Genomic DNA, 573,058 nt, shown 5'->3' with positions numbered 1-573,058 from the left:
TGTGGACCAGGACAAGGCTTTCTGCCTGCTGTGCTAAGTTTGGATTTTAGCGGTTAGAGAGGTCACTCTAGAGGCCAGTGTGGAGCAGGGACCGGAAGGGAAGGGCGAGGTGGGGACTAAGAAGGACTCTGTGTGTGTGACCCTCCCATACCTACCCCATTTGGCCTCTCTGGACAACACCTTTAGCCATGAATTGAACTCACCCAGCAAAAGGATGGTTCTGGATTGCAACAGGGAAACAAAATCTGAATGTAACTAACAGAGCTTTACCTTATCCACTTGCCTGGGATGGTATTTATGCTAATCCTATTCCAAGCAAAAACAACTCAGACCTCAGCTCTGGGTTCTACACCATCTGTCGGACCACACGCTCTGTAGCACAGACGGGGCTGCTTGGCTGTGTGGGGACTCATGGGCCAGCCCAAAGGTGTGGAGGGGAGCCACTCATTCAGGACCCATGTACGGAACCCTGCTAGTGGCCCAGCCCTGTGCCAGGCACTGGAGACCCAGGGGAGGGACAGACAAGTTCCCCTATCCCAAGAAGTGTGTGCTGTGGTGGGAGTACGCCAGAAAAAGAAATAATAACTGAGTATAGTAAGCAAATAAGTTGAGATGGGGTTCAATGCTGTGAAGATGTGTCAGAGAATGGCTTGGGCGTGAGGGCCTAATTAGAGAAGTTGGTGAGGGAAGAGCTCTCTGAGGAGGTAAGACCTGCACGACAAGGAGTCACCCCAGGGCAGTCCGAGTGTGCCAGGGAACAGTGAACGCCAACAGCAGAGGGCCAGAGTTGATGAGTTTGAGGGACAGAAAGCCAGAGCAGCTGGAGCCAGGGGTAGGAGACAAGATGGCGACGGGGCCAGAGAGGTCAGGACCTTGGGGACCTTGTAGGCCTCCTGTGTGATGGGAGCCACTGAAGGCTTTACACAGAGGAGTGACATGACCTACAAGTCTGTTCTAGATGCTTGCTCTGGCTACTGGGCGGAGAACTGATTACAGGAGGGACAAGAGCACATCCGAGGAGACAAGACAGAGGCTCTGGCACTGGGGTGTGGAGAAGAATAAGGGTGGAGGTTCCATTTGGAGGCAACAATGAGAGAAAGAGAGGGAATGTTGAGTGCCCAGCACAGTCTCTGGTGGGTAACAGGAGTGTGCTCTGTGGTAGCTGGGATTGTGATGATTTGCTTCTCTACCACGAGGCCTCTCCAGAATAGTATCTGATCAGCTCGAGGACTGGCCCGGGGGCCCCCATGATAATGCTCAATGCATTTCCCCTCGTGGGCTGTCCTCAAATCACATCCCCCATGGCCACAGGGACTGTTTGCCTCTGAAAGGAACCTCCTTCCAACGGCCATGCGTTTTCTGGCTCTGAGGGAATCCAATCCCGAGTGCTTCCTCAGGGAGCTCTGCTGTCGGCATCAGGCAGGAGAGGATGGGCCTCGGGCACGTACGGAGACGCACTGACACAGCAGAACCACAGGAAACTCAGGGCCGATGGCAGTCTCGGTCCTTGTCTAGCATGGTGAGATCCTGGGCGGGACCTCGCCTGGTCTTCCAACGCCCTCACTCAGTGGGTGCGCACTGAGCTCCTGCTCTGTACTAGACTCTGTGCCGGGGACACGGGACTGAATCAGATACATCCCTGCCCTGAAACTCAGGAAGGTGGAGGAGGAAACAAACAGTGCCCGAAGTGTCACAAGTGCTCAGGATTTGCTGAGTAACCGTGACCTGAGTAGTCAGCCCCTGAGAATGTTCCTCTGCTTTTCCTTATGTCTTTTCCTCATCTCAAAAATCGCAAAAAACTTCCCAAGTAGAAATTTCCAGCCCACACTTCGGGCCCTCACAGACGGTCCCACACCTCGTTCTCCCACTCTCCCTTCGGGCCGTTCCTCCTCTGCCTGCACGTGGGCTCCAGCCATGTGACACATGTGATTGTTCCCTGGTCTCTGGCATTCCTCTGGCATGCATATACCTTCCTTGTACCTGGAGCACCACTTGTCCCACTTACTTCCTGGTAAGCTCCGAGATACCCGGCAAAGCCCAGTTCCAGAGCTGGCGTTTTTGCAAAGCCTGATTCTCTCCAGACCACAGACATGGTCAGGCCGTCCCTCCATGAGGCTCCCATAGCCCTCCACCCACTCCTCTCGAGGGTAGATTGCTATGGACTGATGCCTCAGTGTCCCCCCACTGGAAGATGAGCGAGAATATAGAGCCCCCGTCAGCTCCTCTCTCTCATCTCAGGGCCTGGCATAGAGGAGTGAGATATGCGGTAAGCTTCGTTCATGGGGGTGAAAACGGCAGGAGCGTGGCTGTAGGAGAGATAGACGAGAGGCCTAAGTATGAGTGCAGAGAGCTCAGCAGGTCTCCAGACAGATTTCAGCCACTGGAGAAAAAGCTGGTGGAGAAGACGAAAACCAGATCCCACTCAGAGAGGTGAAAAAGTAGGACAGGAGAACTATTTGGGGTTGTGATAGGGGATATAAATATTGATTATGTTTATGTGATGCCCTCAAGGGCTATTAGCTCTGAGCTCATTTTCCAACATAAATAAGAGAAGATAACCCTTGCCATTAAGGACTTAAGGTCTATTAATAGGGAACAAAATACCTGTACATACAAACATCCTCCCCTTCTTTACCTCGAGACCATTATATGATACTCTCTTATTCAGATGTGGGGATTGAGGCCTGGAGGGTTGAAATAGCTTGTCTAAGGTTGCCAGCTGAATAGCAATGAGCCAATGATGATCCTACTCGAAGGCAGTCGTGAAGAGCTGTGGAGGAAAAAGTCTTGCCAATCACAGAATGTGTGTCTCACACAGCATGTCTGTATATTTTCTGCATCAAAAACATTACAATACGTGAATTTATATTCACTGCGAAACAATAATCTGATTGGATTATAACCCAAAGTATAAAATAGATACACGTGAGACCATACTGAAAGGATAGGTAGAGAGACAGACAGACAGACAGATAGATGGATGGATGGGAGAGAATGGACAAATATTCCTTAAGGAAGAATTCCAAATAATATAAGTAGATACTCCACCCAGGAAGGGGAGTTTAACCATGACCACCTTTGAGTAGGGCCTGGTGACTTCCCCCAAGGAACAGAGTATGGAAAGGGAAAGAGAGTAACATTACAGTGGAGAAACTGGGCAGACAGTTCCTTTTTTTTTTTTTTTTTTTTTAAAGATTTTTATTTATTTATTTGACAGACGGAGATCATAAGTAGGCAGAGAGGCAGGCAGAGAGAGGAGGAAGCAGGCTCCCCACTGAACAGAGAGCCCGATGCGGGCCTCGATCCCAGGACCCTGAGATCATGACTTGAGCTGAAGGCAGAGGCTTTAACCCACTGAGCCACCCAGGCGCCCTGGGAAGACAGTTCCTTAACTCAGCCACGGCGGGTAACATCCCCAGCAATAACGTCAGTGGATACCATGTGCTCCTGTCGTGCTGTGATGGGAAGGGCAGCTCACTCCTGGGGTATTCCTCCCCCATGAGCCATAACCCCAGTTCAGTCAGCAGGACTTCTTCAGACAAACCCAGATTTAGGTACCTTCTACAAAATACCTGGTCAGCACCGCTCAAGACTGTCAAGGTCAGAGGAAAAAAGGAAGTCAGGGAAACTGGTCACAGAGCAAAGAAGACTGGAGAAACAAAACGAGTAAAGGCAGTTCAATCCCAGATTGAATCCTGGAACAGAAAAGGAACGTTAAGTGAATTTTCTGGTGAAGCTGGTGAAGGCTGAACGAGCTCCGGAGTGTAGTTCATAGCAACATAGCAATAGCGGAGTTCTCGTTTTGACAAACGTACCCCACTACTGCACCATGTAACAACAGGGGAAATCGGGTGAGGGCCATACAGGAGCTCCCTGTGTGATCTCTGTCAATCTTCTGTTAAGTCTAAAATTATCTCCAAATAACTCTATTTTAAAAAAAATCAGGTAAGGAGAGGGAGAGTCCCCCCTCCACTACTTTACCCAAGCCTCCTTCTGAACTGGGTACACACACATACACATCTTCTTCTTCAATATGTTCCTGCAGGTTTCTCCCCTTTATATAAGTGGTTCAACCAGTCCCTATTGTTCAGTAACTTCCCTTTCTCCGTGGACAATACGTATCAGTGGTGTGTCTGTGTCAGTAGATTTTCAGTACAGATCTATGCTGTCCAATATAGTAGCCACTGGCCGCAAGCGACTATTGAACGTTCAGAAATGCAGTTAGTCCAAACTGAGATGTGCTGTGCAGTGTGAAATACACATCAGACTGTGAAAACTTAGTACAAAAAAAGTGAGTAAAATATCTCAATTGTTATGCTGATTACATGTTAAAGTGATCCTATCTTCAGTGTATGAAGCTCAAATACGTCACTAATTTCATCTGTTTCCCTTGACAGTTTTTTCACGTGGCTCCTGGGAAATTTAAAACCACGTATGTGGCTGGCTCGTGTTATATTTCTCTTGGACAGTCCTGCTATATAGATAAACTCATTCTTTTTCTCAGCTGCATAGGGTCCCCCAATCTGTAAGTACCACACTTGATTCAACCATTCCTCTTCGAATGGAAATTGAGGTAACTCCTAAAATTTTATTACTGACCACGCTGCAATTAAATCTTTGCAATGCCTACTTTGTGTGCTCGTAAGAGTCTTCCTCTAGAGCAGGAGCTGGCCAAGCAAAGCCATGGACCGAATGCCACCTGCCACCTGCTTCCATCAAGCTTCACTGGAACACAGCCCCACTCGTTCATTCCCATATTGTCTATGGCTGCTTGTGCACTCCAGCACAGGAGCTGAGTAGTTGTGAGAGGCCATATGGCCTGCCAAGCCTAAAATATTTACCAACTCTCCCTTTATAGAAAAGTTTGCTCACACTTGATCTAAGAGTTGTTAACCAACAATTTGGAGGCTATGCTGCAGGTCCGATTCCCCGGAGAGGAGACCATGAGATGGAGATTAGCAGACAGCAAGTTTGTTAGGTATTGTACGGCCTTATGATGTCGTGGATTTGATGGGCTCCAGCTTATGGTAAGCAGCTGTGGCTGCACAGTCCAAAGCCATGGGTTCTGCCGGATCATATGGTTCACGCAGCATGGCCACTTGTATTTGTTTAGTGCTTCTTCCCTGGTGGATGTGAACATGGACTACAGTGAACTTCACATTTGGTGTCCGCTCTTATAGTCCATCTGCATGCCCGTACCCCAGATCTCTTTGTCCCTGTTTTTCCGATCTTATCCTTCCAGACCCCTAACCAACCTGCCAAGCCATTCTTCACTGCCCATCAGATCCATGTCTATTCTAACCGTGGGCCCCCTTTCCTTCACAAAAGGTGGATGACTGAGTGTGCTACTCAGAGCTTGTTCACTGGAAGGATTTCCTCCTCCACCGTCTTTCAAGGACACTGCAGCGGGCCCTGCAGTATAATAACAGTCTATTTTTGGCTTGTTCACATGTACTGAGCTGACCCACCCATCAACAAAGCTTGGCTTTTTTTTTTTTTTTTTTTCTCCTCTTCCTCCAGACGGAGGGAAGGAGCTCCTCAGGCAGCCGTAGGGGACCTCAGGGAGAGGCCCTAGTGCAAAGATGGAGGCTGACCTAAATGGCTGGGCCACCTGCTCATGCAGCTGTCTTTTGCCCTTTGGCCCTGCTGTGCCCCATCCCGATTGTACCATGTCTCTCATGATGAATTGCTGTTGGCCTTGTGTGACCTTCGGATATGGTGGATCTGATCGAATCCAGCTTATGATGAACACCTTTCGCTGTATGGTCGACGTGATGAGCTGCGGTCAGATGACCTGTCTCTACCAGAATCCTTAGCCGTGAGGCTTCTGACTCTTCGTAGTGTCTTCTTCTGATCTCTGCAATGGCTGTGTCTCATGAAGGCTTCCAGTATACGTGTCATTCATTGCCCATCTGGCCCAGTTTGATGTTCTGCAGGGTGTCTAAGCAGGATAGGTCTTCTCAGACTGGGTTGAGAGAGGACAGGGAGGTTAACAGCCCTGGGGAAGGTTGTTGCAAGCGAATATGAACTCTTTCTGTTAGGGAGGGACATGAAAAATGCTCCCCAGGCTGATAGCCACACAGCCTGTACCTGAGGATGGGTTAACATGCTCTAGGAAAGATGCCACGTGCAGCACAGAGGCTGCAAACAGAACTACCGATGATTGATTTCACTGTAGTTCATGGTTATCTTCCAGGATCCCCCTCATTTGTGCAGGGACCAGAAGGGTGAGTGGAACAGAGATAATGAGATCACCTTCCCCGCATCCTTTAGGTTTTCAAGGATGGCATTAATCCTTGCCCTTCCCCGCTTATTAGTAAGGTTGAGCATCTTCTAATATGTTTATCGGCTTATTTCCTTTTCTTTGCATTCCCATAATTCATAATCATTTGTCTGTTTCTCTCATTAGACTGTGAGCTTCTTGGGGCCAGAGACAATGTCTTATTTATCCCCATGACCCTTGGACCTGGCTGGTAAGAGCTCAACAAATATGCACTGAATGAACAATTTGAACAGGATGAACAAGCAGCATTCGATTGGACATCCTGGGTTTCTTGATCTTGAAACTAAGCTCCTTAGCTTATGGGTAAGGCTGTCCCTGACAGCAATTTTATCATTTTGGTTGATTTAAAAGAAAACACAATGTCATCCAATCAAACCATCTCTCTTTTGAAACCAAGGCAGTGTCACCGACCTAATCAGAGCTCCCAAAGCCTTGTTTTCTGGATGGACTCCCTTTGATAGCAATAATGGGCAGTAACAAGCTGAGCCCCCTCCCCATCTGGCTGTGATAAACGCACCCAAAACACATTACAAATCTCAAAATGAGGCTCTGGGGCCTGAGGCTGCAGCAAAAGAAAACCAAGGTTGACAAGCACAAGTTTAAGAACCTGATATTCTATAAATGAAAAAAGGCCAGCTGCCTGTTCCTTCACTACTGAACAAAGTAAATGCATTATCTGAGCTTCCTGCCATTTTTCAAACCTGGGACTCTCTAATGATATCTGTTTGGTCAACTCTAAACTTCATTTGTTTAAAAAAAAAAGATCTTTCATCGACTGAATCTCAAGTGTGTCTTTCCTTTGCCTTTAAGTTTTTGGCCTTAAATTTTTAAAAATTTTTCTTAAATAGGCTTACATAGGAACATTTTTATCTTTGTAAAACACACACCTTATTAGGTTCCTCACCTCCTCAAAAACTTCTCATGCCTCCTGTTAACTGAAGGCCAACATCCAACTCCTGCACAAGACCTCTGAGGCCCTGGCTACATTTTTTTTTCCCCATTTCTCTCCACCATTCCTAAGAACTTTACGCTCCCACCACACATTACTTGCCTCTACTGAAACAAGCCATGCCCTTTCTACCTGTGCTTTTGCACACACACTGCTCCCCCTGCGAAGAACCCCTGCCTTTTGAGGGTTAGTTCAAACATTAACTCTCTGTGTAGACTTTCCTTCCCTTAGAGCGGTGTTAATTGTTCCTTTTCCCACTCCCTCAACATTTTAAATAAAAATCTACAGTAAATATCTTCTATCTTATAATTATTTAACTATGTGTCTGTCTCCCCACCAGACTAAGAGCTCCCCAAAGGTAGAAATTATATACCATACATTAGTTTCCCCAGTCCAGTCCCAGAAACGCAGCTGACAGGCGACACGTTTGCTGATTGAATGAATGAAAAGACCCAGTCCCTACCCAGGGGCCCAGAACCTCCAATTTAACCACAAGGAAAGGACCAAAAAGCTACTGGAGTGGACTTTAATGGCACTTATTTTCCCAATTTCCTCTAGCAACTGAACACACCAGGAAGACATATTGATGCCTAGACTTACAGGTAACTCAGAGGTCTCAGGAACCTCTCTGATCCCAGTTCAGGATCAGGATCTGACCCTTTCACTGTGGACAGGGTGGAGCTAAGAGGCGCTTCTTAGTGGCCGGGCAAGCTTACGTGAGTGTCTGCGAGCCTCCTTCCCTTTGCCAAGCACTCAGAATAGCTCCATTAACGTTCATGGAAATTCTGCACATGCATCAAGGAGAAAACAGCCACAAATAACACAGCCTGCCTTTCCAAATCTCCAAAGCACATCTCTGCAATCATTCCACTTTCTAACTATCACCACTGAAGCCTTTCAGCCAGACAGCAATTTGTTTTCAACTTACTCTGGGTTCCTAAGTTAGCAGAACTCTTTGGATGTTTATAAATGAAGCTTCTCCTTCCTGTCCCTCTCCCTGCTCCAGCTTCTCTTCCACACAGCCCAATAAGAAACTAAACAATTTCTGCTTGCAATCAGTCCAGACTCCTTCACTTTGTGCTCAAGACCCTTCAAATTTGTCCTGGTCCTTGCCTTTCTCTCCAGCCTCATCTCCAGGTACTTTCCTGCAGGTGTCTTCCACTCTAGCCATCCCAATCACTCCCAGGTACCACAGTTCTGAGGTTTTCCATACACCTCTACCACCTAATTACCTATTTCTGTCCTTTCAGACCTCACACAGGTAACACCTCCTCCAGGAAGCATTCCCTGACTGGATCAAATGCCTTCTTTGTATGCCTACAACTACTCATTCAGCTATTCAGTAAATGGTTATGAAGACCTAGTTTATGCCAGGGCTCTGTTCTAGGTGTTGGACGTACAGCAGGAACAAAACAAAGGTGATGGGTAATGAAGAAATAACTGTTTCAAATAGGGGATAAATAGTCTGAAGAAAATAAAACAGGTTAGGGTATTAAACAATGATTGGGAGAGAGGGATGTTTTATGTAGGGCAGTCAGTGAAGGCCTCTCTGATAAGGCAAACAGAGACCTGAATTGAGCGAAGATAGGAACATGCAGATATCCACGGAAAGAGCACTGTGATCAGGGGAAGAGGTAAGTGCAAAGTCCACAAAGCAGGAATGTGTCTGGTGTGTGTATCTGGAACAGTAAGGGAGCCAGTGGGACCACACAGGGGTGAGAAAGGGAGAGAATTTTAGGAAATGAGGTCAAAGAGGCAGCCAGGAGCCAGATCAAGTTGAGCCTTGCAGGACATGGTAAGGGCTAGGGATTTTGCTCTGAGAGAAGGCACTAGAAGGTTTTGAAAAGCTAGAATCTGTTTTACATGTTTGAAGGTTCATTTCAGCTCATGTGTGGATTCTAGACAATAAAGGGAACGAGGGTGGAGGCAGAAAGGGCACAGACACCTGCACATCCATTAATTCCACAGTTAAGTACTGGGTACTACTATGGGACAAGCACTCATCTAAGGACTGAAGATACCCAGACTAGAAATAGGAATTCGGAATTCTGGCAGGATTTCTGAAGGAAGTTACAATCGAGTGCAGACAGGATCAAGAGCATAACCATAGAATATGTGGGTATGTACAGAACAGCATACAGGGTATTACAGTAGGGACAGGGGAGAGGATTAGGTAGACAGTAGCATTCCAGAGAAAGAGAACAACATGAGAAAATGCTCAGGGTGGGGGGTGACACGATGGGCTTTCCCGTTTCGATAAGTCACTTTATCTCTAGCACAGAGAAGTCAGTTGGAAGACATTAAGACTGGAGGCAGAAGGACCAGTTAGGAGGCCATGTGGTCATCTGGACAAGAGAGGATAAAGCCCTGAAGTCGTACTAGAGATGGAGAAGAGACAAGAGAGTCTAGATCTAGGTGAGAAGTGAAACCATAAAGACCTGACTGGGTTGAGGGCAGCAATGAGGAGCCTAGGCTGACCCCCAGGTGTCTACCTGAAGTGCCAGTATTGCCAAGTGAAAGAAGACAGGTCACATTTGAGATGCCCACGAGACATCTGGGAGATAGTGTCTGAAGCTGAGGAGACAGGTATGGGCTGAAGATACAACCTGGAGTGTCCCGGGCGTGCACACAGTGCCTAAGAACATGAATGGGGGAAATCGACCAGGAGGACCGTACATGTCAAATAGACTTGAGTTTTGAGTTGTAAATCTGCCACTCACCATCTGTGTGACCCTGAGTAGGTTACTAAACCTTCTGAGCCTCACTTTCCTCATCTTTAATTAGGTACTAGTATTATTAATTTTCTAAATGTCTCCCACAGTGCTGAGCACATGGTTAAGTGCTCAGTTATTATTCCAGCTCTAAGAGTTATGAGCAGTGGGGAACCGAACAAGATACTCTGCTTGGTGAGCCTCGAGCTACTGCTAGGGATCCCCAGTGCCCTGAGGAATGGGTGGTCAGTGAGCAGGTGCTAAACAAATGAAGAAGTCTAAAAAACGGAAATACAACAGATGAGAGGGTTAAACAGGATTATTAAACCACGACGTAAAGATCAACGTCAATGCTAATAAATTATCTTAGGAAAGGTATCTAGCACTTAGAAGGCAGATGACATTAGGCCCCTTCCTTTTGTCCTTGCTTTTTAACTTAGCTCCTCTATTTTTTTTTTTTTTAATTTTAATCTCCCCCATTCCACTGGCCCCTTCTTTTCAGATTATAAACATACACCAGTCTCCCCTAACCTAAAAAGCCTTCCTTGGGTCTTATTATCACCCTCAAACTCTTATCCCATCATTCTTTATTTTCACCAGCTGTCCCCTTTCTCATCCCCCCAAACACTTTACAATGAACAGGACACACCTTTTGTTTTAGGGAAAAAAAAAAAAAGGCCCAGTTTATTATTACTTTAAAAGAGCAAATGCCATTTACGTAACTGTTCAAGCAGCCCTATACAGCGGCATTTCATTTTAGGATATAGATGTATTTTTTTTTTCTACTATGATATTCGTTTCAAGAGAAATTTCATTATGTATCTTCTGCGGAGCCCTAAACCAAGAGGCAGTGTATTCAAATAAACCCCAAGGTGTGGGGAGGCTTCAGGCCAGCTCCTCATTAGAAGCCTCAGCATGGGGGCTCCGGAGACCAATGCAGAAGGTCTTCCAGGGAGAGCTGCAATGTTCAGATAAGTGAGTTCTGGAGAGAAGGGGTAGTTGGCTGGCTCCAGCAGGCTCACCCCTGGGGTAGAGCAAAGAGAACAGACAGGGGAGTTCTGAGAGGCACGGGAGCTGTCTAAACTCAGGGGGACGGGACTGAGCGAGCCGCCGTGGTAATTGAGTTTCAGTTACCCGCAGGGTGGCGAAATCAAGTAGTCACTTCGTTTGCCTGACATGGGGGAGTTTAGAGGTGTCCTTGGCACACTCGCAGTGAAATCCATCTCCCTCTCATGGGGCTGGGTGACGGCGACCCTACTGAGCTCCCCAGTGACAGCCGGCTACGTCCCGCGAGGCGGCACAAGCGCACTAGAGCTAATGAAACCTCTCCTGCTGCCTGGCCCGTGGGGCTCTCGGCAGCCCGGCTGGAGGAATGGCACCAGGGGAAAATTCAGCGCCACCGGCAGCAGCCGCCACCCAAACTGCAAAATGTCTTTGAATGGCAGCGAGAGGGGCCCATTTTGCTTTCTGCCCAGCCCAGCGCTGGAACCATCCTCGGGTCATTTTTTGTGGTTCTGTACAAACGTGCCGACTGGCAGCGAGCCGTTCTTCACCTGAGCCCGGATTTCAGCTCGGTGCTTTAATGTGAAGACCAGGGCTCTCACGGTCCGCCGGTATGGCCCGTTAATGAGGCGGGAGCAGAGATGAAACGCTTCCTGCTCGATATTTTCAACCAGTAGGTGATCCATCTAAAAAACAGCAAAATTATCAAATTAGGGCCTTGCGTTGCATATGGATTAAAAGCGAGAGAGGCTGGAGCACTCTGCTCAGAGGCCTCCATTAATCAACTGAGATTCAAGGACATCTACTTCCTGTCACAAGAGAAACAGGAAGAGCAAATTAATTCCACCCTAGCAATTAAGGAACAAGGCCATGTGCTTAGTGACAGGGACCTCAGTCACAACCCCTGCCGGGTGGTAATATTTGCCATTATAACAGGAAACTGGCCGGCACTAAGCAACGGGTACTGGGCCCTGTACTTTACCAACCAGGAAACCAAGACCAAGGATAATAAATCAGTCTAACAGTTTATACTTTTTTTGTTTTTTTTTTTAAAGTGCCTTTTAACCCCTTACAGCATTTCAGAAACACAGGGTCTGGGTCTTGATATGTGTGTAGAGCAGCTTATAAATCACTTTTCACATTTAATGCTCACAGCTCCTGTTACCTCATTTTCTCGATGAGGAAATAGGTTCAAGGGTGAAGAAAGGTTCAAGGTCTTACAACTAAGAGGCAGAGCCAGGACTCTGACCTGGTGCCCTGACCCCAAAGTTCGCGTTCCTCTTCTTTCACCGTACTAACTGGCCCCTTAACATTCGGAGGGACCAGCTGAGTCTGAAGAGAGCTCTGCGGGGCCAGCTGAGCAGAACAGGCCTGGGGGATGGGACCCGCAGCAGTTCTGGGTGGTCCAGCTCCGGCCCAAGCCCTCCTCAAGTCACAGACCTCATTGGAGCAGCACAGGTCTGGGTCTCTGTCCACCGTCAGGATCCAGGCCAGACTGAGGTGCTGGTTAGGCGTTCCCCTCACTACCCTCCTTTCCAGGCCCATCTCTCCCACTACTCGTCTTGCCAGTCCTGACCACAGCCCAGCCTGAGCAAGCAAAGTGTTCTGACATACTGCTGGGCCTCTGCCCACATATAGGCTCCCTAAGCAAGTTCCACTTTTCCCAGGAAACATGCCTATTTGCATGTCAAAGCTGAGCTAAAAACCAAAAAGCTAGAAAAGTAAATCCGAGCCTAAAGGACTGGAAAGTCTTCCTTGGGTGGCCACAATGTCCTAAGCTTCCCTTAGACATTTTCATAATATAATGATCTATTTTTTTGGTTCCTTGAAAAGAGGAAACAAATTTCTCTTTCTTGCTTTTTTTCCTTCCCTCCTTACCACACCACTCATTCAAATACTTAGTCAGCACTTACTATGTGCCAGGCACTGTGCATGGGCTGAGGAAAAAGCAGTGAACAAGGACGACAGTCCTTGACTCCATGGAGAGCACAGCCCCGTTGGAGAAAGGTAGAGAACGGATTCTGAGTATACCAAGTACTAGGAAAGGGGACAGGAGTTAAGTGCTGGGCTGCAGAGCTATGACACAGGGCCCCATCCCAGGAAGCTGGCTTCGGGAGGGAATGATGCTTGATCCGAGAACTCTGGCCAGGTGAAGGGCGTTTGCCTCATGAGAAATTCACTGAGCTCTGCGTATGTCTTCTGGGCACTTTCCTACGTATGTCCTATACTTCTGTTTAAAAGAAAAGCTTAAGAAAAAATTGTACCAAAAATAAAAAAGGAACCCCCGATATTTGATAAAATGTCCTCACGTAAGAGAGAGACCAACAGACCAAAACAAATAGAAATAAAGGAACTTGGAAGAAAGGACTGGGCAGAATGTAGAACAGCACTGAGAGAGAAAGACAGAGACAGGGTGAAGGACTATCTAGGCCCAGACATGTGCCTACATGTAGCAGACAAAAGATCAAAGATGTTCAGGGAAGTCTGTGATCCTGATGACTATCTCCGAGGCTTGTGCTGGAGTGAGAGCACTTGGCACCATGGTTCTCCAGAACCCAGATTCCTTGAGCTTTTCATGGACTCCTGGGTAGGCACCAAAGTCGCCCCTTGCCTGAGGCAGCCCTGGTACCAGACTACTTTAGTAGGAGGCAGGAAGGGTGGCTGTCAGCCCACAGCCCAGCAACACTGCCAGAGAAGCCCCTCATCGGGGGGAGGATGATCAGTCACTGTTCAGACTCACTTAATGTGACAGGCAAGAGGAAGTCTTCATTTTCCTTTTTTTCTTCTTTTCTTTTTTCTTTTTGAGGACAGTGGTTGTGGGGGAAGAAGGGTTTGTGTGCATTTGCAAAAATACATCATAGCCATTCCATTACACTACAGTCTATATAAAAAAGAAGAACTTTGAGAAAGCCTTAGAACTCACATAACTGGATATCATCCATGCATCATCCACCAAACAGCTACTGAATCACTACTCTGAGTCTGGCCAGATCTGGGTATTGGAGATACTGAGCAGAAACACCTGACCCCTGCCCTCCAGAACTCACAGTGGAGAGAGGAGGCCCTGGATACAGATAGTGGAGGGGGAGGAGGGTCAGTTCTGTACCAGCGCTGTGATGGGAAAAGCAAGCAAGCACCTAACAATTCTCATGCATACCTCTTATTAAATGAAGGCCAATCATAATGAGGAAAAACATCAGTGGTATTAAAAAGTAAATCATAAGGGAAGATAGGTTATCACACACTCACCCGTACAAGATCATTGCACAAAGTGAAGAGCGTCTATCTTGTAATTGCCTTGGAATATTTCAAGCCGACCCAAGTTATTGAGAGTTCTTGAGTCAAGTTTTGGGTGAAAGGACCAGAGTCTCACTGAGATCTTGAGAAAGAGAGGTTTTGCTGTGAGATACATCCACATGAGTGGGAATGGGAGCAGGAATGGGATACATCTGAACAAAGGGGAATAGGAACAAGAAACCTAAGATTTAGTCAGGAATCACATCCTTTCTCTTGTGGGTCTCGAGATCTGCCTAGTCTCTTTCTCACATCTTCTTGCCCCCTCCTTTTTGCCTTACTCACTACCATTTTTTTTTTAAGATTTTATTTATTTATTTGACAGAGATCACAAGTAGGCAGTGAGGCAGGCAGAGAGAGAGGGGGAGGCAGGCTCCCCGCTGAGCAGGGAGCCCAATGCGGGGCTCGATCCCAGGACCCTGAGATCACAACCCGAGCCGAAGGCAGAGGCTTTAACCCACTGAGCCACCCAGGCACCCCTACTCACTGCCAATTTTAAGCGCCTTATTCTCTCCCCCTGTGCTACACATCTCTAGCCAGCTTCTACTCCCTCACAATTCCCCCAACATCCCTTCTGCTTCAGCGCTCCCACCATTGTTGTCCTTGCTATTTCCTAGTTCGTACTTCTCAGAGACAGAGCACCTATGTGCCTAGCTTATCTATTTGTACCTGTAAGTTAACTGTGTGTTATTCAGTTGTCCCTTCACAGACAAACTGGCTTCAGCTGGGCAAGATCTAAGACATGACCACCCAGCGCAGTCTTTCCTCAAGGATTCTGAACCCAGTGGGAAATGGTGCCGTAATCGATTAGTGATGTCTGCCACCTCGGTAAGCTCTTTAAAAGCAAGGTGAGGTCATCTTCACTGTGTTTACCTCAAATGCAGAGCTTCCCACATTGTCCAGTTGACTATCTATTTGCTGATCTCCCTCAGAAGACTCTGAGCCCCTCGAGGGCTATTACCATGTTGGTTCATTTCTGAATTCCTGCTCTATCCCTAGCACTGGTATGGGCACACAGCAAGTGCTCCGGAAGTTATTTGTTAAGCGAGTTAAGTGAGTAAACGAGTATCCTTCTTCCATGCGTGTACCTTCCTGCTTTCCTGTTCTTTTGGTGATATTCTAGACCCAACAGATAATTACTTTAATATGTATTATCTGGCTTGAAAAATCCTACCCATTAACAAAGGCCAATTCAACTGTCATCTCTTCCATGAAACCTTCCCAGATTCGCTCATCAGATCTCACTGTTCTGTCCTTTGTGTGTCTGTACCATTTGCTAGTACCACTATTTCAGACATATTTTCATCCTGCCTTATATTTAGTTAGTCATTGACAGACTCTCAGCCAGGAGACAGTAAGCTTTCTTAAGCCCAGGGAATGCGACTCATTTATGTTTACATTCTTCCCGGCACCAGCAGTAGTAGTACTAAACATCTGTTGAATTGAATATCCACTGGAAGCAAACTTTGTATGAGTTTTCCAATAGTATGATTGGATTTGTACACATCTACCCGCACTCCTCTTTGACCACTTGAATACATTTATGAGAGAGCTGGTCAAAGCCAGAGGTGCAGTCTGAGGCCATTAAACAAAGAGAAAACTAACAGTCCCATATGGGGACGTACCCCTGACCTGGATCTCATTAGCACCATCTGACAACCAACTGGGCCAACCAGCCAGTGTTTCATAACTCTTAATGATACAGGCTCACTTTGAGAATCAGGTTCATTTTTTTTAATGACATAATAGGAAAATGATCACAGGCCGTGAGGTAGGAAGGAGAGTGGATAATGAGGAAGGGGAAGTAAGAGAATGACACCACAGGGGACGTTCATATGAGGAAAGATCTAAAAGACAGGGAAGAACAAAGAAGATCCAGAAGGGAGAGAAAGTAAAGGGGAATGGGGCATGGGTCTCAAAAGTGGAGTTTTTATTCATCTATCCCATTATTCCAAGAACAAGGAAACAATCCATACATCTGGAAAGCAAGACCTGTACAGAGTAATAAAGAGACGCACCTTTTGGCTGTATGGGTATATTCTACATCTGTGGCTTTTACTACTAAAGGATAGGACCAAAACAAACACCATGGAAACATTTTTTTTCCACAAAAATATAATGTGTGATTTTGCAAAAATACACATGCTAGGATTAAACTGTAAAGGCTTTTAAGTCATTGGGCCGGTAACTTACCCAGTGGTTTACTCCTGCCTGATAAAGTACATTTCTAGAGATCTGATGTCTGACTTGAATGCACTCAACATTGGTTACTGTCAAAGACCAGATACCAGATGAGATGGTTCACTGATTTACCCTAACATGGAAATGTTTCAGATGATGATAGGTGCTAGGAGTTTACGTTATATGAAAATGTTTATATTTCTATTCCCTGACATATCAAACTGATAAAAGTACTATCAAATGCTGTTTATGCAAGGAAAACAGATTTTTTTTTTTTTGTCAAGGAAGATGGTAAGATACACATTTTTTAATTTAAAAAAATTATTCTTTGGGAACAAAACCATTCAACTATGCTTAATCTGATATTTTTTCCAATTACATTGGAAAGCACTAACGAATGTATCACTTTTTTAACTTTGCTTTGTAACACTTGAGTGCTTACCACTTGATGTGCCATTTAAAGGATAATTAATGGATAAACTAAAAGGATAATTATTATGGAGTTTAATATAGCAGGCAAACTGCTCATTAATCCTTACAAGCATAGATTCGTTATTATCATTTACTTAAAAAGATACCACAGGGAGCTGGTATTTACCACCACATTAACTACATATTATATACCCACAATCTATGTTTCTGCAATAATTTTGGCTTATTTTAAAAATAAACGTTACGTAAAATATTAAATAGCAAATCTTGTTGGCTAATCGACACTCTGCAAAATAAGGCTTACAATCTTTACATTTTTTTCTTTCTTCCAAGGGTTTAATAGTCATATTAAAGCTTCCTATAGGAAAAGTTAGGCAAACTTACAGCAATATTAATTCACTGTAAATATCAAATAGACATTAAAATTATAAATATGAAAAATAAATATATATAGAAAAGGATATACAAAATGACCCTGATATTGATTGAGATGTAAAATAAAACACAAATGTAAAAAATTGTCAATTTTCTGCAGTTATTTAAATAATCAATAAAAGCATCTTATGGGACATTTGGCATATGAGTAGCGCTTACTAATATGGTATAATCATTAACTTGCCCAATATTCATTTAAAGAGCTATAATAATTTAACAAATAGGAAATGTACCAAAATGTTAACAAGATTATGTCTGGTGGTAGGTTTAATGTTGATTTTGCTTTTCCTTTCTTTTTTTTTTTTTTAAAGATTTTATGTATTTATTTGACAGACAGAGATCACAAATAGGCAGAGAAGCAGGTGGAGAGAGAGGGGGAAGCAGGCTCCCTGCCAAGTGGAGAACCCAATGTGGGGCTCCATCCCAGGACCCTGGGATCATGACCTGAGCTGAAAGCAGAGGCTTTAACCCACTGAGCCACCCAGGCGCCCCTTGCTTCTCCTTTCTTTATTTTCTCATTTTCTAGCATAAGACCCAAAACTCCAATTTTAAAAAGTAAATAACATACCACACGTCCATTTACCTTTCTTTTATAGATTCCTAATTCAGACAGAAAGGTTAAAATATTTTTTCAGAGAATGCAGTGACAGTTCTAGCATTTAGACCTAGACATTTGAAACTGTTTCTTTTGTTAATAATATTAAATTATTCTTCAAGGACACTTTAATAGGGATACCTGAAGAAGCAGAAAAAATATGGATGTTATGTCTGATTTTTCTGGAATATTAACTGACCTGTAAAATTTGTTTATGATGATTAATATCACTGTTAATGAGCAGAAATCTTTCTAGCACCTGTATCTCAAACCACTAATGTCTGAACTGTGAACTGTGAAGACAACAGAGATTATGTCTAGCCAACTGATTATATGCCTTGGAACTATAAGTATGAGCGTTGTCAAAAAATGGGGGAGTAGAGTCTTTCCAATAGACACCATTTATTTTGCCAACAAAATTCCATAGCACAGTCCACACCAGAATTTTTGTTTTGCTGGGAAGGGTAAGAATTTTAAATAGGAAGGAATCAATATCCATTAAATAACTTCTAATCACCATACATTCTACTATTCCGTTATATAAATGTTTCATTTAATCTTTCCAATAATTACAGGTAGTAGGAATTAGAACACTCATTTTACAGATTAAAAAAAAAGTCTCGGAAATGTTCAGGGGTTTGCCTAAAATGACACAACCAGTACGTACTAGAGCCAGAGTTTTAATCCAGGTCTTGCTCCAAAGCCTGCAATCTTTCTAGCATACTATCTCCCAGAACGCTTACAAATCCAGAATCCTTAAAGAAAAAATTAGTTAGAATAAAGCTATAGCACTAAGACCACGAAAGATTTATGAAAACGTGAGGCTCATTTTACTAAGAGAATCATGTTTCGACCAGGACATTACCTCTAATTCCAAGGCTTCTGAGAGTAATTTCTGGGCATTTTTCCTGAATGTCTCCGTTTTAGGGTCGCTCCGCACTTCAATAGAAGGTCTGTCCAAATGTTTTTCCATGAAAGTTCTCCACTCAGTGTAAATTTCTCCGGCAAGACAAGCCACTTCTGGATCTGAGTGCTGACGCATCTTATTCACGGTGTGACCTGGAACAAGGAAAGAGAACCAAGGGAAAGGTGGCTCTGGTGTCTTCTGAAAAGGACAGGAACAGACGAGCTGATGTACAGCACGTAGAAAGTCATTCACATACCTAAAGCTGTAAAAGCTCTTGTGCAAATGAAGACCCATTTCTCAAAGGCTGAGATAACCAGATAATCACAGAGGGAGAATCGCTGGACTAGCCAATGCAATAAGTCAAACAATGGAAGCATAATCAATAGATACTTAAAATGGAACAATTAAAAGTATCAACTCCTTCATTCAAAAATTGCAAGAAAAGAAAATGAATTAAGCATTTATCTTGTCTTCCTGGTACATATTATATTTCAGAACAACCAAATAGCCCTACTTATTGAGGGAATGTTCTTATTCAGCTAATAAGTGTGAAAAGATTGACAGAATTTTTAAACATTTCGTAGCCCGTGATGAAGTAATTCATTCAGGTGACAAGCATCAGTGGATGAACTCATTCAATGAAAGGTTGATGGAGAAATTTATAATGGAGGGATGAGCTGTCAGCACCGGAACCACTAATCAATCTTAGCACCCCTGAGAGTGGGACTTTCAGACAGAGGTGGCACTTCACAGCCCTACCGAAAAATAGTCTTAACCTTCCTCCCAAAGAAAACGAGGAACCAGAATCCAACCAGTCTTTCAAAGCTAACCTCTGGTTTGCAGAAAATAAGAGACAGAGGAATGAGTTAAATTATAGTATGAGGAAAAAGATACATCCAGAATGTGAGACACTCTATAAGACTGCAGGCCTGATTTCTTTAATAGTTACTGGCATTAAATAAAAAATATGATCAAGTTTTTTATTTGAGTGTAGTTGACGCACAGTGTTACATCAGCTTCAGGTGTATAACATAGAGATTTGGTAAGTTTTTCCACTATGCCATGCTCACAAGTGTGGCAACCATCTGTCACCATAGAACACTAGACAATCCCATTGACTATACTCCTTCTGCTGAGTCTTTTTTTTTTTTTATAAAGATTTTATTTATTTATTTGACAGAGAGAGATTACAAGTAGGCAGAGAGGCAGGCAGAGAGAGAGAGGAGGAAGCAGGCTTCCTGCTGAGCAGAGAGCCTGATGTGGGACTTGATCCCAGGACCCCAAGATCATGACCTGAGCCGAAGGCAGCGGCTTAACCCACTGAGCCACCCAGGCGCCCTCTGCTGAGTCTTTTATTTCCATGACTTATTCCTCCCATAATGGAAGCTTGTATCTCCCTTTTCCCTTCATCCTTTTTGCCCAGTCCCCACTCCCCTTCCCTTTGGCAGCCCTCAGTTTATACTCCTGTGTTTATAGGTTCTGATTCTATTTTTTGTTTGTTTATTTATTTGTTGATGGCTTTTTTTTTTTCTTAAAGGGGGTAAGGTTATGGACTGCTATAGATTAAAAGAGTCTTTTGAGTTCAAACTACCAAATTCAATGTGTGATTCCAATCCTCACTGCAACAAATCAACCAACTATTAAAAAGAGATTTTGAGATACACAAGGAATATGAATTTACACTAGATATTAAATTATACCATGAAATTACTGTTTGTTAAGAGTGATAATGGCACTGTTGTTATGTAAGAAAATATCTGTATTTTTAGATGTAGTATGTAGAGTATGTAAGTATGTAGAGCTGAAATTGAAAGAGGTCTAGGAGGGGCACCTGGGTGGCTCAGTGGGTTAAGCCTCTGTCTTCAGCTCAGATCATGATCTCAGGGTCCTGGGGATCAAGCCCCTCATCGGGCTCTCTGCTCAGCAGGGAGCCTGCTTCCTCCTCTCTCTCTCTGCCTGCCTCTCTGCCTATTTGTGATCTCTGTCTGTCAAATAAATAAATAAAATCTTAAAAAAAAAAAGAGAGATCTGGGATTCTGCTTTAAAATATTTAAGCAACAGCACAAAAACACAAAAATGGGAAAGATGAAGTAAGTGGGACCAAATCTTAATAGTTACCGAATTTGGGTGAAGGGCATATGGGGGTGTGTTCTATTATTTTCTTTATTTTTATGTGTGTTTGAGATTTGCATAATAAAAATGGAAAAAGAAGCAAAGGATCTACAAAAGTACTTAGACAAAAACAATTACAGAGAAAAGCCAAAGAAATCAACTAAACATTTGGAATTAAAAACTTACAGAGGAATATTAGATTTATTTTTTTAAAAAATCAATAGCTTCCTTACGTCTATAATAGCTAGTATGAATACAGTAGGGAAAAATCCTGCTTACATGAACAAAAGTGATAAAGCACTTAACAATATATTAACATATATGTTAATGTTAATTAAAACTGGGAAATGTTTCCTCCAGTTGGCTCCAACAGCCCTGAGTTTTGAACCCCTTAATGGCATCTCCTACATGCAGCAAGAGTGGCCGTTTTAAAACTTCATTATTTCCTGTTTTAAAGATATTTTTTCTAAAACATACATCTGACCATTTCGCTCCTCCACGTAAATCTTCCAGTGCTGTACACAAACTTGTATCTTGTCACACAAGTTCCTTCACAATCCGTCCCCTCCCACCTACTTTCCAGTGAACATTCTATCTGCTTAGAATACCCTTGCTTCCCCCTTTATCTGGTTAGTTTCCATTCTGCCTTTAAGACTCAGTTCAGGAGGGGCGCCTGGGTGGCTCAGTGGGTTAAAGTCTCTGCCTTTGGCTCAGGTCATGATCTCAAGGTCCTGGGATGAAGCCCCACATCAGGCTCTCTGTTTGGCAGGGAGCCTGCTTCCCTGCCCCTCTCTCTGCCTGCCTCTCTGCCTACTCGGGATCACTGTCTGTCAAATAAATTAAAAAAAAAAAAAAAAAAAAAGTCAGTTCAGGAGTCCCCTCCTCTAGCAAGTCCTCTGTAATACCCCCCGTCTTGGGTCGGCACCTCTCCTCCTCTGTGCTTCCTTAGCACCTTGTGCTTCTGTTCCTCACAATAATTGTGGTAATTAGTTGTAATTAGCTGATCAGCTACCTCTCTAACCCACCAAAGAGAGCTGGAAGGCAAGAGCTGTGACCTGTTCATCTTTGTCTCTCCAGCAGAAAATAGTGGCAGGAGGGAGGGGTCGGGAGAGTGAGTGTGAAGTAAATGTTGGTGGAATGAAAGACCCATATGAAGAATGACATCTTTTACTAAAATATAGGAGGAAATGGAATGAAGGGGGAAAATGCACCATATTATAAGATAGAAAGGTTAGTACAAAGAGATACGAGTAAGACACAGTTCCTGGAATTTGACCTAACTTACCTTGCCCAGGTGTGCACAGAACTGTGTACAAAAATACCCTTATAATACTGTATGTGATAGTGAAAAGTGAGAAACAATTAGAAATCCATCATTAAGGGTCCAATCTGTTAAATAAACTACAGTCCATTCGAACACGAATGCCTTGCAGCCATAAAAGACTAGAAGAGCTCTACATGTAGTAACATGGAAAGATGATTACTTTATTCAGGTTCTCTGAAGAGCACGCACAGTATGAGCCAATATTTACTTTTAAAATTATATTTGTGTATACATATAAGCACATAGATTTGTTTATAGGCAGAGAAGTAAGTCTAAAGAATTTATAACAAAATCATTAACCGGGGTCTCCTCTGAGCAGTAGGACTGCGCACGTCTGTGCAGTTCAGCTCTGTCACGTGGACAGGCTCAACCTATAAGTAATCCTAACCTCATGGGCTGTGCTATAACAGAAACAGAGGTACACTCAGATTTCTCCGAACACAGATCCTTCGCTTCCATGTGTTCCCCTTCTTGTCCTTTTCTCTCTCCAAGAAAGACACTGTTGGTCCAGCTTTATATGTGAGAAATGAAGGTGCACAAGTCCCCCAAACTGAGAGTCCTTTTGTTGGTCAAATCTGATGGATCTTCTCCACCCTGATGTCACATGCTCCCCCTGTGGCCTCCAACATTGCTGTCTGTCTGCTGAAATACTCTCTTCCATGGCTTTTTGAGACACCACCTGTGACTGTTCCTTCTCTCTCTTCTGCCGGCTATGTATGTCTTACCTAACCTTTAATTATTGGTGAACCCGAGCTGGGCCATTGTCCTTGGCCTCTTCTCTTCTTTCTCCACCTGCTCTCCCTGAGTAATCTTACCCACTCCTGTGGTCCAACTGCCATCCGCAAGGAGATGACTCCCAAATATGTATCTCTAGCCCAGAGGCTCTCACTGGGCACAAGACCCAAATGTCTAGTCTCTGGACACCTCCATCTGCTTCTTTCGCAAGTGCCTCAACTAAATACTTTTAAAAAATGTATTTAAATTCAGTTAAGTAATTAACATATAGTGTATTATTCGTTTCAGAAGTAGAGTTCAATGATTCATCAGTTGTATATAATTCCCAGTGCTCATTATATCACGTGCCTTCCTGAATGCCCATCACCCAGTTACCCCATCCCCTGATCGGAAGCAACCCTCAGTTTGCTTCCTATGATTAAGTAACTCAACATTTCTAAAATGGAGAATGGAATGCATTATTATCCCCCTCAGTCCCTCTTCCTGTACTTCCTGTACTTGGCCCCACCATTCACACATCATTTCAGGCCCCTTAACATTTTTTATCTTTCCCTTTCCTCCTCACCCCCTTTTCTTCCTCACTGCTACCCTAATTCACGTCCTCACCACCTTTCTGCAGGTTTACTGCAGAGACATACTAACCAAACTCGGTCGCCAGTGTGGCCTTCTCCAACTCATCCTCATTACTCAAGTCAAAATAACTTTTGAGAAACACAATTTGAGGGGCACCTGGGTGGCTCAGTCAGTTAAGCATCTGCCTCTTGGTTTTGGCTCAGGTCATGATCCCAGGGTCCTGAGACTGAGCTGGCATCAGGCTCTGAGCTCAGTGGGGAGACTGCCTGAAGATTATCTCCCTCTGCCTCTGCCCCAACACACACACACACGCACACACACATACTCTTTCTCAAATAAAACATAAATTTTTAAAAACACAATTTGAGGGGCGCCTGGGAGGCTCAGTCCGTTAAGTGGCTGCCTTTGGCTCAGGTCATAATCCCAGTGTCCTGGGATCAAGTCCCATATCAGGCTCTCTGCTCAGCTGGGAGCCTGCTTCTCTCTCTCCCTCTGCCTGCTGCTCCCCCTGCTTATGCTCTCTCTCTTCCCCTCTCACTGTCAAATAAATAAATAAATCTCTAAAACAAAACAAAACAAAACACAATTTGATCTCATTACGCCCTTACCAAAAGCCCTTCAATGGCTCTCTCCACTGCCCTTAAATTAATTCCCAAGTATAACATTCAAGCCCTCAATGACCTGGAAGCTCTTTGGCCTTACCTTTCACCTTGTCACCCCCTTCCTCCTTCCGGTCACCCCCAACCCTTCTGCCCCTTGGCTTTCATGCAGTAAGTTCCAGTTGTGGAGAGCAACTTGCAGGTCCTTGTTTCAGGTCAGGCCTTCTGGCCTTCTTCCATTTCTGCGCCTTAGCTCACACTGTTCCCTCTGCCTAGAATGTTTAAATGCCCACCTTCCCCTCTAAACTGTAAACATCTTGAGGGCAGAACGCCATACCTTACTCCAAGTTACAGTCCCAGCTCATGGCATGGGGCCTAGCAGAGCACAATCAATAAATGTTTGCTGAACTGAATCAAACAGTTAAATAAAAACCAATAACATTTGGCTTTCAAATTGCTTTTGTACTCCCATTTGAATATGGATGCAGTTGATTGGAAAAATCACACAACTGCAAACAAAATAATGGAACTATACTACAAAGAACTGAATCCAAAGGCGCTGGGAAAATGAAAAGTTTCTAATTCTTACCCATTGTGAAGAATTCTTCCTGCTTACCATTCCAGATTGTATGTGAATTATCCCATTTAATTTTTATAACTAAACAATGAATTAAATACTAGTATTATATCACCTTTTACAAATGAGAAAATGAAGCTCGGCAAAGTAACCTGCCCAGGGTTTTGCATCTACTAAGTATTAAGCCAGGATCTGAACACACATGGCCTGATGACAGAGCCTGCACCCTAAACCCGGAATTCCTTGTACCTCTCTGTCATTAGGGACTGGCACATAGGGAGTGTTCAACGAAGCTCTGTTGACATACTGCTCTTCAACTTCTTGCTGTTCCCAAATCAGAAAAGAGCACAGGCCTTGAGAGCGCAGCGCACTGGCCAAAGGGCAGAAGGATTCACCTTTCAATCCAGGGCAATGGGGGTCACCTCACAGATGCCCCACAGGGTCCCCACCCAGACTGGTCAGGACGTGCTGCCAAACCAGTGAAGCCCTCCCAGAAAGGACAGTACCATAAGGGAGCCCAGAAGGATGCAAGCTTTGCCAGCAAGCGGGCGACAGCAGGAAACGCCGTCGGTCTGGGTCAGGAAAAGAGAAAGAGAGGGCATCTAGGAAACCCTTTTCTCAAGAAAAAACAAAACAAGATGAAATAATAAATTTTAGATCAGAGAGGGAATTTCATGGTAACAGTAACAACAGTTAGCCACTGTGCTAAAAGCTCAGAACAGATAGGTGCTGTTATGATTCCCCATTTTGGAATCTTTACCTTGGTAAAGAATCCAAGGACCTAGAAATTCAGTGGCTTGTGGGATATGGCAAGTAAGAAGTGGGACCAGGTTTCAAATATAGGCAGTGTGGCTCTAGAGCTCATGCTTTAACCCTATACTCATGCCCCTGGTGATGATACAGTCCTACCTCTTCCTGATCAAGATGAAAAAATGTGAGGCTCTGTGACCTTTCCCCAAGGTCACAAGTTGGTCAGTGGCTACATCAAGGAAGTTAATGATCTGCAAAGTCATTATTTGCTCCATGAAGTTTATGTTTGAAAGCAGGCAGTGCCACTGGCTGGTCTCATGATCTAAGTCAAGTCCCCTAGGTTTAAGGGCAAGGGGTTTCTGCATCCCAGAACACTGGTAAGACAAATTCCCTGCAGGAAGCAGTCTTTTGCTCATTTGACAAACATTACCAAATACGAATTATGTACCAGGCTTTGTGCTAGACACTGGGACAGAATGTTGAGCAAGACAATCCTGTACCCAAGGAGCCCCAGGTAGTTCTTAGCATAGGAGAAGACACCTAAACAAAACAAAATATACAAAAGTGTTACTGGTAGGTCCAGGATCCTAAGACGGTATTGAAGGGGAACTCCAGGGAGGGTCAGAAGGACAGATAGTCGATTCAGCTGACAAAAGGGCCAGGGAACACCATGAAAAAAAAGAGGCAATTCTTGTCCTGAGTGTTGACAATGATTCAAGAAGAGAAGGAGCATAGTGAAGGAGAAGACAGAACCTGAACTAGCAGGGCATAATTTAAGGACTGTGGGAATCAAAGTAATGATCCTCAAGGATGTCCATGCCCCAATCCTCAGAACCTGTGAACATGTTACCTTACGTGGAAAATGGAACTTTGACGAGATTAAGGTTAAGGACCCTGAGATGGGAAGATTAGCCTGAATTATCTAAGTGGGCCCAATTTAATCACACAGGTCTTTAAAAGTAGAAGAGACAGAAGGCTTGTGTCAGAGAGATAAGATGTAAGAATTCAACCTACCACTGCCAGTTCTGCAAACGAAGGAAGGGAACCATGAACCACGGAATGCAGGTGCTTCTAGAAACAGGAAAAGGCAAAGAAACCGATTCGTCCCTAATGAATCCAGGAAGGAATGTTAGCCTTGCCAACACCTTGATTTTAGTCCAATAAGAACTGTCTTCTGACCTATGAAACTGTAAGATAATCTGCATTTCAAGGTTTTAAACCACTAATTTTTGTGGCAATTTGGCAGGGCATTATTCAATAGAAAATGAATATACGAATCTATAAGAAGTTCAATATTGCTAAAGCAATGACACAATCTATTAGACAACTTCAAAAGAACAGGCCATCTGAAAGGTCCTTGCCACGAACTTATTCCATAACCTTGAGCAAGTTAAATCACAAACCCATTCATTCACCCACTCACTAACTCATTTATTCACTCAACAAACATTTTTGGCTTCATACAGAAGACTGGGTTTCACCTGGGTCTTGAGGGGGAAGCAAGAGTTTACCATGGACAAAGGTGTACTTTTAGGTTTCAAGAGATGACATGACATGATATAAATACATCATAGCTTTGTCACTTATTATTTGGTTTTCTGACCAAGGGCAAATTACTTCAAACTCTCTAAGCCTCAGTTTGCCCATTTGCAAAAATGGAGAAAATTGTAACATTCCCCTCATACGACTGTTATCTGGATCAAGTGAGATCACAGATGGGAAAGTACTTTGAGGGTAACAGGGTTTTTCGGTGTTGTTGATCAATCATAAATGAAAATAAGACATCTCTGAAATCAGATCAATAGGACAGACATATAATTTTCCCATAATAGTCATATGTGCAGTATTGCAAAAGGGGCCACGCTTGCTCCCCCTAGTCAAGAGGGCAAGGCCTGACCCCATCGCCTTACCGGACATTTAGCCCATACCCCTTGCCCACTTATTTCCTCTATAATAAAGGTATCTAGTCAAAGAACCCTTAATTTAGTGCCAGGTCCAAAGGCTTTTGCCCAGCCAGCCCCTGACTTTCCAGACCACTTGAGAAAAGTGAGGTCACACATTTCTTTTGCGTGTTAGGATCTGCATGCCATTTTTCTGCCTTGCCTCTCTCCCTCTTCATTTTTAATTACACTCCCTCTGTCTCTTCACTGGCTCCTGTTCTCCCTCCTACTTACCCACCACAGACATTCTCTCAGTTTCAATCCTTTAGCCTTTTCTTTTACTTTTATTCAGAGAATTCAACCACTTAGGTGACTGTAAGCAAATGCTTCTGGGCAGATGACTTCCAAATACGTATTGTCCGTCTTACATCTCTCTTCTGATTTCAATCCACTGTTCCAGCTGCCTGTTGGACATTTCTACCTAAAGAGTTTATGCCCAGCAAAATCCTAAGCATGTTGACTAAAATGGGAATACTAAGAGAATAATACTCTCATTTGGGGTACATAAGAAAAGGTACTAAATTCTGACTTAAGGAGGTATGCTTGAGCAGATGGCAAAACCCAGAGAAATGCTCTGATAAAATAAAGGCCCATATGGCTGGGGTCCGGGCACGATGGCAGTCTGTCTGCTAACCAAGAAAGAACCCTGCCCCAAGAGACATGGGCTCTCATTACATTTCTGGTGCCAACCTCACTAAGTGGCCCTGGATAACTCACTTCATCTCTCTGGGTCTGAGCTTCTTTGTTTATAAATTGAAGGAGCTAAATGGATTTAAAAGTGTTATGACATTGATTTTAGAGAATTCAGAAAAAGAAAACAAAAATGGTCAGATCTCAACAGTAAACAGGCAAATAATAAAAACAATTCACAAAAAAAGGACAAAATGCCAAAAAACACAGACAATTTATTCTGTGCAGCAAATGAAAACAAGGTGCTATTTGTACCTATTAAATTAGTAAGATTTTAAGAAAGCAGCAGGAATATAAATCAGGACATTTCTAAAAGTCTTAAATTTCAAAAATTAGTGAGGACAGGAGATACATACCCAAGAGTCACCTGAATTAAGTCACCTCAGTTAAACTGGAGAAGTGGACAAGCTCTCTGGTTAAGTTCTTTCTTTCTTTAAAGATCTTATTTCTTTATTTGAGACAGAGAGAGACAGAACATGAGCATAGCATGAGCATTAGCTGGTGGGGAGGAGGCAGAGGGAGAAGGAGAATCAGATTCCTGGCTGAGCAGGGATCCCTGCCCAATGAGGGGTGAATCCAGGACCCTGAGATCATGACCTGAGTCAAAGGGGGATGCTCAACTGACTGAGCTACCCAGAGGCCCTTCTGGTTAAGTACTTCTAAAGCAGTGGACTGAGGTCTGAGATTTTTGGAACAGCACCATCTGTTAAGGGAAAGGGACGAGAACGAAGAAACAGAGGAAGGCAGGAAGTGGGATATATAAAGCTAGAGCGAGCCATGGAGAACATCTTTGTCCTTGTCATTTTCATTGATTTGATCAATATATCCTGAGCTGCTGCTATATGCCGCACTAACAGTTGAAACACGCTGGTGAATAAAAGAGCAATGTCCTGCAAACACAGAGCTGCTAGTTATGAAATAAAAAACAAAGAAGCAGATAAATGAGTCATTATAAACTCAGATAAGGGGTATGAAAGAAATAAACATATAAAAAAAGAAATGAACATATAAAAAAATAGACACAGAACTGGGAAGAAGTTCAGTGTCATTAATGTCAACAGAAAAGAGAGTAATCAATGGTCTCAAGTTCACAGTTCTAGGAAGATGAGAAATGAGACAAGACTACTGGATTTGGATAGAAAGAAATCACTTGTGTCCTGCAAGGAAAGAATAGTGGTGTGGGAGAAGCCAGGACAGAAAGGGTTTTAATGAAGGAGTGAGGAGGGGCAGAAATGGAAGTTGTATCAATCATTTTTAAAGGAATGTGGCTATAAAAGACAGAAAGAGATGGAGGAAAGGACAACACAGAGAAAGGCATATTGGTGTCCTCATTCCCTCTCACCTCCACAGTCAGACCTTGCTAAGGCTGGTCCCTTCTCCCAGACAAGGTCCCTCTGTGAGCCTGTCACTAAGCAGGTTAGTGTCTCCTCTGTTCCAAAAATCAGAACTTTCTTCCATCTCACATTCCGTTTCTGATACTGCTGCCTCTCTCTTTTCTTTCAACACAAACCTTTTTTTTTTTTTCAAGATTTTATGGATTTATTTGACACAGAGATAGAGAGCACAAGCAGGCAGAGAGGCAGGCAGAGGGAAAAGGAGAAGCAGGCTCTCTGCTGAGCAGTGAGCCTGATGCAGGGCTCCATTCCAGGACTCTGGGATCATGACCTGAGCCAAAGGCAGACACTTAACTGACTGGGCCACCCAGGTGCCCCTCAAAACAAAACTTCCTGAAAGAGTTGTCTACTATCAGTTTCATTTCCTTATCTTCTCCTCTCTCTTCAAGCTTCTGCTCCCAACCTTGCTTTTGAAACTGTCCTTACCAAAATCGTTAAAGACCCTACTTTGCAAAATCCAACATCCAATTTCTAGATCTCATTTATTTGGCCCTTTGACAACAATGGGCATGCTGATCTCGGCCACCACCCCTCCATCCCCAGCAAATACCCCACTCCTTCCCACTGTATGACAGCATGCCCTCCTTTTCCCCTTCTGTTTCTCTGGTCACACCTTCTCAATTTCCTTCTACAAGTCTCTTCAATATTGGTATGCTGTAGGATTTGGGACTTGGCTCTTAGCTTTTCTTATATATTCTCCCTGGACAAGGTTACTTATTTCTGGTGCCTCAATGTCTGTCTATATGCTGATAATGACTCTCAAATAGATATGTATATGGTCTCTCCTTAGCTGCAGTCTTATACATCCATCAAACGTCTTACTGGACATTTCCTCTTGGCTGTCCCACAGTATGTCAAACACAACACAGTAAGTCTAAAATTGAACTTTATTCCCCCCATCTCTATAGTAATAAGTGGAACTGCCATCCACCAATTTGCCCATATTAGAAATCTGGACCTCAACATTCATTTCTTTATCTTCATTCCCAACATCCAATCAAAAGCCATGTCCTTTAGATTTTATTCCATTTATATCTCTTGATTCCAAGCACATGGCTCCATCCCCATGATCACTATCCCATCCAGGCCACTCTCATCTCTCACCTAGACATTTTAATTGCTTTTTAACTGGTTTTCTTCTAGGTCTGCTTCTCTTCAACACTCTTCCCATGTGGTGGACAGATTTTTCTAAGATGTAAATCTGAATATGTCACTCCTCTACTCAAAACCCTTCAATAACAACCACTTATTTTCCTTAAGATCTCAGGCTTTAAGGTGGACTAAAACTATCCACCGCAATAGATTCTGGATAAAAGTCACCTCATTCCCTCCTCCAAGAAAGTAAGCAGAGGCTAAAGGAGTGGGGTTATCCTAAGGAGTGATGTTAACAGCAATGCTGCTGAAACTCTTAACTTTGGACCAGTGGTAAAGTGGGAGAGCTAACTGTGGGACTCTGATACTGGGCTGGGATCCTTACAGGATGTGCTAAATATTCCAGGTCAGAAGTGGTCTTTGACTACTGGCAGAAACAAACAAACAAAAAGAGTTAATTCTCTAGAGGGAAGCTCCAACCTAACCCCACAGAATTCCCATGGATTAAAAGGGGGAAAAAATGACCTCACAATTAAAAATCAACAAGCACACGGAAAGGCAAGCACCAAGGGAGTCAGAAGAAACAAAGATTTAAATCCTCAAGAACTACAAGTCCTAAAATAGATGAAGAATACAGAAGAACCATACATTAATATTTAAAGAAACAAAAGGTATGGGGTACCTGGATGGCCAGAGGGTTAATTGTCTGACTTTGGCTCAGGTCATGACCTCAGGGCCAGGGTTCAAGACCCAAGTTGGGCTCCACGCTCAGCGGGGCATCTGCTTGTGGATTCTCTCTCCTCCCTCCCCTCCCCTGCTACTTACACATGCAGCTCTCACTCTCTCTCAAATAAATAAATAAATCTTAAAAAAAAATAAAGAAATAAAAGGCGCAGTGAAAAGGATGTACAAATACTATTGAAAGAGACAGATTGGGGTGGGGGAAACTCGTAAAAATGCAAAATGGCTTTGAAACAAAGAACTCCATGAATGGGCTAAACAGCAGATGAGAGTGAGCTGAGGAGGGAATTAATGACTTGGAAGATCTATATCTGAAGAAATTTCCTGGAATTCTGTGAAATAAGGAGATAGGATGACTGATAAGCTAACTGTTGAATCCCCAACTGAAGGGAATAGCAAAAATGAAGGAGGCATTTTTGATGAGATAATGGCTATAAAATTTCTACAAATGAACATAAATCTGCAGATCCAGGAAGCAAAATACATAAGAAATACGTGCTACAGTAGCCAGTCTACTAATAACCTCCAATGATTAACCTGTATGCCGTTGCCCCCGGGGCAAGATTTTACCTGGGTTGGTCTGTGTGACCAACAGAATATGACAGAAGTGATAGCATGCCACTTCCAATTTCAAGATTTCCATGCAAGATGCTGTGGCATCCATCTTGGTTGCTCTCTCTCTCTGAGGGCTTGCTCTGGGTAATGTCAGCTGCCATGTCATGAGCAGCCGTAAGGAGAAGCCCAAGTGATGAGGAAGTGAGGCCTCCCATCAGCATTCCTTTTTTTTTTTTTTTTAAAGATTTTATTTATTTATTTAACAGAGAGAGAGAGAGAGACAGTGAGAGAGAGAACACAAGTAAGGGGAGAGGAAGAGGGAGAAGCAGGCTTCTGGCTGAGCAGGAAGCCTGATGTGGGACTTGATACCAGGATCCTGGGATCATGACCTGAGCCAAAAGCAGATGCTTAACGACTGAGCCACCCACGCGTCCCCGGCATTCCTTTGAATGAGCATGTTGAGATGCTCAAGCTCTGGTGAAGCTTTCAGATGACCACAGCCCCAGCCAACAGCTTGAAAGTAACCTCTTAAGAGACCGTGAATCAGAACCACCCAAATAAGCAGCTTCCAGATTCCTGACCCTCCGAAAAACCATATGAGGTAACAAATACTTAGGCTGCTAAATTTGGGGGGACTTTTTACCCAGGGATGGGTAACTAATACACACACTAAAACCAAACAGACTTACAAAGAACTTTCTCCATCTGGTCCAGACTGTCTCCCATTTCACTTCTTGCCACACTCTTTCCAGCTTATTACATTTCAAACACACCAAGCTTTTAGTTTCTGGAATGCATCATGTTCTCCCCCACCTCCAGCCCTCTATACAGCTCATATGATGTTCCCCACTTCCTAACATGTTCTTCAACACCTTCTTCTCTATTTCCAACATGTGTACTCTGTTGGCTAGCTTCTACCCATCATCAGAGCACTCATCACACTGTATGATAAAGTCTTATTAAACTGTCTGCCCTTCCATTAGACTGCAGGATTCAAAAAGGGGGACAATATCTGTCTCCTTCATTATTACGCCAACACAGTTCCTAGCACAAAGAAAGTAGTCGGTAAATATGTGTCCCTTATAGCCCATAGGATAGAGACAGGCAGGAGTCTAAAGGTAGAAGAATATAAACATTCTCAGGCAATGATCCAAATGAATTTTCAGCCTAGCTACTGAAATAACTACAGCAGAACCGAGAAACCCCTATATTCCATATAATCTCAGGTTTAGGGAGGATTTGGAGTAGGGTTAGGACTCAAAAGTTGGATACTTTCCAGCTCCTTCTAAGTTAAGCCCCTGTGTTATGGTTTCATTATGATCCTTGAATTGAAATCTATGAACATTAGACACACCCATTCTTTTTTTTTTTAATTTGTTTGTTTGACAGAGAGAACGAGAAAGCACAAGCAGGCAAAGCAGCAGAGGGAGAGGGAGAAGCAGGCTCCCCACTGAGCAGGGAGTCCGATGTGGGGCTCAATCCCAGGACCCCAGGATCATGACCCAAACCAAAAGCAGTCACTTAACCAATTGAGCCATCCAGGCGCCCCAGACACACCCATTCTTAAAAGCACACTCACAACTGTATTCAAAGGACAAATGGAAATAATATTTTTAAAAGTAATCTCTATGCCCAAAGTGGGGCTTGAACTCACAACCCTATGGTTATGAGTCATATGCTCTACGGATTTAGCCAGCCAGGTCCCCCACAAACAGAAATATATATATATTTTTAAATGATCACCTGTTCTGTATTTGTAGGACAATTCCAGCCTATTCCACCAATATTTAAGATCTGATTAGAAATGGTGTTTGTGGTGTCTGCCTAAATACAAACACACACACACACACACACACACACACACTCGTGTCATGAAATATTAATCACTAGTACCCTCTACTGGTGGAGACACCTTATGGGCCCATATGAATGGTCTTATTGCCCTCTAGTGACCACAACCTATAAAGAGAAAATCTAGCAGCAGATGGGAGAGTCTCCTTGGCCATCATGATAGGGTTTTACGTTCTTTAAGCATCTAATTTTCTCAGGTTCTGGTTTATATTACAGGGGTGCAACTCTCAGGACTCTTGGGGGGCCCTCTGGGGGATTTCACAGAGCTCTTGCCAGCTGTTAGCGCCAGTCTGAAGCTGCTCTCTCTTTTGCTTCTCATGAACAAGAGGTCAAGGGGAGGCAGAGAAGGCAATGGTTGCACTAGCGAGGGCAAGAACAGCAGCTGTGAATGACTACCTTGGACTCCCTAGGGAGTCGGGAGCAGCTTGAGGAACACATGGTGGTCCTCCCTCGCATATTATTCACAGTTGTGTACTCTACTAAAATGGCAATTCAACCAAGTCCCCAACTTACCTTTTAAATATCTCAATGCTGTAATAAATGATGTAGTGGCAAATGTTGCTATCATTTTGTTTGTACAAACCACACTCTGCGAGTTATTTCTACTCAAGACAGAAAAGCTGAGATTAAACATCAAGATTTAACTGAAATGTCATCTCTTCTATGAAGCCTTTTCTGAATTCCCCAGATGTACGTGACTGCTCTGTCCTTTGTACCAGCATGTGCCTTGTACAGATCAGAAGGATAGCCAGGATATTATTTATAGGTTTCTGTTCATAACCTACAATATTTTCTGCTCCTGATGTCTACGTGCTTGTTTCTCCCACCGAACCCTTGTGGTCATGTCTCAGACATCTCTGTACAACCAGCATCAAACACACTTAAAAAGTTATCCTTAGGGGCACCTGGGTGGCTCAGTGGGTTAAGCCTCTGCCTTCGACTCAGGTCATGATCTCAGGGTCCTGTGATTGAGCCCCATATTGGACTCTCTGCTCAGCAGGGAGCCTGCTACCCCGCCCCCCTGCCTGCCTCTCTGCCAACTTGTGATCTCTCTGTCAAATAAATAAATTAAAAAAAAGAAAAAGTTATCCTTAGATCACTGATGGTTACCAGTCCATGAGTTATGTACAGAAACTGATGTAAGCATTTAGAAACTTTAATAGCAATTTGACCAAGTAATTCTGTATCTGCTGAATCTAATGAGGAAAAAAAAAAAAAAAAGTAGGGCATGTATTTTATATATTTTCTTTTTCTGGCAATTTTTATTATATATTATAAAAATATTGGTCTGCAACCAATGGAGAATTTTTTAAACAATGGTCCTTCGCCATAGATAATTTGGGAAGTACTGATATGATTAATAACTTATGTTTGAGGGAGGGAGGAAAGGAAGGAGACAAAATACAAGCACTTTTCATAAAATTCAGAAGGAACATACCTATCCTTGTTGATTTTAACACTTCCCTGGAGGGTATTTTCTTCTTTAATTCTTGTAAAGCTTCCACTAGATTCTCTCTGGTCTGATCAGGAAGCTCCAGTGTAGTTTTCCATCTTTTTATGTCTTCTATAACCACAACTCTCTGGGAAAAAGAAAAGTCATTTGGAAAATGGAACATTTTCATTAGAAAAACATCTGCCTTCACCTGAGCTAATGGGGCGCCTATTGACATATGAATTATTGATTATGACCTGAACCAAAGCACAGTGTGTATGATGGCCCCAAATGATGGGTAATTGCTTAAAAGCAGGTCCCGCTTACTGCAAATCAGGAAGAGAGTTACATCTATTAGGAAAAGTGCAAGTTTTAATCTAACCATGTCAGACACCGCTGGGCACTTAGCAGAGAGAGGCAATAAGGATGAGAACAAAAGAAAAACGATACTAAGGTGAACCAACCCTATAGCTCACTTAAGTGTCTTAATTCACACGCAAGGATGGAGAGTGAGGAAGTCATAAAGGCATATTTATTTCAACAATAAAAAGCATGCCTCAACAGCTCCCCACTTCCTACATGATAAAATTCAAACTGTCTTATTTGGAAAAAAAAAACTTAAAAACTTCAAATGCATAAAAAGGTAGAGTAACAGTAATTGAAAAAAGTTAACATTTTGCCATTTTGCATAAAATAACTAAACAATGTAAAGTTTGTCTCCTTATATCTTCTCCTGTTTCTAAAAGAAATCGCCACCTTAAAGTTGACACGCATCTTTGCACTAAGTGTAGAATAGAAACAATTAAGGAATCTGGGTGAAGGAGATGGGGTTGTGATCTTTGCAACTGTTCTGTAATTGTGAAATTATTTTGACTACAAATTTAAAGAAAAATTAAACTGGAAGACAAAAGAGTAAAGTTGCTTTTATAATTAAAAATATATATATATATTATCTTGCATGGTTACTACGCTGGGGGAGGTGGGTCCAGTTAGGGAAAGGAAGGGGGCACAGAGGGCTTCTGGGATTCTGGTAATGTTCTGTTTCTTGGTTCTGGATACTAGTGACACAGATGTGCTCACTTCGTGAAAATCTGTCAAAATGTCCACTCATGATTTGTCCACTTTTCTATATGCAGACTATAGTTCGATAAAAAGCAACTAAAAAAAAAAAAATGTGTCAATTCCCTTCCCTGGCTAGGGTCTGCTTCCAGCCTAGCATGGCGAGATGTCGGACTCCTAGCCCCATCTTTGCTTCCCCTCCTCCCCTCATTTGCTTGTTTGCTTTGACCTCTGACCCTTCCAAGTTACAAGCTGGGAAAGGAGCGGTAAGGGAAAGCCTTCACTTCTTTTGTGATACTCCCTCAGGTGTACTCTCTAGTCTCGGCAGCCGTGTAAAGCGGACTGTTTTTCTCGTATGGGATGCTTCTGTGGCTCCTTGGAGACCTCCCATTGTTTTGAGACGGCACCTGCAGTTCTGGGAATGTTGGCCATGCCCCGTTCAGCCAGCTGATTACACGTCCCCTGTTTTTGACAAATCACTTTACAGACTTTCTCTGTAAGGGTGTCACTGTCCTTCCAAGGATCCTTTTGAACCTAACCCCTTTTAATTCTACTCCAGGCCAGCCAGCATTTTCTCTGTTGTACCCACATCTTTGCCCATACAGCCACTCCCTCTTTTTAGACTTTCCCAGGCACCGGTCTGGGCTCTGTGTGCACCCGCTCCAGGAACAAAGGTCCAGTTCTCCAAGGGAAAATACCACAGCCCTCCCACTTTATCCAAATGAACTCTCTCTCCTCTCCTGCTTTTTTTTCCCTCCTCTCTTCCTTTAACTTCAACCTTCTTTATAGCCTAGAGTAGGCGATGTGTTCAGGATTCCAAAACTGGTCTTCATGTACTGCCTTCACAAGTTCTACAGTCTGCAGTCCAGAATCTCATTTGGGAACACACTTTCCTTTGTTCTCAGGCTTTAGGTGCTTTAGCCAAAAATGAGAAAAGTCCTTTGTTATGATTTGCTACAGTATAAAGCAGTATCATTAGTGCTAAATGGTATGTAAAATAAATAAACAAAACCAGGTAAGGGGTTATATTCCATAGGAAGAAGGTGTAAAGTATAAACAGAACATTCTGCAAAAGGCTTTTTCACTCATTATATTTTCTTGATTCATTCATACTGATATACGTAAACCTAGCTGATCCATGTAATAGTAATGAATAATATTCCATCATTTTTATATACATATGTCTTAGAATTCTAAAATGTATTCCCCTAATGGTTATCTAGGGTCTCCCTACCCCATATTTTTCCCGTTATAAACACTGCTTGGATGAACTCCTGCCTATGACAAATTCAATACTGTCTTCCATCTCTTGACTTTCAACTTTTCTGGGTCATTACGCTTTACACAGCCTATGGTGGCTTTATTTTGTACCCATCCGCCACCGAATCTGAGCATCTCTATCTTTTTAACAGGCAAGGGTAATCCATTTGCACTTATTATAGGCACGGATATAACAGGAAACACATTCTCTTTGCTTCTTTTTCTTTTCCTTTCATATCTTTGCTTTTAAGTTTAGGTTTCTTTGATCTTGTTTTTCTTTACAGTTTGGAAATGATATATCCTCTTGCTATCATTTTAGTGTTCACCCTTACAAGTTTTAAGATGTAAGCTCAGTGAAATCTATCAGTGTCCTCCTCATAAGCCTCTACTGTGGAAACCCCTATTAGAAATATAAACAACTTGTCTGTCCTTCGTGTACCTTTTCTTTCACGTTTTTCTCCATTTCTCTGTGATGCATTCTACGTGATTTCCTCACATCAAGCTTCCAGTCCACCGTTTCTCTCTGTAGTTCCAGCTAGTCTACTTTTAATCTATTCAATGTGTTTCCGCATCAGCAAATAATTTTTTCATCAGATGGCTTAACATTTCCCGCAAAAATCTGCCCACTTTCTTTTCATACTATCCTGTTCTTTTCATTTCTAGTCTTTTATCTCTGTGAAAATTCACATAGAGACCTCTTTGAGATTATACTCTTATCGCCAATTCTTGGGATAGAAATGCTATTATTTATCTCTGTCTGCTCATTCTCCCTCTGGGAAATCCGTTTTCTTGGAGAGTTTGTAATTTTGACCATGAGTTCATCTTTTTTTTTTTTTTTTTAAATCTTCAAGTTTTTTTTTAATCTTTTTTTTTTTTTTAAGAGTTTATTTATTTATCTGACAGACAGAGATCACAGGTAGGCAGAGAGAGAGGGGGGCAAGCAGGCTCCCCGCCAAACAGAGAGCCTGATGTGGGGCTCGATCCCAGGACCCTGAGATCATGACCTGAGCCAAAGGCAGAGGCTTAACACACTGAGCCACTCAGGCGCCCCACCATGAGTTCAAATTTAATGGAGGCTGTTCTCTATGGGAATCTGGTGCCCCAGGTTGTGAGGTGTTTTAACAGGGAAATCTCACATTTGTCTTGGCCAAAACCTCTGGATTTCTGTTTCTATACCAGCTTTTATGCTTTTTTTTTTTTTTTGCCCAGAGTGTAAATTTAAAACTATGCATGGTCATAAGAGTGGGGTGCTAATTTATTGTAGTCAATTCTTTTCCCTTCCAAAACTCCTGAGCAGATCACAGTCTCATGGTGTTTCCTTGGACTAGTGGATGGCACGTTTCTAGTTCATTTTTCACAAACTCAGTAGACCTGTTTTAGCTCCCAGCTGCAGGTGGAAATTATTAGCCTGAGCCCTTATCTGCAGTTCCCATACTGCCCTAAATCTCACACCCCAAGCATTATATCTGGCTTCATAAAACTGTTTAGCTTCTGCTCCCCCTTAAAGCTCAGGGTTTGAATTTCCTCTCTCTTCCTGGCATCTGAGGATTTCTCTTTCTTGCTTTCAAGCTCAGCTCTGTATTAGAGACTTTTTATCCAGCATTTCCACATGGTTGGAAAGAGGTTAGGGATTCCACATCAGACCATTCCAGTATAGGGAACTATAGAAACCCACACTCAAGCATGGCATAAAAGGCCTTACCTGACTTGGCTCCTGACATCTTTTTCAGCCTCACCATTTGGTCCAGCTATAGCAAACTATTTGAAGCTGCCTAAACGAGCTGCAGTATTTCAGACCCTCTGCCTGGGATGCTCTTTTTTAGCCTCAACCATATGATAAACACCTGTTTATATTTGAAGACTCTTTTCAAGCATCCCTTCTGAGGCCTTTCTTAACTCTCTCATACCAAACTTGACCACACTCCCTTTTGGGTCCTCTGTAATGTGGACATACTTCTATTACTGTATCTGCCTTTTATGCACATACTTTTTAAAGGCTGTCTTCCCCTCTGACTAGGAGCCATTTGAGGGTTGGTACAATTTATCTGTCTCACTAGCCCCAATGCACAGTAGGTGTAATTGAAGAAAGCCATCTCTACCCATAAGGACTGAAGCCCAGTGTAGTTTTCAGATCTGAAATTTTAGGTCAGAAATAGAAAAATCTACAGTCAATTCCAGAACAGAAGAATCCCATATATATCTGAGAATGTTTCCTTATTTCTGTCCAAATATGGGCCCCAAAATAGGTATTTCAAGTTGTTCTCTGAATTAGTTAGAGGGACAAGGGAAGCGGGCACAGGGTATCAAAGGGGAAGTTACATGAGTAGTGGGAAGCTCATCACCAGAAAGAGTATATGCTGTCTCCTATACCATCTGGTCTTACAGTTGTGGCTGGTTGAAACATCAATTTTTGACAAGATGGAAACCATCCCACCAGAGGGGGCAGGGGACAATCTACTGGCTGATCAATCCTACAAAAGGAGCAAAGGTTTACAGACCACTCTAAAGTACTAAATCTAAAAGAATTAGCATATCCTAGAATCTTTTAATAAAAAAAAAAAAAAACCTCCTATTATAACTAAGAGAACAAATCACTTTCCCTTAAGGGAGTAAGAAGAGATTAACCAAATTAACCTTTACGATTCTAATGTGTACTACATGAGCTCTACTGGGTCTCACTTTTATTACATGTGATACGGCTACAGCAAAATTATTTCTAACAAACTGATAACAGAAGTCCAATGTTCCTAATATTCCAAGATTTTTATACCTCCTCTGCTGGACATTCAGATGCCTCCACTTTCTTAGTTCACCCTATAGGGGGCAGATAGCTAAACCAGACTGTCCAGTTCAAATCCCAGCTCTGCCACGTACAGCTGCATGACCTTGGGCAAGCTACTTGATCTCTCTGTGCCTTAGATTCTCCAACTCTAAAATATGAATGATAAAAGTATCCATTTCATAGAGCTGTTATCGAATTTAAACAGTTAATATATGTAAAGCACTTAGCACAATTCCTGGCCCATAGACATGGGCTCAATAAACACCAGCAGTAATCACTACTGTCGCTCCCATCATCACCAGTCCCAGCTCTAGTTTTCCTACACAAGCCTCTCCTTTTCCACACGTGAAAAGAGGAAATTATTGGTCAGTTTTACTGCATGCCAGGCACAATACTTAGCCCTTTCGATACACATTTATCTATTCAGCTCTCATGATAATCCTGCAGGTTAGATATATTTCTGATGTTATATATATATGTATAACTTATGTGTATGTATATATACATGTACAACTTTCTAATGTTACTGACGAGGAAACTGCAGCTTGAACACTGAGGCTTGAACATTCAGCAGATTCTTGGCATTTAAATATGATGCTGGTATGTGGGAATAACTTACTTAGTAGAGTAGATCTAACTCTCTAGAACTCACATTTAACTCAACTTGTTTTTAAGTTGTCATTGTGTACACATAAAGTAAGCACGTTTGCGTGCACACAGCAAAGAAAAGCCAAAACTGCTTATTGAGCAGTTCTGTGTCACTACTTCCCCTCCACCTAGCCAAATCTTTTCAACCCTTTAAGATGCTCTGAGCACTAAAACAGACACTGAGCTCTTTCCTCTGAACTCTTAACCCTTACTGCCTAAACAACAATTTTGTAATGGACCACATACGATTTTCTACTACTACTTACTAATTTCTTATAATATGATCTCCCAATAGGAAGTCCCACAAGGGCTCATACTTTCATCTTAAATTTCTTTTATGTTCCCTGGAGTATCTAGCTTACTGCTGGGCATAAAGTTGTTTTGCAGTAATATTTGTTAAACAGGGCATCCCCAGATAAGAATGATTATTGTTTATTCAATAAATTTTTACCTACAATGTAGCAGGCACTGCATTAGGCCTTGGAGCAGAATCGGAACCTAATATGATATTCGGTCATCAGGAGTTTATAGTAGACTGCGGAAAAGTACAGTTAATCTGATAATTAAAATACAGTGAGGTAAGTGCTATGAGAGATATCTGAACCAAGTACTAAGACAGTATTGAAGAGGGATTAATTCCCCCCAAAGGACCCAGAAAGCACTTCAACATTCACTTATTTAACAAATACTTACTGACCACTTGATATGTGCCAAGCACTGTGACAGGTCCAAGGATACAGAAGTAAATAAAATTCCAAAGGCTCCTGTACTCATAAAATGTACAATTTGGGATTCACAGGGAAAGTCACACTTGAATGGGTTCACAAATGAGCACAGCAGTCTTCACAAAAAGAAAAGAGAAAGGTTTTCCAGGAAAAGGACCAGCATCAAGTCAAATTCCTGGAGACATGAAAGAGAACAGTTTATACAGCCTCCAGCAAAATATGGGGTGTGGCTGGAATTCATTCCTGGGAAAGGGGAGCTATGAAGCATGGAATGAGAAGGCTCCCTGGGTTGGATAAGGAAGGGACTCATATGCCATGCCAAGGCTTTTAGGGTTTTAGTTCATTTGGTCATTCAGAAAAATGCACTGTGGTCTTCTATATACCAAGCCCTGTGCCAAGTACTGGGGACACAAAAATCAGTAAGACATAGTCTTTCAAGAAGCTCAGAGTAGGGGCACCTGGGTGGCTCAATGGGTTAAGCCTCTGCTTTCGGCTCAGGTCTTGATTCCAGGGTCCTGGGATTGAGCCCCACATCAGGCTCTCTGCTCAGCAGGGAGCCTGCTTCCTCCTCTCTCTCTGCCTGCCTGTCTGCCTACTTGTGATCTTTGTCAAATAAAATCTTAAAAAAAAAAAAAAAAAAAAAAGGAAGCTCAGAGTATGGTGGAGTACAGCATTAAAAAACAAAACAAAACACAGTATAGCACAAAGACAGTATAGCACAAATAAGGGCAATGACAGGGGCATGTTTAAGATACAGGGATGGATGGGATGCCCCGGTGGCTCAGCTGGTTAAGCATCTGCCTTCAGCTCAGGTCATGATCCCAGAGTCCTGGGATCAAGTCCCACATCAGGCTCCATGGTCAGCAAGGAGCCTACTTCTCCTTCTGCCTATACATGTTCTCTCTCTCTTTCTGACAACTAAGTAAATAAAATCTTGAAAAAAAAAAAAAAAAGAAAAGATATAGGGGTAGCTTAGAAAAGGGAATGATTAGATTGGCTTTCTATCTGGGGGACAGAAGAATGACTGGGAAAGGCCACATAGTAGAGGAGACCCCTGAACTAGGTCATGGGGGACAAACGGGTGGTGATAAATTGATGACAACAGCAAACACTTGCATATTAGTTCTGTTCCAAGCACTTATCATATACTGACTCACTCATCCTTCATAACTACCTTATAAAACAGATATTATCATTAATCCCATTTTATAGATAAAGAAACAGAGAGGTTAAATAACTTGCCCAAGGTCAAATAATAAGTGGTATGGCTGGGATTTAAACATAGGCCGTTTGGCTCCAGAGTCTGTGTTCTCAATTACCACACTATACTGCCACCAAGACAAGAGAGTAAGGCCATTCCAGGCAAAGAGGACAGCATATGCAAAGGGTACGGAGGTATGAAACAGCACACCATGTTGGGGAAATTGTGAGTGGCTGCCGCTGATAGAATGGATAGGATGATTAAGCAACTGCCTTCGGCTTAGGTCACGATCTCGGAGTACCAGGATCAAGTCCCACATTGGGCTCCCAGCTCCACAGAGAGTCTGCTTCTCCCTCTGACCTTCTCCTCTCTCATGCTCTCTCTCAAATAAATAAATAAAATCTTAAAAAAAAAAAAAAGGAATGTCAACAGCAAGAGCAGCAGGGGTGAAGCAGGCAGGTGCCAGGTCAGAGGGCCTCGGGTGCTGACCTCGGGTGCCATTAAAAGAAATGTTTTCATCAGTAGGTAATGAGAAACCACTATAGGACTAGGCAGGGAAGTGACCTGAGTAGATCTCCTTTTCTTCTATTCCTCTGGCTTAAGTGTGGAAGGGAGAATGAGACAGGATGCCAAAGGTAGGGAGACAATTTACCAGACCATGGCACTGCTAAGATTTTTAAATTTGAAGTGGGAGATGTTAAGGACAAGAATGATTTTTAGGAGACAAAACTGAAAACTGGATTTAAGAGAGAAAAGAGTTAAGGATGGTTTCTAAGTTTCTAGTCCCAGTTACTTGGTATATGGATTTAAAAGTAAATACACAGGAGGAGGCGCCTGGGTGGCTCACTCAGTCAGTTAAGTGTCCAACTCTTGATTTCAGCTCAGGTCATGATCTCTGCACTGAGCAAGGAGCCTGCCTAAGAGTCAGTCTCTCTCTTTCTCTCTCTCTCTCTCTCCCTCTGCCCCTCCCCTGCTCACACTCACATGCTCTCTCTCAAAATAACTGAATGAATGAATGAATGAATAAATAAATAAAAATAAATACAGAAGAATAAAGAATAGGTTTGGGAGAAAAGCTACTGCATTTAAAGGGAATGTTATTTTCTCTACACCTAAAGCTTATTCTGCTTCCATAATCTTTACATGGCATATTCTTATCTTCACACAAAGACTCTCAACTGGGGCATAAGTGGGGACACAGAGGGGAGAAGAGGCAGGTGGAAGTATACTAGAATCTAGATGTTTGCATATGAGTGTACGAGTAGTTCAATTAATACTCTTCTCTTTTTCTCCCAGCTTGGTATCACAATCCTGCCCACCACCTTCTGTCACTGAGAGTCACTGTTGTATATAACTCCATGAGTACTCTGACAAAAACAGAGACAGTTGAAAATTTTGGTTATGCACAGAACTCCAAGACTGGGAGAGGTTTTTAAAGACCATCTAGAATTCAGTAGCTCTCAACTAAGGGCTACCTGGAAATATGTGAGGGCAGTTTTGCTTATCACAGTGGGAGGTACTGTTGGCCTTTAGTGTCTGAAGGCCAGGGACGGTAAATGTCCAATAACTCACAGGACAGTTTCAACTAATGAAGAATTACCTTGCCCTATGTGACAAGAATGTTCCTTTGAAGAACTACCAATAGGGGTGCCCGGGGACCTCAGTAGGTTAAGTGTCTGCCTTTGGCTCAGGTTGTGATCCCAGGGTCCTGGACTGGAACCCCATGGCAGGCTCCCTGCTCAGCAGGGAGTCTACTTTTTCTCTCCCTCTGCCCATCCACACTGGCTCATGCTCTCTCTCTTTCAAATAAATAAATAAAATCTTTAAAAAAAATACTGATAAAGTTTGACCCCCACATTTTACAGATGAGGACAAAGTGAGATCCTAGATAAGGAAATGACTTGCCAAAGATCACCCAGTTGTACTAGAGGGCCTAGAACTCGGGGCATCTGTTTATACACTCCTGTACTGCTTTCTAATATGGGTCTGGTAAGACTGTGGCACATCTGGAAGAGGAGTCCAACTGAGTACATAAATCAAGTACTCAGAACACCACCTTGCTATCACAGCCCTGTGCACATCTTCTCTAGCCCCAGATCCCACTCTCACCATTAGAGATCCAGGCTGGAAGTACAGGTCTGGCAGTCATCCGCATGGGAAGCATTACAATAAATAAGGTTACCCTGGCCAAATATATAAAACGTGACAAAGCTCAGGGAGCATAAATATTAGAAGACTGGTAGAGGAGGAGGAACCAATAAAGGAAACTGAAAAGAAAATGTAAGAAGTTGGGATGCCTGAGTGGCTCAGTCAGCTAAGCATCTGCCTTTGGCTCAGGTCATGATCCCAGGATCCTGGGATTGAGTCCCTCATCAGGCTCCTTGCTCAGTGGGGAGCCTGCTTCTCCCTCTGCCTGCTGCTCCCCCTGTTCGTGCTCTCTCTCTCAATCTATTTCTCTGACAAATAAATAAATAAAATTCTAAAAAAAAAAAAGAAGAAGGAAAGAAAATAAAATGTAAGAGGTCAAGAAGGCAAAGGGAACTAATTACAAATGTCTGTTTTTAGGGAAATAATTCTTACTTTATCATTAATTGGATACCTATGTCCATTGATTCCTTGTTGCCTATCCTGTATTTATTCCTTGCCTCTTCTTTGCGAAAAGAATTCAGACATGAAGAGTTTGCAAAGAGTCCATTAACACAGTCTGTTTCTCAGTCTCAGCTACAGCTGCAGGCCATGTGATACAGTTCTGGTCAGTAAGACAGGAGAGTAGAATATCATCACCCAGGCTTACTGAGTTTGTACAGAGTACACAGAATCATATTTCCTATTTTCACATTCCTAAAAGAAAAGAAAATGTTGCAAAAACACTTAAGGGGCTCATTCTCTCAGCCAGCAAAACATATGATATAGCCAAAGTAATCAGAAGAGTGATGTAAGTGCATGCAGAGATTGGTAAATAGAAGTCTGTACAGAGTAGGGAAGAAACAAATTCGCAGTGATCGCGAACACTTCGTGGAGAAAGTATAGGAAGGAAGAATTCATAGGTCTTCCATAGTAGAACTCCACACCCCCTTGCTACCAGAGTCCTTTCCACATTTCCTATAGCCCCAGGTCCCCTCTCACCTTCAGAGATTCAATCGTGGCCTGCTTGTAAATCTTTCCACCAGGAGCTTTCTTCTGAGGACTATTTTGGATTCTAGGCGTTCGAATGACGAATTTATCCATTGCTAGAGGACTGCCAACTACCTTCACGTGCTGGCAGCGCTTTCTGCCCAAGAAAGAGGAAAGATTCTAAAACGTCATCAAAACTGCTATGACGTGTTCTCTCTAAAATGACATAATGGACTTCTATTCTAGAAGCATTCCTGAATTATGACGACTCTTGGGTTGAATTTACAGAATAGAAAATTTTGTCTCGGAAAAGAAATACCTTCCTAAGAATTGAAACTGTATACAATAATCGGTGTAATTCCCGAGTTAAGACGTGCCTAGCTTTCAGAGTGCACGCTGTGCAAGGGATTCCAATACTGGGCCAGGCATTGAACCCGGTGATTCTAAAAGCCTTTTTCAACTTAGGTGAGGTTGAGACAAGGTTAAGAGTTCCACTGAACTCCATGAGGCTCAATATCAACAGCTACCCCACCATCACCACAATCCTAAAGGTTCGCCTAGTAACAGGCAACCATTAACCACTTCCAGATCTCAGCAGGGTCCTCACAACAAGCAGCAGCCAACTCCAGGAACTGCTCGGTGATGCAAGGACCCTAACCGCGACAGTCGTGCCCCGGATCCCTGCGCAAAAGGAAACACCATCCTCCTCTACCCTCAGCACTCAGGAGCCCAGGAAGGGAAACCTAACAAAGGTCTGACGTGAGACCCACCAGGAGAAGCAGCCCTGCCAGCAGCTGGACCCTTCCAGAGTGCACCCTCTGAGGACCCACTCCTGTCTGCACCTCGGCGATCAGAATTAAACTGACGCTTCTTTCCTGGACGGTGGTTTCTCCGACCTCAGAGCGCCTCTGAACCTCTGCAAACCACATTCCCCAGAATGCACTACAAAGGAGCTGGTGAGGCGCGCTCAGGGCGACTGTAGTTCTCCGAGACCGAATTTCCCGGCCCCACCATGTTTCGCCCGCCTCCAGAGAACTACATGCCCCAGCGTGCCCCGCGGAGGGGGAGGCCGGTTCGCTCTAATACTCGCGATGATTGGATCCACCTCTTCCTGGCGTCCTAGGAGAAGTTCTTAGACCTGGAGGTGGGGCGAGAGGCGGCAGTTTTGGGCGGGTCAGGGCGGAGCTGAGGAGACGGCGGAGGCGGAAGCTGCGGCCTGAGGGGCGGGGAAGGGGCTGGCCCCGGAAGGCAGAGGAAACCCTGAAAAGAAAACAGCAACAAGCTGAGCTGCTGTGACAGAGGGAAACAAAATGGCGGCACCGAAGGGGAGCCTCTGGGTCAGGGCCCAGCTGGGGCTCCCGCCGCTGCTGCTGCTGACCATGGCCCTGGCCGGAGGCTCGGGGACCGCTTCGGCCGAAGCGTTTGACTCGATCTTGGGTGATACGGCGTCTTGTCACCGGGCCTGTCAGTTGACCTTCCCCTTGCATACCTACCCCAAGGTAGGTCCCGTCCGAACCGGGCTACGACCCTCCCCTGGCAGCCCATCTCTCCCCTCTCTCGCACTTGTGTCGGCTTGGGAACCTGGGTGTCGAATCCACACCCTTCAACTGCTGTCTCCCACCTGTGTAGCTCCTGTTTTCCTCCCTAATTCTACCGGCACCCGTCTCGTGCTGTAATTACCGGAAGTTTGTGCTGCATCGACCCTATAATAGACTGGGGACGCAGAGATGAGCGAGACCTGACCCATTTCCTCGGGCAGCTTGCGGGGTGGCAGGGAAGACGAGCACTCCGATGGGGAAGAGGATATAGATGATTAATGCAGGGTCTTCACGTTCGAGGGGTGTCAGGGATGGTGGGGGGGTAGGAGCGAATATGCAAGCCCACAAAAGGTTAGTTTATAACCCGTGTTTACCGAGCGCCTCTCTGGGCCGGGAGCGCACACGCTGTTGTGGGAGTCAGAGAAGCAGACAATTACACCGTGGTATGAAATATATTAAGTCAGACCTAGTAGTTGTGAGACGCACAGGAAGGGCTTTCCGCCTGGCTTGAATTACTGTGTGCGAGACGCTGCCACTGGGGCTTGGGGTGGCTTAGAGAAGCAGTTAGGTTTCTGCGTTCAAAGAACTTAACCGTTCAGTGCAGAAGACAGAAGGAATTCGTGGCGCGGGTATAGAAATGAGACTGCCCGTGGGAGGTCAGGGTCCCAGTTTACCGAAGGGAGTGACCCTGCTTTCACTTCTCATTCGCCTGCGGTTGATGCCTTTCCTTTAATTCCATTCTGCTTCTCAAGTTTTTGGTTTGTTTTTTTTTTCCCCCAGCTTAGGAACTCTGTTTACTCCACATTCTAAATTGTGTGGTGACTCCCCACCCTTTCCCCCACCCTTTCCCGTATGTAATTTGGGTATATGCTTCCTTCCCCCCACTGGCTTTTTTTGTAAGAGCTTTTGCTGTTGTTACTGGTCTTTTCCTCCTTGTATTCCCTTCATCTCTGTGCTGTTGGCTTAACCGTGTGACTCTTTGTGCTCTCAGACTACAATGGAACCACGAGGAAAAGGCCAATGAACTTTAGGATGTTCCTTATTGGCAAATGTTTTCAGGTCTTTGAAATGAAAAGCTCTAAATGCTTTCACTTCCCATATGCCTGTTTACTGCAGGATTTTACATTGCATGGGATTTATCAATTTTCAAGAAAAAGTGTGGGATATTGATTATCCTGAAATTTTCAGTCAGACACAAATTATAACAATCAGGAGAAAGAAATGAGAGATTCTGACATCCAGATTTCAATCAATGTGTATTGCCCTAAACACATTACTGTGTTCTCTACTTATAAATCTGTCATCATTAAGAAGATTGAGGAAACTCATTAAGATTTATTTGGCCTGGCATTGAATGGAGGCTTGTTTTGTTTCCTTCTAGTGTTTGGTTGTGTTTTTTTTTTCCTTTTTTGAGATTTTCCTAGCAAACTTGTAGTATGAGTCGGGATTTTGGGAGAATAACTAAATAATATAAACGTTTCTGGAAACTTCAGGCACTTTTTAAACATCCACTATTTAACAGTTTTTAACAATTGATATGCTATCTGTTAGTCATCTTTGCTTATTCATTAAAGCTGTTCTCACCAGGAACTTGGAAGTCATTTGGCTTCCTGTATGTTAGATGGACTTAAAATTTATTAACTGTCTACTCTCTGTTCTCCAGTTTGATGAGAGATTTATACCCATTATCCTTTATTGTCACTACCATGCAAAGTAGGATTTTACAATGGAGACTCTGAAAGGTTAAGTGACTTGCCTAAGGTCACATAACTAATAGGTAGTGGAGTGGTAGGAATGCAGTCCTAAAACTGGCTATACTATGCTGCTTTCTATTAATAAAGTTGTGTTGAAAAGACTTAATTTACTTATTTCACTGATTTCTTTTGGCCCTCCAAGTTACTGTGCTTTGCAGTTCAGGAAAAAGCAGTGTGTGTTATAAGAAATTAGATGAATTTACAAGCTCAAGTAACCTTACATCTGGTATTTGCAACTGGAAGATAGAAATCTCATTTTAATGGCTCTTTTTCAGAATGAATTATTTGTTGCAAGAAAGTAGAATAGCTGTTAGTAAGTAGTTATTTCAAAATTCCATTATAGTTACCATTTAGCTTTCCTCAAAAGCTCAATTGCATAATTTGTCTGGATTCAAATACAAGAGACGTGTGTTATTTTAACAACAAAGCTAATTAGAACCAACCTGGTCATTTTTAAAGAGTGTGGGCTCTGGAACCATACAAGCCTGGGTTCCATTCTCAGCTCCACTTTTACTCTCTGTGTATCTTTGCTGATCACTTAACTTCTCGAGACTTCATTTTGTCAAATGTAATAAAAAACAACAACAACAACACCTCACACCTTAGAGAGCTCGTGTGAGGATTAAAGGTAAAGTATGTGGCACTCTTAGCACATAAAACCAGTTCTGGGAAAGCAAATGCATATATTCTATAAATGGTATCATTGAAGTCCCTTCTGATTATTTAGCTGGCATTCAGTTTGGTGGGGAGTACCATTTCCTTGTGCTCTAAATCAGAGGAGATACATTTAAGATAAGCTTGCCAATCATTTGAGATACATAGAGCATGAAATATTTACTTAAAATAATAATATTATCTAGTACATGAGACACTTAGTTGGAATAAGGATATGATTCTTAATAGCTACCAGTTGAGCCCCTACTCTGGGTTGGACATTGTATAATAACCTCAAGTGTTACCATGCTGTCTGGCACATTGTGGGTGCTCATTAAATACATTATTTTATTATGCCTATTTATTAGATAGTATAGCATAATATTCATTTGTGGATATAAAGTATATAATCCTTATCATAGTCAAGATTGATATAAGAGTATTGTCCCCATCTTGCAACCAAGGAAACTGAGGCTGAGAGAGATTGTCACTTTGCCAAGATTGTACAGGACAAGTTGTGCGGCTGAGCTTTAAAGCAAAACTGATTCCTGGACCTAGGCTCTTTGCAGCATGCCATACTCTCTTTCGGAAATGGAGTTGGAGGGCTTATTGGCTTGGTTTAAGAAAAGAAAACCTACCTGAAAATGAAATGGCGTGCAATAGAGCTCATACTAATGAGCTCAAGCTTCCTCTGTGCGGTATAAGGAGATATGTGATGCCCCAAATGCAGCTAGAATTGAAGTCCAAAAACACTCTAGCTTCAGAATTCATGATAACACTTGTTTAATGTCAGACTGCAGCCATCTCCTCTGAATGGGTTGTTGCTGTTGCATACATCTCACTGATCTTTCTGCTGGAAAGAAATGCGTACCTTTCTCTTCCATGGATTGCTAACTGGTATATGCACATGCTGTTTCCCTCCTTATTAGGTGCCTGCCAATTTGTACACAGTGGATCACACAGTAAGTTGAGGGGGCTCCCCCACATGTACTGGTTTGTGTTGAGTACTGTGTATTTCATCTAACAAAAGCCTGTTGAAGACATATTAAGCAGTTAACATTTTCCCGTAATGAAGAATCAACCCTATCCTGAGCTCCCATAAATAGACAATGATGCCTGTAACTGTTGTTTTCTGTTTTTAAAAAAATCTATTATCATGATTAACACTACTACCATTTATTGAGCACCATCTGTGTCCCAGGCACTGTACGAGGAACAGCTATGTTCTAGCATTCTTGAGGGCTTTGGAGATACTTTATAGCTATTTCCCCTTCATGATGAGAAAACCGAGATTTAGATAGGTAGAGTCACTTGTGCAGCGTCACTCACCAGAACAGTTTTAATCCAGGTCTGGCTGATTCCAGAGGACTTTCCCATACTCCGTACTGTTGCTCTTGTTTGTGTGTTCAGTTAAAGTAAGCCAAGTTTAAAAACGCCTTTCATGAAAGCATTTTTATAAATGTATGCCTCACTTTGTGGGGCCTTTATGGAACTATTTGCCACGTGAAGCTAGTTAGGATACTTTTTCCTGAGAAGCCAGATGAATTGTATAAATACTTATGTGGCAGAAGGATGCCATTCATCCTGAGGTCCTTGCTTACTCATTTCTACTTCTGTTAAAGTTCTGATTATGTCACTGTTATTTTTATTTTCACATTGTTCCCACAACATGTAATCTTGGAATATGGAAAAGGGTTTGGGTTTTTTTTGTTTTGTTTTGTCTTTTCCCACTAAGCTTCTTTCTTGGGTATCACTTTTAAAATAAGAAACTAAAACCTCTTTATATGGCAAAGGTCTTGGGTATTACCTGGCTCCTATCGTATTTCTTGCTTTCAGTTATAAACTTTTATTGGACATTTTATAATAAACCCTACTAACTGTGTTTTCTTTTTGACCTTTTTTCCCCCCAAGGGAAAAAGATTATTTTTTTGGTAATCCTCCTTCTTCTTGAACTCCCTAGGAAGAGGAGTTGTACGCATGTCAGAGAGGTTGCAGGCTGTTTTCAATTTGTCAATTTGTGGATGATGGAATTGATTTAAATCGGACCAAAATGGAATGTGAATCTGGTAAGATCCTATGCTAACAGTATATATAGCATCGCAGTTTTTTGGGTTGTGTTACGCTTCTTATGTATTTTCCTCATAAGAGGACAAGCATATTGTTTAAACTAATTTCTAGTTTAAACTAATCTCTAGTTATTATGAGGTTACAGTTTTATCAGCTGCTGCCAGAAATTTCATGGACTTTTTTTTTTTTTAAGATTTTATTTATTTGACAGACAGAAATCACAAGTAGGCAAAGAGGCAGGCAGAGAGGGGACGGGGAAAGCAGACTCCCTGTTGAGCAGAGAGCCCCATGCAGGGCTCAATCCCAGGACCCTGAAATCATGACCTGAGCTGAAGGCAGAGGTTTTAACCCACTGAGCCACCCAGGCACCCCAGATTTCATGGACTTTAAATTTCATCTATAGGTTTCCCTGCTATATGAAAGTAGAGCATTCTTGTGAAACCTTTCCTAAGCCAAAATGGCATAGCATAAAGAAGCAATTACCATTACTTTACATGGAAAATTTTTTGAGTGTTCTCAGACCCAAAAAATAACCTCTCTTAGGCTTTTCTGGTACCTTAGGACACATCTTGCTAAGAGGCACAAAGTAAATCAAGATAAAACACAGAATCTCACAGACACTGTCAAAGCTATGGTAGCTTGCCTGCCCAGCACAGTTCCCAGAGAAGAAGCTTGGTGGTGCTGCCCTTGCTGCTGAGGAGCGCGGGCTGCCTCTGTAATGGCTCACTGCAGAGCAAATGCTGAACTTTAAAGTTTTCGCTTTCTTTTTCATAAAAGCATGAATCCTCTTTGGATTTCTTTTGGTTAGCAAAAATAGGTATGAACTTCTGAAAAGTGGGGGCTGCTTCTGTTTGTTGAGCCAATGTTTATTTGGTACTGTGGGTAGGACACCTTTGTGTAACCAGGCATTCGGTTTAAATGCAGTAGTAATTACCCTTCTCATAATTTATCGCTACCTTTTCAGTGGATAGTATAATTTTCTTAAGCCTTTCAATCATAGGCCAGTTGATTTAGCTCAGCGCTTTTTGTTGTTTTTTTTTTTTTTAACTGAATCAGGCCTTTGACTCACTATTTAATAGTGTATTCTTTGTGGGTCATGCTGATAAAAGTAACCAGAGTCTGTCATCTCTTAAAACACTGTTCTTACCTTTTGGTGAAAGAGATGTGTTTATTAAAAGAAACCTGTAATCAAGACAAAATTGACATTTAACTTTTTAAAGAAACTATAGTGGAATTCTCTCCATTCATTACATTATGCTGCTTATTCAGTATAGCAGGAGGTACTTTTTTCCCCACCACTATGCCATGACTCCTATCTAGTCTCCTTGATATCATGACGTTATTTTTTAAGGGCTCAGTCTCGTGACTGGCCATCTTTATATGTGCATAATGCTGTTCAGTTTATTATCTAGCACCTTGGAGAAGTAGATTACAAATATGTGACTGGGTCGGAAAGAAAAAAGAAAAAATTGTTACAGTGGTGAATTGTTCTATATCATAAGAAGGAACTGGCTCTGCTGAACTAAATGAAGAAGGTGTGCACCCATTTCAACTTTAGAATCCTGCTATAGGACATTTTCTAAGTTCAGGTTCTCAGAATTTAGGGTGTTAAAACTGATTGCTTTGTTGGATTTTTCTTTGCCATGCAAATACCCTTGATTCTCAGGAAAGTCATCCAAATCTTAAAGGTAATGTCACAGATCGGTGTAAATCACTAAAATACATTGTTTTGTTCTACTCCATGAAGCATGGTATTGCCATTTTAAACATATAGAAATCAACAGTTGAAGGGTTAAACAGCACAACCCAGGTCACATACACAACCAAATGTGTATGAAGCCAAAACTTCAGGATGCCAGACCAGTGTTTTTTCCACTTTGCAAACCTTAGTGATGAGGATCCCCTTATTATGACCGTCATCATCTAGCCTGAGCCTGAGTGTGTAATCGGTAGATTTATACTGGAAACATCTGATGTGTGGGAGGTAGGAGATGCGAGGTTTATTAAAATAATAAATTTGCTACTATTATTGAATTTGAAAGTTCATATCTATGAAATGCTTTTTAAGTATAAGAATTTTTTTTTTTTTTACAAAATGCCAAATCCCTTCTTTTCTATCCTTTCCCTTTTTCTTTCCTTCCCTCTTTCTCCTCCATCTCTCTCTCTCTTTTTCCTTGTAATTTGACTGTTTTTCTCTTACAGCATGTACAGAAGCATATTCCCAATCTGATGAGCAATATGCTTGCCATCTTGGTTGCCAGAATCAGCTGCCATTCGCTGAACTGAGACAAGAACAAGTACGAAACAATACTGCCTTTCAGAATTGCCTGCTTAAATTGCACTGATTTGTATTGAAATGTTTATCGCCCACTAGATACTGTTTTAGTGTTATATTTTATAATTAGTTTTCAGCAAACAAATTAAATGTTTGCAGATAGAAAAGTCAGTTGCATAATTACTTTTGTATAATGCTTCGCTGTTGAAAGTTACATTCATATCCATAATCTCTTTCGTATTTTCTCTCGGTCCAGTGATAATATTATCCCCATTTTGCATATGAAAAAACTGAGGCTCAGAGAATCAGTAGTTGACAGTCATTTTTTTTCATCCCAGCTGCTGTTGCCTGAACTTAGATCATCATCCTTTCTCATCTGTATTACTAAACTTGCAAACTATTTTTCCACTTCACCCCCTTCTAGTCCATCCTTCAGTATGTGTTCAGATATTTATTTTCTAAATGGAAATCTCATCATGTCATTCTCCTCTCTTATATACTTTAGGAGCTGCGCCCCCCGCCCCGCCATTACATACAGGGTTAAGTGCAAACCACTTATCATGGCCTGGCTCCTGATTACCTCTCTTAGGTCGTCTCTTTTCCCTACCCCCCATACTCTATACTCCAGACATTCTGGATAAAGTTTGTTAATTTATTAACTTTTGCAGAGGAAGTACAGCTACATGGTATAGAACTCAGAAGGTAAAAAGAGTATATAGTGAAAAATCTCCTACCCCTGTATCTCCTGGCCATTCAGTTTTCCTCTTAATGTACCCAGGGTTACCAAGACAGATGTATTTTATGCATATACAAGGATGTATGTACTCCTTTTTTAAAATACAAGTATACATAAATAATGTCAATTCATTCTGTTCTTCATTGTACAATCCACTGTGTGGATGAATCGTAATTTACTTAAGCTGTCTCTTATTTGGAGATGTTGGTTGTTTCTAATCTTTTTCATTTATAAGTGATGTTGCATACTTTGCATATTTATATCTATAGAATAGAATCACAGTAGAATTGCTGAGCAAGAGGTATCTGTATTTTAATTTTGAGAAGTAGAGCAAAATTATCCTCTCTGGAATTTGTACCAATTTTTAAAATTGAGATGTAATTCACATGGTATAAAATTCACCCTTGTGAAGTATTCAATTCAGTAGTTGTTAGTATGTTCACAAAGCTGTGCAACCATCATCACTATCTAATTCCAAGCATTTTTATCACCCCAAAAAGAAACCCATACCCACTTTCCTTCTTCGCCCGACAATGTTCCAATTTTATTTTAAATTTGTGTTTTCTTATGAGTAATGTTAAACATGTTTTCTAATTTTTAAGAGCCATTTTTTTCTCTTAGTTGTATACATACTTAGTAGTTCTTAATTTTTATATGATGAGTTATTTCATGGTTTTGTTCCTTCTACTCCCTGTCGTTCTATTGAATCCCCTTGATTCAGGGCAGGTGTCATTTCTTTTGTGAAGCCTTCTTAACCCCTTCTCATCCTGGTTTGGGTTAGGTGGTTTTCTTTATACATACGTATTACCCTATTTTTAACCTCTGTCATATATAGATTACACGATTAAACACAGGTATATGTCAATGAATAAAATACATGTGGTCCCTGATCTCCTGAAATTTATAATCTCAGTGAATACCTGTTTGGTGAATTAATCAATGAAAAATCTCACAGCTGTTAGTGGGAAAATAGAATCATGAATATAATCTTTTGATTCTATAATCTGATCTCTTATTCCATAATGCCTCTCTTTTGAAATATAGCAGAACCATAGCCATCCCTAGAGTGCAGCAAATGGTATCCCATACTTGTGCTCAAGAGAGGCCCACTGCTGCTAAGTAAATGAAAAGGTCAGAATTGGGGAGACATGATATCCATTAATGTTAAAATCAGTAGCTTACTATATATATTCAGCCCATAACAAGTACTCCCCTCACCCTGCCCTGCTATCAGATGTCTCACATTTGATGTATATATTCTTTTGTTTGAGTTTTTTTCCTTCCCCTTTTCCACTGATGTTCATTATAGCATGATATATTTACATAAAAGCATTAAAGATGAGGAGAGTATAATTTGTCCCTCCCCCTTAAACCTCTTGAGGCCTTGCTAATCCTAAATTAATCAAATCTTAAGAGTCTTCACAATTTTGAAGATTCAAAATCTGATTCAAAAGTTTGTTATTCTGATAGAGGTGACAGGTAGTTTATAAATGTGTTTGGTGGCAAATTAAAGTAGCCTGGATCTTAAGCTTTATCACAGTTTATTTGCGTAGGAAACTAAGAGTTTAATGCTAGTTATTGTGGTAGAATCACTTAACCTTTTTTACCTGTCCCAAGATTTGGGGAATGCTGATTAAGTTTGCTCTCTTGAATATAAATCTATAAAAATAATAGATTTCTCATGATTTAACTTTTTTTTTTTTTTTTTTTTCTTTAAAGCTCATGTCTCTGATGCCAAAAATGCATCTACTCTTCCCTTTAACTCTGGTAAGGTCTTTCTGGAGTGACATGATGGACTCTGCTCAGAGCTTTATAACCTCTTCATGGACTTTTTATCTTCAGGCTGATGATGGAAAAATAGTTATATTCCAGGTAATAACTGTACTTCATAGATTCATTTAAATGCTGACAATAGTTAAGTGTACATGTCTTAAATGAATGTCTTGGCATAGAGCGATATATATCATCAAATAATAATTACTGATTTGGCCTACATTAAAACGTTGGGCATCAAGACACAGTGTGACTTCCTTCTGCCCATCAGAAGCCTATCTCAAGCCTGTTTTTCCTTATCTAATAAGAACTCTGAGTCTTCTAAATTTTTATAGTGGTTAAATTGATAAAATGAAACCTCTAAATATGAAAGATAAAAGTAATGAATGTACTTTGACTATAAATAATGACACGAATATATAAATCACATATGGAAGAGCTCTATGACATAATTTTTAGTTTTTTGCAGTGCTTTTCTTCGTAACTCTTATAAGAGCTTGTTGAGAAAGCATATTGCCCCCCTGGAGGAATAACTTTTCTCCTACCTCATTATTGACCATGTGATGTAATGATAATAACTTCTTTTCTTAAAGGTTCTTAGGCACTAGGTGTTTACATATCTTGTCTCAAATCTTCAAACACCTTCGTGAGGTTGTATTATCCCTCTTTTATTGATAAGGAAACCAAGAGTCTAACTTTTTGAGGTCACCCTGCCAGTAAGTAACAGAATTAGGCTTCAGACTCAGGTTACTTTCATTCCCAGGCTCATATCCCACCCTATCATGCTATCTTCCTTTTAATTTGGTAGTTAAATTCCTCAGATGTACCACAAACTATGTTGTGGCACTTTCTCTTAAGTAATAATTAAAGTAAACCTTTTAATTATTATTGCTAATAGAATGGCTCACTGTAAGGCAAGTATGTGATTCTTAGTACTACCCTGAGTCTTAGGTCGTCTATATTATACCTTGGTAATAAGTAACACACAGAAGGATTTTCCTCTTTAAATTCATAATTTCTGTGTCCTAAAGCGAATTAGCCTAAAGCTTAAGTTCAATCTCAGGGTGGACCCCTCATTTATTCCTAATTATATGTGAGGTTAGCTTTGTTTCTCTCTTTGTATTAACTTGAGTGCAACTAGCCTGGAGAAACCCCTGCTCCAGAGGGTCTGTGCTATATGGAAGATGTGAAGTACAGAGTATTTAGCTATAGTGTGTGAATTACTCATACTTAGGGAAGAATGGAATGTTTCAGATGAGAAAAATAGAGATAATAGGTGTTTAGCCCCATATTTTGGCAGTCTGCTAGAATTAGAATTCATTTTGCAGGGTATGCTAGTTAATGCAGTATGTTATAATTTGTCCCTGCTTTTTAATTTTTTTTTAATGTTGTCAGAAAGTTAAACTGACTAAATACTGACGATGCCAGAAATCTGTCTGTTTCTTTGCAAGGCACTGGATCTGATGTTTAGGAAGTGCAATTAAAATATATTGTGGCTAATGTGTTTTTTTTTTATACCAGACTTCTGTTACTTTTTCTCAATTTGAATGTTTATACAGATGATGTGTTATAGAACTTGTTACTGAGAAAGGCATAAGAAGTACAAATGGCTTAATTGCTTTCATTATCATTTTAGTCTAAGCCAGAAATCCAGTATGCACCACAGTTGGAGCCGGAGCCTACAAATTTGAAAGAATCATCGCTAAGCAAAATGTCCTGTAAGTTTCATTTCAAGTAGCTTGGGATAACAACATGAGCAAATCTGGTTGTGGTCTGGGATTGGTTGTATGATTGTTCCTACACTAATAGAAATTGAACAAATTATTTCTAAACAGTGGTTCTCAAACTTTAGAGTGCATTAGGATCTGGAGAGCTTGTTAAAACAGATTTCTGACCCTTACTTCCAAAGTTTCCAGTTTACTGGATCAGAGATGGGACCTGAGAATTTGCATTTCTAACAATTTCCAGATTTTGTTGATACTACTGGTTAGGGGACCATGCTTTGAGAATCAATATTCTAAAAACATGTAGCTTGCTTTGAAGGATATTTGACTATGAACTAATGAGGTATTCTGACATTTCTGATATGCTAACCAAATAGTGAAACTACCCCAAAAGTGTGAGTTCTTGTTCTATTTTTACTTCCAAGCTAGAAGTAAATTTTAACTTGTAGGAATGTAAAACATCAGTCTAAAGCTGAGCTTACCTTTGAAAATGTGCTAGTTCATACCTTACTTTAGATACTGATTTCATTAACTTTCTAATTATTTTGTGATTAGATTGAAATTAAACAACGTTATTAAGCAGAAAGCAGCAATGTCAACAAGAATTTGAAAATAAAATAGGAAATCCATAATGTGGTAGAATATCTATTTGGTTGTTAACATGCTAGAGGAACTTGCATTCCTTATCAGGGTATCAGATTATACTTATAAAAGCAACTGGGTATCTGTAGAGCCTATCTATCTAGGGGTAGTTTTGAGACCAGTTTTTGGGATACAGGATATCATAAATTATACCTTGTTATTTCAGCAGATCTGCAAATGAGAAGTTCACAAACACATAGGAACTATCTTGAAGATGGAGAAAGTGATGGCTTTTTAAGATGTCTGTCTCTGTATGTATTCCTGTTTATTTATAAGTATAGGTGATAAAATCTGGCTTGTATCAGACAAATGCATTCCTTTTTATTGTTTTAAAATTATATTAGCTGCTCAAAAACAAAAAAAAATTATTTACATTTTTCCTACCAACTTGTGCTTTTGGATATTTTAGTTTGCTTAAAAGGTAGTACATACTACTATAATAAAACCCAAGTAGATAGTTTCTTTCACAGTACAGAAGCATTCTTGTTAAGATGCCCTGATTTATGTTAAGAAATGTGCTTCTTCAGATGTTTAAATTAAGCTTTAAAGTATGTCTGAATAGTTTGGGGTTGGATTTTTGTTTTTAATCTTCGTGGGAAGGTAGGGAGAGTAGGGAGGGTAGGTAAGGGGTATAGATTAAGGAGAGCTTTGTATTCTGTCCTAAGGAATGTCAGCTCTATATCAGGGATCCTTAAAGATGACAGCGGTGGGGCACCTGGGTGGCTCAGTGGGTTAAAGCCTCTGCCTTCAGCTCAGGTCATGATCCCAGGGTCCTGGGATCGAGCCCCGCATCGGGCTCTCTGCTCAGCAGGGAGCCTGCTTCCTCCTCTCTCTCTCTGCCTGTTTCTCTGCCTACTTGTGATCTCTGTCAAATAAATAAATAAAATCTTTAAAAAAAAAAAAAGATGACAGCGGTAACGGGTACATTATACCCTCCTAGGAAGGAATATCAAGCCTTCTGAGAGTGAGGGGGGTTTTATTAAAATATGTATGCTTCTCCTCCTCCAAAGAGTTCTGATATGAGCTCTCCTCCTATGGACCCCCCCCACTCACCCCTCCAAAAAAAAAAGAACAGAAAGGCAGTGGCCCACAGCACTTACTGATAATTCCTTACCGCATCAGATACCAGGCCAAGTGTTTGAGTAGGGATGGTAAACAAATGCCCTCACAGTGTATGTGCTCTAGTGGCCCGTTGTCGCAGGTATAATGCTGCAGTAGTCCAGACCACCTGCCTCCTGTACGTTCTTACATTAGAAATAGTTTCCGAGGAGTCTCCTTCTCCCTCTCTCCCTCTGCCTGCTGCTCCGTCTACTTGTGCTCTCTCTCTCTCAAATAACTAAAAATCTTAAAAAAAAAAAAAAAAAGGAAGAAAGGAAGAGTTTCTTGACAGGTTTTATCAGGTGTCAGCAGCATTATTTTGGCAAAATTAATTCCTTTAACCAAACAAAGGCTTTTAAAGACTGGGTAAGAAAATGAGGGTTTAACTTTAAATTTTCCCTTCCTTTTATTTCTAAATCTTGGCAGCATAATCTTTCTCTCTGGGGTATTTAGGATTTTTGGCAGTTTGATGGTCTCATGAAACCTAAGTAATCACTTAATCTTAAGTTACAGTTTATTCTCAGTGCTGTGCTACCTGGCAGCTTATTGTTGACTTATATCCTTTAGCATTTTGTCATTATATTTTATGTTCTTTTAAATCTAAGATTTTAAAAGTAATTTTGTAAATGGTTACTTTAGGAAATAGCTAACTTTTTAACTAGAGCTTTAACGCCTAGAAGTTTCTGTGTACAAACAGCATTTTACATTTTAGCAAAAAATAACTCTTTTTTTTTTCAATGCTTTTTCCCTTCATTGAGCTCATTTGACTCTTAGAAAAGTACCCTGTGATAAGTAAGTGGGTCAGAAGTGAATTGCCCACCCCTAAGATTATAGATCCACTACATCAAAGTTCAAACCTAGCTTTTTAAATGCTGCATCTGTTTATCCTGTTCTGCCATAGGTGTCTATTTCCTGTAGGGTCATGAGTTTTTCATGGTGACATGCGAGATCACCTAGCCAATCAGTGGAATGTGGTCTTTTGACTCTTAACTGCAGTGCTTTTTATTGTGTACATAGCTGTTACGGAGATACCCTTAACTTCCACAGTGGAGTTTGAGGTCAACTCATTTTTTCACTTGCACTTCTTTTCAGAGAGTCTCTTATATGCCAGGAACTGTTTCAGGGACTTGGAACCTAAAGAAAGCTGTTCAGTGTCTGCCTCTCTGGAGTTCTCAGGTCTAGCATGGTAGAGACAAACATGGAAAACATGAACAAGCAGAGATGATTGCTCTATATCATACATTCCTCTCATACATAGTACAGAGTATTCCTTCAAAGGGAGGATTGACAGAGGGCATAGATGGGAGTCTTAAATAATGACCAGAGATTTTTGTCAGTTGTAGCAGATTTCTTTAAATTTTTTTTCAGCTATGCTGGCTTCCTACTAAATATATGAGGTATAGAAATGTGTATGGAGAGTCAGGAGAATCAGAGACCAAACTGGGTGGACAGGAGCTAGATAGGAGCAGGAAAGTAATCATATCTAAGTATTGGGACAAGGGGTCCATGCAAAGGATAGAAGATCAGGTTGGAGAGTTTGGTGAATCTTGCAAGCAGCTATGAATCAGGGTGAGGGACAAAGGGAACAAGAGGTAACGGAGACAGTTGAGAACCGTAGGATTGTTTTGTTGTGGAAGTAGAAGAAGCAGATGGACTCTAAAGTGAGCCCCAGTTTTCTGGCTTAACTAGTTGTTACTGAAATCCAAATGTCAAATATATCCTTCTTATTTCATGGAAATTCCTTAGTATTTGGGTTAGGGCTGGAATATATAAAGTGGGTGTTTTTTTCATTAAAAATATTTTTTTACTCTATTATCTTTCTGAATTGGAATACTTAAAGCATCATATAGGCGTTCCTGTTTTTAGATGCAGTGCATTTTCCATTGCCCACCTCTTTTGCTGGGAGACAAATAATGACTGTGCATACCTTTTCCTTAGCATGTTCAAATGTTGGCAAACCATCAAGTGAGTGGGTTATGGTGGTAAGTATAGACCTTCTATGAGGTAGTATTGGATGAGCGCAGATGTGAAAATCAGACTACCTGCAGTAATTGCCACAGTTTTTCAGAACTGGACTATTAAAGATTTAAAAATAGCTTGACTTTTTCCTATTCTTTAAATCTTAACCTATAGTTAGGCAAAAAATAGGTTTATGGGAGATTATGGGAAAAACTCTAGTTGCTAATCCTTATAACCTCCCTGGTTTTCTGAGCCTGAAAAGAACCTGTTGACACTGACTTTATGATGTTTTAAATGTAAGAAAAATATAAATCTCTTTACTAGGATATGCTAGAATGGGTACAGAATGCCTCATAATAGATGTGCTCTTATAAATTGAAATGTAAGTAAATTTTAGCATATTAGTTATTTGAAGTATTCTGGGGAAGCTAACTTCTAGAAGCCTGTTGTGAATCTTTTTATAAAATAAATGATCATTTCATAATGTATCTGTTCTATACCTTAAATCTTTGAGATACTGGGTTTTCTTAAAGCAAGTTTCACTATAGTGCCTTGCAAAATATGTATGACATATGAATAGCAGCATACAATTTATAGGACATTTGATTTACATTATCTCATTTAGTAATTAAAAAATAACTTTGACAATAATTTGCTTTACTTTTATATATTTAGCAAAAAGCCAATATATCTGATTTTTTTTTTTTTAAAGATTTTATTTATTTATTTGACAGAGAGAAATCACAGGTAGATGGAGAGGCAAGCAGAGAGAGAGAGAGGGAAGCAGGCTCCCTGCTGAGCAGAGAGCCCGATGCGGGACTCGATCCCAGGACCCTGAGATCATGACCTGAGCCGAAGGCAGCGGCTTAACCCACTGAGCCACCCAGGCGCCCCTGATTTTTTTAAATTATAGAAGTGATAGCCATGTTACAGAAACTTGAGAAATGGAAGACCCTAATATAAAAGCTATTATGATATTTCCTTCTCTGGGTAAGTTTTTAAAATAGCTTTAAAGGTAGTACACGTGAAGGTTTATTTGTGTTATTGAAGTAAATACATAAGGTTGATGCCTTTCATTATTAAGAATTTGTTGTTTTATATTACGAAACTTTAACATGACTACCTTATTTTTCAGTAACTCTGGGTGGATTTTAACCACGACTCTTGTCCTCTCGGTAATGGTATTGCTCTGGATCTGTTGTGCGACCGTCGCTACGGCTGTGGAGCAGTATGTTCCCTCTGAGGTAAATTTAACCCAAGCCCTTTGGCCATTTGAACACTGAACCATGTGATTTGCCATTTTAAATGCCTAATTTGTTAACTGGAAGAACAAGGCCTCTCTACTAATGGAATGAGAGAAAATTAGGTGGTTTTAATCACACATGGAAAATGGCAGGTTTGCAGAATGAGAATGACTGTCACCAGTTTTTTGTGACACTAACTACCGGAGTGCCGAATATGTTGGCTGGTTTGAGTAAGGTGTTTCTCTCTCCCTGGTTTTCCGAGCCTGAAAAGAACCTGTTGACGCCAGTTTCTAAAGCGATCTGTGAGAAGAAAGACTTGTAAAACTACTTAGAATTTTAAATTAATTGCCACAAATGTCAAGGAGTAATTGCTGCTTTAGGAACAACAAGGCTGGAGTATTTGATTTTTGAGTTAATATGTGCTGATATCTAACCCCAAGAGAGATGGAAAACTCTTGTGACTTCCTTTGGTAATTAAAATTTAACTGGCCCAAGAAACCTAACCATGTAAAGGATTTTTGTGTTGGGAAAAGGCTATAATTTGGTGACTCAGCTTAGCTTTCAAGAAAAGAAAGTTATTTGTGTAACTAAATAGAGGATAATAATGTGTATGGACATCAAATCCAACTGAAATAAACTTTTGTTTTCTTGTGCTTCCAAAGTGTAATGGGAAAATATTTAAAAGAAGAAAGGAAAGAAATTAAAATAGAATCTACTAACAGATAGTTAGCATGTGCCTAGCATGGTGCTTGAACGATAGTCTTATCTTCATAGGGTTTAAAGATAGCTTTTTAAAGTAAGGTTTACATATGGGTAATGATTATGATAATATATTTCATGTTTTTTATTAAGATGCTATGTGATATAAGCAGCTAGAAACTGGAACAGGATAACGTTGGTCACTAACATTTATAGAGTTCTTTAAACTTTATAAAATATTTTCATGTATCTTCCATATCCAGCAATACTCTAGAGCAGGTTTTGTCATTCACTTTAGAGATGAGTAAATAGGCTTACTTCATCCAGGTGACTTTCCTGGCTTTGCACAGCTGTGAAAGTATTGAGACTGGAATTCAGCTCATGTCTTTTGACTTGCAACTCCTGTCCTTTTCCTCTATACTCTTTCCTGTGGCTGATAAGGTGGCACAAATAATAAATGCATAAAGTGTTAAGGAAAGCAGAGTTTGTGTGCTGAGATTATCAGGAAGGGCTTTTGGATAATGAGGGTCTTGCTCAGAATTTCGAAAAATGGGTAGTAAGGCATGGAATAGCAGAGAGAGGAGAGTGGATAATTTTCCCAATTACAGACAAGAATAAGCTATCAGGTGGGGCGCCTGGGTGGCTCAGTCTGTTAAGCTTCCAACTCTTGATTTCAGCTCAGGTCATGATCTTGGGGTCATGAGATCGAGCCCCAATTCAGACTCCGTGCCGGAGGTGGAGCCTGCTTAAGATTCTCTCCCTCTGTTCTTCCTGACTCCCCTCCATGCTTGTGCTCTCTTTTACTCTCTACTTGGGGGAAAAAAAAAAAAAAGAATAAGCTATCAAGGAAGGACTGTAAGGAATTGATGAGAAGAACTTCATTAGGAAATCAAATGGATAAAGTTAGACAGGATTGGGAAGAACTTTGAATTGTGAGAAGTATTAGAGAATAAGTAAATTTCTGTAGAATTCGTCTACTTATGATATAAATATACAGATAACATTCTCTTGCTGCTGCATTATCTACTTGTGTTCTTGTTTAGTTTTGATACCTATAATTTTTGTTGTTCCTGATAAAACTAAAATTACTTATCTTACATGGGAATGTCTTTGCCTGTTACTTCCTTTTATAGAGAGCTGCCCTATGCTCTCTATATCCTCATATTAATAAAGCCTTATTGACCCCCACCCATCCTGTGGTACTTCATTCCTTCCTTTTTGTATCAGCACAGTTCCTTTTCCTTACACCCCAGGTACCCCCTTGTCAAAGAAAGACTCTATAGAGATTGGTCCAGTTATTGTCAGGAAGGACTGGCTGACTGACCTCAGGTGGAATTTACGTCGATCCACCACAACCTGAATCCTGGTCCCCAGGCCAACTGATTGATGTCAAGCACTTTCTCCCAGGCACTGTTCTGAGTGTTTTACCTGATTAGCATATTCAGTCCTTTCAGTAACTTGTGAGATGGCTCTGTTATTATCCCCATTTTCCAGATACGAAATCTACAAAAGAGGGTGTACAATTGCCCCAGTATCACTTACCCAGGTATTCTCATTCAAAAGCCAGTAGTATGCTAAAGTCTCTTTAATTAGCTTGAAATCCTAAATAGGAGAGTTGATTATGTATTTCATTCAGGAGCTGATCTCCTATGTGCCCTCTTTGACACTAGGAAGATAGATACCAGCTGGACCATGTGGTTCATGTTTTTGAGCCAGGATCCTCAAATTTCTCTTATCCAAACAGTTATGGGCATTTTATGGTTTTTCCTCTCTTATCTCCTTACTCAACTTAATGGAAATGACCTCTTCTCATTGTAGTTTTGGTTATATCTTACAGACCTGGGGATCTTTCCCTTCCTTTCAGATGATTCTTGATTTTCTCTTCCTTTCAGATGTTGTCACTGCTCTAAATTTTGTTTTGATTGTATAGGTTTACTTCTGTGAGAAATTATCTCCTATTTTTTAAGTTCTTTGGGGAAACACCTCACTGTTCCCACATATGGCTTAGAGCCTGTGATCATAAAACTTAAAGCATCAGCACTACACACGGTGTCCTGATGGCAGCTGTTATATTTCCCCTAGATATCTGCCATATGGATGTTTCTTGCCCCTCTCTAGAACTCCGCTACATATCCTTAATAATCAAAATTATGGCTGCACCCTCAAAAGGCCTGTACTTTTCTAAGGAGATACGTTTTCTAGGAAAATGTATGGAAAACAGCCCCTTAGATTCACTGCTTTTAGGCTTTATTTTCTATGTGAAACCTCCTCTTGCTGGGTAATAATGTTTCAACTGTTGTTTTTTAATTATAAACATTCTGTGTACTTACTGTAGAAGTACACATAAAGTACACATAAAGAAAAAAATCACTCATCATCCAGAACTATTATAGTATTTCCATTTTTTTTTTTAAGATTTTATTTATTCGAGAGAGAGAGAGAGAATGAAGGGAGAAAGAAGGAGAGAGAATCTGAGGTAGACTCCTGTTGAGTGCAGAGCCCTACACGAGTCTTAATCCCACAACCGAGAGATGGAAGCCTGAGCCAAAACCAAGAGTCTTGGATGCTTAACCAACTGAGTAGTGTTTCCATTTTAGTGGATTTTTTTTCAGCATAAATAATTTTAATACACACTAATATTTTGTTTTTTGTTTCAAAATATATTGCAGTGTAAATACTCTGTCCCTGGTACTTTTTTTCTCTGTTTACTGTAAAAATAGCTGAAAACTTAGCATTACAAAAGCTATGCAGTTTTCTTGGCTAAAATCCACCTATTTTTCACTTTCATAAAACATTTTCATTGATTTTATCATTGAAACATAAATTATTTTTTACCCCTTTCCTTAGTAACATGAGACTTCATTTTAAGTTTTAACAGGTATGATTCAGGTATGAGCAATGTTATTTATATTTTGTTACATTACTTACATATATGATCCTGTGTGTTTGTAGGAAATCATGAGCCTGCTGAGAGAATGTGTGTCTCTTCAGTACTGACCTGGTATTTGGGAGCTCAAACATGAAATAGAACAAGTTTCTTTTCTAGTCACTACAAAGTTTAAAATGGTGGTGATAAAGATCCGGAGTGTGATCCTAGAAACATATGAGCAGCTTTGTTTTTCTTATTTAGGAAAGCTCTGTAATAATTCCTTTTAGCCTGCTTTTTGCACATAGTAAGTACTCACCATATATCATTTGATTGTAATGACCAGGAAAAGGTGGCAAAGAATTTCATCTCTTTGGCTGATTTTATAGTCTTTTTTCTTTCTTTCTTTCTTTCTTTTTTTTAAGATTTTATTTACTCACATGCCAGATAGAGATCACAAGTAGGCAGAGAGGCACGCAGAGAGAGAGGGGGAAGCAGGCTCCCCACCTAGCAGAGAGCCTAATGCAGGGCTCGATCCCAGGACTCCAGGATCATGACCCGAGCCAAAGGCAGAGGCTTTAACCCACTGAGCCACCCGGCGCCCCGCTTTGGCTGATTTTAAAGCAATTTCATTTTCGAGTGACTTGACTTATAAAGGCTTATTCTCTTTTCTGTACTTTTTCATCAAAATGACTTTTTGATGTCATTTTTGAAGCTTTATGGGATGACACTTGGTCTTGTTGAGCTATCTATTTAGGATAAAGAATTGTCATTCGTAATAGTCTTCATCGGGCAGCTCAGACTTGACACGTGAGAACAGGATGCAGCCATATTGGATATTTATTCCTGAAGATGAGGCAGAATATGCTATTGTAACAGGCGATGATATAGATGCTTCCTCGGTGTTATCTCATCATCCGTGCTTCTTTATCTCTTATTTGTCAAGATCGTGATCCTCTGATTTCACGTGGTCAGTTAAAAAGGGTTTTAGTTCTCTTGAGCAACTCCCGTGCAGCCTGGTTTCAGCATGAGCTAGACATAGCTCACCCTGGTCTCTAGTGCTTGCAGCTCCTCTCCCTCGCAGTGCCTGAGCAAGTGCACCATGGAGAGCAGGAAGTGGAGACTTACCTTCTAGGCAGAAATTGCCCAGTTCATGTTTCTTGTCACCAATGCCTTCTGTTCCAACAAGGAAGTTTTCCTTTGGGAATTGGTCAGTAATTCTTCTGATGTCTTAGACAAGATTCTCTATCAGAGCCTGACAGACCCTTCCAAGTTGGACAGTGTTAAAAACTGAACACTGACATTCCCAAGCCCTAGGAGTACACCCTGACTCTGGTCGACACAGTCCTTTACATAACCAAAGATGACCTCATAAGTAATTTGGGATGCAAATTTGGGATGAAAATAATTTGGGAACTGTTGCCAAGTCAGGTATTAAAACATTTATGGAGTCTCTTTAGGCTGGTGCAGACCTCTCCGTGACGGGACAGTTTGGTGTTGGCTGTTATTCTACCTCCCTGGTGGCAGAGGAAGTGACTGTGATCACAAAGCATGGTGATGATGAGCAGTATGCCTGGAGTCTTCTGCTGGGGCTCCTGCACTATGCATGTGGGCCATGGTGAGCCCATTGGCTGGGCTGCCCAAGTGGTCCTCCACTTTCAAGAGTACTTGGGAGAGGCTGGTCAAACAAGTGGTCAAGAAGCACTCACAGTTCATAGGTTATCCCATCACCCTTTATTTGGAGAAAGAATAAGAGAAAGAAATCATTGATAAGGCAGAGGAAGAGAAAGGTGAGAAAGAAGAAGATAAAGTTAATGAGAAACCCAAGACAGAAGATGTGGGCTCAGATGAGGAGGATGATAGAAGGAAGGACAACAAAAAGAGAAGAAAGAAGATTAAGGAGAAATGTATTTATCAGAAAAAACTGAACAAGACTAGGCCCATTTGGACCAGAGACTCCGATGACATCACCCAGGAATAATATGGAGAGTTCTACAAGAGTCTTACCAATAACTGGGAAGACCACTTGGTAGTCAAGCACTTATCTCTAGAAGGTGAGTTGGAATTTAGAGCATTGCTATTCATTCCCTCTTGGGCTCCTTTTGATTTCTGAGAACAAGAATAAAAAGAACAGTATCAAACTCAGTTTGCTGTGTGTTCATCATGGACAGCTGTGATGAGCTGACATGAAAGTATCTTAACTTCTTCCATGGCTGTCTTTGACTCTGAGGATCTACCCCTGGACATTGCCTGAGAAACACTGCAACAAAGCAAAATCTCTAAGGTCATTTGCAAAAATACTGTGAGCATGTGCCTTGAGCTCTTTGAGCTGGCAGAAGACAAGAACTATATAAAAAATTATATGAGGCAATCTCTAAAAATTTAAAAGCTTGGAACCCATGAGGACTTGACTAACTGGCAGCTCCTCTCTGAGTTGCTGCACTGTCACATCTCCCAGTCAGAGAGGAGAGGACTTGTCTCTCAAGAAGGAGACCCGGAAGTCCATCTGTTAAGTCACTGGTGGGAGCAAGGAGCACATTGTCACCTCTGTTATTTTTTTTTTTTAAGATTTTTATTTATTTATTTGACAGACAGATTACAAGTAGGCAGAGGAGATAGGCAGAGAGAGAGGAGGAAGCAGGCTCCCCGTCGAGCAGAGAGCCCGATGCGGGGCTCGATCCCAGGACCCTAGGACCATGACCTGAGCTGAAGGCAGAGGCTTTAACCCATTGAGCCACCCAGGCGCCCGTCACCTCTGTTCTTGATGACCAGATGCAGAAGCAGGACTTCAAGGTAGTTTAGAGGACCGAGCCCTATTGACGGGTACTGCATGTAACATCTCAAGGATTTCGATGTGAAGAGTCTGGTCTCTGTTAGACAGGAGAGCATGGAGCTGCCTGAGAATGAAGATGAAAAGAAGAAAATGGAGGAGAGCAACGCCAAGTATGAAAACATCTGCAAATACATGAAAGAAATCTTAGATAAGAAGGTGACAATTTCTGGGCATCTGGGTGGCTCAGTCAGTTAATCATCCAACTCTTGATTTTGGCTCAGGTCATGGCCTCAGGGTACTGGGATTGAGCCTGCATAAGGGAGTTTGCTTGAGGATTCTCTCTCTCTCTCTATCAAATAAGCAAATCTTTTAAAAAAAAAAAAAAGGTGACAATTTCCAGTGGACTTAGGTCTTCACCCTGCTGCACTAACTAGCACCTAACCTTGGACAGCTAACACAGAGGAGATTGGGAAAGCCCAGGCACTTTGGGATAACTCGACAATGAGCTGCAGGTTGGCCAGAAAGCCCCTGGAGCTCACCCTTGCCCGCCCCATTGTGGAGACACGGCAGCAGAAGGCAGAGGTCAACAAGAATGATGAGGTTGTCAAGGACCTGGTGATGCTGGTGTTTGAAACTACACTTCTCTCTTCTGGCTTTTCACTTGAGGATCCCCAGACTCTACTCCATCTGCCTCATAGTCAAGTTAGGCCTTGGGCATTAATACAGATGAAGTGACAGCACAGAAACCCAGTGCTGCTCTTCCTGATGAGATCCTCCCACTTGAGGGTGATGAGGATGCCTTTCTTGTGAAACAAGTAGATTAGGAGTTTCTACCTACAGACCTTGTGCCCTCTGTATAGTGTCCCCATGGCTTCCCCAGTGGCCTTGGGTGGCCCTGGCCCACCTGGTTCCCTCTGCTGATTCCAAGTGGGTTTTTTCCTTCTGTCTTTCTAAGTCAGGATACAAGGGCCTTGAACATCTGACATTGGGATTGGATGTGTATTGTGGGGTTTTTATTCATTTTGTTCGGAATCAACGTATGTGAAATAAAGAAGATGCAGTTTTATACAAATAAAAAAGAAGGGTTTTGGAAGGTTCCTAATAACATTCACATTAGTAAATCCCATACGTTGAATAACTGATGGTCACATATGTGAATAACTTTCTATGTGCCAGGCTGTGTTCAGGGACAAGAGATACAAGTGAGAATATGATGATCAAGGTGGAACAAGTGAAATGACAAAGGTTCCCAAGACTCAGGAAGTAGGGTGAATATGTCTTAAATTGTAATAAGCATTATTTTCTTTGTCTTAAAAAAAAAAAAAAAAAGACCAAGAACCTTGCTGTTCAGAAGTGTTAAGTCTGCTAAAAGAGTCAGAAAATCAGAAAACAACATACGTTCCACAGTTTTCAAATCCAAATTCTGTTAAGAAACTGAGTTTTAGAGATTTAAGCAGCTTATCTAAGATCATTTAACTGGTTATTGGCAGAACTAGGCCTAAAGCCCAAATACGTATTTACTAATTTTTTAACTTTTAAAAGTAATACGTGTGGGGTGCCTGGATGGCTCAGTTCTTAAGCATCTGCCTTTGACTCAGGCAACAATCCTAGGATCCTGGGATCAAGCCCCTCATCGGGCTGCCTGCTCAGCAGGAAGCCTGCTTCTCCCTCTCCCACTCCCCCTGCTTGTGTTCCCTCTCTTGCTGTCTCTCTCTCTGTCAAATAAATAAATAATCTTTAAAAAATAAAAGTAATACATGTTCCTAAATTGTCTTCTTTTTCTTCACTTCTCAGGTAAACCAGATAGTAGTTTAAGCAATTTTTCTAATTACCACATTTTAATTTTATCTTCTGTTTTTTGTTTTATCAACTTTAGACATTATCTAAGGTCTTTCTACTGAAGGATGAGGAGCTTGGTTCGCTCATACTGTTTCCCACATCACCTTCATCTCTGCACATTCTGGTTTTTGTAATGTAAATTTTGTAGGCTTTTAGTGATCACTTTATAAATTTCAATGGACTTCTCATTACTTCCTTTCCTTCCCTCTTCTCATACTCTTGATCTCAATTTTCATTAGACCCTTGACAATTAAAATGCAGATGTTAGTTCTTCTGCATATATAATTCAGTGCTTTGCTACAGGTTGACTTGAATAATTAAAAGCCAATAACCAGCATTTACAGCATTATGATTACGTAAATATTCAAAACAGAACCAGATACAGTGATGAATAGAGTCACATTCAAGCAAATAGATCCTGAATTACTTAAAATTTTCTCAAGAGAATCTTGCACCTATCTCTGCTTAATGGAATCTTTTTTCTTTTGTTGCTAGCCTTTTTCCCATTTTCTAAGTCATCTCTTCTTGTTCTTCTTGCTTCTGTTTCTTGTATTCTGTGTGTTTTGTTTTCTTGAACTACTTTTGCTGGAGCACTTTCTTAAGTAATTTTCTTCATAAAGGATGCTTGGGTGGTAACTTACAAAGTTAATATTATTGAAAATCTCTGTTGTACCCTTGTTATTAATTGGTACTTTGAGAATGCAGAATAGACACAAAATCGGTATACATACTACAGATTATCCAAATGCTCCCATTCATTTCTCTGCACACATTTTACACTTTCTTCCTGCTCTAGATAGCTTCTTCCATGTCAGTGTTTGAAATTACCACAACAGTTCCCGGTTGCCGTTCAAAGGTCTTTAAATCGCTTTTAGGTAAATTTCTGAAAGTTTTTCTTGCCCAGTGTCCCAGAGCAAATGATCACATGCTAATTCTGAGTTTTAAGGAGGCCACGTTATATCAGATTTATGTCCAATCCATCAACCGCTGAATTTGTCTGAAAGATATTCCCTTACTGGGAAAGTATAAGGTACTGGGCTGCCTCTTTGTTGCAGAATAGTTGTTGGCTTGAAAAATTGGCAGCAGACCACATCTGAAACGTGTTTGAGTCAGCATCCATCACGACAAGCACTTTTAGAACATTTTCTTTACACCAAAAAGAAAGCTCGTCCTCAGTCGTAGTCACTCCCACTGCCTCCCAAGGACCACCACTACCACCCTGAGCCACAGACACCCAAAATGTGGTCTCTCATGACCCTTTGCACTTCGTATGATGTGGTGAGGGTTCATCTGTGTTGTAGCATGTAGCGGTACTGGTAGATACTTAATCTCTTGAAAGTGCTCTTTATTTAGCATCTTTGAAAAAATACTTTTCCAATATCAAGTACTTCTAGGTGGTTTTTGCCTCTGTCAATCATGTCAGCACTTAAGTTTTTAATTGATAGATTCAGAGATTTGTTGCTTTGTGAGTTAATGAAATCTACCCATTCCCTAGTAAAAACTTTTCACCTTGTTTTTTGGCCTTTAGGAGATAGACCTAATCCAAGTAGACCTACTTTCAAAAGATGTTAGACATTACTGTTATACTCGAGGAAGTTTTATGCTATTTACCTTGATTCTGTTTTATGTTTTCATCCTTCTGTTGTAGTATTTTCTTAGATATGATAGAAATAATTTGAGGAACTTTTATGTATTTATGAAGAGACTTATATCTGTTGTTGTAGTGTTTCATGTATATTTTTTGTTCTACTCATAGCCTTTTGAAATATCTTTTTCCAGTGTGTTAAGTCAAAACTTAGCCTAAATCATTTGATCACTTGTTCAGAGAGCTAAGGATCTTAAAGGAATTGATCACCTAACAAATCAAACATCCATTATCAGTGTTCTTGGTTGGCCCACACTAACTCCATTTAAACCTGAGCAATATTTCTTGATACTTAGTTGTTATATTTCTAAGTATTTTAAGTTGGGACATGTGGAAAAGTTTTCTTTGGCCATCCGTTGGGAGCTGAATCATGTATCAGTAACACTGAGTAAAAGTATTCTTCATTCTTGAAATGTCTGTATAGAGTTTTTGTTTTTGTTTTACCAAATACCTGTAGATTAAATTGTTATTTGAAGACATACACACAGAGGTTCTTAACTATTCAAATTGTTAATGTGCATTGATTTTCTTTTGCAGAAGCTGAGTATTTATGGTGACTTGGAATTTGTGAATGAACAAAAGCTAAACAGATACCCGTCTTCTTCTCTTGTGGTTGTTAGATCTAAAGCTGAAGACCACGAAGAAGCAGGGCCTCTACCTACAAAAGTGAATCTTGCTCATTCAGAAATTTAAGCTTTTTTTTTTCTTTTTTTAAAGTAAGGGTAATAGACATCTAAATTTTCATTCCTCATAGAGCTTCTAAAGATGGTTTCATTGGATAGGTCTTAAAAAATCACTATAAAATGCAAATAAAGTTACCCAAATCTGTGAAGACTGTATTTCCTGTAACTTTATCTGTAATTTCTTTTCTAGTAATTTAAGAGACGGATATTTGGGATTGCATTTTTATTTTACTAATACCTGTAGCTGTTTCATTATTTACATTGTTTTTGTTTGTTTTCTTTGTTAGCCAAATTCTATGAGCTGATCATTGCTCTTCCCCACCTCCTGCCATAATACTCTCTGTCACCTTAGTTAATAAACTCAATACTCGATAGGATTTGATGCTTTTGCTCAGAAATGGCCCACAATGTGTATTTTGAAATTTAGCAGGAAATGCCCTTTAATGACACTACACTTTCAGTTGTATTGACTGAAATCATTAAAATTTTATTTGAATAATTATGTGCTGAAATTTGAGTTAATATACTCCCGATTTTCCAGATCGTTCCTTTCACCCCTACCCAACCAGAAGAGAATTTTGAAATGTTCTGTTTATTGCTATGTAACAGGATGGTCAGAGAACAAACTGAAGTGAAGATGACCCTCCAAAAAGTGCGTTGTACGTTGTATGTGTAGGCTATCAGATTTTTGTTGGATGAGTCTTTCCAAAGAACTATTTTTCTTTGTTAGGAAGCTTATCATATGTAAGTTAAAGATATTTTCAGAGAAAATTTCTCATGTTGCCTGTGAGAATTAGACTCTTGCGATGCAGTATTAAGTATAGGTTTCACTTGGCAAAGACTTGCTATTATCATTCTTTTAACATACAGTGATGCAGATTTAAAAGGAAGAGTGACACAGTACACCACAGTCTCAGCATGAAGTGTTACAGAACTTTGCAGAGCAGTGCCTTCCCGATGCCCAGGGCACACGGGGCATTGCTGGCACAGGCCGTAGGGCCACTGGACCGCAGGGAGTCACACCTTACCTGCCAGCCAGGCCACCAGCTCTCAGAGTCAGGAGGACACACAGTTAACTACACAAGTAACACTTCGGTCACCAAATGATAGGTCTAGATTTGGAAGACAGAGGGTTTGAAATTCTGTGCACGCATCCAGGTGGAGAGGAAGGAAGGAATTACAAGGCAGTCATCAAGTGGTCATTGTCTCTTATTTTTTTGGGAGAAAACAGTTGAAAAACATGAGGAAAAGATTGGAGTCAGCTAACCACCCCCGCCCCCAGCGTGATACATGCTTATGTCCCTTGGTTGGGCACAGGCTTCCAAGTAATGCAGTGCACGAAGCAAGCAGAGGGGGAGATCTGCTAAGTGCTGCACGTGTGTAGCAGCCTGAGAGGCCGCTGTTAGGAAAGGTCTTCCCTCTGAGGGAAGTGAAGCCTAGATAAGAAAGAGCAAGTGAATAATTTTCCCAGATTCATCCCCCTTCCTTTGGTCTTGTTTCTCTTTGCTTCCTGAATGAGGTGCCCCTGCGACACTCTCATTTCTCTTGAAAGTCCTGATTCAAGTTTAGATCAACTTTCCCCTTGTTTAAGAGACAATTCCATATATGTGGAAATACCCAGTCATTCCTGTTATTAAGTAAGCGCTCAAATATTCGTGTTGTGCCTTTTTTAGTTTAGCATTAAATCAGACTGACGTTTTTGAGAAGAGTTTTACTTTAAACAAAAAACTCACCACCCCTCTAAAAATGCATAAGCATGTTTGACTTGAAATTCCAACCAGTCCCTTTTTTAAAGTTTAGCCCTTCTTGGATGGGTCCCTCTTCACCTGCTTCCATGAGACAGGCAGCACCTGCTTTCCTACCACACAGCATCGTGAGAATCTTATCTTGGTCCTAGGCAAATTGTTAAGACCCTTGAGTCTCTGGTTCAAACTTCCCATATTCCTAAGGTCCTTGTATGAGGTCCCTGGTCTAAGAGACATACTAATTCAGGCAGTTGCAGACATGTAACTGCAATGAATGTTTTAGGCCCAAGATTGCCAGTCTCTTAACAAAACTTTACAGACCCTTTTATTTATGATACATTTTCCCAGTAAATCAGAAATTACTAGGTTATTTGGCCTATCAGTCTTGTCTCAGATTTCTATGATGCGTTATCAGCCAACCTGAGCTGCCGATCATCACATGAAACCTACTATTTTTACTTTGATAGTCCAGCCAAAGCAAACAACTTTATCCTTTGTTATTGGCCTGGCTTTATCTTAGATATATGTGTCATTTGCATTATTTTTGAAATATATAAATTAGCTGTTAAGATTTTTATGGGCTCTTAAGCATCTTAGGATACATATTGGGAATTATGGATCTAGAGGCTTTAGACCTTTCCTGATAAAATTAACCAGGTCCCGCCCCCTACCCCACTTTTGGAGCAGACTATAAAACATGTCTGATCTGAGCCCCCATACCACCACACCATGGCGGGGATTTTGTGCAGGTATCCTGTTCCAGATTCCCGGTTTATCCAACAACCCTGTGAGAGCCTGAGTGTCCTGCCCCGTGCTGGGCAATAGGACTTCAACAACAAACAAGACTTGTTGCTCACAGACTGTTAATGTGAGAAGGTCTATGACAAGATAAGCATAGAGTATGATAGGAGGACATAGGAGGGCCTGTGGGAGGAAGTGGTATCCGAGCTTAAATCTGGAGGAGGACGTAAAGTCAAACAAAAAAGTACTCCAGGCAGTGGGAGCAGTGCACTCAAAGACCTAGACACTGGAGGCTGGGGACAGCAAATTGGTTCCCAGGTTGTGATAAAACGTGCACAAGCACAGCCATAGATGGGGCTGGGCAGGCAAGATCATAAAGGACCTTATAAAACCTGGACTTGATCCTGAGTGGGAACCATAGGAGGGCTTTAAGCAGGGGAATTACATTGTTTTAGAACCATATACTTGCCAACAATGGGGAGGATAGAACAGACTGGCAAGTTCAGAAGTCGAAGATACCATTTCTGTAGTAACCAATAAGATTTACTAAATTATATACTTATCCAGCCATACTGAAATGGGAAATTCCATTCCCTTCCCAGAGTTCTCTCTTTTTTTTTAATGCCTAATACTATTTCATTTTACTTCACTTATATTTTTGAGCCCTTATCTATAAGTCTCTGTATCCCCCCATTCTATTTTTGGATGGTAAATCCTAGGACTGGTCTTGGGGTCCTGATCACAATCTAAGTGTTGCCAAGCAGACTGGGAAGGCTGTTTTATGGAGCCCTAGCTTCTTACCAGACGAACGATAGGCTAAATTTTTAAAAACCACAACACTAGGTCAACTTACCACCACGCTTAAAGTCTAGGTTTGCCAACCCAGCCTCTACCAACCCAGTGTGCTCCTGAGCCCCTCCCACCAGGTGGCCAGTTGCTAAGACTGTCCTGTTTACATTTGTGTATCATCAACATCCGAGCTACCTTTTTAACCTTTCTTTCCTTGACTACTTGTTCTAAGCTTGAGTCCGGGGGTGGAAGTATGTACAGTAATAGAGATAAAAGAGTGAAATAGTGGGAAATGTGGCCTTCTGGGAGAAGCTAGCTTGTACCATCTGGATTTTCCGACTCCTTGCAATAATTAGATTGGGAGGCACAGTTTATATGCCTTTTCTCAAATTTGTGCTTGCTGAAGCTCCATGTACTTCCCGATTGTGTTCTCTTCCTGTGATGTTAATGGCTTAACTTTTTCTTTCACACCATGGACCATTCCAGTGATCTGATGAAGCCTGTGGACTCTTCAGAATCGTGTTTTTAGATGCCAAACACTAAATATGAAGGACTGCAAAGGATGTTAAACTATAGTTATTAAGATATTTTTAAAATTTTGTGGTTGTGTATATATGTACTTCTTTATTAACTCAAATTAAGGTGTAGTGGTAGTTCTAGAGCCTCTGTGATTCCAAAGTAATTTCAGGTTATTATTTCTAAGTACCTGCAACCATTGTAATGTGATACCTGAATCTGTGGTTTCTATTGGTGACAAAGTCGCAGGTGCTGCTCGTAGACTGTCGATTGTGGCCTATAGTCATAGTTAAAGGAAATGCAACACTTCAGCTAGAAGTTAGTGAGAATAAAGATTTATTTTTTTTCCCATCCAAGTGCACTAAAACCGCTGGGTTAGAGGTTGTCTAACTTTTGTCGTTTTTTTTTTTTTTTTTAAGTTTTTATTTAAATTCCAGTTAGTTCACACACAGTTTTACTTTGTCATTTTAGGAGCAAAATATGTTTGTTTGCCTGTTCAATTCTAAACTATTTGGGCCTTTTTTTCCTTTTTTTTTTTTTTAACTGTATCTTGTGTGCTTTTCATACTTGAATTGTTCTGCAGCCTTGGGACAGCAATAATTAAAGGCTTGGGTGGAAAGAAATCAGCAACTGGTTAGACAACAAAAGCTTGATAATGTTACCTCAAGATATACTGTCAACACAGTCGTTGCTGGGGCCCTGCGTCTGTTGGTTCATGACACATGTGTCTGTAAACTTCAATAAAATCTGGATCATCTGCATTAAACAATATTGTAATGCTGTCTTGTAACAGGGTCTGCTCAGCTCTGTCATGATGGTGTTTGTCCACACCCTCCTCCAAGTCCTTTAGAGCAGTCTCACCATCCCCTTCAATGGGAGCTGACCACATTCTTTTAGGAAAGCAGGCTGGGGCCCGCCATTTCCATTCCAGAGTTGAATAGACAGTAGACAGTCTGAGAGAGGAGAGGCACCAGTCAGGGCTCCGCAAGTTATAGGAGGCCTTGGGGAGGAGTGATAAATGCTGAGCCAGGGACAGGCCTTAACCTCTAGGCAGGTCTGGGAGGAAGTCCCTGGGTCCATCTAATGGTGGTGCCCATTAGGATTCTCTAACCCAGAGATTGGCCATGGACTAGAAAGCAGTTCCTTGCAGCTCTCCGTAATTTTCCACAAACCGAGGCCTCCAGAAACAATACTGTGCCCCCAAAGGGAACAGAACATTTTCACATATGTGCACTGACTTCATTCTAACCACCATGCTCTGAGACAAGTGTTCTTGTCCTCATTCTCCAGGTGAGGACATGAGTTTCAAGAGGCTGTGACTTCACACCTTAAATTAGTTGGGCAGAGTAGGGATGAAGACCCAGGTCTGTCTGCCAAGCTGAGGTTGGCTGATTTCGTGTCCAGTCTCTCCTAGCCACCACTGGGCCAAGACAAGCCTCAGACAGGAAGGCATAGAGGGATAGGTTAATCCGGGGAAGGAGGAAGAATCAAAGGCTTCATGAAATGAGATTTTTAGTTGGTTCTGGGCACAAAAGATGGATTTAGAAAAGCAGAGGGAGCCCTCAGAAGCTACTTGAAGCAAGTGACAGGCTACAGTCCAGCATAAAGAAATCCACAAATCAAGAGAAAGACAAACCACCTGTAAAAAAATGAACAACAGATATGAAAAAGCAACATGCCAGGGAGGAAATCCTTACGACCAATATACAAAAATGGGCAGCACAATACATGGAGTCAGGCAAGGCTCTCCATTTGAATCTCCTGAGGACCTTGTTAAGATGCAGGCTCTTCGACAGGGCTGCAGTGAGACCCTGCTTCTAACCAGCTCTCAGATGATGCAGATGCTGCCGGTCTGAGGAACGCTTTACAGAAGTAAAGGTGTGGGTACAGGAGCCAGACCTGTATCCCGGCTCTGCCTCTTTCCAGCTGTGAACCTTGGGCAACTAAATGTCTCTGTGCTTCAGTGTTTTCATCTGTAAAATGGAGATCATGGTCCCCATACCCTGTGGCTGGGAGGACTAAATGAGTTCACATACATACAGCATTTGGTACAGTGTATGGTAAAAGTGAGTGTTCAGTAATAGTGATTAGTCGTAGCAATAGTAATTACTAGAGGTGTACAAATGAAACCACCGGCACCCGAAGACACCATTCTGTACCCACCAGGTGTCTGAGAATGATCGTTTTGAGGCTGGGGGGTTGGAAGTTGGAAACTCTCACGTGTTGCTAATGGGAGTACAGAGTCGTATGGCCCCCTGGAAGAGCGGCATGGCCAACTGTGCTATAATCGAGGTGCCCCTACCATGGGATTGTGTCTGTGCGTCTGCGTGTCTGTGGGTCTAGAGACAGCAGCAGCTCCTGAAGCATACATAGCATATTTAGGAAACTGGTTGACTCTGGGGAGAGAACGAAAGGAATACAACTGGGGAGAAAAGAGGCCTTTGATTTTACTAAACTTAATAGAAAAAAAGTCGAAAGCAAAAATTACTAAATCTTAACTAAATCTAAATAACTAAATCTTAACTCTGGAGGGTAGAATCATTATTGCTTGTTATGTGATTTTTTTCCCCTACTTTTCTGTAATAAATTTTGGGGCCTTTTTTTTTCCCCAGGGGAGGAAAGAGGGGAAGAAGGGAGAGGTTAAAGCACAGAGAGGTCCTGTTATTGGGGCACCACTTTCTTCAGGAATGAATGAAAAGAAGTTTAGAGAGGTAAGTGGGAAAGCCGAAGCTCAAAGAGGTTAGCTCAGAGGTCACACAGCTAGCGGTGGGGGACGCTTTGGACTATCAGCACCCAAGTTCCCACTCCTGCTAGAAGTGTACCGAGGCATGGCTGGAGCAGGCCCCAGCTAAGGCCAAGTATGCTCAGCAGGGTTGCCCACGGTAGACACCTATAGTTTATCACAAAACCCTGAATCCTGACCTCAGAACCCTCATGAACCCCACATCCAGACATCCTCTCGCCGTCGATTGCCATTGGCGGACAAATGAAATCTAGTTAGCATCTTGGCAGCTGCAGTGGGGGTGTCCTTCCATACAGCCCCCCACCCCCACCCATTCCTCTTCAGAGCACGAAACCTGGCTTGCCACTGCCAACACTGGCAGCTCTTCCCCCACGACAGGCCAGCAGAGCCAGCGGGCTGTACCTCTGGCAATTCTCAGCCAACGACTAGCAAGAGCTGGTAAGCAGACCCCCGCTCTGTGCCCTCACCTTCAGGCTGGGTAACTTGGAGGTGTGCCTTCTCCCTTGTCTCCTCGAACTCCTCTGCAGGAGAAAGTTCCATTTGCACCTTATGGGAATGTGCCTAATCACATGCCTAATACGGGGTCCTTCGCTTCCCTGTCCCACTCCCCTCGCTCCCCAGCTGGTATTTCCAGGGATCACTCCCAGTTAAACTTATTCCCAGTCTGATCTTATGGTCTGATTATAGAAGTCCCCAAGAGCCCCCTTCATTTGGCTGAATCCTTTCATTCTATGCATGAGGGAATTGAGGCTCAGAAAAGGGGAGCAACTTGCCTACACCAGCACCAGTGGTAGGGCCCTCTCTCTTGGCTGATGGTTTGGCCCTTCCCAGGGCGGCTCCCTCTGGAGGGCTGCTCCGGCATCAATCCATCCCACCCCAATCCATCCCATCCCTGGAGCCTCAGCGGCTCCAGTGGTTCATATCCCAGTGCAAAACAGAAGGCCAGTCCCAGGGTAGACAAGCCCTTGGCATCAGCGGCAAGCTGCCCAGTGACCTTCCCAGGAGGTCCCACACTCGAAGTCCCGAGGTGGACACCTTGCCTCCCTTGGTCTTCCAACCAGTCCCTGGAGCTCCCAAAGCCTTGGTCCCCTCAGCCCTGGGATGAGGCTGCCTCCTGCAGGGCAGGAAGCCAGGGTTATTCAGGTGAGTGACCTGCCTGTCCCTCCTCCATCATGGGCACTGTCCCCCAAAAGACAAAAAGGCACGTGGCCACTTTTTAAAAGAAAATAATTTAAAATTATGCTTGTTTTATAATTTTAGTGGAAAATACATATTCCAGCCTCATAGATTTCCTATTAAATTGACTAGAACAATAAGAAAATGATTCCTGTTTTAACTAGAATGTTAATTCTGGATATTTTTGCCTGGACGTTCAAGCAGCTGAGGGCCCTGAGAGCCCCTGGTCTCACCACAGATGTGGAGGAAAAAGCAGGTTCGGACCCTGCCTCCCACTCCCTACTGTGTGAGCTAGGGGCAATTTCATCCTGTCTGACCACAGGCTCTTTGTCTGTAATGTGGGCATGAGGATTCCAGCCTTGGAGTGTGCTGTCGGAGGTCAGAGGACGGAGTGAGGCACGGCCTTGCAGGAACCTGGGAGGGGACTGCCCACAGGGAAGGTGTGGCCAGGCCAGGCCTCAGTCCTCCCTCCGCCAGGCTGCCCCTGGCAACCAGGCCAGAACCCATGCTGAGTTCTCTGCATAGGGCCCCACGGCCAGGATCCTGGAGCTGGGAGTAGGAGGCCCAAGACATGAACAAAATCTTCCCCCAGGTAAGAACGACTTTAAAATGCTCCCTGACCTGGGGAGGCCAACCCTGGAATAAAGAGTGGGCTTAAAAAAAAAAAAAAGAGTGGGCTTAAGTGAAGAGGGGAGCAGCTGAGGTGGCCCGGGTCTCCCTTGCTCTGAAGGCTCCCTCCCAGGTTGTAGGGGACCCCACAGGTGAACCAGCCGCACAGTTCCGGTGGCGAGCGCTGGAAGGGGGACAGAGGAGCCAGGTGGACAGGAGACCAGGGGAGGGATCGGTCAGCATTATGGGAAGGGGCCTTAAGGAAAGCCCCTCCATGGATGAGCCTGAGCAGGTCTGAAGGATGAGTGTTGGCCAAATGGACAGTGGAGAGAAAGGCACTGTGGGCAGAGGGCAGTGTGGAATCATGAAGCGGGCGTGATGGGCTTGAGGTGCTCAGCACGCTGGCATTCCCACGATTCCACACAAGGCTCTCCCTGACCCTTCTGAAAACCCCTTCTGGCTGGCTCCCAGAGGCTGGCCCTCGGCCCACCTAAGCCCTGCCCTCACTCTGTTCTCTTGGGCAGGGAGACAGCGATGACAATGCTGCTGGAACCAAAGCCCTCCCCGGAGGGGAAGGTAAAGGACAGAGTTCCCCAGTGGGCTCCCTTGAGGCTGGGCCGCTGCTTCAGAGGCATGAACAGGACTCCCAAGTCCCCCACTGTCCCTCAGACCTCTGCCCCCATGCTGACGTCATGTCTTCCACTCCCAGCTTCCTGGCCACAGGGCTGACAGTCACCTGCTTAAGAGGGCTGTTCTTTCTCTCTATGCCTTGAGCGCCTGTGTGTGCTGCCTATCACACACCCCGCCCTACATACTGTTTCCATGATGACTGAAAGAACTCTGCAGCCAATTCCCTGACTCCGTGGGTGACGTGGACTGTTCTCTGTACTTCTGAGGGATAAAGTAGACAGGATCACACACTAAGTTAGCTCCTACAGTGTGCCACTAGCTCACCGTGCACCAAGGACAGGTTGCTTTGCCTTTATGCATAAAAGAAGAAACACACATTTATTGAGCACCTACTGTATGCCCCGTCTTGGCCCACATTTGTCAATGAGGAAACAGAAACCAGAGGTAGGTAGTAATAATAACAGCTCTAAAGGATCAGCAAACCCCCCAACCCCCCAGCCCACCCTAGTCTGTGCTTGGCAGTGTATGGCCTCTTTTAGTACCCAGGACACCTCTGAGAAGGAAGCCTGTTTGGGGACAATACCAGATGAGGCAGCTGAGGCTAAGGGACTTTGGGAGCTTGGCCAAACTGAGATCGCACACAGCTGGGAGGTGGGAGAGGCAGATGGAGTTCAAATTCAAGTTGGGATTCCTCTTGTGGCAAAGCATCGTGCCTTCATTCTTCCAGCGGGGCTCCCACTGGGTGTGGTTGTGGAGCAAACGGCCTCCTTCTCCCATATTCCCAGGTAGGGCTGGTGTGGAAGGGCTCTGAGCCCTGCAGAGTGGTGCCTTTGTGGGGCCCGGAGCCAGTGCTGCCAGTCCTATCTCAGGTCCCTTCTGGGATCCCTCCGCCCAGACCCGTGCTGCACAAATATTTGAGAAGCAGCTGCTTGAATCCCTGGGCTCCACGCTGTCTCCCTGGTTACCTGAGTTGGCCCTGTGTTCGCTGATGACGTCTAAGGAGCCACAGAACAGCCCTGCAGGGGTGGTGGGTTTCAGCTCAGTTCCCCACTCATTCAGTGCCAGGCCTTCCCTCCTACATGCTCTCCCTGGAATGCCTTCCCCTGCCTACCCCCACGCCCGCCCCCTCAACCCTGCCTGTGCAAATCCCGCCCTTGCTTATCTTACCCCTCCTTCCAGCACCCGTGGCCCCTTGCTCACACTTTGTTGACACTTCAGCAACCGGGACCAGAGCTGCGGGAGTCCAGGTACAGGTCTGCCTAGCACAGGCAAGCGGTGTAGGAAGCTCTGGACAGGGGAGTGAATCAGAGGGAAGGGCCTAGAACTCACCTGAACTGGGTGCCTTCCCGTGTCTCCCGGATGTCTGGGTCAGAGTGGTCACAAAACACTCACTGGGTGCCCAGTCTCGCGACTGGACCCTGGGGACACACAGATGCCGAGACCTGGCTTGCCCCTTTCTCTGAGATACCTGCAGACAGCAGTGGCGCCCACACTCTCCCTTTCCCCACCCATGCCTTGTCCTCCTGAGTGCAACAGCAAGCTCCCAGGGTTAGGTAAGGACGGCACTGTGAAGATCCTCTGTCCTCTGCACAGCAGGATGCTCGTGGGTCCTCAATAAAGCTTTCTTTCATGATTTTCACGAGCAGGCAAAAATTAAAGGTACAAGGTAAGTTAAAGGGGCGGATGTCTCCTCTCATTGTTATTTCCACGGTGCTTACGTAAATAGCCAGGCACATAGTAAACACTCAATGAACACTAAGAGTAGCTAAAACCTTTAGAGCACTGACTGTGTGCCGAGCACTGTTCTAACCGGTTACTGGCTTAGCTCAGTCCTCTCAACAAGCCTAAGGGAGATATCATGACCCACCCCCCATCTGCATGAGGAAACAGGCGTAGAGAAGTCAAGTGACTTCTCGGTGGGGTCCAGCTGGGAGTCCAGCCAGCATCCTGGGTGGCTCCAGAATGGATGGTCACTTGGCGTTGACTCAAGTCCCAGCTCTGCATGAGGTGATCTGGACCTTTTCTTCTCTGAGCCTCAGAGATAAAATAAAATAAAGGTTTTTGAAAAATAGAAATAATCGCTATGAAGGGCCTGCTTTATTTTTTCCGCAGGCAGCGACTCACTAAACAAGTGTCTGTTTCTCCTGGCCTCCTGAGGAGAAGTCCTCGAGGGAGGACAGCAGGGCGAGGGCCATGATGCAGAGACCTGGATGCCCACCCCAACTGCTGCTCACCAGCCACAGGCCTGGGCAAGGGACAGGTGCTTGGTGGAGGTGGGCCCACAGGCAGAACCAGGGGCATCATGGAAGTCTCAGGAGCCCCCTCCTCCAGAGAGTCCTTCCTGCTCCCAAACCCAAAGGCGGGGAGGTGCACCTGTAGGGCTGGGCAAGGGGGATCCGCCACTGGTTTTCCCACCCACATGCAGGCTGCGGCCCCCTCTGCTGCTCACGCCAGGGCGCCTGCCTCTCGGCCTTCTTGCTGCTCCTGCTGGTCACTCTTGCTGCCCTCATCGCCCTGGTCTCCATCCTGGGATTCCCACCACACACACCAGGTCAGCGTGATCCAGAGTGGGTGGGCTGGGCTTGCTCAGAGGGGATGGGGAGCCCATGAGGAACCCTAATGCTGTGAGTTTCTGCCAGGAGACACATACGGGACTCTGAGCTGCTATTTGCCATCTGTACGATGAGTTACTGAGCGGACTCGGCTCTGATGTCTCCTTCCTCAAACACCCTGACCTGGCCCCCAGTCTGGGCCTTGTGCCTCGGCCCCCATGGCTCCCACACCTCCTGTGGGGTGCCGTGCATCTGTGTGTCTGCCTCCACCAGAGGACAGGGACATGTCTTGTCCATCCCTGCAGCCCTGCCTCGTGGAGCTGATAGTTTGGAGATTAATGGACATTAATCAAAGAAGCCCATTAAGGCGGGGTTAGTGAGAGCTCTGGATCCAGGGCCTCTGACCCAGGAGTCAGGTGGACAGCTTGGAAAGGGAAAGGGAGCTGAAGGGCCATGAAGAAAAGGAGGGCAATGGTTAGCGGAGAGGGAGGCAGGAAAAGCCTCCCGGGAGCAGGGAATGCCAGATGCAGAATCCTGAGGGTGGGAAGAAAGGGGAGGAGAAGACACAGAAGGCCAGGGGGCTCCAAGGGCCAGAGCAGTGGACAGGGCGGGTGCCCTGTGCTGGGGAGGGGTCACCGTCCAGAGTGCCATGGGCAGAGGCTCCAGCTGGGGGTGGGCTGTCATTTCTGAGAGATGGCTCTGTAGCCAGGTTGGGGGAGTACAAAGGGACAAGTGGGGACAAGAGGTAAAATCCACAGTACTCTACCCACTCGGGCAAGAACACGGGCACCGAGTAGAAGTGCACACATGAGGAGTTGCCCTCACGCGCCCAGTGTACATGCACATGTGTCTGTGTGTCAGTGTATGTGCACGTCTATCTGCGTGCATGTGTGTATGCATGTACCTGTCTGAGAGTGTGTGTCTGTGTGCACGTGTGTGAACGTCTGTGTGTATGCACACGTGTCAGTGTGTGTATGCATGTGCCACAGTGGGAATGTCTCTGAGACTCAGTCTCTCTCCCACTGGCTGAGGCTGCCCCGGGAGGTGAGAGGCGGGTGTTGGGTGCCCAAACACACATGCACAGACTGAGCCCGTCTCCAGGCGGCACGCACGTGTATACACGCCCATGCACAGCCGTGGGGCCAGGGTGACCTTCCGCCGTCACTTTCTCTCCTTTAATTCTTCAGAGCAGCCCTGGGTGGGCTCCCCCCGCACCTCCCCATGGGAAGGAAGGGAAGACTCTCAGCTGCCCAACATTCCTGGACACTGGGGGGCTGGCCCCAGCCTCAGGGAGGAGCGGGGACAGTGGGCTTGAGCTGTCAGCCGTGTGACTGGGCCTTGCCCCTTCTTGAGCCTTGGTTTTCTCATCTATAAAACCGGGCTAAGGATGACACCTCCCAGAACTATTTGAGGAAACAAGAGACTTCAACTATCAAAGTGCTCTACAGCCCGTAGTTGTGCCCAGATGTCAGGGATTGTGGCATAATGGTCCCCAGCCAGCCCAAGAGATTGCTTCTGACAGCCTGACCCAGCACCCGGAGCTCCACCATTAAAACCACTTCACTGACTAGAGCCCCGTCCTCAGGAGCTTCTGTGAGGCTGACAATCAGCTCTCAGTAAGGAGAGAACCATGAGTTACCCTGCACATTCTGTGTTCTAGGGTTGGTCACACAAAAGCTTCTATGTAATCTCCCCAACAGTCCTACGGGGTGTGTGCTCTCGTCCCCACCGTACAAACAAGGAATGTGAGGCTCAGAGAGGTCAAGTCATCTGCCCAAGGTCTCACAGCCGGGAAATGGCAGAGTGGGAGCTTCGACCTCACCTCTGTCACCACGCAGCCCAGCATCCTCCCGGCAACCCCAGCCCCTCGGGACAGCTCAGTGTGGGGCTGAGTCGGGGGAACTTGTGATGCCCTTGTGCGCACCACTCTTGCCCCTCTGGGGGTCTTCCCCTGCCAACTCAGGGGCCCAGACCTGTGTAACGCTGACGAACAGGACGGGCTTCTTGTGCCATGACCGGAGGAGCTGCATCCCCGCCAGCAAGGTCTGTGATGGCGTCCGCACCTGCGCCCACGGCGAGGATGAGGACGAGGCCATGTGCCGTGAGTACCTGCACAGTCTTGCCCTGCTCCAGGTGGACTCCTCCAGGTTCAGGGTTGCCCCCCATGCCAGTTCTCCTTGACGTTGGGGGCCCCTGTGCCTGGTAGCGGAGTCTCTGCTTTTATTTCCTGAACAGATGATGAATGAATGAATGACAAGTGAATGAATGAATGAGTGACAAGTAAATGAATGAATGAATGAATGTGTGAATGAATGGGTTCCAGACCTTAGAGACCTGACAGGACCCAGGAGAGGATAAGCCATGGCTACATGGACTAGGCAGTTCCCATGTAGGAAGGAGAGAGTCTGGGGGGTTGGAGCACATGTGGTGGGAAGTAGATGGGGGAAGTCACTGCATCAAGGACCTTTTAGACTAGAAGAGATGTTAAAGTTCATCTCGTCCCTGTCAGAGCTCATGCCCAAATCCTCTCACACACCCAACAGAGGCCACCTAGCCTCTGCTTGCATACTCCAGCGATGGGAGGCTCACTATAGCCTGAGGCAGCTGCTCCCCTCCCTCATCACACGGTTTCCATGGGAATGTCTCCCTTGGACTGAATTTAGAGCTGTCCCCTGTAACATCCTTGATTGGTCCCAACTCTCTTCCCTCATCTGAACCACATTTGAATCCACCTCCCGTGATGGGGGCACTGCATGGATTTGAAGATTGCTTTCTTGCCCGCCATGAGGTTCCTCCTCCCAGAGCCACACTCCACACTCCTACAGTCATCCTCCCTCAAGGCTGGTTTTTTCCACTCCACCGGCACACCACAGAACACACACCAGCTGCCCTCGTCCCCCTCCTCGGTCTGGCTCCAGAAGCATCCATCACACTCCTGGCCAGCCCTGGCTAGTCCAAAGGACAAAGGCTTTTCCCCTCCCAAAGGCCTCTCCCGCCATGTAGCCTGAGTTCATGTTCATTTTTGGTAGCCCCTTCACACCACCGCCTAACACAGAACCCACCTGACTCCCTCTCTCACAAAGTTTGTGAAGCCAAGTCCTCTGCGTTCTGGTCCCCGAGTGCAAGACTTCACATTTGTTCTTGTTTCGTTCCTGTTGGGAGGAGATTTCCTCAAGGTGAAGGAACTTGAGCCTGCCCTTGACAGTGGAGTGGTTTTGTAGAGGTGTCAGAAAAGACCCTTCTGGAGGAATGAATAGTGCAAGCAGTGGTGTGAAGTGGGCGTGCCCGGAGCTAAGCCAGGAATAAACGAGGAAGATGCCGCTCTCTGGCCATCTTATGCTGACAGGAAAAGAATCCTCCTCTCCCCTTGATTTGACCTCCTCCCCAGGAAGCCTTTTCCTGTGCCCTTCTCCCTGTGAACCCAGGTTTGAGGGGGTGGCCAGGACAGTCCACCTCCAGAGAGACGTCTGGAGACCAGATGTGAAGCTCTCCCTGCTTCATCTGTCCCCCTGCAGGGGACATGCCCCAGAACCTCCCCAGCTTCCTCGTGGCCCGCTGTGGAGACCCGTCTTTCTGGATCTACTCAGACCAAAAGTGTGATGGGACCAACAACTGTGGGGACTGCTCAGATGAACTGAGCCCAGGTAGGGGTCTGGGCACAGGCTTGGCTGGGGCAGGGGGCCAGACAGTGACCAAAGGGCAGAGTTTGACAAGAGAATCTCAAAGGTTCCCCTGCCTCCCCTTCTTGCATAGTGTGAAGAAGTTTTCCACCCCTGCTTGAATGCCTCCAGTGGTGGAGTGCTCACTACCACTCCAAGTGGCTCCTTCTGGAGGCCTGTTCTTCTATGGTGGGGCACCTACCTTCAAGGGCACAGATGAGGAAACCAAGGCCCATAGGGTTATGCAAGGAGCACATATAAGGCAGAACTGGGATTTCAGCATGAATTTCCCTCCTCTCCTCTACACCTCTCAATCACCCTGTGAGGAAAGCAGGGCAGGAATCACTGGTCTCAAACTTATATGTAGGAAAACTGAGGCCAGAGCAGAGAAGGGACTTCACAGGAGAAGGGATAGGAAAGGAACAGGGATGTAAACCCAGGTCTCCTGGCTCCAAGTCTGGAGCTCTTTCACTGCCCCGACTTTCTTTTCTATTTCTTCACCACTGTTCAAGCAACAAACGTGTGCCAAGCCCTGGGAGGGGCTGGCTGTGCCTGGTGCCAGCTTCCAGTGGGCGATAGTCAGGAGTCAAACCCGTGTCCTACCCGCAGGACTAACATCATGCTGAGGCCAAAAGGACGTGCTGGGGAACTAGGGAGGGGTACTTCGCAGGGAGGGGTGCATGTCAGAATCAAGGGAGGCTTTTCAGAAGAGGCGGTATTCAAGCGGCCTTAGAGAGTGGGGCTCTGGGGAGCCTGGGGTACCTCAGGCCAAAGGAGCTGCTCTTCTGCTGTGCCCACAGTGACGATATGCCCACCCTGTGGCCCGGGCTGGTGGCGCTGCCCCTCAACTGTCTTCGGGTACTGCGGCTGCATCCCCAGGAGCCTCTGCCGCGACCACACGCAGCACTGCTCGGACTGGTCTGATGAGTACTCCTGTCCTGGACCCTGAGGGGGCCCCCAGGCCGGAGGGGAGGCCGGTTGGAAAGGCACTGATAGGCCTTCACAGGAGCATCGAATGTAAGAACACAAGAATGGGAAGGAGGCTTCAAGGTCATCTAGGGGATCGGCGCACCATTGTCTCTGAATAAGAGTTGCCTCTCCTTGCTTTCAAGTTGTTTAGCCTCTCCTTGAATGCCTCCAGGGACAGGGGCTCACTACCAGGTCAGATCACTCCTGACCAAGATGAAGGGGATCCACTTTCCTGATTTTAGGCATGTCTCCGGGGCCACACAAAACAAATCTGTCCTCTGCCCCAAGAGAGGCTTGCAGCTCCTGATCCTATCACCCCTTAGAAAAAAGATAAAACCAAGCCAAGGAGTTCAGATCTCATAGATGCCACATATATGTGAAGTGGAAGCCACTTTCTGCCCAAGATATTGCTGGGCTCACGTGCAGTCTTTTATTTTTCTCCACTCAGTGATCCTAGCAGGCCCCGCTGGCTGATCACGGGAGATGGCACTCGAGGCAGGGTATTGGCTATCCTACCTACCCTTGGAAGCCATCCCGAGGGCTCTGAGCTGGAGAATAGAAGGTCAGGAGAAAGAGCAACTTGAGGTGCTCCTCGCTGCCCTTCTGTCTATCCCATTCTGCACGCTGCCACCTGTAACCAGTTGCCCAACCCAACAGCCCAGCTCTCCTGAGGAAGGGATTGCATTTTGGTCCTGGAAGCTGAGTGAATGAGCAGTTTCTCTGATACTTTCCAGTTTCACAACAGCCAGCCAGACAAGGATGGGTATCCCTGTTAAACAGATGAGGAAACGGAGGCCTAGAGGAAGAAATGACTTGCTCAGGTCATCCAGCAAAGTCAGTGCCAGAACTGGAACCCAAGCACGGTCTCTGGCGTCCCAGCTCTGAAGTCTTTCCGCTTCCAATGGGATTATACCTTGGCCAGAGACAGAATCTCCTTGGGGTACTTTAAAAAGGTAATTTGGTGGGCAGCTGAGTGGGTTGAGCATCTGACTCCTGGTTTCAACTCTGGTTTCAATATCAGGGTTGTGAGATTGAGCTCTACATTGGGCTCTGCGCTGAGTGTGGGTTCTCCTTGGGATTCTCTCTCTCCCTCTCTCTCTCTCTCTCCCTGCCAGATAAATGAATCTTAAATAAATAAATAGGTAAAATAAAAAGATAACAAATTTTTAAAATCTTAAAATAATAAAAATAAACAATTTGAAGGTCAGAATGTGGTCTAAACCTATTCCAAAAGAGAGACTTGCAATTTGGAATCTGGCTAACAGGAAGAGTTCCTGATGAGGAAGACAGATATATCCTCATTGGAAATTAATAAAATTGGTTTTATAAAGCAGTCTTTGGTGAGTTTTGAATTGAACATGAGCATCTGAGAGACTGTTAAGCTCCAGTCCATTTTCTCACAGAGCAGCCTCCAGGTACCTGCTGTGGGCTAAGGCCATTCCAGGCACCCGGGAGCAAAAAGACCTGATCTCAGCACATGAGGAGCCCAAGGTCTCATGGAGGGGACCCCTCATGCATAGGGGATGGGTGGGGCAGCAGGAAAGGCTGGGCTGAAGACACCGAGGAGGTGCCTTTGGGGAATGAGGACACAATCCTGTCCCTGAGCCTGATGACCTGAGGACCCACTCCTGGGACAAGGTGCCTCAGGGATCCTGGCTGAGGAACAGTCCCCCTTGTCTGAGCTTCCCTCCAACCACAGCCTAAGTGAGGCACTTGGGGCTCGCTGGGGACACTGTCAGTTCTGATGCCTTGGGCTGGCTCTGGAGAGGAGGAGAGTTTCCAGGGGAGAGGGGGAGGGGAAGGGCATTCCCCACTGAGGGGCCAATGTAACTACAGATCTGGATCTGGGGGTGGGACCGGTATAGCTGAACCCAGGAATGCATAGCAGGTGCGTGTGGCCAAAGCACCATCTGGGGGTAGGAGACAGTAGGAGATGAGGTGAGGAGGTGAGGTGTGATCCTTCAGGGCACAGCCCGTCACACTCCCTCCTAAGGGCAGTCGGTGTCATCAGGGGCGATAAGCCAGGAAACACCCTGGACCTACAATGACCTTTAATTACACTGTCCAAGAAAGAGATGCCGGCACCCGGACCAAGTGGGCACAGGAGGTGGTCAAGGGTTACTTACTGGTGGAACACAGGGACCTCAGGGAGCAGGGGAGGGGAGGGAACAGGGGGAGGGGGAAGAGTCCAGACCTGAGACTGGTCCTCCCGTCCTGGGTGCGCCTTCACCAACAGAATGCCAGTCTCCAGGGGAAGAGAGGGCTTATCTGGTCCCTGGGGAACAAGAAAAGGTCCAGAGGCTCGTTCCAGCGCTCAGAATCCATGCCATGGTCTAGCTGTTGGAAGCAAGGCTGCTGGGAGGGGGCCATGGGAATATGCCCCTGTGATGAAGTTCTCGAACCTAGGTGAGGTTCAGTGGGGTGAGGTTTGGAGCTGACGGCTAAAGAAAGAATTCTTAAGACGTCTCTGGTGCAAAAAGGTGGTTTATTAGAGCATGGGGACAGGACCCGTGGGCAGGCAGAGATGCGGCTGCCCCGAGCCTGTGAGGAGTGGCTGGTTATATACACAGGAGTTGGGTAGGTGAGGACAAAGGGGTGTTCAGAAGAGCTATTGGGGTAAAGAAGACTGTCAGGATATTGAAGGCCTGGTTACTATCAAGCCAAGGCCACTTTCCCTCTAATGAGGCACTAACATAAAGACAGTTGGGAGTCTCCTGGTGGAATGTTACGTTCCTGCTATCAAGCGTCCTTGTTAGTGAGATTTAGGTTTTAAAAGAAATTTAACTTTATTTACTTTTCCTTCTACCTCCGTCTCCTTTGGTTTTTTATGGAGGGGAGGGTGACGTTAGGGCTTGAGGAACTGAGTTATGTGTCTTTGGAAATTGGGCTATTGATAAGGTAACTTCTTTGTTGTAAATCTCAAGGACATTTGTAAACCAAGAGAGACTCCTGCCTTGCAGGACTGTGATCTCTGCAAGATAACCATTTGCTCTTCTTTTAGGGCAGTCAGGGATGCCTGTGGAATGCCACACATATTACCAAGGGGAATGGGTGGAGAGGGGGTGCAAGGCGCCAGCCCCTGCTCCGTTCTCAGCCAGCCTCCTACTCCCTCATCACCTGTGTGCTCATGCTGGTCAGACTCGGTGGTTCAGGCAGCGGGAGCGCACCCAGTTCCCACCAGGAGAACGCATCCTGCCAGTGCCTCAGATGGGCCCTGCAGGGGACGGGCGGCTGGCCCCACTGGCCCTCCTGTCCTGGGCTTCTTCAGTGGCCCTTTTCAGCAAAGTGCCGAGGCACTGGCACCACGGGCTGCCCCATCATTTTACCCGCCCCTCCTAACCAAACACACCCACCAGCCTTTAGGGGTTAAGAAGCTTCGTTTCACAGGACGAGATGCAAGGCTGGGACACACTGGTCCCAGTCCACTCAGTGTGTCCGGAGCAAAGCCAGGTTCCCAGGTGCACACAGTTGGTCCCTGCGGAGTGTTTACTGGGAACCAGGCCCTGTGCTCATTAAGAGCTTCACCTCCCATTCTCCTCCCAACAGTGCCCTGAGGGAGCTACTATTTGCACACACACCCAGGGGCCAGCATCTCCACTGGCTGGGGGTGGAGCCAGGCATCTGGGGGCTCAGCGGCAGTAGTCCGCTGTCCAAAGCTCTGTTTTGGGAGGTCTGGGAAGCTTCTTGTGGTGGTGCTGCCCATGCAGGGCCATGATGGAGCCCAGTGGGAAGCCAACCTGGGGCAGCCCAGGCTGAAGAGTGCAGGAAGGGCACCCGGTGGCCGAGGGAACGTGAACCAGTACCCCGGGGTGAGGAAGAACCTCTGAGGTTGAGTTGCAGGGAGTGAACTTGACTCTGCACGCTACGTGATGCTGGCAGAAGTCTTCAGCAGGAGGAACACATCTGAGTCTTTCCTTCTGAGGAGGGGCTGCAGTAAAGGCTCTCTTACCAACCTCAGGAAGAATGATGTCATCGGCAAACTATCTTGCGTCCTTATTGAGGAGAAAGATCCAGAATGTGAACGCTACTTGGAAACCTTAAAGCTTTAAGCAGAAGAAAGAGGAGTGCTGAGCACTGTGCCAGGGGCTTTAATGAGTATTAAAAGGAGGTAATTAGTCAGCAATATTGCCAACGTATATGTGCCTTGTCTCGTGTGTGTGTGTGTGTGTGTGTGTGTGTGCGCGCCTTGTCGCCTGTATCTCATTTTCCCTAATACACACAAGCATCCCAGGCACCGGTCTGGTTAGTCACACTTGACAGAGGCACACCGAGGCGAAGTTGCTTGCTTGAGATCCTAGAGCCAGGATCAAACCCGGACAGGTCCAAATCCAGAGGCTGCCACACCCCTTCCTTGACGTCTTGCTCTTTCTCAGCCAGCAGTCTCTGGAAGAGAAAGCTAGAGCTCAGGTCAGGGGGCAGCAGCCTGTAAATGGGAGGTGGCTGGCGCTGGAGTTTGCTCTTTTCCTGTTTATTGGTTCTTCTTTTCAGAAAGAAACAGGTACCACAGCAACCTCCTGAGCAATGTTCCGTAAACCGGGTCCAGAAAGACACGGAGCCCAGGGCAGCCAGCCAGGCCCTTCCCCCAGTTCACATCAGCAGAGGGGCGGTGGGGCCTGAATGCCGAAGCCTGCTTGGGGAACCCGGGCAGCCAGCGTCAATATTTGCCATCTCCCAGCTTCCCTGGCCCTCCTCAGGCTCTAAGATCAGTACTGTGAGAACAACAGGTTCTTTGCTGTGCAAACACGCAGGGATAGATGAATGGAATTTAAAAAGGCTCAGCCTTCGCCCCAGGGTTTGGACTAGAAATCTGGTCTGGATTAACTCTCTGAGGTCACTGTTTGCTTAGGACTCTCGGTTTATCCTTAGACTCACCGAACCTCAGATGTTGGAACCGGGGAGAAACCCATAGCCCAGCCAGGCTTTTGACAAGAGGACACCGGCACCCCCTCAAAGTGGCACCGTCTGGTGGCCATCACTGGGATTCTGAGAGCCACCCAGCAACTCTGGGTCAAGGAAGAAAAGATTTCTCTGAATATTCTTTCAAAAAAATAATTTATTAACATATAATTTACATACAGTAAATGCATAGATCTTAAGTATATGTTAAGTTCTTTTTATTTTTTTTAAAGATTGTATTTATTTGACAGAGAGAGAGAGATCACAAGCAGGCAGAGAGAGGGGAAAGCAGGCTCCCTGCTCCCTGCTGAGCAGAGAGCCCAATGCAGGCCTTGATCCCAAGACCCTGAGATCATGACCTGAGCTGAAGGCAGACACTTAACAATGAAGCCACCAGGCACCCCAGTCCAAGAGTTTCTAAAAACAGCTTTACTGAAGTATAAAGACATACAGTAAGTTACACATAGTTTCAGTATATATTTTCATAAGTCTGACATATGTATACACCTAACGAAACTACGACAATTAAGATAGTGAACATAGTCGTCTGCCCTCAAGTGTCCTTGTGCCCCTCTGTAATCCTTCAGCCTGCCCCCTCTCTAGTCCTCCCCCTCACACTCAGGCAGCCAGTGATTTTCCTTCTTCAGTATCATCTGTACATCTTTAGAATGTTATATGAATAGAATCGTGCAGTATATAACCTTCTTGTCTGGCTGGCTTCTTTCACTTGGAATAACTATTATGAGACTCACCCATGTGGTAGCATGCCTGACATCCTTTTTACTCTTGTCTAGTATTCCTTGTGTGAATATACCACAATTGGTGCATTCCACGCTGAAGAGAGGCACTCTTCACTTACGCATTCACTTGCAAATGGACTTTTGCATTATTCCCAATTTCAGCTATTACAAATAAAATGGCTATGATCATTTATGTACATATCTTTATATAAACATAATATTTTCAATTATCTTGGGGTAATACCTAGGAGTAAAATGGCTGGATGTGATCAGTGTATGTTTACCTTTTTATGAAATTGTCTGTTTTCCAAAGTAGTTATATTGTTTTATATTCCCACACTGCAATATGAAAGTTCTATTGTCCTATATTCTTGCCAATACTTGCTATGGTCAGTCTTTTTCATTTTAGCTATTTTTTAAAAATTTTTTTCACATATTTAAGTAATCTCTACCCCCAAGATGGGGCTCAAACTCACGATCCTGAGATCAAGAGTTGTACGCTCCTCCTACAGAGCCAGCCAGGTGCCCCTCATTTTAGCTATTCTAATAGGTATGCGGTAACATCTCAGTGTGACTTTACATTGTATTTCCTTAACGAACTGATGTTGAGCACCTTTTGTATCTTTGCCATCCACATTTCTTCCTTGGTGAAGGGTTTGTTCAAATCTCTTACCCATTTTATTTAGATTGTTTGTTTTATCATTACTGGATTTTGACTGTTTTTTTACATACTCTGAACACACATCCTTAATCAGATGTGTGATTTGCAAATATTTCTCCCAGTCTGTGGTTGGTCTTTTCATTCTTAACAGTGTCTCTCCAAGAGCAGACATTTCTTTGTTTTGTTGAAGTCCAATTTATTAGATTTTTTTCTTTATGGGTCATGCTTTTGGTGTTGTATATATGAAATGATTGCTTAGGACAAAGATTTTGTCCTATGTGTTCTAGAAGTTTTACAGTTTTGATTCTCTAATTAGATCTATGATCCATTTTGAGTTAATTTTTGTACAAAGTCCAAGGAATGAATCAACATTCTTTCTGTTTTGTTTTTGCCCATGGTATTGTTCCAGTATCATTTGTTGGAAAGACAATCCTCTCTCTACTGAATTGCCTTTGCATCTCTGTCAAAAATCAGTAATCTATATATTTGTACTCTATTTATTCCATTGATTTATTTGTGTGCCTTGATGCCCGCATCATACTGTCTTGATTACAGTTGCTTTATAAGAAACCCTGAAATCAGGCAGTATTAGTCCTCATATGTTGTTCTTTTTCAAAAGTCTTTTTTGCCTGTTCTATCTGGATTCTTTCCATTTCCATATGAATTTTAGAATCAGTTTGCCAGTTTCTATAGGGAAGCTCTGCTGGAATTTTGATTGAAATAGCATTGAAACTATAGACGAGTTTTGGGGAGAACTGACACCTTAACATTGCTGAGTGTTCCCATCCATGATTAAATCATCTCTCTCTATTAGTTCTCCTTTGCTTTTTCTCAGCAATGTTGTATGGTTTTTCACTGTATAGGTTTGTACATCCTTTGTCTGATGTATCCCTAATTATCTCCTGTTTTTTGATAGCAAGTGGCATTTTAAAATTTTAATTTCTGATTTTTCACTGCTAGTATATAAAGATAGTTAATTTTTTGTACATCTATCATGTATCAGATAACCTGTTAACCTCTCTTATTGTTCTATATTTTTGTAGATTCTATCAGATTTTTCCATATACATAGTCATATCATCTGTGAATAAAGACAGTTTCCGTTCTTTCCAATCTGGATGGCTTTTATTTTTCCTTTGATTCCAGGACATTTACAAGGTTGAACAGAAGCAGTGAGAGGAGACAGGCTCGCCTTCCTCCTGATCATGAGGAAAAAGCACTCAGTCTCGGGGATCAATATCCTTCACTGCCCGATGTCCAGTGTCTTAAAATTGTTGCTTCACGTATTCTGCCTGGTTTTTTGTTTTGTTCCAGGCAGGAAAGCAAAGCTGGTCCCATTATTACACTCTGGCTGCCTTCTGAATCCTCTGAGCAGGGCGGACGGAGGAAGGCGCGTTCCCAGAGCTTTCCAGCCCCACCCCCTTGCAGATTCCTTCTACCTCATTCATCAAGAAGCAGGGGTCCAACCATCACTGCTTCATTTTAGAGCCTGGGAGATGGAGGCAAGGTAGCCTCCACAGAGGGGAGTGTTGGGAATGGATGAGATTAATGCCCACAAAATTCCCCACTTAGCCTGTTCAGTGCTGTGGGGAAATATTGGACCTGAGAGTCCGAGCACCCTGACTTGCCAGCAAGCCTCCCGCAACGGCCGAGGCGTTTCCCACCTGCGCAGCACACTGAGATTTACAGAGCACTTCTCTTGGAGGATCCTTGTTCTCACGCCATCATCTCCATTCAGTTTCCAGAAGAGGAGTCCTGGCATCTGCCACTTAAGATTCTTGGGCCAAGGAGCATGTTACTTGATTAAACTGCAGGTTTTGGGGTGTTTCAGTGGGTTAAAGCCTTTGCCTTCGGCTCAGGTCAGGATCCCAGGGTCCTGGGATCAAGCCCCGCATCGGGCTTTCTGCTTAGCGGGGAGCCTGCTTCCTCCTCTCTCTCTGCCTGCCTCTCTGCCTACTTGTGATCTCTGTCAAATAAAAAAATAAAATCTTAAAAAAAAATTAAATAAATAAAATGCAGGTTTCGGGGTGCTTGGGTGGCTCAGCGTCCGTCAGACTCTTGATTTAGGCTCAGGTCGTGATCTCGGGTGGTAGGATTGACCCTTGAGTTGAGCTCCATGCTGGGGCCAGAGTCTGCTTCGGTCTCCCTCAGCCTCTCCCCCTACTTGTGTGCATGCATGTACACAAGCCCGGATCCAAGCCCAGGCCCATGGCACACACTCTCTCTCCCCCTCTCAAATCAATCAATTAATCAATCAATCTTTACAAATGCAGGTTCCTGGGGCCAACCAGCAATCAAGAATCAGAACGGAGTGGTGGAGCTTATCTACACTTTTTTTAAAAAACAGAGTCCTTGAGTGACCTTTGAAAGTTTCTAGGAATCACCAAAACCTAAGCCTGTGATTTTCTTCCCAGGAGCTACAACACTTAACTAGAGATGTGCTATCTTGTTAAGTTACATCATCCCTTTCTACTCCTAACCTCATGAGCCTTATATGGTGTGAATTTTTATAATAAAATGAATCAAAATGGTCTTTTTGACCTTTTCACAGAAATATTTGAGATGACCAGGGAAATTTGACAAGTGTTAAGAGATTGTTAAGCATAGAAGGGACTTTCAAGGTCATCTATCCAACCCTCTACCTGATTGTCTCTGGATTATCTCTGTACCAGCCTTGCCAAATGATCCCTGAGCTTCTGTCTGCATACTTCTGACGATGAGGAGCTTGCTACCTCTCCTATTAGCTGTGAGCTTAGAAATTTTCTTCCATTACTGACTCAGATCTCTAATTAGTTCTCGATTCAGAAAATGTATGTGTTCTCTCTGTCCCAGGAAAAACCATCTCCACTGCCCCCCGAGGCCTCTCCAGCTGCACAAGCCCCAGGTCACTGGCTGTCCCTCCTGGGATCAAGGGTTTTAGTCTCTTGAACAAGCCTACTTGCAGAGCCCCACAGGGCTGCCTTCGCCAGCCTGTCACTTGGCTTCCCCTCGCTCTGTGGGAGCTGACTGCTTTCCTGAAGTGAGGGGAGCTGATGTCGCAATGGCTCCCCTCCGCTACTAGAATGCTCCTTGCGGCATAAACACATGTCGTATGTCAGTCTGTCTGATGTTAAAACAGCCTGCTTCTATGCCAAGTTCTCCTCGGGCTACCTTCACAACTCCCAAGTCCAACTGCTTGTCTCTGTCCTCCTGCCCTCTCGGCACCAGGGAAACCCTTCCCTCTCCTGGTTTCCATCATGGGGCCCTGCTCTAGCTCCCTCCGCCCTCCACCCTTTCTTCTCAGTTGGTTCTTCCTCCGCTTCCCTTTCAATGCTGCCACTCCCGAGGTCTCCTCATTAGCCACCGGCCCACCCAGTTATTATCTCAGCAGCTCCTAATGTTGGTGGCAGAGTATTTTCCTCCCTGGGAGAAGGTGATAAGTGCTATGCAGCCCCGCCTTAGGGTGGCAGGAATCCCACAAGGATCCAAACATAGAACATTTTGCATATAATTCCAGGTTCCGAGCCTGAAGTCTGTTCTTCCTGCCTGATCTCATTCCCACCCTGGCTTCTTCCCAGTCTCTCTTCCAGGCCCATAACTCTCTGGCCCCTTAGACTCACAAATCAGCGATCTCCTGGACAGTTTGATCTGATTGTCCCGCCTCAAACTTGACAAGCCCCAAACTGAACTTATCTGGCCCCCAAACTTGTCCCTTCTCCAGGACTCCCCGTCTGGGTGGTTGCTGCCCTCAGTCTAGAGACCTGGATGTAGTCTTTGACCACTCCCTCTCCGGGAGATCAACTCCAGATCCTCCCAGGTCCCCCACCAAGCTCCCCAGCTGCAGGGTCTGTATTGTGAACAGGAGTGCATGAAGACATCTTGCTGGCGTCCCTTCTGCTGCCTCTCTGTCCCTTCTCTCAAGCCTGCCTTGGCTCCCTGTCCTGGGCAGCAGCTTCCATGGAGAGGCCTGAGGAGTCTTTCTAAGCCACAGGTTTCTGTCATCCCTGCTTTCCTCTCCTGCGTGACCCCCTAGGATTTTCAGGATCAAGGCCTTCCCTGAGAGTGGTCCTGGCTGACGGGTCCCCCTTCATCTCTCAGCTCTCTCCTGCTACCACTGCCTTCAGCCCCCAAACTCCCGAAAGCCTCATCTGGGCAAAGGCGGCCACTCTTTCCCACCCTCCACAGAACCGGAACTGCCCAGCCCCTCTCTGATTTGCTCACAGTCATTCTTTGAAAGTCACGCCAGTCTCATCATCTTTTAGGAAGTGTCTCAGACGTCACACCTCTTGGTTACCCATTTTAGCATTCCTTCACTGTGGCTGCAACACTCCCAAAGCACCCCCAAATCATGGTACTGATCACACAAAGCTGTACATCGGAAGTCACTTGTCTGTCTCCTGACTGTCCTCCTTGAGGACAGGGACCCTGTTTCTTTTTTTTTTTTTTTTAAATATTTTATTTATTTATTTGTCAGAGACAGAGGGAGAGAGAGCGAGCACAGGCAGACAGAGAGGCAGGCAGAGGCAGAGGGAGAAGCAGGCTCCCTGCCGAGCAAGGAGCCCGATGTGGGACTCGATCCCAGGACGCAGGGATCATGACCTGAGCCGAAGGCAGCTGCTTAACCAACTGAGCCACCCAGGCGTCCCCAGGGACCCTGTTTCATCTGTTCTGCCTAACTGAGCTCGCAGTGGGTGCCCAATAATTGTTCGCCATATGAGCGAAAAGATGAATGTATTAGTTAGCAGTCTACAGAGAGAAAAAACAAATTGTGTGTGTGTGTGTACACACAGACAGAGAGGGAAGGTGGGGAGAGGTTTACTCTGGGAATCTCAGTCTTTTCTCTTAGGCCTACAACTAATTAGATGAGGCTTGTCCACATCATGCAGAGTAATCTTTTTTTTTTTTTTAAAGATTTTATTTATTTATTTGACACAGAGAGATCACAAGTAGGCAGAGAGGCAGGCAGAGAGAGAAAGGTGGAAGCAGGCTCCCTGCTGAGCAGAGAGCCAGATGTGGGCCTGGATCCCAAGACCCTGAGATCAGGACCTGAGCCGAAGGCAGAGGCTTTAACCCACTGAGCCACCCAGGCACCCCAGAGTAAACTCTTTCATTTAAAACCTACTTGTTTAGGGGCGCCTGGGTGGCTCAGTGGGTTAAGCTGCTGCCTTCGGCTCAGGTCATGATCTCAGGGTCCTGGGATCGGGTCCCGCATCGGGCTCTCTGCTCTGCAGGGAGCCTGCTTCCTCCTCTCTCTCTCTCTGCCTGCCTCTCTGCCTACTTGTGATCTCTCTCTGTCAAATAAATAAATAAAATCTTTAAAAAAAAAAAAAAACCTACTTGTTTAACTATTACTCACATTTATAAAATATTTTCACAGCAACACCTAGACTGGCTTTTGACCAAACCCCTGGGCACCATAGCTTAGCCAGCAGGACACATAAGATTTACCACCCATAATGAATAAACTTCCCTCGGAGTTTCAGCTTCCCCATCTGTAAAATAAAGAGTTGTAATAATGGTCTAGGATTCTAGAACCATGACAATTAGATAACATCTGGATTAGTCTTTCTAGTTTAAAGCACTTTTACTCACACTATAAGATTTAATCCCTAGAATAATCCTATTAAGCAAATTCGTTACTGTATTCTTCTTACAGATGAGGACAGGACGGCCCAGAGAGAGGAAGGGATTTGACTGGAGACTGGGTTTTCTGAGTCCTCACCTAGAGCTGATTCTTCACTGCCCAGAGAGCCATCTGTGACAGCTGAGAGAGGAGGCTGCCAGGAATGAGAGGCCGAAGCAGCGGCAGAGGGGAAAACTCAGAGGAAGGCCAGGATGATTGGATGTCCAAATCAGCCTGGTGAGGACAGTCTAGGAATTCCAGAATGTAATTATTCTTCTCCAACTGAGAGAGTATGGGTATAGCCAGAGCTCAACACCTGGTGTATTAAGAACTACAAACTTGGGATTTAAGATAAATTTCGAAAAGTAAAGATGATGAAAGATGCATGGTAAAGATGGCCAGAAAAGGTGGTCACAGCTCTTTATTCGCCAGAAACCATGTAGCATTTAATGTTGCCAGAATATTCTCTTATAAAACCTATTCCAAAGCTAAGCCTTTGTGTTATTCCAGACCAAAGGTACAAAAAGACTATCAGGGGAAGGACTAGAAAGAAAGCAAGGCTTTCTGGTAACATGTTCTGTTTATTTTGATTTAGTATTACCTTTGTTTACTTACAGGATTAGACCAGGGAAAAACCTGCAAGCTAATTCTGCAAGCCTGGTGAAAGCTATTGCTTGCCCTTTTTTAACACTTCCCGTGCTTTCTCATTCTCTTCTATTCTTCCTTTGCCTAAGGCTTCAGGGGAGACTTGTTTCCCTGCCTGTTTCAGAGGCCACCTGTATTCTTTTGCTCGTGGTCCCTTCCCTGTATCACTCCAATCTCTTGCTTCCATGAGCCTCCTGCCTCCCTCTTAGAAGGACCCTTGTGATTACATGGGGCCCCCTCAGATGCTCCAGTATCATCTCCCTCACTCAGGATCTTTCATTTAATCACACCTGCAAAGTCACTGTTACGTATTCGCAGGTTCTAGGGGTTATGATCTGGACATTTTGGGGAAGCATCATTCAGACTACCACAATGGGTAATGGGTACACAGGAGATTGTTCTACTCTCTCCTTTAAATACGCTTGAATCAAAAATGACGAAAGAAACACTTCTTTGACTCCAAGACCTCAGTTACCATAGAAATTTGGAACTTAGACACCTTTCCTGAGCGGCAGAGGGGAGAATTTCTTCAAAACAACTTCTTGAATTTGTGTGGTTCTTATCTCTGTTTCCTTACCTCCCATTCTCTCTAATCTATTCCATTTGGCTTTTTAACACTGACCTCTCCCCCAACCCAATAAAGGCCACAAACAACCTTCAGCTTGCCGAATTATCTGTTTTCATCCAACCTGATCTCTCAGAGCATTATCGTAGTGCAGTACCCCCTTCCTGTCTAAACATTACCACTCTAGGCTTCCATTATACATTCTCCTGGTTTTAGCCTGACCTCAACACCCATTCATCTTCTTGATCTTAAGTGTGGGAAGGCCCCATGCCACGTCTCAGCCCTCTTCCTAATTCTGTCTATACTCATTCTGGGTGCTCTTGGGCAGTCATGGGCTCTGTCAGCTCTACAGTATTGAACCCCAACTTGACTTATCCCTTAAGCTAGACTTCTGCCCAGGTGCCTGCCTACTTGCATATCTCCTGAGCCACTGGTTGCCCACCTGTGACAGAACTCTTGATTCCCACCCACCCCAAACCAGTTCCTCTCCTGCGTTGTCCAGTCTTAGTAAATGGCACCAGGACTCAACTCCATTCAGGCAATACCTTAGGAATGAGTCAGTTTTGATTTTATTCTTTCTGTTCCTTTCTTTCCTGACACCAACTTCAACAACATGATCCGCTCCCCCTCCTAAAGAGCCCTCAAATCCAGCTCTTCCCATCTTCACTGTTACTGCCCACGTTGCGGCTGCCATCATCTCTCACCCAGACTTCTGTCATGGTTCCCATGGGACTCCCTGCTCCCCTGGTGTCCCTGCCATGATCCAGGCTCCACCTATGGGGCCCACCGAGCAGCAAGGGTTACTTATTCAAAATATAAATCAGGGGCACTTGGGTGGCTCAGTTGGTCAAGTGTCCAACTCTTGGTTTTGGCTCAGGTCATGATCTGAGGGCCACGGCATCGAGCCCTGCGTGGAGCCCCCACATCTGGCTCCACAGTCAGTTGGGAGTCTGCTTGAGTTTCTCTCTCCCTCTCCTTTTGCCTCTCCCCACTACACATGCTCTCTCTCTCTCTCAAATAAATAAATACATCTTTTATCTATATTATGTATAATATCTCAGATGACATGTGTTTTAGGCTTCATTGGTGGCTTCCTGTTACATTGCAATAAAAATTCAAATTCCACGACCCTCAAAGCCTAGGTGATCTGCCACTTGCCTCTCCTAAACTTGTCTTACTTTCTTAATCCTCACTCACCAAGCACTAGTCATCTGGCCTTTATTCTTTTTCTTCTTCTGTCCCCAGAGCGTGCCAGTCAGCACACACCATTGGAGACTTCTGCACTTGTTCTTTTTTACCAAGACCCCCTTCACCCAGACCTTTGCATGATTAACTCCTCATACTTCTCAGCTCAACTGTCACATCCTGAGAGATCTCTTATAATCCTGTAAATTAAAGTCTAAACTAACCCTCCCCATGACCCTCCACTTTCTTTAAGTACTGATTTCCACCTGGACTTAGCTTATTGACAGACTGTCCTTTCGGTCTCCTCGCCTTTTTTGAATGTAAGCTCCTTGAAAGCAAGCACCATCTCGTGTCTGCCAGCACCAGGCACATGTTAAATGCTCAACAGATACCTTTCCAAGTCAATAAATGAGTACTCAGCATTTTACAAATATGAGTGAGAAGAAAAGGTGGCCTTGTGTTACATTTTTATATACTTCCAATCAACTAAAAATTTTTGATTCAGCTAATACAATTGGAGCACAGGAATACTCACCCCCCCACCCCTTCACTGTGCCTTGAGATGCTGGGGCAGGGGTCCAAGGACCATACTTTTGAGAATACTGATTTATTCATTCTTACAAGCACCAGTAGGTAAATGGCTTAGTGTTAAAGTGGTAAATTGAAGCTTAGCAGAATTAACTCACTTGTCTAAAGTTCATGAAGAATGAGCAAGTGAATTCGAAGAAGGAACAAGAAACTCTAATTTAAAAATAGCTAATTCTTGCAGGTGAGCTAAACACACACACAAATTACCCCATCTATTTTATGCTGGTCATAAATTCTTCACCTTGATCCTTTGTTTCAATCATTTAGACAGAGCCTAGACTTTCACAACTCCGTGTGAATGACTACAACAAATTGTTGAGATCGAACAAGAAATAATCTGTTTAAAGGCATCATCAGCAGAGGAAAACAAGAACCTTGAAAGAAAAAAAGGATGAAAGAAAGTGAAATGTCCACTTCAAAAGTACACTGTGTTTATGAAAGCAAAGGTAATCAGAAGTGGCTTTGAAGATTTGCCCTCCAAAACAATAAGAGCAGGGAGCTGTTTGAAGAGCCATTTCAGACGCCCCTCTCTGACAGTGTCACCCTACGGCAACAATAGGGGTGGGAAGACTGGGGCGACCAGCAAATTAGACTCCAGTTGGACCAATGACATATGCGAAGTTTGACAAGGAAGGCTGTGTATTTGCACTTGGAATTTGGCAAGGTGTGTTAATGTCCACCCAAATGACATTTCAAAACTCTACTTCTACCAAAAAAAAAAAAAAGCAATCTGCATCTAATCTGCTTTTTTGGTTTCATAAATTTTAGAATCAGAACTTTTCATGATCCGGGGCAACAGGCCTTTATGGATGGAGCAGCTTGCCTAGCAAACAAAACATGTATCAGACTCAAGATCTGCCCCTATACTACAATCCTGGTTGAACCGTAGAGCATTTCCAAATGTCAAACCTGTCACACTGATGTATGTCATGCGTTAATTCCTCGAGGTATCCACTGCCTTCCTTGTACTCACCAGTTAAGTCTTGCTTTAAGCTCACCGTGAGGATGGAGGACGGTCCGCAGTGGCACTATCCGGTAGGAATATAAAGCATATCATAAATGTAAGACATGTAAACTTTGTAGTAGTCATATCAGACACAAAAACAGGGGAAATGCGTATTTTAACCCCCAAATTACCATTCTAACATGCAATCAATACTTTAAAAATGGGAGATTGTTTTTGTTCACACTTGTGCTTTGATAGGACAGCCGGTGTGTATTCTACGGCACATCTCAACTTGGACTAGCCCAGTTCAAGTGCTTGACGGCCACATATCACTAGGGGCTCCTGTATGGGATAGGGAAGATCTTGAGCCTTGCTACCCAAAGTGGTCCACAAATTAGAAGCACTGATATCTTCTGGAAACTTGTTAGACATGTTGACTCTCGGGCCCTACTCCAGATCTACTGACCAGTAGATCAGTATCTTAACATGATACTGCATCTTAACATGAGCCCCAAGTAACTTACATGCACGACAATCTCAGGGCAAGTTATTGGTCTCTGGTTCCTCTTCTGTCAGTTAGAGGTGATAATTCTGACTTGGCAGGACTGTGTGAAGACTCTTGGTGGTTTACTTCATGGACTTAATAGTTGGGATTTTAATAAACGGTAGCTGTTATTTAAGAAGGCAATGTAAGAGTGGGCTTTAGGACAGAATCGAGTATGAATTCTGGTTCTATTACTTATGAGCTCTGTGACCTTCATTAAATCCCTTAACGTGAGGCTGAATTTTTTCTTTCTTTACTTCCTTTTTAAGAAAAGATTTATTTGAGAGAGAGAGGAAGAACGCAAGTGGAGGGAGGAGCACAGGGAGAGGGAGAGAGAATCCTCAAGCAGTTAGCTCACTGAGCATGGAGAGTAGAGTCTTACACAGGGCTCGATCTCACAACCCTGAGATCATGACCTGAGCTGAAATCAAGAGTCGGACACTTAACTGAGCCACCCAGGTGCTCCTTGAGGCTGACTTTTCTGAACTCTAAAATGGGGCTAAAACCTATCTTCCATTGCTGTTGTGAGGACAGGGTGTGGCACAAAGGAGATATTCAATGATGGTAGCCATACACTGGTGCGCGCGTGTACACACAGACACGCACACACACTCCTTCTTAGCTGGGCCACCTTATAGTAACAAATCATGCTCAGCTGCCTTGTTAATTCACAAGCCTTCTCTCCCAAACCACCAGAGTGTTATTTCCTGTGGCTCTAGTCTGTATTTCACAAGCAGAACTTAAGGACAGCAAAAACGTTTATTTGAAAAAATTACTATGTATTGAAAATATACATTAGAAATTATTACATACTTCCATAGCATTTCCCTCCCCCACCACAAAAGTAGAAATATCTGCTTGCTATGCTAATACCATAGGTAAAGTCAAACAAAAAGGAAAACACCATCAGCCCCCTTTCCTCAAACATTAGAGTCGGGGGAAAGAGGTCAACTCCTATCTACCAATCAGTAGGAATTTAACAAGTCCCAGTCTTCCACAGCAAGACACACGTATTTCTGCTTTGAAGACTGCGAAGAGTTGCTCTGGTCCTTCTCTGGCTCTTCAAAAGCTCTCTTCTTGCTCTTCTTTGACTCCTGGCTCGAGACAGCGTCCCGCTTTAACAATGGTGCATGGCAGTCTGGGGCTTTCTCTTTATAGAACTGGAGTTTCTCAGAAGAGTTCACGGGGGTGTCTGCCAGGGGACACTTCACGGGGGCTTCTGTCCGAGCCCGCTTGCCATCTGCAGGAGTGACAGAAGGGAGCGGCAATGAGTTGACCATGCTGGGGTGTGAAGGCCTGCCCGAGTCCAGAAAGATGATCCAAGGAAGATGACAAATAGGGAGAGGCTTGGATTCATTTTACTGTCTTCTGAAGGCCCTATATAGTGACCCTAGCCTGCGCACTAGTGTAGGCTGGAGGCACACACTCACACAGGAGGACGACAGATCTAGATTCAAATCCCAGGTCTGCTTTCTCCTGGAAAAGTCACCTTGGGCAAGTAACTGCTCTGAGATTTACTCTTCTCATCTTTATAAGGTTATAAAACTAATTTCATAAGTGTGATGTGAAGATAAATGATATATATGAAGTGCTCAGCACACAATTAAAGCTCAGAAAATCTTAAACCTATTATTATTCAAATACGGACTTTGTCTTCTAAACAAGAGCCACATTTGGGGCACAACCCTAACAAATGATACCAATTTATTCTATAGCTTTTGGTAGACCCTGAATTCTTATTTTGTTACCTTTACTTTTCCTTCATTTTGATTTTATTGCTTGACTCCTTTCAAAAAGTTTTGGTAAAGACAAACCATAAGTGACTCTTAATCTCACAAAACAAACTGAGGGTTGCTAGGGGGAGGGGGGTTGAGAGAAGGGGGGTGGGGTTATGGACATTGGGGAGGGTATGTGCTTTGGTGAGTGCTGTGAAGTGTGTAAACCTGCCGATTCACAGACCTGTACCCCAGGGGATAAAAATATATGTTTAAAAAAAATAAAAAAATTTAAATTAAAAAAAAAAAAAGTTTTGGTAAAATATACATAAATTTACCACTTGAATGGTTTTTAAGTGTATAGCTCTGTGGCACTGTGTACATTCACACTGTTGTGCAGTCATCACCATCTTTCTCCAGAACTTTCACTTAGTGCAAAATGGAAACACTGTATTTGCTAAAGGGTCAGTCCCTTTCCTCTCCCCCCAGCCCCTGATACCCACCACTCTATTTTCTGTCTTTACAAACTTCACTATTTTAGGAACAACTTATAATAAGAATCACAAAACATGTTTCTCTTTCGCTTATATTTCACTTAGCATAATTTCTTCAAATTTCATCCACGTTATAACACTATGTCAAAATTTCCTTCTCTTTTTTTTAAAGATTTGAGAAAGAGAGGGAGAGAGAGAGAGTGAGGAAGAGTGAGCATGAGTGGGGGAGGGGCAGTGGGAGAGAGAGAAGCAGGCTCCCTGCTGAGTAGGGACCCTGACATGGGGCTATATCCCAGGATCCCAGGATCATGACCTCAGCCAAAGGCAGCAGCTCAACAGAGCCACCCAGATGCCCCCAAATTTCCTTCCTTCTTAAGGCTGAATATTCTACTATATGGAAATACCTCATGTTGTTTACCCATCCATATTTTTTTTTAATTTTTTAAGGGTTTTATTTTTAACTAACCTCTATACCCAATACAGGACTCAAACTCACAACCCTGAGATCAAGAGTGGCAGGCTCCACTGACTGAGCCAGCACCCCTATCCATCTTTTTATGGACACCTGGGATGCTTCCATCTTTTGGCTAGACTTAATTCCTTTTTTAATGTTCTGTACTCCATCTACTTTTGTGCCGCCACAAAGATGGGATACACAGACATTTAACTATGTTCCTGGTGGTGGTGCTCAAAGCCAAGTGGGAACTGACACCGTAGCATGGTGAGAGAACAGAAGTCCTGATGATCTGTTTAAGTCCATACTATCATAATTACTTTGCCCACTGTGAAACAGGCTGACTGCTTTAAGGGTGCAAATAACCTAACAGCAAAAATTCCAAAGAAAAGGGAATTTCTCACAGAAGTGCTGAGCTGCTGTTCGAGGCTCCCCGGTTTCTCGTGGCTTCACAGCTTCTGAAGTCACACGTTCCCACTGCAGAACAATCTAAAACATATTTGGAAAGATTTGAATCTGAACAATATCTCAAGCTTTTACTCTCTAGCTTTCCTTGTTCCCCCAGCTCCCTTCCATAAACACAAACCCTTGTAATCTCACTTCAGATGACAGGTGGTGGTAAGAGTAACTAAGTCAAGACCGGATTTTCTGTTTTAATGCAAGGGTTGATCAGAACAATCACGCTGGACATATGGATCTGCAGGACTCGGGAAAAATCCATCAAGCTGATTCCCCATCTATTTTCATCTCCATTGCAAGCCAGAAAGAAGTGTAAAGCCTTAAATAATTTTCACACATTCCTAGACTTTCATGCCTTAAAATATATCAAATATAATTCAAACTCTTGTATGTGTGTAAAATGCCCACGTTTCCATGTTCTCATGACATTCCATGCTAGGTTTCCATTTTCCAAAACTGTTATAAATCTATTTTCACTGTAAACTACTACAAATTCTTTGGGAAATTTGGCTGAGTATAAACTATGCATAAATAAAGTGATTATTTCACATATACCAGAAGTAACAATGACTTTTAACTTACTATTTCTCGTCATAGTATGCAATAAAATGATCATAAAGAAAGCCAAAGAAAACACTTCAGGACACAGAGAGGACAATGTAATGTAAGAATGTAATGTAAGAATGTAAGAATACAGTTCCAGAATGTAAGAATACAGTTCTAAGCTTAGAGCCATTGTCTACTAGCCAGGGTATCCTTGGCAAGTGATTTAATATTTTAGGCTCAATATTTTCATCTGTAAAATAGTATTAACAATAGGACACAGCCACCTGGGGCTGCTGTGAGGACTAAATGATGAGGTTAGCAGTGGCTGGCACACAGAAAGCACCCAGTAAACACTAGGTGTCATCCCTTCTACAATACTTCCCTATGGGGAACAGGTCGGATCTTAGAGAACACCAGCATAAACCAAACCTGGTGACTCAGCAGGCAACACAGAAAACAGTCCTTCCACTGACAGAAAAAGGAATGTCAATAGGAAGAGCTGCTTGGGGAGAGGGAAGAGGAAAATAAGCTTGGTTCTGGACACTCTGAGTCTGGGGTTCCCAGTAGAGATTTATGGACAGTATTTAGGAACAGGTTCGATGTGTCAGAGAGGGTAAAATCTTCCCAAAGGGAAGGCTAAGGCTGTAAGAGCAGTTACGATCACCAGGAGAGTGAGAGAAGACAGAGGAGGAGAGGGGAATCAGCAGGAGCCAGAGGGAGAAGTGAGAGGGGAGTGAGGAGAAAAGCCAGGAGAGGGAAGCGTTAGGCGGGCGTGTTCATACCAGCAGTGCAGAAAAGCCCAGGAGAGATGGAGAATGAGATCACACGCCACCTGCAAGAAAACACCCGCCAAAGAGCAGTGGAGGCCAGACCTAGGTTACAAGGGATTAAGAACCGGGTGGGCGGTGAGCAAGTGGGCAAGGTCGTAGAAACCACTTCACAGCTGCACTGGGGGATGAAGAACATGTTAGAAAAAGGGTAAGTCACATTTATACACAGAAAGCAAGTAGCCAACAATGTGAGACTGAAGACGGACAGGTGGGGTAGTAGAGGGAGACCTCAGAGACTGGAACCCACAAACATGCAAGGGGCTCATCCCTGGAAGCCGGTGGCACACCTGCCTTCGGACAGGAGGGAGGTAGGGTAGGGTATGGTTGAAGAAACGGAGACATTCTGAGACAGAGACAGGGAAGTAAGGGGACTGCTATTAGTTGGTCCTAATTTCCTGTCACCTGCAGAGAGCAGGGCAGGAGGAGACTGGAGTCAGCCTGAAACATTTCAACAAGGAATCAGCAAGAAACGGGGAAAACGCTGCGGCCACGCTCCAGGGGCCCGAGCCGGGTGTATGATCAGAAGCTGTGTGTGGGAAGGAGCCTCATCATCTTACAGGCACACCTCGGACCTAGGCTGAAGCAGATACTGCGTGTTCCACACATGGAAGGTTTGTGGCGACCCTGTGTGAAGCGAGTCTATTGGTATCATTTTCTCAATAGCAGCTGTTCATTGCATGTCTCTGTGTCCGATTTTGGTAATGCTCCTACCACTTCTGATTTCTTCATTATTATTGTATGTGTTATAGTCATTAGTCATAACTCACTGAAAACTCAGGGGATGGCTAACATTTTTAGCAATAAAATATTTTTAATTAATGTGAGCACCTTATTTTTTTAGACATGATATTATACACTTAACAGACTAGAGGATACACAAATACTTTATGTGCACTGGGGAACCAAAAAACTCACTTGACTTGCTTTATTGCAATATTTGTACTTCTTAAAAAGATTTATTTATTTGAGAGAAAGAGAAAGAGAGAGGGTGTGGTGGGGAGGGGCAGAGGGAGAAGGAGAGAATTTCAAGCACTGATTCCCTCCCGCGCTCCAAGTCCAATGTAGGGCTCAATTACAAGACCCTGAGATCATAGTCTGAGCCCAAATAAAGAGCCAGTCACTTAACCGACTGAGCCACCCATGCGCCCAGCAATGTTTGCTTTAATACAATATTCGCTTCATCAAGGTGGTCTGGAACCAGACCCACAGTATCTCCATGGTACACCTGTACGTTCAGGCCAGGTTAAATACCGGCTAGGTATTTTACTTCATCCTTACTAAGCTCTGTAAGAGAGGTCCTGTTTTCTGCATTTTCTAGATGAAGAAACAGTAACTCCAACTTACCTTAAGTGATACAGCTATTGGGTTGCTTAGTCAGGATCCCAAACCCACGTCTCCTAAACTCCATAGCCTATATTCATTCTACTATGCCCTTGCTATCCAACTTCATCAAGCCTTCGTATGTCCGCCCCATACCTGCTTGAACTCCACTGCATACATGCAGGATTCATCTGATGCTACAAACTGTCATAATGATTTCAGTATGCATCGTGTGGACAAACATCACAGTGCTCCTGAAATCCTGAGTCCCCCCTTCTTGATTACTTATATGGAGGTGATGCTACAATTAGGCACTCGGATAGGTTCACCATCCCTCTCATTTTACCCTCTCTGACATTAGAGTAGGACCAGGGAGGAACCCAAAACAAAACAGTTTGCTGGGTCTTCTAGAAACATTAAAGTGTCTGAAGAAAAAGACACCAGCCCCAGGCAAGCCACCATCTACTGGTGCCCTAGACTTGGTTACCTTCTGACTTCCTCCTTAGGTCTCTACTTTACTAAGTTGAAGAACACCACCAAGAAGACAAGGGAGAATCAAAGGAAAGTCAGCCAAGAAGTTGAAAATGGGAGGGTTCGCACAATGAGAGGACACACACACATATACACACAAAGACATTTCCTCACTAAAGCTCTAAGAAATTTGTCCAAACTAAGGAGGAGAGTCAGATTTGAACTGTTCTCAGCGTGCCTTATTCTCTTTCCAGCATCTACAAGCTGCTAAGAGAAAGTGTCCTTCTGCAGCTGGACATACTGTTTTTTTGCAAAGCAAGCCAGAATTTGCTAATTTTCTGAGTCGTTTATAAGACGGCATTTTCTCCTAGGGTGAATAAGGATGAGGCCTGACCTAGAGATCAGAGCATGAGGTCTAAGGACCGGCATATGACACCCTGCCTTCCGTAGCGGGGTCAGGTAAGGGCCATCAGTGCCTATGATTTGATGTGAAGATGATAATTCAGCCAGACTACGCAGAAGATTAATGTTTGTTCAAAGTGTTGGCTAAGGCAGTTGGTGACTCAAAACGAGAAGCCATATAATTGTGAGAGAGAAAAACTGGAGTACCTGGTCAGCCCAGCCCTCTGTCTTACAGTTACTGTGATCAAATTCCTTCAAAGGCACTTTGGAGTGGACAAGGCCTATGTGGGTCTGGAGCTTGTGTTTGACAGCTTTGATGTCCTATGAGGGAAAGAACAAGAAGGCACACATGTCTCGTCAATTCTTGCTTGCTTTCAGTAGGAAATAAACACCATCACAAATACCAGTCCTTTCTAAGCACCAATTAGCAGGAGCCAAAAATATCTAATTGTGAGTCTGGAGAAATAAGAGAAGGGAACAAATGTCTTACCTTGAGCCCTGTCCCAGAAATATCTAAGCAGTTTAGTTTTCTAAAAGAGAAGAGGTATCCAATTCCCGCATCTGTGATCTCAGGGTTACCTAGATATCAAAAAAATAGGCTGTATAACAGTATTCAGTAGAGCTCAGAAAAAAGGCCAAACAATGATAAAATATAAAGTATTGAGTGAGCAAACTTTTCAGAGCTAACTACTGTTAGGATCTTATCTTCATCCTGTCTGTAATGTGGAACAGCCATGCTAGATGACGCTTAAGATCCTTTATATAAAGCTCTAACTTTCTAGGAGGTGGGGATTAGCAGAAAAATAAACCAGGAAGTTATTCCGAAGGGTTTAATTTGGAGCCTTATGAAAACTGCATACATAAACATGTATTAAAATGGTTTATCTGACTTTGCTCGTGGGTATTTCACCTCCAAAGTAAAGACAGTTTTAAAAGATTTTCAAAGGCATTTAGACACAGAGACTATTACTACTCTTACTAACCTACACTATTTCAGAAATTTTTCTTACATATTACCTTCTCAAATCAGAGAGTCCTGTAGTTAGCACTGAGTCCTCAAAACCATGAAGACAATGCCTGGCACATTCCAGATGCTCAAAAAAATGTTTGCTGAATAAATACACTCTCCTGGGAGGGAGGCTGGACATTCACTACTATCTTTATTTTACGGAAGTTGAGGCTCAGAGAGGTTAAATAACTTGTTCAAAGGTACAGAGTTGTTAAAAAAAAGTAGCAGAGCAAGGAGTGTTGTCTGACCTTAAAACCCTGTTCCTTTCCTTCTTCTGACACCACACCAACCTGCCATATACTAAATGGATGCTCAATTAAATTGTAAATGATCTCTATTGACTTTCTACCACTGAAGTCAACATCTGGTTAATCCTGAGTATGTTATCACAACTGTGAATTTACCCAGATTTTCATCAAGCAAGTATTGATTCAAAGACCCAGCTGACAGACACTATAAATCAGCAACTCAGGGAGTAAAGGTGAGCCAGACGTCCTTTATATATGCCATGACTAGAATAAAAGGCTGCCCTGTCTGCACACCATGAGTGGCCCAAATGCATGTGGCAAGGCATACCGGGAAAGGTGTGTGGTCAGGAGTCAAGAGCATATGGCTTTACTCCTGCTCTGCCACTAGCTGGCTGTGGCACCTAGGAAAGTCACCGCCCTCCATCTTACCACCTCTAAAATGACAGGGAAGAACTAGGTGATTTCTAAGGCATTCTTCCAAAATTAAGAACTATAATGTCTAATGAAACTTACAAGATAAGTCTAATAATGTTAGATTTTCAAGGCCTCTTTTCATCACTCGAACTGGTGCTGTCATTTTCCGCACACCGGCATCAGATAAACAATTATCCTTCAGGTGGAGCTGAGTTACACTAGGGAAACAAAGTCCGTAAGTAAATCACTTAGAGTTTGAGAAAGCCTATGTGCAAGAGCAGGCTTTCGTGAACTTCAACCTAAAAATAAAAGGACCTTCTACGTCCTGTTTTATTCACACCCAATGCATATAGCAGTTATAAACCCTTTGGCGCTGTTTACTAACTGCAGGTTAACTGAGGGATCAAAGTGTCATATAGTACTAATCTCAGATGGCAGAGGGCACTAAGGGTATATGGTCAAATGAGGTAAACAGGGACTTCATTAAGGGGATAAATATACCTTGTTTTATACAAAAGCTGCATTCACGACAAATTCTATGTGAAAACCAGAAACATTCTAAATGTGTCAGGAAAGTCTACTGAATAACTCCTATGAGAATTCTTTTTGCAAAGCAAACAATCCTCTAATATTGACTGGCTTTATAAATCCAGATTTTCAGATTAGTTTTTTGGGTACGCCCATAGCCCAATCCATCCAGCTAACCTGAAATTAGTGTATTAATTTCCTCCACTGTCCCACACATAAGACATCTGAAACTTTACTAAACCTCACACAAAAATACCTTTGTATGGAGCAGTATGTAGGTGTTGCTGTCTGAGCCAGGCCCCAGGAAGCTGGTTAGACTCAAGTTTGTCATGCTGTTATGCTTCCGGCTGTTTATGAAACCACAGAAGAATCTGTCTGGCCTCCTGTCTGCTGGCCAGACTGAGCAACTGGAGATCAGCTGGACTATTTGTGAATGGTACTGGGTGATTTCTTTAAACTATGGCTCTTGAAAAGAATTAGGCACTCTTTAATAGTTTACTTTTGAAATAATGTATAGTTCATTGAAAAGAATGCTTATAGACAACTGTATAATATCTCTTGTTAGAATAAACTAGGACTGGACAGACCAAGGGCAAAATCATTTTCACCCCACGTAGTTTCATTTATTACATGCTGAAATAAAGATTATTTAGAAAATGAACCAACTGACTTACCTTCCTAAGAAGTGTTCAATCTATATTGCTTGTGCCCAGTAAAGGAGATTGAAAATGTTTTAGGAAAGAAAATAAGTAGCAAATAAACACAAGATTGGAAAGTAATCAGCATTCTTCAAGATGATCCCATGTATCATCCTTTAAAAAAAAAACAAAACAATTCATCTACAAGGGGTGGCAGGTCAATACCTAGACAGTGCCTCATTGGTGAGATGTTCTAGAAGTTCATGCTCATCTCCAAGCTTGCAACAGGAAAGATCCAGGCAGGTCAGCTCCCGGAAAGACTTAATTTCCTCAAGCTTTTCTGAAATCACCAGGTATCTGTGGGGCATGGAGAGCAATCAATAGCTTTTCTTTTCCTTCTTTTAAAACATTACCATTTGTGGCTCTGTGATATAGTCAACATTCCATCAGGACAAGGAACTATGAAATAAGCAGACTTCACCCATTTCTATGTGGGTACAGGCTGAATTTTTTCATTAGTGAATACCGTGAGTCTTTTTACATGATGGTGGAGGAAAAACTTTTAAATAAAAATACACAAGCAAAGGCAAGACACAAGAGAAAATACATCTGCTTTGTCAGAAGACAGACCTTGGTGTAGGGACCTAATGGGAAAATTTCCAAACTTTGGGATTCTCAAAAACATAATCATTCATTCTTTTGAAGTTCCTTTTTTTCAAGATTTTGAGTGAGCAGAAGAAAGAAAGAGATAGCACGTTTGTACAGGGGGAGGGGGCAGGAGGAGAGGGAGAAGCAGAGCCCCTGTTGAGTGGGGGGCCTGATGTGAGGCTCCATCCCAGGAATCTGGGATCAGGACCTGAACCAAAAGCAGATGCTTAACTGACTGAGCCACCCAGGCACCCCTTGAAGTTGCCTTTTATCTTAGGCTTGGTAACTACTGGTTTGAAAACTGGAATAGGGCCTGAACTCTGGGTTCTGATCTCTGCACATCCCTAAGAATATACCAAGAGATACTTGCCAGATCGTGTTTTACCGTTTCTATTCAAACACGTTTCAGTAGTTGCCCTCTCCACTGCGCCTGTTAACTTTTCTCTGAAGGTACGTGCAGTATGACAGACTACAAGGACTCCAGCTCATCTAGATGGTTAAGACAAACATGTGAGCACAAACAATTTAATTACACTGGAGCACCTTGGCAAACTGTTATCAGGAAGCATCAGGGAGGCCTCTGGAGAGGAAAGGGAGATCAAAAGGGCATTCCGCAGCCCAGGCTGGGGCCTCCGCCCTGCTTTCTAGTTGTTCATCTATTTCAGATGATGTCAGTGAGAAAAAAATGAGAAGGGATTAGGTGTGACAGGAAATAGGAGAGGATCCAAAGAGAAAGGAAAACTGACTTGTGGTAAGAGCGTGCCTTTCTCATCGACTTTCCTCATAGGTGTCTAGAAGTTTCCAGAGCAAAATGGTATGCTAGGATCTGTGGATTTAACACTTAAAAATGTTCACTTCTCTCTTCTGTTAGTAGGATCATAATTACCAAAAATGAGATGGAATAATGTGAGGGCAAGAGGGAAGTGAGACCTCTTTTCTTCCTATCAAAATAAGATGTACTGAAGCTGATCGTTGGCCTGACTGCTAGGTACAGATGGCATGGGGCACTGATACCCTCTCTAAGCTGCCTGGTGACAGAGCTCAGCTGGGTACACAATTGAGCCTTATTGACTCAGACGTATTTTAATTGCACTGTAAATAAAGCTGCTGTTTTCCATCTTCCAATCACAGAGTTGAAGTGGGTTAATGGGGATTTGGGGGGATTACTGGCAATCAGAGGAAAAAAAACATACCACCTTTGATCAATTAACCAAAAGATTTTTAGTAATTCTGAAACAAGGGTTATCTGCAAAGGACATAACAATGTATAATGTGATTAACAAACTACAAAAATCAAGGCTGAGAAACCAACATGCAAAGCCACAGACACTACTAGATGCTTATCTAGGACATGATCAAAGCTCTCGGGTCTTGCTCAATGCTGTTCTTCCAATTTATCCCTTAACCAGTTCAGAATAGTGTAATAGAGAAGCAACAGAAAGAACACAGACATATTTTAGTGTCAGATACATCTAAGTCTGGATTGTAACAACCCTAATTAATTGTGTGACTGAAAAGTTACTTGACCTCTCTGATCCTCAATTTCTCTAGCTGAAAATGGGGCAAATGATTACTTCTTTTAAGGATTACTAAGAAAACTATAAAGAATAGTCCAGAAGTACAGGCATCTTATAGAACCTCATTTCATGGTAGTTATTATAATCACTTCATTACATAGGGTGGTATTTTAAGGGAAACATACTTGTCTCCCAGTACCACTGGTCGGATTAAAAATCACTGGGCTTTCAACACAGGAAGGAAATAGTTTTTATAGGGTCGGAACGCAGTTGGAAAGATATTACCTTCTCCTTCTGACAAGCAGCTTTGTGACATACCCTTACACAGTAAGTGCCCAAACCTCCCCAATTATCTTATTTTCAATAATTTTCTTACTCTCCTTCCCTTTGACCTGAACCCTTTCATGCTAGTAAAACCTTTGCTGGTACAGCATCAGCCTTGGATTATAAAAGCAAACCCAAATCTCCTGTCCTCTTCCTATTTCCCTCTGGAGATTCAAAAGGAGAGGGAAGTTTGGGATTAGAGTGGAATTTTTTTTTTTTTTAAAGATTTTATTTTTAAGTAATCTCTATACTCAGGGTGGGGCTTGAACTCAAGACTCCAAGATCAAGAGTCCCATGCTCTTCAGACTGAGCCAGCCAGGCGCCCCCACAATTGAAAATCTTAATCTTGTATCTGAACAAGACAACCAAGTTTAGAATTGTTGCAATAAAGTATGAATCAAAAGATCACAATCACATTAAAAATGTTTCTTCTATCTTTCCAGTTATAAAATACAAGTTCCTTATAGAAAAAATTAAGAACATGTGAAAAGTTATAAAGAAAATTAAATTGCAATCCCACTATCTAGATTGCAGTTTGAAAGATTTCTTTTTCCTTTTATATATACAACACATATAAAAATTCCTGATTTTTAAAAAATTGGATCATATAGTACATGCAATTTAAATCCTTTTAAATGTGTCATATATGAACATTTCATACCATTTTAATCGTTGAGTACTATCTCAACAGCTATCTAATATTTCACCATATGAATGTACCATAATTGGCTTAAATTCAATTCTTATTGTTAAATATTCAGCTTTCAGGTTTTCACTGTTACAGTGTTGTAATGAACACCCTTATATGAAAATATTTGTTCCCATGTTTGTGTATTACATTAAAAATTAGGATTCCCAATAAATGTAATTAATGGGTCAATCAAATGGTATGGGTATTTTTAAGGCTCTTGATACATATAGTAGCTGAGCTGCTTTCCAGAAATATCACTAATTTACATACTTGTCAAACATGAATGAAAGTGCTATTCTCCTTCAATCTGACTACTGGAGTGGTACACAGGCATCACAAATGAATAAGAAGCATTTTCACTAACAGGAGAAATACTTAAGCTAGAATGGTATATGGGGGAAAACAGAATACAAGTTGTACATAGAGTATATTCCCAAATTATAAAGATATATATTTGGAAATGATTATCATGAATAGTAGGATTACGAATTTCTTAAAATTACAGCTGTATATATTTCCCAATATGTACTACCTTTATAATTTTAAAACATCTATCATAATTCTACTTTTCATGGTTCTATTTTTTCTACAATGAACATAAATAACTTGAAACAATACATGAAAGAGTAAAATGTTATTTTAAATATATGTGTTATATATTTAAATATTGCTTAGCTTTTTCATTCAGGCGAAGTAAATCTTTTTTTCTACTGGCAGCAGCATAGAGATGGAGCTTTCAGAAGGTGCCAGCTTAGCTCCCAAGTCCACGGCTCTGCTCCTATCTGCATGTGTTTATCCCTTGTCTTTTTAAAGTATAATATTTGGACTAGGCTGAAACCATTATTTCTGAGCCAAATAAATAAATATTGCTTCCTTTTTGTTTTTTTAAAGACTTTTTTGAAAGAGAGGAGTTGAGGGAGGGTCAGAGGGAGAAGGAGAAGGAGAAGCAGACCCACCACTGAGTGCGGAGCCCCAGGGGCCAATACCAGGACCTTGAGACCAGGACCTGAGCCTAAGGCAGATGGTTAACTAACTGAGCCACGCAGGTGCCCCTCTTTTTTGCTTTTTAAACCATATGAGTTTAGCTTGTGCTTTCTGGTATGACTTTCTCCTCTTACATGCTATTTTTTTTAGTCTTGTTTTAATGGTCCTCTTGATGGTACTTCTTAATAGTAAGCTACCTTTCACACTTTCTAATCACAAAAAAGGTTCACACAATGGCATACTACAGTTATTTTTAAAATCTACGGGTATTGACAGCAAACAATCTTTAAAATATATCAAGAAAGCAAGGTGTTGGGACGCCTGGGTGGCTCAGTTGGTTGAGCAGCTGCCTTCGGCTCAGCTCCTGGGATCGAGTCCCACATCGGGCTCCTTGCTCGGCAGGGAGCCTGCTTCTCCCTCTGCCTCTGCCTGCCTCTCTGTCTGCCTGTGCTTGCTCTCTCTCCCTCTCCCTCTGACAAATAAATAAATAAAATCTTTAAAAAAAAAAAAAAAAGAAAGCAAGGTGCGTAACAGTGTAAGCAGTGTGCGGCCACTTGTGTAACAAAGAGGAGAACTATAGATGAACGTATATGTACAGGATATCTCTGAAATGACGTAAAAGAAATCGTGAACAGTAGCTGCCTCTGGAGAAATAGGAGATAAAATGGGAGAGAGCTTATGTTTCACTTTGTACCTTTTGGTGTTTAAATTATTTTGCATGGCAGTTTCTATTTTTAAATTTTCCACATTTTTTTAAAGGGTTTTTTTTTTTCTTTTTTAATTGGTTCCATGCCTAGAGTAGAGCCCAACATGGGGCCTGAACTCACAACCCTGAGATTAAGAACGGAGGTGAGATTAAGAGTCAGAGGCTTAACCTACTCAGCCACACAGGCAACCCTAGAGTTTTGTGTTTTTTTTTTTAATTAGTAGATACTTTAAAAGTCATTTTATGGTGGAATAAAAAGTTTATTTATTTTTTAAGTGGAGCCCAAAGTGGGGCTTGAACTCATGAGCCCAAGATCAAGACCTGAGCTGTGGACAAGAGTCTAGGATGCTCAACCAACTAAATCACCCAGGAGCCCTAGAAATTTTAAATACATCAATAAAAGTACATAAGCAAAGGCAAGTCAGAAGAGAAAACATCTTCTCTGTCAGAAAATAGACCTTGGTGTTCAGACCTGTCAAAATATGTCATGGGGAAGCCTCACTAAAATGGGAGTCGTGAGGTTTCTGCTGGTGGAGCATTCAGGCCCTAGACCCACGAGGAAGAGCCCGACTTGACCTTACACGGACTTGACCTTTCACATGAATACTACTCTACTATTCCCAGACAAAGGAAGAAATGCTTTCCTCATCCTGCCTAGCAATAGTATCATCAATGAAAAGCCTCCACCCTTCAAACTCCTAGTTTACTCCAAAGGATTTTTAGTTTGTAACAACCTTCTCAGCTTCCTTCTTTCCTCCTTAAAAAAGTATGTGTCTCCTTTGTTCCCCCAGATTTGCCTGTGGTTTTGCCATAGCTTGATTGTCCCAGATTGCAATTCTCTTTTATTCCTGAATAAACCCAGGTAAAATAACTGGCAGTTTCTATTTTTAAAGTGAACAGACCTTATTTGAAAATTTCCAAACTTCAGGATACTTGAAATTTTAATAACTCTTTTAAAGTTACCTTTTATCTAATGCTCAATATCTAGAAGTTTGAAAATTGGAACAGGGCCCAGAACTCTAGTTACTAATCTTCCCATCCCTAAGAGCACACTAAGATACTTGGCAGATGATACCCTGTCGTTTCTATTTTCTCATACTAGAAAAGTTGGTAGAAGATTTTTTTTTTTTTTTTTTTTTTAATGAAAGGAGGAGTGGTGGCCATCAAGCAGTGGCAAAATGATTTCAAAATAAACCTGTTTTCTGGTGGCGGGAGTAGATAGGGAGAAAGACAGTGATTTTTCTCAAAATATCCTGCCACTTTGTATTTGGGAGTTTTAAACTGAAGTGCTATTTGATGGGGGAAGCCCCCACGCCCATGAAGCCCCAGAACTAGAAAGAATTAACACACCTATAAAATATTCACTATCCTAATCAGAATACCCACCTGTTTCGCAAACATAGGGAGCAAAGTACCAGACTTCCATAGGCCTCTGTGAATTTCTGTAAAGCCCTCAGCCCCGCACCTGGCTCTGTGAATTTCTGTCTGGCTTCTGCAGCAGAGAACAGCTTTTCAGCAATCTGCTCAGGAAAGCCAATAAGGGAATCAATGTGATCAACATTGTCGGAGATAAAGCCCAGGACGAGGCTGAAGAGAGATTTGGCAGAGTACCGAAGATTCCCCTCTCGGGTATATGTGAAGATGAAATGATCAGTCTTCTCTTTCTGTGCAGTATCATCTTCTCTGTTCATGCAAAGCTCCACAGAGAAGCCTTTGGGAAACAGTCTGAAAGGCCTTGGCTTCTGCAGGCTACTCCTGACACCATCCAAGGCCAGATTGACCATGTGCAGCTGACCATTTTCTCGTACATAGATGGGTCCTGGGTCCAGGCGGTTTTCTGAGTTGAGGTAGTAAGACATTGCCTTGGTTGCAACTGTAAGAGCAAGGCACAGAGGAAGCAAATCCAATTAACACACCATTTGTACATGTAACTTCATTGTGCTGTTCCCAGAGCTTTACGAGCCTAGCAGGGAGGCCCTTTGGTTGGTTTGGGGAAATAAAGCTTCCCAGCTGCCTGTGAACTCTGACACCTACAGGCTGCTTCTACTCCCTCTACCTGAAATGCTGACTCCACTTTCCCCCTTTTCTTTGTATCTGGTGCACTCCCACTCATCTTTCAAAAGGCAGCTCAAATCTCATTCCTAAAATTCACCCTGGGGAAGTTACAGAAGCACACAGAATCATCTACAAGGAAAGTCATGGCAGCACAGCTGATAATCACAAAACAACTGGAAACAACCTAAATGACCAACAATAGGGGTGTTATTAAGTAAGTTATGATACATCCATACCATGGAATGTTAGGCAGCTATTCAAATCATAAAATTTTTATTGTTTTGCAGGTTACAAACAGTACATATAGAATTTACTACTACTGTTTTTAAAAATGTAACTATGCATAGGAATGAAGACCAGAAACTAGTAATTTCCTTGCTACCCTGGCACCCTCCACGTCTTTGTTGTCTCAGTGTTCTGCTACTGATTTATTCCCGGGCCTGTGTTCCACCAGCTTGAGTTCCTTGAGGAGAGGGGCCATGTTTCATTCATCCAGACTCCCTAAGTTAGCTCTGGCATATAACAGACCCTGAGTGGGTATCTGTGGAACTAAAGTTTACTCATTTGCTAAGCCTTGCATGGAACACCAGCAACAGGGTTTTTTGGATCTACGAAGAAAGACCTCCATCACAAGAGCTAACAAAACAAACAAACAAACAAACAAAATTCTACCCATTGGAAACATCATATCTCTTAAGGTTCTATTTAGGACACTTTTGACATAAGGCAAAACACAAAAACAGTGGGCATTTATGCAACCCTATGGGTGACATTTTGTGCTCAAGCATTAATTGGAATAAATTTTTGTTTTCCTGAGAAACCATGAGATCTTAAAACCACAGGAGAAATTCCTACATTAAACAGAAACATTTAATTATCATTTCCACAACAATTTAAAGAGAGGTGAGAGTTAAAATTCTATATATGTCAAATAGCTGCCATTATCTTTAAAAGACTCTGACTTTTAGAGTGAAGTAACCTAGCTTCTCTATCAATGCAGGGCTGGGCTATAGCTCTGATGCCACGTAAAAGTGTCAGCAAACAATCAAGTCAGTGATCAAAAACGCTGAGTCTTTGGAGATCAAACAGTGATCCTGTTTGTGGGCATCAGTACGATCCCTGTTTCTCCTGAGGATAATTATGTGGGTAAAAGCACATCAGAAAGAAGGGCTTTGCCTAGTCTGACAGCCTCACCCTTTCCTGCTCAGCTTCTCTCGCCCTATGCCATGCCATACCACCCAAGTAAGTTGGCTGTGTGCTCTCTTGTTTCACTGGTCTTTGCCCATTCTGCTCCCTTTGGTTGGAACATCCTTCTCAGCTTTCCTGACCTAGCTAATCCTTACTCATCATTAAAACTCAGCTCAACCATCATCTCTCTCCCGGGAAATCTTCACTAACCCCTGCACCAGTGCACGGCTGTCTGGTTTTCCCAGGGCACCCATGTCTCTTCTCTATTTAGCACTTAGCCCTGTGTCCTATGTTCACTTGCTAATGTTCCCAGAGCTGTGAGCTCTTGGAAGGTAAGGCACTTATTTGACTTGATTCATCTCTTTTTCCCAGGCCCAACACAGTGCCTAGTACAGAGTAATCCCTCAAAAGGTAGGTGCTGAACTGAATGAGAGAAAGGGTGAGACCTCGAAGGGACAGACACAGTGCTCAGAGCTGCTGGGCCTGCTGATACTGTTGCTAGGAGCCAGCTCTTCTTCCAGGCAACAGCTGCAGGCTCCTCCCCGACTCGCCAGATCCTTCTGCAGGTGGTAGAAGCATAGCAAATGATGGCAGGATACTGCTACTGGTACTACCAGGGGAAAAAAACCCTAAAACCCAGACAAAAAACTACTGTCACGGTGCCAGCTCTCATAACTCATACTCTTGCCAGTATTCAGGGCCTGCTGCTAAGGCGATGCCTCACTTATTCTAAGCTCTTCTTCCAGCAGAGGTAAGCATCTGGCCCCTGCAACTTCACATACTTTAATCTTGATGAGGAATTAAAGCAGATCCCCTCAGTCTTTATCCCTAGATTTGCACATTTGGAGTCCTACTCTACCTGTGGACCAGAAATTAGTCACCAGGCATGGCCCTAAAAAGCAATAACTTGATTGTAATAATGGAAAGGCACATCCTATGGGGAGAACATATTCTAATTGATCGGCACATCATAAGCTCCCTGACAATGGAACAGGGTCTGCCCATCCACATTACTCCTAACCCTCACTCCAACAGTGAAGTTGACTCCACAAAATTTGGAGTCAAACAGACAAGTGGATAAATGACCACTTCAGGTATAAATCAGAAAAGTTTGATTCCATCCAGCAGAGGGCACAAGCAGCCAGGGACCAGAGCAAGGACGCTAACCCAGGCTGCCCCAAATCCTGGCAGCTTCTCTTTGCAGGGATCACTTTGAAAAAAGGCCTAGTTCTGGTTATTTTTTACTTCTAAATTACTCACAAAATGCTGACTGTCTTTCTAAATGATGAAAAGAAAAAAAATCCAGTATTTCCTGAAGTGTAAAATCCACAGTCTCTGTCCAGAAGCCCCAAGGTTCCTCTGGCTCTTCAATGAACGTACTTGAGGTACTTGGTTCAGGGAATCCTGGTAACTTTTGATTTCTAGTACTAAATTCCTGCATCTTGCATTCGCTCAATAAGAAGCTTCCTGAGAGGGGCGCCTGGGTGGCTCAGTGGGTTAAAGCCTCTGCCTTCGGCTCAGGTCATGATCCCAGAGTCCTGGGATCGAGCCCCACATCCCCAGAGCCCCACATCCCCACATCGGGCTCTCTGCTCTGCAGGGAGCCTGCTTCCTCCTCTATCTCTGCCTGCCTCTCTGCCTTCTTGTGATCTCTGCCTGTCAAATAAATAAATAAATATCTAAAAAAAAAAAAAGGAAAGAAAAAAGAAGCTTCCTGAGAGTTTGTGAGATACTATAAAATGAGTTAAGAATTAAATGAATGTTTAAGTCTTGCAAGGTTAAGAACCATTAAAGCAAGAGAATTCCACATACAACTTCTATATTTGGCTTTGCTTATGCCGGGCTGTTGTACATGGTGGTCTATTATAAATGGGTCCTCAGGCAACAAGGCCTGTTCTACACCATGGCAAAAATCCCCTACAAACTGGAAAATCAAAATAATTAGTATCTTCAAGAATGTCCAGTTTAGATCTGCATTAACTATATCTTAAAGCACGTAATTTTGTCAAATGAATAAAATGTACCCTTACCACATTAAGAACTCAGAACTCTGTAGCCTCTGAACTAAAATAACTGATAACTAAGCATGACAACTTTCTAGGTCTTGAAGCCAGTTTACCAAGCAAGAAGCAGGACCCTGGCCAATCATGTGGACTGGAGAGGGGGAATAAGAGGCGGAGGGCACAGGACCAAAATGTGAGCTGAGTCTATGGCTCTCTAACGTGAAGGAAAAAAGAAAGCACCTAACTTTAGCAGGCAAAAGAACAATCCCCTAAAAATAAATCATAGTAATGACAGTGATGATGACAATGATACTAGGTCTGATAGCTAGCATTTATTAAATACCTATCAGTTGCCAAGCATTGTGCTAGGTACTCAAGTGATCTCACATAACCCTCAACAATCGTATTAGGTCAGGATTGCCATTTAACAGGTTAACAAGGCTCAGAGAAGCGAAGTAACTTAAGGAACAGAACTAGCTACAGCGCCAGAATTCAATCTCAAGCCTGTATTACTCCAAAGCTCAGACTCTTTCCACTGCATGATGCTGTCTCTCAAGAATAAAAATATGACATCAGCCTTAAGGATTAAAAAAAGATGTTAAAAATTAATCTCACCCACCTGTTTGATCCCTTTGGTGTTCACTGGCTTAAGCTGGGGGTGGGGGGCAGGGAGGAGATAAAAAAAAACCAGTGGCCACCTGAGGAAAGAGCTGGTGGGAACAGAGCCAGGCCAGAGCTACACTGAGGCCTCCCTTCCTCCCTCTGCCAGGGCAGAAATTACCCACATCCACACACCAGGAAAACATCTGTCAAGCCATGGCCTTCATCCCAAGGCTTCAGACACCCTTGGTTTATTTGAAAATGCAGTACTCTTGAGAAAATTCCTACACAAAAACTTGAACAGAAACAAGTTCCAAACCACCAATAACCAACTAACGATCTTGCCCTGGTTGTTCTGTGTTACCACCATTATCCAATTTTCCACCCCTCTCATTATTTTTTCCCTACAGAGTGCACTTTCCTACCTGCCTTCTCACCCAAACCCTTTCCTCCCCCAAAGCTCCAGAGGGCCACACCATATCCAGCTCCAGGAGCACGCCAATCTCCCCTACATCCTGACACTCTTACAGTTCTTCTACCTGCCAATTCTAGAATTTTTAACATAAAACCCAGTCTCTACACCCCAAATCCTAACTCCTCTCCCTTCACCCAGTCCCAGCATCCCTGTCCCCACCTCTCACACCTCAGGCCCCTCCAATCCTATCCTACCAATGCCCTTCTGAAATGAGGTTCCTGGTCCCACCTTCAGCTGCCTCTCCTTCCTTCCCTACACGGTTCCACCCCCAGGCATTCTTCCTCTGTCCTTCAAGTATTCTTCCCTTCCTCCCAGTCTCTGGGATTCCCTCTCCTAGGACTCCAATCTCCCCATCCCTTTTCTTGTCTTCTGCCTATAACCTTCAAAATCCCCTTCCTTCACGCCTCGCGAAGCCCAACCTCACAACCCACAGCCCCAACTTTTCTTCCCTACCCCCAAGACCCCACTCCTTCTATTCCGATCCTGGATCCTTTCCTCCTTACACTTCTCAAATCCCACTCCGTCTTCCCCTTCCCCAGTACTGCAAACTCCCTCAATTCCCACGCATGCCCCTCCCCGAGCCCGCCCAAACTAACCCTGCTCCCTTCTCCCACCTTGCCCCCAATTACCCTACCAGGCACCCCGACCCCACCCTTGAACCCATCTCCCCATTCCTATATCCTCATCCTCACATCTCACCCGGACCACACCCCAACCTCGTCCTTCCCGGTCTTCCCCTCCCCCACTCCGCCCCTCCCTCACACCCCGCCCCCGCCCCCACTCGCAGCCCCAGGCTGCGTGAGCGGCCCAGCCCGCGGCCGCCACCTACCTGTGCCCCTGCCCGGGGCTGCGAGCGGCAGCTTCTCGGTGGCGGCTCCCAACCTCCCGCGGCGCGCCTGATGGGGGAAGCAGCTCGACGCCGCGGGCACAAAGCTACGGAGGGTGGGACCGAGAGAGGTTGGGAGGAGGGAGGGGGCTGGGGGCGACCTGGCGCCGTGGGACCGCGGGGCTGGCGAGGGGCTGGGGGGGGCGGGGGAAAGGCTGGGCTGGGGAGATGCGCGTGCGCGGGACCCGGCTTGAGGGGCGGGGCCGGGATGGGGGCGGGGCCGGACCGGAGGCGGGGCCGGGCCCTGGGAGAAGACCTGAGGGTCGAGGGCGCGGATCCGGGAGAGGTGGGCACTGCGCGTGCGTGCTCGCGCGGGGGTGGGTTGCCTGGGTTCTGCAAGCCCCTGGAATTGATCTGAGGTGGGGGAGGGTAGACGGTGCAGGCTCAGGCATTTGCTTGGGGAAAGGCCTTAAGCTGAGGCTACGCACTTCTACCCACCAAGTAAAGGAGAGCATAGGGATGGGGCTTGCGGGAGAGGTGGGGCAAATAACCGCGAGTTGAGAGGTGCGCGCGTTCTGGGGGCGGGGCTGAGGGCCGGGCCGGGCTGCGCAGGGCGGGACCTGTGGGCGGGGAGGGGCGAAGAGCCGGGAGTCGGGATAGGCGCGCGCCCCTTGGGCTGGGCTGAGGGCCGGGATGGGCTGCGCGGGGCGGGGTCGGCGGGTGGGGTGGAGCGAAAAGCTCGAGCGGAGAGTTGCGCGCTCCCGGGGACTCCTAGGAGGCCGGGAGTGGGGGGCGGAGCCAGGGGCAGGGGCGCGCTTTGCCGGGAGGAGCCGAAAGGAGATCCGGATTCCGGACAGTCCGCGCTTTTGGAGCTAACGGGAGGCGCAGGCGAGCGGGGTGGCGGGGCGGCCGGGCGGCCGGGCGGGTTGGGCCTGCGCTGGGATAGGTGGGAGCCTGGCTGGACCTGACCGACGGAGCGGGGAGCTAGTGGAGAGGGTTGTGAGGAGGCGGACGGCGGGAGGGCGCCGAGTGGCGGCTCGAGAGGGGACAGGGAGGGGTGAACTCTGACGCAGATCTGTTCTCTCCCTCAGTCCTAGAGACATCAGTACCAGTCCACGAACTTTTTTGAGCCCCGAAATAATGGTTTCATTCCTAAAAGGGAAAAACAATTGCAGATTGGAATTAAAAAGTCTATCAAACTGTAACCTTTCAACTGCTACGTAACCCATATATAATGATTTATAGTTAATGTAGGATGTGGGTTCATTTAATGTATTTTATGTAATTTGGGGTGGGGGCGTGCAGTAGCCTGAGTGCTTAGGACCCTCGGAGGTCTTGAAATGAAAATGGCTTTGGTCACTGACACCACCTCCTCGCCTCTGTCCCAAACCCATCTCGGTCCAAAGCCATTCGTTTCACAGTATATGTAGTGATATACCAAGCTGTAGGCCCGGGCCCTGGGAGACAGAGGGTGGCCGTTTTCTGACTTACATAAAAGCTCCCAGTCAGTCATGTGGAGAGTCCCAAGGCAGGTGGTATAAAGTGAACCGTGGACTTGACGCCTTGAGGTGTTCAGAAAGGACCAGGAAGGGCATGTGACCTGGAGATGAAAGGGTAGCTCAGTGGCTCTGGGCCAGGGATGTCCAAGGTCAGGGACCTTGAAAAATGACAAGGAGAGCACCCCGAGTGCACCCCCTTTAGTAATCTAGGCCCTGAGGGAATATGTGTGTATTTATTTAGAGTTAAGTTATCCCAGGTTGGGCGGGGGTTGGTTAGAGTGTAGCACAAGCCTGCACCTTGGCGTTGTGGAAGCAGCATTCTCTGTGGCTTTCTCTGGGGCTGGTTTGCCTCTTTCTCTTAACCATAAACAAGGAACCTTAAAGAGAACTCAACTTCTGCCATTAAATAATGAACACCCAACACAGGAAATAAGAAGGATACTGATGGGTATAGGAGATAGGAAATGAGTTTTGTGTTAAAGTACATGTTGACTTCTCTCAAACAATTTAGATGCTAGGAATGTGAGGCAAGGAAAGAATGGAACATTTTTACATAATCTTTTCCTTATTCTTATACTTGACATCAGTGCTTGATATTTTTCCCTAAAATATAACTTACTGAAAGCAAGTTCTCTCCCTAAGTCTCCAACCCTCACAGTTGCACCCCCAAATATATTACCATAGGGTTTTTCCACCTCTGTATTCACAGTTTGGGCTAAATAATTGTTGTGGGGGCCTGTCTGGTGCATGGGGGTATTTAGAAGCCTCCGGAAATGCCCACTAAATGCCAGTAGCATTACACACCTCTCCTCCAAGTTGTAACAGCCAAACTGTCTTTCAAAATTGTCAGATTTTCTTCTGGGGCAAAATCACCCCCAGTCCTCTTGAAAACCACAGGATGGAACCCATTGTCTTCAACTTGGCTTCTAAGATTCTTCATTATCTGTTCTCAATCTGTCTTTCCTAGAACTTGATCCAGTCTAAAAGAACCAGTGCAGGGATCCTTTCTTTAGTTTCCTCCATAAATTATCATGTACTCTTCTTGGATACTTTCAGGGATGGAAAAGACTTAAAATTTTTACTTTGCTACTAAGTTCTTTTATCTTTGATGTCTTCCTGCTTAAAGTTTGTTGAGTTCAGTTCTCCTACTTGGAGTTGTAAAAGAAAAATTGTAGTCCTTTTTCTATTTTAAACATTTGTGGTATTAATTACATTTCTCTCTGATCTCTTTTGAAATATTTCAGCCAATTCTTTCAACTTTCTCCATGTGATAACTTACAGATTGTCATGAACTTTTTGTTTTCCTCTGACAATATTAAACCTGACAATGTCCTACTTAATATATACTACCCAGAACTGATGTAGTATCTAGATATACATCACACTGTTAGCACATAGCATTATAATATTAGTTATATGTTTGTCCATCTTTCTGGACGTCGATCTTGAAGGCAAGAACCAAGTTGTAGTCACCATTATAATCTTAGGTTGTAGTCATCTTTGCATAACTAGCAAGCACAGTGCCTGGTCCTTAGTTGGTATCTAAAAAAATTTTTTTTAAAGATTTTATGTTTTTTTTTTTAAAAGAGCTTATTTATTTATTTGACAGAGACATAGAGGATACAAGTAAGCAGAGAGGCAGTTGGAAGGAGAAAGGGAGGGAGGCTCCCTGCTGAGCAAGGAGCTCGAAGTGGGGCCTGATCCCAGGATCTTGAGACCATGACCCAAGCCGAAGGCAGAGGCTTAATAACCCACTGAGCGAGCCAGGCGCCCCAAAGATTTATGTATTTATTTGAGAGGGAGAGAGAGCACAAGCAGGGGGAGCAACAGAGGGAAAGGGAGAAGCATACTCCCTGCTGAGCCTGGGGCTTGATCCCTGGGGACTGGGATCATGACCTGAGCCTTAGGCAGATGCTTAACTGACTGAGCCACCCAGGTGCCCCAGTATCTAAAAATTCTGATGCATGTAGTTCCTCCTTAACTCTGTTATTATAATCTAAGATTGTATTATTTTACTTTTGGGGCAAATACAGTACACTCTTGCCTTTCAGTGTGACTTTGTAATGAACAAAACCTTATGTTTTACACATCTAGATCAAAGGTCAGCTTTTTTACTTTTTCTGTAAAAGGCCAGATAATAAATATTTTAGACTTTATGAGCCTAATAGTCTCTATCAAAGCTCCTGTGTCACTGTAACACAAAAGTAGCCATCAACAATGTATAAATGGATGACCATGGCAAAGTTCCAAATAAGACTGTTCATGGAGGGGTGCCTCGGTGGCTCAGATGGGTAAGCATCTGCCTTCATCTTAGGCCCTGTTCTCCAGGTCCTGGGATCTAGCACACATCGAGCCCTGCATTAGGCCCTACATCAGGCTCTCTGTTCAGTGGGGAGTCTGCTACTCCCTCTGTCACTTCCCTTGCTTGTGTTCTCCCACACTTGCTCTCTCAGATAAATAAATAAAATCTTTAAAAGAAAAATCTATTCATGGATACTGAAGTATGGATTTCATGTAATTTCATATAACCTTCACATATCATAAAATAATTTTAAAAAGTTGTGTTTTTTTTTTTTTCAAAGATTTATTTATTTGACAGAGACACAGTGAGAGAGGGAGCACAAGCAGGGGGAGTGGGAGAGGGAGAAGCAGGCTTCCCGCAGAGCAGGAACCCCAATGCGGGACTTGATCCCAGGACTCTGGGATCATGACCTGGGCCAAAAGCAGACACTTAATGACTGAGCCACTCAGGCGCTCCAAAAAGCATTTTTTAAAAAAATGATTTTATTTATTTTATTTGACAGATAGAGATCACAAGTAGGCAGAGAGGCAGGCAGAGAGAGAGGAGGAAGCAGGCTCCCTGCCAAGCAGAGAGCCCGATGTGCTGCTCGATCTCAGGATCCTGGGATCATGACCCGGGCTGAAGGCAGAGGCTTTAACCCACTGAGCCACCCAGGCGCCCCCGCCCAAAAGCATTTTAAAAAGCATTTTTAACTCATGGGCCATACAAAAACAGGTGGCAGGCTCGATTTAGCTCATAAGCAGTAGTTTGCCAACCCCAATTAAAATCAATCCTTGTTTTATTGACGTTTTAAGCCTGAGTACAGACCTTTATTGTTACCCTTATTAAATATATTATTCATCATATCCCATCTTTCTAGCCTGCTTAGATCTTTTTGTGTGGCAATTCTGTCGTCTACATATTAGCTGACATCCCAGCTTTGTCATCTGCAAAATTGATAAGAATACTTTTCCTATCTTTAATTAATAAAAATATTGAATGGCATCAGACAAGAGGTTTTCCACAGTTCATTTTGTTCTATTAATCATCATTCTTTGAGCGTAGCCATTCAAAGAGTTATAAATATTTACTTAAAGTACTGCCTGTCACACAACGTACATTTCTCCATCTGGTCCATATGGAATCTTGAGAAGCTTTCAAGTTTTGTTGAAATAGTCAGAACATGTCCCTAATTGGTACTAACTCAAACAAGCAAAAAGAAATGTATAGATTTGGCATAACTTTTGTGAACTAATGTTACTCCTGCTTTCTATTGTACTACTGCTCTCTTGTTTACATTTTCAGGGCTATCATTTTAATAATGATATTTTAATAATTTTAGAATTTTGTTAAGAATTAACATTCAAGTTCATCAATCTGTATTTCTAGGAAATTTACCATCTTACTTCAAACTATGTGCTAACAGTGTTCATCTAACACTAGTTCTCTGGTATTAACAGTATTAAATGCAAGAAAAAAAGCCAAGGAAAGAGGCACAAATAGAAAATGTTAGAACGCATGCCTTTTCTCTTGACTAATCTTTCCATGGCTTTTAACACTATCATACTAGATTTTTAAATTATAGTAAAAATGAACCTTATGCCAATAAATATAAAAATTAAGAAGAAATGGATTTATTACAAAATATAAATTTCTTTTTTTTTTTAAGATTTTATTTATTTATTTGACAGAAGGTACAAGCAGGGGAAGCGGCAGCGAAAGGAAGAAGCAGGCTGCCACCGAGCAAAGAGCCCAACGTGGGGCTCGATCCCCAAACCCAGGGATCATGACCCAAGCCAAAGGCAGACACTTAACCAACTGAGCCACCCAGGCACCCCCAAAATATATATTTAAAAATTCACTCAAGGTGATAGGGAAAGCCTGAGAAGAACAGTTGAATTTAAAATAGTAAAAGGAATCTACCTGCCAGTAGATTTTAGCAGGCTTACAGGATTAAATAACCTCTGTCTTATACAAATTGCTCCAACAACTAGAAAAGGGGGAAGATCTCTAACTTATTTATGTTGATTATACAACAAGAATACAATCTTGATTATAAAGCCAGATACAGGAGTGCCTTGGTGGCTCTGTTCATTGTGTGTCCAACTCTTGATTTCTGCTCAAGTCATGATCTCAGGGTTGTGAGATCAAGGCCCTACTCCATCGGCCCTGCACTCAGATGAGAGTCTGCTTGTCTCTTTTCCTCTGATCCAACTCCACCCCACCCCTTCTCTCTCTCTCAAGTAAATAAATAAAACCTTAAAAAAAAAAAAAGACAGTGACTGAATAACAAAGGAAAATTATAAGCCAGTCTCATTTAGAAGTATGCTTGTAAAAATTCTAAATAAAATATTAGCAAACTGAACCCAACTATGGATGAAAATGATAATATACCTTGGCCATGTAGATAGAGTTCATGCTAGGAACTGGGGATACTATAACAATAGACTATCTTGATATAATTTATCACATTATCAACCTGTACAAAAATCTACATAACCATCTTAGTAAATGTTAGAAGAACATTTGATAAAATTCAGTTTATTTGTGGAAAAATAAAATTTAATGCACAAAAAGAGAAGGAAATCTCTATAACCTCGTTAACAGTATCTAGCAAAATCTTCAGTGAATATCACATTTGATGGGGAAATGTTAGAAATATTCCTTGTGTGGTAAAGAATAAGACTTTTAAAAATAATATTATTTTTAAAAATATCCTGTATACAATAGCAACAGAAACCATAGACATCTAATAATTAATCTAAAAAAAGAGATGAAAATATGTTTGGGGAAAACTAGAGAATAATTTCAGGACTTAAAAGAAGTCTTAAATAAATGGGGAGATATGAAGATAAATGAATAAATGAAGATCTATGTATTTGAAGACTCATTATCATGATATCCTCTCCAAATTAATTTATAAATGGAATTGAATTACAATCAACATTTCAAAAATTTTTTTCCTGAGCTTAAAAATCTTTCTAATAATTAAGGTACAAAGCATAGAATTTTGAAAATTAAGTAGAGGAGTTTACTTTATCAGATGTTAAGACTTATTATTCTATCCTTTTATTTTCAGTCTGTCATTATATTTACAGTGTGTCTCTTTTTTAAAAGATTTTATTTATTTATTTGACACATAGAAAAATCACAAGTAGGCAGAGAGGCAGGCAGAGAGAGAGGGGGAAGCAGGCTCTCCGCTGAGCAGAGAGCCCCATGCCGGACTCGATCCCAGGACCCTGAGATCATGACCTGAGCCAAAGGCAGAGGCTTAACCCACTGAGCCACCCAGGCACCCTACAGTGTGTCTCTTGAAAAGGGTATCTGTTGGCTTTATTTAAATTCAGTTGATTAAGTAGTGTTTAGTTTATTAACATTTAATGGAATAATGCATTTGTGTTTTAAAGTATCTTCTTGCTGTTTATTTTCTGTTTCTCTTTATTCTTCTCCTTTTTGGCCTTTCAGATTTATCAGGTATTTTTGTGATATTTCATTCTTTCTTTTCTGTTGACCTTCCTATAACTTTTTGTTTTATAGCTTTTAGTGGTGACTTTATTCTAATCCTAGGATTACAACATGTATCCTTAACATCCTAGTCTACTTTAAATTAATATTATATCACTTAATGTTCAACATAAGAACTTTATAAAAGGACTATACAAAAAGTACAGTCTCATTTATCCTCCTTTTGACTTTTGTACTATTACTGTATTTATTATTTCTACATCTATTAAATCCCTACCATTCATTGCTATTTTTAAAAGTCTTTTATGTTAGCAAGACTTGTACTATTACTAGTGCTCTTTCTTTCCTTATACCCAGGATTCAACCTGGAATCATTTCCTTTCAGCCTATAGAACTTCCTTTAATATTTTTTGTAGCATGTGTTTACTGATAAATACTTTAAGCTTTCGTTTGCCTGAAAATGCCTTTATTTTGCTTTCATTTTCAAAGAATATTTTTGCTGGATATAGAATTCTAAATTTTGTGTTAGCACTTGAATGATGTCATTCCACTGTCTTTTGGCCTCCATCGTTTCTGATGAGAAGACAATTTTTATTCTTGTTCTCCTAGATGTAATGTGTTTTTTGCTTTGATTAATTTTTAATATTATTTAATATTTAATTTTCAGCAGTTGACTAAGATGTGTCTAAGTGGGGTTTTCTTTGTGGCATTTATCCAACTTAGGGTTCAAGAACTCTTGAATGTCTTTCATAGATTGTAGAAAATTTTCTCCTAAGCTACTCTTTTTCTCTTCTCTTTATGTGTTACATGTATATCTAAATAGTTTGATAGTGTTTCACAGGTATCTGATGCTCTGTTCTGCTACTTTCATTTTTTTCTCTATATTTCATTTTGGATCATTTCTGTTGACCTATGTTTTAAGTTCAGTGACCCATTCTTATGTTGAGTCCAGTCTAATGCTAAGTCCATCTAATGAATTTTTTTTTAAGATTTTATTTATTTATTTGACAGAGATCACAAGTAGGCAGAGAGGCAGGCAGAGAGTGAGGGAGGAAGCAGAGAGCCCAATGGAGGGCTCGATCTTGATCTTGGGATCAAGATCTCGATCTTGGGGTCTCGATCCCAAGACCCTGAGATCATGACCTGAGCTGAAGGCAGGGGCTTTATTTAACCCACTGAGCCACCCAGGCGCCCCTAATGAATTCTTTTTTTGAGATACTATACTTTTCAGTTCTGGAATTTTCATTTTGTTCTTTTTTAGAGTTTCTATTTCTCTGCTAAAATTCCCTTTCTGTTCTCCCATTTTGTCCATCTTTTCACTAAATTATGTAACAGACTCATAGTAGCTATCTTTGCTAACTCCAGTACTTGGGTCATCTATAGATCTGCTGAAGTGATTTTGTACATTGAATGTTGTGTTTAAAAGAATGATAGACACTGGAATATTATGCAGCCATCAAAAATGAAATCTTGCCATTCACAACGATGTGGATGGAGCTAGATGCTATTATGCTAAGTGAAATAAGTCAATCAGAAGAAGACAATTGTCGTATGATCTCACTGATAGGAGGAGTTTAAGAACCAAGACAGAGGATCAAAGGGGAAGGGAGGGAAAAATGAAACAAGACAAACCAGAGAGGGAGACAAAGGGAGATTAAGAGACTTAATCTCAGGAAACAAACTGAGGGTTACTGGAAGGGAGAAGGGTGAGAGAGGTGGGGTAGCTTGGTAATGGACATTGGGGAGGATATGTGCTATGGTGAGTGCTGTGAATTGTGTAAGCCTGATGAATCACAGGCCTGTACCCCTGAAACAAATAATACATTCTGTGTTTAAAAAAAAAAGAAAGAAAAAAAGAGTAATAGACACTGAAGTAGGTAGTGTCTTTTTCCCAGAGAGAACACAACATTTTCTTTGCCTCACAGCCAGGATAAGGGGCAGATCACTTCAGTCCTCCGAGGGATTGGGCTTCAGTTTACCTCTGATTGCAGATATTTGGGAGAGAGATCAGTTCCCTCAATCAGAGCTTTGAGATGTAAGTAACCAAGATCACATAAATCTTTCTTTGCTTTTCAGTTCATATACCCAGTTTCCTGCGAAGCTCCACTTAGGGGATGGTTTCTTTGATCTTATTAGGGGTTGTGATGGGTTGGGGCTGGGTAGTAATTTGACTTTACTTAGTTGCACTTTAACTCTGTGACACAGCAATATGGCTAAGTCTCAAAAACCTAATGATGAGTGAAAGAAACCAGATGCAAATGAGTGCAAGCTGTATGATTCTATATATATACATTTCTGGCAAAATTAATCTGTTTGGAAAAAGGACCGTGCTGCTTTTGGGAAGGAGAGAGGGAAGTGATTGGAAGGGGGTGTGCAGATGGCTTCTCAAATGCTGGTAATATTCTGTTTCTTTACCTTGGCTGGTGATTACCTGGGTGTGTTAACTTTGTGAAAAGTTATTGCTCTGTATACTTCTGATTTGTGTTCTCTTCTTTATGTATGTTCTAGTTCAGTAATAATTTTTTAAAAAGTATACGGGGGTGGAGAAACACAAAAAAACAAAGTTAAAAGGAAAAATCAAGCTACAGAGAAGGAGAAGATATTTGCAACACATACAACAAAGAATTTGTATCCAGAAGGTTTTACTTTTAAAAATTCCTACAAATCGGGGCGCCTGGGTGGCTCAGTGTGTTAAAGCCTCGGCCTTCGGCTCAGGTCATGATCTCAGATTACTGGGATCGAGCCCCACATTGGGCTTTCTGCACAGCGGGGAGCCTGCTTCCTCCTCTCTCTCTGCCTGCCTCTCTGCCTACTTGTGATCTCTCTCTGTCAAATAAATAAATAAAAATCTTTAAAAAAAAAATTCCTACAAATCAAAAAGAAATGGACAAAATTTTTAGAAAATACCACAGTAGCAAAATGAACAAAGGATGAAGAAAAGCAAATAACAGAGAAAGAGGCCTGAATGGCTCATAATCATATGAAACAGTATTCAACCTCACTAATAATCATAGAAATACAAATTATAACTTTATCGAGATATTATTTCACACCAATGAGATGGGCTAAAGCCAGAACCTTTAATAATACCAAGTTGGTGAAAATATGAGGAAGCAGAAACTCTCAAACACTATAGATGGTAATGTAAATTGTTAAAATTTCAAGATCAAATTGATCAGTTACTGATTGAAGATATGCTGATTCTAAGTTTCTGCAATTTTAATTCTGTAAAGAAAGGTACTTTTTCTTTTTTTTAGCCCTCCTGATGACATTTTTATTAAGCTCTTATAGGATGCCTTGTCTTAAGAAACAGTGAAGTCACACCTAATTAAATATGGTTGTCTTTTTTGCTTTAGCTGCCAGTTTTCTATGATCTGAAATCAATGTTCACCTGCAGTAAGTAGACAGCACCACATAAGAAAGGTACTCTTATCATAAGACTTTCTCCCACATATGCTAAGGATATATACACAAAGATATACATTTCAGATTTGTTTATAACAGCAAAAAATTGGAAACACCTTAATATTCGTCATTACAGAAATGGAGAAATACCTGACAGCAGTTAAAGTGAATAAAGTAGATTTACATGTATCAACATGATAAAAATTTGAAAACGGGCACCTGGGAGGCTCAGTGGATTAAAGCCTCTGCCTTCGGCTCAGGTCATGATCCCGGGGTCCTGGGATCAAGCCCCACATCAGGCTCTCTGTTTGGCAGGGAGCCTGCTTCCTTTCCTCGTTTCTCTCTGCCTACTTGTGATCCGTGTCTGTCAAATAAGTAAATAAAATCTTTAAAAAAAAGCAAAAAACTTGAAAACATAATATTGAATGAAAAAAGCAAGTAGTATAAGGATATAAATACTGATAAATCATCTTTTATTTACTTATTTTTAAAGATTTTATTTATTTATTTGACAGAGATCACAAGTAGGCAGGGAGGCAGGCAGAGACAGAGAGAGGGGGAAGAGGCTCCCCGCTCAGCAGAGAGCCCAATGCGGGACTTGATTCCAGGACCCTGGGATCGTGATCTGAGCTAAAGGCAGAGCCTTTACCTACTGAGCAGCCCAGGGTCCCTAAGAAATCATCAAGCTTTTAAAAGGACAGTACATGTCGTTTATGGGTACATATATGATAAAAGTATAATAAAATATAGCAAGGAGAGATACTAATCAACTTCAGAATAGCTATTACCTCTGGACAAGGAAGGAAATAGGCAAAAATGTCAACATTTATTTATTTATTTATTTTTAAATGTTTAAGATTTTATTTATTTATTTGACAGAGAGATTACAAGTAGGCAGAGAGGCAGGCAGAGAGAGGAGGAAGCCGACTTCTTGCTGGGCAGAGAGCCCGATGTGGGGCTCGATCCCAGGACCCTGAGATTATGACCTGAGCTGAAGGCAGAGGCTTAACCCACTGAGCCACCCAGGCGCCCCAAATGTTAACATTTATTAAATCTAGGGAATGAGTACATAGTTGCTTAACATATGTGATATTCTCTGTACTTTGTTGGTTATTTATTTGAAATAGTTTCATTTTTAAAAATATTAGCTGGAGGCTGGGATATAAAGGGTATTGGAAGCCTTCTTTTTCCAAACTCTCTCTGTCCATTAATTCTTTATAGATACAGCTTTTACAGTCACTTTGCTTCTATATATTTGTCCGTGCCCTGTCACCACCAGATCAAGGAGGAAGGTGAGTGAGATCTGATAGAATCTTCTCTTGCCTTCTCTGTCTAATCCACCAAGGTCCTTATCTTTTCAGGATATTTTTATTAAACTCAAAACATTACCATGCAGTAGAAAGGTCTTTAAATCCATGACCCAACCTGCCTCCTTAGCGCAGTAGGCAGCGCGTCAGTCTCATAAATCCATGACCCATGTGACTAATACATAATTTAAAAATAAATAAAATTTGTCTTCTCTCTTATTTTACATTCTGCTCCAAAAATAATGATGGTAAGATATTTTTAAACATGTGGATAATATTATTTGCTACTTCAGTTGATAAATGTATGGATAAATAGTCATGTAGTACGCCTGGGCAGCTCAGTTGGTTGAGCCTCTGACTCTTGATTCACAGTCCTGGGTTCAAACCCCGAGTTGGGCTCTGTGCTCGGTGTAGCGCCTACTTTAAAAAAGAAAAAAAAAGTCACAAAAACATGTTTTTATGTTCCAGATTTTTTTAAATTTCAGAAATAGAATGATACAGGGGCGTCTGGGTGGCTTACCGGGTTAAAGCCTCTGCCTTTGGCTCGGGTCATGGTTTCAGGGTCCTGGGATGGAGCCCTGCATCTGGCTCCGCTCAGCAGGGAACCTGCTTCCCCCTCTCTCTTTGCCTGCTTGTGATCTCTGTCTGTGAAGTAAATAAATAAAGTCTTAAGAAAAAAAAGAAATAGAATGATATAAATAATTTTTAAAAACTTATCCACTAATCATGTTACCTTATCCTTTAACTGTTTCTGTATCATTATTGAGGACTTTTAATTTTAGAATAATGATGTCAGTTAATCAGTGTCTTTTTTTTAAAAAGCTTTTATTCATTTATTCAACAGAGAGAGAGAGAGATCACAAGTAGGCAGAGAGAGGGGGAAGCAGGCTCCCCACTGAGTGGAGAGCCGGATGCAGGGCTGGATCCCAGGCACACTGAGATCATGACCTGAGGCAAACGCAGAGGCTTAACTCACTGAGCCACCCAGGCACCCCAAGTACTCAGTATCTTATTTTGTGGAGTAGAATAGTGGAAATAACCATTATCTTACAGATTAGTCCTGTAGACTAACCTCCTGTAGGGAGGTTAGAAGTTTACTTATTTAAACAACCATGTTAGAGTCCCTCCCACTTGAATAGCTTGGTTGTTAAGCTGTGTGCTAGGCAACAGGCTTTCTCTTTCCCTTTTCTCAGATGAATTGCAGAGAATCAAGAATTTGCTTTTGTTATTATTGTTTTATTTGCAGATTAACACCTTAAGATGAGAAAAATTGATCTGTGTTTGAGCTCTGAGGGGACTGAAGTGATTTTAGCTACATCAAGTGATGAAAAACACCCACCTGAAAATATGATTGATGGGTAAGAGTTACTATTTTTTCTTCCTTATAGTCTTGATATTAGCTCAGTGAACCCCTTCAGTACTGGGACTATGCTTTACAACAACTAGAACTTTTAAATATAGTTTAATAAATGTTTGGTGAAGTACATTACTTGATAGTATCTACCTTTGGTACCATTCCTGAAACAAACTCAGTTGTGCATATTTAGGCTTTTGATCCTTTTTTTTTTTTTTAAGATTTTATTTATTTATTTGACACACAGAGAGAGATGATCCCAAGTAGGCAGAGAGGCAGGCAGAGAGAGAGGGAGGAAGCAAGCTCCCTGCTGAGCAGAGAGCCCGATACAGGACCTGATCCCAGGACCCTGAGACCATGACCCAAACTGAAGGCAGAGGCTTAATCCTCTGAGCCACCCAGGTGCCTGCTTTTGATCCTTTTCTTTATAATTTTTAAACTGACCTTTTATACAAATACTTTTTAAGAAGTAGTTTAACAAGGCAAAACTTTAAACAACTGTCTCATTTTAGGGAAGAGTACATTATAGTATCTGGTTGCGATTTTATTCCAAGTTTTTTAGTAAATAGGAATAAAAACATTTTAACTTCTCATTATTGCCTATTTCCTTAGTGGTCTAAGCAATATCTTTGCTGAACTGAAGGCCTGACTTCCTGGTATCTACTTGCATTGTCTGGTTCTCAGCTTGTTGATTTCATTCCAATTTCCTGTCTTTACTGTGCTACAGCTTCTTCAAGGTAGAGATAAATATCATTCTCAGGCTTTTAAATTCCAAGAAAAATTAGTTAATGGAAAAACTCCTTTTTAAATAGTTGTGACTATTTTATTACTCTCTTGATTTCTCTTTCTTGGTATCTCTACAATGACCAGAGTTTGACTTATAAAATCATATAATTTTAGAGCTGGAAGGACTTAGAAATTTATCTTACCTAAACCTTTCATTTTAGAGTTGTGGTAAGAGAGGCCTAAAGAGGTCAAGTACTGTTTTAACTGCTGAAGGCAGAGCCAGTTACAACACAGATCTTATGGTATTTTTGTGTTCTATCGTGAATTCCATGTATCTGGATAAGATTCTAGCAACTTAATCCCTTCCTTTAAGCCTAGTTGTTATCTCCACTCTGACATCTGTCCCTTTGGCATCATGTATACCTTTTCGTCAGACTCTAAGAGAATTTAGTGTATGCATCTATTACCTTTTTATCCCTTTATTGTATAATTATTTATTTAATATTTGTGTCCTCTCTTAACTATGAATCCTAGAAGTTAGAGATATGACTCACTCATCTTCGACTCTAGAATATCTTAGAATAGTTGAGTACTTGTGAATTAGATCATCAAATATCAGTCAAATTCAATTAATATTGGAAAGTAGCTGAGCATATACACATATACACAAACCATATACTTATGTATGTATATGTATATATGTATTATTTTAATTTGAATAGGGCTTTATAATTTCACAGATGTTACGTCGCGTGACCCTCACCATAAGCTTGGGAAATAGGAGGCAAAATATTTTTATTTATTTATTTATTTACTTTAAAAAATTTTATTTATTTGAGACAGAGATGCAGATGGAGAAGGAGAAGCAGACTCCTGGATGAGCGGGGAGCCTGACTCGGGACTTGATCCCAGGACCCTGAGATCATGACTCAAGCCAAAGGGGATGCCTAACTGACTGAGCCACCCAAACACTCCCAAAATATTTTAAAAATGTATTTTCAACCTAATTGTAAAGATGAAGAAAAGGATAATCGGAGATAAAGATGACTGGTTCAAAATTACATAGATAACCAAGTGGTGGAATCAGTATTAACCTCATGTCTTCTAAGTCCCAGTTTGGGGTTCTTTGTACTATACTATAATAACTCAGACTTTAGATTTGAATCCAAAACTTAACATCCATTTTTTTGGCCTGTGCCTCTTAATCCTTGGTTTGTTACTGCCTGGAATTCAGGTAATAGCTGTTTATCCCATTCTGCCTCAGGAGTAGAAAAATTAATGTGGAAACTGTGTGATCATATGCAGATATAATGAGATTTACCTTAAGTTGTTTTCAGAAATAGAGATCTTTCTGGGGCAACTGGGTGGCTGAGTCAGTTAAGTGTCTGACTCTGGCTCAGATTATGATCTCAGGATCCTGGAATCGAGCCCCATGTTGGGCCTCAGGCTCAGCAGGCAGTTTGCTTGTCCCTCTGTCCCAACCCCTACTATCTGTGTCTCCCAAATAAATACGTTTTATTTATTTGTCTCTCTCTCAAATAAATAAAATCTCTTTTAAAATTTTTTAAAAAAGAAATAGAAATATTTCCAAAGACCAGTCCATATTAATGAATGATTAAGGACATAACCCTTAGTACAGAAAACTGTATAGGATAAAAGTGGTTACTGACCTGATAACAGAACACATCAGAGACTTAATGTCTATGCATTTCGAACAAGTACAATTAGACTTTATGTAGTAGGTATTAAAAATTAATCTTTGCTCATAAGTTGGTTTGTCTAAATGGAAGTAACCATAGAATTATTTGGAGAAAACAGTACCATAAAATTGCCCCCATTAGATAGTTCTCAATTTCCACAGAAGTAAGAGTTAAAGTGATTATATTTCTAATGGTCTTTGATTCTACTTTTGCCCTTTGGTATTTAATATGTTAATGAAAAAGGAGAAAGGAAGTTCTACACTAGGAAAAAAAGAGTTAAGAGAAAAAATAGTAAGAGAATATTAGTCATTTCAGTGTAATGTATAATACTAGATTTACAGTTAAAATTCCTGGTTAAGTGAACTATATATGTTACGTTGGACTAAAAGGATATGTTGCTCTTTGAACCTCACTTTTCTGATCTGAGAAATGGGGATAACACCACCTTCCCTGACTACCTCAAAGTTGTGGGAAAAAATCACATGAGATAATAGATGTTAAACAGTTGTTAGCTCTAAAGCCTTATATTTATTTATTTATTTTAAAGACTGATTTATTTATTTATTTATTTATTTGACAGACAGAGATGACAAGTAGGCAGAAGAGACAGGAAGAGAGAGAGAGGGGGAAGCAGGCTCCCCGCTGAGCAGAGAGCCCAATGCGGGGCTCGATTTCAGGACCTGGAGATCATGACCTGAGCCGAAGGCAGAGGCTTTAACCCCCTGAGCCACCCAGGCACCCCATGTAAAGCTTTATATTTAAATGAAAACTACTGAGGCTCCTGGGTGGCACAATGGGTTAAATATTGGATACTTGATTTTGGCTCAGGTTGTGATCTCAGGGTCATGAAATCAAGCCTTGTGTTGGATTCCATGCTCAATGCGGAGTCTGGTTGAAACTCTCCTTCCTGTGCTCCGTTCCCCACCCCAGTACTCTCACACATCATGACCTGAGCCGAAGGCAGAGGCTTTAACCCACCTAATTAGGAGCGCCTGGATGGCTCAGTGGGTTAAAGCCTCTGCCTTCGGCTCAGGTCATGATCCCAGGGTCCTGGGATTGAGCCCCGAGTCGGGCTCTCTGCTCAGCAGGGAGCCTGCTTCCCCCACCACTCTCTCTGCCTGCTTGTGATCTCTGTCTGTCAAATAGATAAAATCTTTTTTTAAAAAAATTAATTAATCTTTAAAAGAAAACTACTGTTTTTATGGCTTCATTATACCTAACTATGAGAATTCAGTTATTTGTCAATAAAATTTTATTAATCAATCAATTAATTAATTAAATGTCAGTATAATTAACATAGTATTATATTAGTTTCAGGTGTAAAATTTAATGATTCAGCAATTCTCTATATTACTCAGTGCTCATCACAAGTATACTCTTAATCCCCTTCACCTATTTTACCCATCTCCCCACCCACCTCCCCTCTGGCAACTACCAGTTTGTTCTCTATATAAGAGTCTGGTTTGTCTTTTTTTTCATAGTTGTTTTGTTTCTTAAATTCCACATATGAGTGAAATCGTATGGTATTTGTCTTTCTCTGACTTATTTGACTTAGTATTATACTCCCTAGCTCCACCCAAGATTTCATTCTTTTTGATGGCTGAGTATTATTCCACTATACGTACACCGCATCTTCTTTATCCATTCATTTGTGGATGGATACTTTGGTTGCTTCCATATCTTGGCTATTGTAAATAATGCTGCAATAAACATGGGGTGCATGTATCTTTTTGAATTTGTGTTTTCATTTTCTTTGGATAAATACCCAGTGATGGAATTACTAGATCATATGGTGATTCTATTTTTAGGCTTCTGAGCAACCTCTGTACTGTTTTCCCCAGTGGCTGTGCCAGTTTGCATTTCCACCAAGAGTGCATGAGTATTCCATTTTCTCCACATCCTTACCAACACCTCTTGTTTCTTGTGTTGTTGATTTTAGCCATCCTGACAGGTGTGAGGTGATTTCTCATTGTGGTTTTGATTTGCACTTCCCTGATGATTGCTGATGTTGATCCTGTATCTGTTAGGCACTTCTGTATGTCTTCTTGGAGAAATGTCTATTCATGTCTTCTGCCCATTTTTAATTGGATTATTTGTGGTTTTTTGCTGTTGAGTTGTGTAAGTTCTTTGTATATTTTGGATATTAACCTCTGTTTTATTTTTTTTTAAGATTATTTATTTATTTATTTATTTGACAGAGTTTGAGAGAGAGAGCTCACAAATAGGCAGAGCAGCAGACAGAGAGAGAGGGGGAAGCAGGTTCCCTGCCAAGCAGAGAGCCCGATCTCAATCCCAGGACCCTGAGATCATGACCTGAGCCAAAGGCAGAGGCTTAACCCATTGAGCCACCCAGGCACCACTAGATATTAACCTCCTTTTAGTATTATATCATTTACAGATATCTTCTTCCATTCTGTGGGTTGTCTTTTTTATTTTCTTGATGATTTCCTTCACTGTGTAAAAGCTTTTTATTTTGGTATAGTCCCAATAGTTTAATTTTGCTTTTGTTTTCCTTTCCAGTGGGGATATATCTAGGAGGCCAGTGCCTTATCCATTAGGCCACTGGGGCCTTCCAGTGGGGATATATCTAGAAAAATGTTTCTACCACAGATGTTAAGACATTACTGCCTATGTTTTCTTCTAGGAATTTTATGGATTCAGGTCTTTAACCATTTTGAGTTTATTTTTGGGTGTGGTGTAATCAAGTGTTCCAGTTTCATTCTTTTGCATTTAGCTGACCAATTTCCCAGCACCATTTATTGAAGATATTCTCTTTTTCCCATTGCATATTCTTCCCTTTTTTCTCATAGATTAATTGATTAGTGTCATATATGTCACTTTTTAAAAAGATTTTATTTATTTATTTTGAGAGAAAGAGTGTGTGACCAGGGAAGGAGCAGAGGGAGGGAGAGAATCTCAAGCGGACTCCATGCTGAGCACAGAGCTGGATGTAGGGCTTGATCTCACCACTCTGAGATCATTTCCTGAGCCGAAGAGTCAAATGCTTAACCGACTGAGCCACCCAGGCCTCTCCTGCCCCTATGTCATATTTAAAACCAGTACATCTCTACATACTATTTGATGTTGTTATGTTGGTCATGTTCATTAAAATCACTCCAGAGACAGAGGGCAATTAAAAGTCATTTGAATAAGTAAAACTTAAAACCATATACATATAAATGAAAAATAAATTGTGAAATAAATAAGCATAGTATAAAAAATCCAAAATTTTGAGTTGGACCTGTATTGTTTTGTTTTGTTTTTGGTAACAGCTTTATTGACAGATAGTTCACATAATATGCAGTTCATCCATTTAAAATGTACAATTTATTGGCTTTCAACATATTTAGAGTTATGCAGTCACCTCCACAATCAATTTTAGGGCATTTCATTACCTCCCAAAAAAAGCTTATAACCCATTGCAGTCACCTTATATTCCCCATTGCCACCCGCCCTAGGCAGTCTTTAATCTACTTTATATCTCTATAGATTTGCCTGTTCAGAGACTTCATGTAAATGGAATCATATATATGGTCTTTTATAAATACCTTCTTTCACTTACATGTTTTCAGGGTTCACCCGTTTTATAGCACATACCAGTGCTTCATTCCTTTTTATTGCCAAATAATATTCCATTTTATGAATATAGCATATTTTATTTATTCATTTATTAGCTGAAGGATATTCAGGTTGTTTCTACTTTTTGTCTGAATGTTCTCCAATCTTATTAAAAAATGCCAATTTATAAATCCAAGAATTTCAGCAAACCCCAACCAGGATACACACAAAGAGACCATACTGTAATCTGCTGAAAAGTAAAGAAAAAAATTTTAAATAGCTATGAAAAAAAATACATTAACTACAGGGTAACAGTAGTACCAGTGGCAGCTGACTTTGTTTCACAAACAGTGGAATACAGGTGACAATGGAATAATACCTTAAATGTTGAAAAAAGAAACAACAAAAAACCCTGTCAATTCAGAATTCTGTATCTAGCTAATATATCTTTCAAAAATGAGGGTGAAATAAAAACATTTTATTCCCCACAAGTAGACCTGTATCACAGGAAATGTTGAAGTTCTGCATGTTGAAGTGTTAATGATACTAGATGGAAATTCAAACTTACCAAGAAATTAAGTACATTGGAAGTGGTAAATGTAAAAAAAACTATTCTTTTAATTAAAAAAAAAAAAGTCAACTGACCAGGGCGCCTGGATGGCTCAGTGGGTTAAGCCTCTACCTTTGGCTCAGGTCATGATCTCGGGGTCCTGAGATTGGGCCCTGCATCAGGCTTTCTGCTCAGTGGGGAGCTTACTTATCCCCCACCCCCGCCCCACCTGCCTCTGCCTACTTATGATCTCTATCAAACAAATAAATAAAAATCTTAAAATAAAATAAAAGTCAACTGACCACTTAATGGGAAAAAACACATTGTACTCTGGGATTTACTACATATATATGTAATAAATTCTATATATATAAATATAAAATTTATTTAAAAATTGGCACAAAAGTGGAACTCAGTGTAAAGTGGCTATCATAGGTTCTTATGACCTTGAAAATAACCACACACACACGCGCGCACACACACACACACACAGAAAATTAAATGGAATTTTAGGTTTTTTTAAAAAATTCAGTCAAAAGTAGATAGGAAAGGAGAAATAGAACAAGAAAAAAATAGATGGGAGGGATAAATGGAACATGAATAGCAAGATGGTAGACTTAAACCCAGCCATATCCATAATTACATTAAATGCCAATGGGCTAAACACTTCAATTAAATGATAGAAATTGACAGAATTTGTCAGACTGGGTAAAAATATAACACACAGGTATGTGCTATCTGGAAGAGATGTACTTTAAATGTAAAGTCACAAATAGGTTGAAAATAAAAGGATGAAAAAGATGTATCCTATTAACACTAAACATAAGAAAGTGGCTTGGCTATATTCCTACCAGACAAAGTAGAATGTAGGGTAAGGAGAATTACCAGTGATAAAGGGGACATTTTTAATGTTTTAAGAATTCTTTCATCAGGAAGAGATAATAATCCTAAATATATACTGACCTAATAATCTTCAAAATACATAAAAACTGACAGATGAAAGAAATAAGCAAATCCACAATCATAGTTGGAAATTTTAACACCTTTCTTTTAGTAGTGATAAAGCAGCCAGACAAAGATTCTAAAGATACACATAGTAAAGACATGGTAAAGATAGGGTGATCTGCACATGTCAGTCACCTTGACTGAGTTGACATTTATACAGCACTATAATCAACAGTGGCACATGGAAGAAGTCTATCTACATTAAACATTCACTAAAATGTGCTGGTCCATAAAGCCAGTCAATTTCAAAAGATGAAAACCTTAGCGAATATGTATTGAAAAAGAAATGGTACATGTGAGATGATGGATGTGTTAATTAACTTTTTTATGGCCATGATTTCACAACATATATGTAAACAAATCATCATGTTGTATACCTTAAACATATACAATGTTGTGTATTGATTAAATTGCACTAAAGCTGGAGAAAAAATAATTTGTTCTCTGACCACCTGTAATTAAATTACAAGTAAATATTAGAAAGACCTTTGGAAAAACGTCCCTGAAACTTAGAAATTAAGCATGGCACTTCTAAAGAACCCATTGGCCAAAGAAGAAATCACAAGGTATGTTAGAAAATATTTCTGGGGTGCCTGGGTGGCTCAGTGGCTTAAAGCCTCTGCCTTTGGCTCAGGTCATGATCCTAGGGTCCTGGGATCGAGCCCTGCATCAGGCTCTGCTCAGCAGGGAGCCTGCTTCCCTTCCTCTCTCTTTCTGCATGCCTCTCTACCTACTTGTGATCTCTGTCTGTCAAATAAATAAATACCTTTAAAACAAGAAAATATTTCTGGGGTGCCTGGGTGGCTCAGTGGGTTAAAGCCTCTGCCTTTGGCTCAGGTCGTGATCCCAGGGTTCTGGGATCGAGCCTCACGTCTGGCTCTCTGCTCTGTGGGGAGCCTGCTTCCTCCTCTCTCTGCCTGCCTGCGATCTCTCTCTCTCAAATAAATAAATAAGATCTTTTTTTTTAAGATTTTTATTTATTTATTTGACAGACAGAGATCACAAGTAGGCAGAGAAGCAGGCAGAGAGAGGGGGAAGCAGGCTCCCCGCCGAGCAGAGAGCCCGATGCGGGGCTCGATCCCAGGACCCTGGGATCATGACCTGAGCCGAAGACAGAGGCTTTTAGCCACTGAGCCACTCAGGCGCCCCAATAAATAAAATCTTAAAAAAAAAAAAAAGAAAATATTTCTAACCAAATGATAACAAAACACAATATATCCACAATTGTGGATGCAGCTAAAGTGATGCTTCCAGGGAAATTTTTTATAGCTTCCAGGGAAATCTTTTATATATTAAAAAGAATTTTTAGGGGCGCCTGGGTGGCTCAGTCGATTAAGCATCTGCCTTCAGCTCAGGTCATGATCCTGGGGTCCTGGGATCGAGCCCCACATCAGGCTCTCTGCTCAGCAGGGAACCTGCTTCTCCCTCTGCCCCTTCCCCACTTACTCCCCCCCCCTCTCTCGCTCAAATAAATAAAATCTATAAAAAAAAATAAGAATTCTTAAAAACCACTAGCTAAATTTCCACAGTAGGAAGCTAGATAAGGAAGAGCAAATTATACCCAAAGAAAGTGAATAATAAAGGTAAGAACAGAAATCAATAAAATAGAAAATAGACTATTAGAAAAAAATTAACAAAGCTAAAATTGATTATCTGAAAGAAATATTGAAAGTTATAAATCTCTAGGAAACCTGACCAAGAAAGAACAGAGGAAATGTAAATCACCAGTACCAGCAATGAAAAAAGCAGTATCACTACAGTTTCCAAAAGACTAATAAGTCACTATCAAAGATAAATTTTAGGATATCAAATCATTATGTTATATACCTGAAACTAAATGGTATATGTCAATTATACCTTAATTTTAAAAATTTTTTAAGAAAAGAACAAATTTAGGCTAAAAAATTGACAATTTAAGTGGACAGATTCCTTAAAAAACTCAACCTATAAAAATGACAAATGATGAAATAGAAAATTTGAATAGTCATGCATCTATTGTATAAATTAAATTCTATCAAATATTTAGAGGAAAAAAATAATACAAATCTTTCACAAACAGAGCAGGAAACATTTCTCAAATTGTTTTTCATGAGAACAACATGACCCTGATACCAGGACAAACCTGACGAAGACATTATGAGGAAAGAAAAAGGAAAGAAAGGAAAGAAAGAAAAAGAATGGACAAGAGAAAGGAAAATTAAAGACCAGTATCCTTTATGAATAGAAACATAATTTTTTTAATTTTTAAAATTTTTAAAGTTTTTTTTTTTTTAAGATTTTATTGATTTATTTGACAGAGATCACAAGTAGGCAGAGAGGCAGATAGAGGGGGTGGGGAAGCAGGCTCCCCGCTGAGCAGAGAGCCCAATGTGGGGCTCGATCCCAGGACCCTGAGATCATTACCCAAGCTGAAGGCAGAGGCTTTAACCCACTGAGCCACCCAGGCGCCCATAAACACAAAAATTCTTATAAATTGAATCTAGCAAGTGGAATTAATCCTGGGAATGCCGAGGTTGGCATATTTACCACATTATCACAGGAATGCAAGGTTGAGTGTAATTCACCGCATTGTCAGAACAAGGGAGAGAAATCATGATCATACCAAAAGATGAAGAAGCATTTGACAAAATTCAGCATTCATTCATGATAATAATTCTTAGCAAATAAAGAAGAGAAGGGAACTTCCTCAGTCTGATAAAGACATCTACTAAACATGTTATCTTAGTAGTGAAATAATAAATGCTTTCCCCCTGAGACTGGAAACGGAAGAAGAATGTTCTCACTGTTCTTATTCAGCATTGTTTTAGAGGTTTTAGCCCATGCAGTAAGGCCAAAAAAAGACATAAAAGGCATAAGGATTAGAAAGAGTAAAATTAGGGGTGCCTGTGTGGCTCAGTGGGTTAAGCCTCTGCCTTCGACTCCGGTCATGATCCCAGGGTCCTGGGATCGAGCCCCGCATTGGGCTCTCTGCTCAGCCAGGAGCCTGCTTCCCCCTCTTTCTCTGCCTGCCTCTCTGCCTACTTGTGAGATATCTCTCTCTCTGTCAAATAAATAAATGAAATCTTAAAAAAAAAAAAAGAAAAAGTAAAACTGGGAGTGCCTGGGTGGCTCAGTAGGTTAAGCCTCCGCCTTCGGCTCAGGTCATGATCCCAGGGTCCTGGAATCAAGCCCCACATTAGGCTCTCTGCTCAGTGGGGAGCCTGCTTCTCCCTCTGCTTGCCACATCCCCTGCTTATGCTCGCACACTGTCTGTCAAATAAATACATTTTTTTAAAAAAGAAAGATTGTCTTTGCTTATAGGTTGTATTAGTGTTTTATAGGAATCTACAAAAAACAAAGAATCTATAAAAACCTACTAGAGCTAATAAGTACATTTAGCAAGGTCAATAGGCAAGAATCCGTTATATTACTATATAATAGCAGGAAACAGAAACTGAAGTTTAAAAAATTCCATTTCCAATAGCAGTCAAAACATAAAGAGAGTTAAGAATAAACTTAACAAGATGTGCAAGACCTTTACAGGAAAACCATAAAATGCTGCTGAGGAAAATTAAATAACTAAGTAGATGAAAAGATATACTACATTCATGATTGGAAAACTCAATATTGTTAAGGTGCCAATTTCTCCCTAAAATAACCTGTTGATTCAGTACAGTGTCGATCAAAATCTCAATTTTACAAGTAAAATACATTTTTATACAAGTATAAAATACAAGTTGATTCTGAAATGTATGTGGAAATGCAAAGGCCCAGTCTACTCAAAGTAATTTGAGAAAGAAGAAAGTTTGAGGGCTTACATTATCTGATTTCAAGACTTAATAACTTACAGTTATCAAAATGTGTGATGTTTTTGTAAAGATAGATATGCATACCAATGGAACAGAATAGAAAGCCCAGAAATAGACCCACATATACAAGGTCAATTAGTTTTCAACAGAAGCCTAAGGATATAGAAGCAGATCAATGGAGTAAAATGAAGGGGACAGATCTACCCATCCATTAATTTTAGGCAAAGACACCAAGGCAGCTCAGTAAGAAAAGGAAACTCTTTTAATAAATGGTGTTGGAATACTTGAATAAACATACTGATAAAAATGAACCTCCACCCCTACCTCATACCAAACAGCAAAAGTTAATTCAGGATGGATCATAGATCTCCACTCATAGCCAAAATTACTAAGCTTCAAGGAGAAAACCTCAGAAAGTTCCTTTGTAGCTGTGAGGTAGGCAAAGATTTCTTCGACATAAAAGTCACTAAACAAAAGAAACATAATAAAACTGGACTTGACCAAAAAGAAAACTTCTACTCATTGAAAGATATAAGTAAGAAAACAGAAAGACAAGAAAATATTCACAGTACATATATCTCATAAAGGACAAGAATACATAGTAAAGTACAGTTGACCCTTAAGCAACATGGGTTTGAACTGTGTGGGATTTTTTTCAATAAATACATGTACAGAGGAGTAAATATAACTTCTCTTCTTTCAGATTTTCTTAACATTTTCTTTACTCCAGCTTACTTTATTGTAAGAAGACAGTGTATAATACATATGTAAGATATGTATCAATTATGTTGTCAGTAAAACTTCTGATATATATTTATAAATATATATTTTTTTCATATATGTATATGAAAAAGTGCTTAACATCATTTGTTATCAGGGAAATCCAAATGAACATCATTGTAGGACACCATTTTATATCTACTAGAATAGCTAAAAAAAAAAAAGGGCTGACAAAGGCAGTATTGGAAGGGTATGGAGCAACTAGAACTCTCTTACATTGCTGGTAGGAATATAAAATAGTACTGTCACTTTGGAAATCTGGCAGCTTCTTGTAAAGTTATACATACCTCTGCCCTATGACCCAGCAATTCTATTCCTAATAATTGCCTAAGAGAAATGAAAATATGTCCCCAAAACACTTGTACAAGAATGTTTATAACAACCTATTCATAATACTAAAAAGCTGGAAGCAATCCAAATATCCAACAAAATAATCAGACAGAAGAATGAATAACCAAATTGTGGTATAGTCTATATTCACAGAAATCAGAGCAATAGTTACCTAAGGGAAGTAAGAAATGTCTCGAAGGAAAGAAAAGGAAAGTTTCTGGAGCAATGGAAATGTTATGTACCTTGGTATTTGTTGCCCTAGCGTAATGGTTATGTGAGTATATACATTTGTCAAACTCATTGAGTTGTATACTTAAATTTCACTGCAGGTAAAATTTTACCTACAAAAAGGAAAGAAGCAGCTTGTATAGTTAAAATAGAAATGGTTATTTCTGTGGACAGTACTATATATATTACATGTATTTTAATTATATATATGACATAAAATTGAATGCATTTTTTTCCAACATGCATCTAACTGTGCATCTGCTATGGGTCAGCCAATGTGATAGTTGCTGGGGTATAAAGATAATGAAGAGAAAGTGCTTGGACTCAGAGAACTCAGCATCTAGCAGGAACCATAAAAGCACAAGAGAGAAGTACCAATGCAAAAATGGATTCTGAGTGCAAAGGAGGCCTGAGGAAGTGACTCTGACTTGTTGGGGCTGAGAGATGGGACCAAAGAGCGAATATACTCGTAGGGAGGAAAGGCCTTTGGGTCAAGAAAACCTCATGAACTAAATAAGGCACAGAAATATGACCCTGTATGATGTGTTTGCAGAATCTTAATTGGCCCGATGTGACTACAGTAACGGGAGAGCATACCATGACGGAAGACAGTGTACTTTAATAATGTGACCAGATCGTACAGGGTTGTAAAATGCCATCCTTCACGGGCAGATTTATAGGCACTAAGGGGCCACTGAAGGCTTTTAGACAAGAGAGTGACATCAGTTCTGTTTCTGTGTTTTTAAAAAATGTATCTGGTAATAGTAAAGAAGAATTATTAAAGTTGGGTAGAGATTAGAGGCAGAAGGAAGAGGTAGGGATCTTAAGAGTTGAGGGTCGCTTATTGAAAATACTTACCACTAGAATTTTGTGATTGAATATTTTTATTTGGCTCTTCTTTTTTCTTTTCCTTTAAAATTAACAATAGGAATCCAGAAACATTTTGGACCACAACAGGAATGTTTCCCCAAGAGTTCATTATTTGTTTTCACAAACATGTAAGGATTGAAAGACTTGTAATCCAAAGTTACTTTGGTAAGCAAATAATACATTAATATTCATCATCTTTTCATTTTCCCATAGGCAGAGGGCACATATGTAAACTTTGGCAAAACACTAACTTTTCTTTGCAGCATGGAATCCAGTTTTATGGCTGGGTTGGGAGAATGGGGAGTATGGGTTAACTGCCTTGAGCACAGTTAGCTTCTCTAAAATTGCAAAATTTGAAATCCTTCCAAAGTGCATAATAATTTCCATGCAATTTACTATGTGAAAATCTTTGGCAAAAAACCCTATTATGAACTTAAGAAGCCAGCTTGCCAGAACACTCGGTTCTTCAACATCTTTATTCCAGATTCATTTGGCTTGGGGTTCTCTGTCAAATTCTTTCTGAAAATCTGATAACCTTGATTATTTGCATTGGATAATTTTTATTCTTCTTTTAATAATGGCATTTTCTGAGGCATTTAGGAGAGGACTCTCCCTTTGGAACATCATTCTGATCCTGTCTTGTGTTTACTTAAGGATAAAATATTTCAGACAAAATCATGGCAGGAGACAATACATCCCAGATGGTTCAAATGAAAAGACTTTATTGATGGGATTACTTACAAAATTATGGTCTGGGTAAGGGAACCTAGGATGGTGAGAACGCCCTGAAACTGGCCACAACAATAAGCCATTACCACCCCTAGGATAAGGGACAGAAATTGTGTTACCAGAGCCCAATGAGAGCTGGAGCCTGAGTCTAATGGCCTGCCCGGCAGTGGCTGTAAGCATGAAGGGGCCCAACCACTGTCTCAGACAGTGCATGGAAGCAGGAAGGGAGTGGGCAAAAACAACCTGATCTCACTTTGCCACTGCCCTCCAGTTTCCTCCCAGTGCCTCCCATTGGCCAAACCCAACCAGAAGCCAGTGGTGCAATCCACAGTCCTCCCCCAGGCCAGAGAACAGAGAAGAGAAGAGAAGAATGTTTCTAGCAGGATCTGGGTTAGGGATAATGGAGAAAAAACAATGCAGAAGGAAGATGCCTGGATTCTGGTTAAGTCTCTCTCTTGTCATTAATTGTAGAGGCTCTAGAGTCAGACACACCTAAGTTTGAATTCTCTTTCTGACCCTTACTAGCTCTATTATCATTGAACACTTTGCCTGACTTCTCTAAGGTGCCTGATTTCTGTAAGCCTGTTTCCTCATCAGTAAAATGTATTAGTAATACTTTTTCTTAGAAGATTATAGTCAAGAGTGAATGAGTAAATATGCCTGACTCACAGTAGTTTCTCCATAAAGGTTTATGACCAAGATCACTAACAGTATTATTATTATTATTATTATTATTATTACTGTTACTATTACTATTACCAGTACACAAAAACTCTGGATGATAACCAAGTTCAGAAAGACTCTACTAACTTTGTATTAGGTGCTTTGCAAACATTTGTAAGACTACAGTGACACAAGACTGCATTTTACCATAGGGCCCTACAGAAAAACAGAGTATGTGAATGATTTTCAGACCAGGTATTTTTTTTTTTAAGAATTTATTTATTTATTCGACAGAGAGAGAGAGATCACAAGTAGGCAGAGAGGCAGTCAGAGAGAGAGAGGGGGAAGCAGGCTCCCTGCTGAACAGAGAGCCCAATGTGGGGCTCAATCCCAGGACCCTGAGATCATAACCTGGGCTTAACTGACTGAGCCACCCAGGTGCCCCCAGACCAGGTACTTCTGATCCCAGTATTTTGTGTAGTCCCACCAGTGCTTGACACTTTCAGAGAAAAAAAAGGAAATGTAGGGATAGCAACATAAAATCAGGTAGGTAATTAACACTTTATTTATTTTGTTTACTCCCAACGTCAGTGAGGACCTTGAGGATTGAAAAGACCACATCTAAAGAGCCAGTTGATTTTGAGCCATGGATTGAAAGAGGTATATGCTTTTTCGCCAGCATTGTTCTGGGTGTGAGGGAGGGGAGAATTGTCCTTTGATTCTATATTTCCAATTGCGCTGCATTTTGGTGAAAAAAAGGTGACTCGTGTGACTTATGTAGAGCCTAGAAACAACCAAGTTTGAATAGGAGACTGCTGCTTCACTTCTGGTTATGTAACTGTTAGCATGTTAATACTCAATTTTTCTGAGTTTCAGAATCCTTATCTGAAAAATGGAGACAGTAACCCACCATTTAAGGTTTTTTATGAACATAGTATCAGCTACCAAACTATACATGGTAGACAATAATTATTAGTTTCTTGTCTTCCTTCCTTCCTAATGGTACTATTTAAATATCATGATCAGAATTGCCTCTGGTTAAACACAACATGTTGCCTTCGTGTGTCTGTTTCCTTTCCTTCCCCAAATACCATGAGAACAATGGAAAAGGAATAAAAGGAGGCATAAACCTACAAGGACAAAAACAAAAAACAATGAAAAAAACAGGAGACCAACGAGGATGTGAGGAGTTAATCCATATTATGGAAGAGAGGACGCAGATGGAAGAGAAGGAACTAACGTTGCCGAATGGAGTAGTAGCTAAGTGCCATCCAAGGAGAGTAGCAATGTAAAGCAAGACAGTTTGCCCAACAAAACCCCAGGATGGTCTAGAATTTGAAGGCAGAAGGTACCAGGGAAGGTGCAAGTGAGACATGGACTGGAAAACAAGGGTAATTAGTTGAACATCTATATACAGAGTTTTTGACCCTATGTAAGTTCTCCTGTTCCACAAAGCTGGATGATTCCTCTTTCCTCCCGCAAACCACCTGCAAAGGATAATGAGGAACACTGTGTGTTGAGGCTCAGAACTCAGCGAGGCCAGACTTAGTAGAAAAATTAAGGGAGGGGCGCCTGGGTGGCTCAGTGGGTTAAGCCGCTGCCTTCGGTTCAGGTCATGATCTCAGGGTCCTGGGATCGAGTCCCGCATCGGGCTCTCTGCTCAGCAGGGAGCCTGCTTCCCTCTCTCTCTCTGCCTGCCTCTCCATCTACTTGTGATTTCTCTCTATCAAATAAATACATAAAATCTTAAAAAGAAAAAAAAAAAGTAAGGGAGCTGTGCAGTTGAAAGCAGGAGATTTAAGCCTGCAAATTGAATGGTGAGAACTCACTCCTCTGTGCTCTAATGTTTATGACAGCAATCAAGAAAAAAAAAAAAAGAATATAGCCCCACCCAGGAGACTAAACATTTTTGGAGAAACCGAATGGCTCCAGAAAAAGATCTATGTACAGACAAAGGCTAGCTCATTCCTGGTCGCTCTGTTGAAGCCCTAGTCAGTGAGCCTGGTTCATGCACATGGTTTTCAAATGATTTATTTATAAGTAACAAAAGATAGCCAAAGTTCACTGGACATTTGATGAAGGCCTCAAACCTTGAATATAATCAAGCCTTTAGCTCTAACTCCAGTATATTGGAAATAGAGGATAGAGGATTAAATGTAATGAAACTAGGAGGAGGTAAGATGACAAAATGTGGGACATTCTATAGAAAAACTGACCTGATCTCTTCAATAAGTCAGTGACATGGGAAAAAAAATGTGTGTGGGGGAGAGAAAGCAATTCAAAAGTCTCCTTCTTAAAGGAGACTTGATTCTGATTTGAATAAACCAACTATAAAAAGACATTTTGGGGACAGTTGGGAAATTTGAATGTGGACTGGGTGTTACATGATATTAAAGCATTTTTAAATGTTGGTATGATAATAGTATTATACTTTTGTAAGAAAAATCCTTATTATTGAGAGATGGATAATCAAATATTTGGAGGTGAAATGTCATGTTGTCTTAGATTTCTTTAAAATACTTTAGCAAGGGCATCTGGGTGGGTCTGTTAACCATCTGCCTTCAGCTCAAGTTATGATCCCAGGGTCCTGGGATCGAGCCCCACGTTGACTCCTTACTTAGTAGGGAGTTTGCTTCTCCCTCTCCCTCCACTCCTCCTCCCTGCTCATTCTCTCTCTCTTAAATAAATAAATAAAATCTTAAAAAGAATACTTTAGCAAAAAAAAATGCCATAAGTCAAGTATAGTGAAATGTTAGTAATTATAAAATCAAGATGACAGGTATATACAGGAATTACATCAGTCTTCTTTGATGTAAGTGAGATTTTCCAATTTTCTTCCCTTTTTTTTTTTTTAAAGATTTTATTTATTTACCTGAGAGTGACAGAGAGAGCATGAGAGGGGAGAGGGTCAGAGGGAGAAGCAGGCTCCCCACAGAGCAGGGAGCCCGATGTGGAACTCTATCCCGGGACTCCAGAATCATGACCTGAACTGAAGGCAGTTGCTTAACCAACTGAGCCACCCAGGCACCCCCAGTTTTTCATAATTAAACTAAGCAATGAAAGAAGAGGTTATAATTAAATTCTGGTAGAGGAGGAGTTGCATAAGAAAGAAAATGGGATCATAATTTGATACTTATTTCAGTAGTAAATAACATTACATAGACAATAATGTAACTGTGAAGTATTGATTTCAAAACTGAGAGGATGGCAGGAGGGAAAAGTTGCAGGAGGAGGAAGAGGATATCAATTTCAGAGACCTAATTTTCTCCTACCATAATAAAAAGTCAGTAAAACACTAATAAATTGAGAAAAGGAATATAAACATGTTACAATTCTAGGGAAAAAACGCTGAAGGAGTTGGAAACATTTGCCTCTCAGGAGCAGGACTAGAGGGGAAAGAAAGGGTCAGGCAGGGAATTACTACCATTCATTACCTCAGAGAGAGGTTAGGAAACCGGAAGTCATGCACCGTCTTACTTCCAGAATCTATCCCTTTTGTAATATGTGCCTTAAAAATTATGTGCACTAACTATTCTGATACAAATAAAATTAATTTCTAAATAATGTCAGTGTTTATTATTATATCAATCAAATATTTCATGTTTCCAAAAAAATGTTTGATATGACTTGTGACCAACTAAGTTAATCTGTTTTAAAATTATATTAAGTAAATGTTTTCTAAAGTTGGGTACCAAGAAAGATCAATTCACAGGCAGCATAATTCAACGTCACAGTAAAAGTTCAGCATGAGAAACCGAGCTGTAGTCATTACCCATGGGGGTGGTAATAAGATGGCTCTTTTCAGGCCTTGTGACAACTGTTCGTGGCTTGATCCTTAAAAGGGATTTTCACATTTTGTCAATTCCTTATATTCTTATATTCCTTTACTCTGATTTACATTTCCTTTTGTTTATACTCACTACAGATGTTTTAGAGCTCACAGTTTATCTTTCACGCCTTTTACATCAAATATTCCTATTTTGCTATTGAATTTTAACCCCCAACCCCTGGTAAGTCTGATCTAACTGTAGTTCACCAGACATCATGTTTTGCTAAGCCTAAATTTCAGTAGCTGTCCTCATGTATTTTGAATCCTAACTCATTTCTGTTAAATTTCTGGTTTAGATCTAGTCCACACAGAGGGGCAGCTTCAAAATGAAGAAATTATGGTAAGTCAATATACTTTGTAGAGATAAACATTATCTTTAGTCAGCGCAATGTGTTTACATTTTAAATCTATCTCCTCAGTCATAAAGTTAATAATTTGTGTGTATTATTGTGATGTATTATAGGTTCTATACATAATAACCCATGGAGAAGGTCATTCTCAATGATACTACAGTTTAAATAAAGCATGCATCAACTAGGCCTTTATCTGTCATAGACTAACAGCAAGGGTAAAACAATTCACTTACTTGTTTTTATTTTGTTCGTTTTTTTAGAAGTGTTTACTTGCTGTGCTTTCATTCATTTGATTCTGTAGGCCTTTTAGAATAGGAATCAAAAAAGGTTGAGATGCCAAAATCGGATGTTAATTTGAGCATGAAAGGACAAGAGAGATTCACATAAGGGGAACTGGAGCATAGGATCAGCAACAAATAAGCCAAAGAGAGATGAGGTGGAAAGAAAACCAGCATTTTTCGACAACATTCCATTGGGCTTTGCTTGTCAAGTGGAATGAATGCCCGTTGATGAGGAAGCTGCTGCCTCATCAGGAGTTCCTCTGTTCCTGCTCGTTAATCAGGCCCTGGTTTTAGACAAACACAAAAAAGTGAAACAACTAAATGTGTGGGCTTTTTTTAATTTTTTTATTTTTTAGGTGGTAGTGTTTGTTTAAGGTTTCTCTAAATGAGACTGAAAGAGGAACCTTGTCCATTAAGTTTCCGTCTTCACAACTTAACCAGGCGCTGCTATGAAATCTGTGCTTCAAAAGATTCTGTAGGAAGTTTTTGAATGCTATTAATTATCTTCTCTGCCACCCAAATGTGCCCAGTGACTGGAGAGGCCAGTGGGGCCAGAAAATGATTAATTAGACTGAATTTTATCTGCCTGTTTTTCTCCATGTTTATTAATGGGTTATGATTAGTAAGCCTCTGCTAAGTATTTTGTTTTAGGACTCACTGTGAATCAACAACATTATAGAACAACATTATAGGACATTTGGAAAACAGTAAGGGGGAGTGGGCAGCTGGAAGTCACCGGTGACTTACTTTATTACCCTGCCACAAGAGCTTTTATTACACTTATTTTCTTCTTGTCAGTATGCATCACATAGTTTAATAGTAAAAACTGAAGAATTTTGTATCTTTTTAAACAATATTATAAGTTCATAATTATAATTTTAAAATGAAATATGTGAAAATAGACAAATGTTCACTAATTTCCCTTTTCCTGCCTCTGTCATTAGAAGTAATACTCCAGGGGACAACTTACGCCTGTTCTCACTACCATGATCTTCACCTTTTAAATTATTCTCTATGATTAAATTTCAAGGAATGAAATTACTGGGTCCATCAGGGTAGACATATTTATAGCTGTTTATATATATTGCCAAATTGCTTTCCAGAGAAATTATACAAATGTAAAAGTATAATAATGTTTCAGGGTAGTATAGTTAGAGGAATCATCAAACAAAGGAAGTCTCCTAACATGAAAAATACTTTAGAAAGACACTTTTAAAAAATTAATCAGAAATGTAAAGTTGCAATTTTTAGTTCCACCCGTTATTTTTCATCAAACCAATGCTGATATTTGCCGGGTGATACATCAGACCAGCGGTACTGTTATACGCAGGTGTCTTCTTTTCTGATTATTATATCTTATATATTATATATTTAGGATATCATTTTTGCATCAAACTCTTTCTTCTGCTAACTGCTGTTTAACAAGTTAACTAGAATTGCTAAATGCTTCCATATTGATTTTTCCTTTGCAGACACGAGATGGCCACGCCACTTACTTGAGATTCATGATTATATCTGCTTTTGATCATTTTGCATCTGTGCATAGGGTTTCTGCAGAGGGACTAGCAGTCTCAAATCTTTCTTAGTAATTATAACCAAATACTCTTGCATGACTTTTTTTAACAGTGTATTTATTTAAACATGAAGTTGTCATTGATATGCTTTTATTAAAGGGATTTGTATCAATCTGTTTCAGTGTTTTTTTCTCTTAAACATTTTCTGCGAAGGAATTTGGTTCATTAGTGAGGAGTGATGGCCACCATATGGGCTGTAAGAAAGCTCTCATACAACCTAATAAAGGAAATGACTATATATGAAAACTTAACTGATAAATGCATTGTGTCCTCCCAGCATCTCACAAGGTGCCCTTCAGATGTCAGTGCATTAATTTTTTTTAGGTTCAGTGCATTAACTTTTTAATTTATTTATTGATTGATGAAGAGGGCTAAGTGAGCAACATAGACAGTAAATGTATGTGTTCAGAAAAGAGAAAGGATTTATGGGAAGGTTTCATGGAGGCCATGGAACTTGAACTGGGCCTTGTCCAAAAATTTATTTTTTTCTTTTAATTTAATTTTTGCCTTGATTTGAAAATCTCAGAGAAGAATTAGGAAAAAAAAAACATAATCTGACTTTCCACAGACAACCATTATTAACATGAGTTGGTTTTTTTGGTGTATGTTGGGGAGCTAAAGAACAGGATAGGACAGATTAGGCAAAAATAAAGCTTTTCTGAATATACTTTATATACCTTAACTTTTAGAAACACAAATAACTAATATAACCAAAAATTAAAACAAAAAAGAAAGTCCAGAATATTGAAAACAAACAGAAATGCATGAACCTAACTTTATCACTAGTTGGTAAAATAAACATACAAGAAACAGTGGCATTAAACATGGTATTTCATCTATGTGGTTCATATTAGTTTCTTAGGACTGCCATAATGTGCTACAAACCTTCTGGCTTCAAACAATAGAAATTTATTGTCTCACAGTTTCAGAGTCTAGAACTCAAAAATTAAGGTATTGACGGGGTTCGTTCCTACTGGAGGTTCTTTTTTTTTTTTTTTTTAATTTGACAGAGAGAGATCACAAGTAGGCAGAGAGGCAGGCAGAGAGAGAGAGGAGGAAGCAGGCTCCCCGCTGAGCAGAGACCCCGATGCGGGACTCGATCCCAGGACCCTGAGATCATGACCCGAGCCGAAGGCAGCGGCCCAGCCCACTGAGCCATCCAGGTGCCCCGTTACTGGAGGTTCTGAGGGAGAATCGGCTTAACTCAGTGGGTTAAGCCGTTCCATGTCTTTCTCTTAGCTTCTGGAGTTGCTGGCAGTCCTTGGCATTCCTGGACTTGTGGCCCTGTAGCTCCATTGTCTGCCTCTGTCATCACATGGCATTCTGTGTGTGTGTCTTCAGATCATCTTCCCTCTGTGCATATCTGTTTCTGTGTCTCTTCTCCTCTCATGAGGACATCAGTCATATTGAATTAGGGCCCACACTATTCCAGTATGGCCTCGTCATAACTAGTTCCATCTGTAACAATCATATTTTCAGGTAAGGTCACATTCACAAGTACCAAGGATGGTACTTCAAGGATGAAGACTTCAACATGTCTTTTTGGAGACATAGTTCAACCCATAACATAATCTTAGTGAAAGTGTGTGATAGTTTAGTTTGTGGTAGTTAATTTTCATGTGTTACATAGACTGGGCCACAGTGCCCAGGAGTTTGTTCAAACATTCTGAATGTTTATGTATGGGGTATTCTGGGGACAAGATTAACATTTAAATGGGTGGGCTTTTTAAAAAATTAACATATAATGTATTATTTGCCCAGGGGTACAGGTCTGTGAATCATCAGGCTTACACACTTCACAACACTCACCATAGCACACACCCTCTCCAATGTCCATATAAATGGATGGACTTCAAGTAAAGCAGATTGCCCTCCATTCCATCAGTTGAAGACCTTAATAGAACAAAGATTGGACTTTCCTGGACAAGAAGGAATTCTGCTGTAGACAGCGCTCAGACTTGCACAACAGCTCTCCAGCCTGTCAGCCAACCCTACAGATTTTGCACTTGCCAGACTTCATACTCATTTGAGCCAGTTTCTGACAGTCAGTCTCTCTCCCTTTCTGCCTCCCTCTCATTGTCTTCGTATATGCATATATATGATGGGAGGCCAAATATATGATGGGAGGCCAGGGAGGCAGCGGCTATTGCTGCTACAATCCACTGCAGTTAAACATTCTATGCTCCTGATGTGATGCCCTATGAAGCACACGGGCCAGCCTCTGAAGTCCTTCTGCCAGAATTACTGAGCCTGAGTTGCATCAAGTTCTAGAGTTAACTTCCATTTTTGGGGAAATACAAGGGACGGAAAAACAAGTAAAATGACACCACAGGGCAGCAAATAGACTAGTAGCCATTTTGTAACTCACCAAAATGCCCAGATCTGTGCCTTTCCTGCACATGGTAAGATAGACTTCCTGGCCTTCTTTGGGTAGGCCCATATGACCAACTGTGGGCAATGAGATGAGGGGAAAGGGGTAGGTGAGTCTACATGAGAGCCTTCAAAGAAAGAAAAGCCTTTTCTTTCTCTGTCACGATGACCAGCAATGATGATCTGCACAGTAGCTGCCTCACCAGTCTGGGTCTGGAAATTGAACCTGATGATAGCAGGGAGCAGACCTCTCTCAGTGTGAGGTGGACAGACAGAAGGAAAAACACAGGGGCACCTGGGTGGCTCAGTGGGTTAAGCCGCTACCTTCGGCTCAGGTCATGATCTCAGGGTCCTGGGATCGAGTCCCGCATCGGGCTGTCTGCTCAGCGGGGAGCCTGCTTCCCTCTATCTCCCTCTCTGCCTGCCTCTCTGTCTGCTTGTGATCTCTCTCTGTCAAATAAATAAATAAAAATCTTAAAAAAAAAAAGAAGGAAAAACACAGCTTTGTTGTTTTAAGCCAGGGAAATTTGGGCTATAACTTGGCCTATCCCAGTTGATTCACAGACAAATCTAGACTGTGGCTTATTCTACAGAACAAGTGACCTGGTTTCCTCAACAAGTCAGTGGAGTGAAAAGTGGCAATTAAGGAAGGGGCCCACTCTAGATTCAAAAAGACTTTAAGGACCCCCATAGCCACATGCCATGTGTGGATGTTATTTGGATGCATTTGAGCAAAACAACTGAAAATAAGACATTTTTAAGATATTTGGGGAAATATGCTTATGGATTGGGTGTTACTGTTCATTTTGCTAGCTGTGTTACTGGCATTAAGCTTAGCTAAAAAAAATGCTCATATTTTTCAGAGATGCATATCGAAGTATATAGGGGTAAAGTGTCCTCATATTTGGGATTTGCTTTAAAATAAGCAGATGTTTTAAGGGGAAAGTTATTGGTTGAAACAAGTATGGCAATAAATGGTTAGATCTGGATGGTGGGTCTATGGGACTTCACTGCACCCACCTCTGTGTATGCTTGACATTCTTCATAACAGAAAAATAAAAATCAATAATGCTACTGAGGGTATCTTTGTGCATAAATCTCTGCCTGCCCTTCAGAGATGTCCTTAGAAGAGATTCCCAGAGGGGAGTTGGTCAAAGTCAGAGTTTTAAGGTTCTTAATACTTAATACTTCCTGATAAACCACTTACCAAGATTTGTTGCACAAATTTACTCTTAGAACGGTAGGTTTTAGATAAACAGAGGAGAGTAAGAAAAGTATTTCAAGAGCAATGTTGGTGTGACCGAAGACGTGAAGAGGAGGACTCTCTCATCAAACACATTTGGGGAATGATGAGTATTTAAGTCAGACAAGGGCAAATAATAAGACTAAAACCGTACATTACAGCCAGATCAAAGAGAGCTTTTAATGTTTTCAAATATTTTCCCTTAATATTGGAGCCATTTAAGGCTTTTGAGAAGAAAGGTGACTTAGAGCAATTGTGTTCATGTTCAATGAAATGAAATGCTAAGGATTTTCTTTTGGCCAACTTCCTAAACTGAAATGTCAATGATTCTTTGTGTAAGAAACAGTGTTAAGGCTCGCAGATTGCTGGAAGGATCTCCAGGGGCTGTCTGATTGATCTCTTTGGCTCAGGCCTAATAAATTATCTCTTAAGTCTTTTTTCTCTGTGTCTGTCTCCTGTGGATGCAGAGAACAAGTCATCAGTGTAGTGCTTATAATACCATTTATGATATTTAAAAACGGCATTCTTTAACTTTCATTTTCCTGGACTTTAAAAATTCATTTCACCTTCTAAAAACCTCACCAAGTTTCAAGCAATAGGTATCATAATATGTGGCTTTATCTTTTTTCTTTTTTTCTTCACTGCTGAACCCCATCATCTTTTTAAAGTCTCATCTGTCCCCAGTTGGCTTCCTTGGTCTCCTCTATCCCTCATTTGGATTTATCTCCACCTACCCACTGACTCCTGACTCCCATTGGGCTCCGTGTACTCTGTGATTGAGACTTCGGAGTTTGCCTCCTCTGCCTGGTGGGCTCTTTTCCTTACCTACCTGTACAGCTAGCTTCCTTGGGTACTTCAGATCCCTATACAAAGTCTCAGTGAGGCCTTCTCTGGCCTCAGGTATCTAAAATTACAGTGTCTCATCACCCTGGCCATTCTCCACCCACACACACCTCTGCAACATAAACATGCAGTCTTCCTTCCTGGGTTGTTTTTCTCCTTTGTTCTGGGATTGGCCACCCTAGTTCCTGTGCTGCGGGACTTCTGGTACCTTACTCCTCTTTTCTCACTACCACTAAAATCCAGCTGAGATTTTTTTCCCTTTAATCATATCCCAAGCATGCTGTGAGAGATGAGGTCAGTGCAGTCTCCTTTCAAGTGTGAGTATCTTGGGTAGGGGCTCAATTGATTGAATCACCCTCAGCTCTGGCAACCTTTTAGAGACGGCCCTACTTATTACTAACACATTTTTGTTCTTCTTTATCATGTATTTCATGTTTATTGTCTCTTTCCCTCACTAAAAGGTAAATTCCAAAAGGGCAGGCAATGTTTGTTGCTTTTGCTTCTGACCATAACCTCAGGCCTTACAACAGGTGCCTGGCGCATAGTAGATTTTCAGTTAAAATGTGTTGAAGCATTGTTCTCTCTTTTGTTTTTTTTTTTTAAGATTTTATTTATTTATTTGAGAGAGAGATAGTGAGAGAGAACATGAGGGAGGAGAAGGTCAGAGAGAGAAGCAGACTCCCCGTGGAGCTGGGAGCCCGATGCGGGACTCGATCCCGGGACTCCGGGATCATGACCCGAGCCGAAGGCAGTCGTCCAACCAACTGAGCCACCCAGGCGTCCCGCACTGTTCTCTCTTTATACTACTTTATCCTCGAGGAGTTTTTACTAAATCTTGGTAATAAAATAGACATTTTTGGATCACTTACTGTGGGCCAGTGCCTACCACGGTGACTTGTATCAAGTTTTTACTTTTTTGTTGTTGTTGTTTTTTAAAGATTTTATTTATTTGAGAGAGAGAGAAAGCACAAGTTGGGGGTGTAGGGGCAGAGGGAGAGGGAGAAGCAGGGAGCCTGACAGGACCTTGAAATCCTGACTTGAGCTGGAGGCAGATGCTTAACTGACTGAGCCACTCAGGTGCCCCAAGTTATTACTTTTTTGAAAAAGTAAAAATCTAATGACATTTTAACCATGTACTCAAACAGGGCAAAGAAATATTACAAAAATGAAAATCCTTACATCTCTCACAGAGATTTGCACAGACTTATTTTTATTTTTAAAAGATTTTATTTATTTATTAGAGAGAGAGAGCATGTACAATCGGGGGAGCTGGAGAGGGAGAAGCAGGCACCCCGCTGAGCAGGGAGCCTGGTATGGGGCTGCATCCCAGGACCTCGGGACCATGACCTGAGCTGAAGGGAGATGCTTAACTGACTGAGCCACCCAGGGGTCCCTGTACAGATTTTTAAAAAAACATTGCTGTTAGGAGCCCTGTCTCAGGAATGCCCCTCTGTGGGGGGGCATCTTTGGGGACTTTACCTTCTAGTAAATGCTGGAGCATCTAGTGATGCTCCAACAGCCTTTTGTAGCTGTAGCAAGCCTTCTAAAAAATAACATGTGGCAGTATGCAGTTTTAAGCATACACATAGCTTTGGACACAAATTCTATTTCTAAGAATATATTCTAATGCAATAATTAGATAAATGACAAATGAACAAAGATTGATAGATTGATAGCAATGCTTCTTCAGGGCAGGAGCTGGAAATGACTATGCATTTGTACATTAGAAAGCATATATATGGACATCAAATATCGTACTTTATCAAGAGATATTAATCATATATATATAAATATAGGATGGATACTTCTGGTTAAAGATGGTGGAGTAAAGGGATTTTTACTCCATCCCCTTTCTCAAAACTCACTACACACAACAAAAGAACTATAAAAAGAAAGAAAAAAATTCCATCTGTAATGAGAAAGGATTTTCACTAAGTCCTATGACATCAGGATTTTGGTGAAAAGGAAGCTGAGAACTGCTATGCTCTCCCAGAACTAGAGAACGTCACAGACACGTTCAATAAAAAAACAATTTTTTTTATTGGGACTGAAGCTTTCTCAGGCTGCAGGTAGCTTCAGAGGAGGGGGAATGTCCCCAGAGGGCTGAGGTTACTAACTCAGAATGGCAGGGGTGATGGAGCTGAAGGAGAGACAGGAAGACACCGTAAAGGGGACTGCTGGAGGAAGCCTGCTGGAGGGCGTCTTAGCTCGGCCTGCCGTAACAATAACACAGGCTAGGGCTCCTCAACAGCAGACATTTATTTTCTCAGTTCTGGAGACTGAAAGGCCAAGATCAGGGTGCCAGTGTGGTTGGTTTCCTGTGAGACCTCTCTTCCTAGGTTGGAGATGAGCATCATCTCCCTATGTGCTCACATGACCTCTTCTTTGTACAGAGTGGGGCAGAGAGCTCTCTGAGGTCCCTTTTTTCTTTTTTTTTAAGATTTTATTAGACAGAGTGTGAGCAGGGGTCGGGGAGCAGAGGATAGGGAGAGGGATAAGCAGACTTCCCACCGAACAGGGACCTTGACCGAGGGCTCGATCCCAGGACCTTAAGATCATGACCTGAGCCACCCAGGTGCCCCTCTCTGGTGTCTTTACTTAAGTGGACATGGATCCTCTAGTATCAGTGGCCTAGCCTGACCTCATCTAACCTTAATCACCACCTCCAGGCCCTCTCTACAAACACAGTCACATTGGGGGTTAGAGCTACAACGTAGGAACTCTGCACGGCAGGTCATAAGAAGGCAATCGAAGCAGAGAGCGTGTGACTGAAGGGGATTTCTAGCAGCCCCATTGCAAAGGAGGTAATAAAATTAATACGAAGGTATTTAAGACAGCTAATCTAAATGAAAGTTGCAGATTGCCCCAGCTGACTCCTCTTCATCCTTCTACACTCTGTTCCCAGCAAAAGATAAGCCCCGTTAAAGAGTGATCAGAAAAGACCCAGAAGGGGACTGCTTTAGGTCAATTTCTCCAGAAACAGCCTGAAGTAGGGACTCTTGTAGGAGTGCTTTATTGAGTAAGTGCTCTCGGGAAGCAGGATGAGGCAAGGGGAGAAAGTTAACCAAAGATATGGCTTCGGGGCGCCTGGGTGGCTTAGTCAGTTGAGTGTCCAACTCCTGGTTTCCCTTCAGGTTGTAAACTCAGGGTCGTGGGATGGAGCCCCACGTTGGGCTCCACGTTCGGCAGGAAGTCCGCTTGAAGATTCTCTCCCTCTGGTCCTCCCCACTAAAATAAATAAATAAATCTTTAAAAAAGAAGAAAAAGATACGGCTTCAGCTGGAGCCCCAGCCTGATCCCATAAGGAGCTCTGGATCATGAATGGCCCCTGAGCGGTAGGTATACTCTTACCTAGAGGCAGGGGACCAGGACTTTGTAGGACAAACGCATCCATCGTCAGTCACCCCCAGGGGAACATAATCTCTCAGGAATTTCTGGGTGGGAGAGCTGCCGTTGAGGAAACCTGTCAGGAAAAGGGGCATCTGTGAGCCATGAGCCTCGAACACTCAAAGCAGCTGTGGCAGATGGGTGCACTGGCTTGGTGAGACGGGTCCAGGTGTGTCCCCAGCAACAATCCACTTGGAGCTGTGCCTCTTGGAGTGGGGTCCCTGCAACAGCGGCCGCAGCCTCTCCCCTGAGAACTTGTTAGAAATGCAGATCTCCTATCCCAACTGCAGGTCTGTTCAATCAGAAATGCTGGGCTTGGGGCACCTGGGTGGTTCAGTGGGTTAAAGCCTCGGCCTTCAGCTCAGGTCGTGATCCCAGGGTCCTGGGATTGAGCCTCGTATCAGGCTCTCTGCTCAGCAGGGAGCCTGCTTCTCCCTCTCTCTCTGCCTGCCTCTCTGACCACTTGTGATCTCTGTCTGTCAAATAAATAAATAAAATTAAAAAAAAAAAAAGAAAGAAAGAAATGCTGAGCTTAGGACCCATGAATCTGTATTTTAACAAGCCCTCCAGATGATTTTGATCATGCCAAAGTTTGGGAACCACTGTACTATAGGGAACTGTAACCAGAGACTGAAAGAAATGGAGGGGGAAAAAAAAAACCAAAAATGAGGCGGATACACAACATACGGTGCAAGAGAAGTGAAAGACAAGAATCGCGACTCATGATTATCTCTTAAAAAGACAGAGCTCAGAGAAGAGATACAAGGATTTAAAGAAAAAAAATATAAGGCACAGAAGATGAACAGTGAGCTGCCAGGGCTAAGAAAAGAAACAGAAGAAAGCAAACCCTTTCAGAGCTAAAGCCGTGTAAGCAGCAAAGGGATAATGATGGTAATTGTAGCAGTCAGCGTTCAATTAGGAAAACTACATTGGCTCCAGATCTCTATTTAAAGCAGAGAGGGAACTAATGAAGAGGGTTTGTTATAAAATGTTGTAGAGACTAGGAAAACAAATAGGAGAGGGGATGTGACCCTGAGTTGGCACCCATGAGCCACACTCACTGTTGACAGTGGAGGCAACGTCGCTGTCTCTTGAGCAGAAGCCTCCCGTTGCCTTGACTGGTGACAGCAGCACAGCCACAGGACCTGGTCCCCAGCAATCTCTCCAACCAGAAGTGAAAAAAATTACTTCTTACTTCTGCTCACCTTCTAAGTTCCCACCAGTGCTTTCCAGTGGCAAAACCTAATCAGAATGCGGCCTCCAGGCTTCTGGCTCCCTAAGATCCAGAGGGGAGTGTGGGCAAATGGGAACAGGCGAGAGCTGAGAAACTGGCGCAGTATTAAACCCAGTTTAAGAAGAATCAGGTCAGAGGAGGGAGCTTGAGAAAAACTATGAAATGAAATAGACAAGAACAGATTTTAAAAATAGTTACAGAGGGGCGCCTGGCTGGCTCAGACAGTTAAGCTTCTGGCTTCAGCTTAGGACATGATTTCAGGGTCCTGGGATCAAGTCCCAGGTTGGGCTCTCTGCTCAGCGGGGAGTCTGCTTCTCCCTCTCCCTCTGCACCTAACCCTGCTAATGTTCTCTCTCTCTCTCAAATAAATAAAAATTTTAAATTTTTTTTTAAAAATAAAAAAATAGTTATAGAGAAGATAACAGCTATGAAGAATAGGGCATACAACACACCCAAAATTCTACTTCCTGAGAGTAGGATGAAATACAAGGAAAAGGGTGCCTGGGTGGCTCAATGGGTTAAGCCGCTGCCTTCGGCTCAGGTCATGATCTCAGGGTCCTGGGATCGAGTCCCGCATCGGGCTCTCTGCTCAGCAGGGAGCTTGCTTCCCTTCCTCTCTCTCTGCCTGCCTCTCTGTCTACTTGTGATCTTTCTCTGTCAAATAAATAAATAAAATCTTAAAAAAAAAAAAAGAAATACAAGGAAAAGATGATCAAGGCAACTGAAGAGAATGTTCCTGAAATTTAAGAGAAGAAGAAGAAGAATTAAATCTTAGACCAGAAGAGGTTACGTATTTGCATTAGTTGTTCAGGCTACTGTAACAAAATTGCCACAGACTGGGTGGCCTATAGACAGTAAAAACATTTCTTAGGGTTCTGGAGCCTGAAAGCTGAGATCAGGGTGTCCCCAAGGTCGGTGAGGGCTGTCTTCTGGAGCAGCAGACTGCTTGTATCCTCCCCCAGGGGAAGGGGGCAAGCTAGCTCTCTCAGGGCTCTTTTATAACAGCATTAATCTCATTCCCAAGGGGTCCCTCATTGCTCATTCCTTCCAGTCCTACCCTAACACTATCATGCTGGGCTTTACAATTCAGGGTGTGAATCCGGGGTGACACAAATCTTCAGAGTCTAGCAGTATTATAGAAATTTTGATATAGGAACAATCAATACTGGGACTAGGTCTTGAAGTTATTGAATCTCAGATTTGAAGAAAGAATCTGACAGGTCTCCAGGTCTCCAAAAGCAAAACAAGTGCCGGGAGCAATCACTCGGGCTGGCTCACTCTCCTCCTCTCATGACTGCTGGACCGCAGGGGAGCAGGGTTTGCGAATCTCTGAGCTAAAGAGGCTGAGATACAAGAGTCTGAATCCCAGCCAGGGATCCTGTGGGCTCCAGACGACAGGCTGGCGGGGGCAAGCATGTCAGATGTCCCAGAGTATAGCATCCATGTACCCTTCCGTTTTTTTTTTTTTTAATTTTTATTTTTTTAATGTATTTATGAGAGAGAGACAGAGAGCTGGGGGAGGGGCAGGGAGAGGGAGAGGAAGAGGGAGAATCTCAAGCAGACCCCCCATTGAGCGCGGAGCCCAACATGGGCCTCCAACGCAAGACCCTGAGATCACGTCCTCTGCCTGGATGCTTAACCCACTGCACCACCCAGGTGCCACCGTGTTCCCTTCTTGAAAAAACTACTTGAGACTATCAGTGATGTCATCTATATGGCACAACAGGTATCCTGAATCCTTCTTCATCGGACATCTACGCATGCCTTACAAAATGTGTTAACACACCTGCTGAATGTCATGGCGGAACTTACTCGAAATGAAGTCATCCGTGGCCAGTTTAGCAGGATGAGAGTCCAAACCTGCTGAGCACTGTGCACAGTTCTTTGCCATCTCTGCCATGCGGAGTTACCCCACAAGTGTCCCTTTCCCTTCCCGTGCTCTGCACGTTCCCATTGCAGGTTGTGGGAGGCCTGGCCCCAGCCTAATGCTTTCCCAGGCTTTCCCAGTCCCACCCAGCCCCACACAATTGCCCTCCCGTCTGCACTCCCTGAGCAGTGAGTCTTCATCTCAGCTCTCCCCCACCATCCTCGCTTTGAATTACAGTCACTGCCACGGATGCCTAGTCCCCCGTGAGGTTAAGCGGGACCTTGTCCTCCTGGACATTGCTCAGCACCCAGTAAGGAATCGGTGCCCAATGACAGTCTGAAGCATTAAACCGAAGAGAACTGACTTGGAACGCTTGGGGTCTAGTTCACCATTCTGAAAACTCAGCTCTAGCTACTGTTGTTCACTGAAAACTGGGAACTTTCTCTGCATTTATAGGCATGAATCGGAGGACCATCTGAGGAGTGATTCAGAGGAGCACGGGCTTATCCGCTATCTCCTTTTATGGAAACGGGGCTTAGGAAGGACGGGGCTCGGCTGGGCTCCAGCCCCACTGCCCAGCTCCTCGCTCTCCGTGTACCCACATAAACTCATGCATGCATTGCTTTGGCAGGATGAAAATTTTTTTTTAAAAAATATTTTATTTATTTATTTGACAGAGATCACAAGTAGGCAGAGAGGCAGGCAGAGAGAGAGAGGAAAGCAGGCTCCCTGCTGAGCAGACAGCCTGATGCAGGACTCAATCCCAGGACTCTGGGATCATGACCCGAGCTGAAGGCAGAGGCTTTAACCCACTGAGCCACCCAGGTGCCCCCAGGATGAAGAATTTTGATTCACTATCCCTACTGTCCTACCTTCCTACCATTTCCCACTGCCTAAAAAGGGGGACCAAGGAGGCAGTTGTGGAACGACTTAAAATAATAATAGCCGGTCAGTGGCATTTTCTCCAAGGCAGGCACAGTTCTGAGTGTTTTACTTACAAATCCTCTAGGCAGAAGGCATTACTAGTAACTGATTTTATAGTTCAAGATACCAAGGCAGCTTAGCCAAAGTCCCACAGACAGCTGAAGTTAGAGAGGGGCTTTGAATCTTGGCTTGTTACTTACTAGATCTAAGCCCTTCCACAAATTCCTCAACTCTGAGCCTTGACTTCCCATCTTTAAAATGGGGGTAATAATCTCCTCTTTGAAATATACGAAGACTAGAGGACTTAACATATCTGAACACGGGTGCCTGGTAGATGATTAATGATAAGTTTTTTAAAAAGAATAAAATAGGGGTACCTGGGTGGCCCAGTGGGTTGGGCCTCTGCCTTCAGCTTGGGTCATGATCTCGGGGTACTGGGATCGAGCCCTGCATTGGGCTCTCTGCTCGGCGGGGAGCCCGCTTCCCCCTCTCTCTCTGCCTGCTTCTCTGCCTACTTGTGATCTCTGTCTGTCAAATAAATTAAAAAAAAAATCTTTAAATGAATAAAATCTTAAAAAAAAAAAAGAATAAAATAGCAGCATTAATGGTGTTCACATTGTAGTCACAATGGCCAACCCAAGGAGAATGTGTTTTCTTGGTAGAAAAATGTCTCCCAAGTCCATTCTTTTATGTCGTGTTGTAAAGGTAGTTTGAGTCCAATGTAAAACATTCTTTAGCAGGAATTCACAAGACAAAGGGACATTTAATATGTAACCCACGGAGAAGGAATGTTCTTCCCACCAAATGAGGCGCTCCCAAGCATATGGTATTTTTGCTGATCAGATTACACTGGGCTATAATGCAAGATAAAACAGGCTGACACAAACTGGAAAAGAAAATGTAAGAATCACACCGAAGCCATCTCAAACGGCCTGAGATAGTTTAATCACTCTGTATTAGCTTGCTGCCTCTTAAAACATTTTCTTTCAAATCAAGTCACAGCTGTGTGTACTTTAGGCTGTGGCCGTCATAGACAAATATGAAAAGAAGCAGAGTTAAAACAGATGAATAGCAATGGCGATCCATTAGTCTGATGTAATCGAACACAAATGACCGTTAGGAGACTTGCAAAGACATCAGAGAAACCATTTCCAGTGTGAGCTTCTGCCTAAAAGAACAACGGCTTTCAATTCCTCATCTCTCTCTCTCTCTCTAAACAACCGGCATGCTCTCCCCGTGCTTGGTTCTAAAAGCCAATTTAGTGTCTGAGATGATCAAGTCCATAAATGGCAAACTGGGGAAAATGAGTCTGCCTCGCATAAGGACCGCCGTATCTGACCGCTTGGTGTCAGAGTGGCTGGAGAGAGATGCCACGCCTCGGCAGGCTGCCCGCGGAGTGGGGCCTCTCTCACGTGGGGATGTCACGCGATGAATGTGGTCTCCGTGGGGACAGCATTGGGGGGGTATTTTAACATTCTGCTTACTTGCTGCTTTGTTTTCTGATTACAATTGTTTGGTTAGATGAGACCAGTCTGACCAGCAGGGGACATGAGTCCCGAGGTGAAAGCCACCTAGGCTGGGAGGAGACCCCAGAACTTGAGGAGCCCTCCTGTTGATCACCTAGCACTGGGGGATCTTTCCAGACTCGATGTGGAGCTTTTCCAGAACAGCACGAACTTCCTCTGGATGGTAGTTCCAAGGGCCCGATTTCCCCTGCAAGAGAAATGAACCAGTGTTCCCGGATTTCCAGCCTGCAGGAATCGGTGGGTCTGGAGCTGGGTCGAGAGGACAGGGCTCATGATGGCTACGTGGGACTTGTCAGGATGGTGTCCTCAGTGGCAGAGACAACCCTCAGGTGGATGAGGTCACCAGAGAGAGGGTGTGGAGTGGTGCCAATATTTAATGGGCAGATTGGACCGAGAAGTACAAGGAAGACCGGAGGGGGTGAAGTGAATACTTCCAAGAGGAGAAAGGGGTCTATACAAATAATTATCTTCCATAATTAGACCATCAGACAGGCCTTATCTTCTCTACACCTCCCAGCAAGCACCACCCGTCCTAAATCAGACCCACCTCTGCCTCTCCAGTCCCAATGCCCTAGTTCAGCTCTCTTCATCTCCTACTTGGACAGCCATCCTACCTCCTGACTTTTCCTAGTCCTCAATCCCTGCTCCCTCCAGTCCACACCTCACCCAGGAGCCAGTGATCTTTCTAAAATACAGATCCAGGGGCACCTGGGGTGCTCAGTCAGTTGAGCTTCTGACTCTTGATTTTGGCCCAGGTCATGATCTCAGGATCCTGGGATCGAGCCCCACATTGGGCTCCATGCTCAGCAGGGAGTCTGCTTGGGCCTCTCTCCCTCTGCCCCTCCCCCCACTCACATGCACACACTCTCTCTACTAAATAAATAAATCTTTAAAAAACTAAAATAAAACTAAAATAAGAGGGGCGCCTGAGTGGCTCAGTGGGTTAATACCTCTGCCTTCAGCTCAGGTCATGATCTCAGGGTCCTGAGATCAAGCCCCACATCAGACTCTCTCCTCAGCAGGGAGCCTGCTTCCCACCCCCTCTCTCTCTCTGCCTGCCTCTCTGCCTCCTTGTGATTTGTCTGTCAAATAAATAAATAAAATCTTTAAAAAAAAAAACAAAACTAAAATAAGATCCAATCATGCCTCCATTCTGCTCAAAACTTGTCACTGGCTCTCCTTTGTCCCAAGAGGCACGCTGAACTCCTTGGTCCAGAATGAGACTCCTGTCACCACTGGGGACATGGTGACAATTCTCCATTCACACCCTGCCATAACCTGCCTCTGTGCCTTTGCCCACCTTCTTCCCTGTATTTGCTATGCTATTCACTCACCCCGCTCACACGGCTGGCTTCCTGGCCTTGAGGCCCACACAGTTGTCCCCACCTCTGAAGAGCCTACCCTTCCTCAGGGGTCAGGAATTTTCCAATCTGAGAGCCAAGTCTGTCCTAATGCTTCACACTCATTGATGTCTCGTCTACACCGATTTTGTGCCACAGCAGCAGGATTGAATTGTTGTGACCGGAGATGATTTGGCCCACAAAGTCAAAAATATTTACAATCAGGCCCTTTTCAGAAAAGGTTTGTCGATCCCTGCTCTGGAGTCTCCTAGTACTGGGGACACCGGAGCACTCAAAGTAAGGGGTGGGCCATTCGCAATTCATTCTTGTGTTGCCAGTACTGGCTCGGGGCCTAGCCCTGCTGGCCTCCACCATGTCACCTTAGAGCCATGTCTCTGGGGAGGAGAAAGGAAGAAGGACCTGAATCCTTGTGCTGTGACTCTTGGCACCTTGGGAATTCATCTGCAAGTTCTTGCCCATTTCCCTGCGACAGTAGGGTCAGCTTGACCCGTGGGCAAGGAGCAGCCGTGTGGCTGGGCTTCAGGGGCCACGGTTTGAAATCCTTTCTGCAGCTGTGAAACAGTTCCTGCCCTCTAAGGGGTGGCCAACGGTGCCCAAGTGGCCAGAGGCTATGCTTCTGTCCCCAACCCTGGCCAGGCTGGAAGCCCTAAGAGGGGCACAATCACCAGAAATCGAGCTGGGACTCAGCTCCTGCCTCGAATCCCTGCTTCAGCATCTCCAGCTGCTGCCTGTAGGGTTTGCTCTGCTCCCACTCCTACAACCCCCTCCAGGTTCAGGTCTCAGAGATGAGTGGCTTCAGACCCTCCCACCCCTGGCTCACCCCATCCAAAGGACTTAGAATTGGAATCAGAGCCTAGTGAGGTGTGACCTTGGGCAAGTCAGTGTCCTTCTCTGAGCATTGTTTATGAAATGGAAACAACCTTCTCTTGTTCAGCTCCAAACTAAGCTAGGGCTGGGCCAGTCTTCTGGGTTTGAAGGCAACAAGAGGCTGCAGCTCCAGCCCAAATGCTAGGGACTTTTCTGTGTGTTATTTCACCTCCTGTGAGGTGAGGGTACCTCCCTTTTGCAGAAGAGGAAACTGAAACTCCACGAGAGGAGAGGACCTGGCACTGGCCACATGGCTGGTACGTGGCCAGGAATCGAAATGAATGCAGGTCTGCCTGCTACAAAGCCCTTTCTGCCCATCCCCATCCTGGGCCCCATACCCCTGGTCACCTTGTAGAGTATCCTGCCCTCCCAGAGCACGTAGAGCCGCTCAGGCAGCGCTGCGTAGCGCTGGCTGCTCTGGTTCTCCATTGTGTCCACCACCACAGGGCACTGGGGGCTCCTGTCCAGCAGCAAGCGGGCGGCCCTCAGGCGGTCCTGGAGATTCCGGTGAGTCCTGATGTTTACATTGTTCTTAAAAGCCCAGCCATCTGCAAAAGAAGAGATGGGGAGTGAGCCTCACTGGCAGGGCGCCATTTCCTGCCCATTAAAAACCCCCATCCCCACCACCTTTAACTGAGGGTCCCAGATAGAGGAGCCCTTAGCTCAATTGGGCCCAGTTTCCTACTAGAGTGAAGGCACGAGCTCACATAGGGAGTTACTGACTGATCCAGAACGGAAGCCCAGGACTCCTGACTCTCAGCTCTTCAGCATGGAAGAGTCGACTAGTCCCATGCTTCTTGAACTGGAATGTGTATTTGAACGGTTAAAGGTAGATTCTGATTCATCTGTCCAGGTTATCACTGAGGATCTAGCTGGCATCACCTGGGGTTTGTTGGTAATTCTTAGGCCCGACCCTAGACTGACAAGAAATGGGGCCCACCAATCTGTCTTAACAACCTTCCAGATGATTCTAACAACACACCGGAAGTCTGCAAACTACTAGTCTAGACAATCTCTCTCTTCTAATTATTCCTCACCAGAATGTTCTTTCCAAAGGGCCAATCTGACCATGTCACTCTCCTGCTCCCTGTCATCCGCAGGAGAAATCCCAAGCTTCCCTGTGACCTGGCCTGTCTGCCCTGCACACCTCCGGCCTCTGTTCAGCCGATGGGTGAAACACCTGGGATTCCTTGACCCACGTTGCCCGAGCTGCCTCTCGCTTCCACCCTCTTCCTCACGGGGCTGCCTCCACCTACAGTGTGAGAACAGGAGCTTCTCTCTCCTGCGACTTCGGCCACTATGGCTGCCATTAGCTCTACGGACAGCTTCATGACAGCTTCATGCCCCTTAGGGTGAGTTCACAGCCAAGGACAACTGTTAGCCTGACAACCACCCTTCCTTTCAACCCCTAAGGAGTATTCCTACCTCTTGATCTTGCTACCCTCTAACTCATCAGCCAAAAATCTCTGACAACATTACGAACACAAACTTTAATCAGATTTTTTTCTCTGCTTGAAAACCAATGACAGGACCAGCTCCTTAGCAAACATGTCACGATGCTGACCATCTCTCCCCACCTGCTCTTCTAGTCACGGCCGCTGGTCCTTCCTCATCTCACTGAAGCGACTTCCTCAAATGAGGCTGACCCCCTCTTCCCTGTCTCCTTACCATCTTTTCCATATTTGAGATCCTACCTGTCCTTTCAAGCCCCAGCTCTAACACGGGGCTCCTCAACGCTGCTACTGTTGACATTTGTGGCGGGGCTGCCATCCCGTGTGTTACAGGACATTGAGCAGCGTCTTTGGCCTCACTAAGCACCCCGCCCTCCCTTCAATTTGTTTTTGACAACCAAAAACATTTCAAAGCATTGCCAGATGTCCCCTGGGGACATAAATCACCCTCCGTTCAGAACCACAGCTCTAAACCCTTCTCCTCCAGGAAGCTTTCTCTGACACACGCAGCTATGTGTTAGGGGGCAAGCTCTTGAAGCCTCTGTTAACTCTGTTTCCCCATCTGTAAAGGGCTTAATAGGACCAGCGTTGCAGATGACTGTGAGGTAAACTTGTTTAGAATTCCTAGTACTCGGTCTGTTTCACAGAAGCTGCTTTAAAAATACGGGTTTATCTTGCCTGACTCCCCCAAATAACAGACAAGTAGGAAAGAAGCCAATTTTTATTCCATGCCACAGGTATTCTGTTACTTTGCTCTGGAGTTGCCCCAAATCAAACCCATTTAAGTCTGTTTGTTAATGTTAATTGGAAGGGGATTTTCAAATGGCCTCGTTGCCAAGGTGCCCTTCTGCCTTCTTACAGGAAGTGGTACTAATGTTAATGGGCTGAAAAAAATAACCATAAAGTGCTACTGGCCTTGCCCTTCTACTTGCCCCATTTCTGGGGAGCCCGGACCCAGTTAATGTGATCATGGGATCCTTCGGAAACCACGTGCCCTGCGTTTACAGTCATAGCTGCTTCCCAAGGTAAGGGAAATTGGAAAAGTTTATCAGCAGAAATGGCCCCACCTCCTTGGTGCTTCAACGTGCTCCGCTCAGAAAACTTCCTCCTAGAGAAGCCGGCTCTTGGGACACATTCACATCAAGATGCAGGTGCCTGGCCACGGTGTAAAGGAACTATCACCTGCCCCAAGACATCGGAACTTCGTAGATGACAACATCAGCTTACCTTTGTGTCATGTTTAGGCAGTCTTGTGCAACTGTTAGCTTCACAAGGACCTCCTAAGGGAGGCTAAACTGGGATTCTGCCCCTCATCCTGCATCTGAGGACATGGAGGGCGGGAGAGGAGCAGTGACTTGCTTCCCCAACCTTAACTGTGAGTTCCTGAGAGGCAGGAGCCGAGTGTATCTTTTGTCTCAATATCCCCAGGCCCAGCACAAGTGCTCCTTAAATATTGTCAGATGAGTGACCCTGTGAGGTTGGTCTTGTCATCCCATGTCACTGTTGCAAAAGTGGGCATGGAAAGTGAGTTCCCCAAGGTCACGTGGTAGAGCTAGGACCCATAATCAGGTCTGAAACTCCGAAGTTCATGTCCTTCCCACCATGCCTCATGCCTCCCCATAACTTACCTGGAGAAACAGGTGGCGTGTGGAAACCTGATTTGGGCCCCAGGCCCTGTGGGATCGGTGGACCATTTGGTAAAGTTCAACGGGCTTAGCCCACAAGCTGTAGGAGTTTCAGGGAGAGCTCTCCTGAATGAAACTCTCCAGCAAATGAATAAGATGTCCCATGAAGTAATGAAAATGTGTGACCACCTATCAGGGGTGAAGAAAGAATGCCTGCCCCGGATGAAAGCGAGGTCGGGGCAGTGGGTCTCCAAGTGTGGCCCCCAGACCAGCAGCATCAGCATCACCCGGAGCTTGTCAGAAATGTGAATTCTCAGGCCCCATCCCAGACTTCACTGATGAATTCTAGGATGGGACGGTCCAGCAGTCTGTTTTAACAAGCCTTCCAGGTGCTTCTGACGCTCACTAATGCTTGGGAACCATCGACAGAGAGGAACCACACTGTCCCTTTGAGTCTGGAGAGTCTTAGGAAGGGTCGCACCTGTAGCTATGGAGTGAGCATTTCCCTTGTGACGTTTCAGGTCTAAATTCCTCCTACTAGCTCCTCCTCCTTGATTTCCACTGGACCTGTCCCTCCAGGTTTTTTTTTGTTTGTTTATTTTATTTTATTTTATTTATTTGAGAGAAAGAGAAGGAGCAGGGGGGAGGGGCAGAAAGAGAGGGAAGAAGAGAGAGAGAGAGAGAGCAGAGAGAGAAGCAGACTTCTCAGTGAGCAGGAAGTCGGACGCCGGACTCAATCGCAGGACCCCAAGATCATGACCTGAGCGGAAGCCAACTGACCAAGCCACCCCGGCACCGCCTCCAGGTTTTCTGCTCCATGTGCTGGTGGAAAGCACAGACTGTGAAGTTACTAAGTAGTGGGTAATGGCAGCAGGGACTAAAAGAAGTAGGTACTCCGTGCAGAGCAGCTCTTGCCCTCATTCCTCTTCCCCCTCTCTCCCCAACCTTGACCCTGGGCCTGGGGAAGTGAGGCAGGAAAGAGAAGGCAGGCAGAGGCAGAGGCAAGGAGCGTCTCAGTACCTGATGCGTGTGCTTCCTCGATGTAGATGATGAGGAAGTCTGCCATGGAGCAAAAGTCTTCAATAAGTCTCTTGAACTGGTCAAGTTTGAAAAGAAACGAAGGTCAGGTACAACTTCCAAAATTTAGCACCAGCGGCCTGTTGCCTGAAACAGGAATGGAATCCTCAACGACCAGTCCTCTACACACAGCCTTGGCTCGTCAGTACCATCTTCGCTCTGGATGCTCTCACTTCTGGTACCTTCCTTTTCCCTCGAAGATGGAGCCAGGCCACAGTGAGGGGACAGATGCCTACAGAGCCTGACTTAGCAGAGGCTGGAGCCAGTTTACTCCTCTCCACAAGGAGGGGATTTTTATCAGGGGGTCTCAGTGGACCACCTGCAGCTACTAGGTGGTAATTAAAAATAATAATATTAATTAATTAATTAATTAAAAATAATTAATTAATTAATTAATTAAAAATAATAATAAAAAATATTATTTATTTATTTATATGACAGAGAGAGATCACAAGTAGGCAGAGAGGCAGGCAGAGAGAGAGAGGAGGAAGCAGGCTCCCTGCTGAGCAGGGAGCCGGACGCGGGACTTGATCCCAGGACCCTGAGATCATGACCTGAGCCAAAGGCAGCGGCTTAACCCACTGAACCACCCAGGCGCCCCTAGGTGGTAATTCAAATAGTGAGGGTCCCTCGCAGGCAGTTTATAAGGTAGGCACAGATCTGTCTTCTCAGGTGATGAGATTAGAATACTGCAAGGTAGGCCATTTTTCTCCTTGTTTACAGACTTGCTTCAGGTCACACAGCAGGTCAAGTGTGGAGTTAAAATTAGTACTCTGGCTTCTAGACGCTCAATTCAGAGTTCTTCTCATCCAAAGCCCCTGTTTCCTCATTCACAAATGGACATAATAATAATACTTACCTTATAGGATTGTTGTAAGGATCATAGGTAGTACGGATAAGGGAGTACAGACAAGGCCTTAAAGTGGTGCTTGGCCCATAGTAGGTACTCAATAAATGTAGGCTGTTGTTATCAGCTATCTTGTCCCTGACCTAGGAAGTGGAGCAGGCAGCAAAGGGGATGCCACAAAGGGGAATGAGGACTAGACCCAAGACTGGCTACATGATTTGCTGGTTCAGTGCAAACTGAAAATGCTGGGCCCCTTGTTCAAAAGTGGAGCGCGTGGGGGAATTGCCGTTAAATATATGAAAATAAAAAGGTTTGCTTCTGTGGCCTCTCTCTTGCACTGGCATGGTATTTTCTAGGTACCATTTAATGTCAGACTTTCACGGACATAGGGATAGTCATAGGGCAAATGCAGTCCTTCATAGTCGGCCAGGAACCCTAAAACTTAGTGCATATGTGCCTGTGTGACTATGGTCACCGGCTGCCAGCTTTCCTCTCCCTCCAGCCAGCAGGCCAATCCACGATGCCCCAGTCACCGTATCATGAGAAACTGAACTAGACATTTACCCTCCCCACATGCCCACCACCCACGGGGTATCATAGCCGCCATTCGGGAATGCTTAGGCTCCTTGCTGGGGGAGGGGTGGGGGCAAGAGGCTTCTCCCACCACTTTCCCCCAATCACCTGACACACTGCCCCATGGCACCGTTAGCCCAGGATGGAGATGGCCATTTCCATGCCCTGCCATGAGAGGCTCCCGGAGGCACACACCCAACCACCCCAGCCTCTCCAGTGCCTGTGTCCAGGTCCTTTCTGGGGTGAGAAGGCGGTGGCAGTCACTGGGAAGGAGCAGGAAGGAGGCGGGACCAGCCCTGCCTCTGAGGGTGAAGAGCGAACATGTCCCAGGGAGCAAGAAGGCTGTGGGAGGCTGGATCCCGCATGACCAGGGCTCCAAGTCCCTTGAAGTTTCCATTGTCCCATGAGGCTTCCCTTAAAAAATGTAAATTCCAAGACAAAATGATTAAGGATTTCAAGATGGCTAATGCAGAGCATTAAACCCCAAACACAGGGCCTTCCCCTGTGTGATTCACTGGTCCCACACCCATGAAACCAACCCTGGGCGGGAGCCTTCCGCAACTGCCCCACCTTCGAGCGGGAGTAGCCCTCGGGAGCTGCCAGCACCCCGGGGGTCCCTGTGGCCAGAGCGGACATGGTGGAGGCCTCACTGAGGTGTGCTCTGTTAGAGCACAGCAGGTAGAGCATAGCAGGCCCACAAGAGAGTTGTGTCGCCCAGGCTCCTTGTTGCCCCTGGAGGGCAGAGCCCTCCCCCGACACGCTGGGGAGTGGTTCAGCAGAGAACAAGGCCAGCCTGGCTTTGCCTGCATGCAATTTCTTTTCTTTTCTTTTCTATTTTTAAGATTTATTTATGTATTTGACAGAGAGAGCACAGGTAGGCAGAGGGAGAGGGAGAACTAGGTTCTCTTCTGAGCAGGGAACCTGACGCGGGGCTGGATCCCAGGACCCCGGGATCTTGACTTAAGCCAAAGGTGGACACTTAACTTACTGAGCCACCGTGGTACCCCTGCCTGCATGCAATTTGAGGTCTATTCAGTGGCAAAAAAACAAGTAAACACATAAATGTGGTAATTCCAAATTGTGATAAGTGTTTCGAAAGAGTCCATAAAGGAGTGACCTACTTTAGACAGGTGGGTCAGAAAAGGCCTCTGAGGACATGCTATTTAACCTGAGAAATGAAGGACAGGAAAGAGCCAGCCATGGGCAAAGGGAGGAGGAGGGCATTCCAGGCAAAAGAACTCCATCCTGTACAAAGACCCTGAGGCAGGACAGAGCTTGGTGAGTTCCAGGACCTGCAAGGCCACCATGACCAGAGCCAGGCCCAGGAGCGGGTGGAAGGTGGGGGAGGGCGGATCACAAGAGGCAAGACTGAAGAAGCAGGTATGAGCAGGGGTGGGGGAGGGCAGGCTCTCCTACACCTTGGTGAGAAATCTGGATTTTATTCTGGGTACAGTGGGACCTCGTGGAGATATAAAACAAGGATGGTAGATATTTATTGCATTTTTGGCTGCCTGGTTCCTAATCGTCCTTCCTAGGTGGAATTCCCTATTTTGTATGGTATTAATAGGAGCGTATGCCTCTATGGAGGATAGAGGGGCCAGGTCTGTTCTTTGTCCCAGGTAGCCAAGGCATAAGTAAGCAGTGGCCCAGCTGCGTTGATTGGACCATTCCACAGAGATCCTTAGTCCTGAAGTCATTGAGACAGCAGAACTGGTCCGTGGCCCAGTGGCAGTGCTCCTCTCTGGGTTGGGGGAGTCCTGGGGGCAGGCGTGTCAGTTCCCAAGGCAACCAGAGTGACAGCAGCATCCAGGCCTGACTTTTGATGCTAAAAGTCCAGGCCCAGCGCTCCACGTGTGGTTAATTCTGGGGGTCTTGTAACACATTCTTAATATGTTCTTGTGTGTGTGTGTGTGTGAGAGAGAGAGAGAGAGAGACTAGGAAAGCCAAAGTACGTTTCTGTGACTTGCAGGCCAGACCCCTGACTCCCATGGTAGAGAGGTATAATGAAACGTGGTCAGATTTACTCCTGAAGATTGCTCTATGGGGAAAGGCCTGAGGATGGGAATGGAAGTGGAAGGATCCAGTCAGGGGGTACCGGAGAAATGCGCGTGAGAGATAATGGGAGCCCAGGTTAGTGTGAGGGCCGCGGAGAAGGTGAAAGATGAAACTGACAGGACTTGCTGATGGAGGGGAACCAAGGACATCTTAACTTGCTGATGGTGTATTTCGTTAGTTAGACCCTCACTTCATTGTGCAATGGGTTTGAAGAAGCCTATATGTATAGTAAAATATTTTTTTAATTAAAAAAAATCATGCCCTTCTGGGAGGCACAGAACAAAAGGGAAAGATGGCAAACAAAGCAGTCTTAAGTCGCATGTATTCATTATAACTGAACTAATATTTGATTGAGTTTCCTGGTGGCCAAGTAAAGAGAGAAGCGATTGATTATAGAGTCTTCATTTTTCAGTACATAAGGAGAAATTTGGCCAAGGAGATACAAAGCTCTCCTTGTCTTTGGCTCATAGATTTTCTCTTAGGAGGCCCTAGGGGGCATTGAGTGGGCCCCAGTCCTTGTTGGATGATTACACAAGTCCTTGCCCATGTGACAGGACTGCCCGGGCCTCATCAGGGTAGTCTCAGAGGCAAGTCAAGACTAAGTGGCCAGCCACTGGCCTCCAATGACCTCAGAGAGTCAAGCTTTTGATAAGAACCCCAAGACTTAACGTCAGGACCAGTGCTAAATATTAGCTATCTGGAATTTTGTTTTTAATTGGAAAAAAAAATTCAACATCACTGATTAGGAAACTGGACGAGACAGAGCCATGTGTTTAATTATTTATAGTGTGGTTGGGTGCGGTGATCAGTATGGAGGGCAAAGTTTAAGCTTAGTTCCCTGCTTTCCTGATAGCAGAGAGGAAGGATGGGTGCAAGGGGGTGATGGGACAGAGGACTGGCAGTCTGCCTGTGTGCACATGCCACGGGGCAGAGGACACCATTTCAGACATTGGGCTAGCACTGTCAAGTCCATCTTGTCTGTAGAAATGGGGAAACAGCCCTGTAGCACCTGGACTTGAACTCACTATTGTGACCGCCAGGTCAGACTCGCTCTCTCTCTCTCTCTTTTTTTTAATTTTATTTATTTATTTGACAGAGAAAGAGATCATAAGTAGGCAGAGAGGCAGGCAGAGAGAGAGGGAGAAGCAGGCTCTCTGCCTGGCAGAGAGCCTGATGCGAGGCTCGATCCGAGGACCCTGAGATCATGACCTCGGCCGAAGGCAGAGGCTTAATCCACTGAGCCACCCAAGCGCCCCAGGTCAGGCTCTCTTAACAGAGAAAGCCCATTTATCGTTAGTAGATGACCTCTCCTAAGTACACTTGGGGAGATTTTAGAAGATAATAAACAGGGGCTGAAATAAATCCAGTTTCCTATTAACTCCTAAGTACCTAGAAAATAAATGGTCCAGACTTGCCTTCTACCACCACTCACCAGTTAAACTGTGTTTTGCTCTGGGAGCGTGTGTACCTCATGTACCTCATTTCAACCACATGTACCTCATGTGCACCCAGAGGATAGGAGGGGGCTGGGAATTCCTCTGGACCTCTGTCATCTTATCCAACAACAGGTCCACTACCGGACAGCCAGAAGCTACAGGTTCTAGTTCAGGCTCTACAAACACTTGCCATACGACTGACTCTGAGCAAGTAATTTACCTCTCTGGGCCTTTGTATGTGAAAAATAAAAGAACTGCTTTAGATTACCTGTAGAGTCTTCTGGACCTTCTGCTTTATGGCTGTAAAATGAGTTCAGATTTATACCCAAAGCATACATCAGAGTTTTTTAGTGGCTGGTGGGTTTCCAAAGCAGTTACTGGATTGCTTTCTATTAGGCATACCTGATCATTGTTAACACCCTGCTTGAAATCCTTCTAGAATTCACCAATACTCTCAGGTTGAAGTCTACCCTCTTCAATAAGACATATAAGATCCTTTAAACACTGGTCCCTGATGCCGTGTCCAGCCTCAATCTTCCCCAGCTTCATGCCCCCCACGGCCCCACTTCAGCCAAAACTGACCAATGGTCCCCCACAGCTCGGCCCTCTGTAGTTCCTCTCCTCTGCCCTGCTCTGCTCCGCACTGCCCTTTTCCCCACCCATCCCAAGGCTTCACCATCCCTAGATAATCAGCTCACTATCCTCTTCTCCAAGAAGCTTTCCTCTGCCTGCCTCCCTATCTCATCCCACTTCTTCCAGAACCCTCCGGTTCCCTCTCTCATTACACCATCTCCCCCTCCGGGCTATGAGATTTTCCAGGGCAGAGACCAATCATGCTGAGGTCTGTACCACCAGCATCTACTATTTCAGCACCATTCAGTACCATTATTTCTGGGTCCATATGCCAAAAGCCAACTCTGTTTTATGGGTAGAGATTTCTTTTGTCTCTTGGTCTCCCTCTCTTTCCATTCTTCAGTCACAATAGCAGGGAGCAGAGACCAATAGAACAGTCTTTAAAATGTAAACTGGTCCACAAAAGTGAACAGCTAAAAGAAGCAAGTACATTCAGGAAACTACTGTGAGGCAAGTTGGCTTTCACATAACCGGTCACTAGATGGATATTTGGCAAACTGGCCTGGTTCTAGCACAATGCTTGGCCCACAGGAGATACTCCATAAAAGTTCGTGGTTATTCTCATTGCTCTTATTATCAGGGGTCACTTAGTGGATATTGAATAGAAGGAGGTCATTTGTGTACTGCAGTTGTAGAGTCAGGAGCAAAAATCTCGTGCCTTTCCCTCTGCTCGAAACACTTTTCCCTTCCCAAGCTACAAAAATCTTTCTCGTTTTTCAAGGCCTCGTTCCAAACCCACTTCCTCCAGAAAACCTTCCAATCCCTGCAGGCAAAGTTTATACCTTTACAGCCTCCCCCATCTCACAGAACTGTGAGGATCTGTTTATGACATCAACCTATGAAGACAGATGAGTCTATGAAACCGTAGACTCATCGAGGGAAGGATGAAATTCTTACCTAACTCTTAGCCCCTGGCATCTAGTTGGGGGCTGGGCTCATGAATGTTTGCCAAGGTGCACTGGAAAGAATGAGATGAGGAAGTCCAGATTCTGGGTCTGACTTGGTCACTCCCTAGCTGTGTTACGTCTGCCTCTCAGCATTCTCCATCTCCCTTCTAAAGTGAGAGGATTGGGACGCCTGGGTGGCTCAGTTGGTTAAACAGCTGCCTTCGGCTCGGGTCATGATCCCAGCGTCCTGGGATCGAGTCCCGCATCGGGCTCCTTGCTCGGCAGGGAGCCTGCTTCTGCCTCTGCCTCTGCCTCTGCCTGCCACTCTGTCTGCCTGTGCTCGCGCTCTCTCTCCCTCTCTCTCTCTGACCAAAAAAAAAAAAAAAAAAGGCCAACATTTCCCAAAGGTTGTTCTTTGGAACCTGGGCATTTCCTCAGGTGGAAAGTCAGGGGTTGTACGTTAGGAAAATCAGACAGCGTTTTCTCAGTTTTTTCAAGTTTTGTTTGTTTTTAAGCTTCAGGGCTTCTCAGAGCTTTTTAAGTATGTGTGTGTTCTATGAATTTCCAGCAGGAGGGTAGAGTGTGCAGGGTTTCCCAAACTATTTCAGTCAGGAAACTCAATGTGGTAAAGCTTATCCGTGGGCTTTGGCTTCCAAAGAACATGTTTGAAAACCACTAGATTTGGTTGCCTATTATAACTTGCCTCAGGAACCTTCTCTACTCAGTCTGCTGGGTCTAGGTCCTGGGAACTCAGAGATGAATGAGACACAGTTCTGTCATGAGGCTCCCCATCAGGTGGGAAGAAAACACTTGTGCTTGGCAGCCAGAGGCAGGGTGGAAAGACTCAGAGTCTGTGGAGAGGGGCAGATGCAGAGCCATGAGCCCAGGAGAGAGAGCGTGTGCCTAGCTGTAGGGATCTGAGAGGGCCTCACGGAAGGGGGACAGGAGGGCAGGCCCGGCTGGTGTGGGGTTTTGGACTGTTGGTGAGATACAGGAAGAGCCAACAACACCAGCAAGGCAGAGAAGGGAGAGTACGAAGGACGTGCCAGGCTCAAGGGTTCATCCGGAGGCTAGAACCGAGGGGGAACCTGTAGGTGAGACTGGGAAGGGGAGCAGGAGTTGGCCCGAGAGGACCTTGAATACAAGGCTGGGCCTGGGCTTCATCCACGGGCCCTATGTGCCCAGAATGTGCAGGCCAGTGAGGGCGGGATACAGTAACCAAACACCCCCATGTGTAACTACCTACGCGGTCAGACGTGATAAAGAAAAGTTGAGGACATTAAGTCTGGATGAGGGGCTGAGCTAGTCTGGGGGAGCCAGGGTAGGCTCATCGCAGGTAGCGTCACCGAGCGGCAGTGTGAAGGGTGAGCAGGAGCCCACCAGGCAGAGCTGAGGAGCGTGTGGAAGGCGCTGAAGGCCAGTGTGTTTGGTTTTCGGGTTAAGGGCCTGGGAAGGTCCGGCGATGCCGCTCAGGAGAACAGAATCTAGAAGTCTGTTTCAGGAAGTGAGAAGAGGACAAGAAACCAAAAAGGAGAGCAGCTAGAGTAGGAGAATTCCGGACTTCCCAACCCACCTCCCCACCCACTTCTACACCCCCATTCCAAGCACATCTCAAGTTCGCAACCGTCTCCTCACCGTGCATGAAGTCCCAGATGTTGCATCTCTGTCCTGAGAGCTGGACTACGGGACAGTTGGGTGCCAGGCCCCCGGGCTCTGTCCTGTCCTCTAGTCGCTGCCATCGGACCTTCAGGACAAACCAGAAATACTGCATGCTGTAGAAGGTCGGGGCCCAGTTGTCATAAGAAAAGTGGGGGTTCTTCTGGTTCATGGCCAAGATGTGTTGCTTGACTCTCTCCGGAAACAGTATCAGGCACACTTTGCCCACAGCCACGTGCACCACCACCTGCAAGAGGACCCAGAACCTCTTCAGCCACAGCCCTGGCCCGGGCAGCCCCATCTCGGCACACCCAGAGCTGGCTCTGAGGCCAGTGGGCAGAGAGGACACAGCCAGGCGGTACTGGGCGGAGCTGAACAAAGGTGCAGGGTGGACGAAGCCAACCCGGGACAGCAGGAAGGTGCCAGGACAGGTGTCTGCTTTCCTGTCAATGCAATGGAAAATTCCAAACCAAGTGCTCAAAGGTCTGTTCTAATTATTATCATTTCTGATCCTTCGCCTTAACCTTTGAGAGATCCTTGGGCTGGGAGACTGCAGAACTTAAAGCTTCCCTCTGATAAATTTTTAAAAACAAATATGTAAAAAGGTCACACTTAAAGGGACCCTGTGGTCCTTTAGAAAGGCTCTGTTGCAAGTAAGTTCTAATAGTAATGATTCTTTTAATAATGTAAAGTGTTCCTTTACGAATGAAAGATGTTTCTTCCACTCACAGCTTCTAGCTGATGGTTGAGTGTTTCTGGAGGCATAGTCCTTCCTGGAGGATTTGGGTCTGGAGGCTCCCCAAGCAGAGACAGAGCTGGCCCATCCCCAAGAAAATCTGGGCCTGAGACTCCCTGTAGTGCGTGTGTGTGTGTGTGTGTGTGTGTGTGATATAAATACAACAGCCTACACTCAGCAGGGGGCGGTCTAGAATTGGGAGGAGACAAGTAAACAGAAAGTTATCATTTAGTATATTAAGCACAGAAACAGAGGATGAGTGGGGATCTCCTGGCATGGAGAAGGGCACTCCTGTGTAGAGAGGTCAGGAGGACTTCCCCAAAGTGATACCGTTGCTGAGATCAGAAAGACGGAACAGCAAGCCATTAGCCAGGCAAGTGGGGATGGTGATCCTAGTGGAAGGAACCACATGTCCAGAGGCCTCGAAGCCAGAGAAAGCAGGGGCCCCTGGAAAAATTAAAAGAAGACTCCTAGAAACCCAGAGCTGGAAAGCGTTTTAGAAAACATCTAAAATGTCCTTCCCTTCAAGTAGGGAAACTGAAGCCCAGAGAGAGGAAGTGGCTGAAGGCCAGTTCTGCAGTTAACTCTCAGGAATTAGTTCATGAAGCTTCCAGTTGCATACCTGTGTGTGAGGGCCGAAGGAAGGAACACGGGAAAGCTGGCTGACCCCGTCATAAAGGTGTTGTCCTTGGCCTCTAGCACACTAACTTTATTCAGAGAAGAAAAAACAGCTCCAAAAGATGTTCTGTTTCTAAGCATCTCCCTGGAAATGTCGAGCTGTGTCCCCAAAGTACAGCACCTGCTTCTTTAAGCAGTAATTGCCCTTCATGTGCACATAGCATTTTGCCATACAAAGTATTTTTGTTGGTTGGTTTTAAATAGACTGTATTTTTTCAAGCAGTTTTAGATTCACAGCCAAATTAAGCTGGAAGTACAGAGTCCCCAAATAACCCCTATCTCCATACACACAGAGGCCCCCCTACAATCTATATCCTAGCAGGGTGTTGCATGCGTTACCACTGATGAGGCCGTGTTACAATTCAGTATTCCAAAGACCACAGATTACATTGGACTTCACTCTCGGAATTGTATGATCTATGGGTTTTGACAAATCTGTAACAATATGTATCCACCATTACGGTATCATAAAGAATGTTTTAATGCCCTAAAATCCTCTGTGCTCCTCTAATTCATCCTTACCCCTCCCCGCACCCCTGGCACCATTAATCTTTTAGTGTGTCCATAGTTTGACCTTTTCCAGAATGTCACATGGTTGGAATCACCTAGCATGGAGTCTTTTCAGTCTGCTATATTTCACTTAATAATATGTCCCATGTCTTTCCAGGACTTGATAACTTCTTTTTAAGCATACACTTCCATTAAGAACATTCACATTGGGACGCCTGGGTGGCTCAGTTGGTTAAGCAGCTGCCTTCGGCTCAGGTCATGATCTCAGCGTCCTGGGATCGAGTCCCACATCGGGCTCCTTGCTCAGCAGGGAGCCTGCTTCTCCCTCTGCCTCTGCCTGCCATTCTGTCTGCCTGTGCTCGCTCTCTCCCTCTCTCTCCCTCTGATAAATAAATAAAATCTTTAAAAAAAAAAAAGAACATTCACATTATGGTACAGTCATCACCATCATCTACCCATATGCCTCTTTCCATCTTGCAGTTCTGAAACTACACCCGCTAAACAATAACTCCCCATTCCTCACTCCTCTCAGCTCCTGGAAACCACCTCTGTTTTTCTCCCTCCATGAATCTGACCACTCTAAGTACATCATATAGGTAAAATCATATAGTATTTGTTGTTTGTTTGTTTGTTTTTTGTGACTGACTTATTTTACTTAGCTTAATTGTCCTCAAGGTTCATCCATCTTACAACATATTAAGGAATTTCATTCCTAAATTGAGGCTGGATAATATTCCATTGTATATATCTAGCAAATTATGTTTATCCCTTCATCTGTTGATTGTCACTTGGGTTCCTTCCGTATTTTTACTGTGAATGATGTTATGAACATGTGTGTACCAGTATCTCTTTAAAAGCCTGATCTTAATCTTTTTGGGTATATACATAGAAATGGAAGTGGTAGTTGCATTTTTAATTTCTTTAGGAACCGTTTTCCATAGAGGCTTCATCATTTTCCATTCCCACCACCAGTGTACAAGGGCTTCAATTCTTCCACATCCTCACCAACACTGGTTATTTTCTGCTTTTTTGTTTTGTTCTGTTTTAAAGTAGTCACATGTATCCCATACCATGGGTATGAGATGGTACACACATTAACATTTAAAATTTTAATACTTATATATTTATTTCAATTTATATTACATATAAAAGCCACATCAAAACTGTGATTTCATAGGTATTATCACTTAGGATAAGACCAAAGTAGATAGCATAGCAGTGAGCTATGTCTTCAGAGAAAAGTTAACATAGCAGACCTGAGACTACTATCCCTAAAAAGTCCTGCTTTTAAGGTTGGTCCTTTGCTAGTGCCTGGGAACTTGGGATTTTAGAAGGGTTCTCACCACTGCTAATAGTGGTTCCCTGTGCACAAACGTTTATGAAAACAATAGGAGCACCTGATGCTGAACAGCTATGTTCCTTCTGAGACTCTGGAACTTGGGTAGGTGCTGGCTAAGGGACCAGTCTCCAGTAAAACCCTTGGGAACTGAATCTCTGATACACGTCCTTGGGAGACAGTATTTCACACGTGTTGTCACAACTTTGTTTTCTCTGGACTTTTGCCCCATCTCCCTTTGCTGATTTTGTTTTATATTCTTTCACTGTGAAAGCATGGCTTTGAGTAGGACTATATGCACAGTTCTCTGTGACTACTTACGGATCAGTGAATCCTGGGCTGGATCTATGATACCCATGTTACACAGGCAGCCCGTAAAATATTTCAAACATTCAGTACTTCTGTTATTTTCAGTGAGACATTAACCATCACTTCAGAAGCCACCAATTACTCATAATGCAAAGTAGGTATAAATATGTTATCACTGAAACCTAGAAAGGGACTAAATATGTTTTGCCCTTCCTTTCCAATTGCAGGTTTGTGTGGGAAGTTGGGATTCTTGGTGCTATAATATTGAAACCAAAGGACAAAATCATTTTATTATTTCTTCTTTAAACTTTCCATATTCTCAAATTTTCTTTAAAATTTTAAGTAATTTTCAATATTTTCTGGTAATCAGACTATTTGCCTAAAAAATTTCAAATTTATAAATACCCTAAAATTATTTTGTCGCTTCTGTAATTATGTAGTATGATGATGGAACAGTTTTGGACATGCAGTTATTCCAGAAACTAATCCTTATCTTAAATGAAGAGACAATGAGCTTTCATATACGTTTATAACTGATTGATCATGTGTTCTTCCATTATCCTCACTGAAAAACTTTTTAGATATGTATATATAAATCAATTAATTATGGTTTTTATATTTTATTATTCATTTTCTTAATTTTTAATAACTTTGATTTTCCTTGTATTTCTTATAGTTTCATTCTATTAATGGCAAAAGATCATGGTTTTCCATTTCATAGAGTCAATATGAAGTTTCTCTTTAAAATAAATAAAATAAATATTTTTAAGTTTAAGAAGTGGGCTCACTGGGGCACCTGGGTGGCTCAGTGGGTTAAGCCTCTGCCTTTGGCTCAGGTCATGATCTCAGGGTCCTGGGATCGAGCCCTGCACTGGGCTCTCTGCTCAGCAGGGAGCCTGCTTCCCCCCACCCCTGTCTGCCTCTCTGCCTACTTACGATCTCTCTCTCTCTGTCAAATAAATAAATAAATAAAATCTTAAAAAAAAAAAAGGAAGTGGGCTCACAAAACCATAGAAAGGAGGATAGATGACAAAAGTGTGGTAAGTGAATGTGGGCGATGGTATGTGAGATTTCATTGTATTGTCCTTTAGTTTCTGTGATGTTTGGAATTTTGAATAACAGAAAAAATATTTGAAAAATTCATTTCTAGCAGTATGTCAGCTTTCTGCTCACAAAACAACCAGCTTTTCCATGAAAAAACTATTTTAATGAGCTACTTCCAAGGGAGAAAAAGGAAAATCTCCAAACACCGCACATAAGTATAAACACATGTGAATACTATCATTAGGTAAAACCAAAATAGGGAACTGGGCAAAATGGTCTTGAGCAAATGCAAAAGTTAGAGCAGCTCTGAGGGAAAACACCAATATCAGCTCTATGATTGTGCAAGGAAGTCCTGAATATGTTATAGAATAGAGCTGCTGATTGGAGTTTCCTGCATTAAGACAGAGACTCCTGGAAGGATATAAAAGTGGTCCCATATCAGCAGGGACTTCTGGCTTCTGGAAGAAGCAATAGTCACTCCTCTCTGAAAAGTTATCTCTTGCACCCTGGTGTTAATGGACAGTGTACATTTGAAAAAAGAGCCAAATAGAACTTTTAGAAAAGACAAAATATTTAGACCTTGAGGATTTCCATACATTAGGATGAAACTGATATGAGCTCACAAAGATTACCTCCGTGAATGGTCACGAGGGAGTCAGCAGAAAAACAACACTTAAACCCTCAGGAATTCCAGACTTTGGAGTTATCAAATACAGACTATTTAAATAACTGTAACTGTGTATTAAAGGTTTAATTCATTCACAGGGGCCAGGGCAGCTCCTATCAGCAAGCTATTCAAGTATTTGCCTCACTGGATTAAAAAAAAAAAAAAAAGCATTCATAGGTTATCTAAAATGACTTTTAAAGACCCCAACAGAACTTTCAGACAATAAATACATAATTGGGTTAAAGACTCAGGAGGTGGTTTACATAGCAGATTAGGAACCCTGAAGAAAGAATTAATAAGCTAGAATGATATAAAAGAAATTACTCAGGACGCCATACAAATCAAAGGATTTGAAAAGCATGAAAAAATGTTATTTGAAAACATGACAGAGAAATTAAGCAATTCAGAGTAAGATTTTCAAAAAAACTATTTATTTAAGAGAGGGAGAGCATGTGGGCTTGTGAGTGAGCAGGGGAAGGAGCAGAGGGGCAGTGGAGGAAAGGGGGAGGGAAAGGGAAAAGCAGAATGCACACTGAGCATGAGGCCTGGTGTGGGGCTTGATCCCAAGACCCTGATACTATCATGACCTGAGCCAAAACCAACAGCTGGAAGCTTAACCAAATGCGCCACCCAGGTGCCCCAAGAGTAAGATTTTTTAAGAAGTAATCAGTGCACAGTTTTAGTGAAGCTATGAAATAAATACACACACAAAACAACAATAAAAAGATCTTAAAAGAAGCAGGCCTGGATATCAACCTTTTGTCTGTACTGTCATTTGCAAATATCTTCTCCCATTCCGTGGGTTGCCTCTTTGTTTTTTTGACTGTTTCCTTTGCTGTGCAGAAGCTTTTGATTTTGATGAAGTCCCAAAAGTTTATTTTCGCTTTTGTTTCCTTTGCCTTTGGAGACATATCTTGAAAGAAGTTGCTGTGGCTGATATCAAAGAGATTACTGCCTATGTTCTCCTCTAGGATTCTGATGGATTCCTATCTCACGTTGAGTGAGGTCTTTTATCCATTTTGAGTTTATCTTTGTGTACGGTGTAAGAGAATGGTCGAGTTTCATTCTTCTACTTATAGCTGTCCAGTTTTCCCAGCACCATTTATTGAAGATAATGAACTCCTCAAACTCAACACACACGAAACAGGCAAACATATCAAAAAATGGGCAGAAGATATGAACAGACACTTCTCCAATCAAGATGTACAAATGGCTATCAGACACATGAAAAAATGTTCATCATCACTAGTCCTCAGGGAGATTCAAATTAAAACCACATTGAGATATCACCTTAAACCAGTTAGAATGGCCAAAATTAACAACACAGGAAACAACATGTGTTGGAGAGGATGTGGAGAAAGGGGAACCCTCTTACACTGTTGGTGGGAATGCAAGTTGGTGCAGCCTCTTTGGAGAACAGTGTGGAGATTCCTCAAGAAATTAAAAATAGAGCTTCCCTATGACCCTGCCATTGCACTCCTGGGTATTTACCCCAAAGATACAGATGTCGTGAAAAGAAGGGCCATCTGTACCCCAATGTTTATAGCAGCAATGGCCACGGTCGCCAAACTGTGGAAAGAACCAAGATGCCCTTCAACGGACGAATGGATAAGGAAGATGTGGTCCATATACACTATGGAGTATTATGCCTCCATCAGAAAGGATGAATACCCAACTTTTGTAGCAACATGGATGGGACTGGAAGAGATTATGCTGAGTGAAATAAGTCAAGCAGAGAGAGTCAATTATCATATGGTGTCACTTATTTGTGGAGCATAACAAATATGGAGGACAAGGGGTGTTAGAGAGGAGAAGGGAGTTGGGGTATATTGGAAGGGGAGGTAAATCATGAGAGACTATGGACTCTGAAAAACAATCTGAGGGGTTTGAAGTGGCGGGGGGGTGGGAGGTTGGGGTACCGGGTGGTGGGTATTATAGAGGGCATGGATTGCATGGAGCACTGGGTGTGGTGAAAAAATAATGAATACTGTTTTTCTGAAAATAAATTAATTAATTTAATTAAAAACAAACAAACAAAAAATAAAAATTAAAAAAAAAAAAAGAAGCAGGCCTGGGGGATAGGAAATAGGCAAAAATAAGAAAGCAAGCGAGGGGAAAAAAAAAAAGGTCAAGGGAAGAAACTATCACCTACAAAGGAATAAGAAATACGTTGACAGCAGTCATGAGTCAGCTTTCCTAGCAGCAGAGCCTGAGACATGATCGGTTGGCACAAAATTTACAGCGGGAGTGCTCTCAGGAGAACCTATAAGGAAGAGGAAAATAGGATAGGACAAGGGAAGAAGCTAAGGAAGCTTCTTTCAGAAGATGGCTGGTTTCAGGTGAGGTCTAGTCTTTCCTTGATTCCATGAGGAAGTTCTGGATCATGAGCAGCACCACTGAGTTGTACCAATTTGAGGCAAAGAGGGGTCAACCATTAGTATACCCATACCACTCAGTTACTGGCTGCGCGTATAAACTCCGAGGCATTCCCAGCAAAACAGTGTCTTTCGGCTGAGGGTAATTCTCCAGAGTAAAAGGGAGCTCTGAGCCTCTAGCAGTCAACACGGAAAGGTGGGGAATGGAGGTACCAGTAGTAATGAAGATCTAGGTGGGCACCAACAGTGTCCACCAGAGTGGAGTCCTGCAGCAACGATGGAAATCAGAATAATATCTTCAAAATACTGAGGAAAAAAAATAGCCTGCAGTCTAGGACTGTGTGGCAGTCTAGGACTGTGTGCCCAGCCTGACTGTCTTTTAAGAATGGGGATTAAAGAAAGTATTCCTGGGGCGCCTGAGTGGCTCAGTGGATTAAGCCTCTGCCTTCGGCTTAGATCATGATCTCAGGGTCCTGGGATCGAGCCCTGCATCGGGCTCTCTGCTTGGTGGGGAGCCTGCTTCCCTCTCTCTCTGCTTGCCTCTCTGCCAGCTTATGATCTCTGCCTGTCAAATAAATGAATAAAATCTTAAAAAAAAAAAAGTATTCCTGAATAAATAAAAACTGAGTTTACAATCACAGACTTCATTAAAATAACTCCCAAGGTTTCCAGAAAGAAGAAAAATGCTCCCAAGGGGGGGATGTCTAAAATGCCAGTAGGAATAGTGACAATGAAACTGGTAAATATGCAGGTAAAGCTAAAGAAATATTGTCTAAATGGAAAAACAAGAATAGGAACAAAGCCTTGTGCACCATCTCCTCAAAACTGATTGAAGTTGATGAAAATATTATAATTCCTAAGAGGATGGAGGCTCTGAAAATACCCCAGAGGCCAAAGCGGTTGATCACACTATCAGATTCATGTGGACGCTGTGGTAACTTCCTGGGCAACAGAGGGTGAGCAGGTCTCGGTGAGGGTGTGGGACAGAGCGGACAACAGCTGAGCTGAGAAGATTGGGCACTGGGGACTGGAGAGAAGGTGGACTACCCTCTTTCTGTGTGTCCTTTGCTGTCCCTTACATTTCACTGGTAGACCATTTCACTCCCTCTTGTCACACATGCACATGCACACACAGATACACACACACACACACACACACACACACACACACAAGTGGTAGCCAGCCCATCACTACTGCCTGAACCTGACTAGAATGGGGCATGGTTAACTGAGTTTCTGGCAGGCTGGCCAGTCCTAAGTGCTCCCACTTCTGCCATCTGTCTCCATCCCTCCAAGGACTAGGTGGGTATGCCTAAGGAGAGCAGTGTTTTGACAATAAGCTGTGCCAGGACAGTGACAGAGAGTAAAACACAGCAGCTCTCTCCATTCTTCGGTAGCTCTCCACACCTTTCCCTTCCAATTCATCCCATAGAACACAGTTTTTTAGGCTTTTCTCTCAGGTATTTGTCACCAGGACAGGGACCAAAACCCTTAGGGGAGTAAGAGTTCATTCAGAAAAATAAGATAGTGTCTTAAGAGTGCAGCTACAATAAAGGAAGGCATTCAATAGAACAACCTGCATCAAAGCACACAGTGGGGGCAGGTTCATCAGTTATTGCCGCATGACTGAGCCCGTCCTGATTCACAGACCCAGAGGGGAAACAAGTAGAGGTTTTGGTGAAATTCTGACTAAAAACCACTATAATTAGAGGAATATGTAAGACCTCAGATTGAAAGGAAGATTAAAAAAAAATACCTAGTCATATTATAGTAAAATTTAAGAACCTTAGTCACAAAGAGAAATTTCTGTAAGTTTCCAGAGAGAAAAAGCAGATGTCACATCATGCTGAAGAAGAACAAAGTCAGAAGGCCAATACTACCCAAACTCAAGACTTACTATCAAGCTATAATAGTCAAGACAGTGTGGTATTGGCAAAAGAATAGACAAGCATCAGTGGAACAGAATAGAGAGCCCAGAAGCAGAACCACATACATATAGTCAAGTGATCTTTGACACAGGAACAAAGGCAACACAAAGGAGAGAAGATAGTCTTGTCAACAATGGTGATGGAAAAACTGGACATTAACGTGAGGGGGAAACATATTTAGACACTGACCTTATTTATACCTTTCACAGAAAATAATTCAGAGTAGATTCACAGACCTAATGTAAAACACAGAACTATAAAACTTCTAGAATATAACACAGCAGAAAACATAGATGACTTTGGGTTTGGTGATTATTTCTAAGCTACAAAACCAAAATTTTAACAGCTTTATCAAGCTACTGTTCACTTTGTAAAAGTATACAAATTCAGGGGCGCCTGGGTGGCTCAGTGGGTTAAGCCTCTGCCTTTGGCTCAGGTCATGATCTCAGGGTCGTGGGATCAAGCCCCACATGGGGCTCTCTGCTGGGTGGGGAGCCTACTTCCCCCTCCCCTGCCTGCCTCTCTGCCTACTTGTGATCTCTGTCTGTCAAATAAATTTTAAAAAAATCTTAAAAAAAAAAGAAGACATAGAGGTGATAAATAAGTGTATAAAATGGTGATTCGTGGGGCATCTAGGTGGCCTAGTTGGTTAAGCGTCCAACTCTTGGTTTCAGCTCACGTCATAATCTTGTGGTCATGGGATGGAGGCCCCATGTCAGGCTCCCCACTCAGTGCAGTCTTGCTTTATATTCTCTCTCCCTCTCCTTCTGTCCCTCCTGCTCATGCTCTCTTCCTCTGAAATAAATAAATAACTCTTTAAAGCAACAACAATACCCTTGAGATACCACTATACGCCAGTTAGAATGGCCAACATCCAGAACACTGACACCACCTAATACTGGTGGGGATGGAGAGCAACAGAAACTCTCACCCTGGGCTGCCTGGGTGGCTCAGTGGGTTAAGGCCTCTGCCTTCGGCTCAGGTCATGATCACAGGGTCCTAGGATCGAGTCCCGCATCGGGCTCTCCGCTCAGCAGAGAGCCTGCTTCCTCCTCTCTCTCTGCCTGCCTCTCTATGTGTGACCTCTCTCTCTCTCTGTCTCTCTGTGAAATAAATAAAAAATATCTTAAAAAAAAGAAACTCTCACCCTTTGCTGGTGGGATACAATATGGTACAGCCACTTTTGAAGATGGTGCAGCAGTTCCTTAAACAACTAAACATATCCTTACCATGCAATCCAGCAATCCCACTCCTTGATATTTATCTAGGAGCTGAAAACCTAACTCCACATACAAACCTGCACCCACATGTTAATAGCAGTTTTATTCATAACTGCCAAAACTTGGAAGTGACCAAGAGGTCCTTCCGTAGATGAATGGATAAATAGATTGTGATACATCCAGACAATGGAATATTATTCAGTGCTAGAAAGAAAGGAGCCATGAAAAGAAATGGAGGAAACTTAAATGCATATTATTAAGTGAAAGAAGCCAATCTGAGAAGGCTATACATATTGTATGATTTGACCCATGGAGCATTCTGGAAAAGGCAAAATTATGGAGATGGTGAAAAACATCAGGGGGAGGGTAGGGTGAATAGGAGGAACAATAGAGGATCTGGGGGCATCGAAAGTACTCTGGATGGTATTACAATGGTGGATACATGCCATTACACATTTGTCCAAATCCAACGACTATACAACGTTAAGAGTGAATCCTCATGTAAACCATGGACTTCAGATGATTATCATGTGTCAGTGTAGGTTCATCCACTGTAAAAATGAACCACTCTGATGGGGGATGTTGATAAAGGAGGAAGCTGTGCACATGTAGGGGCAAGGGGATATGGAGAAATCTCTGTACCTTCCTTTCAATTCTGTTGGGAACCTAAAACTTCTTTAAAAAATACAATCCAAATGCAATATAATACAATACAATATACAGGTCCCACCCAGAAAAACAGCAGATCTCTACAAAAAAAGTAAAATAATGGTAAGAACCATTGGAGGCAAGAAGAAAATGGAATAATATTTTTCAAGTGTTGAAGGAAAAGAGCTTCCTTGAAGGAAAGTGACTGAATTTCATGTTCTGTTAAATTAATATTGAAACACGGGGGGATCGCTTCTCGACCTTTTGGCTAAGATCAAGTGAAACACGGGGGTAAAATAAATCTGAGATATTATGAGGCATGTAGAAGAATCAGAAAGTTTACCACACAGAGACCCATCTTGAAAATATCATTGTAGGACGTTCTTTTTTTTTTTTTTTTTTTAAGATTTATTTTATTTATTTATTTGACAGACAGAGATCACAAGTTGGCGAGAGGCAGGCAGAGAGAGAGGAGGAAGCAGGCTTCCCGCAGAGCAGAGAGCCCGATGCGGGGCTTGATCCCAGGACCCTGGGATCATGACCGGGGCTGAAGGCAGCAGCTTAATCCACTGAGCCACCCAGGCACCCCCATTGTAGGACGTTTTTTAGCAAGAAGAGAAGTGAATCCAGGAAAATGCCATGAGCTAAGGAAAATAAGAAATATGTTTGTGAAGTTTATCATCGTCTAAATGAGCAAGTATCAGAACAAACAATGATATTATATAATAACAATACAGAATTAAAATCCTAGGGCATGTGTTAAAGTCTTTCCTTGTTCAGTAGGATAGTATATGTATGATAAGAAGCTTAATAAGCCGATATGAAAAAATAAAATGAGTTAGAAGCAACAACCAAAATAAAAGAGATGTATAACTTCAAGTTAGCAAGAAAAAATTAATCTAGCTAATGGAAAATAGGAAAGCAGATATAAAGAACTAATTAATACGAAGAAAGATGACTGAAATGTCTAAATATAGAAAATAATTGCATTTATTGTAAATGAGCTAGAAGCACTTCTGGAATGGATGCATAAGGATCTTGGAAAGTCCACTCCTTCATAAAGGCAATGAGAACACTGGCAAAAATGGTCAAAATCAACTGTTTTGTGGAGCATAACAAATAGCATGGAGGACAAGGGGCGTTAGAGAGGAGTAGGGAATTTGGGTAAATTGGAAGGGGAGGTGAACCATGAGAGACTATGGACTCTGAAAAACAGTCTGAGGGGTTTGAAGTGGCGGGGGGCGGTGGGAGGTTGGGGTACCAGGTGGTGGGTATTATAGAGGGCACGGCTTGCATGGAGCACTGGGTGTGGTGAAAAAATAATGAATACTGTTTTTCTGAAAATAAATAAATTGGAAAAAAATTAAAAAAAAATTTTTAAAAAATCAACTGTTTTCAGAATTCTTTAAATTAACTAAAGAAAAGCTTGCAATAATCTGCAAAGTGTCTTTTTTTTTTTAAGATTTTTTAATTTATTCATTTGACAGAGCGAGATCACAAGTAGGCAGAGAGAGGGAGAGGAGGAAGCAGGCTCCCTGCAGAGCAGAGAGCCAGATGCAGGGCTCCATCCAATCCCAGGACCTTGGGATCATGACCTGAGCCGAAGGCAGAGGCTTTAACCCACTGAGCCACCCAGGTGCCCCTGCAAAGTGTCTATTGAAGAAAAACAGCTGAGTCTTATAACAGTGAGCTTTATGATATTTTAACTAGCTCTATTCCCATTCCCCTCTCCCAGGTCCCTTTGAAAAACAACAGCTTCACAACAGTGGTTGACGTGAAAAGTAACAATCAGGTTGACGCGGGAGGTGGCAGAATGGATTTGGAGCTCTTCAGAAAGGTCCCATCCCCAGAGAACTGACTTTATTTGACTTGTCTAACGTCTTCCTTAGAAAGCTCCATTCTTAAGTCTTGGCCCATTGGACCTGACTCAGAGCTTACTCCAGGAAAATAGGGCATTTGTTGAAACAATCAGTGGAAACTCTTTAACAGTATAATTGCCTGGGGTAGTGATGCAAGTTTGGGGTCATAAGAGACTGACCAAAAAAATCAATGAATGCATCCTGTGAGAATCAACTAGATTCAGGCCCTACAGCCAGGGAAGGAGAAGGCCTGTGAGCTTCATGGAGAAATCTGGGCCTGAATCTAGAGGTTTAACCACCGGTTCTCTTGGGAAAAAAAAGTAGCTTATGTCTGTATGTAAGTTTGTTATAAATTTTACTGACATACAAATTATAATAAAATATAAAATATTCCCGGGGCACCTGGATGGTGCAGTTGGTTGAGCGTCAGACTCCTGGTTTCAGCTCAGGCTGGGATGTCAGAGTCATGGAATCAAGTCCCAAGTGGGGTTCCATGCTTAGCATGGATCTGCTTGACACTCCCCCTGCCCCTCCCCCACCTCCCTAAAATAAATAAATAAATTTTTAAAAATGTATATAAAATGTTCCTTACTGCAAATTCCGTATAGCCAGTTGATTCTCACAGGATGCATTCATTGATTTTTGCTGAACACTTTTCTGCAGCCCACCAGTAACTGCAAATGACAAACACGATCATTTGGACATGAATGTTCGTAGTATTTTCCTTTAAGCTAAGGAGGAAGATAAAAGCGAGAAAATGAATACATATGTCAAAGTTGGACATATTTGTTCAAGATGTGAGGAACTTGTTTTTGAATACCCCCTCGATTTTTTGTGTTATTCAGAATATTACTACTACAGGCACAACACATACTTTTAGATTTAACCTTCACTTCAACATTTTCTCGGTCACTTTCATAAATCTAGAACAGGGTTGGCAAACTGTGGGCCATGGCCAAATCTGGCCCTCTAGCCTATTTTTGTCAATAAAACGTTATTGGAATACAGCTTGCTCATTCATTTATACTTTAGCCTATGTTTGCTTTTGTGCTACAGCAGTAGGGTTGACTAGTTGCAAAAGACTATGCAGTCCACAAAGCTGAAAATATTAACTCTTCTGGACTTTCTAGAAAAAGACTGCCAGCCCTGGTCTAGACAATTAACATAACAACAAATCAACCCCTTACATGTAGCATTGGCTAATTTCTGTAATGTAACTAGTTCTACCATTGTTGACTTTCCACTATAAAGGTGGTGTCACTGGCCTGTGGAACTGGGAAGAGATGATCAGAGGCACACTTTAAAAAGGACAAGAGTACTGTTTGTTAGAAAACCCAAAAGAAAAAAAATTAAAGTGGTACCAACTGCTCATCCCTCATTTGTCACCCCAAGAGTCAGGGTGAGATCCTCCCACAGCGCTCCTTGGGATGGGTGTCACTCATAGGGTGTTAGGGATGCTTTTTGAAGCATGGCTCAGCTGTGTGATCACCAGTAGAAAGCTGGGGGACTCAGCCAGGGTCACATGCATGCCTAACCAGAGTGGCCCGTCCACCCCACTTCCCTGTCCATCAGTGCAAGACTTGCTCCTCAGCTCCCCCTCCCCTCTCTTTCTTCTCTCCTTCTTTTTTTTTTTTTTTAAGATTTTATTTATTTATTTGAGAGAGAGAGACAGTGAGAGAGAGCATGAGCGAGGAGAAGGTCAGAGAGCGAAGCAGACTCCCCATGGAGCTGGGAGCCTGATGTGGGACTCGATCCCGGGACTCCAGGATCACTCCCCGAGCCGAAGGCAGTCGTCCAACCAACTGAGCCACCCAGGCGTCCCTCTTCTCTCCTTCTAACTAAGGGACAGCGAGAGTGGGTTCCCTTACTCGGTGATTCGCATCACCCGCTGAGCTCACCTACTTGGGCTTAACTACTTGTGCAGACAAGATAAGGACATCTGAACATTTGAGCTCAGTTATTCCACCTTGACACCACTGACATTTTGAATAAGACAATTTTTTGTTGTGAGGGCCTACCCTGTGGCCCATAGGGTGCTGAGAATTGTGGTGGCCAGGAGCACCCCAGTAGCATACCACCAGTTGCAACAATCAAAAATGACTTCAGATATTGCCAAATACCCCCTCGGAGCAAAACAGCCTGCAGTTGAGAATTTAGTTAAACCAGTCATCTTTGACTCTTATCTCATTTTGAGCTGAAACTTGTATATCACTATGACTAAAATAGCCATATAACTTTTATTTCTGTTTCCAAGAGAAGAAATACATAGCCTTGGTTTTCTCACCTGCCCCCCACAACACACACACTTACCCCAGCAACGGGGTTTTGGCCATCTCACCGCTGAGCAGGCCAGTAAGGAAATTCCAACCTGAGGGCTGATTCCTGGGGCCATTCTTGGTACCAGCACGCCTTAATGTAGGTTCCTCATACGAGGACTTTATTGGTAAGTGTGAGTCCAAGAGCCAAGAGTGAGGGATGGGGGTTATAAAGCAGGGAAGGAAGGACAGCCATGGCAAGGATACATTATCAAATCGGTCACTTCCTAAGGCATTTGTTGCTTGATCCTGCAAGAGAGAAAGCTTTATGAACTATCTGAGGAGGGTCTTTCTGAAGGGAAAAAAGAGAGAAGCATCAGTTGTTCACTCTATTACTTAAAGAGGTGTCCCATAACGCATCATCTGCTGCCCACCCCTGCAATTCTGGGTTTCTCCTGTCCCCATGTTGACCAATTACAGCGGACCCATGACCGCCAAGACACAAGCCATGATGTAAGTGAGAAGCCTGAGGCATGGACTTGAGGAGATGCTCACTTGGGTTCTAACTCCTGGTGCCCGAGTAATATCCACAGTGGTGAAATAAGCAGCAGGTGAGGCCAAGAGGACCTGAAATGGGGCATAAGAGGCGTTTGACATATTTGGGCACCTGAACTTGTGCATTGTGGTTCATTCCTGGTACCTATACAACCAAAGAACCCTGCACATACTCTAAGCCTCAACTTTCTTTCTTTATAAAATGAGGAGAGTCACCTCAAGCCTGCAAGATTTTTCTGAGAATTAGAGATCCTGCACGCATGAAGTCTGATCATGATGTCAGTTCAGCAAATACATTGTATGTGTGTACGCATAAGAATACATATATATATATTGATTAGTCAGATGTCAAGTCTTCTCAGTTGATCACAAGGGTCGGGTGTGGTGAGGCCAGAGCCACAGTTTCCACCTTGTGTGAGCCCGGAAGTAGGATTCTGGGACTCAGACAGCCAGAACCTGTCCACTCTACAGTTAACCTTCAGTGAACAAGTACTGCATGCTGGGCTCTGGGCACCCAGAGACCAGAGACGTTCCTGGTCCTTGGAATCCGATGGCACCCAAGCTGGTAAAGATGGGCAGACAATAGCAGTCGCGGTGCTGGAAGCAAGCCCAGGAGACAGGGGAGCGCAGAAGTTCTGGAGAGGTCCTAGGCCAAGTCGGGCTTTCTCAGTGAGGAGAAAATGGCCCCCCAAGCTGGAGGGCAGTGTAGGCGTAACCAGGCCAAGACAGAAGGCAGGGCAAAACGTTTCTCACCAGGTCCGCCAGTGCACCTCCGCCGTGGTTTACTGGGTCCCTGCCGGGCTGGGGGTGGCGGTGAGCGCCATGGGGGAAAAGGGGGTGCGGGAGACCCATAGCCTACCGCTTCCCCGCCCCCGCCCCCACCCGGGGCAGAAGGAGGGGGCGCGGGAGTACCATACTTACTGGGGGCGTCCACGTGAACAGACATCACCAGCCCTCGATCACCCACCCATTCGCAACTCCGTAGCGATTTGACTAATCCGCTCCATCATCGGTTAATTAAATTTTTGTAGCCAAAATATAATGTGAGGAATATTGATGACTTTTTGTCTCTTGACAACCGTCCTTCGTTATAGTATTTTATATTTCAATAAAGAAAAGGGTATAGATAAACAGGAAGAAGACCCCACACGCTTGAGAATTCTCTGTGCACCCACCCCCATCCCCAAACCCCACAGTTTCCCCACGGGACCTGGCGGCGTCTGTCTCTTTAAGAACCCGAACCTCTGCCTCGACGGGGCGCGGTGGGTGGGGAGGTAAGGGAGGAGTGCCGGCTCTGGAGTCCCGGGCCACGACGTGTCCGGGTGCTGGGTCTCTTTAAGGAGGCGGGGCTCTGCCCGGAGGAGGCGGAGAGGTCCCGCCCCCCGGATCTCCGGCTTCCGGCAACTCGGCAGGGCACGAACGTACGCGGAGGAACTGAGGCCGGAGCCTTCCCAGGACCGGCTGGACTCCGAGGCCCCCGAGGTGAGGCAGCAGGGTCTGCCGGCCCGCCCGGGACAGAGGGGGCCCGCGATCTCCTGCTCGCCTGGCGAGCTGCGGCCCAGCTCCTCCCCCTGAAACACTGCCTCTGCTTCTTGGGCAGCTCTTTCCCAGACCTGCTTGGGGTTCAGTGTGTCCCAGGCTGCAGGGTGGCCCTCACTCCAGCACCTACTAATTGCTCGGCTGTGAACTAAGCGCCTTACACTCGCTGTCTCATTTAATGGCCTCCGACACGTTGTGAGTAGGTACCATTACGAACCCATTTTACAGATGAGAAAACTGAGGCCTCGAGGAGCCCACAGTCACACAGCGAGGAGAAGCAGAATCGGGAATCAAACCCAGGTCTGTTTGTCTTTAGAGCCTGTGCCCTTAACCACTGGCTAGGCTGACCTGCCTTTGCTCTTCACTGCCCTCATAACCGTCTCTCGGACTGTAGCCTCCCCTTCCTCACCCTTACATCTCCAATCTGTACCTGGTTCTTCAACACTCACAGAGTGAGTGATATTGGATGGAACCTTTGATCCCCCGGGGTTAGTTTATTTATGACAGTTTCATAATATCTGTCGCTAAATGGCTGTCTTTATACAGTACGTGTCACACCCCACTAAAATAAGGAGGCGGGGGGCGGGGGAATCAGTACCATTTCTAACAGTGAAATAAGAATTGTTTGCATATATTTTATTCTGGTATCCTATGAAGTTTATTTATTTCTCCTTTTTAGACCTCTGCACATTTTCTTCTTACTAATTGGGAGAAGACCCACTGGCTGAATGGCAGCTGTAGATGACTTGCAGTTTGAAGGTACATCAGCTGGGTGCCCACCTTTTATGATCAGTTATTTCCACAATCACAGAGATGGGTTTTCATTGATAGACTGGCATTTATATTTAAGAAGATTATTTCAAACATTTGGTAAAACAATGTCGGCCACATCCAGGTCTTTTGTTTGTCTACACCCGCTGTTCTTTTTTTGCCAAATAGCCCTTTAGATTGGTAACATCATTAATTGAACACAGTGATTACAAAAAACGTTTACAGAGTTACTGCTTTAGTTCAAGAGACATTTACTGAGCCCCCACTTTGTGCTTCGAACTTACTAAATACAGGAGATATAAAGATAAAAGAGAAGTTTTTTACCTTGCTGGAGTAGATAAAAGTGTAAAAAGGTAATCATGGTGAAAAGTGATCAGGTCATTCCTTCATTGAAATAGTAAATATCTCATGAGTGTGATTAGGAACCAGACAGTCGTTCTAATTATCAGGGATAGAAGAGTGAGCAAGACAGTTCACTCCCCTACGTAGCTCTCAGTCTAGTGGGGGAGCCGTTAATTTGGTAAATGATCACTTGAATATGTATCCACAAGCTATAAAAGTGCTGAGGGAGCAGTTCATCACTTATAACCTGGAGCCCGACCTAGACTAGGGATGGACAAATGCTTATTTGTCTTGCAAACAGTCACACAGCACTTACTGTATATTAGGTGCTGTTTTGCTTTACAAATATTAGCTCATCTGATCTTTATGTTAACTTTAGGAAATAGTTATTTTATTCTCCCTGTTTACCAGCAAGGAAACTGAAGCACAGAAAAATAAGTAATCTGCCTAATGGTCACATAATTAGCAGGTGGTGAAGCAGGGCTTGAACCCAGGCAGCCTGGCTTCACAGCTGATGTTATCTGAGGAGGAGATGGGATGTTTAAAGAGAAATACACCTCCATCTTCAACATACAACCAGCTTCTAACCACTTCTCATCACCTCTGCCTCTCATCATGCTCAAGGTCACCATCGCCTCTTGTGTGGATTATAGCTTTTATGCTCCCTCTGGTCTTCCTGCTTTCCTCCCTTGCCTCCTTGCAGTCTGTATTTTGCAGTCAGTAGTCCTTTGAAACTAAGTCAGATCATGTCATTCCTTCAGAACCTTCCAGTGACTCCCATCTCACTAGGTATGAAGCCAGAGCGTTTTCTGTGTTAGGAGGCCTGAAGTGCTCCAACCTTCCACATCCTCTGATCTCCTCTCCTGCTACTCTTGCCCTTTCTCTCTCTGCCCTTCCCACATGGGCCTGTCACTGTCCCTCTTAGACACCAAGTACACTCTTTCTTTTGTGCCATTTTTCTGTTTGGAAATTCTTCCAGATAGCCATGGGGCTTACTCCCTCACTCTGTTCCAATCTCAGTTCATTTGAGAGGCCCTCCTTGGTCATCCTTTCTAAGTACAGTGGGAGAATGTTCAGTGTAGAGAACAGTATATGCAAAGCCCCTGAGGAGAGCAGAAGTTTGTTTGACTTTTTTCCCAAGTAATTGAAGGAAGGCCAATCTGCCAGAGCACAGACGGCCAGGGACACTAGCACAAGGGGAGGTTAGAGATGAGGCCAGAGCAAAATCACAGAGGATGGGATAAATGGTGTTTAGGATTTTGCTCTTTAGAAGAGAACGCAGGATGCTGTGGAGGTCGTGAAAGGCTTTCCTGAGGCAGATGGTAGTTCAGGTGAGAAAGTGGAGATCAGGTCCCTTCGGGTGGGAGACACTGTGTCAGAAAAGGAACAGAGACCACACAGAGCTTATGCCAGGATATGCGAGCATGTAGAAGCAGAGAATGTTGGTGACAGAAATAAAGAACACACCAGGCTTGCCCTCTAGGAGCTGAGATGGACACGAATAACTCATATGTAGCATTACGTGTGGACAGTGAGAGGTACACACGCTACCTTCCAGTCAAACCAAGCTACCTGCTGTTTCTCAAACAGGGCACACATTCTCCATCTTCTGGTTGTTGCTCCTCACATGCCTTTTGTGTGCAGTGCCATCCCTACCCCACCTCTGGCTGTCCTTATGTGGCATCTCCTCTGAGAAGCCCTTCTTAATCGCCTCAAATAGAGGAATTATCATCCTCCTTTTTATTTTTTAAAAAATATTTTATTTATTTATTTGACAGAGAGAGAGTGAGAGAAGGGAAAACAAGCAGGGGGAGTGGGAGAGGGAGAAGCAAGCTTCCCGCTGAGCAACGAGCCTGATTCGGGGCTTGATGTGGGGCTTGATCCCAGGACCCTGGGATCATGACCTGAGCTGAAGGGAGATGCTTAATGACTGAGCCACCCAGGCACCCCATCATCCTCCTTTGAACATCTTTGTCCTTTCTCCCTCTCAAGTGACGCTCCCTTCCTCCTTCTGGCATGTCCTTCGGCCCACTGAACTACTGCTTTTTAAATATGAGACTCAAGTGTATCTTCCTCTGTCTGACTTCCTCAGCTGTGACCATCTTTTTAAATGTTAGTGTCCTGTCCAGTCAACAAATGGTAGCTATGACAATATTTATTATTATCTCATATCATCCCCCAAATCTCTCTGTAAGATAGGTGTTATCAGTGTTTTAGAAACAGAGACTTAGAGATAGAGAGGCATTTGCCCAAGGTCATGGAGTGTTAGTCTTAACTTAAACAAAGGACCCTCTCACTCCAGAGTACTGTGCTACTCCCAACACTGCAGACTGAGGCTTGACTAATTGTTACACACCAGCCACCTAATTAATTTTAGTCGTTCTGGTTCTCGCCCTAAAACTGTTTACATAGCTGAAAGATAGTAAGAGTGGGCTTAGTTAACCTAGAGCCCCATTCCCATCTAGTTATCCTAGAACCATTCTCTTCTGTAGAACACACATTGGCATTGAAACAGTTTAAAAAATGTAATGGCTGTTGGGGCGCCTGGGTGGCTCAGTGGGTTAAGCCGCTGCCTTCGGCTCAGGTCATGATCTCGGGGTCCTGGGATCGGGTCCCGCATCGGGCTCTCTGCTCAGCAGGGAGCCTGCTTCCCTCTATCTCCCTCTGCCTGCCTCTCCATCTGCTTGTGATCTCTCTCTGTCAAATAAATAAATAAAATCTTTAAAAAAAAATGTAATGGCTGTCTACAAAAAATTAGTTTTGATTTGTTATATTCCCCCCATATTTTGAGACAGCACACATAAAAGAAAATTAAAATTCTCAAACATTTTATATTTAGCAATTGAAAAAAAAGTATACTGTTTTCCTGCTATGGTCTTTATAAAGGATTTAACATTTCAAGTAAAAAAAAAAAAGGTACTAGGGTAACCTAGCTGTATCTTTTAACAGCATTTTTATATAGAACAATTTGAACTGGTATGCAAGCAACTTCTCTTGTTGTCACATACCTGTATTCAGAGAAAATTACACCAATTTTACAGAAAAATCCCAATACATATACTGCAATAAGCTTAAAGCAATGTTAAAAAGACCAGCGTGAATGGCACACAAAACTGCTTCTTTGTAAATCAACTAGAATTTCTGATCATAAAGTAGGCACAGAGAGATCCAGTCCTTAGGGCGTTACTCTCTGGAAGAATAATACCTTTAAGTAATTTTTAAAAACTGGCATCACACTGTTGAAGCGCTTGACAAAACTGCCTGTTGTAGGATTCGTGTATGCTCTTAGTTTTATTTTTTAATTTTTAAAAAAGATTTTATTGAATTATTTGAGAGAGAGAGCCAATGAGCACATGAGCAGAGGAATGAGGGAGAGGGAGAAGCAGACTCCCAGCTGAGCAGGGATCCCAACTGGGGTTCTAGCCCAGGACCCCAGTATTGTGACCTCAGCCAAAGGCACAAAGGCACAACCAACTGAGCCGCCCAGGCGCCCCTATGCTTTGTAGTTTTATAATAGTGTCCTGCCGGTACTCTTCCTTAATCCTTCCAAGGTTCAGAGCTGCCTTGAGTTTTATTCAAGAGCAGCTAAATAAAGTTTGTTAGAATACCCAGAGACAGGAGGTCTCCATCATTGCGGTGGTTGTCAGTAGGTGAGGTTCTTTTGGAAAGCAATTTATCACCATGGCTTAAGAGCCTTATGAATGGTTTGTACCCCTTGTCCTGGTGACTGCAGTGATCAGTGTTCATAGGTAATAACTCAAAGGCTTTTTCTCTGCAGATACTTCTTACAGTGCTATTTTTGTAATGAAAAGTTGGAAATACCCCAAATGTCCAACTTAACAGTCTTTCCTACTCTTTCCACCTCCCTGATGGAAGCTGATGGAAGATTTTGTACTTTTGAACATGATTGTTGTAAAGACTGATATAAAATGAAAAAATCATTTTTTCTATAATCTCTAGTGGACAGAGCAGGATACAAAATTGTTTATATAGTTGTTAGGGTCCGTGATCAAAGGAACGAGACTGATACAAAGCGAAGGTCAGGCAAAACTTTATTTCGCGCCAAGCATCAGGAATCAAACAACCGATCAGAGCTACCTCTTACGAAAAGGCGGTGACGATGAACCCAACAAGGTCACTTCCAAGAAGGCCATTCTGGACGAGGCCGCTCTAGATGACGCTGCTGCTCCGCAGATGAGGCCGCTCCATGATTGGAGCCGTTCCCAAGAAGAGGCCACTCCCAAGACAAGGCCACTGCTCAATGAAGTTGCTCCCCGGACAAGGCCGCTCCCAAGAAGAGGCTGTTCTGGACAAGACCATTTCCTGGATGAGGCCACTCCCAATGACGAAGAAGCAACAATGACAGGGAGGACAACCCGGATGACACAGACTCTGCTCCCCACGATGCTACTCTGACCAGGCTTTCACCCGGAGGAAGCCACCACTGCGGACAAGGCCACTTGTGGTTCGGGGTGGCGAGGCATTTTGCAGCGAGGCTGCTGGTGTCTAGGGGCCGTTGGCATCTCAGGGCTGCTTACGCCTCGAGACCGATGGCACCTAGGGGCTGCAGGTGTCTCAGGACCGCAGGCATCAAGGGACCGCTGACAACTGGACCGCAGATGTCTCGGGACCGCAGGCGTCGAGGGACCGCTGACAACTGGACCGCAGACGTCTTGGGACCGCAGGTGTCGAGGGACCGCTGACAACTGGACTGCAGACGTCTCGGGACCGCAGGCGTCGAGGGACCGCTGACAACTGGACCGCAGACGTCTCGGGACCGCAGGCGTCGAGGGACCGCTGACAACTGGACTGCTAGGCCGCCGGAGGCTGGAGGCTGCAGGCGGTGGCTCGGGGCTGCCGCCGGAGGCTAGAGGCTGGAGGCGGTGGCGCTCAGGGCCGCCGCCGGAGGCTGGAGGTGGCGGCGCTCGGGGCCGCCGCCAGAAGCTGGAGGCGGCGGTGCTCGGGGCCGCCGCCGGAGGCTGGAGGCTGGAGGCGGTGGTGCTCGGGGCCGCCGCTGGAGGCTGGAGGCGGTGGCGCTCGAGGCTGGAGGCGGTGGCGCTCGGGCCGCCGCCGGAGGCTGGAGGCTGGGGGCGGCGGTGCTCGGGGCCGCCGCCAGAGGCTGGAGGCTGCAGGCAGCGGCTCGGGGCCGGAGGCTGGACCGCCAAACGATGTTATAGCTCTTACAAGAGCTGTTACAGCTCTGCTATACACCGTTGACTCCCCTGCTCTCCTGCGACTTCCACCTCTCTCCGCCGACTTCACCGCTCTTCGCCGACTTCACCGCTCTCCGCCGATTTCACCGCTCTCCTGCAGCAGCCCCCCCCTTTGACAGCCTGGCAGAGTAACCTTTATGGGGGTGGTTAAGCCCCGCCCCTACACAGGTGGCCAATTGAATTCCAATTTTCCCAGTGGATATACATACGGCTTACTGATTGGATGACTCCACTCAGTCTGCCCCACCCTTACATAGTATCACATCCTAGATCAGTACTTGGCACACTGTGGGCATGCAGTGAATATTTGTTGAATGAATGAATGTTCATCACTGGCATGACTCTATGGATTCACTGTGTAGAGAGAAGGAAACATACCAAAAATTATTAGTGTTTGCCTTTATGGAGCAGGACTGTGAGTGATATTTATTCTGTGGTTTCTACTTTCACCTTTGACCCTATGTTTTCCATGGTAATTACATAGGAATTCTCAGAAAAAATAACTTGCATTAACATTTTTTGACCTTGAATCAAAGAAGAGAGGTTTAGATTGGGTACTTGCTGTGGGCCAGCCACTCAGCTAAGGACTTGACTTGGGTAAGATTTCTAACTTTCCCCAAATTCTCTGTAGATACTTTTCTCTGAAGGTAAGTATTGTTCTCCCCATTGTGTAGATGAGAATACCGAAGCTTATCGGCATTGGGTTATTTACTCAAGCTCATTTTGTTAGTAAGTAACTAAACCAGGACTAAAATCCAGGTCTGACTTCAGATTGTGTTGTCTTTGTAATCCTTTTTCCAAGCTTGATTTCTAGATGAGTTTTTCTTCAGAGCCTTTTGCCATTTGTATCAAGTAGAGTCTATAGCTAAGCAGGGGGTTTTAACAGCTTGCCTTTAAATGAAAAGTCTAGCATTTCCAGTGTGGATAAGGCCTCTGATTGCTTTCAGAATTCGGTGATGCAGCCACTTCAGCAGCAAACCCTGGTGCCACTACGATTCACATCGAGGGTCCTAGTGAGAGCCCGACACACCAACCAGGGCTCCCCAGAGGCTCAGGGGGAGAAGAAGACGATGAGTTGCTGGGAAACGATGACTCTGACAAAACTGAGGTTTGAACTTGCCTTTGAAATTGGTTTTTCCTGGGGCGCCTGGGTGGCTCAGTGGGTTAAGCCGCTGCCTTCGGCTCAGGTCATGATCTCGGGGTCCTGGGATCGAGTCCCGCATTGGGCTCTCTGCTCAGCTGGGAGCCTGCTTCCCCCTCTCTCTCTCTGCCTGCCTCTCCGTTTACTTGTGATTTCTCTCTGTCAAATAAATAAATAAAATCTTCAAAAAAAAAAAAAAAAGAAAGAAATTGGTTTTTCCTTTTAACGTTTTAAAAACTTCCTCATGCATTTATTCTCTGTCTCCTGTGTGCCACACAGAGTGCTGGGCAGTGATGACCCAAAGGTGGCTCACATGTGTCCTCTGTCTTGGAGTGGGGGTAGGGGGAGAGACAGACAGGTACCCAGGGCATTGTTACCCATGGGAAGCATGCTGGTAAGGGGACACCAGGGCTGTGGGAGCAGAGCGAGGGCATTGGGGAGGTAGTGACCCCTAAACTGAGTCTTGGCACCAACGTAGGAGGTCGCCAAGGGAAGAAGGCAGGGAAGGGTGATCTAGGCAAAGGGAACTGTTTTGGCAAAGCCAAAGAGGCAGAGAAGAACATGGCACACATAGCATTTTTCCTGTCCCTTCACTTACATTGGGAGCAAAATATAGGTAAAGACAGAAGATGAGGCCACATGGCTCGGTAGGGACCCAGTCGAATAAATAGGAATTGTATTCTGAAAGCTATCAGGAGCTACTGAAAGATTTTAGATGATATGGCCAGCTAAATTTAAAGATAAAGATACTGTGACCTTTTTAGGTATAAATTGGAAGGAGATGGACTGGAGGCCAGAAGGCCAGGAAGGCGACCCTGGAGGTGGTCTAGGCTAGAAGTGATGAAGCCAGAACTAGAGTTGGACACAGGTGGTTTGGGGGGTGCAGTAGGACTTGGTGGGAAATGGGTGAAGGAGAGAGAGGGTTCTAGGAAGACCTCTAGGTTTCTGTATCTGGTTGGATGGTAAATATCAGGGGGCTGGTTTTGAGCACAAAGATTTATTTCTGTGTGTACTATTGGTGTGTTCTGGAAAATAGTATTTCTATTAATATTTTAAAGACTTTATTTATTTATTTATTTGTCAGAGAGAGAGAGAGAGAGAAGGCTCAAGCAGGCAGAGGGTAGGCAGAGGCAGAGAGAAAAGCAGGCTCCCTGATGAGCAAGGAGCCTGACGTGGGACTCGATCCCAGGACCCTGGGATGATGACCTGAGCCGAAGGCAGTGGCTTAACGAGTTGAGCCACCCAGGCATCCCTCTATTAATATTTTATAAATGCAGACATGACTGTAATACCCTAGAGGAGTACCCTGTTTATAGCATTGAGTCCAGAGGCTTATTAAATAGGTTAGCTCTTGGGTGCCAGGTGGTCTTCGTGGAACTCCATGAAATATCAAAATAAGTATTGAAGTTTATGCTAAATTAATTATCCTTATATACTAGATACTGTGGCAAGATCTTAAACCTAGGAGCGGTACCTGAGTGGCTCAGTGGGTTAATCCTCTCCCTTCAGCTCAGGTCATGATCTCAGGGTCCTGGGATGGAGCCTCATATCGGGCTCTCTGCTCAGCAGAGAGCCTGCTTCCCCCCACCTATCTACCTGCCTCTCTGCCCACTTGTGATCTCTGTTTGTCAAATAAATAAAATCTTAAAAAAAAAAAAAAAAAGGTCTTATGCCTAGGACCCTAACTTTGAATCCTGGCCCAGCCAGTAGTAATAGCTATGTGGTCTTGGGTAAGGTACTTGAACTTCCCTACAACTGGGTTTCCTCATCTGAAATACAAGAAAATAGCAATGTTGACTATTGTCATCATTATCATTACAGTATCTGGTGTTCATTCTGTGTTTAATAGCTGCCAGACACCATTTAAAGTTCCTTATTGGATCATCTTACTGAATCCTCAAAACAACTCATATACAAGGAACTATTCTTATCTTCAATTTACAAAGGGGAATCCTGAGGCACAAAGTTTAAATAACTTGCCTCTGTATACACAATTAATTTGAGTCCTCCAGAGAAATAGAACCAATACAATGTATATTTATAGAGAAAGAGGTTTATTTATTTTAATTTTTTAAAAAATAATTTATTTATTTGAGAGAGAGAAAGAGAGCATGAGAAGAGGGAGAGGCAGAGGGAGAAGCAGACTCCCCACTGAACAGGGAGCCTAACTCAGGGCTCAATCCCAGGACCCTGAGGTCATGACCTGAACCAAAGGCAGATGCTTAACTGACCAGGCACCCCTGTATTTATTTTAATATTTGAAAAATATTTATTTCACGTGAGTGCACAAGTGAGGGAAAGGGCAGAGGGAGAGAATCCTCAAGTAGACTCCCCGACCCGGGGCTCGATCCCACAACCCATGAGATCATGATCTGAGCCAAAATCGAGAGTTGGACCCTCAATTGACTGAGCCAGCCAGGTATCCTGAAAGAGGTTTGTTTTTAAAAAATTGGTTCATGTGATTGTGGATGCTTGGTGCATCCAAAATCTGATAAAAGTAGCTGGTAGGCTGAGATTCAGGAAGGAGTTGGAGTTTGAGTCCAAAGACATTTTGCTGTAGATCCAGGAAGAGCTGGTATAGCAGAGGAAGTCCAAAGGCAGTCTGTTGGAGAAGTCCCTCTTGCTCAGAGAGGTCCCCCTTTTGTTCTGTTCAGGCCTGCTACTGATTGCTGTGGCCTCCCCACATTGTGGAGGGCAATCTGCTTTACTCAGAAAGTCCACCAATTTAAATGTAAACCTTATCCAAACACACCATCACAGAAACATCCAGAATAATGTCTGACCAAATATCTGGGCACTGTGGCCTAGCAAGGTGACGCATAAAATTAACCATCACACTGAGCAACAGCAGGCATCAAAAGTTCAAGAAATGTGTAAGGGGAAAGAAATCTTAAAACTGAAACAGTCTATCCATTATCTTAATTCGTCTAGGAATTGGGAAGATTTTACCAATAGTCTATGATAGATACTGAATTCCTTGTCCTAACTTACAGAACATGTGCAATTCAATATCTTGATCAATACTAGATCAATCAATACTAGAGTTCAAAAGAAACTTCGGTTTCCTTTGTTTCAGCTTCCCTCCTAGGATAGAAATGCCATCTGTGGTATGTCAGAAAGGCAGCACTTGAATACCTCCAGAAGCAGGCTGTTCATTACCATGGAAAGCGGCCACTGCCATTATTGGGCAACTTAAATTATGGAAAAATTGTCCTTTTAATGAACAAAAAATACCTACCGGAGCACCTTCCCTTGTCATGCAGAACTCCTCATAGGCCATCTGTGCCTTATGCTGTGTGACTCCTCATGAAAGACCTGAAGTGGCAAGGGGCTTTCATTCTGCTGTCGAATAGCTGTGCTGTTGGGACCGATGTGCCCTCATGTGCCTCTTCTAAATTAGAATTTTGTGGGTTTTTTTGTTTTTTTTTTTTTTATGTTCTTTTTTGTTTTCTTAGCTTCTTTGGTGTGTGTGTGTGTGTGTGTGTGTGTGTGTGTGTATTTTTTTTGTCATCAGAGGAGTATATTTTATTTTATTTTATTTTATTTTTTTAAAGATTTTATTTATTTATTTGAGAGAGAGAGCACGAGCGAGGAGAAGGTCAGAGAGCGAAGCAGACTCCCCATGGAGCTGGGAGCCTGATGCGGGACTCGATCCCGGGACTCCAGGATCATGCCCTGAGCCGAAGGCAGTCGTCCAACCAACTGAGCCACCCAGGCGTCCCAGAGGAGTATATTTTAAGTTTTTAGTATGTGAAAGTAAATCAGTAGATCGATTTTTTGAGAATTCAGGTGGTGATAGTGTAAGAATCTTGAGGAGGTTTGTACATGTTTGCGTGTATCTATGTGTATATATGTTACTGTACCTGATACAGATTATACAGAACTGAGCCAGTCCTTCCTATAATCCTGTAAGGGGGATCTTGTTCACAGTGCTTTTTCGGGAGAACGGTCTAGTGATTTGACAAGTCTCTCCCTGGTGGACGGACCAGGAATTGAAGCCTTTCGGTGTGACTTCAAAAACGGACGCTTGTTTTCTATCAGGCTGAGCTGGGCACGGCTGTTGCAAAGTTGATGAATGCCGAGGAGCTCCATCTTCCATGCGTCTTGATTTGTCATTGGATCAGCTCCCACTGTCTATGTAGGTAATAGAAGGAAATTACTTCCGTGTTCATTACATTTTATTTTACCTCTGACAGTTACTTGCTGGACAGAAGAAAAGCTCCCCCTTCTGGACATTTGAATACTATCAAACATTCTTTGACGTAGACACTTACCAGGTTTGTAAATCAGTTTCACCTTTCTTTTCACTGGTAGTGGAAACTTTTGTCTTTTATGGTTAAACAGTCACATGACGTGAAAGCTTTTGTATCCTGGATATGTTCTTATAAAAGTAAAGGTTGGCCTTTGAAAATACTCTTTTTGTAAGAGCCGTAATAACAGAGTTTCAGTTTTGCAGTATTTGAATTTATTAAACTTTAAAGACGTCTTCAGTAGACTTATTCCTGTGTTATTTTCCAGGTCTTTGACAGGATAAAAGGGTCTCTTTTGCCGATACCAGGGAAAAACTTCGTGCGTCTGTATATCCGCAGCAATCCTGATCTTTATGGTATGTATAGCATCGTTTTGATTCTTTACCGTGTACCGGTTGAATCCAGATGAGCCCGTGGGTTGCCTGAGAAGTTGGAAAAGGGCACTGTTGGCGGGGCATGGGACATTTTATTCAGCTCTTCTGACAGTCTTTTTGGGGGAAATACAATTCTGTGTTACTGGAATGCTGCGATGACAAGTGATTAGTATGTGCTTTCAAAGTCTTCAAATGACTCTACAAACTTGAGACGAGTTAAGTCACTCTAAGAAGAGATTGTTGATTTTAACTCTAGAGGATTTGATGGTGGAGAGAAGTGTGGGGAAGGGACTCTCGCACTTACTCATTTGCATGCCGAGTCCCAGCTGTCGCTCCGATGAGCTGACTCCCCGTGGGACTCAGCCAGTGGCACTGGAAGTCTGTAAGTGCAGCGGGCAGGGGGATGACTGTCAGCCCTGACCTCCCTGCTGTCTGAGGGAAGGTGAGAGGCCCCCACCCAGTGCTCCTGAGGGCAAGGACTCCCACAACCGTGGCCTTCTGTGTTTGAAAGAAGAGAAGAGAGCCAACGGCTCTGGGTGCTTTCTGTGTGCAGGTTCTCTGCACAAGACTGTTTGCATGGTCACCTTTAGTTCTCTGGGGTAGATGTCATTATCTGCATTTCTCAAATGAGGAAACCAAAGCTCGATGAGGCTCAGGAAAATGTATGCTCAGTCCTAAATAAGTATTAGAGTAATATGTTGCATATTTTGTACATACGTTGATTATAAGAGGAGAAGGAATTCATGAGAATCTATTGTGTGCCAATGACTACATTCACTGTTTAGTCCTTTCAACAAGACTCTAGTGTGATTATCCCTCTTTTCCCTGTGGGGAAACCAAACTAAAAAAGTCGAACTAGAACTAGCTCAGTGTTCCATAAAGCCCATCTTTATTCTCTTTGCCTGATGATTTTAAGCTACAGAATCTTTTCATCACCTGGCATAGATGTCCAGTCTTTGGAGCCAGTGGAAGGGGAATGACTGTGGGGGAGGCTGAGGAGAGGCACCTCCCAGCTGGCTTCTCTCTCTGGCAGCACCAGCAGCCCCAGCCAGATGTCGGTGCTGCATCTGGAGCACCAGGGAGCACCGCACACACATCCTGCCTTGGCCCATGTCTCTCGTCTAAGTGTTGTCAAGGTGGTCTCTCTCCAGCTCTCTCATTCATTCTTCTAGCCCGAGATCTTGAGAGACAGGCCATGTGTCTGAGTGATCCGTGCCATCAGCACCTGGCACAGAGGAAGCACGCCAACAATTTTTGAGCACCCTATTTTGTGCTACAGACCGAGGATTCAAAGATGCAGTCATAGTCTCCACTCCCAAGGAGAGAGAAACGAGAGAAAGAACATCTGTTGAGCCAAGTGCCAAGAGCTCAGCTCCGTGTTACTGTTTCACAGTTTTATTTCCCCCGCTCTGAGGTAGCCTTGTTTTACAAAAGAGAAAATGGAAATTTGGGGAGGAGAGCTTGCCCACAGTCACAGACTTAGCCATGAAAATGACACTAGCAAACTGTGTGTCCCTGTCATTGGGGGAGAACCTGGATTAACTCACTTCATCCTCATGACAACCTGAATGTTATGAGGCAGTTACTCTTATTATCCTATTGTATGGATGAGGAGGAGGATGCTGAGTCACACAGAGGTCAAGTATCATGCCTAAGATCCTGTAGCTGGTGAGTGGCTGAGCTCGGTTTTCAGATCAGCACCATAGCTCTTGAAACCGATATCCCTCACCACTCTGGTATGCTGCCTCTCATGGCAAAGTCAGGATTTGAATCCAAAGCTTACTTCCTTCACAACACTATTAGCCTCATGGACCCATAGACATGGTTAAGAAAAAGGAGGTACCATATAGGTAAAGAGTTTGGTAGAGGAGAAGACTGGGTCTTGGCAGGAAAGTGGAGGCAGTGGTCTGGAAAAAGGTGACAGAAGCACCAGTCTGCAGAATTGGAGGGAGAGATTGGTGAATTTGACTCCATGTAAACTAAAATAGAAAATTTCTGTGCCACAAAATAAACCATAAGCAAAGTAAAACTTAGGGAAAAAAAGATAAATAAGTGACAGACCAGAGGTAATATTTGCAATTCTCATAAGCAACAAAGGATGAAAAGCAGGAATATGTTTAGAACTCCTACCAGTTATGAGAATAAAACCAGTTATAAGTTCTGGGGGAAAATGAGCAATTCACAGAAAAGGAAACCCAGATGGCCCACAAAAACATGCAAAGATGCTGAGTCCCACCTGTAATCAGGGAAATAAAAACAAAACAAGGTGCATATTGTAATGCTCATCATTTTAGCTAGCATGTCCAAATGGACTTGTCTTCATTCATTCAGTTAATTCAGCAAATATTGAGCACTTCACTATTCTAGGCACCAGAGACAGAGCAATGAGGAAAACAGACAAAAGTCCTTGTTTTAAGGCAGTTTAGAATCTACTGAGCTTAGCAGTAAGCACGTAAGAAAAGTCAGATAATATACGCTAGTGGTGGGGCGCCTGGGTGGCTCAGTGGGTTAAGCCTCTGCCTTCGGCTCAGGTCATGGTCTCAGGGTCCTGGGATCAAGCCCCGCATCAGGCTCTCTGCTCAGCAGGGAGCCTGCTTCCCCCTTTCTCTCTGCCTGCCTCTCTGCCTACTTGTGATCTCTCTCTCTCTGTCAAATAAATAAATAAAATCTTTAAAAAAATATGCTGGTGTTAAAGACTAAGGTGAAAAATTTAAAGGACAGAAAGTTTGGGTGGGGGGGGGATTTGAAATTTAAAAAAAAAAAATTTAAGAGGTGAATTTACTCTAAAGGTCTGGAGGAATCAGCAGCAAGCCATGTAGATACCTAAGGGGAAGGCATCTGAAGCCGTGGGCACAGTAAGCACAAAGGCCCTGAGGCAGACAGTTGGCTCAGTATGCTCAGAGAACAGCAGAGACTAGTGTAACCTGGCAGAAGGGAAGAAGGGGACCTAGTAGATGAGGTCAGGGGGCAGAGTGCAGGGGTAAGTTGTGTAGAATCTTGGCAACAAAGAGGACTTCAGCTTTTTCGTGAGTGCAAAGCCACCGGAGGGTTTGAGCACAGGAATGATGTACTCTTAAGTCAGAGCATCAGAAACATTAATACCGAGAGTTGTCAAGCGTGTGCACAGCAGTGGAAACTTCTGTGTGTCTGGTGGGGATGTAAGCGGTATGCGAAAGGGAGCCATTGGAAGATGCTCATACCCTACCACTTAGCAGTTCCACTCCTAGATGTGTGGTCCTAGAGAAACTCACAAATACAAAAGAAGACATAGAAGAATATTGACTGCAGCAGCAATGCTTACAAGAGCAAATACTCAGAAGCAACCACATATTCATCATCAGGAGAAGAGATGTGAACTGTGGTGTGTTCATACACAGAATCTGCAGTTTTTAAGAATGAATGAGATCGACACGCATCAATGTGGCTAAATCTCAGAACAAAAGATAAATGAAGGGCGCCTGGGTGGCTCAGTGGGTTGGGCCGCTGCCTTCGGCTCGGGTCATGATCTCAGGGTCCTGGGATCGAGTCCCGTATCGGGCTCTCTGCTCAGCAGGGAGCCTGCTTCCCTCTCTCTCTCTCTGCCTGCCTCTCCGTCTACTTGTGATTTCTCTCTGTCAAATAAATAAATAAAATCTTAAAAAAATTAAAAAAAAAAAAAAAAGATAAATGAAAAAAAGCACATCATAGAAGGATATGAGAAGTTTGACCCCGTTAGAAAGACTTGAAAAAGTAGCATGACGGGTACACCGGGATTGGTTTTATCATTCTTTGTACTTTCCTGGATGTTAGAAATATTTTATAATATAAAAATGCATAATGCAAACTAAATTAAGGCTCCCTCCCACCCCGCCCCATAATAAGAGTAGGGATTTGGCAGGAGAGAGGAAGAGAGAAGGCATATGAAGCAACCTGGCAGGCCCTGGGATGTGTGGGCGGTTGTGTGCCTCTGGAATCCGAGCTGTCTATGTGCCTGCAGGCACAGGACACAGTGACTGTGTCTGTTGTGCAACATGGTGTCCCCAGCACCCGGGCTCGGGTCTAGAGGACAGTGGGTTCTTACAAGTAATGGCCAGTAGGATATAATGCTCTCTGCTTTCTAGTGATAGAAAGTATAATACTTAGGCCACTTGTGGTCGTGGCCCATTGACAACACAGGGTCAGTTTTGTTTATTTGTTCATCAGAGGTTTGGGGGGTTTTTAAATTACTGAATTGTAGGAGGTGTTTTGGTCTTGTTTGTTTGTTGCCTCTTATGTATGATCAGTTCACAGAATAATACAGTGAACAAGATTTAGTCCTGTAGCAGAGAGCGTGCAGGCTAGCAAGTCAGTAGCAATTAGTGGAAAGTCACTGTTGGTGAGTCTTGGAGCGTCTCAGTCGGTTGCTTCTGCTCCCTTTCCTGCTGTCAGGAGCCAGCCTGGCTTGGAGAAGTGCTAACCCGTTTCTGCCAGGCATCTCCCACAGCACAGTAATTTTCTGAATTTTGTGGTATGTCACGGCGCCTATATTTATTCCCAAAGGTGTCCCAAAACATTGGTGAAATTAGAAAATTAAATTCCTAAAATTTATTAGAAATCTCTCGATTTAACAATTCTGTTTGGAGGCACCTGGGTGGCTCAGTGGGTTGGAGCCTCTGCCTTTGGCTCAGGTCATGATCCCAGAGTCCTGGTATCGAGTCCCACATCAGGTTCTCTGCTTGGCAGGGAGTCTGCTTCCTCTTGTCTCTGCCTGACTCTCTGCCTACTTGTGATCTCTGTCAAATAAATAAATTCTTAAAAAAAAAATCTGTTTGTTCTACATAGAACTTTTTCTAGATAGGGAGAAACAAGGGTGGCATTCATGAAATCAAGTGAAATCATGAAAAGGATTTGCAAAGCATGATGTACTCGTTCGTGCAGTGGGATATTTGATAACCACTAAAAAAAGAGTATGTTGATTTTTATGAATAGCTATGGTAGAATCTCTAGATATTAAAGTGGAAATAGTACAGAGCAAGATATATATGTACATATTATATGTACACACACATATATATGTATGTATGTTTTCGTTTATACAAACACACATATGCTGTGTTTATAGGTATGCATTTGTTTATAGGTATGTAGAAATCTCTGGCAGGATTTGCCAGAAACGGATTATGGTGGCAAGCTCTGGGGAGGAGAAATGCACAGAGCTAGGGAACAGAGAGAGAGGGAAGGAAGTTTATTTTTCTCTAGATTCCCTTTGTACCTTTTGAACACTGAACTATGTGCATGTATTACTTTTTCATTAGAAAAACAGAGCCTTAAACACACATTATTGCACACACACACCCATGATAAACTGGTAGATTAAATTAACTCTTCCCTAAAGTGTTTTGCTCGCCCTATTCTTTCATTTAGATTGCAGAAGGACCTGCCTGATTTATTTTTCTCTGGCATTAATTAACATTTGGCACGTAGATAAGGGAAGTAACCTTTGCTTCCTGTACCCTGATGGTGAAGATTTAACAAAATGTCCATGATTTTTTGGATGATCCTCTAATGAAAGAAGTTATAAACAAATTAGTGTCTTTATTCACCTAATTGTGGAAGGTGTTTTGGCCTTTTCATTCAGTCTCCCGTCTTCAATGCAACTAATTGCTGAGTTGTGTGTTTGACCTTTAAAAAAAAAGATTCCCATTAAATGAGTATTGATTGCATCTAAAATTCATTTTCCCTTGCTTACATGAATAGGGAGAGGGGGATAAGAAATTACTCTGTAAGTGTCCAGAAGCAGGCCTTCATTTTCTTGACTGAATTTTCTGGTTTTCTCTGCAGGCCCCTTTTGGATCTGTGCCACACTGGTCTTTGCCATAGCAATTAGTGGGAATCTTTCCAACTTCTTAATCCATCTGGGAGAGAAGACATACCATTATGTGCCCGAATTCCGAAAAGGTTGGTGAATAGCTCGACTCATTGGGAAGGCTTTCAGTTTGTAACCATGAGTTCCTTTTACTGAGCCCTTGGGCCCCTGTCTCTAGGTGCTGCAGCCCCGGCTTTTTGTCTTTAAGGATTCAAACATACTTACCATCTCAGAATTACCACCCATCTATATAAATCTACATAACCTTTTATTTTATTGTGGTAAAATACGCATACCATAACATTGACCATTTTAACTCTTTTAACGTATACCATTCAGTGGCCTTGAGTACATGCACGATACTATGAATCCGCGTTTCTTTTGGGACGCTGGAAGGCAAGGCCGAGTAGCAATTGGAATTTATCCAAAGAAAAATGTGCAAAGTAAGTAAAAAGCAGTGTGCGTGAAAGTCTCCATTGTAGCATTATTTGTATTACCCAGATGTTGGAAACAATAGGGGCATTGTTTTTTAAGTCGCAGTGACTCAACTAGCTGGGTCGGTAGCCCCTAATCATGAAGCACTTAGAACAATGTGGGACACTGATAATCCAAAATTATGCCTGTGCTGTTGGCAACATTGTTACAGAGAAGTCTACAAATGGTCAGAGGGTCTCGCAGGGAGAACATAGAAAGGAGTTTGTCCTAGTGATGGGCTTGTGGATGACATTGTTTTAAAACTTCCTTTATTGTGGCAATATTGGATTATTGCACAAAGAAAGCAACAGACATTTTTTTTAGAGACTTGCAGAGGACAGCCACCCCCCAGTGAGGAAGTTTGGCTTTGGAGGAGATTGAGTGTGTCACTTCCTCTGCCCTCTCCTTCCCTCCTCTTGCCTCTCTGCCGGCCTGCTGTCGAGAGGCTCTAGATAGATGAGGCTAAGAGCACAGTCTCCAGACCCAGATAACAGGCTTCAGGTTCCAGTTCCACCACTCATTAGCTTCTACGGGTTGGGCAAATTAGCTCATTGCTGTTGGCCTGAGATTCCTTATGAGTGCAATGGGAATAATAATACCTATATTGTTGGGCTGTTGTGAGAATAAGAATTGAGGTGTGTAAAGAGGTTGGAATAATGCCCTACACAAAAAAGAGTTCCTGCGCATGCACACATATGTGTGTGTAGGGAGATACATAGTTCCCTCTGTGTGCATGGTATGTCTCCCCATGTATCTGTGTGTGTGTCCCCCTGTCCCCTTCCTTGTACCCTCCTGGCCCGTTTACATGGAGTCAGACTTGGATTCAGTTGCCTTTGTCACTCTGGTTTAACTCAATAAATGTTATTCATGAGATATAAACCCTGCCTTCAAGTTGTACAGAGGTTAAATAAAGAAAAATGGGTAAGTGAATATTGCTGTTAAGTGGGATGTATTAAATTCTGTATCAGAGGTATGTGTAGGTATAGTGACAGAGAAGGAGTAATGGCCCTCCCTGCCTGGGGGTCTGGACGCTGGGGAAGGTTTTTATCTTTTCTTATCCTCCTTGGCTCGGAGTCATGATAGAAATGTACCAGTAAGATAGTCATTGACTCTATCAATAAACATTTTTCCATTTTTTGGAAGATTTATTTATTTATGAGAGAGAAAGAAAGTGGGGGGAGGGGCAGGGGAGAGAATCTTCCAGCAGACTCCCCGCTGAGCGCAGAGCCTTCCATGGGGCTCAGTCCCATGACCCATGAGTTCACGACCTGAGCCAAAACCAAGAGTCAGATGCCCAACTGACTGAGAGCCACCCAGGCTCCCCTAAACATTTTTCCATTTTATGTAAAGAGTATTTACATAAATACTTTACATACTTTATAGAGTACTTTAAAGTACTTTATAGAATACTTTAAAGAGTATTTACATAAATATACAAAGTCAGATCCTTCTTCTACCACTTGTTAATTATTTGACCTTGGCCAAACCACTTAGCTTCTTTGATTCTGTTTCCTTATCTCTAAAATGAAGATGTACATTATGTGAAGTAATGTATTTATGTACCAGTTAATAATATAAAAGGCTAATCAAAAGAAATGAAATCTTGCCATTTGCGACAACATGGATGGAACCAGAGCGTATCATGCTCAGCGAAATAAGTCAAGCGGAGAAAGACAACTATCATATGATCTCCCTGATATAAGGAAGTGGTGATGCAACATGGGGGCTTAAGTGGGTAGGAGAAGAATAAATGAAACAAGATGGGATTGGGAGGGAGACAAACCATAAGTGACTCTTAATCTCACAAAACAAACTGAGGGTTGCTGGGGGGAGGGGGGTTGGGAGAAGAGGGTGGGGTTATGGACATTGGGGAGGGTATGTGCTTTGGTAAGTGCTGTGAAGTGTGTAAACCTGGCGATTCACAGACCTGTACCCCTGGGGATAAAAATATATGTTTATAAAAAATAAAAAAATTAAAAAAAAATAATATAAAAGGCTAATTCTTGATTGAGCATTTATTACTTATCAATCAGTGTTCCAAATATATTTGTTTCAACTCATTTAACTCTACTAATCTTATATGATTGTATACTGTGTTTATTCCCATTTTACAGATGAGGAAGTTAAGGCAGGAAAGTTAAGTAATTCACTTACTCAGAGTTACTTAGCTACAAATGGCAGAGTTAGGGTTAGAACCTGTGGAGTTCGCACATGGAATCTGTGCCCTTGACTATTACTACGCAGTGTTGCCTCTCAGTCTCTCAGTAATGTACTTAGTGGAATGCCTGACACCTAGTGGATGGCCGTAGGCATAGAGGCAATTTTCTTCCTCTTCCTTTAATCAAAAAAAAAAAAAAAAAGAAAAGAAAAGAAAAAGGAAAAAAAAAAAAGGGCAGTGTATCAGGAGAATTACATTTGGCTTAATGAGGGAGTTACAAATGTGAAAAAAAAAAAAAAACCCCAAAAACCTCCCCTGGGAGCTAAAAATGTTTTGGCCAATCATCTGTCTTCACCAGAGTCTGACTACAATTACTTGGGGTGCCTGTGTGCTTGCCAAGAGTGTAAAGTACGTCACCTACTGATTTTCCTGTAGGAAGGGCTGGTGCCACGGGCTTAGCCACGCTTACTGGTCCTCCACTCCAGAAGAGGGAGAGCGAAGCCTCTGGAGCATGGTGTTACTGGAGGAAGAGGAGGAGGGACAGCAGAATACTGAACGTTGCTGTTCTGAGGAGCTGCTAGCTGGCATTTCCAGCACAGAAAGTGAAAGTGAGGAACTTTTTGAGTCCTCGATGAACTGAAACTCCCTACTTCAGGGACAGAAGGCACTCCGAATAGCATGCAGAGCCAGTTAATCTGTACCCAGATTTAATAAATTTGCTCGAGAAATCAGCATCAGCCCTTGTGATACTAGGAAAGAGGGTGTGTTCTTCTAAGGGCATAGTTGGCTTTCCTTTGTTCGAAATGCTTAATATGTTTCAACACTTATTGTGAGGCCCTCTGAAGTCTTTCAGTTGCATAATGTAGTTGTTTAATACTTTAGCTGTTATTAAACAAATTATAAAAGCTACGTGAGAGACCACTGGTCATCACCATAAAGATGGTGCTGAAGATTCGTCAATCAGGACTGTCCTCGGGTGTCTGCTCTAAGACGCGACCCCACGATCCAGCAAAGCAGGTGGACATGCTAGGAAATAAGGTGGGAGACGTGCTCTGATAGTAGTTAAAGGCATGATTACACGGGGCTTACCACCTCTGTCCTGTCCTCCTCAGTGTCTATAGCGGCCACCATCATCTATGCCTACGCCTGGCTGGTTCCTCTCGCACTCTGGGGTTTCCTCATGTGGAGAAACAGCAAAGTTATGAACATCGTTTCCTATTCGTTTTTGGAGATTGTGTGCGTCTATGGATATTCGCTCTTCATTTATATCCCCACAGCAGTAAGTACCACACTTATTCTGCGTGATGCCCTGGGCTTGTGGAAAATCAGCCAATGACATCATTTCTAGCCCCGCATCGATGGGCACCTGAAATATTCTTTGAATTTAGAAAGTCAGCAGGAGGGGCGATAGGGAGCCAGATGCCTTTGCTGGACCTCAGGCCCTTCGATTTGAAAGCATTCACCTCAGTCTGCATGTTGGGATGTTTCTCCAGGCTGGGACAGAGAGGCCGGAGTGGCAGGGGGCACCTGCCTGCTGATGGGCTCAGGGGACTTTATAAACACAGATGCGTGGATGAACACATGCGTCTCCCAAATGCCTCCAGTAAAGCCCTCCTCTCCCTCCTTTTCTCTCAGGTACTGTGGATCATCCCCCAGAAGGCTGTTCGGTGGATTCTAGTCATGATTGCCCTGGGGATCTCAGGCTCTGTCTTGGCGATGACGTTCTGGCCAGCTGTTCGTGAGGATAACCGGCGCATCGCCCTGGCCACAATTGTGACAATTGTGTTCCTTCACACGCTGCTTTCTGTGGGCTGCTTGGTAATGGTCTCATTCCTGTGATCTTCCTGTGTGCTTTAGATAGAAATGCTGAAAGACCTCAAGCTGTTATTCACAATGATTCCTTTGAAACCAGCTCCATAAAATTAACATTGTTTTAAATAGACTGTCCTAAATGAGAAGTGGTAAATTTAGGAGAATTTGATGGTATTCTCTGGCTTTACCTAATTTCTGAAATTTGGTTATGATTCAGAGTCTGGCTAGAGGAAGTGGAGGTAGTTGAGTGTCTCTAATAGGTTGGGGGGCGGGGATGGGGGCGAGCTTGGCCTTTGGATGTCTTTGCTGGTTTTCTGCTCATACCTAGAAAGAGTTTTAAAATTTAAAATTTCTTTTCATAGGTGAAAAGCATGAAGATGGAGTCAAATTAGGAAAGGGGAAATATTTTTAAAGTGAATAACGTTTAAGAGTCTTAGAGTCTTGTATTTGGGTGTCTTTTTAGGGAAAGCATGTCCTTTGAGTTGCACCGGCCCAGAGCAGAGACTGGCTCTGTCACTCACTGGCTGTGTGAGGTTAGCCATGGCACCTAACTTCTCTGTATCTGAACATCTTATTCGATAACATGGACATAGTATTTCCTGCCCCAGAGAGTTGTTCTGAATAATAAAATGAAATCTAAATAAAATAAATTTTAAAAATCTAAATAAAAAAATCTAAAATAAAATAGTACATATAAAATATTTAATGTAGAACTTGTCCCATAAATGCCCGTAAATTAGGTCCCTTTCCCTTGATCCTAAGGGGACATGATTTTCTATTTTCTGTGCACATTGTACACAAAAATTGTAGTCCATGGCCTTATCAAGGCCTGACGCAGGGTTTGGAAGAACTTTGAGTCCAAAAACGTTAAGGTCACCGATGAAGGGAAAGGACATGCCCATGGGAGGACATCCACATGACGGATGTCTAGACCCTTGGTTAGGTTTTACAGTTGTGGGAGTAAATATTTCTCTGGCACCATCTGATCTATACGATTTTTGTGTAGACAGCCTGGGTCATGCATAAGATCCCGATACTTGATCATTGAACCAGTCGCATAAAAAGGGCCGGGTTCTGAGACACAGAGCCGGTTTACATATACTTTCCAAGTGTCTGAGCTTTAAATTTTTGAGACTTCCGGAAGACTGTTGTTTTGACTCATGGCAGAGTGAAACCGTTAATTTTTGGTACTTGGAGCCCCTGGGCTGATCCCTTGTAATGCTGCTGCAACCCTCCGTGACCCTTCTGTCTGCTGAGGAAGAATGTCCTTTCTCACTGTAGCCCTTTCACTGGCATGTCCCCTTGTCTCCCTTGAATTTTCTTCTGTATATATCTAGTTGAGTCATTGATGGAGAGAAGGAGGCAGGAAGAAGCGCTTCTTTGTTCGGTTGCGTAAAGAATCAAGGGGAGCATGGCACGTCAGACTTGGGATCAGTGAGGAGGGGGTAACGGGTAAGAGTGTTGCTAAGAATCTATTTCATTTCAATCTAGTAGTGTTACTAAGAATCAATCTGTGTGTGGCGGGATTTTTTACCTCTAGGCCTGTTCCTCCCTTTTGGGATAAATGACATGGACAGTGGGACTTAACCTGCCCATCTTGCTGCTCAGGAACTTGCTGGAAAAGAACAATTAGAGGGAAGCAGAAAGAGCCCTGCACTTCGAGCCTAGGCGAGAGCCCTCTTTCTCAGAAACTTGGCTTCCTCCTCTGTCACGGACGTTCGTTTTTTGTGGGTTTTTGTGACCCTCAGTGAGATGGCTGTGAGAGCCCTTCATATGCTGTGAAGGGTTCTTCAGATGTAAAGAAGTTACTAGAAGAGTTTCATGTCATCTGAAGCTGCCAGGGCCCTCTGCTGCTCATCCCTCCTGAGTGCCTCAGGAAGGGTGGTGCGAGGCCACACAACTTGAAAGACAGGGCCCTTCCATGGGTGCCTCTCGCTGGCATCTTCCTGCCTCTCCAGAATGTCTTTCCCATCATACACTTGGTTGGGAAGTTGGGGAAGACAAGGAGGCAGGAGAGAAGATCTTGCCTGGTTTGCTGCTAAGGGACTCTGGGGAGCCAGGCGCATTAAATGATGGAGCAGAGAAGGAATTGCAGGTGTAGGACCCCTTCTTGGAGGGGAAGCCAGTTTTCTCCTCCTTGAAGAAGGGAACTATTCTGTCATCAGGTGTTTAGCCTGGGGTCTCGTTCTCCAGCCAGAGATGGCCTCCTCTGTGCTGTTCTGGAGATGTGCAGGCCGATAGGCTGAAGCAGAGGTGACAGAGATGGGGTCTGGCTCCAGCTCCCTCACCCCTGCTTTGAAGATTGAGTATGTTCTACACATAACACACAGAGTTCCCGACCTCTCTCCTTTTTTTTTTTTTTAAGGATTTTATTTATTTATTTGACACAGAGAGAGAGAGAGATCACAGGTAGGCAGAGAGGCAGGCAGGGGGTTGGGGGAGCAGGCCCCCTGCTGAGCAGAGATTTCCCAATGTGGGGCTCGATCCCAGGACCCTGAGATCATGACCTGAGCCAAAGGCAGGGGCTTAAACCACTGAGCCACCCAGGCACCTCCCCTCACCCCTGCTTTGGTTATTTCCCCTCTCTGGACCGCACCTCCTCACTGAGAAAAGGGAACTGGAGGAGCAACTTTACTTTTGCAAAGACTGAATGTTATATGTAACATGAACAACACAAGCTGAACACATGCAAGATTTTTGTTGTTGTTTTTGAAGATTTTATTTACTTATTTGTCAGAGAGCAACACAGTGACAGTGGGAACACAAGCAGGGGGAGTGGGAGAGGGAGAAGCAGGCTTTCCGCTGAGCAGGGAGCCCGATGTGGGGCTCGATCCCAGGACCCTGGGCTCATGACCCGAGCTGAAGGTAGACGCTTAACGACTAGCTGAGCCACCCAGGTGCCCCAGGATGTTGTTTTATTGGAAGGGCAGGGAGAAGAATTGACAGCAGAGTGGCACCAGCTGACCCAGACCGCTTGGCTTCCCACTCTGCCCTGGGGAGCATGGATTCGCATTTTTGCCTCAGTGTTCTGAAGCATATGCCGGCCCTCTACCTGCTGAGGGCCGCTGGGTGCTCACGGCTGTACACCATGTTGGTAGCTCCTGGCCAGGATGACTAAGGAAGCCCCAGAGGGTGTGTGCTTGGCTGGCGTATTTGAGCTGCACAAGCCTGTGTTTGCAGGGGTTACTGCTGATAGCGGACTGTCCTGTGCCCTCATACTCTGCCAGGTGACACTCCTGGCCTGACTTCTAGAAAGCCTGATGGTTCATCCTAACACTTCTGCGGTGCCTAGATCTAGATGGGGCATATAGATCAGGTGCCAAATTGCAGGTCACCCACAGAAGAGAAGAACGTTGTCTTGGGGCTGGACACTGCTAGATTGACACCCTAGCTCAGACACAGGGTTGTGTAGCCTTGGGAAAATCTCCATCTCTTTGAGCCTCCACTTGCTCATCTCTAAAATGGGGTTAACATTGCCTGTTATTAATGGTCAGGTGCATGCCTGGTGCGCAGTAGGCACTCCCCAGATGGTAACTGTGGTTGTTATTAAGGATTTGTGGCATTCTTGAACTAATGAGTTATAGAATTATAGCTGGCCCTTAGAGATCATTTTTTCCAATCCCTTTGTTTTACAACATTAGAAAACTGAGGCTCAGAGGGGTAGAGTGACTTTTTCATAGTTATAGTGTGAGTTACTAGCAAAGCCAAGTTTAGACCCTGGCCTCTTGCTCCTTTCTATCTGATGAGGGCCTCCTCCAAGAGCTTGGAAGAAAGGCACGGTTCCTTCACCAGGAGGCGTGCTTTGTAGCTCTGTACACCCTCAAGATAGCCGGAGGAGCCCAGCACTGGCAGCACGGCCGCTGTCCCCGGCCCCCTTAAGAACTGTTTTTTTCCCACCTCAGAAAGCAAGTGCCAGAACGGGCCCTGGGAAGAAGGCTTTTAGAGCTAATAGGATTCCTCTGGGAATGTGACAAGCTAGGGGGGCTCTGCAGCTAGAAACTTGGAAATGGACTGTTGAAGAGTTCACACTGAGTGTGTTGGGGAAAGCTCCAGTGCGTCATCTTGGTGCCCCCTTCTGGCTGATAGAGAGTAGAGCTGTTGAAACGGTTCCTCACTTGGGTTTTTGTCTTTTTATCTTCCTCCTGCCCTGACTCCATGGGGGAAATCGCAAGTGTGCAGTGACCCCTGACTTATTAAGGGATTCCCCTTACTTTGAAGGACCTAGGTATTTTCCTGGGCTAAAGTCCAGATTCTCAGACTTTGAGACAGATCAGAAGATCCTCCTTGGTTTTTTTCCCTCTTCTATCTCCTGATTTTTTTTAAAGATTTTATTCATTTATTTATTTGAAAGAGAGAAAGATAGTGACAGAGATAGAGAGAGAGAGCACAAGCAGGGAGGAGAGGGAGAAGCAGGCTCCCTGCTGAGCAGGGAGCCCGATGCAGGGCTCCATCCTAGGACCCTGGAATCATTACCTGAGCCGAAGGCAAACACTTAACCCACTGAGCCACCCAGACGCCCCTGCCGCCTCCTGATTTTTGACAGTGAAGTCGTAGATGGTGAATGGAATCACTTATCAGACCTTTCTTTTCCAAGCTGGAGAATTATGAGGTCAGGCCTGCCTGGCACTTTCTTGTAAAGATCTTTACCAAGAGCCAGCTGGTTTAGCAGCAATCTGTTGTGCCTCAGTTCCCTTGAGTTTCAGTTATTTACATCATGGGCCAGGCCCTGAGTGAGAGGCTGGTGGCATAGGGACAGGAAGGATACTCTCTTTGCCCTGGAAGAGAGACTGTGTAAGGTAGCGATGAAGAGGCTGAACCTTGGAGTCAGAAAGACCCGACTCTCCCACTTACTAGCCATGTGCGCCGGATTGAATGACAGCCTCTCTGTGCCTCCGTTTCTCGTTTGTCAAGGAGGATAATCATAGCAGCCTGACAGGGTTCTTATGCAGATTAAGTCCTAGGCAGGAAGTAGCCAATAAACAGTGGCTACATTTTAAAAAAGTAACTCTGAGTAAGTGAGATGGACAGAAACAGAGTCACTTGTAGTTCTGTGGGATGACAAGCATGGCAGAGGGAAACATAGGGGCCATGAGAAATGCTCTTAGCATGGAGTCTAGAACACTCGAGCAGACTGTTGTGTTTTAACTGCCTGCATGCATTTCCTTTCCCTGCAGGCATACTTTTTTGATGCGCCAGAGATGGACCACCTCCCAACAGCTACAGTTGCTCCAAACCAAACAGTTGCTGCAGCCAAGTAGCTAAAGAGGAAAGTAAGAGACTGTATTATTGTTTCTTTTTCTTTTCTTTTCTTTTCTTTTCTTTTTTTTTTTTTTTTTTGAGGTTTGGTACAGTAACAAATGGGCAAGTGTGTCACTTCCAAAATTGTTAACATCAGGAACCAAGAGGGCCAGACCCTTTTGTCTTTCCGTACGATTCACTATGGTGTTTGGGCACAAGCATGTCTGTATCTATGCGGCCCGCCAGCCGGAGTCCTCCATTGTGAAATCCGCATGGTCCTGGCGTGATAGATTTGGGAGATGTGAGCTCTTAGCTTTTTCACTGGAGGAGCTCCTGCCTTTTAGCCCCAACATCCCCTCTCCTCTGCGCTCTGTCCTTTTCCCAGGAGCAGAGTATGGGTTTGTTCTATTTGGGTATACTCCTGGTGGTTTTCCTAGTTTCCCTGTGACTTCTCAACCTGGCCTCAGACCCTGAGTGTGACTTCTCTTGAATTACTCATAGGGTTCCCAAAGCCTACCAATGCTCATGGCTGATTTGCTCTCTGGCCTCTTGGATGATTCTGTTTCAGTGGTTGGCTCAGTAGGTCTGCGTCCTGGAAGAAGAGACAAATCCTCCATGGTTTATTCCTTGCTTTCCTGTTCCAGATCCTCAGTGTACCAAGGCTGCGGCCATGCTGAACTTCTTGCCATTACCAGAATACACATGCCCTTGCACTTGCCATTCCAGATATCTGAGTATTCCCTCTATTCCAGCAGTCATCACTTTCCTTGTGATCCCGTGACACACCTTGTATTATACATCGCTATTAATGGTGCTGGAAGCACGAATTCTTCACTGTCTGTGTGTCCATCTGCATAGTCATTTGTTCATTCATTGATTCATTTGTCCTCCATGGACTGGTATGCCTCTCCAGTTCAACTCAGCAACGTGAGAACAAGAAATGGGTATTATCCTGCATCTTTGTTGCTCATCACAAGACCTGGTATATAGGGAGTGCTTAGTAAATGTTTGTGGAGTGAATGAATGAAGCCACACGCTGCACATGATCTCCCTGTCCATGGAGAACCTCTAGTCTGTTTTGTAATCACAGGGTGACCTTCTTCTTTCTCCGAGCAACAGGGCGTGGTGCGAAGACCAGGGCCTTTGGGGCACCTGGGTGGCTCAGTGGGTTAAGCCGCTGCCTTCGGCTCAGGTCATGATCTCAGGGTCCTGGGATCAAGCCCCGCATCGGGCTCTCTGCTTGGCAGGGAGCCTGCTTCCTCCTCTCTCTCTGCCTGCCTCTCTGCCTGCTTGTGATCTCTCTCTGTCAAATAAATAAATAAAATCTTAAAAAAAAAAAAAAAAAAAGACCAGGGCCTTTGCAGTCAAGTGGAACAAAAATGAAATCCTGGCCTACCACGTACTACCAGTGTACCTGGGACAAGGAGCTTACTGTCTCTGAGCTTCAACCAACGTAACTGTCAGAGAAGGATGATACAACCTATACTAGATTAGAGATCATGTTTATAAAAGCTCCTGGCTCATAGTTAAGATGCTCAATGACAGAATCAAGCTACTGGCCCTCTGAGAGTGGGTCTGTATTTGTGTTGAACTTTGGTGGTTCTCATAGACTTTACCTTGACCCTTTATTTCCTTTTTGTAAAACCAAATAGATTTTCCTTCTTCGTTGAGGAATTTGGGTTGTAGGCCTTGCAAGTTGACAAGATATGGTTGGCCAAAGACACCTCTGGCCATCTTGATGGTAAGACAGTTGCCATGGCCAATGGAATGCCTAAGGAACTATTGTAAATGTCACAGCCCACCTTCCCCTCTTCCCCTCTTCACATGGAGATGTGATGATGTCAGAATCAAAGGTCAGAGCCCTTGGAGACAGGCTGGGCTCTTCTCTCCTTTTTACCATAAAGAGGCTGAGGCCAAGAGAGAACAGTGCCTTGTCCAAGGCCATCCTAGAGTTTTGTGGCAAACTAACATGAGTATATCACATTCCATTCTACAAAATACCATCTAGATCACTCTCTCTTTGTCCACTGTTAGCAGCCTTACTGACCCCATCGTATAGAAGTTTGAGTTGACTAAGATCACCTGCCTCTTTTTTTTTTTAAGATCTTATTTATTTATTTGACAGAGAGAGATCACAAGTAGGCAGAGAAGCAGGCAGAGAGAGAGAGAGAGAGTGGAGGAAGCAGGCTCCCTGCCGAGCAGAGGGCCCGATGCGAGACTCGATCCCAGGACCCTGAGATCATGACCTGAGCCAAAGGAAGAGGCTTAACCCACTGAGCCACCGAGGTGCCCAATCACCTGTCTCTTAAAAGGCACAGCTGGGACTCAAACCCAGGTGTTTTGGAGCCATTTCTTGAGGTTTTTCCACTTTCCCACTTTTAAGGCTAATGTTCTTTTTACCCCTAAAATTTGCAGGCTCTCACTCCTGGACTTTGGCATCTTTTTTGAACCCTCCTTTGCTTTTCTAGAGATGCTTCAGTTCAGTTCAGAGAATCCATACTTATTGGATTGCACAACCTCCCAGGAATTTGAGAGCTGTATTAGTTATCTATTGCTGCCTAACAGTGTTACCTCAAACCTAGCACCTTAAACAATGCCCATTTATTAGTTCAGTTTCTGTGGCTCAGGAGTCTGGGCATAGCTTAGCTGGGTTCTGTCCTTCAGGTTCTCTTACAAGGCTGCACTCAGAGTGTTGGCCTGGGCTGGGGTCTCATCTGAAAGCTCGACTGGAAGGATCTTCCTCCAGGCTCACCAGGTTGTTGGCAAGATTCACGTCCTTGTGGTCTGTTAGACTGAGGGTACTCCTTACTAAGTGTCACCTGGAGGCTGTCCCCAGTTCCTTGCCACATAGGATGGCTGACATCATCAAAGCCATAAGTGGAGATAACAGACAGTCTATTAGGAAGACAGAGATAATGTAAAGTAATCGTGGAAGTGATATCTATCAGTTTTCCTATATTCTTTTGATGAGATGCAAGTTATAAGTCTTGCTCACACTCAGTGGGAGGGGATTACCCAAAGACATGAGTACGTGGAGGCAGGGATCATTGGAGGGCATTTTTCACTTGATCTTAGCCGAAAGGCCGAGAAGCGATAGGAGGGCATTTTTATTTTACACTATTTTTCAGCTTTATTATGGTATCATTAACAAGAAAATTGTAAGTTACTTAAAGTATAGGTTGTGATGATTTGATCTACATTACATTGTGTGGAGGCCATTGTGTAGTCTGTCCGCCATAAGCACACACCCTAGTAATATGTATGTGTTTGAAATATTTACATTGTTGTCAATCCATATAGTAACTATTAAAGCTTAATTTTTTATTTTTTGATGAAAAATAAATATTAATAGAAGTTCTAAATTTTTCTTCCATTACCTCAGTGGGTGGTTTTTACAGTCCACTGCCTTAGAATGAGCATGTGGTAGCTTGTTTGCCTTATGGTTTGATTGTCTACATACTCGTTAAGCTCCTCCTGCAGATGGATTTCATTGACAGTTAGCAGAGAAGGCCCTGGGGCAAGGTAGGTCTCTTCCTGAGATTGAGGTCCATGGGAAAGGGATTAAGTCTGATTGGACTTGAACTCCCCAGTGCTTGGCCTAGCACAGACAGAGCAAGTGCTCAATTAATGTTGGGTGGCTGGAGGTAACCCAAGGAGGTGGTGACCTTAATTTGCAAAATTAAGGAAAGAGGGGGGATGTGGGCTTTTATCAGAGGTGTCTTGGCTCACGGAGCCCTCATTTACTCTTTCACTCAGCATTTACTTGAGGCTGTTCTGCGGCCTCCGTGGTCCAGAAACTGGAGACCTAGAAAGTCAAATACAGTCAGCCTCGGGGAGCCTTGGTCCATGGGTAAAACAGCTAAACAGATAATAAACAGACAGTGTTTGTAGAGACGTGCCAGACCCAAATTGTGAATTGATGAGCTTGGTGGGAGCACAGAAGCTGTGACTCACTGGCCTGAGGGAAGGCTTCGTAGAATAGGTCTTGTTTGAGCTGGACCCTGAAGGCTGGGCAGAAGCAATCAGTTACCTATTTTTCTGAAGAGAGTAGTTAGCTTCTCATGGCATTTGGGAAGGTGAAGTCTTAGGTTCATTGGGACACAGTGATGTGATGTGGGCTCATATCCCTGGGAACAAGAAAATCTGAGCCCAGCTGGAGGACAGAGGTTGTGCCCACAGTAGCAGCCATTGCTTGGGTCTCTCTTGGCCAAAAATACCTGACATCGACCTAGGGAGGGCCTCTTTCAGCCTGCTTCTATGTTAGAACTTAAGTTTCTTCCTTGCATTTTGTTATGAAGGCTCCAGGCCAGTGTCCCATGTACTCTAAACCTTCAGAGAGTCAGAAGCTGGCGTTTGAGAAAAGCCTGGTCCTGCGGGCCTTTGCAGACCTCCCATCCTGATTTATATAGATTTGACACCTTTGGGCTTTGCTCAGATCTATAAACTTGGGCATCAGTGTCTCCGTTTGGGTGTCAGGTCTCCAAATGAGATAGTGATGAAGAGTTTCTTTGGAGCTTCTGTGGCAGAAGCATCAATCGCTTTGCCAACGAGGGCTGTCCAGAGCCCCAGGCTCTGCGGATTTATGAACTGCCTGCGCCTTCTTCTGTAATCTCTAGACTCCCAGCTTTCACTGAAAAAGAATGGCTTCTAATCTCACAGATAACCTTCCTCATGTAAATCTGCACACTGGAGGGCTTAGCCTGGCACGGATTACTAGAAGAACATCCACCCCTTCTCCCCCTGGAAACTCGGGATCACAGAGGAGCCTCCAATGACTTATGATCAGGGAAACCACCCCTATATAAATCATAGAGATATTACAGAGAATATCTAGCTTGCTTCTTCCCTCTTTTCCTTCCTCTTTAAAAACTATTTATTTATTTTAAAGATTTTATTCATTTATTTGACAGAGATTGCAAGTAGGCTCCCCACAGAGCAGAGAGCCCGATGCGGGGCTCCATTCCAGGACCCTGGGATCATGACCTGAGCTGAAGGCAGAGGCTTTAACCCACTGAGCTACCCAGGTGCCCCATACTTCCTTTTTTTTTTTTTTTTTTTTTTAATTAAATTATCACCTGAGGGCCAGTACCACCATTTCTTCTCTGAGCCAAGACCCTGGGGAAGCCTGGAAACTGTGCCTTGGGAGTCTTACTTTGGCTTGTGGGATGGAGTATCTGAAAGATGGCATTTGTATTGGGGCTGCCTTCCCAGGAGCTGTGACAAGTGGGTCTGTCTGGAGGAGGGTGGCCAGCAGGTAATTACACTGCGGTGTGATCGGGCTTTAGTAAGAGATGAGAAAAGGGCATTAGGAGATTCCTTTGTAATTAAAAAACCCTCCTGATTCGATACACAGGGTTTATGTGCAATTATCCTTTCACTCACTCCTGTTAAGAGTGTTCATATTATAAGCCAAAGCTACAAACCCTTTTACTATGTTTATACACATCAATTCTTTTATTCTGAAATCAGTTTTAACTGTCAAATACAGTTTGCTGTAATCCTCTTTAACAGAGCATCCAGACTGTATGACTTACCACCATGACTAAAGCTGTTTTCCACCAGCCCCTTCTTGTTCACACCACATCTGAGATGTCCCTGCCCAGAGAGCCCAGTTTCAGTGTCTGTGCTCTTTCTTTTTTTTTTTTTTAAGATTTTATTTATTTATTTGACAGAGAGAGATCACAAGCAGGCAGAGGCAGGCAGAGAGAGAGAGAGGAGGAAGCAGGCTCCCTGCTGAGCAGAGAGCCCGATGCGGGACTCGATCCCAGGACCCTGAGATCATGACCTGAGCCGAAGGCAGCGGCTTAACCCACTGAGCCACCCAGGCGCCGTCTGTGCTCTTTCTCCATCAGTTTTCTTCCTGGTTCTCTTTGAAGTCAGTTGGAAGAACCCGGGTTGGAGAGTGGGTCAGCACAGTAACTTTTTTTTTTTTAAAGATTTTATTTATTTGTTTGAGAGGGAGAGAGAGAGCACAAGCAGGGGGAGAGGCAGAGGGAGAAAACAAAGCAGGCTCCCCACTGAGCACAGAGCCCAGTGCAGGACTCGATCCCAGGACCCTGGAATCATGAGCTGAGCCAAAGGCAGATGCTTAACCAACTGAGCCACCCAGGCACACAACACAGTAACTTTTTATTCTTGCTTAAACTTATTTAGTGCAAAGTTTTTACACATAGACAAAAGCAGAGTGAATAGTATAGTGAATGTCCATGTACTCATTGCTTACTTTGCACAGTTGTCAACTCACGGCCAACTTTATTTCATCCATTCACCCATCTATACCCCCATATTATTTTGAAGCACATCTAAGATTAATACCCCATATTATTATTATTATTTTAAAGATTCCATTCATTTATTTGACAGAGAGAGAGATCACAAGTGGTCAGAGAGGCAGGCAGAGAGAGAGGAGGAAGCAGGCTCCCTGCTGAGCAGAGATTCCCGATGCGGGGCTCAATCCCAGGACCCTGAGATCATGACCTGAGCCAAAGGCAGAGGCTTTAACCCACTGAGCCACCCAGATGCCCCACCCTTTATTATTTTTAAGCACACCTAAGCACATGTATTATTTGATTCATAAATATTTAAATTCTGGATCTATAAAAGACACTTTTAAACTTTTAAAAACATAACTGTAATACCACAGTCACAGCTAAAAAAAATTGTATCTTCTTAATACAGGCATACCTTGTGTTACTGAGCTTTGCTTATTGCGCTCCACAGATACTGTGTGTGTCTTTGTTTTTTGTTTTGTTTTGTTTTGTTTTGTTTTTACAAATTGAAGGTTTGTGGAAGCCCTGTGTTGAGCTGAGACTATCAGCACCGTTTTCCCAAAAGCAGTTGCTCACTTTGTGTCTCTGTGTTACATTTTGGTAATGCTTGCAATATTTTAAACTGTTTCATTATTAATATGTTTCTTATGGTGATCTGTGATCACAGGTCTTTGGTGTGACTGTTGTAATTATTTTGTGGTGCTATAATCTGTACCCATATGTAAGATGGTAAACTTCATAAAGGTTATGTGTGTTCTGATGGCTCCACTGACCGACCATTCCCCTGTCTCTCTCCCTCTCCTCGGGCTTCCCTATTAAAAAATTGTAATATTGAAAATGAGCCAATTAATAGCTCAACAATGACCTCTGAATGTTCAAATAAAAAGAGTCACACATTGCTCACTTTAAATCAAAAGCTAGAGATGACTAAGCTTAGTGAGGAAGGATGTCGAAAGCCAAGATAGACTGAAAGCGAGGCCTCTTGCACCAAATAGCCAAGTTGCAAAAGCGAAGGAAAAGTTCCTGCAGGAAACTGAGAGCGCTGCTCCAGGGGACACACAGATGATAAGAAAGTGGAACAGCCTTACTGCCGACGTGGAGAGTGTGTGAGCGGCAGGGATAGAAGAGCAAACCAGCCACCACATTCCCTTAAGGCAAGCCTGACCCGGAGCAAAGTCCGAGCCCTCCTCCATTCTGTGAAGACTGAGGGGGGTGTGCTGCAGAAGGAAGGTTGGAAGCAGCAGAGGTGGGTTCGTGAGGTTTAGGGAAAGAAGCCGCCTCCATAACGTAGAAGGACAAGGTGAAGCAGCCAGTGCCCGTGTAGACGCCGCAGTAGGTGATCCGGAAGCTCTGGCTCGGATCATTCGTGAAGGTGGATGCACTGAACAACAGATGTTCAGTGTAGACGGAGCAGCCTTCTGTCGGGGGAAAATGCCCTGTGAGATGTCCACAGCTGTAGTCAGCGCCTGGCTTCAAAGCCTCAAAGGCCGGGCTGACTCGCGTGGGTGGGCCTCATGCAGCTCGTGACTTTATGTTAAAGCTGGTGCCCATTTGCCGTTCATAAAGCTCCAGGACCCTCAAGAATTTTGCTCAATCTATACTTACTGTGCTCTGTAAACAGAACAACAAGCCTGGATGACAGCATACTTGTTTACAAGATGGTTTACTGAGTATTTTAAGCCCCCTGTTGAGACATCCCCAGAAAAAAAAAGATTCCTTTCAAAATATTCCTGCTCACTGACAGCACATCTGATCACCCAAGAGCCCTGATGGAGACAGACAAGGTAAGTGTTCATATGCCTCTGACACATCATCTGTTCTGCAGCCCATGGATCACGGAGTCATTCCAGCCTTCTGATTAAGAAATTCAGTTCATAAGGTTGTCACTGCCATAGTGATTCCTCTGGTGGCTCTGGGCAAGTGAAATAAAAACCTTCCAGAAAGGATTCACCATCCTAGAACATCCGTGATTCATGAGAAGAGGTCAGGATAGCAATATGAGCAGCAGTTTGAAGAAGTTGGTTCCAGCCCTCCTGGGTGACTCAGAGGGGTCAGGATGTCAGGGAGGAAGTGACTGCAGATGGGGCGGAAGGAGCAAGAGAACGGGAAGCGGAGGCTGAAGGTAGGACTGCGCGGCCACCCTCTCAGGGTAAAACTTGAGGGTGAGCAGTTGCTTCTTACAGATGAACAAAGAAGGTGGTTTCCTGGAGGGAATCTACTCCCGGTGAAGAGGCTGTGAAGGTGGTTGAAATGACACCAGAGGTTCACAGTATCACAGAAACTTGGTTCATGTAGCAGCAGCAGGGTCTCAGAGAATTGACTCCAATTTTGAAAGTTCTACTGTGGGTAAAATGCTATCAAACGGTATCGCGTGCTACAGAGAAATTTGTGAAAATAATCAATCCATGTGGCAAACCTCATTGCTGTCTTACGAGAAATTGCCGCAGCCAGCCTTCAGCACCCACCACCCTGATCAGTCGGCAGCCATCAGCATTGAGTCAGGACCCTCCCCCAGTAAAAAGATCATGACTCTCTGGAAGCTGATATGATGCTTAACATTTTTTTTTAGCAATAAAGTATTTTTTAATTAAACTATGTACATTTTGGGATGCCTGGGTGGCTTAGTAGTTAAGCATCTGCCTTTTGGCTCAGGTCATGATCCCAGGGTCCTAGGATCAAGTCCCACATTGGGCTCCCTGCTCAGCAGAGAGTCTGCTTCCCCCTCTGCTCCCCTCCCCTATTCATGCTCACTCTGACTCTGACAAATTATGTCAGAGAAAAAAGTATGTACATTTTTCAGACATAATCCTATTGCACACTTAGTCGACTCTGGTATAGTATAAACATGACTTTTATATGCCCTGGCAAACCAAAAAGTGCATGTATTCACTTTATTGCGATATCCACTTTATTGCCTTGCTCTGGAGTGTCTCCCCAATCTCTTTGAGGCATCATATGTACTTCAGTGTTTGAATTTCACCTTGCAGTTTGTTGATGTATCTCTTAAGTGTTTTTTAAATGGTAGGTAGATTCCTACTCCATTCTCCCCTCTTTCCCTTTACCATATATTTGTTGAAGATTATTTATCCTATAGTTTTTCACTATCTGGATTTTGCTGATTGTATTTCTATGGTGTTGTTTATCATGTTGCTTTGCCTTTGTTTTCTGTAAACTGGTGGTTGAATCCAAAGATTTGGTTAGAGTCAGCCTTGGTTGGTTAGTTGGTTGGTTGGTTTTGGCAAGACTACTTGATATGTGGTGTTAAATGCTTTCACCTATAAACTTATAATTTGTAACTATCTCTTGCTTATTGATATTTAAAGTAATTAAGCAATGCCTACATCTGTTAAATCATTAGGGTTTTCAAAATGGTGATATTTCAGTTCTATCTTTGCTTCTTTCTTTGTTAATTAGAATACTTCTTTCATAAAAACTTCCCTTTATCTACTCTTTGGCTCGGCAGTGATGTAATTCCTGGAGAAAAGCAGGATAAATGATTCTTTTGCTTTTTTTCCCACCTACTTTCAAAATAGTAGTTGGCTTGCTAGCACCCAGCAACAATGACCAGTTAGTTTCAGTCCATTGCAAGTATTATGCTGACCAATATTCAAGTTGTCCCTTCTTTGGCTAATGGGAAGCTCTTCCAATTGGCCCGAGTCCTGTTGGCATAGCCCTAAGAATCTCTGATAAATGTGTTATTATCTGTTACAACAAAATTTTCCAGGCTTTTCCAGGCTCATCTTGAACATTTCCTGTCCCAGATCCAGACTGAGTCATTTCTTGAAGGAGTCTTGGTTCTGTTCATTAGGGAGATAGTCATACCACGTCACAATCTGGAAGCTAGCAGTACTCATTGCCATTGGGTTGTTTTTTCACAGGCCTTTTCACTGTTCAGAGTCAGGAAATATATGTGTTGTGTGCTTGATTCCTTTTTTAAAGGAAATGCAATGTGGGTTCATACTCATACTTTGAATTCTTATTTAGCACTACAGAGTTTTTTCTAAATTGCTTTTATCTTATGTCTGTATCTCCTTTCTTACCTCCTGGGAATCTCACTTTACAACACCAGCAGTGATAGAATTGGGCTAGCACATAAGTACCTAATTGTTTTATCCAGGCACTAGCAACAGTCCAATAATAACAACAACAGCACTCCCATTAATTACTGGAAACATTGCTTTAAAACCTTTTAAGGCTTTTTTTTTTTTTTTAAAGGTTTTTAAGTTCTGGAATTCCCCTTCCTGGCTTGTTTACTTGGAAGCCCACTATTTATTTTTTAGGATGCACTTCAGATAGCCTGTCCTTGGGGAAGTTTAAATTACTTACTCCTCTGTGCTCTCCTACAGCTCTTTGTATGTTCCTCTGTTAGAGCAATTCTCTTATTCACAGGGACATAGACTGGGAATCCCTAGAAAGTGAAGATTTATTGACCAATATAGCTGCAGCATCCCACAGGCTTTGGGGAAAGCTTGATTTTGAACTTGACAGTTCATAGACCCATCACATGCACACATGCTCTGTTCTTTTGCCTGGTGACTTGAAAACTTTTTACTTGTTCGTTCATCGAGGGCCTACCCTTGGCCACCATTTGCTGGGTCACTGGGGTCAACAGTGGAGATTGGACTTTCCCCTCCCAGATTTTACACCCCATTTTCTATCTCAGGTTTCGGATAGACTAGAAGGCCCTGCTAAATTAAAAAGGGAACCCTAACTTGGGGAACTTTGGGTTTGAACACCCCCGAGCAGGCGTGGGTGCAGGGGTGCCGCCACGAAGAGTGCTCAGGGCTGGCCTGGGTCACAGTAGGGCCACCCAATATGGGGAGCCTGAAGTGGCCAGGAATCGGGTTGTAGGTAGGCAAGAGGCAGGGGAGCTCTGGCTAATGGTGGCATTAGAGACCAAGTCTGGCACAAAGGACAGTGTCATCTTACTCACCACCCTCTGGGCTAAGCCCCAGGAATCCCCAGCCTCTGTCAGGCTACCTACTAAAGGTTGGCAGCCGGGCAAGAGAAATTTTCTGTCTTTAATCCCTCCTCTGGTCTTGACATTAATTTGGAACAGACAGCTAGAGAGATGAGAGAAAAAGAGCATGTTTATGAAAATAAAATCTTCAGTGCCTGCCCTGTGGGCTTGTTTGTCTCTACCTTTATTTAGCATTTCAGAAGCCCGAGCTAATGTTTACCAGAAGGCGAGGAAGGACTATTAGTTCTTCCAGTCCAGCAAACTGCAGCATTCATGCTTCTCCAACCACTTTTCACAGATGTATTGTTGACAACATTTCCCTTTTCTAGAGCTGGGACATTGAGGCAGATACCCCCGTCTTGGGCCCACCTTCCTAGTTGTGATCCTACCCCCGAGGGTAGTAGGAGGCCTGGCACATTCTCTTAGGTTGGAGGCCATTTATTAGGAAACGGCCTCTCTGCCACATTTCTTAATCCCCACCCTGGATTTAACTATATCTAGCACCTCTTCCCAAATTTTCATCTATTGCGAGTCGCCAGCTAGGTGTACCAACAGATGATTCAAATTCATTATGTTCAAGACTAAACCCATCTCCCCTACAACCAGATCTTCCTTATATTTTCCTGTCTCCGTGAATGGCACAACCGTCCACATTGCCCCTGACTTTAGACTAGGTTAGGTTCTTTATTATACTGCCTCACAGTACCTCACAATTACAATTACATAAGTAATATGTTATGTATATGTTACCCGGTAGTTTCCACTGCCAGACTGTGTAACTTTCTTGAGAGTTGGGACCATGGTGCTTTATTCATCATAGTACTCCAGTGCCCAACCCATCTGACACATGAGTCCTTAATCACTATTTGTTGGAATAATTAAGAAATCCACCTGGTCACCCTAAAAACCTCATCATCAATGTAGAATCCCCCTTCTAACCTTCAATATCTTACATCTCCGTACAACTTGTCTATTCTACCCCTGAAATGTTTCTCAGGTCTGTCCTATTAGTACTATGCCTGATGTTCCTGGTGTTCAGGACCCAATCATCTCACATTTGGACTATGATAGTAACTTGGTGGGTTTCTCTATCTCTTTTCTTTTCTTTCTTCCAATCCATCCTATGCATAGCCAAAGCACTTTTCAAAAAATTATAAAACTATGTCACTTAAGAACTTTCTTTTCTTCTTCTTCTTCTTCTTTTTTTTTTTTTTGGCCTCTGATCGTCTAAAAGACAAAATCTACACTCCCTGCAGGATCAATCCCTAATCTGTTTGTCCTTCCTCATATCCTGCCGTTGTCCCCTGCACAACCTCGTGCTTCAGCAACCACAAACAGCTCTCCAGTTTTCAAATATTTTCATGTCCCTCCATATTTACTTTATTCCTCCTCTAGCACTTAACACAGCTGTTCAAAGAAGGGAGACAAAGAAGGATGGGGGAAGGTAGCTATGGGATCTGGCAGAGGAAAATCACTGGTTTTCCAAAGTAATAGACGAAAACTATTTTAAATGTCCTCTCCCCTCCCATAATAAGTCTTCTTGGAGTTGGTGACTCAGGGCTCCAGGTTGTCTGGTATTGAAGCTATACCTCTGAACATAAACAAGTACCCTTCCCTACAGTTTAGGTCCTTTCTAAATATTGGGGGTGTGTGTCTTTTTCTTTCTTTATTATTATAATTTTTTTTAATGTTATGTTAGTCACCATACAGTACATTATTAGTTTTTGGTGCAGTGTTCCATGATTCATTGTTTGCATATAACACCCAGTGCTCCATGCAGTCCATGCCTTCCTTAATACCCATCACTGGGCTCACCCATCCCCCACACCCCCAAAACCCTCAGTTTGATTCCCGGAGTCCATAGTCTCTCGTGGTTTGTCCCCCTCTCTGATTTACCCCCCCTTCATTTTCCCCTTTCTTCTCCTGATGTCCTCCATGTTATTCCTTATGTTCCACAAGTAAGTGAAACCATATGATAATTGTCTTCCTGTGTTGAGCTTACTTCACTCAGCATAATCTCCTCCAGTCCCATCCATGTCGATGCAAATGGTGGGTATTCATCCTTTCTGATGGCTGAGTAATAGTCCATTGTAATATCCAATGGGATATTACACTTTTTCTTAAAAGTGACTCTTTTTGTTTTTCAGTTCTCTTTTCTGTTTTTTGAAGTGTGGTTCTTTGGGACATGGCATCTACTGCAGGGAAGCAAGCCCGTGGGAGAACTGATGGCATGGCCCACCCTCCGGCAGCTGTAAGGTGCCACGCTGAAGTCTCATCACCCCATTTAACAAACAGTAACTAAATGTTGATCAGTCCATGTGTCTTTTGGCTCTTCTTTCTCACCTGTCAGTTATTGTTGTAACTATGCACCGATTTAGGACAAAATACAAGGGAACGTGGTGGGTGTGCCTGTCATCTGCCTCTCGCTGTCCTGGGACACCCTTAACACGTGAAATGGATCCATCCTAACGTCTGATGACTTTCTTCGGAATTGTATACAGATGATCCTCTAAGGTGATCCTCTTCTCTCCAGTGCTTGCCATCGTAAACTGACTGAACTATATGAACTTTGGTTTGGATTCACTGGGAGCCTGAACAATTTGTCTGTGGTGACTTGACACTGGGCAACTGAACCTGATTGTTGCAAAATAAATACCTCATAGAATGTCTGTCTGCATTTCATGACTTTGACCTCGAGTTCTTCCTTGATGTTTTATCTTTAGCATGCTGGAAGCTGCTGTAAATCTGGATTTATTTAATGAGATAACTGTTGGGATGTGGGGATTAAAGTGGACATCAGAATTTTTCTTCTTGTAAGTATGGAACAGAGGGTTGAAAGAACTTGCTCCCTTATAACATATTTCAACACAGAGATTTTAGAAAAAAATTTTTAGGGCACTTTGAGCACCTCTTCATGATGGCATGACTCCTAGCTATAATGCATTAAAGGGAGAAACAAGTGACAGCCCAGTTACTTTATTTTATTTTTTTATTAAAAATGTGTGCCATCTGGGAGGCTGGGCTTCTGCCTGGTCAGGATTGCCGATCCCCTACTGTTTCTGTTGCCCTCTTCAGACCAGGAATTTCCAGTGTATTTCTGAGACAGCTACAAAGACACACGTGGACTTAAAAGGCTGGTCACACCGGAAAAGGAAGAGGCACACAAATTCAGGCCACCGTGAGCTTAAGGTCAAGTTGGCAAACCTCCCATCAAACACAGGGTATCCTCCCCTCCATGAATTTACTTCACAAATGCAGGTAGTGCTCATATGTGCTGGTCAGCATTCTAGGTGATGGGGCTGGAGCAGTGAACAAAACAGACCAGGTCCCTGATCCCAGGGATCCTGTGGGCACACGATCGTGTCTGGGGGGGTTACCAGCCTTAACATCTTCAAGGTTGCTGTCTCCTCCTGGAACAAGTCCTTGTGTGTGCATCTCTACAGCTTTTGCCACTTGGTCTGAGCTCTTCCCCTGGGCCTCTCAGATCTAGTCTGAGCTTTCATCCCTTTGTTGACTTCAGATGTTTGAAAGCAACTGTTCTGCCCTCCTCCCCCAACCCCCCACCAGCTCAGTGTTTACTCTGTCTTCAGAAAACTTGGTGTCTCTACCTTCCAGACCCTCTCTGAGCTGGTACCCTGGTGTTCTTTCATTAACACCTAACTCCTGCTGCCCAAGGCAGTGATTCTTACGCATGTGGGCCCTGTGAGCAGCCGGTACCTGCTGTCTGCAACCTCCCCTTCCTGTGTCTCACCAAAAGTGGTAGGATTTTTCTCCACTAAAGAATGGAAGGATACAAAAAAAAAAAAAAAAAAAAAAAAAAAAAAGAATGGAAGGATACTATGAAATAATATATATATATATATATATATATATATATATTAGCCTCTCCTATGGTTTCTGACAGAGCTGCTAAGAGCCTTGCTATTTCCTGCATGATAGAGTGTCTGGCAGAGCTCCCAAATTTCTTGGAATTTCCTGGGTGGTGGAGCATTATTTTCTCTAATGAGGTGACTCTTGGGGTGGTGGGATCTGGATGGGGCTGGTCACCAGGAAGACCGGGCCATGACTGGAAGCTGGGAACTTTCAGCTCCACTCCCCATTCTCTGGAGAGAGGTGAGGGGCTGGAAATGGAGGTAATAATCGATCAGGCCCGTATGATGAAGCCTTCATAAAAATGCCAAAAGAACGGGGTTTGGAGAGCCTTCAGGTTGGTGAATACATCCACCTGCCAGGAGGGTAGTGCATCCCCAGCTCTGAGAGAGACAGAAGCTCCTGAACCTAGGACCCTTCCAGACCTCACCCCATGTATCTCTCCACCGGGCTATTCATTTATATCCTTTAAAACATCCTTTGTAATAAATGAGCAATAGTGAGTAAACTTTTTCTGGGTCCTGGGAGCAAATTACCAAACCCAGGGAGGGGGACTTGGGAGCCTCTTAATTTGTAGCCAAGTTGGACAGAACTCATGGGTAACCTGGGGACCCACTGCTTGCAATTGACAACTGAAGCGAGGGGGCAGTCTTGGGGGACTGTGCCCTTACCCTCTGGGCTCTGCACTACCTCCAGGCAGGTAGTGTGAGAACTATATGAACTTTGGTTTGGATTCAAAGTTGTGGAAGATCCACGTATCTGGTCACAGAAGTCTTGTAAGTGCTAAAGGGAAGGAAAGCAGTGAGTTTTTCCCAGGCACAGGTAAATATCCACATTTGAGAAGGAATTTAGTTACTTCTGAGTACTTATTTGGTGTAACTGGTAAAGTTTTCTCCCCAAAATGTTTAGAGATTTTGGGGGAACCTGGATGGCTCAGTGGGTTAAAGCCTCTGCCTTCGGCTAGGGTCATGACCTCAAAGTCCTGGATTTGAGCCCACATCAGGCTCTCTGCTTAGCAGGGAGCCTGCTTTCTGCTCAGCAGGGAGCCAGCTTCCCTTCCTCTCTATTTGACAGATCTCTCTGCCTGCTTGTGATCTGTCTGTCAAATAAATAAATAAAATATTTTTAAAAATGTTTAGAGATTGTTTAATACAGAGGTCAGGATTTTTAAAGTAAGGATTCCAGACACAATCAGCATCATAAATTAGAACCATCATCTTATAAAAAGAGAGGCTATCATAATCTCAATCTGGAAGGATATAATGTCACTACTAAAAACTTGAATAAATTGAGCTTTCTGGAAAGCTGACTATTTTGCTCATTTTTTTCTCACCTACCAGTGAAAATTTCATGAACCAGCCAGCACCACCCTTTAGGAGCCCCTACTTTCGGGATCCCCTCGAAGCACTTAGGAATCCCACTTAGGAATCGTATTCAACCATAAGAGAACTCTTGAAAGCAGTAGCTTAAACAAATCAGCACTTGTACTTTTCGCATGGAAATAGAAGTTTAGAGCTAGCCCCACCCAGATGAATACAGCTACTCCATGATGCCGTTAAGGATTCTGGCTTTTTAAAATTTTTCTTCCGCTCAGCAGTCCTTAGTGTGAATTTGCCATCATCTGATCCCAAGACGTGTGCTGCTTTCCGGCAAAGTATAGGCAATGAAGAGTCTGGCTCCAAGCCAGAACCCTGTGTGTGATCTTTCAGGCCTGATTGTGGGCATTTAGGGGCTATGGACCTGAAGATCTTTACCTCCTGACAGGCCTCCTGGGAAAGCCCCCTACACACACCAGACTAGGTGCATAGCCTGAGCACTGCACCCTCTGAGGGGAGTTGTGGTCAGTGGTTTTGGCCTCACCTTACCATCACCTCAACCTTGTTGGGAAGAAGGAAGCCCAGCTTCCTTCTTCTGGAGGCCTAATGGAGCTAAGGGGTGAGGGCCGTAGCCATGGCCTTTCTCAGGTGCCTTTGCCGAGACTAACGTACTGGGGGTCCTTAAAGATGTCTTTTCCACTCTGACCCAGTATTCAGTACTCTTCCACCCACCGCCCCTCCCCGCTTCCTCCTCCTGCCTCCTAAACTATAAAATGGCAGGAGGTTTATGTTTAGGCAGTAAGACTGTGCCCACATCCGCACCAACCCACCTGACCCTTGTGTGGCACTGTGCCATGGAGAAAAATGGAACATAAGGGGAACCAATGCTTTCTCCCATTTCGTATCTTGCTTATAACATCACAGGAACTGATTAAAGACTTGACTGTAACTTTTCACATTCACTGCTCAGACAGTGAACAGCTGAACAGTGAACAGCTGAGCAGTGGCAGCTCAGCTCTCTCCAGTTCAGTTCCACTTTTGACAGGCAGGAAGAAGGGAAAGGGCAAAGAGCGTTGACCAGTTGAATTGACCTGGCTTTTAATGAGCTTTCTCCCAAACCCCATCTAATGCCTTATGCTTCTATCTTATTGGTCAGAAATGTATCACATGGTTATCCCTAGCTGCAAGGGAGGCTGGGAAATGCTCTTTAGCTGAGTACACTGCCACCCTGAATGAAACCAGAATGGGTTTGAAATACATAACTATTACATCGTGGAACCCCTGCTTTTAGAAAAGTTAATGGACGTGGGTTTTTCCATTGTCAGTTTGATTTCACTGGTTTGTGTACAAAGATTTAAGGGGCACCTGTGTGACTCTGTCATTTAAGCATCTGATTCTTGTTCTTAGCTCAGGGGTTGATCTTACAGTCATGAGTCCAAGCCCCTCATGGGCTACACAGTGGGCATGGAGCCTACCTAATAAAGGGGAAAAAAAAAAAAGGATTTAAGAGAAAAGAATTCTGGAAAGATGGCAGTGACATTTTTTGAATTTCCCCAAATTCCTCCATAAAGATAGAGTATCTGGGATAGCAAAACCAAAAACCTGTGGACAACATCAATAACAAACTTGGGTGACAAGATATCACCACAAACCCCAAAATTCAAGCAGATGTAAACTACTAGCCACTCAAAGACTTGCATGGTATCAGCATTTTTGTGGAAAGAAGCAAAGGAAGCAGCTGGGTGTCTGAGAAATCTAAAAATAAGAAAACCCCAAAATAGCCAAGAGGTACTCCCTAGAAAGTACAGTGGACCAATAGGAGAAAAGCAGCTAGATTTGGGGGCAGTTTGGTACAACCCAGTTTTCAGTTGATGAGTGCAAGGGGTCCGAAGAAGGATCTGAAGAAGTTGGGCTCTGGAAACCAGCCAAAGTATCTTTCCAGGACATCAGAGTAGAAACTGCAGGGAATAGAATACAGATAGAGTAGGCCAGGGATATTTGGGGCAAAGAAAAGGGAAATCAGATGAAAGTGGGGGAAGGGCACAGAGCCAGAAGATCCAGAAAGTTTGAAGCCATATTTTTGAACACTTCATGGAAACAGAGAAAGAAGTGATAGAGTCTCAAATTTAGCAAAGCTGTCCTAACTCACCCCTCCTTCCTAAATGTGCAGGAAAACGAATTTCATATAAAAATGAGCAGCAGAAAGGACTGCAATCAAACCTCATAATGAAGTTATTATAGGAAAAATGAAAACATGGAGCTGAATAATATCCCTAATGATATGAAAACATTCTGGAAAGACATGCCCACAAAACCAGATGAAAACGGTAACGTAAGATTTCAAAATAAGCTAAAGCAAATTAAGGAAATAATACAAGTTCCTGCTAAACAGCAGTGGTGTAGTTGTAACAGCAGTACTGGCGTTCCCCCCAGCAGCCCCACATCATGAGTGTGCTGGTGGGCTCTAATGTAGAAGGAGTAGCACCTTCATGATATTTGGATAACTCCCTTCTCCCTTTGCTACTACAGCCCTATTCTTTCTCCCCTATGCCCTTTCAGCCCTTTGAACACTTTTATTATCTGTTCCCTGGGTTCCGTTCCTCTTTGAATTAGGTAACAAAGTTTGTTGTCCTGAATAGACCCTTTCTGCTGCAGTTCCTTCCATTCATTCTTCTGTTCATTTAACAAACATTTATTGACTACCTCCTCCTGTTATAGCATTTTGGAAACAATGATAAACAAGATAGACAAAGTCTCTGCCCATGGGACACTTATGTGCTAGTTAGAATTGAGACAATAAATAGGTAGTTACACACGATGATTTCAGAATATGATTAGTTGCTCTAAAAATAAAAGTGGCGCAAACAATAAATAATTGTCTCTGTTGTGTAAATGAAGTCAGGAGGATTGGTATGGTTGCTTCATTAATCACGTTTACTTTTAGCTCAGTACTTGATTTTGCCTAGAGTGTGACACATCCAAATTCTATGCAGCTGGATGCAAGAAGGGATTAATAAGGTGGCAAAGGACGTGGCTAGCTCTCTTTTAAGGGGAGTTTCTGGGAAACTACCATGCAATAGTTTGATTACATTTTATTGGCCTGAACTCATCAGTCACCTGGCTCCACCTAGCGGCCAGGGAGACTAGGAAATGTAGCCACATGCCCAGTTAAAAGTCAGGGATTCTATTTCTAAGAAGTAGAGGAGCAAGAATGCTGGTGTAAACAACTAGTAGTCTGAACCAGGTACTAAAGGAACTAAACAAAGTAAACTGACTGCAAGTGACCTTGTCTGTGTTTAATGACACTCATTTAGAATGATTATCTTTTTCCATCACCAGAAAGAAGGTTCTTCTTGGCAGAGACTTGATCTACCTTTGTATTCCCAGTTTATTCTGCAGGGCTTCAGACATGATTGATATTAACATGTTTTTGGAAGTGAATATAATCTTAAAGCAACAGTATAGCAAACATTACAGAGCGCTGTGTCTGATCTCAATTTCTCTCACTAGACTGAGTTTCTCCAGAATCAGTAAATCACTAAATCTCTCTGTCTTTACAGAGTACTGAATGTTGACTGTGGTATATAATTGGGTATTAAAAGGTGTTAGCAGTATACCTCCAGGGATCTAACTGAGGGCTAATGCAATCAGAGAAGACTTCATTAAGTGGGACTTGGATCGGTAAAAATCTTTTTCCTTACTGGCAGGAAATTAAGGATAAACCGTATTTGTAGTAGCATTTTCATATTTTCGCAACATCACTGGATGCCATCTTTATTTTTATCCTTTTTTTCTAGATTAAGAAATGGAGTCTCAGAGAGGATCAAGACATTCCATTTAGCAAGTGGCAGAGATGGAACTAGGAACCAGATCTTAAGAAACCAAATACACTTAAAAAAAAAAAAAAAGATTTTATTTATTTATTTGACAGAGAGAGAGAGACACAGTCAGAGAGGGAACAGAAGCAAGGTGAGTGGGAGAGGGAAAAGCAGCGTTCCAGGGAAGCAGGGAGCCGGTTGCGGGCCTTGATCCCAGGACCCTGGGATCTTGACCTGAGGCCAAGGCAGACGCTTAAGGGCTGAGTCACCCAGAAGCCCCCAAATTCACTTTCATAGAGATTATTTTCCATTTCAGTAAAATCAGTGAGTACCTCTGTGGAGAGGGCCACAACATTGTTTGATTTCACTTTCAGTCGATAAAGAAAATTGGGAGAAATAAGCGCGAGTCATTTTGCCAGATCTAAGTGTAAAATCCGGCCAATGGACATTGTTAACTCTTAAGGGCTTTATAAAAGACTACGATTCCCAGCACGTCACAAGGTACCTCTGGGAAAACTTCCACTCCCAGCATGCTGTACTTTGGAACTCTGAGTCCCAGAATGCAACGCTCCCTTGCGCCCAGAGCGCCATCGAGACTACAGTTCCCAGCATGCAGCGTCGCCCCTGGTTTCTGGCGTCCCGCTGGACCCTGCTTCGGAGAGACCTTTTGGTCTCCAGCGGGCGGGTCCTGAAATCCCAGCCCCCTCTGGGGGACGTGTCCGGGGGCCACTTCTGGCGCGTTAGGCCTGTCCAGACGAAGCCTCGAAGGGACTGGTTGGGCCCTGGTCCGGGCTTCTCTCAGGCAGCGTTTGAGGCAGCCCCAACAGGGTCCTCCTGGGGCCTTTCTCCCTTTGAACAGCGGTGGCGGGCGGGCGCACTGTCTCCTGCACCCCTCAGAGCCGGGACCGCCATCACCATGGCCACGGCTGCGAGTCGGCCCTACGCCGGCGGGTCGCGGGACATCTTGTGGCGCGTGAGTGCTGCGCGCAGTGTGGCGCGCGCTCGGCCCGCAGCTGGAGTCGGGCCTGGCGGGCGGACGCGCGCTGAGCGCGCGTGCGCGCCGGGCAGGGAAGGGGCCGGCTTCTGTGTAGCACGGGGAGCGCGTGGGGAGGGGGCGGCCAGAGGGAGTGATTACAGGGATGTGGGGGGGTGTCCCGAGTGGAGTCTGGTTGTGGGGTGGGCGGGGCGGGCTAGGGAAAGCTGGTTACTAAGTGTGCAGTGGCGGGACGTCCTGAGTGCAGACTTGTCATGGGATGGGAGAGGAGTCCTGCGTGGAAGCTGTTTAGAATGACAGGGATGACCTGCATGGGAACTGGGGGAGGGATTGTCAAGAGTTTTATGCAAGCATGGAGTATCTGGTAGGTGCAAAATGAATAATTTGTTGATCACTTGGGGTAAGATGTGTCTTACTTGGGGTAGGAATATCTAGAATTAGAAAGAATATAATGTGGCCTCAGCAGAGGCTGTATCCCAAGCTAAAATTTTGAGTCCTTAAGTCTTGCCTATTCTTTACCACCTATATTATCAATTACTGATTTTCTATAGATGTACTTCAGAAAATATGACTGCAGGTTTTTTTTTTTTTTTTTTTTCACCTTTCTTTCCCATTGCCACTGCCTTCCTTTGTACACTGTGAACTTTGGCTTTGGGCACGTGTAGTAGACTGCCTCCTAGTTGTCTCTTGTGTGGGTCTTGCCCCCTCTGACCCACCTTCATCATAAGCACCTTGCAAACCCAAGAGTATTTTACCTTCCAAAATGTAAATCCGATTAAAGTAAAGCACTTTCATGCTTCAGACCCCTCAGTATCTCTTCTTTACTCACTTATTCAGTAGTGTATCTTGTATCTCTTAAGTGGTAGGCACTGGTGATTCATACATGAATACATTGTGCTAATTGTCCAATAACTGCCATAGCTAATAATTGTAAACACAATTACAGTATGCAGATGATCCCTATAAAATGTATACAGCTTTTAGATATTGACATATCAATTAAACCTTAAGAGACAAGTATAAGGCTGGGACGCCTGGGTGGCTCAGTGGGTTAAAGCCTCTGCCTTTGGCTGGGGTCATGATCCCGAGGTCCTGGGATTGAGCCCCGCATCAGGCTCTCTGCTCAGCGGGGAGCCTGTCTCTGCCTGTCTCTCTGCCTACTTGTGATCTCTGTCTGTCAAAAAAATTAGTAAATCTTAAAAAGAGAGAGAGAGAGACAAGTATAAGTTGTTGTAAAATACAGTTATAAAACTAAGACAATTCCTCTCCTCCCTCAGACTGTGATGTTCAATGTAGCGTCTGACTCTGGTCTAAATGCAAGCATCAGTTCCCTGATCTTATAAGATTTGGTAGTTGTATGTCATGTTATTAATAGGAGTAACCACTGGAGCTTATAGCTGCACGGGCTAAGATCTGGTGTAAATACTAGTGATTGACTTTCCATATGAAAAGATAGGATTTGCATAACTGAAATAACTGAAGTAGCTTGACTTCATGATTGAGGGATTTTGTTTGTTTAATTATAGGTTTTGGGCTGGAGGATAGTTGCGAGTATTACCTGGTCAGTGCTGCTTCTACCCGTCTGTACCACAGTATTTATCATCTTCAGCAGCATTGATTTATTTCATCCTATTCAGTGGCTGTCTGGTAAGTGGTGCTCAGTTTGGGGAAATCCAATTTACAGGACCCATTTCTCAACATAAAAGTTGTGTTATGTTTCAGATCATTTGTTTTTAATCACTGCCTGTATTGATGGACATGGCAAAACATTCCCCTTGGAGGTGACCTTAAGGCATTCCCTTTATAGATCACCTTTTCACTGTGTAATTATAAGATTAGTAAATCTGTCAGAGATCTGTATTATCACATGAGCAAAAAGATTATTAGAAGAACGCATAACTGAAAACTTAGCTTAATTTTTTTATGTGTTTGTCTTTTTTGACTGCTTTTTTGACGTTTTCTTTTTTAAGGACCAGAACTGTTTCCTTTGTCTATTTAAAAATTTTGAGTAGAAAATATGACATTTATCTTTTTAAAAAGCCTGCCTAAAAATAAGACTACTTCATTTCTGTATTGTGGCTAATAAAAAGATGAGAAGAGGAGGAAGGAGGTACAGACTAAGAAGCGTAGAGGTGAACACAAAGACTGGTGAGGAAGAAAAGCTTGGAGCAGATTAAATGTGGAGATCAAAGTAAAATTACTAAATTTATTAAATTTATTATGATCATGTTAATTAATAATAATCTCCAATTATTGCCACGTACTGCATGCCACGTACCATACTAAGCATCTTAAGTATATTGTTATCCTTCCTACAACCCTATATAATAAAGAGGTATTATCTCTGCTTTATAAATGAGGAGGCTGAGATTAAGATTATAGAAGTCTGTGTAGACATACAGTCAGTGAGTAATGGAACCAGGATTTGAACCTTGGTCTCTGACTTCAAAGCCTGTTTTTCCACTATGCCAACTGGAATTGGAGAGAAGTGTTGCCAGAGTAGGTTTTGAATTCTTTTAAAAAGTCTTGCCTAAGGCTAAGAAGCACAGATACTCTCGAAATTCTTTTTATTTCCCTCTCCACAACAATAACAAATTCCTTTTGCCTAGGGAAGTGAAAAGTGTGTTGTTAATTTAATTTTCAGAAAAAAAGTGCTAATTTTCAAGGAGTTAGCAGCTTTACCTTGTGGTCTTTGGAGCTATTGCTGCTAAAGAATACTACTAAAGTAGTAGTGTTATGTTCTTGTTGAGAGGTCTCAATCACTTCTTGCTTGGGACCTACGGGGCAGATAAAATTAAGCCATGAGCCAGCACGGGAATGCCAGGTATTTCTGTAACCACCTTCCCTGAGCCTGGATCCCTCATTGATCTCAGCGGTCTGGTCACAAGCTTGAAATATTCCGTCCTGAAATCTAGAACCATTACCCATTGTTCAGATCTGGCACTCAAGAAAAACTTTTTGCCATTTCATGGGTCAGGGATTTTTAATCCTAATAATATTTTATCTGGAGATGAGATTTGATTTATGCCATTTTTCTCATCAAATGTTACTCATCTCTTTCAACTTTTGCTTCACAAAGTCTTTTTAGAGAAATTGTACTCTTCCCTTACTTATTTCCAGTCACATGAATCAGTTCTTTCATTCTCTTAGCTCAGTATAATGTTGGGATTTAATTGTGAATCCTTAATAAATACTCTTATTAGTTTAGGTCAATAAATTATTCTCTTAAAAGTTATTGATTTCATTAAGTTTTAGTCTATTCAGCAAATGTATTTCCTTGCTGTTTTTATTTCTCTTATTTATGTTTTTATTTTAATTTATGTTTTATATATATATGTGTATACATGTATACACACACATATATGTATATATGTTTTAAACTTGGCCAGGTTTTTTAAATGAAATATTGCTTGTTGAACTACTCTAAAATGTGAATGTATTAGTATTTTTACAAAGATATCATGATTTTTTTTTAATTCAGCATTTGAATGATTTATGGATTATGCTATTTCCAGAAATGTTACTTTTTTTGTAACAGAAGTTAATTGCATTTGTTAAGAAGAGATCTGAAAAATATTATTTATATTGTAAAAAGAAGCCTTGTTGGTATATTACTAAATGTGGTACTTCTCTGTTTCACATGAGGAAAGACATTTACATATGGTAGTATTTTTCTGATGTTAACATCTGGGTCATCTAAAAGAAATTCTAGTATAATTTTAAAGGACCCAGAGCTTGGTCCAAATAACTCACACTGTAGTTCTTGAGTTGATGTCCTGTGGGAATTCAACAGTGGATGAGTGAATTCTTGAAGAAAAGATAACTTTTAAAAGGAAAGTTACAGTTGTGGTTCAAACCCGTTTTCTGTTGCAATATACTGATCATGACTATATGACTGAATGAACTTACTAATTCATCTCTCTTGTGTTTTAGATTCTTTCAGTGATCTGTATAGTTCCTATGTAATCTTTTACCTCCTGCTGCTGTCAGTGGTAGTAGTAATAATAAGTATTTTTAATGTGGAGTTCTATGCAGGTGAGTTTTCAGATGTTAATCATCTTAAAAGTATGTGAATTTATATTATTACTATTAATGGCAGGCTCAGCGCGTTTAGTATGTGGATGTGTGTAACAGGCTTGTTTTGTGTCAGCCTAAAGTGTACATACAGAATCATCTGCTTTGAATGTTTTAACTAAAAATTTATGTGAAGGTTTGTTTCTGTTTGAAGAATATTTAGAGCTCTTAGGACAAACATTGTGTGATTTTACTTACATAGGAGGTTCTAGAGTCGTCAGTTTCTTAAAGACAGAAAGTAGAATGGTGGTTGCCACAGGCTGGGGGAGGAGGGATTGGGGAGCTGTTTGCTGGGCACAGTTGTGGTTGAGGTTGGGGGGAAAGTCTTGAGGTGCCTAGTGGCAATGTTTACACAACAGTGAGAGTGTACGTATGCCGCAGAACTACATGCTTAAAAATGGTTAAAATGGAAAAAAAAATGGTTAACATGGCAAACTTTACTTATGTGTGTTTTACCACAATAAAAAAAATTTAGACCTTTTAATAGTTCACAGCTGCTGTTAAGGCTGTGACTCAGCAGATGTATTATAAAAATAACTCCTTTATAGGGTAGGAGATCAGGACCAGATGATTTCTAAGGTCCTTTTCAAATATAAAAGTCTATAATTCTATAGTTTAAAAAAACCCAATTGTATGTTTTGCCTTGGGAGAATCACCTGCTAGATTCCAGAGCTTTTTCTTTTCCTGTTTTTCTTTTTGCGCCTTTTCTGATTCTGTGTCTGTCCTTATGGTACAGTGAGAAGCTTCTTATTCGAGTATAACATCATTCCTCTTTTTAGCTCTTCAGTAGTTGCTTCTTAGAGCTGGTATAAAATTTCCAATCTTACTCTGGGTGTTCTAGCACATACCCTTTTCCTTTGCTTTCCTCGTCCCTCACTCCTAACTGCTGGATATCTTTCTCTGTTCAAGCCATATACAGATCTCCTTGGCTTATAGCACGTGTTCTTTTACATGGTCCCACATACTTAGGTCTTCTTGATGTAGATGCCACACTAGGGCTCTCTGTCTTGTCATTCTTAAAGTCTGATTAGTCACTTTGGCTCATTCCTTCAGCAAGCGTTCTATGTGCTGTGCATTGTGTGAGGATAAGATATAAGTGTTACAGTCCCAGTTATCCTGAGAGGATCACAATTAATAGGGAGACAGACTAAACATCAAATATATTTAATTACAATACACTGGATAGTATGGGAATATATAATATAGGAGCACCATTTACCCAGCCTGGCAAGCTTCCTGGAGGAGGTGATGCTAAAAGGATGAATTGTATTAATTTGAGAAGGAAGATAATGATCCAGGGAAAAGGATAGCACGTAAAAAGGCTTAGAGACACGAGAAGATTTGGTATGTTCAGAGCATTATAAGTCAGTTACACACTCAGTAGGTCTAATGGGCATTTCTTGGGGGGAGGAAGAGGTGATAGCAGCCTCTTTCTCAGTGTAAAGCACCTAAGCCTTCTCCCTTCACATGAATTTTCCATCTCTCTACAGTCTCTTTACTTGGAATATATTAAAAGAAGGATATGTATATGGTTAGATCAGGAAACCCTCTACTAACTGTTTTCAAGGATCAACATCCCTCCAACCCACACTCACCTACCCAAATACACCCAGAAAACTTATTTTGATTATCTGAGAGGCATTAGAAATTCCTATACAAACATTTATTTTGGTATTCAGTATTGTCATTATTTATGTATTTTGTGGTTTATTTTTTCACAGTTGGACTATATATTGACCAGTTCAAATGCTGAAGTAAAAATAACTTGTCAGAGGACAAGCACTGTCTTTTAAAAATTATGATTATTTCTTTTCTGGCACTTAAGAGAGTGGCAGGGTAGACACTATTTGAACTGTCATGAAATTTTACTTAAAAAGAACTGAAAAATGTTAATCATGCTATCCTTAGGCTTCATCTCTCAGAATCTTTGATTTTTCTTTTTTGTGTACATCTTTGTGTATTCAACCTTTTCAAAATCTTTTAGGTTCAAATATTTAACTTAGAATTTTTCTGTACTTTACATTGACTCTCTGTTTCTTCCTCCCCTTTGGAATATTTGTGCAAGTATGAGAGGGAATAATAGTTCAGGTCCTCTGACTTCATTCGCTGCAGCCTAAAACAATTGTAATGTGCTTTGTTTACAGTTGTGCCTTCCATTCCCTGCTCCAGACTGGCACTGATAGGGAAGATCATTCACCCTCAGCAGCTCATGCATTCTTTTGTCCATGCTGCAATGGGAATGCTGGTGGCTTGGTGTGCTGTGGTGATAACCAAGGGTCAATACCGTTTCCTTGTGGTTCCCTGCACTGGTACTGAGAGGTAATAGTAAATATATTCTTTTTATGGAACCTTGTTTAGTTACTAAGGTGACCTGCACAGATAAATAGTTTATGGACATTCTTTGCTTTTGAGACTTTTATGGAAGGTGCTTTTATATTTAATATCAAATGTTTTTGATATTTATGTTTGCTGAATTCAACAGGTTTTTTTTAAGACATGATCTATGCAAGGCACTGTGCTAGGTGCTGTTGGATTTATGAGAGGGATTCATGCATAAACTATAAGGTGCTTGAGATTTACGAACAGGAGGGGAATTAAGCCATGGACACAAATGGGTGTGATAGGAGAGAAATAGGAACTTCTGTGACATGGGATGTAATAAGAAAGTGAGATGTGCACGTAAAACCTGTGGCAGTTCAGGAGGCAGGGAAGATCCCTGGCTTCTTGGAGGAGGTGGCATTTAGGTTGGGAGTTTAAGGAAGGATTGTATGGGAAGAATGAAGAAAAAAACTTTAAAATAATGACAACTACCTTCTTCAGTAGAGTACTTGTATAATTTTGAAACTGATACAGTTCTTTGGGCAAAGAGCACACACAGAGGTCAGGGAAAGAGAAAGGAGAGAGAGAATCTTAGAGAATCTTGAGCAGGCTTCACACCCGACACGGAGCCCAGTGGGGCTTGATCACATGACCCTGAGATCATGGCGTGAGCCGAAATCAAGAGTTGGTCACTCAGCTCACTGAGCTACCCAGGCACCCCATAAACTGTTAACAGTTCTTGAACACATGACATTAATACCAATTTCAGGTTGATATTCTAACTTTAAAAATCAATAAAGATTACGGTAGGGGTACCTGGGTGTCTCAGTGGGTTAAGCCTCTGCCTTCAGCTCAGATTGTGATCTCAGGGTCCTGGGATCGAGCCCCACATTGGGCTCTCTGCTCAGCGGGGAACCTGCTTCCCCCCCTTTCTCTCTGCCTACTTGTGCTCTCTCTCTCTCTGTCAAATAGGTAAATTAAAAAAAAAAAAAAAGATTACGGTAGTAATCTTAAGTTCCCTATTTTCTTTCTTCTTCTTCTTCATTTTTTAGATTTTATTTATTTGAGAGAGAGCATGAGTGTGGGATGGAGCGGTAGAGGGAGGGGGAGAACCAGACTCCACGCTGAGCAGGGAGCCCATCTTGGATAGAATCCTAGGATAGCCCTCTATCCTAGGACCCCAAAATCATGATCTGATGCTGAAGGCAGACACTTAACTGACTGAGCCAGCCAGGCGCCCCTATACTAATGAATATTTAATTTCTTTTTGTCCCTCAATTACTATTACATAAGGCAGGTTTTTTTTCCCCCCTATTATAATCAATTTTCTTTAGTGAGAAGGGTCCCTGTGAAGGATTGCCCAGTTCTAAGAGACAACACAGAGAGAAACCCAAAGTGATGGCATCTCTAGCAGGTCCATAACGTTCAGTTCTAGTTCCTCTCCATCTAGATACAGCATACCCACCTGTAAGCAGCGTTGGGGACATTCTTACCCTTTTCAGATTTCCAGAGGAAGAGCTAACATGTTAACCTTTAGAGAGGTCAAATTCTCATGCATCAGGGAGAGGGTTTTGTTCATCTCTTGCCCTCATTGAACCTGAAATGAACTATTGTGTTAGAATTTGGGACATTTAATAAATGATTAAGTCAAAGTTTGAGCCTAAAGAAGTGATATGTGTCTCTGACTGTCGAATTAATAATCTGTTTCTCTCCAGTTTAAACAGCCCTGCCACACAGACCTGCTTAAATGAGTATCACCTTTTTTTTCTACTGGCTGGAGCATTTATGGGATACAGCTATAGTCTCCTGTATTTTATTAACAACATGAATTATCTGCCATTTCCCATCATACAGGTAAGATAGCATTTGGGTGTTACCTTATGTCAGAATTTAGCAGATGTAAACTTGCCTTGATGTATATATATATAACTGGCCTCATCTGAGTAACTCAACATTTGGTCAGTAAAACTTAGGACTGAGATCATCAAAACGCCATTTGGAGAGGAGAGACTTGTCTTCATGAGATTTTAGCATATGTGTGAGAGCTATCACTGCCCTTGCCATTGCCGCTCTGAGAATACTGCTTTGGCCCACTCTTTCCCTTCCTGCTAGGTAATGGCAGTGGCTATGACCTAGCAGGGCTGGGGGAGGATGATGATGACATTCATACAGTGTACCTCTGTGTAGCTGCCAGCTTCTTTTTGAACCCAAGAACTCATGGGCTTGACGATATGCAAGTAAGTATAGAATGTCAGTTACTGCCTCAAATCTTTTCTAGAACAAGGCATGATGTGTATAAATAAATAAAACAGTTTTGACTAGGACAGTTGGAACTCTCTTTCAGTTAGGTTTTTAAAAATCTAATCTGGTAGGAGCCTTCTGTGCAACTAGAACTACCTCCTAAAGCAGGAGAAAGAAGTATCAGTTGAGATTTCTCCTATGGCATCAGGGTTCTCCCCAGGCTGTTCCCACTCTTCCTGGCTGTGTTCTTAGTTGCTTCATTCCTGTCCTGTGGCAGGCCGAGGACTGGGCCTTGGAGCAAAAGTCTTAGAACCAGCCCCTTCCCATTAGGATCCAGTCTGGTGGGGAGGAAGTGATGTGTGAACAAATGTGAGAGTAAGGGAGTGTGTAAATTAGGCTTCTCCTGGTTTCCCTGAAGAGCAGTCTGTTGAGAATCCGCGTACTGCGGGAGGGAGTGCTCACAGAAAAGGAGCTGGCCCTTGCCTCCCTGCAGACCATGAGTGTATGAAGAAAGAGTCCCAGTTAGAAATTCTTCACGTTTTGAGAACATGAATTAAAAGCGGAGTATCAGCTTTACCACTTTAAAATTTTATAAGGAAGAAAACCCCTGAAATTCTGTACAGAAATATTCATGCTAAATCATTTTTTATAATATAATTAAGAATATGAAGAAGAAAAATGTTAGAGAAGAATGAAATACCCCCAAACACCTTGCTCCTTCCTGAACCTCAGTTGAAAGTGACCATTTGTTTAACATCACATATAGGCAGTAGAGTAAATGTAGGGGCAGGCCAGTAATTGACAGTACAAATAAATTGTTCCTACCATGCAATGTCACATTTGCCTACTAAATTTGCCTACTAAATTTTTTGTAATTTCATTTGACTAAATTTTATTCTTGTATCCCAGAAGTTTCTCTTCTGATGGTAATATTTAGCTTTGACTTCAGGTTCAACTCTGGCAGAAACTTAGCTTCTAACATTTGGTCATTCACTATTTGACCAAAATGTGTTTTGGGGGCATCTCTTGGAACCATAAGTGTATAGTGCTATTTGGTCTGCCCATCTGGGTGCTCTCTTCAGCCTGGGGATGCTTGGAATAGGTTTGTTTTGTTTTGTTTTGTTTTTTTTAAGATTTTATTTGTTTATTTGACAGAGATCACAAGTAGGCAGAGAGGCAGGCAGAGAGAGAGAGAAATGGAAGCAGGCTCCCTGCTGAGCAGAGAGCCTGATGTGGGGCTCGATCCCAGGAACCTGAGATCATGACCTGAGCTGAAGGCAGAGGCTTTAACCCACTGAGCCACCCAGGCGCCCCGGAATAGGAGTTTTGTTGGGTGGGTGCAATAGAATAAGGGAGGTCAGGATTTTGGCAGGAGCAGTTGAAATGATGAATCTTTGTGCCTAGGATCATAGCTTCTCATCTATCACGTTTGTAACTGCCTTTGTTTGCCCAGCTGGATATATTTGCCTCCTCAGAAGATTGAGGGGGAAGAAGGACACCATACCTTAGCTTTCCAGCATACCAGAGCCTGATCTACGTTCTATAACCTTCCCTTATGTACTTTAAGTTGCTAAGGAAAGCAGGATTGATTTTTCAGGAAATTGTAAGCTCAATGTAAGATCAGACCTATTTCTTCTTCTGAACCTCCATAAAGTGATATGATGGCAATAGCCATTTACTTTTTTTCTTTAACTGGACAAGCTGACCAGGGAATGTTAGACCTTAAAAAAAAATTATTTTTTATTATTATTTTTTTACAAACAGTAACAACCATTTTTTTTTTTTATGTTTTCAATATATTAAAAAGCAACAGAGTACAAATGCTGTGGTTAATACTAAAAAGGATCAAAAATTTTCAAGGAATAACATTTTTATAAACAAGTTCTACAACAAAGGGGAAACAGCATCTTGATACACAACAGTTCCTCTAAACAAGATTTAAAAAATTTTTAAATCAGAAAATGTTTAAGACTAAATTCTTTCAAATGTGCAAACAAAAAAGCAAGCTGTACAATCTCCATAATAAAGCATATCCTTATAACATGTCCTGGGCACTTTGAAAATGTTAAAATTTTTAAAATTTGAGTGACAGAGGCAGCTCTTAAAGGCTTCAGGAACTTTTTTTTCCCCAAAAAAAGCATACTTTCAGTAAAACATTTCACCATTTTTATCTGACTATGCATTTACATTTGTGTTCTTCCTGAAAAGGGGGAGTTATATTAACACTGTATTTTAATGTAAAAAAATACATTTAGAAATATTTAACTTCCTGAGTGTCTTCAGTTATACATCAAACTTGATTTAATGAGCAAATTCTAAAATTTTAGAATGAGATAGCATGTATAAATTTACAATTTTATGTTTAATTAGAGTAAAACTCAAAAGATCATGTCACAGAACTTACACTAAAAATTCTCTTACGAAGTCAAATGATTTATCCCCAAACTTTACCAATATGCTTTCTATGTAAAATGATAGTAAAATGAATCACTGTAATTACATTTTCTCATTTAACAAAATACTGCTAGTCAATTCAGACTATCAGAACTTGAATGTTTTCTATTATACACACCAAAATCTGACTAACAAGAAACTTCTTGCAATACAAAAAGATTAACAGATAATTAAAATATTTGCTTTATAATACAACCAACCCATATAATACATCCCTTCCTCATTTATCTAAAATGATTAGGAATTGTGGCACTTTCTTTTGCAAAAAACCCTTTCCTCTTCATAAAACCCTGAGGTGAAAGGTTGCTAAAATGTAATAAAACGGGAACCACAACTCTTATTTCTGTGTTAGACTGTAGCTATAGGTTTTAAAAATTTTATAAAGAAACGTGGCAACTTGTAAAGCTGCTCTGTACAGTTTAACAAAACATTTCCAGGTCAATTTAGCCAAAGGGACCTAGAATGACCCTATAACATCGTCCTTTTAGTACTTGTTAATGTCGAGATGAACGCCATTTTCCATCTCGACTACTGTCTCTTCTGTTATCATAGTCAAGGCTCCCGCCATCAGGATTCCTATCTTCATAGAAGTAGTCATCTCTGTTTCCTCGGTAATGATGGTCAGACCCATGATCAGCGTAACGTTGTTCACGGCCATGATGTCTATCCGGTATGTAAGGATGAGAATTCTGTCTGACTTTACGCTGTGATGATGGCGTATCTTGGTGCCACTGGGAGCTTGAAGACTGATTAAAACTGTGACTATGAGATGGGGAAAATCCTGATGGATCCAGATGTGGAGAACCAAATTTCCCACCATAGGACATCTGTCTCAGAACATTGTTCATCACTGCTTGTCTCTGAAAATTTTCTGGAGAAGAGAAAGATCTCTGAATTATCTGTACTGATGGACTCATGCTATCCACACTCCTTTCATATCTGCTAGGAGATGTAGAGGTGGGGCTTGAGTTTCCAACATGATGCTGGGGATATGACAAACTGACATCCTGTGAGGCATGGCTACTTCCTGATCTAAACGAATTTTGATGGGCCTCCTGAAAAGTTTGATTCCATTAAGTAGATTCATCGCATAAGGAACAGACACTTCATGTTTGAAGTTCACAAATGCAAACTGTTTTGGTTTACCATCCTTATCTTTTGGAATTTTCACTTTTACTACCGGCCCCGCCTGGTGGAAAAGCTCGAAAAGAAGCTCCTCGGTCACTTTAGTTTCAAGGTTGCTGACAAAGAGGGTACGATCCGCTTCCGCTGCCGCCGCCCCCATCTCAGCGGAGCCCCCTCCCTAAAAAGGCCCAGTAACAACCATTATTATTAGCATCATCATCATCATTTTTTGTGACGTCAGATTACTTCCTAAGAGTATAGCGGTAACATTTCCATAAAAAATATTCAAATAGTATAGATAAAATGAAAATTCCTTTGGCCATTCTGGGGCCAATCTCAGTCTTTACCTCAGAGATAATTGTGACCAGTTTAGTGTAGACCCTTTCCTGTACATTTACATATAGAATGCCTCCAATGTTAATGTATCTTGTCAGGTGGAGCTTCCATAAACAGTTTTATATTATCCCTATTATTCAGTAACTACTGTTTTCACGTAACTCTGAAAGATTATGTCTTTGGAGATCTAATTCTAACCAGTTTACCGTTAGCTTATTAATTTTTCTTTAAACTAGCCTGTAGTTCTAAAGTCAATTCCATTTATCAAACTCTTAATGACAGACTGATAGGGAAAAGCAGAACATTAGCGAGGAGGAGAGGACAAAGAAGTGGATGAACAACAAGACAGGGCTTGGCAAGTTCTAGGCCAGCAAGACTGAAAGTATTAATTGAGATAAGATTTATAGAGCCTGGCATGTAGTAAATCCTCAGTAGAGGGTAGTTTCTGGCTAAATAACAGAAGAAACCCAAAAGGGAATTGAAAAACACTTTAGCTGGGAAGCAATAAGAGGGTATATTAGCTGTTCTCTGCATATCTACTGAAATGCCTACCTGCTTCCCTCTCCTCTTTGGACCCTTGTGAGTAATGGTTGAGGTGAGGCTTCAGTGGGAATAGTGTAGGAACTATACTCTTTTTACTGGGGGAGGGGTTTGGCGGTGGTGTCAAGTAAGAAGGTTAGCATCCAGTGGCTGCATGGAATTGTGCAGTTCCATATCTCAGACTTTGAATATATCCAAATAAACCAGGATTCTTGAAGCTGTGTGGTTCGTGACCGAGTATTCATATGGGCTGCTTTTGGCAAAGATACTGTAGGAGTTCACGGACATGGTATGAAGATAAAACTTTTACCTGTGTACTGTAATTATTTGCTCTTCTTTAGCTTCTGAATTTCCTTAAAGAAGGATCAGTCATAATAGAAGCATAAAAGAAGACTAGAATTTGGGAAATAAATCTTTGCTGCATTAAATTTCCTTAGGTTCTTTCCAATAATTTAAAAATATTTTTTTCCATTGGTATTTTTGGGGCAGGAATGGGAGGGGGGCAAATACTCTTTATTTCACAAAAGCTTAGTTTTACCAGGAAAAAAGCATTTCACATTTTTTCTTAATTGATATTTCTTTCTTAGATTGTTAGAATTGAAGGTACTACTCATTAGTGCACTGTTCAGCTGGGTCAGCCTTCTTACTGCACACATAATTGGAGACATGCCTTGCTCAGTGCTGTAGAGAGAAGCACTAGAACTCAGATCTCCTGACTCAGTCTAGTGTCTTCTTCTGCCTCCTGTTTTTCTTGAAGATAGCATTTAAAAACAGTTAGTGTAGAGGCAGTGTGTACATTATATTTAAGATTACATTCTCTGAAACTGGCCTGCCTGGATTAAAATGTCAGGTTTTCCTTTTGCTAGCTGGTAAATTGGTTCAGTATGCCTCGGTTTTCTCATAAATAAGATGCAGATAATAATGGAACCTTCTCTATAGGGTTGTGCTTAGATTAGTACCTGGTGCATGCTAAAGAACCAAAGAATGTTAGCTGCTGTTGTTCTGGTCATATGTTTTTTGTGCTTACTCTGTCTCTGTAGTCCTTAGTATAAGTATAGATCAGTATGGTTAATTATGTCATATCTGCTCTCGTATCAATGAGATGTTGTATAATGTAAATATTAAATATTTTATCATCAGAAATTACTGATTTTTTAACCTCTGGAATAAACTTTGTCTTTTTATACAGTGATTATGCTTTTTATATGTGGACTGTTTTAGTTATGTGCTTGCTTTAAAATAAAATTGAACCTCTACTTGGATGTGTCATTTGATTCTGTTTTTCTTCTTTTTTCATAGCAATACAAATTCTTACGCTTCAGGAGATCTCTGCTCTTGTTAGTTAAGCATAGTTGTGTGGAATCACTGTTCCTGGTTAGGAATTTTTGCATCCTGTATTATTTTCTTGGTAAGTATTTCTGTTTTTTGATACAGTGTATGTGTTATTTCATTGCTCAGAAAATGTCAGTTGCAAAGCCATTTTTTATTGTATTTGTATGTTTCTTAATTGTAGGTATGTGATTAGTCCAACTGATTCATTGTTTAGATTTTCACAGAGTATTTATTTAGTTAACAATATTATTAAAGAAAATTTGGTATATACAATGGGATATAATTCAACCTTAAAAAAGGAAGGCAATCCTGTCACAAGCTACAACATGGATGAACCTTGAGGACATACTAAGTGAATAACCCAGTTGTAGAAAGACAAATACTGCATGATTCTACTTATCTGAGGTATTATTTGAGTAGCCAGACTCTTAGAAACAGAAAGTAGAATTGTGCTTAGCAGGGCTGTGTGGGAAGGGGAAAGGAGGATTGTTGCTTGGCAGGTGGAGAGTTTCAGATTTTCAAGACAAAAAAGTTCGCGGATCCGTTGCACAAATTGCATATAGTGTGCGTACACTTAAGGTTAAGATGATAAATTTTGTTATGTGGTTTTTACTACAATAAAAAATGCTTTTAAAAAAATATTGTAGGGCACCTGTGTTGCTCAGTGGGTTAAGCCGCTGCCTTCGGCTCAGGTCATGATCTCAGGGTCCTGGGATCGAGTCCTGCATCGGGCTCTCTGCTCAGCAGGGAGCCTGCTTCCTCATCTCTCTCTCTCTGTCTCTCTGCCTGCCTCTCTGCCTACTTGTGATCTCTCTCTGTCAAATAAATAAATAAAATCTTAAAAAAAAATAAAATAAAAAATATTGTATATTCTGTAAATAACCTACTCCTTTTTATAGCTTTTTATAACTTGGTACTAATATATTAAAAATAGCCTGCTGCTGAGGGGACCTTATAGAGTTTGTTAACATGAATTCTAGGTACAAAAATTGATGTACTTATTTAATATGATGAACAGTTCAAGTTGAGTGGAAAACATTAAGCTCAATAGCAACACATAATAATATATAAACAAAATTCAACATCCTAAAATACTCTTTTCAGACTATAGGTTTCCCCCACCATCTGAAAGTAGAGAGTTCCTATGAAACCTTCTGTAAGCCAAATGGCACAAAGTGAAGAAGCAATAAGCTTTAATTTATATGGAAAGATCTTTGAGTATCTCAAACCCCCAAAATAACCTCTCTTAGGCTTTTCTAATGCCTTCAGACACATCTTGCTAACCGATGCACAAAGCAAATGGGGATAAAGCACAGAAGCTCACAGACACAGTTGAAAGCTCTGGAGGCTTGATGCTGAGATGCTGAGAGTACTTCGCAGCTTAGGAACTTGGCTGCACCCCTCTCACCATTCAGGATGCCCTGCTTCTGTGCAGTGACAGCTCTGGCTTGGGACAAAACAAGTGCTGAATGCTGTTTTCCCTTTTGTGCCTTATTTGTAAATTTGGATTTCTTTCAGTTGGTGAAAACAGGTGCTAGCATAGGCCTTTCATAAAAATGAAGTGACATAACACAAACTGGAAAAGAGGGGATACCTATATAACTTTCTGCTCCTACTTTTTTCTATGGAATAATTTTAGAGTTGTTCTCACTGGGCATAGGCCATTCTGTTGTCTCCTTCCTTCACTTGTAGTTTATATAACTCATTTTTCTACATTGCCCTTATAATTGTCGTTTAATGTTAACAATTGGTTGTTTTGTATTAACCTGCTACCGTGAGTCTGGATGTTCCCTACAATTGTATTGTACAATTGGGCTGACGTAGCAGCCAATCAGCATTTCTGTGGTCAGCTGTATCTTCTATAACCCACTTACGTTCCATTCAGGTTTCATTTCAAGTGTTACCACTTTTCATTTTTTTTGTTGCACTTTGGTCTTTTTGGCCAGTGTCCTCTTTCAGTTACTCGTTTTTGTAAAATGTTGGTGGGCTTTTCAGGGAGACAAAGAGGCAGCACAATTACATGTTTTGCTGTCTGTGCCTTAACTGAATGACCAGTCACCAACAGACTTAGAAAGAAGGGATGTGATTAGTCACAAATTATGGTGTGCATCCATTATCTACATACTGATTTGTGTACTGAAAAGCTAGAAGTACTATGTTCAGTTGCTCACAGTAAATATACTGTGGTAACTGAAATTTGAATTGTGTTGTTGGGGGACTGTTGTGATTTAACTTAACTGCCACTGAAATATGACTGAAATATGTATGTAATCTGACCCATGCAAAGCAAGGACTTCTATATTTAGAAATTATTCTCTTTTCCTGACCATTTTAAAAAAAAGATTTATTTGTTTATTTTAGAGAGAGTGGGAGTCTTAGGGAGCAGAAGGAGAGAGAATCTCAAGCAGACTCCCTGCTGAGCACAGAAAGTCAGGCTTTTTGATTTCACAGCCAAGGGCTGAGATCATGACCTGTGCTGAAATCAAGAATTAAATGCCTAACTGATGGAGCCTTTTAGGCCTCCTTCTGCCCACTCATAATCAAACAATGTAGCATTCTGACCGAGGTCTTCGTGTCTGCGTGGTCATCTCATCAACCTCATACTAAAGCATGGTTAAGATTTGCTGTATTAACTTTTTATGTTCATAGCATGGTATTTTTTTCCTTTCAGGCCATATTCCCAAAGCTTGGATTAGCACTGCGATGGATCTTCAGATAGATGAGTAAGTGACAGGTGAAAAGACTGATTTTTAACACTGCTAGTTTCCATCCTTTTTAGGTGTTTGCCACTTCCAGATGGTGGTGTTCAGAGTTAGCCTTTAAATAATTGTGTACATTTTGGAATATACCTGGCTCGCATAATTTAAAATTCCAGTGCCATAAAACAGGGTATACAGTTAAAAAGAATCCTTTTGCTCCAGTCTCTATAGTCACCCAGTTCCTCTGCCTGGAAGTCAGCAATGATAATTTGTTCTTCATTAGATATAGCTTTTATATTATGAAAATGTGAGCTTCTTGAGTTGCACTCTTTTGCTTTTCTCCTCAGTCCTCATTCTCTGCTATGTTGTAGTAGGCAAGCACAGTGCTATGGTATTATTCTAATTTTGCCTCTAAGGAAGCCATAATTGAGCAGGGTCATGGGACCAGTTGAAGGTCATTAAGTGGCAATCAAAGGGTAGCACTCCGGTGTATTGCTGTAGTTATTCCCAATGTACTTTGCCCATAGTTAAAGCTTTAATCTTTACTTGGCAAGTAAGTGTAAATTTCTCTAGTAGTATTTGTTCTTTTAGTTATTGATTATTCTACTGTGAGGTTTTTTTGTGCATTGTATATGGATTTAACTACTACCATTTGTTGGGAGTGAAGATACTTATATTTGTGGGTGCTTAAGATATTATGGTTCCTACTTTGTGAATTTCAATTTCTAACTTTAAAAATTCCTAGGTAAAATTTAGTTTTGTCTTCTGCTTAATTGCTCGATATGAAACTAAATGCATGGGTCATTTATTATGTTAATCTGAATTTTACATTGGGTCAAATGGAAAAAGAAAAACAATGATAATTTGATTATAATTTAATATAGTACTTTTTTCTTTCTTTCACTTATAATGTATTTTGTTCATATGGCAGTGCCTAATATACTGTCCTTAATACATGGTGGGCCCTCAATAAAGATTTACTAAAGGGGCACCTAGGTGGCTCAGTGGGTTAAAGCCTCTGCCTTCGGCTCGTGTCATGGTCCCAGGGTCCTGGGATTGAGCCCTGCGTCGGGCTCTCTGCTCATCAAGGAGTCTGCTTCCCTCTCTCTCTCTGCCTGCCTCTCTGCCTACTGTGGTCTCTGTCTGTCAAATAAATTTTAAAAAACCTTAAAAAAATTTATTAAAAATCTGAAAATAACTTGCTTCTTCCCAGGAAATGTTAAGTACTATGCTGGGCATTCCTAATATAAGGTGTTTCAAATCTCTTAATAGCCATAAGAGGTAGAAAGAGATTATATGCCACTATTATATGGAGGAAGAAGTTGAGGTGGCTTAGGTCAACCAGTTACCATAATCACAGCACTGATAAATGGCAGAGCCAGAGGTTCTAATCCTGTTTTTAAAATTGCTAGTTGTGGGTGCCTGGGTGACTCAGTGGGTTAAGCCTCTGCCTTCGGCTCAGGTGATGATCCCAGGATACTGGGATCAAGCCCCACATCAGGCTCTCTGCTCAGCAGGGAGTCTGCTCCCTTCTCTCTCTGCCTGCCTCTCTGCCTACTTGTGATCTCTCTCTCTGTCAAATTAATAAATAATATATTTTTTAAAAATTGCTAGTTGTGTGGTTGTAGGACTATGATGACTTTGCCCATTGATCTATTCAGTGTTTTGGTAAAACAGTGAGTGTTCACTTTATTTAGCTTTTTTTTTTTAAGATTGTATTTGAGAGAGAGGCAGAGAGTGCATGTGCAGTATGGGGAGGGGCAGAGTAAGAGAGACGAGTAGACTGCCCGCTGAGCACAGAGCCCCATGGGGCTGATCCCAGGACCCCAAGATCATGACCTGAGCTGAAATCAGATCCTCAACAAAATGAGCTACCCAAGTGCCCCTTCTTTTAGCCTTCTAACAGTTTCTTAAATTATTTTTAAAAGTAAAGATTGTGATTTTTAGATAGTGCCATGTCCTGTTAACTATTGTGGAACTGTTTTTAGGGTGTACAGATAGAGCTGAAATCTGGCCCAGGAGAGGTGCTAGTCCTGTTGAATGGTTATGTATCAAATTACAAAGTAACAATAGTAAAATTTTACCCAGCCTCTAGGGGTTGGTTTATAGGCTTGACTCATTCTTCCTTCATAGTAAATGACAGTGAAGATTTGGAACAGAAGAGACTGAGCACAAATTTAGGTCTGTTCTTCCTTTAAAGCTCACTTATGTAGTTCATAAAAAGGTATCAGGGAGAGAATTTTATGGGGTGCAAAAGGAAAGGCATCTATATCACCATTATTATTTAGAAGTAAGATTTATTTGTTTTTCATTATGAGGCCCAAGTCTATTAAATCTTAGATTGTATTTTCCCCATCGGATTAAACAGTAATTTCTGCTTTCATAGGCACTTTCACAGGCCTCTTGACACTGTGCGTGGCCTCCTCAATCTCTCATTACTCTACCATGTCTGGCTATGTGGTGTCTTTCTTCTGATGACTTGGTATATCTCATGGATACTCTTCAAAATCTTTGCCACAGAGGTTTGTATTGAGTTTTTTGTTAATGCTTTTGTGTTTGGGAGTGCACAGACTTATTTATAGCAGAGCACTGAGCAGTGTGCTCTTGTGCCCAGAGCCATTATGAGTAAGTTGGGTTTCTGTCTCTTTTCTGAGACTTCGTTAGGGATGTATCATTTGTGTGTCTGCTGTCTGTCTGTGTCTGTAAGAAACAGTGTTACTGTTCTTGATTTTTGGCAACTAAACTGAGTGAACTGCTAGTGGAGCTACTTTGTCTTATCTGTAGTGTAATTCTATTCTGAAGGTTTCCATTTCTCTATTGAGCACATACTAAATGTGTGAATTTTAAATCAGTTTTCTGTGCTATTGATATTACTACTATTAAAATATTTAATGTAAGACAATAATTGTTCTGTGAGAGAAAGTTTTAAATTTTATATTGAAGTGGTTTTAAATAAATGGGATTTCCATTGTCTTTGTCATCCAAGTGTTTGTCTTAGAAAATGAATGTTTCATTTTACCATCTCTGTAGGTTTGTAGAGAATATTTGTTTCTATTTTTGGCAGCCAGAGATCTAATAAAATTGGGAAAGTAACATTTTAGAAAGTAGTGTGTTTGGGTATATTTAATTTTAATGCAACCTGTTATTAAAATACTGAAGATACTGGGTGCCTGGGTGGCTCAGTGGGTTAAGCCGCTGCCTTCGGCTCAAGTCATGATCTCAGGGTCCTGGGATCGAGTCCCACATCGGGCTCTCTGCTCAGCGGGGAGCCTGCTTCTTCCTCTCTCTCTCTGCTTGCCTCTCTGCCTACTTGTTATCTCTCTCTCTGTCAAATAAATAAATTAAAAAAAAATACTGAAGATACTAATTTGTTGTGTTATCTCCTGTTGTAATAAATTACCGTTAGTGTGAAATTACTGAATGTAATAAAGTCAAGAAAATTATCATTTCATAGTCTTTATATTTGATTATATTTGATAGGCTCATCTGTTTCCTGTTCAGCCACCATTTTCCGAAGAGTCAGATGAATGCCTCCCAAAGGTTTTAAACAGCAATCCTCCCCTCATCGTTAAGGTACCTGAACTGTACATTTTGTGTCTTCATATAGTCCCCTCTAACTTGTCTTATGGAATGGACTTAATATGCAGTGTATTTGATACATTTTTTGAGGGCCTGGAATATTCTAGTACCAATATTGTAAAAAATCAAGTACATGCTACATTGAATGCTGTTTACTTTTTCAGTTTTTATTCCAAGTGACTAAAATACAAGAATATATTTCAGTGTATTTGTATAAGCTAAACTAAACTGAATTTAGGATAGATACAAAAATAGTTCCAACCATGAAATACCATGATATACAACCATGTGCGTTAGCTTTTCACAAACTCCTTATGGTAGCAAAACAAAATATCGTCTTTCGTTTGTTTGTTGCTGTTGCTGTTGTTTTTATCATGAGTCAAGATGTATTTTTACTCATGTAGTATTGTTGGCTGTTATGATCAAAGGTAGGTGTACACATACAGTGAACTCAAAATAGATAATCATAATGATCCTAAAATCAATTTTATTTTTTTAATTTTATTTTTTTTAAAGATTTAATTTATTTATTTGACATCACAAGTAGGCAGAGAGGCAGGCAGAGAGAGAGAGGAAGAAGCAGGCTCCCTACTGAGCAGAGAGCCCGATTCGGGGCTCGATCCCAGGACCCTGGGATCATGACCCGAGCCAGAGGCAGAGGCTTTAAGCCACTGAGCCACCCAGGTGCCCCCTAAAATCAATTTTAATGAAAAGAGTTTAAAGAAGCTGTAGTAAGTTCACAAATTAAACCTAAGTGAGAATAACTTGTTTGGATTTAAATTGCATTTTGAAATTTTCAAGTAGATCTGTAATATATGTAATCCTGTTAAGAGATCATAGCGCTTAAAAAAAAAATTTGAAGAAAATGGAACCCAGAATAACTTGTTTGGATTTAAATTGCATTTTGAAATTTTCAAGTAGATCTGTAATATATGTAATCCTGTTAAGAGATCATAGTGCTTAAAAAAGAATTTGAAGAAAATGGAACCCAGAGTTTGGAATACACTCTAGAAAAGTTGTAAATTGATAAGAAAATGACCCACTGAGGTTCTGATTATCTTTAAACATCAATTATGACTAATTTATTAGATAAAACAAATATATCAGGTACTCCTTGTGTTACTTAACAAATCTGTATTCACTTGGTAGATGTCAGTCACTGCTAGTTGCTTAAGGCATAATAATGAATTAGATGTAGCACAGCCTAATGGAAAAGGCAGATATACAAACTAATGAAAATTTACTGTGGTAAGTGCAGTGGGAACCACTTATTCTGCTTAGAACCAAAACAAGAAACCTTCACAGAAGTTATGTTGTCTTGAATGCTGAGTGAAGGGGTTTGGCAGGAGGCAAAATGACGATTTTTGGTAAAAAAGTACAACATATGTTGTGTGTCTGCTGTGTTCCAGACACTGCCTTTGGATGTGGTAGCAAGTAAAATGCTATCCCTGCCTCACAATTTAGTGGGTGGAACCACATGAGACAAGGAAACAGGCAGTTACAATAAATTATGTTAAGTGCCACAGTTGAGAGCTATGTGAGTATATGTTTGTGTGGGGGGACCTGGAAAGTTCCAGGAGGAAGTGATGTTTTAAGTTTCCCACTATAGAAGTGGGAAAAGACACAGAGATCCGTAGATGGAGCCGCCAGTGAGTGGGGCAGCCTACAGAAGGTAGAGGCAGGAAAGTTCTGGGAGTCTAGAAAGTGGAAGAGTATTTCCTTCATGAAAAATTTCAACTAATTTCCCCTTACATATATAATGATGAAGCCAATTCATAAATAAGATTTTTATATAGAAGTTAAAAAAATTAAATAATGTGTTTTTTTTTTTCTTTTTAGTATTTGGCTTTGCAGGACCTGATGTTGCTTTCTCAGTATTCTCCTTCACGAAGACAAGAAGTTTTTAGCCTTAGCCAGCCAGGTATTGCTAAAAGTAACAGACACAGGCATGTGTGTGCAGAAAGTGTTCCACTTAAAGTTTTTGGTGAGAGAGATGTGTTTAATACAATATCACATAGCTGTGAGTCCATTAAGTGAAGTATTGATTTAAATCTTACATAAGTAAGATTCTAACCACGACTGCTATGGGTAGAAGTTATATTTCCAGAAAGGTATTTTTAAACTCTTATATGTTATCTTCCTCAGCAGCCTCATTTCCTTAACCTGAAAAAATTATGAGGTAGGTTGACAGTTTTAGGGCAGAAGAGTACAGTTTAAGAATCCTCAAAGTTTTAATGCTACAAAGGGTCTTGAAAATCAGGTGGTCTAATCCCTAGATGGGGGATCTAAGTCTCAGAGAGATTAAGTGTCTTACATAAAGTTAATGTCATAGAGTAAGAAATTTTGTCCTTTGACTCCCAAGTACAGAGCTCCCTCCTTCTGCCATGCTACCTTGCCTCCCTTTATTTTTTTATTTTTATTTATATATTTTTTATTGACATATAATGTATTATTAGCCCCAGGGGTACAGGTCTGTGAATCACCAGGTTTACACACTTCACAGCACTCACCATAGCACATACCTTCCCCAATGTACTTTGCCTCCCTTTAAAAAAAAGTAAAAGAGTACTAGATTTGATAGTGATCCAAGGATGGTCTTGGCAACTCTGAAAGACTTCTCCATTTTTACTTGTTACAAACTCCTTGTTACAACTATGCCAGTGCTCTCCCTTGTTCCTGGATGGCAAGCATCTCAACCCAGTCACCAATGGAGAATAGGGAACCTAGGTAGCTTTTCATCTCTGTAATTAGCTTTTCATTATTTTACTATACTTGCCAATTCCCACATTCTAAAAGAAACCTCTATAGTTAAGTGTTACATGGAAATGAAATTCAGTTACATGAAAGTATAAATGATTGAGCCACTCTCTTTTTAGTAGCATGAAACATCCAGAGCTGATGCTGTGGAAAATTAACCAAGTCTTTTCTATCAAACTTAGGTTCACCAGGGAATGCTCTATGCATTAAATATTTTCACCAGTTACTCCAGTAAACTCTAGTAGGGTGACATGTTCTCTGCCAGAGAACTTACATTCTAGGGCGTATTATTAAAATTTAACTCAAGCATTACATAGTTCTTTAGTGGTCCTGAGTTAAGAGCAGTACAAAACCTTTTGAAACTTACTGATGGAGTATTTTGTTTGCATGCAGATTAAGTTGTGTTCCTCTTGAGCTGTAAATGGGGACAGTGTTTAGGGAGGGATCTAAGTGAGGGGAGGAGCATTATTTGTCACCTAGGCTGGGGAAACCAGTTTTCAGTGGACTCCTCAGCTATTCTTAACATAAAAAGATTGATTAGTTGGTTGATTTTTACATGGCAGCTATAGGTGATAAGGTCTTAGAAAATGAAAAGATAATGAGAAGGAAGGGAATTTTTACAAGATTTTGGATTGCAGTAGTTTATTAAATAATAAAGAATGTAAATTCTCTAAGTGTAAAGTATGATTGTTATCATGTTATCAAGTATGATTATTACCTGTGTTATTCCTACAGATATAATAACAAATAGGGGCTATTATTAATGAAAATGTAAGAAAACATAGTGGGCCAGACACAACAGTTTATATAGGTAATTGAGGGTCATGGGTTGCCTCTCATTAGCCATGCTTGTATTCATTGTTTTAGTCTTTAGTCTGTTCAGTGGTGCTAAGGAAGTAATCCTCTTTCACTAGAACATTAGAGTATGAACCCATACTCTAGTGTATGAACCCATACTCTAGTGTTTGGCTTTATTTTTAGCAGCCAGTATTAGAGTTTTTTGTTTGGTTTGGTTTTGTTTTATGCTAAAATAGCAAGCTTTTGCTTGTAGAGTTTTTGGAAAATTATTTTGCCCAAATATTTATTGAACTCCTGCTGTGTACTAGATGACAGGAGTATAAATAGTAGCTTAGCCAAGTAAAGTGGGCCCTAATGCAAAGTGTCATAGCATTTTTTTTTTTTTAAGATTTTATTTATTTATTAGAGAGCGTACTTGCACATGAGTGGAGGGGGGAGAGGCAGAGTTCAGAGAAGCAGACTCCCACTGAGCAGGGAGCCTGACGCAGGGCTCCATCCCAGGACCCCAAGATCATGACCTGAGCCAAAGGCAGATACCCAAACAACTAAGCCACCCAGGTGCCCCTGTCATGTAGTGTTTCTTATTGAATTTTCTCCTCACTTTGAGAAGGTGACTGTAAGATTATGTACATTTTAAAAGCTGGTATTTGGACCTCCTAGGTGGACATCCCCACAACTGGACAGCCATTTCAAGGGAGTGTTTGAATCTTTTAAACGATATGACTCAGAAACTGGTTCTCTACCAAGAAGCCGCTGCTACAAATGGGAGAATGGTGTCCTCTTACTCCGTGGAACCCAAGAAATCAAATTCTCCAGGTAGTTCCTATCTTACTGTGAGAAGGCAAAGCATGTACATTTTTTTCCCTAAGAAACATGGCAGTAGTTAATCTCAGGATATGTATACATGACTGTGAGGGATTTATTTTTAGGGAAAATTGATCTAATACATGTAATATTACACTGAACCAAGAAAAAGGCCTGGGTATCACTATAGATTGAAGAAATTAAGTCTGCTGTGTCCGTGGTGTTAGAAAGGCTAACAAACTGTGGCCCATCTGATAGAAGCCTTTAGCTTCCTCAAGTGCAGAGCCAGGTGAAGCATTATATGTCATACTGGGTGCTGTGCTGTCCTTGTCGCAGTATCCCTGAGACAGGTAGTTGCTGGACAATGCCCAGAGGAGAGCACCTGCAGTGACTGAGCAATCTCGCCGTGGGGTCATCACATTCATTGTTTTAAGATAGCTTCATAGGATATTTGAAAGATGGAAGCTGAGAAGTACGGTGGAGGGACAGAGGCTATTTGACCAAATTCCTTAAGTGGAGGAAACCTAGGAATGTTAGACTGATGAAAGGTCTTATCGTCCTGCCTTTTGGAGGCAGGCCTTGAATGAAAATGAGCAAAACTGGCTGGGTGAGGAATGTGGTAAACTTGAGAGCCCTGGCTTCACCCAACGGGGAAAGAGTAAGCTTCGGTCCACTGTTCCCCTGTGGGAATTGGATCTAGTGTTCTGCGCCGCATCCCCTCTCCCTGCCATTAGGTAAAGCCACAGTATTTTCTGTGGGTGAAATTTTCCACTTTTTAAGTATTGGCAATTGATCTTGATATTTAAAAAGATCTCTGTATGGGGGCACCTGGGTGTCTCAGTGGGTTAAAGCCTCTGCCTTTGGCTCAGGTCATGGTCCCAAGGTCCTGGGATTGAGTCCTGCATCAGGCTCTCTGCTCAGCGGGGAGCCTGCTTCCTCCTCTCTCTCTGCCTGCCTCTCTGCCTACTTGTGATCTCTGTCTGTCAAATAAATAAATAAAAAATCTTAAAAAAAAAAAAAAATCCCTGTGTGGGTCATAGCAAGCATCATTACTCTGAAGGGGCCATTGACCAAAAACAAAAGATTACAAATGAAAAATGATTTAAGTAAGTAAGACCATGAATGTCAGATTGTAAAAGATTGTAGAGTGTCTCTGTTCTCAACATTCGGATTACCATTTCTTTTATTCAACAAATTTTATTGAATGCTTACTATATACCAAGCAATGTGCTAGAAGCAAGAGATTCAAAGATGAAAAAACACTCTTAGAACTGACTTCTGGTGGGAGGCACATAAATAATGACAAGACAATGTAACTGCTAAAAGGAATTCTGTCAAAAAGGAGTCTGAATGGGTAAGATAATGGTAGATAATGGAAGGCAGCCTTGTATGTCCAGGTAGGAGTTTGTATTTTGTAGAGACAGGGTGCCATTAGTGGGTTTTAAATAGGCTAGTTATATCACATTATCATGTTAGATCATTGTAACCCTGGGTCAGTGGGGGGAGTCGGGTCTGATCAAACAGGAATTGTGCATTACTTTAAGTTGCTGTCACATTCCATTGCTCAGTCAAAATTTGTTTCTAATTTTGTAAAACGTAAAAACTTCTGTCTTAATTTTTTTAAAAAGATTTTATTTATTTATTGACTTGACAAAGATCACAAGTAGGCAGAGAGGCAGGCAGAGAGAGAGAGAGGAGGAAGCAGGCTCCCCGCTGAGCAGAGAGCCCGATGTGGGGCTCGATCCCAGGACCTGAGATCATAACCTGAGCAGAAGGCAGAGGCTTTGACCCACTGAGCCACCCATGTGCCCCTGTCTTAATTTTTAAATTGATTCTTAAAATATTTCCAAAGTTTGGCACTTTAAATATTTGATGTTTTATGGCGGTTTTATGTATACATATATGTATATATACATACATATATATATTTTAAGATTTTATTTATTTATTAGAGAGAGAGTATGAGCATGAGCACAAGCAGGGGGAGGGGCAGAAGGAGAGGGAGAAGGAGGCTCCCCGATGAGCAAGGGATCCCAACATGGGCTGGATCCCAGGACCCTGGGATCATGACCTGAGCTGATGCTCAACCCACTGAGACGCTCAACCTACTGAGCCACCCAGGCACTCCTTATGGCGGTGTTATTAAGAAGATAGAATACTAGTGTAATTTATTTGTCTTTGTGCCTTGTACTGAAGTGGCTGGAAAAATATTCCTTTGTTTTTATACAACAGAATCTATAAATTGGTGGTTATAAGATAATTGTTGAGCAAGGTGTTTACAGATCACATTTGTAGATGATCCTGGGCAAATTCATCTCTGGTGTGACTTTTGTTAACTCAAAAAAACGCTGTAGAAAATGGATAAGTGTGCATCCTTTATCAGTACACTTTCACAGTACAGGTTTGCTTTAGTCAAGTGACAGCTGTGGTAGGAACTTGGGGTAGCACTGGGCATATTCCAGTGCAGTAATTGAAGTTGCCGTTTGAAAGTGAAATATAAATTGGTAAGTTCATTCAACACAGCTTAGATTTAGAGAAACTGTCCTTGAAGCTGAAGATACTCTCTGCGGGGAGAAAACAAGCGGGGCTGCACCAGTCTAACAGAAGGGGGTGCAGAGTGCTCCACGAGCCGTCACTGAGCTGCGGCAGTGAAAGCTGGATGTTGAGGATGTAAACCAAAGGAAACCTGCTCCTGAGCCTTGGGTAAATGCATGAAACCAAAACCCGAGGTGGGTGCAGTTTGTTCGGGCTGCCTCTTCAGCACTGGATCTGTTCTTTTACAGAAGAAGCTACTTTTCAGACCCCAAAATCCAGCCAGATGCCTCGGCCTTCAGTGCCACCGTTAGTTAAGATGTCACTGTTTTCCTCCAAATTGTCTACGCCTGATGTTGCCAGTCCCCTTGGAAGCCCGATTGGCTCTAGTGTGGTGAATCGGATGGCTGGAATTTTTGATGTAAATACCTGCTATGGGTCCCCTCAGAGTTCTCAGCTCATAAGAAGAGGGCCAAGATTGTGGACTTCTGCTTCTGGTAAGGGGACTGTTTTCTAGAATTTGAAATGTAGTTACAGAGACTCATAACCCCAAGTATTCACCTTCTTGGTTTTTTTGTTTTGTTTTTTGTTTTCTTTAGATCAGCAAATGACTGAATTTTCTAATCCTTCTCCATGTACCTCTGTTAGTGCTGAGGGTAAGACAGCGAGACAGCCCAGTATGATTTATTCATGGATTCAGAATAAACGTGAGCAGGTAGGGTGATAGAGTTATAGGATTTATATTTGCATGTATCATTGCGAGCATCCAGGATTGACTCATATGAAGTTGCTGGTATTTGGTTTGGAGCTATGTAAGTTGCAACTTCATATGATTTCACCTAATGCGATGCCTTTGCTCTGTGAATTCTTTCATCTAAGAAATATTTGCTGAGTTCTTTATATATGCAGAGGGTGGTTTTAGGCACTGGGAAAATGCTGAACTAAAGCCCCTGACTGTTTGTTTACATTCCAGTGAAGGGAAATAGATGAACAAGCAAATGTATTAAACTGTATCTCTTTCAGTATTAAAAAATTCTACTAACGGTAAGACTTACTTTGGGTACCATTAGGAAAAAGTTGCCAGTTAAATCATGTTATGCTATTGATTATAAGATGGATCCCAATATGTTATATTCAAATTATGACAATATGTGTTTTAAAAGGGAAGAAATTTGATGTCTTAAGTGCTGTACAGAAGAATAGAGCAGTTACGAGAGGTCTTGTTGCTTGGGTGACACCTGATTAGAGACCTGAACGGAAGGCGGGGAGCAGCAAAATGCAAAGGTCTTAGGTGGGAGTGGGCTTGGTTTGGGTGAGGGATAGTGTAGACACCAGTAGGTGTTGGGGAAGTCAGAGAGGTAGCAGCACCCAGAGCTTATCAGGCGCATTAGTTGTTTTGAAGACTCACATTTTCTCTGAGTGAGACGGAAAGGCACAGGATGGTTTTGTTCATGAGAATGACATGATGTAACCTTACATTTTGAAAGTGCTGCTTTAGCTGTCGTGTTGAGGTAAGATTCTCGGAGGGCAGGAATAGAAGCAGAGAGACAATTGTAAAGCTGTTGAGGTAATCTAGTGGGAGGTGATGGTATCAGTGACCAGAGTGGTTGTGGTGGGGACTGCAAGATGTAATCAAGGTCTGGGTATATTTTGAAAGCAGGTGTAATAGAATTTGCTTATGGTCTGGTTGTGACGTAAAAGAGTTAATGTTGATTTTCGGGTTTTTGGCCTGAGTATATTCTGATATAGTATAGTTGCAATTAGATGATTATTCTGGAGGAGGAGATTTGATAGAGGTGAGGTAGGGAAATGATGAAATCGGTTTATGTTCTTTTGAGATACTTATTAGATGACCAGTTGAAAATACTGAGTAAGAACCGAGACATATCTAGAGCATAGGGAAAAGTTTTGGGTTAGAAATAGTAATTTGGAAGTCATCAGCATACAGACAGTATTTAAAGCTATGAGACTCCATGAAAATTCTTTGGGATTGTATACAGAAGAAGAAGGAAGCAAGAATGGGATCCTCTAGGGATTCCAGGTCTGGGTGATGAGGAGGAATGGCAGAGGGGACCAAGTGACTGTGGAGGTGGGAAGAAAACTGAAGAGGAGAAGTGAGTGGTGCCACATGTTGCTGATGGGTAGCCTAAGAGCCGCTCTAGGATGAACTGCTGGCTGGGGGCCTGGGGGAGGACGTGGGGGAGGTGGAATGTGGAGGTCATTGAGTCCTTGATGAGCTTCTGGGTGGAGCAGATGGGACTAATGCGGATTGGATGGGGCCAGGAGAGATTGGGGGAGGAATCCGGCCACAGGGAAAGCTGGATCTTTCAAGGAGTTTTGCTATTAGGGATGCAAAGAAAAGGGGTAATTAATAGCTGGAGGGAGTTGAGGGGTCAAGGAAGGGTTTTTTTTTTAAGATGGGAGGAATGACAACATCTTTGCTGATGGAATGATTGATTAATAGAGGCACTGTGGGCATTTCACAGACTTTGGGATCCCATTTGCCTTACATATCATAAATCCTGCCGTATCATGAATTCACTTTCAAGTCAGTTGGGGTATGTAGCTTTCAGTTTAATACTAAGAAAATTGTTTTCCATGTAAATGTCAACTAGTAGAAAACCATTTCCTATCTTAAGATTCTTTTTTTTTTTTTTTTTTTTTTTTTGGTAAGGTAAACACACACTTTTTTGGTATTAAGAGGCTAAAGGTCAAGACAGTTGTCAAGAACTGAGTAAGAAAATACCCCTGGAACCACTTTGAATTCCTTTTATCATAGAACTCTAATTTGGGGGTTAGCTTGTGTACATGGAAAGTTAGTTTAGGTTAGATGATCCATCTTGGTTATCCAACTTACGTACAAAAGGTATTTATTTATATGGTTTACTGCAAATACTGTCCTTTCTCTGTAAGATGTAAGATTCATTTAATTTAGCATCAGCAAGTACATGGGAATGTGTTAACATTATATTTGAATAGACCTGAAAACTTTTAAATGTGTTCATTCTTCCTTTTCTCCAACTCAGGTTAAGAATTTCTTATCAAAACGGGTGCTGATAATGTATTTTTTCAGTAAGGTAAGAATATATAGTTCAGTGTTGGGAATGGGGGGAGAGGAAATGAGAGAAGAAAGGAAGTACCAGACTGGATTTGACTTCTAAATATTGAGCTCAATCCTAGCAAGCCAGACAGCTTTGTAGAGTGCTTCGCTGTACCTCTGTGTGAGTAAGAGCTGCCCTAGACCCCCAGCTCATCTCAGGGACTTCCTGTGGCTTGACTCTTTTGGACTTCTGAGTCTCCTGGTTGCAGGCAGCTTTGTCGGGGTGGGCACCCCCTTCCTGCAAAATGGTCAAATCCATGGCGGTCCCTCATGGCTCATTGTCTTGCTACAATTTTTGTGGCCAGTTTCAGAAGAGAGATGACTGGATTAAGTTGCAGATGTTAAGCTTGTGTGGGATAAAAAGTTGTAATTCAGGCCACAAACTAAATGACTTTCCATCTTGTGTGTCAGCTGCTCCAGCTGTCACAGGAGAGTAACTGAATGGCAGAAGCTAAAGAATCCTTCCTTTTTCACTCTCTACAGCTGTTGTATGTTAATCCTTTGATGAGCAAAACCTTTGCCCATATGTAGGGGAAAGAATTTTTGTTTTGTTTTAGTTACTTTAGTCTGGCTTCTTTCATTCTGAAGATATTACAGTATTAGCTAATACTGTACTCCAAGGGCACTGGCATGCATCATTCATTTTTATTCTGTGGGGAGAGAGATCTAAGAGTGACTCTGACAGAATATAGGTACACAGAACAAAGAATCATTTCAAGGGCTTGAAACTGTTTTCTCACTTCGGTGGCAGAGGAGATCTACCTGCCTAGCAATGACCTTTACCAAAAAGAATCTACCTTAGGCTCTCCATCAGAGCTTTGGGACAACCATCACCCCCCTGAGGAAGTGTCTTGTCTTCCACCAAGAGGAAGAGGGGTTGTCCGAAGTTTTACTTCAGAGGATAGGAAGAGGACTCATCCTTGTGTCTTATGTACACTGTGTTGTTTCCTCTTAAGTTCCCTCATTTAATTCTAACAGCATTCCTCTGAGATATCGCTCTGTCCTCATTTTACAGATAAAGAAACCTGAGGCTCAGAAAGGTCAAGTAACTAGTCTAAGGGCACGGAGCCAATAAGTGGAGAGCAGATGCTGAACAAGATCTGCTTTTTCCATGGAAGTGAATGGCTGCCTTTGATTCTAGTTTTGCATGTGGATCTATTTTATGATAAGGAGCTGTACACGCTGCTGTTTGGTGTTGAGAAATGTAACATGCCGATGTACTTAATAGGCTTCATTGGGTGCATTACAAAATCAGCATTTGTTTAAATGGACCAATTGGTGCTCCCTACTCTTCAACCTTGCTATCTTAAAGAAGGTTAGATGGTGTTTCTTTTGAGTGGGGCTGAGGGTAGACAATTAAGAGAGGTAATATGTATTTAGGCAGTTCTGGGATTTTAAAAAAAAAGCATTGTAGCCATTCTCTGAGGTGATCTGTATACTAATCTGAGGTGAGTTGAGTGTGTGTAACTCTTATTTTAAATGGGAAACTGAGACAGATTTAGAGATTGGGCAAGGGTCACACAATAAGTTGATGGTAGAATGCTTTATTGCAGTTAAATTCTATTATATAAGAATTTCAGATTTTAATTCTTAAGAGGCTGCTGAGAATTTTTTATTGTTATAGGCTCCCTAGTTGATTAGATGAAATAACAGAGTTAATGCCCAGCTGAACTTAAATGTTTCTGTTGTATTTGTAGCACCCAGAGGCCTCTATTCAGGCTGTTTTTTCAGATGCCCAAATGCATATTTGGGCATTAGAAGGTAAGCAATCACAGTGAACTACAATACAACTCTGATTTTAATTATCAGTTAAATACTGAAGCATCTCCAAAAAAGAATTTACTGAAGTATATCCATGAAAAGTCAGGTCTGGGTCTTGACCTCAGTCTTTGAATTTTTAGATACATTTTTATGTGTTTTATATGGATCAATTTTCTTAGATATTTAAATATACTTTAATTTGGGCAGAAATTATCCTTGTATACAAGCAGAGAAACTGAGCCTGGGATTCTTGCTTGTCTTTTTCTACTTCAAAAAACTGCAATTAATAGAATGTTTTCAACTGTCAACTTATATTGACATAACATTTTTAACATTTGAACATATTTAACTTAGCTTGAATATAAAAACTTACTTGTTAAAGAAGTGAGGTTTTTTTTCCCCATCTCCTAGATCCTGCCTTCTGAGTGCTTAAAATGATACTTCCTCAGAGAGCCCTTTCCTGACCCCCAGTGAAAAGTGTCCTCACAGCTGTCACTCTCTTCCCTTATTCTGCTTTGTTTTCTTTCTACTACTCATCACTACCAAACACAATATTATTTAAAAGCTTTTTTTTTGTGCTAGAATGCAGACTGTCATCTTATTCATGACCCCATATAGTTGAGTACCTTTCCAGTGCCTGTTCCAGTCTTTTGCCCATTTTTCTATTGTACTCCCCTCCCATCCAATATTTTAAGCTCTTCACATATTCAGGATGTTAATAGTTTCTCAGCTGATGCAAATAGATGTGCCTAATTTGGATTTCCTTTAAATTTTTTTTTCTTTTCCTCTTGAGGTCTGTCTCACTTAGTAGCAGCATCGTTTACCGAAGACAGATTTGGAGTTGTCCAGACTACGCTACCAGCTATTCTTAATACCTTGTTGACGCTGCAAGAGGTAAGCAGTATTTGGGTTTGGGAGAGGTTGTGTCTTTTTCTCCTTCCCAGGTTTTCTGGTTTGTTTCTTATAGCTCATGTTTACAAAGCATATGTTAGAGGTTAAATATGGTACTGTTCTCACCCTTGGGAAATCAACAGTCTAAGAGAGACCAGGAAGAGAAACTAATTCCTTTGTTAATAATAATTTTATAGAATAGAAAAAGGAAGTTACTAACCCTCTGGTATTAGTCAGATTATTTAGAATATTAGGATTCTGTTCAGTGATAAAAATTTGGTTCCTTACACAACTTACAGCTACTAAAAGTGACCTGTAGTTAAGTTATCCGTGCAGATAAATGTTACCTATTGGCCAGAGGCTCAAAAGGATAGAGCTGAGCCTGGTGGATCCCTGCTGCCAGACTGGGTGCACAGTTTTAAAGTAGTAGATCCTTTTAGTCCTAGATCTAAAAACAGAGAAAACCTGTTTCTTGCCTTTGAACAGGCTGCCTTTCCTGGCTTCATGTTGGGTGCCTCATCACTGTAGCTGTAAGTCAGATGAGAAATAGGAACGCTGGGTGCCGGAAGCATCTTGAGGTGGGAGCTGGGCTGCACACTAGGTTTTCTGGGGCAGTGGTGATGAAGTAGGTTGAAAGGAGGGCAGTTGGTGCATCTCTGGGTCTTGGGAAGCCTGAAAAGAAAACATGTTTTGCTGTTCCTTTCTTCAACTCTCAATTTATTTTACCTCTTAGAAAGTTTTACCCATCAAAGCCAGTGATTTGTGTTTTTCCCCCTTTGAATTCTTTCTGTGCTCACTTTCTCATGTACCTTTTTAAGACATGTGGGAACACGTGAATAGTTTCATTATTTATACTCTTACCCAGCTACCTTTCTGTAATGAAAGAATTTCCTAGTATTTTGCACACCTTCTAACAATCGCCTTGCCTAACCACACTGTCGGGTTCCCAGGCTTTGGGTGTATCTTTGACATTCATAGCAGAGTTTGTTTTTCATCATGCTGGCAGTGTAGTTTACAATAAAATAATAATAGGACAGTAGTTTGTAGTCTATGGACTGATTTCTTCTTATATTTTATTTTATTTTATTTTTTAAATTAGGAAGATTTAATTTTAAATTCTCTAAATACCAAACTTCTGGGATTTTTTATTTTTTAAATTTTATTAAACTTTTTAAATTCAAGTATAATTAACATACAGTGTTATTAGTTTAAGGTTTACAATATAATGATCCAAGAGTTCTATACATTGCTCATTGCTCATACAATATGTGTACTCTTAATTCCCTTCATCTGTTTCACCCATTCCCTCACCAGCCTCCCTCTGGCAACCACCAGTTTGTTCTCCATAGCTAAGAGTCTGTTGGGTTTTTTTGTTTGTCTCTCTTTTTTTTTTTTTTTTTTTAAGATTTTATTTATTTATTTGACAGAGAGAAATCACAAGTAGACGGAGAGGCAGGCAGAGAGAGAGAGAGGGAAGCAGGCTCCCTGCTGAGCAGAGAGCCCAATGCAGGACTCGATCCCAGGACCCTGAGATCATGACCTGAGCCGAAGGCAGCGGCTTAACCCACTGAGCCACCCAGGCGCCCCTTGTTTGTCTCTTTTTTCTTTGTTTTATTCTTTTTTTTTTTTTAAAAGATCTTATTTATTTATTAGAGAGAGAGAGAGAGAGCAGTGGGAGGGGCAGAGGGACAGGAAGAAACAGACTCTGCCCAAAGTGGGAGCCTGACTCCAGGCTTGATCCCAGGACCTGAGCTGAAGGCAGATGCTTAACTAAGCCATCCGGGCACCCCTTGTTTGTTTTGTTTCTCAAATCTGACCTCACTCTTGTCCAAATGGCTAAAATGACAAGCATAGGAAGTAACAAGTGTTAGCGAGAATTTGGAAAAAAAGAAGCCCTTGTGCACTGTTGGTGGGAATACAAACTGGTGCAGCCACTCTGGAAAACAGTATGGAGGTTCCTCAAAACATTAAAAATAGAATGACCATATGATGCAGTAATTCCACTACTGGGTATTCACTCAAAGAAAATGAAAACACTAATTTGAAAAGGTATATGCACCCCTATGTATATTGTATTATTTACAACAGCCAAAATATGGAAACAACCCAAGTTTCTGTCCATAGATGAATGGATAAAGAAGATGTGGGGACAGAAACACACATTCACACACACACACAGGAATATCACTCAGCTATAAAAAAGAATGAGATCTTGTCATTTGGAACAACATGGATAGATCTAGAGAGTATTATGCTAAGTGACATTCAGAGGAAGACAAATGCTATATGATTTCACTCATACCATTCTTGGTTGTTTTTTTGTTTTTTTATCCTCATAACTGTCTTGTAAAGGAAGTAGGACGGAGATATTTAGGCCTGTTTTACAGATGAGGGAAGCTTGGGAGCATGGTGACATACCTCAGGTCTCACATACAAGTCTCGTAGATGGCAGAGCTAGGATTTGACCCTGAGCTGTTTGCAGGGCATTAGCACTGGAGAACCTTGGGTTTGAAGGCTCCAAGACCCTTGACCAATCTTCTCTTATATGTCATAGTTTATTCTTTGTTCTGCTAGATTCGTGTGCTGCTCTACCCAATGTACTATAGGATTGTGTCTGTTTCAGAAAGTCTATATCTATTGATATGCCTTATCCAGGATCATGCTCAGTAAATGGTAGAGGCAGATTTGAAAACTAGGCTTTCAGGGCGCCTGGGTGGCTCAGTGGGTTAAGCCGCTGCCTTTGGCTCAGGTCATGATCTCAGGGTCCTGGGATCAAGTCCCGCATGGGGCTGTCTGCTAAGCAAGGAGCCTGCTTCCTCCTCTCTTTCTCTGCCTGCCTCTCTGCCTCCTTGTGATTTCTGTCTGTCAAATAAATAAATCTTAAAAAAAACAAAAACAAAAACTAGGCTTTCAGACCCTAAGTCCTTTGCCTCTATGAGGGCTTGGAGAGCTATGCATTTCTTAACCTCCTTTCCTAAGATGGAATGGCAGTGTGTCAGAAGGACCAAAGACAGAGCTACAGTCAGTTCTACCTGTGTCTGTATCCTGGTTCTTATTACTTCCTAGCTCTGCAACCTTGGAAAAATGTTTATCATATTTCATTGAGTCCAGGATATCATTAATTAGAAGATACAGCTCCAACTCAGAAATTATAAAATGGGGGGGGGAGTATGTTATATAACCAATAAATACAGGAATCTCTAAATGTCAGCATTTGTATTTGGAAATTGGAGGGAGTGATAACAGTACTTACCTCATCCCTGACAACAGGGATGTGAATTCTCAATGAGATCATCTCTGTAAAGCACCCAAGGTACCTGTCCCATATTAAGTGCCCAGCAAATATAAGGTTTTATTACTTTGTTATTATTACCATGTTGTACGACACTGTTCTTTTTTTTTTTTTTTTTTTTTAAGATTTTATTTATTTGTCAGAGAGAGAGAGAGGGAGAGAGGGCACAGGCAGACAGAATGGCAGACAGAGGCAGAGGGAGAAGCAGGCCCCCTGCTGAGCAAGGAGCCTGATGTGGGACTCGATCCTAGGATGCTAGGATCATGACCTGGGCCAAAGGCAGCCGCTTAACCAACTGAGCCACCCAGGCTTCCCAACACTGTTCTTAAAGTGTACAGGAGAAAAGGTCTTTCAAGATTTAAAAAAAGTATTACAGTCAGTACTGTAAGCAAACTTGAGCACTGGGTGTTGAATGTAAGCAATGAACCACTAACATCTACTCCGGAAACCAATATTATACTGTATGTTAGTGAACAAATTTAAATTTAAGTAAAAAAAATACTGTAAGCAAGCATTCCAAGAGACACTGTCAAGCAGCTTCCCAGTTCAAGTCCAGCCTCCAGTACTTTCTTAGTAACCAAGGGTAACTTATGAAATATCTTTTAGATCAGTGTCTTCATCTTTAAAGATTTTATTTATTTATTTGACAGAGATCATAAGCAGGCAGAGAGGCAGACAGAGAGACAGAAAGGGAAGCAGGCTCCCCGCTGAGCAGAGAGCCCGATGGGGTCCAGGATCCCAGGACCCTGGGACCATGACCTGACCTGAAGGCAGAGGCTTTAACCCACTGAGCCACCCAGGTACCCTTTTGTGTCTTCATCTTTAAAATGTAGCACCTTGCAGGGTTATTATGAAGGTTAGAGATAATATCTATAAAAAGCCTGGAGTGGTATCTGGCCAAGTTATCAACTGCCTGGCAATTATCTAATGGTTACCATGTGCTAAGATACAGAATAGAAAAAGACAGACCTGGTTCCTGCCCTTTAGGAGCTTACAGAGTATAAAACAGATTATTGACAAAAAGGAATAATTAACTACAATTATAATAAGTACCACAACGTACAGAAATGCAGGATGATCAGAGAATCTAAGAGAGGTATGCAATACATAACAGATGCTAATATTATAAAAACATCTCATTAAATGAAATGGTTGTGATGTTCGCATGATGGCTTTGTTAGCAAACTATTTTATTATTTAAATGAAATTACATACATAAAGCAGTTAACTCAGTTTCTGGCACACAGTAACCGCAATCAGTAAATGTAGCTATCAGCATCGTTATCTAATATTTTTATTATTTTGTAGCTGTGGTTCTTGCTAGGGGTGGTTTTGCTTCCCAGGAGACTTTGGGCAATGTCTGGAGACATTGTGATGGGCACAGAGAAAGGGGAGGGCTACTGGCATCTGTTGTGTGGAGACCATGGATGCTGCTAAATGGCCTGTAATGTGCAGAGCAGCTGCCACAACAGAGAATCACCCAGTCCGAAATGTCAGTAGTACTGAGATTGAGAAACTCTGCTCTGCAGTCATGATTTCCATTAAGGAAATTCCATAACAAAGCTGTTATCCTTGCCAATTGTTTGGGATTCTGGCTTTAGTGGAATAAACCGTTGTTTTAACTGGGTTATAAGTAGAATCCTTGAGACCAGGAACTTTGAAGGCTCTGTACAGTGGACATTTGTTAATGACACTGACAGATAAATACTCAAAGGATAGCAACTGGGGTTTTATCTTCATTTGGCTTTTGCGTATTTAGTACTGCATATAAATCCAAATGGGGGGACGCCTGGGTGGCTCAGTTGGTTGGGCAGCTGCCTTCGGCTCAGGTCATGATCCCAGCGTCCTGGGATCGAGTCCCACATCGGGCTCCTTGCTCAGCAGGGAGCCTGCTTCTCCCTCTGCCTCTGCCTGCCATTCTGTCTGCCTGTGCTCTCTCTCCCTCTCTGACAAATAAATAAAAAATCTTTAAAAAAAAAAAAAAATCCCAAATGGGCCCAAAGTGCCCATTTTCATAAGATAGCCCTTTTTTAGGCTTCTGTAAGGGCTAAGTTAAGGCCTTCTTGGAATTTTTAACTTTTCCTGAGGAGTGTATTGTTCAGTGGTATACTGTACTCACCATTTACCCTTTTAATTATTTGGGATAATCCTTAACTAGGTATTTGAGATCCCAGTGACATCACTTTTGTAAAAGGACAACTAACTTGAGTTGCTACAAATAGAATATAGGTGTACTGTTCCTTATCTCATACCCTAGGAAATATTTCAAAATTCAGATTTAAAAAATTTTAAGAATATAACATTGTATATATACTATGTATTACATAATACTCCTACTGGAATCTGGGGTAGAGTCCCTTTAATCAGATACATTAATATTTTCACCAGTGAAATATCTGAGTATTCATAGTAAGTGAAATTAAGTGAAATAAAGACTAAACAGCCTGTGTCAGCTCAGGTCAGGCTTTACTGCTCGATGAGGTCAGGTCAGCTTTTGCCACCAAAACAGTACAGAAGATTTTGTTTTCAGGACTTTTTTGGATTTCATTATTAAGGATAAGACAAAGTGAGAAAAGACAGTAAGTGAAAGCTCTAGCTAGTTGATACTGCTGTTTGCTGAAGTCCCTGAACCTGAAACCTGTTTATCCTTTGTCATAAAAGGAGATTAAGGAGGATGAAAGATGCGTTGTGGACATACCAGCTCCAGACTCAGACTTTTTCTTCCTCATTTAACTCTGTATCCTTAGGGTCTGTTGTTCCTTACTAATTTTTTTGCATTTCTTGTTTGAGCTGTTCTAACTATTTGTAGGAGCTGATATCTTATGACTTTTTTTTTTTTTAAGATTTTATTTATTTTTTTGACAGAGCGATCACAAGTAGGCAAAGAGGCAGGCAGAGAGGCAGGCAGAGAGAGAGGGGAAGCAGGCTCTCCGCTAAGCAGAGAGGGGCTCGATCCCAGGACCCTGGGATCATGACCTGAGCCGAAGGCAGAGGCTTTAACCCACTGAGCCACCCAGGCACCCCTCTTATGACTTTTATTCTTAGAGGTCTTTTGAACAAAGAGATGAAACAATTCAATAAAATTCATTTTTTTGCATTTACCCTTAGGACCCTTTTAAAATCTAAGATGTATTTTGGAATCTTAGTGATTTTCCATTTCCAGTATCTTGGAACAGTTTACTCTTTGATCATCCTAGGAGATTATTTCATCATTACTCATCAGTTATTTCCAACTGTGGTAAAAAGACCAACGAGAAAACAGGAGAATGATGAAATCACATAGTATTACATCATCTTTCAAGAAAAGGCCTAGATACACATTTTTATAGTTTTTTTTTAAATTTTAAGCTTTCATTGAATATGGTTGCTAATTCAGAATTTTAAAATGTTTTGTTCACACTGGTAATGGGAAGACAATTGCCAGTATGTTCAGTAATTATTTAGGTAAATCAGAATATGAATGCAAATAGAACTCTAGACAGCCCTGTCAAATCAAAATATAATGCAATACATTTGTGTAACTTTACATTTTTCTAGGAGTTACATTAAAAAAATACAGATGAGGGCACCTGCGTGGCTCAGTCGTTAGGCGTCTGCCTTCAGCTCAGGTCATGATCCCAGAGTCCTGGGATCGAGCCCCGCATGGGGCTCCCTGCTCAGCAGGAAGCCTGCTTCTCCCTTTCCCACTCCCCTTGCCTTTCCCATTCCCTCTCTCTCTCAAATAAGTAAATAAAATCTTTAAAAAAAAATACAGATGAGGTTAATTTTAATGATATATTTTATTTAACTCAGTAAATCTACAGTATTTTAATTTTATCATGTAATCAATACACAATTACTAATGAGATAATCTACATATTTTTTAACACTAAGTCTTCAAGGTTTGATATGTATTTTTCACTTAAAAGCATATCTCAGTTGAGAGCTGCCACATTTCAAGTGCTTAGTAGCTACATGTATCTCAGTGGCTACTATACTGGATAGTACTGCTTTAGATTTTTTTTTTTTTTTTTTAAGATTTTATTTTATTTATTTGAGAGAGAGAGACAGTGAGAGAGAGCATGAGCGAGGAGAAGGTCAGAGGGAGAAGCAGACTCCCCATGGAGCTGGGAGCCTGATGTGGGACTCGATCCCGGGACTCCAGGATCACGCCCTGAGCCGGAGGCAGTCGTTTAACCAACTGCGCCACCCAGGCGTCCCACTGCTTTAGATTTTAATGGTGATCATGTAAGAGGAATTTCAGACTATGAATCTTCAGATGATAATATTCTAGGTATATTTCTTCAAACTCCAGTATAAATGACAGAACAATGTATTTTTTAGGAGAAAAAGGAAATATTCCCATCCAGTAAGTCATTCGAGAGGAAAGACTTGTCTGACAATATTTTATAATAAGAAGCTGTGAATCATCCTACTTGGTCAAAAGTACATGTGATAGTATTGTTTCATTTTCTGTGATATGTTACACCAAAATTTACTTTATACGGTTTATAAGTGGATAAGTGCTAAAGGTATACAAAGGTGTATACAAAGGTAATTGGAAGGAAATAAATGATATTGAAATGAAAAAACTCACTGGATTGGTCATTGAATTTTTCTTTATAAACCTAAGGATGAAAAGTTTTCCAGTTATGGTGCAAGGAAAATGGCTAGTCTTTCTTCAACAAAATTATGAGCTGTCAAAAGTTTTTATTTCTTTTTTATTTAAATTCTTAAAAAAGATTTTATTTATTTATTTGACAGATAGAGGTGACAAGTAGGTAGAGAGGCAGGCAGAGAGAGGGGGAAGCAGGCTCCCTGAGGAGCAGAGAGCCCGATGCAGGGCTTGATCCCAGGACCCTGAGATCATGACCTGAGCCGAAAGCAGAGGCTTTAACCCACTGAGCCACTCAGGCACCCCTGTCAAAAGCTTTTTAAAATATTGCATTTTGATGGTATCATTCTTCTGGTAAATTTTTTATAAGATAACCTTAAATTATAAAAATGATCTATTGGACCCAGGTGGTAAATGATGATGACTATTTTTCCTTGTCTGATGAGGGTTTATCAGAAAGTTTACAAGAAAATTGAAAAGGAAATAACTTTATCCATTATGATTCAGTGTTATCTAATGTTGCCTAAGTGTGTCACTAAATACCACCTCCCATACTGCCCAAGATGATCTCAAATATGTCCCAGTCTTGGGAAATACTCTTATAAGTTACTACTGAAAGAATAAATAATTGGACTTGAACTTGTCATTGCAAACTGAATACACGCATTAAATCTTGTTCCTTCCCCGCAAAGCTCTGCTAAACTACAGTAAAAGGACTTTTAAAAACACATAAATCCATAAACAGGAGAGGAGACAACAGCAACAGAGTCTTCAAAGCTGGAGAGCAGATGGTTGAGATAACTAACTTAACAGATCTCAGAGGCAAATCTGAAGTCAGTAGTGGGACAGGCACCAAGTGCCTCTGGAACCAAGGGTGAAGGGACAGGTACCAGAGTAAGGATAGCTGAGAGCTGTTTGAAAATCGTTTAGATCCCTAGGTTCTCTGCTGCTGGTGCTTCTCCCTCCAGCAGTTGAGGTTTATCCTTCAGAGAGGGTAGAACACCGGGGGCTCTGGTCTGGCAGCATTGTGAGTAGATAACAACAAAGACACAGTTGTGGGTCTTGTTTGAAAAGCATAAGGGTGTACAAAACCTGAGCACAGGCCCTCCAGACAGTGTACTGGAAAACTCTTCTCTGGGAACTCTGACTAATCCAAGAAGAAAAAGTTGACTGAGCTGGGCACCCACCCTAAAAAAAAAACCCATGCAGATCACCTGTTGTGAAGCCTGTTGTTGGTAATCTCTGTGTACTCAGCCTTCGGTCAGCTTTTTTAAGAGGTCCCACCCTCAGTCTCGAGCCAGGGATCACTAGATTTCTGAGTAGAATCTCTAACGCAGAAGATAGAGACCAAAGAAGCAAGGGAAGGGAAGAAAGAACCAAAATCAAAAAACCAAAACAACAAAAATCATCAAAATCCTCAGAAATAGAAGATGTTGCATCCTTAAAACAAAACTAGGATGCTAAAATAAACAGGATCACTCAGATGATACAAAAGTGTTCTTGAAACTAAAAACTTGATGGCAGGGGTGCCTGGGTGGCTCAGTCATTAAGGGTCTGCCTTCAGCTCAGGTCATGATCACAGGGTCCTGGGATCGAGCCCTGCATCGGGCTCCCTGCTCGGTGGGAAGCCTACTTCTCCCTCATTCCCCCTGCTTCTGTTCCCTCTTGCTGTGTCTCTTTCTCTGTCAAATGAGTTTAAAAACAAACAAACACAAACAAACAAAAAAAACTTCATGGCAGAAATCATTTTAACTGTTTTTAGTTCTTTTGGTGGTTATATCCATAAGTATAAAGAATAGGCTTTTACTATTATTTCTTCTTGTAGAAATGATCTTGCTATACTAGATTAATCCACTTAAACTTTTGTTTCTTCAGTTTTCCTTTTTTTAAGTGTAGTTATATAAAAATTATATTGTTTACCTTGGACCTTTAAAAGATATACTTAAATCTCTTTATCAAGGACAAATAAAGTCAGTTCTCCCCCACCTGTTCTTGTTCATAGATGCTTTATCATCTAGAAATGAAAAGGAAAATAAGCTAGTTTAGTAAATAACTTGATTTACGTATAGTTTTGGTCTTATCTCTCTTTTTACTGAGATCTATAATAGAAGTATTCTTAGTGGTCACACACCGGAAGCGGAGTAGGATATCTGTGTTTCACTTCCCAGCTTTGCTTTTTCAAGGCCATTGGAGTATAGCTCCTTTTTAGAGGACGGGTCTGGACTTTTCTCTGCGAACTGCTGTTGGGGCTGAACCTCCATTGTGTTGTATCTCAGACTGTTCTTTTTTTGCTCCCCCCACCCAACTTCTGATTGTGATCCAGAATAAATGTCGTCTAGTATGTCTGTATGATGTGTGTATCTCTGTCCATCTATTTTAAATAAAATCTCCTTAATCCTTTGGACTAATATGGCTTCCTTGATATTCTGAACTATTTTCTTTCTTTCTTTTTTGATCTAGGCAGTGGACAAGTACTTCAAGCTTCCTCACGCTTCCAGTAAACCGCCTCGGATTTCCGGAAGTCTTGTGGACACTTCTTATAAAACATTAAGATTTGCATTTAGAGCATCACTAAAAACTGCCATCTATCGAATAACTACTACATTTGGTGAACATCTGAAGTAAGTTTACCTGTTTTAATCCATGATAAGAATCCACTTTCGGGAGTTCCCTTGAGAAAGAGATGCGAGAATTATAAAGGCTCACATGTTGAACATGTTCTTTTGGGGCTTTCATGATTCCTACTGGGAATTAACAGTTTGGATTTAGTAATATTTATATTTTAAAATTGGGCCTGTCATACAAGCTTTGGGGCCTTCTTTCATACAGACAAAAAAGGATATAGAAAATTAATAAAAGCAGTAAATGTAATTTCATTATATTCTATATAATTATGAATTATATAATTTTTTTAAATTACCAAAACATCCTTATGCGAGAAAAAAGGCAAAAAATGGAGTACCTTTACAGAAAAGCATATTAAAAATACTTCTGATATTACATCTTGGTTAGCTAGTTAAGACTTGGGGTGAGCAGAGTGTTCCATAAACGAATCCTTGGTGCTTTGTGAATCATACTGGAAAAATAGTGACAGATCATAACACCTTCGGAAACGGAACCGGAGAGAAAACCACAAATGCCAGACCTGTTTATATTTAGTTTCATTGATGTTTACTCCTTTCTTCTCATGAAACAATCTAGTTAGGCAGGATAAGGGATACAAGTTTATTAACTGTGTTGATCACAATTATAAATGAACTTTAGAAGACACAAGAGATTGCTTTTCCTGTATGCAGAACTATCAATAAATAGTTCAGAGCTTCCTCAAACTGCCTGATTTTAGAAACAGCAGGATATTTCCTTTTACTTCCGTAATACACAGCAGAAATAGTAGGTTTTTATGGAACACTTGGTTCTGTGTGGGAATGTAAAGAGCCCTGAAAGGTTTTATTCACTTGTTTAAAAACAGACAAAATTTTATTGAGTGTCTTCTAGATCTATGTTCTCCAATATGATAGCTGCATATGGCAGTTTAAATTTAAATTAAAAAGTCAGTGGGTCAGTCACACTGGCCATATTTTAAGTCCTCCATAACTACATATGGCTTGTGGCTGCCGTACTGGACAGCTCAGGTCTAGAACATTTTTGTCATTACAGGAAGTTTATTGGGACAGCACTGTTCTGGACAATACAACTGAGCACTTTATCCATGTTCGTTTCATTTCCTTAAAGAGTCTGTGAAGTGCACAGATGCAGAGACAGGCTCAAGAAGGTGAAGGACTTGCCTAATAGCCCCATCTAGTTGGTGTTAGAACGGGAACCTGAAATCCGATCTTCCTACTCTTAAAACACCTCTTTTTCTTCCTGTGCCCAGGACTGCCTCTAAGATGTCAGGTGGGGGATGCTGGATGGCTGTGGAACCTGGGATATGTGTACTGATGATCGAGTGAGAACAGGGAGAGGGGGCGCAGAGAGTTTTAGATACAAAAGGGGGATAGATGACTGATAAAAAAAATTAGGAGGATGAAATTCTGCTTTTGTTTCTTTTCTCTAAAACATGGAAGAGCCATGTTTTAAATTTGATGAGGTCAGCAGAGACTATTTTGTACGTCTAGGACAGAACGGTATGGTGGGAAAAAAAGATGTGGAGTTAAAACATGGTTTAGCTTCCCAATGATTATGCAGAATCAGAATTCAGACTCAAATCCTTCTGACCCCAGAGCCTGTCCACTGGTGTCTGTACTATACTACTAGGTGGTGTTGTCTCCTTGACCTCTGGCCTTTTCACAAAGGTCTGTTTACCTTTGTTGACCCTCCTGTGGAAGAGGTGTGTCATCCGGCTTCACCAGTCCACACAGTAAAGTACTTGAAATGGTTCAATGGGAGGCAGCTGCAAGGTTGAATCTAGCAGAGATGTGTATTTGTAAGGCAATTGGGGATGATTTGTAGTGAAATTACTATAAGACTTTTTGGGGGCACTTTTAAAAGTGGTGACTTTCTGTAATCTGGAATTTTATCATTTAATAATACATCTTCAACAGCCAGAAAACGAGAATCTTTCACTGTATTCGGTTTTTGCCCAAAAGTTTAAAAGGAAGTTATATACTAGTTTTGGGATATATTTGCTCTAATTTCATCAAGGTAGTGTACGTTAGTGGGGGCGAGTGTGGGGAGAGAACTCCATTTCCCCATCTGAGACACGACTACGTTCAAAGGGAGAACTAAATCTAAACCACCAAGCTGTTACCTTTGAAAACGATTAGTGGAGTCCATTGTGTTTTAACCAAACATTTTAGTTTAAAGGATTTTATATTAAAGGCAATTCAAATACTCCACAACTCAAAGATAATGTTGGAATCTGGTTTAAATAAAATAATAAAATCCAGAAAATCTGCTGCCAGGCCTGGAACTCTGCACAGCAGGTTCCACAGCAGAGCAGGTTCAAATCGATGCTTTCCCTTGTCAGTCTTAATTTGCTTTGGTCTTTTAGAAGGTAGAAGCATGCCGTTACTGAATGCAAGCCCTCCTCCTCATTAGATTAAGGAGGGTTTTCATCCAGCTTTCTCAGAAGTACTCAATAAGTGAAGATTTCTATTTGTTTTTAATTGTTTTGAAAAATATTGACTCTGTGCTCTGTGGTTCACTTAATATGCTTAATGTAAAATAAAGCTTATGCTTTGAATTTATGTTTCATTTAGTGCTGTGCAAGCATCTGCAGAACATCAGAAAAGACTTCAACAGTTCTTGGAGTTCAAAGAATAGCTCAGTAATATAAACTGTGTTCATTACACTGCTGATACAGCTACAGATGGGACAGTAAATGTTCAGCATTCTTGGATCAGAAGAAAATGGACTAATTAGATGCTTCCTTTGTCGTGGTGGTTGCTTTGAAAACTATACTTTAATGGGAGAAATCATGGAAAGAAATTCTCAACAGAATAACCGAAAACTGCCTTTTCTGTACCGATTGCTTTTTGTGTGTGTGGTATAATAAAATCTTTATTCAATTTTACAGAAGCCTCGATGGCAGTAAAAATGTCTCTAGCTTCTCTAGCTTAATAATAATAGCTGGAAAATTTTTAGAATTTACTTTTGAACTGAGTAGAGCCCGCTCAGAAGGTAAAATAGGTTGACTTGATTCAATCTTCCTAACTGTGCTGAGAGTTTTAACTCTCTGTACACTTGAAATCCATAAGCCTTTTAAAAGTAGTTTCTGTTTACTGAAGGATAAAAGTGGTAACAGTGCAGAAAAATTCGCAGAAAAATTATTGTTTAAAGGACATATTTTGTTAATCTGGTAGGTTGTGTTTTTCTTTCCAGGGACAAATTAAATTTGCATGATTGTCCAAAAAAGATCTCAATTTACAGATGCTAACTCTATATAAAGGAATGTGGGAAAATTCAGTTCTTAAGTTACAAGATTAAACATTCACATTTGGTTTTCAAAAGACGATTGACTGACAGCTATGAATTTGTTTTGTATCATGCTAGTAAACAATAAGTATATGGGTATTTTCCCAAGTAGTTTTGCTTTCTTTTTCTGGAGCAAAACATTAAGTGATTGCAGAGGTTTTCAAGTGAGAGAAGAAGTTTTGCAACTAAAACCAGGAAACTTTCCCTTTTTCCTCTCCATCCCCCCAGCCCCCACCCTTCATCTTCATTAGATCAAATTATTTGGTGAAGCTTGCTTGGCCTCACAGAGGGAGCAGCCTTTACTGTGTTAACTGGTTAATAAAAATATATTGGGAAAATCTTTACAACCAGAAACAACTTAGTCATCAAATAGCGAGTGAAACCAAAATGTCGGAGGGCTTACTGTACTTGGGAGTATGTTGTATGTCCCAAAAGTGAGAAGGTAATTTTATAATTGACTAGATCAACTTCTTTGGAGATGAAAGATAGGAAGTCCCACTGGTAAGTATTCACTGGACTGGCATTGGGCTGAAACGCTCCCTTGTAATTCTTTTCCTATTGTCTGTTCCCTCCCCTCTCCCCCAATTTCTTCTTTAAAATCAGCACAGTATTGTATATGAATCTTTAATGTGGTATGTATGTCTACCATTTGTCTGATTACTTGATGCATTATATCTTTATTCTTTTTGTTTGTTGCCCCTTCAGCCAGCACATGCCAAATTATAAATGAATCCTGCTGGCCTTGAGTGTCTTCAGGAGGCAGTTCCCCGGTTGTCCGGCATTTGGAGTAGTTGGGCTAATTGCCGTTCCTTTGTTTCTTTCTCTGCTTTCTCTTCTTCCTCCCTCTCTCCCTCTCTCTTGCTTTCTTTCTTTCTTCCTTCCCCCCCTCTTTCTTTCTCTCTCTCCTTCTCTTTCTTCCTCCCTCCTTCTCTTTCTCTCCCTCTTTCTCTTTCTTGTCATCTGAAGTAGAGTGCTCTCTTTTTTGAATATGAACTTGAATTTTGAATGTGGTAGTGTCTTGGAGATGATCAGAAGATTGTGGCGAGGTTGGCTGAAAACTGTTGCGTTCCATGTTGTTGAGCTTTTTGTGTTCCACTCTTTGTGCTGCCCCTGGCTGAGGCATTTTGGGAGAAAAGGACTCTTAACCTTCTGCTTCCAATAAAGAAGAATTGTGCTATGTGACCCATTGGATTCCTGAGAGTGACGATGGGATGATTCCTTTAATATCTGGCTCAGTTTAGGGTTTTGCATTCCCCATATACTTTGGGAAAAGATATATTTGATGAGCAATCGGAACACTTCTGAGGTGCTCAATCCTATTTTCTCTCAAGGGAATGTGCTGTGTACAAAATGCAAGTCACATAATGTCCGCCTGCTGGAGATTTGGAAATTACCTCCCCAAATCTGGATTGTATTTAGTTGAGAAGAGAGTCTGTTCCTTTTCCCCATTGTGTTGATAATCTACACACCATCTGCTGGGTAGGGTTTTGCTCAATCACCTGTTACCGAAGAGAGCTTCTCCTGTATACAAGGAAGAGGATCTTAGGAAGGCCAAGAGGAGGGAAGCATTTCCTTTGATGAAGCCACATCCTGCCTGTGAGCCCGCTGATGCTATAACATTGGCCTGAAAATTAGAGCATGTTCTTTAAAAGCTTTTCTGTGACTGTCCGTGCTAAGCATGGTTCTGTCAGCTCTTGTAGTGTTTGCTTGAGCTTATGGAAGGTATGAATTCACATAGCATCTTTCCCGGGGAACTGGGCAACTGTCCTACAATAAACCACGTACAGTTGAGTGGCTGTGGATAAGCAACAGTTTGACACTTTGCCGGATTTGTTCCTTGGTGATTGTTTTGTATATCTTCCTGTAAATATGGTAATTTGTTTATATTTTTGTATATCACTGACACTGAATTGGGTAGAAAAATAAATTGACAGTTTTTCTGAACGGGACTATTACTTAAAATACGTGTATCCTCGAGTTCAATTATTTAATTTCTGGAGTGTGTGTGTTTCTTGAGCCATTTCAGTTCAGTCTCAGTTGGTTATAAAACTTGAAAAGGTTTAACTTCTTGAGAAATGTGGAGCTCTTGCCTCTAACTGAACTGATTTGGTGGGTGACCTGTGTTCAGTAAGAACTAAGGAGCCTGAATTCTGAGGGTCTCTTTCTTCCAAATCTAAACAAAGGATGCGGTGCTGAAAGCCATCACTTTTCGGGCCGGAGTAGTGTTTCTGAGTGGATCATATTCCCCCAGGCTAACAGTTATGTCTATCAGCTTTACTCTAATTAGCCTGAACTTCACCTCAACGTAGCTGAGGTGTTGCACGAAGGCCCTCAACTCCCTTTTTTGCTCTCCCAACCTATAGTCCTCTTTAAAACCAAAGAGCTTAAAACAAAATAGCTTTAATTCCACAGTTAACAATCCACCTATTTTTTTTTAAGATTTCTTTTATTTATTTGATAGAGCAGGCACAAGTAGAGAGGCAGGCAGAGAGAGAGGGAGAAGCAGGCCCCCCACCGAGCAGAGAGCCTGATGTGGGGCTTGATCCCAGGACCCTGAGATCATGACCTGAGCCGAAGGCAGAGGCTTAACCCACTGAGCCACCCAGGCACCCCAGCAATCCAGTTATTCTTAACAAGCTGCTGACCACCATTTTAAAATAAGCTGAACTTTTTTTTGCGTTAAGGGAAATAAGACAAAGTCAGATAAGCACATACCCCCGTAGTTCCCAGTCATGGTACCTTGACATTGCTGTAATAATGTGTCTGTTGACCCAGAGCTAGCTAATCATTTAAAAACAGTCACTGAGTGTCTGTTATCACCCCACTATTAGAAAGAAACTCAACTGTGAACAAGACAGTTCTTGCCCTTGAGGAGTTGATAATCTAATGCAGTGACATTGGAAACTTGGAATCAGACACACGAGATTCACAGGGAGTGCCTGTTGGAGCTGTGGAGGCTGGGCTCCCCTGCAGCGCAGTGGCTTCAGGAGGTCTGGACTGCTTCCCAAGAGATGTTTGTAACAAATTCTAAGCAGTGGTCTGAATTGTACTGGGAGAAAGGTGTACTTTAGATCGGGAGTTAATCAAAACTTAGCATGCTTCAGAACCTTGGGGAAGTTTATTAACACCGATTGCTGGGCCCCACCTCCAGAGTTTCGGATTCAGTAGGTTTGGGGTGGACCCAAGAGTTTGTATTTCCAGCAAGTGCCAGGTGGCTAATGCTGCAAGTTAGGAGACTGCACTGCAGCTCAGGTGGATTTTCTCTTTCACATGGGGCTCTCAGATGAGTGTCTGAAGCACATGAACTATCCTTTGCTCTAGGGTAGACTTCTGCCATCTGATGCACTTATTGGAAAGCTTGAATATGGTTAGACCCCATAGGTAAGGTTGGAATGCTGAGAAATAGTCAGGTTTCATAGACCTACCTTGAAATCGGAGCAGGTGATAGATCATGAGTCGCCCTGCCATGCCTTTATGTGCTTGTGCTCATGTTCCCTTGCCTGAATGTCTGTCTTGGCATGCTTCCCATCCTTCACAATGAGCTTAGCCTTTCCAGATCCTCTCACATAGATTTCCATGTGTTTTTTTTTCAGTGCTTTGTCATCCCTCTTTGGACCTTAACCGATTACAAATTCGTGTCCTCTTGTAGACTATGAACTCCCTCTCCTTCCAGTCTTGTCTGCGTCTTGTCTCTCTGTTTTAATAATTTTGACTTTCTAAGCTTTATTCTGGATAGTTCCTTCTGACCCCCTTTTTTTTTTTTAAGATTTTATTTATTTATTTGACAGACAGAGATCATAAGTACGCAGAGAGGCAGGCAGAGAGAGAGGAGGAAGCAGGCTTCCTGCTGAGCAGAGAGCCTGATGCGGGGCTCCTTCCCAGGACCCTGGGATCATGACCTGAGCTGAAGGCAGAGGCTTAACACACTGAGCCACCCAGGAGCCCTCCCTCTAACCGCCCCCCCCTTTTTTTTTAAGATTTTTTTATTTTGAGAGAGAAAAACAAGCAGGTGGAAGGGCAGAGAGAGGGGGAGAAACAGACTCCCCATGGATCCCAGGATCCTGAAATCATGACCTGAGCCAAAGGCAGCTGCTTAACTGACTGAACCACCCAGGCGCCCCCTGACCTTTCATTTTCTTTAACCAGGTCTAATCAGCAGCTAAACTTACCTGTGAACTCATATAGGCTCTGAGTGCCGCTAACCATAGTTTCCCAATACAAAAGTGAAAATTAGGGGGTACCTGGGTGGCTCAGAGGGTTAAGCCTCTGCTTTCAGTGCAGGTCATGATCTCAGGGTCCTGGGATCAAGCCCCGCATCGGGCTCTCTGCTCAGTGAGAGTCTGCTTCCTTCTCTCTCTCTCTCTGCCTGCCTCTCTGCCGACTTGTGATCTCTATCAAATAAATAAATAAAATCTTTTAAATTAAAAAAAAACAAAAAAACAAAAAAAACAAAAGTGAAAATTAGCGGTCCTTTCTAGGTTTCCTTGAGTTTTCATTTTTAGAAACTTTTTTCATCTTTATAATTCTGGAATCTAGAGCATCTTTTTTTATTAAGTTTGGTGACAAAATGTATTTGGCAGCAAAACCTGATCTGAATGGATGTGGGGCTATTTGTAGATTTAATTTATTCCATGTAATATGACTCTGCTTATAGTCATAGCGTATTTGACTATGAAGTGCTGCCCCAGACCCCATGAGGGTGTTATGTAATATGCATCATTGTTACCTTTCTAACATCTGAAAAGTTCTTTATTCTGAAACGTATGGCCTCAGGAGTTTAAGACAAGGTGTTGTAGACCGGTTCTTGTAAAATGCTGTTAATTCTTCCAGTCACTCATTCAGCATTCACTCACTGCCTACTGTATATCAGACCCTGTGATGGGCATTGATTGTACAAAGTCATAGACCTTGTCCTCAGAGGGTTCACCACCCTCTGTGGGAGAAGTAAATGGAGGCAACCCTTGTTTGCAAAGAACTGTATTTACACAACTGATGTGTCTTGCTATTGCTGTGGTTGATTGAGCACCTGTTCTGCTCCTAGCCTATTCCAAGCAATAGTTATTGATAGCATGCATGCCCACCTCCTTTATGGACCCTTTCGGCACTAAATGCAGCATCTTCTCAGTGTCCTGGTGCTAGCCCACTTCACTGCTTGCATTATTTTGCAGGAGCTGTGTGGCTCTGCCTTGCCTCCAACTGCTCATAGTCTACCTACACGCACATATCTTATCAGATACGGTTGACTGTGCCTTGCAAGTGATCCTGGTGGTAAAGCAGTTCTGGAAGACCTGTGGGATGTCCCTGGCAGAAAAACATTAGAAAGTGGCCTCGAAATCACAGGCCTTTACCTTGAAAGTCTTTCAAAGATATGTCGACTCTTGATTTGTCTCTCAACTTAATAGTAACAGTAGCCTATAGTATTTTTTTAAAAAGATTTTATTTATTTATTTGACAGACAGAGACCACAAGTAGGCAGAGAGGCAGGCAGAGAGAGAGGGGTAGAAGCAGGCTCCCCGCCAAGCAGAGTCCAACGTGGGGCTCGATTCCAGAACCCTGGGACCATGACCCAAGCCGAAGGCAGAGGCCTCAACCCACTGAGCCACCCAGGCGCTCCTAGTATTCTATAGTCTTGACAAAATATAAAACACTAGGGGTGCTGGGTGGCCCACTTGGTTAAGCATCTGACTCTTAGTTTTGTCTTGGACTGTGATCTCAGGGTCGTGGGATCGCCCCGAGTCTGGGGCTTGAAATTCTTTCTCCTCCCTGCCCCTCCTCCTCACACACTCTCTCTCTCTCAAATACATAAATCTTAAATATATATGTATGAAACACCAGTCCTTCCCTAACATTGTGGCCCTTAGCTGCAAGGACACAAACCCCACTTCAGTTTAGTATAAGTGTAAAAAGGGGAGTTGATCCTAAGGGTGTGGGGAAAGTCTTGGTGAGCGCAAGTAGAGATATGCTTCTGTCCCATGAAGAACCGGGAGAGTTTTAAGGATCTCTAAATGGTTCTTCTCTGCTTCTTTCTGCTTCAGTGCTTTATTCTGTCTGCCTGTCTACTGGCTGCCTACCACTCGCTCCAGCTGCCCTCTAGCTCCTGAGTTCATATCATGGAGACTGGCCATTTCTGAAGGCCAACCATATTCCACATTGAAAGAAATTAGCCCAAATGGGTCAAGTATTCAAGGGTCTAATTAGGCTTGAGGGAAAAGGTCACACAGTGCCAACATAGCTTCTGCAAGCTTACCTTTGTTTATTAGGAGAGAAAGGAGGGTAGGGGCAGTTACCAGAGCCTCCCAAGGTAGGGGCACAATTTGGGCCTGCAAAGGCCTAAAAAGAGGGAGTTAAGTCCCCTTGCTTTCGGTTGGGACCCCAAAAGTCTACACCCTGGAGGGAAGGGTGAAGAGGAGATAGAGTGAATGAACTGTAGTTGAGTTAGAATTCTCATTAAATTGATTTGTGGTAATCCCTGTTTGCCAGTGTTTCTAGGTTCCGGGAGAAACTATCATAAATCCTCTGTGGAGAAAAACAACATCCTAGGCTTCAATTATTTTTACAAACAAGTTTTCAAATACAGTGTCTGCACACAATTAAAAATAACCAGGCACAGGAAGAGACAAGACAATATGAATGAGAACAACAAAAGCAAGAGACAATAGAATAGACCCACAGGGGCTTCAGATTAGAGTTAAGAGACTAATTAAATTGAATTATTTATGTATATTGTTTTTATTTTAATTCCAGTATAGTTTCCTTACAGTGTAATATTAGTTTCAGGTGTACAACTTTAGTGATTCAGCACTTCCATATGACACCTGGTGCCCATCAAAAGTGCCCCCCTTGATCCCTACCACCTATTTAACCCATCCTTCTACCCACCTCTCCTCTGATAACCAGTTTGTTCTCTGGAGTTAAGAGTGTGATTCTTGGTTTCGCTTGCTCTTCTCTCTTCTCCTTTGCCCATTTCTTTTGTTTCTTGAATTCCATATGAGTGAAATCAGATGGTAAGTTAACTTTCTCTGACTGACTTATTTCACTTAGCATTATATTCTCTAGCTCTGTCGCAGTGAATGGCAAGATTTCATTCTTTTTTAGGGCTAAGTAGTATTCCACTGTGTATATATGCCCCATCTTCTTTATCTGTTCATCTATGGATGGATACATGGGCTGCTTCCATAATTTGGCTATTGTAAACAATGCTACACTAAAGGTAGGGGTGCCTGTATCCCTTTGAATTAGTGTTCTTGTATTCTTTGGGTAAATACCCAGTAGTGGGATTACAGGATTGTAGGGTAGTTCTGTTTTTAACTTTTTTTTAGTAGATTTTGTTTATTTACTTAGCACTCTCTAAGCAGTGGGGTAAGGGCAGAGGGAGAGGGAGAAGCAGACTCCCCACTGAACAGGGAGCCTGATGCGGGACTTGATCCAGGACCCTGGGACCATCACCTGAGCCAAGGGTAGACACTTAACTGAGCCACCCAGGTGCCCACAGGCACCCTATTTTTTAACTTTTTGAGGAACCTCCATACTGTTTTCCACAGTGGCCGCACCAGTTTGCATTCCCACCAATAGTGTACAAGGGTTCATTTTTCTCCACATCCTCACCAAGACTTGTTTTGGATTTCTTTTGTTTTGGATTTTAGCCTTTCTGACAGGTGTGAGGGGATGTCTCATTGTGATTTTGGCATGTATTTCCCTGACGAGTGATATTGAGCATCTTTTCATGGGTCTGTTGGCCATCCAAATATCTTCTTTGGATAAATGTCTGTTCAAATCAGAAATTTTTAAATAATTATGATTAGTATGTTCAGTAAGACCTAAAAATGAAAGAATTAAAAACTACTTACAGGGGCGCCTGGGTGGCTCAGTGGGTTAAGCCGCTGCCTTCGGCTCAGTCATGATCTCAGGGTCCTGGGATCGAGTCCCGCATCGGGCTCTCTGCTTGGCAGGGAGCCTGCTTCCTCCTCTCTCTCTGCCTGCCTCTCCATCTACTTGTGATTTCTCTCTGTCAAATAAATAAATAAAATCTTAAAAAAAAAGAAACTACTTACATATGTAGTAGAAAGCACACATGCATATAAAACTTTATCTATCTATATGAAACTTTAAAAAGCACCACAGAAATTCTAGAGCAGAAAAATAGAATAACTAAGGTTAAAAAGTCAGTGGGTAGCTTTACCTGAGATTAAATATAGCTGGAAAAAGTGCCTTGAAAGGCAGAAGAAATTATTCAGAATAAAGCAGAAAAGTAAAAAATATTAAAATACAGAAGACAGGTTAAGACAGATGATACAATGAGAAACTTTGCAGATGTAATTGGAGCCCTGGAAGGAGAGACGGATCTAATGGGGCAGAGCAGTTTTGATCCTTTAATGGCAGAGGAACTTTCTGAAATTTTCCAATATCAAGCCACAGATTTAAAAAGCTCTCTGGGGCGCCTGGGTGGCTCAGTGGGTTAAGCCGCTGCCTTTGGCTCAGGTCATGATCTCAGGGTCCTGGGATCGAGTCCCGCATCGGGCTCTCTGCTAAGCGGGGAGCCTGCTTCCCTCTCTCTCTCTCTGCCTGTCTCTCCATCTACTTGTGATTTCTGTCAAATAAATAAATAAAATCTTTAAAAAAAAATAAAATAAAAAAATAAAAAGCTCTCTGAACCCTAAGCATATAAACAAAGAGAATACACATTGAGGTACGTTGTAGTAAAAGTGCTAAAAACCAAAGACAAAGTCTTAAAAGTAGCAGGGGGATGGCAGGGGGTGGGAATGGCTTTCAAATGAGCAACAGCAGCTAACTTCTCAACAAAAACAACGGAAGACGACGGAGTGCAAATTTTAAAGTGCTGAAAGAAATCCACTAACCTAGAATTCCATACCTGGCAGTAATCTATAAATATGTTGCAATAAAAATGAAGGAACAAAAGCTGAGAGATTTCAACAGGTCATACTAAAATGAACTTATTAGGGACATCTGGGTGGCTCAGTTAAGTGTCTGACTCCATCTCAGCTCAGGTCTTGATCTCGGGGTGGTGGGTTCAAGCCCCATGTTGGGCTCCATACTGGGCATGAAGCCACCTTAAAATGAATAATATAAATAAATAAAAGGAACTTAATTTATAAAGGTGTTTTTTTTCAGGGAGAAGAAGGAAGACAAGTCAGAAGAAATTAAGCACACATAAAAAGGGTAAATAAAACATACAAATCAGAATATTTATTTGGGAGTTAGAATATCCTAGGGTGCCTGAGTGACTCAGTCAGTTAAGCATCCAGTTCTTGGCTTTGGCTCAGGGTTGTGATCTCAGGGTTGTGAGATCAAGCCCTACGTCAGACTCCATGGTTATGCACAATGTGCTTGAGATTCTCTCTCTCCCTCTCCCTCTTTCTCTGCCCCTTCCCCAGCTCATGCGTGCTCTCACTTTTGCTCTATCTTAGATAGATAGATAGATAGATAGATAGATAAATGAAATCTTTAAAAAATATATTCTAATGTCTTTACATTGGAAAGAGAGCAAAAGTGCCAGCAGTAGACTTTGGTATATTAAAGGATGTGAATTGTAATTTCAGGGTAGCCACTGAAACAATAGTAAAATTTTCAAGTTCAGGCAAGAAAAGCATGGAATACCAATAATATATAAATACACATTTATATGTATATATACATATATAAAATACATATAAATATGTACTTATTTTATATAATATAAAAGTAAGTAGGAGGGGAAAAAATCGAGACTAGGCAGGAAAAAGAGAATGTACATAGTAAGATGTAGATTTAAACCCAATATGTCATTAATTGAATTAAATAGAAAATGGACTAAAAACACAAAGATTATCAAACTAAATAAACAAAATTCAACTGTTTGCTGCTAACAAGAGCCACTTTAAAACATAAAGATAGATATGTTGAACAACAAAGGATAAGAAAAGATAAACATGCAAACACAAAAAAGGAGCTCACCTAGTTGTATCAATTAAAAAAAAAAAAAGACTTCATTTATCTGACAGCGCACGGACAAGCAGAGGGAACAGCAGGCAAAGGGAGAAGCAGACTCCCCACTAAGCAGGGCGCTCCATGCAGGACTCCATTCCAGAACTCTGGGATCATGACCTGAGCTGAAGGCAGACACTTAATGACTGAGCCACCCAGGCGCCCTAGTTCTATTAATTTTTGACAAAGTCCACTTTAAGGCTAAAATACTTACCAGAGATAAAGAGGGGCACTTCAAAGTAAAGGATTCAGTTCATGAGAAAGATACAGGTCTAAATGTTAATATACCTCATAACAGCCTCAAAGTAAATTCAATCAAAATTATGGGAAAAAGATGAAGAGGCACTTTTTTTCCTATCCATGAAGTTGTTATTTATATCTCAGTTAGTTAACAGACAGTGTTAGTATTAGTTTCAGGTGCACAGTATAGTGATTTAATGCTTCTGTACAGCAGGTAATTATAAAAGAAGGTATTCAAATGTCTTATAAGAAAGAGGAGGTAGATACTCAGCGCCATTAGTTATGAGGGAAATAAAAATTTACACAACACTGACATCCCATTACACACCTATCAGAAGCACTTCCAAAGTCTGACAATGACAGGTGTTGCGGATATGGAACGACTAATATTCCCATAGAATTGCTGGAAAGTGAAGAAATGGGCAAGAACCACTAAAATGAAACCAAGGCCTACTCTAGAATCTATCCGTTCCACCAATTGGTATATGCCCGAGAGAAATGAGAGCACGTCCCCACCAAAAGTCATTTACTAAGGATGCTTGTAGCAGGATTTTTCACTGTAGCCCAGACTGGAGAAAACTCAAATGCCCATCACTGTAGTGGAATGGATAAACATGCCATACTTTCACAATACGATTTCACACAGCAATCCAAAGAATGAACTATTGCCGTGTTACACAATGTGAATATAGACATAGTTCTTAGACATAGTATTTAGCAAAAGAAGCCAGGCACAAAGGGATATATACTGTGATTGCATTTGTATGTGTTTCAAGAACAGGGGAAATGTTTTCACCCTAAGTCAGAATAGTGGTAACGGAGAGGGGTAGCATATTGACTTGGAAATCTGAGGTGCTGGAAATGTTCTGTAGCTTGATTTGGACTGTGGGCGTATACATATGAGCATTCATTGAACTGTATATGTAAGGTTTCTGTATTTTATACCTCAATTTTCAAAAATCCACAAAAAAGGACAGAGCCACTTACAAGGAGGAATAAATGAGTCCGCCATATCGTAAGGTCTTCTACGTACCTCTCTTAGCCACTGGTAGAATAAGTAGATTTTAGAAGTCAGGAAGGCTGTAGAATATTTGAGTGACACGATCAGCAAACTTGACCCAGTAGGCACCTATGGAACATCGGGCCAGATGTGGGTCCATAAAGCAAGTCTCAACAGATCTCAAAGGATTAAAATCATTTAGAGTATGTCTGACCACAAGATAGTCAAGGTAGAGATCAGTTAAGAGTGTTAGAATATTCTGCACGTTGGGGAATTAAGAAATACACCTTTAAATAGCCCCCAGGTCAAAGAAGAAACCACATGGGTGGGAAAATGATTTTATTTATTTATTTATTTATAATCAGGAGCAATTATTATTTATTTATTTATTTGACAGACAGAGATCACAAGTAGGCAGAGAGGCAGGCAGAGAGAGAGGGGGAAGCAGGCTCCCTGCTGAGCAGAGAGCCCGATATGGGGCTTGATCCCAGGACCCTGAGATCATGACCTGAGCTGAAGGCAGAGGCTTAACCCACTGAGCCACCCAGGTGCCCTGGGAAAATGATTTTAATTGGGTGATCATGAAAATACACGTTGACACTTAGAAGATCTAGCTAATGCCGTGCTTAGAGGGAAATTTATACCCTTAAGTGCATAGAGAAGAGAAGAAAGACTGAAATAAGTGAGCAAAGTACCATCAGAAAGCTAGAAAGGGAATTTAATCATTAGTCTTTACCACTTCTATGCCTTTTCAGTGCATATGTGGTAATGTATTATAATTTCAAGTTTACTAGCTCTCCTTGGAAACTGTGACCTTGGAGTTCCTGGGGTTCGGGGATCATGTCTTACTCCTTATAACCCCTGTGCCTATATTAAGTGCCTTGAATGTGGTTCATACTTGCTTGAATGGATTTGAGTTCATCCTCAGTGCCTTGGGGCTTTTGAAACCCAGGGTCTCAGACCCAAGGGCTTGCAGACAAGTGACGTGACAAGCGAGGAGGTCTGGATGGGGAAACAGCAAACGAGAGGGTGTGCACCCCTCTCTGGAGGGAGGACTGCCACTGCTTGCCCCTGGTTGTCACTATAGGAGTGTTTGGCCAGAGAGGACTAGATCTCCCCATCTGTTTATAAGGAGGCACAAATTCAGATTTTGATGTGAAATCTCCATTTCTTAAGTGTTGGAAACTAATTAATTAAAAAAAAATAGAGCCCGTGCCAAAGCAAACTACACAGCCCTATGGCTGCCAGTTTGCAAGCTCTGTTTTATTTCACACCTGACGTGGTGGGAATGTGTTTCATGTCTCAGTGGCCCCGCCAGCAGACTCTTAAGTAGCCTCTTCCATCAAGTACACTTCTGCTCTAAGAGAAGGATCGTGGCGGCTTCCTAGTTGGATTTCTAGGTCCTATGTATAAGAAGTCTGCAGGGCTCTTTAAAGCCTCCTTTGTAGTTGGCTGTTTACCCCCGCTGAATCAGACATGAATTCCCCAAGATTTTTTTTCCTCCTTTTGTTGTAATATTCTTAATGATGCATTCTGACTTTTTCACTCTGTTTTCTACACATTTGTCACCACTTCTGCTTTTGGATCTTCATGCTGGAAAATCTGAGGCTTACATGGAAGATTGATTTTTAATGCCCCTTGCGTTGTTTTTCAGCTGTAACATTTGCATGCAATTATGACATTTTAAAAATAGGAGACCACGGGGTTTGAAAAAAAAAAAAAAGAAAAAAATCTTCTGGGCGGATGAGCAAATGGAAAGGCCGGCCTTTAATTTTGTTAACATCCCAATTACATCGTGGTAACCCTTGTGACGATTTCTGTCCTTGTAATGCAACACCTGGTTTTTGTTCCAGGGACAGGGACCAAGCCTGGCTGACTCAACCCTTGCTCAATTGTGAAAGAGTTGGCTGGAAAGCTCACGTTTCCCGCTGGCCAGCAGAGGTCACTATTTCGAAATTGTTAGAGGAGAAGTCTGTGGTCCACACCACTTCTCATTTGGGGGGGAGGTTTTCTTCGTAGTATTGACGGAGGATTTATTTTTTCATATTTTTCTGTATTTTCTAAATGTTCTTAGAAATTGATTGCTTTTATATACATTGCGTTTAAAAGTGCTGATGGCTTGAGTGGGCTTCCATAGAGAGATGCTTATAGAGCGATCACTTCCACCATTTTTTTTTTTTATTTAAAGCACCTGCTAGGTGCTGGATCCTGGACTCTATGCGAAGTCTCTTTAACAGCCATTGATCTGCCAGGGTTATCATGACGTTTACCTCAGTTTTCCGGAAGAGGAGCCTGAGGTTAGAAGTGAGATGATTTGCTCGAGGACACTCAGCTAATAGAGAAGGGATTCAGATGCAGGGAGATCTGTCTTCAAAGTCAGGCTCTTAGTTTTCTTGGGAGTTTTCTTTTTCTCCTCCCCTCACCACACCCCCCCCCCCCCCCCCCCCGCCCCAAAGAAGGAATATTTTATCAGTTTGAAGCCAACAATCCCAGAATGTGTGAGAGGAGTGTGTATTTTTGAAGTAAAACCTTAGAAATAGCTTGCTGTTTTTCCTTGGCTAATTTCAGCCTGTGACTCTCCTGAAGAAGCTAGACTTCTTTTGTCTTCTTTGAAACTGGGAACCCCTGATGGTTCTGTCAGGCTTTGCTCCTTTGCCTCTGGGAAAACAGAACATTATAATACATTGTCTCCAAAAATGTTTCAAGCTTAAGATTTATTTAGTGAGTCAAGTTTACTAAAAAGATTTCGTATTTCAATTTATAAGTCCAATGGAAAACTTCCGAACTTTGGAAATACAGCTTGTGAATGAAAAGATAAATCTGTTTCAGTGGACTTTTATTTATTCATGTTTTAAGACATGAATAAGTCACCAGGATTTTCCACAAAGCTAGAAAGTTAGGAGAGGACAGCTGTGTTCATCACCAGATAATGAGTGGTCAGTTTGACCCCCCTGTTCTCACTGAAGAGGTCATGTGAGAACAGCAAGAAAAGGCTTTGTATCTTTTGGGCTGCTATAAAAGGACATTGGATTTTGGAGTCAGTCTTCCAAATTGGCCTGGCATACTGCAGTCCATCATTCTTATTTCAAAAATGTTAATGTTTTTGTGGTTGCTATTAACTATAATAATAAATAATCACAATTACTATTCTTATTAGATCAGAAGACCATATTACCCTTTTAGATCTTCTTAATTAAATAATAAGATGGAGCTGGCTTATTTTCTTTGTCAGCAAATATTTAACCAGTTTTCACAGGGATAGCAAGTAGCTCAGAGTAGCCAAACTAAGGCTCTAGTTAGGGGAGACAGGCGAGGAATATAAACAAATGCCATGTGGTGGTGAGTACTCTGAAAAACAAGTAGATAGTAGATAGCACAGTGGGATGCTGTGGTCAGGGAAGGCCTTCCTGGTAAAGCAGTGTTGGGCCAGATACCTGAATGAGGTAAGAGACAGAATATGTGGATACCTGGGGGGAAAGTCCCAAACAGCAGGACCCCAGTACTAGAGCATGCTTGGTAAGGTCAAGAGATAGCAAAGTGGGGAGGGGAGGTCAGAGACACAAGAGGGGACCTCCATGTCAGGCCTGGTGGGCTACAATCAGGACTTTGCTCTTACTCTGAGTCAAAGGCAGTCATTGGAATGTTCTGAGCAAAGGAGTAACATGGGGCCACTTAATTTTAAAAAAAATTCAATCTGGCTTTTCCGTGGAAAGTAGACTGGGGAGAGGGGGTACCCAGTAAGAGTGAAAGCAGGAAGACTACTAGTTAGGAGGCTACTATATCGTCTGGTTCCATTTCCCTGCAAATACCATGATGTGCTGAAAATCAAAGCCCCCAAATTACTAGAACTCATACAGCAAATTCAGCAATGTGGTAGGATATAAAATCAATGCGCAGAAATCAGTTGCTTTTCTATACATTAACAATGTAACTGGAGAAAAAGAAATTAAGGGATCAATTCCATTTACAATAGCAACAAAACCCATAAGATACCTAGGAATAACCCTAACTAAAAAAATGAAGGATCCATACTCAAGAAACTACAGAACACTCATGGAAGAAATGGGGGAAGACACAAAAAGATGGAAAAACATTCCATGCTCATGGATTGGAAGAATAAACATTGTTAAAATGTCTATCCTCCCCAGAGATATTTACATTTTCAATGTCATCCCTATTAAAATACCATTGGCATTTTTCAAAGAGCTGGAAAAAAAATTCCCAAAATTTGTATGGAACCAGAAAAGAACCTGAATTGCCCAGGGAAGGATGAAAAAGAAAAACAAAGCTGGGGGCATCACGTTGCCTGACTTCAAGCTATATTACAAAGCTGTGATCACCAAGACAGCATGGCACTGGCACAAAAACAGACACATAGACCAGTGGAACAGAGTAGAGAGCCCAGATATGGGTCCTCAACTCTGTGGTCAAATAATCTTTGACAAATCAGGAAAAAATATCCAAAGGGGAAAAAAACCAGTCTCTTCAATAAGTGGGGCTGGGAAAATTGGACAGCTACATATAGAAGAATGAAACTGGACTGTTCGCTTACACCATACACAAAGATAAACTCAAACTGGATGAAAGACCTCAATGTGAGACAGGAATCCATCAAAATCCTAGAGGAGAACATAGGCAGTAACCTCTTTGACCTCAGCCACAATAACTTCTTTCAAAACAGGTCTCCAAAGGCAAGCGAAATAAAAGCAAAAACGAACTTTTGGGACTTAAAGATAAAAAGCTTCTGTACAGCAGAGGAAACAGTCAATGAAACTAAGAAGCAAGCCATGGAATGGAAGAAGGTATTTGCAAATGACATTACAGATAAAGAGCTGGTATCCAAGAACTATAAAGAACTTCTTAAACTCAACACTCAAAAAAACCAAATAACCCAGTTGAAAAATGGGCAGAAGACATGAACAAACACTTCTCTAAAAAAGATACACAAATAGCTAACAGACATATGAAAAAATGCTCAATATCATTAGCCATCAGGGAAATACAAATCAAAACCACAATGAGCTACCACCTCACACCAGTTAGAATGGCAAAAATTAACAAAACAGGAAACAACAAATGTTGGTGAGAATGTGGAGAAAGGGGAACCCTCTTACATTTTTGGTGGGAATGCAAGCTGGTACAGCCATTCTGGAAAACAGTATGGGGGTTCCTCAAGATGTTAAGAACAGAGCTACTCTATGACCAGTAACTGCACTACTGGGTATTTACCCCAAAGATACAGATGTAGTGAAAAGAAGAGGCATATGCAGTCCAATGTTCATAGCAGCAATGTCCACACTAGCCAAATTATGGAAGGAGCCGAGATGCCCTTCAACAGATGAATGGATAAAGAAGATGCGATCCATATATACAGTGGAATATTACTCAACCATCAGAAAGGATGAATCCCTGCCATTTGCATCAACATGGATGGAACTGGAGGAGATTATGTTAAGTGAAGTAAGTCAAACAGAGAAAACCAATTATCATATGGTTTCACTCATGTGTGGAACATAAGCAATAGCACGGAGGGCCATAGGGGAAAGGAGGGGAATCCGAAGGGGGAGAAATCAGAGAGGGAGACGAACCATGAGAAACAATGAGCCACAAGAAACAATCTGGGGATTTCAGAGGGGAGGGGGGTGGGAGGAGGGGGTAACAGGATGACGGGTATTGAGGAGGACACACACTGTGATGAGCACTGGTTGTTACACTTAACTAATGAATCACTGAGCACTGCATTGAGGACTAATTATATACTATACAGTGGCTGACTGAACATAATTTAAAAATTAAAAAAAAGAAAAAAGTTTGTTTTTTTTTAAAAGATTTTATTTATTTGACAGATAGAGGGATCACAAGTAGGCAGAGAGGCAGGCAGAGAGAGGAGAAAGCATGCTCCCCGATGAGCAGGGAGCCTGAAGTGGGGCTCCATTCCAGGACCCTGAGACCACAACCCAAGTCGAAGGCAGAGGCCCAACCCACTGAGCCACCCAGGTGCCCCAGAAGTTTTATTTTTTTTTAAAATAAAATTATTTTCAAAAAACCCCAAGACAAAAAACCCAAAGCAAGTTGTTCTGCAAGAGCAGTTGCCTAGAAATGAGAGTGAAGAAGGGGTGTAACAGTGGACTGACAGTTGCTGCACCTTGCTTCCAGAAACCACCATTAAGGATGAGGAATGCCTTGGGCCACCCAGGGGAAGTTCCAAACTTGAAAACTGCTACTTCCAGACACTGGGCCTCTCCCTTCCCTTCCCTCCTTGTCACTCACATGTCCCAGGCTTGTCAGGTTTCCTTCCTAAGTAAAGCTGCATTAGCCCCTTCTGTCCCTCCCCACCGACCTGGCCACCTGAGTCCAGCCTCCCCAGCCTTGCTCTCTGGGGCTCCTCGTGACAATTTTAACAGCATCCACACTCGCCTCTTTCTCCATCCACTTTCCACACAACAGGTAGAATGGTATTTTCAGAACGGATCAAATCATGTTAGTCTTCAACCTAAAATTCCTCATTAATTTTGGACCCATCCTTTTCCCTTCCCCAGTCTCATCTGGCGCCTTCCCCCACACTCTGTGGCTTCCAATCCCACCCGCCTTCCTTCACTGCCTGGAAGGGATCTCTGTTCCTCTCATCTCAGGATTTCGGCGCACACTTGACCATCTGCTGAAAAGCTCTTCCTCGGCTCCTCAACCAGGGACTTCGTGTCCTCCGAGATTCTAGTTGAATCATCACCTCCTCAGGGAAGCCTTCTGTGACTTCATCAAGCCTCCAATTCCTCCTCACACTTCACAGCCTCTCATCATGAGGAGCATTTCTCCTTTGGGACCTTATCTTTAGTGGTTCCTTTGATTCCCAGACGTGCACTCCTTTATAAGACTGGCTGAAGACTTTGAGTCCACTACAAGTCAGGGAGCTCCATGAATCTCTGGCTCCTCAGGACAGTTCCTGGGCATGGTAGGTTCTCAATCAATATTGTTGGACCAAGACGGCAGGTCCTCTGGATACAGTACTTCAGACCTCTCTGAATGACTTTCCGGAAGGCCTGCACATCCTTCAGTAACTTGTTCACTCACTCTACTAACTTATGCCTGGATTCAGCCATAATTCACTGAGTGTGCACGGACAACAGGCACTGTCTGTGCTCAGTACTAGGGCTAGGCTGGCACCTAAAACAATTCTTGCCCCCAAAGAGTTACAGGCACTCAGAAGGTTTTCAGCGAGGAGAGCAACATGGTTGATCAGTGATTTAGAAAGACCACTGTGGCTGTAGGGAGGAGACCCAGGTGGGAGGCTGGCCCAGTGATTCTGACTAGATAGAGATGATGAGGCCTGATGAGGGCCGCAGCGTGGAGATGGAGAGAAGCACCTGGGAGATAGGAACCACAGGCCTCGGAGCCTGGGTGTGGGTGGAGGAGACAGGGAGCCTAGGAGAACCCCTAGGATCCCAGCTCGGTGGTGTCATCATTCACAGTGAGAGAAAACACAGGATGAGGAGAGGAGAGGGAGAGGAAATGAATGTAGTAGAACTTGGCTTCCCCAACAATTTATCAGTTTCTATTTCTAGAGAGAGTCTGATTAACCTGAGACTTCATTTAGAAGAGACTCTACTTTCAGGAATAACCAACTTGACTCTTTGTTTTTAATTTGCATACAGCAAAATTCACAGTGCACAGATCTATGAGTTTTGATAAATGCATAGAGTCGTGCAAACACTTCCACAGTCAAGATACAGAACAGCTCTATCATGGCCCTTTCTCCCCAAAATGGCCTCACTCCAGGCAAATCTTTTCCAATGCGTAACTCCTGGAGATCACAGATCTGTTCTCTATAATTTTGTCTTTTCCAGAATGTTACATCCATGGGGACATACAGTAGGTGGTCTTTTGAGTCTGGCTTCAATTACTTAGATGATACAATGTGACTTACCCATGTTGTTAAGTATATCAAGGATCAATTTTGTGTTATTGCCCAGTAGTATTCCGTTCTGTGGATTTACCACAGTTTATCATTCTGCAGCTCAGAAATATTTGGTTTTATATTTTTGAGGATCACAAATAAGTTTCCTAAAAATTTTCATGTATAGGTTTTTGTGTAAACATAGATTTTCATCTCATGCTGGGAATGGATTACTGGCTTGTATGGGTTGTACTATAAGTGTTATATTTAACTTTGTAAGAAAATAGCAAATTGTTTTCCAAAGTGGTTGTAACTTTCTGCATTTCTTTTTTATTATATTTTTTATTTTGGAATAGTTTTATTTTTTAATTAACATATAATGTATTATTAGTTTCAGAGGTACAGGTCTGTGGTTCATAATACCCAGTGCTCATTACATCATTATATCACGTGCCCTCCTTAATGTCCATCTCCCAGTTACCTCAGCCCCCCAGCCCCCACCCCTCCAACAACCCTCAGTTTGTTTCCTATGATTAAGAGTCTCTTATGGTTTGTCTCCCTCTCTGGTTTCATTTTGTTTTATTTATTTGAGAGAGAGAAAGAGCAAGCGAGAGTAGGGGAGGGGAGGAGCAGAGGAAGAGGGACAAGCAAACTCCATGGCACCCGGAGCCTAATGCAGGGCTCCACAGGGGGCTTGGTCTCATGACCCTGAGATCGTGATCTGAGCCAAAATCAAGAGTCGGTCCCTTAACTGACTGAGCCACCCAGGTGCCCCCCTTTTTGCATTTCTACCAACTATTTATGGGAGTTCCAGTTGCTTCACATCATTGCCAACATTTGATATTTTTCTATTTTTAAATTTTAACCATTCTAATGGGTGGTACTGCTCTCTCAGTGTGCTTATAATTTGCATCTTGATGACAAATGATAATGAACATCTTTTTACATGCTTGTTTTCCATCTGCATATTTTCTTTGGTGAAGTATCTCTTCAGATCGCTTGTCTGTTTAAAATCTTTGGTTGTTTTCTTTTTGTTAAGTTGTAAGCGTTCTTCATATATTCTGAATACAGTTCATTAATTGGATATATGATTTGCAAATATTATCTCCCTGTTTGTGGTGTGTCTTTTCTTTCTTTTTTTAAAAAAGATTTTATTTATTTATTTGACAGAGATCACAAGTAGGCAGAGAGGCAGGCAGAAAGACAGAGAGGAGGAAGCAGGCTCCCTGCCAAGCAGAGAGTCTGATGTGGGACTCGATCCCAAGACCCTGAGATCATTACCTGAACCAAAGGCAGAGGGTTAACCCACTGAGCCACCCAGGTGCCCTTGGTGTGTCTTTTCATTCTCTTATTAATCAGTAGCTTTTGGAGGCAAAAATTTATTTTTTATAAGTCCAATTAACATTTTTTCCCTTATGGATTGAGCTTTTGGCATCATATCTAATTACTCTTTACCTAACCTAAAGTCACAAAGATTTTCTTCTATATTTTTTTCTGGAAGTCACAGGTTTTCATTTTGATCCATTTTGATTTAATTTTTGCATAGCATCTGAAATATGGGTTGCGGTTTGTTTTTTTTCTGTATGTGTATAGTAGCTGTTCCAGCACTGTTTGTTAAAAGACTGTCCTTCCTTCACTGAATTGCTTTTGTTACTTCTGACAAAATCTACTGGTCGTATGTGGGTCCCATAGAATATGAAATATTCTGTTCCACTGACCTATGTGACTATCCTTTTGCCAGTATTACACTGTCTTGATTACTGTAGCTTTATAGTGAGTTTTAGAATCAGGTAGTGAGTAAGTCTTCCATCTTTTTCTTTTTCACAATTGTTTTGGCTATTCTAATTCCTTTGCCTTTCTAAATAAGTTTTAGAATCAGCTTGTAGCTTTCTTTTTTTTTTTTTTTAAGATTTATTTGAAAGAGAGTAAGAGCTAGAGAGCACACACAAAGGGAGAGGGAGAGGGAGAAGCAGACTCCCCGCTGACCAAGGAGCCCAATGTGGGACTCGATCCCACGACCCTGGGATCATGACCTGAGCTAAAGGCAGATGCTTAACCCACTGAACCACTCAGGCATCCCAGCTTGTAGCTTTCTATTAAAAACTCCTGCTGCGATTCTGACTGAAGTTGTCTTGAATTTATAGAGTAATTTGGGAAGACTAGACATCTTAAGAGTACTTAATCTTCTAAATGATGAATATAATATACCTCTTCAATTTTTTTAGATCTACTTCGATTTCTTTCATCAGCATTTTGTGGCATAGAGATAATGCACATTGTTGTTAGGTTTATATCTAGCTGTATCTTTTTTTTTAAGATTTTATTTATTTATTTGACAGAGAGAAATCACAAGTAGACGGAGAGACAGGCAGAGAGAGAGAGAGGGAAGCAGGCTCCCCACTGAGCAGAGAGCCCGATGCGGGACTCGATCCCAGGACCCTGAGATCATGACCCGAGCCGAAGGCAGCGGCTCAACCCACTGAGCCACCCAGGCACCCCTCTAGCTGTATCTTTTTAAGTGCTATTATAAATAGTTCTTTAAATATGTTTACTTATTTATTTATTTACTTGCTTACTTATGTTGTCCATTGAGGCACTTTATTTGCCTGTATGTATTATATCCCTACAAAAAGAATTCCAGGATCTTCCCTCCTATCTTGCTTCGTCATGGTCCGTGATGCCCACTGAGGTTGTCAATACAGTGAAACCAAACTGGTGGGATGGGAGCAGATTCTTCTGCCACTTCTCTGGATCTTTGAGTTGTACCTCAAATCTGGGGCTGATTACTCCATAGTTGTTTAACCTGCCTATGAGGTGCACAGTTTTCCCAGCTGTTGGTCATCAGTGATTTCAAATTCTCCAGTGGAGCCATGCTTCATCATCATAGTCAGAAACTGGACTATGACTCTGGAGCATGATCTAATAGGAAACCGACATTTGCCTCTCTTCTCAGCATTGTTCATGTTCTTGAGAGCATCTGCAGGGACATTCATGTGTACCATTACGGCAGCATGGAAAGATACCAGAAAGAGGATGGGCAAATTTTTAAAATTTCTAATGGTTTATTGCTAGTATATAGAAATACAATGGATTTTTCGATATTAACCTTGTATCCTGCAACCTTGATAAACTCATCATTTATAAGTTCTAGGAGGGTTTTTTTTTGGTAGATTCCATGAGATTTTATACATGATGATAATGTTGTCTGCCAAGAGAGAATGTCTCTCTTTCCAACCTGTGTGTGTATTTTTCTCCCTTGCCCTACAGCACTTGCGTAGGACTTGCAGTGTGATGTTGAATAGAAATATTCCTGTTGTGTGTTCTTTAGCTCCCTTTATCTCAGGGGGAAATCATTCAGCCTTTACCACTAAGAATAGTGTAAACGTGTGATGTTAGCTGTAGGTTTTGTTTTGTTTTTGTAGACGTCCTTTATCTAGTTGAGAAAGTTCCTTTCTGGGGCGCCTGGGTGGCTCAGTCAGTTAAGCATCTGCCTCTGGCTTGGGTCATGATCCCAGGGTCCTGGGATTGAGCCCTGTGTTGGGCTCCCTGATCAGTGGGGAATCTGCTTCTCCCTCTGTCTCTGCACCCCTGCCCCCCACCCTCCCAAGTACTGTTCATCTCTCTCTCTTTCTCTCAAATAAATCAATAAAATCTTAAAAAAAGTCCCTTTCTATTTGTAGTTCAAGTTGATTCTTACTCTTTTTAACAATATATGAGATTTTTAAAAAAATATTTTATTTATTTAACTGACAGATTACAAGTAGGCAGAGAGGCAGTCAGAGAGGAGGAAGCAGGCTCCCTGCTGAGCAGAGAGCCCGATGTGGGGCCCGATCCCAGGACCCTGGGATCATGACCTGAGCTGAAGGCAGAGGCTTTAACCCACTGAGCCACCCAGGCACTCGGGTCTTGGCATTCTTATTGAAAATCAGTTGACTGTGGATATATGGGGGGAAGACACTCTTAACGGAGAACTTTGGCAAACCACTTAATTTGGAACTTTTTTTTCTCTCACCTATAAGATGGAGAAGATAATCTCTTTCAGAGTTTTCAGGATAAAATGAGATCACATATGGAGAGTGTCAGCCATACTACCTGGGATATAGTAGGTTCCCCAGTGAATGTTAATTCTTCTCTTGCTGCAAGAAAGAGGTAGGATAAGCAGTGTAACATCCATCACCTCTATTCCTTCTCTTTTTCATATTTCCAGGACACGGGAGATGCTTGATACACTGACATGTCTATTTTTGCCTCAACCATTTGTTGAGTAATATGTTTACGATCGTGGACAAAGATGGTAAGTAGAGAGGTCTGGATAGGTTGAAGAAGTGCTTAGCTGGAAATGCAGTCAAGCAAATGAAGCAGGGGTTAGTATCAAATAATTCAATCAGCATTCCATAAATATTTACCTAGTCCTGACTTTGTGCCAGAATCTGTTCTAGGTTCTGGAGTTACGAAGACAAAAGGCTGCCCCTGTTCCCAGAAAGCTCTCAGTCTAGAGGAAGAGACAGACTGTTGAACTGGTAGTTATAAATGGTATAATATAACTTCTGAGATAGAATGAAGTAGAGGTCGCTGTAAGAGTGTGCAAGAAGAAAATAATTGTAGCCAGAGGATTTCAGGAAGGCCTCTGGGGAAAAGTGACCCTTGAGCAGAGTATCAAACAATTCATGGGAAAGAGTATGAAGAACAAGAGGAAAAAAGGTTAGTATAGGAAATATGATATACAAAACTATGAAGACATGAATATATGTTCTGGGTTCTAGGTAATGAAAATATTTTAGGGAACACAGGATAGGGCTCAGTAGTGGAGTGAGAAAATTGTTTGACTTTATTGAGATGGCTGTTGAGATCTATTAATGATCATTGTCTTCATCAGGGAAGTGACATGGTCTAATCTATGTTTTAGAGACTGAGAGAGAGATCTGTATGGAAAATGGGTGGTAGGGAAGAGGATGAGGCTAGAGGCAAGTAGAAAAACTGGGAAGAAATGTGTGTGGGGGCATGTGTTAGGTGGATTGATGGTGAATCAAATATGGGAATGTGGGAGAGGGGGGGCCTTGGATGAATCAGACTTCTGACATGGGGGAACTTAGCCATGGGCCATTCACTAGGTAGACACAAGAATGAGGAGCTAAACTGGAAAGGAAACATCATGTTTGCTTTTGGAGATGAAGCCAAATGGACATATCCAGTAGACAGGCTGTGTGGGACTAGAAGGGCAAAAACCAGTTTGAGTAGGAACACTGGTTAGTATAAAAAATATACATTATTGTCTGGCCTGCTGAAGGGAGAAGTGGGTTTTATTTGTTTTGCTGTGTTTTTTTTCATGATAATTAAAATATTAATGATTTTATTTTTATAACAAAACTATAAAGAAAAAAATACAGCTCATAGACCTACTACTCAAATAATCCCTATTTAAAGAGAGGGAGGACAATATATATTGATAGAAAAAGTAAAAAAAAAAAAAAATGAAAAAGTACCCCTCCAGCACTCCATTCCCTTAACCAATGTTAACAATTCCTTGTAATTCCTTCTAGGAAAAAAAATGCATGCACCCATTAGGTTCTGTATATCCCCAAAGGGGTCCTGCAGTATACAAGTGTTTAAGAGGTCTATTTTACTGAGCAGATTAACCTTCCCATTGCTTTTTTAGGCTTTACAAAGCCATCTGTCCTGGTGGAGTGGAGCTGTGAGCTCACTGGGGGAAGGGCAGGATGTCCATTACCCTAGCTGAAGCTATAGGGACTGGCTCAGGGTAGGTGCCCAGTAAAGACTAAGTGAATGAGCTGTTGCTACATCTTGGAAATTAGGATAGCTTTGCCTGCAGTTATACCTGATTAAATGACTTATTCAGCAAGTGTTTTCAGAGTCCTAAGTGTGCAGTGCTATGTGTGTGTGTGTGTGTTGAGGGAGGGAGTGCAGAGGGCTCAGCTCCTGGACCCACTGAAAGTAGAACCGGAAATGCCAGTCACCTTCTTCCAACTGTCTTGCTTTTTGAAATGGAAACTGAGGTCCAGAGTGAGATTATGATTTGCTAAAGCCACATGGCCTGTTGACCGCACAGCCAGCACAGAACTTCTGAGGGGTGTACCTAGTTGGAGGGGTTGGTGAGCTACCCTTCGACCTTTGTATCTCTTCTCCTTGTACCATAAAAGTAGCAACAATTCTCAACTCCTAGTCTCCAGACACACACAAGACTTTGAGGTGCTCTATGGAGCCCTTGGCCCTTGACCTGTTTGTAATGGCCAGGTTGGTTGACATCCTATACCTATTAGAGGCAACTGGCTGGTATAGAAGGGAGAGCACTAGACTGGGAGTCAGGAAGCCTGGATGCTGCTGCCAGCTCTGCCACACCTGAACAGCCCTGTTTTGTACAGGAGGGAACTGAAGCTCAGAGAAGGGAACTGAGCCACTGCTTCCAACGTGAGAAGTCCTATTCTTTAGGTGGTGTTCTTCCCATACATTGGACAGGGCTCCCTGAGACACTGCTGTCTGTGAGGGAAGCCCCAAATCCAGGCCTGGAAGAAACTTAGAGGAGTGAGTCTCAATCCTCAGGACTCTTAAGATCTCCTGGGAGCTTGCTAACAATCTAGGCGCTGGGGCCCTGCCCCCAGACAGATGCACAGATTCAATTAGAATATTTTCTACTTGGGACCGGGCATCTGGTTTTGTTTGTCTTTTTTTTTTTTTAATAAACTTTTTAATTTTTCTAAAAAGTAAGCTCTACGCCCAAGGTGGGACTCAGACTCACGACCCTGAGATCATGGGTGCATGGTTTTCTGACTGGGCCAGCTAGGTGCCCCTGTTTTTGTTTGTCTTTCAGCTCCAGAGTTTGAGACCCTCTAGGCTGGACTCTACGGTGAAAAACACCACAAAAACAAAAACGTAAGAAAAGTGGTCGGAGATCCCCGGTTCTCCTCCCAACGCTGCCGCGGACTGGCTGTGAAATGCGGGGCAAGTTCTTGAGTGAGTCGCCTGGATTCTGCAACCAAACTTTCAAAGCACTTTCACATCTGTTACCTCCGCGCGCAGGTTTCGCGGATCCCATCTGATGAGAAAACTGACCTCGGAGAAGGGAAGGGTCCGGTCTCAGCCGCTGGGCCAGGCGGGGACACAGCCTGGCTCTCCTGACGCCCAGTGCGCTCCGCCGCCCAGCCAGCCCAGCTCGGACGACAGGGCCCTGCCTCTCTCGCCCGCGGCGCCGCCCTGCCCGGCCAGGCGGCCGAAGGGCAGCGGGCAGCGCAGGGCTCCGGCAGCCGCCGCCTGTCAAACCCTCCGCCCAGCCCCGCGCCGGGCCCTGCCCAGGCCCCCAGGCAAGGAGGCCCCGCCCTCGCGCCGCGATTGGCCTCTACGCGGCAGCCTCATCGAGCCAGTGGCTGGAGCGGCTGTCCGGCAGGTCTGGGCCCCGCCCCCGCCCCGGGATGCCGCCCCGCAGGACGCGGCGGCAGCGGCGGCTGCGGGGGCTGCGGCGCCAGTGGAGGCGCGCGGAGCCGTGCGCCCCGCGAGCTGCAGCCGCGGCGGCAAGGTGAGAGGGGGCGCGGCTCATGACCCGGGGAGGGGGCGGGCGCCAGGGCCGAGGTCCGAGGGTAGGATCCCAGCGACGCTGGAATCCCGGGACCTTTGGAATGGCGCGGGAGCGCAGCGAGGAAGGGAGAGTTTGGGGGCCCCGGGCCCTTGTTCCAGAAGGGATGTTGGAAGGGCCGAGACCCTGTGGAGAGGAACCGAGCGCGCGTGTTTGTGTTGTGTGTACCGGTGAGGCTGCTGGTGTTGCTGAGTGTGTGAGCGGGTGAATGAGAGAGCAATTCGTGTGGCACGCCGTGTACCCAGTGTGCATTTGCGGGGGTGTGTGGTATGCGTGGGAGCCAGCGTCCATGGGCGTTACCGACTTTGTGCGGGTTTGCCCGTGCAATGGGTTCATTTTCTCTGCTGCGCGTGGGAGTGTGCGTGTCTCCGTGTGCTCCTGATGGGTTCTTGCCGCGGGAGTGAGCGCCCATCATCGGACGCCCACTCTCGGGCTGGGGTGGTCGTGGGTAAGTCTCGGAGGGTCCGCGCTCCAGACCCGTGGGTGCGCAGTTCATCATCCCTGCGCGCAGCGGGGTCTCCGAAGCGCCCAGGAGGCGCGCGGCCCCTGCCCCACCTGGAGTAGCCTCCGCCGCGTCGCCAGAGTCCTGCCCTGGAAGTCCTAGTTGCCGCCCGCTCCTGTCTCACTGGGTGACACCATACAGGCGCTCTCACCGCTCCAGGCCTCAGTTTCCCCATTCTTCCTTTGAAGAAGGCCGGTGTTGGTGGAGGCAGATTTGAGCGGGAGGGTGCACGGGCTTCTCGGAATGCGCTGTGGCGGCGGGTGGTCAGGGCCCTCGACACACCAGAGAAGAAGTGCGAGCCACTCTGTGCCGGGAAGGGGCTTTTGCGAGATCAGGTGGGTTTGTCAGGTTAAGGTAAGTGTGGTGGGGCTAACCCATTTTAGAGACGGGGAATAAACCGAGGAGTGGTGGTGACCTCCCAAACCTACCCCGGGACAAGAAAGGGGGCTGTTCCGCTCATTCTAATGCGCGGGTGCTGTCTCCCCTCTCCAGGAGCCCGGCGCGACCCCCGGTGGCCCGCCCTGCCCTGGCGCCATGCACTGCGAGGTGGCGGAGGCGCGCTCAGACAAGAGGCCGAAGGAGGCCCTCGGCGCTCCGGGTCCAGGCCGCGGGCCCACTGGCCTTGGCGGTACGCACATGGCCTTCAGGGTCACCGTGAGCGGCGGTGGCTGCGTGGATGGGGGCCCGCGTGACCTGCTGCCCCGGCCGCCTGTGCCACCGCCGTGCGCCCACGACCTCCTCCGGCCACGGAGCCCCCGAGAGTTTGGGCCGTCCAAGGCCGCTGCCGCCGGGAAGGGTAAGTCTCGCCCCGCCAGCGTGCCTGGCAGAAGGTGTGGAGAAGTTCGGGCTGCCTGGCCCGGACACCGCACACCTTTGTGGGAACTTGGTGGTACTTTCTCTAGTGTTCATGAGTTTCTTTTTAGTGGTTTGGGACTTGGTCGTCATTATAAAATGATGGCCGTTTAAGAGGCATCTAATTTAAACTCAATTATCCTATTCTGGAGAAGGGTGTGTATAGAAAGTCCAGATTACATGATTTTGCATCTCTGTATTTTTGATAAAAGTTGTGTGAAACTTACGAAAAATCTTTTAAATTAGGGTGACTAGCAATTCGACTATCTCTGAACTGCCTACAGGCATATTTGGACATATTCCGATGCTAAATAACAAAAACCAGAGGCTTTCAGCAAGACCTCTCCCCTCTTGGAACCTCAGTTTCCCCTTCTGTCAATTAAGGAATTAATTATATCGGATGATTTCTGGATTCCTGATGGAAAATTTTATGAATCTGTGATTCAGCCTGAGTCAATTTCTGGCTTAAAAGAAGACCTTTCTGAATTTGAAGCTTCAGAAGCATAATCTTTGGTCAGAAGTTCCTTTGCAATATCCTTCCTCTACCCAGTGAGGCTGGTGGGTGTAAGTTGCAGGCCCCAGTAGGGTTCATGGGCTCAAAGTCGGCGATGATGCAGGCATTCTCATGAACCTGTTCTCATCACAGTTAATTATTATTGAGCCATTATTTATAAGTTTCATACTGACAGATAATTAACCAGAAATTGGAGAGATTGTTAAGGTACAGATTGGTACCCCCTCCTCCCAGCTTATTTTCTCCCTGAGAGAAACCAAGGCTTGGGATTTCATTATTTTAGATTTTTGGGCTTCTTGGTTCTATTTTCAGGTGATTCTCAAGGAAGACAAAGATTTCTTTTGACTCTGTAGACATAAATCCTTCAGCATCAGCCCCAGCAACTTAGAAAAGTTAGAGTGTCTTGGTTTTAGAGATGAGAGCTTCTTCTGGGGAGAAAATAACCAACTTCCCAATTCAGGCAGTGGTAAAATGAAATGAATGTAAACAGTGTTTTTCTTCTTGATGAAAACACCTGACTTTGTTGAAGAGTGCAATTTCTTGCCTCATTTTCAATGTTAGTCTCTTCTCCAACAGAGAGGGATCCTGTTTGAAAGGGTGGACACAGCAAGCAATGGCTTCAGAGTATTATTACTGGGGTATGCATAGGAAGGGTTCTTTTACTGGGGAGAGAGGAGTGGTGTGTAGCAAGCAAGACACGAGTAATATTTGCTGTGCTGAGCTCTTTAGCTTGCGCCGTTCCACACATAATCCTCCCTTAAACAGGTACCTCCTGCAGTGTTTTAGGTTTTAAAAAAATCGTAGCTGTCCCTGAAGACGGAGTTCTCTTAGGACCTGGTGAATGTCTCTCCTAAATGTGGTCTCTGCTCAGAGCCGTGGTTAGAGACCTCATCAGGCTTTACACATGAACTTCCTACTTCGATTCTTCCAAACCCCAGTTATTTTTATTTACACTCCCCTTCCCCCGCCAATGTCTAATATATGAGATATTTAAGTCAGGATTGTATTGGGAAGGGGCAGAGGAGAATAAAGGGATGGGAGGAACAGCCTCTTTCTTTGTATCCTTAGATGGTCGTTCTGGTTAAGCTTTTGTAAGAGGCTTCTAAACTATTTTCTTCACGGTCTCCAGTGAGGCTGGTGGCGTAGAATTTATCATACCCATTTGAAAGGTGAGGAAATTGAGGCCTGAGAGTGGGGAAAACGTCTCCTGTGTAAAAGGCCACCCCGGGGTCTGGGTGGGAGTTCTCTGGCCAGCCTTTGCTCACTGACCTGGGCTTGAAGAAATTTCCACCGTGACCTCTGTCCTTCTAAGCGAGTTCTTTCTCACAGTCCAGTCTCTCAGTGATCAGAGACAAAATGAGCTTCCCCGCAGGGCTTCAGCAGTTCTCTTAAAAATGTCACAAGGAAGCTTACTGCCCCTGCTCCTGCTCAAATATTCCCCAGACCACGTAACCCTTTGAATGTTCGTTGTCTAGCTCCAAATCATAGGTTTATTTGAAACAGATGGAAATACCAATCAAAAAATATCCATGGACTATGCCCCGCCACCTATGATCTGTGGGAGCTTGGGGGGAAGCTGTTCTCTCTCTGAGCCTTGGTTTCCCCACTTATCAATTTAGTGCGAGACCAATTTGGAAAGACTGAGGAGAGCTTCAGTGAAAGGGTCACTTCAGTGTCTGGTTATTGTGGGGATTCCTCTGGGGGTGTGTTTAATGTGCTCAGTCTCTGGTTTTTCATTTGCATGAGAGGCAATAATGTCTCCTCCCAGGGTAAATCTAACAATGGTTGTAAGAATGCTTTATAAACTAAGAAGCTAGAAGGGGTCACTTTTATTAATTCATGCCAGGCCACCATGCTAGGGTAAGTGATACTTGTGGTGAAGGAGGCAGGGAAAGGAGGGAGAACGGTTTGATTTTTAAAATATTGAATGTGAAGCTCACTCTCGGGTGCGCTGGCCGGGGGAAGCCGAGAGGAGCCAAGCTTCGGGTCTTTTGTGTCCACGTCTGCCCAGAGAGAAGACGGTACTGCTCCGCCTGGGGTCAGGTTTCAGATGAGCTGTCTTCTGCTTCAGATAGACCCTAAGCCGAGGAAGGGAGCGAGCCCTTGAATCCAGCAACTCATCCATATATGCTGGGCTTCTCGGCGTTTCCAGATCTGGAGTCAGGAGGCGCTGGGGATGGTACGACGTCATGGACTAACATTGTCATCATTTACAATAAGAATCACGATCTGTTTATGGCAGAGTCCCGTTTATCCAGATTCCAGGCAGCTGCAAAGGCCAGATTACCAGATGCTGCATTTTTCTTTCTTATTATTAAACACCCAACACTGTGCTTTTGGAAGTCCTGACAAGGAAAGAAGGTAAACATCTGGGCTTTATGGAGGCAGACGGCTTTGTGGTGATGGCCCGATGACGCTTGTTCCCTGTGCACAGTGCTTTCCGGTTTCCACCGTGTGTTCCCACACATTCTCTCATCTGCCCTCACGCCAACTGTGCTCTGCCTACCTTGTGGGCTGCTCTAAGGGGACAGATGTAGAGTGCTTTGTGGTCTTTAGAGTGCTGGGCACATCATGACTCTGACTCCCATTTTATAGATGAAGACACTGAGGCTCAAGGATGTGCTCAAAGCTACCGACAGAGCGTGGCAGTTTCTTTTTTCTTTCTTTCTTTTCTTTTTTTTTTTTTTAAGATTTTATTTATTTATTTGACAGAGAGAGATCACAAGTAGGCAGAGAGGCAGACAGAGAGAGAGGGGCAAGCAGGCTCCCTGCTGAGCAGAGAGCCTGATGTGGGGCTCCATCCCAGGACCCTGAGACCATGACCTGAGCCGAAGGCAGAGGCTTAACCCACTGAGCCACCCACGCGCCCCTGAGAGAGTGGTGGTTTCTAAGCCTCTCTCTTCCAAATATTCGATTCTGGTTCCCCAGCTTGTACCTTCGCTGAGAGCTAGCATAGTGGATGGCCTCCTGAATATTCCCAGAGAATTTAAAATATTTTTGCTTTTGGTGTTTCTTCTGTCCTTTTTGGAAGTAATACCTATGCTATAGTTAGAAAACTTCTTAGTTTACCATTTGTCCAGAGTTGCTCTTCCCAGACTACGCCAGATAATGAGCTCGCTATTTAATTCACAGCGACTCTCTGGGATCCTTTCACAGTGTGCTGAGACGGGGCAAGTCCTAGCAAAAAAAAAAAAGAGGCCGAGGATCGTGACACATGTGTGTCACTGCCATTAGTAAACAGTCATTGTAACATGGGCGTAAATGCCAAGAAGTAGTCAATCTTGTAACTTAAAAAAATAGCTAGTATATAGATTTTTTTTTTCCTCAAAAAAAAGGAAAACAAAATGCAGTTGTAGTTTGTTTGCCGGACATTAGAGACCAGCAATGGTGGAGAGTAAACATGATGGTTTTGGTGGTGTTACCTGGTAGAATTTCTTCATCCAAATCAGAAGCCCTTGTATGTCCTGGGGAGTCTTTAGAGGGGCTAGTGCACCCCTAATAGAAAGGTATGAGTTATTTTGAAAGCATTTACCCCCTCCGGCTCTGGTGGGCAATTTGCTTGCATTTCATCCATTTTAAAGTGCTGGTCCTGGGATCCGGAAATAATCAGATCCAAATTTTTTCGGTGCTTGAGGTTTCAAAAAAGGGGGAGAAAAACCTGCTGGCCAAATGTCAGGCTCTGTGAGACAAAGAGAGACATGTATGTGTGTGGGTACACAAACGCGATAGGAACATGTTGCGTCTACAGTCTTGAGAGTTATGTATCCGACAAATCTTCTATAGACGTGTAGCGGAAATAGAATTCCCACAGATTCCCTAAGAATCCTGGGCGGCTAGAATTTCTCTTCCCTACCTCCCAAGCTCTCCAGAAGCTGCTGGGACTTGGTATACAAATGAAAAGGAGACCATCACAGGTGATCGGGACTTAATTTCTGCCTGGTCGTTTTTGGTCATTTTACCTGTCGTGCTTTGCTGGGCTGAGGTCTGAGGACCCCTTTAGCCGTGGCGTCATATAGATAGGCTGTGTTGTTCCATCTGTGATTTAAAAGCATCAGTTTCTTTATATGCTATGGTTTTCCTTCACACTTCTGAGAAAGAAAAAAAAAAGCCCACCCCGTCTTTGACTTATTCATCTCTCTGCGTTATATTTGCGTGAGAAGCTAAATGAGCCAGCACACTTAGTTTTACAGTGCGTTAAAATCTCATTACAGGCATAAGTGCACAATGAATCATTTAAAAAAATATATTCTTATGTTCTTTGTTTTGAATGTTGCATAATTATCATCATTTTCTTCGGTTTTATTTTGTGGAGTTTGGCCAGCATCCTAGAAAAGGAGAGAAACTAAAGTTTTCAATCCTTTTTTGGATAGGATTAGGAAAAAAAGAAACAACAAACAAATAAATACCAACTTTATTTGTAAATTGACCAGTGACTATTGCTAATTATGGCTTTTGCATAGAGAGGGTAATGGCTCTTCCTTCCCTCAATTTTCTTGGACCAGAATCCCCTTTTTTGAAACTGATACGGTGGTATTTCAACAACCTCACCTTATAGAATATGATTATATGTGACGTTAGATTATGTGGTTTGTTCATTTATTTTGCTAATACAGATTTTAGTTGCAATGAATTTGGACCTGGAGAGTTGTCTTGTTTCTTTTGGTAGGGGGTAGTTTATTTTTGTGCTTAAAGAAACAAAGACATTTCGATTCAAAGGGGGAGAAGAAATGAAACAAACTTCTGCAGTGGGCTCTGAAAACTTCAACTGCCTTATGCAGAAAGCACAGCTGTAATACCAGGGCCAGGAAAAAAAGAGCAAACTCCTGAAATATTCGTGCTGCTCGCCTTCACTGTGCTAATGATTCTAGCAGTTTAAAAACGGACTTCTTGTTTATCAACAGTGGCTGCGCGAATTAATAGTTTACAATGAATAAAAAAAAAAAAAATAGCTCTCAGCATTAGAAGCAAAGTCCGGGACTGATAGCTGAAAAGGGGGAGGGTGGTTGTAGCTGTTTTGGTCTCCCTAGGCCTTATTTATAAGAAACTGAAAGGAAACAGACCTGGGATGGGGTGGGGGTGGGGAGAATACAACCCTACCCCAGTGGTCTTACAGTTTAAAGTCCCCGAAAGCATCTGTTTTCTTCTTTCCCCCATCTTCCTCTAAACTCCAAAGGGTTATTCCTTCAGAGGGTTTCCGGCGGATCGAGGCAGATTGTGTTAGCATTACGAGCTGTGTTTTTAAAGTCAGCATTTGAGTCAGATGCACTGAGGAGACCTTCAGTCCGCTAACTGAATAATGCATTTCCTGTACGGCCTGAATTTATTTGGTGGTTATGGTTGGGCCTGTCTGGAGCGAACACATGCACCATTGTGCAGCCTCGATGCATGCGGGCCACGCTCTTGGCTTTGAGTCTCTGTTTCCCCATCTGTAAAATGGGAAACAGTTGGACGGGATGGTCCGTTGTCCCTTCCTGCTCTGAAGCTCAGGGATTCCACATGAACTGGACTGGGGAAGTCAGGGAGGATCGAGGCTGTGGGAAGAAGTCACCTTTGTCTCAGACTTGACTTCTCTTTTGAACTCTTGAGCCCTGAGGCTGACTGCCGGAGAAAACACAAGTGTGAGGGGGGCAGTTAGCTAATCTTTACTGAGCACCTACTGTGTGCCAGGCTGGGCACTGTAGCTTTGACTGCATTTAATGATACCCAATTACCCTGTGAGAAAAGGAGGCATTATTCTAGTTTTCCAGATGGGGCAACTGAGGCTTGGAAAGTTTAAGTGATTGACCCCAGTAATAAGCTCACTAGCTAGAAAGTCTTAAAGCCTGGAGTTTGAACTCAGCTCTATCTGACAGCAAAGCCTGTACTTTCCCAGCTAAAGCACAGCATTCTTAAGGACGGGCTTTAAACCCTAGGCAGTGGTGAGGAGTAGCCGTGTCTAGAGAGTGGGTCCCCCATCCTGGGGGAAGATGGTAGAAGGCTGCAGGCTGGTCCAGACGGCTGTTCCCTGGAGGAGCCCATTCTGAGTCTCTGCTAACAGGCTGAGGTGTGACTTTATGGGCAGACTGTGTGCATCTGTCCACCTCCCTGCTGTAGAAATGGGGGAAAGACAGCATTTCCCAGTCGTGACATGGGATCCTCAGGCAAGGATTCTCTGAGGCTGTGGAGGGACCCTCTAGAAACAGCTCCTTCTCCGAAGCAGCAGAACACTTACATGTCCTAGTGGTTATTGTGAGTTCTAGCCCCCTTTTGAGCCTTTCCCACAGTTCAGGGCGATTCCTTGCCCAGATGCTGGTTGCGATCTCCCTTTCACTGCTTCTGAAGACACCTTTTGATGTTTGAAGAGAATTTCTCTTAAGCCCCACCACACCTATGGTAGAATGCATGCTTCATTGGGCATGTGGCGTAAGATCTGCTGAACAGTCATTTCCTGTTCGATCATGGGACGAAGAAGGGCTTGGGAGGGAGAACATCCCAGGAATCAGAGTAAACGTGAGCATTTGTTTGTGGGAAATGGGTCTTTTATGTCAGATGAAGAATGAATCAAATGACCCCTAGGGGAAGGAAAAGTCCCGCTGCTGGTTTGTGTCTGTGGTCTTGCACGAAGGGGCACACGTCATGAGACAGTGGACATTCTCGGAGGATCACACTTAGTGCAGGAGTCTTTATGGCCCCAGCCTTCTTTGCCTTTGGATGATGACCCTGAGTCTGAAACGAAGAATAGGAAGAAGAATCAGGAGGGCGCTGGTTGCCATGTGGCCCGGCCTCTTCCTACTTGTGTCTTTTTAACAACTAGATTACTCTTTTAGATGTTGTTGCCTCCTTTTTTTTTTTTTTTTTTTTTTAAATAACAGGTTTGATGGAAAATAAAGCTTTAGCAAGAAACCAGGGAGAATTATAAACCTTACTTTTAAAAATACAGATCCCATTTGCTGTTTTAAGCTCTCCGGAGGGCTGGAGAGTGGGTTTGTTTTGGAACGTTGCTGGACTATATGAATTACTTCTCTGAGGCTTGGGTATTTAATACCTAGTAGAAGTTTGTGTAAGAGCTGATGATGTATTTTGCCGACTTTCCAACCCTGTAAATAAATTACATGTGCTGGCCGAGGTTGCCAGGATCCACTGTGTCAATTGAAGCTTAATTTTTATCCCAAACCACTTAATACTTTTGTCCTAGCGAGTAGAGAAAGTTACCGGGTCTTGTCCAGCAGCGGGTCCATTCCAAGACAGAGACGGCTTCGTGAGACTGTGAGTAGGCCTCCGTGGGTCCACGGATCTTGACACGGTTTTTTGGTGATTAAGTAGCTTCAACGGTCTCAAGCCCAACCCTCCAGGCAGAGGATGATAGTATAATTTTAAGTGTATCGTAAAAATGAAACTCGATCGCTTCCACTCCCCAAACCTGCCTCACTCCCCTTCTCTCTGGAGAACACGGCCGTAATTATGTGTTTAATCTCAAGACCGCCTGTGCATTTTATCTTATTTGAGTGCAAAGCCCAGGTAATAACGTTGGCATTTCCAGTGCGAAACAAAATAGGGTTTCTAATTTGGAGACGCTATTAAATATTTCATGCTTCAACCAAACTCAGTTCTTTTTTTCCTATAATAAGTTTAAATATTAATTCTCTGGAATGTCAGATGCCTAAAGCTAGGCATTTAGTGATCTGCAGTTTCAAGTATCTCGAAGAAGGTTTATGAAACAGGATATTTCACTGGGAGGGATGAGTTGTGTGTTTCAGAGATATCTGAATTCAAGGCAGCGTCTTCAGATTTACTTTTTAAAGGGAAAAGGTCGTAAAATAAGTTGCTTTATGTGCTGAAGGATTAAGTGGCTTAGGCTGAAATAACAGCAGGGACTTGACTGTTTTTCCCCCTTATATTTTAACAATGCTTTCTGGGGGAGGGGGTGGGTCATTTTCCCGCCCGCTTGTCTCCTCCCCCATCACCCTCCTCCCCCACCCCCAGCAGCCAGATGGCTTTAATTCTAACCAAATCCCACGCCGAGGCCAAATGATTGATCAAACAGTCATTTGTACTTACGTAGCACTTTTTGTGAGAATATCTCTGCATTGGAGCTTCTCGCCCGGGTTAGCTCTTCTTGGGGCCTTTAGATGGTTGACTTCCAGCAGGCTGAGGGGCTCGGAGAGGCGGGGGTCCAGGGGTGGGCAGAGAAGAGAAATCCCAGACCTTACTATCCCAAGAATTCCTTGCTTAGAAACTTTTTGTTACTTCCCATCCTTGACAGCAGGGGTATCCAAGTTTTCTGAATACAAGGACAAGAGTCTTTCCCCTGGAAAAGGGACAGGACAGCACTTATATTTTTAGCGTGTGTTTATGGACAAGATGCCTAATGAGTTTATTAGTTTTAAGCCCTCTTTTAAATAGATTGGTATTTTATCATCCACTTACCCATCTGTAGAGACATCCATTTATTTTCTGGTCTTTGGTGTGTGCTTTAAAGGTCACCTCTGATACTACAGCTTGGTTCATAGACTGGCAACCGGTTGGCCAGTGGGAAAATCTGAGCCCTTTGGTGTAATGTCCAAGGCTTTCCCAGTAGTCCAGCTCATCTCTTCCTGATGCCTGCTCTGCTCATTCTCCAGCAGTGTTGGACTTTTCCTTACGTGGCTCCAGACCTGGGGTTTTTTCTCTTTCCTTGTCCTTCTGTCTTTATAAACCAGGAGCTGCTTCTGATTCATCTCTGTACCCCTGTGTCCAGTATCAAGTCTGGCATGAAGTACGTATCTGAGGGTGCTGGCTGAGGCTGTGGGCATAGAACTAGGCCACCAGGGTTGAATCCTAGCTCTGGGGACTAACATGGGGAACTTGGGGCATGTCGTTGAGCTCTCTGCTCCTCGGTGTTCTTATCTTCAGAATGGGGATAATGATAGCAATGATCTCACAAGAGGATGAAATGAGTTAATACATGTACAAGTGCTTTGGTACAGGGACTGGCCCCTGGCATAATGCTCAGTAAATTTTAGGATTATTATTATTATTGTTATTGCTGTCATGTAAATGTTTGGTAAACAGAACCTCTTGGAAGGGCTTTCCTCCCTTCCCTTGCCACCAGACTGACTCCTAATTCTTCTTTAAGACCCAGCTCAAGCACCGTCTCCTCCCAGAAGCCTTCCTTTTCTCCCTGGGCTGGGTTTTGGTGGAGCTCTAGCACACACACAGCCCTTATCCTTCCTTTTGCCATAGCACTGTTCACCCTGTGGTGATTTTCTGTTGACTTCTGTGGTCTTGAGGACAGGGGCAGAGTTTCCTGATCCCTGCATGTCACAGGGTCTGGCTCAGAGTGGATGTCTGGGAAGGCTGGGGATGGGATCCAATCCAGTCTCTGTCCAGTTTGTGTGCTCTTGTTTTTCCCACATGGTTGAACACACAGTAAACTCTCGGTGTATGTAAGACTGACCAATATGCAAGGAGTTCCCACATGTGCATGCACTCATATTCCCTTTCCAGCACCTACGTGGGGCTCTGCATAATGACAGCTGCCCCTAGCTTGCTAGGGGACCTTGGACATGTCCTCTCACCTGTCTGGGCCTCCCTATCCTCTCGTTTCTGGGAAGAGTTGGCCTCAGTGAGTGATCACAGGCCTTTCTGGGATGCAAGGACAGGTCAGGGGCTTGTAGAGGAGCTAGGGGCGTGATGGCTGTCCCAGAGAGACTGGCCCAGGATTGTAGGTACTCCCTGCCACACACCCTCCCTCCCTCCAAGGCAAAATTTCAGGCATTTAAAAATGTGTGTCATCTTGTGGTTTAAAGAGCAGATATTGGTGGTTATACTACATCTGACCCAAACTCCTCTAAGATGAAAAACCTCGGATCAGGTGTTGGAACTGAGGACTGGGAGCCACACCGTGGGTCTCCGAGGTCCTGCCGAGGGGTGGAAATTGGTGTACAGACCCTGGATCCCCACTCCAGGTCAGGTTTCGACAGAGCTCCCTGGGGGCATCATGTCGGCCTGCTGGCTTCTCTACAAGCCTGTTATGGCTTCAGGACTGTAAACCATAAGCTCTGCCCAAATCATTAAAGTTCGTTCAATCCCCCCCTTGAACAGATGGGAAGACTAAGGTTCAGAGAGGCCATGTTGTTACTTGTGCAAATGTGGCCTTTGGAGTCAGAACTGGGTTCAGACCCTTACTACGGACTACTTACTACACCACTTGCTGAACCTTGGCCAAGGTCATTAGTGATGAGCCTCCGTCTTCCTCATTTGTAAAATGGAGGTAATTCCTGTCTCTTAGGGCTGATGTGGGGAGCACCTAGCTCAGGGACTAGCACCCAGGAGGCGTGTTAACAGAAATGAGCTGCTGTTGCTGCTGGTCTTACTGAGAGAGAGCCAGGACAGGTCCGCAGGCCTCACTTCCTCTGATGCTCTTCTAGGGCACAGTACCCTATCCCCGCTCTCTGGTGCTTGTTTTTCTTTTCTTTCCATTTTTTTTTTTAAAGATTTTATTTATTTATTTGACAGAGAGAGAGAGTGAGAGAGATCACAAGGAGGCAGAGAGGCAGTAGGAGGGAGAGGAGGAAGCAGGCTCCCTGCTGAGCAGAGAGCTGGATGCAGGGCTTGATCCCAAGATCCTGAGATCATGACCTGAGCCAAAGGCAGAGGCTTAATCCACTGAGCCACCCAGGTGTCCCTTGTTTCTCTTTTTTTGGTGAAGTTAGAGGGGTAAGGACTCTGGAATCTCAGAGAGACTGAGGTTCTAATCTAAGCGCTGGAGGACACAGATGTGATTGACTGGCATCTTGGCCTCACTTGGGGCTGTGGGGAGGTAAGGGGCTGTGGGGAGGTAAGGGGCTGTGGGGAGGTAAGGGGCTGTGGTCCCTGCTGACACGGGCATGGGCTGCCACAGTGTAACTGTCTGACCGGTCCCGGCTCTGGGTAGTCCAAGACCCTCACACGGTCTGTGGTGGCTCTGATGTTCAGCAGCAGGGGGAGCCGGGAGGGGGTATGGGAAGGGCCAGGAGGCAGAGCGCCCCGCCCCCTGTTTATTGGGTTGGGATTTGACTTCTGACTAATACCCAGCTGGACTGCTTTCAGTCCCCTTCTTTAACTTGTAATGCCATTACTGTTCTGCCCCCACCCCTTCCCCACGCATGCAGGTGCTTCCATTTGTTGAACCCTATTGTGAGTAAAGAACCCACAAGGCAGTTTAATTCTTTCTACATTTACTCCTTGTGGGGAAGCATCAGCACCCTTGTTTTACACATGAGAAAAGCTGAGGCCGGGAGAGGCTAAGTGGCCTGCCCCAAATTCCAGAGCTGGTAGCTGCCAGTCTCCCTCCAGGATTCCTGCCCTTCCTGGCACCCTGTTACCTCTGTGGGTCCCCCTTCAGCTCCTTCGGACCTCTGCTGCCTTGGGCCCAGTCTTACCCGTGCATCACTGTTGAGAGACTGCCTCTTCCAGCCAGGATTTCCATTCCCTCTTCATCTGCCGACTGCCCTTTGTTACTTTTCTCTCACTGAACATGTATTACAGATGCTTGGGTTGAGGTTTTCCTCTGTATTGAGACCATGCGCTCCTTGGAGCAGGGTCTGGAGTGAACACATCTCCGCCCTGCGGAGGGAGTGTGGACCAGAGATCAGAATGAACGCAGGACCCCAGCAGAATTCATCTGTCCCTTTCCAGTCAAGGGACATTTTCCTGGGGCTGTTCCTCAAGCAGATTTTCGGGAAAACAACCTAGAGTGGGTTTCTATTTTGGAGTCTCAGCTTCGTATTTGTAAAACGGGGGGACGATGAGTCCCCGCCCAGCCAGTCATCAGTAGCCTATGGGGTACAGTGTGCGAAAGTGTCCTGAAAACGGGGAGGGCCGTTTGGGTTTGCTTGTTGGTTGGTTCGTTCATCAGTGTGTACTGAACGGCTTCTGTGGCCCAAGCATTGGGTTGGCCCTGGGGACTCCGTGGTGGTCTAACAGAGCCCTCGCTTGCATGGAGCTTGTAGTCTGGAGAGCAATGGACAGTTGGGTGAGTGTGTGCGGGGCCTCTCCCAGCCCGGCTGGGTCCCCATTCCTCCTCTGTGCAGCTTCACTGCCTTATTACCTGCTTTGCTGTCCTGAGCAGACTCCTGAGCTCAGCCAGTCTAATGCCTCATGACCTGGGACCGTGTCTCTGAGCCTGGGTTTGCAGGCATAGGAAATGAAAGTATTTGCCAGCTTAGCTCCCCTTGCAAAGCTAGTGAGAGACTCGGTGAGGTCTGCAGGAAAGGGCAGGATGCTCTGGAGGAGGGTGGTCAGTCCCAAGGAGGGGGACCACCTTTGCCAGCCCCTTTCTTGTACCTGTTACTTGCTTAAACTTTGCTCTTGGAGGGAATGCACTTTTTCATCGTCTCTGGGAATATAGGCCAAGAACTTTCATTCTGTGAAATCTTTAGAGTCTCTCCTGTCCCAGCCTCACATGCTTCTCTTCCCACTCCTCCCAGTCTGTTGGTGGAAGGTGGCTTCTCGCACAGGAGAGCTCTCAGCTAGAGAGACCCAGAGACAAGTAAATTCCCATTGTGTGTTATTGGGCATGGGGAGGAGGCAGTGGGGTTGTTACGGGCCCTCCTTCCCTCCACACCCCTCCATTTTCAGTATGCTGTCACAATCACTTACTGAATACTGCCAGACACTGGATTATCTTTTTAAATTGATGACTTTAAATAAAAATTTCCCTCCCATTTTTACGTTCCCACATCTTCATCAACACTTGGTATTGTTATTCTTTTTAAATGTAACCATTCTGGTTGGTGGATGAGTGGTGGAATCTGTTTTAATTTGTGAATGGGCAGTAATTTGAACATTTGTCCACATGTTGATTGGCCACCAGTCTACCTCTTTTGTGATGTGCCCTTTCAAGGCATTTACCTATTTTTTTATTGAGTAGTCTTTTTTTTTTTAAGATTTTATTTATTTATTTGGCAGAGAGAGAGAGAGATCACAAGTAGGTAGAGAGGCGGTCAGAGAGAGCGGGGGAAGCAGGCTCCCTGCTGAGCAGAGAGCCTGATGTGGACTCGATCCCAGGACCCTGAGATCATGACCTGAACCAAAGGCAGAGACTTAACCCACTGAGCCACCCTGGTGCCTCTTTATTGAGTAGTCTTGTCTTTAAGTAACTAAAACTTACTTTTTAGTAAGTTTTAAGTATTCTCTTATATGTTCTGGAGAGAAAACCTCTGTCAGTTACATGTATTGTGAATATTTTCCCCAGCCTGGGATTTGCCTTTCCATTTTGGTCTTTGAAGTTTCCTTTCCCCTTCTTCCTTGTCTTCTTCTTCTTCTTTTTTTTTTTTTTTTTTTTTGTCTTCTTCTTTTTTAATTAAGGATTTTTTTTTCTAAGTAATCTCTTCACTCAATGTGGGGCTCAAACTCACAACCCCAAGATCAAGAGTCCCATGTTCTACCCAGTGAACCAGCCAGGCACCCCTTCTTTTTCTTTTCTTTTCTTTTTTTTAAAGGATTGTCTTGTGTAATCTTTTTTTTTTTTTTTAAAGATTTTATTTATTTATTTGACAGAGAGAAATCACAAGTAGATAGAGAGGCAGGCAGAGAGAGAGAGAAGGAACAGGCTCCCTGCTGAGCAGAGAGCCCGATGCGGGACTCAATCCCAGGATCCTGAGATCATGACCTGAGCCGAAGGCAGCGGCTTAACCCACTGAGCCACCCAGGCACCCCTGTCTTGTGTAATCTTAAACTACCCTGTGATGTCAGTGTTTTTATGGAACACTTTAAAAATTAAAATAAATTATAATTAAATAAAATTGAAAATCCAGTCCCTTAGTTATACGAGCTGCATTTCAAGTGCTCGTAGACACCTATGGCTGGTGGCCACCCATAATGGATGGAACAGAGGTGGAACGTTTACATCACCACAGAAAGTTCAGTTGGACAGCACCAGTCTAGAATATCATTCTTTAATTTATTCATTTGTTCAGCAAATGCTTCCTGGAACCCTATCATATGCTAGGCTTTATATCCGGCCCTGGATAAGTGGGTATAGCCCAGGCTCAGCCTCTGCCTTGGGGCGGGCAGCAGGTGGACATAGTAACTTGGAGGTAGGGCCCGCATGCTGGTTATCAGGGCTGGCTCCTGTTGTGGATGGGGCATGAGCAGACTTTCTCAAGAAGCAGCATTTGCATGACTGCTTTCTGCTGGTTCCCCCCAGAAGCAGCCCAGACAAGGCAGATGGTTCACGGAAGGACATCTCTGAAGCGGGAATCACGGTCAAAGCTTCTGTCTGGCTCCCAGCTATAGCCTCTCAGATAGGAGTGCCTTCTTGACTTGTGACAAATTGTTTTCTGTTACTTATAATTCTGCTTTGGGAGGTGGATTACCCTTTGAAAAATAATTTGGCTTGTTTTTATTCTTTATTTTTAATTTATTTTTTTTAAACTTGTGTCGGTAGTATATACTTATCATAGAAGAATTGGAAACTATAGAAGCATATGCAGATGGAAATAATATTTGTTTATAATTTTACTGCCCCCTTGGCCCCCACACAAAGGCTGCCATTTACATTTTGGTATATTTCATTTCTCTTCTTTTTTTAATACTTTATATTAATTATATTTTTATATCCTTGAGATCATTCTGAATGTAGTCTTACGTACTTATTTTTAAACTCTACATTCTATTGTAATAAACCTCTTCCATGTTATTAAAATTCCTTGTAAACATACAAAAATACATGCATTTTATTAAATTTGTCAAATCTTTTTAAATAGGCAGCCCCTTAAAATAGTTTAAAATTCAGAAGACCCAAAAAGGGTTCTTAGGAAAGCCTTCCTTTTGTCTTTTTTGCCCCTGCCCCATTCCCTTTGCTGGTGACAGCTGGTGATGCTTGGCCTCTCAGAGGGAGTATATGCCCATACAAACAAATCTGTGTATATATTACTTGCACAGGGCATAGTGCTTAGAATTTTTTACCTCTTCGCTTCGTACAGATAATGCTGCAGTAAACTTGGTGCAGTAATCCCTGTTTGCATCTCTGATTATTTTCTTAGGCTGGATCCCCAGAGATGCAAATGACTGGGTGAGAGGGTAGTAACATTTGACACAAATTATCAAATAGGTCTTTAGAGGGTTGCACCCATTTACACAACTGCATGCCACGTTTTAGAGAACTTACTTCCCTGCACCTTCACCAGAGTTTCCAAAATAATTTCCTAATTTGAAGGTGGAGGTGACATCCGGTTATCGTTTTTTTTTTTACATTTATTTGAAAGTTAGTGTAGCCTCACGTCTGTTTTGTGTCAGTTCACATTCATAGCTCCTCTTTGGCAAGTTGGTATTTACATTGGAGTCTGAATATCTTACTTAAAAAATTTAAACATTTACTATTCCACATAGGTAGACTGTAAGCTGAGAATGTTAATGCTTTGTTCACTGTATCTGTTGATAATATTTTTAGGAGTCTGCTGTTTAAAGTTTCTAATGATAATTTTAAAACAGAAATTTGAAATTTTTTATATAGTCATATCTCCCAAGACTTTCCTTTGTCATTTCCTTTCTCGCTCTTCTTTTTGTCATTGGCCGAGTGCTGTTGTTTGCTCTTGTTACTATTTTCGGGAGCTTGTTTTATTAACATTTTAAAAATAAATTCATATTTTTAGTGAAATAATGCTAACCAGTTTTTTAAAATCACCGAATAAAGAGAGTGGGTCCCTGTTCCTTTGTGGGCCCACTCCTGGGGGCAGCTGTCTTCAGCCAGGGCTCCTGGGGTGTGCACCTCCAGGGGGCGCCACTTAACCCCATCTCTATGAATGAAGCTCCCTAGACTTGGGCAACACGGTGGCCCCACCTTCAGCTTACTTAGTTGTCTTTTTCTAATATTTTCTTCCACGTGTCTAGGTTACAAAAGCAAAAACAAGAGCTAAACATGGTACTGACTGTGGTCCAGTCATGCTCTAAGCATGTTACAAACATAATTCCCATAATTCTCCCAACAACGCTCTGAAGGCGTTTACTCTTATCTTCCCGGATTTGCAGACGAGGAGACATAGCCAGAGGAGGAGAGTGACTTGTCCCGGGCTACACAGCTGGTGAGTGGTGAAGCCCTAATCGCTGTGCTCCTTGGCCTCTAAGATTTGTGGGGCTATCTCTGGGTTCCGAATACCCATTGTTGACTGGCACCTGTTATGGCCAATGAGGATTCAGATCTCGAAAGCCCCGCCTCCAGCCCGGTGCTTTCCCAGCCTGCGCAAGGGGCACTCCGCGCAGTCCAGGCTGCCGCACATTCTCTGCTTATTCCTGTGCTTAGTGGGGACTGGGTGTAATCCACTCTGGGGATTTTGCCCTCAGGGTTCTGGCTGAGACCCGACACTAGGGATTGACCAGAGGCACTGGCGGCCATCTTCTAAAGCGGGACTTCACTTCATTCTAAAGCCGGGCTGTAGGTGCCCAAACTAAACTGGGATTGTGGGATCCTTACCTGGCATGCCCTTGGGTTGGCTTGGATTTCTCCAAATTCTCCAAAGAGGTGATTTCTTTGGAGGCAGTTGTTGAAAAGTTGTGACGTTTCGTTTCCCCATGGCTGGTGGCACTGAGGAGGGGGAAAGGATTGTTTTCTCCTCTCCACAACTCAAGTGAGGGGGTTCTGAGAGGTTCACCCAGAGAGCCCTGCACAGCCCCTGAAGCTGAGGAATGGTTGTGTCTCTCCTGACCTGATGGCGTTGAAGAGGGTGACTGCACAATTGCCATCTGTGACAGGGCAGGAGGTTTTGTTCGGGGCGACCTGCCTGATGGTGGTTCTCAGACCTACCTTCTTTGCCCAAGATGGCATCTTGCCAGGCAGAGGTGAGAGAGACTGGAGGTGTCCCACAGGAAACAGTGGGGTTGGGGGAGTGTCTGCCAACCAGGGGAGCTCTCCCACTGAACTGCTGGGTCCACAGAGCTCCCACAAAGGCGGGCAGGGGAGTCCCTTTGTGCCACTGCAATGGACAGAGTAAGGAGGCTGGAGACATTGCCCCTCGTCCTGCACAGAGTTCCCAGCCTGAGGCAGGTCCAAGGTGTGGGAAGGGAGGAGCTTCCCTATAAATGAAGCTCAGTGTTGAGATTATTAATCTGGATGGGACATCTTAATTACTAAACTGAGACTGTCAGGGGACTGAAGTGTCTGGAAGATGTTTTATGATCTACACATGAGCCAACGAGTTATGGGACGTCCAGAGACTTCTCGGGGGTGGGGATGGGGATGGGGATGGGGAGCAAGTCAGCAGGTTGGGTTTTAAAAGGGACAAGTTTCGGAGAGGGCAGACTTGGGAAGGGACAAGTAATGATAAATTGTTTCTATAGCCCTCTCTGGGTCCACTTTTTCAGCATAGTGTTAGGTTTGGTACAGGTGGTAGAATCAAGTCCTGTACTATGGGAACTTCTCCTTTGGAGTGCAATACGTTGTTTTCCTGGATATATATCCCCTCTTTCTTCATTTGCTAGTCTCAAATTTATGTATCTGTTATTATTTCTCCCTAAAACATTCCATCAGTTTTGTGGCACCTGTCAATCATACTTCCCTAAATGCACGAACACATCAGGTTATCTTCGTTCCGTGTCTCCTACACCTCAATGAAGTAAGAGCTAGTCTACTGCACGGTTGACCTCCTGGGGCCTTTCTTTGAAGCTCTCCTTTGCAAGACTTCCATTTCTTGGTTCATGCCTGTATCATGCACTGCAACTGGTTTAAGCAGAAAAGAGATTTTTTTATGAAAGGATGCTGGGTGGCTCTCATAATTGCCTACTAAGGCTAGAGATCCAGGCTTGGAAGCTACATAGCCAAGAATCTTACTCCAAATCCTGCAATAGGGCTGTGCGGTGAAAACAATGGGTGACAGACATTGGCAGCAGAGCCACGGTCCTTGGTCATTGGTTATTGCAGACTGCTTGTTTTTACACGTGCCATTGGAGGCTGCAAAAGGAGGCTGGGAAACATGACCTTTCTTCATTCAACAAATTTGTGTTGAGCTCCTCCTATGAGCTAGGTACTCTTCTAGATGCTGAGAAAGTAAGCCAACAGTCAAAAAAATTTCTACACTCATGAAACTTACATTCTAGAGGGGGGAGGCACAGTTATGAAGGGAACAAGTTAAATATAAAGTTGACCAAATGATGGTAATACTACAGAGAAAAAAAAGAGGATGTTGCAGGGGACTACTGCTTCACAGGGTGCTCATGGTAGGGAACATGGGTGGACAAAGCCAAAGGATGCGAGGGATCAGATATTTTCAGCTTCTGTGTGTATTTTCATTGTGTGTGTGTTGGGGGGCGTCGTTGAAGTGGAGTGTGGGGAGATGCCTTATAAGGTGAGTAATTTTCCCAGTAGAAGAAAAGGATTCAGATGCTGGCACCCAGAAAGAAAGGCAAATGCCCTTTGCATTGTATTTTCTTGTTTTCTTGGTGTAACCCTGTAATTTGCCGGAGGGCATCCTCCAGTGAAGTTGTAAGAGGTCAGTAAAGATGATTGTCTGAAAAGCATCTCATTCTTGACTGTTTGGCTGGAGAATTTTGATAATAAGAACTATAATTCCAGTGCTTATGACTATGTGTTAGGCATAGTTGACTTGAATTCATTCATCCTTATACCAAGCCATTAAAGTAGGTGGTAGGGATGATTACTGTGCTTGTTCTACAGACGAGGAAACCAAGATCCAGTGAAGTTAAGTAACTTGGCCATGGTCACACAGCTAGTGAGTGGCGGGGCCAGGATTAGAACTCAGACGTTGAGCTTCAGAGCTGATCCTGTTAAGAATTGTGACAACATTGTCCCATTGTCTTCTGACTTCCCTCCTTGCTGTGGACAGTTCTCGTGCCATGATTCCAGAGGCTTTGCCTAGGTTCCTTCCCCACTCCTCATCATCTGTTTTCTAGATTTCTAGATATTCTCTCCATCCCTGGTGCTGTAAAACTTTGCAGTAATGTGCCTTGATGTGGATTTTTTCCCCATTAATTAGTCTGGGTGCTTGGTGGGCCCTTTGCATCATGAATTTGGAGATTCAACTTTGTTTTTTTCCATACCACGTCTTTCTTGTCCTTTTCTGGAATCCTCCTAGTTGTTCTGTATCGATCCTCTAATTTTCTTGCTTTTGTGTCTTTGATCTGTTTCCTGAGAATTTCTTTGACTTTATCTCCCATTTATTTTTTCAGTTTGTAAAAGCACCCGATCTCTAATGATTCCTTTTCATACATTCCGTCTCGGTTTATGAATGCAATATCTTAGCATATCTCTCTGAGGAAATTGTTAAGATTCTATATTTATTTATTTTTAAAGATTTTATTTATTTATTTGACAGACAGAGATCGCAAATAGAGAGGCAGGCAGAGAGAGAGGAGGAAGCAGGCTCCCTGCCGAGCAGAGAGCTCAATGCGGGGCTCGATCCCAGGACCCTGAGATCATGACCTGAGCTGAAGGCAGAGGCTTTAACCCACTGAGTCACCCAGGCGCCCCATAAAATGCTTATTTATTTTAGAGAGAGAGAGAGAGAGCGCATGCATGCACAAGTGGGGACGGGAGTGGGAGAGCAGTAGAGGGAGAGGGAGAAGCAGACCCCCTGCTGAGTAGGCAGCCCGACGGGTCTCCATCCCAGGACCCTGAGATCCTGAACTGAGCCAAAGGCAGAGGCTTAACTGACTGAGCCACCCAGAAGCCCCATGGATTTTATTTTTTTTTAATTTTTAATTTATAGTTATTACTATTTTGATTATTGGGATTTTAAACCACTTCTCTCCTGTGCCCTGGGTTCCTGTTTTCCATTTGATTGACTGGGCTCATCCTTCCAGGTTACATGCTGTGACAATTGTCTGACCTTAGAAAGACATCCCCTCCTGCTCTTCACTGTGGCCCCTAGTGTCCTCCCTGCCCAGCTCGTGTGTTCAGAAGTGGTCAGCACAAGCACTGTTCCCAAAAAAATCATCCTTCTCACCCCCAGCCCCCAGCCCTGGCTGAGGCTGCACCCCCACGCCTGCCTGTTGGATGGTGCTGGTGGGGCCCCTCACGTGCCTGAGGGTCTGCCTGCCTTGTCATCCCAGAGCTCTGGAGTGCCCCTCCAGAGCCCCTCTCCTCACTGGGTGCTCCTGGAGCCCTGCCCGGTTCCTCTCTGTGATGTTAACTCTGTTACATTTTCATCAGGGAGCTTGTCACTCTCCTGATCTTCTTGTTCCTGCTGGGTCACCCTGCACTTGCAAGAAGCAGATACCTGCGAGAAGCAGGCCCTACAAGAAGCTAGGGCCGAGGATGGTGCTTGCAAAGAGTAGACTCCTGACCCCGGAGTCAGAAATAGCATTTCTTGCTAATTTTTGTGTAGGCCTTAGTTTTGATGCAGACTGCAGCTAGTATAATAGAAAAGATGGGGGGTTGGGGCCCCTGGGTGGTTCAGTTGGTTGAGTGTCTGACTCTTGGTTTCAGCTCAGGTCATGATCTCATGGGTTGTGAGATCAAGTCCCTCATCAGCGGGTTCTCTCCCTGGGCACTTCCACCCCATCCTCTCTCAAAAATACATAAATACATATTTTTTAAAAAAAGTCAGGGGGCCATGGTGGACCTGAATTTCCACACAGCCTGGAGCTCTAGGGCTGCTGTGTAAAATGTTTCCATTTTCTCCTCTGTAGAATGGGATGGTAGTCCATACCTGGGACCCTGTGAAGCTCAGGGGAGATCCGGCGTTGGAAAGGACCTAAAACAACTAACAAAGAGGGGATTTGTATAAACTGTTCTGCAGTTCTAACGCAGGGACCATTTCTGAGGCACCCACTGGGGCTAGAATAAGCTGCCGTGCTCACGTTTCCATAACTCAGTGAATCTTTCCGACAGCATTGTGAAGCTCCTGGCAGTTTTGCTCCTGAAGAAGCAGAGGCTCGGAGGAGATGCGTGACTTGCTGGTACCTCGTGGAGCTTGTCGTGACTGCCTCTGTTTTCTTAGGCTCACCTCTGTCTCCTACTACGTTTGGATCTTGTTTGTCTTTAAACCAAAAACCAAAAAACAAAAAAACCCAAACTCCAAATTGCTGGATTTTTTTCTTTGTTACTTATCCTTCTTTAGTAACTTTTTGGGGGAGGGAAGGATTGGGGAAGGTAGGGGAAGTGGGGACAAGGTCTTAGGACTCCCCCCTGCAGCCCTGTGTGATCCCAGAAGCCAGGGGTGTGGGTGGCAGGCTCAGCAAGAAGAGGTTCTCCAGCACCCTGTGGATTCATGCCTTTCCAGATGAGCTAGCTGCAGGCTTAGGGGCTCTCCCCTCCCTGCTTTAAAAAAAATCTCTTCTCCTCCCTCTCTCTCCTTCTCTCTTGCTCTCTGGCATGTACTCGATCTGCCTGCCTCTATAGTTGGTCCCTTCTTTTCTCTTGCTGTTTCCTTTTCTTCCTTTTTGGGGTCTCTCTACCGTTTCTACTTCTTTTTCTTTTTTCCTTCTGGAGCTTTCCATGTCTTTCTGTCTAAGCTTCTCTCTGCCTTATTGCCTGTGTTTTTTTCCTTCCTTCTCCCTGCTTCTGCCTTCCTGGTCCTTATTTCCATTTCCATTCCCTCTACCTGCCGTTTCTGGCAAGTGCTCCTTTTGTGGTTGTGAGAACGAAGAATCTTTGTGGTAGCCCGTGGTGGCTCTTCCTGGCACCTGAGCTACCCTGGGAGAAGCCTACAAAGACACAGGGCCCTGGGAGAACTGGACACAGTCCTGGGGGCAGGCTGGGAGGAAGGCGGGCCTCTGCGGGGCACTGTGGCGGCCGGCCCCCAGAGGCAGGTCTGAAGATGACCCTACTGCCCGTGACCTTATTCAGTTAGAGAGTGCTCACTGACCCTCCCTCTGTTCAGGTGCTGGGCTGGGCACTGAAACACTGCCGTGCCCTAAAGGGGCTTTTGTTAGGGATGCAGAGTCAGAAAGCGCCTGTTGTGGGTGATTATCAGCTGTATACACAGGACTCCGCAGGGGCTTTATGACTCCTGCTGCGGGTGCAGGCTTCTCAGCAGACAGTTTGCGTGGGCCAGGCTCTGAAGGAGGGGGAGACCCTTCACTGCGGGTGAAAACACAAGGACAAGGCCTTCTAGGCCCTCTTATTCTCTCTCTCTTTTTTTATTTTTTAGAGAAAAAGAGTGGGGAGGGGCAGAGGAAGAGAGAGAATATGAAGTAGGCTCCTCACCCAGTGTGGAGCCTTACACAGGGCTCAATCTCATAATCCAGAGATAATGGCCTGTAGGCTGTCTTACTCAAAGTATGGTTTCCAGGGCAGCTGGGTGGTGCATTTGGTTGGGCGTCCAAGTCTTGGTTTCAGCTCAGGTCATGATGTTGGGGTCCTGAGATCAAACCCCACATCAGGCTCGGAGTCTACATGAGACTCTCTCCTCCTCTGTCTTTGCCCGCCCCCCATGCTCTCTTTCTCTGTCCCTCCTCTCTCTCCCCCTAGCTCTCTTAAATAAACAAATCTTTAAAAACAACAACAACAACAAAGTATGGTTTGCAGACCAACGGCATGGGCGTCACCTGGGAGCTTCTTAGAAATGCAGAATCCTCGCCCCACCCCAGACCTACTGTTTCAGTATCTGCCTTTGAACAAGATTTCCAGGTGATTCATGGGTACACCGAAGCTGGAGAAGCACTGCTCTAGACTAAGGCTGTGCAAAGGGCAGGTTGTCGGGGAGAGCCCATGTGTTGAGTAGTGGGGAGGAATTTGGTGTTGCAGGGGCAGAGATGTGGCTGAAGGTGGCCTGAATGAGGCAAGAAAGGAAGGTAGGAGTCAAACTGACTGGACCTTCAATGACCCACTAAGGATGAGAAGGGAGCTGAGGCTATGCCTGCTGCTTCCCAGACCTGCCAGATCCATAGACCCACAGGCCACTGTGTCCACAAAGACCTTTCAGGATCATCAGATCCTGTCTTTGCACAGGATAGGGTGCAGGTGAATGGAGGAAACTGAAGCCCAGCGACTCCAGGTGACTCGCTTAAGGTCACACAGCAGATACGGGGTGTGGGGGGGATGGACAACTGGTGCTATTTTGGGATGTATTTGTTTGTGATAAGAGTGATTGCTGTTTAGTAAGGTCGTGCCGTAGGCCAGGTGTGGAATCAGGTGTGGAATCAGTGAAATAGGTCTTTCCCCTTTTGTGATCCGTATTTACCTCATGAGACACTAAGGCTCTGAGAGGTACGTTCACCTGCTTACGGACGAGTGACTGAAGAACAGAGCTGGGCTCTGAATTTATGTTTGGCTGACTCCAGGGCCCATGTGACCTGCCCCCCGGAGGACAGGCTGAGAAGCTCAAGCATGATCCTGGAGGCCGTGGGAAGCTCCAGGTAGGACCTGGTCAGACCCCGGTTTTGGGGAGGATCGCACAGGGGCAGGGGCGAGCACTAAGCTCTCTGGGTGGCCTTGGGTGAGCAAGCTCCTGGGTCTTGGTTTCTCCCCCGCTGGGTTTCCATTGCAATTCTAGCAGAGTCCTGAAGGTCCGCTCTGAGTCTGACTTTGTGTATGTCATGCTGTGATGTGTCACGTCAGAGCGGCTGGAGGTGGCTTAACCCTGCTGCCCACGGGTGTTTTCCTGCTGGCCTGCAATAGGGTGCAGGGAGTTTCAGTCCTGGGGTGGGAGGTGGAGAAACAAGGCTGCAGAACGGCCGAATGGGGGGTAGCTGTGTTGAGGGAGGAGCTGACCAGCCCCTCCAGCTCGGCCACCAGGGCTGACTCCGTCCCACATGTGATTCTGATTAGGCGGCCTGTGTAAAAGTTACCTAAACACCACTCTAATTACTCTGTTTAGGAACATTCACATGCGTGGGAGGGTGCCTGGCACTGGCTTCCCACATGTGCTGGGGGTCTGCGGGGAGGACCGCATTTGCACGAGCGTGACAGGCACCACGTCGGAACGTCGCAGCCACCCGGGGACGGGGCTCCTGCTGGACGAGCTCAGGGGGTTCTTCCCAGGGGCCCGGCAGGCAGTTGGGGAGGAGTGACGCCCTTGACCCTCGCTTGTGGCGGAGAGCTCCTTTAGTCTCTCATCTGTGAAGTAGGTGGCACTGTCCCCACAGGGAATAAGGCGGCATTTCAAAGGTGCATAGAGCGACAGAGCACAGACTCGGATCTGGAGTTGGCCAGACTGGTCCTCTCGCTGTGTAGCCTCGGGCAGGTCCAGTCGCCTCTTCCAGCTTCAGCTCTCGTCTAAGACTGTCTGTCTCGCAGGCTCATTGTGAAGATGAAATGAACTAAGTGCCCCGGGAGAGGACTTGACGTGTGACCAGGGCTACCATGGGGCACAGCTCCACTTGTAGGGAAGCCCGGGCTCTGTGCTGCACACATGACTCTGGGGGTGATGTGCACAAGGCCCCGGGGCTATTTATTTCATTGACAGTTGTGTGGGGGAACACCTTGGCTGGGTGTGGTTTGGGGTGCCCCCTAGAGGTGGAGAGGGATGGCTGAACATGGGGTAGTACCCAGGAGGACTCTTGGGGCATCAAGAAGGCCTTGCTTTCCTGGCTGCATGGGCAGTCCCGGCAGGGGTCTGTGGGGGATGGACTGTCGGTGTTTCCCCTCCAGGGATGAGGGGGTGTGGGCAGCATGCTATCCTCAGAAAACTGGCGACACCGGCAACGATCTCTTGTACCTTGAATTTTGCCCACCCAACTTCCACTCTTCTCTGTCTGTGGATATGCCCATGTATCTTGGCTCTTGCCCCCAGTGATAAGGCATTCATCCATCCAGCCCTACAGCCATCTTCATGCCCATTTGTACGAACATCCATCAGCATTTTCATACCTTTACCTAGTTGCCCATCAGCCCACATTCACCAAGTTGGTCATGTCCCCTGCTCGTGATATGCAAAGGTTACCCTCTGCTGAGTCAGAACTACCTCTGTTGGAGGGGGTGTGTGGCTGACTTTGACATGAAGGAAGGCTGTTAACTTCGGGACTCTGCTTCATAGATGAAGCAGATCAGAGAGTGAGTCTGAAGGAGTCTTTGCTTGCCAGTTCTCCTTCCCCTTTTGCTTACTTGTCCGTTTATCCATTCACTCACTTTTCATTCATGTGTCCATCCATCTAACCATCTCTCCAGCCTCCCACCTACTTCCCCACCCGTGTTTATAATCGACCATGAAATCATCTAATTGCCAGAACCACCCAGCCACCCTACTGCCTGTTCACCTACCCAACTGCCTCGTTGCTCATTCACCTTCACACCATCAGCAAATGTATTTTTAAGAGTCCAAAACGGAAGAGGCGCTGGGATTCTGGATTACTAGCTGATGTATGACCTGCATCAGCTGTGTTCCTGGGACCTGTTTTAAAGCTCTGATATTTTGTGTTATGTGGAAACCCAAGACAGAGGTCCTACTCTCATTTATCCAACAAATCCATATACACAACAGTTGCTGAGTACTTACTGTATACCTGATACTTCTTTAGACACTTGGGATCCTGTGGGGAACAAGGCAGACAATCCTTGACCTTGCGGAGTTTACCTTCTAGTAAGGGAGACAGACACTAAGTAAGCAAACAAACAAACAAAAAAAATAAAGATTGCTGTATGTGCCTCTGTGTGCTGGGCATGGCTTAGGAAACTCCTTAGGGAGTTTCTAGTCTAGTTGGAGGTGAGATAGGTCTGGGCAAAGAGAATGCTCACACGGTCTGTGTGCTGTGCTCCGAACTGGAGTGCATGTAAGTATGGAAGGACCACAGGAGGCCAGAGAAGCAACCAAGGAGAACTTCCCCGGGATGGGAGCCTACAATGCAGCCTAGGAGGTTACAGTACAGGGGAACCTGCTGATACACGTAGACCAAATACCATCTGACCCTGAGTACCATCTCGATGCCCTGGATCCAGAGTTGGCCACCGTACCAACTTGCTGGGTGAAGCCAGGCCCTTGTCCATGCTGAGCCCCTGTCCTGGAATCACGAAATGATGGAGTTGGACTAGATATGCTCTAAAGTCTCCTGGACCATGACTCCGAGATATGTGAATTTAATTAAAAGGGGAGACCTATTTATGTCACGTTTTAGTATGCATTCTTGAATATACCATTTTGAGTAATAATCCTTGTTACGTTCTTGTGAGGAGAGGACATGCTACCCCCATTTTGCAGATGAGAAAACTGAGTCTTCCCACTCTGTCAAGCCACCTACCATCTTTGCTTTCCTTTCAGAGATCTAGGAAAAGCTTCAGTGAGGGTGGGTGGCTGGGTGTGTCTGAAAGGATAGGTCTTTGGGGTACCGGATCTTTGTCTAGTACCTCATCTAAGATGGCAAATGCTTATTTTCATTTCTGTTTAAGGAAAAAAAAAATTCAATGAATGGTTTTGGTGTCTTAAATAGCAGGAACCCTGGAATAGAAGGTATTATTATTAACTGCTTTCTTATCAGATGAACCTGGGCAACAGCCTTTGGTCTTAAAAGGCATAACTAGGACTTGAATCCAGGGCCATTGGATTCTCCAGACCTCTTCCTCTTTCCCCTGTTTCCATTTCAGGGCTCTTGAAACAGCCTGGAAGGGTGCCAGGGAAGTCGGAAGAGAAGAGGGAAGGCTTTTATCATACCACCTTCTCCTCCATCCTCCATATGAGAAAATTGGGGGATGTGCTCCTTTCCCCCCCCCCTTTTTTTTTTTTTTTAAAAAGAAGCTTCTTGGGCTCTACGAGTCATTTTGCCATGGAAATGGCAAGGTTTGGTCCAGCTAGCAAGGCTTTGTGATTTAGCAGGTGCTGTAGAGGCAGATTCTTTTGTTGAAGGGCTCTGCGTGCACTCACACTATGCAAACGGGCCTAGCTCCAGCCTCCCTATTAATTAGGAACATTTAGAAACATTCCTGACTATACCCAGAGTTCCCTCTTGTGAAACTCCACAGGTCAGAGGCCACACATGTTTTGGTTTTCTTATTTGAGGTATTATGTGTTCAAGGTAGATTTATGCTACAACCTTTGTTTATTGACTTGTACTTTTCCCTGTGAACCTAATGGAACATGACAGACGATATTTACAAGGCACGTGTTTCCGATTAAATCATGTGAGACATTAAAGCCCGATAAATGAAAGCCCCTTTGAAAGGCCAGGTTCAGAGAGAAGGAGGCAGTCCCTGGTGGAGCCTTGACAGTAGAATTGCCCCTTCAGCTGTGGCTGTAGGAAATGCGGAAGGTGGCAGCAGTCCCTTCACGTGGAGGGGACCTGTTGGTCACTACTTCCCAGCTAGAGATCAGAGCTGCATAGAGGTCTGAAAAAAATGGGCATGAGGAGCCCTTCTTTCTCTCAACTGTCTGGGGAAGAGAGAAGGGAAAAGAGCACTCCTTTTTAGGGCACCTACTGTGTGCCAGCCTCTGTCACATAAGTGCTTTTCTGCAAAGTCAAGCTGAACCTTGTGACAACTATGAGGTTATTACCTTCTTGAAGGGGCATCAGAAGGGCATGGGTTAAGACTCTTGATTCAGCCCACAGGATGGCTTTTAGGTCCCAATGGCTCTGCCGTCCACTCTCCGTGACTCTGGGCAAATTATTTAATCTCACTGAGCCTTGGTTCCTTCACCTGTAAAATGGGGACAGTAATGGTGTCCATTATTGTCTGTGCTCCATAGTATATTAGCCAACATCACTATTAAGTGGAGGCACAGAGAGGCTGAGTAACTAGCCAAGGTCACTGCCAGTAGGGGCTTGTGGCTGGAGCCCAGGCCTCAGGTTCCAGAGCCTTTCCCTGTTGCTCAGGTGGTGGAGGAGCTGGGTGGGGCAGCCTGTGGCCCGAGAGGGCAGCTCCCCTGCCTGCCAACTCCTGCACTGGGATGTGGGGTATTCCCTCAGCCTTCCCCAGACTTGAATGGCTTCATAGGCCGGATTAGCCAAATCGGGAGTCTTTCCATGGAAGGCAGTTAAAGGATTTGGGTAAATGCAAAAAGTGGAAACAGCTTGGGAAGGCTTTCCCCACCCCTCCCTCCTGCCTTCTCTCTCCCTCCTTTCTCCCCTTCTCCCTCCTGTACCCTCCTCGTCCTCTTCCCTTCTTCTGTCCCATGTTGTCTCAGAAGGGGTCTGGTGGGAGGGGTGTGTGTGTGTGGTGCTGACCCATGGGACTGAGCACAGCCTGAAGACTCACTTTTTTTCCTTAGCTGGTCACATGGCAGCAGGCGACCTGAGAACTAATGAGAACAGATTGAATCCTTTTTTATGTGTACCATTTCTTTTTAGGACCTCTGAATAGCCTAACTGCTTTTCAGGAGCAGTGATTGACAAAGAAGAGGTGGGAAGATGCCAGCACCCCCTCCACCTGGTATAATGGAAAAACTTGCTTTTGGAAACACAGACTTCTCTTTGGAAGAGCCTTTATTGATCATCACCTGCCATTTCCCGGGGGAGTGGGACATCTGTCTTCCACCCACCTATAGGGGTTTGAGAATAATCTGAGGGGTTTGGGGGAATCTGGCTTTGGAGTTGGCTAGCTTGGATTTGCCCTCTGGTTTTGCCGCTTGCCATCTGGGTGCCATGGGCCTGTTGCTTTCTCCCTCTGAGTGCAGTGTCCTCATGACAGAGAGTTGCCATAGTAGATGTGGAGGTCTGGGCAAGGGCTGACACCAAATTAGAATCTGCCAGATCTTCCTAGGATGTGCCATAGGGCCTAGGAGAAGCTCCAAGAAGCCAAAGGCCTCCTTGGCTCCTTGCCCAGTATCCTGTTCCATCTGTAGGGAACAGGTGTGAGTTCAAGCTCATTCTGTGCATTTCCCCTCCCCCCGGTCTCTCTTTACTCATCTGCAGAATGGGGAGGTGAATCCCTTTCCTGTCTCAGAGCAAGGAGGGCCTAGGGAAGCCCTTGAGAAACTGCAGACCATCTGAGAGACAGTGATGACCCCCCATGTGTCACATGGGAGGTTACGAAGAGCTTTGCCTCCCTGGAACTCTGCGTTCTCTGCAGTGGGTGTCCTCTTTCAGTGTGAGGCAGTGCTGGGAGTGGAGGTGACTTGCTCAAGATATGGGGGGTTAGCAGGCCCCACAGAGCTGGGAGCTAACCTGAGGTCCATCCCCCTGCAGATCAGGCCTGCTCTGCCCCCCGCCCTGATGTCCGCTCTCAGAGAAATCCTGCACTCCAGGGACCGGAATGGCTCATTAAGCAGGCAACAGCTCTAGCTCCCTCTGTCTTAAATGAACTCTCTTCTTTTCTCCCCTCCTTTCCCCCCTTCTTTACCACGGTTCATCTGCTCACCTGGACTTCGGGTGATGTGGCTCAGGAGTGCAAGATGGGGAGCCCGTTGAATTAAAAGCTCTGCGTGAGCAAGCGAATAACCCCATTACTATGTGTGTCCATGGGCAAGGTTCGTCTCTGTGCCTTGATTTCTCCTATCAGTAAGACAGGATGGAGAGTGCCTACTTTATTCCTGCCACGAATTTGTTGCTGTGGGGCAAAAGCAGTCCTGACAATGAGCATGTGGGACCTGGTTCAGAGTGCTGTTAGGCAAGGTGCTGTGACGAGCACAAGGGGGTCCTAGGAGAGGACCTCGTGTTCTGCAGCCTCTGCTGTGAAATGTTTCTTCCAACTGAGAAGGATTTTTAAGGGCCACGTTTGGTCTAAATGCACAAGTGGGACAAGGGAGAGGGTTTTGTTTCTTTAGTGGGTAACACTGATTCTCAGAACAAGCTAAACAAATCCCCCCTTATTGAAGAATGTTGCTTGGGGCTAGACTTGATTAAAATAGGAAAATCTAAGAGGCTTAAATGTGTGCGGTTTGGGCTGTGGAGGGATCTGGAGTGCTTTGCCCTGCCCTGTGTCTCCCTGGCCGTGGTTATAGAGTCATGAGGCCACAGAGGGCCTGTGGTGGTGATTGGCCCATGCAGCACCCCATTTTATCAGCAGGGAGTTGGAAAGCCTCCCTGGATCCGAATGCCATGGGCTGGGAGGTTTGTGCTGAGGGCTGTGTGGGGACCAGCTTGCTCTATGGATTCTTTGGGACAAAGGCTGTCCTCGTGTTCTCAGAAATCTCATGCCCTGCTCCCACTTACTCAGGGGAAGGACGACTCCTGCTTTTGAACATCTCTGGATCCCATGGTCCGTACCAGGAGTCCCCGTATATGTGGTCTTTTGTTAATTTCTGTCTTGTTTCCTTCTCTGTGAAATCTGGATAATAATGGTGTTTGTTTCCTAGGGGGACAGTGAAGGTAAAGTGAATTAATATATAGAAAGAGCTTAGGACATTGTCAGGCAGAGGGTAAATGCGCAGTAAATAGTAGCTTCCTGCCAGGAAGGGATGGAATTGCTTTTTACATTGACCATGGCTGAGGCTCACAGAGGTAAAGTCATTTGTCCGTATTGGTGAGTGACAGAGCAGGGGTTCAAGTTTGTATCCAGTTGGCTTTGAAGCCAGAGAAGTTCTCAAAAGATGAGAGCCTCGATGGCACAATGCTCTCCAGGCGACAGGAGCATCCCTGCAAGGGGTAGACCATGGTGGTCTCCAGTGCCACTTTCCCCTGTAAGCCCTGTGGGCAGGTTAGGCTTCTGAGGACAGGGTCCCAAGGCTTGTGGGAGGGTTTTAGTAGACTAGGTAGTGCCAAGTCTTTGATTAGAGTTTTATGATCATGAGGAGAATGTGGCTGGAATCTTCTGTGACTGAGGTCTCAAGACAGACGGTCCCTTGCTGACATAGTTGTTCCTCATTAACTAGGCAGGGTCAAGTTTCAGAGCAGACTGCAGAGCGGTGTAACCCAGGCTCTGGAGAGCATCCCCAGCCTCACACCCCTGCTACTTGGGGGTGCCGTTAGGGGTGCCCTGGTCCTGGGTAGTGAGTGTGGCTGAAGGGTGAGAAGAAAGCTCTGGCCCACAGCCGGGGGCTTGGGGTTGGCCACCTCTTCCTCAGTCCTCCTTCAGTCAGGATGCTCTGCCCTCCCACCCCACAGGCCATAGATCTATGCTCCCTGCACTTTGGCAAGGGGGCAGAAGCAGGGGGAAGGCTCCCTGTGGGACCTGACCTTTATAGGATTATCCTGTGCCTGGGGCTCTTCTAAGTGCTTTCTTTACATTAACCCACTGAGTCTTCACCCTAGCCCTATGAAGTGGGTACTAATAGGATCCCCATTTTACAGGTGAGGAGAGAGCCTTGATATCCTCCTGGAGAGGCAGTCTGGGGAGGGGGAGGAGCACTGATATTAGAGCCAGGACTGGACTTCTAGCCCCAGCAGCAGCAGCATCATCATCATCATCTCCATCTCCTTCTTCTCCTTTTCCTCCCCCTCCTCCTGTTTCTTTTTTCTGTAGTCATGTCTGTTATCAAAGTCATTATGATATTATTGACTATATTCCATATGCTGTGCTTTTCATTCCCATGAATTACTTATTTTATAACTGGAAGTTTGTACCTTTTAATCCCCTTTGCCTCTTTCACCCATCCCCCCACTTGCCTCCCCTCTGGCAACCCCCAGTCTGTTCTCTGTGTTTATGAGTCTGTGTCTGTCTGCTTTGTTGTTTAGATTCCGCATAAGAGTGAAATCATGCCGTAATGGTCTTTCTCAGCATGACTTGGTCACTTAGGATAATATCCTGTGGCTCCGTCCATGTTGTTGGGAGTGGCAGGATCCCATTCTTTTTTATGGCTGAGTAATATTCCAGTGTATGTATATACCATATATTCTCAATATTCTCTATCCATTCATCTATGGGTGGACACTTGGGTTGCTTCCATAGTTTGGCTGTGATCTGTCATGCTGCAAAGAACATAGATGTGCATATATGTTTTCAAGTTAGTGTTTCCATTTCTTCAGGTCCAAAAGTGGAATTGCTGGATCATATGGTGTTTCTGCTTTTAACTGTTTGAGGAACCTCCATACTGTTTTCCATAATGACTGTACAATTTACACTCCCACCAGCTGTGTGTGAGGGGTCCCTTTCTTCCACATCCTCATCTGTACTAGTTATTTCTTGTCTTTTTGATACTAGCCATTCTGACAGGTATAAGGTGATAGCTTGTGGTTTTGATCTGCGTTTCCCTATTGATTAGTGATGTTGAGCTTTTTCTCACATGTCTGTGAACCATCTGTATGTCTTCTTTGGAAAAATGTCTTTTCAGGTCCTTTGCCCATTTTTAATCCAATTACTTGTTTTGTTTTGTTTTTTGGTGTTGAGTTGTATGAATTCTTTTTATGCTTTGGATATTAATCCTTGGTTGTATATATCATTTGTGAGTATTGTCTCCCACTTAGTAGGCCACCTTTTTGTCTTGTTGATGGTTTCCTTCACTGTGCAAAAGCTTTTTATTTTGGTGTGGTTCCAATAGTTTATTTTTGTGTTTGTTTCCCTTGCCTGAGGAGACAGATCCAGAAAAGTATTGCTAAGGCTGATATACAAGAGATTACTGCCTCTGTTCTCTTTTAGGAGTTTTATGGCTTCAGGTCTCACATTTAGGTCTCTTTAATCCATTTGGAGTTGATTCTTGTGTATGGTGTAAGAAAATGACCCAGTTTCATTCTTTTGGATGTAGCTGTTCAGTTTTCCCACACCATTTTTTTAGAGAGAAAGCAAGAATCTTAGAGTGCGCATGTGCCTGGGGAGGGGCAGTGAGGGGGTACAGAGGGAGAGAGAGAATCTTAAACAGGCTCCATGCCCAGCATAGAGCCCCATGTGGGGCTCAGTCTTACAACCCTGCAATCATGACCTGAGCCAAAATCAAGAGTCGGAGGCTTAACCAACTGAGCCAACCAGCAGTACCCCCAACATCATTTATCGAAGAGACCATCTTTTTTGCATTGCATACTCTTGCCTCCTTGGTTGAAGATTAATTGATCATATAAGCCTGAGTTTATTTCTGGTCTCTGTATTCTGTTCCATTGATCTATATGCCTAATACCATAGTGTTTTAATTACTACAACTTTGTAGTATATCTTGAAATCTGGAACTGTGATACCTCCAGCTTTGCTCTTTCTCAAGACTGTTTTAGTTCTTTGGTGTCTTTTGTGACTCCATACAAATATTAGGGTTATTTGTTCTAGTTCTGTGAAAAAATGCCATTGGTATTGATAAGGATTGCATTGAATCTATAGGTTGCTTTGGGTAGTGTGGGCATTTAAAAATATTAAGCTTTCTAATCCGTGAGCATGGAGTATCTTTCCATTTGTTTGGGTCATCTTCAATATTTTTCATCAGTGTCTTGTAGTTTTCAGAATACGGGTCTTTTACCTCCTTGGTTAAATTCATTCCTGGGTATTCTATTCTTTTCTATGCAATTGTAAGTGGGATTATTTTCTTAATTTCTCTTTCTGTTATTTTCATTGCCCTGCCCCCATCTTGACCCTGTAGTGAACGTAAGGGTCCACTCGGTGACGAAGAGTGGAAAAGGACTGGAAGTAGAAGTCGACTCTGTGAGCAAGTGCAGGCAGGGAGAAGTAACATGAAGGCCTTCTGCCTGCCTGTAAACATTTATTAAATGCCTACTGTTTGCTGGGCCTTGTTCTAGGGGTTGGGGCACTGGGCTGACTGTGGAGAAGCCTCAGCTTTCTGATAGCAATAATAGCTAACAGTGGTACAATCTCTTAATTTTCAAACAAAGTGTGTTCCCAGCATTGTCTTTTTTAAGTTGAGAAGCAGAAGAATATGGTCCTTAAGAGCCAGGCTCTTAGGTTTGAATCCCTATCCTGCTACTTACCAGCATCAGAGATCAGTTCTTTCCATGCCTCAGTTTCTGATCCGTAAAATGGGGATAGCAATAGGATTTAGAATAGTACCTGGCATGCCATGAGCCCTCTCAGTCCGTGTTCTTTGGGGCAGGAGAAGAGAGTGTGGGGCAGGAGGGAGATGAGACAGAGCACATTCTGGGAGCTCCGAATCCCAGAGTTCTTCTTTAAGAGAGATGACTATCCCTGAGTCAGGAGTTTAAAACCCGGCCCAAACCACAGCGAGATGCCGTGGCATACCCACTAGGATGGCTAGAACCAGAAGGACAGACAATAACAAGTGTTGGTGAGGCTGTGGAAAAACCAGAAGCCTCCTACGCTGTTGGTGAGCATATGAGATGGTGCCGCTGCTGTAGAAAACAGGGTCAGTTTCTCGGAAGGCTAAACGTGGAGTTCCCATGTGACCCAGTGATGTGGCTTCTACATATGTAGCTAAGAGAATCGAAAACATACACCTCCCAAAACTAGTACACATGTGTTCATAGCAATATTCGTTGTCATACCCAAAATGGATCAACCCAGATGTCCATCAGCCAATGAATGGATAAACAAAATGGAATTAATCCATGCAGTGGAATATCATTCAGCCATAACGGGGTGAACTATGGATAATGTGTTACCGCATCTGATCCTAGAGAACTATTGTGCTAAGGGAGAAGCTAGGAGCGAAAGGCCATATATCACATGATTCCCTTTATATGGAACACCCAGAGTAGGCAAACGTACGGGGATGGATATCAGGTTAGTGGTTGCTGGGGGCTGCAGGGGAGGGAGGGGAAATAAAGAGTGACTGGTAACAGGTACACAGTTTGTTTTGAGGCTGATGAAAATGTCTAGAAATGTTGGGCACGGTGATGGGTGTACAACTCTGTGAATATACTAAAATCCGTTAAACAACACTTTAAAAGGGCAAGTCTTGTGGTACACCAGTTCTGCCTTGACTTAAGAAAAAGGAATCAGAAAATCGAAAGCCCTACTGCTCTGACCCCTTCCACTCCCCCTCCCCCTCCCGCAGGATCCCTGTCTCACTCTGTGCCCCAGCCAATAATACCTAGTGCAGCCAAATCTGTGCTCACGTGCCTGTCTGTCCTGCTCCTCCTTGGCAGGCTGTCCGGGGCCAAGAAGTAAGTACTTCGTAGATGACAGCGCAGGAGGAAACCTGGAGTTCTGCAGCCACTGAGCTTTGCATTCCTGCATTCTTGCACCTTCCTCTCGGTCTCCATTTCCCTACCTGGAAACATGGCGTAGGACCACTGGGAGGGGAAATCAGGGCAGGCGGCAGCTTGGGATGGGTATCAAGAGCAGGAGCATCTGAGTCCTCCATTGTTCATGACTTCCACAAGGCCAGGCACTTCGTGCACTCTGAGTATTCCAGAAGGCTTGGGGTCATGTAGGACAAGGGTGGGGCCAAGGCCTCGGTGGAGCAGGGGTTGGGCTTGGCTATCCCCTGGTGGAGGCAGCCCAGCTCAGAGTTCCTTCTCTGAGTCAGGGAGGCCTGGACTGGAGTCCCAGCTCTTCTTCTAGCTGGGTGACCTTTTGCAGATCACTGGAAGCCCAGTGATCACTTGCAGATCACTTGAAGCCCAACTTCTCTGGGCTTCAGTGCCCTCTTTGGTAGACACAAGTTGTGGTAGGCTCGCTATAGACCATATTGTCCCCCCACCCACAGCCACTGTCTCCCAGTTCATCTGTCGAAGCCTCATTCCCCAAGTGTGATGATATCTGGAGATGGGGCCTCCTCTAAATTAGGTTTAGATGAGGTCATGAGGTTAGGTGTCCTTATGACGGGATTAGCACCCTTATAAGAAGAGATACCTCAGAGCTCTCTCCTTTTTCTCTCTCTCCACCATATGAGGACACATCAAGAAGGTGGCCATCTACCAGCCAGGAGGAGAGTTCTTACCAGAAGCCAACCATGTGTCACCCTGATCTGGGACTTGCAGGCTCCATAACTGTGAGACATATATGCGTGCTGTCGGAGCCAGCCAGCCTGTGGTGTTTAGTTATGGCTGTCTGGGCAGACCGAGACAAGCCAATAACAAGAACAATGATCTAAAAATGCAGAGCACTGTGTCTGGCGTGTATAAGCACCCCTGCTGTTTTTAGTACGCAGCTCCACTTATGACCGTGATGGTCATTCGTAGCTGTGGGACCTTGGGCGAGTCCCTTGCTTCTCCGGCTGTTTCCTCCTCCATAGAATGAGGTCAAGGTGCCGCCCACGCAGGGCTGTGGCAAGGTTCAGATCAGATAATCTAGGTCGAGGGGCTTGTAAACTGTGAAATGGCATGCCTGTGGAAGGGGCTTGGTGTTTATGGAGCAGAGACGGTGGGAAAGCCCGGCAGGGCAGTGTGGGAGGAAATGTGAGTAGCACCGTCGTGGCCGCAGGTCTGAGGGGCACTCCTGGCTGGGAAGCTCTGCACACGGACCTTTGAGAAAGGGACTGTTCTGCTGCAGCAACTGTCCGCCCATACCCATGTGACAGCACTGAACTGAGATCCCTGGGCCTAGCCCCACAGGTGGGTGAGTGGGGAGCCAGGTGGAGGGGAAGTGGGGCCGGTTCCCAAAGGCAGCTGTGCCTGCTCAGGATGTGGGAGGGGGAGGACAGCCCCCACACAGCTCGTGACCGTGACCGTGCCTCCCTCAGTGAGGGAGAACCTTGGGCTACAGAGAAACCTCACAAGCTGTAGCCAAATGCTGCCTATAGGGAGATGAGTAGACCTAGAAGCACTAGCCGGCTTGGCTCCTGTTGGTGCTCTGTGACATCAGGGACGTGGAAGTCTTCAGATGGAAAAGCACTGTCTGGAGCTCCGTCCGCCTCACCCTCTGGAGTGCCTCCCAAGGGACTGTTGCTGTTCCCATTTAACTTCAGAGCCATGGGCTGAGTTGTCCCCCAGCTCAGACATCCCGAACTGGAGTGACGGGGAGGGGTGTGTTCCTGGGAGCGTTTATGGGATTTTCTGGTTGGTTCTTTAATGGAGGCCCTGTTTGTTTGCTGTCTGGTCTGGGCTGGTGAGGTGGGTGGGGTGGGGATCCTCGGAATGTCGGCCTGGGCACCACAGAAGGCCTCTCTGGGGCCGAGGAGGTTAGACGTCAGAAAACAGAGACAGGAGGTCTTCAAACGTAAGGGGTAAGGTTGTTGGAGTAACTGGGCTGGCCCCACCCCGTAGATCCTTGGGTTTCAGAGAGTCGTTGGCTGTCTGCTTAGAACCACTGGCTCTGCGCCCAGTTCTACCTCTCACGGGCTCTGTGACCTCAGCAAGTTTCTTAACCTCTCTGTGTCCCCATTCTCTGGTCTGCAAAGTAATAATAGCACCTGCCTCATAGGTGGTTGTTAGGATGAAGAAAGGTGATATATGCAAAAGCTTTCAGAACAGTGCCTGGCACAGAATTAGTGCTAAGTAAGTGTGAGCCGGACTGTGCAAGAGGTCTGAGGACCGGTAGGGAGCTCTCTCTCCTTCTGAGTTCCTGTTTAGTTCAGCTTCACGGATGCTCACCAAGCCTGCAGTCAGAGGGAAATCCCTTCTCTGAGCCTGGCGTCCCGGGAGTGCTCACAGCTGGGGCAGGGGGAGGCTCGGGGACAGACAGTGCCCTCCTCTGGCCCTCCACCCCAGAGGAGGCAGGGATCAGGAATGTACTAGTGGATTGTGTTTTGAAGGATGACTAGGGATTCCTTGGTGGGGAGCTGATCAGCTCATAGGCTAAGGAAGCTCAGACTCTGCCCTGGTAGGCAGAGAAGCCACGGGAGGGTTTCAGATGTTGTCTTTCCACTCACTTTCCTTAGAGAGGCAGTCATTGTATCATTCTTGGAGCCTGATGGCTTGTGACTGTCTCCCCAGCTGCACAGTTAGTGCCCAGAGGGTCCTTGCCCTGCCTTCTCCCAGCTCCCTTCCCCAGTGGACAGAGGTAGGCTCAGTAGTTACTAAGGTCACGGATGAGTTGACCCAGCGAATCTGGGGGCCCCGTCTGTAAATTCGTGGGTGCCATGCTAGGCACAGTTTGGGGGGGCAGGCATGGTGTACAAAGATGCGTGTGTGGCGATAACCATGTCGGAGGTGTTCTGTTCCTAGTTTAAGGTGGCTCTCCTATAAGGCTCACACCCAAGGTCCAAAGGGAAAGCTCTTCACAAGATGGTGCCCCAGGAGTTCCACAAGCAGATGACCTCTTCCAGCTGGGGGTGTTGGGCAGGGTTAGGGGTGTGGGCCTTGGAGCATTGGTGGACCCAGGATGCCAGGCAGCACCGTCAACATGGGTAGAAGCACCAGACAGGGAAGGCAGAGGCCATGTGTGGGGAGCGGCCATGAGCTCTACTTGGCTGGAGTGAAGGGTCTCTAGCAGGAACAGAGAGAAATACAGTAGCTTTGAGGGTCTTGTGTGCCAGGCCAAGTGAGGCAGGGGACAGAGGGAGAGGGGAGTTTTGTTTTCCTGTAGACACAGGTAGCCAGGGAGAGCATTTAGCTGTGCTCTGATTCCCTTGTTTTTTACACAGCATGGTTCTTCGGAGAAGACACAAGAAGTGAATTGATAATTCTTTGAGATGGGGATAGATAGCATGGATCCTGTGTTTGCAGAAAGCTAACTTGTTATGCAGCCATTATAAAAATCCTCAGAAGTTTCTGCCTTCATGAAGGAGGCAGTTTTTCTCCCATAGATTCTTAAAACTTGGGTTTTAAGCAGGGAATAGCAACACATAATTTATTTCTCCTGGTCCTTGATCTGAGAATCCCATGGGAAAGAACAGGAAGGAATTAGTGAGCTCTATATTACAATTTAATTGCTTGAAGGAAAAATATTATTTTTTATTGTTAGCCATTAGCTGCTTCTAGTTTTATTAAACTCAACCCTCTGCCCAGCACGGCATTAGCCACTCCGAGCCCTCTGGCGCCCGAGGGAAGGAAAACACGCAGAATGGTCCCACCTTGTAAAGCAGGGGGTTACTGCTAGGATCTGAGCAGCCTGTGGTTCTTGGATTTCTGGCACCTTTGTACTCAGAGAGCAGCATTCTGATGGCAGATTCGGTCCCATTCTGTCCCCTACCACTGGGGAGAGAGGCCATGGAGGGCCACACAGAAAGCTTTTTCAACTGATGGAGGTAGGCCTACTGTGTGCTGTCAAATTTTCACTGACTTTCCTTCCCTGACTTACTAGAAATCACTTGCCACCTGGCCCTGGTCCCTCATGTCCCTCGCGTCCCTCTGGAGAGGCAGTGAACCCTCAGTGTTTTTAGAATGGCCCTGAGCAGCCTTGACCTGAGGCTGTCCACTCCCCCTCTCCAACCCATGACTTTGGCTGCCTTCTGCGTCAGAGCTGAGGGGCCCTTTGGCCTAGGAGGTTTCAAAACTGCCTCAATAGAATTTACCTCCCATAAGGCAGATAAGGAAGGGAGAAAGGGCCCCTCCAGACCAGGGTCAGCTAGCTTGTAGAAAGGGAGTCCAGAGTTCTGAGCTTGGACACGCATCCATGGGGGTGCATGGGGATGGAAGGACAACGCCCACACCTGCCGTGGGCCATGTGCTATGCTGTCTTTCCTAATTGTCCCTCTCCCCCAGCACCCAACTACATTTACCCCGAAAGCACACACTCCCTCTATCTATGCGTTTCCCTGTGTCCTTCTTTCTGCCTGGAGCCCTTACCTTCTTCTTTATTCGGCTGACTCTGACTGATCTTTGAAGACTCATTTCAGGACCACCCTAGAAGGCCTGTCCTGACCCCCAGACTGGGTTAGAGCCCCTTTTCGGGACCCCATAGTTCCCTGAGCCTCCCTCCCCATAGCCCTGACCACCTGTGTGATGGCCGCCTCTTCACTGTCTGTCTCCCCAACCAGGCAGCAGACCTTGAGGTCTGGGATTGTGTTTATTCTTCTCTGTCCCCAGTGTCTCCCATCAGGCTTGGCTCAGGGAAATTTTGTCCAATCTGATTAGTAGCGAGAGGGCTCCTATATTGTCCATTTTCCGAAGCATGTTCACATCCGTTGTTACTTTGAGCCTCCTGACTGTCAGAGTTCGGTAAGGCCATGGTGGTGTAAGGTAAGGAGACAGACGCTCAGGAATTCACTTTGTGACTGAGCTCCAAGTCCAAGGCTTGCTGGTCTGCCTCCCGCTGCACGCGCCAATGCCGTAGATGGCGCCTGCTTGTGATGCCCACACCCTTGGCGACCCCAAGGCCAGGACTGCTTGTAATCAGATTGCCTTCCTCCCCACTGAGCTCATGCTGCTGAGAGAATGGAAATTTGCATCAGTGGGTGGGGATGAGAGGCTGGGGTGGGGGGTGGCTCTGGCTGGGGTGCTGGGAGACCTGGCTGGGGTTGGGAGGGGGCTGGATGAACACACCAGGACCAGACTTAATGGTTGTGCCCTCAGGCGCTGGGGGCTGCTGAAAACCATCCCATGTGGCTGGCCAGATGCCTGTCCCACACGTCTGAGCGTCCTGAAGGTTTGGGATGGTCAGTAGCAGCAGGGAGATGGATCAGACTTCTCTGGCCTTTTTTTTTTTTTTTAAAGATTTTATTTTTTAAAAGATTTTATTTCAAGACTGAGCACCTTTTTTTAAAAATAAATATTTATTTTGAAGAGAGCATGAGTGGAGAGGAGAAGGGGAAGCAGTCTCCGGGCTGAGCAAGGAGCCCAATGCGGGGCTCGATTCCAGGACCCCAGGATATGACCTGAGCTGAAGGCAGCCGCTTAACTGACTGAGCCACCCAGGACACCCTACTCTGGTCTTTTGAAGTTAAGCTGGCCATTATGGTGGCTTCCGGAGACTGACTGGGTTCAAGCTCTGCCTGGTCAATGATGCTGCTAAGTTGACACAGGAGGCCATGATAGTTACGTAAATTCTTTGTGCCTCAGTTTTCTCCCCGGTGAAAGGGGCAGCATAGCATTCTCAGAGGGGGCTGCAAGGGGGTTGCTTCCTTAAGCAGGCTCTGAAACATACCGATCACTTCCTTCTCTGTGCAGTGCAGACGGGTGCTACCCCGCTTAGCTCCTTGGGCTGGTTGATGTGAGGGCTGGATGAAGCTATAAGCATGTGGTAAAACGCTGTGCACTTGTGCTTTCTCAGAAGGGAGGCAGAGGTGGAGGAGAGAGCCGGGCTGGTTAGCTGTTTGTTCGGAAGGCTGGGCCACCTTTCTGGGGAGGCTAAGCCACCAGGAGCCACCCAAGGGCTAGGCTGACTAGTGGGCCAGTCTGGCAAAGACTGAGCACCTTCATGCAGAGAGCAGGCAGGCAGAAGGTGGACTCCAGAAACACTGCAGGGTCTGTGAGGGTGGCAGGGCCAGTTCAGAGAACCAAGCCTAAAGGGGGGCCTCAGGCAACTGTGTGGTTCCAGCTCAGTGGGGAGAAGGACAGCAGAGCTGGGGTGGCCTGAATTTCCCCAACTTCCCTTCCCAGCCCTTTCCTCACTACAAGCTCTGACTCTAAATCAGGGACAAGGGTAGCACCCACCTTGAACATCTTATGAGGCTTCACATAACTCTAGGATGATGTGAGAAGTTTGTGTTAATGTGTATGAAGTACACAGTAAGTGCTCAATAATTGTTAGATATTGTTATTGTTAGAGTCTTCATATCATTACACCATTCTTTCCACATAAATCCCAAGTACATTGGATACGTCTTGCTGTTTTCTGGTTGTGCAGAGTGCTTTTATCGTTTAGGCGATGGGGAGCCACAGAAGGTTCTTAAGCAAGGGTATGGCATTGGATCTCAGTTCTGAGATGACTAATCTGGCAGTGGGTTTAAGCCTCATTGTGAGGTTTGGTTAGTTCAAAAAGGGTCTTTCTTGTTTTATGGTATTTTTAATTTTTTAAAAAAGATTTATTTATTTGACAGAGTGTGAGCAAGCACAAGCAGGCAGAGTGGCAGAGAGAGAAGCTCCCTGCTGAGCAAGGAGCCTGATGCAGGACTTGATCCCAGGACCCTGGGATCATGACCTGAGCTGGAGGCAGCGGCTTAACTGACTGAGCCACCCAGATATGGTTTTATGGTATTTTTAAAAAGGACTTCTCAAATCTTCTTTAGTTGGGGGGGCAGGAGAGAGAGGCTGGGTGTGAAGGAAAAGAAAGATTGTGTTAAGAAAAAATGAGGCAGTTGCAAGGGGGTAAGGGACTTATCCGAGATAGGAGGAAGTGCAGAGTGGGTTGCAGATCAGGCCTGGGGGTGCCAGACAATGTCCCCAGGCCAGGCTGTGAGTTTGGAAAGAGATCCTCCTCAGCCCATCAGCCACATATGTGTGGGACTGGAGAAAATAATCATAACTTAAATGATTTTTGTGCCTTCAGGGATGCAGACATCAGGCGGGTCTGGTTTGCTGTGGAGCTGGTAATGCTGGGCGGGGAAGAAGGTTGGAATGGACTGTGAAAGGGATATAGAGGCTGCTTAGAGAAACTGGAGTTCGATAAGGTGAGCCATCCAGAGATGAAGGACCCTTTCCTAGCAGATCCGGAGCTCAGCCTGTGTAGGAATCAGTGCTGGCAGAGTGGCTGCGGAGGTAGGGGGCGGGCAGCCAGAGGAATCCCTGGAGGGGAGACAGGGAGGAAGGGGGAACTGGAGAAGAAGGGAGTTCAGGGTGGAGACAGGGATGTGGGAGAGTGAGGCACCCACCTCCTCTGAATGTGTGTGCCTTTGGGACCCCGGGTCCAGGGCCTAGTGACTCTGGCTCATGGAATCCTCGGGGGAACCCAGAAATCTGCATTTTAAACAGATTTAAAGGCAAAGGAACAGGTTCTGGGGAGGAGTGATTTTGGTCCACCTCCAGTTCCTGCAGTGGGTAGTGGGGAATCATGTGACAGCTGCAGGCGTCAATAAGGGCTGGACCTGGGCGTGAGGGACTCCCAGTGGAGGGACTGAGAGAGCGGTGGGGCTAGCCTGGGCGCGGTGGGAGTGAATTGTTGGAAGGCTTTTGTTAGAATCTGGTTGTAAGAGAGGGCAAAACCGAAGGTGTAGGGGCATCCATGAGCTGGGTGGGGACTCAGACTGGAGGTCAGCAGAGGTGGTCCACCGCTGGGGAGCCAGAGGAGGACCAGAGTAAACGTGATGATGGTGTGGGTGGTGAGGGCACGGTGGCCTTGCTCACAGAGATGAGGCCAAAATCAGGGCAGGACCAATGGCTGCCCTGAGTGCCTCACTCTAGGTTCTTTAAAACCCTCCCAGACCTTCCAGCAGGCAGCTCGTTGGATTGGTTCCCCCAGCCTGGTTGGGCACGAGTGTGCTCTGCTGTGAGGTGCGTGGTCCCAGCCAGGGGCGAGGACTGCAGATCAGAGAGCTAATATTACAAGTGGGGAGAGATGCCGAGGCTCTCCATTCATTCATCCACTTGTTTGCTCATCAAATATGAATTAAGGGCCAGGCTCTGAATAGGGCCCTGTCTCATTCTCCCTTCCTCTTTGAGAGGCAGCGGTGTCTGGTAATTAGGAACATGGCTCTGGAGCCTCCCTGTTCCATCACCCGCCATCTGGGCAACTTGGGGAATGGTACTTAATCTCTGTGTCTCACATGCCTCATCTGTAAAAAGAGGGACGGAAGTCCCCCCCACCTCCAGGATTAAATGTTTAAATACATGCGGGGTGGCTAGAGAGGGCCCCTGGCTTTTCTTCTCGCTCTGGCCACACCCCTGGGCGGTCCGTGCACTGTCGCTGGCAGATGTTCCTGCTGACACCAGTCCCTCTGCCAAAATGCCCTTTCCTCCCATCTTTGCCTTCTGAGGCCCAATCACACGTGCCGCATTCTGACACTTATTTTCTTAGCTGAGAAAAGTGGTTAGTTGTTCCTGAGCCGCCTGCCTCACTGGGCAACAGAGGGAGAAGGGACAGCTTCCTGCATTCAAGGCTCCTTCCTCCATCTGGGGGCTTGGCGGGTCAGTTCAGGCTGGAGGTACTTTGCTTGGTCCCGGGAAGAGATCCTGCTGTGTCCCTCGTGAGGCTGGCTGAAGTGGTCCCAGCTGTGTCCTGCAGCCCAGACCTTCTGAAGGCCTTGGGGATCACCCTTTTCCCCTCATGGTGCTCCTGGTGGGGGGACTGGAGCCTGGGGTGGGGTGGCACAAGGTAAACACAGCCGGTTTCTGCCTGTGGCCCTAGAATGTTCCACAACGGTGTTGAGGGGCACCTTCATTACAGCATGAGGTTCAGGCCTTGGCGGGACCTGTTGCTGTTTGGTTTCTGTGCTCTGCTCCTTCAGGTCCAAGCCTGTCTCAAGGGGCTTGTCAGGCAGCTGGGTAGGAGATAATGACCACACAGACTGACTTAGGGTCAGGAGCGCAGAAGGAGCGCAGGGTTCAAGGGGGGCTCCATTCCTGAGTAGATGGGCTGTCTGACGATCCAGAACCTTCCTTCTTCCCTCCCTGCCTCCTGCTGATGTCTGTAGTGCCCTGGCAGGGCCTGCCTCTGATGGGCAGCCCCTCTGCCCCCTCCCCTGGAAGTGAGGACCCAGCCTGGCACGCAGCGCCTGCCTGCGGCACTCTGCCACGTCTGTCTTGGTCCCTTTACTCGGGCCACGCTGAACCACGTGCTCCTTCCACGTGGCACTACGCCTTTCCTCCGCTTTTCCCTCTGCCTGGGCTGCCCTTCTTGATGTTTTTGCCCGCTTCTTACCGGCTTTGCCCAATTTGACTCAGATGTGGCCTCTGTGAAGCCTTTCCTGAGCTTGCCTTCCCTCCCAGGGGCCGCGTCCCCATCCTCTTCTCTGTTTTGTTGTTCTCCTGTCTGTTGAATGCAGTCTGTGACTTTGGGCTGGTCTCAGCCTCCCCCCATCTCACAGGGGTGATACCTGTGGAGACAACCAAATAACCCAAGAGGAAGTATTTCGGTTTTCACAAAGGACTATTAAGAGCAAAAGTGGTATTACCATTTCTAAAATGACGATGGCTGTGTTTTGTGCCCCTATCGATGGCTGGTGTAGAGTGGGCCTCTGAGCTAGGGGCATCTGGCCAGTGCAGGGCCTTCCCAGCTCCTGGGCCTCAAGTGTCTGCCAACGGGTGCGTGTGCCCCTGGAGTTCCCAAGGTACTTGCCAAATGAATTCTCCACTGTTCAGTAAAAAACTGAAGACCTTCCAAGTGATCGCACTGACTTAGTCAAGGAACAGATTTTTCTTCAGCACCAACTGTGATTCACGACACTTGATGGGTGCTGTGGGCCTGCCCTGGGGGAGCTGATGGTCTAGTGGGACAAGCATGTGTCATTCAAGGGAGGAAGAATATGCTGTGGCAGCACAGGGAAGAATGGCGTCTTCCCCTGTAGGGATAAAGCAGGGAAAACTTCCTGGAAGAGGGCCCTTTGCTCTGGGCCTTAATGAATGGAAGGGTTTTAGTTGGGGTCGGGAGGGAGAGCAGAAAGGGCAGTGGGCAAGGCAGGCACGGCGGTGTCGGGGAGAGGCCTGGGAGGGCTAGCACAGCAGTCCCTAGTGTCAGCTCACTGGCAGCAGCGGGAGATTGCCCGTGTGCGTGGAGATGCGAGGAGATCCTTCTTCCCTCCCACCTCTTCTTTTCCCCCACCTTTCCCTTGCTCAGTGCTCAGAGCATATGTTGTAGGGACTAGTCAAAATAGAGACTCAGACAGATTTATCCCCATGAGCCCATGGTCGCATTCCTGGGCACAGGAGGGGCCGCGGGCCCGTGGAGATGTTTGCAGAGAAAACAGAGCCTAATGAGAGTCTGACGAGGTGCTCGCCACCAACCAGGGACTGAGCAGGCCTCTCCTGCCACACACAGGGCTGAGCTGGCTGTGCAGGAAGCCCGGCTTATCTGGCCCACAGTGGGGTGGCCCCCAGGGAGGGCGGTGAGGCTGGGGTCCCATAGGCTTGACATCACGGTGTGGGCCCAGGCAGTCTTATTTACCTTTGTGACTGCTTCCTCACCTGAGAAGGCTACCTGTCCTCCCCCAGGTCATAGGGAGAGTTCGATTCAGGGGAAGAGAGCGGTTGTCCAGAGCCTGCATCTGGGGCTCTGGACATGGGCAGTTATCGCTATCAGCTGGTGACCTGGGGGCTGTGAAGCCCCGTTCACTGGATCCCCCGTTAGCCAGAGCCCCTGCCTCACCATCCTCCCCATGGAGGGGAGGGGGCCAGAAGGCATAGGAAAGACCCCTGGGGCTGGGAGGCAGGAGACAGGGACATTGGCCCAGGGAAGACATCTTTTGGTGAGCAAATTTGGTGGATTGAGGAAGAGAAAAACAAACCTGCTCTCCAGCTGGGTGACCTTGAGGATGTTCCTTGGCCTTTCATCCAGGTAAGGGTAACAGGGATACAACAGTATCTACCATGAGGCCTTATCATGGGGATTAAGCTTAGTGCTTCAAAACTGGGTATAAGCTGAGTTAGATGGTTGGTCGATGGGGCCTCACAGTTTTCCTGGAATGGCTGGGAAGAAATAATTTGTAAAGGAGCCTGATGGGAAACCCTCAGGAGAGTGTTACTTTTTTTCCTTCTTCCTGTCACCCCCTCACCCAAAACCATGTCTGAGACACCCTGGCAGGCAGCACCTTGAAGGGCATGAAAGATGATGTGAGCAGGGCCTGTTTTCCTCCCAGGGTCTGCACCAGAGGTGAGCCGCCCCCTTCCAAGTCTGGCTCTCCGGCCTGGTTCTGGGTCCAGCTCCCACCTCCCTCAGGAGGCTCAGTCAGGTAGCAGATGCAGTGATGCTATAGGATGTGGACTGACCTCCCGGGCATGGTGGACCGGGCCCTTCCCTATCTGGCCCTAATAACCTTGCCGTTCCACCCTTGCTCCCTTTAGGACACGCTGACCTTTTTTCATCCTTTGGGCACACCCTGTGTTCTCATGCTTCTGTGCCTTTGCACGGTGGCTGTTTCCTTGACTGGAGAGCTCTCATCGATCTCTCAAAACTCAGCTCAGTCATTCCCGCTTCGAATTTCCCATCTTTTTCAAGCAGAGTCCGTTCTCCTGACTTAAGGCAAGCACCATTTACCCTGCCTTCTTGTTTTTTTTTTTTTTTTTTTTTTTGGTTTCTTTCTCTGGTTCCCTCGATAGGCTTTGAGCTTCGTAAAGAGAAGGAAGAGGCCTGGTTCACCTGTGCCTTCAGTGCTCAGCTCAGCGCCTGGCACAGACCAAGCGAGGGCTGTTTTCCTCTGCTCATGAGGGTTTTTGTCCCATTTCTCAGCTCCTCTTCTTTTCCTGTTTGGAGGGAGAGACAGTGCTGCGGGTGAGAACAACACAGTGTCCTCTGTCGGAGAGTCATCGAAGCCAGTGGGAAGTGGAATGGGGCTGAGGCAGGGTGGGGACAATTGTGCCTTGTGGAACTGAAAGGTAAGAAGGGGCCGTTAGGGGACCCGTCAGTGTGCTGTCTCCATATTGGGCTGCCGGGGAATCTCCAGCCAGTCTGCCAGCCAGCCAGCCAGCCAGCCGTCCACTCAGCGGGAATTTAGGGAGCACCAGCTGCATGCCAAGCCCTGTCTGTCCCCCAGGGAAGCAGTGGGGAATCAAAGTGCCCCCTGTCTGAGGAGGCTCACAGTCTGGTGGGAGAGATGGAGAAAAGGGTGCCCATGGGTAGGACTGGGACACTGGAGGGGAGCCCTCAAGACTGTAGGAGCTGAGGGGCCAGCCCTGCAGCCTGGTGTGAGTTTGACAGAGATGGTGGCTGGTTAAAGAGTCCGGTGGAAGGGAGGGCGTGTTTCTCCCAGAAGCTGTGGATGGGAGTTGGCGTGTCCACGGTGGCGATGGAAGTGGGGGGAGGGGTTGCAGGTCAGGCCAGACCAGTCAGGGAACAGTTCCTGAGGCCAGATGGTCGGGGACTGCCTTGACTCTGATCAGATGTGGACTGGAGCAGAGAGGAGGCCATTGGCCAGGGCCGAGGCTGGCGGGGAGGGGAGGTGATGGGTTGGGGCCACTATTTGGGACTGGGTGACTGACTGCATGGGAGTGGGGGAGGCAGGAGTGGGCAAGTAGGGAAGTGACAGTTGTCTCAGGAAATACCTTGTTGGAAGAGAAGGGAAAAACACAAAGAACTCAGCAGGGATCTCTGCAACTCAGGGTAATTTTGGCTTCGGAGAGCTAGCCTGGCTAATCAGATTGTAAAAATCAGGTACTGGGGTTTTTGCAGAAAATGAAGCAGATCAAAGCCAGGGTCGATTAGGCTCTGATTAAACATTGCCGAGGAGGGTCAGACTCATTCCCGAGGAATGTACACAGGCCGGCCGCGCTGACGGGAGATAATAACAGATCGCACCCGGCCTCGCAGACACCACGGCGCTCTGGGGACACGCTGCTCCGCGGCGGGGTGGCCACAAGGAATGGCATGTCTGCGGGCTCCGGTGGGAATGAAGGTGGCAGGGGGTGCGTGTGCGAGTCTGGTCCCCCTGTCAGTGGCCTCTGTGGTTGGGGACCGCCCCTGCTAGCTGGGCCCTGGCAGAGGTCGGCCAGAGCATGCAAACTCCTGTTTTCTACCTTGGCGTGCTTGCTCACACCCTTCCTGCTGTGTCGAGAGCCTCCCCTCCAGGACCTCCTCCAGGAAGACTTCCCTGACCGCTTGCCTGGGTCAGGGGTCTTCCCTTGGCCGCCATAGCTTCTGTCATTCCTGGTTGTCATCTGTTTCTGTATGGGTCTCCAAACCCCTGCTTACTGTGAGCCCCTTGATGGCAGCATGCTTCTCTGTGACCTGTGTGTCCGACTCAGATACTCTGTGCCAGACACAGAGCAGATGTGTGTTCACCGATCTGGGCAGAGCCAAGTCCCTGAAACCTCAGGGAAAGAGCAAAGCAGGGTCAAACGCTGCTTACTTGCCTTGGGAGTAGCTCCGGGACGTGTGCTGGGAGGTGCTGCTCATGGAGTGTGGTGGGGCCCTGGGGACCTGCCCACCAGGGTGACGAGTCTCCAGGTGTCTGATTTGCCAGCTGCCCAGCTGAGGAGAGGCTGGGGGCTCCACCAGGCTGGAGGGCAGGCAGGTTCACTGGAAGGGAAGATGGAAATGAGAGCCAGGCTGAGGAGCTTGGATTAGACTCTTAGGGCTTGGGGGTGTTCTGAAGGTTTGACTGGGGGCAGTGATGGAAACAGCTGTGCTTCTGGGGAGACCTCAGTTTCTACTTCTGGGACAGTGGGATCCCTCTGAACTAGCTTCCTTGAAGGGTTGGACTTCTGGTAGCTGTTTTACCTTGCAGGGGAAAGTGAGGTGCACCTGCACTAGCCCCCACGTAGGGCCCTGAGGTGCCCCGGGCTGGTCTTGACCACGGAGAGGCCGCACCAGTCCAGGAGTGAGAGGGATCACAGCTAGCCTGAAATCAGGCTGAATTTGGCTTACACACTCCACAAACACACACCTACCACGTGTCAGCTCTGGGATGAGCCCTGGGGATCCTCTGAGGTTCTAGCACCTTGACTGTCCCCAGAGACAGGAGGGAGAGCTGGAATACAGAGTTCCAGGAGGGAGCCCCCACCCCCAAGCATCTGAGGAGACGTGGATGCTCCCAGGCCTGGCTGAGAATGTCTGGGGGTTTAGAAGGAAGGAACACAAAAGCCCGTAACCTCCCAGATGGAATGTGGACACTTCATCCATCCTGCTCTTCTGTCCCTTCTCCAGCCCCATAAATGTCCAATTTGGGGAAAGGATTCAGCTCTAAGCCCCGGCAGAGTAAGGTTGATTAAGAGACTGAGCTCCACAACATTGCCTGTGCTCTGAGAGCAGGCTGGTGAGCTGAGGGAGTCCCTGAACTCCAGGCCTGGAAAGGACTGTACAAAGCCCTTGTCGTTCCAGTGCAGGGCCTCCCGGTGTCCCGATCCCTTACAGGATCCCCAGCAAGTGACCCCCCATGTGTGCTTGAGCGTCTCCCCTGTCTACCCTCCCTCGCTGTGCACTCCCTTCAGGCTGTGACAGTCACTACCAGCTCAGCATTTACTGGGCAGCCAGCTGGCTCCTTCATTCCACAGACCTGCCCCGTGCTGGGCCTCCTGCCAGTGCTGGGAACACAGATCTGCTAAGGCTGCTTCTAGTTCTTATTCACCCGGATCCTGCAATATTGAGGGCTGGTCTGTGGGATGCTCTCATTGGGTCCGTGCAGGGACTGTCCACAGTAGGTGACACCACCGTATCCCCACTACACAGATGGGGCCTACAGAGGTGGTATCCCTCACATAGGGTCACACAGGAAATGAGAAGCAGAGCTGGGGCTTTGAACCCAAGACTCAGCCCACAGTCTTGCCCCTTGGCTCGTTGAGAGGGGGCCTTTGTGTCTGCCTTTCTCTTTTTTTAGATTTTATTTACTTAAGAGAGCGCAAGAGAGAGCATGTGCAGAGGGAGAGGGAGAAGCAGACTCCCCACTGAGCAGGAAGCCCAGTGAGGGGCTGGATCCCAGGACCCCGAGATCATGACCTGAGCCAAAGGCAGACATTCACCTGACTGAGTCCCCCAGGCACCTCAGAGTGGGCCTGTGTGAGGGCTTCAGGCTCTGGAGACCGCCTGCACGGGTTCCTAGTTGCAGCTACCACTTCTCTTATTATGATAAGAGAGTCATTGGGTTCGAGTGCTTAGAAGAGGGCCTGGCTCTTGCTAAATTCTGAAGAGGTGTAAGTGAAATCTGCCAGCAGTGCAGTTGGGGAGCGAGGAAGTGAGCCCCCAGATTCCACAGGCCAGGACTGAGCTTGTCTGATCCTTGTCTGGGGTCCCTGGCTCACGGTTGTTCTTGGTAACAGCTCCCTGACCACTGGTTATGTCCAGTCCCTCCATGAGCCCTGTCATTTTGCCCTCCTGGTTGTCTCTTGAGTGTGTCTACTTTTGTCCTCCTCGCTTGTCACCAGCGTAGTCTGAGCCTGGCCAAGGGCAGTGACCGCCCCTCCGTTCTCCGTATCTCTGCCTAGGCTCTTTCCTACCCTCTACCCACACAGATCTGTTCCTGTCACATACCCTCACCTTGCTTGAGACTTTGCTAGGTGGCTAGAACAGTGTTCTCAGAATAACGCACGCATTTTGCACCTTAGTCCACAGGGTCTGGGCAGTCCAGCATGTGTCTGCCTCTGTGGCGTCATTCTTTAGTGACCGTGCGCTCCTTGTCCATATTCTCACCACACTAGCCTCCTTTCTTTCCCTTCCAGCGCGCCGTTACCTCTCCCTGCCTTGGGGCTGTGCACACGTGGTTCCCTGGAATCGGAACGCGTTCCCCTTCCTCTGCGGCAGCCTTTTTTCATCTTCATGTCTCAGCTCAAACGCTGCTTCTGCAGTTCGAAAGCCTTCCCTGACTTCTCTCCTGGTCTCTCACAGCTCCTGGTGCGGCCGACCGCGCCACGTGCAGACTTTGTTTTGCATGCATTTGTGTGATCCTTTGCTTCCTGACTGCCTCACAAGGTGCCATGCTCAAGTCAGGGACGTGGACTCAGCTCCTCATTCTGTCCACAGTGCGTGGCCCATAGTAGACCCGCAGCAAATGCTTGTTGCCTGTAAGTTCAAAGGAAAGAAAGGGAAGGTTGCCTATGGGCCTTCAGGAGGACAGGAAGACTCTGTGGGATTTGGTTTAGGTCTCACAGGTGGTCAGCATCTCTGGGGACTTTCTCTTGCAACACTTTAGAACACTTGGCTGGGAAGCTCACTAATGATGGACTTAGTGGGGTTGGGCCAACATCCTCCTTTAGCCACCAGGACCTCCGTCTGAGAGGCAGGAGCAGTCTGGGCTAATGAAGCCAGCATCCACCTGTACGCTGGGTCTCACGCCTTCCTGGGCAGGTCCTGTACCTGCTTTTCTGGAGGCCAGGGGCAGCTCCTTCCCTTTTTTGAGCCTCAGTCTCCTCATCTGTAAAATGGCCAGTTGTCAGAGATGACCTTCAAGGTCCCTCTCTGCTGATTGTATGACTTAAAAAAAAAAAAAGCAATGGTAATTCATTAAGTAAAAGACAGATTCGCATAGATGAACTAGAGGTGAAAGGGCCTCTCCTCGTCCTTTACCTCCTTGCTTGAGCTCCCTGGCTCTGTGGTTATGGCTCACAAAAAATCCGTCCCGACAGGAGTGTGGCAGTACTGCGGTGAGGGCTTCCAGACCCACTGGGGAGAAGGCTGCCACCCTGCAGTCCCAGCAGACAGGGTCACTGCCAGGGGCCTTGGTATCTGTGCACCCCCTGTGTTCCTTAGGGGGACACATGTTAAGAGGCAACCCCCAGAGGAAGGCTGCATTCTGATTCCATTCAATGATTTCAGTCATGTGCACAGGGGGCGAAGCCAGAGGCCCTTGGCCTGCCCGGACAGTGAACTCCTCGAGCCTGGATGCTGGGATTCGGCCTGACCCCCCTCACCCTGTGGCCTGGTCCGACCCCCTCCGCCGCCAGGTGTCCGCTCCGTCAGTGACTGCCGGATGGCTGGAGGGGAGAGGGAACAGTTGCAGAGCGGGCTGGCCGTGGGGTTGGGGGTGTTGAAGGGGTGGCAGGGAGGGAGGGAGGCTCCTCACCTTTACGACAGGAAGCATCTGTGCAGGGCTGGTGCCGAATCTGCCCGGAATGGCCTCGGCGGGCCAGGTGCCAAGAGTTTATTGCATGCAACACAGCAATTTCGAATTTCCTTTATTCTCCAAGAGCCGATGAATTAGCTGAAAGATTAAGAACATTTGCAAAGTAGCCGACAAAGTGGTTTAAGTGAGTGTGGTGTAAACTCGGCACAGGAGTGTCGGCGTGTCTGGGGCTGGGGGTGGGGAGAGACAGTTCGGGAAGGCCCGAGACAAGGATGGAGGGGCTGGGTGTGTGGGGCTCTGTGGAAGGAGATGGTAGAAGGTCAGAAAACGGGGGTTTGAGTCCCAGCTGCACTGCCTGTCTGCTGTGTGAAGTGAGCACCTCGCTAAGCTTTGGAGATGTTTGGGGGAGAGCTCCCAAACAGGGCAGGGACCCGGTCTGGGGCTGCTCTGTCCCAGGCACCCACACTTGTCTGTGGGATGGAGATCACCGAGGGGCTCCTTCATCTGCTCCTCCTTGCAGTCCTTGAAAGCCAGTCCCGCTCCTGGCTCTGTGGAAAGAAGTCCAGGCTCTCCCTTCGCCAGCCCTGAGAGAATGGGCACGTTCTCCTCCTTGGCTGCCTTCGATCAGAGACATGGGCCCTGACCAGCAGCATCCACTTCTCTCATTTAGCTCAGTTTTACACGATTTCTCCTAAATCTCTTCTCGGATCCGGGCCCCTCTCCTGGCTCTGACCAGCATATTCCAACCCCACTTGGCGTCATCCCTCAAGCAGTGAGGCCTGTGAGGGGCTGTTGCAGCCCAGACGAGAGGCGACGGGGCCCTGAAGCCCGGCCCCCATGGTCTCTGCCCACCATGGGCCGTACTCCCCGTTCTTGTGTGGCGCAGGCCGTGTGTCCCTCTCTCTGTCCTGTGACTCCTAACAGGGCACACATCTTCACACAGCCACGGACTCCGAAGAGAGCCCTGCTCCCGACACAGGGGTAGGTCTCCGGGCCGCTCTGCGAGTGCTGTAGTCTTCCTTCTGGACTTGGTTTAGGAGACAGAGGCTTGCGTGCCTCAAGGCTGGGAAGAGGGGCCTGAGATGCCTCCCCCTGACACCAGCAGATGGTATCAGCCTGGTTGACCTCGAGGCCCAGGAAATCTTGCCCTAGCCGCATCCAGGGTTGAGGTCACCTGGCCAGTGTCTGCTGCAGGGCGGCAGAATCCAACCGGTGGCGGGTGTGTGGGCCATTTTGTGTGGGGTACCTCTCGGGTTTGGTAAGGGATCTATAGATCTTTCCCATTGTCGGTTCCAAGTCTTCAGACGTGGGACAGCAATGGGTCGGCTGTTTGATTCCTGCTGGTAGTTAGGAGGGTGGATTTGTCTTAGAATACATCAGGCGACCTGGGCTGCTTTGCCCTTCATTCACGCATGCACTCACCCATTTGGCAGGTGTCAGGAGCTGTGCACCACGCCCCCCCCCCAGCACACACACATACACTGGCCTAGACCGAAAAGCACCCAGAGGAGGGCAGTAGTCCCTGGCATTTCCATGTTGTTTGCAGTTCACAGACCACTTTCCCTTCCATTTCTTCATTTGACGCTCATAGGGTGAGGGGGTTTTATTATCCCCATTTTGTAGGAGAAGGAAACTGAGGCTAAGAGAGGATGAGAATCTTCCCCAAGGTGATACAGCTCTGTCAGTAGCCCAGGCCCATGGCCATCCACTCTCCCAGCGGTATCCCAGTCTGGCGTGTGGCAGGCCCCATGCTCATGAAGGGGATAGAGCAGGGATGTGTGGACAGAAGAGTCAGTTTTCTGAATCACTTGGTGTCTTAGTTTTCCCATCTATGAAATGGGTGGGATGGAAAGCTCTCTCCTTGCCTTTCCTTATGAGGACGTCAAGGACAAACACCACATTTGACACGAAAAGGTTTTAAAGCCAAGATTAGCTGCAGTGTGATGGATAGTCTGTGCCTGTCAGACCCTTCCCGGAGGCCTCCCCTGCTCCTTCTGTCATGCAACACGTAACTGGAAGCCGCTGTTCCGTGCCCAGCTCGGGAGGACCCAGAGAACCCGCCCCAGTACCTGACCTTGAGGAGTTCACAGAACTGAAGCGCTCTTCTAGCTGCCCAGGGAAGCCTGGGTGTCACTCGTGACTGGAGAGGACCCATGAGCTGGAGGGGCACGTGACGCCACGGGGTTGGCATTGCCATCACAGAGCCCCCTGTGGCCAGCGCCATGCCAGGGGCTTTCTGGGCACCTCCCGTCCTGTCCTTGCAGCAGTGCGGGAGGCCGGCATGCGCACCCCTGCTGCTACAGCAGAGGAAGAGGCTCAGAGTGGTGCCGTCAGCCCGGCCTGCACAGCTGGCATTTGGATGTTCGTCTCTGTGTCTGCCGCCTAGAGTCCTTTCTGGGATACCTTGCCTCCAAGCAGCTCCCACGTGAAAGGGAGACGTCAACAGATGGCAGGGGAGTGCCGGCTTTCTGGGCCCCGGCTACCTTGAGCGCTGGTTTGGGACAGGGCTCCGGGTCTCCGCTAGACACCCTCCGCCCCCAGGCCAGGACTCCTGGAGCAGCAGATGCTGCAGGTCAGATGTTCAGCCTCACATCTGGTCTCCCTCCTCCTTTCATCTGAGACCCAACTCGGATTCTCAGTAAACAAACAGTAAATTCAACAATACAATCTTCTTAAAATGCCTTGTAGTTATTTTAAGGCTGTTTGGGGATTTATTTTAATTGTGGGCCTGGCTCCCACAGTCCTCCAACGGCTGCTAAGGGCGTTCATGGCTGCTACCTCCCTGCTGGCCCCGGGGACCTGGTCCCTTTCCGGAGAGGCCCAGTGGCGCCCAGGCGCGGTGGAGGGAGGTGAAGTGAGATCTGGGGCCCCCTCCCTTCTGTGGCCACCTGAGCGCTGTCTGAGGCCAGCTTCAGATCCAGGCCTGGTGGGAGGATGATGGGGAGGTAAGGGGATGACTTCCCTAGGGAGGGAGCAGCCAGGCCTGGGTGTAGGTTCACACTCTGGTTACCAGGATGGCACACACCTCACTTTCTAGCTGAAATGGGCTGAAAGTTGGGTCCAAATAAGTCAGATTTTCTGGCTAGGGAGGGACCCTTTGTGGGGAGGGGGGAAGGGGGGGCAGGGTGCGGTCATGTCCAGAGCGTTCCTCTTACAGGGAAGGGGACTGAGGTCCAGTGAGGGATGGGCTTGCTTGCTTCCACTCCTCACCTCCCCGGGTTAGAGGTCTCACCCTGACTCTGCTCTCCACTCATCCTGTCTGTGTCCCCGCTGACAGTACCAAGTATGAAACTGCCCCCCTCCCCCGGCCCGACCCCTTCAGTGATACTCCATTTTAATCATGGCTGTGGAAGTCAGAAGGCTTTAAGTCTAAAGGGAATCAGGCACTTGCAGTGAATGTTAGTACTTGGACAGGCCACTGGACAGGCCCAGTGGCCTGTCCAACAACAGAAGGCTCTGCAGTGGCCTTCCCGTTGTGGCTTAGGGTGGCTGGTACCGGCTTTTGGGAGTCTGAGGACCTGGCCTGGTTTTCTGCGTGGTTGTTTTCTGTCTGGGGACCTGGTTTTCTGCAAATGGTCTCATCTCTCTGGGCCTTGTGTCTTCATCCACCGGGTGGAGTGAGACAGCCACAGCCCCTTACAAGGCAGCATTTCCCGAGCTAAGGGCTGACGGTCGGTCTTTGTGTTTTGAAGAGAGCTCTGCGGCCAGGCTCTGATGACAGGCTCCCTCTGAGGGTATAATGTGCTGGTATGCGGTGTGGCTCTCCAGGAAGGGGGGTCCGCACATCTCCAGGGAGCAGAGTTGGGAATGTTGGGGGTGCTCACTGCCTCTGGAGCGTGGGAGGACCGGGCTTAGCCAGTGTGTCCCCAGGAGCCTGACGTTGCCAGGCAACCGTGAAGGAATCCCACATTTTGGGGCTGTTGCCTCTGTGTCAGGCACTATGGTGGGGGTTTTGGGTATTTTTATTTTCAGAGCAGTTCTAACAAGAAGACACCCCTTATCTCCACTTCATATATGGGGAGACTGAGGCTCAGGAGGAGAGTAACATGTGAGGCCCTCACAGGGGGAGGCGGGAGGCAAATGCCAGAGACCTTGCTCCACCCCTGGCCTGGGGGAGAAGGACTGGGGTGGGGGAGGGGTCCTTGTCAAGATGGGCAGTTCATGAGGTGATGACAGAGAAGAGGGAGAGGACGTGAGGAGGCGCAGTGGACCCCAGAAATGGCGTGAGAGCAAGTGGGAAGCAAGGGTACTCTGCACAGCGCCCGGGGCCAGATCCAATCGGAACGGGGCCCAGGCCCTGGGAGACGTCTGGTCTGGGCCTGGCTGAGGCCCTTCTATTTATTTGTACATCACCAGATGTAAACTAATTTGTTTAGCAAGAAAAAACACATTTTTATTGCCTTCCAAACAGAGCTGTTTTTCCTCCGGCCAGCCCGCGTGCGTTGTACGGCCAGGCCAGAGAGCAGAACTTTCGGGAACAGGCTGAGGTGTTGGTGAGGCAAGGTTGTCACTTAGAGGGTGTTGGGTTCCAGAGCTTGCAGACCTGAATTCCAGCCCAGCTCAGTCACCGCTGGCTACGCGACTTTGGCAAGTCGCTTGGCTGCTTTGTGCCTTCGTTTTCTTACCTGGAAGAGGGGGTGGCTATACGTCCTGCGTGGAAGGAGACCATCAGTGCCACCAAGCTTGCTCGCTGGTGAAAAGCGGTTTTAGCAACTGTTCACTGCCATGATCACAGACTGCAAATGGCCTCCTGTTGATGGAACTGTGAACCCCAGCATGAAGCTTATAATGCCCCTACCGTGCATTTGTATTCACAAGCTGCGGCTAGTGGGGTGCACAGTCCTCACGGGGAGAAGACAAGGATCGGTGCCCTGGGAAAGGGGAGGGGAAGGGAGGACACTGTGGGTTTTCCGGGGACCTGCTGTGTGCTTGTCATTCTGCTAGGTGCAATGTTAAGCGGTGGCATACGGCTTCGTCCTTGAGACCCTACACAGCAGGTTGTGCTGATATCCCCCATTTTGTGGCTAAGTCTCAGGCCTTCTCAAGGTTGCATGGGAGGGAGGTGGGTTTTGAAGACCTGTTTTTCCAAAGCCCATGCTCCTTTGAGTATGAGGCAAGAATGAGAAAGAATTTTTTTTTTTGAAGATTTTATTTATTTATTTCACAGAGAAAGAGCACAAGCAGGGGAAATGGCAGGCAGAGGGAGAAACCGGCTCCCCACTGAGCAGGAAGCCCCATGTAGGACTTGGTCCCAGGATTCTGGGATCATGACCTGAGCCAAAGGCAGACGCCCAACTGACTGAGCCACTCAGGTGCCCTGAGAGAGAAATTTTAATAACTTCCAAGTTACTAAAGCTCCTGGCCCCCAGATGAGGCTGAGGATGGGGCTGCAGCCATGGCTCGGCCCTAGGTTGCAGGGCACCCTGTGGGAGGTTGGGATGGATGGTGCTTCTGGCCCCAGGACACAAACGTCCAAAACTGGAAGGCTCATGCCGGGGGTTGGAGAAGGGACGGGCACCTTTTTTGTTTCAGCCTGATTTTCCTTAAGAACTATGTGACAGGTCCAGTGGGTGGGTGATTTCAGACTGAGGACTTGCTGTGGACAGGCCTGTGTCTGGCATGACCTGCTGCTGGGTTCCAGTGTGGGGGAGGTGGAAAGATCATCAGGAAGACCAGGGCGGGGTGAGTGGGAGGGGATTGGAACACTTGGGCTCAGAGGATCCAAATTGGGTAGCTGTGCCAGAGGGATGACTCTGGGCTCCCTCCGAGCCGGCTGGGGGCTGGTCTAGCACTCAGCCAGACTGGAAGAGGAGATGGCCCTGGGCAAGGAGGGATGCTTCGCAATCCAGGCCTGGACTGACTCCTGACTGAACGTCTTTTCTCATTCTCTGTTCTTCAAACAGAGCCATTGAGGCTGAAGCCTTTGGGGCCTATAGAATGACGTGTCCCCAACTTTTGTCTCCCATAGACTTGACCAGAACCTCAAACCCCAAACCAGAGCAAATGATGCTAATTTGCTTGAATCCCAAACCAAACCCAAGGATTAATTTTTTCTTTCCTGAACTGGGAACCGAATCTATGATTTCTTCCTTCAAATAAGAAGAGGTTCTGTTCAAGAAGTTTCAAATCGTAGCAGTGCCTCTTTTTCCCCTTCTGCCTTCCCTTGGGGATTCTTGGACAGGGTCCTGGTGGCTGCTGGCTGTAGGTTGGACGCTCTGGGCCAGAGAGAGAGAGGATGTGAAAGAAGGTGGGGTGGTGTTGGAGGAGGAGGTTTGGTGAAGGAGGTGGTGGGACCATGAGGACCCTGATGGGAGGGGCCCTGGCCTAGGAGTCAGAAGATCTGGGTTCGACTTCAGGTTTTGCTGCTCTGTGCTCTGGGCCCCATGACTCTGAACCTTTCAAGTGTCACATGCAGGGTCATGAGGAGATAAGCCTTGTAAGTGTCTGTGCCTTGCAGCCAGCATGAGAGGCAACAGATGAGGACACCCACGTGTTTGCATTTCTCCTCATTTCTTCTCTTTAGACTTCTCCAGACAGACCTGGTTCTCCAGACAGACCTGGGAGATAGAGCAGATTTTCCCTGCTGGTTTTGGGGAATCTGGGTTCACTCAGAGTGGAGCTGTGACTTACTTAACCTGGGACCTAATTTGAGGGTAAGCTGGGCACAAAGCTGAGTTTCTGATTCAGGGAAGTGACCAGAACCCCTGAGGAACACGAGTTGGCGATGAGATTTCGCTCGTATGACCCCAGCCACACCATTGCGCATGTCATTACGCCCGCACAGATATAGTGTGTATTTGTCCCGAGCCTAAGCTGTGGGGAACAGGACTCTGGAGAGCGGAAGGGGCTGTATCTGCTGTGTCCAGGTCCCCCCCAGTCCCTCATGTCTGCTGGGCTCCTGCTGTCATTAGGTAGTACCAACAGCCTGTGACCCTCCGGAGGACATTTATGTGTGTCCATTTTGCAGAGGTGGAAGCAGGGGCACAGAGAACATAGGTAACTCAGACCTGTGATCAGAATCAGTGTTTCTCAAAGATCCCTGTGCAGAAAGATCATCTGACGGGCTTGCGCAAATCCACATGCCTGGGCCCCAGTGCCCAGAGAATCTGTCTTAAATAGGTCAGGGGTAGGGGCCTGGGAATGTGCACATCTAGTATGTTCCCAGGAGATGCTGGTGCCGCTGCACCGGGACCCACGCTTTGGGTAGCCCTGAACTAAACCACCCTCACACAGAGATTTGGGTGGATACCCCCCCCTTCCATTTCCAGTGTGGCTCAGCACAGCCCCCAAGAGCCCGGCAACATCCGCTTCCGTCATTCCTGTCCTCATTTAAGCTGTTAGCATTGCCTCACACCAGGCGTCACACTTGGCACTACCGTTAAAGGGAAGGAGGCTTGATTCTTGTTCTAAGTATGAAAAGTAGACCCTGAGAATGGAACTTTGTCCTTTTGCTTTCCTATCCATCTGTCCATCTAGGCAGCTACTTACTGCGCCTCTGTCCCAGGCTGAGCTGGGTGTCCTGGACTGGAAAGAATTCCCTGTGTAGCAGGAGATGCATGGGAAGCCCAGGAGTAGTGGGTGCCCATGGATAGGAGCCAGTGCGGGAGGATCAGGGAGTGCTCCCTGGAGGAGGCGAGTTGCCCAAAACCACATGGCTGATAAGCATGGAGGCAGGGCTTCAGGCCAGGTCTCCCTGCACTGTGCTCCCTCTCTCTAAAACCCTTTGGCTTATTTTTGCAGCATGGCCCAACTAGAGGTATGGATTTACTTTGTCTCTCTGTGTATCTGAGGTTGGGTTTTCCCCGGGCAAAGGGCCCCAGTGCTGATCCAGGCCCTTTCAGAGGCATTTTGTCAGTGTTATCGCTGTAAACCTCTCCAGCATTCCACTAATAAAAAAAAAAAAAAAAAAGTTGTGTGGGGATGGTGTGGACAGGAAGTTAAAGACGTAACACTTGTGGTCCCAAACTGTGCGTGGCCTCGGGAGGTGGAGGGGGCCTCATAGGGATGCAGACCGGAAAGAGGCTTCTATGACCACTGGCGCCACTTTGCCTTTACAGGCACGAGATTGCAGGGAACGTGGTGTGCTTGCCAGCTCAGGGAATAATGGACCCAGCACTGGAGTGACCTGGCTGCGCAGAGACCTGGGGACAGTCTGGCCAGATGGGGCCTGGGTGCGGCCCCTGCACGGCCTCAGCCTGGCACGCGGGGTGAGGAGTGGCTGAGGGCCAGGTGGTATGGCCAGTCCCTGCAGAGGGAAGGGGCAGTGGCAGCTGCTCCAGGCCACTCTCTGGGTCCTGCCCAGATTGATTTGGGAGGGCGTGGTCCTATTCTGTGTCTAGCCCTGAGTGGGGTACTGTGGTCATAGGAAGCAGAGAGAAACAGGCTTATAGGGAAAGATGGGGCAAGAGGAGCAGGTAGAAAGAAGGCTGCTCTCAGAGGCTGCAGGCAGACTTCCCAGAGATGTGCAGATGTAAGTCCCTAAAGGCCACAGGGGTTTCTGATTGGCAGAGAAGCCTTGTTGTCAATCCAGGTCACCCATCTGGCCAGAGACAACATGGAACCTGCTTCAAGATCCACAGTCAAATAAATAGCCCAAGGATAGGGGATATTCTGAGTCCTGGAGAAGCAGAGTAACTTACTCTGGGCCCAGGGGGAGGAGGATCAAGGAAGGCTTCATAGAGTGGGTGACATCGAAGCTGGGCCTTGAAGGATGTGTAGAAGTTCACAAACAGGATAATGAGGAGACATTATACATGAAACTCCATGCAACTCTCCATTGGGCCGAGTGGGCGGAATGGTTCTGTTTTGCACAAAAGGAAGCAGAGCTCAGGAAGGGGGAGAGGCTTGCCAAGACAGGGTACAGACCTCCTCCTGATTCCTCATCCGGTGTTTGGCCCACTGCCCCATACTGCTTCCTAGGCTTACTCTCAGGTACTTGCAAGAGGCTTATGAAGGCTTAGGACATGCCCTGGACTTCTGTTACATTTCGGCACCTGGATTAGTGGGAATGGCTCGGCAGGGTAGCTTCAGGGCTGACTGGAGGCAGGACTTGATGCCATTGGCCTTGGCCCCCCAATCCTGCACGTGGTCCACTCCCAGGCCACCTTGGCTGGGGCCTGCTGCATTCATTCCGCGGGCCACACGATAGCTCATAAGTGGAGAAGTTGAGAATTTTCTCATACTGCAGTATGAGGAAGTCTGAATTAGGATTCAGAGTCCCTTCTTGCTAGTGGATGAAATACTTGAGTGAAAAGTAGGGGTGAGGGAAAGGACCTTCACCGTTGGGCAGATCTCTGTTCGAATCCCTTCTCTGCCTTGGCTAGCTTTGAAAGCCTGAGTGTCCTGTTTCCCCTTCTTAAGCCTCAGCCTCCTCATCTGTAAAAAACCTAGGAAGATTTAGTGAAATAACATATATTTAAAGTGCATTCCAATTTATATAGATGGTCAGTAATAGAAAATTCCATCTCCCACAGCATACGTGAGCTCAGTCTGCCTATCTCCTGAAAGTGTTCCCGAAGGAAGGTTTCCAGTCTACCTGAATTCTCCTAGTGATAAGGAACTCTCTACTTCGAAGAGAGTTGTTATGTGAAATGAAATCTGGTCCCTTGTAGCTTCCTCCCTTGATCCTGGTTCTGTTCCAAGAGGCCTCACGCACCAGAGGCCAGTAAGCCCTTTCCTACTGAGGAACCACTTTCCTGTGCCACGAGCCCTAGGAGCCTTTCTCAACAGTAGGCTACCCAATCTCCTTTCAGAATTGTGCCAAGAGCTGAGTATCCTAGCTGGGCCCAGGAGGACAGTTTTCACACCCGACCTTTTCTAGCAAATGCCGCCGAGGAGTCCAACAGCTTGTTAAGTCTGGGTAGACAGACACCTCCATGCTTCAAAGCCCCCTCTATCCTTTAAAAACATCCTCTGCCAGTAAGACAGTCCCCCACATCCTGTTCTGTAAATTATTATAGAAAGAATTCTTCACTGCTACCATGATAGCAATAACTAATTCAAAGTGAGACGCACTTTCACAAATCTGCCCCCACCAAAAAAAAAAAAAAAAAAAATCACATTTCTCCTGCTCACTGATCCTTTCTGTCCATATGCATGATTTAAAAATACTTTGAATTGGGGTGACTGGGTGGCTCAGTGGGTTAAAGCCTCTCCCTTTGGCCCAGGTCATGATCCCAGGGTCCTGGGATCAAGCTCCGCATCGGCCTCTCTGCTCAGTGGGGGAGCCTGCTTCCTCCTCTCTCTCTCTACCTACTTGTGATCTCTGTCTGTCAAAAAAAAAAAAAAAAAAAAGATACTTTGAATCATTTATCAACGGAGCCTGGACAATTAAAAAAAAATACAAAACAGAGTTTGAATCATGGCATGGATGCTGCTTGTATATTCTACTTTGAGCTTTTCTGTCATAAGCCCTATCTGCTCAAAATAATGCCCATGTAGTGCTTCATTACCTGAACACTTGGAATCGTTCCTCCGTTGCTGGATGTTTAGGTCGTTTTCTGCTTCCTGCTTACTCTCGTAAATAATAACGGGAGGGGACATCTTCACTGATCAAAGAGCCAGTCAGCTCCTCCTGTGTGCCCGGGAATGTGCAGGGCGCTGGAGGGCAGAAATGAACGAGGCCCCTTGGAGGAGGATGGTCGGCTGGGGAGATGGAGGTGTGAACAGGTGGCTGGGCCAGAGTCTGATTAGCTCTCTGCTGGGAGTTGACACGGGCTGGAGCTCTGCTCGGAGGACCCAGCAGGTATGTGAACCTCATCATGGGATGATACGTGCTTTAGGACTTCATGGGACTGTGTCCAACGGTTTGAATGGAAAGCATCTTCCTTTTAGAGAATTGCTAAGATGTGGAAACCGTACATTTTTATTAAGCACCTCTGTGTACTAGGGTCTGGGGCAGAGAAGAAATGAGTGGGGCTTGTTCTTGTCCTTGAACCAGTAACAGTCTTGTTGGTAAAGCCGTGTGGACATCCCAGAGGACGTGTGCAGAAGTTAGAGGGCCTAGAAGGGGGAGGCATCCGGCTGGGGTTTGGGGATCGAGTCTCACTTTTGGGGCATTTATAGTCTAAAGTGTTGTTGCCTCACTTGTAAAACTTGACGCCTCCTGAGGCACCCTGTCTCTGCTGGGCAGGGCTGTGTGACCCGGGAAGGGATCTCTGCTCGTGGTGATACGGGTCTGGGCTGGAGGAATGCTCCGTTCCTGTGAGCTGAGCTTTCATGGCCAGAGAGAGAGAGCCAGGCCAGAAACAGGACTCCTGCCCAGGCTCGGACTGCTGGGCCACTTGCATTTTATGCTTTGGGTCACTTAGATAAAAGCAGATAAAAAGCCAGCCCAGTAATCTCCATTTGTTGTCACCGAGGCTGCTGGATTTCAAGTGTCTATTGCCAGCCTGGCCAAGCAGTGCTGAGCGGCAGGCTGCCTGCTCAGGAAGTCCTACCCAGAAGTCCCTCACCCGGAGTCCTCGATGCACCATTTGTTTGGTTCAGCCGGTAAATGGTCTCTTTGGGGTCAGGCTCATGCTGAGTGCTTTGTGTGGGGACCCAGGGGTGGAGTTAGACCCAGTCTCTGTCTTTAGGGTGCTCTCAGTCTTCACAGGCTTGATACAGAGCAGGCAGTGCCCATGTGGTGGGGAGGGGCTGGGACCAAGGGAGGTGTGGGGGCTCCAGAGTCTGGACACCAGCCCGTAGGGTACTTGTGGGCTGGGTGATGTCTGGCTTGTTCTCTGCACTACCTCCAGCACCTAGGATGCTGTCTCTGACAGAACAGGTGCTTGGTAAATATTTGTGGAATGAATGACTAGGCAGTGCCTAACCCAGCCTGGATATGTGGGGGCAGGAGGATCAGTCAGCCCCCAGTCTTACCTGGTAGAAAAAATCCCCCCCTTCACCTTTCCTTTCTCCCTTTCTCCCATCTGCCCCCTACTGAGCGCCTGCCGGGATCCAGGCCCTGGGCTGGTAACTGGGGGTTCAGAGGGGGCTCTCTTCACGCCCACCCCAGGCTGGTGGGCCATCCGTCATAGCCCAAGTGAATCTGCAGTGCACATCTCTGTGTCTGTGCCTCTCACCTAGAGCTCCACCAGGACGGGGAGGGACTCGAGCACAGGGCCAGGCCAGAGGACATTCTCGAAGGCCGTTGTAGAGAGATGAGATGCTCAGAGAAGCAGCTCCTGAATCTGGGGGCAAGGGAGGGCTAGTTTTAGCTGAACACTCTCTGGGAGTGTATCTGGGCCGAGTCCTGCTTTTCCAAACCTTGAGTTGCCATGTGACCTCGCACAGTTCATTTCCCTGATCGGTGCCTCCATTTCCTCATCTAGAATGTGGGGTGCCTCCAAGGGGTGTGAGGAGGGTCCAAGGAGACTGCGGGTCAGAAGCACCTTGTAGGATGTTGTATGTCTTTCAGAAGAAAGGGATGCCAAGGGGACCCAGACCCAGTCCTGGCTTCTGTCTGCCTGCTCGTGTGTCTGACTGTCTATCTGTGGTGATGCTTGGTGTCTGTTATCATCCTTGGTGCTGCTAACATCCTACAACACACAGGACAGACCTCGGGACAAAAGTCTCTGGCCCCAGATATGTGCAGTTCTGAGCATACAGAGCCCAGCTGTGACTGCGGAGAGTTCAGACTGGACTTCCCTGTGCAACACCATGGAGAGAGCACTGGTGAGAAGCAGGTGTGGGTAGGGGAGAGGTGGGAGTGGAGCTTGGCGGGGCCGCAGGGCCATGGTGGTGAGTGGGGTTTTTACCCAAGGACAGCAGAGAGCTCCTGAAGGCATGTCTCCGGAAGAGAGCAGCGAGAAGGTGGGTGTTTTGAAGCCTTGCTTGGATATCAGGGCTGAGAATGGACCGCGGGGCCGGCCCAGGGCTTGAACACAGCAAAGCTCCGCCCCACAGGGGCTGGGGACCACCGGGAAAGCACCACCTTGGTCTAGGCCTCTTTTCTTCATCTATATCATGGGAGTAATGAGGCTGACCTCAGGAGCTGTGGAAGCAGCATGGAAACTGTCGTGGCTGCACCCAAGTCAGGGATGGAGAGCTGGATGGGATGGGAGCTGGTGTCAGAGAAGGAGGGTGTGGGCTGGGGGAAGCATTAGGTGAGGACTGGATCAAGTACTGCTGGGCGGTGCGTCTGGGCCTGGGCTCATAGGGTAGGCTCAGCGCGGCACGTGTACCCAGTACTTCATAGTTCCCATAGTGCTTTAGCCCTCTGACTCGCCCTTACCCTTATTCTAACACTAGGAAGCTTACATTATCATTATCTTTCTTCATTATCTGTGAGAGACAGAGCCGTGGGGGTTCCCCAGTAGAGAACAGATGGACAAAGCAGTGCAGAGATGGGCAGCGCAGGAAGGATCATGAAAGGCGGCGACATGCTTTGAGGATGAAGGCCAGGCTGAGCCCCATCTTGGGAGAGGGCTAGTCTCTGGCTTTGGGGCAGGATGAGCCTACAGGGAGAGGTGGCATTGCTAGAATGGAGGCATGGGGAGAGAGGCCGGGTCTGACTCCATCACTCCTGCCCTGTGGCTCCCCAGCCTGGCTGGAAGCCAGCAGAGGGGAAGGGGTTTGGCCAAGCGTTGTAGATGTTGTCGGGGGATATGTGTGTTACAGGATTATTTCATCCAGAGAGGCATGCCTCTCTGTGTTGGGCTTCACGTCTGCTGGGCTGGGGTTTGGATCCCTGGAGTGACTGACTGCAGTGGGGTGGGAGGTGGACAGAAGATGAGGCTGGAGGGGGGCCGGGCCAGACCCCACAAGGACCCAAGAGCTGTCCACGGTGCTTGTGCTCTTCGTCAGTGGGTGGGTTTTGGGAGTCCCACGTCAAGGTGGTTGGCCTGGTCCCTGCCTGAACAGAGGGTGTGAGCCAGCAGGATCTGGGGTACCATCCCGGGAACTGTCCGTGAAGGGCACAGGCATCGGAGTCATCCTGACCCGGGCCTAAACGCTGGTCTCACCTCTTGCTGACTCCGAGCCCAGGTTTCCACATACACAGGGTAGAGAAATGACAGAGCTGTGGCAGGTAGAAGGGAGATGGGATGCCGTCAGGTAGAGTTTGTGAAGTGCTGGCCTGGGCCCAGGGCAGGTGCTCCCTAAACAGGTGGCTCTGTGTCCATCAGCAGTAGCGACAGCAGCGCCAAGTGCTTGAGACCAGGGGCCCCAGAGCCAGCCGGCCAGGGTCAAACCTTAGCTTCATGCTGGCTGGCTCTGCCACCTCGGGCACTCCGATTAGCCCTCTCTGTGTCTCTTTAGTTTTATTGTTTTAAATTTGAAGCTATGAGAAGCGTCCTACTGACCCCATAGGATCGTTGTAGTACATGATCAAATACTCAGTTTTGGTCTTCCGTTCTGTTCTGGATCTGCTTTCATGCTGACTCTCACTCCATCGTGGGGTTCCCAGGGCCTCTGTGTTCCTGGTACCAGGACTGGCTTCTTAGGCTTCATCCTCCCTGGCCTTTCGGGATGTCTGACCCAAGGGGTTTACTCCCTCCTCGAAACACGTTCTTTATTTGCTTTGAGGACATGTCTTGGTTCTCCTCCCTTCCTCTCCCTTCCTCTGTTGGCTCGTCCTCCTCTCAATCTCAAGAGGTCCGTGAGCCTAGGTAGGGGGGTCTCATCTCTGCCTGCGTTCACTCTCCAAGTGATCTCCTCCGCGTTGCAGCTTTGAATAACCATGGCGAGTCCCCACTCCTTCTTTCAGCTTGGCCGTGGTCTCTGAACTCCAGACGGCCCCGCTTGGCTGTGGGATGTCTGAGGGAGGCCTTCCAGCTTGGCGCAGCCTCAGCTCTACTCCTGGAAACACCCCTGCCATGTAACCTCAGGTCTCCCATTCTCCTTCTAGGTGCTCAGGTCCAAAGCCTTGGAGTCCTCTTCTCACTTCTCTCTCCCCGACATCCTTCAGCAAACCCATTTCCGAATCTTGTTGTTGGTTGCGCCTTGGCCCCAGAGGCAGAATCTGAGGGCTTTCTATCCTTTCCCTGCTGGCAGCCCCGCCCACTCCACTCCTCCCCGGTTCCTCCCTGGGTTGTTGCCTCTCCCTGCTCCCAGCCTGGCCTCTCTGCAGCCAGCGTCCCACTCGGACATCAGCCCTGTGAGGTAACCCCACGGCTCGGAAACCTCTAGGGGTTGCGCCCCAGAATCCCTGTCTGCAGGACTGGGGGCTGGGCAAGCCCCAGCAGGGTGGGTTCAGCTTGATGAAGAGCATATTCTGGGTTGCCCTTCTTTTGTTGAACTGGGTTCCCTGCCGCCTTCCCCGACATTGACCGTCAGGCAGGAGAAAGCAAAAGGGAGTGGAGGGAGCAGGGAGGGCTGACTTGGGATGGGGCTGCCTGGGGCCAGTCCTGCGCTGCACTCCCTGCTCCTTTAAGAGGTGTCTGGAGCCACATCAGAGGAGGCTTTTCCGAGGACACAAGCCCATAAATTGTGGCTCCTTGTGAAGGCCAAGGCCCAGGGCCACCCAGCCATTGGCCCAGAGGGAGCCACAGCTTAGCCTCGGAACGTTTTGTCTTCCTGACCCCTGGCTCCGGGCACCGTCCCCTGAGAGAGACCTCCATGGAGCACGGGCAGCCAGCATTTCTCGAACTCCAGTGACACACCAGAGCTAGGCTAGCAATCCTGTGATGTTCACTCCTCCGGCTGCCCCAACCACCCTGCCAGGAAGGGATGGCTCACCCCCACAGAACAGATGAGGAAACTGAGGCATGGAGCCATAAAGAGGCTCCTTGTGGAGCCCAGAGGTCAGCCTCACCTCGCATCTTAAATCATTCCCATCGCTCCCCTCTGCGGTCTAGAAGTAGAGTCTCCAGCTGGAAAAACAGAAGGGACCTTGATCCATGGAGTGGCACAATTGTACTTATAGGTGTCCTGGTGTGGATGAAAGGGGATCATGCATGAGACGTGCTCAGCCTGTGCCTGGCACCCAGGGCCTTCCATCTGCTGCCTGTTCCCCCAGCATCCCCTGCACCAGCCCCCAGGCCTCCTGTGTGGGTTTGGCTTGGGTCAATGTATTCAGTGCTCAATGATGCCTGCCTGCTTTGGGCCCAACCTTATGCTGGAATTTAGAAGCCTAGAAAAAAAAGACAGGTCCAAGACCTTCAGTGAGGCTTGGTGCGGCAGACAGGCAGTAATGCAAGTTGAGGGAGATGCTGGTGGCCTGACTAGGGTGATGGCAGATGTCACAGAGCAGAGTGGAGAGCTGTGAAACCTCTAGCAGATGGGAGAGGTAGTCCATTGGATGTAGGCTGTCCTAAGTTCAAACTCTGGCCCCAGAATTTACCAGCTGTGTGACTTCAGGCAGATTATTTACCTTTTCTGTGCCTCAGCTTCCTCATCTATGAAATGGGGGTGTTTAACAGTGTTTTCTTTTTTTAGAGAAAGGGAGCGCACACGTGCGTTCCAAGTAGGGGGAGGAGCACAGGGAGAAGGAGAGATGGATTCTCAAGGAGTTTCCACGCCCAGTGCAGAGCCCAGTGCATGGCTCCGAGTCATGACCATGAGATCATGACCTGAGCTGAAATCAGCAGTTGGATGCTCAACTGACTGGGCCGTCCAGGCGCCCCAACAGTGTTTTCTTCACAGGCTAGGGGAGATAACCTTAAAAGGGCTTAGAACAATCTCAGTGTGTATGGGGGTCTCAGATGTCATTGTTACTATTGGTGACTGGTCCGATGGGAGACTGGGACAGAGGGAAGCCTGGAAGCTGATGCTCCAGGGACTCTGGAGGTGGGAGGGGAGGAGCAGGTATAGGGATAATGGGGTGGGTTGAATCTTGGTACCTGTGAGCCATCCCTTGGAGATGGGGAGGCCTTTCTGGAGTTGGCTAGGCCTGTCAGAAACCGCTTCCCAGCCGCCTCCACACCAGGAGACTGATGGCCCCGCAGGTGACAGGTCTGCCTTAGGATCTATAGCTTGATTATTTTGGGCCGCTTGGGATCCCCGCGGCAGGAGATGGGAGAACAGCGATGATCATCACCATCATCATCATCATGATAATGACAATGATAACTACCATTTGTGTGGGGATTTACATTTTACAAAGTGTTTTCTCATCCATTACCTCATTGGGAACACATGGTTCCAATAGAAGGCAAAGGATGCATTTCTCTCGGGTCCTATGGGGCCCACTCCTCCGAAAGTCTGTTTCAAATGATAATAAGGCCGCGCGTTTTTGTAGTGCTTTGTACTTTGCGAAGTGCCCTCACGTGCGTGCTCAGGTTTGGCCCTCACTGTGGCTCCTCACAAGGCACATCAGCCAGGAAGGAGCATTCCGTTGGACAAGAAAATCTGAGGCCCTGAGAAAGCTGGTGAGTTGCTGGAGGTGTCCTGGCTTATGAGCCTGGGACTGTGCTAGAATGGGGGTGCTAATGGGGTCTTATTTTTTTAGTTTAGCCTTCCGCACAGGGCAGGCTTCCCCTCTGTCATAGCAGTTCAGCCACTTGATTACATACCCCCAGGGACAGGAATCTCACTACCTAAGTTGAACAGAGGTCTGTCCCCCAATCCATGGCTCTCTATCCCTTTTGCTGGTCCTAGCTGTGTGATCTGATGATACACAATTTGACTGAGACATCCGGACAAGCCCTTCAAAAGGCCTTTTCAGTGACCTTTCAAACGACTAGGTAGTATCCAGCCCCCGTACCAACTTAGTCCTTGGCTCTGTGTTGTATCTATGCCACAGTCTCTGCTACCTTGCCCCCCATTGAGGCACACCCCGAAGCTACCCAGGGAGGGGGCAGAGTAGAGACCACGTGGGGAGTGGTGGTGAGAAGGAGCCCAGGGCTGGGTATCTGGGGGTCTGGGTTCTATTTAACCCTGACAAGTCGACACCTTCTAGGCCTCCTTGAACCAGAAGGTATTTAGGTCCCTTGGTAACCCAGAAACTCAGTCATGCCTTTACCAGCTCCTTCTCTTCTTCTTCTAACTGTGTAGGCTTGTGTGCAGTAGTCTGGGGGGGATGAGAATATTAGGCCTTTTGGGGGTTGTTGATGTTGGGGGATTGTTTTGATGAAAGCAAATTAAGCTTTTTTGGGGGGAATTTTTTTCCAGGACAAGGCTCAGCTGTGTAGTCAAGCGAACAGGCCATCCATGATGGGCCTCCTTTTCCATTGGCCCTCTGCCCCAGATGTGCTGCCTTCAGCCTCTACTGCCCCTGCTCCCATCCTGCTGTCCAGCTCAAATACCCTCTCCTCCAGGAAGCCTTCTCAGAACTTACTGACTGGGTAAGAGGCCTTAGTTGGCTTCTAGTATCTCTCTTTGAGCAAGGATTTGCTTTCCTGTCTTCCTAAAAGGCAGGGACCTCAGACTTATCCCTGGTTCCAAGGAAGTGTTTGCATTTCCCACTTTGCTCATCTCCTGATCATGTCCCAGGAGCCAGGCAGCACTGAAATGGGTGCACATGTATATTGCCATGCTCAGTCCTACAGCCCTGTGAGGTGGGCACTGCCCAAGGCCTCTCAGTCATAGGGCCATCCTTCACATGTGGATCTGCCCGCACATACTCTACCCCACCCAGCCACCCCCCCAGTGAAAGTGCCATGCCTGTCGGCCCTGGTCCACACTGGCTCGCCAGGAGAGCCACTCACTGGTGGACATGCTTTGATTTGCTGTGACCCACTGTTCTCTTTGTAGTCATCCCTCCCTACAGAACCCTGGGGGGCCACATTCCTATAAATCCAAGCAGGCAGGGAGAGCCGCCTCCTCTGTCCAGCAAGATGAGAAGATGAGTGTGATGACTATCTGGGCTGGCCTGGGCATAGGGATTCCCTAAGTCTGCTTTCCCCACCTCCCCCTGGTCTACTCCAGGCCAGCCCAGGCTCTCCCTTTTCCCCACCCTAGGCTGGCAGTCAAGTTCTGAGACTCTGGTCCAGGCTCTCTCCCTCTTCCCCATCTTCCTCTGCCTCGGGTCCCGGGAAGGCACCTGAGGGTAGAGTGTGTGCCTGACACCACCGGTGTCTCTTCCGTCATACCCATGTGTGACCAGGGGCCACTCACTTCCCTTCTCTGAGCCAGCTTCCTAGGCACAAATGGCATTTGCTGTCCTTGTCCTCGAGTTGTTGCAACAATTAGGTGAAATTACATAGGTGGAGGACCTGTTGCCCTACCTGGTGGGCTAGTAGGGACTGAATAGATGTCAGTTTTCCTCACTTCCTCTGTGAGAAACGGGCCCCTTCCTTGCTGGGAAGGGAGGATGATTGGGGGAGACAGCTGTGGGGTGAGGTGAAGTGAGCCAAGAAAGACCTTGCCAGAGATCAGGAAGATGGGAGGGGCAGGGGATCCCTGGCCTCTTGAGGAAGGCCCTGGTGCCTCTCGGGTGCTCTCCAACGAGAGGTGTCTGGAGAAGGCAGGGGCAGGTCTTCCTGTATGCTCAGGAGGTGGCCCCCAACACCAGGGGTGCCCAGGAAAACCTGAAGTAGATGGGAAGGACTTTTGAGCTGCCCAGGACCTTTGCAGTTATTTAGCTAAATAGGTCATGTTAGAGACAGAGGGACTCAGGGAGTGGAAGAGGCCTTCCCAAGGCCACCCAGCCAGAAAGCAGTAGAGCAGGGTCCCTTTCTGTTTCAGTGCCTCAAATAAATGGTAAAAAAAAAAAAAAAAAAAAGTCAACAGGGGCGCCTGGGTGGCTCAGTGGTTAAAGCCTCTGCCTTCGGCTCAGGTCATGATCTCAGGGTCTTGGGATCGAGTCCCGCATTAGGCTTTCTGCTCAGCAGGGAGCCTGCCTCCTCCTCCTCTCTCTCTCTCTGCCTGCCTCTCTGCCTACTTGTGATCTGTCTGTCCAAAAAAAAAAAATCTTTAAAAAAAAAAAAAAAGTCAGCAACCGACATTTACCGAGCCCTTACAGCATACCGGGCCTGTTGTGAGGGCTTTTCGTCTTTAATCTTGTTAATCCTCACCTAAACCCTCTGACATAGGACCCATTATTTTATTTTTATTTTTTAAAGATTTTATTTATTTATTTGTCAGAGAAAGAGCGAGCAAGCACAAGCAGGGAGAGCAGCAGGCAGAGGGAGAAATAGGCTCCCCGCTCAGCGGGGAACTCGATCCCAGGACGTTGGGATCATTACTAGAGCTGAAGGGAGACACTTACTGAGCCACCCAGGCATCCCGAGGTGGGACCTGTTATTTACATTTTACAGATGAGCAAACTGAGGCTCCAAAGTAGCTGAACAACTTTCACAGGGTGACACAACCTTCTGGGGGCTGCAGGGCCTCGGGGTTAGGATTCAGCGTCAGTGGGAGGGGTTGGGAGATGTCTGTGGTGGGGTTTGCCTGTAGGATCCCCCATAGATGGCACTGGCTCTGGGTCAGCCGAGGAGGATCTGTGGAGTGTGATGTCTTGACTGGGTAGGTCAGGATGCAAATCTGGCTCTCTCATCAACTCACCAGGTGACCTTGAGGAAGTTCTCTTGCTCCTCTGGGCCTCAGTTTCCCTATGTGTGCAATGAAGAAGCTTGACAAGACCACCCAGCCCTGATATTCTCTGTTCTAAGAGGTTACCCTGTTACTGATCACCTCGTGATGGGCAGCTCACTACCTGTCCTCTCAGCCCATCTGTGTGCTGGACAGCTCTCCTCTGCAAAGAGCCAAACTCTCTGACTGCCCAAGAGTTTCTCCTCTGCCTGTACTCCTGGTTCTCCTGGTCCGGTGCTCCCTCCCTCGGTGAGTGCGGCCGCCACACCCAGCGGCTGGCCCTTCACTGCTGCTTTGGAAATGCTTCCTTTCCTTTCCTGGGCCCTTCCAGAGGCCTTCCCCAGTGTCAAAGCTCCAAAAGGCCTTCAGGCCCTGGGGTCACCTCCCAAGAACTCCCTGGCACCCAGATTCCTGCTTACTGGGCGTCGTCAGGACACACGCTTCATGCCAGAAACACATGGTGCTCACCCTGCCATGATCCCCATTCACCGAGGGGAGGCCCTGGGGTCCCACAGCCAGGACAGGGGTCCGAGTGTGTGCTCCGCAGCTCCTAGTGACTCTTCGGGCCTTTCTGAGCTTCATCCTGACCACAGTGCTGCACTCACCTCCCCCTCACTCATTTCTCTGTGTGTGCTCAGGGTGGGGCTTCTGCTGGTCCTTGTCTCTCAGAGGAAGGAGAGTACAAGCATGGGAGAGGTCCGCTTGTCTTGGAGCCCCCTGGCTGGGCACCATGGATGCACCAGGGAATGGGGACCCGTGAGCAGTCAGGTGAGAGCAGCTAGTGGGAGTAGGAGTGGCAGCCTGGAGGCCATCTCAGGGAGGAAACTCTAATACCAGTATGGCCTTCCTTCTACTCCTCCTCCAGGGAGTCCTTCTTGATGACCCAGGTCCCAGCGACTTCCCCTTTTTCTGACCATGAGCCAGTAGTCACTGCTATGTTGCTTGTTCAAACTCTTTGTTGGAATTCAACTTTTCATGTTTTCCTTCCCTATTGACAGCCTGGAGCCAGGCTGTGTGCTGGCCTTCGTGCATCATGGATTTGTTATTTTCTTAATTTACTCAATGAAACGCCGCAGGACTCTATGCCAGTTACCAGGTTAGCGCTGATGAAAACTCAGAGCTTTTATGCTCTCCTCCTGCTGCTTCCCAGCATCGTATATAATGACCGTGTGGGGTGGTGGAGACTAAAACTGCCCAGAGGAAGAAGCCAACAAATGCCCTGGATTTGAGCTGGGCACTGAAGGATGAGTAGGAGTTTGCCAAAGGCACTGGGCAGAGGGAACAGCATGCACAACAGCATGTGGCCTCTCAAGATTACTCCATCTGGGGAGTGCTGAGGAAGGGGCGGGGGAAGGGAGTAGTGGGCTACATGACTGGAGAGGGGGTCAGGACCGCACGGGGCTTTGAGATTGGGTGTGGTCAGAGCCTCCATTTAACAAGGTTACCGGAGGCCAGGCCTGGTCGGGGACCTGCTGGGATGCCGGGAACACAGGCCAGGGCAGTCCTCCAGGCTGAGGTGATGAGGCTAAAAAAGGAGGCTAAAAAAATGAGGATGGAGAGAAAGAGGGCAAGGATGAAGAACCTACATAGCAGTTACCCCAAAACTCAGTGACTCAAATTGCCAAGTATTTCACTGTATCTTGGAATTTTGTTGGTCAGGCATTTGGGCCAAGGCTCTTCTGGATGATCCTTCCGCTCCACGTGACATCAGCTGGGGTCACTTTGGTGGTATTCAGTTGGCCGAGGGTCTGATTGGTCATAATGCCGGCAGGGGGATGAGGATGGCTGTGAGACTGGGCTTAGCTGGACCCCACTCCATCTCCCTCCTATCTCCTGTCGCATAGTCCAGCTTCCTGCGTGGTGTCTCAGGGCTCCAGGAGACCCAAGAGGGAAGGGGCCAGTCCTTAGAGAGGCAGGCTCGTGATCACACATGGCATCCCTTCACCCAAGCTCCACTTGGTAAGGTGGTCACAGGCCAGCTCAGATTCAGAGAAGGGACACAAAACCACCTCCTAATGGTGGGACCATCAGCCCACATGCAACCCTCGCCATCTCCCTTGGAGAGATCTGAGCCCTTCTGAGGACGGGGAGGTGGAATCTTACAGATGTGAGGTCTCAGCCACTTTTTAAGAACCTTGATGTTAGCACAGATTTGAGTCTCTCACCCATTAGCATGCACCTCAGCTGTGGGCCTGTCACACACACGCAGCCTCTAGCTTACTAGCATGCATCAAGGTCACGAGGACTTTAACATACACCTGCTTCCTCCAATGCCATAGTGCACCACTGGTGCTCCAGTTTCCAACACACACCTACAGGGCCACCAGGGGCATGAACCCAGGGTTAGCAGACGGGTTTCTGCTTTTGGTCCAGGTTTGGCCACTTGCTAGTACTGTGTGGAGAGTTGTATGGTGAAGGATTCTAAGCTTAGCAGAAAAAAGATGTTATGATCTATTTGTGATATCTGCTTTGTCCAAGGTGTGGGAAGGGGCAGGGAAATGTCACTGTCCCTTGGCTCACTGATCAGGTTGTTCTCTTTCCCCCTTAGCACCCCTGGGGCTGCCGCCATGAGGGTCCCTCCAGTGCTCTAGTCTGGCCGTGTATACCCAGGGGGTCACCAGATTTGCATGTTCTTGTCCCTTCAGAACCCTGTCAGCTTGTCTTTGCTCCCAACCCTTTGCCACACGCTGGCCCTCCAGCCCACTGGCTGGGGTTCCAGAAACCCCAGCACAGCCGGACCATCCCCTGCCAGCCAGTACCTGAGCCAGGCAGACGCCCAGCTCTCTGGGTGCTAACACCAGCCTCTGTCAGCCTCACATCACATTCCTTCACTTCACCATCTCCCTCTAGCTCCTCCAAGCCCTTTCTCAACCACGGAAGGTTTAATTGTTGCAAATGGAATCCGTGTTCTACAGAAGTCCAATAAATCTGCAGTCTGTCTTCCTGGTAATCAATCACAGATTGCAAATCGCACGAGGAGAAGTCTATAAGATGTGTTCTTCATGTCTAGTATGTTGGGTTATTTTCATGTCTTGTGGTTTGAATTTGGCCACTGTCATTTTAGAGGAATTTCCTGCCATCTGCGTTCAATTGAATTTTCTCACAGATTTGTGCTTGCTTGTAAATACTAGGGGCTGGCAGAAAGGGGAGCTTTGTTCTTGGTGACATTTCAGAAATCCGTTCATGCGGCCTCGCCCGCTGATCCGCAGCTTGGCCTGCAGGGAGGCGTGAGGTGAAGGGAAGGTGCAGATTCCCGAGTGGAAGCAATGCCTCTCTGGCTCAGGCCAGCCTCGGCTGTGGGGCCTGGGGGAGGGGGGGGGCCCGCCAGGTTAGGGCCTCTGCCCCTCCTGCCTGTCCTGCCTACTCCCAGCCCTGTTTTCCTCTGTGCTTCTGCTCATTGTGAGAAGTGTGAGTGAGTGTGTGTGTGTGTGTGCGCGCGCGTGCGTGCCCAGCTAATCCTTCCTCTTCTGCTGGGGGCAGGGTGAACAGTCCGTCTAAGGGCCAGTCCCTGTCCCACAAGCAGCTAGACCCTGGCAATATATTCTGACGGCACTCTGGTGAAGGGGAGAGGTCACTAGCCATGGGACTGGGGAGGCAAATGCCCTGGCATAGACCCCAGTCTGTTGTAACTTGCTCTATGACCTGGAGCAAATCACAAAACCCCTCAGAGATTCCGTTTCTCCCATTGAAAAATTAAATACCGATCCCCATCTCATTGGTGGTTGTGAGGATCAGGCGGCATGGGGGCTCACAGGTGGGCCTCAAGAAGTGCTGGTTCTTCACTCCAGCAACAGCTTGCTGGTCACCTGCTTTGTGCCAGGACCCTGCCCCACCCATGGCTGGGCATCTCCCCCCCCCACACCGACTGCCACCACTAGGCATCAGAAATGAACCCCCGCCACTAGGCATCAAAAATGGATGAATAAGAAACACGTGGTCCCTGTCCTTGAGGATCTCATTGTATGGACCAAGACCGTCTTTGAGGGGGGAAGAGACACTGGAATGTAGTTGACATTTCTGACGCATCACATATTTAATGAGGTAATAATGAAGATGTTGGCAGTCCCGTGTGGCAGGCACTGATCTGAACACTGCATGTGTTTTTAACTCATGCTTTACAATGTGGTGGGCTTCACAGCAACCATATGAGATAGATTGTCTCTTATTAGCATCCATTTTATGGATGGGGAAAGTGAGGCACAGAGAGGATATTAGTTGGGCAGTTCAGCCAAGACCACACATACCTAGTAGGTGGTAGAATAATAGTTCACATCTATGATCTATAAATGAATACATTTTCTCCTGATAGGGATATGAGATCAAAAATGTTTGGAGATTCCTAGTCTAGAGCAGGGAGTTTCAGACTTTAGGGTGCCTGAGAAATATTTAAGGAGCAGGCTGAATGCAGACTCCTTAAATGAATGAATGAATGAATGAGTGAATGAAGAGAGAGAGGGAAAGAAAGCAGGCACCTGGGTGGCTCAGTTGGTTAAGCATCTGACTCTTGATTTGGGCTCCGGTCATGATGTCAGGTGGTGGGATCGAGCCCCATGTTGGGCTGCATGCTGGGCATGGAGACTGCTTAAGAGTCTCTCTCTCCTTCTTCCTCTGTTTCCTCCGCCACCTCTAAAAAATGAATGGAAATGATAAATAAATTGGGGGAAAAAAAATGAATGGAAATGAATGAAGACTCCTGCCCCACCTTGGGGGCCTAGGAGGTTTGTAAGGAAGAGGCAGGGGAGGAAGGAAACCACCGGGTGACTTCTGGAGATACAGGTTAGTGGTTTGCAGCCTTGGGGCCCTCATCCAGAAAATGGGGACAGGCGCCCCTGCGCCCAGAGGGACGAGCACTCTCAATGCCTCTCACCTGCTCCAGGATGAGGCCCCCCGCAGGCTGGCTTCTGTCTGGGTAACAGTTCTTTCTGCTGAGTCATTCCCAAGTCCCCGTAAGCAAGCTGTTCTTTCTCCCATAGTACAAAACAAAACGAACCTCCCGACACACTTCCCCCCTCAGATCCTCCCTGGAATCTTTCCTTCCCCTTAGAACAGAGCTCCTTGAAAAAGGAAGCTGTATTTTTATTTTTTAAAGATTTATTTATTTGACAGAGAGAAATCACAAGTAGACGGAGAGGCAGGCAGAGAGAGAGAGAGGGAAGCAGGCTCCCCGCTGAGCAGAGAGCCTGATGCGGGACTTGATCCCAGGACCCCGAGATCATGACCTGAGCCGAAGGCAGCGGCTCAACCCACTGAGCCACCCAGGCGCCTGGAAGCTGTATTTTTTGTCCCGTTTATCTTCCGTTCTCTTCTGAGCGCACGCTCAGCTCTTCCATCCACAGCTGCACTGACGCGACTCCCAGAGGGGTCCCCATGGCCTCTGTGTGACCCAGGCCGCCGTCATCTCTTGGTCTGTCCCCGTGCCCAGCAGCAGCGTTAGCCCCGGGCTCTCTGGCCTCCTCGCCAACTCTGCAGTCCCCAGATCTCGTGGTCCTCTGCTCCTTCCAGCCCTCTTCCCTGTCCACACCTCTCCCAGAGCTTTCCCCCTCTCTCTGTGATCATGTGACAGCTGTGGCTTTGAGGAATGGGCATTTGTTGACCCTCAGGTGTACGGGCCCAGCCCAGACCTTCTGCTGGAGCTCACACTTGTACATAAAGCCACCTTCCCTGCATGTGCACATGGATGTCTGCGCAGCCTGCCAGATTTCATGTGACCAGCCCCAGGCCATGGCTCCTCTGGTCTCCATACTCTGTCCCGGGCACGGGAGCACCGTGAGCGCTGTCCTCCATGTCAGGCTGATACACACCAGAAGGTCAGCGCCATTACCCACCTTGCTTCCACTCCATCTAGGTTCAGAAGCTATACCCGCGCCTGGCCCTGAGCTGTGCTTGCTTAGTATCTTTGAATGGGTGGATGGGGTGTCAGGACCTTGGAAGCCGTGAAGTGCTGGGCCTACATGTGCAGGTGACCCACACTGCTGTTGTGCTTGTCTTGATCTCAGCCCCAAGCCAGTTGGAATTTGGTGCTGCCCTTCCAGAGAAATCCTGCTTCCATCCTGTGGCGGGGGGTGGGGTGAGGGCGTAGTACTTCGGCCAGGAGACCCTTAGTGAAAAGTAAGCCCAGAGGTCTCTTGGCACCTGTTCATTGGGGTCTGATCTGGGTGGACTTCCCTTCTGTGCCCTCCTTCCTCCTTGCCACTGCTGGTAGTCGGGAGGGGTGACGTACCAGCTGGATGGGCCATGGCACAGCGCACAGCGGGACATCACCCTGATCCTCTCTCATGGCTTGCAAGCGGTGTCTCCCTGCTTAAAACACCTGTAGGTACACCTGTGCTGGGGGAACTACGGTCCTCACAGGAGTATTGGGAAGACAGCCTGATGGTGCGGCGAGGACAAGGAGAGGGAAGAAGGAAGGGAGGCCAGAAAGAGAGACCAAGCCACCAAGAGAGGCCAAGAAGGAGACCCATCTATCGAGGAAATCAGAACGGGAGAATGGGGCAGAGAAAGTCAGAGACCTGGAGAAAGAGCCCGAAAAATGGAACACCGGGGAAGACACAACAGACACAGAGTAGGAGAGCACAACAGACACAGAGTAGCTGTTCACAGACCTCTCTGTTGGCTCATGGCAAGAGTGTGGTTCTGGGTTAGGTGTTTATGGGCAGGGTACAACAAACCGTCTCTGTGGGAGAAGGAAGAACCAGGAGCTGGAGGTTTGAATCCTGTCTGCTCTGTTGATCATTCCTTTGTCCCCATCCATATGTCCATCTGTCCATCTGTCTATCTGTCAATCCAACATTTACTAAGCTTCCATCCAATGGTGCTTTTCCTTTCTCCTCTGCTTCTTCCAGCCTTGCTGACAGTCAGGCCATGCACACTAACCTCTAGGCTGACCTCTAGCCCGGTCTCATCTCTGTAGGGTACAGAGCCTGACCCATGGCATGGTTGCAGTCCAAATCCGGCGACAGAGACAGCAGAGAGAGAGAGAGAAATGGTGAACCTCATGTGTGTCCAGCACTTCTTGTTCCTTTGTAATGTTGTTTGATCCTCTGGGCAGCAGAGGGGACACCTCTTCCTCCTTTTTGGTGGCCTTAGGCTGTCCTTGCATTGCTCTCTGTGACACTGTGGACCTCATTTTTGAGAGACGTGACCCAGGAGGCTGTGTTACACAGGGATCCAGGCTTCCAGCCAGGATGACCTTCCTCCTAAACCATAGAAAACATCTGGAAGATGTGGTTGAGGACTCATGTTCTTGTCACTAACCTTCACTGAGTTTGGGTCTGCTCCCACCCAGACTGGGTGTTGGGGACTCAGAAATGAGTCAGATACCACCCCTGCCCTCAGAGGACTGATGGCCACAGGACTGGGGGACAGAGTCTGGGCTTCTAGAGAGTCCTTGGCCATGTCATGCTGGTCTGGATTCCTTACCTACCCCTGCCATGCCCTTTCCTGCTCAGTACTGGCCTCAGTGGTCAGCAGCTGAACACACCCCTTAGGAACAGCCCAGATGAGACTCCCCCTGCCCCCCGGCCCCAGATCACACAGCCACCTCTGCCCTTAAGCTCACAGCCCCCCATGCCTCCTGTTCTGATGAGTTGGTTGTCCACTGGAGACAGCGGCTGACTCGTGTCTGCATACTGCACACAAAGCTAGCACAGACCGGGGGAAAGGAGCCTGACCTCAGATGACCACTTGCTTTTTGCCAGCATAGTCTGGATTCTCTGTGTCCAAGGATACTTGGAATTCGGAGAACAGCCCCACATTCTAGATGAGGACGCCGAGACCATCCCGCTAGGAAGCAGCATGTCTGAGATTTGACTCTACGTCTGTCTATCTCCCAGTCCTGCTGTCTTTGCCCTTCACCAGCTGCCCCACGATGGCAGTCCCCATTGACAATTGCTGACCATGTTTGTCCTTAGAGGTTTGGGGACTTGAATTGGTCTCCTGCACCCCAAGTCCCTTCCACCCTTCAAAACTGGAGTGGAGCATCCCCCCACCCCCAGTCAGCCGATGGCAGAACAAAGGGAGGCCAGGACTCCAGGCACCAGCCCTGTGGTACCAGAAGGCAGCCGCCTCACCTGAGGTTTCACCTGAAACCACCCAAAAACAACACTGCAGGGACTGGGGTCTTGGTTTCGGTCAGATCTGCATGCTCCTTCTGGTTCCATGTCTCAAAACAACAACACTGGGAAAACTTTCTTGGGAATTCTGTGGTTGATTCTGTGTTTTTTGTTTAGGCAGAACTGGGAATTGGAACCCTTATTAGTATCAGTTTGGAAGAAATACTGAGGCATTCACGGCCAACTGCTTAATAGTTTTCATTGAATTAATTTTAAAACGAGAACCTTGTTTCCCTTATTTAATAGTAGAAAACGACTTCCACATTCTGCCTGGTAACAGCCTCGGTTACGGGCTCTCCACAAACAATGTGCACATTAAAGGCATCGCTCTGCCCATATGTGGAATGAATAATTTTGTGCAAACTATTTATTATAAGCACACGATGCACTTAAACCTTTTTTTTTTAAATTTTTATTTTTTACTGTCGTGGTGACAGATCCAGCCCAGGACCGGACTGTTAAAAAGAATCTGGCTCTTTCAGGCTGTGAAAAAATGGACTAACATTTGAGAAACGCCATAGGGCTGAAAGGAAATTGTTAACTTATTTGGCCCAGTGACCAGGGCTCCCGGGGCCAGGGTACGTTGCCGGAGAGAGGGTGGTGAGGGGTTTTAATCAGGGCTGTGTTAATTAGGCCAGCCAGAAAGAAATGTGAAGCCCTGGGAGAGAATGCTGGTGGATGGGCAGGGTGAGAAGAACCTTGGGGAGGGGGCATGTCCTGCTTACTATTCATGTGTGCCTCTATCTCTTCTTCCCCATTTTATTGAGATATGATTGACATGACAGTGTCTTAATCTGAAGTGTACCAGATTTTGGTTTGATACATGTATATGGTAAAATATATCAATGTAGTTAACATCATCTCTTAAGATTATTATTTTTTTCCTTGTGGTGAGATTTTCAGATCTATTCTCTTAGCAACTGGTGTATACGCAACACAGTGCTGTTAACTCTAGTCACTGTGCTGTACCTTTTACCCCCAGGAATGATTTCTCAGAGATCTGCCTTGTTCTAGATGCTGAATACAAATCAAGAGAGTCTACTGTTGACAGGGCACTATATCCCGTAACTTATCTCACGACCCCATGAGGTAGGTAGGTGGTGGTGATCTCCTTCTGGTGATTTCTTCCTGGAGTGTGGATCATTTTTATATTTTTAGTTATTTATGTTTTTATTTATTTTTATTTTTTATTTTTTTAAGATTTTATTTATTTATTTGTCAGAGAGAGAGAGGGAGAGAGAACAAGCACAGGCAGACAGAATGGCAGGGCAGGCAGAGGCAGAGGGAGAAGCAGGCTCCCTACCGAGCAAGGAGCCCGATGTGGGACTCGATCCCGGGACCTTGGGATCATGACCTGAGCCGAAGGCAGTTGCTTAACCAACTGAGCCACCCAGGTGTCCCAGTTATTTATGTTTTTAATGCAAAATGCTTAGAGTTGGATCAAGCCCTGTTCTCGGTGTCCCTGTCTTCTCTGGGACTCCATTATTGGGCTCACTTCTCTCTGTCTCCCTTTTTTCTACCTCCCCTCCCCATTTGAACAGTAACTAAGAAGAAAATACACTTACCTGAGAGTTCTCCCCACTCTGGTCTCTCTGCTTCCAGTCTGGACTTATCATCTCACTGAATTTCATTCCTGTCGTTCTATTTTAATGACACTTTTTACCGAAGTAAATTTTGTATCTAGAAAAGTTTGTAAATTCACAATGTGCAGTTCGGTGCATATCAGAATGGGACCGTAACTGTGAAATAGTACTCAGGTCAAGAAATAGGTTACGGGGGTGCCTGGTTGGCTCAGTGGTTTAAGCCTCTGCTTTTGGCTCAGGTCATGATCTCAGGGTTCTGGGATGGAGCCCCGCATTGGACTCTCTGCTCAGCAAGGAGCCTGCTTTCCCCCCTCTCTCTGCCTGCCTCTCTGCCTACTTGTGATCTCTCTCTCTCTGTCAAATTTTTAAAAATCTTTAAAAAAAAAAAAAAAGAAACAGAATATGACCTTCACCCCAGCAAGCCCTGCTCACACTTCCTCCCAGGCTCTATTCCTGGCCTCCTTCTCCTGGGGGACCTGCAGGCCTGCCTTCCAGCACAGGTTGGTTTTGCTGGGTTTGGGTTTAATACAGCCAGGGTTGCATAGTACGCACTACCCCCGGATCTAGCTTCTTTAACTCACCATCATGTTTCTGAAAGCTGGTTATATTCTGTAGCTGTAATCTTTTGTTTTGTTTTTTTCATTTCAATTGATATGTAGAATTACAGGTTTTTTGATCTTTTCCACTGCTGGTGACCATTTGGGTTGTTTCTAGCTTTTGACCACGAGAAGTAATGTTGCTATGAATTCAAATGTGTGTGTCTTACAATGCTCATATATTTGCACATAGGCTGGGTTCTCTGAAGGAATAGGTGTGTTCATTCTTCATGTGTAATGCCATGCAGTTTTCCCAAGTGGACTGCCCTGTCTTAAGATGCCCACCGGCAGGATAGCAGAATTCCCACTGCTCAGTACCCTCCCAAGACTGGTGCCACTTGTTTAGAAGATTCTGGCCTTTCTGATGAGTGGCTGTGGTGGTATTTACTGTGGTTTCTGTTTGCATTTTCCTGTGGACCAGTTATACTGAGCCCTGTTTCATAGGTTTTCTTGACCATTTGAATACTCTCTTTTGTAAGGTGCCTATTCAAGTCCTTCAACAAAATTTTTTTTTTGGGGGGGGAATTATTGGTCTTTTGATGCATAGGTCTTTATTCTGGATCTAAGCTCCCTGTTAATCAGGTGTGCCAAAGATATCTTCTCCCTCTCTGGCTTGTTGTTTTCCTCTCTTCGCGGTGCCTTTTGATGAGTAGAAGCTCTTAATTTTTAAAAACGATCTACTTTATTAATCTTTGTTTTTTTAGGGTTAGTGCGACTTATGTCCTAGTCAAGAAACCATTGCCTACCTCCAACGGTGAACATAGTCTCTTGTATTTTCTTCTTGGAGCTTTTAGCTCTTGAATCCATCTGGGTTTGATTTTTGTGTATGGCGTGTGGTAGGGGTCAGGTTTCGTTTTTGTCATATAGAAATCTGACTGAGCCACCGGCTTCCACTGAACACACTGTCCTTTCTCCACGCTCCCTCGCCATAAATCAGTGAGGCAAGAGGGTTCATTTCTGAATTATCTATTCCGTTCCATTGGTTTGTTTATCTTTGTGCCGATTTCACAACCTGTGGTTATACAGCCGGGCTTGCTGTCCAGTTGGGGAGGGTCTGCTATTTTGTTCTTCAGGATTACCCTGGCCCATGTCGGCTGTTCTCATTTTAACATAAATTTTAGAATTAGCTCGGTCAGTTCCTCACACAAAAGAACCTGCTGGGATTTTGAGTTGGATTGCTTTCAAATCTCTGGGTAAATTTGGGAAGATGAATTTGGAATTTCCAAATTCACATCTGGAATTTTTCAACCCATGACTATGTATACTTCTCAATTCATTTAAATCTCCTTTAATTTCTCCCATAATGTTGTGTGACTTTCTATGTGGAAGTCTTGCACACCTTCTATTAGACTTATCCCTATGTATTTGATGTTTTTTTGATATTATCATAAATACCTGAAAAACTTCCTGTTCTGTTTATTACAGATGAACATGCAATTGATTTTTGAGTATTCACCCCGTGTGCCTATCTTTGTCAAATTCGGTTATTAATGGTAGTCACTTGTTTCTAGATTCTTTTTGATTTCTGATTGTCATCAGTGAATAATAACCATTTTTTTCTTTAAACCCTTATTTATTTTATTTCTTTCATCTCTGCCTATGCACAAAAGATAATTTTGTTATTTTATTTCTTTTTTAAAAGAATTATCTTTTTTTAAGTTTTTAATCCATTTTACATACAGTGTAATATTAGTTTCAGGTGTACAATATAGTGATTCAACACTTCCATACATCACCCAATGCTCATCAGAACAAGTGCCCTCCTTGATCCCCACCACCTGCTTAACCCATCCCTTCCACCACCTCCTCTCTAGTAACCAGTTCTCTATAGTTAAGAGTCTGTTTCTTGGTTTGCCTTTCTCTTTCTCTTTTTTCCCCTTTACTTGTTTGTTTTGTTTCTTAAATTCCACATCTGAGTGAAATCATATGGTACTTGTCTTTCTCTGACTGACTTGTTTCGCTAATAAGCATTATACTCTGTGGCTCCATCCGTGTTGTTGCAAATGGCAAGATTTCATTCTTTTTTATGGCTGAATATTCCTGTGTGTGTTTGTGTGTGTGTGTGTATCTCACACGTTCTTTACCCATTCATCAACTGGTGGCCATTTGGGCTGCTTCCACATCTTGGCTGTTCTCAGGGTTCATGTATCCCTTTGAATTAGTGTTCTTGTATCCTTTGGGTAAAAACCCAGTAGGGCAAGTGTTGGATTGTAGGGTAGTTCTATTTTCAACTTTGTGAGGGACCTCCCTGCTCTTTTCCACGGTGCTGCACACCAGTTTGCATTCCCACCAGCGGTGCAAGAGGCTTCTCTTTTCTCCACATCCCTACCAACACCCGTTGTTTCTTGTGTTGTTGATCTCAGCCACTCTGACAGGTGTGAGCTGGTAGCTCATTGTAGTTCTGATTTGCATTTCCCTGATGATGAGTGATGATGAATCTCTTTTCATGTGTCTGTTGGCCATCTGGATGTCTTCTTTGCCATTCCATTTCTGTAAAATACTTTTTATCCAAAAAAAGGCTTTATCGTGTGTGTGTGTACCTAAACAATTATTATTTAGTTGAAGTTAATTTAGTGAGCTCGGGGACTCCCTTTTTAACTTCAGCATGATGTTACTGGTCATCGCACGTGCCTCGGGTTCGTTTATCCCCACTGCTGTGCAACACCGCAGCCTAGGAAGAGAGAACAGTTTTGTGATCCACTCCAGTTGGTGGATAATTGGATTGTTTCCAGGTTTCTTTTTTCTTTTCGCTGTTATGAAAGGGGCTGCTACACGGACTCTCTGTACGTATTTTCTGGTGCACATATGCAAGGGTTTTTCTAGGGTAGTACTTCTTAAGCTTTTTGGTCTGAGGATCCCTTTATACTTGTAAGAATTATTGAGGACGCCCCAGGGCCTTTTGCATGCATGGGTTCTAGCCAATAGCATGCTGGTAGATTTGTAACAACCGGCTCTCCGAGGAAAGCAGATGTTGATTGCCGTGTTTGCTGATTTTTGTGGTCTGCAGACTCCACCTTGATAACCACCATTGTTAAGTATCACCGAGGTGTAAGAATCCCTGGGCTGAAGGGCATGTGAAGTCACCTTCTTGCGATGATGCTCAGCTGGTTTCCAGAATAATGGACCAGCATGCATACCATGAGCAGACCGTGCTGTACCCATAGCTTCTCCTACACCTGGTGCTGTCAGAGTCACTAATTTTTGCCTCTCAGAGGTGTAAAATGGCACCTAACTGTGGTCTTGGCTCACATCTCTTGACTCACCTGGTGGTGCCAACTTCTTAAGGCATCTCATGAAGAAGGCCTCCACGACGTGATTCCTGCCTCCTTAGAGCTCTCATTTCAGCCTCCTTACAGCTCTCTGTCCAGACCACAGCACTCATCTCTGGGCCTTTGCATGTGCTGTTCCTTCCATGAAATGTTTCTCCTCACCTCAGCCTCCAGCCCTTTGTTCACTGCTGCATTCCCCAGGAGCAAGCACAGGGTCGGGCCTGGTCTGGCAGGTTAGTAGCCTTTGATTGGAAAAAAACAAAAAACAAAAACAAAAAACTTAGAAGGAGCCAGATAGACTTGGGTTCCAATCCCAGTGCTGCAGCCTCCTCAATTCTATGATCTTGGGAAAGTTACTTAGCTTCAAATTTTCCTCTTGAGCAAAATGGAAATGATAATGGCTTGTATGGTTAGTATGAGATAACTTGCCATGAAATAGCCTAGCAACGGGTGATGGAGCCCTTCCTTCTGTTCTCACCTCTGGATCCGAGGCTGTGGTTTGCAAGGGGTCTTGCTATTTGGCATGGAGTCCACAGCAACCTCCTATTACCATACTGCTCACTGGGGTTGGACAAATCAACAGGCAGAAAGAGTGACTCGGTCATTCAAGTGTTTACTGGGATCCTGGTATGTGTCAGTAACTGTCTTAGACACTGGGATTTCATCGTGAAAAATAGGGGGGATGGACACATCCCTTCCTTAGTAAGAAAGGAAACCATAGAGTATGTCATTTGGTAACAGTGCAACAGAGGAAAAAAAGAGCAGGAAGAGAAGGTAGCGCATGTTGGAGAGGGATATTTGACATACCCTTCTTCAATAGGGAAAGGCCTTGGGGTTCATGTGATGTTTGACTAAAGATCTGAAGTGTGGGAATAAACAATAACGATATCAGCGGGAAGAGCATTCTGGGCAGGACACATAGTAAGTGCAAAGGCCTTGGGGCTAGGGTATGTTTGGCAGGTGTGAGAAATAACCAAGAGGCCAGTGTAGTGTTTGTTTGTTTACTCAGTCAGTCATTTCACAGACATTTACCGAGCAGTTATGTGCCAAGCCTTGCTCTAGGCACTGAGGAGATAATGTGGATCAACTCAGATGAGTGCTGCCCTCATGGACCTCACAGTTTTGTGGAGAAAACAGACAATAAACCAACTAACAGTTGAGACAGTCTGCTCTTAATATAGGAGCCCAAGTGTTTCTTTTGTGCTGTGATTCTAACCTGCCACTCCTTTGCCATTAATATTGGCTGTTGTGAAGTGACACCCATTTCACCCAGAGTGAAGACCTGGGTCCTCATAGTGGCCTACAGCGGCCTGCAGTCCCTCTGACCACAGCAGCATTAATTTTCCTTTTTCCTACTTTCTCCTTCCTCAGGGCCCTTGAGCTGTCCGTTCCATCTGTCTGAATGCCCTTCCCTCTGATGTCTGCTGGGCTAACTCCCCTTTTCTTTCTTGTGCCTACCTCAACACCGTAATTAAAAATGCTGCCCCCTGCCCGAGCCTCGCATACCTGATCCCATCACCCTGCAGCATCTTTTTCAACTAACTTTTCACATTCTAACATATATTCTCTCTCTCTCTCTCTCTCTCTGTGTGTGTGTGTATACATATATATATAATATACAATGTTTATTACTTGTAATTTGTCTTCCTTCTGGTATATGTAAGTTCCAGGAAATCACGGGCTTTCATCTGTTTTGTTCATGGTCATTTCTCAAATGTCTGCAGTAGCTTCTGGTACATAACAGGTGCTCAATTAATATTTAATGAAAAAAAAACTGATATTGTATCTGGCATATGGTGATTTTAAGAAAGAAAGGAAAAGAGACTAGAGGCTGGTGGGGTGGGGCTGCTATTTTAGGTGGGTGAGGAGGGACTGTCTGAAGCAGTGGCATCCAGACAGAGGCCTGGTGGAGTGAGGGAGGGGCCCCAGTGCTCTGCGGGGAAGGACAGCCAGGTTCCTGACCACAGTGGGAGCTAGTGAGTGGGAACGAGGTGAACAGATAGTGACAGAGGCAAAACGGCTTACCCTAAGTGGTGTCTTTTAGACACATCTTCACATGAGTTGACCCGAAGATGGATCCCCCTGCCCCCTCTATTTTGCCCCTTCTTTTCAAAACAAGTTGGCCTAGAACATCCTTTGTTAGGGAAAGAGCACTGGCCTTGGCATTGGGAGTCCAGGGCCAGGCTCCCAGCTGACTGAATTACAGGCAAGTTAAAGCCCTTCTCCAAGCCTCATTTCTCTTATCTGTAGTGGGGAGGTGACATGTACCCCTCAGCTTGTGTGAGGGATGAGTTTGGACAATGGACTTTTCCTCCTTGTGAGCATCTGATGGCTAAGGGTGGCTGCAGGAGCAGCGTGGACAGGGCCTGCTGTGTGCCAAGCGATCATCGACACCCATCTACAGTATTAACCCCCTCAGTGCTCACACTGGCCCCCCGGGGAGACAGGTGCTGTCCTGATGTATTTCCCTCATGCTAGTTGTGTCCAGAGTGGGGCAGAGCTTCCATAAGTTCCCCAAGTCACAGCAACTGAGATTCAGACCCACAGCGGCTGTGCTGTGTCCTTGAACCTCAGCACTAGATCTGGCCTCACCTGCTTCCCCACAGCACCATGTAGAAGGAGAGACTGAGGCCAGACAGGGGAGTCACTTATAAAGCTGACCATGGGCATGGTAGTGCCTGTACTGAACCCAGGTGTCTAGGCCTCCGGCCTGTGGCTCTTTCCAGACCCCATCCCTTGTGCCTTATTCAGGTGACTTTGACCCATAGGGTTGTCCTGAGGGCAGGGGCATCTGGGAACCCCTTCCCGTCCCCCAGTCGAACTGGGCAATTTCCTGTTACTTGGAAGGTTTGTTCCCAAGGCTTGCTGGGGCAAAGGTAAAGCTTTATAGAGCTTCTGGAAAGAAGAAACCCGAGTATAAATCAGGTTTATGACCTGGATAATAAAGTGTCTATTCCAATGGATACTTTATTCCTCAGTCCCCTTGATTCCTTCCATATGAAGCTCTCTGCGTTTGGGTCATGGCTGCCCTTGGTGGTTTCATGTGTTCAGTCAGTAGAAGGTGGGTCTTCTGGTCAGTCTTAGAGGGGATAGAAAGGACTCAGACACAGTCTGGGGGCCTCAGATTGTCCTGCCCCTTGGCTGTTTGATAGTGATTGAATCTCCATCAGCGCAGAGACTTAGCTATGTGCCAGGCCTGTGCTGGCATCAGAGACAGAGAATTTCTAAATTAGGAGAGGACACAAACATGCAAACTGACAAGTATAGTACAGGGGCCAAGTGCAAGGCGCTGGGAGGGATGAGGCAGCAATCCAAGGCAGCGTAGTGGCCAACCAAGCAGTTCTCCCAGAGGAGAAGACATCTAATCTGAGAAAAGAAAAGTGAGTTGGACTTAGAGCTACAGGGGGCAGGCAGAGGGAATGACCTATGCTAAAACATGAGCAAAGATGGAGCTTAGCTCTGTGAGACCGTAGGAGGAAGGAGTGCTTTACTGCGTGGGATGCTCAGAAGGCTTCCTGAAGGAGGTGGCGTTGGAGCTGGTTGTGGCAGGATGGCTAGAATGACCTTTGCAAAGGCCTGGAAGTGGGAAAGGGCATCACAGTGAGAAGTGCCAGCAGACTGTTACCGAGATGCAGGCTGGAGAGTTTGATGGGACCCTATGCTGGAAGACATTGTGTGGCGTGCAGCAACTGGAAAGTCCCTAGCAGTGTGCTGGGGTGTCTGGGCAGAGGACTCTGGCTTCTCCTGCTTCCAGTGTCCTGAAAGTCTAAATCCAGTTGCTCTGCCCCTCGTCCCCCCATCACAGCAAGGCGGCTCCCGTGATCCCGGGTTGCCAAGCAGCTGCTTTTTATCCTTACAGCCTCCCACTGTCACAGTCATCGTTCATCAGACTTCATGAGCTTGACTTCTCTGATGGGCGCTGGTCCTTGAGCATAATGGGGAACAGAAACAGGGCAGCATGCTGCCTGGGGATTCATCAGGGTGGGCGTGACCTGGCCCGAGTAGCACTGGGCCTGCTGAGCCACTGAGGGGCCCTGGCCCTGGCCAGCTGGCCCCCAGAGCAGCCCGTGAGGCCCGAAGCCTGGCAGCGCCTGAGGTTGGGGTGGACACTCTGTGAAGGAGAGCTCTGGGCTCACCCTGGGGGGGAAGCCGTGGAAAGGACAGGCTCTGGGGCAGAGCTGCCCTGAACATGAGGCCTGGGCCAAGTCCCTCACCCTTGGCATTCATGACTACCTTGTGAAAGAGTGGTACTATGCACTCCTAAGGGCAGGGGCCTCCGCAGAGGGGCTGGCTGTGGCAGCTCTCAGCCCGTAATGAGTTGATTATGGAGTCCTCCACTTTTCCCAGCACATATGGGTAGACCAGCCCTTTCTTCCCGAGACGCCCTTGGAGAGGTGGCCACGCATTAGGAAGATGTGTTGGGGAGAATCCCCCTCTGTCTGCAGCACCGCATTACCGACAGCACCCCTCCACTGTCCTTACCATCTTAAAGCTCCATCTTTCACGAAGTGCCTCCATACCCTGGTGTGGCTTGAGCTGTGTAACAACTACATCGGGCAGAGTCAGTCACCCACAGTTTTTTGGGTGAGGAGCCCAAGGCTCAGAGAGGGGAAGTGAGTTCCCCTAAGATCACATGGTTGAAAAGTGATGGAGTCAGGACCTGCTTTTCCCAGGCTCCCCTCTGTCTCCCCTCTACTCCTCCCTCCCCAGACACTACTGGAGTTCCTCCTGCGGGACCCTGGGGTGTTGAGCTAGGCAAGCTGTTCGTGCTCTAGAACAGCTCATCTGTGGGAGTCCGCGGATGGGCAGAGCGGCTTTACACCAGGCCAAGCAGGGCACAGGAGAGGACAGCACAGGAGCCCCGAGGGGGTCAAGGAGCATGCCCTGGAGGAGGGGAACACTGGGCCAAACCTTGTTAGAGTAAGACTTCTCCAAGGGGAGGGCTTTCCAGGCTGAGGGACCTGCCTGGGTGCAAAAACCAGGAGGCCAGCTTTTGTTAAAGAATGCTGGTCATTTTCATCCATGGAAGAAGAGCTGACATTTCCAGGTCTTTCTGGTTTTCCTGCTCATGGATCCCTTTTGGGCAATGCTCAGGAAGGTGAGTAAGGCTTTTGTCCAGATGGATGGGCTGGTCTAGGGAAAAGGAGGTGGGGCTCACAGTCGGGTTTGGGTTTAAATCCTGCTAACTCTAGGGCTGACCATATGTCTTTGGGCAAGTCTGTCTGCCCCTTTGGACCTCTGTGTGAGACATGAGATAGAAGAGCCTCATAAGGAAGGAGGGGGTTCATGGTCTGAGCTGTCCTCAGATAGAGCTGGGTTGCTGGGATTCTTGGGCCTTTGGGGTTAGGTGTCTCTAAGTGAAAAGTGGGAGAAGGGGTATGTGTTTCTCAGTTGCCCCAGAGAGAAGCTATGGGCCAGAGGCTCTTACGTCAGGCAAGGGAAGAGGCAGGATTAACAGGGCTTGATGGGGAGGCATTTCTGACTTTCTTGGGAGGAAAACAGGGAATGTGAATACTTTCACTGGCTGAGTGGGGAGGGGGTCCTGGGGAGTATGTGTGAAAGAGTGGGATCCAGAGCCCCAGAGAGTGTGGACCACACAGTGGTGGGATGCATACCCGGTGTTCTGTGCTTGAACCTGCTGTGGTTCCCTCCTGCCTCCAAAAGCCTTAAGCACCTTGAAAGACAGGCAGGAAAATGGCACAATGACAGGCACTGGGATCAGACACACCTGGGTCTGAGCTCTGGCCTCACCCCTTTCCATGGAAAGCATTTCGTACAGGCTCTGGCTCTGAGTATTCATTTTGAGTGTCCCAGGGCCCCATGGTCTGTCCATCTGTTTGTCCGTCCAGAGCTCACACAGCCGGAGAGACCCTCTGGAGCCGGGAGGCCTGGAAGCCGCTGGTTGTTGAGTCCCAGCTGGGCTGCTGATTGTTCAGAAGAGCTGGGGGCTCTTTCAAAGGAAACTGCAGTCAATTAGTGGAGAGTGGAATCTGAAAGGCCCAAATCCCTTTTTTCCCCTAAACTTCAAATCTGGTTTTCGTCAGTGGCTTTGAAAACAAATACCAAAAGAACTCTTTTTTATTATTTTTTTCCTTCTCCCCTTTTCCCTTCCCTCCCTTGCGCACTCTTCTTTCCCAGGCTTTTATCTCTTTGCAGAGTCCGCTCTGGCAGCCTGGCCTGCCTGACCTGGCCATGCCATAGTGTTGAGCAGGTGACCATCGGAACGTCGTAGCCCTTCCCTTTCCAGCACCGGTGCTTGGTGGGGGAATCCGAGGGGAATCCGAGGGGACCTGTGTTTCCAGTCCCTCCTGAGCCCCTCTGGTTCATCTCGCTGTTTTCTGGGTCCAGCGTAGAGAGGGTGTCCATTCGGGTGCCCTGAAAGAGAGGGTGTAAGGGGAGTGGATGGACAAGATGTTTTTGGGGCACAGAGAAGATTTTCAATGTGAGAGGCACAGAGCTTGGTTTTGGGCGGGGTTGCTGTGCTGGCTTCCCATCCCTGCCTCACCCACCTGCCGAGTTCCTGGTTCATCTATGCCACAGAGGTCCACTGAACACCCACTCTGGGCTGGGCCCTTTGCTCGGGACCCCAGATGAATAGACATGGCATTAGCTCTGGAAGTGCCCAGGGTCTAGCGGAAGAGAGTGTGTACTAGCTTGTTGACCCAGAGTGAGCAGGAGGCAGAGAAGTGGGGAGCAGCCGAGCCAGAAAGGGCACCATCCTGGCTTGTAGTAGTCGGAAAAGGCTTTCTGGAGGAGGCGGCTGCTGAACCGAGTCCTGAAAGATGAGTAGGAGTTTGCCAAGGAAAGGGGTGAGGGAGGACCTTATGGGCAGAGTGATTCAGAGAGCAGAGGCCCAGAGGCAGCAAAGAGCCAGGTTGCTCTGGAGGATGCTGGGGAGAGCTGGGCCCTAGGAGCGGGTCATTGTGAGAGCTGGCAGAGGCCAGGCTTTGGGGGCCTCAGGGGCCTGGCTGAGACCTGTGCTGTCTACATCTTGTCATAATTCTCCGTTCTTGGCTGTCTCATTAACTCCTAAGGGCAGGGAGGTGGTATCAGGTTGACTTCTGAAACTGTGTGTCCTCTGGTGTAGTTTAGTCTCTAGAAGGACCCTCTGAAGTAGGTGCTTTTGTTCCCTTTGTACGGATGAGAATACTGAGGTCCAGAGATGATGAGGTCATAGTCTTGCTACGCATGTCGACTGAGCCTAGACTCTGAGAGCTGCCACAGCGTAGACCTGACTGTGTGTGTGTGTGTGTGTGTGTGTGTGTGTTTAGGGGAACCGAGGAAGGGGAAGGGACTCAGGCTGCCTGGGTTTCAAATCCTGCCTTCACATCTTTGTTGACTTTGGGCCAGCTGTTTAACTTTTCTATATGATAATTTCCCTCCTCTGTAAAGTGAGCACCGGGTGGGGGTCGTGACCTCACAGGGCTGGGGGGAGGAGGGGGAGAGTCTCAGTGCCCAGTGTGGGGCTGCCCATAGTCCTTGCGTTGTACATGGCTGTGCTGGGTAGAGTCCACACACCCCGCCGACAGGCAGCTTCAGGTCCAGGCCCTACTGAGGGCAGGGTGCTAGAGACCTCGGAAACCCAGCTGTCTGATGAAAAACTGACACCCAGGGAGGGGCAGGTCAGGATTTCTGCCAAAAAAGGTGTGGAGTGACTGGCCTGTTTTTAAACCAGACTCAGGGCCTAAATTGTGTACTCCTTCTGTTTGGTTACAACAAAAACTAGTTGAGTCATTAACCATTGCTGGATGCAGACTCAGGTATTTTTCTCTCTTTCTGGGCATTCTCCATAAAGGGAGTCTGTGGGACCTTGGGAGGGTGAGTTGGTGTTGCCCGGGAGCCAGCCGAGCGGCGCTGGGCACGCCTCTGACTTCCGGTGTCCCATCCCTGCTGCTTGGGGCGGTGGCCCGGCACACAGGCACACTCATTGTGGCCGGCTTGCCTTCCTTTGCTGCTCCTTGACTGGCAGCCTTGGTGCCCCCCTGTGTTGAGGGAGGGAGGGCCCCATCAGTCCAGTTGGCTGTGGAGGAAGTGGAGACCGGCCTGGACTCTGGAGCTAGTGGGCTGAACTCTGACTGTGCTGTGACCTTGTCACAGGGCTAGCTGTGTCCCTTGTCTGTGTACTCATCACACTGTTCATACCACTGGTGACAATTTATCAAATACCTAAAATGTTCTAGACCCTGGGGAGTCCATTTCTGTGTGTTACTTTACTTCAGATCTCGCCTCATTACCATTCATATGCGTTCTTATTCCTGTTTCCAAAACAAAACGGAAATATAAACTGAGGCTTGGCCAAGTGTCAGAGCTGGGGTTAGGACCCAGGACCGTGGGCAGGAAAGCCACAGCTTTCAGCCCTGTCCACGCACGATTGGCTTCCTCAGGCAGAGCCTCATGGGTAGCTGTGAGGAAAATGGAGTCCAGCGGGAGAAGGATCTCGCTCGCTGGGAAGCCCCGCAGGGAGTTGGCTGTCCTCCTTCCTGGCTTCCCCCAGCCCGGGGGTCTATAAATATGCACTGAGTAAATGCGGATTGTGGGTTTGCCATCGTCGTTGTTGGCCCAGGAGAGAGGCCTGGAAAAAAAAAAACTCCACCCTGTCTCTGAGGTAAGACAGGAAAGAAAATATTATCGTCACCCTCTGGTGGATCCAGGCCCGGCCCTGTCAAATTCTGAATCACCTGAGAGAGTCTGGTTTCGCGGCAGCCGTGGAGAAGGGCCAGGGTTCCAACCCAAACAACTTGTGCGCATCTGCTTGGAATTTATTGATTGATTTATAAGGCGCCTCCTGCCAGCCCTGAGGAGATGGACAGGCCCTCTCAGAGCTGCCACCCTGTGGGACAAGAGGAGAGAGGAAGGCCAGGGAAAACTCCTCTGACTGAAGCGAGGAGGCCGGCTGTGGGCCCGAGAGGTTTCCCCGGCAGCCTGGCACCAGGGTGGCCGACTTGGTGCAGCAGGGAGGAGAGGCAGCAGGGGCCTGGTGGAGCCCGCTGGCCCGCCCCAGCCTCCCCAGGCTCGCTTGATGTAGTTCTGGAGAGTGCGGTCGTGGTCACACGGCCGTTCGGTGTCTACTGCTGTGGTTCCATCTGCAGAACAACACTGTGTGGTGGTGATGTTATATGAGGCACCTGAGGCTCAGAGAGCAGAAGGATTTGTTGCAAGCCACATAGTTCCCAGAGGCAGATCCTGATACTGAGGCTTGTGCTGTCTGTAGGAAGCCGAAGGGCCTTGGAAGTGTCTGGCCCAGCTTGCTCCCTCTGCCTTCCACTCCCTGCCCCTCAGTGCATGGATGAGGAAGTCCAGGCCTGGGACCCCAGTGGCCCTCTTCCCGCTGGTTCTGCTGCCTTTGTTTTCCAGTCACCTGGTCAGGTCCTGCTTTCTTCTCCTAGTGACCTCCCTAACCACTCCCCTCTACGGTCACTGCTGATTTTATGTCCATTGGCTCCTTCTGCACATCCCTGCTTTAGCCTCTGGGCAAGTGAACTTTTTGGGTTGGAAAGGGGCTTATGGACAGCAACCTGACCCAAGGTGGCAGTGAGAGGAGCTGGCCAGGAACACGCAGGGGTGTGCAGCTAAGACATGGATAAAGGACTTCCTGCTCCCAGACCCCTGGGGCCTTGCTATCACTCCATGCTGCCTCAGTGACTCTGCTCAGGCTGGGAGGCAGCTAGGCTGGGGAGAGGGGAACTCGGACCAGGTTTAGGACTGGCTTGGCCACTTCCATACTCTACAGCACTGCAGTGGCCTCCGGTTGACCTCTGAGAGTCCTGGTCTCATCTGTCAACTGAGGGAGGGACTGGGACTCCTGACTAGCTGGGCCTGAGCGACCCAGAGGAAGCCTATCCTTTTGGGCCAGTATCTGTTTTGCTCAGTCTTTCCTTCCTATAGCTGACACCCATCATAGTTGCTGTGATGGTAATGAGCCAGCAGGCACCCTTGCCTTTGGAATTTTGGTGTCCAGCACCAGGCAGGCCTGTAGTTATTATCTGTCAGAATGCAAAGAAACAGGGAAACCTCCCTTTCCCTAGAGATACCTTTCCTGGTCTCCCCCTGCCCCCTCCATGAGCACCGTCTCCCTCAGTTACCGCCATCGTGTGGGACCCCTCTTCACACCCAACCAGAGTGATCGCTCTAAGCCCAGAATGGATCCTGGCTGTCTTCTGTCTCAGGATAGCATCCAAGCTGGGATCTGGTCCATGGGGGCCAGCTTCTCCCATGCATGTCCAGGCAGCATCCTGGCCTGGGATCCTCTGGCCAGTCCCCCCGAGACATCAAGCTCTTACGTGCCCACATCCTCTGCTCACACATGTCCTGTTACTGGAACATTCTTCTCTTCCCTACCTGTTAGCATATGCCTGTCCATCACTGCTTGGCATATGGTAAGTGCTCAGCAGTTTTGGTAGTTGTGGTGGTGTTCACGAGGCAGATAGCTTCCCTCCCTGTAGTCACTGCAAGGCCTCTGCTGGACACGCTCTGCCCTGTGCTCTGGGCCAAGGCTTGTAGGACCCTTGCAGACTGGAAATAGAGTGTCTATTCTAGCTGGGAGGTCAGCCTTAGTCTTGGGGGGATTATTTTGGATCCTGGCCAACATCATGGGCAAAAGTGGACAGCAAATGAAGCTTAGTTGTACTTCTCTTCCCTGAGTCTGGAAAAGTTTGATTTTGCCACCTTTGGGATACAGCCTAGATTCTTAGAACCCTGGGGTACAGGGTGGGCTTCCCTTTCTGTTCTCAGGGTCCCCTTTATTCCTCATTGACACTCACAGCATTTTACCCTCAGGGACCCACTTGGAGCCCCCCGGTCCCAGACATCCTTCCACCTGAGCCCTCCTTCAAACACTAACACTGACTCATCATCTGTAGCTCAGTTTAAAAGCCCCCTCCTCCTGGAAGCCTCTCCTGACCTTGCAGGCTGGGTCAGGCCCCTTCTTGTTCCCACCGTCCCACATGGGCACTGTCAGTCCACTGACCGGGAGAGATTACATCTCAGTGTGACCCTGTGAATCCCTAGCAGCCCTCCGGCGTGGGCCACGGACCCAGCCTAGGACCAGCAGTACAAAGCTGCTGCTCAGTGCACAGCAAAAGGAATGGTCTCTTAAGCAAGAAAAGCAGAAGCTGATGGATGTGGGTGAAGCAGGAGGGCCCCTCCTGGGAAACAGAATTCTGCAGCTGCTGTCACGGTCTACTTAGCCATTCATCTAACAACAAGAACGGGCTGGGTCCTGCAGGACTTAGAGGCACCAGGGAAGCAGATCTGTTCTGCCCACAAGGAACTAAAGAAGCCGAGGTCAGGACAGTGAAGCCCCAGTAGAGCAATAGGAGAGTGACCCCGGCCCCCAGAATGTAGACTGTGAGAAAGGGGAGTCTGGAGCACACTGCAGGTACAGAGCAGTGGTAGGCAGGAAGTATCCGGTGATGAGTGGGTTAGTGGACGGCCCAGCGAGCCCTTGCTGAATGACCCAGCGAGGGAGTAAGGGAAGGATTAAAGGCTGGTAAAGCAAAGCAAAACAAAACAAAAACAAAAAAATAGGTAAAACTTGAGTTGGAATCGGAGGTGGAGGCATTCTGTGTGGGCTTGAATCAGAGAAGCCTGGGTGTGCATGTCCACTGTATTCCTACATTCTGCCTCTTGTCATTTCTTCTTCTTGCCCTCCCATTCTGGCAGGGGCCTCCTTAATATATAACATTTAACATTACTATGTAGAATATAATATAGAATATGATAGGAGTGGAAGATGGAAGACAAGGATGATGGAGATCCTCGTCTGCTTCCAGCATCAAAGGGAAAGCTTTGAACTGTTTACCACTAACTGAAATTTCCTGTTGGCTTTTTGTAAATCCTCCTTATCGTATAAAGAAAGTTCCTTTCTTTTCCAGATTGGCTGGCAGTCTTCTTTTAAAATCATGAATGGATATTGAATTTATCAAATGCTTTTTCTGCCATTATTGAGATACGTATATTATTTTTGTTTTTAAATCTACTGATGTGGTGAATAAATGACTTTTTCATGTTAAACCAATTTTGATTTCCTTGAGTATACAGAATCTGGTAATTAATTTATTTTTTCCATTTACATGCTGCTGGATTAAATTTGTTAATATTTTATTTCAAGTTTTCCCATTTATGTTTATGAATGAAATTGACTTGAAATTTTCCTTCCTCATACTGTCTTTTTTGAGGTTCAACAGCAGGGTTTTCTCAGCCCATGAATTTTGGATTATCCCCTCTTCTAGTTTCTGGAAGGGTGAGAGTTAGATTAGAATTATTTCTTCCTTAAATGTTGGGTAGAAATCACTGGAAAAGCCATCTGGACCTGAAATTTTCTTTGTGGGAAAATTTTACCCAATCGAGCCACCCAGGTGCCTCATCTTTGTGGGAAGATTTTAGAGCATTTATTCAATTACTTAAATGCCTGTAGGACAATTCAGATTTTCTACTTCTTTGCTGATCAGTTTTGGTAAGTTATATTTTCCTGGGAATGTGTTCATTTTTACTACAGTTCAAAATTATTGGCATAAAGATATTTATAATAATCTCTAAACTTCTTATATGGCCTGTAACATCAAGGGTTGACTATTTTTTTTATCCTTGATATTAGTTATTCATTCCTGCTCCTTCTCTCTTGTGATATGTCATTGTCAATATTACTCATCTTTTCAAATAACCAACTTTAAGACTAATTTATTGATTTCTATTTTATGTGTGGGCTCATGTGTGTATATTTTCCACATTACGATTTCTGCCCATATCTTTATAATTTCTCTCTTTCTGCTTTATTTTGTTCTTGAAATGGATATTTAACTCATTAAAATCTCAACACTTCTAACAAACTCACTGGGGACTTTGAAAACCATGATCTTTTCTTAAGTACTGCTTTAGCAACATTGCATGAGTTTTGATATGTAGAAGTTTCATAATCAGTTCAAAATATTTTGTCATTCCCATTTTGTCTTTGAGTCGTTTCTTAATTTCTAATCATATGAGATTTCTAGTTCTCTCTTACAGTGTGGTCCGAGAACATGTTCTGTTCATTTCAGTCCTTTGAAACTTATTGAGAGTTGGTTTTGTGGCCCAGTTTTGACTGTGGAGCCTCTTCTCACTTTCTCAAGGATACCACCACTTTGGCAATTCTCCCTTCTTCCCCGTATCCATTTTTGCCTCCCTCACAGCTCCTTGCCATCCACCTACAAGCCTGCTGTTATTTCTGACATCTTTTAAAAGACCAAAGCAAAATCTTCTCCTGACAGTATATCCATCTTCAGTCTCCTTCTCCTTTCCTTCCCATCTTCCTTAGCTTGGCTTCCTCTGAAGGTGGAGATTTGCATGCTCTGGTACAGGTAGTTTCCTTGGGAGGTGATTCCAGGGAGCCTGAGAGATGGAGGAATGAAACAGGGCTGCGGGGAGTGGGAGAGGGGGGGGCGTCAAGAGCGCCTTCCACATGCATCCTGGAGGGCTGTCAAGGAGGAAGTGTTTATTCATGGGTGCCTGCGCCCACTGCCTAAGGGTGCTTCAGAACCTCCCCCACTTCCCGCGGGAGAGTTGGGTGTGTGAGGTTGCATGGCACATGCTTGTGTTGTAGGTGGTGCTGGCAGCCCACCCCTGCCTGAGGCCTACACCAGGCCAGCGCCTGGCCACCATCTGGCCCTGACAGCAGTGACCGTAGTCAGAGGCAGCCGGGGCAGGGAGGAGTGTGGAAGGAGCATGAGACAAGCCCAAGGATGCATTGTCGCAAACTGGAAGAGCTGTCTGTGCTCAGCCTCTCGGTTTCTCTCTTCCCGTTCCTTCATGAATGATCTCCAGTCAGACCCTCCCGCCCCCCAAGCAGCCCTAGTCCAGGTTTCTAGAGGCTTCCATGTGGCCAGATCAAGGGGACAGTTCTTGGTCATCACTTCAGTTGTCCTCTCCGCAGTCTTGGATGTGGTGGGTCACTTTCTGCTCCCTGAAACAGTTCTTTCTCCCAGCATCAGGACACCACGCAGACTGGTTTTCCTTCTGCGTCTCAGCCACCACTGCCTGCTCTCTCTGACCTCTGAACACCAGTGTGCCCACGCCAAGTCCTTGGATGGCTTGCTTGGCTGGTTATGCTTACTCCCTTGGTGGTCTCATCTGTAGCGTTGTCTCTGGCCCCCCACACTCCAGACCTGGCAATCCTGCTGCTCTTCAGCATCTCCATTGCTGGTCAAAAAAGACCAAGACTGACCTCCTGAGAGTCTCCCCGACACCAGGTCCTTCTCTTGGGTTTCCCATCCCCGTAAGTGGCAACTCCATCCTCCTAGGTCTTGAGGCTGCAAAATGGACTCTTTTTCTTGCCTTCCATATAGGTGCTCTGTTGATAGACCCTGATGCCTCCACGCTCACCACCGAGCCCCAGTCCAGCCCCTTTGTCAGCTCACTGTCGCTGGTTTCTCTGTCTCTGCCTTTGCCCCCTCAGCCCAGAGGCCACAGCAATCCATTAAAGCAGTGCTTTGCAACCAGAGCTATTTTGTCTTGTAGAGAACACTTGGCAGTGTCCGAAGATGTACTTAGTTTTCACAGCCGGGTGCATATGTGTGTGTGCACGCTTGCTACCGAGGATTCTGCCCTGTAGAGACAGCCCCTCAGGACAATGAGTTTTTCAGCCCCAAGTGTCAGTAGGGCTGGGATTGAAAAACCCTGTGTTGAAACATCCATAATGTCATTCTTCTGTTGGAAACCCACCCAAACAAATCATCTCATCCAGATGTGGAGGTAAAACAAGATCTGTATAAAGCCCTGTGAGACTCTACATGATACACGCGCACATACACACATACAACCACCTCCACACACCTCCCTTATTACTCTGATCCCGGGTCCTCCTTCATGCCCTTAGGCTTACTCATGTCTAGCCACACTGGTTTGCAGCTGATTCTGGAACATGTTCGGTCACTTGCTGCCTCAGGGCCTTGGCACTGGCTGTTTCCTCTGCCTGGAATGTCCTCTTCTCTAGGGCCCGACATCCCGCGGCTTCGTCTCTTACTTGCTTCAGGTCTTTAGGCAAAGGGCAATTCTCCGTGAGGCCTTCCCTGAAAATCCTATGTAGAAGTGCCTTTTCCCCTCAAATACCCCCTCCTGTTTTATTTTTCTCCTTTGCCACTAACATTCTATGTTGTTTATTTTATTTATTTCACACCCCCCTTTGGAAGGTGTATTGCATAAGAGCAAAGGTTGTTGCCCGTATTACTCCCTGCTGTATTCCTAGCACTTAGAATAATCCCCAATGCACAACAGGCGCTCAGCAGCAACGTGATGAATGAATGATGAATGAATAATGTTTGGTAAAGCGTTAAGTACATACATGTGATATTTGTGATTATTATTACGCTATGGCGCTACTAAGGGAGATGGTAGAAATTCTGCCATGAGGTCTTGAAAAAAATAACACAGATGGGGACAATTGGTTAACTATTTGGGGAAAAAAATAAAGTTCAATCCTCACCTACATTATCCTGCAAAATACATTCCAGATGGATTAAGGAGTTAAGTGTGAAAAATGAAGCCACACAAAAAATTAGAAGGTATTATAGGGAGATATTTATCTTATGTCTGGTTGGAAAACGACTAGCTTTACATAAAGCCCACGAAAGTGATCTCAACCAAGGACTGTTACATTGGACCATGTGAAAACGTAGAACACTTTAATGTGTAAAAATGTACAAACAATAATAAAAGGCAGTCAACAAAGTGAGAAGAGCATTTGCCACAGAGAGCAAGCCTGATGTCTTTAATACATAATAAAGCCACCCCAAAATATAAGAAAAATGGAGAAAGGACAGGAACAGGCCGTTGACAGAAGAAGAAATACAGTTAGCCAAAAAATATTTTCAGTTATTTGTTCCCATTGGCGTTAAACTCCAAATAAAAATGAAATATCATTTCGGTCTCACAAATTAGCAAACACAAAGGAAATCTGTTCCTCCTTGTTGCAGTGTGCGGTGAAATTGGCTGCCCCTCCCGCCCCCGGCACTGGTGTGAGTGTAAATGGGACGGTCTTCCTGGAGGGCAGTCTGACAATATGTTCCACGATCCCGGAAAATATTCCGTCTCTCTGACTCAGGAATTCCTCCTTTTGGAAGTCATCCTGAGGAAGCATTCAGAGGTCCAGACAGTGATTTATGTTTAGAAGTGCTCATTATAGCATCGTTTGTAACAGTAAAAAATTGGAAACAACCTAAATGTCTAACACAGGGGAGAAACGAAGCAAATGAAAGCGCAATCGTGTGACAGAGTACTATGCAGCCATTCAGAAAGGGGTTTTCAAAGAAGCCTTCGTGACAAGGGGAAAGTGCTTGTGATTCGTGTAACAAATACGAAACAAATGTCAGTTTGTAATAAGATGGTAAACATTTGTATATGTATTTGTGTGTGTGTACACATGTCCATATACAGACATGGTCACACACATAGGTGTAATGAAAAAAATGAGCCTATCAAAATCTAAGCTCTGTGACAGATGAGATTATGGAATTATTTTTAATTTTTGAAGATTTTCCTCCAAAAATGCCCCATAGAGGAGCATGTATAGCTAGCCACAAATACATCTCAAGGGAAAACCCAAAGCTTGCATATTGAACGGTCTGTGATGGCTTTCTCAAGGCTGTGTGTGTGCACACAGGAAAGGACAAGAAGGCTCTCCAGGCTTTCCAGAGCTCCCTCCCCTCATGGAGATTGTATTCGGGTGGGGCAGACATCCAGCGAGCAGAGACATGATATGGAGGTAGTGGCATGTGCTGGGAAGAAAAATGGAAGCAGGTGAGGGGATAATGAGTGATGGGGTCTGAGGGAGGGCGGGGAAGGCCTCTCACGGGAAGTGAGAGCTGCGTGACAAGAAGCAGTCATCCCTGACCTACCTGTCTGGGACCACACACATATCAGGTGGAAGAAAGAGCTAGTGCAAAGGCCCAGAAGGAGGAATGAGCTGCCACTGTGGGATGGGGCCAGCGTGTTGGCACCGCGGTGGGGAGAGTGCAATCGGGAGCCCGGGGATTCTTCTCCTTCTCTTCCTATCTTTGGGGGAAGACCTGCTCTCCGAGACCATCTCATGACTCCTTTGTTTCCAGAGCACCATTCTGAGCCAGGCACCGGGCCAGGAAGGGAGGCTAGAGGGAGAACTAGAAAGAGGACTTCAGGTGCCAAACTCAGGGGGCAGCTGGGGTCTGGAGTGACTTATTCATGGGGCTCACAGAGGGATCTCATTCATGGGCTCTTATTCATGGGAAAGGAGATCTGGGAGGGCTTCAGGGAGGAAACATTTGGGCCGTGAAAGATAAGCAGGAATGAATCGACCATGTTGAAGTAGGTAGAAGGACATTTCAGGAGAGGGAAGAGCATAAAGCAGGGGGTGGGATAGGGGTGCCCATTCAGGGCATAACAGGGGAATGTGGCAAATCACTGTTAGGCCCGGACTGGATGAGTATTGGGGGTTGTGAGTGTATGCGCGTGTGGTTCTGGCAGACCAGAGCAGAGAAGTGGTTTGGAGCCAAGTAGTTTGCAGGGCCAGGCCAAAGAGGGGAGACTCTCTGCCCTTGAGGACTGGTGGCCAGATGCTAGGTAGGGCTGGCACCAGGCTGGCTGCAGCAGGATTCTCTGGAACCTTCATAGAAATACGTCTTCCCAGCCCATATTCCCGGAGATTCTGATCTCATTTATCCAGGGCAGGGCCCAGAGGGATTTATCAAATCCCCGGGATGATTCTGCTATGCCAGAGTTTGGAGCCTGCTGCCATGGATAAGGAGTTCCTGAGGAGAGTAAATAGAGAGAGTTGAGGGCTCTGTCCTCTGCCCTGGGAGCCCTCCCCAGTGCTGGCCCCCTCTGGCTTCTTGAGGTGTTATTTCCTATTCCTGTATTCTAGCCCTTGGTCATGAAGTCCAGCCTGTCCCTGCATTCTGTACAGCTGGCCATCTGAAGGTCAGCCCATAGTAGACCGCACTTAGCCTGGCCCTGTTGGCAACTGGGGTGGGGCTCTGATGGTGTGAAGTGGGGTGGCTGGCTGCACACCCCACTTGATCAGGGCTGAGTGGCTTCACCTTCTGAGCCTCAGGTTCCTTGTCTGGTAGGTGGGGTAACTCTTCCTCCCCGCTAGGTCGATAAAGTTAAATGAGTATACAAAGAGCCTGGTCCTTAAGCTCTGAGTAAGCACTCTGTGGGCGCTGTGTCTGGTTCATGGTTCCATCCCTGGTGCTGGCACAGAGTGGGCAGCATCAGAACTGTGTGTTGAATGAATCAGTGAGGCGCTCTAAAATACTAGCTTCCTTCCCTTGTCATTCCCCTGCCCTTGGTGGATGTAATCCTAGTGTTCAGGTGCCAGGGCATCATGGAATTCAGTGAAAACAGCATTGATCTTTTCCTTTATGGCCATGGCAGATGTAGCGGGATGAATAGGGTCATATTTGTTTGAGGCAAGCCCTCTGGGGATCAGTAAGGCAAACACAAAATGCTGTAATGCATGGTATGCTCTAGAAGGCAGGGACCCTGGGGCGCCTGGGTGGCTCAGTGGGTTAAGCCTCTGGCTTTGGCTCAGGTCATGATCCCAGGGTCCTGGGATCGAGTCCTGCATCGGGCTCTGCCTGCCTCTCTGCCTACTTGTGATCTCTCTCTGTCAAATAAATAAATTTAAAAAAGAAGAAGAAGAAGAAGAAGAAGAAGAAGGCAGGGACCCAGGCCAGGTGCCAGCATGATCCTGAGCTCAGGAAAGGACCACTGAAGGCACCCCAGGTAGAGGGTACAGGAAGGCTGAAATGACCAGCAGTGGGCAAGTACACAGGTCACTTGGGGAGTAGGCCCCTCGGGGTGCTGGAGCTTATGTCCTTGTGGTCTTCCTTTCTGAGATCTTCTGCTCTCACCTTGGGTCATCTCTTTTCCTATATCCTGTTGGGTGGGAAGAAGAACAGAGCTTTAGACTTAGGGAGGAGAAGCTGTACGGCTTGGAACAAGATCTCTTGGAGCATCTTAGGATCCCTCCTCTTCCATAACGAGGGAACAATATGGTGTCCTTCACATGGGTGCATGGTGGTTGACATAAGACAGGTCATGCCAAGCCCAGTGCCTGGCATACAGCAAGTACATAATTATTACCAGTCTTTACGTCCCTCTGCCCTTCCTATCCCACCTCTTTTCTGGTTGACAGTCAGCCTTGGGAAGTCCCCAGTGGGTTTCCCAGCCAGGCGCATTGGCCCTACATTCTGCTATCTCTTCAAGATAATAAATACGAACAAAACCGAAATCCATTATTAGCTTCTTCTAGACTGTCTGCATGATTTATGGCTTCAAAGTGTCTCTAGTTAATCTGTCGAAAGGGATTTTAAATTTCATCCGTCTTCCCTGCTGGCAGCCTCCTCTACCTTGAATTCAGCTTTTGACATGTCTAGTACCGGGGTCCCATTTTAAAAACATTTACAGTGGGCCGGCAAGGGAAAAAAAAAAAAAAAAATCAGAGATGGAGCGGCAAGCAGGAGGCTCAATTTGGCACATCTGCTTTTAATTCTACGCATCTCCAAAAGTGCAAATAACTTGAAAGTTCGCCCAGGGAAGAGATCCGCTGTGCCCACGAGGGCTGCCTTAGGTGACTTTAAAGGAGAGAGGGATAATTACTGAAAATGAATTGTCACTGAAATAGAACCCTCCCGATCGGCCAGGCTGACCATCTGTTGCTCACATGTGCCGGCAGCTCTCTGCGCCTCCCCCCTCCCAGGCCTGCAGAGTACTCAGCGCTGGGGTTTTCTTAACCTCTGCCTCCCAGGTCGCTCAGGTAATTGTTCAAGACTCATGCCAACTGGGGGAGTGGCTGCACAGTTCCAACGAGTGGCTGTGGTCGCAGGACCTGGTGTTTGGGCACAGGCAGGAACTGCCCAGAATTCAGTTCAACAGATGTAGGGAAGGGCCCTGTGATCAGCAGGCCCTGGAAGGAGGGTATGTGTGTGTCCATGTGTGTGTCTGTGCCTGTGTGTATGTGCACACGCATGCCCATATTCATTTGCACAGAGCACTCTACAGTTTACAGTTGCCCTTCTGTGCATATCCTAGGTGGTGAGGTTGAATTGCATTCATCTGTTTATTCAGTGGCGATGTATTCAGCCCCTGGATATGCAGGCCAGGCCCTGTGCATGGTGCTGGTTTTGGAGATGAATCAGCTACAGCCCTGGCCTCAGGCTCTGGCGGGAAGAGGTCTACAGTTTCGAGGGAGCCGAGCAAGGGTGTCCAGATGGGTTTTACCGGGGAGGCGTCATTTAAGCTGGGCCCTTTGGAGTTGGTGCATGAGACAGGTATCTGCCAATTCCTATTGCGAGCCAGGCTGTGTTCTCTGACGTGGGAGGTGATCAAAAGAGACCCAAGTCCATGCCCTCAGAGCGTAGAAAATCAAAGATGTGAGCAAAAATACAAGACGCTGTTAACACTGCGTGCCATAAAGATGGTTCAACAGGACAGGATTGTGAGGTTCCCAGGGCATCAGGGAAGGCTTCCTGGAGGAGGCAACATTTCATTCATGTTGAAACTTGAATGGTGACAAGAAACTGCTCTATGGACCTGGGAGAAGAGAGGCCAGAAAATGCAAAGCTTCTGAGGTGTGTTTGAGGGCAAGGCAGGTGTTTTGGTTGGTTCAAGCAGCTGGAATGAAGGAAGATATGGTGGACATTTACATACAGTCCTGGAGGTTGGAAGTCCCACATGCAGTGTGTGGTGAGGGCCCGCTTCTTGGTTCACGGATGGCTGTCTTCTCACCGTGTCCTCTCATGGAGGAGAGCAAGAGAAGCAAGCTGCCTGCTGTTGCTTCATGTAAGGGCACTGATCTCATTCATGCGGCCCCAGACTCTTGGCCTCATGTAATCCTCAATACCTCCCAGAGGCTCCTTCTCCAAATATACCATCACATTGGGGGTAAGGTTTCAACATGTGAATTTGGGGGGGACACAAGCATTCTGCCCATAATGGTGGGTATACCAGGAACAGAGCAATGAGGGACTAATAAGAAGGCAAGGAACTTTGCCTGACCAGTTCAGGAGTCCTCTGGACTCAGGTGGAGGACCATCAGACCTAGGGGATGGGGGCCACTGAAGAAGGTTTGGAGCAGAGGTAGGGTGAGGCGGCAGTGTGCAAAATCTGTAACTACTGGGCTGTCAAGGTCAGACTTGGCTGGAGCTCCAGAGAAGGATGTGGGGAGGCTGCCTCCTATGGGACATTACTGGTTGTGTCTGTTGTTTGTTTATTTGACCCACCTCTGATTGGATCAATGACCCCTCTAGCTGCAGTAATGGGAACTTCAGTATTTGGCCAGGATCCGGTCATACCAGAGGTGTGGGCTTGGAGTGGAGGAGGCTAGACCTTGGCACCATGCCCTGCCCCCTTTGCCATTCCCAAGAGCAGCCTCTACTCCCGACCTAGTGGTTCCACAGGAGGCGAAGGGTTAGTGCATCCATTGTTGTGAGCAGCTGGAGAAGGGAATGCCAGTGGGACTGGGTCAGTTCTCGCTCCAGCTCTAAGGTCACTCAGCCCGGCGTCTGGGAGCCCACCCAGATCTCTGTGAGGGAAGGTGGCTCCACTTCTGATGGGAGAGGCGGTCACGGGCAGGCAGGTGTGAGCCTTTCAAAGGCAGCTTTGTGTCCCCTGTGGCCCCACCTGTCCCCCTGTGTGGGTCTCTGGGCCTGGTCTACAACCTGCACATGTCTACACAAATAGATAGATTGATGGGAATAGTGGTTTGTGAATAAATAGGCCTAGGTTTAAATCAGTTTCTTCTCTGGGCTTCTCATTTCCTCATCTACAAAATGAAGAAAACCTGATGATTAAATAAGATTTTGCTTATATAGCATCATATAGCCCAGCTCCGGCACATAACAGAGCTTACTCTGTATTGGTTGCATGTCCCAGACAAAGAGCGAGGACTGGGACTGGGGGAATCCTCTCTAGGCTAGGGAGAAAGGAATGGTAATAGTAGATGCACAGTTAATATTTGAATAAATCAAGTGAATGAAGAATGAAGGGACAATACGGCTTGCATGTTGGGATTTGGTCCAGACCTGGGCTGAGTGATAAATCCGTGGCTCTATCCTGATAGAGGAGAGAGTTCAAGGTTACTGAAGGGCCCACAAGGCACTACTTGCTCCAGCCCAGCTCATCTTACTTCCTGGGCCTCTTGGTCCTAGGTCTGAAAACTCAAAGCCTTCCAACAGCCTGTTGCTGTTGCGTGTCTCTGGCTGGGATGGTGGTCTGTGCGATTTTGATGCTCTCCTTGCCCAGTGTTTTTGGAAAGCGATCTTTCAGGATTTAGCTCCAGAGTCATCTCCTGTAGGAAGTTTTTCTGACTCCTTCCTGCTTGCAAGCTAGAAAAGAACTTAATACAGGGTGGGTATCTAGACCTGATGCTGCCGGAAGATGGGCTTTCATTTTGGTTTCTCTTTAGAGCTGGCCAGCCGGAAGACAGTCCTTCAGATGGTGTCCAGGTACCAACATAACCAACACGCCAGTGTTGTTAGAACCCCCCATTTTATCTTAATCTCCCTGAGGACTACAGGTGTCAAGCCTCTTCTCCTCTTCTCATGTTGGCATATGCAGGTCTTTTTTCGAGCACGGTCTTTTCAAGCCCTTTGTCCATTTTTCATTTGCACTGTCTTTCCTTCTATTACCAAATTGCAAGAGTTCTTTAGATATTCCGGATACAAGTCTCATCAGAGATAAGGATTGGGAATATTTTCTCCCATTTCCTGTCTTGCCTTTTCAGTTTCTCCATGGTGTTTTTCAAGAATGAAGATTCTTTAACTTTGAAGCAGTCCGGTTCATCAACTTTTTCTTTTCTGTGTCTTGCTCTTTGTGCTCTAGGAAACCTTTGTCCCAAGTGCGGTGCTCTTCTAGAAGTTTTATGGCTTTAGCTCTAAGTTTAGGTTGATAATGCTCTGTGAGTTGATTTTTGTCTTTGAGGTGAGATAAGAGTCAAGGTTGTCTTTCCCATACAGTTACTTGGTTTTTCCAGAAACATTTGCTGAAAAGACTTCTTTCTCATTAGTTTGTCTTGGCACTTTAGTAAAAAAAAATAAATTGTTCATAGTAGTGTGGGTTTATCTGTAGGCTCTCTCTATTTTTTTTTTACAATTATTTATTTATTTAGCAGAGAGAGAGAGAGAGAGAGAGAGAGAGACGGCAAGAGAGGGGGGGAACACAAACAGGGAGAGTGAGCTTCCCGCCGAGCAGGAAGCTGGATGCAGGGCTCGATAGTGAATTAGGACCCTGGTCTCATGACGTGAGCCAAAGGCAGATGCTTAATGATTGAGCCACCCAGGTACCCCTGTAGATTTTCTGTCTGTTCCAATGATCTATATGTCTCTTCTTACACCACCATCACATTGTCTTAATGATGACTTTAGATTTAGAAAAAACCTTGAAACCAGATAGTCTAAATCCTCTGACTTGTTCTTCATTTTTAATGATTTTGGACTATTCTAGGTTCTCAATATTTTCATCTGTATTTTAGAGTCAACTTGTCAAATTTTGCCAAAAAAACCTGCTGAAATTTTTATTGAGGTGGCATTAAATTTGCAGTTGATTTAGATAGAATTGACATCTTAACAATGTTGACTCTTCCATCTCTGAACATGGTATCTCTCCCCATTTTTTTCAGGTCTTTTTAACTTTCTGTCAGTGGAATTTAATAATTTTCAGGGTAAAGTGTCTTACACAACTTTTGCTAACTTTGTTCCTAAGCATTTTATGTTTTTTTTATGTGATTATGTTACTGTGTTCCAAGAAACCTTTGCCTGTCCCAAATCATGCTCTCTTCTAAAAGTTTTATGACTTTAGCTATAATTGGATTATTCCTTAAATTCCATTTTTGCAGTATTTCCTCAGTATATAGGATTATAATTTATTTTTATATGTTGACCTTGTATCCTGTGACATAGCTGAATTAATTTATTCTTTCTAAGTTTTTGATTTTGGAGATTGCTTAGGATTTTCCATGTAAACAATCATGTCCTCTGGGAATAAAGAGTTATGCTTTTCCTCTTCTTATTTTCATGCCTTGTCTAATTGCACCAGCTAGGGCCTCTAATAAAATGTTGAATAGAAGTGATGAATATGGACATCCTTACTTTGTTCCCAATCTTAAGGAAAAGTATTCAGTTTTTTGCCATAAAGCATGATATTATAGTTTATCATTGACTTTGTGTCATTGAGGAAATTCTTTTCTATTGGTGGTGTGCTGAGAGTTTTTATCATGAATAAGTATTGCTTTTTTTTCTTTTTTTTGCACCTGTTAAGCTCATTATATGGCTCTTCTTTATCCTTTCAATTTGGTGAATTAGGTTGATTGATCTGGAACATTGCATTCTGAGGACCTCACTTGGTCATGATGAATTATCCTTTTTATATATTACTGGGTCTGATTCATTAATTTGCTAAGAGAATAGATAATCAATTTGATACACTTTAACCATAAATAGGAAATTTTAAAGAAAAGACTGAGGTGTGATTTAGAAACCATAAAAAGCGCTAAAAGATGGTTAAAGTAAAGAACACCCTAAGAAGTCGTGTCCACAGCTCTGTCAACAGTTGTGTGTTGCTAGAGAGAACTCAAAGTTCTCTCAAACTCAAGTCAATAGGTTTCTTGAGAAATTAGCAAAAGAATCCCTTACAAAAAAATAAAAAAGTAAGAGTTGGCAAAACAGAAAATGGTATAAAATAATGATATTTTAAAAATGTGTGTTGGTTTCCTGAGGCTGCTGTAGCAAATTACCACAAAGTTGGTAGCTTAAAAACAAGGGACATTTGTTCCCTTAGAGTTCTGGAAGGGTCTGGCACCAAAGGGCTGGCTTTGGAAGCTCAAGGGAAGAATCTGTTCTTCGCCTCCTCCAGCTTCTCGGGGCTGTTGGCATTCCGTGGCTTGTGGCTCCACTGCTCCAGTCTCTGCCTTTTTGGGTGTATTGTCTCCTTTCCGTCTGTTGTCTCTCATAAGGATGCTTCTCATCGGCTCTAGGGCCATGGGCATAAGTCAGGAAGATCTCGCCATCTTAGCTTCATTTCAACTGCAAAGACCCCTGTTCCCAATAAGGTCACATTCACACGTTCCAGGGATTTGATGTGGACTTAACGTTTCAGGGCTCCTCTTTAACCTACTGTACAGTGAAATTTGAAGGCTGCCTGTATGAAACAGTGATATTTGATTCCTGATAATGAAATGAACTGAATACTCACTAAGGAGACGAATTCAACTATGATCCTTGATTTTGATCAATGTAATACTTTTAAAAAATCCTACTCTGAACACAAAATGAGAACTTACTAACTCAACCTAAAACCGTCTCCTCCAACCCAAATTGTCGTCTTTATATTATACATGGTTAAAACAAACAAGTTTGGTGTAGCTGTTTGGGTAATTTGGGAATATGGCCATTTGGCGGAGTAATTTGTGGCTATTTGGCTTATGATGAATTGGTCATTTGACACGTTGATTTTTGGCCAGTTGGCTCTTGGAGAATTGATGTTCGTCAAATTGGACCGTCTCCCACGTGGGCCCGGGGCTTGATGTGTGGGGCCAGGCTGTGAGGCCCCCGTGGGCGCCTGGCAGGCTGAGTGCCTGGTCCAGGATTCAAAGATCATCTTAGATCGGGAGGGGAGAATCCCAGAAGACCTGGCTGTCCCCCAGCCTTGGCCACTGCTTCATTCTGAGACCCTGCTCCAAGTGATTTGGGAGCTGTGGATAATAATGGAATGAGAGTGACCTTTTATTGACTGTGTGCTGGACTCTGAGCTAAGCTTAGCCTGTGGGCATTTGACCCTCCTAGCCAGCATGTGCAGCAAGCATGATTGTTCGTGTTTTTATAGATAAGGGAAGGGAGGCTCAGAGAGCTTAGGTTATCTGACCATGAGCTGGCAGATGAATGGTAAAGTGAGGATTCCAGACCAGGTAGCTCTGTCTCTAAAGCCCATGCTATTAACCATTTGTTCTGGACGGATCAGGTGTAGTCCTTGTCTTCAAGCTGTTGCCGGTGCAGTCAGTCAGCTCATTCAAAAAGAATTTCTGTGGGCCTCACTGTGGCCTGCCAGAGAAGCCTTTTTCTATTTCTTCAGATGAGGAAACTGAGGCCTGGACACGTTGTGGGATTTACAGAAGGTCACCCCGCTGAGCAGCATCAGAGCTGGGACTGGAGCCAGGTGGGGCCTCATTCCCCCTCTCTGGGCAACCTCTGCCTCCAGTCTGGCTCCGGGATTTCTCTGCTCCTTTGTGTCCTTTGTGGTGTCTCTGAAAGTGGGACAGACCCCAGAGGCCTCTCAGTCTTCCAGCTCTCCTTGTTTATGTCCACGTTAATGGGCCTTTGCAGGCTGGTCCAGCTGTCGGGGGTGAGCCAGCGAGCCACCTGGAGCTGCGTCTGCCCCAGAATGTTTACGGTGCGTGGAGCCGAAACGAAACAACATCCATCTTGTTGACTGCTCCCAAACACTGCACTCATTCACGGCCGGCCTGCTGACAGGGTCCCCGTGCTTGGCAGCAAGCTGCCACAACTCACCCGGCAAAATCTGGCAGCAAGCAGGCTGAGGAGGAAGCAGGCGGGCTTTGGGGAACTCATGTCCTAAGCCCAGGCCCTCTGCCCGTTTTCTGTCCACCCTGTTCTCCAGCCAGATGCGTGCATTAGGATGGGACCTGATGACGTCAGGGCTGGCCCAAAGAAACGATGCCAGGGCACTGAGCTGGCATCAGAAGCACAGGTCTGTGCTAGCCATAGGCTTCAGGGAGGCCCAGGGAGACCATCTCTGTAACTGTGAGGTGCCCAGTGGTCAAGGCAGGCAGTTACTGGCAGCCCGGCATCCTGGAGGGAGCCGGGGCTCGACCCCAGGCAGAATCTTTGAGATACACTCAGTTGTTCCTATAAACATCTCCTCTCTCCCAGGCTGCTAAGGAGAGTGTTACCCCTCCGGCTGCCTTTAAGAGGTAGAAGGCAGGCGCTGGAGTGAGGGCCTCATGGGGACTCCAGAGAACTGCTTCTGATCCTGATGTGGCCATTGCTGTGTGAACTTGGACAAACCCCTTGCTCTCTGTGGGCCCCAGGCTTCCTTTTCTGTAAAACAGAAGGCTGAGATTAGATTATCTTTCCAATAGAAGTTTTAGCGTGTTTTAGCCCTGACACTTTACCTCAGAATGACTGAGGTATATGCCTCTTAGGATGTGTATGTGTTCTCCATGGGAATGGCCTCCCTGGACCTGGGGGAGTCCTGTGAGTGGGCCATGAGATGGCCACTGTAAGCCCAGGCAGGGGATTCTTCCATGCCTGGAATCGTCAGCCCTGGGTCCAAATCCCAGGCCAGCTTGTTTCTAAGTGTGTTATTCAAGAGAAGTCATTTCACCTTCCTGGGCCTTGGTTTCCTTACCTGTAAAATGGGCTAATTGATCTATCTAGCAGGAACGTTGAGAGGCTTCAGGGAGGCTCAGGGAGACCATCTCTGTAACCGTGAGGTGCCGAAACATTTAGCACAGTGATCTGCCCTACCAGGTATGGACATGGCTTACGTCACACAGTAAAGGCTGCAGGAGGGGGAGCAGCCGATCACATAGGAGAGGGTGACAGAGTCAGGGAAGGCTTCATGGAGGCAGTGGCCCTGCTGGAGAGAGGATAAGGGAAGGAAGGTATGCTCCTTCATTCTTGAGGGTGGGGGAACACTTCGGTCCCAGCACCGATCCATCTGATGTCTTTTTCTATTTAAAGGTCCATGTTGGTCACCAGACTATGGGCTCCTGAGGGAGCACCAGTGTCTGTCTCATCTCCGTGTCCAGTGCCCAGGCCTGGTACACAGTAGGAATGTGGGGAGAGGGTGTGGGAAGGAAGAGACGGATAGGTGTTGTTTTCATTGCATTCCAGAGAAAGATTTGGGTTCCTTTGGGAAGTGGCAGGCCTGTCAGGTAGTGAGGAGCCCCAAGTGTTAGGACCTGGGAGAGCGGGGGAGGCTTGGGTCCTGTCCAACACCAGCTCCTCCTCTGGGTCATGAGGTCTTTTGATTGCAGATTCCGTATGGCTCTCTGGGCCTAGAACACGAACATTTAAAGGCACCCCAGTGTACTTCCCTTATCTTTTAGGAAAGGAAACTGAGGCTCAGGGGCTGGAAGCTGCCCCAAGACATGTAGGGAATCTTCGGGAAAGCCTAGAACACCGGGTTCTGCTTCCCTTCCCAGCAAGGGGGTCAGCACTGAACGCAGGGGCCGCTGGACCAAGATACACAGCATTGATCGTTTACTTTGAATGTGAACCCGTCTGTCCCTCCCCATGGAGTTCGTGAAATGTAGCCTCGTGGGCAGACTTTCTCTTCTACAGGCCCAGCACCGAAGGGCATCCTTGAGTGGGCTGTCCTCATCAGCTACACTCCCTAGAGAACCATCCGCACAGCCTAGAGCAGAGCCCCTGCTAGGCTAGCCCTCCGTCCACACACACCTCTACCCCCTCACACAGGCTGGCTCATGTTTGGAATGAAAACACTATGAGGTGCTGCTTCCCAGTCCCCCAGACACACTTGTGGAAATGTCCATGATGTCTCCAACCCCCACCTCTGAGGGGAATCCATGGGGTTCAGCCAGTAAAGCTGGAATGGCTGGAGTGAGGTCTGCCCCAAGGGTTACATCTTAGAAAAAAGGCTTCTTGTCTCCCTTGGCTTTCTAGATCTATCTTGGCCTCATTCATGGTTGTATTCTTGTCTGGGTTTGTTCTTCAAAATTCCACCTGAGCCACACGACAGAGTGCGCAGGGGAACTCTGCCAGGAGCACAGGCTGTAGGGGGGTGGGGGTGCAGAGGGGAAGTAGTGAGGGCCTGTGGGGGGGGTGGACAGCAAGGGCCAAGGGCATAAAGAATTGGGCAGGTCCTTGAACAGCTGGGCACCACCGCAGCAGGGAGTGAGTTGGGAGCCGGCAGGAGAGGGGCTGTAGCAAACAGAAGGTGCACAGTCTTGTTTTCCTGGCTTGGAGAGTCAGAGGCTATCTTGTGGGTAGTAGGGGCTGAGCAGGGTTAGGAACAGGGGGAGGCTGGTTGGACTTCTGTGCTTTGGAAAGAGTACCCGGAGTGGAGGGATCGCATTCAGGAAGGAGAGGAAGCTGTCCTTCAGGAGGAAGGTGGTGGTGGTTTGAAATGAGGCAAAGGTGGGGAGGCATGGGAGGACCAAGAGTGGTTAAGTGGAGGACTAGGGGCTGAGGGAGAGGAAAGAGCTGAGTTGGGGAACATTGCAGGTGAAGAGGAAAGTTTGGGATGGGGAAGGGTGTGGGGATGTGAGCGTGGTCGCTAGGTCTCAGCCCCGCCCCCCCAGCCTTTGCTGATCACCAGGGCCTATACCTGCTCTCTCTGGCCTGTCTCTCCCAGGGCTTCCCAGAGTCAGCCTGGCACACTCCACCTTGTGCCTCCAGCCCCCTTCCCTGGGGACCCGCCTAGAACCATGTGCCTGCCTTCTCATGGGCCCTTATGGGCTCAGGGCTATGTGTCTCTGAGTCCAGAAACAGACCCTGGGTCTCAAAGACATCAAGACAGGGGCCGGCCCTAGGTGCGTCTCAGCACCACAGAGTCCGACACACTTGGCTGCATGACTCTCCTGGACTCAGGCACCTCACTGTGTGACTGTCGAGGAGACCTCGCTTTCCCCGTCCGAAATCTGAGGAGTTGTCCGGGGTCCGGTGTTCACATCAGTGCTTCCTTTTTCTAACAAGGTCCATTTTGTCCTGCCTCCTTTATTCTTCTCAAATGAAATTCATAGATAATGTAAACTGCCTGCACCCAAATTTTTAAAAATTCCATATAATGTTTTAGTGTGTTATAAAAAAGAAATAAGGGACGTCTGGGTGGCTCAGTCAGTTGAGTGTCTGCCTTCAGCTCAGGTCATGATCTCAGAGTCCTGGGATCGAGCCCCACTCAGGGCTCCCTGCTCGGTGGGGAGTCTGCCTCTTCCTCTGCCCCTCCCCCTGCTCATGCTCTCTTTCCATCTAATAAATAACAAAATCTTGAGAAAAAAAAAAAAAGAAACGAAAGGGAAGTAACTCCTGAGTGACGTGTAATTCCATGTATGAGCCGAGGCACGACTCTCCAGAGGCAGGATGAGGTCGTCAGTCGCCCGCACCTGTGTGCGGCCTCCCCGAACCTGCCAGCCACAGACGTACAAACACCACAGGCGGAGTGACCGAGGTGACGTGATTTTCTGAAATGGTGAACAAGTCTTGGTCAAGTTCCAAACATAACACAGTACAATCTTCCCTCAATTTACATGGTCGTTCCATTCCTGGAAAATTCAGTGAATGTTAAAACCATGAAAAAAGTTGTGTATATGTAAAATGGGGGTAGGTTCTAGGCATAGACGACCAGATTGCTCATGTACAGTTATTTTGGATATCTAGAAAGATACCCAAAAGTTACTGGAGGGCTGACCCTTCCTGTGGGCCGTCCCTGGCTCCTTCCCACTAAATGGCAGTGGCTCCCAGTCTCTGTGACCAGCAGAAAGTCCCCCAGTGACATTCACTGTGCCCTCTGGGGTAGAACTCCCCACCCTAGGGATTGCTCTACAGAATTTCTAGGGCAGTGAGGGTGGGTGCCTGGTGGGTGCCTGGTGGGTGAGGGGGCAGACTGGAACGCTGGCTGTAGTTCCTTGGGGAGGGCAGAGGAGGACAGCTGAAACCCTGTGGGATAAGACTAGTCAGGGAGGGCTTCCTGGAGGAGAGACCCTGGGAGCCATGTGGTTTTAGATCTGGAGTCCCAGAGCAAGGACTTTTTCAGAAGCCAGAGCACTTTTGTGACTTCCTCAGTAGGCTTTGCCAGCTTTTCTGGCCTTACTGTGGAGCAAATTATCTTTTCCACGGACTCTAAAACTGAGCTTCTCTGAGGGATGAGGAAAGGTCCCCTCTACCACTCCATTCTGTATCCCAGGATGTACCCTCTCCAGGAGGCGGAAGTGTCTTCCTACAGATTTTCTCAGTCAGAACAACTGATTCCTCCCAAAGAGACCAGAGAGATGTCCTGTGTTGGAGGAAGGGGATTTTAAGACTTGGCCTCTCTTATCCCACCCCAACCCCCCACCCAGCTGCCTGGAGCTGAGCATTTCTCCCCATGGTTATGTCTTCCTTCTTGTTTCATATACTTCTGAGGAGTGAGGGGAGAAAAACCCACATGAGCATAGGAGTTAATTAGCTTGATGTAAAGGGAAGGAGTTTTTAAAAAAAAAAAAAAGCTGTACATGAAATAATAAATACATGCCTCACATAAACATTTATGGTCCTCTATTTACTGAAAAAAAAAAAGACAGATGGAATATGTTTGTCTTTGAGAAGTTTTTATAGATTCAACAGCCATTTCCTCTGGATTGTCAACCCATCATTCTCGGACTGTTTGGGGCTTGGATAAAAACAAATGGGTTTCAGTGATCATCACTGTGGCTCCCTTCCTAATGATTTGGGGGCAGCCAGGAGCCTGTGTGGGCTCAGGGCACTCCAGGTAGTGGCAAGACTTCTTTTTTTTTTTTTTAAATTTTTATTTATTTACTTGATAGACAGAGAGAGATCACAAGTAGGCAGAGAGGCAGGCAGAGAGAGAGGGGGAAGCAGGCTCCCTGCTGAGCAGAGAGCCCGATGTGGGGCTTGATCCCAGGACCCTGAGATCATGACCTGAGCCGAAGGCAGAGGCTTAAACCACTGAGCCACCCAGGAGCCCCAGTGGCAAGACTTCTGACGGGAGATGTGGGAAACCTTACAGTCTTAGAACCACCGACTCTCCTTGTGGGTCATCGGTGATGTCACAAAATCTTGGAACTGTAGTCATTGAAATGCCTAGCTGTGGAAAAATGCATCATCACAGAAGGAGAGAATTGGGGAATTTTAGAATCCCAGATGCATGGAAATTTCTCATTTTGGAATCTTCGTGGCTCAACATGAGGAAATGTAGAAACTGAGAATTTTAAGAGATATCAGAGTTTATTAGACCCCCTCATACTTACATATGCTAAATAACCACAGTGCTTTCTTCTGCCAGCCCTTGGATCCCTGCTTTGTGCCGCTCCCTCCTCACTCAACCTGGAATCTTCTCTCACTCCCAGAGGGGCATTAGTAGTCATTTACACTGGGTGTGGGTACAGCCTTTCAGCCTTGCCCAGGGAAGGAGCTGGGAGGAGGAGGAACAGCAGGGCAGGCAGAAGGCATGAAACAACAGGGGGAGGGCAGGGGCTCCTAGAGACTCACCATGACCAGAGGAAGGCCCAGAGGATGTGCTGGGCATCACAGCTCTTCTGTCAGCTGCCTTATCTCATGTGGACGTGCCTGTACCCTGTAGGGCTGTCCCTTCTGGAAGCCATTAACAGGAAGGGTAGCCAGAGGTTCCGTGGGTACACTCACACACCCCTTGCCCTGCAAGTACTGGTGATGTGCTGGGAGGGAAGGGGTCCTATTTACGGACCAGGGCACTAGATGAGGGTCCTGGCCACGGTAGGGATGGAAGAATAGCCTACTCTGTCTTTGGTCTATGCTCAAGGATGGATTTTAAGCACAGTTTTTAAATTATTAGAATAGTAGGGAATATTTCAAAATGTGTAATACAGAGGATTTTTTCATTATTTTAAAAAATATTTTATTTATTTGCTAGAGAAAGAGAATGAGAGAAAGTATAAGCAGGAGGAGCGGCAGACAGAGGGAGAAGAAGGCAGGGAGTCAGGTGTGGGACTTAATCCCAGGACCCTGGGACCATGACTTGAGCAAAGACAGCCACCTAAACTGACTGAGCCACCCAAGCATCCCAACACAGAGATTTTTTTTTAAGCTATTGAAAAATTTACATAAGGTGATATTCACATTATGTGTGAGTGTGCACAATTTGGTGAATTTCAACAAATGCACAGTCGTTACGTCAGAAATGCAGACACTGTTATAATCAACAATTAGGACTGTTCCCTCACCCCTCCAAAAGAATGATGAGTTTGGAAAACATTCCTTTAATGAAGCCACTGCTCTCCTTGCATCTACTCTGTTCCTTCTGAGGTCTTTTTTTTTTTTTTTTTTAAACACAATGCTCAGACATGGTCCTGCACCGTAAGTCAGGTCTGGTTGCTCCTACTCTCCCCCTCTGATGGCTCCCTGCTCTAAACCCAGATCTTCACCGGGACCTCATAACCCTGCCTCTCAGGTCCAACTTCCTCATCACCTGCCTCTTTCACCTCCGCTCAGTGGACAACAGAGACACCTGGACTTTCTGTGATCTTACCCTGGAGAACGCTCCTACCTCAGGGCTCTTGCTGCTCTGTCTGTTCTTGCTGCTCTGTCTGTGTGAGTGCTCTTTCCCCTGCTTTCACCTGGCTCCTCCTTCCCTTCCCTCAAGTCACTATATAGACCCCCTGACTGTCCTGACCATCCCCATCTCTCTGCATTTTCTAGCTTCTTACCCTTATTGTAAATTCACAACATGCATCTCTAGTGATAGTACAGTATATATTTATCTGTTTACTTTTGAAATTGTTTTCTCCCTTACCTGCCTTCCTAACCTGACTGGTACCAAGACCACAGCATTTCTTCTGATGAGTGTCTGGTCCTGACACGTAGTAGGCATTCAGTATACATCTGCTAAGGAGACAAATGAATAAATAATATTTGATGTACATTTTACATTTGACATTTAAAAAATTTTCCATTTTTTGTGACTCAGGTTATTTTAATGTCTATGAAGTTTGAATCTTGCTCTTTTTGTTCTATATAACTCTTACAAGTATTTTCTCTTCTAATTAGAACCTTTAATAAATGCAGCAAAGCCCCTCATTAGATGCCTTGTGATGAGGCACGTTCATATAAAACATCACTGGCCCTGGCCTCTGCTCTCTGTCCAGCCCCTTCACAAATGGGGCATTGAGAGCCCATGCTTCTCTGTGGCTTACAGGGCATGCTGGCCTTAGGAACTGATTGCTTCATAACCATATGAGAGGTTCTCAGTTCCTGTGTTCTGTGTGTTTTGCGATAATGGGCTAGTTCCAACAGAAAGAGACAGCGAGAAAGGGAACACATGCAGGGGGAGTGAGAGAGGGAGAATCAGGCTTCCCACCAAGGAAGGAACCTGATGCAGCATTTGATCCTAGGACCCTGGGATCACGACTGGAGCGGAAGGTAGATGCTTTACTGCTGAGCTACCCAGGTGCCCCCTAATCATTCTTTTATTACTGGATATATATAGGTTGTCTTCACTTCTTTTCTGTTATAAATGACCCTGAAGTGGTAAATCAAGAGATGTTTGTTCATTTTAACAAGAATGTTCAGAGTGGTGAGAGTGCAGGGAAGAGTTGCTTTCCTATACTGCTGATGGTATAAACGGATATCTTTGTTTTGGAGAGCACCTTGAACTGCAGGTAATAAAATTCTTAAAATTTTGCATGTCCTTTGACTCAGCAGCCCCACATCTAGGAATTTATCTTAAGGCCATAAATATGGATGGACATAAAGACAGGTATGTAAGGACATTCATTACATGATGGTTTCTACTTTTAAAACTTTCTGAGCAATCTTAATCCCAGCTCTTGAGGAAAGGTTAAATAAAGCATGTATAAACATATACTGGAATACTGTACAGTCATTAAAATTATTTGCTGGAAGGGGCTTTTTACAGTTGGCTATACCAGATAAGCTTGTATCAGACCTTTCCTCTAGATAAATATAGAAACCAACTCTTTGAAGACATTAAAGGGCCATGAAGGCATCCAGGGCTTGAAAAACCAACATTGTAAGGAGGAAAGAAGTACACTGATGTGAATCTGACACTCTTTGCCACTTCTTCCTTCCAAGTATTAGCCAGTTTTCAAATGGTATAGGACCCAGAGTCACAGAGCTGTGTCTCTACAGCCTTACTGTATTAGAGAGACAAAAACTGGAGTTTAAGATTACCAAGATAGGCAGTTCTGGAAGAGCCAAGATTCCATGGAGACAGGCAGTGGCAAAATGCAAGCCTAACATTTAGCATCTTGCTTTGCCTTTCAAAACATTTGTTGCTTCTTAAGTGGCACAGGCTAAGTGGCTGAGAGAGCAACCGAGGATGGAAGTTAAGAGGTTGAGAAGCTAGGTAGAGCTTTATTTCAACAGCCTCAAGTTCTAGGAAGATAAAACTGAAGCTTATTGTCAACCAAGGAGGAAGAGCCCTGGCATCCCAGGCTTCTAGTTGGGGTCCCTGAAGGGGACCTTTGGAGAAAGGATGAACAAGAAATAGAGCAACTTTTACAAAGCCTTAAAACCACATTTGAAACAGCTAAAGACTAAACTGGATAAAGATGATCTTCCCCTCCTTTAACTTCTTTTAAGAAGCAAAAGAAAATCCCCTCTTTTCATACACAACATTGGGAATTCACTGAAAAATTATGAGGGATAAAGGAGGCAGGACCATGGGTGGGGGGAAAAATCATGGTAAAAACAGACTCATAGGTGATCCACATTTTGGAGTTATCAGACACAAGATTTAAAATACCTATGATGGGGCACCTGGGTGGCTCAGTGGGTTAAGCCGCTGCCTTCGGCTCAGGTCATGATCTCAGGGTCCTGGGATCGAGTCCCATGTTGGACTCTCTGCTCAGCGGGGAGCCTGCTTCCTCCTCTCTCTCTTTCTGCCTGCTTCTCTGCCTAATAAATGCCTTGTGATCTCTCTGTCAAATAAATAAATAAAATCTTTTAAAAAAACCTATGATGAATATATTCAAGAAAATAGATTGCCAAATGGAAAATTTCAACAGATATCTGAAAACTATAAGAAATCAAAGAAATAGAAAATTTAAAACTGAAAGACTAAATTTAAGAACTCAAAAGATGGATTTAATAGATTAGATATAGTTAAAGAGAAGATTAATGAATTCGAAATAAGTTAGGGGACAATAGACGGAAGCATGAATTTAAAAAGGATGGACATTACAGAAAAGAGCATAAAAGATTCATAAAACATGGTGAAAAGTCCTAAAGTACATTGTTTCCCCAGAAATATACAGGGAAGATAATGGGTAGAAGTCATGTCTAAAGTGATAATGGCCAGCAATTTTCCAAAACTGACAGAAAAATGTTAAGTCACGTATTTAAATAGCCCTACGAACCTCAAGCACAATAAATAACAAAGAAATTCCCAGCTAGGCACATCTTAGTCACAGACTGCTGAGAACTAAACATAAAGAGAAAACCTTAAAAATAGGACTTAGGGGGGTAAGGTAGTATCTTGAAAGACATAGAGACGACTTTCTGATAGAAATTCTGTAATTCAGAAGACCATTGAATGATTCTGTAATGTACTAAAATAAGGTGACTGCCAGCCTAGAATTCTATACCCTCAGAAGTCAAAGTGAAAGCACAAAATTTCAGACAAACAAAAGTTGAGAGCATTCCTTGCCAGCAGACTTACAATTTTTAAAATATCTTCATGCAGAAGGAAAATAACTCCCATATGGAAGCAGGGGGAAGAGAAAACATTTGAATAGATAGAGACTATATCAAACAACAATGATATCTGGTGAGGTTTAAAAATATATGTATAATTAAAATACACAATAAAAATAACCCAGAGAGAGACAGAAAATGCATGTGTGTAAAGAATCCCGAGGTTCTTGTATTTTTCAGGAGGTGGTAAATATACTAATCTGTATTAGATGGTAGTAAGTCAATGAAGGATGCTATAATTGCTGAATAACCACTAATAATAAAAGAATGTGTGTTTAACAAGCTAATAGAGATAGAAAATAGTATGATAAAAAAGACTTGATTAACCTGAAAGAATGCAAGGAAGGAGAGGAAAAGAATATAGAGTAGGTGGGACAAATAAAACACAGATAGTAAGATTATAGATTTAAAGCCAAATGTAAGTTAGTTATATGAAATGAAAATGGTATAAATGGACTAAATACTCAAAAACAAAGATTGTCAGAGTAGATAGAAATTATTTTCTAGAAGAATATTGCATTAATAAGGATGCTTTGGGTTGTATGTAACAGAAGGCCCATCCAAGATAGGCTTGAAACACTAGGGGAACTCTGCTCTTCACATAAAAGGTTCTTGGTGTCACCAGTGCTCCAGTGTCTCTTGGTTTCTTGCCATTGTCTTCCAACTAGCTTCCCTTGGGATGACGAAATGCTCTCTACTAGCTGGGGAGGCCTCATGCCTCTTCAGTTGCCTGTAGAGGAGAGGTTGGTCTTTCCCCAGGCTTCAAACTGAAGTCCCAGGACTCCTATTAAACCAGCTTGTGTTGTGTGCCCAGCTCTGAGCCAGTCAGTGTGGCACCATCGCTGGTAAGAGATCATACTAGTGGGTTCAGGCTTCCACAGCCCCCTGTGGAATGGGGTTAATCAGAACAGTGAGAGCACACACTCACATAGTCTCTCCTGGGTTCCAGGTGTTCTGTTGTAAGCATTTTACATGTGGTATATGAACCCATTTCACTTTCATGAACTGGCACAGAGATGTTAAACCATTTAACTTAGACAGGTCACAGCTAGTCAATGGCAAAACCAGGATTCCAATCTAGTCAGTCAGGCCCCAGAATCCTGCTTTCTGTCTATGCTGTGTCTCCTCAAGCCCCGTAGAAAGATATAGGAAATATGGACCTTCTTAGGGACCAAATACTAGGTGTTATGGACAGGATGTTTGTGCTTCCTCAATCCATATGTTGAAGTCCTAACCCGCACATGACTGTATTGGAGATGGGGCCTCTAAGGAAGTAATTAAGGTTAAATGAGGTCATAAGGGTAGTGCCTTGGTTCAATACAATTAGAGTCCTTATAAGAAGAGGTTGTATGCATTCCCTCTCTCCCTTCCTCTCTTCTTCTCTCAATCTCTCTCTCTCTCTGTCTCTGCATGCACTGAGGGAAAGCCATATGGGAGATATAGTGAGAAGACCACCATCTACAAGCCAGGGAGAAAGCTCTCACCAGAAACCAAATCAGCAGGAATCTTGATCTTGGACTTCCTGTCTCCAGAACTGTGAGGAAAGGACATGTCTGTTGTTTAAGCCCGCCGGCCTGTGGTATTTTGTTATGGCAGCCCAAGCCGACTAATACACTGGGGAAAGCAATCACTGTATCCAGTCTAAATCCCTTCATGATGTGGAACAGCATCAGGCCAACACTGCCTTCCAAGTCCGAGAGAGCTGGGCTTGCATCTTGATTCCACCCTTTCCCAGCTGCATGACCTTGGACAAGTCAGTTACTCTTTCTCTAGAAAATGGCGTTCATAATTCTGGCATGGAAAGAGCCCAGTATTGCTCAGGTTTCACTAGCCTGAGTCCCCGTAAATCCAGCTCAGCTTTAAAGGGGGAGTTTATAGAGTTTTTGTGATGTGGGCTAAGAGATGAGGGGCTGTCAGAAGCCTGGTGTGAGGCCTTGAGGGCTGGGCTCTGGAGCTCCAGAAGCCTGCCTGGGTTACAGGCCCCCTGATGGCTGTGAGTGCCCCAGGGCGGCTCTAAGGTGGCGGAGTGGGCCCTGGCCGGCCCATCCCAGCCAGGCTGTGGAGATGAGAAAGAACCTGGCTAGCTGCCTTCCTGCTTCTCTTCATAAGCCCCCACCTCCTGCTGTTCGCCAGGCCTTTGGGCCTGGTGAGGAAGGGAGAGGGGACAGTGCAGCTTCGGGAGGCAAAAGGGGTCTTGTAGGGGGGTGGCCACACCGTCTGTGCCTCTGCTGTGTGTCCTGAGGGAGCCATTTGCTCTTTCTGGGCCTGAGAAGGGGAGCCCCTTGTCTCCTGTCCTGTGGGACCTATGGCGTTCCTCCTCCTGGCCCGACTCTACCACGACTCAGAGGGAGAAGCTGAGGCTCAGAGAGGGGACCAAGGCCCTGCTCTGCACTGGCGGAGCCTGCAGCGCCTAGGCTCAGACTCGAGACCCTGGGAGCCTGAAATTGCCCTTCTTTGGCCATTAGTGCTCCCTATCTGGGAGCACATGCTTCTGTTTCTGGAGGCACAGACCAACCAGAGAGCCTATGCCTGTGTCTCCTCTGCCTGTTAAGAGAGCAAAACGGAGGGGCCTTTATGGAGATGCTGACTCTGCACCAGACCCTGTGCGTCTAAGTACGGGAACTCATTTAATCCTCACAGCCATGTTTGGGAGCCGGGAGTCTTAGCCCTATTTTATATATGAAGAAACCGAGGATCAGAAGGGTGAGGTAGCCCATCTAGGGTCAGATGGCCAGAAAGTTGATGGTAGAATCAGGCCTTCAACCTAGCTGTGTGGGTCACAAAAGCAAGTCACAGTGTCTGGCATGGGGGGATGTGGTGGTTAACTTGGGACAGTCCTTCCAGCCACCCTCTTCCCCAGGGTTTCCAGGCACCTACTGTGGGCCTAGTCGTGTGCCAGGATAGGGAAATCCCCGAGTGGGCCCAGGTGTCTACAGAGCCTGCTTCCTAGGCAACCAGGACAGGCCTGTCCCTCATCTGGGTCCCTGTTTTCTGTGTGTGAAGTAGGTTGAACAAAATTATGTCTCAGGATACACTGACATTTAGCAGCTCTGGGCTCCACAACCCTTGTCCTTAAGGAGCTTATAGACTTGTGGGGGAGGCAGGGTTTTACATGCCCTTAACAGCATCGGTGCGGTAGTACAGAGTATGACAGTCTTGATTTTGTGGGGATGTTGTGGAAATTTAGAAATAAAATATGTCAAGTATTTGGCTGTGCCCAGTGAGCATAAAGTGTACCCGGAAGGGCAGCTGGTCATAGGGACTTCTGGGAGCTGAGGTGGGGGAACTCAGGAAGGGCAGGAAGGTTCTGGAAGGAGATGCACTTCTACCATGCTCTGGGGGCCCAGAGGAGTTTGGGAGGTGTCAGGCTACCCTCATTGGACAGGCAAGGATGTGTGGAGTTATCAGACACCCACAAAGCATTGTGGGAGTGCAAGGTAACGCCCAGGGTCAGGGCTGAGCCCCCGGGAAGTGAGGGCCCCCCAGCCAGGCTGAAGGCACTCCATTCATTGAGGGTCTGCCGGGGCCAGCCCTGTGTTCAGGGTCTGACAGTAGTTTCCACCTCTTCAACTCCACCCTCTAAAAATTCTCCCCATGCTGTGGAGGCAGGAAGGTATGATAGTTTCGGATTTTGAATTTCTGCCTTTCGAATACCTACAAAACCCTATCTCTAAATTCTGCACTAGCTCAGGTGTTGGCCAGTTGCAATCCCAGAATCAATGAGCTGTTTTGTCGATAAGGTTTTATTGAAACACAGTCCCATTCCTTTGTTTATGTCCTGTGTGTGACTGCTTTTCGCTGTTGAGTCTTTGGGGCAGAGACTCTGTGGTTGCAAAACCTACAGTATTTACTGTCTTGCCCTTTACAGAAGGAAGTTGGCTAGATTAAAAGTGTCTGCTAGACTAGAGAGTGGAATCAGAAGATTCCGTGTGAGTCTGAGCCCTACACTTGCTGCGTGAGCTTAGGAGAATTGCTTGCCCCCTCTGAGCCTGCCCAGCCAACTCTCGGGGGTTGTAGTGAAGCTCGTAGGTGATGGCTGCAAGACGTTTTGTGGACTGCAAAGTGTCATCAGCCTGGCACTGGGAGGGCACTAAAGGTCTGCTTGTGGGCAAATGAGGAATAGTCACCATGCAGGCCTTCCTAGACCTGGCTGCTGGCCGCTCCAGGGACGGCAAGGGGATGGCATCTGGACCCGAGATGCTGAATGCATCATTGTTCTTCTTGTGCAGACTTGGCAGGTTTGAGCATAAATTAAAATTCTTGTGGGGAGTCACCTTATATATGGTACCACTTTATAGCCAAGTCATTACGGTAATTTGCAAAACTCTCTGGTGTGTAACTGGAGTCATTTGCTTCACATTTGCTGGCTGTGACCTCATTGAGGCCGCCTGGTCTTGGATTTGGTGACCCCTGAGCCTTGGGGACTTGGTCTTCTGAGTCTGGACTCAGGGTTATCCAGACCTGATCTTCCAGCAACAGAAGGCAGGGTCTTGCTTCGCACAAGAATAAATAGGAGAAATCATTCTGGTTACCATCCTCCTGCCTTTTCAAGAGCTTACTGTGAGCTGGGAACCATGCCAAAGGTGTTGTGTCCATAATCTCATGGAATTGTCCTCACAGCCTGCGAGTAGTTATTAGCACCATTTGATAGATGAGAAAACAGAGACTTCAAGAGGAAAGTAAACCAAACTCTTACCTAGTCCCAGGGAGGCCAGTCACGTTCCACCAGGGGTTTGCTGTGCGACCAAGGCAGGTCCTTTCCTTCTTTAAGCCTCAGTTTCTTCGGCTAGTAATTAAATGGATGGGCAGTCAGTCCCAGCCCTGAATTGCTCACTAACTCATAAAAATGAACACAGGCCTTCCCCACCCTCCAGTTCTGCAAAGAAGCATCACTTACATGAAAGCCAGGTCCAGGATCTGCTCTTGGATCCAGTGGTACAGTGGGGGAGATATGGCTGCTGAGTGTAGCCCCTTCCTAGAGCATCCCCAGCCTGCCCCAGGGCCAACGTGCCCCTCTCATTCCTCTGCCTCTGTAGAGAAATACTCCATCCTCACTCCCCAGAGACAGAGAGTGAGCAGGGGTGGGTCCTGTGATGCTTTTGGGGTCACAGAAGCAAGATGCCAATAGGCACGAGGGCAGTGGCAGGTCTTCTGGCTGACTTGGGCCTGTGGTGGGGAGTGGTGACAGTGCCCACATCTTTCTAGTGGTGGCAGCATCTCTGGGGCACACGTTATAGCCTCTGGTTTTATATCCAGCCTTTGAGAAAGCAGGTGGCCTAGGGAAGCCTCTGGCACGGGCTTTAGGAGCAATTGCCGGGCAACCTGGTATGGTCACTTGCCAAGTCTGATGTGCACGTCCCTCTGCAAGTTAGGGAAGCTCATGGATTTATCCAGGGCACTGTGAAGGTCACACAAGACAAGGGCCTGAATGGGCTGGGAGCCCCAAAGCATCATCAAACTGTGACCTGCTCCATCCTTCCTCCCGCCAAGAGCTGGCTTGTTTATTTGCTGTAGGAAGACTTTTTACTATATCTAGTGGAGAAGAAGCCAGCAGGCCTCAGTTATTTGCTGGGTAATAACTGTTTTTTGTTTTGTTTTGTTTTGTTCTCCCCATGGAGGTGATGGGTTTGCCTTTCAGGTGTGTTTTTTACTCCTTTGTGACCTTAGGTAAACCACTAGACCTCTCTGAGTCTTGATGTGCTTGTCTGTAGGCAGAGTAGTCTTACCCGTCTGGCAGAGCTGTCATGGAGACTGAGGTTTAAGAGTCACTGGAATGGTTTTTGACCTCCCCAAAGCCTCCCCAGCATGATCTTCATTGGAGTCATAGGTGGGGATGTTTGCTAGGGGATCCCCAGTTGTTCCTCAGTTGACTGAGAGGCAGCAGGACAGGACCTAGGCTTTGAAGCCTCAGAGATCTGGGTTTGGACTGTGGCCCACTTCTTACAGAGCCCTGAGCCTGATCAGAGACACCTAATCTCTCCAAAACTCAATTTTTCTCATCTGAAAAATGGCTAGAATGAGCCCACCACACATGGATGGACACTTAGATGGATCGATGTGCCTGCTGCCCAGGAAGGGTTGATAAATGCTGGGCTCCCCTATGCCTCTCTACACATCCTCCTTGAGTAACCCAGAGGCCCCAGTTCATCTGGTGGGTTTTTGAAGGATGCTCAGAACCCGGTCCCCGACCCAAAGATTCTGGGAGAAAGACCCTGGCGGAACAACCCCATGTGATGATTAAGCTTTCTTTGCTCCAAATGCTATTAATGCTCATAAAATTATCCACAGTTTTCTGAGGCCCAGGCCCAGGGTTTGCCTCAATGGGACAATAAAAGCGCATGCAGAAACGATTTGGAACAGGGAAAGACCGCCAAGCAGGGACGGAGCTAAACGAGCGGCAGCCTGCTCTCATTAACTCAGGCCGTTCACATTTGTTACCAGGGATTTCTTTTTAATTAAAAAACAACCAAGTTATTAAAAATAAGTTTGTGAGGGGCTGGCCCAGCAGCAGCCTGAGCCAGCGGGAGTGAGCATTCCTTGCAACGGGAATGAGCCCAGGACTCAGCCTGGGAATGTGAGGGGGCTTCTGAGCGAATCTTCCTCCATGCCCTCTGGAGGAGGCTGACCTGTGCCTGGAAACACAGAGGTTCCTCTGAGCCCCTTCCCTGCCCCAGACCTTGGGAGGGTTGCATTCTGCTCTGCAAACTGGACTTTGCTTGGCAGGTGGATGCCTGGTGACTGGCAGAGCTGTGGGCACACAGAGAGTTAGCACTGAGTGTCCAGCTTCCTGGGCAGAAGGGCCTGCCTCTGGGCTGGGCTGGAATTAGGGTTGGGGGGAAGTGGATTCCTTGAGGATGGGGTCAGGTTTTTGTCTTAAGAGGCCACTTCTTGTTACATAGCCATTCAGAATTGGGGTTTGGGTTTGGACAGACCTAAGCCCGAGTTCCTGCCTAGATTCTTAGCGGTGTGATCTCAGACCCAAGGTCCCTGAACCTCTGCCTGCTCTCTACAGTGAGGATGACCTCTAGTCTTCCTAAAAACCCTGTCACTGGGCAAGGCAGGGCAACTGATAGGCTGTCAAAGAACCGTGGAGAAATTGGAGGCGTGAATAGCTGTGTACCACATTTCCATGGTGTAACACAATTTGGGGAAAAAAAGCAGATTGAGTTTTGGTAATAACAAGAGCAGATGGGGTTTGGTGAGCACCTGCTCCATGACCTACGACGTCTGTGCTGCTCACCCGGCTTGCTGAGCAGCACAGCCCCAGCACACGTCTGTGACCCTTGTCCAGTGAGTGTTTGGTGACCAGCATGATGGTCATAGACTATAGGATCCTAGAGGCAGGAGCTTGTCCGCCTGGCTCGCCAGGGTTTCCTGCCCCTAGTGGTGTGATAGTACATCATAAAGACTCGGTATTTGTGTAATGGTCATTCAGCCACAGGAGCTCAGCATCCACATCTGAGTATTGGGGATTTTGCTCCCAATCCTGCTGGTGATTGTGGAAATTAAATAAGGGATCTTGGTGCCTTGAATGCAGCAGGGGTTCAGTGAACGTGGGCTCAGGGCTGCTGTGTCCCACGCTGTGCCCTCGTGACTGCCCTCTCTCCCTGTACCCCTCTGCAGGCTGTCCCCACTCACCTTCTTTCCTCTTCCTGTCTTTCTTTGCATAGTGAACGGGAGCTACGGCCACTGCACCCCAGGCTCAGAGAAGAGCCTGCTGGACCTGGACCTTGTGGAAGGCCCCGGCCCCACCTGCCGCCAGGGACTTTTTCTCCATGCAGGCACCCCACCACCCCGGGGCCAGCCCCCAGCCTGCGAGAGGCTCCTGCATTTCCCCCACCCCAGCAGGTAAGTGCTCCATCCTTACCCATCAGCTGCTTTTTGTGGACACTTCCTGAAGGCCAAGGACCAAGGGCCTTGTCTGCCCTTGTGGGATCTAGTCTGCCTGGTTATGGGACATACGGGGAAACTGAGGCACACGAGGGCCAGGGACCAGCCAGAGGCCAGTAGCACAATGAAGGAGGCCTGGTCTAAGCCTTGAACACCCCACGTTGCAGTGCCTCATAAGACAGATGGTTTCACTGAGGTGTGTTTCCCCCTTGCAGAAGCTGAGGTGGCTTTTCACAGAGAATCAGAAATTGCGGAAGAGGAAGACTCAGGGGTGGGATGGGGAAGGAGCACCCAGCTCAGGGTTCATGCACATTGCAGTGTCAAGCCCTGGGCGACTTGGAGCATGGCGAGGGAGGGGTTCCTCCGCCTGGGGCCATCTCCTGCCCTAGGAAGCCGTGCCTCTCAGAGCCCTGCCAGGGGACCGCCATCCAGTGCCTGCACATTTCCGGTCATGTCTGCTTGTGGGCGGATGTTTGATCACATCGTGTATCGGGTTAGCATCTGCCTCCTGTGGCTCTCCCGGGGTCCCTGCTGTGCCTCTGTGCCCTCTGGTCTGCTGACAGGCAGAGGTCAGCCACGGGCAGGCCTCTGTGCCCCCAGCTTGGCCCGGGCCCGCACTTCAGGGCCCGGACATGCTGGCTGAGGCCTGCTTCACACACCAGAGACTCTAAAAAATGGCCTAGTGGCCTGTTCGCAGTTCATTCCTTTATTGATCATTTATTAAGTGTCTGCTGTGTGCCAGGCACTGCGGGGTGCTGGAGATGTCTTGGCAAAGCAAGCAGAGAGCTCCCCAGTGGCGCTCACTTTGCAGTGAGAGCCTCAGGGGAGACGACTCCAGAGCAGGATGCGGATTTTTCCCACACAGAGCCATTTTCCTTTGAGAATGTGGATGCCCTGTGGCCTTCAGGAGTATCAGGGAGACTTCTGACCTATGGGAGTTTGTTAGTCTGCGCACACTGGCTTGACAAAATACCACAGCCCAGGGGGCTCAAACAGCAAAAATGTCTTTTCTCCCAGTTCTAGAGGCTGGGAGTCCCGAGAGCATGGTGTCCCCAGGTTTGGTCTCTCCTCAGGCCTCCTTCCTTGGCCTACACAAGGCCTCCTTCCTGTGGTGTGCGTGGCCTTTCTGCTGTTTGCGCGCTCTTCACCTTAGAAAGACACCCGTCATACTGGATGAGGGCCTCGCCCTCACAGCCTCGATTAACCTTCTTTACTTCCCACAAGTCCCTGTCTCCAAAAGACCATCGCGCTACGGGTTAGGACTTCAACATAAAAATTTTGGAGGGAGACAATTCAGTACATAACAAAGAGCAAGCGTCTTTTAGACTTTGAGCTATCCGTTGTTCAGTGACAGTCCAATGCATTTGTCTGCTTGATTATTCCCGGAGGCTCCCCGAGCAGTCTCTGGTTCCCCAAGGGACATTCTTTCTATCTCAGGGCAAAAGCTATGCTAGCCTAGGGAAAGCTAAAGCAAGTGGGTTGCTTGCCTTTATTTTTTTATTTTTTATTTTATTTTTTCTTAATTTTAATTTTTTAATATAAATTCAGTTTAGTTAACATATTCTGTATTGTTAGTTTCAGAGGTAGAATTTAATGATTCATCAGTTGCAAGCAACATGCAGTGCTCATATTTTAAGTGCCCTCCTTAATCCCCATCACTCTATCCCCCACTCCCCTCCAGCAACCCTCAGTTTTTTTTCCCTAGAGTTAAGAGTCTCTTACGGTTTGCTTCCCTCTCTGTTTTTATCTTATTTTATTTTCCCTTCTCTTCCTCTACATTCATTTCTTTTGTTTCTTAAATGCCACATATGAGTTAAGTCATATGGTATTTATCTTTCTCTGGTTAACTTATTTCGCTTAGCATAATACCCTTTAGTTCTATCCACATCATTGCTAATGGCAAGATTTCATTTTTTGGATGGCTGAGTAATATTCCATTGTATATATAGACCACATCATCTTTATGCATTTGTCTATTGATGGATATCTGGGCACTTTCCACACTTTGGCTATTGCAGACATTGCTGCTGTAAACATTGGGGTGCATGTGCCCTTCGGACCATTACCTTTGTATCCTTCGGATAAATACCAAAATAGTGCAATCGCTAGGTTATAGGATAGCTCTGTTTTTCTTTTTTTGTACAGATGATCAGAAATGTTTGTCATTTTGAGTGTCATTTTGACAATTTAGAGCCTAAAAGAGCCTCTACCTAGAACCCATATCTGGAACTGCACACCAGGATCATTCTGATCTGTGGCCATTTCTCCTGCTGATCAGGCACTGTCACACACTGTCATTCTCCTAAAGCAAAACAGGGCTCCACACCTACCCCATACCCGTCAGACCCTGTCCCTTCTCATTTCCTTGCTGCCTCCCCCCTCCTGATGTCTAGACCCCTGATCCACAGCCTGGGTTCCTAGAGGCCTCTGTGCTTCCTGCCCAGCTTTGTAATACAAATAAAAATTGCTCCTACTTTACAAGGACTTGCTGCTTGTGCCCATCTCTCATTTAATCATCACCCCTAATAAGTGACAATCCTGGAGTGCTTGCTCTGTGCCACACAGGAGGCCAAGCACTCTTCATGTAATTCCCTTACTCAACTCCCATCTGCCAGAGGGTGGGGAGACTGAGGCAGAGAGGCCACAAAACTAGCCCGAAATCACCCAGCAAATGGCAAGAGTTTCAAGTAACTTCAGCAATACCCTGATTTTGTCATTTCTGTGCTAAAAATGACTACCCAACACCACTGTGGTCAGTAGAATGTATTATTACATGCGGTTTGAGGCCTGCTTCCATTACTGACTTTCTGAGTGACCTTGGGCAAAATGCTGACCCTTTCTAGGCCTCATCTCCTTACCTGTAAGATGAGGATAGAAACACAGAGTGCACAGGCCCCCAGTAGTATGGGAAGGCAGTCTGTGATCTGGCTGGCCTCCTTGACTTTGGGCCCAGTGGGCTTCACACATTCACATCTTCGGGCCTTAGCCTACAGAACGCCCCCACCAATTTGGTCTCTTACGTTTGTCAGAACTCTGTCCCCCCCTCAGCAGAGTTGAAGTGTTCCCATGAGAGCTCGTTCTCCATCTTCCCCACAAGAAGGGAAGTTTCTCAAGGGCAGGGACCTGGTTTGTGAACCGTCTCGTGTCCCCAGCATCATCCAGCACAGAGGGCAAAGCCTGCAGAGGGACCTCTCTGGCCCTCCGCCCAGGCCACAGCCCCTGAACCAGTGGGTGCACAGACCCCATGAGATCTGAAGTCACCCTCCCATCCCCTTGAGCCTCTGTTGGAGGAACACTAGTTTTCCCAAGTTCAGCAGCTCCCTTCAGGGTCTGGGATGACAGACAGAAGAACATCGGAGTCCTTGATACTCAGAACGCTGAGGCTGCCAGGAAACCCAACGGTCATCAAGTTCCATCATTTTGCAGGGGAGGAAGCTGGGGCCCCTGGCAGGACAGTGCTGTGGGAAAATCGCACACTGCTGATTCAGGCCCATCGAGGTTCACATTCCTGCTCTAACGCTCCCTGCCTCTGAGGGGTTGGCCAAGCAGCTTCAGTTTTCCTAAGTATAAACCAGATGGTGGGCTCTCCCCTGAAGAATTTGGTTATGCATTCAGCAGATAGCATGCATCGCTGAGCTGCGGTGGCGCTGCGTGGGACGGCCCTCGGGAAAGCGCCCAGTGTGCGGGGCTGCTCAGCGCTAGACTGCTCTGTCCAGGGACCCTCGCCCACAGTGTCCAGATGTGTGACAGGAGTTACCTGGGGAGCCCAGGGCTCAGCCACAGGGCAGGGCAGGAACCGCTGCTGGCTTGCCAGGGACAGAGGGATGGAGAGGGCAGGCAGGGGGCCGCCTCAGCTTACCGAAGCTTGAGTTGCCCTTGCCCCCCAACCCCTGCTGCCATAGGAGGTTTCACTGTTGTATTTGGGTAATTCAGTCACAAGTGCAGTGGCTGTTCTCTGCTGCTGTGGTTCAGCCTGATGCTACCTCTGCCAGGCCCAGGATGATGACCACGCCAGGAACAGCTGTGCTTTTATTTATTTATCTTTTAAGCTTCATGAAGTCAAGCTTCCTATCAGATCCTTCCTATCAGATCTTCCTATCAGGTCCTTAAGCTCCTCAGAGCTTTCTGGTGGCAGCGATGGCCCAGCGTCCCCAGGCCCAGGGAAGGGGGCTGTGCTTTAGCTGTCCTCCCTGGAGTCCACGCTCCTTCTGCTTCCTCCCAGGGGCTGCGCTCTGGGAAGGGAAGAGAGGCCTTTGCTGGCTGAGACAGAGAACTGGTCAAGTGCAGCTGAAAAACAGGAGGGCCCTTTTCACAAGCCTTTATCTGGGGAGCACTTCCTGTCTCCCCTGGAGAAATACACAGCGCCAGGAGAAGGGGAGCCTGGCTCCCGGCCTAAGCCCCGTCACCAGCTTGCTGCTTGGAACTGTGGGCAAACCTTGTGCCCTCTTGGCTCCTTTCCTGTCTCTGCAGTCATGGGGTTGGAGCCTATGTTCTCTGAGGGCCACTGGGTTCTGCCTAACCCTTCCTTCCTCTCTCCATCTCTCCTGCCCCCTCCAGCTCCAGGGGGGCAGAGAGGGAGGCTGGGCTGCAGGGCCGCATGGAAAGCAGGGACAGGTGATGATCCCACAGCCCTTCTGCAGAGAGTTCCAGAACACTGGCAGTGATCTGGCAGTAATGAAAGCAGCATCCACCATGCTATCATCTCTCCAGAGGGTTGTCACAGCATCTGCCATCCCTCTTGATCCTGGCAGCCACCCTCTGAGGCAGTGAAGGCTAGTCCTCGTTTCACAGGGGAGGACACTGAGGTGCAGACAGGCCCAAGGACACAAGGGGTGTCCTCTTCAGGCTTTGCACACGTAAGCAGTCTTCCTGTTCTTCCCAGCCAGCCAAGGGACTCCTTTGTCCTTCTGTTGGCATCACCTGCCTGGTGGCTGGAGGCCCTGATGTGTCTTCCCGCATTTACGTGTCCTTATGTGGGGAGGGCCTTCTCTCGGAACACATGTAGCACATGGGTGATGAAGACAGCATACACTATCGTCACTGTCCAGGGATGATGAATCGTTCAGTGTCGGGATGAGAAGTGAGACCCAGAGTGCCTTGCCCAGCTTGGTGCAGAAGGGAGTGGCTGAACCTGTCCTCAGACCCCAGTCCCTGGCCTCGCTGGTGTGGCCCTCCCAGCTCCCAGCCTCCCTCAGAGTTGTGTTTCGTGCAGTCAGTGTCTGGGCTTGAAATCACCCCCACCAGGCTTTTCCTCAGTCATTCTTGGGATGCCCCTCGTCCCCATGACTTGGGTTTCAGACCCCAGTCCACTGACGTTCACTGTGGAAAAGACACATTGCTTGGGGCAAAATGTCATAGAATTCACATTTCTAGAAATTAAGAAAGACTATAAAAGTTAAGATCAAAGGGACAAGTAGGTAGAATTTAAAACCAACTGGCCCTGGATGTCCCTCCAAATGCCAGAACTCACTAGAAGGTCATGGAGGAGTCAGGGCAGACCCTAAGGAGGCCTCAGCAACAGGGCAGGATGGCATCTGGGACTGGAGAGGGAAGGCTGGACTTGGTAAAAGGATGACACGGGCCTCTTTCCTGGCATCCTCTTCAGACCCCCTGCCTTTCTTGAACCTCTCCCCAGCCCCATCCTACCTCTCTCCCCACTCCCCGTTGTCCCCCATATTCTTCCCTGCTCACCAGATCTCCAGCCCCTGGCTTCTCCCTCCCTCTGTTTCTAGCCCTCTGTCTCCACCCCTGCTCTGGACTTCCCATCCCTGGGTCCTCTGTCATTCCCCCTACCCTAGGGCCTCCCCACTGTGGAGTGGCTCCCCCCCATGGCCTCTCTGCTCCCTGTTTTCCAGGTCGCCCAGACCTCAGGCCACGTATGTGAATGGTGGTCTTCCACAGCACATCAAGCAGGAGTCCTTGCCCGACTACCAGGCCATGACAGAAGCTCACACACCGCTGTCCGCTCACTGCCGGGCCCCGCCAGCCACTGGCCTGCACACAGACCTGGACCTGCCGGGCCGGGGCCTCACTAACCCCGTGCCTTCCTGCTACCTTCTGGGCAGCGAACCCAGCTCCAGCCTGGGCCCTCCACCTGAGGCCCATCTCCCTGAGGGCAGCGTAAAGCGGTGCTGCCTCCTGGGCCTGCCCCCTGCCTCCCCGGCCTCTTCCTCACCCTGCGCCTCGTCCGAGGTCACCTCCATCATCCGCTCTTCCCAGACATCTCTGGTCACCTGCATCAACGGACTCCGGAGCCCCCTGCTCCTGGGAGACCTGGGGGGGCCTCCCAAGAGGGCCCGACCTGGCCCTGTGACGGTGGAGAGCCCGGAGGGCAGTGTGCAGCTTGAAGCCTGCCGGAAGGCGGCCTTCCTGAAGCAGGAGCCTGCTGACGAGTTCTCAGATCTCTTTGGGCTGCCTCCCCAGCAGGGCCTGCCTCCCCCATACCCTGCGTCTCAGTTGCCACCAGGTTCAGGCCTCGGAGGGCTGGGGCTGGGGCTGGTGGGTAGGGGGGTGGCCGGCCGGCAGGCGTGCCGGTGGGTGGACTGCTGTGCAGCCTACGAGCAGCAGGAGGAGCTGGTGCGGCACATCGAGAAGAGCCACATTGACCAGCGCAAGGGCGAGGACTTCACCTGCTTCTGGGCGGGCTGTGTGCGCCGCTACAAGCCCTTCAACGCCCGCTACAAACTGCTTATCCACATGAGGGTGCACTCGGGGGAGAAGCCCAACAAGTGCATGGTGAGTTGCCACAGCTGCCAGCCAGCCCCGACCCCGCTGTGCAGATTAGCCTCCACTTGACCCTAGGGATGGCCTACCCCGGGGGTGGGGGTGGGGCTTCAGGCCAGGGGTGGGGTCTGGCTGCGATGCCCTGTGGTGGTCCAGGGGAAGACTGATGCTGGTGATGGGACCACTGGTCAAGATAGCCCTCCAGGCTGTTTCAGTTCCTCTGCTCACCATATGTCCTACCCCCTCCCCCACCCCCATGGCACACCACGTGATCAAACACACTTGTTCACGAGGCGACAACATGCGCTCTGAGGTCAGAGCAGGCCCGGGCACCCTTGCCTGTTGCATGCAGATGCTCACTGTCTCACCCACCAGTGGTCAGGTGAGTCATGGGACACCTGCTTTCCTTTAGCACTGGGGCCTTGTTAGGCAGCATTCCTTGGGGTGCTCTCTGGATCTTGGAGCAGCCCCCAGGCATGGCTTACTCCAAAGAGTGCCCCATCCTCACAGGTACCCAGCTTGGGAGCCATGGGTCCCTTGGACAGGTTTGGGGTAAGGCCAGGTTAACCTGTAAGGATCCAGCAGTGCCCAGGCTGGGTTTGAGCATGAGGTTTCCAGGAACACACACACAGACACACACACACACACACACATATGCTGTGGACACCTAGACTCCAGCCCCTCTGACACACAGGCACACACACACACACACACACACTCTGGACACCTAGGCTTCAGCCCCTCTGACACACACACACACACACACATGCTGTGGACACCTAGGCTCCAGCTCCTCTGACTGGTCATTTCTGTATTGTGCTTTTGGGGTGGTGGAAATCCATATCGGAGTCTTTGTCCCTGATATCCTCAGGCGAGCTGCTGTGCCCATCCCCAAGGCCCAGCTCTCCCCCCGGAGAGGCACCTGCCCATGAATGGAAGGGCCGGAGGAGCCGCCCAGGCTTCCACGGCCCAGCTCCAGCTTCTCAGCCACTGGGGCATTGGGGAGGCAAAGGAGGAATTGGTGTGTCTGGTCTAGTCTACAAGGCTGGGGTCCAGCCAACACTGAGTTCTCCCACACTCACACCTTGTCCCTGATGCTGGACCCTGCTTCCTGAAGTGTTCCTTCTGGGAACTGGTGCACTTCTGTCCCTCCTCCAGGCCCAGGGCAGTATCTGTAGCAGCGAGGGGGGAGGCAGGAAGCTTCGGCGGCTGGCAGCATAAACTCCGCCCTCCCAGAATGAGGTGGTCACCCTTGTGGTCCCAGCTGCTTGTGGAGCTGTGGTCTGGGCAGGCAACCGGGCTGGATCTTGAGGAGGAGAAGGTCACCTTCTAGACAAGTGGGGGGTTGTCAACAGCCTCTGCCAAAGGACAGGAATAGGAGGGAGCCTGTGGTTGGTGTGTTGATTTTGTGGGGAGAGGCTGAACTGGGAAGGCTGAGAATTTGACTTTATCATGTGTCTTGGGGTTGAGGGCATGCTGGAAAGAGGTGGTGACCGGGCCAGTCCTGGGGATGCCCCGTTTGTCTGGGGTGTTGTGACATGTGGCTTGCTGAAAGACATGCCCTTGCCTGGAAGATGCCCAACAGACTTCCAGAAGACAGAGCGCCCCCTCTCCCCCTGAGACTCCAGAGCAGACAGCCGCCAAGCCACAGTACTTCATGTCTCCTTTCCCATGGGGGATCCTACTGGTGTCTGCAGGGGACTGGTGTGGAGGTCCAAGCTCTGGTACCGTGTGGTCAGTGGTCTTCGATCTCCAGGGCCTCCTGTGTGGAATTACAGCTTGTAGTAGTGCCCATGTGGACCGCAGGGACTTTGGTGATAAGCTAGCCTTCTCTGCCTGTTTTCTGGGAAACAGAGGCTTGGTGAGCAGGTCAGAGAGGCCCAGTCTAACCAGTGCAGTCTGGGGGATCTCTCTCTATGGTTCCTTCTTCTGGGCCTGCCAGGATCTCACCTGATTCAGCGGACTCCACAGAACATTGGCTTACACCTGGTTTGTGCCTGGCTCTGGGGACACAGACCTGGACTTTCCAAGGTCTTCGCTGGCAGGCACCCATGGTCAGCGAGGGGTGAGAGGTGGGTGTGGGCAGGTTCTGCCTGGAGTATGTATAGGCCCAGGGACAGGAGGCCCAGAAGGGCTTCACGGAGGAGGTGATGTTCAAGCCATGTCTGTATTTACCCACAGTTGCATTTAATCTTTATAGAAGACCTGTAAAACCAAGGTTTTACAGATGAAAAAACAAGGGTTCAGTGGAGTCCAGCCAACTTTCTATGTTCTACTATGAGAACACTTTATCTTGCCTCCAAAGGGGTTCAGGCTTATGGTGATAACAGTAGCAAGCAGCTTCTCAGTGTTGACTGTGTAGGAGCCATTCTTTCATGGGGATGTGGGGGAGAGAGAATATTAAGCAGGTTCTGTGCCCAGCCTGGAGTCCGATGAGGGGCTTGATCTCACCATCCAGAGATCATGACCTGAACCAAAAGCAAGAGTTGGATGCTTAACCGACTGAGCCCACCCCCAGGTGCCCCGGGAACCATTCATTCTAAGCGGTAACTCCGTGTTGTCCTCGTAACAACTCTTTGGGGCCGATACTATCAACCCCATTTTACAGATGAGGAAACTGAGGCTCAGATTGCATAATTTGCCCAAGGTCACATAGCTAGTGAGGGGCAAAGAATAACAACAGTAATAGAGGCTAATTATCGTCATAGTAATAATAGGAACAGCAATGGAAGTAACTTGCCCGAGGTCGCCTAGCTAGGAACCATTAGAGTGAAATATGAGCCCAAGTCTTCCTAAACTGTGATGCTTTTGTCTGCATAGATGGTCCCGTTAACACGGTTCTCTGGGTCCTCAGCCCAGCCCCGAGGGTGCCGTCATCTGGAGTAGGGGCAGAGACCTCCTCTGAGCTCCTCCCCGTCCCCCATGGGGGCGCACACCCTTCCTGCCCTGCTGGCTCAGTGGGTGACCCCGGGGAAGGGGCAGGCCCCAGTCCGCACCCAAATAAATAGAATCTCCTTTCTCTGTAAAATTATTAATTTCTCATGACAGGCCTCTGCTACCATGTGCTGTAATAGACAAAGGAATTTTGGACCCGGATCCTCTGGAGAACAGGAAATAGATGAGACACTTTGATTGAAGAGTAAATGGCCCACTAAAATAGCAGTTAATCCTTTTATTATCTTTCCAGCAGCCGTGTGCACGGTTCTTTCATGAGGTAAGCCTTCCCCGCCCCGTCCAACTGTAACACTCCAGCCCGGCAGCTGGTTTCCATTTAGCCCACCGAGCCTCCGCTCACGCACCAGGCGGCCTGGGGAGGCACGGCGAGGAGCTGGCCGCCCCCTGCCCAGGTTCTCCATGCTTGGGGCGGCCCGGGATCGGGCCTCGGCTCACGGGGGCCCCCGGGCTAGACCGCGCCGTCCGTCCCCCCGCTCTGCCCTCGCCGCGGCCCATCCACGCCATCCAGAGGAAGCTCCCTAATCTCTTTGCAATATCCTGTTATGTTTCTTATGTTGTCCGAGTTGTCTTAGCCTTATTAAATGTGGGGTTTCATCTGCATTAGGGTAGCGAGGATACGTCCAAGCCAAATACCGCCGCGACGCCTCCAAGACGTTAACTTTGAAAAGATTAATTTCTTGCTTTCTTAGGTTGGCTCTCCCAGACGGTTGGAATTCTGATTGTCTGAGACTGCAGAAATTAGCAGGCTGGGTAGTTTGCTTTTCTGTACATCAAGAAAAAGAGAGGCAGGGTGAAAAAGGAAAACATTTCATAACCTTGGGTTTGGGAAAACAACAGTAATAACAGCAACGGTCCCTGCCTTTGTGAAGAGCTTTCCTGAAACTGGGAGCGCAGGGTGGGAACCGTGTGTGTAGACAGGTGATGAAAAGCCCAGGCCTGGAGTCACACCAACCCTGGTCCCCACCTGGGCCTGCCCTCTAGCAGCTGCATGACCTCAGACAGGTGACTTAGCCTTTCTGAACCATAGCACACTCGGTTGTAAAGTGGGGCGATGATAGTACCCACCTTCTAAGGGTTGCGGTCATGAGGGCTTATGTATTTTATTTTATTTTATTTTTAAGATTTTATTTATTGGACAGAGAGAGAGATGGCGAGAGAGAGAGAGAGAACACAAGCAGGGAGCAGGGAGCCTGATGTGGGGCTGGGTCCCAGGACCCTGGATCATGACCTGAGTCAAAGGCAAACACTTAATGACTGAGCCACCCAGGCGTCCCAACATTAGGGTTTAAAGAGAGAACTTGGGGTGGTGCATCCCTCATCAGTTCTGTCACATCAGCTGGTGGTTGAGGGGGGCACAGTTGTCACCTTGCCAGTGACCTTGTCAGTTGTCTGTCAGCAACGCAGACCACCTGCTCTGTGCCAGACCCTGTCTGCTCAGGGTGACTGGCACTAGAAGGGGGAACTAGGGCAGAGGCCTAGGGAGGAGGCCCTGGTCCTTGCCCTCACAGGCCTGGGAACCTCGAGGCAGGGCTTACATCGTGCCTGCCTTCCTCTGGTAGCTTCACTTGCAATGACCACCCCATCCTTTATGTTCCTCTCCCCTGTTTGCCAGTCTGTCCCCAGTGCCATGGACCAGGGAAATATATCCCACCGAAAGCTGAGCATACCTGATTGGCCATAATCAGCCAAGGAACTCAGAACACCAGCCACCTGGCTGGGCCTCCCCAGCTCCCAGAGGGCCAGCCCAGGCCAAATCTACTCTCATCTCCTATAATCCTGGGGCTTCTGGCTCTCTCTTTATGCTTTATCTTGGTCCCCCAACTCTTGAGAAATAAATAGCCTGGGTGCTGGGAAGGGTGGGGGAGGCAGAAGGTGCTCCTCTTTGTTGAGATTCAGGAGTCTGATACCTGGCCCAGTGCCAGCCACGTCCCAGTCCATCTTCAAAAACACTCTGGTCAAAACTCTGAGGCCCAGAGAGGCCAGATCAGATCCCAAGGTCACGCAGTCTGCCAAGTAGCAGGGCACAGCTACCCATCAGATTTGCATACCTGTTCTGCCAGGCTGTCAGAGAGAAACTTGACTGGGGGTCTGAGATCCTATCTTACGGAAAGTCCTCAGGGAGAAGAGCCCAGATCTAGTCTGAGGCATGTGATGTACACCATGAATCACCATTCCCATTTTTTAGCAGAGACTGATGTTCACAGATGAAATGTTTTACTCTGGGTCTCCTGGCTCAGCTGCCTGGACCATTCCTCAGCCACACGGCCTTCTTCCACCTGCCTTTGCTCAGCATCTTCCTTAGTAGAGTCGAGTCCTTGGTGCTTCTCAAACCATGTTGGTGGTGGCGGGGGGCATCCCTGGGCATCTGCTCCTTCCCCACTCCGTGTCCTGAGACTAGCCCTGCAGGTTGGTCATGTTTCTGGGGCAGCGGACACCCCTGACTCATGTCAGCATCTCCAACTCATTCTTGTGAATTTTTCTAGAGCCCAAAATGTGTGTGCAGGTGGGGCTCCCTGTCCGTCTTCATCATGTACAGAGCAGAGACAGGGAAGACAGACCCTGAGAGGACAGGGAGGAGTGCAGGATCCCCCAGCAAATGGGGCAGCTTCAGTGGACAAGGAGACACCAGAAGGGGCTGATAACCCAAGGCTGGGAAAGGTTAGACTGTGGGGAATTTACCTCAGACGAGGGAGAGTCCTCCCCAGAAACGCTTGCCTCATGTGAAGGACTGGTGTCCCTGTGTACTGGGCCTCACACCGTGCTGGGGGTCCCGAGACAAAGATGAGGTGATGTGAGACTTCGAGCTCTGTAGGAAGGACACTAGCTACCCTTGAGTCTTACGTTGTTATTGCTGGATGAGGGAGGGAGGGGAGCCAAGAGCTGAGGATTTGAGGTCTGGCTGCATTACCTTGTCTAAGCGAGGCAAGGAGATTAGAACATTTTTGGGTCTTTTTCAGCTTGCACAGAGCTCTGCACATGTGCTCCTCAGAGTGGAAGAATAATTCCTGGAGACCATATTCGTTATCCTCACTTTACAATGGGGGAAGGGTGCTCCAGTTCAAGCCCAAGTTCAGTCCTTAAGTGCATCATAGGGTCAAATTTGAAACCAGGTCTCAGCCTGACTCCAGAGATGATATGTTAACCATGACCCTAAGCCACCTCCCAGGCAGAAAACCATCAGTCTGCTTATAATATCAAGAAAGTATCCCGATTTGAAACTCATTTCAGTAAGCTGTTACTGAGCACCTCCGAGGTGCGAGGCCCGCCCTGGTGGACCATGGGGTCACAGAAGGGAATTAAAGCCAGCTTTTGGCCTGGAGGAGCCCTCATTAAGCAGAGTAAATGATAGACGTTTGCATTTAACAGTTTTCCCATACTAGCCACCCATGACCTTGAGAGCCTGTGGCAAGTCCCCTGCCCTGCAGATAGGATGTCTTGTGCTGTCTTGGAGGAGAGGGCACTTGTGGGATGAGGGGCAAGATATTTCACCTTCTTTACAATAAATGAGTCACCTGAAAATGGGATTCCTTTCTGGAGGATGGGATTCCATGGGGATAAAACGTTACAAAATGGAGCGTGTTTTCAAACCACTGCCCTTGAATCTCCTGCTATGAAGGAGCCCAGAGAGGTCAAACAGGTCCAACCAGCTTTGCTGAGTCCACCCACTTCGGAAATGGGGCTCAGCTGAGCCTCATCTCCTGGTTCTAAGATGGGAAGGGTCTGCATAGGAGAAGTCTCCTGAGCAAAGGCAGCTTTTAAGTTGTCATGCAGATATGTCCTTTCTAACAATCCCGACTGGGGTCCCTCCTAGGATCAGTCAGTTCTTGTGTCTGCTTGCTATCAGGTGAGGAAACCGAAGCCCAGAGAGGGTGCATCCATGGCCCAGTGTCACCCAGCAAGTTAAAGGAAGCCGTGGGATGCCTGCTTTATTTCTCCCTGCCCTGAGGCTTCCTCTGCTCCCAAACTCCTACAGAGTCTGCATATTTCGGTTCCTTTCACTCATTTAGGCTTTGGCTTTTGCTGGTCCCTCTGTCTGGAACGCCTTTCCCAGCGCATCATTCACAACCCAACCCAATGTCCTCTCCCCCACTCGCCCTGTTTCCATGCCTCCTGCTCTCCCCACACATGTTGCCCCGTATGTAGTAGTGTTTCCTGGTGTGGCCAAGTGTCTTGGGGACCGCATGCCCTTTGATGTCTGGCCCAGTCTTGGAGGCTGAGGAGCTAAGCCCGCTCTCTGGTGCAGAAGCTCTGGCCTAGTGGTGATCTGACCTTCCCACTCCAAGGCTGCATAAGTTCCCTGTGAAGTAACAAGATTGGCAGGGCCCTAAAGATGGGCGTGTCCATCCTCTCATCTGGTGCTTCAAGTTTTTCTGTAGGAAAGCCTGAACTTGAAACCTCCCTGTCAGCCTGTGATCGTGTGTGAGTAACTTGACTTCTGTAAGGCCCGGGTTCTTGCCTTGTGTAGTAGAGGCAACGGGATAGTCGAGAAGCTTCCATGACATGCTGTGTAAGAGGAGCTTACACAGTAAGCTTACAGTAAATGCACAGCAAATGGCTCTGTTTGGGGCAGTTTGCATTAGGAAAAAAGAAAAAGGAGAATCTGAAATAGATAGTTGTGCAGTCATGATCATCCCCAAAGGAACAGAGAAGGCTGATGTAAGTCCCAGCTTGGTTATGGACTGGCTCTGTGACCTTGGACAGGTCACCTTACAGTGCTGAGCCTCAGTTTCCTGAGTTGGGAAATGGGAGAATGTCCAGCACTCTGTGTTCAGTGGGGGCCCAAGAGTTACAACTGTCTTTTCCCCTCTTGAACTCCAGGTTCCAGCTTCATGGAGCTTGGCTTCACAGAGCTTGGCTTAAACTGGGATGCCTTTCTCTTTCCTCTGGTTTTTAAAAAATCAGACTCAGGGACTTCATAAGGAAAGACTTCCTGGAAGCTCTGGCCTCACAAGGAGATCGGACCCTGTACAGAGGGAGGAAGTGAGGCCCCAGATGGAAATAACCTGCCTAGAGGAAAAGGAGAGGACCTGGGTGCAGTAGGAGGGGAGGCTCACTAGCTCTGCAACCTCAGGCAGTCACTTCCCTTCCCCGTCTCCATGGTTCAGTCTGTAAAATGATGGCTGTGATGCTCACCCCAAAAGAGTCTCTGTGCTGGGTGGAGGGGCCATGCTCTGCAAACCTCACGGTGCCTGCGGGGGGAAGCCAGCTCTGTTCCTGGCTCCCAGTCCAGTGCGCCTGCTCGCAACTGGGCCTTGGAGGACACGGACACCCTCACAGCCATTCTCCTGCCATCAGGCATGTAGTGGAGAAGCCGCATGCTCCCCAAACATAATCCCTAGCCTGAAGCGCTCCCGGGCCCCCTTGCCCCTCCATAGCCCACCCTCCCCATTGGCACCTACCCACCATCCCATCCCCTTCCCCACCCCCACCCCTATTTCGTCTTCATCACTGGTACCCCTGTCTGTCTTATTTAAATTCTGAGTCAGGAATCCAGGAGCCAAGAGGGACACCTGACCAGCCCAGAGACCTCAAACAAGTCACATGGCCTCTGGGAGCCTCAGTTTTCTACGTGTATAAAGGGGAGACAGTTGTGAGATTAAATGAGATCATGAATGTGGAGCGCTTACCTCATGCCTGGTAAATACTTGGCACTTGAAAACAGGAACCCTTGTTCTTGTTCTTGTTCTTGTTCTTCTTCTTCTTTTTTTTTTTTGGTGAGTCATCAAATCCAAGTCAAGCACCAAACTTGAGGGTATGGGGAGGCACGCTGGCCGAATTCTGTGAACTCAGCCCTGCTTTATGGAATATCAAAAAAATTAAGGATAAAAAAAAGCACAGCCGTCTGAATTGAATTTAAAATAATAAAAGGGGGGGAAAGCTTTTTAATTTAATGTAAATGGAATTGAAATGATTCTCTTCTTAGAATAAGAACGTCAGATAAAATCAAAAGTGACTCTAAGAAAGTGTCCAGACCATATTTTCTGAGAGGAGCATCCTGGAAGAGGTAACCTTCATGACTGAGCATTAATAGGGTCCTGTCTCCACTGGATGGCAGCGGGGTTAGCTGAGCGGACTTTGCGTACCTCCCTGGGATGGCTGCAGCAACAGAGCTCAGCATCCTGTCCCCCTCTGTTCAGTGGGTGATGGTCACATGACCCCTGTGGTCTCAGTCACCTTGGATACTCGAAGATTCAGGATGCCCCGAGTCCACTCCCTTGGGAGAGAGTCTGGTGCTCATCCAAATTGCCGCTCCCCTCACCCCTGCCAACTTTTCAACAGCTTTATTGGCACCTACGCTGTGCCAGGTTTGATGCTAGAAGCACGAGATGCCGTGCCAAGTGAGGAATGGTCTGGCAGCAAGGGAATTAACAGAGAAGAGGGAGAAGGCTTCCCCCAGGGTGTCAGGAGAGCTGAGCTTTGAAGGGTGAGGAAGAGCTTTCCAGGTGGAGATCGTGAGGAAAGGCTCTTTGCGGAAGGAGAATAAATCTTGGGAAAGTTTTGAGATGTGACAGTTTTGACCCTTGTGGGAAGCAGAGCTGTTTTCTATACTTGGAATGAGTGTATTACCTCCATGTGGCCGGGAGCAGAAATGGTGCTTGGAATTAGACCATAAAGGGCCTCCAAGTTCAGTATAAGGAGCTTGGACTCTACCCTGAGTGGTGGAAGGGTTCTGAGCAGGAGAGGGACGCAGTGACTGTTAACATGAAGAACACTGGGTATGTGGCATATGTAGTCATCAGGGGTGGATGGGGGGAGTGGGGGGAGTGACAGCGGGCAGATGAGGACACAGAGGCCCAGGAAGGAGCCTTCATCCCCAGGTCCACAAGAGCCACCCCCCAGCCAGGGCCTGGGCACCACAGGCTGGGCCGGGCCAGCCCAGCCCAGCCCAGTGAGCCGTACTGGGGCACCGTGTCTGCAAGTTTGGGTAACCAAGCTCAACCCCCTTTGGAAACGGCGTCCAGCACATTTACCAGGGGGAAACAGGAAAGGCATTTCCCATAATGTGGCTCTGTAAAGTTTGCACAACTGTTCTTTGTTTTCTGTCCGTCCCTACAATAAATCTTCTCCACTGCCAGGACAGGGCCTCCGTGGTCTGCAAGTGATTAGGGCACGGACTGGTGCCTGGCTGCCTCCTCCTGATGCGTTCTTCTGACGTGGGGAGTGATAAAATGGGAGCCCATCACGGGGACTCTGTGGCTTTGCAGGTGGCCTTTTCCAAATAGCCAGGAGGTGGGCGCCCGGAAGAGCGAGGCCTGCACCTGCCCTCCACACGCCCCTGGCCCCCCGGATGAGTCTGCCACACCAGGGGCACAAGCCCCAGAGGGCAGGTGAGCATGGTAGTACTGGGCGGTGTGTTTCTTGCAGATGGGACAGTGGGACTGGGGTCTCCACAGGACTGCATTTCAGGGGACAACACCCGGAAGTCTTTGCTGGGCCTGGAGCCAGGTCAGCACCCAGGGAGTGTCCATTCAACTGATGAACCATCCATGGCCTCTCTGTTTTCCTAGAGCAGAAACGTGTAGGGTTTTGGAGCTGAAAGTAACATTAGTAATTCCCCGAAGCCTGGGCAGGGCCCTGGGAGGCAGAGTTTTGATGGGTGGTCCCTGTGCTAGGGGAGGGCACAGGGTAGTGGCAGGACCCTTCTTTTACAGTGAGGTCCCTGAAATCCAGAGCTTGTGCTGGCTGGGCAGGTGTCCCTTCTGGGACTCCACCTCATGTCCTTGGCTCCCTGTTCCGTGATCTTCCCACTGCACACGGTTGCCTTTGTACCCCTGTTTAACCGTGAGTCTCTGCTTCCCAGAATCTACTGAACCCAAGTTTTAGGAATCATTTTGACCTACGGGGTCATTTCTGACCATGTTTAGCCGCCAGTGACTACGGTAGCAATTAGGAGACAAGAGAGTTGGCTCCGGGAAGAAAACGGAGTCTGCCGGGCCTCGGATAGTTCCTCCAGGTCCTCTCCCCTCCCACCCCCTACTTCCTGCCCCCATTCCTTCTCCCCAGACATGCAGGACAAGAAGAGGGGTTCCTTGAGGCCATAAATCTGAATGCTTATTTGTGCTTTTGCTGTTTTCCTATGGGGAAGCAGGCCCCTAGAGAGGATTTGGCTCCCTGAAGATCACAGAGCAAAGGAAGGGAAGTCCAGCTTCCTGGCCTCCCAGCCCAGGCCCTTCCCACTATACAGAGGCACCACCTGTTGAGGACCTACTAGGTGCTAGGCCCCATGCTGAGGGCTTGGACACAGGCCTGTGTGGTGTTTGCGCCGAGAAAGAATCTTCAGGAAAATCTCCTCTGCTGCAGCTCCCAAGCCTTGTAGCACCCTCCGATAGATGGGGACCTGAGGACCCACTAGAGGTCACCTGGCAGGGGATGGCTTGCGGCCTGTGCAGCCCACGTGTTTCCGCATGGCTGTCCCTCCTGACAGGGTCTGGTTCAGGAAGCGCTGCACAGCTGGCTCCAGGGCGACTCTAACCAGCAGTGGGTTTCAAGCCTCACACCTCTGCGTGCATTGGAAAAGCACAATGATTGATCACTGCAGGCTTGAGGTCCTGAAAAGCCTGGCTTGTGCAGAAGCCCACAGGCATTCACTTCCCCTGCCTGCCTCTGCCCTCATTTTCTTCATGCACACAGAGCCACCTGGCCTCAGGATCTCAGTTTTTTCATCTGTGTGATGAGGATTTGACTTAGTTCAAAGCTCTCGGACTCAGGACCCTGATTGAGGCAGTAAATGGAGAGACAGAGTGGCCCAGGGGTTCAGAGCTCAGGTTCCTCCCCAGCTCTGCATTCAAACTGCCTTGTGGTTCTGGGGAAATCGCCAGACCCTGTTGGGCCCTCAGTTTCCTGACCTGAAAAATGGAAGGTTTGTACTCCAGGAATCCTACAATCTTTGAATGCAAGACTTTGAGACCGCCATCTTTATCTTTCTGCATTCCTGGCAGGGCCCCAGGGAGGAGGAAGGAGATGGAGGACAAAGAGGGGGCAGGTGTGGGGCCTCTGATGAGCCCTTTGGTCTCAGCTTCTTCCACTTCCTTCTCTGTTGCTCCACTCCAACCACCTGGCTCTTGGCTGGTCCCCCAACATGCCAAGTTCATTCCCACCTCGGGCTCGTTGCTTGACTCTTCCCCTCTGCCCTGCATGCTCTTGTCCCAGGCCAACTTCCGTCCACGTGGGCCTCTGTTCCCGTGTGCTGCTGCGGTTGGTCATGGATTCAGTCTCCATGGGTTCTGTTTTTATGACCATGGGCCCGGAGCTGGAGCAAGAGAACAACTGTATTAATTGGTGACCAAGATGCATGACAGCCATGAAGGCAACAAGGGTAAACATTAAATTACCCAAAAATAGCCACCTTAAAGTGTGAGGAAGGAAGCAAAGTAGTATTTGTTAGGAGTGTGCTCTCCTCCACATACTGGATTAAGCCCTTTGTTCATGTTTTCTCAGTGAATTTTTGATGTTGGCATTATTGCCCCTTTTAGGGATGAGCAGACCAAGGCTCAGACAAGTGTTGGGATACCAAACCCTGGCCTCCTTTTACTGTTTCAGGATACTCCCTGTGTCCACGTGATTTTCTGAAATTGAGGGTGAGCTGATTACTCCTTGTTTTCATTGAGCTAGCCCCAGAAGACCCCTGAAGAGGAAACTTAATTGGTTACTGTGTCTCCTTGAAAGTAATGACATGGAATCTGGGCTTTTCATGGATTTGGAGCTGATCCTTCCAGGTCTCTGTACTGGGTGGTGGGAAAGGGTTGGTGTATCAGGAATTAGCACCATAAGTCTGGTCCTCATGTCCCACTTTTCTGTCTTCTGTGTGCAGGAAGATAGCTGACCTCACAGTTTAGGGGGACATGCAGGTGTCAGAGGAAGGGAGTGGTTTGGGAGCAGCTGTCCGAATGGAGCTCCAGCCCTGAGAAAGGGTCAGGATGGAAGGGCGCTGTGGCTCATGATGGCATACTCTGGGGCAGAAGAGAAAATGTGGGGACGTCCTGAAACCAGTAAGAGTTGGGAGTTGAGACTTGAATCCAAGTAATCCTGCAAGTGTAACCGCTCCTTAGGAAGATCTAGACCCTACCCTCAAGGTTCCTGGAATCCAGGTTTCATATCCACGATCTTGCCTAATCCCTTATTTGCCATGATCTAGGCTAGGCAAGTTATTTCCTTGTTCTTGTCTCAGTTTCCTTATCCGTTTGGTGGGAATTATAATCCTGCCTTGTCTGGGTGGAATTGCTTATGGCTCTTCACCCCACATCATCCTCACAACTTGATGTCTTGGGAGCATTGTCCCATCTTCACAGTGAGGACCCTCGGGCCTTGACAGACAGGGAGGCTAGCAGAGTGTCCCACAGCAGGCCCACCGTCATACCCAGGGTCACACAGAGAGTCACACAGTGGGCCAGCAGGCCTGCCTAGGGTCACATAGTGGATCAGCAGCCCTACCCAGAGTCATACAGTGGGTCAGCAGCCCTGCCCAGCGTCACACAGTAGGTCATCAGCCCTGCCAGAGTCACACAGTAGGTCAGCAACCCTACCCAGAGTCATACATTGGGTTGGCAGTTATACCCAGAGTCACACAGTGGGTCAGCAGCTCTACCCAGAGTCATAGAACAGGTCAGCAGCCATGCCCAGGGTCACACAATGGGTCAGCAGCTGTACTCAGGGTTGCACAATGGGTCAGCAGCTGTGCCCAGGGTTGCACAGCGAGTCAGCAGCTGTGCCCAGGGCATGCTGTTTCCCCGCCACACCTCTCCTTTGAGTCTGTCAGCTGGTGTGCAGGGTGATGTTGGTGTTTCTCAGGCCAGCACTGCCGCAGCTGCCCCTGCAGTGAGCACAGCCCAGGAGCTGGGGGGAGACGAGGTGTGGTCCTGAGGACTGAGGAACAGAGGATCTGCCGCCTGCAGTCAACACCTCTGTCAGGAAGTTCTCGGCTCGTGCCTTCAAAGCGTCAGTATTTAATTGTCTCCACATTGTGAACCCAGGAAGGTTTGTCCTGACAACTGGTTGGTGAAATCAGCCAGGAGATCCCCCTCCCACAGCCTTTCAAGAGCTGTCTGAGGTGGTTCTGAAGGGTATAAATTAGATTCACCTGGCAAGGCCCCACTTCCCCATGGAATATTCCTGAAAACGCTCCCACTGGATTCTGTCAGAGAAGCACGGATGAGGCCTGGGCCCCCAAGAAGCTGGGCAAGTGAGAAGTAGGAGCTTCCCGTACTCACTGGTGAGGTGGTGAAGTGAATGGGGGCCTTGTCATGGCGTTCGCTGACCAGAAGTGTTAGCACTTCTGGCTTCAGCTTCTTCCTCCATAAAAATACTAAAAATTACGTTTTATGACAGCACTGGCATGAGGACACATTCATATTATGTATTAAAATATTTTCTTTGACCTAGAAGCCCCTTTTTTATCTTCCGATTTTAAATTAAAGCATTTTCATGAGTCCCTGAAAATACTGTGGACTCCAGCCACTGTGCCTGCATGGCTGGTGGGTAAGTCAGCCCAGAAGCCGAGCCTGCAGAGACTGCAAGGGCTTGAAATACAATCCATGCCTTACCTCATCCCTTCCTTTCTCTGAGCTTCCGTTTCATCCTCTGTGAAGAGGATTGGGCACAGGAAACACCAGAAAATCCTGTTGTGATGTTCTGTTCCTTCCTATACTTGTCCACTCTGTCCCCCCTTATCACTGAATTCTTGGCTTCCATTAAGGATTCATGGACATTCAAAAAAAAAAAAAGGCCTGTGTGTAGTTGAACTGATGGAGGTGAGAGAAAATGACGTAAATACACAAAAACCTTAAGCTCATTTAGTTATTATGACTGAAGTCTGTATTTTCTTGGAGCTTCCTGGAAGCCAAGGCAAAGAAGGCAACTTGTTGAACTGCAGACTTTGGCTGTCTAGAAAAGGAAGCAGAGCAGCCCTCTTGTGCATTGGGGCCATTTTTGTCTGAATCTCAAACCCTTATGAGGCTGTGGTGAAGGTCCCCCGTGCTGATGTCTTGGAGAAGGGCAATTGAATGGATCGATGGTAATACTGAATCACTGAACGAAACAGTAGACCTTATTTTCAGTGGTAATTTTTCTAATGTTCTTTGAGAAGAGCCAGAGGGCAAGTAAATACTAGCCAGTGAATGTACCTTACCTGTGTCCTCCAGGCTATGTCGTGCTCTTAGTTTGTCCATCCCCCTTTCACAGATGAAGACACCAAGGCTGATAGAAGCTGAGCAGCTTGACCCTGATCATCCAGTGGGGCCTGACCTCTATGGCAAGTGGCCTTTCTCTGCAGACTTCACACTTCAGCTTACTACTTGGGGCAGAATCAGTCCCATCTTCCAGGAGCTCATAGCCTAGGGGACTCTATGGATCTTAAAAAGAAGAGGGAAAGGCTCTTAAAAAGAAGAGGGAGCTCCAGGGGCATTGGGGGGACTAGGAGAAGGAGCAGCTCTCATCCTGGGCCTCAGGGAGGGGAGTCCGGATAGCACCATGGAAGAGGTGAGAGAGGGCATCCCAGGAGGCAGCACTAGCGTGAGCCTGAACACGAGAGGCTGACACCTTGGTCAGAGCCACAGCAGAAGGGAGAGAGGAGCTCCCTGCCGTGTTTCTAACCTACAAGAAGAAGAAACCAGCTCTGGCCATAATAGGCCCCATGTCTGCCTCTCTCCCCTACTCCTAGGATTTATTGGCCAGCCCTTGCGCCCACAGACATCTGTCTAAGGACAGAGGAGCAGATTTTGAGGCCGGGTGGGATCTCCGTTTTCCAGAGGCCTGGAAGCAGGGAGCTCACAACTGCTTCTCTAAGAGATGACACAAAGTCCAGACACCTCCGTGCTTTCGCTCCAGGGCCAAAGCTGTGGCAGGGCCCCCATGGGTCAGGCCCATCTCTGGTCTCCCTCAGGCTGACAGGGTGTGGCTCCCTCCTTTGTGGAGGGCATAAAGGTCCTCCCTGTTCACACGGTCACTTCCCACACCAAGGGATTCTTCAGTCTGGGGGGAAACTGGGCCGCCAGTCGAACCTGCACATCTGTCAGCTACCGAAGTGATTGGAGCTGAGAGATGCCGAGGGGGGAGGCTGGACAGAAGGGGATGGGGAGGCCGCTAAATGAGGGATTGGTGCTCTACTGTGGCCTGGGTGCATTGAGGGGACCCCGGTACAGCCTTGGCAGCACAGGGGAAGAAAATGTGAGCTGGTTTGGGGCTTGCTGAGTAGGGAGGTGGCAGCCGGAGGACCCCTGGGTTGGGGATTTAGGGATATGCAAGGAGAGGGGGTGTCATCAGCCTGGAGGCAGTCAGTGATAGGGACGAGAGACTTTATGGGGTAAGGGAGGCAAAGGCCAGGGGGAGAGACTTAAGGGGTCTGGGCAGCCGGCTAGAGCAGAGGGGCGGGTGGAGTGGGCTGAAGAGTTGAGTGAGGAGTTTGGTTTCGAGGGAGAGAACCTTGAACTTGTTGGAATTTGGAGGGCCATGCGCATATGTGAACATACACGTGCTTATGTTTCCTGTGCCTCGCAAGAGCCAGCAAACAAGCAGTCACGCCAGGGCCCTGACTGAAATCTCCGCCCCACTCTTGGTAATTAACAGGTAATGACTTGATTCTAGAGGCTTTTCCAAGAACGTAGTGTCTTTGGTTTGCAGTTTCTCAGGGTTTAATAACCCCTTTCTCCGGATTTATAGAGGCTGCTGGAGAACACTGCGCTTGCCGGAGGTTTTCCAACTTGGCCCGAGAACCCTCAGTGCCGGGCCAGGGTGTCCACTGAGGACCCCTTGTGAGACGTCAGGGCCAGACGGGGCCTCCTGCTCTGGACCTGGAGGGATTGTATTGTTGGTTGACAGGGACCCTCCGAGGGAGACCAAGCTTTGGGTCAGGTAGGCATGCCCCCTCCTGTGGGTCTGTGGTCAAATCCTGGCTGAGCTCAGTCCCCCTCCTTTAAATCACATTCATGTCTAGCCCCCATGGCTAGGTGAGGATCGCCGTGGCCCTCATTAATGGTACGGCTGGACTCATGAATACGGTTTGGACATGAGGGCAGCATGGGGCGTTTTCTTTATTAGAGACCCCGGATATCAGGACCTCCTCAGCCTCCCCAGTCAGTTAAGGAGTGGGGAGCTGCCTCCCCAAAACTAATCTCCAGGGGCTGGCTGTGCTGTGTGACATTGGGAAGATTCCTTTGCCTTTCTGAAGCTTCTGTTTCCTCTTCTGTGAAGTGGGGCTTAAGGCGGTTTCCCAGAAGCAGACCCCGATGGATGCTGTGTATGGAAGTGGTAGTGGTAATACTGGCCTTTCAGGCTGGAGAGGGCCTTGTTCTTAAGCAGACATTTGCTGAGCCCTTGAAATGCACCCAGCAATGTGGGAGGTGCTGGGGACAAATCGCAGAATGGGACCTGGGAGAAAGACAGGCGAGGCGCAGAACTTGCTGGGGAAGCTGACTGTTGGCCCTGAGACATCTGGGGAAAGTGAGGCTCAGAGCTGTGCTTGACCAGGGCCTCACAGAGAGCGACCTTGAAGGAACTTGGAGCAGGACTACAGAAGTAGAGGTCAGAAGTGCAGGTGACTCCATCCCAGGACGCAGTGCTGTTGGAGCGCTGGGTGCCGGGGGGGCCGCGAGGTCTGTTTGCACAGGCTGACTGTAACAGTAACTGCTCTCATTGTCATTGTCTTGTAATTTGTTGAGCGGCTTGCATGGCGTGGAGGGCCCGTTTCTGCCGTTTCTAAAAAAGCCCTTCCCATGCCAGGCTTGCCGAGTGGCCAGAGGGAAACCTGTGGTCTCTGGCATCAGCCTGAGCTGCCCCCAGGGAATGTGTTCAGGGTCAGGCAAGTCCATCTCTAGGAAAGCATGGAGCCGTACTCCCCTAAGGAGCTCTACGCCTGGTTGTCTGGTTTCTGGAGTTTTCACGTGCCTCTGAGGGCCCGCATCTATATGTGTTCGTCTGTCTCTGGGTGCTTATCCCCATGTTTCTAATGTATGTGCTTGTGTGTGTGCACGGCTGAGTGTGTCTCCAGGGGCCGGGGCATCGTGGATGTTCCTGTGAGTTCATCTGTGACTCTATGGCTCTAAGGGGTATGTGTCTATATTTTTCCCAGCCAGAGTGGCCACTGAGAAGGGCCAGTTGGAGTCAGGTCCTGGGAAGTGGGTACGAATGGGGAATGAGGAAGCTTCTCCTCCCCACCGTCCTTCCTCCATTCTCAAACTCACAGGAGGAAACTGTCAGGGAGCAAGTGCAGCCTGGTACCAGGAATGACTTTCTAATGGGCAGGACCTTGCCCAGTGGAGGGCAAAGGTGGGGTTCCCATCCCAAAGTGTGGGAGCAGAGGCTGGCGTGCCATTTGGCGGTTTCATTCAGCACACATCCCCTGCAACTTCTTATTCTATACCAGCCCTGCTTTTGGGCCCCGAGAATAGTAATAGTAACATAAATGATAACAATAATACTGTGAGATGGAGCCCTTAGTGTGCTAGGCATTGCTCTAAGCTCGCTAATGCACTGAACCAGGTGCTAATTTACAATGGGATACAGAAGCCCAGCTCATGAAGCGGGTTGCCTGGGGTCCACACAGCAAGCAGAGGCACAACTGGGAGTGGAACCCACATCCCTGAGTGGAGAGACTTGAACTGCCAGCCCGCCTCCCTTGCCCCAGTGCCAGGCGATGGTGCCCCCCAGGGCTTGGAAGAGGCTTGTTTCTGTCCCCAGAGCTCATGTGCATCCAAGAGGTGCCCCGACCGCACCGCCCCTGCCCCCCGCCAGCCATCCTCTGAGAGCTCTTAGTGCGAGGGCCAGCTTATTAATCACCAAGGCCCAGGGAGGCCTCTGCAGTGCGGGCTGGGGATTTTAATCTACCAGGAATGTAAAGGGCCACTGACCGCATGGGGACTGTTGGCCAGCGTGCTGCCTGATGCAGTTACTGCTCTGACAAGGCCTGAAAACAGCACCCTGCCGCAGCCTCCAGGGGCCCAGGAGCATGGGACAGAAAGCGCAGCATAGAAGGAGCGTTGGATTGGGAGGTGTGGGGGGCCTGGGTCTCTGACCTGACGCTCTGTTTATCATTAGCAATACCAATACAGGTTTCCCTTGTTCTTGGAAAATAAACTGTTCCTATGAAAAGTTTCATAAACCAAAATGTAGATCTTTCAGAAATGCCAAGTGGCATAATGTGAACTTTCGGAAAGCAGGGGTTACCTAGTCATAAAAACAGCAAACGCTTCCTTACTGCTTAGTACAGGTCAGGGATGATGCTAAGTTGGGACTGGCTCCCGGCACCCCAGGAGGGAGGTGTCCCTATCCCTGTTTCACAGATGAAGAAACGGAAGCTTGGGAAAGAGAAGAGAATTGTCAAGGGCACACGCTAGGAGGTAGAAGCCCCAGGCTTTAAAACCACACTGATTAGCCCCAGAGTCCTTACTCATGTTTACATTTTTTAAAAATTACATCATATTCGATACAGTCAAAAGTATACATGCAAATATATGCACATAATAAGGCATAGCAAAATGAACATCCATGAATTTCTGGAACCACTGTTCTTTTTCTGCTTAGCATTCTCTGCTTTTCTTGACATCATTTCATCATACACATCTATGCATAAACAAGGCATTGTTTAGTTTCGCTTGGTTTAAAACTTTATAAAAATAGTATCGGGCTGTATGTGGTCTTTGCAATTGTTTCACATAATATTATGTTTTTAAGATTTTATCCTTTTTATTGTATGTAGCTGCCATTCGTTTTCACTACTGTGTAATCCTACATCGTGTGAGTAATCCAAACTTGGGTCGTTTTCTTGTTGATGGACGTTTGGGTTGTTCCAGTTTTCTGCTAGTTCTCTGCTGCTGCGAACAGTCATCCATTCTCCCGTGTCTGCCGAGGCTGGTGGAAGGGCTCCACGAGAACGTGAGCCTGGAAATGCAGCGGCTGGTCAGGGGACGGAAAGTGGTGCCACGCTCTTTCCAAAAGCACTAACCAAAAAAAAAAGAAAAAAGAAAAAAAGAAAAGCTGAGGGACCCCTGAGTGGCTCAGTCAGTTGAGCATCTGCATTCGGCTCAGGTCATGATCTCAAGGTCCTGGGATCAAGCCCTGCATCAGGCTGTCTGCTCTATGGGGAGGCTGCTTCTCCCTCTGCCCCACCCCCTGCTTGGGTTCCCTCTATCTCAAATAAATAAATTAATTAATTAATAAAATCTTAAAAGAAAAAAAGCTGCAACAGCGGTTTGTTTTGTAGCAAGCTAGTACAGAGGCAGCATGCACCCAGAGCACCAAGAGAGACGCCGCTGGGCTCCACCCCGGGAACCATCTCAGCATCAAGCCGTGGGGTCTTGAACTTGATGCCTGTGCGCATCTGTGCTTTCTGTCCATGCATTCTGTGCATCGTAGCACATGGTGTCCTAAGGTGTCAGAAAAACCTAAGAGAGGTTATTTTCTGAGTCTGGAAACTCTCAAAAGTTTATCTATGTAAATTCACGACAATGGCTTCTTCGCTTTAAGGAGTTGCAGTTTACAAAAGTTTTCTTAGAAATGCTCTGGTTTTGGATAGTGGAGGAAAGCTGTGCATAGAAGCTCTGTTGTTCCACACCCTCAAAAACGTTATGGAACTTTGTCAGTCTGGTGGCTGTGAAATGGTATCTGGGGCTGTTCTCAATTTTTAGTTAGCTGATTACTAATGATTATCAGTACCTTTTCATATTTCCGGGACCATTCATGTTTCTTCCTCCGTGAAATGGCTTCCTTGTCCTTTGCCCATTTTTCTACTGGCTGTTTGCTCTCTTCTTATTGGTTTGCAGAAATTCTTGGTATTTTCTGCCGGTTTGTGACTTAAAATTTCTTTGTGTTTTTCTTGAGCAGGTCTTAATTTTAATGAGTTGAATTCATTAATCTTTCTTTGAATTATTTTTATCTTTTGTGTTTTTATAAGGAATCCTTCTCTACCTTGATGTTACAGATAAATGATCTTGTCTCTTAATGGGAGGATTTATTTTAAAGTTTTTAAAGTGTTAACATTTTACTCTCATTTAAGGTTTTAATCCAGTGGAATTAGGGGGTCTGGTGTGAGGTAGGGACCCAGTTTAGTTTTTCTTCCATGTGGATAACTGTTTATTAAATTGCCCATCTTTTCTCCATTGATACATAGTGCCATCTGTCATACATCAGTTTCTGTACATTTGAGTCTGTTTCTAGGTGCTTTTGTTCTGTTAGTCAATTTTTCTGTCTTGTACCAGTATCATACTATCTTTTCGTTTTAAAGATTTGTTTGAGAGAAAGAGAGTGGGGGGGGGCAGGGAGAGATGGAGAAAGAGAACCTCAAGCAGTCTCCCCACTGATCGGGGAGTCTGATGCACTATTTAATCTCAGTGACCCTGAGATCATGACCAGAGCCGAAACCAAGAGTTGGACGCCTAACCAACTGAGTCTCCCAGGTGCCCCAGTATCAAACTATCTTAATTACTATAGTTTTATAAGAAGTCTTGGCTAATCTAATGGGAAAATCCATCCCCCACTCCCCCTCCAATCTCCTTCAGTGTTCCTTTACTCTTCTTGGGACTTTACACTTCCATATCTATTTTAGAATCAATTTAAAAAAATTTTTTTTAAAGATTTTATGTATTTGACTGAAAGAGAGATAGTGAGAGAGGAAACACAACCAGGAGAAGTAGGAGAGGGAGAAGCAGGCTTCTGGCTGAGCAGGGAGCCCAATGCAGGGCTCGATCCCAGGACCCTAAGATCATGACCTGAGCCGAAGGCAGATACTCAGCTGACTGAGCACCCAGGTGCCCCAATTTTAAAATTTCCATGAAGAAAACTTTCATGATTTTGATTGGAATTCCATTTATTCTATAGATTGCTTTGGGGAAATGAACCTCCTTATAGTATTAATTCTTTCTGTTTATAAACATGGTCTTTGTTAATGATTTTCTGCAAGGTTTTATTTGTTTCTCCATACATGTTTTGCATATGTTTTTTTAAATGTATATCCATAGGTTTATTTTGTTTTTTGTTGCTAATGTTAATTAGATCTTTTTATTTTATTTTTAAAAAATTTTTTATTTTTATTTTTTTCAAGATTTTATTTATTTATTTGTCAGAGAGAGAGAGGAGTGAGAGTAAGCACAAGCAGACAGAGTGGTAGGCAGAGGCAGAGGGAGAAGCAGGCTCCCTGCCAAGCAAGAAGCCCGATGTGGGACTCAATCCCAGGACTCTGGGATCATGACCTGAGCCGAAGGCAGTCGCTTAACCAACTGAGCCACCCAGGTGTCCCTAGATCTCTTTTTAAATTACCTCTTTTGTTTCTGGTGAATAGAAATACAATTGCTTTTTGTATATTTACCTTATAGCCAGCCATCTTAACAAATTCTTTTATTATTTCTATTAATTTTAAATGTAGATTCTTTGGGTATTATATAGGCTTTCATATATGTAGGTACTGATGATTTTATTTCTTCCTTCTCAGTATTTATAGTTCTTTTTACTTCGTTGGAAAGAAACAAAGATAATGGTGGACATCCTTGTTTTATTGATGATTTTAAATGCTTCTAACATTTTATCATTAATTAGGATTTTTGTAGATACTTTCTAACAGATGAAAGGCATTTCTTTTTTTTTTTTTTTTGAGATGTAATTCTATAAACCCTATTTTATTTAACACAGTAGCTGAAGAAGGACACTTAGGTTAATATCGATTTACTGTTTCACCAATTTTTTTTTTTTAGGGTCTGCCACTTGAGAAATTTATTTTTTTTTCCAATTTATTTATTTTCAGAAAAACAGTATTCATTATTTTTTCACCACACCCAGTGCTCCATGCAAGCCGTGCCCTCTATAATACCCACCACCTGGTACCCCAACCTCCCACCCCCCCCCACCACTTCAAACCCCTCAGATTGTTTTTCAGAGTCCATAGTCTCTCATGGTTCATCTCCCCTTCCAATTTACCCAAAAGCACATACTCTCCCCAATGTCCATAACCCTTCCCCCCCTTCTCCCAACCCCCCTCCCCCCAGCAACCCACAGTTTTGTTTTGTGAGATTAAGAGTCACTTATGGTTTGTCTCCCTCCCTATCCCATCTTGTTTCATGGATTCTTCTCCTACCCACTTAAGCCCCCATGTTGCATCACCACTTCCTCATATCAGGGAGATCATATGATATTTGTCTTTCTCCGCTTGACTTATTTCGCTAAGCATGATACGCTCTAGTTCCATCCATGTTGTCGCAAATGGCAAGATTTCGTTTCTTTTGATGGCTGCATAGTATTCCATTGTGTATATATACCACATCTTCTTGATCCATTCATCTGTTGATGGACATCTAGGTTGTTTCCATAGTTTGGCTATTGTGGACATTGCTGCTATAAACATTCGGGTGCACGTGCCCCTTTGGATCACTACGTTTGTATCTTTAGGGTAAATTCCCAGTAGTGCAATTGCTGGGTCATAGGGCAGTTCTATTTTCAACATTTTGAGGAACCTCCATGCTGTTTTCCAGAGTGGTTGCACCAGCTTGCATTCCCACCAACAGTGTAGGAGGGTTCCCCTTTCTCCGCATCCTCGCCAGCATCTGTCATTTCCTGACTTGTTGATTTTAGCCATTCTGACTGGTGTGAGGTGATATCTCATTGTGGTTTTGATTTGTATTTCCCTGATGCCGAGTGATATGGAGCACTTTTTCATGTGTCTGTTGGCCATCTGGATGTCTTCTTAAGGCATTTCTTTTTTTAAAGTAGATTTTGTTTTTGGGGGGCACCTGGGTGGCTCAGTGGGTTAAGCCTCTGCCTTCGGCTCAGGTCATGACCCCAGGGTCCTGGGATAGAGCCCCGCATTGGGCTTTCTGCTCAGTAGGGGGCCTGCTTCCCCATCTCTTTGTCTGCTTCTCTGCCTACTTGTGATTTCTCTCTCTGTCAAATAAATAAATAGATTTTATTTTTTTTAGGGAAGTTTTAGGTTCACAGAAAAATTGAATGGATGGTGCCGAGAGTTCTCGTACATTCTTTGCCCTCCCCAGCCTCCCCAACTATCAACATCCTGGATTCCAATGTATGTTTGTTACAATCATTGAACCTACATTGACACATTAGATATAGTTCAAAGTTCAGAGTTTCTATTAGAGGTTTACTCGTGATGTTGTACTTCCATGAGTTTGACAAATGGAAAAGGACATGTATCCACCATTATACCATCGTACAGGATAGTTTCACTGCCCTAAAAATTTTCTGTGTTTTGCATATTTATTTCTCCCTATCCCTTAACCCCAGGAGACCACAACAGATAGTTGAAATCACAACATATAGCCTTTTTCATATTGGCTTCTTTCACATAATAATATGCATTTAAGGTTCCTTTCTGTCTTTTCATGGCTTGATAGCTCGTTTGTTTTTAGAACGCAATAATATTCCACTGTCTGGTTATACCAGTTTATTTACCTACCAAAGGACATCTTGGTTACTTCCAAATTTTGTCAGTTACAAATAAAGTTTCTATAAACATCCATGTGCACGTTTTTGTGTGGACATAGGTTTTCAACTCCTTTGGGTAAGTACTAAGGAGTATAATTTCTGGATCATATGGCGAAAGTATGTTTAATTTTGTAAGAAACTGCCGAAAAGGCTTCCGGAGTGACTGTACCATTTTGCATTCCTATCAGAAAGGAATGAGTGTCCCTGTTACTCCACATTCTCTCTAACATTTGGTGGTGTCGGTGTATGGGATTTTGGCCATTTTAATAGAATGGTAGTGGTGCAGTAGTAGGAGGAGGAGGAGGAAGAGGAATAGTGTAGGGGTATTCTATTGTCTTAGTTTGCAGTTCACTGAAGACATATAATGTGGAACACCTTTTCATATGCTTATTTGCCACCTGTATATCTTCCTTGGTGAGGTGTCCAGATTTCCCCCCATTTTTTATTCAGGTTGTTTGTTTTCTTATTGTTTAGTTTTAAGAGTTCTTTGTATATTTTGGGTAATTGTCCTTTATCAGATCTGTCTTTTGCAAATATTTCTCTCAGTCTTGGCTTGTCTTCTTGCTTCCTTGACAATGTTTTGCAGAACACGAGTTTTTAATTTTAATGAAGTTCAGTTTATCCATCATTTCTTTCATGGAACATGTCTTTGGTCCAGATTTTCTCCTATGATATATTCTAGGAATTGTGTAGTTCTGCATTTTATACTTATGTCTGTTATCCGTTTATAGTTAATTTGTGTGAAGGACATAAAGTGTGTGTCTAGATTCTTTGTTTATTTTTGTAGATGTCTAGTTGCTGCAACACTATTTTTTAGAAAACTACCTTTCTACCACTGCATTTCCCTTTTTCCTTTGTCAAAGTTCAGTTCATTATATTTATGGGAGTCTATTTCTGAGCTCTGTGATCTGTTTCATTAATCAACTTGTCTGTTCTTTCACCAATATTACACAGTCTTGGTTACTGTAGTTTATAGTACTCTTGAAGTCGGGTGGTGTCAGTCTTCCATCTTTGTACTTCTATTGCATTGCGTTTGCTGTTCTGGGTGTTTTGCCTCTGTATAAGCTTTCAGATCAGCTTGTCAATATCCATGAAATAGCTTGCTGGAATTTAGATTGGGATTTTGTTGAATCTGTAGGTTATTGGAAAGAATTGGCTTCGTCACTATGTTGAACGAACTTCCCGTACATGAACATGGACTATCTCTCCATTTATTTTGTCCTTTGATTTCTTTCATTACACACACACACACACACACACACATGCAAAACAAAAGCTGTGTTGTCTTCCTCCTATAGATCTTGTACAGATTTTGTCAGATAATGTAAGTATTTCATTCTCAGGGCATGTGTGTGTGCTAATATAAATATTGTTGTGCTTTTAACATTAAGTTCCCTGTGTTCATTCATTGCCAGCACATAAGAAAGTGATTGACGTTTGTATATTAACCTTGTATCCTGCAACCTTGTTATAACTGCTCATTAGTTCCGATAGTTTTTTGGTTGATTATTTTGGATATTCTACATAGACATTCATGTCACCTGCAAAAAAAAGACAAGTCTTATTTCTTCCTTCCTAATCTCTGTTCATTTTCTTTTCTTTTCTTGCCTTACTTCATTAGCTAGGACTTTCAGTGTGAAGTTGAAAAGGAGTGGTCAAAGAGGACATCCTTGTCTCGTTCAAGGCATTTCTTTGTATTTCTAATTTGCAAAGAATTTTAGAAAATAGGAGCACTGAATTGTATCAGATGGTCTTTCTGAACCCATTAAGGTTGTCATACATATGTATATATATATATATAGTTGAACTACATTAATTTATAAATATGGTGAATAAAATTTATACATTTTTTAATGTCAAATCATTCTTATAGTCTCCAACCAATGTGATTATGGTGTAGTTTTTTTTTAATATATTACTAAATTCAGGGTCTTTATTCATGAGTGACACTTGCCTATAGTTCTCTTTCCACGTGCTTTCCTCATTTGATTTTGGAATAGGGATAGGGTTTGTTTTCTGTTTTTTGGTGGGGAGGGGGGCTTCAAAGAATGAGTTAGGGAGTATTCCTCTTTTTTTCTATTCCTTGAAAAGTTTGTGTAAGATTGTAATGATATGTTCTCTGAATATTTGACAAAACTTGCGTATAAAACTCTCTCAGTCTAGAGTTATGTTTGTGGGAAGGTTTTGAACTACTCCTCTCACCTCAGTGGGCATAGAACTATTAAAGCTTTCGGTTGCTTTTGAAGTCAGCCCCCCTCCCCCAGAATTTGCCCATTTTGTGTATGTTTTCAAATTTATTGGCACCAAATTGGTCATAGAGTTCTCTCTTATTTTTCAAATCTTCCTGGATCGGTGGTTATGTCTCCCTTTTTATCCCTAACATTATTCTTTTTTGGTGCCTTCTCTCTTTTTTTCTTAATTCATTTCACCAGAGGTTTGTCTCTGTTATTAGTCTTTCCAAGAGCTAATTCTTGGCTTTGTTGATTCCTTCTATTGTATCTTTGTTTTCTACTTTACTAATTACTGCTTTTGTATTTATCTTCTTCCTTTTATATTCTTTAGTTTGTTTTGCTGTCCCTTCTCTAATTTTTGAAATGGATGGCCTAGCACATTAATTTTTCAGACTTTCTCTTTTTCTAGTATAATGATTTGCAAAATAAATTTCTTTTTAATGCTACTGCAACTTCGAACTTTTTCTATGTAGCATTGGCATTATTCTTTAGCTCTGAGCGAGTATTTTTAATATCCATTATGATGCTTTGATTTACTCAATGAGTCTTTAATTTTCCAAACATAGGGAAATATTTGTCCCTTTTTGTTATTGACTTCCAGTTTAATTTCAGTGTAGCTGAAGGACATTTCTTTATATGCTGTCAACCATTGTGACTTACAAGGCAGTTTTTTGTAATGTTTTATAGGGACTTCAGAAGAATGTGTACATTTTATTTTCACTCAGTAGATCGACAGTCTTGTATTAATCAAAATTTCTATAGTCTTACTCATTTTTTCTTTGTTGGACTTATTAATAATTGAGAGAAAGAAGTTGAACTCTCCCACCAAGACGGTAAGCTCTGCATGTCTATCAATATTTGCAAGATCATTAAGTTCCTAGAAGTTAAAAGCTTTTATCATTTAGATAATTCTATTCCTAGTCATTTTTTGTTTCAATTCTACTTCATCTAATATTATATGGATATACCAGCTTTGTTTGATAACATTTGCATGATCTATCTTTCTCTGTGGTTTAACTTTTTCATGTGTTTATTCTTTAGGTACGTTTATTGTAATTAGCAAATAGTAGAAGCTACGGTCTATTTCTTCAGTTCATTCTGACATGCTCTCTTTAAAAAAATTTTTTTTAAGATTTTATTTATTTATTTGGCAGACAGAGATCAGAAGTAGTCAAAGAGGCAGGCAGAGAGAGAGGAAGGAAAGCAGGCTCCCCGCTGAGCAGAGAGCCTAATGCCGGGCTCCATCCCAGGAGCCTGGGATCATGACCTGAGCTGAAGGCAGAGGCTTTAACCCACTGAGCCACCCAGGCACCCCAACATTCTCTCTTTTAATTAGAGTTTAGTCCACTCTCAATTATTGTGATTATTAATGTATTTAGATATGTTGCTGGTATCTTACATTTTGCTTCTACCTCTGCTTTTTCTATGCTAACTTTTTTGTTTACTTTAGCTTAATTTTTTGGTTTGTTTTGTTTTGCTTTTTTGATCGATTAAGAGGGGGTTTGTTGGCTTTTTTTCTTAATGCATTCTTCATCTAAAGGAGCCTAAAGTTAATACCTTAATTCCTTCCCCAGCAACACAAGGACCTTAGAACGTTCCCTCGAATTACTCCAACCAAATTTATATCCTGCTGTCATCCAGGATTCCATTTCTGTTCTTGTTTCCATGCCACAAATTAGAGAGCATTATTATTGTGTAAATTGATGTTTGTTTAGCTCTACCTACATCTTTACACATTTATTTGCCTATGATCCATTCTTGCACATTTTAGACCCTCCTTCTGTGATCATTTTCCTTCTTCCGAAAGTTCATCCTTTAGAAGTTCCTTGACTAAGTCTCCCTTTCCCTCTCATTTGTTTATCTGAAAATGTCTTTTCTTTCACCTTCATTTTGAAAGATAGTTTTTGCAGTACCCAATTCTGGGTTGACAGTTATTTTCTGAAGTATATGATTCCATTGCCTCTGTCTCCCATTCTGTCATAGAAATGCCTGTTGATACAATCGCCCTTCTTTTATAGGTTTATCTGTATTTTCTTACTGTACTGCTTTTAAGATCTTCTGCTTCAGTGTTCTGGATTTTCACTACCCTGTGAGTAGGTATGAACTTGTTTTATTTTTTTCCTCAGCTCTGGAAAATCCTCAGCCATTATCTTTTCAAATATTGCTTCTTTTATGTTCTTTCTCCTTTGCTTTTGAGGTTTTGATTAAAGGTGTCTTATGCCTTCTTATTCTGGCCCCCACACCTCTTATTTCCCAAGCTGCACATCTCTCTGGCCTGAATTCCTAAAATTTCTTCAGCTCTTCCAGGTCAGCCTTGTCTGATCTGCTGTTTTACCCATTCCAGTTTTTAAACATTAATTTCAACAATTATATTTTTAATTTCTCAAAGTTCTATTTGAGCCTTTTCAAATCTCGCTGGTTGTTTTTGACTGTCTCTTATTACTTGTGCATATTTTGTGGTTCCGTCCTTTATTTCTTTAAAACATTTCACCCATAACTGTTTGTTTTCAAAGTCTGATAGTTTTAAACTGTGAAACCCTTGGAGCAAGCATAAGATTTTGTGCTTCTTTAGGTCTTTAGGTTCTCCTTCTTCTTGTCCCCCCTGCTACTGGGTGAGTTGGAGCATGAGCTCATGTGTTGGTCTTTGTCTCTGGGCACACTGCTAATCCTCCGTAGAGGATTAGCATTTGCTTTTGCCAGAAACCAGGGAGCACTCAGAATCAGGTCACCCCAAACCAAGCTCAGTCTAGGAGTCAAAGGTCCAGTCCCCCAACCTTGCTTCAACCCTAGTGTTAATGGGATAACTCCACCCCCTCACTTGTCTGGTCTGAGCTCATAGCATGTTCCTTTTCTTTCTCCCCAAGCTTCTGAGAGTTTCCTCACCTTCTAGGATACAAACAACTCAACAAAACTGTTTTATGCGTAATCTGGTTCTTTTGCAGCAGAAGGACCTAGAAGCAAAACCTCAGTTTCCTCATCTGTAGGACATTGACCAATAGTAAGAGTAACAGCTACCCCACAGTTGTAGGAATCATAGAAAATCATACACGGCAAAGCACCATAAAAATGTTATTTGAAGTATAACTACCATATGTTGTTGATCTTTTACGGTGCTGAGTGCTTTACATGCACTATTTCATTTAGTCCTCCAGCAGATCAGGTTCTGTCACCACCTCCATTTTACAAAGGAGGAAATTGATGTTTTAAGTGGTTAAGGTTCATTTGCATCGCCGTTATTACTATCATTGTGTTGTTGTTGGAGAAGAAAATGAGACTAGCTGTGGATGTCCTAGGGAGACAGGGGGTGGGGTGAGCTGCCTGCCTGCTGGTTGAGGGGCAGTGTGGTGCAGCGGGGAGGACGGGGCAGGACTCCAGAGAAAGGGTAGGGTTGTGGCTCTAACGGGTTTCTGCTGCCTGATCTTGAGCCAGCTCAGCTCGTGGCCTGGGGTGCCGGCTCCTCCCTTAGGAGGAACAGAGGTGTAAGCTGTGGGTGCAGGAGGGAGTCTCTGGATGTGGTGAGACCCCTCAGAGGTGCAGCTCCAGTGGCCTCCCTGGTGGAGGCGCGCTTCTCAGATGTCCCCACGTTCCTTCTGGGTCTCATCTCTGTGGGCAGTGGAAGTCTTGGTGCTCTGTTTTCTGTTAACTCCTCAGCTCCGTGAATGGTGGAGTTCCTCGGAGTCCCTGATTGCTCTTGGTTCCTTGTCACCCGACAAGGGCCTGGTGCCCTGCCGGTGTTCGGCAGATGCTGACTCCAGGGGAAACAATGGGTCTTCTCTACCGTATTGCACAGGAGCTGCGTCTACATGGACGGCATCTTCATGAGCCCCTGCTCGTCTGTCTCTGGGAAGCTCTCTTCTTCCCCCAGCATTGTGTTCTAACTTCATCGTACGTTCAAACACTCTGTCGTGTCACCCTCGTCATCGTCCTCACGGTTGTCATTCTTCACGGGTAGGTTTTCAGTTTAGCACGTATCCGTAACCCATTTGCCCCCAGGCCCTGTCTTCATGGGGGACATGGAAAAAGGCTCTGGAACTAGGCAGCCTTGCATCCAAACTGTGGCTTCTCCACTTGCTGGCTCTGCGGACAGCTAGCATAACCTCTGTGAACCTCTGTCTCTCCGCCTCTAAAATGGGGACAGTGAAGCATCTCCCAGGACTGTGAAGAGATTTGCATGCTGTAGGTTCATGATGAGGGTGGGTTCCCTCCAGCTTCCCTGCCTCTGGACATGCTATTTGCCTGCAGGTTCCACCTAACTAGAACACTCTGCTGGCTCCCAAGGGGCCCAAGTTCCTTTGGTTCCACTCCTTAGGATGACTGGTCCATCGGCCCCCACCAAGCCCCGCGTGTTCTGAGGCTTCCCAGGTCTGAGCCCAGCCCCCACTCCAGGCCCATCGCTCTAGTTCTTACTGGCTGGGAGGCAGCTGCCAGCCAACTGTTTACCTTGGGAGCGCGATCGCTTCTCCGGCTGCATTGGCCAGCCGTGGAGCGAGGGCAGATTTATGAACTCGGTCTCACAGAAACTATTTAAGGTCCTGGTTGGCCAACAATAATGTAAAGACATACAGTCCTTGTTTGAGAAAAGATTGCATGTAGGTGCCCACACTTTGGTCTGATTTACAGCATAGGCCAGGGATCCAATTAGTAGTCACAGTCGTCTTTCAGCTGAAATCCAGCGCCTTCCAGGATTATGCAGACTTTCCAGGGTCTGTGCTATGATGAAATTATAGCTGGAGGCTTGTAAAGCTGCACACCATCTATAAATGCAGTATATTCTTAACTGTTCTTGCTGCTCTGCTTACCTGCAAGGCCCCTCTGGCCTAGATGCTTGTTAAAGTGATCCGAGGAGATTATTAGAAAGAGGGACCTGGTTTCAATTCTGGCTCTCTGCTGCTTGCTGTGTGACCGTGGGCAAGTGGTTTAGCCTCTCTGAGCCTTTCTTCATCTATAACTTGAGTAGTGGGGCAGACTGGGACTTGGGAGAAGTTGAGCAGGTCCCTCTGCCTTGTGGAGATCAAACAAATGAAGTTGGACAGTAGAGCACCCATAATTGTTCCAGTGCAGAGTAGGGACTCAGTGATGGGGTGCACATTGGGGTTCTGGTGCTCTGTCTAGCCACCTGATGCCTGGTGGGGCAGGAGCAGGGGCAGGAGTGGAGGGGACACAGAATACCGTGCACTTCCTGTGGTCCTTCAGGCAGCAGGGCTCGGAGTCCTGAAGTCATGAGTCTGTCAGGGTGGCCATTGCAGGGGCTGAGATGGGCTAGAGCTGGGTGTGCCAGTGGAGAGAGTCACAGGGGCCTCGGGACCAGGGCCTCGTGCCTCATTAAGGCAGTCGGGCTTGATCCTGAGGACAAGGGAAGCCACACTGTGAGAGAATGGACAGGAGGGGCAGGCCCGGCTGCTGGATATACTAGTTAGAGCCTGCCAGTCATCATCCTAACCAGAAGTGGCTTGGCAGGATTAGGGCAAGGGCCAAGCTAAAGAAAGACAATCACCAGGACTGATGGATGAGACAAGCAGTCAGAGGAGAAGACACTGGGGAGGGCAGGGACCCAGAACCTTTCTATCACAGAGAGTCCCAAGTTCTGGGCCAATTCTGGGACTGAGTGCATGACAAGGCAGGATTGTGTCTTTGAGGCCCAGAGGTCGTCTCTCCAGTGAGCAGCCCCAGTCCTGTCCAGTCTGTACTATGTTGGGCTCTAAAGGGGTTGGCACAGCCAAAAAGGCCTCTGCTCCTAGAGAAACCAGAGTCTGAAAAGATGGGGTTTACACAAAATGGCAGTGGCCTGTGAAGCCCACTGTGTTATATGAGTTCCTATTTCTAAGTGGGTCCAAAATTCTAGGCTCTAGAACATATTTTCTAGGCTCTTCTAGCTGTGCGTTTGACTATTTTGTCAGCTACGGCACGCACTCACCAATTTGGACTTTGGGTCTCTCCTGCCTTTTGGTTTCTGGGACAGTACGGAGAAGTGCAGGTTTGTGCTCTGTTTACCTACAGGCCTTATGGCACTGTGTGAGGTTCTGGGTGGCCTGGCACAGAAGCGCAAAGAAGTACACGCTGATGATGCCCCAGATGTATGGGGTCCTGAATGGAGCAAGGTACTTGGCTCACCACAGGGGAGGGTGGGTGTTCGTTCACAAACTCCCTCAGCCTTTGCTGAGAGCTGTGCTGGACCATGCTCTGGGCTGGTGCTGGGGACTATGACACGAATGGGACACCCTTCTCAACCTTGCCTGGAGTCTGGTGGGAGCGTCAGACACTGGAGCCAGGGGATAGGACATTTGGAGTGGCCCAAGGGTTAGGAGTTGAGAAGGGGGTTCAGTGTAAGCCACGGACCATCCTGTTCTGAGACTGACTAGGAGTCTGCAGGGGCCAAAGCAGAGGGTCCAGGATGGAGATGAGAAATGTCGCCTAGGGCTGGGTCTCATGGTGCCTCAGACGCACAGAGTGGCTGGGACATCACCTTAGAGCTCCACAGAGGGGTGATACCATCAGCTTCCAAAAGATCATTTTGATAGTGACAGCAGTGACTTAACCGTGGGCGATGGCGCTCAGCATGGGTCATTAGGCTGCCCTCGCTACACTGGACCCTTTGCATGTGGCCCCATGCCCCACTGCCCCATCCACGTGCTGTGGCACTTCCTGAGCCTGGGCTCCCTGCGTGTTGCCTACATATTACGTGCTTCCAACAGCGCACCCTCGTGTCTGACAAGCACTGCCCACCGTCCCTCAGCATCCGGAACCTGGCTCCCCATCTGATTAGTGGTTCCATCCCGCTCTGATCGGCACTCCCTGAAAGACATCTGATTGGCAGTGGCTGCAGTCAGGCGTAAGCCGGTGCAGAAGGGCGGATCGTTTACGTGTTCTCTGCCATTCTGTTTAACCGTGACTCCAGAGGGGCATATGGAATGGATAAGAGATTATTTAGAAATCAGAAATTTGCAAGAGACTGGAAAGAACTGGATAAAGACCATTTAGGGACTATAATGTGCTTCCTTTGAAAAAGATACATATTTGCTTAGTCGGTCTGATTTTACAGAAAGTGAATTAGGAGAGGCACTCAGAAGCACAGTTGGAGTGATGAGGTATTTCATGGTAGCTGCCTGTCCTACGAGGCACCAGTGCCATCCGTGCTGGCTCCATTTCAAGGCACACCTGATGAGCTCGGAGGCTCCATTCTTCCCCAGGCACGGCCTCAGCCACAGGGTATGTGGCTCCTCTGAATCAGGGCACCCGCTGCTGCCCCCACCTCTTCCTTCACAACTCCCCAAGAGGCTTTCTGAACGCTTCCTCGCTTCCTAACAGTGAGGTCTTGTCCCAACACACTGCTCTGTAGGAAGAGACAGACTTAGCTATGTGAAGGGAGAGGAGGGGCGGCCAGGCTTTGGAACTGAGAGTCCCCATGGAACTTTCTGGGACATGCCAGCTCTGCTGGTTGCTGAGCCTAGAGAACCCACCCAGTGGGCAGCACTTCCGTCTGCCCAGAGAGACAGCTTCAGGGGCCTGGGAGCTGCCCATCCTGCTCAGATCCCCAGGTCCTCTGCCCTTCTTGGGAGGTCTTATCCATTCTGCACTTCAGAAGATCTCTTTCAAGCCTCACAGGCCCTGATGGAGTCTGAGCAGATGACAGAGTGTTCTTCATTGGAGTCTTCAGAAGGACCAGAAGGGATGTTAAGGGTGGGGAGCCCTCCTGAGCACCTGAGGCAGTGGCTCTTGGGGGAGTGTCCCTCAGTTTCTCAGAGGTAGCTGTTGGGGCCTGGTGACAGGCAGAATTGGTGGGGCCTGTCTTATTGCCTCCCTGGTGTGACCCCTCCCCATCTATACCCAAACTCTTCCCCCAGCAGCCCTGTTGCCCATGGGCTCAAACCTGAGTGCAAATCAGCACCAGAAGTGGATATCTGCCTGAACTAACAAGCTGCTTGATGAGTCCTTTGGTGCCAGCCTTGAGGCAAGTCCTGGCTCTTCCTCAGATTTGCCCTGTGACCTTGGGCAGGTTCCTTCACCTCTTGGAGCTTTGGTTCTCTGATTTTACAAGCTAACATATGTAAATGACCTGGCATTGCCCGCCACTACCTCAGTTGTCCAAACGTTATCTCACACGGCTGTGGTGGGGCTGATGGGTTCCTCTGGACACCCCAAAGAAAGGGCTTGGGTGCAAGTCCCAGTCCCTGGGTGATTGTTCAAGTGCTTACTGCCTCAGTTTACCCATTTGTCAAAAGGACATTGTATGACTGCCTCCCTTCCTTCTTTTGGGGATGCTCAGACGGGATTCCAGTTGTGAAAGTCCCACAGGGCTGTGATAAGGTGAGGTGTGGGTTTGGGAACGCATGGTGGAGTCTTGTCTTGTGGAGAAAGGGCAGGGCATTTCCTGCACTGAGAGGTAGCCCTGGCAGGGGATCCTGGAGGCAGACTTTGGAGAGGTCCAGTATCCTCTGTTCTGGTTAGGGACACCCAGGGAAGCTGTCAAGATGGACACTGCTCTATCTTGTGGGCCCTATCTCCCAGAACATTGGCCAGACTCTTGCTCTGGCCAGCGAAACAGGTCCCTCACCTCTCTGGACTCCTCTGGCCGTCTTCCTGCTTGCCTACTCTGCTTTAACCATATTGGCCTCCTTGCTCTACCTCCTTTCCTGCCTCAGAGCCTTTGCATTGGCTATCCCCCCCAACCCCCGCTAGGATTCTTCATTCCTAGAGCTGCATGTGTGCCTGACATTTTCTCATCCTTGAGGTCCTAGATCAGATGCCACCTCTACAGAGAGGGTTTCCCTGATCATCTCTTCCCTATCACAATACTCCCATCATACCACAAGGCCAAGTGCTTTTGCCCATAGCACTTACAAGGTCTGACATTGTGTTACATCTGTGCTTATTTGGCTGGTCTCTGTACCACCCACTAGCATGTGAGCTGACAAGCACTGCCCACATCCCTCAGCATCCAGAGCCAGGCTCCCCATCTAATTAGTGGCTCCATCCTGCTTTGATTGGCGCTAGGGCAGACGCCATACAGTGTCTTGTTCACCACTGTGTCACCAGCAGCTGAAAGGGTACCCAGCATTTTGTAGGCATTAAACATTGGATGATGATGGACAGGTGAGGGTGTAGATGGAGGAGTCACGGTCGGATGAAGAGGTGGTAGCTAGATAGAAAAAGGCTGCCTTGGATGGCGGGGGAGCATCTCAACAGGTGTGTAAGCCAAGGGAATGGTCCCTGGCAAGGAGGCCATGGAGTGGATTCCTATCCTGGGGGAGGGCGGGATGTGGTAACCCTACAGATTCTTCCAGCCCTGGCTGTGCTTTCCTGGTGCCCTCTAGCTCTGAAGCATGACCTGTGTGCTCCGAGGCTTCCAGGGCTGGGGTCTACCACATGTCCCTGACCAGCCACCATGGACCAGCTAGGCAGCGCAGAGTGTCGCAAAGGCCAAGAAGGGCGGCGGTCCCCTTTGCTCACGGCTGTGGGATCAGCTCACATACCAGCTCTGTATTGCATTGGCTGAGTCCTGCCACTAGTTGAGTCCCTGAACGAGTGACTTATTACCGCTGGGTCAGTTTTGTCATATGTGAAATGGGAATCACACTAGTAACCCACCGTCCAGGGGGTACTGCTTTGTTGGTTCAAAAGGCCTGATTAAATAAATGGGAGCTTCCTTCTTTTCTGTCATTGAGGTAGTTCGTCTCTGCCTGCCCAACTCCCTCCTCCAGGGTGGATGATAAAACTAAAAACAGAAAAAGTCTTGTAGACTTGGTCTCACATCCTCCTCTGGGCCCTCAGCCTCCAAGTGGGAAGCCATCCCTGGGAAGGAGCCGAGCCTGAAGAGGAGAGGAGGGATGGCGGGGGGGTGGGGGGAATGTTTCTATTAGGCCACGGGAATGTTTGCTTTTCTTCTCCAAGAACTGGTTGTGGTCATGTGAATCACCCTGGAGGAAAATCAGAGGGTCCCTAAACGCATCTGTTGGGTTTTATATTAAAAAAAGAAAGAAAGAACGAAAGACAAAGACAACAATCTTTGTGGTTGGGTTAAAAGTATTTTAATCAATGAACAAGGGCAGAATAAGGGCCTGCCCCTGGAGCAGGCAGGAATGTGGCCAGGGGATCCGAGGTTGGAGGCCCGGTGGGGGCTGCCCATCCCCTGCCATCTGGACTCTGCCACACAGATCTGGCCCATGCATGCAGGGACCTGCCCGTCCCATTCCCATGTGGGCAAAATCTCTACCCGTGGGAGTTTAAGATTGGGGTGTGCAGTAAGGCCTGGGGAACCAGAAGGGGAGAGCCCTGGGGTCCTTCTTTGGACGGACAGGTGGAGGGGGCAGGCAGTCTGGGAAAGTGTGTATGTGTGTGATTAACTATACCTGGATGCGTGTTGAGTGTTGTAGGAATTAGGAGAGAGTGGGGCTGCGTGTTTGTGTGATTAGATCTGTGGGGGCTGTGTGTGTGGATGGGGGCTGTTTGCAGTAGGATTGGAATGTGGGTGGTTTCAGAGTATATGTTTGGGAGGTGATGGGGGCTGTGGAGTTCGGTGTGGGCCAGGGGTGTTTATGCAATTAAGGATGTATATATTGGGGATGTGGCTGGAGGAGGATATGGTGGAAATAGACATAGGTGCATTGCATACCCCCAGACCCCTACGTGTCAACACCCAGAGCATACCCAGACACAAACATCCAGCACCTGGGGACACCCGCACGCCAGCACATGCTCCCAGGACACGCTCTCAAGCGCATTCCTACAGTAACTGTGCCTCTATGTGCCTGTGGTTGGGTTGGATGAGTACGAGTTTGAACTTTGAACTTTGGGAAGTATAGTGCGGCCATGGCCTGTGCTTATATTGGGGGAGAGGAGTTTGAGGGTGTGGTTGAGGGTTCGGATGTGTGTTGTGTGTGTTGATTGGGTGTCGATTCTATGCTAGGTGTGCCTGTGTGGTTAAGGCGCACGTGTGTTTGGAGGAGCATGTTTGAGAATCTGTTTCGGGCACGGACTTGTGTATGGGGTGTGGGAGTGTATTTGACATGGGGTTGGTGTGTGCACGTGCGTTCAGTATAGGGGTGCTGGAGGAGAGCTGGGAGACGTGAGTCTGCTGGCCCGGCCTCGCTGGCATTTGAACCCAGGAGCTTGGAGCCCTCACTCCTTCCTCCTCAGGGTCGAGGACTATGTGAGGTATTGGAGGGGGCGTCTGGAGAAGTTTCGTGGAGATGGGCAGAGGCTAGAGTGGTGAAGAGCGCACTGGACATTCTGGGCCGAGGGGCCAGGAGGAAGAAGCTCATGCCACGCACCCAGGGAAGGCCGTGGGTGTGGATAGCAGAGTGTCAGTGAGGGAGAGCTGAAGGAGGTGGCACTTGGGCCACAACATGGGGACTCTGAATGGCAGGCCCGTAGCGAGACAGGATTCTGTGGGCAGAGGGAGGAAGAGAGGTCCCAGATGGGCAAGGCTCTCGAGGGCCAGGACTGGCTGCGCGACAGTGCTTTCTTCATGAAGGGCTCAGAGGGCCCCTGAGAGAGGCAGCCCCTTCACGAGGCTTCCATCGGTCTTCCAGGTTCTGCCCTGCCTGCCTCAGAGTGACTGACCTGATGCGCTTCCAGCACCCGGGGAGGCAGGAGGGTGGAAATAGTCACCCCTCTGGACAGATGAGGACCCAGGATAGGAGGGAGGATGTGGCCTGAGGCTGGTATGTGTCCCATCACCTGTGAGAGGCCTGCGTCCTGAGCCTGGGGTGCTGAGGGCAGAGGGGCCACCCCAGTGTCCAGAGCGCCATCTCATGACATCCTCGGGCTTCACCGCGACCCCAAGAGGTGGGTGTGTAGGGTTTCTTTGTACAAATGTACCATCATCTGATGCTAGAGATTTTACAACACCAAAAAGAGAGCACGGGCGACTCTGGACCACCTCAGTGCTGTGTTTCCCCTGGGCCGGGTCCCATCTGTACCTGGCAGAGCCCTTGGCACAGCGTCGGGCGCACAGCAAGCACTCATGAAGGGGCAACTTCAGAGTCATTGCTGGGATCTTAGAGAAGGGTCTGACTCCCGGTGCAGCCCTCACGTCAGGTGAGGTAGTCACCTCTCTGTGCCTATGTGAGGATGATTTGAGAATCAGCCTGGAAATAGCATTACGGCTCAGGAGTTTCCTGGTCACGTGGCCTGGTTACGTGTGGATTTCACAGCACTAGGACAGTCCATCGTGTGGATGGTGGTGCGGTCTACCTCAGTCTGCTGGCCCTGTGGTATCTACATTGTCCCTGACCTTCCACTGCTCTGATTTCATAACAAGAGTATATTGTTAACTATCTTCTTGCAGAAAGCCTGTCTGGTCTCCAGCTTGGGTGGGCACCTAGAACCCAGATGTCGGGGGGCAGCTGGAACCTGGCAAAATGTCAGTCTGGGTTCACCCTACACAGGGTCCCTGAAGCCTCCAACCCCCGGGGGCAAGGCCTTGTGTCATCTGGGCTCACTGCTTTCCAGGCACCACCACCCGCCTCCTTCGGGCCCAGGCCACGGATGCTCACTTGCTAATGTGCAAATGGGCTAGCTTCCCTCTGGCATCGACGGCCCAAAACCTCATCGTCCCTCATTTGCAGGGAGTTGGTTCCCGAGCAGTAGTCTGAAGTCTCCAGGCAGAAAACCCCTTTCCACCTAATTTGAGCCTGCACGGCTATCAGGAAACAGAATCCTTCCTCAATAAAATGGAACCCAAGTTTTCTGAGGTTGGCCAAGGAGATGGAAAATCTCATGAGTAGGACTCCACCTGGTGGCCTGGGCTCCTGTCAGGAGTTGGCTCTGATGGGTCCCTTGTCATCTCTGCCCCATGGCAGCCCCAGGAAGCACCACGACCTTCATGCCCCAGAGCTTCTACTGTGCACTGTGTACTGCCTGTGACCTGAGGAGGGTACGGCTCTGTGACTCTGTTGACCCATCTGTAATATGGGGATGATGACAGAGCGAACAACAATAATCATACCTGCTACATGGGGTTGTTGCAGGGTTGAAAACACTGCTGACATGGAGAGTGCCTGCACTAAGGCCAGCACAGAGTAAGCGCTCAGTACCTGTTAGCTGGCGTCCTTTTAGCTTGAAAATAACTTGACTTTTGCAATCACAGCTCTGATAAGGGACTTGTCCCCAGAATATAATAAGAACTCTGACATTTCAATAATAAAAAAAGATAAATAACCCAATATAAAGTGGGCAAAAGGGGCACCTGTGTGGCTCAGTTGGCTAAGCCTCTGCCTTCGGCTCAGGTCATGATCCCAGGGTCCTGGGATCGAACCAAGCATCAGGCTCTACTCTCAGGAGGGAGCCTGGTTCTCCCTCTGCTTCTGCCACTCCCTTCTTTCCCCCTTCTCCTGGCTCATGCGCTCTCTCAAATACATAAAATCTTTAAAAAAAATTAAAAAATAAAATCAATAAGAAATAAATGTGGGCAAAGTATTTGAGAAGACATTTCTCCAAAGAAAACATACACATAGCCAAAAGCACAGGAAAGATTGCTCAACATCATTAGCCATCAGGGAAATGCAAATCAGAACCACAGTGAGCTACTACTTCACACCTGCTAAGAGGGCTACAATAAAAAAGATGGGGAACAATAAGTGTTGGCAAGGATGTGGAGAAATCGGAACCTTCACACTGATGATAGGAATGTAAAATGGTATAACTGCTTTGGAGCGTCATTTGGCAGTTTCCCAAACAATTCAGTATAGAGCTACCACGTGATCTGGCAATGCCGCTCCTAGGCATACACCCCAAGCAGAAGAAAACGTGTGTCTATAGAAAATGTACAGGAATGTTCATAGCAGCAGGATTCATAAGAGAAAAAAGGTGGAAACAAAGGAAATGTTCATCGGCTGATGAAGGGACAAACAAAATGTGATCTCTCCATGCGATGAAACATTAATTTGGCCATAAAAAGGAATGAAGTGTTGATCCATGCCACAGCACAGACGAAATTCGGAATCATTACGCTAAGAGAAAGAAGCTAGTCACACTAGATGGGGCATGCCAGCATTAGAGGGGACCTGTGGGACCATCTTCAGCCCTCTCCTCTTTATTTTTACAACTGGAGAAACTGAGGCCCAGAGAGGGGAGGTGTTACCGTAGGAAAGAGGAAGTACTTTGGAGTCAGACAGACTTGCATTCAGGTCTTAATCAGCCTGGACTCCTGGGGTGGCTTTGGCCATGAGTCCTCTTTAAAACACAAAGTCGTTGGGACATCTGGTTGGCTCAGTCAGTAGGACTCTGGATCTCAGGGTTGTGAGTTCAAGTCCCATCCTGGGCATGGAGCCTACTTAAAATAAAATGCAGAGTTGTTGAGAAGGTAAAGCGAGCAGACCCAGGGTCTAGGTAGAGCTTGGCGACTGGCGGTGGGGGAGAGGTTCATCCCAAGTTTAGCAGAAACTTCTCCTGTGCAAAGAAGCAACAAAGGAGGCAGGCCAGGGAAGTGGAGTGGGGTGGGAGGGGGGGAGTTGGAGGAGCAAGAGGATTCTGTCCTTGAGTTTTAAAAAAATAAATGTAGATGTTTTATATGCTTATTGCAGAAAAGGTGGAAAACACAATAGCATAGATTTGTAAGAAAATAAAAGTCCTCACTGCTGTCCCCTCACACAGAAAGACTCTCAAGTTGGACCTCTTTGGGCTGCTCCTGGCTCCTTGAGTAAAATAGAAATGGACTTTATGAACCATATTTCTAATGAGAAATTACCCCCATTCTGCTCTGGTAATCCCTGGCAGCCCAGGCTTGGCTCAGCGCAAAGGGAGAGGCAGGGAAATAGACTTTGTCAGACCTGGTCTGAGCCAAGTTCACCAAGTCTGTGTTCCAGAACGTACAGTCATTCCAGAGATGATGAAAACCCACTGTGGTGCAAGCACTTAGCAAATACATTTTAAAGCAGGGCCCTTGATGGGTCCAGGCTTGAGTGGGCTCTTGGTGACATACTGGGGAGCTAGGTATGTCAGGGGGATTTGGCCTGGGTCAGGGCCTGAGACATGGAACGTTACAGAGATAAATAACACCGCCCATCCATCAGAGGCAGGAGCAGGTGGTGAAAAGTGGAATAGAATTTGGGACCCCAGCCGTCAAGAGCTAGCTCTGTGAGGGTGCAGGAGGAGTTGGCTCTGCTGGCCTTTCTGTGGGTGGGAGGAGAGTCCCCTTGAGGCCAAAGGTCAGGGAGCACTGGGAGTCTGAGGACCTGGCGCCCTCTCTTGGTATCACCACTGACTGAACGGGGAGCCTTGAACCAGTCTCTCCTTCCCCAGCCACAGACTTCCCCTAACACCCTTTCTAACTCAAACTTTCTGTGATCTTAAAAGAACCTTCCTGGGGCGCTTGGCTAGCTCAGTCACTAAGTGTATGCCTTTGGTTCAGGTTGTGATCCCAGAGTTCTGGGATCGAGCCCTGCATCGGGCTCCCTACTCTGCGGGAAGCCTGCTTCCCCTTCTCCCACTCCCCCTGCTTGTGTTCCCTCTCTCACTGTGTCTCTCTTTGTCAAATAAATAAATAACATCTTAAAAAAATAAAAAACCCAAAATCTTCCTTCTTACCCAAGGATGGGAAGAGACAAGGGTGACTAACCCCAACCAAGCACATTGTTCCACTAAGCAAACGTGCCCTGAGTCCATGCTGTGTGTCCAGGTCATTGCTGGGCTGTGTAGTGAGAGGCCCATCAGTGGGACCAGCCTCATCCCCTCTCTGACTCACACCCCCAGCTGGAAGGAGGAAAGGACATGGAAGCCAAGAGTTAAAATACCAAGTCCTAGGGGCTATGATGAGGGAAGGACAGGGCTTGGTGGGACCCCAGAGGAGCCTGGCCTTAATAGTGGGGGAATCAAGGAAGGCTCCCTGGAAGAGGCGGCTTATGAGCTGAAGCTTGGAGGATGAGCAGGATTTTGCCAGGTAAAGCGGCGGGAGGAGGGCACTCTGGGTAGAGAGTGAAGGGAGCAGAGGCACAGGCTTCCTGGAGCGTGACGCCCATCATTGACATGTTGTATTGCTGGGTGGAGCCCTGCCCTGACCCCAGAGATGGTGGGCCCTGCCATCTCTTACCTCATTTGGCCCTTAAAATAAACCCACCAGGAAGGCGTGTTAACTCTTTTCAGAAAACAATTCTGGACCAGTGAGGCTAAGTAACATGCCTAAGGACCCAAGGCAGTACACAGCAGAGCTGGGACTTGAACCTTGGTCGGGCTGACCCAAAACTTCTACACCCCATCCAGCTGGCCCAGAAGTGTGTCCTCAGACGTTCAGCCGAGACTGCAGAGATGGGTGTGGGAAAGGTCACTCTTCCTGGTGCTCTTGGCGGCTGCCGGGAGGTGAGCAGCAGCCTTGCCCTCCCCCATCCAGGCTTGTGGCTCGGATTTGCCTGTGTGTCCTCTGACCTAGGAGTGAGGCCGTCTGTCACCACTATTTAACTAAACCGGCCACTGCATCCCCAGAGACTCTTCGGTCATCGCTGGCTACCACGGGTGTGACAGGCATCCGACAGGGTGAGCCTTGGCTTTCCTGATGCAGGCACACAGCTGTCATTGTCATGGGTTTCATCGCCACATCCATGCCTTCCCTGATCCTCAGATCCCCTCTAGAGGTCATCATGTGGAAGGAAACTGAGTTCACAGAGGACAGGAACAAATGTCACATCCAGACCTGACTCAGATCTTTGGCTCCACATGGAGGATGGGAGCGTCCTCCAGTCCTGTTCCCCAGGACAGCTCACCTGAAGCCACATGTAGAACTCAGCAGAATCTAGTTCTGCAATCTCAGTCTGTCCAGAAAGGATCACTGCCCACTGTGATTTCTTTTTAAACTTCAACAAAACACAGGGGTATAAAATATATAGTAAAAAGAGTGACATATCAAGAAGTAGAAAACAGTACAGAGAAAAAAGAAAAGTTATTTCTAACGAGACTACTCAGTAATACCCACTGTTTAACATTTTAGAGTATTTTTCCAGACTTTTCTCAGTATATACGATAATTGTCCTCTGTGCTAGAATAGAATCCTCCTGTATTTACTATCTGGTGACTCGCTCTTGTCACTACATTGTGTCTGGGACATCTGGTTATGGGCTCTTAGCTGAGCGAGTGAGTGAATGAGGACGAGCGGATGGCCGGTGACTGAATGGGCATCTGTCTTGTGTCACCGGACAGGTCAGGTTTTGTGAACTGTGCTCAGACTGCCTTCCGGAGTGGGAAGCCTCGGACTCCGTTCTGCCACTGTCTCCCTATCCTCCGTCACCTCGGACCTCAGTTTCTCCATCTGCACAGGGGGTTGCGGGTGGCGATGGTCCGTGTTCGGCAGCCTCTGATGCTGACTCTGCACAGCCCTGGGAGCGGGGGTGGGGGGACCCCTGTACTCTCGTTCCATACTTGGAATGCCAACACACACTGAATCCCGGAGAGCTTGGGTGGTTTGTGCTGATCATGGAGCTGGAGGAGAGTTACAACTTGAACTCAGGCCTGGGGGACCAATGAGCATGTAGGAGCAGAAAGAGTCTGCCTTAAGAATCCAAGGGGACCAGAGCTGGGGCAGGGGCCCAGGGAAGCCTTGTCAGCCCTGCACTTTCTGGTCTGCCTCGAGGTCTGGATCTGTAACACAGGGACCTCCAAAGGCCAGCCGGTCCTAACATTGAGTCCTGAGTTCCTACACAGCCTGGCCCAGCCCCCCTCCCTTTCCCTGAGGGCCAGAGTGGACCCAGAGAGGAAAGCCCAGAGGTTCTGCCGAGGAGCCACTATTGGAACTTAGTTAGCCCTGATGCCTGAGAGAGTTCCAGGCTAAGGGAACAGCATGTGCAAAAGCTCCAGAAGTACTGGAAGTTCTGAAAACCCAAGCAGTCAGTATAACTGGAGCCTGGAGAGGAAACGGGAGCCTGGGAGGCAGTCGCAGCTGGAAGGCCTGCAGATTCAGATGCTGGGAGTCAGAAACACCAGGCCTGAAGGCTGTGGGTAGTACGTTGAAGGCAGCAGGGAGCCACCACTGGATTTTGTGCAGCAGCAAGGACAGGCTTGCCATCTAGCAATCTGTCTGACTACAGGATGGGTGATGGATTTGGAGGCAGTGGCCATGGTGGAGGCAGGGAGGGGCTGGTGAGGAGAGAAGCTGCATACCTGGCTCTTCTGTGGGGAGCGAGCAGTTGGAAGACCTCACCTGAGCCCTGGGCCCCCTGCCCCTCCCAGGCTCCCAGCTCGCTTGCCCCAAGACAGAGCTGCAGACTCATCAGCCCTCAGTGGTTGGGCTGGGTCCAAGTGCAAGGCCGAGATTTATGTTCAGTAAATTATTGGTGCCCCAGTCAGAGCAACGCAACTCAGCACAATGGCATCCTTCTCTTTTTGTCCTCCTCCATTGTAGAAGCCAAAGCTAAATGTTTTAATTTTACATTATTCCTGACATAATGCTAATGAGTTCCAGGCATCCCTCCCCCCCTCCCCCCCCCACCTCCCCCACCCTCCCCTACCCCCCCCACCCCCGTCAGGCTCAACTCTGCAGAGCCAGGCTTCCGGGAGGGGCCCTGCTCCCCGAACGCCCCTCCTCCCACCCTCTTGGTTCTCAGCCAAGTGCCCTGTGGCGAGTTTCTCCTTCAGGATCCCTTCCTGTTTTATCATACAGTTTGTTTGTTTGTTTGTTTGTTTTCTGTTTTTGTTTTTTGTTTTTTTTTTTCAGCTTCCTTGGTCTTCTTTCATGTGGTGGCCACAGAGGGCTTCCCCTTGTCCAAGGGACAGAAGGCACCTGGGTGGCTCAGTCATTAGGCATCTGCCTTCTGCTAAGGTCGTGATCTTGGGGTCCTGGGATTGAGCCCCAGATCAGGCTCCCTGCTCGGCAGGAAGCCTGCTTCTCCCTCTCCCACTCCCCCTGCTTGTGTTCTTTCTCTTGCTCTCTCTCTCTCCCTGTCAAATAAATAAATAAATAAATAAATCTTAAAAGAAGAAGAAGAAGAAGGCTCTCCGGATTTCTGGACAGCTTGCCTGTTCTGGCAGACCCTTGGGGCATCCCAGCCACAGGTGAGGGGTGGGGCACCTCTCCCAGACTCTTCTAGAGTTTTCCAGCCTGTGCAGGGCTAAAGAGTGGGGGAACTGGGGCTTTAGGGGAAACAAACACTCTCGGGGAAGCTGAGAGACAGTGTGGCAGCTGTTACTGCTAGAATTGTTATGTCCTAGTGATGTGAAACTTTGAATTCTTTGCTTTTTGTCCTTTCTTTCCCACGGCCTAGTGTTTCCTAACCAATCTGCTTTTGGTTGAATGCAGTGTCAGAACAGGGCCAAGCTCTTTGGCATCAGCCATCCCTGGGTTCAGTCCCGATGCCGCCCCTTTACTCTGTGGGTGCCATGAGCTCAGGCTCTCTGGGACCGTCTGTCTCCTTCTCTATGAGAGATAGTCATGAGGCACCCTGTGTCCAGGGCGGCCTACAGGTCAAAAAACGCAGAGCACAGAAAGAGTGCACCGGCTGACTTCTTTATGTCCGGTTCCAACATGCAGTCTTCAGACTCAAGTGAGGGAGAAAGAAATGCAACGTGGATGTTTTCCATGAACTCCCTTCCCAGGCCGAGCGTTTGCATGCTGGCAGTTCAAGAGTACTGGCGTCCTTTCTCTTTGGCCAGAGTCTGCGTGTGTCCCATCCCTCCGAAAGGTTGCCTCAGGCCCAGCTCAGACTCAGTCTCCCCCATGGTGCTACGCTTGGTACCTCCGGAGACATCCGGAGCCCTGCCTGTAGGGGACCTGGGCCCCACCTACGAAGAGCCCTGCTTCAGGTCCCACAAGCTGAGCTGGGGACACTGTGGCACACCCAGGGCATGGCCCCCAAACTCAGAGCCTCCCCACTTTTAGGGATCGCAGCCGTCTATGCATATCTTGCTTCCCCTCCAGTGTCCCTATCCCAGTGGGAGCACTGTCTCAGGAGTGGGGACATGGGAAGCTTGGCTCTTTCTCCTGACAGAACCTGTCCTGTCCCCTACTAATTTGGGGTCTCCCTACCCTACCCCACACTTCCCTCAAGGCTCAGTTGTTTGTTATTTGGGGTTTTTTTCATTCATTAACAGATATTTCCAAAAGCCCACTCCATGTCAGGCCCTGTGTTGGGCATTTTTAGATGGGTTTGTGGCAGAAAGATCGTTTGAAATCTTAACTGTGCATGACTCATCTCTGCCTCCAGAGATCTTTCCATTTGGCCCTGGGGCCTGGGATGTCGAAACCCAAAAGCCAGAAGTTCATTCCTGTCTGCTCTGCTTTCTGTTAAGTCATCTCCTCCCCAAGGCACCTGAGTAGGGCCGTAACGCTATTCCACACATACCCATTTGACAGATGAGAACAGAGGCCCGGCAGGGAAAAGGACTTTCCCTGGATACCTGGCCCAGGGGGCTTCCCCGTGGCTGAGCAGCGGGGTGTCCGGCTTATTGCTGGATGTCACCATGCATGGTAGGGCAGTTGGGGCCAGGAAGGAGGGTCACTGGCAGCAGTCCCCCCTTCAGAGAGACCCCAGCGTAGGCCTCTGGGTCCCAGGCCTGCTTCTCACGGGGTTGCCATGATGCTGGTGGGACCAGGGCAAAGAGTGTTCTAAACACTGGGGCACTTGGCCGTCAGAAAGGTTTGCTGTGTCTCTTCTTAACTTCTTATCCCCTTCAGGGCTTGAATTTCATTTGGGTTTTTGTTTGTGTCGTATGTTTTTAATGGTAACTGACCTTCCTTCACCAGCTCCTATGTGAGTGCAAGACTGTCCCCTTTCCTTCCATCTGCCGTGAATCGGGTGCTGGGTTGGAACAGTGGTAGGAGGGTATGACGGGCCCCCCGGGCCCCATTCAGGGTGTGGTCCTAAGTTGCCTGCACAGGGTCAGCCCACCTTGGCACCCCTCTGTTGGTCAGTAACGGTGGCTAGCTGGGGCAGATGGGAGGGGTGATGGTGCTGAGGCTGGTCATCCTATTGATAGCACTGGGCGTTGGGTGGCAAGTGCACCCCAGTTTAGAGCTGGTAGCTTTGGGAGACATCTTGCAGCCCCCAAGAAGCCTTGATGAACACAAAATTGCCTGGCTTGGTTCCTGAACATCGGGGACAGGTCACTCCCCTCCTCCCTGGTGGGTCTCCTCCGAACTCCAAGCTCAGCCTTTGTGACTCTCCCACCGACATCCCTGGTTCTTACTGCCCATACCAGTGGTCTGGCCCAGCCACTCACAAGCCTGTTTCTGAACACCGCCCCCTTAAAGTGGGAGCCCAGGGCCTCACAGGACATCCTATGAGATCCAAACCCCAGAGCACACTGGGCAGGCAGGGGGCTCACAGCCACCCACGATCTTAGATGGGATCTTCACACATTGTACATTTGTAAGGATTCCGAGTGACCCGATGTGAGGTTTCCTTTCAAGAGATGGGGGTGATGTCTGGGTGCTCTTTTTTCCCCAGGCAGTCCTAGGACACTAAGCATCACACAGCTGCCACCAGGATGAACTGCACCTGGTGCGCGTTCACCCCCATTGCCCCACTGTCCTGGGCAGACAAGCCTTGGGTGACTAAGCGCAGGGGAAGCAAGTGACTGGTCTAAGGTTGCATAGCAGCCAGTGACAGAGCCAGATCTGGCCTCAGATCTTTAACCTCGATGTTTTCACATATGGACGCAACCCCACTGTTTCTGTTTGGAATTTGGGAGAGGAGCCAAAAGGGGGACTGCCATTCACTGAGTGCTGTCCTATACCCAGTAGCAGGGGCATGCTGCCCTGATGTCCCTAGCGGGCATCTGAGGCCAGGAGTGTCACCACATTTTACAGTGGGAACACAGAGCCCCATAGGGGCCAGGACCAAGAGGAACCAGACCTAAGCCCCAACTCTGCTGGTGGTGGGGAAACATTGTGCCCAGGCTAGGGGGCAAGCCTGAGGGGAGGGGATGTTGAAGTCGGGGGCTGGATAGGGCCCTTTTGTTCATGGTGGTCCCTGTCCCTCCTCCTCCCAAAATAGCATTGGCCAACCTCACTACAACTTATAGTCAGACACAGCCCCCAACAAAGGGGACCAGGTGCTTCTGCTTGATGGTTGGTTGTGGAGCTGGGGTGGGCTACCATGTGGCTCTCCAGCCTCTGCCTACTGGCCTCCCCCTCCCAGGCCCAAGTTCCTAGAGGCCAAGCCCGGCAGCTGGCACGGTCCCAGGATGAGTGCGATGTCCATGCCAAGTGTGAGCAGTGAGAGATGGGCAGTCCTGGAGTCAGCCCCACGATGGCAGCCAGGCAGAACTCGGTCCCTGGCCCTGAGAAGGGGGCAGAATCAGGAAGGATGGTGGGAGGAGCGGATGTGAGGCTTGAGCCGGGGCTTAGAAGACAGGGAGGACTAGACAGGCAAATCGAGGGCCCTCGGGTGCAGAGGACACAGATACAGGCCTGAAGGCTGGCAGTTGTGGCTTATGGCTGAGCAGGGGAGGAGGAGAGAGCACTGAGCTAGAAGTCGGCGTGGCCAGAGGCTGTTTTTGGCCTTGCCTTGGGGTTCTCTAAGGCCACGAGTGCCCTCGCCAAAGCCGAGCCCGTCCAGCGGCCATGGGAAAGTCGGGAGGTACTGTGGGCCCCTGAGGGCTGCCTAGAGCCGTGGAACGAGGTGTGTGGGAGTGTGACTGTCCCCAGGTCTGGCTGGGTCAGGTGTTGTGACAGTGTGAGGACGTGTCTTTCATCCACTCACCTCCTAGAAGCTGTTTCACTCTGGGTGAGTGTCTTCTCCCCACCACACATGGACTGTTCCAAGGCCACATGTGGGGCAGTCTGCCCGTGCGGTGCTGTGGTGCTGGGGTGCTGTCAGTCAGTGCATCTGGGGCCCGGGGAGTCTGTGTGTTTGAGCCCGTGCTGGGGTTTAGGGCTTGAGGGTCCTTGTGTAGAGGTATGAGCATGTACGGGCTGGCCTCTGTGTCTGTGACTTGAGCCCTGTTGGTGTAAGCATGTGTTGGAATTGGTGCTGTGTGATGGTGTCCTGGGCTTCTCGGTCTTTGACGCCGGGCCTGGTTGGGATGGGAGGTGTTGGTGCATGTATGTGTCTGAGTCTCCGCATTTGCACCTGGGGCTCGGTGCACGTGTGCGACAGCCATCCCATGCCATCCACCTGCTGCCAGGCCCTGGCCCCTGGCAGAGCCGCTCTTTGCCTCCCCATGATGTTCAGCCTCTGCTCAGCACCAGGAACTCCCCCAGGGCCCACCTGTGTGCTTGAGGAGCAGACTCTGTGCCCCTCTGCTCCTCCTCATTTGGGAGCTCCACAAACCTCTGGAGGGGTGGCCTAGCCCTCTTGGCCCTTGCTCGCTGGGAATAAGAACGTACTTCTTGCCCAGAGACTTTCTGCTGGAGAGATCCCAGCCAAGAGCCTTCTGTGCAGTCCTGGTGAGAAGGGACAGGGAGTCTGCAGTCCTCATCCAGCCTTGGAAATCCACCCAAGGGCAGGTACAACCTGACTGGCTCTGGGAGATGGGGGGGAGGGGGACTGTAGTCCCTCTGGCGCATTCTCCCTTTGCCTTCTGTGCTTCACAGCACCTCCCCAACCCCCTCCAGCCCTCCATCCTCTCTGGATGGTTAGGAAGCCACAAAGAGCTGAGCAGGTGTGAAGGGACCCCCACACTGGCCTGGGATCTTGGTCCTGGCTGCCCAAGACACTAGGGTGGCCCAAGGCACGGGAGTCCAGGCACTGGAGGCAAACCTAGGGTCTATCCCGCGGGAGCTCTGGAAATCTGGCACCTAGACTCCCTGGCCCTTGCTTTCTGCCTGTGTCATGAGGGAGGGGTTGTTATCCTGTCCTAATGGGACAAAGGAGATCATGTGTAGGAAGAGTCTGGCCCAGTCCCGGGTACAGGGTAAATGTGAGAGCTGCTGTTCCCGTCACCGTCTCCCTCCTGCATACGTCTGCCGGCTCCTTCGTTGACTCAGGTAGTACCGTGGGCCTGAAGTAAGACCAGACCCTCTTGGGCTCCCAGAGCAGAGTCCAGGCTGCTGCCATCCGGCCTCGCTTCCCAGGACTCTCTCCATATCTGTCCCTCCCCTTCTTGCTTGGACCCCCTGAGGACTGGCAAAGCATAGGCTCTGCGGAGACTCCGGTGGAAACCCCATGGGGCTCTGAGGACAGTGATTTTCAGGCCAGAGTCCCCCTGCCGGGATAAGGGGGTGGAGAGGGGACCTCAGCTCCCGGCTGGCTGGCCTTTCGAGCTGGCCAAACACAGAATTATCTGACATCTTGGAGAAGGCTCTGGCACCGCACATCCCAATCATTGTTATAAAGTAAGTTAAAAGTTTGCACAAAAATGAGAAGTTGATCCCCGAATGGCTTGCCAGACTGTTGTAACCCAATATATTTTACCCTTAAACCAGAAATGTGTTTGTTTAGAAGCAAGTCACTGGCAAATGCCAAAACTGGAGGCATTTCCTCCCCTGCCCCCACCCATGCCCTGTTTCCCCAACATGCCCCCCCCCTTGCCCTTTGTGTCCAGATTCTTAGCCAGAGCGTGAGAAACCGGGCCCTCTCTGCTCTGTGGGCCACGACCGCCATGGGGAGGAGACTTGACATTCACCTGGAACCCGCTGTGTGCCGGTTCCTCCACTGGGCACATCCTTGCATTTACTTCTCACTGTCGATAGCAGTGGCCCCATTTCAGAGAGGAGGAAAAGTGAGGGCAGAAAGGGCACATGATTTGCCCAAGTTTGTGACTGTCCCTTGGCAGAGGCCGGTGCAGACCTCTCTCTGCACGGTCTCATGCTCTGTGGCTCCTATCACACTGCCCCCCACGCCTCACCTGTGAAGCAGCATTCTTGCTCCTTTCCCAGGGGCCCGGGGAGAGAACAGTCTTGCTCAGCACACGGTGTGTCTGACAACGTGCTTCCCTCGGCAGTCTCGCTTAGCCACTCTGCAGACGAGAGCGGGGCTCAGAGATCGCAGGATGCTGAGCGGGGTGAGCCCAGCCCCAGCTGGATTCCGACAGCTGACCCTGGACCTTCCCCCTCCCCCAGCCAGAACTTGAAGGGTCCTTGGGTTCAGCCTGCAGAGGGAAATGCTGGGCCCTTCCCAGCTCCTGGGATGGCTCCCCTCGGTCTTTCATCTCCTGCCCTTGGTTCTGTGAGCGGCACGCAGCCGTAATGGATTGCAGTGGACTTTTTTCAATTAGGTTCTGATTTTCCCCTGCCTGTTACTATAAAACTCCAGATGGTCTGGGGCTTCACGGTTCCCGGGGTATTTTCCCCCATTATTTTAATCTTCCTTTGTAACACGCCCCACATGTGGAAAGTGGGCCTTTCGGGACCCTGCGCTCTGAGCGTCAGCCACGGCTCACTCCTTTCTGCGGCAACACCGTGCTTTTTCCTCTTTGTGCAGTGACATCTCCTGTCTTGGGGGGCCAGGAGGAAGGGCACCCTCCTCTCCCAGCCTCAGCTCTGCATCTTGGGCCAGGCCTGGCCTTTGGCTGGAAATGGAACCCAGGCTGTGGACCTGGTTGGAAGTCATTGTAACAGCTGCTGAGCGCGATCCTATTTCTGGTGCTTTCCATCAGCATCCTGCAGCAGTGACCAGAGTGGTTAGGGGTACAGAGACACAGACAGGCCTATCAGCCAGACTCGAGACCAGATCCCAGCTCTGACAGCCACTAGCCGTGTGACCTGGAGCCAGGCGTGTCCCCTTGATGAGCCTCACGCTCCTCGTCTGCAGAGTGGAGTGAGGAGGGAGCCTTAGCGGCAGAACACGTTGTCATGATTGGTGACATACCACGTGAGACACACACAGCAGCCACCAGCCCCTGGTCGGTATCCAAGAGGGTGTCACCTGGCCACGTATATCCTGAATCACCCCAGGGTTGTTTAGGATATATTTTAATGTTCACGCATTTTAAAGTAAAAAGTATCTGACATCCCTTCTTACATTTTTTTCTAGACAGGTGTCCCTTCTGTCTCTTCTCCTCTCTCTCTGTGTCCCCACCCACCCACTCACAGTAGCTACCCCCTGTTGCCCATGACATGTGAGCGTTTGTTCCTGGCCACATAAATGTGCTGTGTGTTTGGTTATTAGAGTGTGTTTCACATTCACCCCAAATAAGACCGAATGCTGCACGTACCCTGGGCTTACAGACAGCAGCCCCCTGCTGTGTGCCCAGGTGTGCCCAAGTGATGTCCCCATTTTTGGTGGAACTCCAACCAACGCCCTTGCCCGAGGTCTGACTCCAGCTGGGAAGTGTGGATTTGCACCCAGGCTGCTCTGATGCTGAAACATAAAAGTGTGGAGGTGGGATCTGGAGGGAGCAGGCACCACCAAGCCATCACCAGGGGCCAGGGCACAGCCTCCAGGATGCCGTGATGAAGACTGATACTTGCCAGGCACTAGAATACTCTGTGTATTTAGGCAGGGAAGGACTCAGACCTGTAGGCTTAAGTCTTCCTTCTAGATCCCAGATTTCGTGGGAGAGGAGAGGCAGGAGTCAGGATGGCAGCTAGTGCGGTCACTGGGGCGAGCAGAGCTGGGGGTGTGGGCCAGGAATCAGGGCGGCAAAGAAGAGAAGAGGGTGCACCAGGGAAGTTGTTTAAGAAGTGGCATTTCCGTGGCTTGGTGGCTGATAGGATACAGGGCCCAGGGAGGAAGGAATGGGTTTTTGGCACAAGCATCTGGGTGGAAGGTGGGAGATCAGGGGCTGGGGAGTCCATCCAGAAGAAGCACCAAGGTCCTCCAGGTGAAGAGCCAACTCATTGGCTGGGCCCCATCAATGAGTGCGTGGGGCGGTTTCTATGGCATTTTCTGGGAAAAAAATACCCCCAAACTCACCTGTTCCGGGATGAATCAGTACTCCATGGATTAGAAAGAAGAGAACCCCCCACATTCCCATTTCTACTTCCACCTCTCCTCTGCTTCCCTTCATTCTGGCTTAGCAAATCCTTGGCTGTCTCCAGAACATTCTCTACTCCTCCCAGTCTCTCTATGCTTCCCACGCTGTTTGTCCAAACGCTGCTGAGGCATCAAGTCCTGGCTCCTCTGAGAAGGCTTTGGTGAGCCCCCTGCCTTCCCCAGCTGGAAGCCCCCTGACATCAGCCCCTTCATGGGGCTGAATGCATTCTTTTTTGTTTGGACTTACAGGTGTTTTGTGGCCTTTTTTGCCCCAAAGTTCCAGCTCCCAGTACGCTGCCAGGCACACAGGGGTACCCGAGTGAGTCAAGATGTGAATCCATGTGCACAGAGTTGAGAGGAGGAGCCTGAATCCCAACAGTGAGGAGGTAGAAGGGTGGCAGATGAAGGTCAGGTGACAGAGCACCTGCGAGCAGGGACGAGGGTGTGTGGTAAGGTTGGGGGTGTGCGACTGTTGCATGGGGTGCGTGGATGACTTTCAGAGTCATGGGCTTTACCTGGCACTGCTGGCTTGTGTTGAAGATTGAGGGGGTCCCTTCTTCCCACTAGAGGTGGCAGTTCTGACTGTGGCTTAGCACTTCTGGACCAGTAGCAGCCACTCCCCCTTTGCCCCCCTTGTACCAGGGTGGGGGACATCCTAGGAGGTCTGCTCAGTGGGGTTATATACCTGAACATTCACAGCAGGGAAAGAAGGGGTCTGTCCAGGGCAAAATCTTCCCGAGAGCCTCAAGGAACTACTGTGTCGGGGGAGGAGTATAGGAAGGCCTGTGTGTCACCCTCTGGGCTGCAGACCCCATAGAAGGATCATTACATCTTTGGGTCACAGTGGCATTGCCATAGGGCCCATTCTCCAGCCCCCCTCAGGGAAACCAAGGCCCCCTGTTGGCTCTTTTTCTGCCACGAGACCTATGTCTCCATTCTGGAAGCATCTCTACCCCCACAACACAATAGTGGGGGGTACCTCTCGTGCTGCCCTCCCAGCCCCCACATAGCCAATGGATTGGGCCCCGTCAGGCCATTCCCACCCCAAAAGGTTGCCTCACCCTCATCAGGGGCTGTTTGGGGCACCCAAGCAGTGCCCCGAAGGGACTGACCTTGAAAGGGTTTTAGGGCCAGACCAATGGCAAGCCTGTCAACCAGGGGCCCCTGTTCTTTACTTCTGGGGTCAGTAAAACCTGACCTACACAGGTATCTTTTCGGAGGGCAGGATAGGAACCATCACTACCGTGATAACAGAACATTCACAGAATATGTGCTGTGTCGCGTGTGGATATGCACCTTGCCTTGGCCTTACACCAACTGCCTGAGCTGGTTTGTCTTCATTTTATGGAGAAAGAAAGAGAGGCACAGAGAGGGGCACTGACTTGCCAAGATCACAGGGCAGTCTGCTTCCTAAGTCTGGACCCCTGGCCTCAGGTCATGCCACACCAGACCCCGGAAAGGCATTGAATGCTAAGGGGGTTGGCTGGATGTCGGAAGGCATGAGGAACTCTGGAAAGCCCTGAATGGGGTAACCCCAGGCATAGCACAGACCCAGCAGAGCGAGTGCACATGGCTGTGAACCAGGGAGCGTGCCATCCTCCTCACTCTGCCCCTGTTGGCCATCTGCGCGGTGGTTGGATAGAGAGAGCCGGGTGAGCCATGGCAGCAGCTGTGAGCAGAGCCCATACCCTCAAGGTGCCCTGGCATGTCCGGGGGCTGGCCTGCTGGGGGTGTGACTCGGCAGTGGGCCCCACAGCGTCTTCACTCCAGAGCAGTCTTGGATCAGGCGGCACCCCTTCTCCACCAGCTGCCACCTCCAGTTCCACCTCGGGGGATGGGCATCCCATCAGGGCACCCTTGACCGCTGCTTATTGTACCCTAGCCTGTGACTCTGCTCCATGGCGGGGTAGGACATGGGTGTGGCACAGACCTCGGGCACAGATATCGGGTGTTTGGATGAACCCTGCAGGGAAGAGGGTGCACTCCCAAGGGCACAGGCACTCCAGGCTTGGGGATTTCTGTTCTCACCCCCCCGGATCAGGTTTTTAATCCAGCCTTTGTCCTATGAAGGAGATGCTAGCCCTCCCCTCAAGGAACTCCCAGACCCTCAGCTTGGAGGTCTGGCGAGAAGGCAATGGGTGTGCAGCAAAAATCTTCTGATCTGCAGGCTCAGAGTGTGTCCAGAGAGGGGCTGCGGAGGCTGGGAAGGCTTCTCGGAGGAGGCCGTGCTTGAACACCACTGAGTAGACCTAGTCCAGTAAGACATCTGCAAAATTAGTGAAGGAGGGAAAGGCGTTCCAGGCCCAGGGAGCAGCTCAAGCAAAGGCCTGGGGGCATGAGAGTCCCGAGGATACTCTGAGTCGTCACTCCCAAGCAGCTCCAGCAGGAGGACGTGGTGGGTGTGTGCAGATGGGAGGGGCGGCAGGGTTGCTGCAGAACAGGGCGAACACCAAGCCACAGGTCCTGGGCTTTTGAAAAATGTATGAATTAAATTGTCATTGAAACGGAAGGGAAGGTGTCCCATGGCGGGGTAGGGCGTGCAGCCTGAACAAAGCCACACTGCTGAGACGGAGGCTGGCCAGACAGGCACACGGGCCCCTCTGAGAAGAAGATGATGCATGGGCCTCTAGAGTCTGCTGGGCTTGCACAGTCCAGAAAAGCAGGCGGGGCCTAAGGACTTATTGCTTCTCGGCCTTAGATATCTACCCTTCAGGCAGCGGCCAACGGGAACAAAGGGACTAGCTGGGTGCCAAGAGGCAGCCCGCTTTCCAGCCGTGGCTCCTCCACCTCATTTTGGGATGAATTTGGCACGGAGCCATTGTAGGAGAGCAGAGGAGTAGCTTGTGGCCAACTTACTCCCCAAACAGGATTTCCTCCCGGTTTTCATGAGTGGAAAAGGCCCATCGACTGGGAGCAGGCGGCAGGACAGTCTCTAAAACCCAGCGGCAGGCCGCCCGCCTTGGCTCAGCCCCAGCGGAGCATAGCCTGCAGTTGTGGCCGGGCCTTCAAGGAGGAGACGGAGGGTGGAGGCAGCTCACCCCAGACCAGTCATTGTCCCGGAGTCCCCGTCCTTATGTCTGTCCTAAGCTGGGGGATGAAACTAATGATGGGCCCGGGAGCTGGTTCCTCTGTCTTTTCCTCCTCAAGGGTTGCCTCGCCCTGCCCACTTGCCCTGGGAAGGCAGCGGCCAGAGCACAACCGTCTGCGCTTCGGCGTCAGAAGGGGCCTGCGTCCTGTCTTTGCCGTGACACAGCCCTGCGGTCACCACACAAAGCCTCTGTCTCTGAGGCAGGAATGTGGAGGCCACACACCTCAGGGTTATGGTGTGGTATAACAGCGTGCTCCGTGTCTGCATGGATAGAGCGGGGCCGGGTCTGAGTGGGGTCCTCTTCCCAGCCCCTGGTGTGCCCCACAGGAGTGCTGGCCTGGCCGGACACCCAGCCGGACAGTGAGGACAAGCAGGGAGGAGTGGCCAGCCACACGGGGGTCCAGGAATGTGCCAGGGGGCAGCATTAGAGCTGGACTTTGAAGGCCGACGGGGGATTGGATGGATGGTTATAAGAGAGACGGTGTCCCTGGCTGAGCGACTGGCGAACTGGGGCTTGCAGTGGCCTGGTGGGCTCCTGCTGTTGCTGGGGGCGGGCAGGAGTTGGGGGCAGGAAGGTATACAGGGCGTCCTGCCTCAGGCAGAGTCATGGCGTCCTGTTTCTACGTCAGAGACCTCCTCAGGGGGTCGTGTAGGGGAGAGCGTGGGAGGAGTGAGAAGTCCGAGGGTTCTGGGGCGGGGGGAGCTCAGCAGAGTCTGGGGGGATGGGGCACCCTGGACTGCAGGAGGAGGCCCCACGTCTTCTGCTCCGTCCAACCCACCCTGACCAGGGGCGTCGCCATGTTTGGGCCACACCTGCTGCTTGCCCACTGCCCAGCATGGGACCTGGCCCATGGTGGGCACTGGACGGATGCCCAAACAACGCGTTGAAGACCCTGAGTTTACAAATGGGTTGTTATTCTGACAGTGATCGTCACTGATGCACGCTCCAGATGGACAGAGCCCTTTGACAGTCAGCGTCCCCCTCCACGTGGAGCCCCCTGTCAGCCCTGAGTGGTAGTCACATAGTCTTAAGTCTGTAGGCAAAGAAATAAGGGCGGTCAAGGGCACTGCCCTAAGTCTCACTCACATGCAGGCCTCAGATCCCAAATCCAGGGCCGTCTGTCCCTGCTCTCCTGTCCCTTCAAGGCTGTGCTGCCAACAACAGCATGTCATTTCCACCTGCCACTGGGGATCCTTCCAGATCCAGAGAGGGAAAGACCCCTTTCTTCTCTAGCCCTCACGGCCATTTCTAAGGCACAAGAACCCACCAGGGTTTTCCGGATAGAGCCTGGGTCCCGATCACTACATGGGGAGCTGAAGTGGGGCACCTGGAGGCCTTGGGCAGGACGGGGGGGCAGGGGATGCTGGGGCCGCTCCCAGGCTGAGTAGCGGCCCTCCCCCCGGGGCTGCAGAGCACCCCTCACCAGCCTTTCCTGCAGTTTGAAGGCTGCAGCAAGGCCTTCTCGCGGCTGGAGAACCTCAAGATCCACCTGCGGAGCCACACGGGTGAGAAGCCGTACCTGTGCCAGCACCCAGGCTGCCAGAAGGCCTTCAGCAACTCCAGCGACCGCGCCAAGCACCAGCGCACCCATCTGGACACGGTAGGCCCAAGGGCAGAGGCCGAGGGGAAGGGGTGGGCGGAATGCACGCTCCCTCCCTTGTGTGGTGCAGGTCAGCAGCCAGGGCCCGCGAGGAAACCTGCCTTTGTCCTGAGTCCTGGACATTCTGGGCAGCATAACTATGCCAGGAGAGGGAGGCCTGTTATTATGGGACGTTTGTCCGATAGGTAGGGGCAATTTTCCATCTCCTGGTTGTGGCCAATGTCTCTCAACATTGCCAAATAGCCCGGGGAAGAGGAAGTAAAGTCTTCCAAGTTGAGAACCAGTGCTTCAGCCTGCGGCTCCTGGCCTGGGCACCAGTGTCCAGACGTGCCCCATGGAGAGAGCTGGCTCACCACCGTGCAGCCTCTCCCCCAACCCATCAGCCAGCCGCAGAGCAGGTCTTCCCTGCTCTTCCCATCCCACACCCTCCATGGAGACAGGTCAGAGCCTCTCCAGGGCTGTCCTTTAGCTCCTAAGCATGGTGGGTGTGGGGTTGAGGTGAATAGGGCCTCGGACTCTAGATCTGGGCCCCAGATCCCTGTAAGTCCATCCCCTTTCCTTCATTTGGGTCAAACGGCACTAACCCTCAGCTTTGTGTCACAGCTCCTCTGTTGGTCATCCAGACCTCAGTGGTTAGCAGCACACTTTCAAAAACGTCGTCTCCCACGATCTCATGCTGACCCTGCCTGTCAGGGGGCCGCTGACCCTTTTAACAGCTGAGGGAAGCAGGGCTCCAGGAGGCTCAGTGCCTGCCCAGCTGGGAGGTGGCGGAGCTTACTTGGAGCTGGGCCTCGCACCCGTGTCCCAGGGGTGCATATGGCCTGGGGGGACCCCGTCCCCAAGTACAGCAGGAGACAGGTCTGCATCCAGAGTGTATGTCTGTATCTCTCTGCTCTCTGGGCAAACGTTGGGTGGGGGACGTCTGCTGGTGGGGGATTGGAAGACCCAAGTGGCCAATGGGCCCAGGCTGTCTAACAGACAGATACACGGATGAGGAAACAGAGGCCCACAAGAGTGAGTAACAACAGCAGTCAGAGCTGGGAGTGAGCTGGGAAAGCCGAGAGCCAAAATGTTAGAAACACAGAGAAATCACGGGGTGGGTACAGGTTAGGTCCTGGCCAGGATATTCTATATGTTTCCTTCACAGCCAGTGTCCCATAACCTCTTCCCAGTTTAATGTTGGTAACAGTCTACAAGGTAAGGCCACGATTCTCATTTTGCAAAGAAACTGAGACTCCGGTGAAGTCACTGACTGTCACACAGCTGGTACATGGCAGAGTCCAGTGACCCTTTGCTGGAAAAGCCGGGGTAGCAGTCCCCCTGGAAAGTAGGGATCTGAGTACAGGGGACAGGGTAGGAAGGAGGAGCCCTGTCCCCAACTGAACCCAACCCTTCTCTCCACCCCACCCCCCCTCAGGCTTTGCTGTCACAGGCTATGCTGGGGACATGAAGTGAGGCCTTCTCACCAACCCCTGCTTTTATTACATTCTCACTAGCCCAGCCTTGGGGTCCTTGGTCCCCACCCAGACCCTGAGGGGTATAGCCCGTGCCCAAGCCCCCTGGTTATGTCTCCCAGAGACCGCAGGACAGCACCAACAGCACCAGGCCCTCTGCACACACAACCCCCAGCCTGAACAGTGTCCCTCTGGGCCTCTCAGGGTCACCTACTCTGACTTGCCCCCGTCCTCCCTCCCTTCCTGCTGCATTTCCTGGACCCAGCCCCAAAGCAACAGGCCTCTGGCCCCCACTTGGTATGTGAACAGAGCTGTGAGGACTAGGTCAGGTCAGGCCCACAGTGAGCCCAGGGGGTTATGGCAGGCCTTCATCTCCCCACAGGTCCTGGTGAAGCCCTAGAGGTACAGCCGCCAAGCCCAGCCCCCACTTGTGCCCTTCCCCACAGAAACAGCTCTGGCGATTTTGCCCAGAGAGGTTGCCTTCCCAGCACACAGAGGCCAGTGGGTCAGCCCATGTGGGCTGGGCCTTGTTTTCCAGAAGGGACCCAGTCATGTTCCCAGCTCCCCTCTGGCTCCAGAGAACATGGGATTCTCACCATAGGCAGGAAAGTGGCAGAATAGACTAGAGAGAGCCAGCCAGGTTTTAAGTCTGGCCCTCCACCTGGGCCCAGAGCTCTAAGGAATGCCACCGAGCCTCTCTGGGCCTCATTTTCCTCAAATACCTACATCATCGGGGAGACGTGGGGAAATTAACTGGAACAAGGCAGGTGTAGGCCTGACACACGGTCCACACGGCAAACGTGAGTCCCTCCTTTCCCTGCTCCGACTTGCTGACTGAAAGCTGACCAAACCCGGCCATGTCCCCCGGCGCTCAGAGTCCTGACTGCCACTGCACAGGGGGTGATCAGGTCTCCTGTGCCCAGGCAAGGAGAGCCCCCACCCCCACCCCAGAATGTCACTGACACACTCTTGCTTTGAGATCTTGGGCAAGGCGTCAGCCTCTGTTTCCTCCTCTGTGCTTCTCCCACAGTGGGTGTGAGGCTGAACGGGTGCCCAATGGAGAGTAGCCGCACACAGACCTGGAGGGCCATATGGGCCATGGCCCTCCATCCTTCCTGCACCAGCACCAGTGTCCTTGTTACTATTACTAATGAGGCTCCGGGGACGGGATGGTGACTCCCCAGGCCTGGGCTTGGCTGCCGCCTGGGATAGCCGCAGGGTTTCCTGAGGGCTCACGGGGGAGCAGAACCGGAGGAATGTTCTGCACACGTCAGGCCCTGGAAAAACAAACACGGAGATGGGCCTTGTGCCCTTTCCAGGCGAGTGCGCCTGCACACTCGGAGCTCTGTTTGTTTGCTTTCTGGCAAGAGCGTGTGGATTTGTATCAGTGTCCCTGAGGGACAGGGCCTGGGCCTGACAAGCTGGAGCCCACGAGGGAGAACATGTATGTGTACATATGTCTGTGTGTTGGGGTGGGAGCAGGGCCCTAGGAGAGAGAGAGAGAGTGTGTGTGCGTGTGTGTGTGTGTACACGTCTGTGTCTCACGTGGCTAGAGAGGAGCAGGTCTGAGGCGTGCCCTCCGCCCTCCTGCCCAGCACCTTCCTTTCAGGGAGGCAAGCCTCTCACTTCTCTGTCTCTTTTTTTTGCTCTCCTCCATTTCTTTAACCTGGCAACTGTCCGTGGCAGCACCAAGGTATGGTCATCTCTTTCTGCTTCCCCCTCCCCATGAGGTCCCTGGGTCTGTGGTTGTACTGGTCTCTCCTCACACCAGTGGGAACAGAGTTGCCTAGAGGTTAGGGAGGGGTTGGGTGGGGGCAGTTCCACTGGGTGTGTCTCACAGGGACATGGCCATCCCGGTACTTAATCTGAGACGTTCGCCCTCCTCCACACATCCTCCAGTTCCCTGCAGTTGCTGGAGGCCGGAGGGCCTGGAGAAATCAGAACCACGAAGTATATTGGGATGGAAGGTTTCAAGTCCCAGTAGCAGCTGGAACCCCAAGCAGGGTCCTGTGGAACCCCCTACGGGAAAACTCAGAATTCAGTTTAGATCTGCTCCTTGAGTCAGTCCCTGGGACCTAAGATGAATCAGAAGGGACCATCCCCCGAGGAAATGCACTATCTAGTAGGAGAAGGACATTGAACGAAGCCAGCAGTGCTGGGTGCTCAGTGCTGCCTGGGGGAGAGTCAGGGAGCAGAAGTGGAAAGAAGATTCCAGAAGGGCTGGGCAGATGGGTGTACAAGGATGGGGGCAGGAGGAGGGGTGAGAACTTTAGCAGGCCCACGTCCCCAAGGGCCTTCAGTGCTGGGAGATGGGCTGTGTCAGAGCGCACAAGGGAGCCATGGAGGGGTTTTCAAAGGTGAGAGCATGGCCAAGGGTCCTCTGGCAGTGGTGGGAGGTGAGACTGGGGCACAGAGAACAGTATGAGCCCCAGGCAGGAACAGGGGAGGCAGTAAAAAGTATGGATTGGCTCTAGATGAGCAATGAGATAGGGGCTCAGGGGAAAGTACACAAAGGGCCCAGACCCCCAGCTTCCCCAGGCCTTCCTCTGAGATCCAGCTCCCTCCCGGGCTCCCATGATCCCTGGACTGAGGATTTGGATTTCTCACTGACCAGAGCAATCTGGGGTGTCTGGAGCCACTGCAAGGTCCGTGGTTAGTCACTCCCAGCCCTGGGGCCCTGCCGTACTCCAGCTTGGCCCTGTGCTGTCCCTTTTCTTCCCCTTCCTCCTCCTCTAAGACAGCCACCTCACTGTACTCCTTGCCCATTTGTGCGTTCTCTGCAGCCGTGGGCTCACAGGGTGCCCTTTCCTCAGAGCCAGTGTCCAAGCTGGGAGAATGCTTAGAATTCAGGTGGCTCCATTTTGCAAGAGAGACTCAGGGATGGGAGTTGACTTCTCTGAGGTCCCAGCATGAGGGTAGCAGGGAGATCCAACCCCTCCTTCACTGAGGCGTGTGGGCAGGGCTGGCTGAGTGAGACCCCTCCTGGCTGGGGACACGGGGAGGGACTGGGTGTGAGCCTGCAGCTGGCCCCCCTCCTGCTGCGGGTCACAGAGTGCAACGCTGGGCTGCCAGACAGCTGCTCCCTCACCCCACCTCTGCCCCTCTGATGTTACAGAAGCCCTACGCCTGCCAGATCCCCGGCTGCTCCAAGCGCTACACGGACCCCAGCTCCCTCCGCAAGCACGTGAAGGCCCATTCAGCCAAAGAGCAGCAGGTGCGTAAGAAGGTAAGAGTCTCCATTCCAGGCCCACCTCTGCCAGTGTCTCCCCCCAACTCCCAGCCTCGCAGACACCTATCGGACAATAAGCTAGGTACCCGCACTCCTTGCCTGCATTCACCCTTCCGCACACGTGGGGATGCTGCTCTCCATCGTCCGAGACCGGCCTCCCCCCGGCCCCTGAGTTCACTTGCTCACCTCCAGCCGGCCAGACATCTGTCTACCCACAGACCGTCCACATACAGCTTCTCTATCATCCATCTGCCCCTCGCCCTGGCTCGCTTAGTTAACATTTGATGGCAGGCCCTGTATAGGCATCGAAGATATAAAAATGGGAAACCATGGTGCCCTCCTCTGATGGGGACCTGGCAGGGAGACATAAAGAGCTCATTTGGTAGAATATAATAAAGATGACAGTAGAAGTCCACAGAGAATAGTCAGGTGTGCATTAGAGGGGGCCTTAGCCTGTTGGGGTGGGAGCAGGAGGGACCCAGGGCAGTGGGGGGATGGAGCTGCCACTTGGGGCTCAGCCCACCTCTGGGCTCAACCCACGTCTCCAGAAGAGCACCAGGGCCATGGGAGGCAGGTACTTGAGTGCAAGGGAAGGGGGTGGTGAAGAGAAACACCAGGACCAGTCCAGGGGTATCCACATGACAGGGAGGACAGAGCAGGGAGAGCCTGTTAATTCACCCTGCAACATTTATGCAGTACTTACCGTTTTCCGAGCACTGTTTTAAGAACTGTGGATAGGGCTGTAAGTCAAGCAGAGAGAGGCAGAGAGGCTGGAGAAAGAGGCCTGCTTCAGTCCTGTGGGGTGGGGGTATACAGAGATGGGTCTGGGACACACAGGGCTCTGCTGGAAAGACATGGCAGGGTGGAGGCAACAGCCAAGCTTGAGGCTTCCATCTTTATCCTACACTTGAGCCATCTGGTGAGAACACCCCATCTGTCCTCACTGCAACGAGGCAGGGCCAAACTGAACCCAGCATGGAGTCGTGAACCGCAGGAGAGACCACCAGGGTCTCACCCCAGACATGCCCATCTCCAGGGCCTGAGCTCTGTCCACTGCTCTCAGGCTGAAGGGCCCGAGCAGGGATGCGGAATGGCCTGGGCTCTATGCCAAGAGACTTCTATCCTGAGCCCACTGGTGCCCGAGGACCAGAATCCTGCCCCGGTTTTCCCAGGCCCTGTGCTTGGCTCGCACTGAGCCCCAGGGACCTGAGGCCGCAGATCTGCAAGCTTCCCAACCATAGGCATCCATTAGGAGCCATCAGGGATGATGTATCTTGTTGGGTAAAGCGATCCTTGTATTATGACAGCTCCTTGGCAGCCCTGCTGCGTTTCAGGGAGAATTAGAAATGCTTTTCTTCCTTAATGCTCCTCTCCTGCTGCTCCTAATCCGATCGACATTGCGGTCTGCAGGAACACGCCTTGGCCCTCTTTTGCCAGAAACTGAATTTACATGGAAAGCAGCTGCTGGGGCAAGGAGCTGAGAGCCTGTCGGGAGGCTGGGCGTGCCATCCCCCAGCCTGGGTGCCAGCTCTCTGGCCTGGGAGGGTGGGAAAAGCCTGCGGGCTGACTCTCAGCTGCTGTGCAAAGTGGGACTAGGCTCTTGCCCTCTCTGGGCCAGTTTTGTCCCAGGTGAAATGAAGAGTCTGGACAAGTCAATTGACAGAGAGAGATCACAAGTAGGCAGAGAGGCAGGCAGAGAGAGAGGAAGGGAAGCAGGCTCCCCGCTGAGCAGAGAGCCGGATGTGGGACTTGATCCCAGGACCCTGGGATCATGACCTGAGCCGAAGGCAGTGGCTTAACCCACTGAGCCACCCAGGCGCCCCTGGACAAGTCAATTTTCAGGGCTCTGATAGTCAGGCTTCGGGATTTCCCTGGGAGGGTGCAGACCTGCCTCATTGCCCCAGGTCGAAGGGCCTCAACCAGCCACACCCTGTCCCCATCTGACCTCTCTGGGGAGGTGAAGAATTTTGGGGTACAGAGCTCAAGCCTGCCTTTTGGAGAATTGAGAGCTGGCTAAAATATTTGCCGGCCCAGGCTGCTCTCAGCCAGCGACTTCAGTCCATATGTGGATCCAGTGTGCCGACTGTCACGTGACCACGTGGGGCTCAGCCAGCCCTTCACACAGTACCTTCAACAAGCTCGTTCATAGATGTCATCTCCTTACTCCACACAGCAGCCGGGGGCTGGTGGCGGGGGGGGGGGCAGTTGTCATTGCTTGTTATAGGCAGGGGACAGCCAAAGAGGTTAAGTTACTTGTCCAGTGTCACACAGGTAGTCAGAAGAGATGGGTTGGGATTTGAACCCGGGTCTTCTGTCTCTAGCCCTACACTGTTTCCACTGTGCCTCGTGTTAGGAAGAAAGAAAGATGCGGGGATGGGGGGAAGGAAGGAAAGGCACTTCCGCTGTGCCCGCTGTATGTCACACATGAGCTCACTGTGGCAGCCATGACAATGGGCCACACAGTGGCTGCTTGGGGGAGGGCCCAGTTGCATCCTTGGACACCCATCTGGGCCCATGAGTGAGGCTGTGCCTCTGGCAGGCTGCTCCCAGCTAGGAACTGAGTGTGGCAGGCCCTGCAGGGATACTGAGGCAAAACCTCTGCCTGGGAGACACAGGACCCCTGACTTCCAACACACGGCTGCTCCCTGAGGACTCAGTCTAGGATGCTTCCACCAGCCTCCTTCCCTCCCTCCTTTACTCTGGGTCAGACTTGTAGCTCAGCCCACAGCTCTCCCAGCCTGCCCAGCTCTCTGGTTTTCTCTCAGGCAAAAATCTTGGCCTGTTCACTCTTGTCTTAGCATCTGCTTCTCAGCCCTGAACTAACCCAACATGTATAATTAGCTCCCTGTCACAGATGGGGAAGCCGAGGAGCAGTGAGGTGAAGGGTCTTCCTCTGGAGCGCTTCCTGTCCGGTCCCCTAAGCCCATTGTTGCTGGTGGTGGGTGGTCTCACCCTGACACCCTCTCTCCTTTGCTTGCTCCTCAGCTGCACACGGGCCCTGACACCGAGGCCGACGTCCTGACCGAGTGTTTGGCCCTGCAGCAGCTCCATGGGTCCACACAGCTGGCTGCCAACGACAGGAAGGGGGGCCGCCCCCTGGGCCAGGAGCTGCTCCCAGGTAGGTGTGCAGAGAGGCAGGGCCGGCAGCACAGCCCTGCAGGAAGATGGTGAGGCTCTGTGGGCTCCCAGGGGCCGCGCAGGCACCCACTCCCCTGACATACGTTCCTTCACCCTCTTATGTGGCTCTCTTGCCCACAGGAGGAAGTCCAGGCTCCTTTCAGCCTGGCCTTCGAAACCTCACAAGGCCAGGCCCACCCCAACTTTGGCATGTCAAACACGGTTCCTGAGCACCTCATGCTCCCTCTTGTCTCCAAGCTGCTGTGTACACGCCGCCAGCCTCCTCCCCCAGCCCTTCGCTGAGGCCGCTCCTGCACTTCCTTCAGGCCCACATCAGGGTTCAGGCCCAAGCCTCAAGCCAAAGTCCCATGTGTCCCACCAGGGCTCCACATCACTACAGCAGGCTTCGGAAGAGAAAACTGACCCTCAGAGAAGATGGACCACGTGGCCATCATCCCTTCCAGCTTCTTAAACGCTGCAGCCCAGACATGGAGCCCCTCAACCCCTGGGACCCTGCAGGTCCATCCAGCCAGACACTCAGAGCCTCTGGTCCAGCTGAGGTGGCCTGCCTGTCCTCCCTAGGCCCCAACAGGAAATCCCTGCTGCGTGGCTGGCGGCGTGGCCTGACGGGAGATTCCCACTGACAAGATTGGTGCTGTGCCCCCAGCGCCCCCCACAGAAACCGCAGGATCAGAGAGGAAAGCTCTTCCCACCCTCAGGGATTTCTTGAATTACTCTAACCATCTTAAACATTTTTTATTTTCTCATTTTTAATGCTTTCCCCTCAGTGTGGAAGTAGCAGCAGATTTAAAACTCTGTCAGAGCCCTTACCAGACAGCCTCAGGAAGAGAAGGTATTTACGCTTCCTCTGGGCTGCCCTTCACAGGGATCTGTGCTCACAAAGGTCTCTAAGGGCAAGGACACCCCAGGAGAATGGAGCAGGGATCGAACCCTCTTCCACGGGCTTCTTCTCACAAGGTCAGAATTGGTAAAATAGCAGACGAGAAGAGACACAGGGATAAGAGATGTGTTAAGGATTCTGAGGCCCCAACAGGAAGGAGGGCCGTGACTGATCAGCAGTGGCTGGCCTGGGGCAGAGGTCCCTGCAGCCCCTTCATTTTTACTCTGGGGAGACTCAGGATTGGGCAGGAGGGGGACTGACCCAAGGTCACATGGAAAAGTCAGCAGCTGGTCGGGGCTGGAAGTCTTTTCTCGAGGATACCGGGCCGGGGGAAAAAGGGCCAGACGGAATAGCCATGTCTTGAGGACCTGCTTGGGCTGGTCACTAAACGGATACCCTCTCCTTCAGTCCCCATGAGCCCATGCTGCAGAGGAGAAGCAGAGTCACTGAGGCAGCAGCATGGGAGGACCGTTCGGGTAACCCCACGCCTGCTCTGACAGCGAGCAAGTGGCATCTTCCCTGCCTCGAGCCTCACTTTCTCCCCCAGACCTGCTATGACAACAAATGTGATTGCAACGTGATCACGTCTATAAACGCAGAGTGGCAGATAATTTTATCACAAGTATTGCTGTTGTCGCCTGTGGTGAGTGAGAAGAGGAACTGTGTTCTCCCCCATCTCATGATAACGCACGGCCTACCGTTTACCGAATCCGTGCCAGGAGCCGCTCGGGGGACTGTACGTGCCCATATTAGCAAAACCCTCACGTGCGCCTCAAAAAGTGCATGCTACTCTGCTCTTTTTTTTTCCAGATGAGGGAACGGGGTCCTCCAGAGGTTAGGGTTTAGTCCTCCAGAAGTTAAGGTTAAGTCCTCCAGAGGTTACGCTGAGGCTCCTTAGCCAGTCAATGGCAGAGACCAGACTTGAACCTGGGCTGTCTGTCCAGCCACAGGCCTTGTCCATTATCAGATAGTCTGAGGCCTCCTGGCCGCTGATGTTCCCCTCACCGTACTGGCATCTGCTGGGTACCAGGCCCCAAGCTGGTCCCTGTCTGCAGGCTGCTTCCAGCCCCGTGGGGAGACGAGGACCAGGCAGGTGCAGAACTTCTAGATCTCTCTGCACGTCAGCCACTAGCTTCTGCAGGCCACACAACAAAGGCTTGGGGTGCAGTTGGGAAGATGGTAGGGCCAGAGGTCAAGCACTCAAAGCTGATGATGGAAGGTGGTGATTTATAGGCTCAAATGGTGCATTTTAGGGAGAGGCCAGCAGGCTCCATGACATCCCCTTTCCGCCAGCCCTTGTGATGCTGTGCCACCATCATTGCCATTGCTGTCTGCCCACATGCTCAGCATGCCTAGCCCACTGTGTGCACAGGGCTGGACAGGGGAAGGTGGGCAAAGGCAAGGGGAAACGGGGCAGATTCAAGGAGTGTTAGAACAGAGAGGAGTCCAGAACAGAGTGGGGAGGGAAGGGGAGGAGCTTGCAAGGGGGACATTAAATATTCATTGTCTGATTATAGTAAACTCCCAAGAGCTTGTCTCTCATCTGGAAGGCCCAGCTCTCTTCAGAGGAAACCCTCGGAGCTTATCTGGCAGGCTCCTTTAGCAGACCCAGCGTAATGTGATGGGCAGGGAGGATATGAAAAGCATGAGTTCAGCACGGCTGAGGGAGAAGAGAGCAGGATTTATCAGGATTCTAGACCTTCCTAGCTGTCATGCTTCCAAATTGGTTCAAGATGGCAGGTGAGATGCTCAGGAGAGTGGTGAGCGGAGCAAGCCAGGAGCAGTGCCGAGCCAGGCTCTATCCCCAGAAATCCCCTCCAGTGCCTTCCTGACAGCTGGGGAGGGACATGTGGTGGATGGATGGTGGGGCTGCCCTTGGGACCAGAGGTCCCCACGATGGGAAGGGATAAGGCCTGGAGCTGAGAGGCAGAGGGCCCCCCCAAGAGCCCATTCAGAGCCCTGGGGTCTCACAGCCAGCCCACAGTGAAGCCTGGCCCACAGGCCCCTACGTGGACATCTTGGACATAGCCTGAGCTAGAACCCCAGGCCAGTTCCTTGGCCTGGCTTTAAGTGGGCTTTCTTTGGTATCAGTTGGAGGCCTGATTCGCTGCAGTTCAGGGAGGAAGCCTCCCCTGGCCTGTTCAGTTCCTGGTGGTAGCTTCCTGAGCTGCAGGTCTGGGAGAAAGGGGCCAACCTGGGATGGGCTAGCCTTGGAACCCCCCAGCCACCGGAGAATGTAAAAGTTCTTTCTTGACTCCATCCACGAAGAGTGTGCTGTGTGCTCAGATGGTCTTCATGGTAAAGAGCGTTGGGTCTGGACCCACGATGACCGGGGTGCTGTTCAAACTGCAGCAGCTGACCCAGGCGAGCTGGGACTAATCAGTGTGAACCCTGCATCAGAGCTCTGGGTGTGGCCGCGAGCCTGCAGAGTTATCCCGGGCCATCAATATAATGACTTAATTTCTAGGAAAATGATGTCAGTGTCATAAAAGTCAAATAAATGTGGCCAGATTTTAAAAGGGGAACAAAATTGGTCCCATTTTCTTCTGATAAAATAGAGGAAAAATTTGCCACCTCTGCTGGGTCCCTCTCAGGCTCAAGTCCCAGAGTTGGGGTCCATTCTCCCTTCTAATTGGGGTTCCTTGGTGAAGGCATTTGGGAAGCACTAGCCTCAGTAACTACTCCCAGACCCTCCATTAGACCCCTGTAGCAACAACTATGACCTAATGTCCTCCATTGATTCATTCCCTACCTGTCTTAACAAGAGTAGGACCCTTGGGAGTAACAGGTGGTAGAAGGTGGTACCACCTTGCAGGCATCTTTTAGAGGTTTAGAATCCTCTAGATGAGAGCATGGCTGCCACCTCTCCTCTATCGGAACCCTTGTGTTGTGTACAGCCTGTACAACCGTCTGTGGCGTCCCTTCTCATAGGTCTCCTAGGCCAGCCTGACATCCAGCGAGCACAGTCTTACCCTGTCTTTAGGACCCCTCATGGTGGACATCCAATCTGTGCTTGCATGTCTCTGGAGACAGGGAATTCATTTCCTCCAAAGGCAGCCCCTTACTCTACATCAGGTCTGCCTATGAGAAGTATGGCCAAGCCCTGAGTCTCTCTCAGGCTTCTCTCCATTCCAGGATCCCTGTCTGCTTCCAGGGCTACACAGAACAGCTCCGGAGACTTGAGGCAGCACACTCCATACAACCCACCACCCTAAAAAAACGCAAGCGTGTGTACACACACACACACACACACACACACACACACAGCCTGGCCTGCTGATGCCTCTGACAGCCCCTTCTCAGTCCTCCGCTGCTTTCAGGACAGCCTCAGCCCCGTATACAGCCCTGTAGCCAGGGCACGAACAGCGGAGCAGGGCCTTCCCCTCCTTGTTTGGACCCCTGACCTCCTGTTAATACGACCGTGCTGGTTTCGCTTCGTGTCTGTCTCTTTCTGACAGCAGACACACAGCTCCTGGGTGGTTCACAACCATCTCTAGGGAGCGGCCGAAGCCCAGTGGTAATTGTTTGCTTCCCTGCAGGCATGTATCCTGGCTCTGTCACCCCTCATAATGGGCTCGCATCGGGCATCCTGCCCCCCATGCACGAGGTCCCTTCCAGGCACCACCCACTGGATGCCAGCACCAGTTCCCACCACCATCTGTCCCCTCTCCCCACGGCTGAGAGCACCAGGGACGGGTACGTACAGCAAGCCGGTCCTCCGGGACCACAAGCAGACACCTGCACAGGGGCAGGTGAGGGGAGGCGTCCTGCACACTCCGTGGTTATCAATGATAATGCAAACTGTCAGCATTTATGCGGCGCTTACTGTGTACCATATCCTGGACGGACACCTGTGCACAGTCTCATTGGCGCCTCGAGGCCACGCACCAGGCAGAGGGTGTTGGCACGTGGACTTCCTGACGCCTCGCCGCGTGTGCTCCTCCTCTCCCCCCACCCCCGTAAGGGCGACTGCTGAAGACACCGTGCCCTGCCCTGCACCCTGGACTGCCTGGCCAGGCCTCCTCGGGAGCCTCACTCCGGCTTCTCTTTGGCTCGCGCCACATGTTTGGCGAGCAGGCTGCCTGCTGCCCACTCCAGAGGTGCTCGTCTGGCTCTCACCACCATTCTGGCCACAGCAGCTGTGGTCACTGCCCCGCCCCGCCCACAGGGTTTGTCCAGGGGCCCGTCATGCAGGATCACTGCAAGGAAGAGCGAGCGGTCTCTTTCTGTATTCAATGTGGTTCCCATTGTGGCCACTTAATTGGCTGGAAATGGTAAATGTGCTAATTGCTGGCCCCTGGTGCTGCCAAATCTGTTTTCCTTGCAAATGTGCAGAGGGAGTTCACACAACCCTACAGCCTGCCTTCCCTGCCACTTTCACTTATCACTAGCAGGACTTGATCAAACTTGACCCCCAAGGCCTGGCCTCGGTACCGTCCTTCTCTGCCCTTGCTCCCCAAGGCCACAGCCTTGGCCTTGGCATTGGCCTGCCTGTGCCTGGGGCCAGCCTGGCTTCATCACCAAATTTGCTGTCCAGAGCTCCGAACAAGGCTCCTCGCCACTCACTTATCCCGTCAGTCAGCGTCCAGTTACTGAGCCCCTGAGGGGGGCCGGCCCTGGACCCCATGCTCGAGCGACTGATGACCCCAGCCCTGGAGAAGCTTACCATCAGGAAGGGACGTAGACCTGCAGGGATTGACCACGCAGAATAAGGGCTCTGAGGGAAGAAGCAGAAGGGGCTGTGGAAGCCTGGAGGAGAGCCCAGTGCGGTGGAGGACAATGCAGGGAAGGCTTCCTGGAGTTGGTGCTAGACCAGGCCTCCACAGTTAAGTAGCAGTTGACCCAGTGGAGAAATTGGGAGGAAGGGGCAGTGGGAGTGCAGACACGGTGAAGCTTGGAAGCCTTGCCGTGCTCTGGGAAACATGCACCTTTGTGTAGGGTGACAAGCTCAGGAGGGAGGTCGCCAGGGCCAAATCACACGGCCTGTGGTGGGGCTATATCCAAAGGGAGCTGGGCAGTGATGTGGTTAGTTTGGGGAGGACGGCGTGGCCCACAGTGTAGGGCTGGTTTCCAGAGGCAGCATCGAATGTGGGAGGGTGGCGGCCTGAGCCAGGGCTGCTGGGTGGAGAGGAGGAACACCAGGAGGCATCAGAGAATCAGCGGGCCTTGAGGAAACGCAGCTGGGTGGGGAGAGGAGGAGGCACCCGGGATGGGCCCTTGGGGAGGCAGAAGTGCCATTCATGGACCAGGGAAGACTTGTGGGGGGGGGGCGTGCGTGGAGAGCCACAAAGAGGCAGCCTGAGGGGGAGCCAAAGGGGACCCAGAGAACCAGGCCTCCCTGAGCCTCAGTTTCCTCCTCTATAAAATGGGTATTAAAATCTTCTTCTTTAGGAAGATGGTGAGGAGCAGCCATAGCAGACACACCTGCTAGTTTTGTACGTGGCATCACGGACATGGACCGCTTTACCCCACCCACCCACCCACCAGCTCAGGCCACCTGCTCACCCACACGCCTGCCCCAAAAATGTCTCCAACCAAACTAAAATAAACCACAGAGGCCTCTCCCTGCTCAGGCCCTCTGCTCTGCCTCATTCATCACCTGCCTGCCGCCTGCGTGTAAGTGCCCGTCAGGGATTCCTGCAGCGAGTGGCAGAGTGATGACAAGACCAGGACAGCCCAGCCCACCGTCCAAGTGCCCGTGCCTGCTCGAGTCGTCCCAATAGGTCAGGCACCCAGGCTCCCTCGCTGGGCTGTAGGAGAGGAGGGCCCTCGAGCCTGACAGCAGGCCCAGGCCCAGCTTGAATGGGTTTCTTTTTTCAGCCCCTGAGAAGAGCGGCAAGGCAGAGGGAAAAGGCCTTCAGCCTCCCCTTCCTGCCAAAGTCAACAGGGAAGGCCACTCGCGGCTCCCTGGTGGTTTGCTGGGACGTTTAAAGAGTTTGACAGAATTATCTGATTCACTCAAAAATATGCTAAGAGGGCCTGACTTCATGACCAAATTTATTTACCCTGGCTCAGGGAAGACGCCGAAAGGGCGGTTTTCCACCTCAGCCCCATACGAGGTATGAAGCCCTCAGTCTGCCAAGCCAGTGAGGTTTTATATTAATTTTTATAGGTTCCAATTGAAGCAAAAATATTTGATTTAGGAATCATTTGCATGACTCAGAAGAGGAGCTCCAGATGATCTTTTTTCCTTTTAAAGAGTTCAGGTAGAGCAGCGTAACCTCAGCCTTCATGTCGGCTGCGGAGAAAGTCGTGTTCTGTTTAATTTCACTGGCTGTGAAGGTGGCAAATGTGAATTTATGGCAGGTTTGAGACAGGGAAAACAAACTTTGAGAATGCGTTTTTTTTTTTTTTTCCTCCTTCAGATCTGGTTCTCCTTAATTCTTCAGCGCTGTTAATCTCTGGGTTTTGTAGCTGAGCGATTAAAAAACCCGTTGGTTAGTGTTTATCAGCTGTTTGTGGTGTCCCCAGCCCAGGGCTGAGCACGGTGCCCCTGAGAGGCAAGGCCCAGCCCTCCCACAGGAGCTCCCAGGACAGGGGACCGGCGGGAAGTCAGGGAAGGGCTGGCGTGGGTGCAAGCTTGGGCCGGGCGTGAGACAGGTGGTCACCACGCAGCGGGCCTGAAGGGGGGTAGGTCCCCTACGGGCCACCCCGCAGGCTCCCCACGGGCCACACCTCAGCCCAGCCTCAGCCTGAGAACCTGCTGTGAGGACACAGGCTTACGCACAGCCCGCCACGGCATATAGACCGCAGCCGTAGACCCTCTCCCACTTGACGGCTCTGTGAGAAGAGCCTAAAAACAGTCATGAGGATGATAAGAAGGTCATGGGGCCTTGATGAGGATTCAGTTCATCAACTTGATGCTGAGGAGGTACCTGCAGTGTGTGAGATGGGGGACGGGGAACCAGGCGCCAGCACAGAGGCCCCCCGTGTCACGTTCAGCACACTCACAGTGGTGGGGTTCCAGACATCGAATGATGGCAGTGAGCAGAGGGTGCCCAGGCTGAAGGGAGCAGGTGGGGGGACCCAGCAGGGCTACAGACCTGGGGCCCACTGGCCTCTCCCTAAATCTTTCTCCATTTCAGGATAGCCTTGCTTCCCTCAGAGAAAGGGGCTGATCTGTCCCCCTAATGCGTCATGTTTAGAGGGTAAGCAGGGGTAGTGTTTCTGGCCTATAACGGTCACCTTAGCTGAGACATTGGATTTGTAGTATATTTTAAGGTGGATGGTCCAACAGATCCACAAGGCAAATCAGAGAGTGGACACTCTGAGCTCCCCTTGCCTCTTCCGCAATGCACATAAGGGCTTTACAGGCTGGTGCCCAGAGCCCCCAAGTCCATCTGGCCCCAGGGCCAGGTCGGTTCCTGTGAGCAGAGGCATCAGGAGCAGCATGAGGAAAGATCCCACTCTGTATGGACATGCCACCCAGTTAGATAACCTGCCTGGGCTCTGCTGCGATCAGGGTGACAGAACAGCTCTCAGCTACCATGACCTTATTCCAGACAGTGAACTTCCAGAGAGCACAGGCTCAGTCCTGCCTTACCTCAGGCTCTGTATGAATAGAGGTGGTGAGCCCCCCATCACAGGAGGTATGCGAGTGCAAGGATGGAGACAGAAGGTCCCTGAAAGCTCATTGTGTGGGGGAAGAAAGCCCAACTTAGACATCAGAACTATCTGCTTGTTTTCTTTCCCTATGTCTTTATAATAATGATGCTGGTTCATGGCGTGACTAAGAATACATGTTACATCATGTTGGGTGCTGTGTCCACTTTGACTTACTTAATTTTACCCTCATCCTAAACCGTGAGGTCAGGGTGGCCGGGACTAACCTGGTGAGCCGCATCTCTGAACCTTGCTGTTTTGATGTGTGAGGCAGACACAAGAACTTCTCTCCCAGGGCCTGAGGTGAGGCGGGGACTCAGTGGGTGGTGACTCTTAGTGCCATGGGGCTGTCAGGGCAGCTCTTCTGGGGCTTGTCCTCCCGGTGGCCAGAGTGCAAGTGCAGAGTGAGAGCAGCGTGGTCCCGCGGGGGTGGCTGGTACTTCCCGCAGCTCATGAGAATCCCAGTGTCCCAGCTGGACACACAGCAACCCTGGGAGCGGCTCAGAGACATTAAGCATCTTGCTGAAGTCACAGCCAGTGAGAGCAGACGGGGTTTTAAAATAGTTCTGTCAACTCTAAAGGTCGTTCTGATAACCAGTGTTCCTTGCTGATTGCCAGTCCTAAATACCAGATAGAAGTTCTTCTTTACTGATCCCTTTGGACTTTCAAGCTTAGATGACTTTCAAATTTAATTCCAGTTTGAACATAATCTAGAGTAAAAGCTTCCTCTTCTAACTGCGGTGTCTTAAGTAAGAGCAGATCGGGTAGCGAGCTCCTCATGGCTGGAGGGAAGCAAGAAGCAGCAGCCATGCCTTTGGCCCCCTGGCCCCCAGAGGCTGTCCTACTGATGACTGCCTCTGTTCTCTCCAGGTTGGGACCCGGCCTCCTCTCCCCCATGGTCAGCCCACTGAAGGGACTCGGGCCACCACCGCTGCCGCCATCCTCTCAGAGCCATTCTCCAGGAGTCCAGCCCTTCCCCACACTCTCCAGCAAGCCACCCTACCCACCTTTCCAGAGCCCTCCACCCCCACCTCTGCCCAGTCCACAAGGTAAGCTCTGGCTGGGGACCTCTCTCCATAGACACCCACTGACTTCTGCTCAGGGTGCCTGAGGGGAATGGGGCACTGATGGGGGAGACAGTGGGCATCAGAATGAGCGAGGGCGCTGAGGGTCACTGTGGGAGAAGCCAGGAGTCAAGTGACCCAACACACCTAGTCAGGGGCACTTCTTGAGGAAATTCCGTTGGAGGTGTGGGGAAGAGTTGTTCCATTGACAAGGCATTGAAGGGAACAGCAGTGACCAGGTGGGAACAGCCTGCTGCTTGGAGGAAGGGCAGGGAGCAGGCATCTCAGGAGGTGGGGGTGGGGGACCGACAGTCCCTTCCTTCAGAGCACTGCGTCAGCCTACAAATGACTCCAGTCAGGAGCCGCTACATGAGGCCACCTTACCCTCCCCTTCCAGCGGCTGGCAGAGCTGGGAAAGGGGCCTAGGACCGCTGCCACCTTCTCCCGCTGGAGCTCTGTTCTCCCCTTCACACCCAGTGTGGAGGGACAGGACGATATGGGAGACGGCACAGCGCGGCAGGGATGGCCCCTCTCGCCCCGGGCACTCATCCTTCGCTGACACAGCCCCTGCTGCCTCTCTTTGCAGGGTACCAGGGCACCTTCCACTCCATCCAGAATTGCTTCCCCTACGGCGACTGCTACCGGACAGCTGAGCCAGCAGCCAGCGGGGACGGTCTAGCCGGGGAAGCCCATGGTTTCAACCCCCTGCGGCCCAATAGCTACCATGGCCTCAACGCACCTTTATCTGCCACCGGTAAGCCCCAGCTGCCTGCCTCCCTTCCCTGAATGCCTACCGTGGCCCAACCCTGGGCTGGGCGCTTATGTACATTGTCCTGAAGGTCTGGGACGGCCTGAAGAGGCAGAGTCATCCCCACTTGGTGGAAGGAGACATCGAGGCTCCCAGAGGCCCCAGAACCCCCACAGAATTGGCATTGGCATCCTGCCTGTCTCCATATCAGTGTCCCTCCCACGTTGTCACAGCTGCTACGTGTCGGCACACTGGCAGGTTTCTGAAGACAGAGAAGAATCAGGGAGCTTGCAGTCCAGCTGATGTTGCCCTTTAACTATTTACTGAGCACCTACTGCATGCCAGGCACGGTTGTAGACCCTGAGGGTACAACAGGGAAAGAGACAAAGACGGATCTCTGTCGAACAGATGAAACGGGGCTGGAGTGGCCACACTACTAGGAAAGGACAGAGCCTAGAGGTTGTGCTTGTCCCTTGTGTGGCATCTGTGTCCCCCGCTATGGAGCCCTGGGCCTTCTGCAAGGAAGGGTCCCGCTGCAGTGGAGAAAGCCGGTGACGGGCCAGGGTGGATGGGCTCAGACCAGCAGGGCCGAGCCAATCATAGCAGGGGCATCTGAGGGCTAGGGCCGACCCTCCTGGAGTTCCTCAAGCCAAGCCCCACCCCAAGTCAGCCTCCAGGCCCGCAGCCAGCTGGAAGCTACCAGGTGTGGGCAGGATGGGGGTCTCAGACAGAGGGGAGCCTGAGGCCCCATGCCAGAGACCCCTTGGACAGCTCTGGGTGTGTGCAGCTGGGGGTAGAGGATTAAGGACATAGGGACAACAAGAAGGCCATAGACAAGCGCCCAGAAGCCTGTGGGCCCATCTGCACGTGGGTCCCTATGTTCCCGTTCACACACGTGCTCTCCCATCTGCGTGTGTCTTCTTTCTTCGCACATTTGTGGTGAGTGTCCGTGGTGCCTGTGGATATCATAGGGCCCGTAAAAGCAGGTTCCAAGCATTACAAGCCCCCCTGCGTGTTTAAGGAGCTCACAGGGCACAGGTGCTCAGGTCTACATGCATGTGCAGATGTCACACTCATGCTGATGTTCGTGCACTGTGTACACGCGCTCTCCCTACCCTTTATTCCCGTCTGTACACACACTACATTGCCCTGTTCCCATCCCAGGACTCCAATCGGTGCACACAGACTGCATTCAAGCATGCTGTAAGTGTGTCTGGGGATGGGAGCGTGTCACCTCTGTGCGTCATAGGCAGACGTGTACCCTCTCCCAGGGTGCGCACGGGCCGTGGGGGATGTATGTCTCCTCTTTGCACACGCGTGGGTTGGTGTGATAAGGCACTGGCCCCAATCCCAGCACTGCCGGCTCTCACCCTTCATCCTTCCCCTGCTCCATGCAGCCTGCGGCGGGGTTTCTGGGCTTAGCAACAGGAACAAAGAATGAGCACAGGCAAGAGGCAGCTTCCATGCCCCACACCAACGTAGTGGATTCTTGTGGCCTCCTTTCTCCCCTGCTATCTGGGTGGCAGTCCAGCATTCGGGGCCCATCCCAGGACCCACAAAGCTGCCTACACCTCCCACCAAGCTGAGGATAGACATGGATTGATCCAGACTCACAGGGTGGCACTGTGGGGCCCCAGGAGTAGATTAATCCCACTGCACAGATGGAAAGACTGAGGCCTGCCTATGTTAGGCTATAGAAATCTGTGATAGCAGCTCAGGGACCTGGCTCTTTGGGCAGGGACTGGATAAGACCCTCCAGGTTGAGGGCCTTTGAGCAGTGACCCCACTCAGACAGCACGTCCAATGGAAGAACCAGGTGTCTTGGGGCCAGATGGATCTGGGTTCAAATCCCAGTTCCCCGACTGACAAGCAGTTGGCCTTAGGCAAGTGTCTTGGCCTCTCTGAGCCTGTCTTCTCAGCTGTAAAATGGGATAGTGACTCCTACCTCACAGGATTGTTGAGAGACTTGAGTTAAGATTTCAAGAGCCTCAGTAAGAACCCAGTAAGTACTCATCTCCTTCTTTGGGTTTCTCGTGTCTGGTTAGGTAAGGAACATGAAAGAGTGGGGATGGGCTGGGTTCCCTCTGCCAGGAGGGGACAAGCCCCCAAGGGCAAGAACTGTGATAGCCCTCCCTCTCTTCCCTGCATTCTGCCCTATAGTCCAGCACTGGGTGACAGACTGCCCCCGAGTCAGACATCTGTCTGTCCAGCTGCCCCGGCCCCTTGGGGGAGTGCTAGGCCTAGAGCGTCTCCTCCCACCCACCGGCTCCCTTTTCTGGAAGAGCAAAGCCTCAGAGCAGGCCCTGCGGAAGACACTATGAGAGGGACCCTGGGCAATAAGATGGGGTGAGGGGGGCTGGGAAAAGACGATGAGGCAGAGCCCCTACATTCTCCAGCCGGGACCCTGTTCCCCACTGTACCCACAGGCTATGAGGCCCTGCCACCACAGCCATCCGAAGACATGGCATCCAGCGGCCCCGAGGACTGCAGCTTCTTCCCCAATGGGGCCTTTGACCACTGCCTGAGTCACATCCCGTCCATCTACACGGACACCTGAAGGAAGGCCCTGCCTGCCCTTGCCCCCCTCTATGGCAGACACTGCTTTGCCCACTGGCCGTCTGTCCCCACCCTCTGGGCACCCAGCCTGAGCCAGCAGGCCGCAGCTCCCCACAGACTCAGGGTGCCAGGCTGCGGCGGCTGCCAGCACTGGCCAGGAGCGCCGGCCTGAGCCCGAGCTGGCGGCGCGGGGGTGCCCATCAGGATCCGTGAGCTGCAACATTCCCTTGCCTGTGTCTTCCTTTTCTTTCCCCCACAGTTTTGAAATCACAGACCTCGTGTATATAAAATGTACAGAACTTGTTTTCCATTCCCCTTCCAGTTTTATATTTTGGGTTTTTACAAGAAAAACATTAAAAACTGGAAACAAGACGTGGGGGTCTGGTTGTGCCCGCAAGGGGGCATCGAGGCTGAGGCGGGCAGCAGGGTGGAGGGGTGTGTAAGGGAGCCAGGGTGAGGGGCTCGGAGGCCCCGGGGAAGGGGGGCCGCCTCACACAGCCCACACGGCCTGCTGGTCCCAGGACCATGCCGCAAGGCAGGTGAGAAGACCAAGGCTAAGGCTCAAACTGGGACCCAGATCAGCTGTCCTAGACCTTTGCTCTCTGAGCTGACTTCTCAGTCACTGGAACGTTCTTTCATGCTGGCTCTGGCTTCGGGTCAGCAGGGAAGGCCTGGGGCGGCAGGACAGAGTCCAAATAGCCTCCCGAAGATGGGGGTCAGGCTACAGACAGTATCCCCGCCCGGACACAGATCCCCACCCTACTCCACGCTGTCTGGGGTGGGGGAAGTTCTGAGGGTACCGAGGCTTACTCGGGGTTGTTGTCCTCCCCTGCCTGGCTCCCTCCCCTTCATCTAGACCTGGACAGATGGCCTGGACAGCGTCCTGCATCTCACCACGTCACCCTGAAGGTCACCTGGTTAAAAAAAAAAAAAAAAAAAAGGAGAAGAAGTCCTTTAGGAAAATTCCTACCTCGGCATTGCCAAAGTGAAATGAGATAAGGGAAGGTGCAGGTGTTGCGGACCTACTGTGTGCCGGGCTATCCTCAGACAACTCTGCGGAGGAGTGTCTTGTCCTGAGGCAGGGCAGTCAGGAGTCAAACCCAGTTCAAAGACTGAGGCAGGGAGGCAAAGCAAGGTGGAAAAATCTAGTCAATCCCTTCTTTTTTTTTTTTTTTTTAATGGTTTATGTATTTTAGAGAGTGCTGGGTAGGGGAGGGGCAAAGAGTGTCTTAAGCAGACTCCACACAGAGGACAGAGCCTGACGCAGGACTCGATTCCACAACCCCAAGATCACAACCTGAAACCAATATCTGAAACCAATAGTCAGATGCTTAACGAACGACACCACCCAAGCGCCCCAATCCCTTCTTTATAGAGAAGGAAGCTGAGGTTCAGAGAAGCCACCCAGCCAAGTGGTGACAGGACTAAGGCTGCCACCTGTATACGTGCCCAGTCTCCCCCTGCAACCTAGGGAGGCCATGCGTCCTGCTCTGTGTCCAGGCCAACCTGTGGGGACTGTATCTGGGGCTCCCTTCCCTCTGCCTCCCAGCTGTTTCTAGCAAGTGAGGAGCCCAGCTTGGGAAGGAAGAGGGAGAGCAAGGGTCCCTGGGCAGGCTCTGTCCTCATTCAAGACCCCAGCTCCAACCCAGTGACCGCCCCCCACCCCACAATGTGCTGGTCACAGCAGTGACCCCCTGTCCTCCCTCTTCAGGCCTGGGCTGGAGGCTTGAAACTGCTCCCACTGTTAGGAAAGTCAGGGCACCGCACTGTCCCTCGTCAGTCTGCCAGCCATCCACACTGTTGTGCATGGACCTTTCCTTAAACCCTCGTCGCCTGCCCCAGTCAGAGGCCCATCTGTTTCCTTCCAGAGCCCGACAATGACCCCATTTTAAAGATGCAGACACTGAGGGACCTGAAACAGCCAGAGGGCGGTAGAGCAGGGATTCAAACCCAGGGATGGGGCTCCAGAACACACACTCTCACCCACGGCACTTCCAGCCCTAAGGACTCCGGGCAACCTGGCTCCCACCTCCTGCTCCCAGAACAGGCCCAGTCCTGGCCTCCAGTGGGGAGATTCTGACCTAATGCCACATAGCACGTGGGCATCTGGGATGAGGACCCAGGGCTCCTGACTCCCAGGCGCCCCTGGTCCCGTAGTCCCATCCTCCACTGGTTTTATGGAACTAATTAGGTCGTGGCAAAATTCCTTTAACAGAGATGCTCCAGAATCAATACTGCATGTCATTGTAAGCACTTAATCCACTCCAGATAAGCAGAATTAAGCTGTACAATGAGGACATATTTCTATTAATAATGAAAGGGCTGCGCCGTGAGCAGGAGAACACACAAGGAGCTGGCAGTTGGATCCCATTTAGTTTCTGAGAGAGAGAGAGGGAGAGAGGGGGACAAAGGCAAAAAGAAACAAAAGAGAAAGAGAAAAGACAGATGAGCGAGCTGGAGACAAAGGCCCGGCACACAGTAGGGACTCAGTCATGGCAGTTTTCATCCTGACCCTGAATTTCGATGTGACTGCCCCCTTCCCCTGCTGGGGTCTCCGCTGAGCCTCCGCTCCTCCTCTTGGCACCCGGAGGCCTCCCGCCTCCCAGACGCCGGCAGGTCTCCATCCTAGTCTAGGGAGCACAGCAGCGGCTGGACCCCTGGGGCAGGATCCACCAAGAGACTGGACCTGATCTCCCTTCCCGGCCACGCTTTCTTCGTCCCTTATTTAGGAAACACTGAGAACCGCGGCTCCTCCTGAGCTCTGACCAAGTGCCAGGGCCTGCGGCCGGGACTGTGCTGCCGTCACAGGGCAGGGTGCTTAGTGCCCACGCCCCCAACACACAGGGGTTTCGGGTCAGGTGGAAGTGGTGAGTATGTTGTACCTGGAGCGGCCCTGGGGAATGGACCACCACCTGGGGCCCTGTGGGGTCTGTAGGTCAATGGAGCCGAGTCTGCCCAAGAGCCCCCAGAGCGGGACCCAGGGTACAAGCTGCCCTAGTCAGCCAGGTGATGACCGCACTGCCCTTCCAGCCCAGCCACTCGGGGAAGCCCCTGCTGCACTGCCCTTTGTCCAGTCCAGGCTGAGACTGATCTGTCCCCCACTCTCCCTCATCACTGTCTCCATCAGGGGACCTCTGCCTTCCATCTCTTCCTGTCCCTCTGTTTTCTGTCCCCCTCTCCCTGTCCTCTGTCCCCCTGTCCCTGTCTTCTGTCTCTTCCTGTCCCTCTGTCTTCCTTCCCCCGTCCCTGCTTTCCCTCACTGCTCCCCCTAGTCTCCCAGCAGCTCTTTGCCCCTGTACCCTCCATCTCCCCATCTCCGCTGAGCCCTCTTGTCCCCATTTCTCTCCTTTTCGCTTCCTCTGCCCCTCCCAGCTCACCCCCGTCTCTGTTTTTCTTCTTTCTCCTGCCTTCTTTAAACTGCAAGTCTTTCTTCTGTGCCCCATTCTCCCTGCCTTGCCCCCTCCTCGATGACTCTTGCCTTGCTGTCTGTGGCCTAAGGCAACATAGAGCTCTAGTGCCTGGGGGAGAGGACCCAAAAAGGGCATCCCAGGAGAGTGCTGGTGGGAAAGGCCCTTGGTGCAAGGCCTCAGGTCACTTGACCCCTTCCTCAACCACCTGCCGGAGGTCTCTGGGGACAGTGAGTATCAGGAACTGCCCTTCTGCCTTTTATGGTTAGGCCCAGGGTCCCTTGGTGGTGGGCACAGGGATTCCCCATCCCAGGATCTGCCTGGACTCCCTCTGACTCCAGAGTCTCTGTTGCTGCTGGCTCTTGAGGTTCCCATGATCCAGACCGTTAGAACTAAGAGGTCCCCTGAGGCCACTGGCGCCGCCCCTTCCCCACGGATGGAGAAACCCAGGACACATGCAGAACAGGGCACCGGGCAAGGGGAGGAGTGGGGTGTGCCATTGGGACGTGCCTCTGCCCGCTGCTGTGAAGGGAGCGGGCGAGGCTCCCCCTGGAAGCTCAGGAGGTGGGTCCTGCTCTGCCCTCTTCACGGTGGGCTGCTCAGCCCCTGCAGTACACAGCAGGTGTTCAGTACTTGTTTGTCGAATACATCCGTGGGGCGTGAGAGCCAGGAGCGAGGGACCTGGGTCCCGTCTGTGCAGAACTTCATGCAGATCAGGGCCACAACACGAATTTGTGAGCTCACCGCCCCATCCAGCCCCTCATTTTCCGAATGAAAAGACTGGTCCAGGGACGCCTGGGTGGCGCAGTTGGTTGGACGACTGCCTTCGGCTCAGGGCGTGATCCTGGAGTCCCGGGATTGAGTCCCACATCAGGCTCCCAGCTCCATGGGGAGTCTGCTTCGCTCTCTGACCTTCTCCTCGCTCATGCTCTCTCTCACTGTCTCTCTCAAATAAATAAATAAAATCTTAAAAAAAAAAAAAAAAAAAAAAAAAAGAAAAGACTGGTCCCAAGAGTATGACGTGTCCACAGTTTACAGAGCAGGAGAGTGGCCAGCGGTGGAGAACCCAGGCCTCCGGGTCCCCAGACGGCCTCTGCCCAGCCCATCCTGCCAGCCCACCTGGATGCCCACCACATCCCTTTGCCTTACTGCTCAGCCAGAACCGACGTTGTCTCCGCAAGGTGAGGGTCATTAGCCCATTTTGCAGAGTTAAGAACTGAGTCCCAGAGAGTGAGGGCAGAGCTGGCATTCCAGAGCTGGTCTGTGGCCCCAGCACTGGGCCCCAGGGCCCTACCGACTTGGGTCGTGGGGAGCGGCCCATGGAGATTTGGCGCACTCCCTTCTCCGCCAGCCCGCGGGAACCATTCGGCTTTTCCAAGTCCTGATTTATATACTCGCCTGGGCCGTCAGCCCTGCCAGGGATTTATAGGTTTCTAAGTGATCATGTCTCTAGAGGGAAATGCAAACGGGGCGTGAACCAGGAAGGCAAGACTGCAGCCTCGGAGCCAAAACTCTTCAGTTTACTCCCAGGGGCCCCAGGCCCATGGCGCAGCGGGCTCTGCAGAAGGTTCCTCAAGGGGCCGGGGAGGCAGCGGGCCTCCAGTAAGCCGCGTGCCAGGCCTTTCCACCAGGAGACGTGCCGGATGTCTGCAGGAGGGTGGGGACTGCCTGAGCTCCCACAGGACTGGGGGAGCATGGGATGTGGGGCTGGGTTTGGTCAGAGCAAGGAACAGGGCCAGCCCGGTTTCAGGATCATTTGGAGGAGGTGGGGGCATGAAGGGGATGGAAACAGGCTTTGCCTCAAGTGGAAAAGGTTGAAGCTGGAGAATGGGCCCATTATACTCTTCTCCAGGGCTGGTTATAATAATCTTTACACTTTTGTGGATGTTTGACATTTTCCAGAAGAAAAAAAATGGACCCAATCCCAGTGTGGCCAGGCTGGGATTTCCTTGCTTGTCTGGCAGCCTAGATGGGTACAGAAGGCAAATTCAGACTAGGACCCTAGAGGAGGGTCTGGAGCCAAAATTCGCTTCTACTGTAGGCCTGTCTTGTCACAGCAGCGGCCATTTGGGAGGCTTTGTGCCCCCAGAGCCCAGTACAGTGCCTGGCACACAGTTGGTTCTCTAGATTAACTTGCCACTGACCAATTAGAGTGTCTGCAGAACATGGGCCCGGACAGGGAGAAGTCCCCTCACCTCACACCTGAAGCTGGCCACGGGTGCTGGAAGTGTGGCTCAGAATACAAGAGACACGGGGGACTCTGAAGACACCCCCACAGCTCTGCAGAGTGCCCGGAAAGACACCCCCACAGCTCTGCAGAGTGCTGACTATCCTGGGAGACCCCTGAGCAGGCTGGGACCCCAGAGGGTGGGATGGGAGCAAGTCTCAGATTCCTAAAAGGCAAAGCCCTTTAAAGCAGAATGGACTATTTTAGGATGATCTGAGCTCCCCATCCTTGGGGGTGTGCAAGCAAGAGTGGACAGGAAGCTATGAAGCAGTCCTGTTCCTGGGTCAAGAGCTGGACCGCACACCCTCCACACACTTCTCAAGCCCAACCTGAGACACAGCTGTCTCTTGCCTACCCAGGCAATGAGGGGCCTGCCACCCCAGCATCATTCCTGAGGCTGGACTCAGGGCAGTGTGTGTCCAGGTGATTAATTGCACATTCGCAGGGAAAGCAGGTGGCCAAGGCTTGGGTTACTGCCTAAATATTTTCTCAGAGGTTCGGGACTGGCAGACCTCACACCCAGGCAGCCCAGGACAGCGGGAAGGGGCAGCCATGATGGGGGCCTCTGTTCTCATGTTTCCCCGACTAGGAGCCTCTGTGTTGAGAAACCAAACCTTGTCTGGAGGCTGCAGGGAAAGAGCCATGCGCCCCAGAGCTGCAGGCTGGAGCACACGAGCTTCTGTCGGCCTTTGGAGTCTGGAAGGTGGCCAGGCCACAGGTGGGACAGCATCTCGCCAACATTTCGCCTCACAGATGGGGAAACCAAGACTCAAGAGTTCAGACTGGCCCCGAGGGGGAGGGCAGTGAGGGAAGGTTGGGATGTATGAGAGATTAAGTCCCAGGGAAGGAAAGTTTACCCACGTGCAGGATGCGTGGCTTGAAGCAGAACCATCTGCTCCCCCATTGACAACATATTGGAATCATCCAGGAGTTTCCACACCTCCCCACCCGGACCCCACCTCTGAGCAGTGGAATCAGCTCTCTGAAGGAGGGCAGGGCTTCTGTGTGGAAAAGGCTACCTAGAGGCTCTGGTGCACGCAGGGAGGGCTGGGAACTCTGGTCCAGGGGTTCTACTAATGGCTCCCGCTCCCTCTGGTCCAGGAATTGTGAGTGCTCTACACAGGGGTTCACTTAACCTTCACTCAACCCTGCAGAGCAGGGCCTATTATCATCCCCATTTTACAGATGAGAAGACTGACGACCTGAAAGGTGAAATGACTCACACACAGGCTCACACACGGGCCAGCCAGGCTTCGGGCTCCTGTCTTCCTGAGCAAAGCCCTTGCCCCTTGACAGCCTCTGCACCCCAGCATTTGGTGTCCCCCAACTCTCACAAGGTGTTGGGATGTCAGGTTGCGATGCGTTCCTGAGATTGGGAGTCAACCCCAGTTACCATGTGGGGGATCGGGAGCTCTATTGGAACAGGAGATCTGCACTGGGGGCTGTGCCTGGGCGAGCTGGGTTGTTTTTTTTTTTTTTTTTAAGATTTTATTTATTTATTTGACAGACAGAGATCACAAGTAGGCAGAGAGGCAGGCAGAGAGAGAGAGAGAGAGAGAAGCAGGCGCCCCGCTGAGCGGAGAGCCTGATATGGGGCTGGATCCCAGGACCCTGAGATCATGACCTGAGCTGAAGGCAGAGGCTTAACCCACTGAGCCATCCAGGCACCCCATCGAGCTGGTATTTTCACCCATGTTTGACACTTGGCCCTCACCCAAGATTTCCTCCACATCAGTTTCACCTCTACCGTCAGACACGGAGCAACCCGAGGGGCTCCTGGCAGGGGACTGGAGCCCGATCCCTCAGAAAGGAAGCTCAGGGGCTTCTCCTGCCAGGAAACAAAGGGGGAGGTGGAGGACAGCCCCAAGGTGAGGTCACTGAGCCCTGTGTGAGTCTGTCTGCCAGGACAAGCAAGGCGCTGCACGTTGGGCTGTGTCTCCAGGGAGCCTGGCTTTATTAGGTGGTGCCATACCCGAGAGGCCTGGAATGTGATGGGCACACACTATTCTCTTCTTCTTGACGGAGAAACTGAGGCTCGGAGCTTGCGGCTCTCGAAAAGATGGGGAGGCCCAGAGTGTTGACAGCAATGGTTCCTGTGTCTCCAGAACTGCTCTGACTGGGGCTGTAGGCAGGTCACCTCACAGAGTCTGGGGTTCTACTGTGTCAGATGGGACAATGACCCTCTCTCGGCCCTCAGATTAAATGGGACAATACTGTCATATAATAGGTGCTCAAGAAATACAACCATATTGTTCCAACCATATTGCCCCCAAGTAGTCTCCCCATAACTCTAAACCAAACTTCACATTGCAAGTAGGGAAACATGCCCAGGAAGATGGTCTGCTTGACTGGGGACATGTGGCAATTTGGCAGTGGATCTGATCTCAGGATTCCCAGGGCAGTGCTCACATCACCCCAGGCTGTCTTGGACAGAGGCCTCACTGGTCAGAAAACCCCAGCCTGTCTACTCAGGGCCTGTAACCTTGATTCAAATCCCGACTATGTGTCCTTAGATAAGCTCTCTCTGGGCCTCCATACCCTCAACTGAGAAATGGAAAACCACGATCACGTGTAAGGTGTACTGAGGAGTCGCTCCAGGTCAAGTTACGCAAGACTTGTTCCCACACAACAAAGCACTCAGTATGTCACCCAGCGTGGATGCCAACAGGTTGGCTGGCGACTCCCACACAGCTGTTGCCCCCGGACACCCCCCCGCCCTAGGAGATGGCCTCAACGCCCGAGTCTCATGGCTCCAAGGCCCATCTGTCAACAAGACTTGGAGTTTCACCCAAGCCATCCCAGAAAGGCCAATCCCCATTTTACAGATAGGGAAGGATAGGAAGATCCCCCTGAGTGCAGAACCTAGGCCAGGACACTTCTGTCACAAATCCGTTTCCTGAAGAGATCCAGCCCAGAAACTCTTTAGACTCAGCTGTTTCTCATTTTCTCTTGAGTCCCTTGGCTCATGCTGATCAATTCATCAAACTGTCTCCACGTCTTCTCTGAGCTGGGCACAGGAAAGTGAGATTGCTCAGTCTTGTCCTAGCCCTGGGCAGCCTCGCAGTCCGGAGGAGAAGACAGGCTCATAAACAGCCCCCATTAGAGTCCTTGTCGCACTGTGCGAACCAAGGGCTTTGCTCATGCACTCTCGCTGATGAGGTGCTTACCGCCAACAAGGCAGCATCTTTTATCTTTTTTTTTTTTAGCTCTGACTGTGAGGAAAACCTTCCCTCAACATTTTTGGTACATGATATAGTGAAAGAAGGTAGTATATGTGGTGTGAAAACAATTTTCTAAAAATACATACACGTCTAGAAGAAAGTTTAGACAAAATGTACTTCCAAAGGTTGAGAGTGGTTTGTCTTGGGAAGATGGGGTTGATGCCGACACTTGTTACTTCTTCATGCCTATTTCTACTTTCCAAATATACTTCAGCTTTTTTCAGCCTTGGTTTTCTAAGCTATAAAATAAGGACAAAAATGATTTCTACTTTACTGGAATGTATGTAAATAGGATGAGCCATCTGAAAGTGCTAGATACACAGTAAGCATTTAATAAATAACATGGTATTAGTATTAGTTGCAGAATGTCTGAACCCAAAGAAGGCTAAAGAAAATCTTAGCAGCTATAAGTCCCAATCCTCTCATTGGGTAGGGACACTGAGGCATGGAACTGTTGCCTAGGGGAGAAGGAAAAGGGGGCAGTGACCATTTGACAGCGCCTGAAACAGGCCTCTGGTTTTCCTCGCCTAGAACCCAGCAGGAGCCTGTGGGAGAAGTTGCAATTCTAATATATTTTTTTAAAGTCTGTCCAAAGCCAATTTTAAAATAACCCCCCCAAAAAAGTTACTAGAGATAAAGGGGTATATGTGTCAAAAGAGTCAGTCCCTCAAGAAAATATAACAATTATGAACATAAATGCACTGAAGAGCAGAGCCCAAAATACATGAAGCAAAAACTGACGGAATTGAAAAGAGACACAGACCATTAGTAATAGTTGGAGGCTTTAATACCTCACTTTCAATAATAGATAGAACCAGGCAGAAGAGGGACACCTGGGTGGCTCGGTAGGTTACATGTCTGGCTTCAGCTCGGGTCATGATCCTGGAGTCCTGGGATCAAGTTCTGTGTCAGGTCCCTTGCTCAACAGGGAGTCTGCTTCTTCCTCTGCCCCTCCCCCCTGCTTTGTGATCTCACCCTCACACTCTCTCTCTCAAAAAAATAAATAAAATCTTAAAAAAAAAAAGAAGAAGAAGAAGAACTAGGCAGAAGATCAGCAAGGAAATAGAAGAGCTGAACAATACTATAAACCAGTAAACCTAACTGACATCTATAGGATTCTAGAAGTTCTAACAAGGGTTATTAGGTGAAGAAATAAAAGGCATCAAGTTTTGAAAAGAAGTAAAACCATTTTTGTTTATAGGTGATGTGATTCTGTATGTAGAAAATCCTAAGGAATCCACAATAAAACTGTTAGACCTAATAAATGATTACAACAAGCATGTAGGATATGAGATCAATACACAAAAGTTAATTGAATTTCTATGCATTTGCAATAAGTGACCCAAAAATGAAATTAAGAAAAAGTCCATTAATGATAGCATTGAAAAGAGTTAACTACTTAGTAACAGATTTAACAGAAGTCCAAAACACATATTCTGAAAACTACAAAACATTTTAGAAAAAAATGAAAAAAGACCTAAATAAATGAAAAAATATCCCATCTTCATGGATCAGAAGACTTAATATTAAGATAGCAATACTCTGCAAGTTGATCTACAGATTCAACACAGTCCTTATCAAAATCCCACATGGATTCTTTGCAGAAATTGATAATGTATTTGTAACACTCGTATTATATTCAAGGAACCCAGAACAGTCAAAATACTCCTGAAAATAAGAACAAGTTAGAGGACTCCCACTTCCCAGTTTCACAATCCACTCCAAAACCATACGGTAATTGAAGCAGTGTGATACCAGCATAATGACAGATGTATAGATCAATAGAATGAAACTGAGGTTTCAGAGATAGAGCTTCACATTTTGGTTGAGTTTTGGCGAGGATGCCAAGACAGCTAAATGATGGAAGGAACAGTCTTTTCCACCAATGGTGCTGGGACAACTGGCTATCCACATGCAAAAGAATGAAGTTGGACCCCTATCTCATGTCACATACAAAAATTAACTTAAAATGAACCAAAGACCTCCATGGAAGAGCTCAAACTATAGAAGTGTAAGAAAAAAATATAGAAGTAAATTTTCATGACCTTGGATTAGGCAATATTTTCTTAAATACAACAGTGAAAGCACAGCAGCACTAACACAACAAAGATAAATTAGACACTAAAGTTAAAAAAAATTGTGCTTCAGAGGACACAAGAAAATAAAAAGTCAATCTGTGGATTGGGAGAAAGTACTTACACATCACATATCTGGTAAGGGACTTGTATCTAGAATAGAGAGAGAAATTTTACAACTCAATAATAAAGAGACAAACTGATTAAAAAATGGGCAAAAGATCTGAATTAACATTGCTCCAAAGAAGATTTACAAATGGTCAACAATCACGTGAAAAGATACTCAACATCACCAGGGAAATGAAAATCCAAATCACAACGGGATACCACCTCCCATCCACTAGGATGGCTGTCATAAAAAAGTCAGGCAAAGACCAGGTTTAGAGCAGCATGATGCGTGATAGCCAAAAAGGGGAAACAACTCAAACGTACAACGTAAACAAAAGGTGGTGTGTCCATACAATGAAATGTTATTGAGCAGTGAAAAATGATGTATTAATTCTGTGGCAAGATGGGCAAACCTTGAAGACATTAAGCTAAGGGACATAAAGCCAGTAACAAAAGATCACATATTATATGATTCCATTTATACACAATGTCCTGAGTAGGCAAACATAGAGCTATAGAAAATAGACTCCTGTTTGTCCAGGATGGAGGCTTGAGAGGAAATGGGGAATAACTGCTAATAAGTAAGGGGTTTCTTCTAGGGGTGAGGAAAAGGCAAAATTGATTGTAATGATGGTTGCCCAACTCCGTGAATATGCTAAAACTCATTGAATTAAACACTTTAAATGCATGAATTTTATGGTATATAAATTTTATCTCAACGCATTTATTTTTTTTAAGATTTTATTTATTTATTTGACAGAGAGACACAGTGAGAGAGGGAACACAAGCAGGGGGAGAGGGAGAAGCAGGTTGCCCGCCAAGCAGGGAGCCCAATGTAGGGCTCGATCCCAAGACCCTGGGATCAGGACCTGAGCTGAAGGCAGATGCTAAATGATTGAGCCACCCAGGCACGCCAAGCAATTATTTTTTTTTAAAAAGAGAGTGTGTGTGCTGAATTTCTTATAAATCTCTTAATGATGACAAAACTCATGCATTCTATTAAGTGACCGTCTTGGCAGCAGCAACAAATGACTAATTATTATTTTTCCCTCTGGCACTGTGTTTCTCATCAGTATGAAACCCTGTCCCTTGCTTGGTCAGCTGTCTTACCTCAGAGACAGGAAACTAACAGGTTAGGCACCAAATATTTAAAAAAAAAAAACTCTCCCCAAGTAAAAAAAGAATTGCTGGGAAGGGCATATATCCCAGGCACAGATGGCAGCAAACATTTTATACAAACCAAAGTTGATAAAGGAAAGAGTTTTATTTCTAGAGAGACCATAAGGAAAGACTGGGGGTGGGGTGGGGCTCTTGCATACACAAAAGCTCATGGGAGGTGAGTTGAGGGCTTTCACCTCCACCTTGGGAGTCTGGGTAATCTTTATTCTTACGAACAAGCTTTCGCCTGATGTCTTTGATTCCTTCTTCAGGGGAACAACCTGTGCCAAGGTGGCAGTGAGAGAGAACATGGGGTGAGCAGAGCACTGAGCACAGTTCAGTCCAATGCAGCAGTGGGGAGAGGGAGGGGGGAGGCGGGAGGGGTCCGTCAACCAGGACCACCCAGGGCCCTTACTCTGGCTGAGGAATTGGCCTCCTGGGTGACCTTGGGCGAGACCCACTTGCCTGGGCCCAGTTCCGAATCTATGATTTCCCTCGCTACAAGGCTGTTCGAGGAATCCCACCAGACGGTCTGCTGCAACGCACTTCGCAGTGCTCTGGGAATGGAGCAAGCACGGGACAGATATTGGCGGTTATAATGACAGTGAGGCTTCCCCTCTGATGGCCTGACACGAGCAAAGTCTAACTGAAATAGTGGAGAGAAATGAGACATAAGTGTAGATCTCATCTGCTTCTACAAGTCCGTGAAGGCGACAGTATAGAAATAAAAAGACCGCGAGAGCAGGAGAGCTGCAGGTGGGAGATGGGGCTGATGGGGAGGGGAGCCTGAACCGGGGGCGGAAGCTGCTCCATGGCTGCACAGGGAGCACTGCCGGACACCAGCAGCATTGCCCACACAGAGCCTCAGAAAGACTCGGGACTTGGAGGCACCAGAGAAGGCGCCTTAAGGAAGAGGGAAGGGAGCGGGTTAAAAAGAAGGGGGCTGGTGGCAAGCCAATGTAGGAGCAGTTTGACTCCCTGGCACCCCCTTTCCCAGCTTGCACAGCCACTCCCAGGAGACCGGGAGATGGGGGTCATGCTCCAGAGACAGAAGGAGAGGGGATCCTAACCCTAAAATACCCGAGCAGCTGCCCCCGGCCCCACCCCCACAATGCACACCCAGGATGGGAGAAGGGGGAGTCTTCTCTGTAGTAGTCAGCCTCTGGAAACGGGCACTTGGAGCCCTCCCGAAAAAGCTGACCTGCCACCAGTTGACCCCAATGAAGCTCACAGTCAACAATTCCTATTCCTCCCCAACTGAAATCAGGTGCCCGGTTTCCTGTGGGTTTTTAATGCCAACAAGGGCCACCAGGAACATGCTGGGGATAAATCCTGGAGGAAACAGAGACAACACAGGCAGCAGAGCAAAACCAAATCAAACAAACAAGATAATGGAAATGAAATCTTTGGTAGAAATTGTGAAGGGTAACATGAAGGAAATTGCTCAGACAGTAGGCAAAAATGTGTAGAAATCGGGAATAGGAAAAAAAATAAGGAGGATTAAGGATCGATCAAAAGAGTCAATATCTGACTGATAAATGTTCCAGAAAGAAAAGACAAAGTGAAGGAAGGAAAGTTATCAAAGGAGCATGATAAGAAAAATTTCCAGAATGGAAGGATGTGAGCCTCCAGCTTCAAGGGGCTCTCTGGATGCCCAGTACAATGGATGAAAACAAGCCCCTCACCGAGGCACATCATTTGAGAACTTCAGAAAACCAGGGATAAAGGAGGGCATCCTTAAAAGAGGAGATGGAGAGAAGAAACAGAAAGCCCATACAAAGAGAGGGAACCAGAATGCCATCAAACTTCTCAGAGCGATACCCAGAGCACACAGAGAGAAACGTGTGGAGTGAAGATCGAAAACATTCTGAATGAAGACAGTTTTCAACCTAGAACTCTATGCCCAACGAAATGACTGACTGAGGGTGAGTGTAGAAAAAAGGTATTTTCAGACATGCCAGTTTTTTTCAAAAAGTTACTGGGGAATAAACTCCGCAGAAAGAATAAAGCAAGGACAAGAAGACACGGGACCTTACGAAGAGGAGATCAGAGCAAGACACCGTCAAGGTCAAGGTCAGGCGGAGGCCATGCAGCAGGGGTTGAGGCAGCCGCAGGCTCTGACACATTTGGCAGCATGGACGGTGATGCGGAGAGGAGGTGTGCGTGGTTATCAGCAGATTCAGGAAAAGGGGTGCCTGCCTGGCGTGGTCACTGCATGCGACCCTGGATCTCAGGGTTGTGAGTTCAAGCCGCACGTTGGGTACAGAGATTCCTCAAATAAATAAATAAATAATTTTTAAAAGGTGTTTGGGAAGAATTAGTATGAGGAACATAGAAAACCAGATACATGAGAAAACGAGGCCGTTCTTAATTCTGGAAAACCGTAAAAATACAAGAAGAAAGTAATCAGATTCCAGTGCTTGGAGGAATTGAGAGCAGTTACAGTCATGACAGCAGAAATGCAGGGCCTCTGCTCATTGGAATTGTGTGCCACCACTACTGGGAGCCTGGGGAAGAGACAAGAGGTGGGAGCACTGGAGGAAAGATCGTCACTGTCCTCCCCAGGAAGCCAATAGCAGTATCTTCAAGGGAGGAGCCAGGGACAGCAGTTAACAGGTCGTACTAGTTGGGAAAGTGGACAAGAAGAAACGGCTTCAGGGTTTGAATGGAGCCGCTCTGGAAAGTGCAGCTGGGAGGGAGCTGGGTGAGAAGGATAACGTGGGGACTGGCGATTTTTGTTCAAAGCCCATGGTACACTATTTGGTTCTTTGAAACAATGTGTTTGCATGACTGTCAGAAAAATAAAAACGGGGGCGCCTGGGTGGCTCAGTGGGTTAAGCCGCTGCCTTCGGCTCAGGTCATGATCTCAGGGTCCTGGGATCGAGCCCCGCATCGGGCTCTCTGCTCAGCAGGGAGCCTGCTTCCTCCTCTCTCTCTGCCTGCCTCTCTGCCTGCTTGTGATCTCTCTCTGTCAAATAAATAAATAAAATATTTAAAAAAAAAAAAAAAAAGAAAAAGAAAAACGAATGAGCAATTGGTGTAATTAATCCCTCTTGGTAAGAGAAGACAAGCTGAGAAGACACTGAGGTTTGGGGAAGTATTCGCATGGCCGAGTGAGGGCAGGGCCCGGGTCCCCCGCTGCCAGGCAGCTCTCGGGGGCCCATGACCGCAAGTGATGGTCACGGGAAAGATGAGAACGGGAATGTCACCACGTTGAATATGTGGAAAAGAGTCTGGTTGACCCTCCAGTGGTGGAAGGAGGGCTGGAACAAAGTTCAGTCCATTTATGTTATGGCTGGTGAAGCCAGTTGAGTTCAGAAGAAATGTATTTGCATTTATTTGATCCACAAGCTTTACTTTCAAAGATGAGAAAATATGGGACCAGGGGAAATTCTTCTCAATGACCGTGAATTCCCAGGCTACAAAGCAGAGGAGACAATTTCCATAATATTCCACCTTATTCTGTACACGTTTCCAAGCAGCCTTTGATGCTGCAGTTTAGAAAAGCAGCCCAGAGCCTCTTGCTCTAAAACAAATCAGCTGCTTCCCACCCAACCTCCTCATTGCCCCCTCCACCCCATCTCATGGCCCACTTCTGCATCCCATTCCACTGCCCCCTCCCAGCCTGCGTTCCAATGGGGGCCGTTCAACGCTAGGGGGCAGTATTCAGGGGCGTACCAGGGGTAGGTGCACACAGTTAGCAATGGGAGCCCCCAGGTGGGAGACTTTCAAGTGAAAGGACAATTGCAGACCAGTGTGAGAGACATCTGAGCTCCCCTACCCCCCAACTGAAAGCTCAAAGGCCCCCCATATCAGAGCCTAGGCCCTCTTCCCATCATACCCTCCCCTCCAAATCTTTCAGTTCTGCCTCTAGCTTCCAGGCATCTGTTCATGTTGTTCCCTCTGTCTGGAACACTCTTCCCTGAACTTCCCAGGTTACACTGGCTGCATGGTCTGCAGTAGGCAGGCAGCTCCCCCCTAGGCTGGATGGGCAGCGGTTACTCTCTGTGCTGGTACGGGGAGAGGGACAAGGAGGGGGAAGGGTCTCACCAGCAGGAAGTGGAGGTGTCAGTTACTATTCTGGAATGAAAGAAGAAAGTAGCCAAAATGTGACTGCCGAGCTTGGAGGCACACCCAGCCTGGGGTGGCCTCCAGAGAGGGAGAAGCGCCTTCTCGGCTGATGGTTCTTGGTCCCCTGGTTCAGAGCCACGTGGGGCAAGTGCTAGAGGCAGAGTCCCAGCCCTTTGGAGGCCCTCTAAGGTTGGCAGCCATGCTCCGGGGCTGTGTCTAGGTCTAGGCTCAGAGCCCTTCCTCCAGGCAGTCTTCTACTGGGCTGTTGAGTATCTCCGTGACTGCTAACCTTGGTCTCTAGGGATTTCCGCCTCCTGGGAACTCTGAGCAAGGGTGGAAGAAACAGAGCCCATCCTGGCCTCCAGGCCCAGAGTGTGGGGCTGTGGGCATGTTCACGCCTTCGCCCCCTGGGCCTCAGTCTCCATGACAGCAGGGTCAGGGCTCCTGCCCTGATTTCCCAGAGAGCTGTGGGCCAGCGTGGAAACATCTTCCGCAAACTCCAGAGCCCTCTGGAGCCTTGGGGGCAGCCTGAGGACCAGGAGGACTACCAGAGGTCCCCACAGACAGTGCAGGTGTGTGGGGCATGCAGGCCATTCTGCACCGTCCCCTGCCCTCACCCACCCAAGAGAATAAGACACCACCATAGACCAAGGGGAAATAGGCCCAGAGCAGGACTGGCTTGAAGCTTCTGGCAGATCTGAGAACTGAACTGAACTGAACTGAACTGGGCCTCCTGCCTCCTCTCAAGGACAGCAGAAACCCTACACCATGATAAACTTAAGAATTCCCACTGCAGCTAACAGCCCCTTAGAAATATATAATAAAGACCCCAAGCATGCCTGCTAGAGTAGCTGCTTGGCTTGGGTCATGGCGCCCTCTAGTGGCTATTCCTTCAACTTTCCCCTCAGACCCTTCCACTTAAAGGGCTAGTGGCAGGAGACTGGGGGGCCCAGAGGCTGCAGGGAGCTGTTCCCAGTGGGAGAAGGGGCGAGAGACCTGGATCCACCTTGCACTCACTGTGAAACCTTGGACAAGGTCTTGAACACAACCAAACGAATTCATCAGAAGGGACTTTGGAGATTACCAATCTCCCTGCAGCTCAGGACTCTGAGAACAGCCTAGAGATGCCAGGCAGGGGTGACATGTGCCCAGGGAGCAGGCACAGGAGTGCTGAGGGGAGGGGGACACACCATCCTGCTCTGGCTGGTCCTGGAGAGAGGGCTCCCAGAGCCGGGGAACCAGAGGAGAAGCCAGAGCCACTCCCACGAACCCCTTACCCCTGCCCAGGCCCACTCCCCTCTCCCCCTCCTGTCTCCATTGTCCTCCCTCCCCACAGCCTGACTCCCAGCTCCTCCTACCCCAGATCCCCAGCACTACCAGGATGGTCACTGGGGCTGAGGGCAAGTTGGAGTTCCCATCCCAACCTCAGGGCAGCCGCAGCCTCGGGGCCTGGAACCCCTCTCCCCGCTCCACACCCCTCCACTCATTCAGTGCTCACACACTGGAAACCGCCACAGGCTGGCCATGACCAGGTATTGGCGACAGACTCTCCTGGAGCTCACAGCAACCCTTCTCCCATCTCCCTTCTCTCTTGTCCCCCAGGCCTCCACCACAGGCTTCCTCTCCTACTCCCCCAGACCCACTATCTGAGGGCCCTCTTGTACCTACAGCCTTCCTACAGCCCATCCCTGCCCCCTCCTTCTGCAGCCTTTCTTCTGCCCTTTCCTCAGCAGCACTTAGAGACACTCTCAGCTCATCTTCACACATGCCCGGGCCCCCTGCCCACACTAGCCACTTCCTATTTCTGTCCTCCCTTCAGAATGCCAGTGTTCTCTCACTAACCCTTCCTGCCCCACATTCACCCCATCACCTTGTTTCCGAACCCAACAGACACTTTGTCATCCCACTCTCAGCCCATTCACCCAATGAGCCCGCCAGGCTCATCCCACATCATGCCCTGCTCCCTTGGCTCTCTGGGCTTTTGCACCTGCTGTTCCTTCTGCCTAGAACACCCTTCCTTCCCTTCCTTACAGACTAATGCCTTCTCATTCCTCAACACGAAACCCGAGTGTCACTTCCTTTAGGAAGGCTTCTGGAATGCTCCGGGCTAGTTTGGGCATCCTCTAAGGGCAGGTCATGATCCATGTGACCCAGCCCCTGGATCTCTGAGCCCCAGAGAATTTCTTTCAATTTCTCAAACATGAAAACCTCTCTCCAACCTCAGAGATTTTACACATGCTGCTTATCTGCCAGGACCCATCTCTGTCCACCTTATCCCCAATTTATGTGGGGAAACCAGCGTCCCCTCCTCCAGGAAACCTCGGTCTCTTCAAGCTGGCCAAGCGCCTTCCCAGGTCCCACAGGTCCCACAGGTCCCAGGCTTCCTCTGTCTAGTGCTGATCCCTCTGGATATCACAGAACACGGACAAGTGTGTCTCCTATAAGAGTAAGAACTCATCCTTCCTGGGTACTTTCTAAGTACTTTGCATATATTAATCCTATAGTGTATAGAATAATCCCATTGTTCCCTCTGCTGCACAGATGGAGAAAGTGAGGCCTTGTGTCCTTCATTCAGGGCCAGAGCTAAGCACACAGTCTGTATCGGGCAGGGCTTCCCAGACCCAGGGCCCTGTAGGAACAGATGCCTCCAAATCTGGTTTAAATGGAAACCAGCCTCCGAGCCACTCCCCGCCCCACCACCAGCCCTGGATGAAGCCTCTTCACCCCCTTTCATGCTGTTTATTCTTTGGAACAAATTGTGAGTTTTACAAGACATTCAGGGCCTGTGGTGGCAAACACATGCTCCCACAGTGAGAGCTCTCGGACCTGCTGCACCCCCAGCCCCGCCCCTGCTGGGGCTCCACTGTGCGCCACCGGCACCCTCCAGCAGGCTTTCACCCCGCCCTTTGGCCTCCAAGGAATGAGGGCCTCCCCACTCTGCAGCAGCTCAACCCTCACAACATCCCAGGACAGGGCACTACCATTATGTCCGCTCAGCAAAGGAGGAAACTGATGTCCCCAGAGGAGAGGCAAGGTGCCCACAGTCCCAAGGCTGGTTGGAGAGGAAGCTGGGAATTCAAACCCAGGTCTCCTGGTTACAAAACACACAGCTTCACTCCTGCCTTCAAGGCCCAGAAAGCCGAGAGCTTTTGTGTACCTTGTGGCTGGCCTGCTGTTCTCTAGTCATACTGTCCTGGAAAAGCCCAAAGGCCTTATAAGCAGGGGCCTTGTATTCTTTTTTTTTTTTTTTAAGATTTTATTTATTTATCAGAGAGAGCAGGGGAGAGAGCGAGCACAGGCAGACAGAATGGCAGGGAGAGGCAGAGGGAGAAGCAGGCTCCCTGCCAAGCAAGAAGCCCGATGTGGGACTCGATCCCAGGACGCTGGGATCATGACCTGAGCCGAAGGCAGCTGCTTAACCAACTGAGCCACCCAGGCGTCCCAGGGGCCTTGTATTCTTGGCCTGGGTCTGCACGCTGGGAAGTTATGCACCTCCCCGGGCCTCAGTTTCCCCTTCTGATGATTGTCAGGTCACACCCCTCTGAATGGTGACCCTGCCAGTGAGGAGGTTCTCTGTTCTCTTTTCTACCAAGTTTCCGGTAACCCTTAGAACTGTCCAGAACACCAGAGTTTGTTTAATCCAACAGGTATTTCCCAACTAACACTTTGTTTTTCAAAATAAAGTAATTGAACAAGAGCTCCATAAGTGCAAAACTACGTAGACTCCACTATGAGGCAACCCCTTCTCTTCTGAGGGATAAATCGGGGGGAAAACCCATTTGCCTCGTGTTCAAGCATATGTGGGAGCTGCCTGTCCTCAGAGGTCCGGAGGAGAACCCTGACTGCACTAGACTTCTTTTGGGGGCACTGATCCCAACATACTACAGAGGACAAAAGTGGGCATGGCCTCTTTACCATGGCATTAAAGGCTTCCTGTATCTGCTCTTGAACAGCTTCTCTGGCCCATCTCTTACCCCAACCTTGTGCCCCCTGTGCCCCAGCCATCCTTCCCTGAGCTGCCCAAGACTTCAGGCCCATGGGAAGAGTTCCTGAGGGGACAGTTGTAGACTCAGGTGGGCCAGGGCAGGCATCTGAAAGGTAACATTGCCCTGAAACCAGAAAGACAGAGACAAGAGCCAGACCAGCAAAAGCATTCTAGGGAGAGCAAACAGCAGGTGCAAAGGCCCTGAGGCAGGGATGAACTCAGAGTGTGTCCGAAGAGGCCAGCCTGCTGGCATATAGCGGGTGAGGGGAAGAGTGGCAGAAGATGAAGGGAGAGATGGGCCAGTAGAGGCTTGGGCAGTGATGTCCTCAGTAGCACTGGCCCACAGTGGAACTTGCACACCTGAGTACCAGCTGGAGGTAGAGTGTAAGAATGCAGGTAAAACAAATGGGCTACAGCAGCCCAAGGCAACATGGGTGAGTGTAAGCAATGTAATATTCAGTGAAAAAAGTTTGCTCCAAAGACAATAGCCTAAAATAACTTTAAAAAAACAGCCATTTAGGAATACATATGGATGTGATGAAATTTAAAAAAAAAAAAAAAAAAAGGAAAGCAAGCAAATGAGGCACTGGGATTCAGGATGCTGGTGACCATGGGTGGGGGAGGTGAGAGCAGGATTGGGGACCAGATGGCGGGGCAGAGGACTTTTGTCTGGAGCGATGGATTCGTGGGTGCTTATCACATTATTAAAAACAAACAAGCAAACCCGAGCGGCTCATGCACACACCCATGGTGAATTTGTCTCATGGACCAGCCTGGGTAGGAGCCATTTGATCCAGAACCTCCGAGACTGGGCCCAGGGATTGGGGTTTTACTCAAAGAGCAGTGGGAGCCACTGCAGGGTTTGGGCCGGGGAGTGACTTCATTTGATTCCCATTTTATAAGGATCCCTCTATTTATGGAAATCAGAGTGAGGGGTGGGGAGGAGAGGGAGGCAAACCTGCCAGTCAGAAGACCACTGCCATTGCCCAGGCAGGGAGCGGTGTGGGGGTACAGGAGGAAATATGGGAGTGCAGGGGGCCAGCAGGGGCTGTTTAAGTGAGGGCTCTGGTTTGCCCCTCAGGCTGGAGATGTATAGTGGTTACTCTCCCTTCGTGTCTCCCTTCTCTTCTCCACCCCATGTTGTGTCCAGAGGAGCCGTGACCCCCCTAGACAGAATGCCCCAGGCTCCCCGATTGTCTGGTTTCCCAGAGGAGATCAGAGGGCAGGAGAGGCTAGAATCTGGAATACTGCTGCCACCGTGAAAGATGTGCTGTTACACCTTATCGCAATGACGCCTGCACAAGAAGCTCATACTGGAAGGGTCTCTTTGGATTTGGGAAGTTGTCTACAACACTCATGGGGACCATCATCTCCTGGGGACCTGGCAGGCCTGCTAGCTGGGGATGGATCTAAAGTAAGAGAGGGCTCCGCATTCTGTCCAGGCGGCTGGCCTGCTGCATGGCCATGTGACCCAGCAGCCCCAGTGGGGTGAGCAAGCTCTGGGGCAGATGGGGGCGCAGGAGGGGTGTGATCGCCGTTGGGCCCCCACAGAATCGGTGCATGCTGCTGAGCTTCCGGAGCCCAGCTTGCTCTCCCCTGCTGGCAGCTCTCCTCCTTAGAAAGCAGCCCAGTCTGGCCACTGGCTCTGGGAGGGGCCGGACCCCACAGTCACGGGACACCCAAGGGCTGTGTGACCTGAGCTACTGGCTGGATGTCCTCCTGGTGCCTCTGTTCCCCTGGCCCCTGGCCTCTCCCCTGCTCTGGGCCCCAGGGGGCTAACATGTGGGACTATTTTAAGGGGCTCCTCTGCCCTCTGGCTTTTGGCTGAGCTCAGCATCAAGGAGCCCTGGCAGGAGACTGGAGTGGCGGGGGGGAGGTTACAGTCATTATTCTCTCGGCTCTCTTTTCCAGGGTATCCCTGGGAGGGACATCATTGCTCTGTCATAGAAGATTCTCCACATGACTGTCTCCTTCCAGGTCCCACTAGCTGCTCTGTCCCCTCACTTCTTCAGCCCTAGGGATGCTAACAAACTCTCCAGTCACTGCACTAACCCAGTGTAATTTCCTACTACCTACCAAATCTTCTTATGAGTTCCCTTATGGACACACGCCTCCTTAACTTATCCCAATTTCAGCATGCTGTTTCCTGCTGGGGCCCTATAAGATGATAGGTGTGTAGGCAGAATTTTACTTATTTTTTTTTTTTTAAGTAGCGAGGGAGAGGGAGAGAGAATCTCAAGCAAACTCCCTTTCGAGCTTCGAGCTGAACCCCAACAGAGGGCTTGACTCTAAGACCCTGAGATCATGACCTGAGCCAAAATCAAGAGTCAGACACTTAACCAACTGAGCCACCATGGCACCCCATGCAGGCAAGATTCTGAAATGATGGCAAGGGTCCTGCCCCCTGGGGTATGTGTCCTGTATAATCCCCTTCGCTTGAGTCTCCCTCTGCTGTAACAGTCACTCCTGGGGTTATGTAACGTAAGACCCTATCCTGGTTCACTGGAGGGAGACTCTTCTGCTGGCCTTGAAGAAGAAACTAGCATGTTGAGAGAGACCCGTGTGATTAGGACCAGAGGATGGCCGGTAGGAACTGAGTGATTTCCAATCAACAGCCAGCTGGAAGAGGGGGACGCCATTCCTGCAAATGCCGGGAACCAAATTCTGCCAACAAGCAGAATGAGTCTGAACAAGGACCCTAAGCCTCAGATAACATTGCAGCCCGGGCCATCCCTCTGATTTCTGCCTGGTGAGACGCTAAGCAGAGAACGCAGGCATGCGGTTACCCAGTTTCTGACCTCCAGTCCCTGTGAGATGACAAGTGAGTGTTGTTTGAAGCCGCTAAGTCTGTAGTGATTTGTCACGCAGCAAAAGAAAACAAACACGCTGGATTGGACCCACCCCTCCAAATCATAAAGCTGGGTGTGAGCAGGAACTCTCCCTCATTCCATGTAGACGCGTGCACAAAACTGGGGGGAGCAGGTCCAGCAGGCACAAGTACATCAAATGGACATATGGCTTAGATGCCATCGGACCTGCTGCCGGTGTTCCACTATCCCTTTGGGGAAATCCCTGTGACCGGTGAGCAGAAGAGAAACCACTAGAAGCCCCAGGTTTACACATGAGTGTGCACTAGAGTGGATGGAGGCACATTACAGCCTACTCGGGGCTCCCCAAAGAGAGTTGTGAAGGGAGGTGTTTCCAGGGGTGCGTGCCCGCCCCCTGGGGGAGGAGAGACAGCCTGAGGTGTGCACTGACACTGATTCACGGGCAGAGGTTCCAGGGTCAGCTGGCTACTCGGCAACTTCAACTACTCGGCCCAGCCTCTCCAGATAGGTGAGGAGCGAAGACCTTCCTCTCCTGAGTAGATGCGCGCCAGGGGGTAGTCACTGCAGAAGAGGCTGATGTCCAACTCTCTCCCCAGCCAGTCCTAGCCTCCCTCCTTGGGCTCATGAACAAAATGACCATGGCAGACATCGTATTAGTCTACGTGGGCCGCCATAACAGAGCGGGTGGCTTAAACAACAGGATTTTGCTCCTCGTGGTTTTGGAGGCTGGGAAGTTCAAGGTCAAGGTGCCCGCAAGGTGGGTTTCATTCTGCAGCTTCTTCTCTTGGCTTAGAGGTGGTGCCGTCTTACTTTGGGCTTCCGTGACCTCTTCTTGGTGTGCATGGAAAGGAAGAGAGGGAACTCTCGGGTGTCACTTGAGGGTTGCTGGGGGGAGGGGGGTTGGGAGAAGGGGGTGGGGTTATGGACATTGGGGAGGGTATGTGCTTTGGTGAGTGCTGTGAAGTGTGTAAACCTGCCGATTCACAGACCTGTATCCCTGGGGATAAAAATATATATTTATAAAAAATAAAAAAAGTTATTAAAAAAATAAAAGAAAAAAAATAAATAAAATTATTATTTAAAAAAAAAAGACACTAATCCTATGGGATCAGAGCCCTTCCCTTAGAATGTCATTTAACCCTCATTACCTCTGTAGAGGCCCCGTAGATGGGGCCTCTACAGCCACATGGGAGGGTTGGACCTTCCATATATGAATTACTGGGAGACACAAACATTCCATCCATACCAGTTGGGGTAGAGGGTCCTCTCAGGCTCGACAGCATGGGTTTGGCTACTGCCATTGGTGAGGGCCCGGTCTGTGCGCAACACGGGCCAGTGCTGCCCAGTTTGGACACCACTCCCCAGGAACCATGATGATGGCAAGTTAATCACACTGGGTGTCGTCCACTATGAGGAGCGCCATCAATTAATCCTCTTGGAATCTGGGTATAGATCTGCCTTCTCTGCTGGATGCTTCCGCCAGGACCACCATCTGTGGCCATGCAGAATCCTTTCTCCATCACCAGGGATGCCGCGCTGTATTGCCTCCAACCCAGGAATGCAATTAACAGGGAGAGAAGTGTGGTCGTGGGCTCGCACCTAGGAGCTAGCCTGCGGGGGTGGCGGATGGCTTCGGAAGTTTCAGTGATTGTGCTGGCGGGAGGCTAGCATCGTGGGAAGCAGCAGAGCGGTCGTGTAGGGTGGGCTGTGTGCCTTAATTAGTGACCAGTGGGTGGGGCTGTCTCCCACCAGGGGTATCCCCACCCACGTTTTTATTTCAGTCACCGCTTGCTTGCATGGGATTCACATGTCATACTGCTCGCCCGTTCCAAGTGCACAATTCAATGGGTTTTAGCATCTTCACAGATGTGCAAGCATCATCAGAGCCCTCTCACCTTCCCCCTCCATAACTCTCTTACAGAACCTTCGGTTCCCATCTCTGCAACACAGCAGATCATGTTGAGCTCTGCCCAGATCCCCTCAGATTCCTTTTTTCCATAGCTGGACCCCTCCTGGGTTCAGAGTGTTTTTGCATACAATGGGGGCATCGAGGCTCTTTCTCGAAGAACAT

The 573,058-nt window shown here is 46.3% G+C and overlaps 10 protein-coding genes and 2 pseudogenes across 27 annotated transcripts; 7 read left to right on the top strand and 5 right to left on the bottom strand.

The window, feature by feature from the left end:
• Positions 1-10,598: 10,598 nt before the first annotated feature.
• On the bottom strand, positions 10,599-46,945 carry TCEANC2 (transcription elongation factor A N-terminal and central domain containing 2). Of its 2 annotated transcripts, none has more exons than XM_044238297.1 (5): positions 46,714-46,942; positions 45,956-46,100; positions 35,161-35,302; positions 18,748-18,941; positions 10,599-11,631 (listed from the first exon to the last, which is right to left on the bottom strand). In XM_044238297.1, exons 2-5 carry the CDS (start codon positions 46,055-46,057, stop codon positions 11,443-11,445), a joined length of 627 nt encoding a protein of 208 aa, XP_044094232.1. In that variant the 5' UTR covers positions 46,058-46,100; positions 46,714-46,942; the 3' UTR covers positions 10,599-11,442. The 2 variants fall into 2 exon arrangements, with proteins under 2 accessions (XP_044094232.1, XP_044094233.1); XM_044238298.1 differs by lacking the exon at positions 10,599-11,631 and adding an exon at positions 18,268-18,637 and having other exon boundaries at positions 46,714-46,945.
• A 223-nt stretch (positions 46,946-47,168) lies between these two features.
• On the top strand, positions 47,169-74,411 carry TMEM59 (transmembrane protein 59). 4 transcript variants are annotated; one of them, XM_044238294.1, is made up of 9 exons: positions 47,169-47,442; positions 50,819-50,851; positions 51,850-51,955; positions 54,159-54,253; positions 56,687-56,839; positions 58,377-58,458; positions 59,276-59,357; positions 63,299-63,407; positions 73,767-74,411. In XM_044238294.1, exons 1-9 carry the CDS (start codon positions 47,254-47,256, stop codon positions 73,920-73,922), a joined length of 1,005 nt encoding a protein of 334 aa, XP_044094229.1. In that variant the 5' UTR covers positions 47,169-47,253; the 3' UTR covers positions 73,923-74,411. The 4 variants fall into 4 exon arrangements, with proteins under 4 accessions (XP_044094229.1, XP_044094228.1, XP_044094231.1 ...); XM_044238293.1 differs by having other exon boundaries at positions 59,273-59,357; XM_044238296.1 differs by lacking the exon at positions 50,819-50,851.
• On the top strand, positions 68,116-69,590 carry LOC122899999 (annotated as a pseudogene).
• A 7,540-nt stretch (positions 74,412-81,951) lies between the features above and the next one.
• On the top strand, positions 81,952-90,991 carry LDLRAD1 (low density lipoprotein receptor class A domain containing 1). Of its 3 annotated transcripts, XM_044236415.1 has the most exons (6): positions 81,952-82,214; positions 82,756-82,807; positions 85,287-85,412; positions 87,377-87,514; positions 88,929-89,057; positions 89,873-90,991. In XM_044236415.1, exons 1-6 carry the CDS (start codon positions 82,194-82,196, stop codon positions 90,019-90,021), a joined length of 615 nt encoding a protein of 204 aa, XP_044092350.1. In that variant the 5' UTR covers positions 81,952-82,193; the 3' UTR covers positions 90,022-90,991. The 3 variants fall into 3 exon arrangements, with proteins under 3 accessions (XP_044092350.1, XP_044092351.1, XP_044092352.1); XM_044236416.1 differs by lacking the exon at positions 85,287-85,412; XM_044236417.1 differs by lacking the exons at positions 85,287-85,412; positions 87,377-87,514.
• A 16,161-nt stretch (positions 90,992-107,152) lies between these two features.
• Positions 107,153-128,026, bottom strand: LRRC42 (leucine rich repeat containing 42). 2 transcript variants are annotated; one of them, XM_044238281.1, is made up of 8 exons: positions 127,961-128,026; positions 122,197-122,683; positions 116,166-116,297; positions 114,874-114,992; positions 113,594-113,682; positions 113,311-113,424; positions 109,480-109,564; positions 107,153-107,652 (listed from the first exon to the last, which is right to left on the bottom strand). In XM_044238281.1, exons 2-8 carry the CDS (start codon positions 122,667-122,669, stop codon positions 107,378-107,380), a joined length of 1,287 nt encoding a protein of 428 aa, XP_044094216.1. In that variant the 5' UTR covers positions 122,670-122,683; positions 127,961-128,026; the 3' UTR covers positions 107,153-107,377. The 2 variants fall into 2 exon arrangements, with proteins under 2 accessions (XP_044094216.1, XP_044094217.1); XM_044238282.1 differs by lacking the exon at positions 127,961-128,026 and adding an exon at positions 126,676-126,696.
• On the top strand, positions 128,012-162,344 carry HSPB11 (heat shock protein family B (small) member 11). 9 transcript variants are annotated; one of them, XM_044238287.1, is made up of 9 exons: positions 128,012-128,073; positions 137,128-137,237; positions 138,559-138,625; positions 139,829-139,899; positions 141,161-141,272; positions 154,862-154,968; positions 156,787-156,855; positions 160,321-160,364; positions 162,131-162,344. In XM_044238287.1, exons 5-9 carry the CDS (start codon positions 141,175-141,177, stop codon positions 162,242-162,244), a joined length of 432 nt encoding a protein of 143 aa, XP_044094222.1. In that variant the 5' UTR covers positions 128,012-128,073; positions 137,128-137,237; positions 138,559-138,625; positions 139,829-139,899; positions 141,161-141,174; the 3' UTR covers positions 162,245-162,344. The 9 variants fall into 9 exon arrangements, with proteins under 9 accessions (XP_044094222.1, XP_044094220.1, XP_044094224.1 ...); XM_044238285.1 differs by lacking the exon at positions 138,559-138,625; XM_044238284.1 differs by lacking the exons at positions 128,012-128,073; positions 138,559-138,625 and adding an exon at positions 128,248-128,303.
• A 12,682-nt stretch (positions 162,345-175,026) lies between these two features.
• Positions 175,027-190,435, bottom strand: DIO1 (iodothyronine deiodinase 1). Its single transcript, XM_044236414.1, has 4 exons — positions 190,074-190,435; positions 181,951-182,094; positions 178,203-178,402; positions 175,027-175,813 (listed from the first exon to the last, which is right to left on the bottom strand). The coding sequence occupies exons 1-4, from the start codon at positions 190,393-190,395 to the stop codon at positions 175,721-175,723; spliced, it is 759 nt and encodes a 252-aa protein (XP_044092349.1). The 5' UTR covers positions 190,396-190,435; the 3' UTR covers positions 175,027-175,720.
• Positions 190,436-207,595: 17,160 nt separating this feature from the next.
• YIPF1 (Yip1 domain family member 1) lies at positions 207,596-249,256 on the top strand. Of its 2 annotated transcripts, XM_044238279.1 has the most exons (11): positions 207,596-207,696; positions 207,982-208,053; positions 208,433-208,512; positions 215,027-215,187; positions 219,417-219,497; positions 219,739-219,826; positions 225,644-225,760; positions 229,413-229,579; positions 229,936-230,118; positions 235,287-235,382; positions 248,727-249,256. In XM_044238279.1, exons 3-10 carry the CDS (start codon positions 208,482-208,484, stop codon positions 235,368-235,370), a joined length of 912 nt encoding a protein of 303 aa, XP_044094214.1. In that variant the 5' UTR covers positions 207,596-207,696; positions 207,982-208,053; positions 208,433-208,481; the 3' UTR covers positions 235,371-235,382; positions 248,727-249,256. The 2 variants fall into 2 exon arrangements, with proteins under 2 accessions (XP_044094214.1, XP_044094215.1); XM_044238280.1 differs by lacking the exon at positions 207,982-208,053.
• A 6,986-nt stretch (positions 249,257-256,242) lies between these two features.
• On the top strand, positions 256,243-303,317 carry NDC1 (NDC1 transmembrane nucleoporin). 2 transcript variants are annotated; one of them, XM_044238275.1, is made up of 18 exons: positions 256,243-256,556; positions 258,104-258,224; positions 260,511-260,612; positions 262,796-262,970; positions 264,686-264,824; positions 270,966-271,074; positions 273,670-273,721; positions 276,084-276,219; positions 277,178-277,270; positions 279,116-279,197; positions 281,492-281,647; positions 284,419-284,664; positions 284,767-284,882; positions 287,194-287,244; positions 288,965-289,028; positions 289,822-289,922; positions 300,266-300,426; positions 303,004-303,317. In XM_044238275.1, exons 1-18 carry the CDS (start codon positions 256,500-256,502, stop codon positions 303,065-303,067), a joined length of 2,025 nt encoding a protein of 674 aa, XP_044094210.1. In that variant the 5' UTR covers positions 256,243-256,499; the 3' UTR covers positions 303,068-303,317. The 2 variants fall into 2 exon arrangements, with proteins under 2 accessions (XP_044094210.1, XP_044094211.1); XM_044238276.1 differs by lacking the exon at positions 281,492-281,647 and having other exon boundaries at positions 256,443-256,556.
• Positions 268,086-268,973, bottom strand: LOC122899993 (RNA-binding protein 7-like). Its single transcript, XM_044238277.1, is given in 2 exon segments — positions 268,086-268,704; positions 268,707-268,973. Coding segments are annotated over 2 exon segments (789 nt in total). The 5' UTR covers positions 268,951-268,973; the 3' UTR covers positions 268,086-268,159.
• A 22,136-nt stretch (positions 303,318-325,453) lies between the features above and the next one.
• LOC122898705 lies at positions 325,454-325,835 on the bottom strand (annotated as a pseudogene).
• Positions 325,836-331,451: 5,616 nt separating this feature from the next.
• On the top strand, positions 331,452-548,279 carry GLIS1 (GLIS family zinc finger 1). The gene is made up of 10 exons (XM_044238274.1): positions 331,452-331,713; positions 462,228-462,405; positions 468,303-469,182; positions 527,075-527,236; positions 531,806-531,916; positions 534,905-535,037; positions 539,477-539,633; positions 544,410-544,588; positions 545,190-545,357; positions 547,778-548,279. The coding sequence occupies exons 1-10, from the start codon at positions 331,452-331,454 to the stop codon at positions 547,906-547,908; spliced, it is 2,361 nt and encodes a 786-aa protein (XP_044094209.1). The 3' UTR covers positions 547,909-548,279.
• Positions 548,280-573,058: the final 24,779 nt, after the last annotated feature.

Source organism: Neovison vison, chromosome 2 (genome assembly GCF_020171115.1).
Source record: "Neovison vison isolate M4711 chromosome 2, ASM_NN_V1, whole genome shotgun sequence".
NCBI lineage: Eukaryota > Metazoa > Chordata > Mammalia > Carnivora > Mustelidae > Neogale > Neogale vison.
The sequence above is the reverse complement of the archived record's forward strand: the minus strand, read 5'-3'. Positions and strand labels throughout refer to the sequence as shown.

Coding starts and splice junctions, on each gene's coding strand:
- TCEANC2 (XM_044238297.1), bottom strand. CDS start 46,057: ATGGATAAATTCGTCATTCGAACGCCTAGAATCCAAAATAGTCCTCAG. Junction 18,942..35,160: donor GTTAAAATCAACAAGGATAG/GTATGTTCCTTC, acceptor TCCTTGTTCCAG/GTCACACCGTGAATAAGATG. Junction 11,632..18,747: donor CAGAAGCCTTGGAATTAGAG/GTAATGTCCTGG, acceptor GCTGTTTTTTAG/ATGGATCACCTACTGGTTGA.
- TMEM59 (XM_044238293.1), top strand. CDS start 47,254: ATGGCGGCACCGAAGGGGAGCCTCTGGGTCAGGGCCCAGCTGGGGCTC. Junction 54,254..56,686: donor CTGAACTGAGACAAGAACAA/GTACGAAACAAT, acceptor TTTTCTTTAAAG/CTCATGTCTCTGATGCCAAA. Junction 58,459..59,272: donor ATCGCTAAGCAAAATGTCCT/GTAAGTTTCATT, acceptor TTGTTATTTCAG/CAGATCTGCAAATGAGAAGT.
- LDLRAD1 (XM_044236415.1), top strand. CDS start 82,194: ATGAACAAAATCTTCCCCCAG. Junction 85,413..87,376: donor ATTCCCACCACACACACCAG/GTCAGCGTGATC, acceptor CTGCCAACTCAG/GGGCCCAGACCTGTGTAACG. Junction 89,058..89,872: donor CTCAGATGAACTGAGCCCAG/GTAGGGGTCTGG, acceptor CTGTGCCCACAG/TGACGATATGCCCACCCTGT.
- LRRC42 (XM_044238281.1), bottom strand. CDS start 122,669: ATGTCTTACTACCTCAACTCAGAAAACCGCCTGGACCCAGGACCCATC. Junction 116,298..122,196: donor TCCCTATGTTTGCGAAACAG/GTGGGTATTCTG, acceptor CATGCCCCACAG/ATACCTGGTGATTTCAGAAA. Junction 113,425..113,593: donor TTTCTGGGACAGGGCTCAAG/GTAAGACATTTG, acceptor TTTCCCTCATAG/GACATCAAAGCTGTCAAACA.
- HSPB11 (XM_044238289.1), top strand. CDS start 141,175: ATGAGAAAAATTGATCTGTGTTTGAGCTCTGAGGGGACTGAAGTGATT. Junction 141,273..154,861: donor CCTGAAAATATGATTGATGG/GTAAGAGTTACT, acceptor AATTAACAATAG/GAATCCAGAAACATTTTGGA. Junction 160,365..162,130: donor TTCAAAATGAAGAAATTATG/GTAAGTCAATAT, acceptor TTTCCTTTGCAG/ACACGAGATGGCCACGCCAC.
- YIPF1 (XM_044238280.1), top strand. CDS start 208,482: ATGGCAGCTGTAGATGACTTGCAGTTTGAAG. Junction 225,761..229,412: donor TGTGCCCGAATTCCGAAAAG/GTTGGTGAATAG, acceptor TGTCCTCCTCAG/TGTCTATAGCGGCCACCATC. Junction 229,580..229,935: donor TCATTTATATCCCCACAGCA/GTAAGTACCACA, acceptor CTTTTCTCTCAG/GTACTGTGGATCATCCCCCA.
- NDC1 (XM_044238275.1), top strand. CDS start 256,500: ATGGCCACGGCTGCGAGTCGGCCCTACGCCGGCGGGTCGCGGGACATC. Junction 281,648..284,418: donor CAAGAAATCAAATTCTCCAG/GTAGTTCCTATC, acceptor GTTCTTTTACAG/AAGAAGCTACTTTTCAGACC. Junction 289,923..300,265: donor CCTTGTTGACGCTGCAAGAG/GTAAGCAGTATT, acceptor TTTTTGATCTAG/GCAGTGGACAAGTACTTCAA.
- GLIS1 (XM_044238274.1), top strand. CDS start 331,452: ATGCACTGCGAGGTGGCGGAGGCGCGCTCAGACAAGAGGCCGAAGGAG. Junction 535,038..539,476: donor GGGCCAGGAGCTGCTCCCAG/GTAGGTGTGCAG, acceptor GCTTCCCTGCAG/GCATGTATCCTGGCTCTGTC. Junction 544,589..545,189: donor ACCTCTGCCCAGTCCACAAG/GTAAGCTCTGGC, acceptor CTCTCTTTGCAG/GGTACCAGGGCACCTTCCAC.